The sequence below is a fragment of the Scyliorhinus canicula genome, chromosome 21 (genome assembly GCF_902713615.1).
Source record: "Scyliorhinus canicula chromosome 21, sScyCan1.1, whole genome shotgun sequence".
Classification (NCBI taxonomy): domain Eukaryota; kingdom Metazoa; phylum Chordata; class Chondrichthyes; order Carcharhiniformes; family Scyliorhinidae; genus Scyliorhinus; species Scyliorhinus canicula.
The window spans coordinates 59,890,141-60,466,856 of NC_052166.1; the positions used below are offsets into that span (position 1 = coordinate 59,890,141).

Consider the following 576,716-nt stretch of genomic DNA (forward strand, 5'->3'; position numbering starts at 1 on the left):
AAATGAAAATCGCTTATTGTCACAAGTAGGCTTCAAATGAAGTTACTGTGAAAAGCCCCCAGTCGCCACATTCCGGCGCCTGTTCGGGGAGGCTGGTATGAGAATTGAACTGTGCTGCTGGCCTGCCTTGGTCTGCTTTCAAAGCCAGCGATTTAGCCCTGTGCTAAACAGCCACCTATTTGGCAATTGGGTGATACAAATAGAACTTCTGACTGGAAATGTGGCCTACCTTTCCTTCACGAATTAAACTCTGTTGACTGACACCAATCCAAATGTTTGGACTGAGTAGGACTCAGCTCGGCTGAGCTGCATTTTTTTCACCCTTGTGTCAGAGGGAGTGCCACACTGTTGGAACTTGGAGGTGCCACCTTTAAGACGAGATATTAAATTGAAACCCCCCCCTTCCTGTTCAGGCGGGGCATGATAAAACTCAATGGCACAGTTAGAAAGAAAATCAGGACCCGTCCTGGTGTTTCCCATTTATCCTTCAAGCTACACCATCACAAACACATTCAGTGGTCACTTATCACAGCGGAACACTGCTGTGCGCAATCTTGACTTTGAGATTTAGCCGCAATCAGGTCAGGCAAGGCCTTGTTGAATGTGGAGCAGGCTCGATGGGCCGAATGGTCTACCCCTCTTCCTATTTCTTAGAATCTTGCCACAACAACCCAAATACTTTAGAAGTAATTAATCGGCTGTGATGTCACTTCTGCACATCCTAAGGATGTGAAAGATGCTATATAAATGCGGGTTCCTTCTTTGTGAGTATTGGCTTTGAAGCAAGTACTTTTAGTGCGAGCAGTGAAGCCCATCCGGCTCCTTGAACAATCATTTTCCTAACCTTAGCCAAGAGTTTCTCCAGAAGTCGACTCGGGTCTAAATAAATGATCTCGGTGGCGACTGTGGAATCCATTTAATTAATGCATGTCCGTGTCCCTCCCTCTGCCCCTCAAGGCCACAAGATGTAATTACTAATGCAGATGTCTTGACTATGAAAGGGCTTGAATGACAAAGCATGCTGAGCGGGGGTGAATTGGCGATTCATTTCCCTACATTCTCATCTATATGTGGGTGGCAACAAGTGACCAATTCATCCAAGAGACCACAGCTCCACAACTCTCCTATTGTACATCCAAGTGGCAATTCTAGATTGGAGCCTCATACACCGTCAGCACAAATTGCACATGCACCCCCAATGGGTTCATGTCCATGTTAATGGGTGACTCATTGTGGGCAATCGCCTATATGTGGCCCATCCCCAAACCTTCATAAAAGCTCTAAAGCAAAATACTGCAGCTGCTGGAAATCTGAAATAAAAACAGAAAGTGATGGAAATACTCAGGTGAGGCAGCGTCTGTGGAGAGACATTGAAGGGTCGTCCACCTGAAAAGTTAACTCGATCTCTCTCCCTCCACAGATGCTTCAGAAAAACACATTTTCTTTCAATCTATTCTGACTTCTGATGCTTTATTCACGACTTCCTCATTCAAAGTTAATTATCTCTAGTGATGAAGTTATTCCTTACCGGTTACTGATCTCCTTCCTCTGTGAAGTCTTCACTATTAATGCCCAGGGATGCTTCTCTCTATTAAAGATGTTTCGTAAATGCAAGCTGTTGTCAATATTTACATTGCCCTCAGTACCGTGACTTCCTATTCTTTTCTAAAACAGTGTGGAAGGCAATTACTGACACATCCCTGTGAGTCCATTCTAACTTACTAAAACTGTGCAGCTACCCAAAGAAACGTATTGCAGAAAACCTTTCTTAATCTATAGTAACTGAAAAAAAACATGCCAGAAGGTCACATGTTTAAAATAAAAAGCACATTAAAAAATTTTTTTTTAGACCACCCAATTCATTTTCTTTAGCACAGTGGTGGGCAACAAGAGGCCCATCTGGATTCTGAGTGCGGTCCATGACACATTTTGTTGACTGCAGCTCACGCACAGGGTTGTCCCATTCCACTGATTTCCGTCCGTGTTTTTTTTTCCTACCGGTATGATTGAAGTGATACACATGTAAAGTGAGGGGAAGGGGCAGCACGGTGGTGCAGTGGTTAGCACTGGGGCTGCGGCGCTGAGGACCTGGGTCACTGTCCGTGTGGAGTTTGCACATTCTCCCCGTGTCTGTGTGGGTCTCACTCCCACAACCCAAAGACGTGCCAGGGCAGGTGGATTGGCCGCGCTAAATTACCCCTCAATTGGAAAAAGAGATAATTGGGTACTCTAAATTTATGTTTAAAAAAGTGAGGGAAGGTGAGATGAGGTGCTGATCACTCACAACATGGACTGTAAGAGCCATGCGCTCCCTCCGTGTCCAAAGTGTAAATGTTTATTTTGTTTTTACCATTTGAAGTTGACGACATTTCTGTTGATACATAAATTTATACGCATTTTCTATCACGTTATGAAATATTTGGCGTGTATTAAATGTATTTAACATTATTCATGGGGTCACGATTAGTGAAAAAGCCCAATTTCAATCATGCAGCTCACTGAGATGAAGGAGGACCTTCATCCTGTGGCCCACTCACTAGCCTAGGCTGCCCATCGTAGATCTAGCACCAGCTGGGAGGACCACTAGATTCCAGGAACGCCAGTTTGTAAACCAATGATGCCAAATTTCAGCACAGGAAGCCATTCAGCCCTTCATGCTAGTGTGTCAAGCACAGCATGTGAGGGTTTACAGCCAAAGAAATTCTCAATCTCTGCTCTACTGCGTTGACTTGAGGCAGAGGTGGCGCAGACTATGATGAGAAAGACTGAGTATTTGTGGAGCAGCTAGAGGGATAAAAACTGTATCTGGGTTCGGGTTAGAAACTGTAAAAGTAACATTCAATCACCCTCTGCCACAAAGGTCGGTTCATTGTTCAATTCTTTTATTTCCCCCATGAAGGTTATGGACACAGTCACCGTACTCAAGGCGTGCAGGTCGGTGGGACAGTTGATCCTGAGAAACACGGGGCTGACTGATGACCTCCTGGAAACACTTGTCAGCACACTTATAAACAGCGAATCAGAGGTGGAAACAATTAATCTCAATTTAAATAACCTTGGGCCGCACAGCGCTGAACTTCTGGTGGAGCTTCTCAAAGCCAAGCCTTCAGTGAAGTGTCTGCTGTAAGTAGCGCCTTGCCAACACTGTGACGATTGATTTGTCTTATTCATGAATGCCGAGGGGTATTAATTTTTTGAGGTCCAAGTCTTTGAAGAGTTGCAACTTTTTACTCAGTTGCCACTTCCCAATGTCCAGAATCCTGGAATAATTTCTCACTGAAACAAAAGCTCCGGACCCGTTACAGGTGCTGGAAATCTGAGCGAAATCCAGAATGTTCCGGAAAAGGCCAGCAGGCCAGGCAACATCTAAAGGGAGAGGAAAGCAGTTTATGTTTGAAATTGATGGCCTTTCATCAGAACTGCCAATGAATCTGCGTTTCTAGTCAGCTTTGCGACTGAGAATTTTCAAAGAGGTGCCAGTGCCCCGGTGCACTCAAGGGCAGAAAATCTCGTGTTACCTATTTTTTTTTCTTAATCCTGCTATCTGCTATAAAACATAACAAAACTTTACACAAGTCTAACCTGATTCTTTATGTAAAGATAGTGAACACAAGGGTCAGTAATTTTTCCTTCCTTATCAATCATACAAAATTGATCGTTCTAATTGATTTGATACAACTAAAATGACACTACAGGTTGGCAAAGCGGTTCATTAAACATATTGGATCCTGAGCTTTTTAAAATCGGAGGGGTAGAGTGTAGCAGTCAGTTAGCTATGCTACACCATTAAAAATCCAATTCAGTCTCAGCTGGAATATTTTGTCTAATTCTGGGTAACACACTTTTTAGGAAGGAAAGTGAAGGCTTATGAAAAGGACAGAAGAGATGTATGAGAATGATTCAGGGGATAAGGAAATAGAATTATGTGGTAGACTGAAGGTGCTGGGCTGTTCTCCTTGGACCATGGCGGCACAGTGGTTAGCACTGCTGCCTCATAGCGCCCGATACCCGGGTTCAATTCTGGACTTGGATGGCTGTCTGTGTGGAGTTTGCACATTCTCCCCGTGTCTGCGTGGGTTTCCTCCCACAGTCCAAAGATACGCCGGTTAGGTTAGGTGGATTGGCTATGCTAAATTGCCTCTTTATATCCAGGGAGGTGTAGGTTATGTGAAGGGGTTGTAAGGATATGGCAGGGAGGAGGGCTTGGGTGGAGTGCTCTTTCAGAGGGCCGGTGCAGACTCAATGGGTCGAATGGCCTCCTTCTGCACTGTAGGGACTCTATGTTTCTTCTGGCAATGGCCAAGGCCAGCTCCGAAGAAGAGTTATATTGGGCTCAAATGTTTCGCTCCACAGATGCTGCCAGACCTGCTGAGGTTTTCCAGCAATTTGGTTTTTTTTTTAAATTTAAGGCTCAGAGGAGGTTTGATGGGCATTTTGATATCGTGAAGGGTTCACACGGAGTAAATAAAGAGAAACAGCTTCTCATGGCTGAAGATCGTTAACCAGACTGAAGATGATTGGCAAAAGCTCCAGAGGGAAGATAAGGGAGAAACCTTCTCATGTAAACTTGCATATGAAAAGTACGGCCTGCTAGGCCAATTGATACAGATTCAATAGTAATCTTCAAAATTAAATCAGATGAATAGTTGAAAGAGAGATAGCTAAGAGGATATCTCTTAGCCTGGGGGCAGCAGGGTAGCATGGTGGTTAGCATACATGCTTCACAGCTCCAGGGTCCCAGGTTCGATTCCCGGCTTGGGTCACTGTCTGTGTGGAGTCTGCACGTCCTCCCCCTGTGTGCGTGGGTTTCCTCCGGGTGCTCCGGTTTCCTCCCACAGTCCAAAGATGTGCGGGTTAGGTGGATTGGCCATGCTAAATTGCCCGTAGTGTGCTAATAATAAAGTAAGGTTAAGGGGGGGGTTGTTGGGTTACGGGTATAGGGTGGATACGTGGGTTTGAGTAGGGTGATCATGGCTCGGCACAACATTGAGGGCCGAAGGGCCTGTTCTGTGCTGTACTGTTCTATGTTCTATATGGGGCGAGTGTGGGACTAACTGGATTGATTTTCCAAAGAGCCAGTATAGACTCAATGGGCTGAATTATCCCAGGAGTCTAACTGGAATAGCAAAGATTTTTATTTAGAAACCACTCATTATTTTTGGCAAAGTGACAGAATTTGATGCAGGAAGCACCAGATGGCTGGGATTGCGACACATACTGCACAGTAAGGTCCAGAAACTAAATTGTATGTCAGTGAATTGCATAGTATTCACAGCACAAAAACAAGACGAAGCAAATGGTTTCTTTTTATTCAAAGTTTTTCAAAAAGTTTTACAGAACACTCCAAAAAGGAATATAATACAAAGAGAAAAGGGCAACATGCCAACCAAACAGAAAACTTAACCCTCTAAACGATAAACAGTTTAACAAATTAACACCCAACTCAAAACAAAATAGGGCAAGCGGCCCTTTCAAAAAGGAAAATAAATCAGCCAGCCCCCTCCGTGGGCATCATGATCACATTCAGCTGCCTGCCCTTCACAAATCCCGTCTGATCCTCATGTATCACTCCCGGGACATAATCCTCAATCCTAGTGGCCAGGACCTTCGCCAACAACTTGGCATCCACATTGAGGAGTGAAATCGGCCTATATGAGCCACACTGCAGCGGGTCTTTGTCCCGCTTCAGAATAAGCGAGATCAGACATGGTCGGGGGAAGACTTCCTTTTTCCCTCGCCTCATTAAAAGTTCTCAACAGCAATGGAGCCAACAGTTCCGAAAACTTCCTATAAAATTCAATTGGGAACCCATGCGGTCCCTGGGCCTTGCCCGCCTGCATATTCCCCAACCTCTTAACCAGCTCCTCCATCCCAATCGGGGCCTCCAAGCCCTCTACCTGCTCCTCCTCCACCCTCGGAAACCTCAATTGGTCTACCCCCTCCCCCCCGCCCCCCTCCGGGGGCTCTGATTTGTTCAAGTTCTCATAAAAGTCCCGAAAGACCTAATTTATTCTAACTGGACTTCGCACCGTATTCCCTCCCTTGTCGACCTGTTCTCCAGATCCTCGAATTTCTCCTGCCGCTTTTTATGGAGCGCCTCCAACTTCACTGCCAGGCCCAGGATCTCGTCCTCGTTATCAGAGGCCTTCTGCTGCACCTCTTTAATCGTTGTCCCCTGCATCCTCTGGGTCTCTACCAGCCTTTCTATCGACGCCTTCATAGGGGTCAACATCTCTTCCTTCAATTCCGCAAAGCAGCTTCGTAGAAACTCTTGCTGCTCCCGCGACCACTGAGCCCTTGCTGCCTGGTCTCCGCCCGCCGCCATCTTGCTTTTTCGCACCCGTTCTCCAATGCCTCTTTTTTGACCACACCACTCCTGGTCCACTCCATACAGTGCTGGGGGGACCTTACTGCCGTCTTCCCTCACCGGCAATCGTCAACCAAGTGCCCCTGGGGCTCCTTAAAACGGCCCAAAAGTCCGTTTTCGGTGGGAGCTGCCGAACGTGCGACCTACCCAGGCATAGCCGCAACCGGAAGTCCTAAGCATATTTGTTATGGTCCGTGAGCCTCCTTCTGCCTTGTTCGTGTAACCCCTTCAGCTTATTTCTTTCTCCAATTATGTTATTCACCCCATGCCTTGTGGGTAGTGGCCCTACCTCTGAGTCACATGCTCCGGTTAGAGTCCCACTTGATGGCCACGGTAGGTCTGTTCAAAATGCGGTCAAACAGGTTGGTTATCGACCTAGAAACCCTTCCAATCTGCCTAGTGCTGTTGGATAGTCTCCTGGTTAGCCACGCTTGATGTGAAGTGGTGCCCCTCGAGAAAAACTAGCCACAGAAACAGACCTCAGCATGCGTTTATCTGCCTTGCGCGCCCTAGGAGTGTGAAAAGATGATTCACCTAAATTAATCTATGTGGTAGCAATTTCCATGTTCTAACTACTCTCGGAGAAACACAGGCAGGGCCAATATCTTCAATGTCGATCTACAATTTTAAGGGTGAAATAGATCAAGAAGTTGTGATAAGTTGATGCCAGGTTTGGCTTTAAAATGGGAGAACGATTACAATTAAATGATTTTATTAATCACAATCCCATTGGGAATCTGTCAACAAAACAAAATGTTAGAAACATAGAATCCCTACAGTGCAAAGGGAGGCCATTTGACCCACTGAGTCAGCACCGACCCTCCGGAAGAGCACCCTGCCTAGGCCCACTCCCCTGTCCTATCCCCGCAACCCCACCTAACCTGCGCATCTTTGGACTGTGGGAGGAAACTGGAGCACCCGGAGGAAACCCACAAAGACACAGGGAGAATGTGCAAATTCCACAAGGACAGTCACCCAAGGCTGGAATTGAACCCAGATGCCTGGTGCTGTGAGGCAGCAGTGCTAACCACTGTGCCACCCCATTTTATGAGTAATTGTTTATATAATCTTCAGTGTATGCCAAGGGTTACTCTATATTTCATCAGTTTTTTTTTTTTTAAATAATTTTTATTGAATTTTTCAAAATACAAACATTTTAACCCCCCCTACATTCACATTTAAATTATAAACAAAACAAAGTCAAACCCCCCTACTTAACAAGAAAAAGAAAAAAAGTCCCCCCCCCCCTACCCGCGCGTCCCCCCCCCCCCCCCCCCTACCCACGCGTCCCCCCCCCCCCCCCCCCCGCCCGCCGGCGAACCGACAGTCAGACCAACTTATCGTTTCTAGCAGCGTCCTCGGGCAGGCCTTGCCCGTGCCACCACCGCTACCGTACTTCCTTCGTCTTTCTCCCCCCCCCCCCCCCCCCCCCCCCCCCCCCCCTCCCTCCCGCCCTCCCCTCCCCTCCCGGGTTGCTGCTGTCACGGCCTCAGTTTCTATCTCTGATCCAAGAGGTCTAGGAAGGGTTGCCATCGCCTGGAAAACCCCTGCACCGACCCTCTCAGGGCGAATTTGATCCTTTCCAATTGGATGAAGTTTGCCATGTCGTTTAACCAGGTGTTAACACTCGGAGGCCTTTCGTCCCTCCACTGAATCAGGATCCTCCTCCGAGCCACCAAGGACGCAAAGGCTAATATTCCAGCCTCCCTCGCCTCCTGTACCCCCGGTTCCACCCCAACCCCGAAGATCGCAAGTCCCCATCCTGGCTTGACCCTGGACCCCACCACTCTCGACACCGTCCCTGCCACCCCCTTCCAGAACTCCTCCAGTGCCGGACATGCCCAAAACATATGTGCATGATTCGCAGGGCTTCCCGAACATCTAATACACCTGTCTTCCCCCCCGAAAAACCGACTCATCCTTGTCCCCGTCATGTGGGCTCTATGCAGTACCTTAAATTGAATGAGACTTAGTCTCGCACATGACGACGACGAGTTGACCCTCTCCAGGGCGTCTGCCCATGTCCCGTCCTCTATCTGTTCCCCCAGCTCTAACTCCCACTTATCTTTCAGCTCCTCTACTGGTACCTCCTCCACCTCCTGCATAATCTTATAGATGTCCGAGATCTTCCCCTCCCCGACCCAGACCCCTGATAGCACCCTATCACTCACCCCCCTGTCGGGGAGCGCGGGGAACCCCGCTACCTGTCGTCTGGCAAATGCCTTCACTTGGAGGTACCTGAACGTGTTCCCCGGGGGGAGCCCAAATTTCTCCTCCAGCTCTCCCAGGCTCGCAAACCTCCCCTCTATAAACAAGTCCCTCAGTTGTCTAATACCCGCCCTCTGCCAGCTCTGGAATCCCCCTCCTGTGTTTCCCGGCGCAAATCTGTGGTTCCCTCTTAGTGGTGCCCCTATCAGACCTCCCACTTCCCCCCTGTGTCGCCTCCACTGCCCCCAGATCTTGAGGGTGGCCGCCACCACTGGGCTCGTGGTATACCTCGTGGGAGGGAGCGGCCATGGTGCCGTTACCAGTGCCCCTAAGCTTATGTTGCCGCAGGACGCCCTCTCCATGCGCTTCCAGGCTGCCCCCTCCCCTTCCATCATCCACTTTCGTACCATCGATGTATTTGCCGCCCAGTAATATCCTGAAAGGTTGGGTAACGCCAGCCCTCCACTATCCCTATTTCATCAGTTTTTGACACCTGTAGTGGCTGCAATGCAGATTCTCACTTGTTAAGCACTGAACAGCGTTTGAAGTTTGATTAATTTCATGTCTTGGAACATTTATTGTAGTGGAAGCTTACTGTCTACACTCGAATGTTCCAGTGTCAATCACATCTGATTACAACTACAATTGTCACTTTCTTTTTAGATTATACGGAAACAAATTGGGTGACAAAGGCATTGGCATCTTGATGAATGGGTTCACTGATCTCTTCATGGCCGAGAAGGCACAGGAGACCAGAGCTAGCATTTCGGTAGGAGAACAGCCTTTGCCATGCCAGAAGTGGCTGCAACTGGCCGAACTTGACATCGGCTCAAACCAGCTGACCAACGAAGGATTGAAAAGTGTAGCCAAGTTTCTCAGACTGAACCCTCCTCTTGACTATTTGGGGTTATCCCAGAATGACACTGTACATTTGACCGGCTGGTGCGAACTCTTTGATATTTTAAAAGACAACAAGGATGTCTCCCACTTGCTCCTCGATGGGAATGTTCTAGGCAATGAAGGTGCGAAATACTTGGCAGAACTTCTCCGTGTTAATGGGAGTCTCTGTAAAGTGGAGCTGGACTGGAATGAAATAGGGGATGAAGGTGGCCTGGCTCTATCTGAAGCCTTGTCCTTCAACCCTCGTCGATCACTCACGCATTTGAGTCTAGATGGAAATGACCTCAGCCTTGGAGTGAAGAAAGAACTGAAAGCATTACTTTCAGAAAATAAGCAGGGTCACCTACACACTATAGGTCATGGATTCAGCACATTTTGTAAAAAATGACAAATAATATCAAAAGGAAAAAAAGATAACCAACTCATGTTAGAGAACCTACCACAATTGGTCATCCAGAGCTACTTCTATATTCATTGCACTGCACAGATTTTCCAAGACATTTGCAAAACAATGAAAAAAATCTATGAGTTAGTTACCCTGTGCTAAAGTCAGATATAACAACGTGCGATTGTATAACATGTCTAACGCTGTAAATACCCCAAAGTGCTTCACCGGAGTGTTATCAAAGACAATGTGACACAGGGCTACATACAGAGACATTCGGACAGGTGACCAAAAGCTCGGTCCAAGGAGAGTCTTAAGCAGGTTCAGAGGAGACAGGTGGAAACGTTTAGGGAGGGGATTTCAGGGCGACCGAAAGAATAGCCAATAATGGTGGGGTGATGAATATGGAGAATTGCAGGGCCAACTGAGGGAATTTCATAAGTTGAAAAAATATCTTGATTATAATTAAAGGAAGATGGCCTCAAATTTAGAGCTGTCAATGTGAAATAAAGAGTGTAGGATAATGGGTGATGGGTCAAAAAAGGAAAAAGATCAATTCCTGAATTAGCAGATGGAAGAAAAGGATATGGGGAAAGACAGCTTCTATTTACCGTGCTCAGTGAAATCATCAACACAAATAACAGCAGAAATATGGACAAAAAAGGATTTGCCAAGATGAATAAGATTTTTTTCTAATACTTTTAAAAATTGCTAAGCCAAGAAATGTAGATTCCTCAACTCATGAATGAACTGAGAATGGTTGCATCCCATCAGCCTTACACAACAGGCAATGAAAATGATTTGTCTGCACAGTCATGAAGCAGTAATCAGTTTTAGTGTTACCACATCCCGGGCTAGTGCACGGTCAATTCCAGCCCCACTTGACCCAGAGGCGCAATGCAGGTGAAATTAGATTCTTTGTTTCGAGTTAAATTGTAAAATGTAAACACAAGTAACCTTTTATTAACAGTAATTCTAATTACGTAGGCATACAATGCAACTGACACACTACATAAGAGAGGGAAAAGGCTGGCCGAAAGGTAAAGAAAATATAATAAAAGGATCTTTGATGCACTGGGATGATTTCCAGTTAATGTCTTCCTGAAGCTCAGGTTTTCGCTTCGGTACTTCTTCCTCTCGGCTCGTGATGATTTTCTCTGGCAAGTTGATCTACTTTCTCTGCAGATTCAACATCATTTCAAGTGTAGAGCAAAGATGTACCAGGCACTCATTGGTTTTAGAACAAAAAGCAGTTCTTTCAGCAAGAGAGAGCGTTTGTTTTCCTTTCAAGGTCTGAACACTTCTGCCTAGTTCTCCCAGAAAGCATCATGCAGGAAGCAATCGCTGACTGTTGTCAGGCAGAACATTGTCTCTAGCCAGCCCACTGGTTGACCGTTAGCCAATCGAACCGATTTCCTCCAAAACTGGTTCCCAGGATCCACTTGCCGCTGAAAGGCTTCTCTTTTCCAAAACAAGACCTGGGAACACATTGTCCTGAAGCAGGTTGATTTGGCTTGGGTCTTCTGCTTAAAGGCACATTGGTCTGTGGCCCCATAATAAAAGCAAAGAAATGGAAACAGAGGAAATAAACAGGAAGGACTTTCACAACAGATTTGAGAGATTAGCCAAATCATCAGAAAGCCAATTAACAATTTAAGTATCTATTGCAACCGGTGTGAGTTATTTGCAACAAAGAAATGTGGAAGCAGTCCAACGTGCAAACCTGTCCCTGGAGAAATGGAATGAGGAACCCTGCTCTGGCAAATACTGTGGCTCACCATTTCCACAATGCGTCAAATTGAAGTTGAGGAGGTTACTAAATCCCTGAGAATCTGGTCTTTATTGCAAATGCGCTCACAATATGAGTGAAACCTTTCAGCCAAGCGTTGATGATGGTAACCGTTCTGAGCTGCCCCCATATTGTGTTTGGGTCCTTCTGTCTTGGACTCTGGCGTGGGATTGGGTTCTTATAGACCGCACACTGGTATCTGCTTAACACTTGTTTATTAGTCCTACATCTGAATAGATTACAGAGTGGACAAGTAGCTCTTCGGCAACCCCCCTTTCTCCGTACTCCAACACATGGCTGACTGGTGCATCATCATCGACATCCTATATTAGCAAAGCCCATCTGTTATTCCTTTATAACTACACTAGCCATGTGAGTTCTCATGAGCCCTTGCCGATTTGAATGAAGTTTACAATATTAAAGGGGAACAGACAGGTTGGAGAGAAACAAATTCCGTGGTTGGGAAGCCTCAGACGAGGGAACATGGACTAAAAATTGGAGCCAGGCCTTTCGGAAGTAGAATTGGGAAACCTTGCTGCACAGCATTTCTGGCAGAAGTTTGGAACTCTACTTCCGCAAATGATACATCAATCGTAAGTCTGAGAAAGATTTCTGTGATCCAAATGTATGGGATATGAGGCAGAGGGTTAGGTCACAGATCAGTCATGGTCTCCATTGAACGTTGGAAGAAGAGGGGCTGAGAAGAGGAGAAACTTTCTCTCTCATTTGGAATACTCTTCCACAGACACTTCTCCCACCATCCAGATCACCGCGAGAACGACACGACCGATCATTCCACAACCCTCCCCCCTGACACCCACCCACGGATCGTAACCCACACTGAAAAAAACCCTGGCATCATTAATTAAGGAGTCAGTTACTGCATTAAGGATGGAAGATATCATGGAATGGTCTTCAAATGAGGCTTTCAGGATTGAGTTTAGGAATAAAAAGGAAATGGGGAGAGTACAGGCCAAACATGTCCCCTTCAGGGTGAAATATTGGAACAACAATCTCAGACAAACCCTGGATGTCCAGGACTGGATAAGAAAAGAGGCTTTTAGCAGGTACAACGGGGGACAATCAGCAGGGGCCTTTAGTGCAGTACGAGACGCGCAATGGGGAGCTTAAGAAAGCAATTAGGAGAACAAAGAATGGCATGAAAAGGCATTAGGGTGTATGATGAGGGAAAAATCCCAAAAGGGAAAGAGTAGGGCCCATTTAGGACTAAGGGGGCAATATGTGCATGGAGCCAGAGAACATTGATCGGGTATTAAACGAGTACTTCACATCTATCTTCACTCGGGAGGAGGGTGTAGGTGCAGAATTTGGGAGAGGGACTGTAAGATCCTTGAAATATCTAACAATGGGGAGTGAGGAGATTTTGGAGTTTTTGGCAGGCTTAAAAGTGGACAAATCCTTGGGTCCTAATGAGTTGCATCCCTGACTGCTGTGGGAGACGAGGAAGAAAATTACAGGGGCTCTGACCCAAATTTTTAATTCCTCTTTGGGCACAGGAGGTGCCAGAGGATTGGAGGACAACTAATATTGTAACATTGTTCAAGAAGGGTGGTAGAGGTAAAACACAGAGTTATAGATCTGTGAGTCTCACATCAGTGGTAGGGAGGACTTCCGGTAGCGGCAATGCGGAGCTAAGCCGCACATTCGGCAGCTCCCGCTGAAAACGGACTTTGGGGCTCTTTTCAGGGCCCCCAATGGAGCTGTGTCGGCAGATCCCGACGTGGGAAGAGGGCAGGAGTCGACCCCTACGGTCCTATGGTCCGGACCAGGAGTGGGGTAAGGAGAAAAGCGGAGAAAGCACCCCATAAAAAGCGGGGGAAGACTAAATGGCGGCCGGCAGAGGCCTTGAGGAGCTGAGGCTCAGGACCAGCAGGCGACTCTGCTGCGCTGCTTCCAGGAGCTTAAGTTGGAGCTGCTGGAGTCGCTGAAGGTAACCAACAGGGAGCTGATGGAGACCCAGACAGCCCAGGGGGCTGCGATCCGGGAGCTGCAGCAGCAGGCCTCCAAAAGGGAGGATGAGGCCGTGGCCGTGGCGGAGAAGGTGGAGATGCACGAGGCGCTCCATAAAAGATGGCAGGAGCGGTTCGAGGAGCTGGACAACCGGTCGAGGAGGAAGAATTTGCGGATCCTGGGCCTCACGGAGGGGCTGGAGGGGCCGGACCTGGCGGCCTATGTGGCGGTTATGTTAAACTCGCTGATGGGGGCTGGGTCCTTCCAGGGGCCCCTTGAGTTAGAGGGGGCCCACAGAATTCTGGCTAGGAGGCCCAAGCCGAACGAGCCGCCGCGGGCGGTGTTGGCGCGGTTTCATCAGTTTGTGGATCGTGAGTGTGTGCTCCGGTGGGCCAAGAAGGAGCGGAGCAGCAAGTGGGAGAACACGGAGGTGCGGATCTTCCAGGACTGGAGTGCGGAGGTGGCGAGGCGGAGGGCCGGGTTTAACCGGACGAAGGCGGTGCTCCATAGACGGAGTGTGAAGTTCGGCATGTTGCAGCCGGTGCATCTGTGGGTCACCTATAAAGATCGGCACCATTATTTTGAGTCCCCGGAGGAGGCTTGGGCCTTTGTGCAGGCCGAGAAATTGGACTCAAACTGAGGGCCTAAGATGGGGGATGCTGTATAATACTGTATTTGTATTTGCTTGGTTTAATGTAAGATGTGGGTTGGCCTTAGGGTGGGTGGGGTGATGTCGATTTGTCTTTTCTATATGGGTTTTTCTGTAGGGGTCTGGTGGACGGGTTCGGGCAGGGGGGTAAACGGGGAGTTCGGGGAGCTGGTGGGGGGGGGGGGGAACTGACAATGGGAGTAGCCCTGGAGGAGGCGGGGCCGGGCAGGGCGAAAGCGCGGGCTTTCTGCGGGTTTCCCGCGCTGGGAGATGGTGGGGGCGGGGTCGGGGCTGAAGCACGGGTCGTTGCTGGCTGTTTTCTTTTCCCGCGCAAGAGCGGGGGGGGGGGGGAGAGGAGGAGGACCCATTGACGGGCACGATGCAGGAGGGGTAGTCCCACGTGGGGAGGAGTCGGAGGTAGGGCGGGAGTCGCTGGGGTCAGCAGAAGTTAGCTGGCTCCGATGGAGGGAGGGGAGCGGCTCGGAGGGGTCCTAGCCTGGGGGGGGGGGGGGGGGGGGGGTACCGGGTTGCTGCTGAAATGGTCAGGAAGGAGCTGGAGGATGCAGGGGGTGCTGGAGGGCGGGGGGGGGGGGGGGGGGGAGGAGGAGTTGCCGCCATGGGAAACTGGCAGAGCGTGGGACGCTGGCCGGTGGTGGGCAAGGGATGGGGTATGGCTAATCGGCAGGGGAGGGGGGCAGGGGGCCCTCTGATCCTGCTGATAACCTGGAATGTGAGGGGGCTGAATGGGCCGGTCAAACGGGCCCGGGTATTTGCGCACCTGAAGGGACTGAAGGCGGATGTGGCCATGCTCCAGGAGACACACCTGGGAGTAGTGGACCAGGTTCGGCTGAGGAAGGGATGGGTGGGCCAAGTATTTCACTCAGGGCTGGATGAGAAGAGTAGGGGGGTAGCGGTCTTGGTGGGGAAGAAGGTGCCGTTTGAGGCGTTAAATGTGGTGGCCGACAGTGGCGGGAGATATGTGATGGTGAGTGGTAAGCTGCAGGGGGAGCGGCTGGTGTTGGTGAATGTTTACGCCCCAAATTGGGACGATGCGGGGTTTATGCGGCGTATGTTGGGCCGCATTCCGGACCTGGAGGTGGGGGGCTTGATCATGGTGGGGGAGTTCAACACAGTACTGGATCCCCCATTGGATTGATCCAAGTCCCGGACGGGTAGGAGGCCGGCAGCGGCTAAGGTGTTGAGGGGATTTATGGACCAGATGTGGGGGGGGGGGGGGGGGGGGGGGGGGAGATCCCTGGAGGTTTGCGAGGCCAAGGGCCAGGGAGTACTCGATTTTCTCCCACATACATAAGGCCTACTCGAGGATTAATTTTTTTGTCCTGAGCAGGGGGTTGGTTTCGAGGGTGGAGGATGTGGAATACTCAGCTAGTGCCATTTCAGATCATGCCCCGCACTGGGTGGACCTCGGGCTGGGGGAAGAGAGGGACCAACGTCCGCTCTGGCGCTTGGAGGTGGGGCTGCTGGCAGATGAGGAGGTGGCCGAGAGGGTTCGGGGACATATCGAGAGGTACCTTGAGGCCAATGACAACGGGGAGGTCCGAGTGGGGACGGTCTGGGAGGCATTGATAGCGGTGATGAGGGGGGAATTGATCTCCATCCGAACCCATAGGGAGAGGGGGGAGCAGAGGGAGAGGGAGAGACTGATAGGGGAGATGGTGCGGGTGGATAGGAGATATGCGGAGGCTCCAGAGGAGGGATTGCTGGGGGAGAGGCGTAGCCTTCAGGCCGATTCGACCTATTGACTACCAGAAAGGCGGAAGCTCAGTGGAGGAAAGCACAGGGGGCGGCGTATGAATATGGGGAGAAGGCGAGCAGGATGCTGGCACACCAGCTCCGAAAGCGGGACACGGCCAGGGGGATTGGGGGAGTGACGGATAAGGCTGGGAAGGTGGTGCGGAGGGGAGTAGATGTTAATGGGGTCTTCAGAGACTTCTATGGGGAACTGTACCGGTCGGAACCCCCGGTGGAGGGGGGTGGAATGGGGCGCTTCTTGGACAAGTTGCGATACCCGAGGGTGGAGGAGGAGCAGGTGGAGGGACTGGGGGCGCCGATAGAACTGGAGGAGGTGGTCAAAGGGATAGGGAGCATGCAGTCGGGGAAGGCGCTGGGGTCGGACGGGTTTCCGGCGGAATTTAATAAAAGGTATTTGGACCTGTTGGGCCTCCTGTTGGTCCGGACCTTTAACGAGGCAGAGGGGGGGGCTTTGCCCCCAACTATGTCACGGGCGCTGATTTCCTTGATCCTGAAGCGGGACAAGGACCCTCTGCAGTGCAGGTCATATAGGCCGATTTCGCTGCTAAACGCCGACTCTAAGCTGCTGGCAAAGATCCTGCCACTAGAATAGAGGATTGCGTGCCCGAAGTCATTCATGAGGACCAGACGGGGTTTGTGAAGGGAAGGCAGTTGAATGCGAACGTGCGAAGGCTCCTCAATGTCATTATGATGCCGGCTATGGAAGGGGAGGCGGAGAAGGCCTTTGATAGGGTTGAGTGGGAGTATTTGTGGGAGGTGCTGGAGAGGTTTGGGTTTGGGGAGGGGTTTATCCGGTGGGTGAGGCTGCTCTATGAGGCCCTGATGGCGAGTGTAGCCACAAATAGGAGGAGGTCGGAGTACCGGGAGATGAGACAGGGGTGCCCCCTGTCCCCCTTGCTCTTCGCGTTGGCGATTGAGCCCCTGGCCATGGCATTGAGGGAGTCAGGGAACTGGAGGGGCCTGGTGCGGGGTGGGGAAGAGCATCGAGTGTCGCTGTATGCGGACGACCTGTTGCCGTATGTGGCGGACCCGGTGGGGGGGGATGCCGGAGGTGATGAGGATTCTTAGTGAATTCGGGGGGTTCTCTGAGTATAAGTTGAACCTGGGCAAGAGTGAGTTGTTTGTGGTGCATCCGGGGGATCAAGAGGAGGGGATTGGTAGGCTCCCACTGAAGCAGGCAGGGAAGAGCTTCAGGTACCTAGGGGTCCAGGTAGCTGGGAGTTGGGGGCCCTGCACAAGCTCAACCTCACAAGGTTGGTGGAGCAGATGGAGGAGGAGTTTAAGAGGTGGGATATATTACTGCTGTCACTGGCGGGGAGGGTGCAGTCCGTTAAGATGACAGTGCTCCCGAGGTTTTTGTTCCTGTTCCAGTGCCTCCCCATCCTTATCCCGAAGGCCTTTTTTAGGAGGGTCAACAGGAGTATTACGGGATTTGTGTGGGCGCATGGGACTCAGAGGGTGAGAAGGGTATTCCTGGAACGGGGCAGCGATAGAGGGGGCTGGCGTTGCCCAACCTCCGTGGGTACTATTGGGCTGCCAACGCAGCAATGGTGCGTAAGTGGGTAATGGACGAGGAAGGGGCAGCATGGAAGAGGATGGAGGTGGCGTCCTGTGTGGGCACGAGCCTGGAGGCGCTGGTAATGGTGCCGCTGCCGCTCCCTCCAACGAGGTATATCACGAGCCCGGTGGTGGCGGCTACCCTCAAAATTTGGGGGCAATGGAGACGACATAGGGGAGAAGTTGGAGGCTCGATGGAGGCCCCGATACGGGGGAACCATCGGTTTGTCCCAGGGAGCATTGACGGCGGATTTCTGGGCTGGCACAGGGCAGGGGTTAGGAGGTTGAGGGACCTGTTTGTGGAGGGGAGGTTCGCGAGCTTGGGGGAGTTAGAGGGAAAGTTTGGGCTCCTCCCAGGGAACATGTTTAGGTACATGCAGGTGAGGGCGTTTGCCAGGCAGCAGGTGGAGGGGTTCCCCTTGCTGCCCCCACGAGGGGTGCGGGATCGGTTGCTCTCGGGGGTGTGGATTTCGGACATATACCGGGTAATGCAGGAGGTAGACGAGGCCTCGGTGGAGGAACTGAAGGGTAAATGGGAAGAGGAGCTGGGTAAGGAGATTGAGGGGGGGACGTGGGCGGACGCCCTGGAGAGAGTGAATTCCTCCTCTTCCTGTGCGAGGCTTAGCCTCATACAGTTCAAGGTGCTGCATAGGGCCCACATGACTGGGACGAGGATGAGTAGGTTTTCGGGGGCGAGGACAGATGTGCTAGGTGATTGGGGAGCCCAGCGAACCACGCCCATATGTTTTGGGCATGCCCAGCGCTGGGGGAGTTTTGGAAGGGGGTAGCAAGGACGGTGTCGAGGGTGGTGGGATCCAGGGTCAAGCCAGGCTGGGGACTCGCAATGTTTGGGGTTGCAGTGGAGCCGCGAGTGCAGGAGGCGAAAGAGGCCGGTGTTCTGGCCTTTGCGTCCCTAGTAGCCCGGCGGAGGATATTGCTCCAATGGAAGGATGCAAGGCCCCCAAGCGTGGAGGCCTGGATCAATGATATGGCGGGGTTCATTAAATTGGAGAAGGTGAAATTTGCCCTGAGGGGGATCAGTACAGGGGTTCTTTAGGCGGTGGCAGCCTTTCCTGGACTTCCTGGCGGAACGGTAGGGAAATAGGCCGGCAGCAGCAGCAACCCGGGGGGGGGGGGGGGGGTTTGGATCGGTGGGAGGGAGAACTGTGTACATGGGTTTGTGGGATGTGGCGGGTGTTATCTCTTTCCCTTTTGTTGTTTGGGTGTTCTTTTGTTTTTTTTTCTCTTTTGTTTGTAGTTGCTTTTGAAGTTGGGTGGGTATTGTTCTTGGGGTGTTACCGCGGTTGTTTTGTTAATAGAGTTGGGATGTTTATATTTTGTAAAAATTTCAATAAAAATTATTTTAAAAAAAATCAGTGGTAGGGAAACTATTGGAGAAAATTAATCTCCACTTTGAGAGACAAGGTTTGATCAGGGATGGTCCTCATGGCTTTGTCAGAGGGAAGCCATGTCCAACGGATTTGATTGAACGTTTTGACGAGTGTAGATGAGGATAGTGCAGCTGATGTAATTGATATGGAATTCAGCAAAGCTTTTGACAAGCTCCCACATGGGAGACTGAAAAAGGGTAAAAGCACATGGGATCCAGGGGAAAGGACACTTTAAAATGGAGACCGCCTCTCTCCAATTTTTACAGATATAAAATTAAATTTCAACTAGACAACCAATATTGGGGAATGAACTAAATTGCTTCCAGTTGCTTCTAAGGACCTAAAGGGCAACTGGAATAGTTGTGGAAGAGCACCCCCCCTCCCCCAAAACTGGTCTGGATTCACTTACTCCTGAATGCAACACAAGACAGTATTCCTACTCATCTTTGAAATTACAGTTTTTGTAGCCACAGGAATCACATAAATTAGATGCCACAAACTTGAGCAGTGCTTTCCATTACCCTCTCAATAAAAGACAAAAAGGTTACAGATTGCAAAAATCATATTTTAATGGAAACTTGCTACATAAGTGCAGTTGCTGTGAAAGGTTTCCTGTAACCCGCTTCTTAATTGAGACTTTGCAACCGCATCAACCTAAGAAAACTCCACTTTAAAAGCTCCTTTTACTAAATTACTAATTTACAACTGGAGAGAATCAGGTGGAGAAAATATGAGAAAATATATTGTTCTGGTTTGAAATCTCTAAATGGCAGGTGTTTATAATATTCAGAGTTGCATATCTTACCACTGCATCCACCGTGGGAAGGGGAAAGGATAAGGTGATCAAACTGGCTGAAAATTCCACTTGATCGAAACTTCTGGTCGAGGCCAACCTGTTTTGTGACACATCTTTACAAAAGTGCAGTAACAATTAATTTAAAGACTTGATTTTTTTTTCGTTGTCATTTTTAATGATCACGTTTGGTCGATTACTCCCCGTCTACAGCAACTGTTGCAATTGCTTTCACAAAGTAAGGGCCTTCCCGCAGGTAGGTTCGGAGTTGTAGGTAATATTGGTTCCCAAATATTTCGGCTATCGTCTTGGAATCCACAAGAGTTTTTACCAGTTCAAACTTGGCTTCCTTTGAGAGCTTGTCAGGTTCGGCTGACCTGTCGATAATGTACTCCACGAATCCTGGCGTGCTGATCATCAGTCTCTGACCCCAAGGCTGGCTAGCAATCGCCTATATTTCAAGATAATTGGAGGAAACGTCTTTAGAAAAAAAAAAGGGTTGCAATAACAAAGACAGCCGTTTCAACTCAATAAGAATGCATGTTTAAGAACCGACAAAAATCCAACCCTTATATCAACAAGTGCACTCATGAAGTGAGTATAGTAACAAGGTATAAAGTTGGGAGAGGGTTACCATCTGTAAAACAATGGATTTGAATTCAGAACTAAATGAATGCGTGTAGGCAAGTTACAAAATTAGATTCTAAAAGCAAAGATAATGCGGATACTCAGAAATATGAACAGACAAAATAAATGCTAGTCAGGGAGCATCTATGGAGACAAAGAGTTCATGTTTCAGTGCCGCATGGAGGCACAATGGTCAGCACTGTTGCCTCACAGCGCCAGCCCCTGGGTTCAATTCCAGCCTTGGTGACGATGTGGAGTCTGATGTTGCAAAGTTGCCCTTTGTCCAGGGATGTGCAGGTTAGGTTATGGGGATAGGGTGGGGTGGGAGGGAGATGGACCTGGGTTAAGTGCTCTTCCGGAGAGAGAGTGCAGACATGATGGACCGAGTAGTCGCCTTCTGCACTGTGGCGATTTCATGACCTATGACCTTTCAGCCTCTCTGTGCATGCTGCCCAACCTGAGTGTTTGCAGCATTTTGTTCTCATTGCTAAAATATATGATTTGAATGACATATTACAAAAAAATTCAAAACCGTGCATTCTTCAACTTATTCAATCGAATGTCTGAATCATATTTTAAATCTAAGTAAATATAGGAGGAATCATGAGTTTATTTCAGAAAAAAGTTGGAAGAGCATGTGTCCTGTTAGACAGCAGTATGGATAAGCCCAACAATCCTCCTTAAACACAATACTGTAATGTTGTAAAATAAAATACACATCTTCAAGCCAGAAATGGCAGCTGGAAAAGTGCTTTGCACAATGCATTTAAAAAATGTTTAATTTGCATGATTTAAGACATTTCTTCAGGCACTGAGTATGCGCCTGTGTTTGATTTATATTTCCAAAGCTTCCACTATTATTTTCTTTCATAGGATATGGAAAATATTTATTACCCATCCCTAATTGCCTTTGAGGTGGTGCTGGTGAGCCACCTTGAGCTGCTGCAATCTGTCTATTGCGGGGACTCCCACAGTGCTGGTTGGAAGGGAGTTCCAAGATTTAGATCAGCCACAGTGAAGGAAAGGTGATATGGTTGCAAGTTAGGATGGTGTGGAACTTCTAAGTGGTAAAGCTTCCATGCATCTGCTGCCAACGCCCTTCCAGGTGGTAGGGGCCACGGAGTTAATAAGGTGCTTCCAAAGAAGCCTTGGTGAGTTGCTGAAGTGCATCTTGTTGATTGTACACACTGCTGCCACCGTGCGTCAGTAATGGAGGGAGTGAATATTTCATTGGTGTATGGTGTGTCAATCAAGTGGGCTGCTTTGCCCTGGATGGCGTTTGAGCTCCTCGAGTGTTATTGGAGCTGCATTCTTGCAGTCAAGTGGAGGGAGTGTGCCATCACTATCCTGACTTGTGCTTTTTCGATGGTGGGTAGACTTTGGGAGAAGTCTGGAGGTTAGTTACTCTCTGTAGAATTCCCAGCCTCTGACCTGCTCGTGTAGCCTCAGCATTTATATGGCTGATCCAGAAAATGCTTGCAAATAAACTTTTCAATAATATAATGGATCACTCTGTATTTCTACCCAAACCCCTAGACACACCAGTGACATCTGGAGTTTTAAATTGGGCCAGGACATCTAAACATTTTACGGTAAATTATTTCGTGCTAATAATAAAAGGACTCACAGTGAAGATCTTTATCGTGCCAATATGAATCTCTGGGAATGGCTGGGAGCTCATATTGCTGAATGTTTCCATTGGGTGGCTGTGTATAGTTTGGAACCAGGACTCTGTCAACCCTAGAAGGTCTTCGGTTTGCTGATCATTCTGTGTAATTGATGAGAAAGTTAAACAGCAACGGCATAAAAGAAATGTCAGATAGCTGTAGGTAAAACTTCCGATATAATGCAGTACCAGTAGAGATACTCAGCAGGAGCTTGTTCTGAAGAAGTGTTACAGGCCGCAAGTAGAGCACCGATAAATTTTAGCACATTTTCCTTTTACACTACTCAAAGGGGAAAGACTTCTGGCAAATTTCCGGTTTTACACATTCAAGGGTGCAAATACAATACACCTTGTAAAACCGGATTACTTCTTAAAAGGCACCACATGTTGCTTACTTGTAATAGGGGAACCCAGTTGGAACTGCTGCAAATTAAAAGCTCACCTTGGGTCAGTTGACTCTCCAAATTGTTTACCAACTTGTTTACCAACTTGGATAAAGAATTAGTTGAGGTGCAATACAATATAGACCGAACATACACTACACAACACTGTGTTGTAATTTCAAAACTGCTGGCTGGACATGGTGAATTTTAAAAACACAAGTACATCACCTAGAGAGAGGCAAGACAAAGATTGGCAGCACAAGTCAAACCATATACCCAATGGAACAATGTTAACACAGCTTACTCAAGAGTAGAAACCTAGAGTAGCATCCATCTGAAGTAGGTTTACTTCACTCGATTACAGAAGAGCCATTTTGCATTATACATGCTTTCAGAATTTTTTGGTTACAATCCTCACATTTATCTATTTCTGTGCAACTCTGCTGCAGACACATGATCCAATAGACCACAGATGTCCTAGGCACAGCTCTGCAACACCGTATAGGATTTTCAGTCTGGCACGAAGCAGACCAGCTTGATCCAGTCTCGATAAAAACCTGATCTCCAGAGTACAGGAGCTAGACATGGATTTCTCCAGAGCCTGCTAACCAGGACTACAATCACTGGGTAGCTACAAGCTTTTTAGAATGTGCACTCTGGTTAATAGTGACTGTGTTTTCCGCAAAGCTCACATGCTCGTGGAAGTTTAATCAGGCTTCCTTTATCCAATATGTTTCCCAGCCACAAGCAACTCAACTGAGATCATTAAACCGATGAGCTTGAATTATGAATATTTTATTAGGATCTTAACACGCTAATATAATTTCACTACAGGTATTTAACATGTAATATGACCTGGGGTTGCTACTGCAAAAGGAATTCTATATAGTGCTATCAGTTGCTGGAGATGTCCGACACCTGTTACACTTCAATGGACAGCTGGGAGATCAAAATATAGCACAGTACGTTAGAACACAAGAACTGGGAGCAGGAGTAGGCAATTCAGTCCCTCGTTGCTCTGCCATTCATAGAATCCATACAGTGCAGGAGGCCATTCTGTCCATCAAGTCTGTTACTGACCCTTCGAACGACCACCCCTACCTAGGCCCAATACCTCATCCTATTCCTGCAACCCACCCAAAAGGGCAATTTAGCGTGACAGTCCCTCAAACTTGCATCTTTAGACTGTGGGAGGAAACTGGAGCACCCAGAGGAAACCCACACAGACTCCAGGAGAATGTTCAAACTCCTCACATGCAGTCCCAAGTTCGGAATTGAACCCGGGTCCCTGGTGCCGTGAAGCAGCAGTGCTAACCAATCATTGTGCAGCCTGATCATAGCTGATCTCATCTCGGCCTCATCTCTACCTTCCTGCCCGATCCTTTCATCTGACTGCGGCACAGTAGCACAGTGGTTAGCACTGTTCCTTCACAGCGCCAGGGTACCAGGCTCGATTCCCGGCTTGGGTCACTGTGCGTGGAGTCTGCAGATTCATCCCATGTCTGCACGGGTTTCCTCGGGTGCTCCGGTTTCTCCCTCAAGTCCCAAAAGATGTGCTTGGTCGGTAATTTGAACATTCTGAATTCTCCCTCCGTGTACCTGAACAGTCGCCGGAGTGTGTCGACCAGGGGATTTTCACAGTAACTTTATTGCAGGGTTAATGTAAGCCTTCTTGTGACAATAAAGATTAGCAATACATGGGAATACAGTAAACTTTATATTTAAACAAGGGATGACTCTGGAAACCACCATATGGACAACTCATTTAAAAAAAAAATGGGATCCATATTATATTACGGAGCAAATGCACCAGTTTGCTTTGGCAAAAAAAAAATAATTTTAACTAAGTTTGTTCACAGAAATGTATTTTTCAAAAGGAATATGCATTAAGTAGCAAATGGTTGTAAAGTCTTTCTGGGCGGGGCATTTGGTTTGCTTTATCTCACCACCAGTGTCAGTTCAAATTCTGTTACTGCGGCAGGCATACAAAACCCAAGCCATGATTCAAATCCACAAGCTTTTCAGCTATCTTGCACTCACGTAATAACACATTTATTTGGCTCTTACCGGCAGAGAGAGGAGAGAAGCAATTGTGTCGAGGCAGCGGACCCGTATGTCCGTGGCAGCACTGCAGGAGATGGAACCGAGTCTTTTCAAAACCTCATGGAATTTACTGCCTAAGAATATATTTGGGAAAACAGAGATAACTTTAAATTCGGCTTCTGTATTTTGGTATAAGGTCAGAAAAAGGATGACAAGTAATGCACACTGGTGTCACAATTTGAGCACCTCGGGGCTCAGTGCAAAGGAACTTGCCTGTGGCGGACATTCAATGAGAAAACACAAGTTTTCCTGGCTTTCAGGACACAAGCTTTAACTATTCCAAATCAGAGGCATGTCCATTCCACTGCACTACCGCACTGCGAAGGTCAAGGTCCTCCAGACACCTTTGGTGTGTCTTACCCTTCAGAAAGGGGCACAGAAACACCCAACAGTAAACAATGATACTATCAGCTGTCTAGAAATCTGAGGAGCCAGCATGAACTCTATGGGCTGAACAGCCTCCTTCTGTGCCATAAATGATACTATGATTCTCACTCTGAAAAGCCTTCATGCACCGTCAGTACTCGCTCCAATCTGGAATACAAAGAGGGTCTTCACCATAGCTGCTTTCCAATCCTGGCACGAGAAAGTCGTCACCAGGGGTCCTGACCGGTCTCCCAGAACTACAATTTCACTTCCTTATCATCTTCAGACTTTGTATTACATTTGTTTCTAGATCCAAAGACAAGGCAGTGCATCTAAAGGTAGTCCAAGTCCCATTAATGTTAATGGAGAAAAGCATAGAGTCCGTCAGCCACAACACTGAACTGCAGGCCTGCTCGAGATAAGACACCAAGTACAACATATTCTACACACGCTTCACAAACCCCAGCCATCTATTGGAGGTGAGGACGTGATTGGGCAGAGGATCTGGTCCACAGGGAATACTGCCACACAAGTACTTTCCAGGTCATTTTCTCGCAGTAAGAGCCAACTCCGAGATCTGGATGTGCACCTGCTCACCCAACCCAATGAGGAATGAACTATTCCTCTAACGTGCCGGCTAGCTTAGCTGTTGCCACTAGCTACAAGATGGCAAAGTGAGACGCTTCTTTCAATAAATGGGCATGAACACCCACGAGAAAGTGTCAAATGGAAAAATGGAACATAAAACACGTTAGCAAAACCCCAATGGAGCTGAACCACAGGATACCATGCCAAGTTATGACTCCAGCAGGGCCACTGCTGTGTTCTTGAATTGACCCCTGCCAACCCAACCTCCCCAAAACACACAATATATGTTGTCGCCAGCAAATTCAAAAGTGCACCAACAATCCCAATGTGTGGTAGTTAGTATCATACAACAGAATACAGTTACTTCACAAAGTAAACACGCATGTTATTAATGTCAAGATTAAAATATCTAAATGCAAGTTTTTTTGGTGTTGTACCAAATTTAAAAAACAAATCAAGTTTGAATCCTTGGCTAATGCTGAATTAATCTTACTAGTTGCCACAGCTCCTTTAAATTTGCAGGGGCTGAAGAAGGAAGCACGGTAGCATTGTGGATAGCACAATTGCTTCACAGCTCCAGGGTCCCAGGTTCGATTCTGGCTCGGGTCACTGTCTGTGCGGAGTCTGCACATCCTCCCCGTGTGTGCGTGGATTTCCTCCGGATACTCCGGTTTCCTCCCACAGTCCAAAGATGTGCAGGTTAGGTGGATTGGCCATGATATATTGCCCTTAGTGTCCAAAATTGCCCTTAGTGTTGGGTGAGGTTACTGGGTAATGGGGATAGGGTGGAGGTGTTGACCTTGGGTAGGGTGCTCTTTCCAAGAGCCGGTACAGACTTGATGGGCCGAATGGCCTCCTTCTGCACTGTAAATTCTATGAAGCCGATGCAAACAGCACAGATGACTTTATTGAAATAAAAAACAGAAAGTGCTAGAAACACGCAGCAGGTCAGGTCAGAGAAACAGAGTTAATGTCCTCTCATTAGGACCCTTTTGCTTTAGTGTCAGATTACATTTCTGTTTGCTACCCTGTGAGCCCTCACTGGAAGGTGCAGAAAGAGGACAAGAGGATTCAACATGGATGTCCTCTGCAACTGCACAGACTGCAAACACTCTGTGTCAGCATTGAGTTGGCAGCTTCAAGAGAAAAGAGACGAGGAGAGGAGAGCAAGGGAACAGAACTAGAAGAAAATAATGCAGGCAAATTAATTTAGGAAATTCTGTGGCACCTACTGTTGAATAATTGAAAAGGAAATTACTTTCTCATCTAGTAACTGGTGAATAGTGGTGGTGGTGTAGGAGAGGGGACACAGAACAGATTTGATGATGAGCAATGCTCAACGCAAGTGAGGGGAAAAAAAAATCTAAATTATAAATAAACCTTTGGACTACTGATGGGGTATGGAAAACTTGTTCTGTTAATAAGCTCATCAACAGGATGCTATGTTTTCAATTCCCATCAGAACGTTGGTGAAGAGGGAGATTTAGGTATAAGAACTATACACCAGGTTTAAATATAACCCAATGGTCAACATGAGTTCCTGCTTGCAGAGGCTAGCAGCTTTCCATAGACAAGCCATTGCTATGGCAACAGATAAAACTCCCAAGGACTTGTAGTTTCAGCAAGGATGTCTGCACCTATAAACTTAACTGTTACCAGGCTCAGAAGCAATAATATGGCTTACCCGTTTTATTTAGGACTTGCATTCCTTCAGTACATGATCCAAGAATTCCAATGGTATCCAAACCAACCCCAATCATTGTTGGCTCCTGCCCTTCAATCATCTCAAACACCTTTTCAATAAAACTGGATAACGCTCACAGATCTGTTGAGGACTGTCAACCATTGCCAAATTTCCAAAGAACTTCACTAAATCTACAAAGAAAGCAGTGAATGAGAGTTCAGACTGAGGAATCTCCACAGGTACAAGACAATGGAACAGAAAGTGAACATTCGGTGCTCAAACACATAGCATGACTGGATTTAATGCCCATTATTCCTGTCACTAATCTCAACATTTTTATTTATTGAGATTCCAATACAAACCATAAGGAGTGCATTCCCCCAACAGAATTTTTTTGTTGCTCTCCGAGAGGCACTGACTCACACTCCATGGCTATCCAGCAGCTCTGGACATTCACACAATGAAATCGCTTATTGTCACAAATGTGCAATCCTTTTTTGTTCTTGTAAATTTAGAGTGCCCAATTCGTTTTTCCCAATTAAGGGGCAATTTAACGTGGCCACCCCACCTACCCTGGGAGAATGTGCAAACTCCACACAGACAGTGACCCAGAGCCGGCATCGAACCTGGGCCCTCGGCGCCATGAGACAGCAGGGCTAACCACTGCGCCATCGTGCTGCCCCATTTATGTGCAATCCTAAACAATTCATGACCATCAAAAAGTCGATTATATATCAGAAGTAAGAGCAGGTGACTGTTCGGCCTCTCAAGCACCCTCTGCCGTTCAATAAAATCGTGACCAATCTGATTGCGGCCTCCTCCTGCCCGCTCTCCCAAAATCCTGGGATTCCCTTGTTAGATTATCCAATTATTTTTTCCAATTAAGGGGCAATTTAGTGTGGCCAATCCACCTACTCTGCACATTTTTGGGTTGTGGGGGCGAAACCCACGCAAACACGGGGAGAACGAGCAAACTCCACACGGACAGTGACCCAGAGCCGGGATCGAACCTGGGACCTCAGCGCCGTGAGGCAGCTGTGCTAACCACTAGGCCACCATGCTGCCCTGGATTCCCTTGCTGACCAAAATCTGTCTAGCCCAGCCTCGAATACACCCAATAACCCAGCCTCCAATGATCTTTGGTTTTGAGGATTCCAAAGACTCACGACCGTCAGACAATACATTTTTCCTCATCTCCACCTTAAATGGGAGGCACTTTCTTTTGAAAGCATGATGCCCCCTGGTTCAAGGATACCACATGTGGGGAAGCATCCACTCAACAGCAACTGCGCATTTTGGAAAAAAGAACTTTACGCACATGAAAATAATAATAATAATAATAATAATAATAATAATCGCTTATGGTCACAAGTGGGCTTCAATTAAATTACTGTGAAAAGCCCCAGTTGCCACATTCCGGCGTCAGTTTGTGGAGGCTGGTACGGGAAGTAAATCTAAAAGATTAATTTAAGGGAAAAGAACCTGGAGGGATAACCTTTGGAACGGAGATCAAAAAATAATATTGAGGGGAGTAGGGAATTGAAGTAAATGTTAACTGGGTGAGCTGAATGAATTAGATTACAAGAATCAGCTTTCTTGCCTGTGAATTTTCTTATTAATCAATTGACAAAAAAATATATTCCTTTTACTTACTTGGTAGATAAAAGCTAGAGAAAGGATCGGAATCTGCACCAACAATCATGTTTGAGATTCTATCAATGGTGCCTTGCTGAGCAAGGTACTGTCGCCCATGCGGACTCTGAGCAAGTCCAGTAACCATCTCAATAGCGGTAGCTCTGCAATTGAATCAAAAGGCCTGCAATTAATTGAATCAGTCATTACATGAACTTTACATAGTGCCTTTAATGCAGTAAATTAGCCCAAAGACCTTCGAAGGAGCTATACCAAAGATTTGGTACCGTGTTACATAAGGAGACAGCAGGACAGATGAGCAAAGGTTTGGCCAAGGCGGTAGGTTTTAATGAGCAACTTAAAGAAAGAGAGTGGGAGAGAAACTTAGTGAATCAATTCCAGGGCTTGTGGCCCTAGGCAACTGAAGGAAGGGTCACCAATGGTGCAATGATGAAAATGGAAGATGTGCAAGAGGCCAGATTTGGAGAAGTGTAGAGAACTCGCTGGATTGTAGTGCTGGTGATTAGAGATAGGGGACAGCGAGTATAGGCCATGGAGTGATTTGAAAATAAAGATGAGAATTTCAAAACTTGAAGCACTGCCAGGCTGGGAGGCACTGTTGGTCCAGTAGACACATTGTAGATGGATCAACACAATTGCAACTGTTTCTAAATACAGGACAGTGAATGGAAGATGAAGAGGGTAGGGGAGGCAGAGGGCAAACTTAGAAAGGCTACACCATCCTCAATATTGGGAAAATATTTTTCTATTTTGGGTACAAGGTGTCAGCAAACACTAATTAATGTAGGAATTTAAGATCTGTTGCAGGAATTTCAGATATATTGTATTATGTGCATTTGGTGCAGTAAGGGTTAAAAGTTTGGGGTAGTGTGTGACTGCTGCAGTCATGTTTTTAAAAGTCCTGGTTTGAAAGACAGCTAGGCTTTTTGGAGACAGAGGTTAAATTAAAGCATTGCAAAAATTTGGGCTAATGGATTTTTGTTTATATTAAGAGGGTCCACTGGTAGGTAGATAATTAGATACATTGTGTTCAACTTAGTAAGATGTAGTTAATGGGAGGAGACAGGATGAAGCAATTTCTGCAATTTAAAAAATTTAGTTTTAGATTGGGATGGGTTCAGACAAGCAGCTGCTCTCAATAGAGTGAGGTTAGATTTGTTGGTGGACAGACTCACAGTTCAGTTAAAGATTTGACTGGGGATAGACCAGAAGAAACTGATCTCAAGACAGCGAGTTAAGATTTGCCTGTGAACTGGAAAGTAAGGCAGGCAAATCTTAACTTAAGTTGAGACAGCAAGAATCTGCAGTTGGTTCCTGAAGGATCTCTCCCTCTCAATGTCAGTTATCCAGAACATAACTATATTTAAAAGTGGATTTTGTCCTGAGATGGGTGTTGTTTGAGGGGAGATAAAGATAGTGGTTAGGATTGTTTCATTGTATTGGTTGGTTTATTGTATCGTTAAGCATTGTTTAACTGGTAATTGAAAGCTATTTGTCTTCATGATGTGAAAGTTAGTAATAAAGTTTGTTTTAATATACCATATCCCCATTTGTGTGAGAAATTATTCCTGGAGCATATTCTTTCCTCAGTCTTACAAAATTTAAATAAAATATGGGGGTTTCTGTCCAGTAGCCTAGCCATTGTTGAGGGTCTGGTATGGGATTGTAATAACACTCCCAGGACAGAGACAGGATGAAGCCAACCCAACACTGGCCCAGCGATGCATTTTAACACCTAGAGCCAGAGGTTAATCATGACTGCACCAATATGACTTTGCCATTTCACAACCCAGATGTCCCTGTGATTGGAGTGAGATTGCCAACTTTGTGGCAAAATACTGACAGTTACATGTATAGTGCCAGAAAAACCTTCATACACTTACTTCCATTTATAATAATAATAATCTTTATCGTCACAAGTAGGCTTACATTAACACCGCAATAAAGTTACTGTGAAAAGCCCCTAGCTGCCACATTCTGGCACCTGTTCGGGTACACAGAGGGAGAATTCAGAATGTCAAAATTACCTAACAGCACGTCTTTTTGGACTTGTGGGAGGAAACCGTAGGAAACCCACGCAGGCACAGTGAGAACGTGCAGACTCCGCACAGACAGTGGTCCAAGCCGGGAATGGAACCTGGGACCCCGGCGATGTGAAGCAACAGTGCTAACCACTGTGCTACCATGCTGCCCACAATTTTGCTCTTGTCGCAATTAATCTGACGATTTGGTTCACAGTTTTCTGTCAATGCTGCACTGTGAGCAGGAGGCACAATTGTGGCAGAGCAAGCCAAATCCAGAGTTGCTATCGCCTCTACCTTCTGGCCCCAGGCACTGCTTTTACCCCCTTTCCAATGAACAAGTGCAGTCAGGCCAAAATGTGAAAATGATCCAATATGGCAGCAAGGCGATATGGATTGGCTATGATCAATGTGAGAGGTTACCGGGGGGGGGGGGGGGGGGGGGGGGGGGAGAGAGAGAGAGAGAGAGAGAGAGAGAGAGAGAGAGGAGGAGGAGGACTGGGCCTATGTAGAGGGCTCTTTCAGAGGATTGAGGCAGACTCGATGGGCTAAATGGCTTCCTTCTGCTCTGTAGTGATTCTATGGGACTACGTGGCTGCATTCAAGTAATAGACACCAAGATTTTAAGGTTAATAACCGAAAGTTCCTTCCAAAGCAACAAAAAAATTTTTTTAACCAGCAGTCACTGACTCACCTGATGAGAACATCGTCTACTGCAAGCTCCGTAAGCAGCTGAGCAATGAAACCACTGTTTGCACAATAACCCAGTGAGACGGGCGACACAGATGAGATCTCCACCACCAGCTGAAAGGCAATAACACAGAGCTGAATGGAGCTCTCAAACTAGGATGTATAACGGTCTTGTTACTCTAGGTTAATAGATCTGGACTAATAATTGTATGCATGAGCAGCAAGTTAACAAACAAAAATATAATAATCCATTTCTTTTTCTCCAGATTAGCACTCAACAATGAATTGGTTTACTGTGTGAAGATCACACTGCTTATTCTGAAGCTGTGAATTACATATAAAACAATGTGACTAAATAACCCCAGGCACTAGAGATACTGCAGGGCAATGTAGTTTTGACTTGACTATTCCCCCACATTTACTATGCTATGCGAGGGTCTGAAGTGACCCATTTGGGACTTGGAATAAAGGGAGGGGCAGAGAAAAGGGGAAATTTATGCAGTTTAAGAGTGGTACAAACAGATGACCAAGAGCAGTTTCCCCTCAACTTCAAGGGAGTTGCCTGGGGAGACCAAAAACAGGAACTGCAAAAATAAAAGTTCCTGTCACATATATATTCAACAAGTACAACCAGCTGCAACTGGTGGTTTCCTATGAAGGATGGAACACAAAACATTATCAATTAAAAGACTCACATCACCCCCTAGTGTAATTTTGGACGTAATACCTATAAAATAGGGAAAACTGGGTAAGCAATAGTTACGTTCAGGTCCACCAAACCACGCACAAGTCCATACCAAGCACCACAACAGCAATCCCCTACATCAGTCCTATAGGTGTCTTGCATCAGCTTATATCCCTTTGACCAATTGCCACAGGTCAGTTTGTTGCAACGCTTCAAATTTACCTTTTGCCAATGCTTACTATCTTCCATATAGAACGAGAGTAAAGAGCAGTGATGGGAACCTAGGCTAGTGAGTGAGCCACGAGTGGCCCTCGAGATTGAAATCAGGTTTGGTCGCTAACCATAATCCCATTAATAAGATTAAATACAGCTACATGTCAATATTTCATAACTGGTTATAGAAAATGCTTAATCTTTATTTATATATCGATAGAACTATCGACTTCAAATCATAAAAACAAAATAAATATTTACTCTTTGGACACAGAGAGCGCATGGCTCTCACATTCAGTCTTGTGAGCAATGAGCACGCACTTCAAGTCATGTGCCGTTATGTGCGAATCACTTCAGTCATAGTGGTTGGAAAAAAACTACACGACGGAAATCAGCGGAATGTGGCAACCCTGCACGTGGGAACAATCAACAAAATGTCTTGTGGGCCCCACTCAGAACCCAGCTGGGCCGCACGTAGCCCCGGGCTCTAGGTTGCCCACCACTGGCAAAATAACCGTCCATACTGTACTGACCATTGCAACAACTTAAATTTACATCAAGTAGAGATGTCCAAATCGCTCCATGGAAGCATGATCAGACAGAAATCAATATCAAGCCAAAGGAGGAAACACTACAGGATCATCAAAAGCTCGGTTAAAGAGGTAGTTTTAAGATAGGTCTCAGGTAATGGAGCAGTTCCGGGAGGGGAGTTCCCGAAGTCCATGGCATAGACAGATAGACACGATGGGACAAAGGAAATGGCGGATCCACAAGAGTTAGAACACAGACTTTGAAGGTTTTAGTGCTAGAGGACACAGAAGTAGAGAGGAGCAAGGCCATAGCAGCGTTTAAACACAAGAGTGAAATTATATATAAACATGCAATTGTGTAGAACTGGAAAAGACTATTCCACCCATCAAGCTTTATATTATGCCCCCATTTTATCACTCACTCTACAATTGATCTTGACTGCCATTTTCAAAAATTTATCAGCTTCTTAAAATCTGTAACTCTTCATTTCTACTCCAACCATTCCGCAGTGATCCTCCTCAGCATTAAGGAGTTTTCCTTTCACTAGATTTACCTTTTCTTGGCTGAGCTTGAATCCATCTTCCTTTGCCCCAAAGCGTTAACTGAGCATCTCGCTAGGTGTGTCTGCAAAGTCCCCTCCCAGTCCTCCCCCCACCCCCCCCGCGTGAAGGACCGATGTCATTTTTATCCTTTCCCCATAACCCAATCCTCTGATATTAGGCTGATGAAGGTCTGAAGGCAAATGAGGTTGAATCCGTCTTCCCTTTTAAATGACAAGTTCTCTAAAGTGTCCGAGATAAGTAATTATCCACCGATATAATAGGACTACACAACAACAGGAGACTCAAATTGCTCCCAATGTTCATGAAATGTTTTAACTCCAGTTAGAAATCTAAATAAACAAAGTGAATCACAGCATTTCAGCTCTTGCACAGGTGCAAAGAAATGCGCTGACGCATTACAGTCCTTAAAATTGAGTTGTGCACAACCTTAAATGACTATCGAGCTCTGAAAAAAAACATGAGCAATGTGTGTTTTTTTAATATGTTGTGTTAAATACAACCATTGGCATAGACAGTAAAGGTTACAAAACGAATTGGGATACATTCGAAAGAATGAAGACTTTTGAAAGTAATAAAGGATGTATCAGAAGATGAATATTACTGAAAGAAATGTTAGATCAAATCCAACAGATGGCACTGTACCTCATAGACTCTGTAGCGCACCACATCATTGGTGCCCATGACATCTTTCAAATCTTGTAGCATGCTGGTCATGAATAACGCATCAAGTCCAGCCTTACTCTGGGCAACTCTGGAAAGGGATTGGATTGCCTGGTGAAGAAGAAATATCAATAAATTTCCCACCACTGTCTTTTGGTTCATCAATTGCAGAGGGACAAACCACCCGAGACAAGCAAACCGATGCATAAAGCGCTGGACAAATTTGTATATAACGCATTGTACAAATGTCCATCTCACGGTGCTTCACAGAGGCATCATGAAACAAATTAGGACATGGCCACATAAGATGATATTAGGTCAGATGGTCAAAAGCTGAGTCAGGGTTAGATTTTAAGAGAGTCTTCCAAGAGGAAAGGAAGGGAGAGCGGTGGAGGGGTTTAGGGACTGAATTCCACAACTTACAGTCCAGGTAGTTAAAAGGACAGCTCCCGATGATGAAGCAATTATAATCGAGCCAGAATTAGATGAATGCAGAAATCTCAGAGGAGTCTGGGCGGGTGGGGGGAAAATTAGACCCCAAAGGACATCAGTAATCATTTGACTTGTACCGCAATCAACCTCACCTCTTTCGCAACAGATATTTTCTTGCAACCGATGCTGTGAATCATCTCCCTCAGCAACTCAGGCGAGCCAATAATTAATGGGACTGCATCTGCACTTTCCACAATACGCCCAATCTGGTGAAATTAACACAAGTGTAAAGAGGCCAATGAACAATATGCTCCCACCTGTAAGAAATAAATTTCAGACACACATGGTTGTACCTCAGCATTAAAAGAATTTAGCTTGTCCTGTATATTTTTCAGCACTGGATTTTTCAAAATATATTTAAATCACAAATCTCCATAAAATTCTAAATACATTGTTATTAAACTGCTAGGAATGATACCGAAAGGGCAGCACGGTGGTGCAGTGGGTTAGCCCTGCTGCCTCACGGCACCGAGGTTCGATCCCGGCTCTGGGTCACTGTCCGTGTGGAGTTTGCATATTCTCCCTGTTTTTGCGTGAGTTTCGCCCCCACAACCCAAAGGCGTGCAGGCTAGGTGGATTGGCCACACTAAATTGCCCCTTAATTGGAAAAATTGAATTGGGTACTCAAAATGTATTTAAAAAAGGAAAGATACCGAAAACAAAAAAGTACACTTACACATTCCTTACTAATAACAGGGGCGGTGCCCATGCTATAGGGGGCTGGTTTTGGTCTGTTGGCTAGACAGCTGGATCGTGATGCAGTGCAGGCCAGCAGCGCGGGTTCAATTCCCGCACCGGCTGAGGTTATTCACGAAGGCTCCGCCTTCTCAAGCTTACCCTTTGCCTTAATCCTCAGGTTAAATCACCACCAGTCAGCTCTCCCCCTCAAAAGGGGAAAGCTCTTATGGTCATCTGGGATTATGGTGACTTTACCTGTGCCAACGCTAATTCAGATATGCAAATCAATTGGCTGCAGGACCCTGGTCAGTCTAAACTTGAATACTATGAACAATTCTGCCCTCAATACAATAAGGAAACATGGAAACACTACAGAGTGTGCAAAAATAATACAAGTATGGTTCTGGAACTGAGAGATTACCACTATAGGGAAAGACGGAATAGGTTCAGGCTCTTTATTTTAGAAAAGTGAAGACTCAGGAAGTTACCTGATAGAATCTTAATTATGAATGAGTTGGACAGGGTAGATATTTTGGAAGAAAAACGCACATCCACCTTACTTGGGACATTGCCAGGATTTTAACATTGTCATCAGAATGCTGAAGTCCCTTCTGAAGTTCCAGCTTGAAATTTTGAGCCAGGTAGACCGGATCCAAAGCTTGCAGAAGTCGATCAAGAATTGCCACGCACGTATCGATCTGTTCCCTGAACAAAAGAGGGACAACTGGACTTAGTTAAACAGAATTAAGTTAGATCCGGTAGACAGCTTACCAGGTTGGCAAGCAAGACGAAACGCAGTTTTGCAACCACAGTGCATGGCCAATAGAAACATTTTGAGCTTTTTAACCATTGGAATGTAGGCAACAGTGGCAAGGCAATATTCACTGTCGATCTTGGATTATTAAACTGTATCAATTGGGACTGATGCGGCGTTACAAATGGGGCTTATTGAGCAGAATTAGTGCACCAGTTGGATTTTTAACAACATAGCAGTTTTTGTTACCAGCACACAAATTACTAGATCTATTGGCTTCAACTCAAAACTGTAAAAAAACAAATTGGAGACTCCAAATGGTACAAGGGGCAGGAACAAAGAACTTGCATTTATCCAGTGACGTTCATATTGCACAATCAATTAACTAGTATAATTCCAGTAAGATGGGTAAACTTTGCTACTAATTGCAGACAGCAACGTTTCACAACAGCCACTGAAATATGCTGAACAATCACTTTGGATGAATGCAATGAAATCAGAATGGATAGCATTGGTTTGACAGAGCTTGCCAATGTAATACAGTTGGCAATGTAATTGCCATGTTAATATAATTCCCCAAGACACACGACAGGAATATTAAACAAAGTATCACACGACCACAAGGTAACATTACGTCAGATGTCCAAAAGTCTGGTCAAAGAGTAAGTTATAAAAAGTGTTTTAAAGGAAGAAAGCAAAAGAAAGAGGCAGAGAGTTATAAGGGAGGGCATTCCAGAGATTAGACACAAGGCAACTGAAGGCACGGTCAACATAGTGATGCAATTAAAGAGAAATGTAGAGATCCCAAGAGTTATGGATCTGGAAAGGATTTCAAAGATAGTGAGGGATAACAGGCTGACAAACCATTCTGGATTTTAAAGAATCATCCCATAATTGAAATGATTGTCCAGTGTCTCAGTTGTATGTTGCTGGGACGTTTTATCCCATATTTCAGACCTTTAGATGTTACTCATGTGCAGTACACATCTGACCTGACAGTCTCACCAGAACTCACCCTCTCCTCCTCCCCCATTCTCACACGTTTGGCATATCCCCCCTTCCACTAGCAGACAAACATCCTACTTTTCCCATAATTTCCCCACTCCAGAGTTGGTTACTCTGAGGGACAAGGCCACAGGGGATTTAGAAACAATGGTCAAAGGATGTGCAAGTCAGACTACAGGGGACTGGGACTAGGTATCGGAAAATGGCAGGGATTGGCACAGGGTGCTCATTTGGAGAGCCGGACAGACACGATGGGCCATTTGGCCTCCATAGAATCCCTATAGTGCAGACAGAGGCCATTCGGCCCATCAACTCTGCACCGACCCTCCAAAAGAGCACCCTACCTAGGTCCACTCCCCCACCCAGTCCCCGTAACATCTTTGGATCGAGGGACAATTTAGTATGGCCAATCCACCTAACCTGCACTTCTCCAAGGGCTCCTTTTTCCTCCCACAGTCCAAACATGTGCGAGTTAAGTGAACTGGACATTGAAAATTGTCCCGCAGTGGGGTTACAGGGACGGGAAGAGGGACTGAGCCTAGGGTAGGGTGCTCTTTCAGAAGGGCACTTCTCATTTGGCCCATTTCTTTGCAGATGGGCCAAATGGCCTCCTTTTGCATTCTAGGGATTGTATGATCTGTGAGAGGAAACCCACACAGACATGGGGAGAAAGTGCAAACTCCACAGTCACCCGAGGCCGGTATCGAACCCGGTCCCTGGCGCAGTGAGGCCACGGCGCTGACCACACTGGGGATGCCTATTCCCTCCAAGTCTCCCCCATCTGCTTCCCGGCTCCGCTTCGAGTCACCATCTCAGAGGATATGAGGGGGCAGCGGGATCAGGCTGCTGAGTTGGATGATCAGACATGGTCATAATGAATGGCGGAGCGGGCTCGACGGGCCGAACGGCCTATTTTCCCCTCCCGGAGCACAAACTCGCCTGTCGTCGCTGCTCAGAAGGCCGAACAGCACCCCGAAGCGCAAGCCCGTCGCCAGCTCCCGCAGCGTGCTGAGTGGCAGCGAGTGGACGGCCGTCTTCAGGCTCCTCAGCTCCTCCAGCGGCTCCTCCAGCTCGGCGATCTCCCGCAGCAGCTCGCTGACGCCCGCCGCCATCTTCAGAGTCAGCCTCCTCCTCTCGCGAGAGTTCTGCCCGAGACCTGGCCCCGCCCTCTGACCCCCTCTCACCCCGCCCTCTGACCCCCTCTCACCCCGCCGGGGGGAACATCTCACGAGAGACCCGCCCGAGATCTGGCCCCGGCCTCCTCTGGCCGCTGGCCCCGCCCGCACGGCGCATCTCGCGAGAGTCCAGTCGAGGCCCCGCCCCCGCGTCTCTCCCGGGGATTTTGTTGTCTCCGCGTTGCCAGGGGCAACGGTGCAAATTAGACAGGCTGCAGTTCAATCCCTTCACTTCAACCAAAGTGTGGTGGCCTGCGGCTCATCACAAGAGGAGCGGCTGAGTAATCAATGTCTGTTTTAAGGTGGGCCATTGAGTGATGAAGACTGTGCCAAGTTATACTGGGCGTCAACCCTGTGGATCTAACATAGAGGACTTGAATTTTATGAAGATAATAGGGGCCTCACGGTAGCATGGTGGTTAGCATCAATGCTTCACAGCTCCAGGGTCCCAGGTTCGATTCCCGGCTGGGTCACTGTCTGTGTGGAGTCTGCATGTCCTCCCCCTGTGTGCGTGGGTTTCCTCCGGGTGCTCCGGTTTCCTCCCACAGTCCAAAGATGTGCGGGTTAGGTGGATTGGCCATGCTAAATTGCCCGTAGTGTAAGGTTAATGGGGGGATTGTTGGGTTACGGGTATACGGGTTACGTGGGTTTAAGTAGGGTGATCATTGCTCGGCACAACATTGAGGGCCGAAGGGCCTGTTCTGTGCTGTATGTTCTATGTTCTATGAAGGGTGTTTTCAATACAGAGCAATGGGTTCCCTCCCGTAGTCCAAAGATGTGCCAGTTAGGTGGATTGGCCATGTTAAATTACCCCTTAGTGTCCAGGGATGTACGGGTTAGGTTCCAGGGTGAAGTGGGTATGGGCGTAGTGCTCATTCAAAGGGTTGGTGCAGACCTGATGGGCTGAATAGCCTCCTTCTGCACTGTCGGGATTCGATCCGATTCTGTGAAGTGCTACAAAAACCTCAGCAGGTCTGGCTGGCATCATCTGTGAAGAGCGAAACAGAGTTAACCTTTCATGCCCAATATGACTTCTTCCGAATTGAGGAAGAGTCACCTTGGACTCAAAATGTCAACTCCTGTTTCCCCCGCCACAGCTCTTGAATGTAACATGATCGCCCCGGCCGTGGTCTTAGGAGAAACCTCCTGAGGCAGCGAGTCGTTTGAACGGGGAACGGTCGAGGTGAATCGTTTGGATGCATTTAAGGGGAAGCTAGGTTAGTACATCAGGGAGAAAGAGAAGGACATGAAGATGGGATTTAATGAAGAGGGTGGGAGGCAGATGTTAAGGAGCATAACATGCCAGCTTTGGCTAGTTGAGCCAATTGGCTTGCTTCTGTGTGTGTTCTATATAATTATGTATTCCATGTGACCCCCTATAGCATCACTTTTGCTGAGTCAGAGGATACGTAGTTTTTAAAGCAGATAAGTTCTTAAAATTATTGCTCCTCTGTGGTGACTGCCCCTTTAAGGACAACACAACAGAGTAAGGTTCATCCAGAAGAGCAAGGGCGTTGCCCTTAAAGCGACAATCACCACAGACTCCATGTCTCAACACATCATGCATAACAGCAGCCAAATTGGAGCTGTTTATTTACGGACTCCTTTATTGCCCTCCTCTCCCTCCGCCCTGACCCCATGCATTTTGAGTTGCCTCCAGATTCTTAATTTACTGTGCCTGAAAGGATGGTGAAAGCAGATTCGATGATAGCCTTCAAATGGAAATTGAATAGACGCTTGAAAGGGAAAGGCTTGCAGCGCTGTAGAGAGAGGGCAGGGGAGTGGGAATAATTGAGTAGCTCTCAACCAATGTTGATTTTTCTTTCTGGTTTGTGTTTGTGTTTGAAGCACAGCCGTGATGTCTATGAGCAAACCTGAGTTTTCCCTTTGAGGTTACTGCTTTGAGACTCCCTGCGGGGAAGCAATCTAAATAGGTACATCAGTACAGGATTGTTGGAAATTTCTCTGCATTGAAAATTGCTTGGCTCCTCTACTTAAGGCAAGACTAGGATGTGGTGAATGTGATTCACACTATATATAGTTGCCAATATCACTCCATGTATATATGTTCGCTATCTACCCGTTGTAAGATCAATGCTGTATATAGTTGCCAATATAACTCCGTGTATATATGTTCACTATCCACCATTGTAAGTGCAGTTGCACTATCCGACCACCAGGGGGAGTCGCTCTGGGAGTACGCGAGAGTTTGTACTGGGCTCTTCCCTTGGCTACGCCCAGGACTCCTCCCCCTGGGACCGATGTATAAAGATCAGTGCCTTAGAGCCAGTTCATCTGAAGTTCAACGACGAATAGGCTGGCTCTGTTGTAAGTGTATTAAAGCCTCTGTTCAGATCCAACTACAGGTGTTCGCTGAATTGATGGTTCCATCATAGGATAGCCATATGTATAGGGTAGGTCCTCGCTCTAGTATGACATAAGATTCCTGAGCCAATTATTAAGGAAGAGTAGTTGAGATTATTTCCCTGGTTCTTTGTTGCAATGTTTACTTTTACTGTACAGAACTCTCAAATGGGCTAAGACCATCTATCCTTTACATCCGCACACTCATCAGACACAAGTATTCATCTGAACCTCAATCCAGTACTCAGAGTCAGAACTCTGACCTTCACTTGCTGGGGCAATTTGATCTGAAGCTACCCTTCTAACTCGGAGGCAAGAATACTACCTACCAATTTAAAAAAAATTCATTCATGGTACGTGAGCATCGCAGGCTGGTCCAGCATTTATTGCCCATCCCTAATTGCCCTTGAGGGGGCAGTTAAGAGTCAACCACATTGCTGTGGATCTGGGGGTCACATGTAGGCCAGATCAGGTTAGGATGGCAGATTTCCTTCCCTAAAGGACATTATTGAACCAGATGGGTTTTTACGACAATTGGCAATGGTTTCATGGTCATCATTCGACTTTTAATTCCAGTGGTGGACTTTGAACCCTTGTCCCCAGAGCATTACCCTAGGTTGCTGGTTTACTAGTCTAGTGGCAATACCACTATGCCACCGTCCCCGAAATGGACCACTGATCACTCCTTCGAGTATCGGGTGAATGCCAGCCTAATATCAACGGCCATATTCTGGTCTCCAAACGCTAAATCAAAATGTTATTTTAATTCTTTCAAAGGATAAGAGCAGTATTTGTTGCCCATAATAATTGTTCTTGAACTGAGTGGCTTGCTAGATAATTTCAGAGGATATTTCAGAGTCAACCACATTGCTGTGGGTCTGGAGTTACTTATAGGCCAGACCAGGTAAGGACAACAAATGTCCTTCCTTAACGAGCATTCATCAACCAGATTTTTTTTTACAACAACTGATGATAGTTATCATGGTCACCATTACTGAGACTAGCTTTATGTTCCAGATTCAACAATTGCATTTAAGTATTGAAAAAAGGGGCATGCTGTGTCTGTTCTTGACATCATCAGGACAGATTCACAAGAACACCAATTGCAAAGCGAACAACTATTTATGCTGCATGAGAAGAGATTGCTGGCAAGTGGGTTCTGATTGGGAGAGGTGTTGCCATGGAGAATGCACCAGGCAACAGTGAACTGCCAAGCTTTTGTGTAAATTCAAACCAGGCCGGTCGGCTCTGATTGGCTAAGGCATTGCCATGGGGAATGAACCGGGCAATGGCTGTTTCAAAATTTTTGTTTACCTGACAAATGCTCAATGTGTGGACAATGCTCCTGTCTGCAAAGGACAGAGCCCTATGTCTGAATATATGTTGCTTCTAGCACTTGTAAGTGAGCCACACTGAGGGCCCGACTGGTAACTTTAAATTGGTTGACAGTGTAATTGTCAGTACAGTTAGGATTGTTTAGCAAGTGATGTCTCCATGAGCCTCAGAGAGTGTATTAGATCCCAAGGTTGTGCCAGTGTTCAATTCCAAGCATACTGATAATGTTAAAGTGAGTCACAGTTCCATGATCAAGAGAGCATTTATGCAGGATGAGAGTGAGCAGTTTGTTAGTAGGGTTATTAACTTACGCTCTCCCCTACAATGCGACCCTACAATGGTCTGAAGCAAGCAAACTTCCTTGATCTGGTTGTGCCACTATATTACCTCAATACATGACCACACCATCGATAATACCTGCTTGAAAGAGGCCCAGACTGTAAATACACATGTGGAAGCTGTTTGGCAGTACACTCAATGACACCGTCAAACATGTAGTACATTTCCCTGACTATGAACTCTCTAAAAATGAGAAATCTGTCCTTCAATTCTGGTGTGTCTTTGTCCCACATAAAACAGAAAGAGGTATTTGCTGAGTTTAACTCCTCTACTTGTGGAGCTACCCTCCACAAACCAAAGTCCATTGAAGACATTGAATCCTTGAAAGTGTGCCTAGTTGATCTAGCGCATATGATGTGGAGCGACTCCAACAACTTGGGTTCAATTCCTGTACCGGTAGGCCCTGTCTTCTCAATCTTGCCCCTCACCTAAGGTGTGGTGACCATCAGGTTAAATCACCTCTAGTCAGCTCTCTCTCAAAAAGGGAGAGCAGCCTATGGTCCTCTGGGACTGTGGCAACATTTTTGTTTACTTTGCAAGAAAATGAACGACTTGGCTGATTTTCACATAAAATGTGAATGTCCGATAGCAATGTGAGGCCTCAAGGCCAACCCAGATATACATATCTACAAACGTGACATTGGGACTGGAGTAGTCATCCTTAACCAGTGTGACTTTTTAACGAAATATTTTGCCATTCTTAATGCCGGGTCAAAATTCGTATCCATTGGATCTTCCGCCAAGCATGACCAGAGAACCTTGCTCAAAAGCAAGTTACAAAAATGCTCATTGGACTTGTGTAAGAGTAGCGAGCTGCCAGGCGGTGGTATATATGATCGGATTTGTCCTCGCGGCTCTCTGCGTTCGGGTTTGCATGGGCTGCCTTATTTTATCTATGACTGGTTCTACGTAACATGAATTGACCAAGTGGTTGGTTGAGTTGCGACAACCAGTCCTGAGTGAGTTTTCCACATATATTGTGAAGGATTGTAAAGACCATTCAGGACTTGCATTTCGATAGCAATGCCGTGTCCATGTGCTCATTCAACATTGTTAGTCTATTTACCAATGTGAATTCACTCAAGAAAGTTACAGCACCACATCACTGTATCATGGAGATCGAGGCATATCACCATTGTCTGAATCTATATTCATTGCTTTATGAACTTAGCAACTCATGCAGTTCAGTTCAGCTGTAACAACACCACATATGCCCAAATAGATGCTGTTGCCATGGGAACCCCTCTAGTCCCAGCTCTGTTGGCTTCCACGGGAAATGTGTCAACTATGGAATGAAACCTAACCTAATTCTTGCATATTTCTGATATGTAGATATGTTTGCTATATTTGAATCTGCAGCTGCATGTAAAAATTTCCTTACGCACCTTGATGGACTTGAATTTGCGCATTTGAAATTGAGAAGACAAATGAGCTCCTTTTCCTTGAGGTGGTAGTTGAGAAATCTGCCAATAGTCTGCTGCGAGCCTACTTTCACTGGAATAGGTGTTGCGGTTCCAAGAGTTCCGCGCACTATAAGATTGGCCTTACTGACAATCTCGTAGACATGCCATTTGCTCACCATTCAAGCTGGATGCTGAAATAGGAGGCATCAAAGCCATCCTGTGAGATAATGACTTTCCTAATTAGATTATTACTCACTTTATATTGTGCAAACTCATGAATGGGCCTGAGGCTGTTACTTTCTGTGGTTTATTCCTCTTTATCAATCAGAGTCGACCTGCGGGTTTTCAATGTAAGCAAATTCTTGGCAGTTTACTGTTCCCTGGTATATTCTCCATGGCAATATCTTTGCCAATCAGAGTCCACTTGCCAACAAAATCAGCATTCCTGTTGTATAAATTGTTGTTTACTTTACAATTGGTATTCTTGCAAATCTGATGAATGTCCTTCTATTTTTGTACACTTAAAAAAATTAATTAGCTGTGTTTTGTTTCTGTTGCCATGTGGGATATCTGAAGTGTGTTTGATATGCTGAGTGCAAGATATATATACATAGAGATTTGCAACAGAAACAATGGCCCAGATGGAGTAGGGATCCAGAGCCCTGGATATGGTGGTGCTTGGAAGGCAAGACTTGACCCAGGGTCATGATTCAATAACTGGATTGCCAATCAGACCAAGTTGAACCACAGAATAATATAATAATAAGAATAATAATTGTTTATTGTCACAAGTAGGCTTCAATGAAGTTACTGTGAAAAGCCCCTAGTCGCCACATTCCGGTGCCTGTTCGGGGAGGCCGGTACGGGACTTGAACCCCTGCTGCTGCCTTGTTCTGCATGACAAGCCAGCTGTTTAGCCCACAGTGTTAAACCAGGTTCCTATTGCACAAAATTGCAACCTTTAAGGTGATAAAGATACTGACTCTCAAGGATCCACAGATCCCTACTTGAAAACCTGTAGGATAATGGGAGTGTTATAATTGGGTTATATGAAGAAGTCAAAAGTTTCTGAAGAACTGTTAACGCTGCTTTTATATTTCTGGAGATGAAGCATTGCAGATATAAAATTGTTGAAGTATTGCCATGCAGTATTTCTCTTTTTTTAAACAGCACAATAGTTATCGCCTATATTTTCCTCTGGATCTGGATTCCTCTTTAATAATGTTCTTTCCCTCCCTTGCAGAAGCAGAAAGTTTCCTTGCCCAATGCTAATTCATTCTATATGACTGAAGACCGCTCCTTTTCATCATGGGTGAAGTTCGTGTTGTACCCAGTGGAAAAGTCTACAGGCAGATCTTTGATGCTGAGGTAAAAACAAAATGACCAATCATAATGTAAAACACAGTGCTTCTTATTGGAGGGCTAGTTCTGTAATGACTGTTCTGCCTCATAACTCCAGGTGTGAATGCGCTACGCGGAAGCTGGGATCGGCAGGAAATGCTCATGATGAAGTTAGGAAACATGCAAGGGGTAGTGGAATTATGGCAGTCTCTATCGCAAGCAGCAGTTGATGCTGGGTAAATTCTTAATTGTAAATCTGAGACTGATGGATTTTTGGTAACCAGGGTTTTAAGGGATATAGGGGCAAAGGCAGATTTGAGGAGTGCAGTTGCAGATCTGCCATGGTCGTGGTGAATGGCGGGTTAGGCTGAAGGGGCTAGATGGCCTTTTCCTGTTCTTATGTTCCCAGGACTGAACTGGCGTGAGCGGTTAATTCAAGGGTGGACAAGTATCTAGTTTTGTACCAAACAGTTCATATTTCACGTATCTGGCCTCATTCTGGTACCAAATGCCCTGAGGCCCAGTATTTCAATCTCAGTGGCCGACTTTAATTGTGACGTTGCTGATGACGCACGCAGCACGTGAAGACTGACCTGTCCTGTATCCTTATTGGATCCTCATGGGGCAGAATTCTACCCTCCCTCCCAGTGGGTTCTTAGGCGGGGGTGGGTTGGGACATGAAATAGCATAGATGAGATTCCCTCGATGTCCTCGACTCCAGCGCCGCAGTAAACCTGGCAATTAAGGTAACGACATGCATAAATACAGAAAGAACATTTCTGAATGCCGTTTTAGCACAGGTCACCCTGACCATCACGTTACTTCACTGTTGCTGGATCAAAATCCTGCAACACCCTTCCTAACGACGCTGTGGGTGTATCTAAACGCATTCTGCAGCGGTTCAAGAAGGTGGCTCATCAACACCTTCTCAAGGGCATTTGGAGACGGGCAACAAATGCTGGCCTTGTCAGCCTCCTGCATATTCCATGAAAGAATTTTTAAAAATCACAACCTTGTCTGATTCCTGCTCACTAGCACGGTTATAATCTTCCACGATGTGTTGGTTCAGCTTTTGTCACCAGCCTTTCTGTGTTTGGAAAGCTTAAAAGATAAATCTGAGTTATATGAGCAGATTTCGATTTCATTGAGCTTCTAGGCAAGGGCAGCAGTTATTGATAGATTTCAGTAGATATAAACTTTGGCCTCAAAGGCAACTAGAACAGAAGTCACTCTTAGTGACAATCAGTCAAAATACACTCCTCTTCTTGACAGAGCAGGTTCGATGGAACAATCACATTATGATTTACAGAGGCCATGAGTGGAGGAATCATCATTATTTTTGACAGAGTGGATGAAATAGGCAGTTATTATAGTGATTGAATGAGTAAAGCTGAATTCATACAAATGGAACAATTACAAAGCAAGTCAAAAAAGCTACAGGCAAAAAGTCTCAAATTGCTTTCCATGATCTGTGTCACATGTGCGGCTGAAATATTGGAAGAATGGTCACTGTACTGAGCTGCTTTAACAATAAAAAAATAAATGGGGGATAAGCCTTAAAGTAATTTCAATCAGTATCATCAGAGTAATCCAAATTCCAATATCAGAGAGAGAGGGAGAAATGATGCAGTATTCATAGGGTTTTCATAGAATTTACAGTGTAGAAGGAGGCCATTCAGCCCATCGAGTCTGCACCGGCAGGACATCTTTTGTTCTTTTCGCCAGGATTCAACCTGGAATATCCTCCGGAGAAAAGCAAATTACTGTGGATGCTGGAAGCTGAAACCAAAAGAGAAAATGCTGGAAAATCTCATTATGGCATCTGTGGGGAGAGAAAAGAGATAACGTTTTGAGTCCAGTTGACCCTTTGTCAAAGCTAAAAGGCATAGAAAGTGGGAGATATTTATACCGTGGGGTGAGGGAATGAAAGATGAGTCATAGCCACAGAAACCAAGGGAAAAGAGTGCTAATGGCAGTCCCCAGAGAGAATAAAAGGCATGAAAGGCCAAACAGTAGAGAAATTAAGATCATGGGAAAAGCAGTAACAGATGCAAAGGGGAGAAAAGGTAAGGAGAGGGGGGGAGAAGATAGGGGGGGGGGGGGGAATATACATGCGTAAAGAAAGACAAGAAATAAATAACAGGTAAAAGACAGGTAAAATGAGATGGAATGCAAACAAAGGGGTTGAGATGGGGTAGATCTAATCATCTGAAGTTTTTGAATTCGATGTTGAGACTAGAATATCCCCCCACAAATTGAGAGAAATTTGCTCTCTCTCTGTCCTTGGTTGAATCAGGAGGGTGGGGGACGTGAACAGGATGAATGGAGAAAAGTCTTCCAATGCGGGAGTTGAATTCTGATCATGGGGCACCTTGATGCCAATTTAGCACATGTAACGATGCTGTTCCGGGCATCAAAGGTGGCAACATGGAGTCAGCCTTGCCTTTGAGGCCACAGTCTATAACTACTGAAAGTAGCGATGAAGGTTAAATAAGGTCATAAAAATAGCAACAGTTTGGGATAGAAAAAGTAAGCTGATTATGTTAAACCGTTGATTCAACCACATTAGTCTGTGAACAGTTCTGCCCCCATATTACTGAAATAATACAGAGGTCCTCGAGAAGATGCAAAATTGATTTACCAGAATGATACTGAAACTAAGGGTTTATATCTATCAGGACAGACTCTTCAGAAAAAATGAGAAAGCGGGGCAACCTCATGAATAATACGATTATTTTTTTTTTAAAAATCATTTTTTTCAATTAAGGGGCGATTTAGCATGGCCAATCCACCTATCATGCACATCTTTTAGGTTGTGGGGGCGAAACCCACACAAATACTGGGAGAATGTGCAGACTCCACACAGACAGTGACCCAGAGCCGCGATCGAACCTGGGACCTCGGTGCTGTGAGACAGCTGTGCTAACCACTGTGCCTCCGTGCTGCCCAGTATTTACGATTATAATGGGTTTGATAGGATAAACATGTAGAGAAGTAGGACTGGATTCTCCGATTCCTGACGCCGAAATCGCGTTCGGCGATGGGACGGAGAATCCCTGATGACGGCCCCCAAGAGCTCCCAGCCAATCAGAAGCTGGGCATTGCTCAAAAGTGCCCCCCCTTGGCAGAACAGAGGTAACTGCCAGTTACTCACATACCTGAGGCCTTGGATTGCAGAGAGACCTAGGCAACGATGATGGAATGGGAGGTCACAGGGAGGGGACCGTGAGGAGGTGTGTCAGCAGCAAGGGCACGGGCTGCCCACACCCCACTTCCTAATACTGGATTCCTTGATCAAATACTGAGTTTCTTTGAATGCAGGACACCTCCAGGAAGTCCCCTCCCCCTCCCGGCCATTGGGTGGATGCTGGCAGCGACAGGATAAGACCCTCCTATGGGTATTAATCGCCCACTTAAGGCCTCATTAATGTGTGAAACAGAAGTCTGGTGCAGCCGCGGTACTGAAGTAGAACGAGTTGCAGTTCCATATCTTTCATCTTGATCGTAGCAAAACTTTATAATATCACCAGCCTGAATAATGTGGCACATGTACAGTGGCACAGTGGTTAGCGCTGCTGCCTCACAGTGCCAGGGACCTGGGTTCAATTGCGGCCTTGGGTGACTGTCTGTGTGTAGTTTGTACGTTCTCCCGTGTCTGCGTGGGTTTCTTCTGGGTTTCCTCCCACAGTCCAAAGATGTTAGGCGGATTGGCTGTGCTAAATTGCCCCTTGGTGTCCAAAGATGTGCAGGTCAGGTGGGGTTACGGAGAGAGGATGGGTGAGTGGGCCTAGGCCGGGTGTGCTTTCAGAGGTTGGTGCTGACTCGATGGTCTGAATGGCCTCTTTCTGCACTGTAGGGGTTCCATGGGTTTTTGACTTTGTGCCAGTTCTTGCATTCAAAAAGGTGCATTTCAATTTTTAAAAATAACTTCACATTTGTAAAGGTTCAACTTGTCCGTACATTGGGTGAAACAAGAAGAAAATCCCAGCACCATGGAGCTCCCTTTGACAGTGGGGGAATTCCCATTATTCGGAACTTGGACACACCGACAGGACAAGTTATCTCACATCGTCAGCGTCTGTGGATGGAAGGATTATTAAACGATGGCTTCACTGAAAATCCAGTGCTACACAGGTAACTGCGTAGAGTCAATCTCAGTTTGATACTTTGACAGGTAGATTAATTTTGATGGGTACCGCCTGGATAGTTGATGAGGCAGCAATCTAAATCAGTGGGTTTCAAATGACCTCTTGTTATCATTTCAAGTAGGAGATAACAGTGATGATTCCATGACCAACAACTGTCTTTGAATCCCATGAAATTTGGACTTTTGGCCTATTGCACTGTATAATTTCATAGTCTTTCAGTGTTCTTCCTTCTTGTTTCCCCCATTTCCCCTGGAATCACAAACTCAGTCTGAAATTGGGTTTAATAGGCAATAGCTTTCCAATACTCGGCCCAAGCCACCTGTCTTTTCCTGTGAGCCTTGACGCTATTATCAGCAGGTGACTGAATTGTGGGAGCTCCACAGCTGAACCTGACACAGGCCTCACCAGGTGTCACAGCTTAACCCGCTTCGAGAAAGGATCAGAAAACAAGGAATTAAAAAGAGAAAATGCTGCAAAAATACTCAGCGGGCCAGGCAGCATCTGCGGCGTGAGGGACAGAGTTAACAATGTTACAGGTCAGAAACCCTGACCCTGACTGTGTGCACTCTTCTCTAATTGGGGCACTGAGCCTAATTGTCACTCTCTGGCTCCCACAAACTGCTGAGCATCAAGCAATATCCATTGTAGAGGGCACAGGTGTGACCTGCAAACTATCAAACAGAGGAAGACAGGCAGTGCTAAAGCTTCCAGATGCGCAGTGGTAAACAAATTATTTTATAATTTGCTCATTTTTGTTGTTGTCATCATCATTCGTCACTTACTTTGTTTTGGGAAAGATGTTTGATGCAAAAATCCACAAGACCTATAAATGGAACCAATTTAGTTGGGCTACTTTGAATAATAGGGTTTAAGTTTAAACAATGTTTTTAATTCATTCACGGGATGTGGACATCACTTGCACATCCAGAAGTTATTGCCCGTCATTGGATGCCCCTAAGAAGATGGTGGGCAGCTGCCATTTGGCCTGATATTTGCCGTGTGTAGAGTTTAGTGCTTGAAAATTAAGGGTGGAATTCTCTAGCCCCTCCAACTGGGGAGATCTGGTCCCACCGAAGTTGACCCCCTCCATCGGGGAATGGGCAAGGAATGTAAATCGGCATCGACTTGAGCAGGATCGGAAAAGCCTGCCGGCGACCAACATTGAGCTGCCTCCGCCACGGGAAAACCTGCCATGGGGGTGCTGGAGAATTCCACCCGAGGAGTGGGGGGTTTGCGGGTGGGAATTTAAACTTGCAGCATGTCTCCATAAGACCATAAGACGTAGGAGCAGAATTAGGCCACTTGGCCCATTCAAACATGGTTGATATTTTCTCATCCTCATTCTCCTGCCTTCTCCCATAACCTCTGATCCCCATATTAATCAAGAACCTATCTATCTCTGTCTTAAAGACACTCAGTGAATTGGCCTCCACAGCTTTCTGTGGCAAAGACTTCCACAGATTCACCACCCTCTGGCTGAAGAAATTCCTCCTCATCTCTGTTTTAAAGGATCACCCCTTTAGTCTGAGATTGTGTCCTCTGCTCCTAGTTTTCCCTACAAGTGGAAACATCCTCTCCATGTCCACTCTATCCAAGCCACGCAGTATCCTGTAAGTTTCAATAAGATCCCCCCTCATCCTTCTAAACTCCAACGAGTACAGACCTAGAGTCCTCAACCGTTCCTCATACGATAAGCTCTTCATTCCAGGAATCATTCTTGTGAACCTCCACTGGACCCTTTCCAAGGCCAGCACATCCTTCTTTAGATACGGGGCCCAAAACTGCTCACAATACTCCAAATGGGGTCTGACCAGAACCTTATATAGCCTCAGAAGTACATCCCTGGTCTTGCATTCTTGACATAAATGCTACATTGCATTTGTCTTCTTAACTGCTGACTAAACCTGCACATTAACCTTAAGAGAATCGTGAACAAGGACTCCCAAGTCCCTTTGTGCCTAAATTCCTCCTTCCAAAGTGCATAACCTCACACTTTTCCACATTGTATTTCATTTGTCACTTCATTGCCCACTTTCCTAGCTTGTCCAAATCCTCCTCCAGCCCCCTTGCTTCCTCAATACGACCTGTCCCTCTACAGATCTTTGTATCATCTGCAGACTTAGCAACAGTGCCTTCAGTTCCTTCTTCCAGATCATTAGGTGGGGATGGAACAAATATCAATTCCATCACCCTCAGGACCGTTTGTTTCCCTCACCCTTTCTTTACCAATCCCCCACTCACCACTCCGACATCATCAATTTGAGGCCCATGCTATTTTGCCTCCTGGGCATAATGTATAATTCAGTGGTCAGCTGCCCAGGTGAAACAGGCAGAAAGTGGCAACTGGTCAGCTGCCAGCTGTCTCCTGGGCAGGATGTGTAGAGGCTGCAGTAGTTCCCTGTAAGACCTCTTGACGCGACTAAGGAAAGTTGTAGCACTTATATTACCGGACCACAGCTTCTTGCAGTTCAGGTTTCACTTAGCAGACAAGGCTGTGAACACCCCTCTCAGTCAGTGGTTAAAATGCCACCTGGGTCCAAAAAACAGAATTGGACCGCAGTTTTCAAGTATTATGGAAGTCTAAAGATAAATTCTACTTAAAGTGGTGGCGGGCAGGAATTGAACCGGAATGGGGAAGTCAGTTTTCCTTCCCACCAATGGTGGGTTAGAATGACCTCCCAAGTCTCTCCCTTGGCCTCTGTCAGAAGGTTTTGGGCTCAATCCCTATTCCAGAGAATTGAGCAAATAATCTGGTCCGACATATCACTGCAGTACCAGGGGCACTGTCAGAGGCTGCAGTCTTTTAAATGAGATGTTGAATTGAAATCCTGCCTGTCCTCTCTGATGGATTCCCTTCGAAGAGCAGAGGATTTCTCCTGGTGTCCTAGCCACTATTTATGCCTTTACTGACACCAGTAACACTGATTATTTGGTCATTTCTCTCACGACTGTTTGTGTGGCTTTGCTATGTGTAAAACGGGTGCTACCCTTCTGCTCATTATAAGAATGACTACACTTCCAAAGTACTTAATTGGCTGTGAAACACTCCCGAGGTTGTGGAAAGCGTTATATCAACGCAAGTTCTTCTTTTATTTGCCCTTGATTACACAAAAGAGATATATGAGCAATTGAGGTATATAAGAGGTATGTAAGTGTAAATGTCTAAAACACAATCCAAGCCTTTTCCAGCTGTTGAATTTTGACATTGCAGAGATGCAGTCCTGTCAGCTATCAAACCTAAAGAGGTTGTCGAGCTGAACAATGCAGTGATGGAGGTGAAAGGTCTTCCTGATGTAATAAGTAAGTATATTTTGATCTGACGTATTCTGGACATAGTCATTTTAATGGGTATTTTCCACGCATTTTCTCCCCCCCCTAGCCACTGAAGGTATGATTTTCATACTGGGTACCGTTCCACAGACACTGGCTGCATTTTAGCCTTTCACCCAAATGGTCTTGATATGTGACTCCAGACAACGGGAGTCAGTGGGCTATTTTCATGATTCTATTCTCATCTGATGTCCACAGACTTACTGGTAAAGGCCAACAGGAACACTGACTCACTTTCCTCTGCCTTAGCTTAGAGAAACTGAAGCAAAATTGTAGTGACCCGACCGCTGCTCAGGATAAGAGCAGGAACTGCACTGGCCAACATTGAATGTCGGGCCTTCGGGTCAGCTTTGTGCCTGACCCTGTCTTCATTTTGACATTCACACAGAAGTACTTTTCAGCAAACATAGTGAGAAGAAGCACAATTTGTACCTGATTTTTGCATTCCTTTGCACCATCCCGGAGATATATAAAGCTGCACTTGTTTTCCATCCCATGACTATTTTAATGCTACTTAACAGATTTCTTAACCTGATTCCAACAGGAAACTAATTTCTATAATTAAATTAGCTTCCTATTTTAGCTGGCTACCATGTGGGGTACCTGTGCAGTTAAAGCTGGCAATGAGGCCCCTAAGACTTATCTTTGAGTGCTCCTCCTGGCTCCACAAAGCACCACACCCCCTCCGCAGATTGCCCTTCCTCCCCAAACCCAAACCCGCAACCTCCGTATCAGGTGATCTCTTGCCTCCTGACCTGCAGAGACCCATAGCAAGAAAACTGCCTCTGCCCACCTTTTTCAGATGGGTAGTTGGCTGACAGAACGCTGATAAGAAACGAAAACAAAAGATACTGGACAATTCCAGCAGGTCTGACAGCATCTGTGGAGAGAAAAGGGAGCTCACGTTTCAAGTCTGGATGACTCTTTGTCAAAGCTTTCTTTCCTCAGTCTGTTGGACCCGCTGCGATTGTCCAGTATTTTCTGTTTTTGTTTCAGATTTCAGCATCCGCAGTAATTTACTTTTATCTTAGAATGTTGATGAGGCCCAGCAATTAAAGTGAATCAAGCTGCGTAATGCAGATCATGGGCAGGCACCAGAGGCTTCTCCTCTGGGATTTAAAATTTTCCCTACTGAAGAACTGATTATGAATTTACTAGGAAGTAATTGAAAAGATATAATCCAACCTTAAGGTTGGCTAGAGTGTTCAAAAATGCAGATCTCTCATTCAGCAGATGTACTTGAATCAAAATGATAAAACACATGGATACATTTGGCTGGACAGCAATTACAACATGTTATTATGCAATAAAATTAAAGGAAAATTTGTGCAGATAACATCGACAGAAAAAGGCCCACAGGCCCCATCCTTTATTAATGAAGTAACCTACTTTTTCACCATATCCTTCAATCCCCTACTCTCCAGAATTTTATCCAATTATTGCCTGACACCATTTATCCTGTTCATTTGAATGTTAAATTGCTTCAAAATTGAATTATTCTCCCCGTGTCTGCGTGGGTTTCGCCCCCACAACCCAAAGATGGGCAGGTTAGGTGGATTGGCCACGCTAAATTGCTCCTTATTTGGAAAAAAAAATAATTGGATACTCTAAATTTAAAAAAAAATTGAATTATTCTTTGTGTGAATAAGATCCACCTGACTTCTCTCCCCTGCTATTATATCTGACTTATTCCTAAATTTCACCTTGACTTAATTGTTTATCTATTTGCCCACATGTCAGAAGGATGCAGCTTAGAGATCTGCACCAGAGTTTGAATGCATCACATAGTTTAGCCCTGAGGGAATGCTACATTGTTAGAGCTGCCATCCATAGTTGTGGTCTTTGGTTGGCCCATCTACCTGTCCAAGGGGCAGACAGTTTTGCCAATGTCCTGTCCAACAAACCTCCGTCCCTCCATTTCAAGGAAAAACAAATTAGCTAGACATTCACTTAGCAACTTGAGTGACATTCCTGTCACAGAGATAACTGCCTTGTTTGTCTATGTTACAACAATCGGTGCAAGTGGGTGAAATACAATGGAATATTTTATTATGAAAGATTCAGTATATATATTATTTAACTTTCTCACTTTTACTTGAACTGTTATCAATTCCCTTCATTGCTGTGGAAGTTTCAAATCTTGAAATCTATAAGAGAACAAACTGCTAATATTGCTCAAGGCACAATGTGTTGCTAAACATATTTTCCTTTAACTGTAGTTCCCACAAAGATAGGTTCCAGCATCATTGAGCAACTAATGGCAAATAAACAGGAAAAACATGAGGCAACAATAATGAAACTGGAAGAAGATCTGGCCATGATCAGCGAGGTATGGAATTCTTCTTCCATCAGGGAAGCAGGCATAATGCTTTCTGTAATAATACTCTGAGATATGGGATAGCCTCCACCTGTATGTTACTTTCATTTTCGATATTCACATACCATAACATCATGCTTGGGTTTTCAACCTAAAGACAGAGGGCGCGATTCTCCGCTCCCCACGCCGGGTGGGAGAATCACGGGAGGGCCGGGCGAATCACGACACGCCGCCCTGGCACCCCCCGCGATTCTCCCAACCCCCCAAAAATGGCGTGTCGCTTTTTTCGATACGCCGCTCGGAGAATTGCCGCTCGCCGTTTTTCATGGTGACCGGCGATTCTCCGGCCCGGATGGGCTGAGCGGCCTGATGAACCGGACCGGTTCACGCCGGCGGCAACCACACCTGGTCACTGCCGTCGTGAACAGCGCGCGACAGGTAAGTATGGGGCCTATGGGGGACGGAGAGAGGATCGAGCACCACGGGCATGCTCGTGAGGGGACTGGCCCGCGATCGGTGCCCACCGATCGTCGGGCCGCCGTCTCTAAGAGATGCACTCTTTTCCCTCCGCCGCCCCGCAAGATCAAGCCGCCATGTCTTGCGGGGGCAGTGGAGGGGATGACGGCAACCGCACATGCGCGGGTTGGAGCCGGCCAACCTGCACATGCGCAGCTGATGTCACTTAGGCGTCGCTGGCGTCAAGGCCCGGCGGCCGAGATTCACGCAACACCGCTCCGGGGGGGGAGGAGAATAGGGGGCGAGGAGCGGCCTCCGACACCGTCGTGAAACTCGTCCGGGTTCACGACGGCTTTCCCGATGCCATGCGGCATCGGAGAATCGTGCCCTGAGTATGGCATTTTCTATTCTGTTGGTTGCAAGGGGATTCCTGGTGTTGATTTGAAGCATCAATTTGTTGCAAAGGTTTAATTCTGTTTTGGTTTTCTTTAGTTACTTTGCTTCAGGGTTTTGTGTTGCACAGTGAATCATCATGACAGTACAGTGTATCAGGGCAGGATTTTACATTTTGGATCAGGACTCTGACAGAGAGCCAAATGGAGGTCCTGACCCCACACTGTGTCAGGGACCGTCACCCGACAGTGATTTTGCTCGATGAAATATCATCGACCTGAAAGGTTAGCTGTCTCTCTCTCTCTCTCCACATGTACTGCCAGACCTGCCGAATCTTTCCGACCAGTTTCTGTTTTTATTTTATGTCGGTAATTTTGCCTGAATTGGCTAGTGGGTTGGCCATCCAATTTAGGATGATGTGCTTGTTCTGGAAACGAGTCGATGAGGAGGCGCTCCAGCATGGAAGGAGCTGCAGCCTGCTTTAGCAGGTAAAGGAGAGATTGGGCAACTCCATCTTGAGGCACCCTCTCTGCAACTTTAACTTTGAAATAAAATATGGCCACAGCTGCTGGGCAACGATTGTGGAGGGGAGGGTGCTCTTGTAGTGACCCCAGCTATGGCCAGGTAATTGGGCGGGAGGGGCTCAAAGGCCCCCTGAAGCACTGGTTCCCTGGCCACCTCCAGGCAGCTTTGCTCCCATACAAACAGCTTAGTTCCTAAAGAAATTCAGCATCGACTCTCACAAACTTCTACAGATGTGCCGTAGAGAGCATCCTATCGAGTTGCACCACATCCTGGTATGGCAACTGCTCGGTCCAAGATCGCAAGACACTGCAGAGTGTGGTGAACTCAGCATCACACAAGCTTGCCACCCTCCCATTGATTCTGTCTGCAACTCATAGAATTTACAGTGCAGAAGGAGGCCACTCAGCCCATCAAGTCTGCACCCCCACTTGAAAAGAGCACCCTACCTAAGGCCCTACCTCCACCCAATCCTCGTAACCCAGTAACCCCACCTAACTTTTTTGGACACTAAGGGGCAATTTATCATGGCCAATCCACCTAACCTGCACATCTTTGGACTGTGGGAGGAAACTGGAGCACCCGGAGGAAACCTACGTACACATAGGGAGAACGTGCAGACTCCGTACAGACAGTCGGGAATGGAACCTGGGACCTTGGAGCTGTGAAGCAATTGCGCTAACCATGATGCTACGTCCCGCTGCCTCAGGAAGGCAGACAGCATTGTCAGAGACCCCTCACACCCAGGCTTTTCCCACTTCCAGGTCCTTCCATCAGGCAGAAGATACAGAGGTGTAAAGACCCGCACATCCAGACATAGGAACAGCTTCTTCGCCTCAGCTTCTAAACTCCCCAACGACTCTCTCTCAGACTGCACTGTTCCCTTGAAATGAAATGAAATGAAAATCGCTTATTGTCACGAGTAGGCTTCAAATGAAGTTACTGTGAAAAGCCCCTAGTCGCCACATTCCAGCGCCTGTTCGGGGAGGCTGTTACGGGAATCGAACCGTGCTGCTGGTCCTCTTGGTTTGCTTTCAAAGCCAGCGATTTAGCCCTGTGCTAAACAGTCCCTGACTATTCACGACGCTCTATGCTGCTCTTGCTCATGTATTGCTTATTTGGCCCCTGTTCCGCACTAACCAATCATTATTTGTTGATGTACCATTTGTCAATGTACTCTGTTGATTATTCTTTTGTCTACTATGTACGTACTGTGTACATTCCCTTGGCCGCAGAAAAATACTTTTCACTGTACTTCGGTACATGTGACAATGAATATCAATCAATCAAAAAGGTCCTCCCCTGAACTGACCGCCGGCAAAATTGCTTCAAGAATGGGATGGTACAGACAAACACTGTGAGAAAGCAGGCTGGGCAAGAGAAATCTAGTGGCCAATGCAGCATTGTTAGTTATTATTGTGGAACCACCATATTCCACACTCAAATTGACCTCCTGATCCACCCCTACCTATGATATGCCTGAAATTCTATTAAGCTAAAGCAACGTATTAGATATTACATTATTGCACAACCCACTAAGACTAATCAGCTAGCTGCCAGGCACATCTCAAGAAACCTTTAAAATTCATGAGTTGTTATTTGTACTCTATTTGTCTTCAATTCCATGGCCAGGGCATTGATAAGATCACATTTTGCAGTCTTGCTTTTCTTCAAGTTTCTGTTTCAGCCATATCAACAAGATATGAAAGAGGTCATAAACTGTGCAAGTCAAATCTTACTTTCGGCTTTTTAAAATATTGACTTTGTGAGAACAAAAACATGGCTGCTTTTGGTCACAAAATATGCAAGTTTGCTACAATTCTGGAAACCTTCAATAGTAATTACAGGATAAAATTCAATCCTCATCATTGTGTGGACCCATTACAATCAATGAAAAATAGAGACAGGAAGCAGTTTGTCTCGCCAGCCCGGACGCATACAGCATAACATCATAACTTGCTATACATGCAGAGGTGTTAATAGCAGCTATCTATCTCCTAAGGTAAACAATACATTTTGACCAGAGACATAGAAGCTGATTGTTAACTTGAAACTGACTTATCAATGGGCAACACCATAAATGCTCAGCTCCTGTTGCATTTGGAAAGTTTTAATGTTATATTCATGGAGTTCCAGGGCAGTCTGCTATTAACATTCAGCCTGTCAACACCAAAGCAGGACTCCAGATTGAAAACAAAGCCTACCTCGGGCATAAACATCCCTGAAGCCTGGTTCTCTGGGAGAGTTCTGCCATCGCCAGTACAGCAGACCAAATCTCCGCATCTTGATGCATCATTAGCAACTTTAAAGGATTTCTGCAACTCCTTCTTTGAACCCGTCTGAACTTTAACTCCTATGTGAAGGAACCCTCACGGGACATTCATGTGAACTAACAGATCTTTGTTTTAAGTTGTTCCTAGTTGTAAAATTCTTTGCCACCCTATCTCTTTTGTTTGTGTTTGTGCACGTGTGTGTATGTATGCCTACACAGTTGTGATGACCACCCCCAGGTTTAAATGTATAAATAAACAATGGGTGGGAATCTCCATTCCCCTGCCACATGTTTCCCGGTGACGGGACCGTTCGCTGGCAGCAGAGTCTCCACTCTCGCCTCTTGTCAATGGGGTTTCCCATTGAAGCCATCCCACGCCGTCGGGTGAGGTTACGCTGTCAGGGGGAAAGGAGAATTTCTCCGGCCATTAATATTTCTGATGCAACCCTAAAGAGAGCTTGCTGCAAGTCAATTTAAAATTGACGTCACAAACAGAGGGTTTGGGAAAACACACCATAGCCTGTGCCAGAAATTAAAGCATCTTTGCTTCTCGACAGATGGCAAGACTAATACATGAATTCAGTTTGCTTCTCTCCCCTGACCACATCAGTATCAATTAAGATTCAGAAAATAACAAGTAAATTTATTTTGCCGGAAGAAGAGGCATGGGGCAAAATATTCTGGCCGCTCATGCCGGCAGGATCTTCTGGTCCTGCTGCCCGGTGGCTTTGGATGCATTCAACGGGAAACCCCGTTTAGAACAGTGGGACTAGAGGATCCCACCGCCAGCCAACGGCAGGCTGCCTCTCGCTGCTTGAAACGCGGGACGAATTGCTCAGTAAATCCCACTCATGCTGCTGAACCTTTTCATATTATCGTCATCAGGATAGAATTTGCAAGAATACCAATTATACAGGGAACAATAATTTAAACTGCATGAGAAGCAAGTGCTGATTGGTTAACTCTGATTAGTCAGGACAATGTATTTAGCTTCGATCATGGGGCTTTGACCAATCCAGGTCAAGCTTCCTAGTTTACATTTAAACAAACATTTGGCAGTTCATTGCTCCATGGTGCATTCTCCATGGTATAAGAATCCTTCCTGTTTGTTTCCATTGTTCCCATTTATTTTATTGTTTTGGTCTGTGGACCCATAATTGGGGTGCCTTTAAGCAGGAGACTCAACAGCCTGATTGCCAGGACACTGTGTTCCTAGGTTTCATGTTTGGGAGAGGAGAAGCCAGGCTCTTTGGCACCGGGTGGACCTTAGGAATAGGCTGTGGAGGGAGTCGGTTTGATTGGTTAACTGGCAACCAGTGGGTTGGCCAGGGACAGACTTCGGCCTGACAATGATCAGTGATTGGTTCCTGCATGATGCTTTTTTTAAATAAATATTTTTATTCTTCCCTTTTTCACATTTTCTCCCAAATTTACACCCACCAACAATAAACAATAAGCAGTAATGAATACAATGTCAATTCCCATATCAACAACTATCCTATCCTCCCACCAAATTCCCAAACAGCAGCCTCCCCTAATGTTCGATGTTATCCAATTCTTGAAAGTGCATAATGAATATCGCCCATGCTGCATGATGCTTTCTGAGAGAAGTAGTAGACGTGTTTAGACCATGGAAATGAAAGGTACGTTCTCTATCTCACTCCTGCTTGCTGAAGTGAAAGAACTGCTCTATTGTTCTGAAAGCAGTGGGTGCCTGGAACATCCTTTGCTGTGAACCTGAAATGATGCTGAATCTGCAGAGAAAACAGACAGCCTTGCCAGACAAAACCATCTCAAGCCTAAAAGGAAGAAGTACCAAAACAAAAGCCTGAACCTCAAAAAGATATTGACTAGAAGTCATCCCAGTGCATCAAAGATCCTTTTCCTTTTATTCTTATGAATATTTCTTTCTCGTTTTACCATCCTTTCCCCTCTGTGTTGTTTGTCTGTGTGAAGAGTGGGGTACTTAGGGGGTGTTGGGAAAGGGGTAGTCGATAGTCAGTTATATTTTCTGTCAATTTATTTATAATACTTTACATAATAAGAAGCTACTTGTGTTGTAAAGTTACAAGCCTGGTGACTGTAGTTAGTTGGGTTCAACCAAGGACCGTGGGTATTTAAAATAAAATCTAATTTCACCTGTGTTGCAACTCCGGGTCAAGTGGGGCAGCATGTGGCGCAGTGGTTAGCACTGGGGCTACGGCGCTGAGGACCCGGGTTCGAATCCCGGCTCTGGGTCACTGTTCGTGTGGAGTTTGCACATTCTCTCCGTGTCTGCGTGGGTTTCACCCCCACAACCCAAAGATCTGCAGGTTAGGTGGATTGGCCATGCTAAAGTGCCCCTTAATTGGTAAAATAAATAATTGGGTACTCTAAATTTGAAAAACAAAGTGGGGCTGGAATTGACCACGCCCAGGGTGTTGTGACAATGGTAACGTCTTTATCAATCAGAGTCCACTTGCCAACCAATCGGCATTCTAGTCTCATGCCAGCAGACCTGAAAGAGAGGGGACCTGAAAAGAGGAATTAGTTAACATTATGAGCTAATATGAGGGTTTCATGGTCAACGGTTTGGTGGAAAACATGAAGAGAGTAGGCGATGGGTCTCGTGGGCAAGACAAACTCAGATGGGGTATGCGGGACATAGGAAGGAGATTAGTGACCAATGCAAGTTCATTGCTAGGTCAGGAAGGAGCTTGGGGGAGATTTTGGCTCAGTTGGTTAGGGAAAGGAGGCGTGGCAAAAACAGCTGATCTGATTTTCTCAATTTGTAATGGCAAAGACATTCATGAGCTCCTTGCACTCCTTGGAGTTGAAGGTGGATGAGAAAGCTAAAGGGTTTGTAAAGACCATTTTCAGTGGAGAAAACCAGCTGGGGTTTCAGGATGATCCTGGAACTGTAGCTTTGCGAGATGAGAGCAGTATCTATTAGTGTTATACCAAATTTGGTGGTGGAAGGCTAAATAATTTGGCAAACATATCAGCATCTCTTGGACTTCATTCAGGGAGTAGAGATGAAGGGCAATGGCCAGGATGAGAGAGAGTAGTGGTGTTAATAGGGTCCAGGGTTTTGAAGGTGAGTGTGGTTGAACAGATTAGTAGCTGTAGAAATGTCAGGATCAAAGGTGGGATTTTGGAAGTGCAGTTGTTATTTAATTGGGGGAGAATGTAGAAAATAGCTTTTATCACAGCAATGTGACTAAATTAATGTTTTCAAAATGATCTACAATATCATTTTTTAAGTAATCCCATTCCAACCAGTGAGTCAGACCAGATATAGATGCTGCAGGATCCTTCCAATAGATTGACCCATTTACCAGTTGTCACATTGTCATGAATGCAAGGGTTAATTAAATGTCTAAATCAACCACTAGAGGGAGCTAGATGTGCAAGTCTATAAGACATTGATGCGAAGCCTTGTGGGTGAGGAGAAAGCTGGAGAACAGTCAAGGAAAGGTGCGGGGGCAGAGAATCTAGTTTGACGCCGAAATCGGGATCAGCACGGGGCCCCTATCTGCAGCAAAAGCTGTGAGATTTACTCTGGGACCCTACTAGCCCCCTGCAGGGCTGGGAATTCGTATCCCTTTAATCCAGGATTTCCAGGAGTAAAACTCCACCGTTATGACACCGGCGTGGGGACATAGTCCCAATAATGGAGAATCCAGCCTTGTGTGAGTGAGAGCAGATCATAGTTAATGTAATAGTGTAGAGATTAGTAGTAGATGAGTGTAGATTATATGTTTATTGTCAACTGTATTATATAAGAGTAAGTGTCGAATCCAAATATGTAGTGTTAATAAATTTATAGCTTTTCACTTTAAAGCTCTTTGTGGTTTTTGTGAACACTACACCAACCATCCTAAAAGTAGCAACACAAAGAACACCACACCAGTGACTGAAACTGACCATTGTCACTCTTCTGCTCATAGCTTCCCACAGGCCCAATGTCTGACCTTTGGCCCTAAGTGCAGTCTTTTCTTATACATATTTTAAAGGCAGAAATAAGCTTTGTTGTTTGACTCTCCTAGGATCTGGAGATACGCTTTATTGAGACTGCAAAACATCTACTGTATGAAGTGGGGGTGTCTTACCAAACCGATCAGGAACTGTGGTTAAAGGCAGACAATATCAGCGAAAATTCTGAATTAACACTTGAGGTACAGTTCTCAACTCTCTTCATTTTTGTCATAGAGTGTTTTAATAATGTTTTAATAAGCATCTTCCTATTTGATTGTGTGTATGGATGCCTTTTACAAAAGTGCGTGTGTGCATGTGATGTCATCAAAAGCGTGAGTTTGCACGGTTTTTCAGTTTAGCCATGCGTTTGGTAATGTTCTGCTGCTGCTGGTGTCTGAAGCCAAATCATATTATTACCTCAACGTTTTGTGAAGTAAAGACCATTTAACTTTTACAATGCATTCAAAACATGGGCGGCAGAGTAGCATAGTGGTTAGCACTGTTACTTCACAACGCCATTGATCCGGGTTCGATTCCCAGCTTGGGTCACTGTCTGTGCGGAGTCTGCACGATCTCCCAGTGTCTGCGTGGGTTTCCTCTGGGTGCTCCGGTTTCCTCCCACAAGTCCCGAAAGATGTGCTTGTTAGGCGAATTGGAAATTCTGAATTCTCCCTCAGTGTACCCGAACAGGCGCCGGAGTGTGGCGACTAGGGGATTTCACAGTAACGTCATTGCAGTGTTAATGTAAGCCTACTTGTAACACTAATAGAAGATCATTATTATAACTATCTTTCTTGTGGTCAAGTTACCACATCTTTCTAGCGATGAGGATTAAAAATGAGAAGAAAACAATTCTAGGTGCGGCATGGCGACAAAGTTATGTACAGTAAGTAGTTAGTTTATAATGTGGTAGGCGGCAATGACTATGTTTGGGGCTATCTGCGAGTTTGTGGAGGGGCATGAGGACTGGGCTGAGAATGTGGAAAGTTGGGGCACATTTTCCTGGCAAATGGAATTGCAGACAAAGTTAAAAAGCACGCAATTCACCTGAGTGTGTGTGTGCGGGGCGAAGGCGTAGAAACTAATGAGGAATTTAGCAGCACCATGGAAACTGGATGACATTCCATTTGCTGAGTTAGCTGCACTCATTCAGAGTTATCACTATCCTAAGCCTTCAGTGATTGTCTAACATTTCCATAGTCATTTTCAAAAGGCAGGACAGGCTGCAGTGACTATTTTTGCTGAATTGCGTCAACTCTCTGACCACTGAGTGTGAGGCATTGTTGGTAGATATGCTCCGGGACAGATTGGTCTGAGGCGTTAATGAAGGCAGCATGTGTCGTTGTTTGTTGGGTGAAGGCACACTAACTTTCAAGAAGGCTCAAAGGGCATAGAGGTGGCTGCCAACCATGCAAAGGATATTCAAAAGGCACATAGTGGGGCACAGGCAGGTGCAGGGCATTGAGTATGAAAAGAGCCAGCAAACAAAAAGGCGAATGCAGTGGAATGTTTCAGGTGTGGAGGCTCGCACTATGCCAATCAGTCAAGTTCAGGGTCGCGGTGTGCCACAATTGCAAGAAAAAGGGACATTTAGGCTAAAAAGTGCAGGAGTGCTAAGAGCCTCAGTCTGCTACACATCGCCTGGAAAACACAGAGCAGGAAGAGAAGTGCTCCTACAACATGTTCAAGGTGAGTGAGGTACGCGCAGGGCTGATTCGTGCTACAGTGGAGGTCGATGGACAGAAACTTAAGATGGAGGTGGACACAAGAACCTCTGCATCTGCCATCCGTGAGAAGACCCTCAGGAGGATTTGGGGCTCTGAGCAGACACCAGTCTAAGGAATCAAGGTAGGGATCAAGCTTTGAATGTACACTTGCGAGGCTATACCATTACCTGGAACGTTTGAGGTAGGCATTGTGCATAACAGTCAAGAAGCAAGGACACAGCTCCTGGTAGTAAAAGGGCATGGGCCTAGTCTGCTCAGGAAAATTCAGTTGAACACTGGGATGAGAGAAGAACTAGCTAAGGTAGACTGGGAGCAAAAACTTTATGGTGGAACAGTTGAGGAACAGTGGAGAACCTTCCAAGCGATTTTTCACAGTGCTCAGCAAAGGTTTATATCAACAAAAAGGAAAGACGGTAGAAAGAGGGAAAATCGACCGTGGATATCTAAGGAAATAAGGGAGAGTATCAAATTGAAGGAAAAAGCATATAAAGTGGCAAAGATTGGTGGGAGTCTAGAGGACTGGGAAATCTTTAGGGGGAAACAGAAAGCTACTAAAAAAGCTATAAAGAAGAGTAAGATAGAGTATGAGAGTAAACTTGCTCAGAATATAAAAACAGACAGTAAACGTTTTTACAAATATATAAAACAAAAATGAGTGGCTAAGGTAAATATTGGTCCTTTGGAGGATGAGAAGGGAGTTTTAATAATGGGAGATGAGGAAATGGCTGAGGAACTGAACAGGTTTTTTGGGTCGGTCTTCACAGTGGAAGACACAAATAAAATGCCAGCGACTGATAGAAATGAGGCTATGGAAGGTGAGGACCTTGAGAGGATTGTTATCACTAAGAAGGTAGTGATGGGCAAGCTAATGGGGCTAAAGAGAGACAAGTCTCCAGACCCTGATGGAATGCATCCCAGAGTGCTAAACGAAATGGCTAGGGAAATTGCAGATGCACTAATGATGATTTACCAAAATTCACTAGACTCTGGGGTGGTCCCGGGGGATTGGAAATTAGCAAACGTGAAGCCATTGTTTAAAAAAGGAGGTAGGCGGAGAGCAGGAAATTATAGGCCAGTGAGCTTAACTTCGGTAGTAGGGAAGATGCTGGAATCTATCATCAAGGAAGAAATAGCGAGGCATCTGGATAGAAATTGTCCCATTGGGCAGACGCAACATGGGTTCATAAAGGGCAGGTCATGCCTAACTAATTTAGTGGAATTTTTTGAGGACATTACCAGTGCAGTAGATAACGGGGAGCCAATGGATGTGGTATATCTGGATTTCCAGAAAGCCTTTGACAAGGTGCCACACAAAAGGTTACTGCCTAAGATAAAGATGCATGGCATTAAGGGTAAAGTAGTAGCATGGATAGAGGATTGGTTAATTAATAGAAAGCAAAGAGTGGGGATTAATGGGTGTTTCTCTGGTTGGCAATCAGTAGCTAGTGGTGTCCCTCAGGGATCCGTGTTGGGCCCACAATTGTTCACAATTTACATAGATGATTTGGAGTTGGGGACCAAGGGCAATGTGTCCAAGTTTGCAGATGACACTAAGATGAGTGGTAAAGCGAAAAGTGCAGAGGATACTGGAAGTCTGCAGAGGGATTGGATAGGTTAAGTGAATGGGCTAGGGTCTGGCAGATGGAATACAATGTTGACAAATGTGAGGTTATCCATTTTGGTAGGAATAACAGCAAACGGGATTATTATTTAAACAATAAAATATTAAAGCATGCCGCTGTTCAGAGAGACTTGGGTGTGCTAGTGCATGAGTCACAGAAGGTTGGTTTACAAGTGCAACAGGTGATTAAGAGGGCAAATGGAATTTTGTCCTTCATTTCTAGAGGGATGGAGTTTAAGACTAGGGAGGTTATGTTGCAATTGTATAAAGTGTTAGTGAGGCCACACCTGGAGTATTGTGTTCAGTTTTGGTCTCCTTACTTGAGAAAGGACATACTGGCACTGGAGGGTGTGCAGAGGAGATTCACTAGGTTAATCCCAGAGATGAAGGGGTTGGATTATGAGGAGAGGTTGAGTAGACTGGGACTGTACTCGTTGGAATTTAGAAGGATGAGGGGAGATCTTACAGAAACAGTTTAAATTATGAAGGGAATAGATAGGATAGATGCTGGCAGGTTGTTTCCCCTGGCAGGTGAAAGCAGAACTAGGGGACATAGCCTCAAAATAAGGGGAAGTAGATTTAGGACTGAGTTTAGGAGGAACTTCTTCACCCAAAGGGTTGTGAATCTATGGAATTCCTTGCCCAGTGAAGCAGTTGAGGCTCCTTCATTACATGTTTTTAAGGTAAAGATAGATAGTTTTTTGAAGAATAAAGGGATTAAGGGTTATGGTGTTTGGGCCGGAAAGTGGAGCTGAGTCCACAAAAGATCAGCCATGATCTCATTGAATGGCGGAGCAGGCTCGAGGGGCCAGATGGCCTACTCCTGCTCCTAGTTCTTATGTTCTTATGTTCTTATGAGATGAAGCATACAACAGTGGCAGAGGATGTCATTCAGAAATATCATGATGTTTTCAAAGACAAACTGGGAACATTGCTTGGCTTTGCAGTTAAGTTGTTTGTAAATCCTCAGGCTACGCCTTGCTTTTTCAAGCCCAGGACAGTGCATTTGTCCATGAAAGGCAAAGTGGAAGAGGACTTGGAGTAGCTGGAAAGGCTGGGAATCATTGAGCCCATTCAGCTTTTCCGGTGGACAGCTCCAATTGTTCTCAAAAGTGATGGTACTGTGGGGATTACAAATGACCAGTCATCAAGTTTCAAAATTTACCTGTTGCCGAGGTAGAACAACTGTTTTCAACTCTGGCAGGAGGCAAGGCATTCTCGGAATTTGACATGAATCAAGCCTACCAACATTTAGTGGCCACAGTGGAGTTCAAATGAGAGGCGTAAAGAAAACTGTTTTGTTACAAAATGAACTATATACACTTCAGATCCCAGCTGGGCCTCGACAAGCTTGATTCTGATCTGGGCCGGCTTTAATGCTCGAGTCCACTTACTCCACTGCAGCTTCTACTCAACGATGCTCACGGGAAAGATAATTGGTCCCCGTAGGTCTTGTGCAGGTTATTACAACCCTCCCCGCCTAAGTCCAAAGACCCGTCGGAGGAAGGTGGATCAGGAGGATCTCTGCCCTTCTTTGCCTGTGGTTGTGCCTCTTGCGCCTGCGGGGCTGGATCAGGAGGTGTATATCTGGATGGTGAACATAGTTTCCTTGCTGATCGCCATAGGAAGGGCCACCACTGGTGGCTCTCTTCAACTAGTTCACCATCAGAAACCTCCGATGCCTGGGTCTCCATATTAGAGTCCGAGTCCTCTTTCTCCTGCACCTCTGCTTCGGGTCCCTCAGGGGCAAAGCACTTTGATTCATTGGTGCTGCAGCTGTCCGACTTGAAGCTAATACCTCCAGAGGAGCTTCGTGTTAAACTGATCTCCTGCGTCTGAGGTGGTCTATGCGCACTTCACCACTTGGTCCGGAGCTCAAATCTGGTATGATACTAGCCCTGCCTGTCGAACTGGAACCCACGTGGCGCCGTCCACAAAGTTTCAAACGTAAACTGTGTCACTTTGTCTGAACTGCCTGGTCCATTTCTGCCTGTCTGGGCAATGCCCCTGCTGCTCCTGATCACCAGTGGTTTGGGGGATCGTAGTGCCCAGCTGGCCGGATGAAGTTAGTTTCATCTTCACTTGTGCAAACGCCTCTTTCTGTAATGCTATCCATACCCGTGGCTGGTTTTTATTTTGCAGAACATGGTGGGGGAGGGAGTAAGGCTGCAAGTCCAGGCATGCATTTTCCGTAATAATTCACGAGCCCCAGAAATGAATGCAGCTCAGTTGTGTTCTCCGGTGTAGGGGGCCTGTTGGATCGCTTGCACCTTCTCTTCCACCTTGTGTAGTCCATCCCGGTCTATGCGGTACCCTAAGTAAATTACCTCCCTGGCGAGGAAAACGCACTTCTCCCGCTTGAGGCAGATTCTGAAAAACGGGATTGTACCTCAGCTAAGTTTCCCGAGTGTTCTTGCTCTGCAGCAGCAAGTCCCAGATCCACCAGCTGCGTCCCGTCCCAATTCCAGTAGGTCGCTGCTGGTAAATTGCGCCAATTGTCTCCCCTTAAGTGGAATTTAAGGGCGAGAAGTGTTATAGTGTGTTTTAAGCATCTTTTATTATCTGCATGGATGTCTTTAACAAACATGCGCATGTGGCTGTGGCATCACCTGACTTGCGCGGATTTTCAGTTTAGCCACGAGGAGCTTGTGTACAATTGTGTTCAGCTGCTCCTGCTGGTTTCTGAAGCCAAACTATTATTACCTCAATGTTTTCTGAAGTAAAGAAGATTTAACTTTTACAACATGTTCAACTACATTTCTTGTGGTCAAGTCACTGTGATGATAGTTAGACTATCATCTGCATATAATATGAATAGATCATCACCATATGCATGTGTATTGGAAGTTATATGTATTACTACTGTAGTTCTAGCATCCGACCAGCAGGTCGGGTGAGTATGCAGGCACGGGGCCCGGATGCACCATGTGTTCCTTCAGACTGTGTTTGTTAGGAGTTGGTAGCAGTCGCATATTAGAGTAGCTTTGTAGCATCTGAGTGTAAGTTAGTGTTAGACAATTATTTTCTACTGATTTCATCTTAGACATTTTAATTATTTGTTAGTGTAGTGTTAATAACAAATTACTTTGCTTATAAAACAAAGTCTAATGTTTTTTGTTCACACGGCAATATCGAGATTCCACATCTGCCTAATCAAAGAATATTACAGTTACCACAATTTCTAATATAAGTTTACAGTCAACAGGAGGAATCACAGAGCAGTCTGAATGATATGTAAAGTTTTTGAGCTTCAAATACAGAGTTAACAATTATGATAAGCAGACACAAGGCTGCCCCGTTGTCAGCAAAAAACATAATAAAATCTAGCAAACAGTCCCCCTATTTAGAGGGGCACAACTTATAGAAGACTATATCAGAAAGAAGCAACAAAATTTATCAAATTAAATAACCATACCATCCGTACCCAATATGCCTTCCGGTCCTAGTTATGCAAACCCTCAAGTGTTTTTTTACTTTTTCTCTGGCCCAGTGGAAGTTATGTTACTTACCTGCTGGTTTCCCAGTCACATTCTCTTTGTCTCCATTCCACCTATGATTCCATTCCTCTCCCAGACAACAGTCTGAGATTAAACCAGCATGTTCACAACCTTCAATATCACATTTGACTCTAAGGTGAGCTTCCTGCCTCAAATTCATATTAGTACTAAGATCTCATGTCTGGGGGCAGCACGGTGGCACAGTGGGCGAGCCCTGCTGCCTCACGGCGCCGAGGTCCCAGGTTCGATCCCGGCTCTGGGTCACTGTCCGTGTGGAGTTTGCACATTCTCCCCGTGTTTGTGTGGGTTTCGCCCCCACAACCCAAAGATGTGCAGGGTAGGTGGATTGGCCACGCAAAATTGCCCCTTAATTGGAAAAAAATGAATAGGGTACTCTAAATGTTTTTAAAAACAAAACAAAAACAAAAAGATCTCATGTCGATAAATTGATTGACTGTCGCATCCCAGCTCATCTACTGTTGAGAACCACAACTATTTCAATCATTCTAATTTTCTATTCTTCATAGACATAAGTTAATCCAAAATCCAGCTGCCTGGGCCTTAACTCCCACCAAGTCCCATTCACCAATCCCCCTATGCTTGCTGACCAATTGTCTTCTGGTTAAGAAAAGTCTTGATTTCAAATTCTCATTCTTGTTTGCAAATCCCTCTTAAGGCCTCGCCCTCCCTATCTCTGCAATTTTCTCCAGCCTCAGACCCTTGGGTATACCTGTCCTATAATTCTGGCCTCTTATGAATCTCTGATTTTAATCCCTCCACCATTTATGGCCATGTCTTCAGTTGCCCAGGCCCCAAGCTCCACACCATCCACCTTTTTGCCTTGGTTTCCTCCTTTTAAACACCTCTTCATCATAGAATTTACAGTGCAGAAGGAGGCCACTCGGCCCATCAAGTCTGCACCCCCACTTGAAAAGAGCACCCTACCTAAGGCCCTACCTCCACCCTATCCTCGTAACCCAGTAACCCCACCTAACTTTTTTGGACACTAAGGGGCAATTTATCATGGCCAATCCACCTAACCTGCACATCTTTGGACTGTGGGAGGAAACCGGAGCACCCGGAGGAAACCCACGCAGACATGGGGGAACGTGCAGACTCCGCACAGATAGTGACCCAAGTTGAAATTAGGACCCTGGTGCTGTGAAGCAACTGTGCTAACCACTGTGCTACCGTGCCACCCATTGCTCCCGTGCCGCCTCTTTCATCTAATTATAACCAGTGACTAATTTTAGCCATGATATAAATGTAAGTTGTTGTTCACTCTGTCCCACCAGCATCCAATTATATCCAATTAAATGAAACACTTGCCCTCATCAAGTTTTCCTGTTACCATGCTGATTCATGTTGGAAAACACAGTGCCTGTGACAAACTTCACTTCCTTGAGGATTTCTCGCCTGTTTGTAATTAGCTAGCTGCTGCAAAACAGTATCAAGCGAATAATGATGTGCTCTGTTGAACTGCTGTAGAACTATTCACAAATGATCTGTGAAAGAAATGATGAATGCCTAAGATATTAGAGCAGCAGTGGCCAAAGCTTTTTATGTCACTGCAAAATTCATTGTATGCATATTTTGGTCTGTGTGAAAAATTATTTTGATAAACTTTCATTATCATTCGAATGGCAAGATTACAGCACAAGTAGTGTACAGTAACATTTAATGAAGTGACTGATAGATTGACTGAATTTCCACCGAGCCCTTTAAAAACGGTGAACAGGTCCTGATTTTGGGATTCCCAACTCCATTTCCGTGCTTTGTGGTTCTCCGGAGTGCCTTTGAAAGGCAAAGGTTTGTTCATGTCAAAAGCCCACAAGCAGTGCTGCAAACCTGGCTGATTACATTGCAGAGATAGGCATGTTCTACTCCTCCACAATTTTCATGGAGTTGGGCCAGGTTTTTAAAGTCGTGCTTCACGATCCTTCAGGGGTGTTGTGATACGGGTCTGCACGAGGGGATCTTTTAAAAGATGCTATCAAAGGAGCCTTGGTGAGTTGCTGCTGTGCATCTTGTAGGATGATACACACTGCTACCACTGTGTCAGTGGGTGGAGGGAGTGAATGTTGAAGGTAGTGGAAGGGTTTCCAATAAAGCAGGCCCCATTGTTCTGAATGGTGTCGAGCTTCTTGAGTGTTGTTGGAGCCACACTCATCCCTGGCAAGTGGGGTGTATTCCATGGCATTTCTGACTTGTGCCTTGCAGATGTGGACAGGCTTTAGGCGTAAGCAGAATCCCCAGCCACTGGCCTGCCCCTGTAGCCACAGTCTTATTGTGGTTAATCCAGTTCAGTTTCTGGTCAATGGTAATACGCAGATAATGGGGGATTCAGCGATGGTGATGCCATCGAAAGATTAAAATCCCCCCTGATTATCGCTGTACCTGTTATATTTTAAATAATGATTTATCTAAAATATATTTTTTACTCTTGAATCCACCGGGATGATAAAATAATCAATAGTCTTCTTGTTGAAAGATGAACTATTTAATGAGTAATAAAAAAATAAACTGAGTCCTTTTACTCACTACTAAACTGACAATAAAGAATTAATGTACAATACAGATAACTATATAACTATACACTATTATAACAAACTAGTTCTAACTTCTCTCACTCTAGCTATTCCATGTCTTGCTTGTTCACTGTTCTGAATCACATCACCATGTCATCTGACTTCGAAAAGGCGGGAAACCAGTTCTTATAGTATCTGACTGTGAGCCATCTAGTGTTGAAATGACTGTACTACATTTACATACATTGATCATGTATATTGATATCTGAATATCACTACAGTACCTTTCTGACAAGCTTCATTATCTCTTCTTTTATACTTTGTCCTCCCTTATGGTTACTGTTTGGGGGCACCGTGTCAATGGCGGAATTTTGCAGCCTCTCTCACCGGTGGGATTTTCCAGTTCTGCCGAAACAGCTTGCTGCTTTTTCTGATCCTACCCAGATAGGACATAAAATTCCGCCCAATGTCTTATTACTGCATTGTTAAAGGCCAATGATAATCACATTGTTAAATGTCAATTAGATTGAAATGTTTTAATGGCAATTGCATTTGTTACGGTATCTGGACCAGAACCCAATTAATAGAACATAGAACAGTACAGCACAGAACAGGCCCTTCGACCCTCAATGTTGTGCCGAGCCATGATCACTCTACTCAAACCCACGTATCCACCCTATACCTGTAACCCTTAACCTTACTTTTATTAGGACACTACGGGCAATTTAGCATGGCCAATCCACCTAACCCGCACATCTTTGGACTGTGGGAGGAAACCGGAGCACCCGGAGGAAACCCACGCACACAGGGGGAGGACGTGCAGACTCTACACAGACAGTGACCCAGCCGGGAATCGAACCTGGGACCCTGGAGCTGTGAAGCATTTATGCTAACCACCATGCTACCCTAATGTTAGGAAACCGGACTAAACCCCAACAATTTTTCAATTTGTAAACTGTGAGGAAAGGATACTTTGCTCCAGGAGTGATTCTGCTGACAAATGGGGATCTTTCATATTAAAACAAACTTCATTATTAACACCGAATTAATCCCATTTACAGCCAAGGAAAGAAAGGTTTTTCAATTAACAGTTAAACAGTTTCTACAAATAAATAAAGAAAGGTCTTTGAGCTTACTTTCCATCTACTTCCAAACTTTCAATGAAGCAAAATCCACACACACAGTTCGAATGCCACTTTTTAATCCAGTTAACACTCAGTGGCTTCAGATTTATGTACAAACTTCTTGGGAGAGAAGCTTTTAAAAGTCAGTCTGGCGAACACACCTTCTTTCCTCAAAAACCAGAGCAGAACTCTAAAAATGAAAGTAAAAACAGCAGGCACAGGAAAGGGCTGAAAACATACCCAACCCGCCCATGAGTGACATCACAGCCTGCCTGCCCGTCAACACCCTTAGCAGTTATAATGGGTGGGATTCTCCGGTCTCCGACGCCAAAATCGTGTTCGGCGATCAGCAGGAGAATAGACGTCGGCACCGAAATCGTGGGTGGCGCCGCTTTTGCGATGCTCTGCCTCCTCCAAAACGGCATACCTGTGCCCCCCCCCCCCCCCCCCCCCCATGCTCCGCCCCCGATGGGCTGAGTTCCCGATGGCGTCAGTCACGTGTGATATTTTTGTTCAGGAACTCGGCGTAGCGGCTGCAGACTAAGTCCTGCGCCGCCAGTAGGGGGGTGAATGGGGGGGGGAGCCGATCTGCGGGCTGTGGTGGCTTTGGCGGGGACTTGGGGCACTGGTGGGGGGTGGTCAGGGGGCAGCGAGCCTCGCCTAAGGGGGTCACTATTTGGCAGGCTGGGTCCGCGCGCGGCCGGCGCCATGTTACCATTAAGAATGCCGTCTGGAGGCCCTGAAACGATCCCCGACCTCCCCTCAGCCCGAACGCACTATGGGACCCCCCCCCCCCCCTCTCCCCCCCCCCCCCCCCCCCCCCCCCCCCCCCCCTCCAAAAACTACACCGGGCACCCCTGGCCCAATCATGTATGTATGAAATGCCAGCTTGGCAGTGCTAACCTGGCAGTGCCTATGCCAGCTGATAGTGCCACTGAGGCACTTTGGCAGTGCCAGGCTGACATCCATGTGGCAACTCAGAGTGTCCAGCTGCCACCAGCAGAGGCAGGGCAACACCCTGCCCAAAGGGCATGCAGCTGGGGGCCTCCGATCCTCTGGGAGACCCCACGAGTGCTGTTCCATCTGGTCTCTGTTTGTGGGGACCAGTTTTTTCCCCCAAAAAATATACTTTATTCATAAAATCTATAATAAACATTACAGAACATTTCAAATTGTCTTAACTGTACATTTCCATCAAAGTTACACATTCCCTTGACATTCTTCCATTTAATTGGGATGACATTACACACATATTAACAGGGGCAGGGGCAGCATGGTAGCATGGGGGTTAGCATAAATGGTCCCAGGTTCGGTTCCCAGCTGGGTCACTGTCTGTGCGGAGTCTGCACGTCCTCCCCGTGTGTGCGTGGGTTTCCTCCGGGTGCTCCGGTTTCTTCCCACAGTCCAAAGATGTGCGGGTTAGGTGGATTGGCCAGGCTAAATTGCCCGTAGTGTCCTAAAAAGTAAGGTTAGGGGGGGCTGTTGGGTTACGGGTATAGGGTGGATACGTGGGTTTGAGTAGGGTGATCATTGCTCGGCACAACATCGAGGGCCGAAGGGCCTGTTCTGTGCTGTACTGTTCTATGTTCTATGTTCCCCGGGGGGAGCCCAAATTTCTCCTCCAACTCCCCCAGGCTCGCAAACCTCCCATCAATAAACAGGTCCCTCAGCTGTCTGATGCCTGCTCTGTGCCAACCCTGAAATCCCCCATCAATGTTCCCCGGGTCGAACCTATGGTTCCCCCTTAACGGAGCCTCCATCGAGCCCCACACTTCTCCCCTATGTCGCCTCCATTGCCCCCAAATCTTGAGGGTAGCCGCCACCACCGGACTCGTGGTATACCTCGTAGGAGGGAGCGGCCACGGCGCCGTTACCAGGGCCCCCAGGCTTGTATTTCCACAGGACGCCCTCTCCATCCGTTTTCATGCTGCCCCCTCCCCCTCCATTACCCACTTGCGCACCATCGACACATTGGCCGCCCAATAATACCCCGAGAGATTGGGTAACGCCAGCCCCCCCCCCCCATCTCTACCCCGCTCCAAGAAGACCCTCTTCACCCTCGGGGTCCCATGCGCCCAAACAAAGCTCATGATGCTGCTAGTCACCCTTCTAAAAAAGGCCCTAGGGATAAAGATGGGCAAACACTGAAAAAGGAACAAGAACCTCGGGAGAACTGTCATTTTGACGGACTGCACTCTACCCGCCAACGATAGCGGCACCATGTCCCACCTTTTAAATTCCTCCTCCATCTGCTTCACCAGCCTGGTAAAATTAAGCTTATGGAGAGTCCCCCAACTCCTGGCCACCTGCACCCCCAGGTATCTGAAACTCTTCACTGCCCTCTTAAATGGGAGTCTCCCAATTCCCTCCTCCTGATCACCCGGGTGTACTACAAATACCTCGCTCTTGCCTAAATTTAACTTATAGCCCGAGAAGCCCCCAAATTCCGCTAACAGCTCCATCACCACCGGCATTCCCCCTTCTGGATCCGCCACATACAACAGCAGGTCGTCCGCATACAGCGATACACGATGTTCCTCCCCACCCCGCACCAGACCCCTCCATCTCCCTGACTCCCTCAACGCCATAGCCAAAGGTTCAATCGCCAGTGCAAAGAGCAAGGGGGACAGGGGGCACCCCTGCCTGGTCCCACGGTAGAGCCTAAAGTACTCCGATCTCCTTCCATTGGTAACTACACTTGCCATCGGAGCCACGTAGAGCAGCCTCACCCATTTGATGAATCCCTCCCCGAATCCGAACCGCTCCAGCACCTCCCACAGGTACCCCCACTCAACTCTATCAAACGCTTTCTCCGCATCCAGCGCCACCACTATCTCCGCCTCCCCCTCCACTGCCGGCATCATAATAACATTTAGCAGTCTCCGCACATTCGTGTTGAGCTGCCGTCCCTTGACAAATCCTGTCTGATCCTCGTGTATCACCCCTGGCACACAGTCCTCTATCCTGGTGGCCAGGATCTTCGCCAGCAACTTAGCGTCAACATTGAGGCAATACTGTTTTCTAATGACCTGCACGTTCCTTGTGTTGTTTCTTCTCTGTGACTCTCTTAATATCAGATTTTTAAAAAAATCCAACATAATTCTTCAAAGCTTTACTTCCGTTTTTAGAAGCTGCAGAAATTATGGCAAGCTATTGTGAACCAGTCGCTACATAGAAGGGCGTTGATCAAGGAACTCAATTCAACTTACAACGAATTTGAAAAAGAAAGAGTGAAGCGGGTAAATAGTTTTTGAGTCAGTGTAAGAATTCCGTTTTCTGCGTGCTCCATATTTTGCCTTTGAGTTTCATGTAGTTTGAGCTTTGGGGCCATCTACAAATCCCTCTGCCAATCATTGTATGAAATCTATGGGTTTTCAAGCAGCAATCCCAGCCAATCAGGCAAAATAATCCCGGATACTGAGCGACATGACTGTTTATCACTCAGATTTTTCATTTTCTGGGCAGCACGGTGGCGCAGTGGGTTAGCCCTGTTGCCTCACGGCACTGAGGTCCCATGTTCGATCCTGGCTCTGGGTCACTGCCCATGTGGAGTTTGCACATTCTCCCCGTGTCTGCGTGGGTTTCGCCCCCACAACCCAAAAGATGTGCAGGGTAGGTTGATTGGCCACGCTAAACTGCCCCTTAATTGAAAAAAATTAATTGGGCACTCTAAATTTATTTTTTAAAAAGATTTTTAATTTTCTGTCATTTTTGACTTATTACCATATTAGTTACAGTAACAAAAAATATTCCCTGCAAGGATGCAACTGTTCCCTTTTGGGGAGCTGATACAATAGTTCGATACCATCTTGCAGGAAATCTGAAATAGAAAAAGAAAACTCTAGAAATACTCAGTAGGTCAGGCAGAGTGTCTGGCGAGAGAAACAGAGTTCTTGACCTGAATCTTATGGAGGGGACTGAGTGTCTCAGCCACCAGCTGAAGAGCTGGCGGGAGCCCTACATTGCCTCTTTCCAGAGAGGTCCACCAAATTATACACCACTCAGGTGCCTGACAGATCTGAGATGGGCCTTTCTCCGGGGGTCAAGGACCTCCAGGGCAGAAGTCTCATCCACTCGCTGAAAGCTGCTAGCCAATCAGAGGCCTACAGCTCATAGACTTTACAGTGCAGAAGGAGGACATTCATCCCATCGAGTCTGCACTGGCCTTTGGAAAGAGCACCCCACTTAAGCCCATGCCTCCACCCTATCCCAGTAACCCCACCTAACCTTTTTTGGACACGAAGGACAATTTATCATGGCCAATCCATCTAACCTGCACATCTTTGGACGTGGGAGGAAACCGGAGAACCCGGAGGAAACCCACGCAGACACGGGGAGAACATGCAGACTCCGCACAGACAGTGACTCAAGCCGGCAATTGAACCTGGGACCCTGGAGCTGTGAAGCAACTGTTCTCACCACTGTGCTACCATGCTGCCTCTATTGAGCAGTAACGCCACCAGGGAGGTGCTGGCTGCTGCTGGTATGATACCCACCTGAGGCCTCGGACTGTTACTGAATACAATTGGTGGGATGAGGTTGTGGGGTGGGGGTTGCAGGGGACAGAAGTGGGTAGCCACTGCAGTGGGTGGCTCTCAGCAGACCCTCCTTCCTGATGCAGTATTCCTCGATTATGCATTGAACACTGTGATGGAACCATCAATTCAGCGAACATGTGTAGTTGGATCTGAACAGAGTCTTGAATACACTTACAACAGAGCCAGCCTATTTGTTGTTGAACTTCAGATGAACTGGCAGGCTGGTTCTAAGGCACTGATCTTTATACATTGGTCCCAGGGGGAGGAGTTCTGGGCGGAGCCAAGGGAGGAACCATGTACAAACTCTCGCGTACTCCCAGAGCGACTCCCCCTGGTGGTCGGATAGTGCAACTGCACTTACAATGGTGGATAGTGAACATATATACACAAAGTTATATTGGTAACTATCTACAGCATTGATCTTACAATGGGTAGATAACGAACATATATACATGGAGTGATATTGGCAACTATATATAGTGTTAATCACATTCACCACACATTGAATGCATTTGAATGGTGGGATCTCCTTCCTGCAGTGTGATTAAATGGCCCTAACGAATTAAATTCCAGCAACCATTTCTGGTTAATGACATTTTTCCTCATTTGATCATTACTGTCGAAGGTTTGTCAGTCTGAGCAGGATTTTCTCTGTACAGATTATAAATCCCGCCGTCAGATTCAATTTGGGTCGAAGTCTGCATTACGTTGGAAACAGTCGGTCATTGTGACTTTCCCCAGGGCAGGCAATTAGTGGCCAGAGGGTAGGTTCACTGCCCAATTAAGGATGACAGACACACTTTCAAAGCTAGAGGGCCAGCTGCAGGTCTTCAAGCTTCACAGTAGCAGTTGGCTGCAATTGAAGGTAAACAAAGGATAGGGTGACACGGTGGTACAGTGGATAGCACTGCTGTCTCACAGCGTCAGTGACCCAGGTTCGATTCCGACCTCGAATGACTGTCTGTGTGGAGTTTACACGTTCTTCCCGTGTCTGCATGGGTTTCCTCCAGATGCTCCAGTTTCCTCCCACAGACCAAAGACGTGCAGGTTAGGTAGATGGGTCACGCTAAACTGCCCCTTAGGATGGGGTTTCAGGAATAGGGCGGGGGTTTGGAACTAGGTAAGGTAGTCTTTCGAAGGGTCGGTGCAAACTCGATGGGCTGAATGGCTCTCTTCTGCACTGGAGGGGATTCTATGATAGCGTGCTTCAAAATGGTGGTGTCCATTGTCCAACTTGCTTTTGCAGCCAGATCATTACTATATAGGAACGCCATGGTGAACCCCACTACGTGGCTGTCTGTGACTGATGCAGCACCCAGGCTGGCATGGATGGCCTCTAGACCTGCCAGGCACAGTTGCCTATCCTCCACCCCATTCCAGCCTATCGCCAGGAGGCCACCTCTGGCTGTAAACTGGCTCAATCGCCTATGAAACCTGGGGGCTGACGGGAAAATCCTGTCGATTCTAATTCTGATGATTAGAAGTCTGTTCATATTTAATAGTAGTTTGTTTCCAATGTCAATGTTATGGATTGATATCAATCTGTCTTACCCCCTTCCCAATGTATCTCTGGATTCAGATTGGTTAAGGATCAGTAGTCGCTGATTTATGTGTTCTAATTGGCTGAAATGACACACTGAGAATTTCAATGTATGCATATCTCTGATTCAGATTACAGCTGCGTTTAAGGAATGCATGGAGGCTTTAGATAGGATTGCGTTCATACCATCAGGTGATATTCATCGATTTATTGATAAAGAAGCCATGGTAAGCATAATAATTCTACCCGTACTGCGCATTTCAAAATGAGTTAAAAAAAACTGTGGTTGTGGGGGAGGGACAGATGGAGTCAGTAATGGTGACGTGGGGGCGTCAGGCAATGTTTCTCGCAAAACTTTGATGTGCGTGGCCAGTTTTGTTCAGTATATGGATTCTCCGGTCGGCGATGATCCGTTCACGACCAAATTGAGGGCGCCGCCGCTTTCATGATACTCCACCCCGACCAGCCGAGTTCCCAGCGTCGGTCGCGTGTGGTCTCATCGTCGGGAACTCAGCGTGGCGGTTTCGGACTCAGTCCAGCGCTGCCGCAGTCGGGGGAGGGCCGATCCGCGGGCAGGGGGGCTTTATTCGGGGGGGGGGGGGGGTGGTCCGGGGCTCGCAAGCCGGCCAAAGGGGAACACTATTTCACAGGCCGGGTCCGCGAGCGGCAGTTGCCATGTTGCACGGCGTGGCCGCTGCAGGTTGCCGCCATGTGCATGCGCGGCCACGGATCCGGCAGTTCTCCAGCATGCTAGCCCCAGCTACACGGAGGATCGGTGGCCGTTGTGCGCTGAATTTTCGGGCATAAAACGCCACCATTCCCACGCCGGCATGAGGACATAGCCTCGCAATCGGAGAACCGAGCTCATGGTATCTTGTATATTTTTGTTCAGCTGTGCACTAGTAATATGGAACTGCATATTCCAGCTGCAGTTTAACAGAAATGTTGTACAGAGAAGATCATGAAGGTGGGGTATGTTTACTGAAGAGCTCACTGGACCTGAAGGAAGCATTCTTGCTCCTCCTGGCCTACAAGCAATGTTGCATTTGCACTCATCAGATAGATCCAGCCTCAAAATAAGAAAGGGTAGAGTAAATATGGGCGGCACGGTGGCGCAGTGGTAGCACTGCTGCCTCACGGCGCCGAGATCCCCCAGGGTTGATCCTGGCTCTGGGTCACGGTCCGTGTGGAGTTTGCACATTCTCCCCGTGTTCGCGTGGGTTTCGCCCCCACAATCCAAAAGTGTGCAAGGTAGGTGGATTGAACACACTAAATTGCCCCTTCATTGGAAAAAAATGAATTGGGTACTCTAAATTTAAAAAGAAAAAATGTTTCCGTGGGTTTTGCCCCCACCTCCCAAAGATGTGCAGGGTACGTGGATTAGCCACGCTAAATTGCCCCTTAATTGGTAAAATGAATACCCAGTTGATGTATTGTGACATGAACAATCATCGCATGGTTTCCCATTTTGGTGTGTCCATCAGAGTTCTGTAATTGTGGGTGTGCTGTATAGCAGCTCAGCTACAGCGTTCATCCTTCCAAAGTCCGATTCTCTTACAAGAGCACTCTGAACGAAATACCACTAGGGTGGAAGTACTTATGGTTACTGATCGTGGCAACAAATTGAGGCAATTAAGTAGGAATGCAGGCTCAAACTTAGCGAAAATTATGATTTAAGTGTAATATAAAAGAACATACTTGCGTTAAATAAGCCAAATAACAATCCTTAATTGTGTCCTGGTTTGGCACAGCTGGTAAACCAGGCCTTGCTGGCAAATCAAAGAGCAATGAAAAAACTGAATGTCAATCTGATGGAAGCTGATCTGATGCAAGAGATGTCAGAGCGTGGGAAATATGATACTAAAGTGCACGAGTTGAATGCTTCCAAGAAGAATGAAATCCTTCAGAAATTCAAGTAAGTCTCTGTGCTACCAGACCTACAATTGTAGGAAGAAAGAACTTTTAATGGTTATGCTGAGCAGGTTAATTTGATTTACTTTTTAATATTCATAGGATGTGAACGTCACACTAGGCCAAGCCATTATTTATTGCCCATCCCTAATTGCCCTTGAGAAGATTCTAGAAATAAAAATGGTCACCATCTTTACGAATTTGTTTTTGGTCAGCGCACCTTGGAATTTTGATGTCACTCATCTCCTACAGAATGCCCTTGTGTGTATTTCCTTTCTCTGCAAGCTTGTTGTGTTGAAATCAAATTAATTTACTTTAACTCAATTGACACTGCCGGCTGCTCCTCTCTCACTGAGATTGACTCTGCCGGCTGAAATTGACACTGCCGGCTGCTCCTCTCTCACTGAGATTCAGTGAGAGAGGAGCAGCTCACACAGTGTCCGGAAGTGGATAGTGCAGAGCTACAGCTGATACCTCCATAGTGGTTGAGGTAGGGTGGGGGTGGGGGGGAGGTAGGGTGGGGGTGGGGGGGAGGTAGGGTGGGGGTGGGGGGGAGGTAGGGTGGGGGGGAGGTAGGGTGGGGGTGGGGGGGAGGGAGTGGGGGTGGCGGTGTGGAGAAAGCCACTTGTTCCCAAACCACCAAGTTGACAGCCCTGACACCTAAAACTGAATCCCAGCCTTGCCTTTGAAACTGACATGCAGCACAGGGTGCAAGCGCGTGCGGCAGATGGGGTGCAGACAGCAAGACCTTGTAAGTTCCTGGTAGGTTTCTGTGAGTTGTTTTAATTAGATCCACGATGGGGGTTTTAAATTTATTTAAAAATCTATGCATGCGCTTCCCATTGTGAGTCTACGGGGGTCTGACCTCTCCCCCCGCCCCCCGTAGACTCACAATGGGAAGCGCATGCATAGATTTTTAAATAAATTTAAAACCCCCATCGTGGATATCCGCGGCTCGGATGCAACGCGGGTGGCTGTCTTGGACCCCAACACCCGCGTTATAAAGGGGGACTACTGTATTACCTCAGTATCTCACGAAAAAGTGTAGGAAGCATCTTTGAAATATGTTGTGGTCTTCATACATCCACAAAAAATTAGCATATGGGTGTACAGAAATCATTGCAGAAGGGGTGGCAGGGTGGGCGCAGTGGTTAGCACTGCTGCTAAGCGGCCCTGGGTCACTGTGTGAAGTTTGCACATTCTTCCCGTGGTTCTCACCCCACAACCCAAAGATGTGCAGGATAGGTGGATTGGTCACACTAAATTGTTCCTTCATTGGAAATTTAAAAAAATCTTTTTAAAAAAAAAGTATTGTAGAAAAAATGTTTTGGATCTGTGAGTTTTTGACATCAGTTACTGGATTTTCAGAAATGTTAATCACTACTGATCTTAATTTTAAAAAAATTTGCTGCTGAGGAACAGTTAGGTCATAGAACCAGAGGCATCCACCCCCGTCTGCCTCAGCTACCCTTTCCCTGGACCTTTTTAACTTTTACTATTGTAAATTCCTGAGGTGAGGTTTCGGGGGATTTTAATCCTTTCAGTTGACTGATGGTAATCCTTTGATTTGTCTCTGTCATGGTGACGCAATATATCTGAGCGATTTGTCCGCTCATTCTTTCCCCTTTCCTCATCATAGCTTCCCACTTCCTTCCGGGAATGGTCTCTTTGGCATTTCAATATTTGTTTGATGCCTACTCTGTCCCACTTTCATAGAACAAACAATTGGTTCCTGTTCCCTTATCTGAATGTTTTCATCCTCTGTGCTTGACATTGTACTGACTGTGCCACTGAATCTATACATGTGCCTTATGTATGAAAATAGTTCATGACTCACAACAAAGATATCCCAGTGAGGAAGAAGGATTCTAGAAAAGGGATCAATCAACCACAGTTAACCAAGAAAGTTAAGGATAGTATTAAACTTGCGGAAAACAATATACAATGTGGCAAAGTTTAGTGGTATACCAGAGGTTTGGGAAATATTTTTTAAAAAACCAACAGATGGCCAAAGCATAATAAAGAGGGAGAAGATAAACTATGAGGGTAAACTAGCAAGTAATATAAAAATGTACAGTATGAGCTTCTGTGGTGAATGTAACTTAGTAATTCACACTGTATTTACCAATACCATTGTAAGCGCAGTAGCATTATCCGACCACTAGGGGGAGTAGCTCTGGGAATGCTCAGGGGTTTGTACAGGGCTCCACCCTTGGCTCCGCCCACGACTCCTCCCCCTAGACTGCTGTACAAATAACCGTGTCCAGAGCCAGCCTGCAGTTCATCGAGAGTTCAACGGGTAACAGGCTGGCTCTGTAGTAAGTAGATTAAAACCACTGTTCATATCTTAAAGCACGTGTCTCGTGAATTGATGGTTCCATCAGCTTCTTTGCACATGTAAACTGGAGGAGAGGCCAAAGAGAACACAGGCCTCTTAGAGACTGGGGAAATAATAATGAGGAATTCGGAAATGGCAGACGAGTTAAACAAGTCTTGACGGTGGAAACTTCGAATAACATTCCAAATATACTAAATAATCAAAAGGCAAAGGGGGATGGGAAGGTAATAAATACAATAACTGTCACGAGAGAAAAAGTACTGGGTAACCTATGGGACTAAAGGCCAGAGGTCTCCTGGATCTAATGGGTTGCATCCTATGAAATTAAAAGGAAGTAGCTAGAGATACTGCAAATACTGGTAGTAATCTTCTAAGAATCCTTTACCTCGCTCAGTCTTCCTTCCCCCTGCAGTTTCCAAAATCCAAACACATTACCACAAAATTTTAATTTACCCTCATCATTTCTCCCACTGAAATACAGAGGTAATAATAATAATCTTCATTAGTTTCACAAGTAGGCTTACATTAAACTGCAGTGAAGTCACTGTGAAAAGCCCCGTCGCCACACTCTGGCGCCTGTTCGGGTACACAAAGGGAGAATTCAGAATGTCCAAATTACCTAGCAGCATGTCTTTCGGGACTTGTGGGAGAAAAGCGGAGAACCCGGAAGAAACCCATGCAGACATGGGGAAACCGTATAAATGGCTAAAGTTCATACTGCAAGACCCAAAGGATTGGAAAACTGCTAATTTAACACCCTCGTCCAAAAAGGGAAGGCGACAAAAAACAGGGGAGTTAGCTTAACATCTATCATTGGGAAAATATTGGAGTCGATAATAATAATAATAATCACTTATTGTCACAAGTAGGATTCAATGAAGTTACTGTGAAAAGCCCATAGTCGCCACATTCTGGCGCCTGTTCGGGGAGGCTGGAACGGGAGTTGAACCTGCACTACTGGTGTTGTTCTGCATGACATTATAAAGGATGCAGTAGTGGAGTATTTAGAGAGACATCATATAATCAAGCAAAGTCAGTATGGGTTCGAGAAGGGGAAATCATGGCCGGGATTCGCCGAGCCTCCGCGCCGCAATCGCGCCCGGCGCGCGGGTGGAGAATGGGTCGTCGGGCCCACGGCGCCTTCCCGAGATTCTCCGGCAACCGGAGAATCACTGCCAGTCGCGTGTGCTCGGTTGATGCGGCTCCGGTCGGAGACCGTTGATAGAGGCCCCCGCGGCATTTCTCCGCGGATGACCGGCCGAGTTCCCGCCGGCGTGGTTCACATATGGTTCCACCAGGCAGGAGCCCGGAGTCGTAGTTGCGGTGGCCATCCTGGTGGTGGTCGGGCGGATCTGTCATTGGGGGGGGCCTCCACGACGGCCAGGCCCGCGATTGGGAGCCACCGATTGGCGGGCAGCGCGATCTGAGGGGGGATGGGGGGTTACTTCTTCATCACACTCCATTGCCCTTCCTGTGGAGGATGTTGCTGCTCATCAGCACTGGACCCGAATACCGACATTCACACTTGCATTGCCGGCTGCTGGCTTTCTTGTGCTCATGTGGCCTTCCAATTGTATTTATCAGCCTTGCCACCCACCCCCCATCCCCGCTCTTCTAATGCCCCTGTGATAATTTCCGATGTTGTCCGAATGCTCTTTGACTGCTCTCCTTGCATCCTGCACTGACATAGCACCTGGATTCCAACGGCCGAGTCTCTCTCTCTGTGACATTCTGCCTTCCCTGGGACCCGGTCCCTGGTCAGGTCATGACTGCCTCCCTGTTTTGTATCTGATTCCATCTAGCCTGCCTCAAACCCAGCCTGCAGCCAGCCAGAATCTGAACATGACCCTCAACAAGTTCTTAATCAATTCTGTAATGAGCTTTATCAGTGATATTGCTGGGAATGGCGATGGAGATCAGCTTGCACTGATATTTTCATCCTCCACCTGCTCCTGTTCTCATTCCCTAATAATGAGAACCTTTGTAAGAATTGGTATAATTTTATGTAATATCAAATAGTTTTCAACATTGAATATTCCCGCGTTGCTAGTAGATTTGTTTGGCTGCACGGCATAACTTGAATTTTGCTCTACTTGTTCCGTCCACAGAGATTATTTAGCAAAGGATTGGAATGCCGGATTAGCAATGGAGAAGGAAACATTGATCAAGGAGCAACAAAAACTAAATGCCAAACGAATCCAGCGTCTTGAGGATATTGTGTAAGATTAAGAAACCCATGTTTCCGATGAAGGGACGCACCTGGAATATTAACTTTTTCAAATGCTGGCAGACACATTTCTGAAATTGTATTGTTATTATCGGAAACACATTTTGAGCAATCAGAAGCACCATGCACATGCTCAATGGCTCAATGTCAACCAGGACCTCAGCTGGTACCCCTTATCCCCAAAGACCCAACCCGTCATCCTGGGGTGGTCCCTGGAGACACCGGGGATCTCTGAGTGTCCCAGGATATAGCTGTCATGCACGTTCCCTGGGAAACGTGAACACACCCACGCATTATCCAGAGGTGGTGGTCACACACGAGTTGAGCATTCAGGGAGTGGAACCCCTTACTGTTAATGAAGGGCCATAAGTGTATCCGTGTTGTCATGGATGCCCTGTATGCCCGGGCATCAGACTTTATCAACCTTGAGCTGGACCAGGCCCATCAAGATGCTCGGGCTGCAGGATTCTCTGCCATCGCAGGGATGCCCAGGTCCAGGGGGTAATTGATGACACGCATTTCGCTTTCCATGCACCAGGGCATCGGGGAGTGCCCTTCATTAACAGTAAGGGGTTCCACTCACTGCAGTGTTAATGTAAGCCTGCTTGTGACAATAAAGATTATTTCATTCATTTCATTATTCACTCTCACAGTGGATGAGGGTGAGAGAAAGAGCATCCGAGACTTGGAGTGAGCTGGACACGCACACGCTCTCACCATTCATACTCTAGTGATCATTTATTTATTACTTATTGTTGAAATGATCAATTTCCTGCTTTGACATTTTTTTGCTCAGCCAGTTAGTTATTTTCATAGGCCAGCATTTTTAAAAAAAATGATGTTTAATGTTTTGCCAGACCGTAACATTTCCAATGGTGATATGGCATATTTCTCTCACCAAGCACAATTTGTTTAATGTCTACTCGGAGTATGAACCGTTCTGTTTGCCATTAGCTTATTTGTGGTTTATGCAGGATCATGAAGCCTTTTGACATCAATAAATCCACGATGGCTGAGTGGTATGACTCCGTGCAAATCTTAAATCAAGAGATAGGTACGCATCGATGACTGAAGTGGACAAAAATCACCAAGAGCTTTGATTTCATTTTGATAGGATCCAAGTTAATACAATCACATACATTTTCGTTGTGATTTTTAAAACAGTTGTAAACTTGTAAGATAAATATGTTAGTGAGTATATTATCCGCAAGGACACTGGCACCAATACTGGACCAGGGACAGATGTTTTATTGCTCGAATGGATATCTGGGCTCTTAGACACGAATGCATAATGAGGCATGGCTGAGAGCCCACAAATCAAATCCATTCACCCGTTGAGAGACGTGAGCCCAAGGGCAAATAATACTTGTTTGAGAGCTCTGGCTCTCTGATTAATGTTGTCAATTCTTCAATGTTTATTTAGACAAGATCAAGTGGTTTCAAGTATTTGCCGTTTCACCTATTGATACTTTAAAGAATCTGGATCATTGAAACTTTTATTGGTCTGTCATAAAAAGGAGTATTGTTTTTAAGAAAGTGGAAAATCATCAAGAATTACTATTTTTACACCCTTTTTACATATCCCACTGTCACAATGGGGTGAATTGGATTTATTGAGGGTATTATGGATGAGTAGCCTAGTGGTTAGCACTGTTAGGATGTTAGTGGTTAGCAGGCGCCTGAAGGAAAGATCCCACTGTAAATTCACGCTGGCGTGAAGCTGACTTTAGGCTCCTGCTGAATTTCTCCCCCGCCCAGCCATCGTCAGGGAAATCCTGACGAAAGTTTCAGCCGGGTCAAAATGGTCTGCGGACGTACTGCAAATATTATGTAAAATTAATTTTATCTTAATATTTGAAACAATAGGAGAACTTTACCAAACTTTTTTGTAATGAGAAAATCATGGGCATGATTCACCGGAAAAATATCAAAGTGTGGTTTTTGACGAGGGTGTGATCCACATCGTGCTGGGCATAGCGAGTCAGCGATCGGCCCGGTGAAAAGCCCAATTTGGGGCTCTCCCAGCATTCACCCTTCGCGCCACGCTCTGCTCCCAGCACAACGCGGTGGCTGGACCGCGCTCAATGTTTTAATGTTTCATGTTTGTAAATTAACATTTCTTTTTAGTGTTTTAGTTTTTTAATGCTATTTGGCCATCATAGCTCCATGTAATAGTTTGGCACAATTGGATATCTCCATAATTGTGCTTCAGATACAGCTCAAGATTGAAAATAAAAGTATGCCACATTTTGGGAAGCAATTTACTCCTGAATGAAGTGATACAATATTATCCGCACAGTACAGAGTCTTTAATACTGACACATTTTAACATCTTTACTTTCTAGATTCAGTAAATATTCAATACGCAAGTAAACTGCACGCATTTCATGAAAACCTCTATCATGATTGGATGACAGAAATTGACAACGCTGAGGTGGGTACATGTGACAAAGTAATGCAAGGTGAGGGAAGTCCCCTGGAGAATGTACTGTTCAATTGTTAGGGGTTTAGGCAGAGAATTGCAGGATCCATGTATTATTTGTTCAAGTTGGAGTAATAATACTCCTGCAGAGGCTTATATGTGTCTTTTTGTGTATTGCAACGGGAAGTGTTTGATTCCAGTATTCATAGCACAGTGGCTGAAGTTGAGGTGGGCGCGTCCCAACATTTTTCTGATCTGCAGGGGAGGTGGTGTGGTATGGTTGCTGGGCTAGTAATCTAGAGACCTAAGATAAAGCCCTGGGGACTGTTTAACTTTCTGGGTTGCTGTAAAGTAAAGGAGACAAGAGTTCTGCTTCTCCACAAAACACCTTTATGAAATGAAAAAAATGAAACTTCTTACTTCTTTGATCCAACTTCACACACAAACTTCCACCAACAATAGTGCCACCTGTAACCCTGTAATATATCAGTGACTTCTATTGGATAATTGATATCAAATTAGTCTTTAATTGGAAGGTCTGTTAACCCATTCCTCATAGGGCCCTGGGTTTGAATCCTGCCAGGGCAGATGGTGAAATTTGAATTCAATAAAAAAATCTGGATTTAAAATGTCTAATGATGACCATGAAATTATCATCGATGATCTTAAAAACCCATCTGGTTCACTAATGCCCTTTGGGGAAGGAAATCTGCCGTCTTTATCTGGTCTGGCCGACATGTGGTCTCCTGACCCACAGCAATGTGATGCCCTCTGAAATGGCCCTGCAAGCCGTTCAGTTCAAGAGCAATTTGGGATGGGCAATAAATGCTGGCCCAACCAGTGACACCCACACCCCACCAATGAATTAAAAATTAATTCGAAGCTGTGACTCCCACACGTTTAAAAAAAAAAATTAAAGTGCCATGGTGACCCGGGACCAGCCCGGTGCCTCATGACGCTGAGAACCCAGGTCCTCAGCGTCATGGGGCAGCAGTGCTAAGTACTGCACCACCGTGCTGCCCGTGACTCCCATTTGAAAGAATGCAGCAAACAACAATAAAACTGGTGCCAGTGTAAAGCGAACAAGGCAAGAAGGGAGATTGGAGATTTTGAAAACTAGAAAGAAGAATTAGAATGGACCTCATGAAACATTTTGAATAGTTCATATAAACTGAGATTACTAAAGAAATTGTAACCCTTGTCAGAAATGCAAATAGGTGAAAAGTGAATTTAGAATAAGTATCATAGAATTTACAGTGCAGAAGGAGGCCATTCGGCCCATTGAGTCTGCAACGGCTCTTGGAAAGAGCACCCTACCCAAGGTCAACACCTCCACCCTATCCCCATAACCCAGTAACCCCATCCAACACTAAGGACGATTTTGGACACTAAGGGCAACTTATCATGGCCAATCCACCTAACCTGCACATCTTTGGACTGTGGGAGGAAACCGGAGCACCCGGAGGAAACCCACGTACACACGGGGAGGTAGTGCAGACTCCGCACAGATAGTGACCCATGCCGGACTTGAACCTGGGACCCTGGAACAGGGAAGCAATTGTGCTATCCACAAGGCTACCATGCTTCTATTTATATGGCGCCTTTATCATAAAAAGAAGTCCCAGGGGGACATTGGTGGGACTGCGGGGATAGGGTTCATTATTTAAATACTGAGAAATGTTGAGAGTAATATGCCAAGAACAGTAATCCTGTAGTATCCAGAACACTTGTGCCACTTAAAATATAATTAAACACCATAACAGAAGAAGGTGCCCAGAATGAGCTTTGTCAGTTGGATGACCGAAGATTATACGTGAGGCCTTTAAAATAATGAGGCAATACACTGTCTATGGAAGGAAGGATGGTCTTTCTCATGACCATATGGTATGCACATGAGCTGCAGTATGTGCTTTCTGTAATAGCCCACACGGGGCTTACGGGGTAGGAATGATTATTTTCCCATGGTCCTTGAGGAGTACGAGCTCCCCTGCTAGGGGCAGGGGACCTCTATTAACTTGCAGTATGTGATTTCATTGTAGAAGTACAGAGGGGGATTTGGGGGGGGTCAGGGTGTGGAGAATGGAGTAGGGAATGGAATGATGAAATGTTGAGCTGAATTCTCGCAGCTCATGATGGAAGGCAAGGTGGGGGGGGATTCAGCAGCCTTCCCAGCAAGTGGTCACGCTGTCGCCAATTTGTACTCCTTTTGAAAAACGTAAAACTGGCGGAAGTGCTTCTGTGGGGAGCCAAGAAGGTGAGTAACCATCTTTATTTACTCACAGGCAAAGAGCCTGGGGGGGCTGGGCTTGCCACCCGGGGGGGGGGGGGGGGGGGGGGGGGGACCCGCCGCAGGGATGGGTTGGCTTGGTAGGGGGGGAGGTGCTGGGGAGGCAACTGGGGGCAGCCACGTGCGGTACCACAATGCCAACCCCTGGATTGTGTGTGCCCATTCCGGTCAATTCTTGTCCTTGTCCATCTGCCCCATCGACCACCCATAACCCCCGCCGACTGCCGAGGCCTCTGGCTATGCAGCTGAAGGCTATTGCGAACAAGGAATTGGCAATCATGGTTAGTGAGCACGTCACACAAGCCAAGTGGATTCTCATGGGTGGGCATATAGCTTGTGGAAGTCATTACATATCATCCCAATTACACCTTGATGCGGGAGGCAACTCTATATACGCTACAACTAACATACAAACAGCCAGGGGTGAGACACAGTCCATGGCCACAAGGTGGGTGAGTGCCACGGGAGGGATGGGCCAAGGGTTCGGAGGTCAGCCCGCATTGCGGAAGAGGCATCATACTGGTGTGTAACTGTTAAATGGGGCTGGCGTGAGGTTTTTGGCACAAGGGTGTGTAATAATTCCCCACTCTCGGTGCTGCCCCCTCACATCCTGCCTACCCCCTCACCCTCCTCCCCTGGTGCCCTCAGTGATCCTCAAAATACTTTGCCTTCCTAGCTCTACCACTACATCTAGGTGTATTCCCAGGACACACATTAGAGGTGAAGGCAGCCAGCGGGCATCCTCTGGGAGCTCTTGGGCCAGAGGGCCCTGGCTCACTTGTCGGTGACACATGCACAACCATGTCACTCTGTGCCAAGTGCTGGCTGTGAGAGTCGGCCTCATCAGAGGGGTGGAATTCGGGGGAGCTGATGGCCAAAGCGTCCCCCCTCCCACTCGGTGCCCATAGGAGTTCACCTTGGGATGGGTGGACAGCTGGTTGGAGCCCGGTGCCTCTGCATCATCTGACTCTGCCAGCCCTTGCAGTTCCCCATGGTCCGCACCATCATGTCGATGCCCTCGGCAATGCTCCCCAGTTACTGGGACATGCTCTGCAACGCCTCGGCCATTCCCATCTGAGAGTGGGACATGTCCCACAGAACCTCATCAAGGTCAGCCTGGAACTGGGTAACATCCCTCAATGAGTCGGACATTCTGGCGAGACCCACAGCCATGTCCGCCACCGACTGCGTGACGCCTTGGACACTTTCACTCATGGTGCCGAGGTCATGCACCAGGCTCTCCACTGCGGTCACCACTGTGTTGGCCTCGGTATCATGCATTGCCGGCGACATCTCCTGCGCTCATAGCCTCTGGAACTCTACCAAGCGGCTATGGACCTGCTGGAGTGTCGCTTACATCTCCCTCTGAATGTCCCGGCCACACCCTAACGTCTCCATCAGCTTTGTGATGACATCTTGCACTGGCTCAGCATCAGGCCTAGCAGACCTCCGACTGCGGTCTTTCCTGGGGGTTCTTACCTCACCGGAATGTGCCCCAGAAGCCTGACCACTAACATTTCCCACCGAGGTGTGTGTATCTGTGCTGGTGGAGGGGGGAGGTTTCAGCTGTGCGCGACTATTATGGTGGCATCTTCAAAGCTTTCCTCTGAGGTGCTCTTCTGGGAGGCTGGATAGGGGGCCACCCCGATGGGCCTGCACCATCGGCTGGAGGACCTGCTGGAAAATGGACATGTGATCTGTGGGAGGGATGGGTCAGTCAGTAAGGCCTCACGTTTGACAGGTCCTTGGGTGGAGCCCGGTTCAACCTCACCTCTGCGGCATTACCGAATGTCCGCGTTGATGACAGCTCTGTCCTCGGCCACCCCAGTCACTTCCAGGGCCTGCTCCTAGAAGGAGGTGAGGAGTCTTATGTTCGGCACGCCTCCGCCAGTCTGGGCTCTCTCCTGGTGATTATGGGAGAGCTTTTCCTCAGGAGACACAGCGAGGGCATCATTAGCCTCACATGTGGTTTACAGTGGTGGGAGGGAGGTGTGAAGAAAGGGTTGGGGGGTTGAAGGGAGAGGGGGATGGAGGGAGGGTTGGGGTTGCATATAGAATTGGGGTGAATGCTTGAAGGGGGGCAGCAAGGTCTTGAGGTGGGGTGTGGAGGGCGTTGGTGTCTACTCAATTGTACTGCCTGGTGAAGGTCGTTGACCTCTTTCCGATACTTGAAGCCAGTCCTCCTGGTCACACACACGCTGTTCACGACTACCGCCACCTCGTTCCAGGCAGCACTGGCTGCCCTATGGCTGATCCTCAGGGACTCTCAGGGGAACAGGACATCCCTCCTGGCCCCCACAGTGTCTAGCAACCTCCCCAGATCTGCAATTTCGAATCTTGTGGCCGGTCTCCTGAGTGTCATTGTTGTGAGCTGACTGGGGTTGGCTGAGCAAGTGCTGCTCGACCCTGTTAGAGAGGGGGCTGGCGAGTGCGGTGCCGGCGAATCAGCTGGCGAGCCAGCATTTGTGACGATAAGCCCATGGAGCCTCGTTAAGTGGACCAATTAACGTTGAATAGCTTTGCCGGGCTCGCTGGGCCGAGCGCTGGGAAGCTCGCGGCAGTTCCCACTCGCTGCCACACTTACAAATGTTTCCGGAGAATCGCTGGGCCCTTAGTCAGTATTTTGCAGTTTAGGGAGATTCTCACAGAATTCATCCACACTTAGAATTTTTTCTGGAGTGGGCGCCTCAAAAATTGGGGTGCCCTTTTTAAAGGATGCCCCGATCTCAAAGTGAAGTTGAAGGTCCTTGTTATGACGACTGTGAAAGACACGGAGGTTTGTCGACTGATCTTTCCGTGGGATTCGTGGAATATGAGTTCCCTTATTGATCGGGCAAAGGGTTGCCCAATAGGAACCATTTGGCAGAAGTTTAAAACCCGCAGCCCAGACCCAGATCGGCGTTATTGATATTCCCCGGGCTGGGGGGGTGGGTAAACACTGTATATTGCCTTGCCCTGTCCCCAATCACCCAGGCCTCGACATCGTAACTGGTTTCCATTTGCGGAAACTGGTAGTCATTCCTGCCGCCTCATGCTGCTCATGCGGGAGGTGGTGAATCCCAGAAACCGGGGACTCCAGCTTCAAATGGGCAGAGCATATTTTAAATGAGTTTAAGGATGAATTTGAATATGCTCATCTGGCTCACACTCACTGTCGGCATAAACCAGACTGCTTTGGGTGCTGCGGGCCGGGATCATTGCGTTCCATTCGACAACCGGCACGAACCCCATTTAGGGGCTCTGTGGCACCGGGTGCAATGGGGGGAGGGCAAATCGCACCCTACTTGATTTGCTCTTAATATCCTGTAAAGAAACCTACTAAGCTTGAAAAAAAGTATCCTGTCGGCCGACTGTTAGGAGTGGGCATTAAATATGACCTTTATACTACAGCTTTGCCCATATGTTGCGAACAAGCATTAAAAGAAGGGACTATTTACAACGCTGCCTCCCCTAATCGTCCATTGCAAGAAAATCAATGAAAAGTCCTGGCTTTCTTTCTCTTCAGTGTTCTGGTACATGTGTTTGAGTTCTGTACTCAGTCAGGTTAATTACTGCATTATTCACACTAATATTTGTTCTGTGGATTGATTCAGGAAATGCTCGTTAGCTTAGGGGTGTGTACAAAAGAAGAGGCCAAACAGCTGATAACCACCGACTTCCTTCCAATTATTGGCAATTTACAACGTCGGTTTGAAGAAGAGCACTCCACTGTTGATGTAAGCATGTTTGTTTGTTTCTGAATAGCCAGTAACACCAAATTGTCCTTGGGGATTGAATAATTCCAATGGGAAATCACGCACATGGCAGGAATTAAATTTGGGAAGAGACAGGAATTTTAGTACACCAAAGGTCACAATCGCTAATCTTCCTTGAGAGCTTCCCTCAGGAATACTGAAGTCCGCTTCAGTATGGAGTAATGGAACTCAGATCAGCACCTCAGCTTCCCCATTTACTGAGCTGCTGATTTCAATCGTTCCGCTGTAAGCAGTTCCCCACTGGATGGGAGGAAAAGAATTGAGGCAGTGGATCTGTTCAGCTTATTTTAGATGGGGCCTCTTCACTTGCTACACGGAATGTGGGATAATCTAATGTCTCCTGTTTCCTTCTTACTAAAGAAAAAGAGCAGAACAGATCATTAAATCTATACTTTGGTGGCATCTTGCAGTCAGACTGTGTATGAATGGAAGTATATCTATAAAAAGAAGTAAAGGCAAGCAGTAATTGATGCCTGGAGCTTATTTTTGTGCACCGCTGGGCCACTGCAAATGTTCCTCAGTCCTGAAAGCATTGATTCTTGATGGAGTATGGTTCTGTGGGCAGTCGTCGTTCGTACTGCAGTGGACATCCCTCACCTGTAAACCTGTTCAGTGAGCTATAGGGGAGAGAGTTAATCATCAAAGCCAAATCTGTCCTCATAAGGCACTCACACACACTGGAATATTCTAAATAGTAACAGATATCTGGGCTCTTCCTAGTTGAGGGCATGTGCTGGGGCCCGTGAATGAAATCTGCTAACTCAATACTGCCGAGGCATCGGGGAGGCGCCATAGTAATTTTTAGGAGGAAATCATTAAATGGTAAAAAGCCAGGAGGATGCTCTGAATGTTTCTAATGCCATGAGTGCAACCTCCCTGATGTAGCTTGTCTTCCATTTATTCCACATTGATAGAAACACATGGAGAACTTAGCCCATCGGATGGACTTGCAGTGCAAGGTTCTATATAATATTTGCAAGGAAGCAACTCAACTGTGGGATGGGCACCAATTAAACCTGGCTGAGCAGGAAAATATACTGAAAGAGCAGCTAGATGACTGTCGTAGGAAACACGATAAAGCAAATCAGGTAGGTGAGGGGTGGGTGCGGGATGTGGAATCACATTGTGGAGAATTTGCAACTAACCACTGCAGCATAAAGCCAACATTATAGAAATTGAATCAATTGCCCTTCCATTGAGACAAATAAAAATTAAGGGCTGGATTGTCCTTACGGGGGTGCAGGAAGCAGAAGCAAATTTCCTAGTTACAAACCCAACTGTGGGGAGGGATACCAATCCTCGGAGTTTTGACAGAGGCCCCCTTGTTAGTTGGCGTACAAACACGTTGCCTCTCTAATTAAAGATGGGCTCTCGCTGCTTGAGGGCCAATTGGACACCTTCCAGCATGAGATGAGCAGCAGGCTCTGATGGCAGGTAACAGAGAGGATGTTTCAACATCTCGCTAACTTTTTAAAGCTTTAATTAGAAACTGGCAAAGTTGGTTCTTGCAGTCAGTCCACCATTGTGAGTCCCTTTAGAGGGCAACATTTGGCAGTTGTTGTACGCAGGCAGGAAATTGCCAGTAGGCCTCGTACAATTGACTAATTGGCTACATGTCACCTGGCATCTTCCAGTTCTGTATACTGCTTCCCCGAAGATAGCCAGTGTGAGGAGCAGCATTGGAAAATGGGCACATGTGCTGGCACTGGCATGTCCTGGCTCAGTCCACCTCTGTTCTCACCCCTGGGAGGGCCTGATAGTCCAGCCCTAAGTTTCTATAACAGACACTTCCTGGCTCATAATGCTGGCTTACTCTCTGCAGCAGATTGAAAATGACCACCATTGCCTTTTTATTTTATTAAGTGACCCAACAATATCATAAATTAGGGAAGTGAATGTTGGCATTAATGTTCCGTCTTGGTCATCAAATGTAGACGATCACTCGAAACTTTAGGGAAGTCAAGTAGGTCTTTATCATGCAAAACATAATGTGGGATAAATGAGCAGCAAGGCCAATATAAATTAACGGAATTCTCCCATCTGGGACTAAGTGACATGGAAGGGATGGAAATGTGGCGTATATCTTGCTGCGGAAGCTGGCGAGAAGCCACACCTTATCTTCCAGCCCTAACCTGGGGGTTCGGTACCAAACTCGTGGGGGGGCGAACATGATAGCGCGAGTCCCGCCACCATATCTGGGTGCCATGTTAAAAGGGCCCCCAAGTCACTGACCGACCATTGAAGAAGGCAGATGGATCTCCAGGAACACTCTGAGGTGAACCTCCTGAAAACGAAGTTGGATCTGTAGGAACACTCTGAGGCTGGAAGATGGACCACCTTGATGAAACTGAATATGTAGGATCCACCTGTCGATGCTTCCCCCCCCACCCACTATTGTTGTGTTCTTGGGTCCAAAGTTGCTGGTGGCCTCCGTCCCCAAACTCTGGAGGCAGCCCCATGCTCGGTTCGGGGAATTCTCAACTGCTACACACCATGCTGTTCCACATATGTTATGGACCAACGTGTTTTCCTGCTGGTGTCACAGAGAATGAGCCATGGGTGGAAGATTCCAGTTGGACCTTCATTAGCGGGATGCAAATCAGTTTCACACTGGCCTTCAGTGCGTTTCCCAATCCACCATGGCGGGCACCAGCAGAAGATCCTGCGGGCATTTTGGATTTATGCCGAATTCTCCCCATCCTCCTGTGCCATTGAACCCACCGGCAGGTATAAGGGAGAATATTGTCCAAAATGTGGAATAAATGACCAGCAAAACTTCTATAAATGGCTCCAACGGCACTTGAATATATTTTTGGAAAGATACACCATAGCATTGTTCCTTTTTCTATTCTTAGAAATCATAATGTTCCATAGAGACCCGGAAGTGCAGACGGAGGCCATTTGGGCGCATCAACGCTGCCACTCCCTTTGAAAGAGCGCCTACCTTCCCCCCCCCCCCCCCAACTAACTTGCACATCTTTGAACACTAAGGGGCAATTTAACATGGCCAACGCTCCTAACCTGCACATCTTTGACTGTGGGAGGAAACCAGAGGACCTGAGGAAAACCAAGCAGACACGGAGAGAATGTGCAAACTCCACACAGTCACCCAAGGTCAGAATTGAACCTGGGCCCCTGGCGCTGTGAAGGAGCACTGCTAACCACTGTACCACCATTCTGCCCTGTGTTATAGCGATTACATCATTATCTCCAATCATAGAATCATAAATTTTAAATTGCAGAAAGAGGCCATTCGGCCCATCAAGTCTGCACTGGCCCTTGGAAAGAGCACTCTTAAGCCCACACCTCCACCCTATCCCTGCAACCCAGCAACCCCACCTAACCATTTTGGACACTAAGGGCAATTTAGCATGGCCAGTCCAACTAACCTGCACATCTTTGGACTGTGGGTGGGAACCGGAGCACCCGGAGGGAACCCAGCAGACACGGGAAGAATGTGCAGACTCCGCACAGACAGTGACCCAAGCTGGGAATCAAATCCAGGTCCCTGGCGCTGTGGAGCAACAGTGCTAACCACTGTGGTACCGTGCCACCAATCCTTCATGTGGTTGCCAACTTCCATTGAATTTTATAGAAATCAGCACTTTAAATACTGCAACCATACAACATATAATGCTAAAAATTAAGTGATGGTGACGAGTCATTTCAAGACAGGTTAAGCTCCACTCTCATTGAATGTCATGCCATCCAAATGCCATAATAAGATTATCTTCTCATTTATGGATATTGGTTGTTCTCTTTGTTTTCTGATTGGCAAACTGCTCAGGACAATTTCTTGCCAGCATTAGCCATTTTCAGGCTGTGACCCAATTTACATGTCGCTTGCAAACTGCAGGTGCTGCATTGCAGCGAGCCTAGTTCTGTGGGGTCAGGAAAACAGCTGGTTCCTACACTGACCTGGACTACAGTCGGAGTTATGGAAGAGAAAGGTTGATGTGGGCTTAAGAGGACAGACAGTTACAGGGTGTTCTTTCGCCGGGTGTACCAGGATGAGGTTTAGCAGCACTTAAAATTGTAACATTTCCCGGGTTGCATTGTGAGCTGCCTCTAATAGCTTCTTTCAAGGCAATTGGTTTAAGTCCAGGACAAATGGGTCGAGCATAAGCCACGCACAATCTGCCCATCCATCAAAGTTGCAACCGGGGCCCTTACGCACAACATAGGACTTTGATTCGCATATTACAGGTAGATTCAGGAATAGGGAGGCGATCCAGTCAACCACTGTAAAACCTTACCTAAGATGGTGGCACTGCTGTAAATGTTCAGCAGGTGACTGCTCTGCTTGAGGTTTGCTACCACCTTGCTTCCACTGGGCAGAGGGAGTAAAGGTTGGCCCAAATGCTTCTTCCACAACTCTGTGGGCAAACTTTGCCCGGCCATTGGAAAAGCAACAGTTTCCAGAAGCATCTGAATTGTTTTCTGGTCGTACTAGTACTGTGAAATGCACCTTGCAAGATAAATAAAAGGGTGCACAGAGAGGCGTGTGGAAATATGTGGCAAGGTAACGGGATCAAGTGCTGATTATGTGTTTCAGAAGGTGAAAGGAAACTTCAAGGAACTTTCTCTAAATGCAATCTTATCAAGCTTCTAAATGGAGTTATGGCTTTTCATTAAAGTTATTTTCTGGATGTCTTGAAATAGTGGGAATTGGCAATATTCTAAGATTTAATGATGCAGACAGAATCATATTAAAAGGATTGGGTGTACTATCTGTTGACCATTTATTTTTCCATACGAAAAGAGAACTTTCAGATTTTAAGTCATCAATCATTTCATACGTATTTGTGTTTCTGTTAAAATCTTTTATCAGACAAAGGAAGCAAATCTAGATCAGCTTATTGACCAACTGAGACAGAGAAACACAGAAATGGAACTGAAGTCAGACCATAAGAAGGCCATCTACATGCTGGATCTGATCAAAAAAGGGCAAGTATTCCGGCTCTGCAAGGCATTTTTTAAAAGATGAGGATCTCTGCTTTTCCTTTTGTTTGCTCTGTCATCGGGTTCAACGGTCTTCACTTGAAAAGGCAGGTTCTGAGACCATGCTCTGCCAGTTAACCAATTGTTCCGATGCGCGGGGAAAGAGATGCTGACCAACACTTCAATAGGAAAATCATTCACATTGAGGCGCAAATATTAAGATTACCTTCCTTTTGATTGGTGCAGGAGTTATCCCGTTCACTAGCCATCAGTTTCAAATAAATCACTGTATTTTCAATGAGTGCAAAGCTTGGGCATGGAGAATTATTTGGTCTGTAAACATTGCAAGCCAACAACTGCCCAATCCACCCATTCCCAACCACACAACCCATGCCACATTTCTGCCACATTCATCTGTTGAATCTTTTTGAATGTACCTGGGTAGAAGGTTCTTTTATAAATTAATGGCATCATTATTATCTCTATGGTTGAAACACAGAGCAGAATTTAATTGAGTTCGCCAGAGCAGGCATGATCTCTGGGGGCTGTGAGAATTGGGCAGAAGTGCCTGCATTGGATTCCCAAAATTGGGACGTTTGGGAAGGGAGGATTCAGTGCAGGAATCCTGCTCACCATTGGCAGAATATCAATTAGGCTTACTGACGAGCCAACTGACTCCAGTTGTAGGAGAGCCGCATAGCTTTCTCATGCCTCCTGAAGGCTTCCCTATAGATTTTCCACCATCCTCTTGGGGGCAGGAGTGGGGTGTCCATCATTGCCAGACACTCAGTGCCTGATTGAGGGACCCAGATCAGGAAGGGGCAGATTGTTGAAAATATCCCATGCCCTTGTTTCCGACTACCCTGCCTGCCCATCTCCTGTGACCCCCCTCTCCCTGTGACATCCATCCCACCCTTACTCGTCTTTGGCATAGGGTTCCTTGTTGGCCCTGGACCTCTGGTGGATGCACTACTGGCAGCTGCCAGTGCTCCCAGTGGCACTGATCACAATGGCAGCTCTGAACAGGCACGATTTCCATCCTCGGGATGCACAGTCCCAGGGAAGGCCCAATGATGGGCAGTTACGTGCTTGATGGTCACTTCATTCCGTCAAGCCTCCTGCATTGATGGCGGCTCTCCACTAGTTCACCAGCCAGTGGACGAGGCCCTAATCAGGCCCATTAAATCCTGCCCATACTCTCTCATGTGTATAGTGCTTTTTGACTCGCACTCCCCTCCATGTATTTCTATTTCAGTCCCTGTTTTCAGACTCACTCTCTTCATTTGTGTTTGGGAAATGATCTCGAATTTGTACAGGGCTGGTCTCTTGAGTCTATCACAGTGTTCCTGTCACTCCTGACTGACTACTCTTGCCATCCTTGCCCTTTTTCAATTACTAGGTTGAGACTTGCAATTTTTATTTGTGAATTGCACATTTTGGCAGCCAATTTTATCCCTGTCCTGCGCCCCACCAGTAGGATGTGTATGGGTGGGACCCGGACGGTGAGTGTTGGTAAACCAGAGACAGTGGCTGACCCTCCAGCTTGACACGGAGCTCATGCTGGCCAATATTTACCTCCCTACTTTCAGGAAGCACATCAAACCTGGTTGAAGATATACAAAGATCTTTTTAAAACAAAGTCTGATGAAAGGGTAGCCCAGCTTGAAGTTGCAACAGGTCCAAAAGAGGACAAGATTTATTTTTGCGAGGTCCATTTTCTTGGGGAGCAGGAGGAGCAACAGTAGGTCGAGTGGATGCTTTCTCTCTCTTTCATCAAATTTAAATGTTGCTGAAATGAACAGGTTTCACTACATGAAAATACAAACAAAGAGCAGGAGCATTAGAAGGCCATTCGGCCCCTCGAGACTGCCCCGCCATTCAATAAGATCCTGGCTGATCAGCCTGAAACTTCAACCCCAAAGGGTGGATTACCCATTGCCGGTAACGGGATTCCTGATCGGCAGAGAATGGTGGCTCGCCCGAAAAACGGGATCAGCACCGGGCGCCAGACCCGTTGCAATGCTCCGCTGCTCTGCCGCCGGACTTGCCGAACAATCCACCCCGCACCAGCGACATCATGCAAATCACCAATTTGCATGTATTTAATCTGACTAATGGGCTGGAAGGCTGAATCTCCACCCCCCCCCCCTTATGTTTCACACCTCACAGGTGGGAGTCACGTAGGCGTGATTTAGTGTAAGCACTTACAAGGGGAGGGGGGGAGGGAACATGGCGCCAAAAGCTGTTTTGTGGCTTGTGGGGGCGGAGAAGACCGTGCTCAGGAGGGGCTGGCCCGCGATCGGTGCCCACCGATCGTCGGGCCGGCGTCACAAAGGGACGCACTCTTTCCCCTCCGCTGCCCCACAAGATCAAGCCGCCACGTCTTGCGGGGCACCGGAGGGGAAGACGGCAACCGCGCATACGCGGGTTTGAGCCGTCATGACATCAGCCGCGCATGCGCGGGTTGGAGCCGGTCTTTAGGCGCCGCCGTCGCGTCATTCTTGGCGCGCCGGGCCTTGATGCCAGCGACATGGCCCCGCGGCCGAGATTTACGGCACGGGCGGAGAATAGGGGGCATGAACCTCTCCGGGTTTAGCGACGGCGTCGGGCCTTGCGGAGAATTCCGCCCCTGCTTCCTTCTCCACATGCTGCCCCACCTGCTGAGTATTTCCAGCATTTTCTGTTTTTCATTCAACTTTCCGGTATCCTGATTAGTTCACTTTCATGTCATGCTGTGATCTGTTTTAACTTGGTTTTATTCTGCACACAGATATACAAGCTTTTATCAAAAGCAGCTGAAAATAGTTCATAATTACCCTGTCATGTCAGGAAAGGAGCTGCACAGATTCAGTTCTGCTATCAGTAAATGTTTCAATGCAGTTGAAATCTATAAACCGGTATGTGAACTCTTCAACCATGTAACACACTGAAAGAAATAATAAAATACTGTACTTGGAAAAATATTTATACATTTCCTTTTCTCTTTGCCCAGCAATTGTTGCAAAGGATCCCTAATGCCGCTATATATCTGACAGCCGCACGGTGGTTAGCACGGCTGCTTCACATTGGCAGGGACCCGAGTTTGCACTTCCTCCCCGCGTCTGCGTGGGTTTCCTCCGGGTGATCCGGTTTCCACCCAGAGTCCAAAGATTGGCAGGTTAGGTGGATTATCATAGAATTTACAGTGCAGAGGGAGGCCATTCGGCCCATCGAGTCTGCACCGGCTCTTGGAAAGAGCACCCTACCCAAGGTCAACACCTCCACCCTATCCCCATAACCCAGTAACCCCACCCAACACTAAGGGCAATTTTGGACACTAAGGGCAATTTATCATGGCCAATCCACCTAACCTGCACATCTTTGGACTGTGGGAGGAAACCGGAGCACCCGGAGGAAACCCACGCACACACGGGGAGGATGTGCAGACTCCGCACAGACAGTGACCCAAGCCGGAATCGAACCTGGGACCCTGTAGCTGTGAAGCGATTGTGCTATCCACAATGCTACCGTGCTGCCCCATTGGCCGTTCTAAAATTTCCCCTTGGCGCTCCAAGATGTACCAGTTAGGTGAGATCGTAAGGATAGGAAAGGGTGCTCCTTCAGAGGGTTGGTGCAGACCCGATGGGCTGAATGGCCTCGCCCTGCAATTTAGGGATTCTGTTCCATGACATCCTTAGAGAGGTGTGGCAGACCTGATCCAAAATTAAAACAGTAAATGCCAGGAATGTATTGCAAATCCATCAGCATCAGAAAGGTGTTGAAACAAGTTTGTATTTCAGGCATATTTCTCAGAGTCCCGCCTTTGGCCGATGGCAGGATCTTCTGTCAATGGAGATTCCCAAAGTTGTCAGGCAACCCATGGCAGAAATGCACCGTTGACGGGACCAGTAGATCCTGACAGATGATCTTGTCCCTAGCGTTAAATTTTTTTCCTGATGAAACTAATCTGCAGCTGGCATTCCACAACTATTGGGTTGCTGCCTATAGCTGTGTCCAAAGGCAGGGTAGGAATTGGCAAGTGAGTGAGTGAGACCATGGCCAGAATCCTGTGGCCGTTCGCTGGCGGTGGGATTCTCCGGCCCTGGCGGCAGCCCGCCCCTGCCCATGGGTTTCCTGGCGGCATCATGTGGCTTCAATGGGAGTTCCCATTATTAGCGGCAGGAGCAGGGAATCCCCCCCCCCCACCCCCCGGTCAGCGAATGGTACGTCACTGAGAAACACGCGGCCAGGGGACCGGAGAATCCAGCCCCCTGTTTTTCACTGCAGACCCCATTGTTTATGCTGCTTATGCTGATGTATAGCATTTTTAACCATTGGGCTTTGCTGGCGTCTTCACTTTGCTTTTACGAATGCCCATCAGACTATAGGGTCTCTTTTAACTTGACCATATTTCCCAGAAGGCTTAGGGCCAGGGCTACCAAAGTGTTTCGCTTTCTGTTGGTAAACTGAATTGAAAGCCTTCCTAACCAAATCCCCTGTGCCACAATATACAGGTGCAGTACGAATTTACTTGTAAATAAGTTCAAAGTCTTGATGTGTAGTTTGTATTTTAGAGATATTCAGATATCCTTTCCTGAACTGTTCAAACATTTTACCCAAGGCAGGCAGTGACTGATTTTAAGCTCCATTGCTTTTTTGTGCTGCAATTATTAATATGCATTGCCATTGTTTTGCAGAATAAACCAAAGATAACAGTAGAGATCCCTTCAGAGGTAGTTTCTCCAATTGAAGGTATGATTGTTTATTCACACATTTAGAAAAGTATCAAATTCATATAGAGGAACACAGTAATGAATGTGTTTTCACAGTCAAATGACAGGCACTATTTAACAATATATTTTTTAACATACTTATTGAAAATGTTTCATTATAAACAAAATAACATAAACCCATTAATTCAGGTTACAATGACAAAGAACACGACAAACAATCCAAAGCATAAATTAACTCCCCCCCCCCCCCCCCCCACCTTTACTAAGGACACTTGGAGTCCACACCGAGTATAATATGAACAGTTTTATTTACACAAACTACATATACACTACCCATTCTATCCCTACTGGGTTCCTCTCTGGTCGGCACCTTACTGGCTGACCTTGTATACATTGTGTAATTGAAATACCGCGTAATTTAGATCTTACCACCCTCCTCCCCGGCCCCGAACACCCCCAAGTCTGAAGAGCCCCACGACGACTGATGAGGCGGAAAAAGGAGGAGCAGGTGGAGGACGTTGAAGTCTCTTCGGCTCTGGCAATCATCGTGGAGCTCATATGGGCCGGATCAGCTGGTGCATACCTCGCTGGCAGGAACGACGTGGTGGACAATCGTCAGGTGGCAGCTGAACCAAGCAGTTGACGTCCGAGACTTCCAAGATCTGCGTCTCCATTTCGGAGGGACTGGAGGCATCACAGCAGGCTTGTTCGGCAATGGAGCCGGAAGCTCCAGGACAGGCTTTTTGTGAGGCACTTCATGAGGGAGGAAGCTCCATGATTGAATGTTATCTAGGTCCCATTCATTAGTTGCCCTTGGACCCGAACTTGGTAAGAGACTGGTCCCCTTTGATGGGTGACAATCCCAGAGAGCCAGCGGGCACTGTCGTTGAAGTTATGAACGAATACCGCATCGTCTGCTGTGAAGTATTGAAGATTCAACTTCGAATTGGGCAATACCCTTGCAAGTCTTGGTTACGGCACACCTTCACCCTGATGTCCGGTAGAATCAACTCAATGTACAAAGCCCATGACTGACTAACAATCCAGCAGAGGCTACCCCAGTTACTGTGTGTGGTGTGGGCCTCTACGAGAATAAAAATCTTGCCAGTCTTGTCTCCATCGAGCCGGATGTCTGTTTCTTGAGCCCCTGTTTAACCGTCTCTGCAAATCCATTCGACGCCGGATGATATGGGGCGCTGTGGTCGTGGAAAATACCGTTGCTCTTCACAAAAGCGACAAACTCTTCACTCATGAAAGAGGCCCCGCTATCGGTCAGTACCTCAGGGATTCTGTTGGTGGAAAAAGAAATGCGCAGTCACTCGATGTGGGGTGGAGAGCCTCTGGTGCCCTTGACAGATGGAGCACTGCTGATCCAACGTCTCGATATCTGTGTTCAACACTGGCTACCAGACATAGCTTCCACCAGCATCTTCATTTTGGACACTCTGGGATGTCCGTTGTGAAGTTCCTTCAACACGACAGCCTGTCCCTTAACCAGGACAACAACCCTGCTGTCCACAGGAGGATGCTGTCCCCCATGGTCAGCTCCAAGAACTTTGAGGAGAAAGCCTTCAACTCCCCTGGCAGTTGCTGATGTTACTCACCGTATTGCACCAGATAACACTCTTAGCAAGTACAGGGTCAGTTTGCATCCAGTCATGAACACACGAGGCAGTGAAGGGTAGGGATCCACGAAATTCAGGACAGCAATTAGTTTGTCTGCCGTAGGTGGGTTCAGAGATTCGATCTGCAGGGAAAGACGGCTCCAAGCATCTGCATGCGCGGTCTGTGTCCCTGGAGTATTTGTAAGCAGCCAATAACAATGCCCAGCGCTGAATCCTTGCTGACGCTATTGCGTGATCGCCTTGTCTTCACGGAAGAGGCCGAGCAATGGCTTGTGATCGATGATGATAAAAATATGGCAGCCATAGACGTGTTGATTAAATCACTTTACACCCAGTACGACCACCAGATCTTCTTTCTCAATCTGGGCATACTTTTTCTTGGCCACAGCCAGCATCCGGGAGGCAAAAGCGATCGGACGGTCAAGGCCGTCGCCCATCCGATGGGACAGAACCACCCCAATTACGGCTACAACATTAAACTAAACCCCTTAACAACAGATGGTGACTAGCTCTTTAAAAAAGGAAATGAATGGCTGCCATCTTAGGTAGAACCCTTCTACTGACCCCCTAATAGTGTAATTGACCTTCTCCAAATGTAAGAACAACATGAGGTGACCCAACTAAACCGAGGCACTGGGCGGAAGAGGAGACCTCCGCCCAAGCAGAACTTGTCTCCGGGCTATTAACGAGGCAAAGTCAAGAGCATCCTTCTTCACCCTTGGGAGTCTAATATCCTGAAGATGGCCCCCAGCGGACATGGCTTCAGATTGACATTAAATGTCTCTAACATAATGTTGAAGAAAGAGTCCCAAAAACATACTAACCTTGGACAAGACCAGAACATATGAGTGTGGTTAGCCAGCCCCCAAGAACAACACTCACACTTGTCCTCCACCCCAGAGAAAAATCCACTCATCCTTGCCCTGGTCGGATGATCTGAAGCCATGTCCGGTGGCGGACACCTTGAACTAAGGCGAGGACAAGAGGACGTGGAGCTGACCATGTGAAAAGCCTCGCTCCTCACCTCATCATCCAGAATAGGACCCAATTCACCCTCCCATTTCATCTTTTCTCATTCGACGGAGCTGATAGGATCTGGCCGTATAGGCACAAAATAATCCCTTCACCAGACTCGGCCAAAGACAAAATCCTCTTGGAGGAGGGTGGTGGCAAGGGGAAAGAGGGAAAAGCCTTGCATGAAAAATTGTGAACTTGAAAGTATCTAAACAGATTGAAACCAGGGAGTTGAAATTTCTCCGACACCTCCTTAAATCTGGCAAACCTTCCCTCCATGAACAAATCCCCAAACCTCTTCAAACTCTTCCCATTCCATGATCTAAACGTCGAGTCTAGACCCACTGGCAAAAAAGGTGATTATTGCAGATGGGAGCCAGCAAAGACATGGGACTGAGTTTAAAATGCTGTCTGAACTGCTTCCACATTCTCAGGGTGGACATCACTACCAGAGAGAACGGCAACGAAGCGATTACCAATGTACCAAGGCTAGAGCCCGGGGTCCATATGGGGACAAATGAACCCGCCTTCATTCACCCCCATATGGAACCCGGATCACTAAACCACCCCTGTACCTTCTCAATATTGGCTTCCCAATAGTAAAATAAGAAATTGGGTAAGGCCAATTTCCTGATTGCCTATCTCTCTAGAGGAACATCCTACAGATCCTTGGAGTCTTACCCAAATAAATGAGGACACAAACATTCATTTTGTCAAAGAAGGACTTGAGGAAATTGAAAAATTAATAAAAATCTCAAACACGGGAAGGGAGTCCAACATAGATTTACAAAAATGTTACCTGGATTAGAAAGGTTACAGAGGAGTGATTACTCAAATTAGACCTGTTTTTGATAGAATTTAGAAGTTTAAGGAGTGATCTAATCGAAGTATTCAAAATATTACCAAGGAAAGACAGGGTAGATAAAGATAAACTATTTCCACTGCTTGGAGATTCTAAAACTAGGGGAGCATAGTCTAAATATCAGGGCCAGACCGTTCAGGAGATGTTAGGAAGCACTTCTTCACTCAAAGGGTTTAGAGGTTTGGAGCTCTCTCCCACAAACAGCAGTTGAAGCGAGAACAGTTGTTAATTTTAAATCTGAGTTGGATAGATTTTTGTTAAGCAAAGATATTAAGGGATATGGACCAAAGGGTTAGCTCACAGATCAACCATGATCTCATTAAAAGGTGGGACAGCTTTGAGGGGCTGAATGGCCTACTCCTTTTCCGATGTTCCTATGTTTCCCATTGTCTCATCCATAGTGGATACTGGGTCTGTAATATAAATAAGCAGGTCATCCGTGTACAAGGACACCCCATGCTACACCCCTCCCTGATTTATCCCCCTCCACTTACTGGAAGATCTCAGTGCTATGGCAAGCAGTTCTATTGCCAGAGAAAGCAGGAGCGGAGCCAATGGTCATCCCTGCCTCATGCTCCTAGTCAGTGCAAAGTAGTCTGAATTCATAGCATTTGTGTGAACACTAGCTAGCAGTGGGGGCCCTATACAAGAAACAAATCCAGGATGTAAACTTTTGTCCAAATCCAAACCTCCCATGAATCTTAAAGAGATATTCCCAATCCACCCTACCAAATGCATTTTTAGCATCTAGGGAAGCAATCACCCAGCGCCGGCCCTAGGGTTGCTGGCGCCCCGGGCAAGCTGAACTTCGGCGCCCTGGGGGGGGGGGGCGGGGCCGAGAGGGGGGGCCGAGAGGGGGGGGGGGGGGGAGGGGGGGGGGGCCGAGAGGGGGGCGGGGCCGAGAGGGGGGCGGGGCCGAGGGGGGGACCCGAGGGGGGGGGGAGCAGACCGAGGGGGGGAGCAGACCGGGGGCGGGGGGGGGCGGGGGGGAGCGGACCGGGCGGGGGGGGGGGCGGACCCGAGGGGGGGGGCGGACCCGAGGGGGGGGGCGGGGGGACGGACCCGAGGCGGGGGGCGGCCTGGGAGAGTGCGGCCACCGCGCATGCGCTGGTTGGCACCGGCCCAACTGCGCATGCGGGGGACCCGAGTCTCTGGCGCCCCCTAGCACATGGCGCCCTGGGCGACTGCCCGAGTTGCCGGTGCCTTGGGCCGGCCCTGCAATCACCTCTGGTTCAGGAACTGAGGAGAGGGAGAGGACAACATTTAATAGACCAGGGTCAGGATTTTCCGACCCCCCCCCCCCTTTTTCTGCTGGCCCATCCAAGATGGCCACCAAACCCACTAACAAGATTAAACAAAGAGAAATCTGCAGTCACCGTCATCAAACTAACCCTACCCCTTCCCCCCCAGATATGCAGACAGAAAACAATAAGACAAACATAAACCTCGGAAACCTACTTCTAATAAACCTAATCCAAAGAGAACAAAAAAAAACGAAAGCTCATGACTCAGAAACCGAACGAACATAATGAGCTGCAGTCTTTTCGGCCGTGAGTGGAGTGACCATAGAGAGAGGCTTTTTTTCCGCCATTTTTTCCACTCACGAGCCCCGAGACGCCTCTGCTTCAGTCGATAAATTTCTACTTTCAAGCTTACCCACCCCCCGGGTTTCCCAGGAATTTCACCTTTTTAGGTACCTTATTCCATTAAACAAGTGGGTTTTTAAACAAAATGAACACCTGAAACTAAGCGAAAAGGACTAAAAGAACAGTACCCTAGCGTGAGCAACCTCGTGAATGTCTGCCCCCTACATAACGCCATTGGATGCCCCATTTAACAATATTATTAACCCGCATCAGCTTAATACCTTCATCAAAGTGGTTGATTAAAAAGTCATACAAAGATGTTCCTGCATTCATGGTAAATGCAAAACTTCAAGGTGTAAAGTGTGTTTTAGGCCATGGTTTAGCGAGCCCCAAAGTGTATCATGGAGGTCACCTGACCCACAACTTTGAATAGATTGTGGTTATGGGAAGCACACGGGCCTACTCTGCAGATGTGATGCAGAAATCTACAGTACGTTTAAATTGAAACACTGTTTATTTATGAAACCAGTTAACACTTTATAAACCCACAGTGAAAATCTTAACAACTATCAACACCAATAAATCCCCCAAAGAGTACAGTACTCTATGAGTAACTCTTAATCTTTCCTTGCAGCATCCATAAGACAAAAAGAACCCTCTTTACAGAAAGACATCAGGTTTAACTTCTCTAGTGAGAACAGTTGCCACTTTGAAATCACCAAATTAACATTCTTTAGCTTGCAGAGATTCAGACACATTTTGCTGTGATTGCAGCTTTTCCAAATCTATAACAAAACTAAACAGACCCTGTAGCTGCAAGCCCAAAGTAAAAGCAGGCAGACAGCCCAGCTCCACCCACACTCTGACATCACTGATAAACACCCATTTCTTAAAGGTACATCCACTACAGCTATTTTAATAAACACTCATTTCTTAAAGGTACTCTCACATGACAAGTGGAAGCCGTGATCAGTATGAGCTTCGTGTCAGTTACTTAATTTTTAATTCGCTTTGCAAAAGTGAGCAAACACTTTCAAAATGCTTTTGCTACATTAGAATGTACAAAGGGTTTCAATCCACCGACATGAATTTATGAATAAGCGAGAACATTCTGAAGAATGTTCAGCCAGATTGTGAGCAGCAACTTCTAAAGCTTCTTAAAAATGCAGCTACATTTAAAAAATAATAATTCAAGCGACAGGTAAGAATGCTTCCTACGTGAGAGAATTGCGTCATAGTCAGGAAGACTGGGAGTGAATCAGCCTGAATATAATGCATGGTGCTCTCCAAATCCAGGAATACCAGTTCTTGACGTTTCGGATTTGTAAATGGATTTGCCAGACACCAAACTGTCATGCCTTTGGTTTCTGGGAATAGGGATTAATAAATGATTGAGAAATACAGGCGTTTTCAAATTCATCATTTTTTTAAAAATTCAGTGCGTTCAAATAAGATTGGATTTTTGGATTGTCCTTTAAAGAAGTGTCGGGTGAGAAGAGTTCAGTTTACACTGCAACTCTAGTGACCCGTCGCAATGCCACCATTTACATGTGTACATTATTTACCTCTTTATGGTTCTTATTGCAGTTACCATTGCTTACTCTGAAGCCAGTGACATGACAGCTGAAAGCAAGGAGAGTCAAAGTATCAGGGAAGAAGCAACAGAGCATTCGACCATCATCGACAAACTCAGTGTAAGACCCTATAATGGCACCAAGAATTTTATTATAATAATTGATGTGTTGGGCAGGCTGGGTCGACGTGAACTGCACTTGATGCAGTGTAGCGAGAGACAGACCTCCAACACTTGATAAAATGCAACACAATTTTATTTAACGTCTTAACTATTATACATGTTCAACTGTGGGTTGACACTATGCTGACTTGACTGGAGACCTGATGCTAGCCTGACCAGACTTACTGACTACCACACGGTGTTTGAACTGGCTATGCTCACGAGCTCTGACTGTCTCAGAGGCTGGGTCCCAAGAGAGCGGGAAACCTAGTGCCCTCTGGCTTTATAGTGGTAGTGTCCTGTCTGGTGATTGGCTGCTCTGTTCTGTGTGCTTACTGGTCATCCTGTGTGTCAATCACTGCCTGTCTGCACTCCATCATATACATAGATGTATACTATGATATCTCTCCCCTTTTTGTTTGTGTTTAGATAATAAATATTAAGGTGCGTGTGGATGTGTATATGTGCGTGACTATATACAGAATGTGCTAAAATGAGCTTATATACATAGGAAGTGTGGCTAGTGCAGATATAGGGCAGATGAAATGGTAAATACGATATTTACAGAGGTCAAAACGATGAGGTAACAAAATTGTGCGAAAGTTCAGTCTATAAGTTTATTCTTTGATGCGGGCGAAGAATTCTGGTTGACTGCCTCAAGGGTGGATCAGGGGCCGCCTGCACTTGGATAGGTGGGACCGCTGCCAATGTGGTCGTCGCAGGGGTCGGCAGGATTGTTGGTAGATCGGTGGAAGAATGCTTGGTCTGACGCGGATGGTGTCTAGATCGGATTTCGAGATGAGGTTCGCCGATGCGCCGGTGTCCAGTTTGAACCGGATGCGAGCCTTGTTGACTGTGAGGACAGCACACCACACGTCATCGGGATCCACGCTGAGGATCGGGAGGTGTTTCACTATCTTGGAGAAAGGCAGCGCATGCTTCGTAATGATGCCCACCCGGATGGGGATTTGAGGCACTCAGCATCAGGATCTGTTGGGCTGTCGGGGTCGGAGTCTGGCATGCCCTGCTGTGTTGAACGCACGCTTCTGCGCCGTGGCTGGGATCGCTGGATGCTGGGCAGTGAAGCAGATCTGCAAAGGGCTGCGTAGTGGCCAAGCTTGCCACACTGTAGACACCGTCGTGATTTTGCCAGACATTGCCGCTTTAAATGGGCGGAGCCAAAATTCAGACACATCATGACGCCAACGTCAGCGCGTTCCGTGCGCCATCGCGCATGCGCAGTGCGGTTGAACGACGTATGCACCTGCGCAGTCTGGTCATCGGTCTCACCGTCCCCTCGGTCGTGGCGCGCATGTGCAGGGGCCTGGGAAATAGCGCGCAAAATGGCCACTCTCGTCGATACTGAGGCCCTGTATTTGTGCGATAGCCTGCACCCGTTCCGCCTCGTGAGAGGCTAGCTTTGCCGTTTCTGCCACCATGATGTGGGAGTACCGATTGTTAGCATGTTCGTGGAGAACGCACGTTTCGATGGCGATGGTGAGGGTGAGCTGCTTGACTTTGAGGAGCTGCTGGCGAAGGGAATCGGAGTGGACCCCGAAAATTATCTGATCCCGGATCATGGAATCAGTTGTCGAGTCATAGTTACATGACTGCGCGAGGATGCGGAGATGGGTCAAAAAAGATTGAAAAGGTTCATCCTTACCCCTGAAGCTTGCTGGAAAATATACCATTCAAAACTCATTCACTTCAATGTGTCAGTGGCTGTCGAACTTCAGCCGGTCTGTTTAAATTTTGTCTTGTCTTCGCCTTCAGCGAATGTAAGGGAGTTGTAGATGTGGATGGCGTGGTCCCCGGCTGTGGAGAGGAATAGTGCAATCTTCCTGGCGGCCGATGCGGCCTCGAGGTCAGTGGCTTTGAGATAGAGTTGGAACTTTTGTTTGAAGGTCTTCGAATTTACACCAAGGTTGCCGGCGTTGCGGAGCTGCGGAGGAGGGCGGACGTTCTCCATGTCACCGGATGGCTGTTTGCTGGTCAACGCTGATTCACTCCAGGGAGGTCCGTCAATTTTCAGTATCACTCACTGGTACCATGATGTGGAGGGCAGGCTGGTTCGATGTGGATTGCACTTGATGCAGTGTAGCGAGAGACAGACTTCCAACACTTGATAAAATGCAACACGATTTTATTTAACGTCTTAACTATTATACATGTTCAACTGTGGACCTGGTACTAGCCTAACCAGACTTACTGACTACCACGTGTTGTTTACACTGGCTATGCTCACAAGCTCTGACTGTCTCAGTGGCTGGGTCCAGAGAGAGCGGAAAAACTGGTGCCCTCTGGCTTTATAGTGGTCGTGTCCTGTCTGGTGATTGGCTGCACTGTTCTGTGTGCTTACTGGTCATCCTGTGTGTCAATCACTGCCTGTCTGCACTTCATTATATACATAGATGTATGTTATGACAATAATCTTTACTTTGTCACAAGTAGGCTTACATTATTACTACTACTAATAATAATAATCGTTTATTGTCACAAGTATGAAGTTACCGTGAAAATCCCCGAGTCGCCACATTCTGCCACCTGTTCGGAGGGAGAATTCAGAATGTCCAAATTACCTAACGGATTGGATTCTCTGTTTTAGGGACTATGTCCCCACGCCATCGTAAAATCTGTGGCCTTTCAGACCAGAATAACTGGCGTGAAAGGGCCATATATTCATAGCCCTGCAGGGGGCTAACAGTAAAACTTGCAGCTTCCGGGTCAGAGGCTACACATGCGCAGGGCGCCGGCCTCCAGCTCAGTCCGTGGAGCTGGACCTTAAACATAGCGCCCTTGATCGGCTGCGCAAGCGACCCGGACCGCCCAACCAAAAATTGGCCAGTCCCGTATAAGGCCCCCCCCGCCCTCTGATCGGCCCGCCCCTGACCAGGGCGACCGCGGACTGAGTCCACAGCTGCCACGTTAGTATCCCTACCGGCAGGGCCATGTTAGATCCACGCCGTCGGGACTTCAGCCAGTCGGGGGCAGAGAATGGTGGAGCAGACCTCCAGCAATGGCTGCAGGTAGGCGATATGACACGGCGGGAACTGGCGCCGGTCCCGATTCCATGCGGGGAAATGGATTCGCCACCCCGGTGCCAGCCACGATTGTGGCATCGGAGTGCGGAGAATCCAGCCCCACGTCTTTCAGGACTTGTGGGAGGAAACCGGAGCACTCGGAAGAAACCCACGCAGACACGGGGAGAACGTGCAGACTCTGCACAGACAGTGACCCAAGCCGGGAATCGAACCTGGGACCATGGCGCTGTGAAGCAACAGTGCTAACCACTGATCTACCGTGCCTGCGTTAAACTGGGTGGTTTGGTGTCTTGTCACTAGCCTGGTGTAACTCATGGGGCAGGATTTTATGCTGGTGGCTTGAGGCAGCGGAAGTGCCACTTCTGAGAGTTGTCAGCCAATCAGATGGTTGGCATCTCTCTGGTTCCAGCACCACCACCAGGAGTGGTCACCACCACTGGGACTGCATCGAGTCTCCGACAGCACTCGCCAAGGAATGTGAAGGTAAATGTGATGTGGAGATGCCGGCGTTGGACTGGGGTGAGCACAGTAAGAAGTCTTACAACACCAGGTTAAAGTCCAACAGGTTTGTTCCTGTTTACAAACAGGTAAACAGGTGTGTTTGAAACAAACCTGTTGGACTTTAACCTGGTGTTGTAAGACTTCTTACTAAGGTAAATGTAGGGGTGGGTAGTGTCACCTGGCAAGGGGGTCTTCTCATTTCTGTAATCGCAGTATGGTTATGCACATTAAAGTTGCAGTTCCCATGTGACACACTGATACGGTATGCTTGCCACATTAAGTAGGTTTACTGCAATGATGAAAGCCAAAGTGAATAAATTGTGGTGCATGGGATTCTCCATTTCTGAGACGCCAACTCAGAATTCATGGACTTTCACTTCAGAAAAACTGACACCACACCTGGACTGATTCTGACCGGGATCATGTGGAGCACAATCAATTCCAATGAGAAACGGAGCCGGATTCACCGGTTTGCAATTGACACTCAGGAGGCTGACACTTTGCAGCCGCATATACACACTTCACTCCCCACACACACCATCCCAGCCAACAAGATGGCAGCAATGGGATCGGCGCCCGTTTCACCGACACCAAGCTGGAAACCATCCTGGACACCGTGGAGGAGAGGTGGGTGACTATGTACCCCGGCCCAGGAAGGAAGCTGCCAGCTGCCACCGATCATCGTGTCTGGGCGCAGGTGACAGAGGCGGTCAGCGCCGCGAGCAACACCGTCCAGACAGGACAGCAGTGCCGGAAGAAACTGCACGACATCCTTAGGGCGGCCAGGGTGAGTAGGCAACACTATGCCTCCGGTGCTGACCCTACACCACTCCCCAACCAGGAAGGAAGATGAATCCCCACCCTGCCCCATGGCACCGTAGCGGCCACCATGGTTGGGTGACCTCTCCACTGAGGCCACCAGCTGCCCACCCCTGGGCTGCATGCGTCGTACTGTCTTCTGTTTCTCCCAACCCCCCCACCCCCCACAAGGAGGACGCTGCGACAATTGCCGGGAGTGGATCAGGCACCTAAACTGCATCTTCAGGAGGCTGACGCACTGCTCAATCACAGACTTTGTTGCTGTACGGCCGTCGTTGTAGCGGGTCTCCGCGTCGGTCTGTGGTCTTAGCCACGACTGCAGTGGATAACATCTGTCGCCTAGGAGCCAACCCCCCTGGCCGAAGGGGGGTGGGGCGGGAGTCTCAAACATGTCAGGAATCGTCGAGTGTGCCAGGATGATAGTGTTGTGCACACTACCTGGGTATCGGATGCAGACATGTATGATGCGCAGCTGATGGTCACTTATCAGTTGCACGTATCGGTTTGTGTCGAGCGGCCTGTCATCTACAGGTACTTGTGGGGGGACATGTATCCCGTCTATCACCCTCTGGATTTGGCACATCGCGGCGATGGCGGCAAACCCCGCTGCCCCAGCATCCTGCTGGGCTCGGTCCACATTGAAGTGAGCCGCCTGGGCATATACGGCCTCCATGATGGTTCGAATGCACCTGTGCACCGAAGTCTGAGAGATCCCGGACAAATCCCCACTCGGCGCCTGGAAGAACCAGTGGCGTAAAAGTTCAGGGCAATCGTAACCTTGTGGGCCACCGGAAACAGGTGTCCTCCCCATACCCCCGCAGTGCCAGGTGAACCATCATCTGGCAGATATGTCTCACTGGCTCCCTGCTCAGCCGGTCTTCGATGGCATGCCCAGTCCGGCAGCTCCTCGAATGACAGGCGGTGCCGGTACACGTGAGGCCTCAAGCGGCACCGCCTTTGCACCTCCTCCTCCTTGGCCTGTTGGGCGGCTGGGTCTTCGACCTTCAAGTGGGCTGCCACTTGTCCTCCTGTGGCACGATCCGGTGCTGCCTGCTCAGCTGCTGCAGCTTGCTCCTCCTCGAGCCGCACCCATTCGTACTGCTGCAGGGCATCCCTCAGGGCTGCAGCAAACAGCAGGAAGGTCACCATTGCAGCTTGAATTCCAATATCCATTGTCTGCAGGGGTGAAAGGCTGAACATGTTGGGATATGGCGCATGCCCTGGGTCCACCGGGCCACATGGTGGCCTCAGTTGGGACTGTGGGCTCTGCCCCCACATGCCCCCCCCCCCCCCCCCCCCCCCCCCCCCGGCCAATGTCCGACCGACCTGGCTGAACTCAGCCACTTCTCTCTGTGTCCTACCTCCTCTCTCTCTCCTTCATCAGCCACCACGCTGGTTTCACCATTTTTAAAAGCACAAGTGAACCGCACCATCGGGAACTCGGCCCATCAAATGATATGCAAATGGTGTTTACTCTACGTGTGTTCCTATAAACATCGGTACCACTGCCAAGGTGATGGGGAATCGCGATTTAGCGTCAAATCGGCACCTGCTGTGATTTTGGCATCGGAATTAATTCTCCGACCAATCGCGTTTCGTGATTTCGGCATTGGCAAACGGAGAATTACGCCCGGTATTTCTTATGCATCTTTAAAATAGATAGTTTTAAACAGCTGCCGTTTTCATACAAAGGCATTTGGTAAACTTCTGTTAAAAAAAAATACTTTCATCAGGGAACAAGTACAGCATGGTTTTTCACCTCCCAGACAAGAAAAGTTCGCCAATTCTTAATCTTAACAGTACTTCTTCAGGATTGCTGAAAACAAGATATTTTGTGTAGAAGCTTTTCATCTTGCACTCATCAGGACATTCACGAGAATATCAGGTAAGGGAAATCAACAAATTCATACTGTATGAGAATAGAGTGCCGATTGGTTGTCAAGTGCACTCTGATTGGTAGAGGTGTTGCCATGCAGAATGCCTCTTTAAACAAGGGTATGATAACGTGAATTTCATTGTGTGTCATAACAGTGATCTGCATTACTATGTTCTAGGAGGATGAAGCGGAGGCTTCAGGGCAGGAACTAGGCTCTCATATTCAAGGTGTGTACTTTGAGACTAAATAACTCTAACATGGAGGCTCCATAAAGTTCAGATTGTAGACTGCTATTTATCATTCGATTCCTCAAATCAGCTTGAAAACAATAACAGCTGTTTTCAGAATGTGCACATTGTAAAATTAAGTCAAACTCTGGTTTACATTATGAAAATAAGAATAAACTTCAAATGGGAACGTCACCATGAACTCAGAATGAATTCTGCTGAATATCCGCCTGTATTTTTCCATTCCCTTTGGGCTGTTTTTTGTGTGGGAGTGAATATTTTTGTGCAAGCAATGAGCACTAATTGCACATTCTTTGGGAGCTGGCCTAAACCAGCAAGGGAGTTGAATTCTTCCCTCATTTTAATGTGACTCAGTCATTGAAGCAACCGGATTGAATGACTTTACGAATGTTCACTCACCCCTTTCACACCATTGGATTCTGCAAATCCTCCCGGACTGTTCTCCTCCATCACCCTCAATTTCATTCACTGGAAAGTCAGGATGAGTGCAAAGTTTTATGCTTTTGCTGCCTTTCTTAACATTAAACAAAGAAAATATTGTACACAATTTTATTTTTTGTTATATATATATCGGCTAGAGTATTTATTTTGTGATGCCTACCGTTTTTCGTGGTTACTCATTGGAAAGTGCGTACCATTGCAAGAGTTTTCTACTTCTGGTACCTCAGCCAAGCAGCAAGCTTGGTACATGGCTTGGTTTAAGCTGTTGTCCCAGTGACAGTCTCTTTGACTAGACAATTTCACATCTAAGAACTGGATCACATTATCTCTCCATGAGAGCTCCATAGACGCTGTTTCTCTATAAAAGCACCTTGTGTCCTTCATCAGTGCAACCACAGCGGCTGATGTAAGACAGTGTCTTTTTCTTAGGTAAAGTGTTCTTTTCAAACTAATTTTAATACATATGTACGGCCAGACGATGACGATTTAAACAAACTTTTTTTTAAAGTTTTTTTATCGCGGCATTTGTATTTTCACACAACAAACATAATCGCAATTCAAAGCTAACCAACAGAGCTACAATTAGCAATCTCAACAAAATACCCCACCATCCCGCCCCCCACTTGCCAACTCCCCTGCCTCCCCATTTTAACCCCCCCCCCCCTCCCCCACTGCTGACACCTTGGGCGGGATTCTCCAATCCCACAGTAGAGTGTTCATGCCGTTGCAAACGCCGTCGCCTATTATGACGGCATGAATGGGCGGCTCCTAGCATTGGTGCAGTTCGCGCCGCTCCAGCTGCCGCCTCCTTCAATGCGCCGTCCCCGACCCAACATGGCGCAGGACTACAGGAGCCAGCGCGTAGGAAAGGAGGCCCCCAGCCACAGAGGCCAGCCCGCCAATCAGTGGGCCCCAAACACGGGCCAGGCCACACCCCCCCACCCCCCCCCCCCCCCCCCCCACCCCGGGTCGGACCCCACCCCCCCCATAGACCGCCACCTGACCCTTCCACGCTGAGGTCCCGCCGGCCCAGAGCAGGTTAGAACGGCGCCGGCGAGACTTGGTTCTTTTAATGCGGCCTCTCGGTCCATCCGGGCCGGAGAATTGGCTGCTGGCCGCGTAGAGCATCCCGCAACTGGCGCCGTGCCGGCGTCTGGGCTGGGAGAATCCCGCCCCAATCGTCTCTCAAATAAATCGATAAACGGCTAACACCTCCGGGCAAACCCTTCCACAGAACTCCTCAGGGTGAAATTTATTTTTTCCAGCCTGAGAAACTCTGCCAGGTCACTCACCCACACCCCCCGGTTTTGGGGGGGGGGGGCCCCGAGTCACTCCATTCCACAATATCCGTCTCCGGCTACCAGGGAGACAGAGACCAAGACATCGGCCTCTCTCGCCCCCTGGACTCCCAGATCATCTGACTTCCGAAGATCGATTGGGACCACCTTTACCTTCACGACCTCCAAAATAACGTCGGCAAAGTTCTGCCAGAATCCCCCAAGCTTTGGACATGCCCAAAACATGCAGTGGTGATTCGCAGGCCCACCCGCCTACCGCCCACACCCGAGTCCCACCCCTTCAAAAAACCTGCTCATCCCGGCTACAGTTATATGTGTCCTGTGGACCCCCTTGAACGGGGTGAGACTAAGCCTAGTGCACGATGAGGATGCATTCGCCCTCCTCAGGGCCTCCCCCCATAGCGCAGCCTTAAATACACATTTTGTACAACACATTTTCCGAACATTATAATAATCATGAAAAATGATAGGTTGAATCACACCCGTATGCAACCATTATCTCTTTGTGTCCTTTATTGTTCTTTGCTTTAGGCCTCAGCCTCGAAAGTATCCACACACAGAAGAAAGACGGAGAAAGTAGAAACACCAGTAATCGTTCGGACCTGGAGCCATCGCCTTTTAATAGCCAGCACTTATCTGAGGATGGGTCTGAGGAGAAGATGGAAACATTCTTACCCACGATGCAAATAGTAAGATTAGGGAGGAAAATGGTGCTGTTAGCTACTAGGATCACCCATTGTTTTCACATGCTTCTGAGATCCATCGTGTGAGCTCATCTTATTTACACTACCTTCATGGCAAATCAGCTTTGGTGCACAGTAAAGCCTTCACAGGCACATCAATGACAAGCATAGAGTACCGTAGCCCCAATATGTTATTTAAGTATGCACACATTTTCATGAAATAGCTGGTGTGGTCGAACCTGTGTACAGACTCTGGATGGAATTCTCAATTTGCCAGAGGCAAAAGGTCAGAAACCCACCAGGGTAAAATCATGTTGCAAGTGTCCCAATGGTGGGTCAATGGCGGTTCGCTCTCCCCGCTGGGAGGTGCGCAAATGCGGTCTGCATTCATCTCATGAATGCTTATGAAAACAACTGCCTGCTGGAATTCTGTCAAGCCTGCCAATTTTGGCAGCGGGAAATTACATCGGCGTCAAACCAGATTGCTAACGACTGTTGTGCACAAGGTAGTCCTCAGGGAGGGTGCAACAACTTTCTGCCACAGTGCTCCTGATTCACCCTACATCACTTTCACAGAATCACAGAAAAATAGAGTGCAGAAAAGGCCCTTTGACCCATCGAATCAGCACCTCCGCATGAAAGGCACCTGATCTGCCAATCCTAATCCCGTTTGCCAGCACTTGGCCCTTAGCCTCGAATGTTAAAACGTGCACATCTAGGATATTTAGACTTTGCCAGGGCAGACCACTTCCTACCTCCGTCTCCATGCCGAGCAGGTCTTCATGGACAGCATTGTGCTGCTGGACCCATGGACCCTCCTGTGTTACCGAACAGATCAGTACTGTTCCTGGGGTTGGGGAATACAGGAGTCTCCTTAGCCCTCGTGTCTATCTGTACAGAAGTGTGCTGTGGGACGCATATGGCCACCGCAATAAATGTAAGAAGTTTGACTGGGGGTAGGGCACAAGGTGAGGTTGGGCTGGGGGAGGTGTGGCTTCATGAAGAAATGGGGGGGGACAATGTGGAAGGAGGGCTGTGCAGTGGAGGAGGAAGATTGAGGACTCATTTTTTTTTAAAAATGTATTTTATTACAAACATGTATCAAAACAGGTTACAGCACATAAACACCCCGTGAACCATACTTCCCAGCAATCAACTATACAGTCTGTACAATTCCCCACCCCCCGCGCATGATGAACAGCTCCTCAAACACGGACATAAACATCCCCCACAAACCCCTCTGCTGAGCCCCTTAACTCATTCGTTATCTTCTCCAACAGCAGGAAGTCGTACAGGTCACCCAAGCAAGTCGCTATCCCTGGTGGCGATGTCGACCGCCACTCCAGTAAATTCGCCACCATGCAATTAAAGAGGCGAAGGCCATGACATCGGCCTTCCTGCTCTCCATGAGCTCCAGCTTCTCTAAAACCCCAAATGTAGCCACCAAAGGGTCCGGGTCCACCTCCTCCTCCACTATCCTGGCTAGGACCGTGAACACTCCCGCCCAGAATCTTCCCAAACTCAAAACATGTGCACGTGATTTGCTGGCCCCACCCCACACCTCTTACACTCATCTGCTACCCCTGGAAGAACCCACTGATTCTTGCCTGAGTCATATGCACCATCTTAAACTGTATCAGGCTCATCTTTGCACAGAAGGAGGTGCCGTTTACCCTACGCAGTGCCTCACTCCATATTCCCCAATTGATTTCCCCTCCCAACTCCCCTTCTCATTTCTCCTTGATCTTCACCAGCTGCTTGCCTCCTTGCTCCCCCAGCCACTTGTATATATCCCCCAATTCTTCCCTGCCCTTCCACATCCGGGAGCAGCATTCGCGAAGTACGAGGGCTCATGATGGCAGGCAGAGGGGCAAGGAGATGGATGAGGATAACTAATGGAAGGCAGAAGGAAGAACGAGGGGAGGACAAGGCTGCATGCAAAGCTCACAGGCAAGGAGGTCAAAGAAGTACCACATTGTCAACTGGAAGGGGATGCATGAAGACTCCACGGTGGGTAGAGGTCCAAGTGGGGCATGGGCACCTCGCAGATGATGGGCTCGGTGGGAGGGTGGTTGCATGGAGGAACAGTCTTATTCTTGAAGTTGCTAGTCTTTTCCCTCTGGGTTTGTGACATTTTGGAAGGGTTGATGAATACAGGTGGGCTGGACAAAGTGATATGAGTGTGCTGGACTGGTATTTAAATAAGTCACCAGAACCTTCGAACCCATCGGCCGAGGACAGGTGGGCGAATCAGTTGCCGGATCACCAGGAGAGTCGGAGGGGAATGTGTGTGTGCAAAATTATTGAGGTTTCAAGCACTGAATCTGACACGGGATCCTGTTAGTCTACTCGGTACCCACCTCCACAATGAGTCTCAAAATGGGACAATCCCCCCCTTGTACTTGGCTAATACTTATATGAAGTTCTAATGCAAAATGAACAATATTTTTTTATTTTAAAATGAATCTTCGTGTTGCTTCAGCAGGATTGTAGATTACGGGGATAGATAGGCCAGCAATTTCTGCTCTGGCTTCTGCTCCACTACCTTAACTTCTCTGGAAGTGTGACAGGAAACCCATTTGCACATATTTACAGATGGGATTTCAGGAGAGTGAGTCGGGTTTTTTTGTCAATGGGAATGCTTCATTAGTAATCAGCCGGTGGTGTTCTTTCAGGCGCATATTTTCCATAAAGACATCAGGAGACTCAATATGAGGATTTTTTTTTTCTAGCCTGTGGAATTCTCTTCCCGAGAAAGCAATGGAGGCTGGTAGGTTTGTGAAACTTACTTCTTCACTCACCTGAGGAAGGAGTTACACTCGGAAAGCTCGCGATTCCAAATAAACCTGTTGGACTTTAACCTGGTGTTGTCGGACTTCTTACTGTGTCCGCCCCAGTCCAACGGCGGCATCTCCACATCACAAATTTATTCAAGGCAGAGTTAGACAGATTTCTGAAAGACAAGGGGCGGGATTCTCCGACCCCCACCCCGGGGCCGGCGTCAATCCCGCCCCCGCCGTGTCCCGAATTCTCTGCCCCCCGAGATTCAGCGGGGGCGAGAATCGCACTGCGCAGGGCGGCGGGCCCCCGCAGCGATTCTCCTGCCCGCGATGGGCCGAAGTCCCGCCGCTGACAGGCCTCTCCCACCGGCGTGGATAAAACCACCTACCTGACCGGTGGGATTGGCAGCGGGGGCGGGCTCCAGGGTGGTGCCAACAGGGCCGGCTCAAGGCACCGGCAACTCGGGCCCCCCGGCTCGGTCCCCCCCCCCCCCCCCCCCCGCCCCCCTCGGGTCCGCACCCCCGCCCCACCCTCGGGTCCGCCCGCCCCCCGCGTCCGCCCGCCCCCCGTGTCCGTCCGCCCCCCCGCGGTTTGCCCCCCTCGGTGGCTCGCCCTCCTCGGCCCCGCCCCTCCTCGCCCCGCCCCCCCCTCGGGTCCGCCCCTCCTCGGCACCCCCACACCGCCCCCCCTCCTCGGCCCTCGGCCTCGCCCCGGCCCCCCCCCCCTCGGCCTCGGCCCCGCCCCCCCTCGGCCTCGGCCCCCCCCCCCCTCGGCCTCGGCCCCGCCCACCCCCTCGGCCCGGACCCCCCCCCCCCGGCCCCGCCCCCCCCAAGGGCGCCGAAGTTCAGCTTGCCCGGGGCGCCAGCAACCTAGAGCCGGCGCTGGGTGCCAAAGGCCGTTAATGCCAGCCGGCGGAGTGGGAACCACTCCGGCGCGGGCCTAGCCCCTCAATGTGAGGGCTTGGCCCCTAAAGGTGCGGAGACTTCCGCACCTTTGGGGCGGCCCGACGCCGGAGTGGTTCACGCTACTCCGACATACCGGGACCCCCCGCCCCTCCAGGTAGGGGAGATCCTGGGAGGAAGACAGGAAAGTTGAGACCACACATAGATCAGCCATGATCTTATTGAATGGTGGAACAGGCTCAAACATGATTGGCCTACTCCTGTTCCTAAGCCCAATGTTCCTGCTCGCTACTCTTGCAATGTAAAGTGTGTGGATTCACTAGAACAGTCGGGCCATGCTTATTGAAAGTTTATTTTCCCTAGTGTATCATCTCTCCGCTCTGATTCCACTGATATTAACTCTGCAACATCTTCACTCAAGTGGTTCTTCTTCACATGCACGTCTAGCCAAGTGAGTGTGGAGAGTATCGCAGCTGTTTGAGCCCACATAACCTTCTAGGAATTTCGGAAGTGATCAGGAATAGCTATGCTTGATTTTCCCCTTTACGAACCAAAGGTGATGAGAACTGTTGTTGTAACTTTTCTACTCCCCAGTCCGAAATCAGGATGGAGCAGGGATGAAATCCGAAGCCACTAATCATCCGACCAGTAGGGGAACCGGTGTTACCAACAGTTTTAATTCAAATGTAGATTTACGCTTGTTATGTGAGAATACCTTTAAGAAATGGGTCTTGACTACTGCAGTGATGTCAGAGAGTAGGTGGAGTTGGGCTGTCTGTCAGCTTTTTACTTTTGTTTTTGAGCAGGCTGCAGGGTGTGTTTTAGTTTCGTTTTCAGAGTTGGAGCTGAAGCCAGACAGAGCAGGTACACTGTTGATCTCTCTGCCATGAAAACACTACCTCTTGATCATTTGGTGAATTCAGAATTATAAATGTTCTCGGTAGTGAAGTTAAGCCTGATGTCTTTCTGTTTTGAAGGTTTTTTAAGTCTTATGGAAGTTAAAAGAACAGCTTAATCATTACTTAGTGTTGTATTCTTTGAGGGTTGTATTTGAATTGATGGTTGCTAAGATGTTCACTATGTTTTAAAAAGGTTAACTTGAGTTCATAGAATAAACATTGTTTTGCTTTTAAAAAATACTTTTCCATTTCTGCTGTACCACACCTGTAGAGTGAGCCGTGTGCTCCCCATACCACAACCTATTAAAAGTGTGGGTCAGGTGAACTCCATGATACACTTTGGGGTTCTCTAAACCCTGGCCCATAACACACTGCTGTTTCGATGACAATTGGTCAGGAATAACAGTCTGCATCCTGAAGCACAGAGCAATACAAATTTCCCTTTTTGTTTCTCTTGGAGGATGCAGAAGAAACAGAAAGTTATGAGTATTTCAGAAGCTCCCGAGGGAACACCTACTCGGTGATATGTGACGAAATTCACAGCAAAAGTATGATCTCTCTCTTGAAAGCTGAGGAACAGAAGCACGCTCTGGACTACATGATACATGCTTTCATTCCTGACCCCACATTCCAGGATTTGAAGAAAAGGTTAGTGGCGAGAGGTTCTCTCTATATCTCCATCGGGTTGTATTATCCTGTTATTAAAAATAATTTAGAAGAAAAGAATAAATGCTTTGCATTTTTATAGCAGCTTTTGAATCCTCAAAATGTCCCAAAGGACTTCACATGCAAGTAAATACTTTTGAAGTTGCATTCACTATTATTTTCTAATCTATTTGGAGAACAGAAAGGGCGGCACGGCAGGAGAGTGGTTAGCACTGTTGCTTCACAAGGCCAGGGAACTGGGTTTGAATCCCAGCCTGGGTCGCTGTTTGTGCGGAGTCTGCACGTTCTTCCTGTGTCTGCGTGGGTTTCCTCCAGGTGCTCCGGTTTCTTCCCGCAGTCCAAAGATGTGCAGGTTAGGTGGATTGGCCGTGCTCAATTGCCCCTTAATGTCCAAAAGGTTAGGTGGGGTTACTGGGTTACAGGGATAGGGTGGAGGTGTGGGGTTAAGTAGGCTGCTCTTTCCAAGAGCCGGTGCAGACTCGATGGGCCGTATGGCCGCCTTCTGCACTGAAAATTCTATGAAATTCTATGAACCATACAGTGCTAGGCAAAATCCCGCAAAGGACAAATTAGATTGTCCAGTTAGTGGTTTTTGGTGGTGTTGGTTGTGGTGTACTGGCTGAACTAAAATAATTGTCTGACTCTATGAATTGTGCCTTGGGATCTTTTATATACCGAGAAAATAGAAGCAGGAGGAGGCCATTTGGCCCTTCGAGCTCGCTCCGCCATTCGTTTTAATCATATCCAACACACCAAACAGATGAGTCCTTTCTTTAGTGTCCTATTCAAAAGACATTGGATGTGATTTACTGCCCGTGTCCTCCTGGAATCAGGACTGGACGTGGCCTCTTCCTGGATTCCCGTTGGTCGGAACGCTCCATGAGATCAAACGAGACCTCATGAGACGTTGCGATCTGGATCCAGCCCACAGTGGGCGGGATCCAGACTTGCATAGTCAGGTGAGCTTAACTGCTCACTTAACGATGCCTACACCAGGCATAACCAGCCCTGCCGAGGAGACCCCAGCTGGTCGCTGGTTCCACAAACTGGGACTAGGCGGCACTTGGGGGTGTCTCCCAGGCGATCGTAGCCCCCCGGTGTTTGTCCTCTGGACAGGATGGTACCCTGGTGCTGCTGTTACTACCCGGTCACATTGGCAGCCTGCCACCCTGGTAATGCCACCTGGGCATGTTGGCAGTGCCACCTGGATGTCAGACTGGCACCATCAGCTGCCCAGGTGGCACTGCTGCCTAGGTCGGGGCACTGCCAAGGTGCCCGGGTGGCATTTTGCTTGTGCTAGGGATCGGGCCCGGGGGGGGGGGTGCCATGCCCATATGAGGTGCAGTGCGGGGGGGCATGAGGACCCCCCAACAGTTGAGTTGGCGTCCTTGGGGTCTCGTCGGGGAGGGGGAGGGGGGGGCTCGAGAGACCTGAATGCCAGCACAGGAGAGCAGGGCTCATCAGTGAAGGAAATGCTACTGATTGTGGCCTTGGCGGGGCATTCCCCACTGAGGCCTGAAAGAAATAACAGAGGCCAATTCGATAGCAGGGTTGATCCCAGTGCTACAAGTGCTGGGAACGACCCTGCTAAATCTGCCCAAAACTGGACTCTTTTTCTTTCGTTGTAATCCAAATGGGTTTGATCCTCTGTTTACTCAAAAGTAAGCTGGTATTTACACTGCATACATAACAAGACCATAAATATGTAAATATTTATTTTTCCGCACAGTGCATCACTCTCCATGCCTTTTCCAATTGATTTAGATTCCTATAACTGCCCAAGACAAATGTGGTTTCCAACATCATTCATTAATCGACTGTACATGAGCAATCCTTCAGGGTTTTACTATCTCCCTTTCAGAAATAATTTACCTTTCTATGTTTCCTTTCCTTTACCCTCTCCTCATCCTAATTGGGAAGTCACCAAGTTGTAATTCTGGTTGCAAACCCATAGCCCGGCACAACTTGAGTATGTCTGTTGCTGCTGCAGTAACACTCTGGCTTGAGATAGTCAGATAGAATTTATTTTCCTTTTAAGCACTAGGTTAGCTAGCTCATCTGTGTTAAGTTAGCAATTCGGAGCTTGGTTTCAGTAGAGGTCAACTTCACCTCAGTCCCTCTGTAATGAAAAGAGAAATTAGCCAGGGTTTCCACTTAATCCCAATCTGGTGGCAATATGCGAGCAATATGGCTGTCAGATGAGGCCCAGGTTGACCCCCACACTGACTACCTTACGTTTCCAATATGAATGGCCTGTGTCCTTGAAGCCATACACTATATGATTCAGTATTAGTCGGAGGCAAAGAGAGAAAATTGGCAGGGGTCTACATGGCAAGTCAGTAATGAAAAAAGTGGTGCCAACAGAATTGTTCTAAAGGTCCAGCAACAATATTGTAAGGGTTTTTATGGCTTCAGGTTTAATTGGTGTTGAGAGTTTACACCAATTTCTCTCAACACCTATTAAACCTGAAGCCATAAACAGACCATTTCTTTTTCATCTTCAGCCAGGGCATTTCTGCCAAAACATGGGCAGAATAGCTTGCGATGGTAATGGCAAGGGACAGTGGGGAAAGTAGAGCACACTGGTCAGGGAGAGAATCCATTGGATCTGGATGGCTTTACTTGGCTGTACAATAGTGCCGGGAATGTCAGATTTTTGGATTTGGATTTGTTTATTGTCACGTGTACTGAGCTACAGTGAAAAGTTTTGTTCTGCGTACAGTTCAGACAGATAATCCCATACATGAAAAGAAAACATAGAGCAAACATAAATACACAATGTAAATACATAGACACAGGCATTGGGTGAAGCATACTACTCCGTAGAGAAGATGTGTGGAGATATTAGTTCAGTCCATAATAGGGTTAGTTAGGAGTCTGGTAACAGTGGGGAAGAAGCTGTTTTTGAATCTGTTAGTGCTTTATTCTCAGACTTTTGTGTCTCCTGCCAGATGGAAGAGTGAATACGCCGAGCGGGATGGGTCTTTGAGTATGCTGCCCACTTTCCCAAGGCAGTGGAAGGTGTAGACAGAGTCACTGGATGGGAGGCGGGTTTGGCTGTGTTAACGACTCTCTGCAGTTTCTTACGGTTTTGGGCCAAGCAGTTGCCGTACCAGGCTGTGATGCAAACAGATAGTATGCTTTCGGTAGTGCATCTGTAAAAGTTGGTCAGAGTCAATGTGGACATGCCGAATTTCCTTAGTTTCCTGAGGAAGTATAGGCGCTGTTGTTCTGATGTTCTGAGATTGTCTATTTTCCAGTCAGGAAGGGAGGAAGCAAAAAAACCAACATCCTTTGTTTGTCCAATCAGAAAAGCAGATTGTTCATTTAAAATGCAGGGATTTGCTTGTATATGCAGGAGAATTAGCATGACCTGCTGCTCATAGACCCATACTGTCTTGCCCACTCTGGTATTACAGTCTATCAGAATGACACTGGTATATTACAGGAGTTGTACAATCAGAGCAATGGGCATTAATTTGTATGGGTCAATAATTTTGTTTGGACATCTCAGAAGTTCAAGACCCAGGCTCCCAGTGCAAAGAGAGATAATTATGAGTTTAATTTGAAACGGTGTAACTTGGGTTCCCTGATGACCATGTTGCTGAAGGCACTTGATCTGCCTTGATTGACCAGAAGCAGCCAGGTTTTATTTCAGTTCTGTGTTGAATGAAGACATTTCAAGCACCCAAATCAGTTATGTACGCAAGCTAATGCTTTTAGCATGACTGTTTAGTGGTTTTGCTCTTTCTCAATGCCTACTTTGGTCACTTATTTCTGCGGTCACTATTATTTTCTAAATTGCCAAACATATTTGGAGTAATCCCATTCACTTTCAGTTTAGACATTCTATTAATTCTATTTGATTAATTGTCTGTGAGTGTGGTGGAGGCAAATTCAGTTGTTTCAAAATGGAATTGGATAAGCACCTGAAGGGAAACAATTTGCAAGACCACGGGGAAAGGGCGATGACTCTTGCAGAGAAAGGCTTCGGGACAGTGACCATTACTTATACGACTCATTGATAATAGTTGCTTTTTGACCAGTGATTGTAGGTAGCTTTTGTATGTAGTTGATGTTGTTTGGTGGTTTCTGTTTTAGTTACATGATACATCCTTTCCTGCATATTTGTGATTTATTAATATGATTATATTACTTGAACTAATTGGGTGAAAAAGTGACACAGAAATTTACATACATTACAATGGTGACAGGTGGAATTTAGGGGCGGCACGCTAGCACAGTGGTTAGCACTGTTGCTTCACAGCGCCAGGATCCCAGTCTGTGCGGAGTCTGCACATTCTCCCCATGTCTGCATGGGTAGGAAACCGGGTGCTCCGGTTTCCTCCCACAGGTGTTTGTTAGGTGAATTGAACATTCTGAATTCGCCCTCTGTGTACCCAAACAGGCGCTGGAGTGTGGCGACCAGGGGATTTTCATTGCAGTGTTAATGTAAGCCTACTTGTGACACTAATAAATATTATTATTATTGATGGACAAAATGTGCACCAGACTTTTATATTTAATAATAATAATCTTTAGGGCGGCATGTGGCACAGTGGTTAGCACTGGGACTACGGCACTGAGGATCCAGGTTTGAATCCCAGCCCTAGGTCACTGTCCATGTGGAGTTTGCACATTATCCACATGTCTGCGTGTGTTTCACCCCCACAACCCAAAAAATGTGCTGGTTAGGTGAATTGGCCACGCTAAAATTGCCCCTTAATTGAAAAACAAATTGAGTACTTAAATTTATTGAAAATAATAATAATCTTTATGTCACAGGTAGGCTTACATTAACACCGCAATGAAGTTACTGTGAAAACCCCTCGCTACCACACTCCGGCGCCTGTTCGGGTACACTGAGGGAGAATTCAGAATGTCTAATTCACCTAACAGCACGTCTTTCGGGACTTGTGTGAGGAAACCTGAATGCCCAGAGGAAACCCTCAGACATGCACATACAGTGACCCAAGCCAGGAATCGAACCTAGGACCAGTGGATTTCTGGGATGATATTCATAGTAAACCGAGCTGTTTAATAAAATAGGATTGTTTTAAAATGTCAACCATATAAGGCTAAAAAGTTTAATGCTGACCATAGCATTGTGAAGTTTGATTATGAAGGTGCAGACTCTCTGGCAGTGCTTTGTTCTATTGGCCAGTTGTTTCACTATTAACTCCAAATGCAAGCTTTTCTCTCAAGTGCGACGCAGAAATTTGCATTAGTGTGTGAAGTCTAAAGTGTAATAGGCATAATGCACACAAACATAATTCCCACAGATAGATTTGGGATAGGTATCTGTAAACTGGAGACACTAACCTTGAAGTTCCGAGAAATGGTTCGAAATGACTTACTGCGGGTTCCTCGAATGGATTAGTAGCCGATAACTCACTCTTGGTATTCATGTAGTGTCTGCGACTAGTCAAAAGACTGTGAATATACTTCTACAGAAGGAGCTTTCCATTTAACACTTAATTAAAGAGTTGCATTGTTATTGCCAAACCATATGGGCTGCACGATGGCACAGTGGTTAGCACTGCTGCCTCACAGCACCAGAGACCCGGGTTCTATTCCGACCTCAGGCGACTGTGTGTGTGGAGTTTGCACGTTCTCCCCATGCCTGCGTCGGTTTCCTCCGGGTGCTCCGGTTTTCTCCCACAGTCCAAAGATGTGCAGATTAGATGGATTGGCCATGCTAAATTGTCCGTCAGTGGGGTTATAGGGATAGGGTGGGGGATTGGGCCTAGGTTAGGGTGCTCTTTCGGAGGGTGGGTGCAGACTTGATGTGCCGAATGGCCTCCTTCTGCACTGTGGGGATTCTATGATTCTATGATATAATTCTTCACCTGTACAGGATACGCTTGAATTTCTTTGATCTCCTGGAGAATTGGTATGATGAAGCCATAGGAAATGCCAAGAATATTGCTACAATCAAGAAGAAAGAGTTTAAAGCAGAGTTGGAGCTGCGAATGCACCTGCATGAACCCAGAGGAAAACGCATTAAGGTGGATGTACTCCATGTCAGAGCCGGTAAGTTCCAGTGCTACTTCAAGAGTAAATGAAAGGGTCCAGTTAGCTCTTCCCACCCACCCTGTGTATCAGCTGGTGAATGCACCACCTTGTATTATATATTGTGTCATACACAATTATATTTTGTTTGATCACAATCAGAGTAACAATAAGGAAGCTATAATTGGTGCGTGGAGTAGAGGGCGAAAATATTTGGCAAAGGATTTGTTGCTTATTATTTTTCAGTGTGTATTGGATGTCTGGTGAGGACTGGATGGTCATCGGTAATTTAAAAAAAGATGCCAGTGCTTGTGAAGCCACGTACAAACCAATTTCGCAACTGCTTGGGCCTTTCCAGGCAACCACCAGCATTTCTTTTACCATTGTTGGTAACGCATGATAGAGTCATCCCTCTCTACAGATAGCCTGTTCCCTTTGCACGGCTGATGTGCAAGAACCAACTTTTGCCATATACACCATTTTCTGTGTGTTCTCCGCTCTCCTGCCAAAGCAGACAGATGAGAGACACGGTGCTGAGGAGCCCGGTTCGATCCCAGCACTGGGTCACTCTCTATGCAGAGTTTGTACATTTTCCCCATGTATGCATGTGGGTTTCACCCCCACAACACAAACCTGTGCAGGGGAGGTGGATTGGCCACGCTAAATTGCTCCTTAATTGGAAAAAAATAATTGGGTACTCTAAATTTTTTTTTTTAAAGTAATTTCTCCCACTTCAGCTTGCCTACTTTGTCAAAATAACCATTGACCTTGTCTCACAGTGGAACTGCGCCTGCACATGGAGAAAGTGGAACGTCACTGTAAAGGAGTGGATAAAGTTTTGAAAGAACTAACAAACAATTTTAAAGGACTCCAGTCAGAGCACTGCAAAGCCATCTTGAACTTCCGTGATAGCATATACAACATGGAGGAGATCTTCAAAACTGCAAATAAATCTGATAGGTAAATCATATTAAACTGCAAATAAATCTGACAGGTAAATCACGTTAAAAAGTAAATGTAAGGGTCCAGTTAGCTCTTCCCACCCACCCTATGTTTCAGCTGGTGAATGCACCACCTAGTATTATATATTGTGTCATACATAATTATATGTTGTTTGATCACAATCTGAGTAATAATAAGGAAAAAGATAAAAGAGCTTCCCTCTTGGCTTCATAGATATATCTATTGCCCGATGTTAAATGGAGCAGTGTAGAATCTTGGTCAGGATTTTCCCCATGGGCTTGGGAGTTCCTGACACCAGGGTCAAATGGAGGTCAGACGCTCACACACTAGGCCGCATTTTATCATAGAATCATAGAATTTACAGTGCAGAAGGAGGCCATTCGGCCCATCGAGTCTGCACCGGCTCTTGGAAAGAGCTCCCCACTTAAGCTCAAGCTTCCACCCTATTTGTATCCCAGCAACCCCAGCTAATCTTTTTTGGACACTAGAGGCAATTTATCATGGCCAATCCACCTAACCCGCAGATCTTTGGACTAGGAGGAAACCGGGGCACCTGGAGGAAACCCACGCAGTGTAACGCACTGGTGCGGGCTAAACTGACTTAGAGTGGATGAAAGTCCTGCTTCTGAGAGCTACTGGTCAATCAATGACCACCAACATCCTGAGAATAAAAGATAGTTGGCCCTTAAAAGTTGAAGGTTTTAGAAAGAAGATTGTAGGGTGGGCAGATGTGGTAATCAATTTGCCAACAACAAGCTTGGCAAACAGCACATGAGATTAAAAAATTAGATCATTTTGATGGTTGAGTGATGAATGTTGGCCCAGGAACGTGGAGGGATAAATGGCACAGGACAAACTGCCTACCCCTCTTTGCGTGATGCTTTTGGGGTAATCACTTCTAGGTGAGACAGTCACTGCCCACGGGTCCAGGGACTTTCCCCATGGCTCATAGAGGAGATAAACTGCGTGCGACTCTCGATCTTGATTTACTTGAGAGGCCCAAAGGCAGCATCAATAGTGCATTAGTTTGGACTTCCAGTGGCTACCAGGAAGTCAGTGGACACACACAGGGAATCTCCGGCTCGGAAGCAATGATTTGAGCTCTATTTACCCGTAAGCGGGGGACTTTTGACAGAAAAGTGTAGCTGAAGGTGTGGAGGAGGGAGGAGGAATCCCCCCCCTCCGGGCTGGGTCGGAGAGTCGCCGGGAGGCGGCGTGTATCCCGCTCCTGCCGGCTGCCAAATACTCCGGCGCCGGAGATTCGATCGGCGACCGACCGCAGCAATCCCCGGCGATTCTCTGGCCCGTGATGGGACAAAGTCCCGCTGGTTCTTTGCCAGTCCCACCGTCGTAAATTAGACTATGTCCCTTACCGGCGGGACCTGGCGACGCGTGTGGGCTCCGGGGTCCTGGGGGGGGGGGGGGGGGGGGGGGTGCCCCTACGGTGGCCTGGCCCGCGACCAGGGCCCACCGATCCGCAGGCGGGCCTGTAATGTGGGGGCACTCTTTTCCTATGCGCGGCCGTGTCAGCCTCCGCGATGGCCTCCGCGTAGGTGAACCTCCCCCCTGCGCATGCGCGGGAATGACGTCAGCAGCCGCTGAAGCTCCCGCACATGCGTGGACCCGTGCTGGCCGGCGGAGTCCCTTCGGCCCCGGCTGGCGTGGTACCAAAGCCCTGCCACGCCGGACGGCGGGGGCGCAAACGACTCCGGTGCCGGCCTAGCCCCTGAAGGTGCAGAGGATTCCGCACCTTTAGGGCGGGCCAACGCTGGAGTGGTCCACGCCACTCCGTCCCGCCGGGACCACCCGCCCCGCCGGGTCCGTGAGAATCCCGCCCCACATCTTTGGGTTGTTGGGGTGAAACCCACGCAGACACGGAGAGAATGTGCAAACTCCGCACAGACAGTGACCCAGAGCTGGGATCGAACCTGGGATCCTCAACGCCGTAGTCCCAGTTCTCACCACTGCACGACGCGCCGCCTGGGAATCATGATTTCTGACTATTCAGCGCCGCGAGGCAGCAGTGCTAACCACTGTGCCACCGTGCTGCCCTTTTAAAAAATAAATTTAGAGTACCCAATTATTTTGTTTACTAATTAAGGGGCAATTTAGCGTGGCCAATCCACCTAACCTGCACATCTTTGGGTTGTTGGGGTGAAACCCAGGCAGACACGGGGTGAATGTGTAAACTCCACACGGACAGTGAGCCAGGGCCGGGATCGAACCCCGGGTCCTCAGCGCCGTAGTCCCAGTTCTAACCACTGCACGACCCGCCGCCTGGGAATCATGATTTCTGACCATTCACCGCAGTGGCTGGAGGTTAGACTTCGCTCGAGGCAGGAGCAGAAGCCGGGATGGAGGTTAGACCCGGGGCTTTTAGCGGACAGGGGAGGCACGATTTGGGAGGCATTGAAGGCTGTGGTTCGGGGGGGGAGATTATCTCATTCAAGGTGCACAGAGATAGGAGAAGGAGGGAGGAGTCCGGAAGGTTATTGGATGAGATAGTTGAGGTGGACAGGAAATATTTGAGGGCCCCCACCAAGGAGGGATTGGCAAGGGGCAGTTCAACAGGCTGATGATGGAGAAGGTGGTCGGGCAGCTACGGAGAGCGAGAGGGGTTCAGGATGAATCTGGGAAGAAGGCAAGCCACATGTTAGCCCACCAGCTAGGGAGGCAGGCCGCGTCTAGTGAAATCCTGAGAGTGCGGACAGGGAAGGGGGAGGTAGTGTCGGTGCAAGGAAAGATAAATGAGGTGCTCTGGGAGTACTGGGAGAAGTTGTATAGGGCCAATCCGGCGAGGCGGGGGGAGGGTATTGGGGATGTATAGCGAGGCGTTGGAGAAGAGGGAACCGGAGATACTGACCCAGGCTTCAATCACGAGAAAGGATAAAGACACGCTTGAGTGTGGATCATATAGACCCATATTGGTGTTGAATACAGATGTGAAAGTGTTGGCTAAGTTAGTGGCTAGAAGATGGAAGGATGCGTTCCGGGGGTGGCTGCAGGGACCAAAAGTTTTGTGAGGGGCAGGCAACTTTCCAATAACATTAGGTGGTTACTAAATGTGATCATGACCCCAATGAAGGGACGGGTAAGGAGGTAGTGGTATCTATGGACGCAGAGAAGGCTTTCGACCGGGTGGCGGTACCTGTTTGAGGTTCTGGGAAGGTTTGGGTTTGGGCCGAAGTTTGTGGTATGGGTGTGTCTGTTGTAGCTGGCCCCGGTGGTGGGTGCATGGATAAACAAGATGAGTTTCTTTCAATGGTCCACCCCGTCGACCGCGCGCGCGTGACTGGCACCGATTCTACGGCTGCCGGAGGTTCGCGTCCCAGCGTCGGACCCGATTGCGAGTGTGACGCCCCATTCTCCGCCCCAGTGCCGAGCATTTTCGGCACAGAGGCTCGGAGAATCCCAGCCCAAAACTTTCTGACTCAGGGATATGAATTCTACCATGAGTGGTTAGCACTGCTGCCTCACGGCGCCGAGGACCCGGGTTCAATCCCAGCCTCTGGTCACTGTCCGTGTGGAGTTTGCACATTCTTCCCACGTCTGCTTGGGTCTCACCCCCATAACCCAAAGATATGAAGGGTAGGTGGATTGGCCATGCTAAATTGCCCCTTAATCAAAGAAATGAATGCTACCATGAGCCAACTGACCCTCCCCTTAGAGAAATGCCCTGTCTCCACTCATAGAGCACACCGACGGGGGCTGGTGTCACGCCACGCCAGTCGTGGGCCGTTAGCAACGGCCCCACCTGGCGATTCGCCGGGCCCCGATGAGCCGAGCGATCGTCCGCACGGTAGCATAGTGGTTAGCACAATTGCTTCACAGCTCCAGGGTCCCAGGTTCGATTCCCGGCTTGGGTCACTGTCTGTGCGGAGTCTGCACGTTCTCCCCGTGTCTGCGTGGGTTTCCTCCGGGTGCTCTGATTTCCTCCCACAGTCCAAAGATGTGCAGGTTAGGTGGATTGGCCATGCTAAATTGCGCTTAGTATCCAAAATTGCCCTTAGTGTTGTGTGGGGTTACTGGGGTATGGGGTTAGGGTGGGGGTGTGTCTTGGGCAGGGTGCTCGTTCCAAGAACCGGTGCTGACTCGATGGGCTGAATGGCCTCCTTCTGCATTGTAAATTCTATGATCTGTGATCTATGACCCTTCGCCGCCGGCTGAAGTGGCTCCAACTCAACCGTCGCCCACCTAGTCCCGAAAAGTGCAGAGAATTCCGCACTTTCGGGGGCTGTTGACGCCGGAGTGGTTGGCGCCGGGTCTCCCGCCGGCATGGGGACTGGAAGGGAGAATCCCGCTGGATATGTACAATTCAGAATGGTGTGTGAATCGAAGGCTGATGATGTCCCCATGAAGTTCATGCCCTTGTTTTTCCTGCCGTAAAGGTCACAGTGTTGTTCTTCTGCTTTGTTTATCACACTATAAATTGTTTTTTCTTTCTCATTCTTTTGCGTTATCCCAGGCTGGTTACTTTGCTGAACTCCCTTCACGCCAAACAAGATAAATACATGGAGTCTGTTGACAGATTACTTCGCAACTTTCAGAATACGATGGACAAATCTCTATCACAATTACAAGATGACAATGCACAATTTATCACATCCTTCAGGTACCAATGTAAAAAAGATTGAACTTGACTGTATCAAGAAGCCTAAGCTTTAGGTGCATCAAGTGGGATGTGCAAAATTCTTATTAATAATGGGTTGCACTTTAGAGACTGATTGGTGTCTAGGTTCAAATCTACCTTAAACTGCTGGGACAAATGTCAGCTTTATCTCGTGGCCAAAGAGTCGCTCGTAAAGTGTGTTTGTGCAATCTTGTTGAAAGGTATTTTTGAAGTGTATGCACCGTTACAGTGTATTGTTGGTTATAAATATCTAGTTCATGGCTCATAGTAATATTGCAGAAGTAATTTTAGTTCTGGCAAGATTAAGGCCTAACTATGGAAAATACGATGAATGCTACCAAAGCAGCTTAAAGACTATTATACTTAAAAAAGATTGGGGGCCATGCTGACTTAAGGGTTTAGCAGCTAGAAAGGTAAGATGATAAAACAATAACTGGGCTTACTTAGCTGAAGAAGGTGGAGTGTCTAACCTGCTTGTAAAGACATGCAGCCCAGAGAGTTGTTTCAGGAGTTAGAGCTAAAATTAATTTTAAAGCATTCAGTGAGCCCTCAAAGGCTACTTTGTCATGGTGAAACTTAAGAAAGCTCGAGGTTTCAATTTGGTGCGTGTTTGCTTCAGAGTGTGAGTGTTCTGTAGCAAGGAAAAAGACCATTCTGGAAAGACCTGCTGTTAGGAGGGTCCATGTAGCCAAGGCTTTGCTGTTATCTGGCTCTGTGCAGTTGGAGCTCAGATGAGGTCCTGGGAGCCATTTGATAGCTATATGCATTTAAGGCTCAGAAGAAGTCCTGGGGAGCTGACCCTGAATTTTAGAGCATAAGATAGGCATTGGGAATTGTTTCATCTTTTTGACCTTGTATAGTAAAGTTTATTTTTATTTGGGTAAAGCCCGTAGAATCTTGTGGCCAGATACTCTGAGCAAGTGTCTTGAATCTCAACTTTGTCAACGTTATGTGTCCCCAACTGGATTTAACCAAAAACTTATGGGTCTGGTCTAGGTCCATGAACAAATGCAAAGTCATGAGATTTAGTAGGAGGCACAGAATTACGAGATCATTGCAACACAAAAAGAGGCTATTTGGTCTATCGCTCTATGCTGGCCCTCCAAAGGACCAATTTACCTAGTGCCACCTTGCGGTCTACTCCCCATAGCCTTGCACATTCTTTCTTTTTATATAACAATCCAATTCCCTTTTGAAAGCCGTGATTGAACCTGCCTCCACAACAGTCTCAGAGAGTGCAATCCAGATCCCAACTCACTGCGTGAGAAAGCTTTTCCTCATATCCCCATTGCTTCAATGGCAATATAAGCCAAATATAAGCTGTTGATATCCTCTAAGATATTGTAGGGAGATTTGGGAATACTGGCAGATAGATGCACAATAGGTGCACAATAGCCGTAAAGAAATCAGTAGGACCTTGGGCTGTATAGTTAGAGAATCTTTTTCCAATTAAGGGGCAATTTAACGTGGCCAATCCACCTACCCTACACATCTCTGGGTTGTGGGCGTGCAAACTTCACATGGACAGTGATCTGGGGCCAGGATCGAACCGGAGTCCTCGGCCTCATGAGGCAGCAGTGCTAACCACTGCGCCACCGTGCTGCCCCTGTATAGCTGGAGAATCAAGCAAACATTTCTCCATAGTCACCTGATCTGGTCCCTCCTAGAGTACCATGTACAGTTATGGAGAAGTCCACCACATTGTGAGAGGAGCATCCAAGCATTGGTGTTGGTCGAGTGAAGGGCAACTAAGTTGACAGCTGCGATTCAGCACCTGTTTTATGAGGAGGAGCTGCAGAAGTGGCATTTATTCTTTTGACATGGAGAAGGGCTGAATGTATTCGAATGCAAGGGTGCACAAGTTTAAAATGCAGGAGCACAATTGATTACAGATTTGTGGAATAAAGTTGCTCAGGAGGAACATTGAAACATAGAATTCTGGGGGACATACGGGCAATTAGAGAATTATTAAGTGATACCATTATAAATTGAGTAGGTAGGAGCGATCCAGCAGAAGAGATTAAATTGTTGAGCCTTTTCCTTGTTTCTAAATAAAATCTTACATTGTTGCTGTTCTGAAATTTAGGTTATTTGCAGAAGGCGGTAACTATACACCACATGAAATTGGGTTGTACAACGAGAAAGTGGAGCAGACAGCCACCAACATTGCCAAGACAGAAGGGGCAATTATGGTTGATTTAGAACTAATGGAAGCCCTATCCTTAGAACAGGTACGTACTGAATATTAAATAAGAAGTCACTATTTTTAGTTTATTTAGAATGAAACTGCCTGAAAATATTACTTATTTAAGCTTGGCCTAGTCAGTTGCAATGTCTCAGTGTGGACGTATCTGTGAACGATTTTCTAATTTATAGCTTACCGTTGACTTCATAGGATGCATAGCTCAACAGCTTGCCTCAGCCAATATTAATTTGCTATGGATATTGAGGTTATAAAAATGGCCCCAAAATCATTATACGTAGAATCCTTATGATAGACAACCGAAATAAAAACAGAAAATGCCAGAAATACTCAGCAGGACCGGCATCATCTGTGGAGAGAGAAATAGAGTTGACAATTCAAATTAATTGCCTTTCACCAGAGCTGCAATTGTTAGCAGTGTAATTGATTTTGAGCCTCAAGAACAAATGGGAAGGTCAGTGGGAACAGGTGATTGCTAATGCCAACAGTTTTCCTGTTCCCGTCATGTTGTACATTCAGTAGGTCTCACAAAGAGGTCTCACAAAGAAGTATTTATCGATAACACATAACAATGCACATATATACAGGATACAGCTTAAGCGATGGCTAACTCCATGCTTGCTTCTGCACAAGTCTCTGTCCTGTTCACAACTGGCCCTAGTCTCAGATCATGTGCTCATTACATCAATCCCAATTATTACAATCCCAAATCAGACCCCAACAATGGCTAGGCCACTGGACTGAAACCCCAATATTTTAGTTTATTTTGTAAGACTATGCGGAAAGAATACTTTTATTTTTTATAATCTTTATTGTCACAAGCAGGCTACATTAACACTGCAATGAAGTTACAGTGGCTACATTAACACCGCAATGAAGTGTGAAAAGCCCCTAGTCACCACATTCCGGCGGCTGTTCGGGTACACAGAGGGAGAATTCAGAATGTCCAATTCACCTATTGGCCCCTAGTCCAGTTTTGGGACTTGTGGGAGGAAACCGGAGCTCACGGAGGAAATCCACGTAGATACAGGGAGAATGTGCAGACTCCGCACTGACAGTGACCCAAGCCAGGAATCAAACATGGGACCCTGGTGTTGTGAAGCAACAGTGCTACCCACTGTGCTACTGTGCTGCCCTATGATTGATTGCTCCAGGATTGGGGCAGCGCGGTAGCATGGTGGTTAGCATAAATGCTTCACAGCTCCAGGGTCCCAGGTTCGATCCCCGGCTGGGTCACTGTCTGTGCGGAGTCTGCACGTCCTCCCCGTGTGTGCGTGGGTTTCCTCCTGGTGCTCCAGTTTCCTCCCACAGTCCAAAGATGTGCGGGTTAGGTGGATTGGCCATGCTAAATTGCCCGTAGTGTCCTAAAAGTAAGGTTAAGGGGGGGGGGGGTTTGGGTTACGGGTATAGCGTGGGTTTGAGGAGGGTGATCATGGCTCGACACAACATCGAGGGCCGAAGGGCCTGTTCTGTGCTGTACTGTTCTATGTTCTATGATTGATTGAATGAAGAAATAGGAATTTAGAATTTTTAAACCAAAACTTTATTAACACATTGTTAAACTCTTTAACATCACACCTGATAATAGCTTACAATTATCCCTTAAACAACACCTTAAACAGTAAATGCAATACCCTTAATTACTATCTGAATTCCCAATTAAACAACAAGAAAGGGAAAACATAAAACTCTCAATCCATCCTACATTCCAATAGCACAGAGGAATACTTGCTTTCCAGAACAGATTTGGCTCCTGCTAGAACCCTGATAGACCCTGGCTGGATATCTTCAAAAAGTCATTTCAACTGATTGGTTTCAGCTTCCCCCTTGTCCTCAGACAAAGCTGCACTGCTTCAAATACTGTTACTTTTTTTTAACTATCCTACTGTGAGAGCAAAATACTTTACTTATGGGCTAAAGAGTAGCTAGATCAAAATGCCACTCAAAATCATTTTCAAAATGTCTGAATGCCCACGGCGCCGAGGACCTGGGTTCGATCCTTGCTCTGGGTCACTGTCCGTGCGGAGTTTGCACATTCTCCCCGTATCTGCATGGTTGGGTCTCATCCCCACAACCCAAAAGATGTGCAGGGTAGGTGGATTGGCCATGCTAAATTCCCCCTTAATTGGAAAAAATAATTGGGTACTCTAAATTTATTTTTAGAAAATGTCTGAATGCGTCAGCTCCACCCAGCAATGACATCATCTCCCCAAGCTGAAAGTAAATTAACGCCCCAGGCTGAAAATGCATTAACTCCACAGGACTCCCTCTTGTCAAACAATAGTGCATTAGCCCAGGCTTTCACTCTGGTCAAATTCACCTCTGGCTCCTAAAAGCTTTCTGGTCTTGCAGAACAAGACTCTTTTAAACACATTCCTACTGAGGCATCCAAACGTCAAAATGCCAAATGTCCTTAATCCAATATATCCAACATCCTGCATTCATCACACAATGTGGCCGGTACTGTTTCCCAATCCCACGGTAACCCTTGCTATGGCAGTTACCTTTATAATACAATCCTGAAGACAGGAATGCAATGAACCATAGAACCACAGAATTCCTACAGTGCTAAAAGGAAGCTATTCGGCCAATCAAGTCTCCACCGACCCTCCAAAAGAACATCCACTCACCCTGCCCCATCCCCGTAACCCCACCTAACCTTTGGTATACTAAGGGGCAATTTAGTATGGCCAATTCACCTAACCTGCACAGATTTGAACTGTCGGAGGAAACCTGAACACACGGAGGACACGGGGAGAACATGCAAACTCCACACAGTCACCCAAGGCTGGAATTGAACCCAGGTCCCTGACGCTGTGAAGCAACAGTGCTAACCACTGTGCTATCATGCAGTGCCGCAAGAAGTTTGATGACCTCCATGTGTGGCCAATGAATGCACCCTTACATGGGAAATTCTGCCAGCACCACCCCGAGCTTCACACATTTCCCCTGGCTTAGAAATGCCTCTTGAAGAGCTAAGGTGGTAAATGCCTTCTGCTGAAAGCCATCCTCGTGCTTCTGAAGGCAACTTGTCATCTTGGCTGCCTCTGATCCCTTTCATCTCTCAACCTAAGGGGAACTGTAACTATCAGCTTCATGATTGGGAAAAGGTGGTGCACTAGGGGCCTACAACTCCTTCTAAATGTTTAGCACCATGACTTGCTGACTTAACCATCTTCTAAAAACTCATTCAACACCCAAATGCGTCACTAACGCAGGAATAGCAAGTAGATAGTGAAAAGCAACTCTCCCGCAAGTAGGAAGGTGATGCCTTTTAAATAACACTGGTGGGAGAGTCACTCATGCAGTTGAATGGATGCTCAACTCTGCTTGTTTAAGAGGACATTAACTGAAGCAATAGGGATCAAAATAGCAGGTCTGACATCAAGGGCGGGAGTCTCCGACCCCCCACTAGGTTGGAGAATCACCCGGGGCCGGCGTCAATCCCCCCCCCCCCCCCCCCCCCCACCACCACCACCACCATGTCCCGAATTCTCCGCCACCAGAGATTGGGCGGGGGCGGGAATCGTGCCGCGCCGGTCGGCGGGCGCCCTGCGGCGATTCACCGGCCCTCGATGGGCCGAACTCCCGCCGCTGTCAACCCTCTCCTGCCGCCGTGGATCAAACCACCTACCTTACCGGCGGGAGCAGGCGGCGTGGGCGGGCGCCAGGATCCGGCAAGGGGGGGCGCGGGGCGATCGGACCCCAGGGGGTGCCCCCACGGTGGCCTGGCCCGCAATCAGGGCCCATCAATCGGCGGGCGGGCCTGTGTCGTGGGGGCACTCTTTTTCATCCGCCTTTGCCATGGTCTTCACCATGGCGGAGGCGGAAGAGACCCCCTCCCCTGCGCATGCGCCGGGATGACGTCAGCAGCCGCTGACGCTCCGGCGCATGCGTGGACTTACGCCGGCCGGCGAATTCCTTTTCGGCCCCGGCTGGCGTGGCGCCAAAGGCCGTTCACGCCAGCCGGCGGAGTGGGAACCACTCCGGCGCGGGCCTAGCCCCTCAATGTGAGGGCTTGGCCCCTAAAGGTGCGGAAACATCCGCACCATCGGGGCGGCCCGACGCCGGAGTGGTTCACGCCACTCCAACACGCCGGGACCCCCCGCCCCGCCGGGTAGGGGAGACTCCCGGCCCAAATCAGTATTATACGGAATATCATCATGATCTTTGCAATCTGCATACTTCCGGTGCATTCATGGGAGCCCTCGCCTATTGTCCTCTACAATTGGCTTGTGTGAGGTCATGTGCTGTGCCAGCTGGCAACCAAGCAGTTGAGATAAAATAAACAATTCCAAATGCTGGAAAGGTGCAGCAGTCCTGTCAGCATTTGAAAGAGAAAGGCGAGTTTGTCTGCAAATGTCCTTTTGGCACTTGTCTTCCAACTGTTTCACCAGCGAGATCTTTCAGTCCACCGAAGGTAGGATGCGCTTAAATCAGTTGAATACACGTCATTGCAATCATGACCTGTACCGGTTTATCGGTCTCAAAAATGCTTTACGGTGCCTCATTGGACAGATCGATTTTATCAGACAAGCAACTGTTCATGCAAGCCAGTCTAACGAATTGTGAATCATAGCGTGATAGTGAATATGTTACTTTTATTTATTCTTCCAAATAGAGCACTGGGGTGATCAAAGAGGTTGAAGACAAATTCATGCGTTACACGTTAGATTTGATGTTCATTGAAAAAATGAAACGATTTCTGACAAACAGTCAAACAAGAATTAAAACTGAGGTAAGATATTTTTTCTGAGTCAATGGTTTTTTTTTTCTTTCTTCATTTAAGAGATGTGGGCTTTGCTGGCTAGGCCAGCATTTGTTGCCCATCCCTAATTGCCCTTGAGAAGATGGTGGTCAGCTGCCTTCTTGAACCGCTCCATGTACTGTAGGTACACCCACTGTGTTATTCGGGAGAGAGTTTCAAATGTTTTACCCAGCGACAGTGGAGAGATGGCAATGTATTTTCAGATCAGGATGATGGGTGACTTGGAGGGGACCTTCCAGGTGATGGGGTTCCCATGTATATGCTGCCCTTGTCCTTCCAGATGGTAGGAGGCGGAAGAGACCCCCTCGTGTGTTTGGAAGGTACTGCCTAGGTTCTTACACAGCATCTTGTGGATGGTACACACAGCTGCTACTGTGCGTCGGTGGTGAAGGAAGTGAATGTTTGTGGGAATGGTGCCGATCAAGCAGGCTGCTTTGTCCTCTACGGTGTCGAGCTTCTTGAGTGTGTTGGAGCTGCAAGTGGGGAGTATTTCATTATACTCCTGATTTGTGCCCTGTAGATGATGGGCAGGCTTTGGGGAGTCAGGAGGTGAGTTACGTGCTGCAGGATTGCTGGCCTCTGACCTGCTCTTGTAGCCACAGTATTTATATGGCTAGTCGAGTTCAGTTTCTGGTCACTGGTAACTCCCAGATGTTGATGGTGGGAATGCATTGATGGTAATGCCTTTGATGTCAAGGGAATTGTCTTGATTCTCAATTATTGGAGATGGTCATTGCCTGGCACTTGTATGGCGTGAATGTTATTTGCCACTTGTCAGGGGGAGGCTGGAAATTGGCCAGGTCTTACTGCATTTGTACATGGACTGTTTCAGTGTCTGAGGAGTCACAAATGGTGCTGAACATTGTGCAACAATCAGCGAACATCCCCATCTCTGACCTTATTTTGGAAGGAAGATCATTGATGAAGCAGCTGAATAATAATAACAATCTTTATTAGTGTCACAAGTAGGCTTACATTACACTGCAATGAAGTTACTGTGAAGATGGTCGGGCCTAAGGCCCGAAGTGGGGATGTTGTGAAAACCAAATTTAAGTAATCTAATAGCATCCCTGATTGCTTGGGATGAGTACATTCTAGGACAAACCCAGTTTGATCCCCAGTTCATGCTGAATTAGTGGATCTTAGCCAGACTAGCTTTGGGGATGCTAGAAATGCCCCTGGGCCTCAGGAGATATTTCATTTTAAATTAATATATCTACATTGCAGGCCGCCGTCAGCAACAGACAAACACTGGATATAACTTCCCATCTTGAACAGTTGGAAAAGAAAATAGATGCATGTGCCCGACCCAATTTGGACAAAGAGGTGAGTTGAACTTCTACTGGAATTAGCACTTTGTTTGAAAATGTTACTCCATGTTTACAGACCAATATGTGAGTTTTTTTCCTCTATTTTGTACTGATGACTTTTCCCCTCTTTTAACCACCACAAATGGCTGGATCATTCTGGATCATCTGGAAGTTTGACCATTAAAGTATGACAGTCACTTCTGATGGTCACTGCTAAATCCCTTTCATGATGTTCTACCGCAGTTTTACACTTTGATGTATAGTTGATGGTTATTGTAGGAGGATAACCTTCATAGACAGTTAAACCTTTTTACATTCAATGTAAGTAACTGACCTTTGGAATGTTACTTCACTGTACAATATGGAGACGGGAGTGCTAATCCACAAAGCCAAACTGCTGTACTTAGTTTGTTGAAACCTTCTGGTTTTAAACCAGCGGCACATTCATCAATGGGTCACAAAAGCTGCCTGTTTTCTATGTCATTGAGACTACAGAGTTCATAACAGAGGCGGAATCGGGTACCTGTTCTTGATTGTACTCCTGTAATGTAAAAGCACCTATGCCATTGACAGGGGAAATGTTGCACCTGCGTCTGCTCCTTGTCTAAGGTGACCCCGTTTTGTTTTGCACACCGCATTAATGAAGATCAGATCAGCCTGAGACAGCTGTGATTTAGTACCTGCCCACATTCCATTCCTCGGGAAAATGGAGCTGCCGTGCTTGGTGGCAGGATTTCCAGGTTCAGTCCCCTGCCCACCATTTTTGCTCTCCTTTTATGAAAATTCAGGACTGGGAGCGGAATTTTCCAACGGTAGGTGCCGCTGAATGTCAGTGGCCTTCTGGCTGGGCTGCCGAATCTCCCGCGGCGGCTCCCGCCACGAAGGATCTGGAAAATCCCAGCCTTCTTATTTGCATTTTTAAACAGATACAATAGAAATAGACTTAGCCTGTGTGAGTCCTGCTTGTTAGTGATATAATTGTGACACCGTCTCCCCCAGTTTGTGTTGCCTGAGGAACTCTATCGTTTTGCCAAAGTTATCCGGGACCTTACGGAGAAGAGGGCGATCTATTTGAAATGTTTGGTGGTAAGTCCAAAGCGTACCTATGTGTGTGTGCATTTGTTTTTAACTAAAAGAAATCTCAGAATTAGAAAATTACGCTGCCTGATAACTCATTGATGTGGAGAGGATGTTTTCCCTTGTGTGAAAATCCAGAACTGGGGGCGGGGGGGGGGGGGGGTCACTGTTTAAAAATCAGGAGTACGTCGACCATTTAAAACAGAGATGAGGCAAACCTTTTTCACACAGAGGGTTGCGAGTCTTTCTTCCTGAGAAAATTGTGGAAGAAGAATCTTTGAATATTTTTTAAGGCCGGGGCGGGTAGCTTCTTGGTAAGGGGTTGGTAAGTTTTCAGGAGTAGGCGATGGGTTGCCATCAGATCAGCCGTGATCTTATTAATTGGTGAAGCAGGCTTGAGGGGCTGAATGGCCTACTGCACCTTGTTCGTATGTCCATTTGGTAAATTCTATGGCCTGTGTGATACTGAGACTGAGGGTAGAAAGGTCCCAAGCTCATTCTTCAGTTTGTGCTGATAAGTTGTGAACCCTACAAAATGAAATAACTGGAGTAAAGACACGACCTAGCATTTGCAATAGACTCTGTAAAGGTATTTTGCAACATTTTGTGCAACCAACATAGGCATTATTTTGTTCTGGATGTTTGGAATGGTTTCCCTGCGTTCTATTTATTGAACTCCTCAATTTCTTTGATGAACCCTTTCTAATTATTTGCTCTCCATCCTTGCTCTTCGCCTAACATACTCTCTGATAAAATGCTGCTTGTAGCTCCTCTTTAGACTTTGAGCAGTGACTTTGGAGAACTGCTTTGTTGGAAATATCACCCCCATCCCTAACATCTGCACGATCTCTTGGCATGATCCAATGTGAACAGGGGACAAGGAGAATTTATTAAAATGAAGTGACCATGATATTTCCAGTGAAGTCAGTTTTCTGTAGAACTGACTCGGGGTGCGTGCATTTCAACAATTGCGCTGGACCCAAGCCTTTACCCGTCTATTAAAGTAAAGCTGCAGTGGCTGATGTGCACATGTACCTTCTGATCGCCTTTAGTACCCCATTTCTGTTTCCTTCAGGAGTGGATTCTCCTGTCATCATCCTGGGTCAAAGGCAAATGGCCACTTGTGGCAGCGCTTTGTGCCAGCTTTGCCCTTTTGATCCTTGCCTCTGCCACAAAATAGGTCAGCAGCAATGGCAAGTTGTTCACCTCGGTCCTTCTTTATGGGGTATAAGGATGACTGTATTATATTTGGCTTTGATGAGCACCCCATTCATTAACATTCATAAATCAAAATGCTCCAAATTGCCATTGCCTCCCATGAATTGTATGAGCTTCAAGGCTTCTTATCATTTTTCTTTATCCTAGGAACCAGTCTTAGGGACAAAGGAAGCTCTCCTCCAAGGACCAATTGTCACAGCCACTCACGTTGAATTTCACACACATGAGAATAAAATAAATGAGAACAAAATAAATGAGCATCTGCTGATTCCCACCAGAAAGGGAAAGGCTATCGTTGATGATGTGGTTGTTGGTGTTATCAAAGATCTATTACTGTAAGTGAAATTAGCGGAATGAACATACCAGCACTGGCAGCAAACTGATGGCTGGAGTGCAATTATTCAGTTCAATTTTCAAGATGCTAGTCCACGTCATCAAATCTTATAAACCTACAATATTTACTCGGAGTGTCTAAATAACGATCTCAGTAGGAACTATTTTCTTCCTCCCTTGTCCAGAACCACTGGACGAAAAATCTTTTGAATGTCCTCAGGTGTGCAAATTGCGCCAGAAGATTGGGTGATTGCCAATGTAACACCTCTGCTCCCAAAAATGATAAAGGATAAAATTATAGACTAGTCAGCCCAGAGTTGGTAACATTCTAGAAATCACAGTGTGAGATGAAGCTATTGGGGCATTGGAAAGACATGTTAATTAAGGACAACTGATATAGATTTGTAACTGTTATAACCCACATGAGAGCTACGGGGCCGGGCTGATTAGGTTCCCCGTGACTGTCGAGGAATAGGAGTTACCCGGCTGAGGGGGCAGAGCTCCCTCATTAGCGGGGAACTAACCTGGACAGAGGAACCCCGGCCCGAGTGTGGGCGGGGGCGCGGGAGTCACTTCGTGGAGTGGTAGTGGTGTATTGAGTTTTTATTCGATCTTTAAATGAACCTTTGTATCCTTTACACTCCCATGCAGTCGCTTCCTTAGTACCCGCATCTGGCAAATCATATCTGGCATATTTAATAAAGCTCTTTGATTTGATTTGATTTGATTTATTGTCACGTGTACCGAAGTGCAGTGATTTTTCTGCGGCCGAGGGAATGTACACAGTACGTACAGACAAAAAGAATAATCAACAGAGAAGAGAACATTGACAAATGGTACATCGACAAACTGTGATTGGTTACAGTGTGGAACAAGGGACCAAACAAAGCAAATACATGAAAATAGGGGCCAAACAAAGCAAATACATTACAAATTCAAGAAAACAATTCAGTGTATTGACAATGGACAAGCAGTATATTTCTAAAAGGTTAGGGCAGGGATTTATCTGCTGTTCCCGCTGGCGGGATCTTCTGGTCCTGCCGACGGTGAAACCCCGCTGTGTGTTTCCCAGCAGTGGGGGGTCCATATGACGGGAAACCCCGTTGACAATGGCGGGACCAGAACATCTGGCCAATGGCGGGCCGCCCCTGCCCTTGAGCTCGTCTGCATTCGTAAGCTTTGGAAGGCCACCCACCTCTGTGAAAATTTGGAAATGTTCAAAGATGAACTCCTAATTAACTCATTAAATGTAGTAATTGGCTTGATCATTGCTCTGGGCGAGTTCAATAGCCCGTCCTCATGAAAATAGCCTGGGCCACCAATGGAAGTGGCAGCCCTCATTTCTGTTTGTGCGGATTCTTTTAGTCACCCTTTCCAACCTGGTCCTGGCAGCAAAATCTGACCCCAGCACTCTTCTCATTAGATTAAGAGGGATTCTAATGGAGGTGATCAAAACCATGAGGGATTTGAATGTTGGTGCATTGGTAATTTGAGGGCATAAATGTAAGATTTATACCAAAAGAACAGGTGGGATTTGAAGAATTTGATGGGAAAGTGTCACTCACATAGGGTAGGATTCTCCAGAACCATCCCTGGCAAAGCCGGTTGGGGGCAAGAATGGACAATTTGTCATTCCAGCAAAAATCCCATTCACCATGGCACCGGAAAATCAGAGCCGCAAACCAGGGCGGATGATTTTGGCCATAGTGTCATTTGGAGTGTCCATACGTGAACTACGCCAATTCCCCAGGGACAAGGCGGCACAGTGGTGCAGTGGTTAGCACTGCTGCCTGTGCCGCTGAGGACCCCAGTTCGATCCCGGTCCTGGGTCACTGTCCGTGTGGAGTTTTCACACTCTCCCTATGTGTGAGTTTCACTCCCACAACCCAAAGATATGCAGGGTAGGTGGATTGGCCACACATAAATCGCTCACCAGGTCGACATTTGTTGCCCTTCCCTAATTGCCCTTGAACAGAGTGGCTTGCTGGACCACTAAAGAGGTCAGGTAGGGGATCAACCACATTGATGTGAGTCTGGAGACACATGTAACCCGGACCAGGTAAGGGTCGCAGATAGCTTTTTAACACAATCGGTGATACCTTCATGGTGGAGACTAGCTTTATGTTGAATTTAAATTCCACCAGCTGCCATGGTGGGGTTTGAACTCATGTCCCCAGATTATTAGCCTGGACCTCTTAATTATGAGTCCAATGACATTATCACCAGGCTGCCACCTTCTCCTTTCGAAGGGAAATGGATGCATACATTGAAATACTTAGATAAAGAAAAATTTAATAGGGAATGGCAAGAGGATTGAAATAAGTGGATCGGCTTTTCAAATAGTTGGCACAGGTCGGTTGCATCTAACATTAAAGTTCTGTCATTCAATGCTGCAATCCTCGCTCAGTATTGAATATAGAATAATAATCCTGTATCGTCTTTAACCTGCAGGACCCATAAAGCAGAAATACAGTCTGAAACAGAGGGTGAGCTAACGGATGAACAATCTACAATTAGAGGTGAGACAAAACACAATCCTTTGCATTTCAACACCCATCACATAGTGAACACCATCAGACACCACATAGTCCCTTCAGAAGAATAGACAACTCCATTTTAAGAACACCCCTCATATGTACGTCGTCTTATTTTAGAACATATACATAATTGCCCTCTTCATAAGTTAATGTTTTCATCAGTTGGGATTGAAATACATTGCAATAGAATACAGTTTGTTGAATACAGTTTGACAGCAAGTTGAGTTTATTCCTAGTCCCCCTTTGATTAGTTTATTGAAAAACACAGAGTACGGATTGCTACCATCTGTAAACTAAAGAAGCGGCAATAATGTGTCCCGATATGTGACCGCTGTACATCTGGGCTAGGGTAGGGAACAAAAATAAATCAATTGCCTCTATCAAAACAGTATGCACACGTGGATATCTTAACATCACCCAAAATTCAAACATGCTGCTGATACTATTGAAACTAATGATGGAACCATCAATTCAGCGAACACGTGTAGTTGGATCTGAACAGAGGCTTTAATACACTTACAATAGAGCCAGCCTATTCGTCTTTGAACTTCAGGTGAAATGGCAGGCTGGCTCTAAGGCACTGATCTTTATACATCGGTCCCATGGGAGGAGTCCTGGGCGGAGTCAAGGGAGGAGCCCAGTAAAAACTCCTGCGTACTCCCAGAGCGACTCCCCCGTGGTCGGATAGTGCAACTGCACTTATAATGGGTAGATAACGAACATATATACATGGAGTGATATTGGCAACTATATATAGTGTGAATCACATTCGCCACAACTAATACATGTAGAATGTATGGATTACTGGAGTGTTGCCAAATCCCCAAAGGAATTTTTACCATTAAATCAACTTAATTTTTGTAACAAATTTGTTTTATAACATCTTTTATCTTGTAGGAGTTGACTGTAAATCTGCCACTAGAATTAATAGATTCTGAGTGTGTCATTGAAAAGTGTCACATTTGCGAGTCAGTTTCAAATGATCCCTTTTCTCTTTCCCAATTTTGCTTCCTCGTCACCAAAAGATATGCATCGCAGCCCAACTCTGTCCTAGCCCCTTACCCATGCACTGCCTGGCAGAGGTGTCCAGATCCCAATCAGCAATGGGAACCCTGCCTAATATTTATCCGGGGATATGTGGGATTTTCACCTAATCAGGGTGACTTTTCAAATGGCGGAAGTTTCCCGATTCTAAGATTCCCGACTTAAGATTCCCGACTCCATTCCAGGTTGTCTGATTTTCAGGAGAGTCTTTAAACCTGGGGTCCGTGGAGCCCTGATGGTCCATGGAATGACTCTGGAGGGTCCGTTTAGCTGCAGACGAGGGTGAAGGCGGATGCCCTCGCCTTTGCCTCGTCAATAACCCAGACCCGAGTTCTGCTCGGTGGGTGTCTCCTCCTATTCCTGGTTGGGTGACCTCATGGCATTCCTACATTTGGAAATGGTCAAGTACACAATTAGTGGGTCAGTATAAGGAAGAGTTCTACCTAAGATGGCAGCCATTCATTTCCTTTTTTAAAGAGTTAGTCACCCTCCGTTGTTAATGGGGTTTTAGTTTAATGTTAGGGGGGGTTAAGATTGGGTGTGTTCTTGATTAATTATTGTGTTCGTTTTACATTGTAACTTGAAGTATCTGTTTCATATTATTCTGTTTATAATGAAAAAGTTTTCAATAAAAATATATTTAAAAGAAAAGGCAGTTTTGTTTTTAAAACCCCGAGCAAACAAAGGACAAATTAACTACATCGGCTGAAGAAGCAAAGATTCAAGAAGGAGCAAAGGCCATAAATCAAGGAAGAACAAGAAATTAAATTGACCAATCCGAGCCTGCCCTAGCTCCCTGAGCATTGGTTTCCGATAGGCTGACGAGTGAGTCTGTCAGTGGTCAATGCGTGGAGAGGCAGGGCTCTGATTGGCCAATTTGATCGGTTTTATTTCTGTTGCTGGGCAGAAAAACAGCAGATCAATGGGGCCTTTCCAGTAAAGAAGTGGTGGCTGCAGCAGAGATAACATTTATTCAGTAAGAGAAAGTTACCTTGGCAGTGTCAACCTCATCCTGAGAACACGGGCGCGATTCTCCAAAATGGAGACTAAGTCTTCGCTCTGTCGTGAACACTGTTGCGTTTCACAACGGCGCGAAACGGGCGCAGGGACTACCGGGTACGGCGCTGGAGCGGTTCACGCCACTCCAGCCTCCCTTCCTGGCGCCAGATGGGTGCCGTGCCAACCCGTGCATGCGCGGGGGACTTCTTCAACGCTCTGGGCCCGACGCAACATGGCGCAGGGGTTCTGGGGCCAGAAGCGGAACAAAGTAGGCCCGGGGGGGAGTGGGGGCGCCGATCGGTGAGCCCCGATCACGGGCTGGACCCCATCGGAGGCCCCCCCCCCCCCCCAGGTGAAGGAGCGCTTTTCCCCGCCCCACAGGTCGCCCCCTGACCCTTCGCACAGAGTTCCCGCCGGCTGCGACCAGGGGTGAACGGCGCCAGCGGGACTCTGCCGCTTCCGCACGGCTGCTCGGCCCATCCGGTCGGACAACCGGCGGCCCGGCCGCGGATAGTGGCCCACGACCTACGCCGCGACGGCGCAAAAGGTGCCAATTCTCCACACCTCGAAGGCGTGGCGTGGTTGCGGCGATTCTGCGGTCCGGCGCGGGGCTGGGAGAATCACACCCCACATTTTTTAAATGTGTAAATCCTGGCAAATAAACTAATCGCTATGTATGTAAGGGGGGGCTTTGAGAGGAGATTCATGGCCCGTGCGGGGGGGTTTGGCGGTGTTACAACCTCCCCACAGGGACAGAGCGGTATAGCATCCGCTTCCCCTCCTACTGATATTTTAAGTTTATTGACAACTCAAAAATACAGAAGAATCAGCAACGTGCTAAAACAGTCATGAAATTTAGTAATTAATGAAAAGCATTTACAAGACACCAAAAAAAAATCTGAATTACCAGCACTCAAGCCAGCACACACCCACCACCACATAACCCCCCATCCCTCCTCCGCCCCAGCGGTAGCCCCACATCAGTGGAAATGTGCCCAAACGACCAGCACAGACCACCGGAATAGGACACACCCGTGCAGGCAGGGTGTGAGAGAGAACACCTGCTCCTTTCTCAGGGTGAGGCACAGTTCGCCCCAAAACAGATCCTGTAAACAAACCACCAGCTGCAAAACCAGCATACGGTTCCCCCGCATTCCATCAATTGGGGACAAGGCAAAGCTGCCAGTACACAAGCCAGTGCACGCCTGCCACCACCACACCCACCCTCCCCCCCGCCCCCAGCTCCAGCAAACACTCCACATCGGTGTAGAGGCACCCACAGCAGCCCAGTCCACCAGAAAAGGGCAGGTAGTGTGCGGTTGAGGAGAGAGAGAGAGCACTCCTCCCCCTCACTCGCGCCAGGAAGGACCCCTCAACCCCCAGTTCACAGAAGTAAGAGGGCCGCAACTGGCGAGAACCCAGCCGCTAGGCGCAAAAAAAACCCAAAGACAACAAAAATACAATAATCACCATATCCCCCACCAATAAAACAAAACAAACATCAGTACAAGCCGTACACATAGTCAATTGGACCACGACCCTACTGCTCTCACAGTCCTGGCATCCAGACACCAACCAGTCCAAAACTGCAAAAGCGGCACCATTCTCCTCCTCCACTTTCAATCCAGCAGCAGGCCAATCAAATCCGCTCCTCACTCCACTCCAAGACGATAAGCGGAAAGGAAGCCAGTAACAAGTACGAGTCCCAGGCATGGCAACCTCAAGCTCTCTTCTCTCCCTCCCCTGCAAACAACTAACAGCAGCAACAGGCTCCTCTTTCCCTTCATCCAACCAGTCGTGGCACCATTCACCCTTAATCACAGCCCAGGCGTCAAAGTCCGGAAAAGGCAGCCAGCGTGCAGAAGATCACACCAGGGCCGGAAGCAGTGTTATAGCTAGAAGCAACAGGAACTCAGAGCAACACAGCCTGCATGTGACAAACCTGAGCTTTACCAGGGTGAGCTACTCAGGTGACTAGGGGGGCAGAGCTCCCGCATAATTGGAGGAGCACCCCACAGAATATGAACCCAATCTGGAAGCGGTTTGTGGAGAGAGACCCTGCGGGGAGTGGAGTGTGAAAAGGAGGATTATTGTGACTAGTGTGGAATAAAGTGAGTTGTAGATTGGGGGGATTTGGCAAGGCATTCCTGGGGGTATTTAGGAGGGGGTTCATGGGGATGGCTTTGGTAGAGGATTCGTTGGGCGGGCATTGAGAGGGTATTCACATGGGTACTTTGGGGGCGGGATTATTTTGAGGGGACCTCAACATGCCATTGACATGATAATAGTGCTTGATGTTCCCTGATGCTCTCGGGAGGTCACGTGGGGTTCCGTGGCTAGAAAAGTTTGGGGAACTGTGCTTTAAAGGATGTGAGCTGATTGCCTGCACTTGGAACTTCAGAAGTGGCCTTGCAGGAATAGAAAAGTCCCTCTCCTATCGGGCCAACTTTTTAAAGAGCCCTGGTTTACAGTTTGTGACCCAAATCTGTTTGAGGGGACCTTAAAAGGTGGGTTCAAAAGAACCTACTCGTCCCCTATGCCAAGGTAAGGCCACTCACCCATCACCCCTCATACTACCAATGCCAACCTAAACACCCCACTGTACCCCAATGGGCCCTCGTATCCCCCATGCCAAGATATGCCTTCCAACCTCCATGACCCCTCATATATTCTATGCCAAGCTAAGGCACTTCTATGCCCATCGACCCACTATACACTGCACAGAACCAACTAACCCTCTAGCAACAGTAGGATGTCGGAAATAAAGCTTTAAAAATCTCAACTATTCACAAATTTCGACCGTATTAAAAAGTGTTGATTCACCATAAGGACAAAGTGTTAATCATCCAGACCCTTTAAAGTGTCAGTGACAGAAGCCACAAACCCTTGAAACCACTTACCTTTGTGTAAATAAGCACTGTGACATTGACTGCAGAGATCAGAGTCAAAGCTGTCAACCAAGCCATGTTTTTCCTGGGCACAGCTGTTTCAAAAAGAGTAATGGATGTCTGGGCTCTGAGCAAAGCATACATAACAAGGCTTGACTGAGAGCCCAGACATCCATTACTCTTGTTGAAACAGATGTACCCCAGTGAAGATAATACTTAATTGGCAGCTCTGGCTCGCTGCAAAATTGATTGCATAGATAAATGTTTCTTAAGGTCAGAGGGCATGGACATGCCAAACCTTGGCATAGAGGCTTTGGAGGTAGGCTAGGGTTTATTTTCGCATAAGTGGCATATGGGGCCATAGGTCATGGGTGGGGGCATAACTTGGCATGGTAGGTATGATGGGCCATTGTAGGTTGGCAGAGTTGCAGAGTTTAGCATGAAAGATGTGAGGCGCAGTGGAGGTGGAGAGGGGGGAGGGAAGTGACATGAGGACTGTGTGTGAGGATGGGAGGGCTAGAGGGCATAAAATTCAATAGATCAACTGGAACAAAGTCCCAGAGCACCGAGGTGGACAGTTTAACCAGCTCACCTTGACACTCGGCAGCCCTTGTGCCTGCTTCTGAACTGTTTCGGGAAGCATCATGCTCAAATCCAATTAGTTCCTCCCCCCCTCGGAATGAAAAGCCTGCCTTTGTAGACGCTTTCTGAAGCGCTTATTGAAATGGCCCAATTAACTACGTGTACTGTTGTACTGATGTTGGTTTTGTTTTATTGGTGGGGGATATGGTGACTATTGTATTTTTGTGTTCTTTGGTTTTTTTTGTGCCTAGCGGCTGGGTTCTCACCAGTTGCGGCCCTCCTACTTCTGTGAACTGGGGGTTGAGGGGTCCTTCCTGGCGCAAGTGAGGGGGGAGAGGGTGTTCTCTCTCTCTCTCTCCTCAACCGCACGCTACCTACCCTTTTCTGGTGGACTGAGCTGCTGTGGGTGCCTCTTCACCGATGTTGAGCTGTTGCTGGAGTTGGTGGGGAGGGTGGGTGTGGTGGTGGCAAGCGTGCACTGGCTTGTGTGCTGGCAGCTTTGCCTTGTACCTAATGCGCATGTGTAGAATAAGAAACATAATTACCAAAAAATATCAATTGGTATGTGGAATGTTAGCAGTATGCTTCATTAAAAAAAAATCATATTGCTCGTTTGTTCACTTCAACAGGTTCTCGAATATCATCCTTGTCTGGGTCCCAAAATGCGCGCACTCCGGGTGTCTCCTCCAGAGTGCCAAAGACTGCTTCAACACCTAGGTCAGTAAAAGTAAATTAGTGCTCAAACCTATTACTTTTCTCACAGTTAAACCTTTAAGTTTCTATTTTAGCTTGTCTAATTTGTAAATTTCCATTCATCCCTCCCATTTAGTGTGTATCTTTAAATTGAGGTCAGTGGTTGGTGGGGGAGGAAAGAGGTGGCTTTTTTCCCCCTACCCCATTGCCTTACTGTTGAAGGAGTGCTTCAGCTGCCATTCTCAGGCACTGCTGGAACAGTTACTCTCTTTATTCCCTTAAAGGGCCCTTGTCATTTGAACCTGACGCAATTCCCTCTGAAGGCTCCAAACCTTTACCAGAACAAGGTTATTGATCTCAGTGGATATTGGTTCTTTCTTTAGAAGCATCAACACTCCAGTGGGAGCCAAAGACATCCAAAAGAAAGAATTATTTTGTTCTGGGGAAGTGAGACAGCACTGCTCTGCCTCAGAAAGACCAGTCACTCTCAGGATGCAGGCCTGGATATTTCACCCTATAACCGCCAGCCGCCAATGGTCCCAGTGTGAATAGGTTTCTGCCTTCATCCCACCCCCATCTCCAGTACCTTTAAAACTAATTAAAGGTAATATTTAAAGAAAAGAAAAGATTAAGGGTGGGATTCTCCGCTTGCCAGCGGCAAAATTGTATTCGGCGATCGGGCAAAAAATCCCTTTTGAATCCGAAATCGGAGGCGGTGCATGTTTTTGGACGCTCCGCCCCCTCCAAAACGGCGTCATCGGTGAGTACACCGTTGGGACGACCTCAGGACGTCACCTGATGGTCCGCCCCAGACTTCCCAACGGCGCGGTTCACTTGTTCTCTGAGTTTTCGTCAGCCTCGCGAGGAGGCCGCGGACTGTCTCCAGACCCATCAGTCAGCGGGGAGGGGGGGGGGGAAGGGGATGTTCCACTGGCCGAGGGGACTTCGGCAGGGGCTGGGGGGACTGGTGGGGGTAGTCCGGGGGTGGGGCGAGGGGGGGTACAGGGGGGCACTATCAGGTAGGCTGGGTCCGCACGCGGCATGCGCGCCACAGACCCAGTAATTCTCTGGTCGCTTCTGTCGGGAAGGCCGGGTGGTTTTACGTGGCGCGGCTCCTAACCGCCCCCACCGGGAGGAGCATCGATGTGGGGGCCGCACCGACTTTGTCATCGTAAAACTAGACACTTCCTCCGGACATAGCCTCAAAATCGGAGAATCCACACACCTCTATGATCTGCAGCACTTTTATCTACACTGGCGGAATGACCTATCCCAAAAATAGTTTCCCGAGTACTGACCCACAGAAAATGTTTTCTTTCTCATGGCTATTTTTCAAAAACAAGAGCTGTCAAACTGAGCACCCATTTTTGCTAATCGTTGACTGACACCTCGGGGGAATTAAGAACGATCCTTGAAGAGTTCTTCATTGCAGTTGTGAATTATAGGCGAGAATACGGAACACAAATCTGACATTGCCCAATACCTAACCTCGGGACATTTACATTTATCTCGAAATGAGTCCGGATTTCGACCTCACAGTGAAACTGCTTCAGTCATTTTAGTCAGCACGAGATGATTGCAGCAAAAGACGATGAATGTTGTTTGCTCCGCCAGGTGTCTGACACGTGTGGCACTCAGAAACCCATCCATAGGATTAGAAATCTCCAGATAAACTGGTCCACCCAGGACTAGCACAAAATAGAAGAGAAATGGTAGCAGCAAGCAGTCGTTTACTGACCATTGCCGCGATAGCCTTTGTCCCTCATGCTTCCCTAGCTCAATGGGAAAAACATTACAATCCGCATATCAAATTAGTTCCCTCCTAAAATAATTGAGTGCATGAAATGCTCTGAGACACGTCATCATCATATTGCATCATATAAATTTAAATCTTATCATTTTGGATTTGAATTAGTTGCTGGGCACGTAATGTGACTATCTTTTTTTTAATATAAATTTTTAGAGTACCCAATTCATTTTTTCCAATTCAGGGGTAATTTAGCGTGGCCAATCAACCTACCCTGCACAGCTTTGGGTTGTGGGGGGCGAAACCCACGCAAACACGGGGAGAATGTGCAAACTCCACACGGACAGTGACCCAGAGCCGGGATCGAATCTGGGACCTCGGCGCCGTGAGGCTGCGGTGCTAACCACTGCGCCACGTGCTGACGTAATGTGACTATCTTGAGCTGAGTGAAACTATTACTTTACCAAGCATCTCCTTCTGAACTGAAGCGTACCTTTTGCATCAGGTGCACCATAGAATTCCTACCGTGCAGAAGGGGTATTCGGCCTCTAAGGTCTGCACCGACCCTTCGAAAGAGCACCCTACCCAGACCCACTCTCCCACCTTATCTCTGTAACCCCACCTAACCACTAGACACTAAGGAGCAATTTAGCCAATCCACCTAACCTGCGCATTTTGGTCTGTGGGAGGAAACTCACGCAGCCACGGGGAGAACGTGCAAACTCCAAAGTCACCTCAAATCAGAATCGAACCTGTGCTAACCACTGTGCCGCCCAGAGGGGTGAAATTTACCAAAAGCTCCTAAGTACTTGAAAATATTATTAATATGAATTGTGAATTCATATGATTGCCATTTTCTTTTGTAGGCTCTGTGCGAAACTGCAACACCAGCAACGAATCATGATCTAATTTCAAATTATTTTCTTTAAATTTGTTTGCAACATTTTTGACTATATGCTGTCCCTGATATCTCGAGTCAGGTATCAATCAGCTGTCATATCCAGCGTTGACAAAGGTCAATAAGAATCACAACTAAGCATTTTTATCTTTCTAGTGCTGTCAAACACTCCAAGGTAAACCGTTTCGACCCAAAGTATCAAGTTTTTGAAGAAACAGAAGAAGCGCCTGAGTATGTACATTTTCAAGCTAATTGTTTTAGATGCCTGCGATGTATATTCATTTTTTGTGAGAACTGGTAATAAAGTAAGCAAATTCTGTTATTAGTACACCCTCAAAGAGTAGCTCGGAGAGTTCTACACCAGAATGCTGGTCAGTATCATTTCACCCACCTGTTGAAACAAGCGTCAACTTCTGGGGCGGGGTTCTCAGACCCCCCCGCCGGGTGGAGAATTCCCGGGGGCGGGGATCACGCCACGCCGGTCGGGGGCTGTTGGCAGCGTCCCCCCCCCCCTGGCAATTCTCCGGGCCCCGATGGGCCGAGCAGCAGTCGGTTTCTAGCCAGTCCCGTCAGTGTAGATCGGATATGGTCCCACACAGCGGGACCTAACAGGTAAGTTGGCTGGTGCGGTCCTCGGGGAGGCACGGGGGGGATCCGAACCCGTTGTGGGGGGGGGCACGGTGGCCTGGCCCGCGATCAGGGCCCACCGATCTGCGGGCGTGCCTGTGCCATGGGGCACTTCTTCCTTCAGCGCCGGCGCCCTGTAGGGCGTGGAGAAGACACCCCCCCTGCGCATGCGGCAGAATATGCCGGCCAGTCTGCGCATGCGCTGAATCACGGCAGCGGTTCTGCGCATGTACTAACTCGCGCAGCCCCTTCAGCGCCGGCTGGCGTGGCACCAACCCCTCCGCCGCCGGCCTAGCTTCCGGAAGTGTGGAGAATTACGCAACTTCTGGTCGGCCCCACGCCGGAGTGGTTCGCGCCGTTTTGTACACCGGCGTCGGGCCAATGCGCCGATTCGGGAGAATCCCGCCTCTGGAGTCTGCACATGTGCAGTTAAATTCTTCCCATTGAGTGAACTCCACCCCTCCACCCCAGCCCCCCCCCCCCCCCCCCCGCCCCTTGTCCCCTGCATTACACTACAATAAGTAGACAAGAACTTCTCTTTTCATAGAATTTGCAGTGCAGAAGGAGGCCATTCGGTCCATCGAGTCTGCGCCGGCCCTTGGAAAGAGCACCCGACCTAAACCCATACCTCCATCCTAAGCCCATACCTCCACCCTATCCCCACACCTCCACCCTATCCCTGTAACCCCACCGAACCATTTGTGGACACTAAGGGTAATTTAGAATAGCCAATTAACCTAACCTGCACATCTTTGGACTGTGGGAGGAAACCGGAGCACTCGGAGGAAACCCACGCAGATACGGGGAGAACGTGCAGACTCCGCACAGACAGTGTCCCAAGCCGGGAATCGAACCAGGGACCCTGGAGCTGTGAAACAACTGTGCTAACCACTGTGCTACCATGCTGCCCTTAATACTTTTGCACTATTAATCTAATTATAAAAAACCCTTGAACAAGTTACACTTGGATTTAACTGGGTTTTTTTTTTAAATTTAGATTACCCAATTAATTTTTTTCAATTAAGGGACAATTTAGCGTGGCCAATCCACCTACCCTGCACATCTTTGGGTTGTGGGGGCGAAACCCATGCAAACACGGGGAGAATGTGCAAACTCCACACGGACAGTGACCCAGAGCCGGGATCGAACCTGGGACCTCAGCGCCGTGAGGCCGCAGTGCTAACCCACTGCGCCACCGTGCTGCCCTAACTGGGTTTTTAATGGTGTACCAGGTTTACAATTACTACCAAGCAACCTCACTCTAACTGAATAAACTATGGGCGGAATCTTGAGGCCACCCTCGCCACCCACAGGATCGGCAGCGAGGGCAGAAAATCTCACAGTTCTCACCAGAGAGTCCGCATCTCCTGAATTTCCCTGCCCTCACCAGCCACGTCATGGCATTTATGCCCACAAATGGTGTGAACCTCATTTTAATATATACCCAGGGCAGCACGGTGGTGTAGTGGGTTAGCCCTGCTGCCTCACAGTGCCAAGGTCCCAGGTTCGATCCCGGCTATGGGTCAGTGCCTGTATGGAGTTTGCATATTCTTCCGTGTTTGCGTGGGTTTCACCCCCACAAACCAAAGATGTGCAGAGTCGGTGGATTGGCCACGCTAAATTGCCCCTTAAATGGAAAAAATGAATTTGGTACTCTAAACTTCAAAAAATAACAAATATTTTAATATATTCCCATTATTTGACATATTTTTAGTGCCCCCCCCCAACCAAATAATCCCCATCACAAAATAGCCATATCTCGCCAATGTGACATTTACAACAGGTTGGGCCTCATGTAAGGCAGTGAATGGGATCCCTCCAGGAGTGCAGAGGGACGTATAGTCGCCCCCTGGGGAAGGGGAGGAGAGGGGGTGGGGTGGGAGAGCAACGTACCTGGGCAATGCCAACCTGGCAGTGCCAACCTATGCCACAAGGACTGACCCAAGTGGGAGCTCCATGGGGGATGGGTTGTGTAGGGGGGTATTAGCTATGAGGAGAGATTGAAGAAATTGTGATTGTTCTCCCGAGAGGGACGGGCGACCTGATAGAAATTTCTAAAATTATTAGGGGTATGGATAGGGTGAACAGTTGGAGGCTTTTTCCCAGCCCAAAATTGAAAATTACAAGGGGGCACAAATTCAAGGTGAGGGGGGGATAGGTATAGTGGAGATACTCGGGGAGAGTTTTTTACACAGAGGTGGTGGCGGCGTGGAATGCACCGCCAAGTGAGGTGGTTGAGGCAGATATGTTAGCGACCTTTAAGACTTATCTGCATAGGCACATGAACAGATGGGGTATATACAGGGGGTTGGTCTAGATGGGGCTTGTGATCGGCGCAGGCTTGGAGGGCTGAAGGGTCTGTTCCTGTGCTGTATTGTTCTTTGTTCTTGTTCTTTGATATATGGATGGGGGGATGACGGGGAGAGCTGAGGTGGGGGAGGGCCCCTGCGGTGAATGGCTGGGGGGGGGGGGGGCAGGCAGGGTGGAGTGTGGGTTGCCTGCGATGAATATCGGGTGTTGGGGAGGGAAAACCTCTGAGACCTCGTGATGTGGGCTGGGGGCCATTTGGCTGTGGTGCCTTTTAAGGACGGTGCCCGATCTGTTTGGAGCCGGTTCCCATCTCTAAGAGGCCCTGCCCCACCAGATTGACGGTGTAAACCATGTCCACTCTTTTTTTGGCAAAGAGGCTCGAGATTCTGTGAGAAAACTGGAGAGTTCCACGCCAGTTTTCTGACTGAACTTGACACTTTGCTACGTTCTGGTAAGATTCCGCCCTATATTTGTCTGGAATGTCCAATTCCTCTTTAATGGTAATAAAAATGCACCTTTGTAGAATATATATATTTTTCAAGTTTATTTATGATATTTCAGCAACTTGTATCCCTATCATATGTTTCTTTCTGCCCAAAATGTAATTAATTATGCCTGTATTGCTGAGATGTGATAAGGTTTGCGGGGGCTGACATGGGCCACATCTCTTGTATCCCAGCAGCCATCCTGCCACATTCCCGGGAGAGAGGAGTATTGGGAGCTTGTAAACTGTCATGGGATAAATGTGACATGGTAGCTGCCCAGGTACCTTGCGTAATCTTGAAAAATCTTGTTTGTATGAGTGGCCACTGGCTGCACATTGATTACTGATGACATTTCTGGCTTATATTGTGCTCTGATAGCAGCATGGGTGCAGTCAGTGATGTCCTGTATGCAGGACAAGCTGGTCACTGTTCCAAGTCCCTGAAGTGAGTGAGGAATGTGAAATCCTGGTCAGGCTTTACAAGAAGGGTCTTGGTAACCTGCATAATGCTGATGCGTATTGCAGACTGGCAGATGTGGCTGATTCGCTAGTGATGAAGGAAACATATATAGAAACATAGAAAATAGGTGCAGTAGACCATTCAGCCGTTTGAGCCTGCACCACCATTCAATATGATCAACGCCAATCTTGCAAATTCATTATCCCATTTCCATTTTCTCCCCATATTCCTTGAACCCTTTCGCCGCAAGGGCCACATCCAGCTCCCTCTTGAATATATCCAACGAACTGGCCCCGACAGCTTTCTGTGGCAGAGAATTCAACAAATTCACAACTCTCTGAGAGAAGTTCTTCCTCATCTCAGTCCTGAATGGTTACCTCTTATTCTTAGGCTGTGACCTAATTCTTAGGTTGGGAACGTTCTTCCAGCATCTAGCATGTCCAGTCCCATCAGGATTTTATATATTTCTATGGGATCCCCTCTCATTCTTCTAAACTCCAGTGAGTACAAGCCCAGTCGATCCAGTCTTTCTTCATATATCAGTCCTGCCACCCCAGGAATTAGTCTGGTGAACCTTCGCTGGACACCCTCAATAGCAAGAATGTCCTTCCTCAAACTAGGAGACCAAAACCTCACACAATACTCAAGGTGTGGCCTCACCGAGGCCCTGTATAATTGTAGCAAGACATCCCTACTCCTATACAGCAAGGCAGTACGGTAGCACGGTGGTTAGCACAGTTGCTTCACAGCTCCAGGATCCCAGGTTCGATTCCCGGCTTTGGTCACTGTCTGTGTGGAGTCTCCACGTTCTCCCCGTGTGTGCGTGGGTTTCCTCCGGGTGCTCCGGTTTCCTCCCACAGTCCAAAGATGTGCAGGTTAGGTGGACTGGCCATGATAAATTGCCCTTAGTGCCCAAAAATGGTTCAGTGAGGTTACTGGGTTATGGGGATAGAGTGGAGGCGTGGACTTAAGCAGAGTGCTCTTTCCAAAGGCCGGTGCAGACTCGATGGGCCGAATGGCCTCCTTCTGCACTGTAAATTCTTTGTAAGAGAATAGTTTCTGGGTAACTGCCTGTAATCTAATGTAGTTCTGGCCTGCCTTGTGGGATCCATTTATACCGCTGCACTCATCCAGATGTTGTGACCTTACCTTTGTTAAGGTTTTCAGGGCAGAAGAGGTGGGAGCAATGGTAAATTCCACTATCACCACCTCCGTGTAACACCTATGTTTCTATCAGCCTTCAGTTGATTAAATGGAACTTCTGCTGACATCTAAAGGAATTCCTAGTGAGCATCCCCTGAGGCACTGGTCACCATACCAATCGCAACTCCATCGTCCCCCCCGCCCCACTGAAACCTTAGCCCCAGAGCGATTATATGTGAAAATTTAATGTGAACCATTTGTCTTTTACAGCCATTTTAACGGAATCATAAAATTGATTTTGTGGGAGAATTGTAACGCATTACTGGCAGCTGCTGAGGTGAGCAATTATCCTATTCTTTAGCAAGCCGACAAGAGATGAACATTTTGCCATGATTCCTTATTTGCAATAGTCATAGTGTTACGATCCCAGCTGATGTGAATAGTGGACAAGTCAGATCCCAGTGTGAAACCTGGCTTGTTGGATCCTAACTTTGTTTTTTGAAACTGTGGTGGAAAGTTACCAAACAAATTCACAGGAATCTGCTGATGAACTTTTAACACAAAGAATACATTATTTACGAAACAAGGAAAAATTAACTATATTATGCTAGACCAAAAGGTTGAAAAACTCTCAATACAAACACAGGAAGATGATTCAAATATTCCCTATTCCTTCACCCCAGCAATATTGATGCAGATGTATAAACCAGTGAAGATATACCACTGTTTTGACACAAAACTTCTCGCTTGAGACTGGCACAGTTGCAAACGGTGTTCATCCTGAGCGTTCACTCGATGCTTTTCACCCATCTTGCATCTCTCCGCAAAATACCCACCACCGCACTCTAAACTCGCTGTTGCTTCAACTGTAGAGCAAACACAAGTTCCCTACTCAGTCTCCCATTGGTCTTGAAGTATTTCTTATCCGAGAGCTGAAAATCCAGTTTTCTCTCCCGTCCCACACTGATCTCATCCTTCTCTGTGTCTCAGTGTCACTCGACCGCTGCCACTACGCAACAGCCTCATTTTTTTTCTACTTTGTGCTTTTCCCCAAGCCAGCAAACTTCTAACCCATTTTACAACCCATCTCTTTTACCTTCATGGGTTGTAAAACCTCATTAAAATAGTATATACACAAAGAAACCCACAGCCATAACCTTTCAGTCAGGGGTCCATCCAGACACCCCAGCACCAAGGTTCACAAACAAAACCTAAGCGAAACTGGAACCCTTTTATCTTTCTTAACACATAAATATGCATATTCAACTTAAAAATTATACCCTGGCCCGAACAATCTACATAATGTGCAGCATCACAGGAACAGGGGTAAACCAGGCAGTACCTCAATCTTGTTCTGCTTGATTCAGGGTTTTTAAAAGATCTTCCCTTCCCCTTTGAGATTCTTTTCCTGACCTTGCTCCTTCCGTTCCATCATACTAACAGTGTTTCATACATTGTCTAAGTCACCTTTCTTAATAGGATGGCCTTATGATACCACAAATTTTGATGACACATATACATGTAGAACAGGTGAAGTAGATGGGGCGTGGTCCTCAGTAGGATAGCTTGTATATGGTATATGGAAGCAAACTGCACGTTGGAGGGCTCCCGTTCGGGAACGGCATTGTCGGGGGTTAACGCCCGGTCCTAGGGGCAGCGAAGGCAGTAAAAGTCAGGAGAAAGCACAGGGAAGGGAAATGTCGAGGATCAGTAAAAACACGGCCGTGAAAACAGCTGAAAGTCGGGGAGTGGAAAGGTCACCGCAGGGTCGGTAAAGAAAATGGAGGCTGGAACACCAGGGGAGGCTGCATTGCTTACGGCTGAAGAAATAACTAAGGTGATGGCCGTGGAATTCGAAAGGCAGTTTACAAAACATATGTAGGCAATGGGGAAGGAGATGGGGGCAGTTTTGAGTGTGCTGGGGGAGGAAGCGATTACCCCGGTGAGGACGGCAATGGCGAACGCAGTGGCGGAGGTGCAGAAGCAAGGCGAGGCACTGAAGGAAGTGGAAGAGACATTATTGCAGCACGGTGATCAACTTACCTAGATGGGGAAGGAGATGCGGAAGATGATGGAGATCAACAAGGATCTGCAAGGAAAAATGGAAGACCTGGAAAACTGATCCTGGCGACAGAATTTGAGGATTGTGGGGCTGCCCGAAGGAGTGGAAGGGCCGAGGCCGACTGAGTATTTTGCCACGATGTTGGCAAAACTATTGGGGGAGGGGGAGGATCCCTCCCGATATGAACTGGATCGGGCTCATCGGTCGTGGAGGCCTGTACCAAAGGCGAATGAGCCGCCAAGAGTAGTAACTCTGTGCTTCTGTAAGTACAGTGTGAAGGAGAAGGTCCTGTGCTGGGCCAAGCAGAAGCGGGTGGTGCAGTGGGCTGGAGCTGGTATACGCATATACCAGGACTTTACGGTGGAGCTGGCGGGGAGGCGGGCTGCTTTCAACTGGGTGAAGAGGGTACTGTACGTTAGCAAGGTGCAGTGCGGCATTGTATATCCAACGAAGCTGAGGGTGACCTACAAGTTCAAGGACTTTTATTTTGGGACGGCGGAAGCAGCGGAGGAATTTGTAAAGGCAGAAGGACTGTGGCAGAATTGAGAAATGGTCATGTACCGATGTAGCCTCATGACTGTATTTTTTCTTTTTTGTTTCATTGCGTATGGTGTACGGGCTACAGGAGCAAACGTTGTATATTTGGAGAAGGAAAGAAATGGGACTTTCAGTCGTAATGAGGGTTCTTTGGAATGTGGGTGTGTATGCGGGGTTTGTATGCTAAAAGGGGACTTATGGGTTTTCCTGGGGCCGGGCAAGGGGGAAAGAGACCCGGGGGAAGGAACCGAGGTTGGGGAGAGGAGTTTTACAAGAAGAAGTTGAGGGGAGGAGTTGGGGGGGAGGGGGGGCGGTTTACAACTCTTGGGTGTCATTTACGTTACTCTTTCGGAGGCTGGATGGCATTGAGTGTCGGGGCGGGGGGGTCTCTATAGGTTAATGGTGACCATGGGCGATTCCGGACTCCTTTTTCTTTTTCTCCTTTGTTTTTTGTTTCCACCGTGGGAGGGCTTGTTTTATTTGATGCAGATATTGACAGGTGGGCCGTTGGTTGGGGTGGTGGGAGGATGGGATAGTTGCTGATGTTAAGGGTATTGACTTTATATTTGTTACCGTTTACTGCTTGTTGGGGGGATGTAAATTTTGAAGGAAAATGTGAAAATGGAGAATAAAAATATTTTTTTAAAATAATGGTATATGAAAGCAGCAGGCTTGATCTTTGAAATGCGTTTTTGATCCTCATTTTGTTATTAAGGGTGACCTTATCAAATTAGGGTTGCCAAGTGTGAATAAAGGTATTCCTGGTGATTAAAGGTATTCCTGGAGATTCCATCTCAGGACTTGTCCTCCCACCCCAGCCATTATTCAGTCATTTAACCTTGTGATTCGATGCCTTCCTCCTTACCCAACTGAATGATGATTGACAATCAGCCGAGTGGCTGTTTTCTCCCATTTTTTATATTTTGATGGCTGATAAAAAACAAATATTCAAAGAAAATGACTAAAAGAACAATATCCCCCATGATGTTTCCGCAGGGGTGCACACAACAGTGCCCTGGAGATTGATCTTCAACTCCTGGAGTTTCCAGGCCAGTCCTGAAGGGTTGGCAACCCTCTGGATAAATGATTTATTTTAACGTGTATACCTTGTGGCTTCTCTGCTCTCACCCTGATATCTGTATAACCTCCTTTTGTATCATTCTTCCTGTTTCTGTGCACTCAAAAACAGTCTAAAAAAGAAAGTATGCCATTTCTTAACCTGCATTAGGAATATTACAAAAAGAAGGACCGACATCCAGTCTACAGACCTGCATATCTGAGGGACACATTTGAACAATGTGCAGATGAGTTGATTCAGAAGATGCTATCGTATCAAGCTCAGGCTAATGACTATCACAATAACTGTCTGCAAGGTAATGGAAAGTTTTCAATTGAAACTTCATCAGCTTTGTTCAACAAAGTATGGAAATAGGCAGCACGGTAAGGCAGTGGTTAGCCGGCTCTGGGTCACTATCCCTGTGGAATTTGCACATTCCCCCCCCGTGTTTGCGTGGGTTTCACCCCCACATCCAAAAGTGGAGCGTAGGTGGATTGGCCACGCTAAATTGTCCCTTAATTGGAAAAAATTAATTGGGTACTCTAAATTTATTTTTTTTAAAACAAAGTATGCAAATAAATTTGAGAAAGAGTCAGCCAGACATGAAGCGTTAGCTCCCTTCTCTCTCCACAGATGCTGTCAGACCTACTGAGATTGTCCAACATTTTCTGTTCTTGTTTCAGATTCCAGCATCCGCAGTAATTTGCTTTTATGCAAAGAAATCATTAGCCAGAGATGCTGCAGACTGTGGGCCTTACTCTTCAAGCACATTTTGGTTTCTTTACACCTGTGTGTATTACCTGTGTTCATAGCTTGCTTTGGTTCATTATCTGGGACGCAAGCTGTGAGCAATCCTCCTCCTTCATTTCTTGAGGGCATTTTTTCTGGCAGGGTTACAGTTTGCTTGGCCATCGGCTCCGCTTCTCAATTTCTGTGGGCGGCACGGTAGCACAGTGGTTAGCATTGTGGCTTCACAGCGCCAGGGTCCCGGGTTCGATTCCCAGCTTGGGTCACTGTCTGTGCGGAGTCTGCACATTCTCCCTGAGTCTGCGTGGATTTCCTCCGGGTGCTCCGGTTTCCTCCCACAAGTCCCAAAAGACAAGCTTGTTAGGTGAATTGGACATTCTGAATTCTCCCTCTGTGTACCCGAACAGGCGCCGGAGGTGGCGACTAGGGGCTTTTCACAGTAACTTCATTGCAGTGTTAATGTAAGCCTACTTGTGACAATAAAGATTATTTTTTAAAACATTAAATAATTGGAAATATTTTCCTTATCTGCTTTTTTTCCTTTCTTTTGCCTCCTGCCATTTGCCTTGGAGGGAGGAGCAAATTTCAAAACATTGGAAATGGTTTTCCAAAGACAATTTTACAAATGTTTGGTGCAACGAGGTAGAAATCTGGAAATCTGAAATAAAACAACAAATGCTGGAAACGTCTGTGGAGGGAACCAAAATTAATGTTACAGATTGATTTGACTTTTCAGAATCAAAGAAAGGTCATCCTGACCTGAACTGTTGGGCTGGATTCCACCCCCCTCACCTCCATGGCATATTTTGTGGTGGTGGAGGGCGACCACCCATTGGGTGGGCTAAAAGCACCCGCCTCTGTCAACAGGTTTTCCTGTGGTTCACACCCCTCCACCACCTGGACACCCACGACGGGGATCGTACCGTCGGCGGGCCCAGAAGACCCCACCAGCGGGAATTGCTGAAAGATTTGTGCGGCTCCGTTTCTCTCCACAGATGCTGCTCGACATCCTGATCCTTTTTTTGTAATGCCCTCAGCCTTTGACAAGGTTACACACATCCCTTCCTCCAAAGCCTCTCCGCTGTCATCCAGCTGGGTGCACCATCAGCTGATTCCATTCTAACCTGTCTTGCAGAATCCAGCGAAGTAACTGGATTGGTATCCCTTTCCGCTTCCCCATCACTGGTATCCCTTCCCACTTTCCCATCACTGCCTCTGGAATCCTCCAAATTTCCACTCTTGGGTCCACCAATATTACCCACCTCCATTCTAAAATAGTTAACGATGAACAGACTAAGGCAGCACGGTGGTGCAGTGGTTAACCCTGCTGCCTCACATCGCCGAGGACCCGGGTTCGATCCCAACCCGGGTGCACTGTCCGTGTGGAGTTTGCACATTCTCCCCGTGTCTGCGTGGATCTCACCCCCACAACCCAAAGATGCGCAGGCTAGGTGGATTGGCCACGCTAAATTGCCCCTTAATTGGAAAACAAATTGGGTACTCTATATTTTTTTTAAAAAGATGAACAGACTGAATCTCTCATACTCATCTTCCATATCTTTGGCAGATGTACCATGGAAACCCTTGAAAAATGGTATGAACAGTTCTGGGGGGTGAGCCATCAAAACTGTAAAACTCCTCCCCCCAACCTCGGTTCCTTCCCCCCAACTTTCCACCCCGGCTAGACCGCTCAGACCCTGTTCTGCCAGGCTCTGATGGCCGCAGCCCCTCCCCCCACCTCACTCCCGCTCACCAGCCAGCTTAAACCGGCCAGCGTGGAGGTCTAAACTTGAGTTCATGGCCCTTAATTGCACAATTTGTGATAATCTAACAGTTTGTTTGGATTCAGTTCCATCCCTTCAAATTTTGATAACTATAATAAGGTTTCCTTTTTCACCACAACAGACGTTACAACCTCTCCATTAGTCTCTATACAGAATTATTATTCTTTCAGAGTTCAGACAGCAGTTGAAGGTATTTGAGACGTCGGTTGCCTCTATACCTCCTTTCCTGATCAACGATGTTCTCAAGAAGCAAATGGATTTTATCTCAAAGGCCTTAGCAGAAAAACGTTCCACATTCAGGAAGAAACTACAGCAACTGGAGAACATTAAGGTACAAGAGCAAAACAGAAAAAGATCTATATGCATGAAGAATATGGAGCATTGCCGCCTCTCGTCTATTGCCGATGCTCGATTGTGTTTTTCAGTCATGCTTCTCAGTCTGGCAGCCCCCGGAGTGCTGTTATCCACCCCAGTCCTTGCCTCCAAATCCATTCTCACACATTTATTTATTTTTTTAAATGTTTTTATTCTCCATTTTCACATTTTCCTTCAACATTTACACCCCACCCACAGACAGTAAACAGTAACCAATACAAAATCAATCCCCTTAACAATAACAACGATCCCATCCTCCCACCACCCCAAACAACGGCCCCCCTGTCAATATATGCATCCAAAAAAACAAGCCCTCCCACCGGGGAAATCGCCTCCTCCACCAGCACACTCAAAACCTCCCTCATCTCCTTCCTCATTGCCTCCATGTATTTTGTAAACTGCCTTTCAAAATCCGCTGCCATCACCTTGATTATTTCTTCAGCCGTAAGCAATTCGGCCTCCCCTGGTGCTCCAGCCTCCATTTTCCTTTGTGACCCCGCGGTGACCTTTCCACTCCCCGACGGACCTTCAGCTGGTTTTTTTACGGCCCTTTTTTTGCTCACCCTCGACATTTTCCTTTACTGTGCCTTCACTGTGCCTCCTCTGTGGCTTCTCCCTGCTTTTGCCACCTCTGTGGACCCTGGGACAGGGCTTAAAGCCCCGAAAAAGCTGTTCCCGAACGGGAGCCCTCCATTGCGCGGCTACCTCCCGCCCGCCGTCACCGGAAGTCCATTCTCACACATTTATGACAGAGTGGATTGAACATCCTGTGCAGTTCCTGAGCGAGAGCTGCACTATCAGAGGCGCCGTATTTTGGATCAGCTGTTAAACTGAGGCCTCGTTAGCCTTAAAAAAAAGTCTCGTGGCACAGTTTTGAAGAATGCGGTAGCTTGCAGGGTGTAAGAAAGTTTGCTCATTAGCCCTCAACTCTTCAAGATGCCCAACATAGAGTTTTGCACAGTGGATGCGGTGATCCATTTGAATCCATGTTGGCTTTGGTGGGATCGGAAGAGTCCACCAAGGGAGGGGCTGTAAATTCAAGCTCCATTCCAGGGAAGCGGGGGGGGGGGGTCCAAGAGGCCACTGGAGCTCTCTGGGTGATCGGGGACAGGTTTAATTTCACTTTATTTGGTCAGCGCACCAAACAAGGATAATGCATTACAAATGAAATTATAGAACATGCCCCGTGTTCTTATTTTCCCTTGTTCTACTTCTTTTCATTAGACTGAAAACAAACACAGGTTGCGCCCAACTTTGGGTCTTCCTGAAAACCTGGAGTTGCTGGAGAGCCTGTGCAAAGAAGAGGAAAAAAGGCAGGAAGCTGAGGTGGCAGTGATCAACAGCAAAGCAGAAGACCTGAAGGTAAGAAAAGAAGGAAAAATTCCCAATATCAGTTAATCCCCTCCACTCAATGGGCATAAATCCGCCCTGTTGCGCCTGGTGCCGATCTCGTTGAACTGGGAGCATCGCGGGAGAAGCCCAAATCAGGCTTTGTGCCAGACGGAGGTCACCCGACCCGCGATGCCCAGAGCAATCTCGATCACGCATTCGCTGAACGTGAGTCAGAGAATCATATTTAAATGAGCATCAGACTTATTTAAATATGCGTGACCTATTTGAGGCGCCATTCTCCTGGCACCTAGAAATTACCAGCCGTACTCGCTAGGCGGCAACTGAATGCCGATTAGTACTGGTCTCCACAAGCGGAGGCCAGGCGTGATGGTCTTGGAGGCCATTGGAGTCCCCTGGATGGTCATATACAGGGCAGGTGGGTGCCCTGGCACTCCTTCTGGCACCCAGGCACTCTGGGTGCCTGAAGCTGCATTGGCACTGCCGAGGGCCAAGGCAATAGTGGGCCAGGCCCATGAAAGAGAGGTTATGAAGAGGGGTATAAAGGTTGGGTCCTGAAAGATGGGGGTCTGAAAGGGATGGGGGAAGCCAGAATGGGCAGGGGGGAGGAGCCTTAGCAACCCCATAGTTGGGTGTATTCACTTGGGGGTGTAATGCCCATGTCTGCACACATGGCATTGTTCATGGATGGGAGATGTGGAGGACCCTCAAACTCACTTGGAGATTGTGGCACCCCTTTCAAAATGTGGGCATTATTAAAGGCTATTTTTAATGGTGGAAAAATTGGCACCTGATTAACTTTGCATTGGATCCTGTGCCTCGCTTTCAATTTGGCTCTTTGGACCCGTTGGGCGTTTTGAGGTTGATGGTACTTTCAAGGTGCCGCCTCCTCTCTTATCATGGCTGCCATCTACCTTTGAAGATCATGCTCCGGTGGCAATTCCACCTCCAAATAACACTCACCGTCATAATTGGGCAGCGAATGTGAATAACACAATTACAGCATGGGATTGAGACTCAAGAAATTATCTGGGCATTGGGCTTCTAACACCAGATCAAAATAAAGCCCTGGGTCTCAGCTACAGACACAATTGTGATGTTATAATTGGCCTTAGTTCCAGGCAAGGTAGGGTGCGATAAAGATCAGCCAAATCTCTCACTCTTAACCACCATGGAGATTATGCGAGTGTGGACATCAGTTGTGGTTCTCTTTGACTTGCCCTTCACTGTTGTAGCTGCCATGACGTGATGCCGGATGAGCTCACGGGGGCTATTGACACCCATGAAACCATTTCTCTGTAAGAACCAACGTTACAATGAGAGGGCTATGGTGAAAGCCTGGTAATATTTTTGAAAGAATGAAAGTGAGGGATCAAGATGTTGGGATTTTGGAAGTGAGTTCCTGGTAGCAGATCCAAATGGCTGAAAAATCAGTAAAAACTAATAGAGAATGTAAAGATTCTAGTGACTGATAACCGTCAAACAATTGGACATGTGCCCGAAACAGGCAGCTAATCAATGAAGAGATTGCTTCCCGCTTCGGTCAATCCCCAATGATTATTGAGACCTGATTGAAACTGGGCCTCGTCCTCATTTACAATAAGCAGGCAAGCTGCAGACACCAACCAAACATCACAATGAAGCTTTAAGTGCAGGCCCTGACCCAATCCCCACTGTCTAAGGCAAACCAACCTACAGGTTGGCTGAAACGGAGAAGGAAGCTTAGCAGAGGGAGGACATGTGGTCAGAATGCGGACAAAATGGAAGGAGTACAGGGGAAGCAAAACAAAGGGGGAATAGCAAAAAGAGAGAAGATGGAACGAAGTGAAACAGAGTGGGGACCCACCCCCCCGGGACCCACCCCCCCCCTTCCCTAATCATGGATGAGCCTCGGAGTCTACTGATGTGCAAGTTAGGTTACGGGGATTGGGCTGGGTGGGCAGGGGAATGGACATCTGTGCTGTGCTCATTCAAAGGGTCGATGCAGGCTCGATGGGCTGAGTGGCCTCCTTCTGCACTGTAGGGATTTAATGATTATGAACATCATTGGAGATCTGTTAACCTGTTTTATGAAACATCCAGTAATTACTGTGAACTAATGCCAGCTGAGGAGCAGCTTGGAAACTTCCCAGCCAGTATCTTCAATTTGGAACAAAATGCGGAGCAAGTTTAGGAATTTTGTCGCCTGTTTTTTTCTGCCCCCCTTGAATGACAATGTCAAGTCTTGCCGAGGTAAATTTCACGGATGCTGCGGGTCCACCTCACCATTCTTTACACGTGAATATTGACATGGCACGATGGTGTGCTGCTCAACTTTGGAAGGCACCACTGCCAAACCTGATTCTATTGTTGCCTGGCACCCACACATTCCCCAGGAATCCTGGTTGATTTTCTGTCTCCCTTCAGGGAGTATGTGGAACTCTCTTCCCCGGAGATTGATAGACGTAGGGGCTGGAATTTCCCAGCCCTTCATGCCTGGGGGGGCATCTTCTGGTCTCACTGATGTGAGCAGAGATTTGAATGGCTCGCTGTATCTGCTGAATAGGAGGGGGTTGGAAAATCCCAGCCCGTGTTGATGAATATTTTTGAGGCAGAGGTAGACAGATTCCTGACAGACAAGGGAGTCAAAGTGGACGGCAGGAAAGTGGCGTTGAGGCCACAATCAAAACTGCCATGATATTATTGAGAGGCAGGAGGATTCAAAGAGCCAAATGACCTATTCCTTCCAATTCATGTTTGTTTGTTTAGCCCAGTGATGCTGAAGCCACTGCCCCTCACTCCCACATAAATCTGAGACTCTGGCCACAGATATACATGTACCACAGGTAATGAGTATCTATGCATTCTCTATAGAAACAAGAGGCCATTCCTTGCAAACCCCATAAACACGCTGGGCTGTAAACCCATCTTTGCTATGGTGTATCAGTAGCCTGTTAGCAATAGTGCAAGACAAGTTTATGCCCCATTATAACTGCCGTTTCACAGATTGTGCAGTATTATCAAAGTAGTGAAAGTGTCTCCTCGGGACACAACCTCCCTCTTGGCCTCATGAGTGATCTGCTTGCGTTCTGGGTTCTACTCCCACTTAGCTGAGTACTTCCCTATCCAATGCCTTGTCTCTCTGTTAGATATGCCTTTTGTCGCAACTGTAAATGTTCTTAACAGGATCATGTGATATTTTCACAGAAATGTATGCTTGAAAATGCCGAGGGCTTTGTGGCTGCACTCGCTTCCCTCTCGGAAAAGCTTCTCTTGGAATTTGACAGCTTCCTCACTGTTGATAATGTCCAACGCCCCCGTAAGCTCATGATGGTTTTGTACATTTCTTTTCATTTAGTCTAAGTAGTTTCAAGAATCACAGAGAATATAATTTTAGCTGGACTATGTTGAAAATGCTCCACGGGCACGTCTGCACCTCACCCGTCAATACTCACAGTCGTGTAGCACTCCTCATGTATAAGCATTCTCAGAACACCTTACAAAGGAGCAGGGCAGCAATCAGCAGGAGGTGAAGGAATTTCAGTGCGGAGAATAACGATTGACCTGTTGGATATTTGTTGTAATCTCATCATTAACTCTTGATCTTCCCTTTCAACCCTGATGGTGTCTCTCGCGGTGAAATGGAAGCGAAAGGGTGGAATTCTCCATTTATACGGCTAAGTGCCGACATCGGCGTGGGACCCGTGGTGTTTCACAACCGGCTCACCGAGGGCCTAGCATCGGTGCCGCGGGAAACCCCCGCCTCCTGCGCCAAAACCTTCACCGTAGCTCAGTTGACTGGACAACTGGTTCCTGATGCAGAGCGAGGCCAACAGCAAGAGTTCAATTCTCATACCGGCTGAGGTTATTCGTGAAGGCTTTGCCTTCTCAACATTCCCCCTCGCCTGAGATGTGGTGATCCTCAGGTTAAATTACCACCAAAAGGGGAAAGTCACCTGGGACTGCGCCCACGTTACTTTTAATAATATCTACAGAAAGACTTGCATAGTATTACGATCCTGGACCAGACCCCAACAGTTGCTAGGATACCAGACAGAAGCCCCAATATTTTATTTAATTTGTAAGACTGTGAGGAAAGGATACTTTGCTCCAGGAGTGATTTTACACACAAATAGAGAAATGGGGCTGGAGTATCCGTTTCTGAGGCTTGGTGCTGGCGCGAGCGGAGAATCTGTGGGAGGTCCACGACGGGAAAATTGGCACGAACCCCTCACCCGGTGTGCCGGTGAGGGCCTAGCACCGGCGCTGCATAAAACTCCCACGGCTCGCACCAAAAATGGCCGGAGAATGGCCGGATCCCAGGCCGGGCATGCGCAGGGCTGACAGCCCGCACCGGTCGCGCCGTGAAACATGGCGCCGGCCTTGCTTGAACCCTAACCCGCCAACCATGACCCCACATCCCACCCACTGGCCACCCCCCCCCCCCCCCCCCACCAGTCCCCCCAGCCCTGGCAGAACCCCCCCCCCCCGGCCAGCGGCACAGATCCCGGACGAGTGTGGTGGCACTGGACACTGTCCGCAGCCGGCACACCGGGTTCCCGACCGCTGGGACCTCACATGGCCCGCGCCATAGGGAACTTGGCCCATTGGGGCGGAGCATTGTGGGTGGGCCAGCCGATGACATGCCGGCTGCGTTGAAACGGCACACGACGCGCGTCATGATGACGCTGGTTTGGAGGAGGCAGAGCATGGCAGACCGGCGTCAAACCAGTGCCGGCTTCAATTCTGGTGATAGAATCTATTCTCTGCTCAATCGACCATCACAATTTCGGCAGAGGTATATTAAAACAAACGTTATTGCTAACACAGTATTACTAACTTTAACATCATAAAGAAAAATAGTTTTCAATTACCAGTTAAACAATGCTTTTCAATACAATGAAACAATCCTAGCTGCTATCTTTATCTCCACTCAAACAAAAACCCATCTCCGGTCACAATCCATTTATAAATGCAGCTGGCAGACTCTGGGATACTTGCTGTAAACATGTCTTGGATAAACTACTTTGAGAAAGTGATATCCTTCAGGACCCAGCTTGGAGGTTCTTGTCTGTCTCAACTTTCTGTTTAAACTGCCAGTCTTTGAAATTGTTTCTGTCCTGTTCACAAGCAAATCTTTAACTCACTTTCTTGAGATCAGCTGCTTCTGGTCTGTCCAAAATCAAATCCTAACCAACTGTCTATCCAGAAACTGCTCGTCTGTCCACAGACAGATCTAGCCTCACTGGACTGTGAGCACGTGTCTTGTCTCTTCACATCCCAATCTAAAAACTAAACATCAAAACTGAAAACCTCAACACCTGTCTGCTTCAACCCCTGGCTCCTCCCATTAAATACATAGTCTTACAAAGCTGAACACAATGGGCGTGATTCTCTGCTTCCCCAACGGATGGATTTCCCACTGAAACCAACCCATGCCATCTGGAAACCCATGGGCATGGATGGGTTGCTGGCGGGAACAGAGAATCCCACTGGCCAGAGTATTCCGGCCAATGTCGCTAATGTTCTACTGCCCAGGGAACCCTCTTATTATAAACAAAAGTCCATTCGCCCAACTTTTATGATACTTTAATTGCACCACTTGTAACCACAAAATTAGTCTGATGTACAATAACTATTGTGAGGTAGGTAAAAAAGTAACCATCCTGTGCATCACAGGAGCTCATAAAGGCAATTTGATTAGCAATCACTTGACCTATTTTTGGTTAAAGGCTAAACGTTGTGCAGGACTACTCGATCTGAATAATTTTATGATAATATAATAATAATAACCTTTTATTGTCACAAGTATGGTTACCGTGAAAAGCCCCTAGTCACCACATTCCGGCGCCTGTTCAGGTAAGCTGGTACAGGAATTGAACCAGCACTGCTGACCTTGTTCTGCATCACAAACCAGTTGACTAGCCCACTGAGCTAAACCAGACTTTGTGATATCCACTTGAATCAATTGCCTTGCCTGGCGGTTTAACGCAAACACCTGAAGGAGGCAACTACACTGCCATAGCCTCGAATATGAATTTGAAGGCTAGAGTGAGGCTTGAACCCACAACCAGCTGATTCCAAGGTGAGGGGGCTACCAACTGAGCCAAATGTATACTCATTATGTGATGCACTCTCTATTTTCACGCCAGCAAAATCAAAACTGCATTGGACCATCCAGGTAGAAATTCACGTCGGGACATGGACCCAAGCATATGCCTTTCTATCAACTGCCCCGTTATCCACTGACCCCCTCTTCCCCACCCCCACCCCTGCCCCATTGAATAAATTAAGTTGAATATTGAGCCAGGGAGGTAACAGGCGGTAGATTGTCACGTGAGAGTCCCTTTAAGAACAGTGTGTTTTATCAAATGGCTGCAGTGATCTCATTGTGTGGGTGCAGCAGGAATGTGGGGCGCGATTCTCCGCCCCCCACGACGGGTCGGAGAATAGCGGGAGGGCCTTCCTGACATTTTTCCTGACCTCCCGCTACTCCCCCCCCCCCCCCTCCCCCCCCCCACGGCCGCCCCACGACACGAATCGCTGCTCGCCGTTTTTTTACGGTGAGCAGCGATTCTCCCCTATCCGATGGGCCGATTTCCCAGGCCTTTACGGCCGTTTTCACGAACTCCAACACACCTGCTCTCACCGTTCGTGAAAACGGCCGCAAAGTGCTGTTCTGGAGAAGCATGGCACCGATTGGCATGGCCGCACCACTGCCGTGCCAAGGGTGGCATGGGCCAGCGATTGGTGGGCACCGATCGCGGGCAGCGGGTCCGAACCCCGCGCACTCTTTGTTCCTCCGCCGCCCCGCTGGATCAGTCCGCGGGGCGGCTGAAGGGCATGACGGCCCGCGCATGCGCTGGTTTCACGCATATGCATCACACCTGTAAAGTGGGCCCTTGTGCTCCCCATAACCAAAATCTATTAAAGGTTGTGGGTCAGGTGAACTCCATGATGTACTTTGGTGTCCTCTAAACCCTGGCCCATAATAAGATACAATACCACCCACCTACTGAATTCATATCTCCCATTGTTCCACTGAAGGATTACATGAATTTGAATTCAGCCAATCAATGTACATAGAGATGTCACCTCTCTTTTGACAAAAATTAAAATGGTGATTGTGTTGTTTTCAACAGCGGTGAATGCAGCTCCGAACACACATGCACCACAGCACCAGAAATGCGGGTGAACGAAATAGCTCAAGAAATGGCAAGGTTCAGTTTTAGGTCTGATTGTGATCTCTGTCTCCCTCGTATCTTTCAGAAGCCGAATCAGTAATGGAAATGATTCGACAGAAGCGAGTTGGGGTCCAACCGCAAGAGGGGGAAGGCAGTTCCGCTACCGAGACTCCTCGCGAAACCAGGTAATCGCTTCGGGGGGGGGGGGGGGGGGGGGGGGGGGATCTCGCCACCTTGCTGTAGCTCAACCTCTTGTGACCAGGGTGAGGACAGTTGAGAGTTTCCACATACCATCATTGTTTAAAATGTCCAAAAATGAAGTCTCGAGTGTCAGTAGACTATTGAATGTAGCGTTTGAGCTGGGGAAGAGAACACCACAGTGGTCTTATTGTGTGCACCTAACCACCAGCAGGCCTTACAGAGTAGTTATCAGGTATGAGAACACAGTGAACCACAACTGTATCTGTCCTCATGTCTCATTCTTTGGGTTGTTTTACTATGTTAAAAGGCACTACATGAACTTCAGTTGTTGTTGCAGATTGAAGCGATTGGACTCCAGCTGTCCCATTCCTGCAGCTGCTGGAACAGCCTTCAATTCTTTTTGCTATGTATCCCACAACACAATATACATCCCAGAACACAACTTAACCAGCCTCACCCTAAGCCTTGGTGCAAACATGCACTCCGAGCCCCAACAATGCACATAGCCAGTCCTCTACCACCTCAATTTCTGAGTCTCTTCATAGTGTATGCTGGCTGAACTCAATACCGCCCTTTTGAGCTCTTGAACAGAACCCAGCTGTCCTGGCCCCACTCTTGGGAGGCTGTGGGGTGGTGGGAACAACGACAGCCGTGGCTTTCAGTGGAGCATGCTGTTTGAGAGAGTTCAACTGGGACAATGGGCAATCAGGCTCTGACTGATCACTGGTGTGTATCTCTCCAGACGCACAGCCGAGTTTTCAGACCAGATCTTCAGCCCCATGACAGGAGGAAATCTGGGGCTTGACACCATCAGTCTGGCGAGGGCGGGACCTGATAGAGCTGGCAAGGCCAGCTGCAAAGAGATTGGGGTGCCATCTTTAAAGGGCACTGCCTGTGCATATCTCCCCCCGGCGGCTATGCTTACCTTGGCGCCCATGGCAGCGTCCTCTCAACTGAATCCCGTTTGTATAAAACTGCTGTAAACTGTGCCAAGGTGACATCGCATCGGCGAGGTTTGAATATTCAGTGAGGGGAGTGGGGGGAGTCATATGGCGGGTAGGCCCGTTTTTATTAAAACATATTTAAATGAGGCTCCTGCTCATTGTGGATGGGAACCTTGTAATGTCATTGGCGAGGGGTGGGGAAAACGAGGAAACCAGATCCCACCGGAGAGAATTGGCTTTCCCGATTCTCGCGAGATTTTGTGCCAACGTCGCTGTTTACACTCACGGTGAACACGGGTGCAAAATCACCCCCAATGTTTCCATCTGAGGGGTGGGGGTGTGGGGTGCTAATGGGGGTGTGGTGTGGCAATGGAGAGAAATAATGGACGGCTGTTCTTTACGTACTGGTTGGTGGAAAGGTTCCCGACAGCTGGCACTTTCTTGTTAAATTACTTCCCCTTTGTGGTTACATTACTCCTGCAGTCTAAACGTCCTCTTCAGTCGTGATGTGCACATAATGGTGAGCAGAACATCAAGGTGTCACTTATTCAAGGCGCCGCGTACAAGAACATAAAAGAAAAATACTACAGACGTTAGAAAGCTGGAATTAAACCAAAAAATGCTAAAAGAAAAACACTGCAGAGGGTCAGACAGCATCTGTGGGGAGAAAAACAGAGTTGACCCTTTATCACACCTGAAAATAAAAATGTAGCTGGTTTCATGCAAGTTCAGAGGCAGGAAATCAAAGGGGAGAAAAGGACATACGAACATACATGGGATTCTCCATCCCGCCGCACCCGTTTTCCAGTATGGCGCATCACCGCCAGCAGTGGGATTCTCCTTCCCGGCAGCCGGCCAATAGAATTCCCCATTGTGAGCACCCCCACGCCGTCGGGAAATCCTCGGGCGTGAGTGCGCGACCGGCGAAATGGAGCATCTCCCCGACAGAGAATCAAGCCCATGTTCTTTCCTGCATTCAAACATACAAATTAAGAGCAGGGCAAGGCCACTTGACCCCTCGAGCCTTCTCTGCCATTCGATAAGATCATCCTCTTCTCGCTCTGCTCGGTTCGGAAGTGCTCTGAACGAAGCTAAGGCCGAGTTTTCCCCCCGGCGACGAGCACCATCGGACCCACCCGCAGAGATCCGGCACCATAGTCTCCACCTTGGAACTCGCCTGTATCTACAGCGTACTCATCCTGCACGATGACGAGGTCACCGTCACCGAAGACAAACTCAATGCCCTGACTAAAACAGTTGGTGTGACCATTGGACCTTTCTGGCCTAGTCTGTTTGCCAAGGCATTGGCTAATATTGACGTCAATAGTCTGATCTGCAATGTTTGTGCTGGTCATCGTGCCCCAGCTGCTGTAGCAATTGTTTCCACCGCTGCCCCTGTTGCTGCTGAAGAGAAACAGGAAGAATCTGAAGAGTCTGACAACGACATGGGCTTTGGTCTCCTTGATTAAACGTGCCGTGCAACAACATTGTGACAATTTACAAAAAATAAATAAAAATTGAATATTAAAAAAAATTCAATAAGATCATAGCTGATCTGATTGTAACCTCAATCCCACATTCCCAACTACACCTGGTAACCCCTTGTTAATCAAGAATCTATCTAGTTCTGACTTTAAAATATTCAAAGACCCTGCTTCCACTGCCTTTTGAGGCCCAGAGACTCACCACCCTCTTGATAGACAATAATCCTCCTAATCTGTCTGAAATGAGCAACCCCTTATTTTTGAACAATGACCCCTCGTTCTAGATTCTTCAACATGAAGAAACCTCCTTTCCATATCCACTCTGCCAATACTCGTCAGGATCAGATTTCAATCAAGTCGCCTCTTACCCCACTAAACTCTAATGACTGTCAGGCAGCATGGTGGCACAGTGGGTTAGCACAGCAGCCTCATGGCGCCGAGGTCCCAGGTTCAATCCCGGCTCTGGGTCACTGTCCGTGTGGAGTTTGCACGTTCGCCCCGTTTTTGCGTGGGTTTCGCCCCCATAACCCAAAGATGTGCAGGCTAGGTGGAATGGCCACGCTAAATTGCTCCTTAATTGGAAAAAATTATTTGGGTAGTCTAAATCTATTTTTTTTAAACTCTAATAAATGCAAACCCAAGCTCTCCAATCTTTCTTCATAAAAAAACCTACCCATTCCTGAGATTAGTCTAATAAACCTTCCCTGAACAGCTTCACTTATATCATTCCTTAAATAAGAAACAAAGTGATAGGATCGAAGGAATAATATGTAATCGTTCAGCTGACGACAGCTATCTTCTACATGGCCCAAACTGCCATTATTATACATAAACTAATATCAGTGGGCTCTTTGCCCATGAGAGACAAAATCAGGAAGGACTGGGCACGGTTGTAATGCCCATAGATAATATTAATCAGCTGAGCACAAACTAATCCCAACACCTTGTAGTCTGCACATCTTATTATTGCACACATTAAAAAACAGGAACTTGTATTTCTTTAGCACCTTTAATGCAAATAAAATGCCCCAAGGCGCTTCACAGGGGTGTTGAAGAACAAAATATGTCACCAATACATTAGGACAGATGACCAAAAGCTCTGTGACAGATGCAGGTTATAAGGAGTGTCTCAAAGGAGGGAAGGCAATGAGGTTCAATAACCTTTTTTTATTGTCATAAGTATGAAGTTACTGTGAAAAGCCCCTAGTCGCCATATTCCGACGCCTGTTCAGGTAAGCTGGTGCAGGAATTGAACCCGTGCTGCTGACCTTGTTCTACATCACAAACCAGCTATCTAGCCCACTGAGCTAAACCAGACTTACGGCTGGAATCCTAGAGCTAAAGGCCCAGGCAGCTTGAGGCCAATAGTGAAGTGATTAAATCTGGCAGTGCTGAAGAATTAGAGGAAGGCAGATAGCGTGAAAGGTTGTGATTACAGAGATAAGGATGACAAGGTGGCACAATGGTTAACACTGACGTCTCACAGCGCCAGGAACCCGGGTTCAATTCCAACTTTATGGGACTGTGTGAAGTTTGCACGTTCTCCCCTTGTTTTCTCTGGGTGCTCTGGTTTCCTCCCACAGTCTAAAGATGTGCAAGTTTGGTGGATAGGCCATGCTTAATTTACTTTAGTGGCCAAAAGGTTAGATGGTGTTGCAGGGATAGGGCGGGGGAGTGAGCCTAGGCGGGGTGCCTTTTCGGAGGATCAATGCAGATTTGATGGGCCAAATGGCCTCCTTTTGCACTGTAAGGATTCTATAAATCTCTGTGGAGAGTCTATCCATTTCAGCTGGTTCAACACTATAGCAGAGACAGAAGCCTGAATGGAGGGAAAGTTAAGAACCAATTGACAACATGTTGAAAGACTTTGGAGAGGAAAGGGAGGTTGGAGAGGGGTTGGTGATTTGCAATGGTCCAAGGATTGTTTTCCTGAGGCAAAGTGTGACAACAAGGTGGTAACCTTATCCTATAGGCCATTATAGGGAAGGTTGATGGGGAATTCTGAGTCATTGCATCAACAACATTTTCCCTGTAATATTGATGTAAAAGTGAGAATCATCCAATCTCCATCCAGTATCCATCTAATATGCATTCTGTATTCAATGAATTTTCATCTCGAGCTTTAACTGAATGAGATTGATTATGCTGTTGGTGGGCAGTTTTGTTTCATTTTCATTATTCCCTTTTTTTAGAACATCTTGGCCAGGAATTCCAGCCAACGAACTTTCACAAATGCGTAAGGAAAGCATCGTCAAGGGAACTGCATCCACGGCAACCTTGTCTATGGAAACTGCGGCTGTGACGACTGCTAAGATAGTGCAGGCTGATCTGACTACAGTTGAAGCGAGAGACTCTGCTTATATGGTTAGTTTGCACCTGAACCATCTGCTCAATTTTTAATCATCTGCCGTCATAGTTCTTTGAATCTGAATCATCTCTATAATGTGTGTCTTCAGAAAAGGACAAGCAGTTTAAACCTCCACTCACAGGGCAGCAAGTGTTGAGCCATTCCAGCTGGTGTCAGCGCAATTCACTGGGCAACATTGTCACCTCAGACATATCTGGCTCCAAGTCCCACACCAAACACATGTGCTTTCGGCTGACACTCCAGTGCAGCTCTCAGGGAGTGTTGCACTTTTAGAGTCGCTGTCTTTCAAGTGTGACATTAACCACAACCCCACCTGCCACCTCTGATAGCTGTAAAGATCTCATGGCACCCTTCTGAAGAAGGACAACACTTATCCCTCAACCAATATCACTTAAAACGAAGCAGATGATCTGCTTGTTGGCAGATTGCTGTTTGTGAGGTCTTGCTGTGCACAGATTGCCTGCCACACCTCATTAAAACAGTGACTATACTTCAGCAGTGGTTCATTAGCTGCAAAGTGTTTTTGGGGTGACCTGAGATCATACATAAATGCGGTGTGGGTAGAAGGATAGACAAGTGAGAAATAGAAATCAGCTGGGACTTTTTCCCCTGATCTGGTGACTCCTACTGAAACACTGGGGCAAGTAAAGACTAGACTCAGCCACGCTTCTCTCCACTCCTCTGTCAGTACAGGCGTTAAGATTGGACATTTGTGCGCGTAACCTGGAGGGCTGCCAGCACTCAATCAGCACAGACTGGGGATGTCATCTCAAACCTCCCTGGAATCATCGGGAAAGTTGCTCTGTGGAACATTTCTGTCAGTTTGTTGTTGTTGAGATGGTGGGTGCGATCGGAGGGCCTCATTGCGCCCATCCTGGTGACTCGGCGAGGCCGTTAAATCTCGCGAGAGGCCTCTCACAAGATTTGTGATGCTCGGAATACCTCGCAAAATCGAACGGACTCACGTGAGACATCGCGATCTGGATCTTGCCCTCACTGGGCGGGACCCAGATTTACATATTTAAGTGAGCAGTTCGGCTGATTTAATATGTGGGTGCCGGATTCTCCCAAGGCCTGCGAACTAACCTGGGAGACGTCACCATGGTGCCATTTGGCATTGGTCCACACAAACATTGACCACGTCTAACAGCCCCTGGGAGGATCTCCCGGGCCATCGAAGGTCCCCTTCGCCTTCATAGCGGCGACGCTTTTTGATCCTTCGATTCCGGCTCTTCATACCTTTGTGAAGCAGAATTCACCAAACGTTGGATAGTGCACCCACTAATAGGGAACGTGAGCTGGTTTTAGACCGTCGTGAGACAGGTTAGTTTTACTGACGACAGTGGAAGGGTAGAGTGGTATCCTGGCACTCCCGCTGTCACCTGGGCACCTTGGCACTGCCATGCTGGAACCATGGCACCTTGGCACTGCTAGGGTTTCTGGGTGGCACTGCATGTTGACAGGGGCACTGCCAGGATGGTAGTACCAAGGTGCTCCCTGTGCCAGCTGGCCCATGACGGGGATCGGGCCCGGGCGATCCCTGTCCTTATGAGGTGGGGTGAGGGGGGAATCACGGATCCCCCTAACAAGTAAGTTGGGGAGGGTGGGTATAGTTCAGCCCGTCAGTGCAGGAAATGAATGTAAGTGTGGCCTTAGTAGGGCGTTCCTCGCTGAGGCCCAAAAAAAAGTCCCCTTTGATAACGGGGTGGTTCTCGGGGATGCAGATGCCAAGAAACTTTGTCCTCTTTGTCCCTGTTAAACCACACCCAGTTTTTGAACGGCTAATAGATGACTGATTGATTAAAGAATCTGGTTTGGACAGGTTACTGCTCTACTCTCAACGCCTGCTTTTTTTGTAATGGTTAGGTTACTTTACACAATAGGAACAAATGAGCAGGAATCGGCCATTCGTCCCCTTGAGCCCACTCCCATTTAACTCGATCATGGCTGATATTCTACCCCCAACACCATCTTCCCTCACTATCCATTGATGTCATTGGTATTTAGAAATCTATCAACCTTTGCTTCGAGTATACTCAGTGACTGAGCGTCTACAACCCCCTGGGCTACAGCATTCCAAAGATTCACCATCTTCTGTCTGAAGAAATTCCACTCCATCTCAATCCTAAATGGCCTACCTCTCGTGAGATTATGTTCCCTGAATCTAGACCTCTCAGCCAGGGTAAACAACCTTCCTGCATCTACTCTTTTGAGCTCTGTAAGAATTTTGTACACTTCAATGAGATCACCTCATATCCTTTTATACTCTGGAGAATATAGGTCCAGTCGCCTCATAGGACAATCCTGCCATCCTAGGGATTAGTCTGGTGAACCTTTGTTGCACTCCCTCTATGGCCAGTATATCCTGGAGACCAAAACTACACGCAATACTCCAGGTGTGGTCCCACCAATGCTCTATGCAACGGCACCAAAACATCTTACTCCTTTACTCAAATCCCCGGCTAACATTCCATTTGCCTTCCTTATTGCCTGTTACACCTGCGTGTTAGCTTTCAGTGACGTATGAACAAGAACAACTGGGTCTTTTTGGCCATCACCACTTTCCAATCTCTCCCTGTTTAAGAAATACTCTGCATTTTTCCTGCTGAAGTGGATAACTTCACATTTTTTCCACGTGATATTCCATCTGCCATGCCTTGCCCACTCACTTAGCCTGTCTAAATCTCCTTCAAGCCTCTGTGCATCCCCTTCCCAACTCACATTCCCACCAGGTTTCGTGTCATCGGCAAATGTTGGAAATATTACATTTGGTTCCAATCAGTGAAATAATCTTTTCCTTTTGGTTTTAAAAAAATAGATCAAAGTATATCCACAGCCATTAGAATTGAAGCTATCTGGGGCGGCACGGTGGCACAGTGGGCTAGCCCTGCAGCCTCACGGCGCCGAGGTCCCAGGTTCGATCCCGGCTCTGGGTCACTGTCCGTGTGGAGTTTGCACATTCGCCCCGTGTTTGCATGGGTTTCACCCCCACAACCCAAAGATGTGCAGGGTAGGTGGATTGGCCACACTAAATTGCCCCTTAATTGGACAAAAATAATTGGGTACTCTAAATTTAAAAAAAAAGAATTGAAGCTATCTGAATTTCACTGTCAGAGGATGAAAGAGCTCAGTTATTGGAGATTGTGGAGAAGTTGGAATTGTTCTCCTTAGAGCTGAAAAGGTTAAGGGAAGATTTAGTAGACGTTCAAAACCCCAAAGAGTTTGATGGAGTAAATAAGGAGAAACTGTGTCCAGCAGTAGAAGGGTCGATGACCAATGGACACCAATTTAAACAGATTAACAGAAAAACCAGAGGTGGCATGAGGAATTTACACAAGTTGTTGAGAACTGGGCAGCACAGTAGCATAGTGGTTAGCACAGTTGCTTCACAGCTCCAGGGCCCCAGGTTCGATTCCCGGCTTGGGTCACTGTCTGTGCGGAGCCTGCATGTTCTCCCTGTGTCTGCGTGGGTTCCCTCCGGTTGCTCCGGTTTCCTTCCGCAGTGCAACGATGTGCAGGTTAGGTGGATTGGCCATGATAAATTACCCCTTAGTGTCCAAAAATGTTTGGTGGGGTTGCTGGGTTACGGGGATAGGTTGGAAGTGTGAGCTTAAGTGGGGTGATCTTTCCAAGAGCCAGTGCAGACTCGATGGGCCGAATGGCCTCCTTCTGCCCTGTAAATTTGATGAAATTCTATAGCCTGAAAGGGTGGTGAAAGCAGATTCGATAACTTTCTACTGAAAGGGGAACATTTGTAGGGCTATGGGAAAAGAGAAAGGGGGAGTTGGAATAATTGGATATGTTTTTCACAGAGCCAGGGCAGGATCAATTCTATTCCGTATCATTCCAACCTCTATAAATGTTAACTCTCAATAATGGCTTTGTCAACTGTTCGAAGAGTTAGATGGCTCAAGATCCGGGTCGGGATTCTCCGTCTCACCAGCCGGCTAATGGGGTTTCCCATTGTGGGAAGGCCCACACCGTCGGGAAAAACCCCAGGGCTGCTGGCGCAACGGAGAATCCCAGCAGCGGAGAATCCCGACAGCGGAGAATCCCGACAGCGGAGAATCCCGACAGCAGAGAATCCCGACAGTGGAGAATCCCGACAGCGGAGAATCCCGACAGCGGAGAATCCCGCCTCTGATCTTTGGCTGTACTGTTAGCCGATCTTTAGGAGACCAGCAGTTGGGATTTTGGCTGGATCTAAACATTCCCAGACTGGTGAGAGGAAAAATCAGCCACGCTGAAGATTTGGAGGCAGTTCCGGCAGCATTTTCGGGTGGGAGGGGGGGGTCGAGGGTGATGCCAATTAGGAGGAATCACAGAATTGAGCCAGGGAGGATGGATGCGAGGTTCCGGAAATGGGATGAGAGGGAGATCGGGAGATGAAGGATCTGTTTCTGAACTTGGTTTGTGAACTTGGAGGGGTTGAGTGAGAAGTTTGGACTAGCGCGGGAGGAGACTTTCGGGTACATGCAGGTGCGAGACTTTGCGAGGAAGGTCTTTCCGACCTTCCCGATGGTGCCCGCCTCTTCATTGGAGGAGGTACCAGGGGGGGGGGGGGGGGGTTTGGAGAGGTGAAGTTGTCTCTGCGATCTATGGGAGGATTTGGGTGGAGGATAAAGTGTCTATGGAGGGGGTTAAGGTTAAATAGGAAGAGGAGTTGGGGTGGCATTGGAGGAGGGAATGTGGTGGGAGGTACTGCAGAGGGTGAATGCCTCAACTTTGTGTGCGAGGCTGGGGCTGATACAGCTGAAGGTGATGCACAGGGAACACCTGACGAAGTCAAGGATGAGCCAGAGCCAGCTGTTTGAGGGGGTGGAGGATGTCTGTGAGCATTGTGGGAGGGGCCCTGATAATCATGGACATATATTCTGGCCCAGAGTTGAAAAGGTTCTGGAGGTCATTTTTCAGCACCATCTCGCCGATTTTGTGCGTAGATGTGGAGCCCACCTCCTGGAGGCCATATTCGGGGTGTCGGACCAGCCGGGGTTGCATACGAGTGCAGGGGCAGATGTTTAAGTCTTTGCCTCGCTGATTGCTCGCAGGTGGGTCTTGTTGGGGTGGAGGTCAGTTTCTCCACCCTGTGCCTCGGTGTGGCGGGGGTCCTAGTGGAATTCTTAGCCCTGGAAAAGGTGAAATAATTTTCCCTAAGGGTGAGGGGGGGGGGGGGGGGGGGGGGGGGGCGTCGGCGATGGCGAGTGAGGGGTTCCACAAAAGTTGGGGTTTGTTCACTTTGCATTTTGGAGACATGGTTACCGTCAATTATTCGGTTGGGTGGGGGGGGGGGGGGGGGGGGGGGTGTACTTATTGGCTGGAGAGTTTAACGTGTTGGGCGTGTTGTTTTTTGTAAAATGTAAAATGTTGAAAATTGGAATTAAAACACTTTTTTTTTAAAAGAGAAGAATAATCAGCCTGGCTTCCAACACTGTTCATTATCCATTGTCTGCATAAGGAATGTTGTGATGTGTTGGAACAATCATAGTCTCAGTTCCCAAGGACAAGCTGCTGTAAGGCTGTGTGCTTGTGGAATCAAACCATCAGGGCTATCCGTTCCTGTGCCCAGGGTTATTGAATCGCACAGTTCATCAGGTGATCTCCTCAAGGATATGTGTCCACCTCCCCATCCAGTATCCATCGTGAGCAACAGCCCCAGGCACATCCTGTCCAATATAACCAACAAAACATTCATTACCTCCACTGCACTTGATCGGGGAGAATCGTTTCTGTCTGCACACATGTGCCCAATATCCGCTCCCACACACTTTCTCTCCACAATTTCTCAACAATGGTTGAACTGTTTTGTTTTATTTCAGTGATTTAATAAATGTATATTCGTTTTTCTCAACATAGGGCGGCACGGTGGCCCAGTGGTTAGCACTGCTGCCTCACGGCGCCGAAGAGCCGGGTTCGATCCCGGCCCCGGGTCACTGTCTGTGTGGAGTTTGCACATTCTCCCCCTGTCTGCGTGGGTCTCATTCCCACAAACCCAGAAAGATGTGCAGTGTAGGTGGATTGGCCACGCTAAATTACCCCTTAATTGGAAAAAAAGAATTGGGTACTCTAAATTGAAGGGAGAAAAAACTATCTGTTAACTTTATTAATTATCCATAATGGAAAAATGTTGCTGTTGAATAGCACTTTTGTTCATTTTTCAGATGCAGGAATTGCCATCCAAATTGTGAATATTGGGTCCTACCTCACATATCCTGTACATACCTGGCCTCCTGTGCACATACCGCCAGCGTGTGCTCACATGCATACACACACTGCTACAATCCGGCTAAAGAGAAATCCGAATATCTCATTTTAACCAACAGAGCTCCACCACAAGATTTCACTTTTTCCAGCAAAACAAACTTTAATATATAATAGAACAAATTAAACAAGGCAAGTACGAGTAATTACATTCAGTTTTCATAAGGAGTAGCATCCAGATTTACTTCTTACTTCTCCCAAGAATTTCCTCACAAGACACATCAGTGTTAAATTAATTTAGTTCTGTGTGAATCACAATTAGTATGCCTCAGTTCTGTGGAAACTACCTTTAAGTTTCCTCAGCTCGAGCTATTCTCAGAGATAAAACTTTCATTTACCATCACTTGAATGTTTATACCTCAGTCCCTTGATCTGGTTCTTTTTCAGTACTTCTAAGGTAATCTGCTTGTTGCTTTCTTTGCACAATGCTCTGTGAGGACCACTGTAGATTTCTCCTCCAGCTTCAAGCTGCACAATCTTCCAGCTTCTACTCCTTCACAAATTTCAAACTGAGATTACGCCTCACCTGTTTTCCACATGGTCAGGGATCAGGTTAGTTCTTTACACGATAAAAGGGCAGGCCCATTTAACTGTAATTTACTTTGGCTATCTCTGAGTGAGCAGCAAACTACACAAGGTCCAAACCGAAACCAACCATCCCAGTAACCACCCAGATACATTGAAATCAGAGAGTCTTCTTGAGCTCCACCCACCTCGATTATGACATAGCCTGCTCTGGGCTGTCCTCAAACTGGCCTTTAAAATAATTATCCCTCATTTACAATTTCCTGATGAAGTAAATGAATTTTACAATCTTTCAGGGTCCACTGATGCTTTTAAAACAATTTAGTTCTAACTCCCAAACAAAAACATCCCCCTGGGCTGCCATTGCTACGAGGACTGCAGATTTTAAGTATGCAGTTCTTTAATGCAGTAAACCCACCTGCTGTTTAATAGCTCTATTTCTTCTATTCTGAATTTATCAAACGAACGTGGGTCATCTTTCGAACTGCCATTTTTTAGGTGTTCTAGCAATCTGTAAAACGCAGCATTTTAATGACCTTATCTGATTTAATTATTGAATTTCTGCTTTCAACAGACATACAAGGAGTATTTTCTGAAAGAGATGTCACAGATAGAATGCGAGACAAATGGACAGCTGATGAATGCCCAACACTGGCAGCACGGCTGGAGAGATTCTATAGCGAATATAAAGAAGCTATACTCCCTGGTCCGGGTTGGATGTATTATGCCTAGTCCTGTGCTCGATACGTAATTATTAGTTGTATTCATTAAATTAATAAAAAGATATATATTTTTCTCATTGATCCTTGGAATAACAATTTTGGTGCTGCACATCTTCATCTGTTTTGTAGATGCAGGAATTATTATTTACCTTATGAACTTTAGGCTCCAATTTTGGGGTTCCGTTCCATGCACACTGTACACACACATTGGAACATCAGAACCCACACAGTGGGTCACGCTATATGATGCTAAGTAATATATACGACTATCAGCCGGAGCACTCTTGCCTTTCATGTCAAAAAAATGTATGGATTTAAGTCCCATTCCAGAAGCTTAAGCTCCAAACTAAAGGTTGACTGAGGCCTCACCTTTCTCCCCAGTTGAGGTAAGAGATTCAATGACACTATTCCAAAGAAGAGATTGGAAGTTATGCTCGGTCCACTTGCCAATATTCAGTAGTCAACACGACTGCAAACAGATAATCTGGTCATTCGCACAGTGCTGTTTGTGGGATCTTGCTGTGCATAGAATTGGCTACTGCATTTGCTACATCACAACAGTGATTACGTTTCAAGAGTACTTTGTTGCCTGCGAAGCGCTTTGAGATGTCTTATGGTTATGAAAGGCGCTATATAAATGCAAGTCCTTTTCTCTGTCTGAGGCCCATGCTGTGAGTGAGACAAAGGAAATAAACTAGGAAAAGGTGAATTTAGGGCCAACGCCAGAAGGTTCCGTGCACGAAAATTAACCAGTATGTGAAATAGATGTTTGACTGAAGCAGTGGAGTTAAAATCCCTGGGATTGTTTAAGAAACACTTGGATTCAGTGGCTGAAATAACAAGGTGAGCGATGTGTCTTATCAATATTCATTGTGTGCGGATGGAGCTTCCTTATCTTTCCTCAGACCGCCCACTGAGATTCCACCATGGCATTCCCTGCTCTATGGAGTTTGCACATTCTCCCTGTGTTTGTGTGGGTTTCTCCCCCACAACCCAAAGATGTTCAGGCTAGGTGGATTGGTCACGCTAAATTGCCCCTTAATTGGAAAAAATGAATTGACTACTCTAAATTTTTTTAAAAAGCATTGCAATGAAGTTACTGTGAGAAGCCCCTAGTCGCCACATTCCGGTGCCTGTTCAGGTACACGGAGGCAAATTTAGAATGTCCAAATTACTGAGAGGCTTCAGAAACATGTCCTTTTTCAGCACTAAGTTCTTGTGGTACTCGGTATTAGGGGTATTACGGTACCCAGGTTGAGGCTGTAAGACCATTGGTGTGGGAGGTACCTGAGATAGCAAGATCATTGGTGAAGCCTGCCTGCTGGTTCCGCCCAGTAAGGCAGAGTATCAGAGTCTGTGTCTCCCCAGCTGCTGCATTCTATACCTGCGCTGCTGGGGGAAACATCTAGTCCAATAAAGCCTTCAATTGTACTCCAATCTCGCTTCAAGAGTTATTGATCGTGCATCAAATTATTGGACTAGATTTTAAAGAATGGAGCTCCGAATCAAGCTGGATGTCTGCAACTCAGCCCCCATTTGGCAAACTCAGCGGCAACTTTCAAACACTGGCTGGCATGCTTCAACGGGTACCTCAGGACGGCCACGATAACACCCACGGAGGACCAGAAAATGCAAGTTCTCCACTCGAGGGAGAGCCCAGAGATCTACACCCTCATCGAGGATGTGGACAATTTCGAGGCCGCGATGACCCTGTTGAAAGGACGCTATATTCACCCAGTAAACCAGGTCTACGCCCGACATCTGCTAGCGATGAGGCGGCAAATCCCCGGGGAATCACTGGATTAATTCTACCATGCGCTTCTGGTACTAGGTAGGAACTGTGACTGCCCGCAAGTTTCAGCCAGCGACAGAACTTTTAATCCGGGATGCATTTCTTGCAGGTGTGCTGTCCTCCCAAATCCGTCAGCGGCTGCTGGAGAAAGAGACACTCGGCCTCAAGGAGGCATGGGCCCTTGCTAGCTCCCTGGATGTGGTCACCCGAAACGCCCGTGCGTATGTCCCTGACCGCACGGCAGCCCCTTGGGCAGCATGGAACCCACCCGCGGCCAACCCCAATGCATCACCCAGCCCCCCATCAGCTTGTGCCGCGCGGCTACCAGGCAACCCCGGGGTGGCCCGCTGTTATTTTTGCGGGCAAACCAAGCACCCCCATCAGCGCTGCCCGGCCCGCTTCTCCACCTGAAAGGGTGCGGCAAAAAGGGCCATTTTGTGGCGGTATGTCAGACCTGGCCGGTCGCCGCTGTTTCCGGGGGGGTGAACCGGGGCCGCCACCACAACCACGGGCCCCGTGCGGGCAGCGGGCGCCACCATCTTCGTTTTCCCGAGCCACGTGCGGGCCCTGGGTGCCGCCACCTTGTTACCCAGGGACCACGTGCGACGCATGGGCGCCGGCATCTTGCACACCGCCAGCCATGTGCGATCCGTGGGTGCCGCCATCTTGGCTGGAGTCTCAGGACCCCGATTCGAATGACCGCACACCGCCCGAGGAAAATCTTCAACTTTTACCACGACTCGCCTCGGTGACCCTGGACCAGTCTCGGCCCGAAAGCTCTCGACCGCGACGACAACCGTGCTCATCAACGGACACAAAACATCCTGCCTGATTGACTCCGGGAGCACAGAGACCTTCATACATCCCAACACGGTAAGGCGCTGTTCTCTTCCCATCCACCCAGTTAATCAAAGAATCTCCCTGGCCTTTGGGTCTCACTCTGTAGAGATCAAGGGGTTCTGCGTAGCTAACCTCACGGTCCAGGGAAGGGAATTAAAAAATTTCCAACTATGTCCTTCCTCACCTCTGCGCTGCCACGCTCCTAGGGTTAGACTTCCAATGCAACCTCCAGAGCTTAACCTTTAAATTCGGCGGCCCTATACCCCCCTCACTGTCTGCAGCCTCGTGACCCTCAAGGTCAACCCGCCTTCCCTTTTGTGAACTGCACCCCTGATTGCAAACCCGTCATCACCAGGAGCAGACGGTACAGGGCCCAGGACCGGACCTTCATTAGGTCGGATGTCCAGCGGCTACTGAAAGAAGGTATTATCGAGGCTAGCAACAGCCCCTGGGGAGCTCAAGTAGTGGTTGTAAAGACCGGGGAGAAGCACAGGATGGTCATTGATTATAGTCAGACCATCAAGAGGTATACACAGCTCGACGCATGCCCTCTCCCCCGCATATCTGATTTGGTCAATCAGATTGCACAATACAAGGTCTTTTCCACGGTGGACCTCAAATCCGCCTACCACCAGCTCCCCATCCTCCCGGACGACCGCAAATACACTGCATTCGAAGTAGATGGGTGGCTCTATCACTTCCTGAGGGTTTCCTTCGGTGTCACAAATGGAGTCTCAGTCTTCCAATGGGAGATGGACCGAATGGTTGACCGGTACTGTTTGCAGGCCACGTTTCCGTACTTCGACAATGTCACCATTTGCGGCCACGACCAGCAGGACCACGACACAACCTCCGAAAATTCATCTATACCCAAAAATCCTTAATCTCACCAACAACAAGGACAAATGCGTGTTCAGCACCGACCGTCTAGCCATCCTCGGCTATGTAGTGCATGATAGAGTTATAGGCCCAGATCCCGAATGCATGCGCCCCCTCACGGAGTTTCCCCTCCCACACTGCTCCAAGGCCCTGAAACGTTGTTTGGGATTTTTTTCCCATTACGCCCAGTGGGTCCCCAATTATGCGGACAAGGCCCACCCACTAATCTAATCCACGGGTTTTCCCTTATCGGCAGAGACCTGCCAGGCCTTCAGCCACATAAAAGCGGACATCGCAAAGGCCACGATTCACACAATCGATGAATCTCTTCCATTCCAAGTCATGAGCGACGCGTCCGACGTAGCTCTGGCGGCCACCCTCAACCAAGCGGGCAGGCCCGTGGCCTTCTTCTCACGCACCCTCCATGCTTCAGAAATCCATCATTCCTCCATTGAAAAGGAGGCCTAGGCCATAGTGGAAGCTGTGCGGCACTGGAGGCATTACCTGGCCGGCAGGAGAGTCACGCTCCTCACCAACCAACGGTCGGTTGCTTTCATGTTCGATAATGCACAGTGGGGCAAAATAAAGAACGATAAGATCTTACGGTATGGGCAGCACGGTGGCGCAGTGGGTTAGCACTGCGGCCTCACGGCGCTGAGGTCCCAGGTTCGATCCCGGCTCTGGGTCACTGTCCGTGTGGAGTTTGCACATTCTCCCCGTGTTTGCGTGGGTTTTGCCCCCACAACCCAAAAACATGCAAGCTAGGTGGATTGGCCACTCTAAATTGCCCCTTAATTGGAAAAATGATTGGGTACACTAAATTTTAGAAAAAAAGAAAAAAAAAAGATCTTGCGGTAGAGGATCGAGCTCTCCACCTACAACTATAAGATCTTGTATTGTCCCGGGAAGCTAAACGAGCCTCCTGAAGCCCTATCCCGCGGCACAAGAGCCAATGCACAAGTGGACCGACTCCGTGCCCTCCATGAGGACCTGTGCCACCTGGGGGTCACACGATTCTTCCATTTTATCAAGACCCGCAACCTGTCCTACTCCATCGAGGAGGTCAGGACGAGGCAGTTTGAACAGTTTAGAGATAACCCATAGAATCGCTACACTACAGAATGAGGCCATTCGACCCATTGAATCTGCACCAACCCTCTGAAAGAGCACCTTACATAGGCCCGCTCCCTCGCCCTATCCCCGTAACCCCACCCCCACCTAACCTGCACATCTTTGGACAATAAATGGGTAATTTAGCATGGCCAATCCACAGGATCTGCACATCTTTGGCCTGTGGGAGGAAACCGGAGCACCTGGAGGAAACCCACGCAGACACGGGGACAACTTGCAAGCTCCACACAGGTAGTCGCCCAAGGCCGGAATTGAACCCGGGTCCCTGGCGCTGTGAGTCGACAATGCTAACCACTGTGAAACCCCCCCCCCCCCCCCCCCCCCCTCCCAATCAAATGTGCTGAATGTATAGAATGAATCTAGGGGAGGGTGAAAGTAGATCGAGTGGAGAAAATGCAGGAGGAAACCAAATATGTTTTTTTTTGAATGAAGGATATAAAAGAGATATAGCACAGGACGAAAGATTATAGGAGATAGACTATAATATGGGATTGAGTGGTGTAAAAGATAAAAGATGGGATTAAGAGGTATAAGGAACGTAATATAAGATGGAATACTGTAAGGAACTGAGGGTTATGAACATAATACTGTATCATAGAACATAGAACATAGAACAGTACAGCACAGAACAGGCCCTTCGGCCCTCAATGTTGTGCCGAGCCATGATCACCCTACTCAAACCTACGTATCCACCCTATACCCGTAACTCAACAACCCCCTCCTTAACCTTACTTTTTATTAGGACACTACGGGCAATTTAGCATGGCCAATCCACCTAACCCGCACATCTTTGGACTGTGGGAGGAAACCGGAACACACGGAGGAAACCCACGCACCCAGGGGGAGTACGTGCAGACTCCACACAGACAGTGACCCAGCTCCTCAGTGACTGAAGTGTTGGAACGCAAGCAGCAGGAGCAGGAACAGGCCACATGGCCCATTGAGCCTGCTCCGCCATTCAATATCACCCGGGCTGATCTTGGGTTTCAACTCCATATCCCTGCCCACTCCTCACATCCCTTCATTCCGCGACGGACCACAAATCTGTCTATCGCAGACTCAAGTGTATTCAACGATGGGATAACCACCACCCTCCTCGGGAATTCCAAAGATTCACAACCCTTTGGCTAAATACATTTCTCCTCACCTCAGTCCTAAATAATCGGCCTCCTTATCCTGAAACTGTGGCCCCATGTTTTAGATTCCCTGACAAAGAGAAAGAAAAAAAATCTCTCAGCGTATTCCATCTGGTGTACTGGTGATTCCTACAAGTGAGACTGATCTAATGGTGACTTCCTGGCCAGTGCTGTGTTTGTTGATCATACCTCGGATGCTGCTGGTGGGGCACTTTTCTTTAAACATATCGCTCTCCGCTCACCGCCCACCTTAATTTTTCACAAGCCGCTAACTCCTGTAAGTCCGACAGCTGTTGGTAGCCCTTTAACTGAGTGACAAATTATCTGGGTTTACTTCAATTGCAGAATCGCAATGGACTGTGTGACCATGGGTGAGATTGGTTTCAAACCAGATCTCCTTGGCCCAAGGTCCACAGATATAAACGTCATGGGATATCTCCCCACATCTGCACGATCCATTCCAAACTCACGCTTAACCGCTGAGCCATCTGAGGAGCAAGAACAGCCCAGATTTCGCACCTGTTAACTTCTCCAGCTGTTGTCCGCAGCGACATGTTGGATAGTCACAGAGTCAGCCATTAGCGGCATGCTCACGGTCACAACGTGATGAAATCCCACTCCAGCCATTAGAGGTTCTCCCAGTGCTACGCTGAGGTAGTGGTGCACAGTCTTGGAAATTAGATATTAGGCCTGATCTATATTTAAAAAACAGAAAAAGCTGGATAAACTCGGCAGGTTTACATTATTCGATGGGGAGTGGGTGTCGCTGGCTGGGCCAGCATTTATTACCCATTTCAGGGGGCATTTAAGAGTCCACCACATTGCTGCGGGTCTGGGGTCACATGTAGGCCAGACCGGGTAAGGGCTGCAGATTTCTTTTTTTTTTAATAAACAATTTTATTGAGGTAGTTTTTGGCTTTGTAAACAGTTACAAACATCAACAGAAAGAAAGCAAAAAAGGCAAAAATGTGCAAACATCCACGTACTTTCAATACTTCAATCGTAACATACTGCACAAGTCCGCTCCTCTCCCACCGGTACTACCCGCCATTTTTTCCCTCCTACTCTACTCTACTCTACCCCCCCCCCCCCCCCCCTCCCCCGCACCCCCTGCTGACGCTCACTCTCCCGTAAAGAAGTCAATGAATGGTTGCCACCTCCGGGCGAACCCCTGTACAGATCCCCTCAAGGCGAACTTAATTTTTTCCATACCCAGGAAACTCGACATGTCCGTAAGCCACAACTCAGTCTTCGGGGGCTTTAAGTCCCTCCACACCAATAGTATTCGTCGCCGGGCTATCAGGGAAGCAAAGGCCAAAACATCGGCCTCTTTCTCGCCCTGGACTCCCGGGTCCTCCGAAACCCCAAAAATTGCCACCCCTGGACTCATCACCACCCTTGTTTTTAGCACCCGGGACATGATCCCCGCAAATCCCTTCCCGTACCCCCTCAGCTTAGGGCATGCCCAAAACATGTGAACGTGGTTCGCTGGTCCTCCCGCGCACCTAGCGCATTTGTCCTCTGTCCCAAAGAATTTGCTCATCCGAGCCACCGTCATATGGGCCCGGTGAACGACCTTAAATTGAATCAGCCCGAGCCTAGCGCATGTCGCGGTTGAATTTACCCTACTCAGGGCCTCTGCCCACAGCCCGTCCTCCATTTCCCCGCCTAGCTCCTCCTCCCATTTAAGTTTCAGTTCCTCTGCCTGGGACCGTTCCTCCCTCATGAGCACCTTATAAATACCCGAGACTCTACCCTCCCCTTCTTCCCCCCTAGAGACTATTCTGTCTAGGATCTCCATTGGCAGGAGGCATGGGAAAGATGGGACCTGTCTACAAACAAAGTCCCGCAACTGTAGGTACCTAAAATCATTTCCCCTTACCAACCCAAATTTCTCCTCCAAGCTCCTCAAACTCGCAAAGCTCCCTTCCAGGAACATATCACCCACCCTTCCCACCCCCGCCCGCTGCCATACTCGGAACCCCCCATCCATACTCCCGGGGGCACACCGATGGTTGTCGCAGATTGCCGCCCAGACAGATGCCCCCATGTCCCCTACATGCCTCCTCCACTGGCCCCATATCCGCAGGGTCGCCACCACTACCGGGCTGGTGGTGTACTTGGCCGGCGGCAGCGGTAGAGGGGCCGTGATCAGGACTGCCAGGCTGGAGCCCCTGCACGAAGCCGCCTCCACCCGCTCCCAAATAGACAGCATCGGACCCCGGATCCTCAGCGTCCTGAGGCAGCAGTGCTAACCACTGTGCTCCCTTGAGGGAACCAGAGTTAAAGTTTTGAGTCTGTATTCTTTCTTAAAGAGCCAGTGCTATAGAAGAGACTCACAGACCTGAAACATTCACTCTGTTTCTCTCTCCACAGATATCGCCAGACCTGCTGAGTTTATCCAGCATTTGCTGTTTTCATTTCAGATTTACAGCATCCGATGAATGTGAAACAAAAACATAACACTTTTACAAAGTGGAGTTGGGTTATTCTCCTCAACATCCTGGCCAATACATGGGTGGCACAGTGGTTAGCGCTGCTGCCTCACAGCACCAGGGGCCCGGGTTCAATTCCGGCCTTGGGTCTGTGTGGAGTTTGCACATTCTTCCCGGGTCTGCGTGGGTTTCCTCCGGGTGCTCCGGTTTCTTCCCAGGGTTTGACCATGCTAAATTGGCCTTAAGTGTCCAAAGATGAGGAGGTTAGGTGGGGTTACAGTGAGAAGGCGGGGGTGTGGGCCTAGGTGTGGCACTCATTCAGAGGGCTGGTGCAGACTTGATGGGATGAATGGCTTCCTTCTGAAATGCGGGGATTCTGTGATCTATGATGTATATCCAACATCACTACAGTAGGTTATTTGGCCATTATCACATCGCTGTTTGAAGGACATCATTGTTTGCCAGCTCAGTTAGCTGCTGCAAAGCGCCTTGGGATATGCAACTTCTTTCTATTTTTCGTAGATGCTGCATTGTTTTTGATTGCTATCACGTTTTTAAAAAAAATTCCAGAGCAAAAACCGCTGAATGCAGATAAATGCTGGAAACTCTTAACAAATCAGTCAGCATCTGGGGAGAGTTGTAAGGTAATCAAGTAGAAATATTAACATTAAATGTATCTAGCTCCCACTAAAAGGTTTTTGCTTGGTGGGTTGTGATGTTCTATTCCAGTCTTGTATTTACTTCGGCTCCTTTTCTTGTGATCATGGTCCCTGTAATAACCCTTATGGGACCCTCGGGGGTAACCTTAAGTTTTAACGCCCCTTTTGCAATTTTCTCTCTAATGCTTCTGCTCAGTAGTTTTTTTTTTGTTTTTTTTTAAATTTAGATTACCCAATTATTTTTTCTATTAAGGGGCAATTTAGCATGGCCAATCCACCTACTCTGCACATTTTTGGGTTGTGGGGGCGAAACCCACGCAGACACGGGGAGAACGTGCAAACTCCACACGGACAGTGACCCAGAGCCGGGATCGAACCTGGGACCTCAGCGCCGTGAGGCGGTTGTGCTAACCACAAGGCCACCGTGCTGCCCTGCTTCTGCTCAGTAGTGGGTGTCATAATATACACATCAGTATATCATGGTGCAGACACACACTGATTGACACACAGCAAGACCAATCAACACACACAGCACCGCAGCCAATCACCAGTTAGGGCACGCTCAATAGAAAGCCAGAGGGCACTAGTTATCCCGCTCATTCGGGATGCAGCCTCTCAGAAGGACAGAGCTCGCAGCTTTCAGCACAGATCTTCACCATGTGCTGAGAGTATAGACTGGGTTAGGATAGGCATAGGTCTTCAGTTTAATCTAACATAGTGTCGACCCACAGTGAAAGTATGTTCAACTGTTTCTAGCTTAACAAAATAGTGTTGTACTATTTCAAGTGTTGGTATGTGTATGTGTTACTGCTGAGGTAACCGCAGTTTCCATGGATCCAGAGTCCAGAGTCCCCAACACAACAGTGGGTTCACACCCACCAGAAGCACTGCCTGCAGTACCTCACCCACATGGCCACTCATCACTGCCCAGCCTTGGCAACATTGAGCTGGTGGCTATTCGGCCAAAGCAACCATCACGCCAGTGCATCGTCCTCCCCTGATCTACCATACTGAAACTACCAGATGGCAGTCAAGAGCAGCGGTTTTATCCCCCTTCCTTGGCCTCAGGCACAGGCAGCTTCATTCATATAGCGCCTATCACAGCCTATAGACATTTCAAAGCGCTTAACAGTCACTGATGCAGTCCAGCTGCTGTCAGCCTCAAGTGGGGATGAAGCTAGTTGAGAGTTTCTGGCCTGTGTCGCTGTGTACCACGCTTTAAAGAAGGGGCGGAGGGGAGAGAAAGAAAACAAAGATATACATTACAACCTTAATAGTACTTTATAACGTGTTTATTTTACATAGGGAGCTCTCTGCTGCTGTTGACAGACAGACTGCTCAGCTCCAGCGTTCACTGAACATTCATGTGCTTTCTTTAGAAAGGTGAAATCTGTTCTACTTCCATCAGCTTGTTAACGTATGACCTTTGCTTTTATTCCCCATGTTCCACAAAGTGATGATTCCCTGGAGGGGATTTAAGGACTCGCGTTGCCCCATTGCATCCCCCCCCCCCCACCCCCATCCACCCCCAAAAGACACTGACGCAGTTCCCTGATTGGAAAAGGCGACAGTAATTCTCCATTCCCATCTCCTCTCTCCCAGCATGGTGCAACTAGAGTGTTGCCGTGGCAACAGACAGCTAAAAGGGCCGTGACACATTTCCATGTCACCTCCCTACAAGATGCAAATGGCAAGTTGTACAATTGCAGCATCAAGGACTTTTGATTGCACCCAGAGATTACCAGGCTGCATTTAACAGAAAGAATGAATTATTGAGTTCCACTTACACTTGACCTACATTGCACGTGGCTGAGCTTGATTAAAGACATCTTGATGTTGAACCCTTATAAAGGCTTCAATCATCGGAAATGGAGTGTGAGGGCTTTTGGTTAACAAAGTTAAAGAAACCTAAAAATTGGGAAGTGAATTCCTGGCATGATGCTCTACATTTATATGTTCATAACATGTACAGTGTAGCAATCTTGCCAAGGCCAGTCCTTCGACACCATTCCCTTTTATTTACATGACGGAAAAGGGCTCACGGCGCACCAACTCCCAGCCCAGGGGCCAACAGAAAGCCGGCCCAGGTTGAAGCAGTGGGTTTTAAACTCCCGCTGCTGGTTGGGCAAGACTAATGCCTGAAGGAGGTCTTGTGGTGAAGTGGGTAGCGGCCCTGCCTCTGAAGCCCCAGGTTCGATTCCCACCCCAGGTCTTGATGGGCCGAGGAAGGCGCCTTCACAACGCAGTCAAATAGTGTATCAATGAGTGTATCAACCCGCAAATCCACCCAGCAGGCCAATAGCTGGCAGTAATGGACTCCTGGTCAGCCACACGATGTGCAGTGGCGCCCCTCGTGCTAGAAGCCATTCAGGACAGACAAGCGGCCTGTTCCAGGAATTACTAGCAATGAAAACAGACAAAAGCCTGCCTTAGTGCATCCCCAGGAGCAGGAAGAGAATACAAGAAACGAATGCCTAAAAAAACAAAGCCTTGAAACATGGTCAATGCAAGCTGGGCATTTTAATTGCCCGGGCTTAGTTGCCCTGAGAAGGTGGTGGTGAGATAGTTGGAGGTCCTGTGGTGCAGTGGGTATCGTCCCTAGCTCTGGACCAGAAGCCCTGGGTTGGAAAGATGGAGGTTGAGGGGGGACCTGATTGAGGTCTACAGAATTATGAGAGGTATGGACAGGGTGGATAGCAACAAGCTTTTTCCAAGATTGGGGTGTCAATTACAAGGGGTCATGATTTTAAGGTGAGAGGGGAAAAGTTTAAGGTAGATGTGCGTGGAAAGTTTTTTACGCAGAGGGTGGTGGGTGCCTGGAACGCTTTGCCAGCGGAGGTGGTAGAGGCGGGCACAATAGCATCATTTAAGATGCATCTAGACAGATATATGAACGGGCAGAGAACAGAGGGAAGTAGATCTTGGAAAATAGGGGACAGGTTTAGATAAAGGGTCTGGATCGGCGCAGGCTAGGAGGGCCGAAGGGCCTGTTCCTGTGCTGTAATTTTCTTTGTTCTTTGTTCTTTGAAGTCCCACTTCGGGACCTGATGCCACGGAATGTGTGATCACAACGTGGCCAAACAGGTTCATTTTCCGCCTGTAAATCCTTGCAATGGTAGGGAGTAAGGGTGCGGCGAGTTTCCTGGTTAGCCATACTGCGGAAGGCAACGGTAACCAACCACAGTACTTTCTCAAGAATAATCACGACCAATCCAATGCATGTCCGTGGATGCCAGTGGCCTATTAGGGCATTAGAAACCGAAGGAGGAGGTTGTCAGCCATAGCTCTTATCCCTGAGTCAGAAGGTTGTGGATTCAGGTTGTAGCCACCTGGGGTGGCCACTGCCCAACACAAAATGGAGGATTACAAAGAATGCAGGGAAAATGGACATGTTGCAAAAGCAAGCAGCTTGCAAAGCGCTTGTGTATTCTGACTGCTGCAGAAACCAGACAGCACTGTGAAAGAAACAAGTTAGCATACTAATGAGGCGATACCGGGCGATTCCCAGGTACAATGAAACAAGTTAACTCAAATCGATACATTGAGTAGAAGGCCAGACTTCTCGGCGCCAAGAGAAGTCCAAAACAATAAGTCCCAAGAACTGCCCAGTGATCGAGGGACTGCCCCGTTATTGGGGAATTCAAATCAATCATTTTGGGAAGAGACCCAATCGATTGCGAGTGTATAGAGGGTCCGCCCAGGTGGGCGCGAGACCCTGGGAGAGGTATATGACAGAGACCCCGACCCCAGCTCTCTCTCTCTGCCAGCCTCTCCTTGACCAGCCAGCCCTCCCAGCAGAACACCGTTGCAGCAGAAGAACCTTGAGAAGGAGAGGCCTGGACAGCAGCCGCCATCACGTAAATGTCATACAACGCACTCTACGAGAGTAGACACTCCTGACCCCCTTTAGTCCATACCTACTGGAAGCCTGCGGATCCAGAGGCCGTTGTTCCCTGATCCGGCAGTCCCCTTATCCAGATAAGTATTGGCCTGTTAGTGGTAGGATTAGCCTAGTCTTATAGTTTATATGCGTGATTAGTAGATTACTGTATTATAATAAACGTGTCTTGTTTGAATTTACTAACTGGTGTATGGAGTTATTGGTTTGAACTTGAACTTGAAACTTGTGGCGGTATCTTGACGATACCTGGCGACTCCACAGCTAAGGAACGAAACAGAGCCAAATTGTGTGTAAAGCACACTCACCCAGAAGGAGCAACAAGGTTACTCTGACAGAGATTTGAGCACAGCATCTAGGTTGGCACTCCAGCTGCAATACCTGAGGGAATACTTTTGGAGGTATGAAACCGAGGTGCCATCTCCTCTCTCAGGTGGACATAAAAGATCCCAGATGGCATTTTTTCGAAGAAGGGTAGTGGCATGGCCAATATCTATCTCTCAATCAACATCACCAAAGTAGATTATCTCGGCATTAACACATTTCTCCTTATTGCACTTTGCTGGGGGTAAACTGGTTGGCATTTGTGTCTGTAGGTTAGAAACAGTAGCTGGAGGGCAGCACGATGGCGCAGTGGTTAGCACTGCCGCCTCACGGCGCCTAGGTCCCGGGTTCGATCCCGGCTCTGGGTCACTGTCCATGTGGAGTTTGCACATTCTCCCTGTGTCTGCGTGGGTTTCGCCCCCACAACCCAAAGATGTGCAGCGTAGGTAGATTGGCCACGCTAAATTACCCCTTAATTGGAAACGATGAATTAGAACATAGAACAGTACAGCACAGTACAGGCCCTTCAGCCCACGATGTTGTATAGATAGAATAGAACAGTACAGCACAGAACAGGCCCTTCGGCCCTCAATGTTGTGCCGAGCAATGATCACCCTACTTAAACCCACGTAACCCGTATACCCGTAACCCAACAATCCCCCCATTAACCTTACACTACGGGCAATTTAGCATGGCCAATCTACCTAACCCGCACATCTTTGGACTGTGGGAGGAAACCGGAGCACCCGGAGGAAACCCACGCACACACGGGGAGGACGTGCAGACTCCACACAGACAGTGACCCAGCCGGGAATCGAACCTGGGACCACTGGAGCTGTGAAGCATTGATGCTAACCACCATGCTACCGTGAGGCCGGCCATTTATCCTCTAATTGGGTACTCTAAGTTTATTTAAAAAAAGAAACAGTGGCTACACTTAGAAAGTACCTCATTGGCTGTAAATTTCTTTGGGACATCCTGAAGTCTTAGAATCAGACAGAATAGTATACTACAGAAGGAGGCCATTCAGCCGGTCATGCTGCTGCCAGCTCTTCAAATAAACAGCCCAATGCAGTCCAACACTCCAGCTTTTTCCCCATAGATCTTTACAAACCACTGGTTTGAAGGTGGAATATTGTGTACAATTCTGGGCACCACACTTTGGGAAGGATGTCAAGGCCTTGAAAAGGTTCCAGAAGAGGTTTACCGTCATGATTTTTAGCAGTTTTGTGCGCTTGAGATCTGCTGTTTCCTTTTTCACTAGTTACCATCTTACCAAGTTTTGTTCTCCATACACTCAAGTACAAAAAAAAAGAAAGAGAAAGGTTTGCTTTTATATCATGTCTTTCACAACCCCAGGACACCCCAAAACACTTCCCAGCCAATGGCGTCTTTTGAAGTGCTGTACTGCACTAAATTCAGCAGCCAATTCTCCACAGCAGCCATCATGTCAGGACTGTGCTCCTGATCACTCCTGTCTGCATCAATGGTGCCGAGGTGGAGATGGTTGACAGCTTCAAATTCCTAGGTGTGCACATCACCAACAATCTGTCCTGGTCCTCCTACGCTGTGACCAAGAAAGCACAACAGCAGCTATGCTTCTTCAAACTAAGGGAATTCAGCATGTCCACATTTACTCTTACCAATTTTTACAGATGCACCATAGAAAGCATCCTATCTGGCTGCCTTACAGCCTGGTATGGCAACTGCTTGGCCCAAGACTGTAAGAAACTACAGGGAGTTGTGAACACCGCTCAGTCCATTACACAAACTCGCCTCCCACCCATTGACTCTGTCTACACCTCCCGCTGCCTGGGGAAAGCAGGCAGCATAATCAAAGACCCCTCCCACCCGAGTTATTCTCTCTTTCAACCTCATTCATCGGGCAGGAGACACAAAAGTCTGAGAACACGCACTAACAGATTCCCCCCCCCCCCCCCCCCCCCCCCCCCCCCCCCCCCCCCCCCCCCCCGGTTGCTGCTGCTATTGACCAAGATACCTACCTTTGAGCCAGGAAGTCCAGAAAAGGCTGCCATCATTTATAGAACCCTTGTATTGATCCTCTCAGGGCAAATTTGACCCTCTCCAATTTTATAAATCCCGCCATGTCACTGATCCAGGCCTCCACACTTTGGGGCCTCGCATCCTTCCACTGCAGCAGGATCCTCCACCGGGCTACTAGGGATGCAAAGGCCAAGACACCAGCCTCTTTCGACTCCTGCACTCCGGGCTCTATCGCAACTCCAAAAATCGCGAGTCCCCACCCTGGTCTGACCCTGGATCCAACCACCCTCGACACCGTCCCCGCCACCCCCTTCCAGAATTCTTCCAGTGCCGGGCATGCCCAGAACATATGGGCATGATTCGCTGGACTCCCCGAACACCTGGTGCATCTGTCCTCACCCCCAAAGAACCTACTCATCCGAGTCACAGACATATGGACCCGATGCAGCACCTTGAATTGGATGAGACTGAGCCTCGCACATGAAGAGGAAGAGTTGACTCTCTCCAAGGCCTCCGCCCAAGTCCCGTCCTCTATCTGCTCCCCAAGTTCCCCCTCCCATTTAGCCTTCAGCTCCTCCACTGATGACTCCTCCACCTCCTGCATTACCTTATAAATATCAGACACCTTTCCCTCTCCGACCCACACCCCCGAAAGCACTCTGTCCATCGCCCCCCGCGAGGGCAGCAAAGGGAACTCTTCTACTTGTCGCCTAGCAAACGCCTTTACCTGCAAGTATCTGAACATGTTCCCTTGGGGGAGCCCAAATTTATCTTCCAGTTCCCCCAGGCCCGCAAACCTCCCGCCAATAAACAGGTCCCTCAATTTACTGATGCCCACCCTTTGCCACCCCCTAAATCCCCCATCAATGTTCCCCGGGATGAACCGATGATTTCCACCCAATGGAGCCTCCATTGAGCCCCCTGTTTCCCCCCCTATGCCATCTCCACTGTCCCCAGATTCTTAGGGTCGCCGCCACCACCGGGCGCGTGGTATACCTCTTAGGAGAGAGCGGCAACGGCGCCATTGCCAAGGCACCCAGGCTCATACCTCTACATGACGCCATCTCCATTCTTTTCCACGCCGCCCCCCCCCCCCCCCCCATCACCCATTTACGCACCATTGACACATTGGCCGCCCAACAGTACCCCAAAAGGTTGGGCAGCGCCAGTCCGCCTCTATCCCTCCCTCGCTCCAGGAAAACCCTCTTCACTCTCGGAGTCCCATGTGCCCACACAAAGCTCAATATACTGCTAGTCACCCTCCTAAAGAAGGCCCTGGGGATAAATATGGGCAGGCACTGAAAAAGGAACAAGAACCTCGGAAGCACCATCATTTTGATGGACTACACCCTCCCCGCCAACGACAATGGCAGCATGTCCCACCTCCTGAACTCCTCCTCCATCTGATCTACCAGTCTGGTGAAATTATGCTTGTGAAGAGTCCCCCAGTCCCTGGCCACCTGCACCCCCAGGTACCTAAAACTCTCCCCTGCCCTCCTAAGCGGGAGCCTACCAATTCCTTCCTCCTGGTCTCCAGGGTGCACCACAAACACCTCACTCTTGCCTAAATTTAGTTTATAGCCTGAAAAGGTCCCAAACTCAGCTAGCAGCTCCATCACCCCTGGCATCCCTCCCACCGGGTCCGCCACATACAGTAACAGGTCGTCGGCATACAACGACATCCTATGTTCCTCCCCACCTCGCACCAAACCTCTCCACCTCCCTGAATCCCTCAACGCATTGCCAACGGCTCGATTGCCAATGCAAACAACAAGGGGAACAGGGAGCAACCCTGCTTGGTCCCTCGGTAAAGCCGGAAGTACTCCGACCTCCTCCTATTCGTGGCCACACACGCCATCGGGGCCTCATATAGCTGCCTCACCCATCTAATAAACCCTTCACCAAATCCAAACCTCCCCAACACCTCCCATAGGTACCCCCACTCCACTCTATCGAAGGCCTTCTCCGCATCCAGCACCACCACTATCTCTGCCTCCCCCTCAATCGCCGGCATCATGATGACATTCAACAATCTCCGCACATTCATGTTCAGCTGCCTTCCCTTCACGAAACCTGTCTGGTCCTCGTGTACAACCCCTGGCACACAGTCCTCTATCCTGGTGGCCAGGATCTTTGCCAGCAACTTGGCACCCACATTGAGGAGAGATATGGGCCTGTATGAACCACACTGCTGGGGGTCCTTGTCCCTCTTTAAGATTAACAAAATCAGCACCCGCGACATCGTCGGGGGAAAAGTCCCCCCTTCCCACGCTTCATTAAGTGTCCGCACCAGCAAGGGGCCCACTAGGTCCACAAACTTTTTATAAAATTCCACCGGGAACCCATCCGGCCCCGGTGCCTTCCCTGACTGCATCTGCCCGATCCCCTTAACTAGCTCCTCCAGCTCAATCGGCGCCCCCAATCCCTCCACCTGCTCCTCCTGCACCTTCGGGAAAGAAAGCCCGTCGAGGAACCTCTCCATTCCCCTCCTCTTCCCCCGTTGGCTCCGACCGGTACAGTTCCCCGTAAAAGTCCTTGAAGACCTCATTCACCTCTACCCCCTTCCGCACCACATTTCCACTCTTGTCTCTCACTCCTGCAATCTCCTTAGCCACATCCCGCTAAGGGAGCTGATGAGCCAGCATCCTACTCGCCTTTTCACCATGTTCGTACACTGCCCCTTGTGCCTTCCTCCACTGTGGTCCTTTCTCGTGGTCAGAAAATCAAATTTAGCCTGCAGGCTGCGCCTCTCCCCCAACAGCCCCTCCTCTGGTGCCTCTGCGTACCTCCTGTCCACCTCCAGCATCTTTCCCACCAGTCTATCCCTCTCACTCCTCTCGCTCCTCTCCCTGTGTGCCCGGATGGATATCAGCTCCCCACGAATCACTGTCTTCAGGGCTGCCCAGACCATCCCCACCTGGACCTCCCCTGTATCATTCACCTCGAGGTACCCCTCAATACTTGCCCGGACCCTCCTACACACCTCCTCCTCCGCCAACAACCCCACATCCAACCACCACAACGGGCACCTCCCCCATCTCCAACTCTATCCAATGCGGAGCGTGGTCGGAGATTGCAATGGCCGAATATTCAGCCTCCTCCACTCTCGGAATCAGTCCCCTACTCACCACGAAGAAGTCTATCCGAGAGTAGACACTATGTACGTGGGAGAAGAAAGAGTACTCCCGTGCCCTCGGCCTCACAAACCTCCATGGATCCACCCATCCCATCTGGTCCATAAACCCTCTCAGTACCTTGGCCGCCGCCGGCCTCCTACCCGTCCTGGAACTGGACCGATCCAGTGAAGGATCCAACACCGTATTGAAGTCCCCCCCCCCCCCCATAATCAGACCTCCCGCCTCTAGATCCAGGACCCGTCCCAGCATACGCCTCATAAAGCCCGCATCGTCCCAATTTGGGGCATACACACTAGCCAGTACCACCTTCTCTCCTTGTAGCCTGCCCCTAACCATAACATACCTACCCCCCTTATCCGCCACCACCTCCGATGCCTCAAACGACACATTTTCCCCCACCAGAATCGCCACTCCCCGTTCTTCACATCTAACCCAGAGTGGAAAACCTGCCCCACCCATCCCTTCCTCAGGCGGACCTGGTCTGTCACCCACAGGTGGGTCTCCTGAAGCATTGCCACATCTGCCTTTAGCCCCCTCAGATGAGCCAGTACCCTCGACCGCTTCACCGGCCCATTCAATCCTCTCGCATTCCAGGTGACCAACCGGATCAGAAGGCGTCCCGCCCCCCTCCCCCGTCGACTAGCCATAGCCCGTCGACTGCCCGCCCCAGGCCAGCACCCCCCCCCCCCCCCCCGCCCGACCCAGTCCCCACAGCGACAACACCTCACCTCTGTCCCCCCAGCCCACACCAGCTCCTTCCTGACCCTGCCAGCAGCAACCCGGTATTCCCCTCCCCCCCCAGGCTAGGAACCATCCTAGCAACGAACCGTCCTACATTCTGTATGCTTTACCCAATATCTTTGTCTATGTATTTACATTGTGGATTTATGTATGTCCTATGTTTTTCATGTACACGTGACAATATAGCCAAATCCAAGATCAAGAACCAAAGCCCCCACCTCGCTCAAAGGCTACAAAACACATGACATGTCCGGTCGTGCTGGGAGCTGAGGCTTCAAGTCTTGAGTTGAGTTAAGTTAACAAATCTGTGCAAAAATCACAGCTGTAACAATCTTGTCCAAAATAAAAAATGCTGGTTCATGACAGATGTGTCACCTTACACGTGTGTGCATTTTTGTAACATCTACTACCGTTCAGTAGCTAAGGAGATGGTCCACTCAATGATCAATTACAATCATATACTCAGGCAGCACGGTGGCGCAGTGGTTAGCACTGCTGCCTCATGGCTCTGAGGAACCGGATTCAATCCCGGCTCTGGGTCACAGTCTGTGTGGAGTTTGCACATTCTCCCTGTGTCTACTTGGCTCTCACCCCCACAGCGGCAGGGTAGGTGGATTGGCCACGCTAACTTGCCCCTTAATTGGAAAAAAAAGAATTGGGGACTCTAAATTTATTTTTAAAAACAATCACACTCTGCTTTTCATCTTATCATTTCAGCAACAAACAGAAATAATAGTAAAGTTTAATGAAATGAAAAATTAAACGAAAATCGCTTATTGTCACAAGTAGGCTTCAATGAAGTTACTGTGAAAAGCCCCTAGTCGCCACAATCTGGCGCCTCTCCGGGGAGGCTGGTACGAGAATGGAACCGTGCTGCTGGCCTGCTTGGTCTGCTTTAAAAGCCAGCGATTTAGCCTGGTGAGCTAAACCAGCCCCAATTTATATGTCCATATCAGTACTGTTACTATCAGTACCAATCAGCACTGTTACTATCAATACCACATCAGCACTGTTACTATCAATACCATATCAGCGCTGTTACTATCGGCACCATATCAGCACTGTTACTATGAGTACCATATCAGTACTGTTACTATCAGCACCATATCAGCATTGTTACTATCAGCACCATATCAGCACTGTTACTATCAATACCATATCAGCACTGTTACTATCAGTACCATATCAGCACTGTTACTATCAGTACCATATCAGTACTGTTACTATCAATACCATATCAGTACTGTTACTATCAATACCATATCAGCACTGTTACTATCAGTACCATATCAGTACTGTTACTATCAGTACCATATCAGCACTGTTACTATCAGTACCATATCAGCACTGTTACTATCAGTACCATATCAGCACTGTTACTATCAGTACCATATCAGCACTGTTACTATCAGTACCATATCAGTACTGTTACTATCAATACCATATCAGCACTGTTACTATCGGTACCAAATCAGCACTGTTACTATCAATACCATATCAGCACTGTTACTATCAGTACCATATCAGTACTGTTACTATCAGTACCATATCAGTACTGTTACTATCAGTACCATATCAGCACTGTTACTATCAGTACCATATCAGCACTGTTACTATCAGTACCATATCAGTACTGTTACTATCAGTACCATATCAGCACTGTTACTATCAATACCATATCAGCACTGTTACTATCAGTACCATATCAGCACTGTTACTATCAGTACCATATCAGCACTGTTACTATCAGTACCATCTCAGCACTGTTACTATCAATACCACATCAGCACTGTTACTATCAGTACCATATCAGTACTGTTACTATCAATACCATATCAGCACTGTTACTATCGGTACCATATCAGTACTGTTACTATCAATACCATATCAGCACTGTTACTATCAGTACCATATCAGCACTGTTACTATCAGTACCATATCAGTACTGTTACTATCAATACCATATCAGCACTGTTACTATCAGTACCATATCAGCACTGTTACTATCAGTACCATATCAGCACTGTTACTATCAGTACCATATCAGTACTGTTACTATCAATACCATATCAGCACTGTTACTATCAGTACCATATCAGTACTGTTACTATCAGTACCATATCAGTACTGTTACTATCAGTACCATATCAGCACTGTTACTATCAGTACCATATCAGCACTGTTACTATCAATACCATATCAGCACTGTTACTATCAGTACCATATCAGCACTGTTACTATCAATACCATATCAGCACTGTTACTATCAGTACCATATCAGCACTGTTACTATCAGTACCATATCAGTACTGTTACTATCAATACCATATCAGCACTGTTACTATCAGTACCATATCAGCACTGTTACTGTCAGTACCATATCAGCACTGTTACTATCAATACCATATCAGCACTGTTACTATCAGTACCATATCAGCACTGTTACTATCAGTACCATATCAGCACTGTTACTATCAATACCATATCAGCACTGTTACTATCAATACCATATCAGTACTGTTACTATCAGTACCATATCAGCACTGTTACTATCAATACCATATCAGCACTGTTACTATCAATACCATATCAGTACTGTTACTATCAATACCATATCAGCACTGTTACTATCAGTACCATATCAGTACTGTTACTATCAATACCATATCAGCACTGTTACTATCAGTACCATATCAGCACTGTTACTATCAGTACCATATCAGCACTGTTACTATCAGTACCATATCAGCACTGTTACTATCAGTACCATATCAGCACTGTTACTATCAGTACCATATCAGCACTGTTACTATCAGTACCATATCAGCACTGTTACTATCAATACCATATCAGCACTGTTACTATCAATACCATATCAGCACTGTTACTATCAGTACCATATCAGCACTGTTACTATCAGTACCATATCAGTACTGTTACTATCAGTACCATATCAGCACTGTTACTATCAGTACCATATCAGTACTGTTACTATCAGTACCATATCAGTACTGTTACTATCAATACCATATCAGCACTGTTACTATCAGTACCATATCAGCACTGTTACTATCAGTACCATATCAGCACTGTTACTATCAGTACCATATCAGCACTGTTACTATCAATACCATATCAGCACTGTTACTATCAATACCATATCAGCACTGTTACTATCAGTACCATATCAGCACTGTTACTATCAGTACCATATCAGTACTGTTACTATCAGTACCATATCAGCACTGTTACTATCAGTACCATATCAGTACTGTTACTATCAGTACCATATCAGCACTGTTACTATCAGTACCATATCAGCACTGTTACTATCAGTACCATATCAGCACTGTTACTATCAGTACCATATCAGCACTGTTACTATCAGTACCATATCAGCACTGTTACTATCAGTACCATATCAGCACTGTTACTATCAGTACCATATCAGCACTGTTACTATCAATACCATATCAGTACTGTTACTATCAGTACCATATCAGCACTGTTACTATCAGTACCATATCAGCACTGTTACTATCAGTACCATATCAGATGCCTGCACAGAATGCAAATAAATCACATATCATTTTTATTCGTTCATGGGATGTGGGCCTCACAGGTTGAACCGGCATTTCTTACCCATCACTAGTTGCCCTTGAGGAGGTAGGTGGTGGTGAGCTGCCTTCTTGAACCAGAGGTGTAGGTACACCCACAATGCTATTAGGGAGGGAATTCGGATAGGAGGATTTTGACTGAGTGATAGGGAAGGAACAGCTGATATATTTCCAAGTCAAGAAAATGACTTGGAGGGGATCTTGCCGCTGTTGGTGTTCCCAGGTATCTGCTGCTTTTACCCTTCTAGATGGCAGAGGCTGTGGGTTTGGAAAGTGCTGTCTGAGGACTCTTGGTGAGTTGCTGCACTGCATCTTGTGGACGGTACACAGAACTGCCGCTCTGCGTCCATGGTGGATTGGATTGCATTGGATTGAATTGGATTTGTTTATTATCACGTGTACAAGGTACAGTGAAAAGTAATTTTCTGCAAGCAGCTCAACAGATCATTAAGTACATGAACAGAAAATACATAATAGGGCAACACAAGGTACACAGTGTAACTACATAACAACGGCATCAGATGAAGCATACAGGGGTGTAGTGTTAATCAGGTCAGTCCACAAGAGGGTCGTTTAGGAGTCTGGTGACAGTGGGGAAGAAGTTGTTTTTGAGTCTGTTCGTGTGTGTTCTCAGACTTCTGTATCTCCTGCCTGATGGAAGAAGTTGGAAGAGTGAGTAAGCCGGGTAGGAGGGGTCTTTGATTATGCTGCCCGCTTTCCCCAGGCAGCGGGAGGTGTAGATGGAGTCAATGGAAGGAAGGCAGGTTTGGGTGATGGATGTTGGAAATGGTGGCTCCAGGCTGCGACATGCGTGGATAATGCTGAGATAGAGACAGGACCCAGTGTGTCCATGGTGTCCTCCACGGTTCGATAATATGGCTACTCACTACCTGTTTGCACACACACACACACATGATAAACAGTGACTGGTTCCAGAGCTACCAGCCCCTGAGTAATGATCCTGATGAAATCATTGGCGGGGTTGGCAGTGGAGTTTGAAGAATAAGAAAGCAGATTTCCAGAAACATGTTTAACTGGAAAATTCACCTGTCTGGGAGAGAGGGGGTGGCTTGGAATTGATCCAAAGATGAAATCAAACCTCAGGAGGAGGTGTGCAGCAAACCAACTGGATGAAAGCTGCTGAATCTGAACCCATTGGTGTCCAATTTCAAATGTGTCTCAGAGGGTCAGTGGCAGATTGGATCTGGGAATAAATAGTGCAAAGCAGCTGAAAGATTTGTATCGAACCAAATGTATTTTTAAGGCGACGAGGGCATGAACGGTGAGGTTCACAAATGGGTTAATACAACAATCATTTTACTCACTCCCCCCACCCCCTCGCCATACACAGGAGAGAGGGCTGATGCTGGGAGTTCGACGTTTTCAACGTAGCGTGCCTCTGCTTTGTATTGTTTGGGGGGAAAGAGCTGGAGAGGGAGAGAGAGAGAGATTATTGAATCGTTTGAGAGGGAGGGAAGGCGATGGAGTTTCACTGACTTTTTAATCGGAAGTCGAGCAATGTGGATGGCGGATTAACGCTGGCAACATTCAGCAGCAGGACTGCACCTTGATCGTGGAAACAACCTGGGGGAGAGGGAGCGGCCAGAGGCAGGATTAACAGTGGGATTTGCTTGGCTGGCTTCCCCAGGAACCAGTTTCAACATCAGCTGAGCCTGCCTTCGGATTTTTACTGTGAGCTGGACTGTCTGAAATGGAGTCACTTTTCTTCACTCCTAAAAATGTATTTTTAACCATCTAAAAAAATATACAATTGTTGGATATTTTCACCCAGTCTCTCAGTTGCCAAACTATTATGGCTTTGCTCCCTTCCTCTTTAAAGGGACTCTGCGATTGAGGATTGGTGCTGTGTTTTTATACATATATAGAGAGAGAGAGAGAGATTGAATATACCCGATGCATTCATTCCTGGGATAGAGACATCTTCGCCCAGAATGGAAAGTACAAGGAATGGAGACCGGGGGAAGAGCTGGTAAACAACACAAAAACAAAACATCATTCCTTGCCCCTGAAACTGAGACTCGGTGAGGGGGCTTCCATCGCCGGCTGGGGAGACAGAGCCATTGCAGCATATTGGAGAGACTATGTTTCGAGATGATGAGGTGGAATGCTCAGGTAAGCTTTATCCAGTCTCACCCCCCCCCCCCCCCCCCCCCCTTCCCAGCTCCATCAGCCACACTGCTTCCAGGAGAAGCTACACTCGATTGCAATTTCAATGCAAGTTTCACCCCCCCACCCCCGCCCCCAGCTCCATCAGCCACACAGCTTCCAGGAGAAGCTACACTCGATTGCAATTTCAATGCAAGTTTCACCCCCCCCACCCCCGCCCCCGCCCCCAGCTCCATCAGCCACACTGCTTCCAGGAGAAGCTACACTCGATTGCAATTTCAATGCAAGTTTCACCATCCTCCCCCCCCCCCCCCCCCCCATCCCAGCTTGTCTAAATATTGTCTTTTCCAATTAATGCATTTGATTAGAGGTTAAGGTTTAACGTTCGAACGTTACAAGTGCATCCCAGTAAATGCCTGGAGACAGACGGCCAGATACCGGGTTTGCGGGCAGGTATATCCCACCCACCCCTCTCCAATGTTGTTGGGTTTGAGCAGTAGCCCTCCCTCGGGGGGGGGGGTGGTGTGAACTGTGTGGTGTTTGTTACTCAGTGACACCCACCCCCTCAGTCAGTGACGCCCAGGCTTTGAATGATGTCATGCTTTTTCTTTTAACCATTACTTTATTCCACAGCTCACCCAAAGTAAGGAGCTTTGAAATCCCCAGGGGCATGTCTGTGACTGCACATGTGTCACCCTTCCCTGGTTACCTCTCAGGTAGTGTCTTTAATTAACCGAGACAGGCTCTTGATATTTGTCCCCCAGGTTGCAAACCTGCTGAATTCTCCCAAATGTTGTTCACACATAAATGTTCAGTAAAGTGTTGGCTGCAATCTGTTTACTCGCTGCCCCATCTCGGTGCCACTTCCCCCAAGCCATTTTATCAGCAGGGATGGACCTGGACTGTAAATGGGGAAAGGCCCCTCTCTCCAATATTGGGGCTGGTGTGATTGTGAGCTGTGTTTCCAGGTTATCAAGTGCAAACACTCCTCCCTGAGGTGTGCTGCGGCCCCTCATGGGCAATTGCGATGCAATTAGTACACGTTATTCAAGTGATAACCTGCCCATGGTATGAACACAAAGGAACACAGTCTGTCTGCAGCGTAGAACAGTGAGTGGGGCTTTGTGTGTTAAGGACAGGTCGGGTGGAAGATTGTTCAGCAGCTTCACGGTAATCTGCAAAGACATATCTGAGCATTATTGTTTGAAATCAACCCTGAGGAGATCACGACCCGATGTAGGTCATTGCAGTCAAGTAACTAATGGTGATTTCCATTCCATGTTTCACGATGGGCAGTTTTGCTTTGGGTGTTAAAGCAACATAGGATTGGACCATAAGAAGGCCATTCGGCCCATCAGGTCAGCTCCGCCATTCAATGAGATCATGACTGATCACTGCAGGACAGGCCGTTCGGCCCAACCAGTCCATACCAGCGTTTAAGTTCCACGAGTCTCCTCTCATCTTTCCTCGACTAAACCTAGCATCTATCGCGAGCCTCTTTCCTGCTCTCCCTCGTCTCTTTGCCCAGCTTCCCCGTATGTTAATGTGTGCTGTTAACCTCAACCATTCCCGGTGGGAACAAGTTCCACATTCTCACCACACTTTGGGTAAAAGTTTCAGAGAAGCAGGAGAAGTTTCTTCTGAATTCCCTATTGGATTTCTTGGTGACTGTCTTCGTGTTGCCAGCCTCTGGTTCTGCTATTCTCCACAAGTGGACACGTTCTCTCTGTATCCACTCCATCAGAACCTGCCGTAAATTTAACGGTCTCCTATTAAAGCTGAAGAGGTTTGAGAAGGCATGTTATACGATGTTTGGTGAATCGAAAAAAAAACAAAGGCCGCAGCACGGCTTACAGTTCAAAGATCCCAACCCGGACTACTGATCACGCTGGTCCCAGTGTGGGCCGGCTGTTCTAAGGTGAATTCATAAACCCAGCTGTGCGGGGAAGCCCGTATTCCGCGGGTCCCCACGGGAAGATCAATTGAGATGTCCCCATGGGCCTCATGAGGTTTATTACACCTCTGTAAGGGCACTCCTTTTTCAGGAGGAGTCCCAGCATTGCAAAACCGGTGCAGTTTGAGGGGGTGATATGTCTTCAGTTCTCAATCTGCTGTTTGTGATTTTCATTAATGACTTGGGTGAGGGAGTTGAAGGGTGGGTCAGTAAATTTGCAGACAATACAAAGATTGGTGGAGTTGTGGATAGTGAGGAGGGCTGTTGTCGGCTGCAAAGAGACATAGATAGGATGCAGAGCTGGGCTGAGAAATGGCAGATGGAGTTTAACCCTGAAAAGTGTGAGGTTGTCCATTTTGGAAGGACAAATATGAATGTGGAATACAGGGTTAACGGTAGGATTCTTGGCAATGTAGAGGAGCAGAGAAATCTTGGGGTCTATGTTCATAGATCTTTGAAAGTTGCCACTCAAGTGGATAGAGCTGTGAAGAAGGCCTGTGGTGTGCTAGGGATTGAATTTAAGAGCCGTGAGGTGATGATGCAGCTGTACAAAACCTTGGTCAGGCCACATTTGGAGTACTGTGTGCAGTTCTGGTCGCCTCATTTTAGGAAGGATGTGAAAGCTTTGGAAAAGGTGGAAAGGAGATTTACCAGGATGTTGCCTGGAATGGAAAGTAGGTCTTAGGAGGAAAGGTTGAGGGTGCTAGGCCTTTTCTCATTAGAACGGAGAAGGATGAGGGGCGACTTGAGAGAAGTTTATAAGATGATCAGGGGAATAGATAGAGTAGACAGTCAGAGACTTTTTCCCCGGGTGGAACAAACCATTATAAGGGGACATAAATTTAAGATGAATGGTGGAAGATATAGGGGGGATGTCAGAGGTAGGTTCTTTATCCAGAGAGTAGTGGGGGCATGGAATGCACTGCCTGTGGAAGTAGTTGAGTTGGAAACATTAGGGACCTTCAAGCAGCTATTGGATAGGTACATGGATTAGGGTAGAATGATGGGGTGTAGATTAATTTGTTCTTAATCTAGGACAAAAGTTCGGCACAACATCGTGGGCCGAAGGGCCTGTTCTGTGTTGTATTTTTTTTTAAATCTGGGGAAGGCAATCAGATCTGTCTTTGGAATGGAAAGAGGCAGGTGACCTCTGGCCACCCACCAGTTGTCTATCAACTCCTGGCGAGTCTGTTGAGACCCAACTTCAAAACTGCTCCACTGGCTGTTCAGAGCTTTCAGATCTCCCAAGGCGCTATATAAATGCATTGCAATTTCTGGCACCGGCAGGGTGGGCCGAATGGCCTCTTTCTGTGCTGCATCATTCTGTGATTCTAAGTCTTGTCTTCATTTCTGGTGCAGTTTGTTCAGTGTTGCCATGACGTTTGCCATTGCACATGCACTAAGGTCACTCGTGAGAAGCTGTGGTTTCCTCTTTGGAACAGATCCCAGTGAAGACTACAACTTCCACACGCCCCATATTCTTCCGTCTACCAGGCCCTGATGCCCAACTCAAGTAAAAGTGCTTCTGTAATAGCAGTGGGATTTGGAATACATTTTAATAAGGAATGGGATCAGGAGTAGCACCTGGCCTAGATTTTGCAGTCTAGACAAATGCACATCTTGTAGATAATACATGCGGAGCAGGAAGCGGCCGCTTGAGCTCGCTGCGCCGTTCAATGCGATCATGGCTGCTCTGAGTGTAGCCTACCCCCAATGACCGGTCGCCCCTTTGTTACCCAAGAATCTATCCAGCTCTGCCTTAAAAGTATTCAAAGACTCTGCTTCCGCTGCCTTTTGCGGTAGAGCACCCCGAACAGGCACCGGAAAGTGGCGACTAGGGGCTTTTCACAGTAACTTCATTGAAGCCTACTTGTGACAAACAGCGATTATTATTATGAAGAGAGTTTTAGAGACCATCCCCTGAGAGAAAAGCCTTCTTCTTAAATGGGCGACCCCTTATTTTTCAACGGTGACGGTGAGTATGATCCGCAGCCGCCGCATTCCAGGAGCCATTATGAGTAAGGAGCCACTGATGAGGTGCACAGGTTGTCACACCTTGGCGGTGTGCACTCCGTATCGCAGCTCCATTGGCTTGCTCCATTCACTGCCTTCACTTCAGTTAATGTGCCGGCTGTTACTGCCGGGCCAGGCACAGAGCATGTATTCGCAGAACATGAGTCTTTGTCTTGTTGGAACTGATCTGTGTGCTGTTAAATTGATGGATTTCAGTGAGACTGTCAATAAATTGATCATTTTTCAGGGTACAAAAATGGGAGCTTGTAAATGTCTTTTTTGCCTGTGTGAATTTTGTGATCGTGTTATCGTTGCTTTGGGGGGGGGGGGGGCGGGGGGGGGGGGGGGGGGCTGCAGATTCTTAGCAATCAGGATTTTGATTTTTGGCGTAGTTCTGTGCTTATTGAAGTGAGGAGCATTAGTGCTGGGCTTCCTGCTTTCCCCAGCTGGGGTTGCAACACCGGCAGTGTCAGAGTAAAAGCTCCTTCTGCTCTGCTCCGACAACAAACCACAGCCTCTTGGCTACTGCTGAGAAGGAAAAGACTTGCATTTATATAGCAACTTTCGTGACCGCAGACATCACAAAGTGCTTTCAGCCAATTAAATACTTTGCACGCCCAGCGACAGTTTTAATGCAGGAAAGGTGACAACTAATTTGTGGACAGCAAGATCCCATAAATAGCATTGTGGTAAAGACCAGATAACGTATTTCCTTTCTGCACTGTCGACGGGTTATTATCAGGGAGGACACCAGGGGGGACTCCCTCCTCTTCCTTGAATAGCATTATGGGATCTTTTACGCTCACCTGAGAGGGCAGTTGACGCCTTGGTTTAATGTCTGATCCAAAAGATGTCAACACCGACAGTGCAGCATTCCCTCAGAGCTGCACGGGAGTCTCAGCCGGGATTCTGTGCTCAAGTCTCTGGAGTAGGGTCAGTGTGACACTGGGAGCTAGCCACAGGCAGGAATTGCGATGGCCTGCTGAATCGGGGGGGAGCCAAAACGGGATTCTCCCTGGGCATCAAGCCTGCTGGGAGTCTCCCGGCTCACTCCACCAGGGCTGATCCGGGGTGGGATGGCCCCGCACAGGGGGCCAGCACGGCATGGAGAGCCTCACCCTGCTCCAGCTGCTGATACGGGCGTCAGCACGGGCGACGCGGGTCCACGCATGCGCGAGGGTTGCCGTCTCCGCGCCGGCCACGACACAACATGGCGGACAGCTACAGGGCCCCGGTGCGGAGGAACATAGGCCCCCACCGGGATATGCCCGCCCGCTGATTGGTAGGCCGTGATCGTGGGCCAGGCCACCGCGGAGACCTGCCCAGAGTCAGATCCTACCTCTCCCCCATCAGGCAGCCCCCCCGCAGCGTGAACGGCGAGGTTCCGCCGGGTAGGACCACTCAGAGAATGATGCCAGCGGGACTTGGCCAAATGCGGCGGGCAATCGGCCCATCGCGCGGGGAGAATTGCCGGGAGTGGCTGCGTTGAGCATCACCCGACAGGCTCCACGCCGACCTTGCCGGAGAATCGGCGGGCCGGCATCGGAGCGGCGTTGCGTGATTCTCCGACTCGGCCCAGGGTCGGAGAATCCCGTCTCAGGTTCCTGCTGGCCTTGACGAGGTTCTTATTGAGAGTGAGAGAGAGCACGCTAATTCCCATTTGCATTCATTAGAATGTGAATATCAGGCAGAAAGCCCAATCCGCCAGACTCCTGGGAAGCTCCAGCACCCCAAGGAGTCCAGGAGTCACGCGGGTGGGAATTAGCGCAAGCCCAGCCGAGCAGGGACCTGGCACCCTGGACTCCGACGTGACGCGAGGGGGGGGGGGGGCAAATACCCTCTCTACACCCACTCCAGGGTTCCCAGGGATGCCTTTCAGGGGAGCTGGGGGTTGTGTGGGGGGCTTGTGCTGGCTGGAGGGGCTCAGGTCAGAGGTCTTTTCCAGGATGGTCGTGTGATAGGACTTCCCTCTGTAGCTTTGGAAATCATTGAACAAGTCCAGCTGTAGTTTAAAGTTTACCCCCTGATGTAATGGAACCCTTTGATGATTCACCAAGCACGTTAATATCAATGATCTGTCAGAAGAAGGTGAAAGTCTTCCCTTTAATGTGTTGGAAACCGTTGAAGGGCTTTTTTCACAGGCAATTTCATTATCCTTTAACTTTTTCAAGCCTCTGGGCATGCTTAGAAGCCTAAAAATTTTGAGCTGCATTGTTTGCTTTCAATTTCAAGGGTCCATTGCCTTTTACAAGTTTCTTGATTGACAGGTCCAAGCTATTTCAAAGGAGGGATTTGTTCATATAGCTCTGCAGGAGTCCATTAATGCTGAAGTAGTTTCTCTTTTGAACAGGTGTTCCTTCTAACCAGAGTTTTTTTTACAAGAGTTGTTTCCTGATTCTGAAGGGCTCCCCAGAAAGAGCAGGTGAACCTTGGGGGTCACCATGCCAGCGATTGCACGGTGTGGCAAGGGGAGGGGGTGGGGGGGGGGGGGGGGAGGGGGTGAGCCTTGATCTGTGAAGTGGGGGACCTGTCGTCGGGTTTAGGCCCCGTCTCCTGAACGCAAGCGCAAAACCCGACCCTCTCCAAAAATGTTTCACTGTGCTATTGAATAGCACCTGAGCAGAGCTCCCAGTGCCTACGGGAAACACTTTGGTTTCCCCTCTGGTGGGAGTACGTAGAATTAACTTGAGAGAGAATTGCCCCCATGCTTTCCATTTCTGGCACCAACAGCTGATCGATCATCAAATTGTTACAGTACAGAAGAAGGCCATTCGGTCCATCATGTCTGCCCGGGCTCTCCTATGGAGCAATTCATGTACTGTCACCTCTCTGCCCTCTCTATTCACATCCCCGCTCATTCGTCCCTTTCCGATATTTGGAAAATTCAGGCAATGTAGAAATGCTGTGGTGGGGCAGCACGATGGCGCACTGGGTAGTACTGCAGTCTCACAGCGCCGAGGTCCCAGGTTTGTAACCATCAGGAGCATTTTCAATAGCTTCTTATTACTCCCATTGGGTGGAGTCCTGTTGTTCTTGAACTCAGACGCCATCATTCATTTAAGTTGTATTTGTTGAGTGGGGCGGGAAGGGGTATAGAGAATGGGGGTTGGGATTTAGCTCATGTAGGTGGTCTTCCTGCCCCTTTATGGGGGTGGTTTTGTCTCACTGAAACACATTTCTCAAACATGTTTGAAATCAACAAATGGTTGCCAGGTGCCAGGGTCCCAGGTTCGATTCCTGGTTTGGGTCACTGTCTGTGCGGAGTCTGCATGTTCTCCCAATGTCTGACTGGGTTTCCTCCAGGTGCTCCGGCTTCCTCCCACAGTCCGAAGACGTGCAGGTTAGGTGGATTGGCCATGATAAATTGCCCTTAGTGACCAAAAAAGGTTAGATGGGGTTATTGGGTTACGGGGATAGGGTGGAAGTGAGGGCTTAAGTGGGTCGGTGCAGACTCGATGGGCCGAATGGCCTCCTTCGACACTGTATGTTCTATGTTCGATGTTGCCTGTGTTTCCAATAACCCACGATGCACCTCAACACATTTTGCTCAACAAGGTTGCAACCTTGTAAAGATGCCAGATGTGGGATATTTTGGAATTGAAATGAAATGAAATGAAATACTTATTGTCACAAGTAGGCTTCAAATGAAATTACTGTGAAAAGTCCCTAGTCGCCACATTCCGGCGCCTGTTCGGGGAGGCTGGTACGGGAATTGAACCCGCGCTGCTGGCCTGCCTTGGTCTGCTTTCAAAGCTAGCCCAACTTCTGATTTTTGTTGTTGTTTATGTACCAGATGTTTTATAGGATTTAATGCCGTGACCACAGACCCACGCACAGGGCTGCCCTTTGAACTGTGGCAGTTCTTCCTCTGTCAACTATTTCTCACCGAGTGTGGCTATCGCCCCTGAGGTGCTACCAGAGCTCACCAGCTGTGCCCACTTTCCATCAGTCGTACTGTATAGCAGCCAGGAGTTGAAATTTTCACCAAAGCAAAGAGGAAATGCTGGAAAATCTCAGCAGGTCTGGCAGCATCTGTAAGGAGAGAAAAGAGCTAACGTTTCGAGTCCAGATGACTCTTTGTCATCTGGAAATCTCACGTTGCTATTTCTTCCTCCCCTTTCTAGCTGGTGGATGTAGGCCAATTGCAACATCCCTTCAGCCACCCAAGCCTCGATGAGCCAACTAGTACAGGCTTGGCTTTAGTCCGGGGCTTTTCTGGTCTGTCTGTCTTGGTTTCCTGCAGGAGAGGGACTTGAAACCTAAGCAACTGGGTGGAATTTATGAGCCAGGCCTTTTCCCAGTAACCTGGACCAGCTACTTTATCAACTGAGGTACCATCAAGTAATCAGGCGGAACCAGCATGGTTTTGTGAAAGGGAAATCATGTTTAACCAACTTATTGGAGTTCTTTGATGAAGTAACATGTGCTGTGGATAAAGGGGAACCGGTGGATGTACTAAGAACAAAGAACAAAGAAAATTACAGCACAGGAACAGGCCCTTCGGCCCTCCCAGCCTGCGCCGATCCAGATCCTTTATCTAAACCTGTCTCCTATTTTCCAAGGTCTACTTCCCTCTGTTCCCACCCATTCAGATACCTGTCTAGATGCCTCTTAAATGATGCTATCGTGCCCGCCTCTACCACCTCCGCTGGTAAAGCGTTCCAGGCACCCATCACCCTCTGCGTAAAAAACTTTCCACGCACATCTCCCTTAAACTTTCCCCCTCTCACCTTGAAATCGTGACCCCTTGTAACTGACACCCCCACTCTTGGGAAAAGCTTGTTGCTATCCACCCTGTCCATACCTCTCATAAGTTTGTAGACCTCAATCAGGTCCCCCCTCAACCTCCATCTTTCCAACGAAAACAATCCTAATCTACTCAACCTTTCTTCATAGCTAGCACCCTCCATAACAGGCAACATCCTGGTGAACCTCCTCTGCACCCTCTCTAAAGCATCCACATCCTTCTGGTAATGTGGCGACCAGAACTGCACGCAGTATTCCAAATGTGGCCGAACCAAAGTCCTATACACTGTAACATGACCTGCCGACTCTTGTACTCAATACCCCGTCTGATGAAGGCAAGCATGCTGTATGCCTTCTTGACCACTCTATCAACCTGCCTACTGTACTTAGATTTCCAGAGGGCATTTGATGGTTGGGAGTAACACATTGGTGTAAATATCAGGAGGCTCAGAGTATACATACATGGATCTTTTTTAAGTTAGCAGGATGTGACGAGTGATGCGTCACAGGAATCAGTGCTGGGACCTCAACTCTTATCAATTTATATAAATGACTTGAATGAAGGGCTGGTTGACGTACCGTCCTCCCCGAACAGGCGCCAGAATGTGGCGACTAGGGGCTTTTCACAGTAACTTCATTTGAAGCCTACTTGTGACAACAGGCGATTTTCATTCAAATGTGCTAAGATCGGAAAGTTTGTAAAGGGGGCATAAGGAGGCTACAGAAATAGAGATACGTTAAATGAATGGCCAAAGATCTGGCAAATAGGCAAATGTGAAATTGTCCATTTTGCCAGATGTAATTGAAAAGAAGCAATTATCTAAATGGTGAGAGCTTGCAGAGCCCTGAGATGCAGAGGGTTCAAGGTGTCCTAGTGCATGAATCACAAAAAAGCTAGTTTATAGGTACTGCAAGTAATTAGGAAAGATAATAGAATTTTATTATTTATTGCGAGGGGATTTGAATTCAAACGTTGTGAGGTTCTGCTTCAGTTATACAGGGCACCAGTGAGACCACATCTGGAATATTGTGTAATGTATTGGTCTCCTTATTTAAGGAAGGATGTAAATGCGTTGGAAGCAGCTCATAGAAGGTTTACCGGAATAAGACCCGGAATAGGCGGGTTGTCTTATGAGGAAAGGTTGGACAAGCCGGGTTTGTATCCATTGGAGTTTAGGAGAGGAAGATGTGACTTGGTTGAAACATACAAGATACTGGGGGGTATTGTCAGGGTGAATGTGGAGAGGATGTTTCCTCTTGTGGGAGAATCTACAACCGGGCGGGGTCACTATCTAAAAATAAGAGGTTGCCCATTTAAAGTGGAAACGAGGAGAATTTGTTTCTCTCAGAGGGTCGTGAGGAACTCTCTTCCTCAAAGGGCAGTGGAAGCAGAGTCTTTGAATATTTTTAAGGCAGAAGTGGATAGATTCTTGGTAAGCAAGGGGGTGGAATGTGATCCAACGACTGGGATGCAGATTTGAGGTTACTATAGCATCAGACATAAATAGCAGAGGAGGTTCGAGGGGCTGAATGATCTACTCCTTCCTGTTCCTTGTTCGCAATGATTGATCAGAATGAAAGAAATCGATGAAGAGTACGATGTCAATGACCATTATCCTGAGTTAGTAATGCTGAGCCTTTTATTTTTTCTTTGTAATCTTTCAAAAGTATTTTATAAATTAATATTTTTTTTAAAATATTTTTTTTTTGTTATGAAAAGTCTATCCTTGTGTACCGGGGAGAAAAATGAATACTCCAGTTACCCTGAGTGCAGGAACTTCCATGGGTCCACTCCTCCCAGCCCCCTCATAAGCCCAGACAGCGCCTCTGACCACCTTGGCTCTGAGCCCTTTGTTGGCCTCCGCCACCCTCCGCAGCTCCTCACCCTCGAGGTGAACTGGTTACTGTGCTGCGACAGAGCCTCCTCCACCCCCTTCAGCTTCTCTCCTTGCTCCCGCACCTCGGCCGCTGTCTTCAACGCTGCCGCCGTCACCGGGGCCATCGCCTCCTCCACCCACTCCTTCATCGCAGCCATCATCTCCTTTCTCAACACCTCCACGTGCTTGCCGAACTGCCTCTCGAATTCTCCGGCCATATCACCTCGGTCAGCGTCTTTACTGCGAAGGGCGCGCGGCCCCACCCAGCGATCTAGCCGCCGCCATCTTTCCTGCTGCCGGGCTCACCCGTTTGCTCGACGGCAAACTTTCGCTCGCCCCCTTCTTATCAGTGGCTTTCGCCTGGGTCTTCGACATCCCCAATCTTCCTTATACTTTCCTGCACCACCTTGTTCTAAAACTGCCACTGCAACAGGGCATTAAAATCCAAAAACCAGAGCCTCGAGCAGGAGCCATCCAAAGTGCGACTTCCATCTTCTTGCCGCCACCGGAAGTCAGCGTGCCTTACGTTTTCACCCCATCAGCCAAGCCATTAACTGCCGCAGATCTCTTGTCCCCTGCATTTCCTGGAAGTGTTTGGCAACATTCCTCAATTGAAGGGCTTGATCTGGTTTTCGAAACAGCCCCAGCCGATTGATAATCCAGCGAACACTGGCTATTGGATTCCCATTTCTGGAGGCTGGTTGTTGCAGTCAACTTATTATAATGTTCTTAAATCTAAACTGGCTGCCGATAACTGTCTTCTACCATTAGCTAACCCATCCCTACATTCCACCCCTCCGCCCCCCCCAACCCCCCCACCCCTCCGCCCCCCCCAACCCCCCCACCAACCCCCAGCACTCTCTCTTAGGGAACCCAAACCCTAATCTAACCTTCTGTTCCCCTCTCCGACAGACCTTGAGACTATGCCAATGGTTCTCGCCCCAGTCACAATGGGTTATGATATGATTCATTTAGCCCTGGCTGGCTCCAAATTGTTGCTGTTTTAGCAGATCCTGTTTAGTTGCCTGCTTCAATTACAGAATATATTGCAATCACCGTGGAAGGATCTGGAAGTTTCACAGTAAAATTGGGGGAACTATCCAGTGAGTTATAACTTTGCATTCAACAACAATACGTAACATCTTTAACATGCGAAAACATTCTAAGGCGCTTCATGGGAGCATTATATGACGCCGAGTGTCACAAGGAGCTATTTGATTGACACTTGGTAGTACAGGATTTGGATATTGTTGAAAAGAGAAACATGCTGCTGAAGTTTTTCACCTCACACTCATCAGGACAATTGTAAGAATGCCAAATTTCAAAAGATCACAATTTATACTCCAGCAACACAGGGTGCTGCTTGGTTGGCAAGTCGACTCTGATAGGCTGAGGCGTTGCCATGGCGGAAGCAGGAAGGAAGGATAGGCTCCTCTAGCTCCCGGGTAATTCAAAAAAAGTACAAGGCTTGAATCTATTAGCCCAGATGGCCAAAAGCTTCATCAAAGAGACAGGTCTTTAGGAGTTCACAGTCTTACATGGCAATCAGTGTAAAGTTTTTCCACCATTAAATATTAACATATCAGCGTGAAAGATTTTATACTGGTGTGGCAGAGTAATCCAGAACTTCTAATCATGTTGTGTATCTGGTAATCCAGCATTATAAGGATCTGGAACTGTATCCATAATGTATCATGCACGGGAGATGTGCTGGCCTATTAATGATTAACGCTTAATAATCGATGGTCCTGTTACTCATTTTTAAAAATAATTCCAATTAAGGGGCAATTTAGCATGGCCAATCCACCTACCCTGCACATCTTCGGGTTGTGGGGGTGAAACCCACGCAGACACGGGGAGAACGTGCAAACTCCACACGGACAGTGACCCAGAGCCGGGATCGAACCTGGGACCTCTGCGCCGTGAGGCAGCAGTGCTAACCACCGCGCCATCGCGCCGCCCCTCCCGTTACTCATTTAAAGCCAACTTTGTGCTTTGAATCAATCTCCGAATGTATTGTAGCTGTTCAAGGTTCAGCTTGGGTACGACATGAAGAGGATTGTTTCCATGGTGACGGTGCTCTGCCTCCAGGAAGTGTAGCTGCAAAGCTGTTTCCCTGATTAATGCTCCCATATGGAGCTGGTTTATTGCAGGATGTGTGGGGGGAAATTAACCTGCGCACTGGGAGTCGGCAGATTCTCGACCTTTATCGTGTTGGCATGTTGAAATGCCCATCACCCTGCCTCCCAGTTGGAAGTGCGGTTGAGGAGGGCAGGCTGGTGGGCGATATGTTGGCGTGTGCCATTGTAGCAAATGTTAATGATCTGTGACGATCGAGCACGAGAGGTTTTTTGCCTCGAAGTAACAAGCTTTTTTCTGTGAAGGTCACTGTAACGCATTTTTTTAAAAAGTACGCTATCAGCACATTTGATCATTAAATAGTGCCCAACATTTATTCCTCACTGATCGTCAATGAAACAGACGATCTGGTGATTATCGCATTGCTGGTTGTGGTATCTTCCTGTGCGCACGCTGGCTGCCGTGTTTCCTCCATGACACCGGTGACTACGCGTCGACAAGTGTCTCGTCAGCTGCAAAGCACACCGTGGCCTTTGAGGTTGCGAAAGGTGCTACAGAAATGCAAACCTTTCCCTCTCAAAACTGTGTCATCGCCGGCTGTAAGAACTCTGAAAAGGTCAGCACTGGGTCAGCCCGTGGCAGGGCGATGCTGGTTACTCCCAGGTTCTGGTGTGAATTGTCTTAAGTGGTGAAATTTAACGTGTGCATCTTCTGTTGGCAGCATTGTTGTACAAAGATACTAAACGTGCCAGCTTCCTACTGGTGCAGGGGCATGTTTTAGCAGCAGGCAGTGATTGCTAGAGAGAGGTGTTGCTGAACTAAAGGAAGCCAACAAGCTGGCATTGATGGGGATTTTAGAAACTGCTGTCGAAGTTTGCTAGTTAATAATCTTTATTATTGTCACAAGTAGGCTTACATTAACACTGCAACGAAGTTACTGTGAAAAGCCCCTAGTGGCCACACTCAGGGCCGGCTCAAGGTACCGGCAACTCGGGCAGTCGCCCGGGGCGCCATGTGCTAGGGGGCGCCATCAAGGAGTGCGTGGCCGGCGTCAGAGACCCGGCGCCGCGTAAAAGACTCGGGACCCGCGCATGCGCGGTTGGGCCGGTGCCAACCAGCGCATGCGCGGTGGCCGCCCTCCCCCAGGCCGCCCTCCCCCAGGCCGCCCCGCACAAACATGGTGGATAGATCCAGGCTCGCCGGTGGATCTCGGTCCTCCCCCTCGGCCCCCCCGCTCCCCGCCCCTCGGCCCCCCCGCCCCCGAAGGGCGCCGAAGTTCAGCTTGCCCGGGGCGCCAGCAACCCTAGGGCCGGCGCTGGCCACACTCCAGGTGATATGCATCACTGTAAATATACAAGGGGTTAATGTAAATACACTACAGCTAAGTAAACACTAGAGGGAGCACCAGAGACGTCATGACATACAGACATACAGCTAATGAACACATAGAATAGGACACGACCAATGGGCAGTCAAGACACTCAGAGGTGACATGACCACTAGGGGGCATTACACAACCCATATATAGGACAGGGCACACATGCTCTGTCCCTTTCCACAGGTGACACTTAGAGAGAAGGACAGGTATCCATCCATACTTCCATCCTATCCCCATAACCCAATATCCCCTCTAACCTCTTTGGACACAGAGGACAATTTAGAATGGCCAATCCGCCGACTGTGGGAGGAAACCGGAGCACCCGGAGGAAATCCACGCACACACGGGGAGAACGTGCAGACTCTGCACAGACAGTGACCCAGCCGGGAATCGAACCTGGGACCCTGGCGCTGTGAAGCCACAGTGCTAACCACGTGTGCTATCGTGCTGCCCTTTCTGAGACAACCAATCCCGAGCCAGCAGAAACAAATTGGGGATGTGCCGCATGTGCATCGGGCTCCTCCTGGCCCTGCAGCAAAACGAGACAGGTCACTGCTGTCTCCTACTCTATCACGAATTCGGCACAGCGCCGTCACTAATGAACTCCCGCCCAACGCATGCAGTTGTATAAAAGTGAAAAATAAATGAATTCTGCCTGGCGATGTCTATTACTAACAGACCTTCTGTTTGGGCTGTGATTTGCTTTTCATTTGAACAACATGGTTTTATTTCTCGGCATCATTTCAGTCGATGTGCAGGGTACTTTTTTTTTCCCAATTTTGGTTGCATAAATCACTCTGAGATGACTCAGAAAAACCCAGCTCCTGCTATAAATAGTTTGTCGTGATGTCTGACTCACTCTGTCAGAATATGTCTCGGTCGTGCCTCCACTTGTACAGTAAGCCAGCGTTAAATATCCCCAAGTGGCAGAGATATCACTGCTGTCTCCTCTCGATGGCTGCACGGGTAAATGCACAGATCCAGACCAAGGCCTTTCCCCTCCCTGCCTCGCTGTAACGTCTCTGATGCACCATCGATTGCACGTGAGGCGAGTGATTTACCAAAGTCAGGCTTTAATTAACTAGAACACAGCCTGGCGATCGTCTACAGTGCAAAGGGACGATCGTCAGGCTTCTGAGCATTTATACCTCGTTGATAGAGGCGTGGTTAACTCAGCCTCTCGGCCAATCGGTCGAGAAGCACATGACCGACCAGGGCCAATGGTAAGCCGACGTTCTGTCGACTATTTGGCCGGCAGGAGGTTTACCCTCCTCACAGACCAACGGTCAGTAGCCTTCATGTTTGATAATGCACAAAGGGGCAAGATCAAAAATGACAAGATTTTACGGTGGCGGATCGAGTTGTCCACGTACAACTATGATATCTTGTATCGTCCTGGGAAGCTCAATGAGCCTTCCGATGCCCTGTCCCGCGATACCTGCGCCAGCGCGCAGATAGACCGCCTCCGCTCCCTCCACGCGGACCTCTGCCATCCAGGGGTGACCCGTCTCTACCATTTCATTAAGACCCGCAACCTGCCTTTCTCCATCACGGAAGTCAGGACAGTAACCCGTGACTGCCACATCTGCGCCGAGTGCAAACCGCACTTCTACCGCCCCGAGTTTGAAAAGTTCTGTAGAGTTCGGAGTTTGCGGGCTGATGCGGAGGCATTCGGGCTTGATGCGGAACTCCATCTTCAAAGTTGTAGTTAATTAAATTGATGCACCATCGATTGCACGTGAGGCGAGTGATTTACCAAAGTCAGGCTTTAATTAACTAGAACACAGCCTGGCGATCGTCTACAGTGGAAAGGGACGATCGTCAGGCTTCTGAGCATTTATACCTCGTTGATAGAGGCGTGGTTAACTCAGCCTCTCGGCCAATCGGTCGAGAGGCACATGACCGACCAGGGCCAATGGTAAGCCGACGTTCTGGCCCAATGGCAGACGAGTATGCAGATCATATCATCACAGTCTCCCAACTTCCGACGACCACCCCCACCCTGAGATCTCAGCCCTCCTTCAGCTCTGACCTTTTGAATGTCCCTGATTTTACTGTCAGCTGCCTGGGCCCTAGGTTCTGGAAGTCTCCTCTCACTCTACCAATGCAAGTCTCGTTTCTTTAATCTGCCACCACTTTTACTGAAAAATGAAATGAAAATCGCTTATTGTCACAAGTAGGCTTCAATGAAGGTACTGTGAAACGCCCCTAGTCGCCACATTCCGGCGCCTGCTCGGGGAGGCTGTTACGGGAATCGAACCGTGCTGCTGGCCTGCCTTGGTCTGCTTTCAAAGCCAGCGATTTAGCCCAGTGTGCTAAACAGCCTCCCCTTTTTCATAAAATCGACAGGCTTTATACGTCCGAGCATGATTGTGGAGGCAGTGGCAACGTCCCTGGACTGCTAATCCACAGATCCACTGTTCTGAGGGTTGTAGGTTCAAATCCCACCACAGCGGCCGATGGGACTTAAATGCAGTTAATAAATCTGGAATCGAAAAGCTCGTCTCAGTGAAGGTGACCATGGCAACTCACAGGTTGTTGTAAAACCCTATCTGGTTCACTAATGCTCGCTTCAGGGAAGGAAATCTGCCGTCCTTATCTGGTCTGGCCTACTGGGCATAAACTGGTGGAATGGATGAACATATAATAGATGGAATATTGAGTTGATGTATTTTGACGGGAGGAGTGAGGGGAGACAACGTAAGCTAAATGGTAGAATGTTAAACAGGGTATTGGAACAGAAAGACCTGGAAATATTCATGCACAGATTTTGGAGGCAGAACAAGCCAAACATGTCAGATCTTGGGATTTATAAATTAAAGCATAAAATGCAAAAGTCAGGGAGTTCTGCTAACTCTATTTAAAACACTAGTTTAGCCCCAGCTTGAGTATTATGTGCAGTTCCTGGGGAATTAAGAAGGGTATGAAGACTTTGACACAAAGAGATAGACTGGAGGGGTTCCAGCGGTGAGGACTTCAGGTACTTGGATAGACTGGAGAAGCTGGTAGATTTGACAGAGGTGTGAAGTGTTTAAGTAGAGCAAGTGTTTAGGTGGAGCAAGGGGTGACATGGTGGCACTCTTACCTCAGAGCGCCAGGGACGCGGGTTCAATTCTGACCTTGGGTGCGTGTGTGTGTGTGGAGTTTTCACTTTCTCCCCGTGTCTGTGTGGGTTTCCTCCGGGTGCTCCGGTTTCCTACCACAGTCCAAAGCAATGCAGATTAGGTGGGGTTACGGGGATAGGGCAGGGTAGTGGACCAAGGTCGGGTTCTCTTTCAGAGGGTCGGTGCAGACTCGATGGGCCGAATGGTCTCCTTCTGCACTGTAGAAATTCTACATGTGACTCCTGACCCACAGCAATGTGGTTGATCTTTAAATGCCCTCTGAATAGCCGAGCGAGCCACTCCGCTCAACGGCTATTCAGAATGGGCAACTAATCATAGAATTTACAGTGCAGAAGGATGGCCATTTGGCCCATCGAGTCTGCATCGGAAAGAGTACCCTACCCCAAGGTCAAACAACTCCACCTATCCCCATAACCCAGTAACCCCACCCAACACTAAGGGCAATTTTGGACACTACGGGCAATTTATCATCATGGCCAATCCACCTAACCTGCTGGGCCGGCCAGCGACGCATACACATCCCCGTGAAAGAATTTGTTTAAAAAGCAGCTGAGAGACAGGTTGGCCGTGATCTAACTGATGGGGCCACATTAGCCTGAGGGGCTGAATGGCCTCCCCTTCTCCCTGTGTTCACATTGAGTCCAGTCTCTCTGGATGGAGTCAAGCTGCTTCGTGTACAGTGAGTCACTTCGAACTGTGGAGACTGTCGGAGGCAAGTCAACCCGGATCATGGGGTTGACTGCTCCAGTGTGGGGCCTGAAACCACAACTTTCTGACTCATAACCCACAGCGCAGCAACGCAGACAAGCAGGCAAAGCGTTCTCTCTGCCTGTCTGCGCTGAAATCAAAACAGAGCAGCCCCGACTCCAAACCTGGCTTCTTCCTCCCCAGGGGTGCAGAATCTTTCTCTCCCTTATCCGAGACGGAGAATTGTGAAATCCCAGCTGGCGTCACCTAACTTGCTGTTTCGTTTGCTCAATTCATCACATTGTGATTTGATTCATTCGGTGCAGTTTGCCTTCTGACCATCAGATGGAGCCATTGTCTCACTCCCCTGGCAGCAAATCTCATCACCAATTGTTCCAAAAACGACAGCACCTTTAGCATTAAAGGTGTTTCACAGGAACATTCAGCCCCTCGAGCCTTGTTTCGTACTATATCATGAGATCATGGCTGATCTGTGACGTAACTCGGTAGACCTACTTTGTCCCACATCGCCTAATGCCATTGGTTTACAAAAATCTTATTCATTAAACAAATGTCAAAGTTTTTTTAAAAAATTCAATTCTGGGATCTGGACGTCGCTGGCTGAATCGGATTTATTGCCCATCCCTAGTTACCCTTCAGAGAATGGTGGTGAGCTGCCTTCTTGAAACACTGCAGTCCTTGAGGTGTAGGCACACCCACAGTGCTGTTAGGGAGGGAGTTCCAGGGTTTTGACCCAGCGACAGTGAAGGAACGACGATATATTTCCAAGTCGGGACGGTGAGTGACTTGGAGGAACCTCCAGGGGGTGGTGTTCCCAGGTATCTGCTGCCTTTTGTCCCTCTAGATCAGAGACGTTGTGTGTTTCGAAGTTCTGTCGAAGGAACCTTGGTGAATTCCTGCAGTGCATCTTGTAGCTGGTACACACGGCTGCCATTGTTCATCGGTGGAGGAGGGAGTGACTGTTTGTGGAGGGGGGAGCAAACAAGCTTTGTCCTGGATGGTGTCGAGCTTCTTGAGTGTTATTGGAGCTGCACTCATCCAGGCAAGTGGGAAGTATTCCGTCACACTCCTGACTTGTGCCTTGCAGATGGTGGACAGGCTTTGGAAAGTCAGGAGGTGAGTTACTTGCTACTGGATTACTAACCTCTGACCTGCTCTGATAGCCACAATATTATCATGGCTAGTCCAGTTCAGTTTCTGCTCTATGGTAACCCCCCAGGATGTTGGTAGCGGGGGATTCAGCGATGGTGATGCCATTAAATGTCAAGGGGCGATGGATAGTTTCTCTCTGGTTGGAGATGGTGATTATCTGGCACCTTTCTGGCACGGATGTTACTTGTCACTTGAAAGCAAAGCCTGGATATTGTCCAGAACTTGCTGCATTTAGACAAAACGTGACGGTGAAAGTTAGAGAGCTATTAGGTCAGGTGACACAAAAGCGAGTCAATGTTTTACGGTTCAACCCACAAAGGAAATCAATTAATATTCTGGTTTTGGTTGACGGTGTCAGAGTTGGCTTTATTTTAATTTACAGACCCACTGGAATCATTTCTTGAATGAAATCTCTGCTGGTGTCAGCTGCCCGTGGCTTTGACCCTCCCTACATCTGGAACCTGCTCCAGCCTCACAAGATGCTGTGCTGGCCAGCGCTGGTCTCCCCCCCCCCCCCCAACCTCCCCCCCCCCCCCCCAACCTCCCCCCTCCCCCCCCCCCAAACCACCACTACTTGCTTCAATCGCCTAGTGGGTGCACCTCACACAACACACCAGGGACTGCAGCGGTTCAAGAAGGCAGCTCACCACCACCTTCTGAAGGGCAGCTAGGGATGGGCAATAAATGCTGGGCCTAACCAGCGACGCCCACATCCTGTACATGAATAATTAACAACACGTGCGGCCAGCTACCTTGATTTTACATTCTGCAATCTAGGCCTCTCTGCCCCTCTCCCCTCTTTAAGATGCTCTTTCAAACCTGCCTCCTAGAAACAAGTGTTTGTCCATTTACACTAGAGCTCAGACATAGCTCAGTATTGCCTCTAAACCAGATGGGTGTGGGTTTGTGCAAACCCCCCCCTGCTGTAGCACACCTGTAGAGTGGGCCGTGTGCTCCCCATAACCACAATCTATTAAAAGTTGTGGGTCAGGTGAACTCCATAATACACTTTGGGGTTCTCTAAACCCTGGCCGATAATAGCTGTTTATAGCTGTGACCTCACTTTACCAGCTGCTTAATGCTTTGGGGGGGGAGGGGGGGGGGGGGGGGGGCTGTAGTCGTGAACAGGTATTAAATGCAAGTTGTTGGAAGTTCAGATTGGATGGAGTCATGTTAACCCTCCGACGTGCCGTCCAATCACTTTGGCCTTTGGTCAGGCAACAAAGGAATTGTTAATCAATGTGTTGATGCTTCAGAAACAAACTTTCCTCGTGACTGTAAAATTATTGACCTCCGTTACTCATTATCCCTTGCTGGTGAAGCTTTTTCTTGGTAAATGCCTTGCTCGTAGAATCCTGGGAAAACTGGAAGTTTTGTTACCGTCAGCGACAGTAAAGGTCCAAGAATCAGAGGTCAGAATGAGCTGAAACGTAATCCTAACGCTGCATCTGTAGAAAATCGGGCATCTCGCAAACTGCATCCCAGCGATAACCATAACCTCCAGGAGCGAGGTAAAAGAGCAACAAATAAGTCAACTTTCTCTTTCGAGCAGAGAAAATTGGGCAGCACGGTAGCATGGTGGTTAGCATAAATGCTTCACAGCTCCAGGGTCCCAGGTTCGATTCCCAGTCTGCATGTCCTCCCCGTGTGTGCGTGGGTTTCCTCCGGGTGCTCCGGTTTCCTCCCACAGTCCAAAGATGTGCGGGTTAGGTGGATTGGCCATGCTAAATTGCCCATAGTGTCCTAAAAAGTAAGGTTAAGGGGGGGTTGTTGGGTTACGGGTATAGGGTGGATACGTGGGTTTGAGTAGGGTGATCATTGCTCGGCACAACATTGAGGGCCGAAGGGCCTGTTCTGTGCTGTACTGTTCTATGTTCTATGTTCTAAAACTGAAGGGAGATTTAATAGAAATGTTCAAAATTACGAGGAGTTTTTGGGCGGCTCGGTAGCACAGTGGTTAGCACTGTTGCTTCACAGCACCAGGGTCCCAGGTTCGATTCCCACTTGTCGCACTGTTTGCGCAGAGTCTGCACGTTCTCCCAGTGTCTGCGTGGGTTTCCTCCGGATGATCCGGTTTCCTCCCACAAGTCCCGAAAGACATCCTTGTTAGGTGAATTGGACATTCTGAATTCTCCCTCTATGTACTCTGTTATGTACCAGGGTTTAGAGAGCCCCAAAGTGTATCATGGAGTTCACCTGACCCACAACTTTTAATAGATTATGGTTATGGGGAGCACACAGCCCACTCTACAGGTGTGGTACAGCAGAAATGGAAAAGTATTTTTTAAAGCAAAACAATGTTTATTTTATCAATTTAAGTTAACCTTTTAAAAACATACAGTGAACATCTTAGCAACCATTAATTCAAATACAACCCCCAAAGAATACAACACTAAGTAATCCTTTAAGCTTTCCTTTTAACATCCATAAGACTTAAAACACCTTTTACCAGAAGCACATCAGGTTAAAGTCATTACTGTTATTAGTTTTAAATCACCAGGATCGATTTACAGTCTTTACGTTACAGAGAGAGATTCATGCACCTTCTGGCTGTGACTGCAGCTATCCAGCTCTGAAAACTAAACTAAAACACACCCTGCATCAAACAGCCTAAAACAAGAGTAAAAAGCTGACAGACAGCCCAGCTCCACCCACACTCTGACACCACTGCACTAATATGAGCAGCCAAACATTTCTTAAAGCGACATTCTCATGACAACCCAAACAGGCGCCGGAATGTGGCGACTAGGGGCTTCTCACAGTAACTTCATTGCAGTGTCAATGTAAGCCTGCTTGTGACAATTAAGATTATTATTATTAGAGTAAGCAGGGAGAAACTTTCCTCTGGCAGGAGACCCGGTAAGCAGGAGACACAGATTTCATGGAATTGGCAATACATCCAGAGGGGACATAGGGAGAATTTATTTCATACACCAAGTTGTGTGGAATAGGCGTCTGAAAGGGCGCTGAAAACAAATTCACTGATTTTCAGAAGGAAATTGGATCAGCGCTGGAAGGGGATAAATGTACAGAGTTACAGGTAAATGGGGCTGATTGGATGGCTTTTCAAAGGGCCAGCACAGCTACAGCGGGCCGAACGGACTCCTGCTCTACTCTATCATTCTGGAATTCTATCCTGAGAGGCTTCATTTTAGCTGTCGAATAGCTTAATCGCTGGATTGATTCATGATGAGATGCTCTGAGATGGGCCAATGGTTCCTGGGCAGTGGCTACACAAAGCTTCACGCTGGCTATGGTGGTACTCTGGGACAGGCTGAGAATCAATAGCCGTCTGTTTACAAAACAAGACTGTTGACTTTCAGGATCCCCAGTCCTGACGGTGAGGTGAAGGTCAATGTGTTTGGATTCTCAATGCCGTACATTAGGCCCGTTCTTCCTGTACAAGCAGCCTCAGATTGTGGGATTGGGTGAGTTTGACAGCAACGCCATTTTGCTCTTGCCGCCCATACGAGTAACAGAAATGCCACCTAGTGCCACTGCCACCCCCCCCCCCACCCCCCCCACACCCACCCACACCCCGCCCCGGTAGGCCTACACATCTTACCTTTGCAGGTAATGATCCAATTCCCTTGCCCTTGTGTGCACCATACTCTCAGGCAGCACATTCCAGATCCCAACCTCTCGCTGTGTGATAAGAGTCCTCATGTCGCCATTGCTTCTTTCGCCTTCCCGTCCTCGACCCTTCGACCAATCACAGAACTGTTGCGGTGCAGAAGGAGGCCATTCAGCCCATCAGGTTTTTACCGGCTCCCCCAACGAGCATCGTGACTCAGTGCCTTTTCCCCGTGCCCCCGCACATTGTTTCGATTCAAATTATCACCCGGTGCCCTCTTGAACTCTTGATTGCCTCGATTGAACCTGCCTCCACCACACTTCCAGGCAGCGGGTCCCATACCCCAACCACGCGCTGTGCGCAAATGTTTTCCCTCGCAGCGCATTTGCTCCTTGCGCAAATCACTTTAAACTTGTGCCCTCTCGTTCTTCACCGTTCCCACCGACGGGAACACTTTCTCCCCCATCTATTCTGTCCAGAACCCACATGATTTTTGAACACCTCCATCAAATCTACAGCTAGAAAACCTCAGGTTAAACCACAGCTGGAGCACTGTGTACAGTTCTGGGCCTCACTTTTTAAAAAAGGATATATTGATCTCTGAAGGAATGCAGTGTTCAGACACCAGAACGCTACCAGCATTCCAAGATTCAGATTATGAGCGAAGTGGGCAGCATGGTAGCACAGTGGTTAGCACTGCGGCCTCACAGCGCCAGGGTCCCGGGATCGATTCCCGGCTTGGGTCACTGTCTGTGCGGAGTCTGCACGTTCTCCCCGAGTCTGCGTGGGTTTCCTCCGGGTGCTCCGGTTTCCTCCCACAGTCCAAAGATGTGCAGGTTAGGTGGATTGGACACGCTAAATTGCCCCTTAGTGTCCAGAAAGATAAGGAGGGGTTATTGGGTTTCGGGGATAGGGCGGAAGTAAGGAGGGGTTTAATGTGGGTCGGTGCTCCGGTTTCCTCCCACCAGGAGATTTTCACAGTAACTTCATTGCAGTGTTAATGTCAGTCTACTTGTGACACTAATAAAGAGCCCAAACTAGATTGATGTTCCCTGCAACGTAGACGGTTCAGGGGCGATTTACTTAAGTTTTCTTTCCGGATTTTGAAAGGAATTGATGGAGCGGATAGAAAGAAACATTGGGCAGGATTCTCCGTCCCTGCCGGCAGCCGGCCAATGGGGTTCCCCGTTGTGGGCACCCCCCCCACACTGTCAGGAAATCTGGCGGCTTGAGTGCGCTGCTGGTGAAGCGGGGGACCCGCCGAAGGAGAATCCCACCCATTGTTTTTCCTGGCGGGAGAGTCTGGGGAAAAGAGAGGCATTACCTTAAAACCGGAGCTGCATGATCCAGGAAGAGAAATTTGGAATCACTTTCACACAAGGGATGATGGAAGTGCCGAACTCTTTCCCTCAAAGAACAGGAGATGCTATAACGATGTTGGTAATTTAAATCTGAGATTGAGCGATATTTTGTTCAAGAAGATATTAGGGATGGGTTGAATGGGTAACGCAGGCCTGAGGGGCAGAATGGCCTCCTCTCGCTTCATCGCGAGCTCAGCACTTGTAGCTGAGGTTTAGCGCGAGTACCGAGCACAAGGATGCCTTGTGCCGATGGGAACAGGTCCACAGGGGACGAGACCTTCAGGGCATGGGAGTGGGGGGGGAATTATGCGCCGTTGCACCTGATCCACTGAACTCACTGTAATTAGTTCCACGAATTTCCACCCATGTAATTATCTGTCTGTTTACGTGGGCCTGTTCGTCGTTCACACCCTGCTGAAGAGTCACACCTGAGCCTCCTGCCCGGGTTTGGATGGGAGACGACATCACGCCTTGGTTACTGATTGCTCTGCCTGTGTAAGGCTGTCCCGGCCTTCACTGGTGGCTTGAAGGCAGCTGGGTGTCTGTCCAGAGGGCATGAATGTGAAGAGCTGACATTAAACCTGCTCCTCCCGGGTCAGGACAGCCCAGCACAGCCTGCGTCAGTTGTGTGGAGGCCCCGAGAGATTAAGGCAAGAGACAGACGGGTGTTATTTCTTTTGGCCCACTTTAGTGAGAGGCCGCTATTTACCTCTCTTTGTTGCCAAGTACCACAATCACTGTTACACCACACCTCTGAGATAGCATCAAAATATAACTGGTTCCCACCGTTAACTCTCTCTTATCCTCCCTGCAACCCCCCAACATTGAGAGTGTCGATGGATGATTTGATCGTGCAGGGTGGGTGGGGGGGGGGGGAGAGGGGGATAGAGAGAGGGTGATGGGCAGGTGATCACATCAGGGAATGGTTGAACTCTCACCTTAACTCAGTGGCACTAAGGCATTAGAATCCAGAGTATCTCTATAGTGCAGAAGGAGACCATTCGGCCCATCGTGTCTGCGTCGACCCTCTGAAAGAGCTCCCTTCCGAGTCCCATTCCTCCGCCCTATTCCCGAATCCCACCCGACCCGCTCACCTTTGGACTGCGGGAGGAAACCGGAGCACCCGGAGGAAACCCCCGCTGACGCTGGGAGGGCGTGCGAACTCCACACAGACAAGCCGGAATCGAACCCGGGTTCCTGGCGCTGTGAGGCAGCAGTGGTAACCACTGCGGCGCCCCGGTTGTAAGTTCCCACATTCCTGCCTTGGAGTCAGAAGTTTGTGGGTTGAAATCCTGCCCCAGAGACTTGAGTATGTTACCTAGGCTGGCATCTCAGTACAGTGCTGAGGGAGTGCGGCACTGATGGAGATATCTCTCGTTAAACAAGATGTTAAACTGAGGTGCCATCTGCAAGCTGGGCTGGATGTAAAATAATCCTATTGCACCAACTACTTTGAAGAAGGGCAGGGCAGCATTCCCTGGTGTCCTGGGCGAAGCCTATAATTCTTCTTTTTGTCATGGGCTCACTGGCAAAACAACGTTTGTTGCCCATCCCTAATTGCCCTTGAACGGAGTGTCTTGCTCGGCCATTTCAGAGGGCAGTTAAGAGTCAACCGCGTTGCTGTGGGCCTGGAATCACAAGCAGGCCAGACCGGGTAAGGACGGCAGATTTCCTTCCCTCACTAAAGGGACATTAGTGAACCAGATGGGTTTCTGCATCAATTTATTTCAATCCCAGATTTTATTAATTGAATTTAAATTCCACCAGCTGCCGGGTTGGGATTTGAACCCTGTGACCCATCAGGATTAGCCAGGGCCTTTGGTTTATTAGTCCCGCGATATTACCACCATCTCTCTCCCGGACTGTCACTGGTCGTTATTGCGTTGCTGTTTGTGGGAGCTTGCTGTGCAGACATTATCCCAACATTTCATACATGTCCTGCATTCCATACATGACAGCAGTGACAACATATCACACGTACTTTAGATTCAGATTTATTGTCACGTGTACCGAGGTACAGTGAAAGGCGTCCAGTCCAGGCAGATCGTTCCATACATGAAAAACATAGGTCATAAGATAGATATGTAATGTAAATACATAGACAAAGGCATCGGGTGAAGCATACGGAATGTAGTACTACTCAGTAGAGAAGATGGGCGGAGATATCAGTTCAGACCCTAAGAGGATCATTCAGGAGCCCGGTGACAGCGGGGAAGAAGCTGTTTTGAGTCTGTTCGTGCCCGTTCTCAGACTTCTGTATCTCCTGCCCGATGGAAGAAGTTGGAAGAGTGACTAACCCAGGTGGGAGGGGTCTTTGATTATGCTGCCCGCTATTCCAAGGCAGTGGGAAGTGTAGACAGTCATAGAATAGAATCGCTACAGTGCAGAAGGAGGCCATTCAGCCCATCGATTCAACACCCTACATCGAGCCCATGCTATCTCCTTAAGTAGCTCCACCTAATCTTTTGGACACTAAGGGGCAATTTATCATGGCCAATCCACCTAACCTGCACATCTTTGGACTGTGGGAGGAAACCGGAGCACCCGGAGGAAACCCATGCAATCACGGGGAGAACGTGCAGATTAAGCACAGACAGTAACCCAAGGCTGGAATTGAACCCGGGTCCCTGGAGCTGTGAGGCAGCAGTGCTAACCACTGTGCCACCATGCCACCTCATCAATAGATGGGAGGCGCGTTCGCTTTATGGACTGGGCTGTGTGCACGACTGTCGGTAATTTCTTACAGTCTTGGGTCCATCAGTTGCCATACCAGACTGTGACACAGCCAGATAGGGTGCTTTTTGAGGTGCATCTGTAAAAATTGGTAAGTGTCAATGTGGACAGGCTGAAATTCCTTAGTTTCCTGAGGAAGTATAGGCGCTGTTGTGCTTTCTTGGTCATAGCGTCAACGTGGTTAGAACTGGACAGATTGTTGGTGATGTGCTGGCTTAGGAATTTGAAGCTGTCAACCATCTCCACCTCGGCACTATTGATGCTGACAGGGCTGTGTGCGACACTTCGCTTCCTGAAGTCAGCTCCATAGTTTTTGCTGACATTGAGGGAGAGATTGTTGATGTTACACCACTCCACTCGGTTCTCTATCTCCCTCCTGTACTGTGACTCACCGTTGTTTGAGATCTGACCCAGTGCGGTCGTGTCATCAGCAAATTTTGTGTGTATAGGGAGTATAGTTGGGGGCTAAGTATGCAGCCGTTCAGTGCCCCGGTATTGAGGACTATCGTGGAGGAGGTGTTGTTGTTTATTCTTACTGATTGTGGTCTGTGGGTCAGAAAGTTGAGGTTTTAGTGCTCTGGGCTACAAGGGCAGTCACATCCCCAAGAATCCTGCTCCTGATCAAGACTCACTGTGTCGGGGGTGGAAAGTGGGAACATCATTCAGTGTTTCTGCTCATCTAAGGTCCGGCTGCAAAGTGTCCATCGAACCTAATCGAGGACAAGGCCTTAATCATTGCTGTTTGCAGCTAGATAGAAGTGGAACTGGGGGTGACCCACGCACTGTCAGTGGAGCTGTGTACAATTAACTGGAATTTCCCCACACAAGCACGCTAATGAATACCAGATGGTGTCAGCCGGTTGAAATATATTTTAAAAACAGGAAGATTTTAAAGCGACATTGCAGCTGCCTGTGATTAGGTGATGCCAGAATGCACTGCCGCTGAAATGTGATATCTCCCCGGTGGTCCTGAGAGAGCGCCGCATGGAGCAGCTGCTGGGTACTTGTACCCGAGGGCCACGGCAGGGTGACTAGGTTGAGGAGAAAGGTCAAAGGTCGTTGCCTGGTTCGATTGGAGGAATCTCAGCACTGCGATTGGTTGTGTGGCGAAGGAGGAAGAGGGTGGCCAGAAGGGACAATGGGATGGCCTACCTATTGACCAATACACTCTTATACAGAGCACTATAGTGAGACCGCCTCTGGGAGCACTGCGTGGGGCATTGGTCTTATTTAAGCAAGGATGTAAATGTGTTGGAAGCAGTTCAGAGAAGGTTCACTAATACCAGGAATGGGTGGGTTGTTTTCTGAGGAAAGGTTTCACAGGTTAGGCTTGTTGGAGTTCAGAACAGTAACAGGCGACTTGATTGAAACATATAAGTCCCATGGGGGTATTGACAGGGTGGATGTGGAGAGGATGTTTCCTCTTGTGGGAGAATTTAGTACTAGGGGGTCACTGTTTAAAAATAAGAGGTCGCCGATTGAAGACAGCTGAGGAGAATATTTTTTCGCAGGGGGTTGTGAGTCTCTGGAACTCTCTTCCTCAAGAGGCAGTGGAAGCAGAGTATTTGAATATTTTTAAGGCAGAGCCATATGGATTCTTGATCGCTGTGGTGAATGTGATTCACACCGGATTATAATCTGTATATATATGTGTCTATATTGTAAGTGCAGTTGCACTGCCTGACCACCAGGGGGAGTAGCTCTGGGAATGCTCGAGAGTTGTACTGGGCTTCTCCCTTGGCTCCGCCCAGGACTCCTCCCCGGGAGCTGCTGTATAAAGATCAGTGCCACAGGGTCAGCCGGCCAGTTCACCGAAAGTTCAACGGCTAACAGGCTGGCTCTGTTGTAAGTATATTAAAACCGCTATTCTAATCCTACAAGCACGTGTCCGTAGAATTGTTGGTTCCAACAGTCGCAAGGGGGTGAAAAGTTATCAAGAGCAGGTAGGAGTTTGTTGAGGTTATATTAGATCAGCCATGATCTTATTGAATGCGGGCACAGGCTCGAGGGGCCGAGTGGCCTCCTCCTGCTCCTGTTTTGCTTGTCCCTCCATCCTGTGAAATGGGTTAATTTAAGCATCGAGAATTATACAGGGGTTTATTCCTCTTCCAGATATTTAGACAGGGAATAGTAAGAGAGCCATGGAGAATGATGTGCTGTTCCCATGAAGTGGCTCTGTGATCTGGAAGCAGAAGTGCAAACTTCTTCAAGGCACAAATATGATTACAAACGCTTTTTATTTCACAGAGGATGGAGTTCCACGGGGAATTGTAACAGCAGTTGTTGTGTGCCAGTACGGTTCCAGTTTAACCCTGGAATCAGCAGGTTCTCGGTTCAAACCCCGTTTCAGGACGTGTGCATGTAGAGGAGAGAGCGATTACTGCATCTCATCTTTCAGACAAAATATTAAACCAAAGCCTTTCAGGTATATTACAATTCCAAACCCTAACAGTGGCTAGGATACTGGACCAATATTTTAGTTTATTTTAAGACTACAGAAAGAATGATTTGCTCCAGGAATGATTGCACAATGAAATAGGTATTTGATATTTCTAAAACAAAACTTTATTATGAATACAATATTAAACTTTTTAACTTCACACCTGAAAGGACCGGCTTACAATTACCCCTTAACACAACTATACAATTTCCCATTAAACAACAAGAAAACGAGCAGACGGCTCTTAATTCATCTTAAAATTAGCAGGGCATAGAGGAATAGTGCTTTATAAAACAGATGTGGGGGCAACCCTGTGGCACAATGGTTAGCATTGCTGCCTACGGCACTGAGGACCCGGGTTCGAATCCCGGCCCTGGGTCACTGTCCATGTGGAGTTTGCACATTCTCCCCGTGTCTGCGTGGGTTTCGCTCCCACAACCCAAAAGATGTGCAGCATAGGTGGATTGGCCGTGCTAAATTGCCCCTTAATTGGAAAAGGTAATTGGATACTCTAAATTTAAAAAATAAATAAATAAATAAAATAAAACAGATGTGGCTCCAGTTGGAACCATTTCAGACTCTGGCTGAATATCTTCAAATAGTTACTTCAACTACGTTGTTTCAGCCTCTTCCTTGTCTTCATACAGCACTGCTCTACTTTAAAATATTATTACTCTTTTTTTTCACTCCGAATGGGAAAGAATACTGCCTTTACTTGTGGCCTCAAGAAAAGCAAGGGTTACCAGTTCAGAAATCAGACTTTACTTTCAAAAACCTTTCTCCAAAAGCTCTGTCTCTCAAACCGCTTTCTAAAAAACTGCCTCTCTCCATAGCTTCTCAAAATCTCTCACTGCCTTCCTTACTCCACCCAGCAAAGACCTCATCTCCCCAAGCTAAAAAACAAAGGATCTCTGCAGGCTGTAATGCCCATTAACTCCCCAGGGACTTCCCCAGGCAAACTACTGTGCATTAGCCCAGACTGAAAAACACATTCCTTGTCAATTTCACCTGCTGGCTGCTAAACTCACCCAGATCCCACAGAACAGAACTAGTTTTAAGCAAACACATTCTTACCTGAGGCTTTTAACTGGCCACCACATTTATAATCCAATTTTCTTATGTTATCGGCCAGGGTTTAAAAACTCCAAAGTGTATTATGTAATCCACCTGATCTATAACTTTTTGTTGAATTTAGCCAGGATGAGCACAGGAGCCTTCCTTTAAGATGTTATTCAACCGAGTTCTTAGGCGCTTTTAATTTAAAAAAAGCTTTATTCTAAGAATTTAGTGAACTGTTGTATAAACACACATAACAAGAATTTTTATCAATACGAACATAAAGACCCCACGCAGCTACAGTACTCTATGTATCACCCTTAATGAATTCCCCCTTAACTGTTCCAATTCAATAACAAAATCCAAGTAAAACCAGAAACCCCATTTTAAAGGCGTGGCCCAGCACTCTGCATTCTTACTGGTATAAGACTTGTTATTGGTACTCTTCCCATTTTCAAACAGCAGATTTGAATTCCTTCCAGAAAGCAATTATCTCTTTTAAGTGACCAAGCAGACTGGAACAGCTTTTAAAATGAAGACAAATAAAGAGATTTATTTCAACCTGTGCAGTCCAAACCAGTCCAAAAACTCAAAGCGAAAGTAAAACTCACAGAGCCACAGCCCAGCTCCACCCACACAATGACGTCACTGAAGCCATGTGATAAGACAAAAACCTTTCTTAAAGGGACACTCACATGACACTTAACATCTTCTAATCATCACAACTGGCTGTAAATGATTGCATGGCAGTATCCCATGTGAACATTGGAATTCCCCCTCCCTCTCGGTGCTATAACCTCAAATTTGTTTCCCCAAAAACGTACTTTGAAAAGTATGTTGATGTTGATATGACATAAGGTACAAAGTCAAACCAGTTCCTCCAACATTGTGCGTTACTCACTACACTGAAAAATCTGGTTAATATTTACAATAATAATCAAATGTCAAAGAGTTTTATCCATTTTCCAGCCCCTCGATGTACCGTGGCTGAAAGGCCTTCGACATTTGCCTCTCCCCAACGTGCCCCTGTGGCAGCTGTCTCAAGCTTTAATCTGCATATTGATTGGACAAACCAGACCGGCAAGGGGAGCGTAGAAGAATAATTTATGGAAGTGCATCAGGGTTCGCTTTTTAGAGCAAAGGGGTTTGGAGTTTAAAAATAGGCAGGATTTGTTGTGATTGTAGAGGGTGTTGATGAGGCTTCACCTGGAATACTGTATACAGTTTTGGTCCTCTTATCTATAAAAGGATATAATAACATTGGAGGAAGTCCAAAGGAGATTCAGCAGGCTTATTCCTGCGATGAGAGGTCTGTTGTATCAAGAGAGACTAAATAGTCTGGGTCCGTATCCTTGGAGTTTAGAAGTGTGAGGGTGAGGGTGGTGAATCTCTGAAATTCTCTGTCCCAGAGGGTGGAAAAGGCTGAATCATTAGAGGTGTTTAAAATGGAGGTGGATAAATACCTGGTAGATCGAGGAATGGAGGGCAATGGGGAAATGGCACAGAAAAGGAGTTGAGGCCGGCACAGATCAGCCATGATCGTATTATGAAGAAAGGTTAAGGGAGCTAGGGCTTATCTCACTGGAGCGAAGAAGGCAGAGAGGTGACTGGATAGAGGTGTACAAGGTGATGAGAGGCATGGATAGAGTGGATAGCCAGAGACTTTTCCCCAGGGCGGAAATGGCTGTCACGAGGGGACATCATTTTAAGGCGATTGGAGGAAGGTATAGGGGAGATGTCAGAGGTAGGTTCTTTACACAGAGAGTGGTGGGTGTGTGGAATGCACTGCCAGCAGAGGTGGTGGAGTCAGAGTCATTCGGGACATTTAAGCAACTCTTAGACAGGCACATGGACAGCAGTAAATTGAAGGGGTGTAGGTTAGGTTGATTTTAGATTAGATTAAATGGTCGGCACAACATTGTGGGCTGAAGGGCCTGTACTGTGCTGTACTGTTCTATGATCTATGATCTATAACCCAAAGATGTGCAGGATAGGTGGATTAAATGGTGGGCCAGACTTGAAGGACCCTCTTCTATTTCTTGTGTTCTAGTGCATTGCTCAGCGCATAGTCCTGGAGTGTGGAGTGTGACAGTCTCCAACACGGAGTCGAAGAGAACTCTTTGTACGGAGAAACCAGCAGGTTTCGGGAAGAAGAAAGGGCACCTTTCACTGGTTTTCAGGCAAATATCTAAGCTCCATCTGACAGAGCACCGTGTGTAATATAGGAATCAGTGTGAGCTCTATCTGACAGAGCACTATGTGTAATATAGGAATCAGTGTGAGCTCTATCTGACAGAGCACTATGTGTAATATAGGAATCAGTGTGAGCTCTATCTGACAGAGCACCATGTTGTAATATAGGAATCAGTGTGAGCTCTATCTGACAGAGCACTATGTTGTAATATAGGAATCAGTGTGAGCTCTATCTGACAGAGCACTATGTGTAATATAGGAATCAGTGTGAGCTCTATCTGACAGAGCACCATGTGTAATATAGGAATCAGTGTGAGCTCTATCTGACAGAGCACTATGTTGTAATATAGGAATCAGTGTGAGCTCTATCTGACAGAGCACTATGTGTAATATAGGAATCAGTGTGAGCTCTATCTGACAGAGCACTATGTTGTAATATAGGAATCAGTGTGAGCTCTATCTGACAGAGCACTATGTGTAATATAGGAATCAGTGTGAGCTCTATCTGACAGAGCACTATGTTGTAATATAGGAATCAGTGTGAGCTCTATCTGACAGAGCACCATGTGTAATATAGGAATCAGTGTGAGCTCTATCTGACAGAGCACCATGTGTAATATAGGAATCAGTGTGAGCTCTATCTGACAGAGCACCGTGTGTAATATAGGAATCAGTGTGAGCTCTATCTGACAGAGCACTATGTGTAATATAGGAATCAGTGTGAGCTCTATCTGACAGAGCACTATGTTGTAATCTCGGATTAATTCTAGCTCTGTCTCACAGGGCGCCGTGCCCTCTCTGAGCAGCTGGAGATTCGAGATGTAAAGAAACATGAGGTGAATCAAAGATGGAGTGAAAATGACAACAGGATTATTACCAGCAGCTGGTGTCTGTGAGAATGGGAATGAACATTATCATCTGGAATTGTTGAACTGCATGTTGGAGCCGGATCTCTGCTGGATGCAATAAATGAGATTGAAACAGCTGGCCGCTTACAAAGCAAAATTGACAATGTTTCTAATCAGAATGTTTTTCTGCGTGGTTTTTATCCGGCTGCTCCGGTTTCCTCCCATAGTCCAAAGATGTGCAGGTTAGGTGGATTGGTCATGCTAAATTGCCCCTTAGTGTCCAAAGGGTTAGGTGGGAATAGGGTGGGAGCCTAGGAGGGCTGGTGCAAAATGGCCTCCTTCAGCACTGTAGGGATTCTATGATTCTATGAAACTATCATGTATCTGGAGCTGGGAGATCATTCAGGAATGCCAATAAACATTTCCCCAACATGTTGGAGGGGTTTACTAAACGGTGCCCGCTTTGAGCTTATATCTGATGGGGGTGGTACTGTATCCTATCTGAGCAGTGGCTCCATTGACAAACGCATAGAGAGCAACAAAGGTCAGCTACAGACTCTGAACCCTGAGGACAGTACAATCTTGAGGACCATATTCTGTGCTTTCTGCTTGGAGATATTCCTGGAGGTTTCATCACACGAGATCTTGTGTCTAACTGCCCCACCTCGTCGAACAGCCTTTCTTCCCCACCTCCAATATCTTCTCGCCTTGGTAAAGGAAAGACAATGGAGCAAAGAAGTACAATTAATGCCTCACCGACTCTCTCCCTTGGTGTTGTCTTAGAGATCAACCTTTCTCCGACACTTTTGTTAAGAGTTAGCAACAGAATGTTTGACAATACGCAGCGTAGCAACCTTACAGTCTTTGTTCCCTGGATCGGCTGGACTTGATAGTTGATTGCTATGTGGCAGGGTGTTTGTTGTGTGTTATCGCTGCTTCCTGAATCATGAATCATCAAACTGGGCACATTGACTGGCACTTGACGGTCAGCTGTGATGAAAAATGTACGCATCCTGCTGCATCCCGACCCACTTTGAGGACAATCTGTAGAACGTGTAAGGAAACAGTGAGGGGATAAGACACAGAGCCGCTTCCTGTATCTTCCTTCAGTGCGACCTATCCCCACGCTAAGAAGTTCAAGCCTAATTCACCCCCATTTTAATGGCAAATTATTCCACCTCATGTGCACGGGCAGCACAGTAGCACAGTTGCTTCACAGCACCAGGGACTTAAGTTTTATTTCCAGCTTGGGTCATTGTCTGTGCGGAGTCTGCATGTTCTCCCCGTGTCTGAGTGGGTTTCCTCCGGGTGCTCCGGTTTCCTCCCACAAAGTCCCGAAAGACGTGCTTGTTAGGTGAATTGGACATTCTGAATTCTCCCTCAGTGTACCCGAACAGGCGCCGGAATGTGGCGACTAGGGGATTTTCACAGTAACTTCAGTGCAGTGTTAATGTAAGCCTACTAGTGACACTAATGAAGATTATTATTATAAATTGTTAGAGTCAAGGAAATAATTTGCATTTGCTCAGCAACCTTATATTCATTGGTTCCAGGGCTGGCTGGGACTTGATAGTCGGTTGCTCTGCATTTGCTTAACGCCCTTCACGCCTTTAGGATGTCCCAATGATGTGCTTTATGCAGAATTGCCTCTGTGGTAGTGTAGCTAAACCACTGCAAGGTCCCCACAGACAGCAAGGGGATATTGGCCAGATAATATGCTTCAGTGAGATTGGTTGAGGGATAAACGTTGGTCAGGAATTTGAGACTCGAAAAAGTAGGCGAGGATCAGGCGTGATGAATTGTGTTGATAGACTTTTTATTTAGAAATCTCTAGGCGGCCTAGAGAACAGGTCTGCCTTAACTCCATGCCAGACGTCAGACAGAACTCATCTTGTCTTACAGACGCGAGAGCACAAACCAATACATTTTTAGACAGTCTATTACTCCTCTTTGCTCCTCCCACTATTCTATGGCCTTTCCTAGCAAGTAATGTTTATTCAAGACCCTCAAGATCTCCATGGTGACGCTGTTATCCTTAACATCCGAGGAATCTCCCGTGACCTTCTACACCATATGTTTTAGTTAATACATAGTGTTGGATAATAACAACAGCCAAAATTTGTGTCATTACAAGTTAACCATATAGTGTTACAAAGTCCAATAAAGAGTCGAAAGTAATTACTTCTTTGTAACACTTATAAGACAGATAATTATGTTATGTGTCCTGTGTTTCTCCTCCAGGTGTCTGATATAACAGTCCTTCACTAATTACTGTTTCTGCTGATAGCAAAAATGGGTCAGTCCAGTTGCAGTGATGGATTAGCATTCCTGCGATAATGGTCCGCCCTTCGCTCGCCTTGTCTCAGGTCATGAATCAATGGGTGTCATAAACAACCTTTTGGTTTAATGAAAGCGTCATTCAGCTGGGCCATTCAGATAAGACATATCCTGCATGTGGTATTACATAACTGTAAGAACTGAAGTGCCTAGAGTAGCCACTAGAGGGAGCTATAGTTACAAGTATATAAGGCAGTGATGCTAAGCCTTGTGGGGGAGTGTGTGCAGGAGTTAGCTAGAGAGGGTCAGAAGTACAAATGGTGTGAGTGAGAGCAGATCATAGTTTATATCAGTATTAAGATTAACTGTCGATGAACGTAGTTTAAATGTTAATAATTAACTGTATTATTTAGTATGTGTCAAATCCAAATTAGTAGTGTTAATAAATTTAAAGCTTTGTTTAAGTTCAAGCTATTTTGTGGTCTTTGTGGACACTACACCAACCATCCTGAATTAAACATAAAGAACACCACAGTGCAAACATTGCAGGTTCTGTAATCCCAAGCAGAGGCCCCTGTCTGTTGCCTCTAAATTATCACCACTGGCCAATAGGAGAGATGTTGCTGAGGCAAAAGTTAATGAAGTTTCTGTCAGCGCGCCATAGTTATTTCTGAAGGTAAATAGAACGGCGTTTTAATGAGCAGGAGCCAATGTCATTTGGCCATGAGCTACTCCTGGGGTGAGCATAGCAGATAAGAGGGACGGGCCTCCTTAGGTTAGGTCTGGTTTGCATGTCTTGTCCACAATGAGGTTCAGCTGGATTAACGGACAATCTGTTCTGTCCTGATCAACACAAAATGGAGGGACAATCCAAAATGGAGGAAAACCCAAATTCCGAATCTTTCAGTTTCCCATTCACACCATGGGTGATGGACCCATTACACCAGAAGGAAAGGTTCACATGGTCCGTTGTCGCCGACCTCGTAGTCACGGGCTGCGTAGCGCAGAAGAGTGGCTTGCAGGGCGCTAATGTGCTTTGGAGACGCGGGCCACAGCGTGTATGTCCAGATATCGGCTGTTACGCACAGCGAAGGGGATGAGTAGGGAGGCCCCTGTTAAGGTCAAAAGGACATAGCCTTGAGGATGTTGAGCAGGCCCCAAGCCATCCACCCACCCACAGTGTTGATATCTTGCTTAACGTTCTGCCCCAACCCCACCAGCAACATGCGCTAACACAATGGGAGCAAATTTGAGCCCTTCCGAAGGTGACGGGTCAGAAGGCGGGTGACACAGTCCATTGGCAACAGTCATCCCCTGTGAGTAGGGAAGTAGAGAAGCAAGAGTCCCCATCATGCATCCTGTGACCGGCTCATCCACTGTTTACCTGTTTTGTAGGCCTGTTTGCCTAAAATCCCAAGATGTACCATTATGTCAATTGGAGCTCAGAAATTGTCCCATGATGCAAAAAACACTAACAGTCCACTACAAGTTCAGTCCTGGGGGGGTAGAAATTAAACTTTGAATCCTTCAGGAAATTCTGGCCAGTTATCTTACGGAGAGGTTGGGCGAGCTTCTCCGTTGCCCGATGCTGAAATCGTATTCGCCGATCGGGCAGAGAATCCCCAATCGGGACCCGTGCTGTTTTTCCGATGTGCCGCCCCTCCAAATCGGCACCATCTATTTTTGCGGTGTCAGCGCGTTGCTTTGATCCCACCCCCGATGCTCCGTCCCTCATGGGCCAAGTTCATGACCGCGCGGGTCGCGTGTGGTCTGGGTTTTTGTAAACCCGGCCTGGGGGCTGCGGACTGTGTTAAGCGCCGCCACAGTCAGGGGGGGTGGGGGGGGGGGGGGGAGCAGTGCTGCTGGCGAAGGGGGGGGGCTTCAGAGAGGGCCGGGTCAACTGGTGTTGGGGTGATCTGGGGGTCACTATTTGGCTGGCCGGCGCCATGCTCTACGGCGCGACCGCTGCAGATCATGGCCATGCGCGACCATGGACCCGGCAATTCCCCGGCCGTTTATGTCCGGAACGTCGGGGGTTTTACGTGACGCAGCTGCTATCCCCTCACTGGGCGGAGCGGGGGGCAGCGCCGACATAGCCTCAAAATCGGAAAACCCAGCCCATTGTGTGTCAGCTGTGACATGTGAGGGATATGTAACTAGCTGAAGCTACTGGGAGCTTAGCCCTCATCGTGCCTGGCTAACGTAATTACACCCACAACCTTCAGGATTTGGTTGAGTCTTCACCCTCAGAACATGTTAGTTTCCTTTGAAGGCCCGATGTGAACTTGGCCTCAGTTTGACACCAGAGTAGGGTCTCTCATTTGTCCTCTGCCCGGAAGATCGTGTCTAGCCTCTGGCCGAGACACAAGTCTCCAGCCTGCTGAACGGGCTTCATCACCTGCGTCATCACTGCCGTGTTTTCTTTTGCTGCTATTGTGTGGAGAATTGGCTGCTGTCTTGTCATGTTGTGTCAGTGTTGGGAGTTTCCGTAGGGAAGCAGGAATATCTGTCGGCGCCAATGTTTGGATTGGCCGGGCATTCCTTTGACCTAAGGGAAGCTTTTCCACTTGCTCGTGTCAATGTCTCGACGCCACATAGCCCAGGGTACAGGACTGAAGTGCTTCCTTTAGAAGCAGCACCACGTGCACAGCACAATCCCATACCTGCAGCGTCTCTCATTTCACTGTAAGCTCCATTTAGGTCTGATCCCGCTTGGGAGCATCCAGTGCCAGCTTTCCGTTCTAGTGAATGTCAAAAATAATATTGTGCTGTAAAACAGAAGGTTGAGGAGCAGTCATACTGACTCGAAATGTTGGCCGGAATTTCACGCCCTCCCCACCGGTGGGTTTTTAGGCAGGAGGTGGGGTGGGGGGGATTGAGGAAACGGGATTCTCTCCGGCTTCCCTACCGTGACCAATGCAGCGATTTGATGCTTGGGGTGGGCTAGGCCTCGGATATGAAGACCACCCTTGCCCCAATTGAGACCCTTAAGCGGCCAATTATTGACCAGTTATCGGCCTGGTGGGCATTCGAGTGTGAAGTGGTTTCTGGCCACTCGGAGCCCCTGCCATCTGGTGGGAAAAGAGAGTCCACAGTCTCCAGAAATTCAGGCCGTTGGCTCTTTTCCTCCCTCCACACATGCTGCAGAGTTGGGTTTTCCCAGCATTTTTCTGGTATTATTCACATTTCCAGATTGCGCAGTGTTTTGCATTTGTTTTAATGCTGAGCATTGTCCTTCCTTGAAATCTATCACCTTCCCTCCTTTATTTTCACACTTGCCTTTTCCACCATTTTAAAGGCCACAATCCCCGCTCACTCGTTAGGAAGAGCTCAAAACAACTCACTGTCTCCCTCGGTCGTCACACCCGGCTACAACCTGTCAACTTTCCCAAATCCTATTGCAGCCTTTTTCCCGGCCTGGCCGTCTGTGATTCCTGCACTTTTCAGCCCCGGTGGTGTCTCCCGCTCTGGGTTCGGACACTCCCATCCCGCTTTCCTGATTCAACCTGAATGTTCCCAGGTGGAGGTTGTGTTGAACCAGGCCTCCTGTGGAGTCCCCAGGGAACCGCAGTCCAAGCACAGGTACAGCCCTCCGGAGAGGAGGGCCGAGGAATGGCCTAAAATGGAATAAATGAAGAATGGTTTTGAGCCCGGTCCTCCTGTTGTGGGTTGTGTGTGGCGTGCACGTTGCTTAGAGCGGTGGACCGGGATATTGCATATTTAAGGGGAAACCAAGTCAGCACATGATGGAGGAAGGAAAGAGAAGAATATGGTGATAAAGCTGGATGAAAGTGGGGTAGGAGGGGGCTTGCCAGCATGGGCCAGTTGGGCCGAATAGCCTGCTCAAGGGACAGGATGTGGGACACCCTACCGAGGCTCACTCCCCTCACTACCCCTATAACCTGTGAACCATCCTACTCTTTGAACACTATGGGGCAATTTAGCATGGGCTGGGGAGTGCAGGTTGGCTGGATGGGAATGGGATGGTGGTTGTGGATGGGTTGAGTGGGGATGGGGATGAAGATTCACAGAATCAGAATTCCTACAGTGTAGAAGGAGGCCATTCGGCACCGGCCCTCTGAAAGAGTCTGTAAGAGCACCTTACCTAGCCCCACTCCCCGGAATCCCACCTAATCTTTAGACACTATGGGCCAATTTTTAGCGTGGCCAATCCACCTAACCTGCCCATCTTTGGACTGTGGGAGGAAACCGGAGCACCCGGAGGAAACCCACGCAGACACGGGGAGAACGTGCAGACTCCACCCAGACAGTCATCCCAGATCGGAATTGAACCCGGGTCCCTGGCGCTGTGAAACAGTAGTGCTGACCATTGTGCCGTCCTTAGTTAAATTTAATTTAGTTAAATTTAGATAAGTTAACAATCCAAAACTTAATGAGGTCCCCAATCCCTTTGGATTTACCCCTGAGCCTTTTGGACTCGGTTGGGGGCGGGGGGGGGGGGGGGGGGGGGGGTCCTTCATCTCCATCGAGTTAACACAACCTCAGATAAACACCAGTGAAGAGCTTTTGACCTGCTGGGCTTCCCTTGGCACAGAGAAGCTGGTGTGTTTCCTCTGGACAGGAATTAGTGCCTGTATGGTTCCAGGCTGATGAACAGATCTAATTACCTGCGTCATCCTGCGATGAAATCCTTAGTTGCTATTGTGTCCTGGATTGCCTTCTGTCCTGTCGTGTTATGTCAGGGTTTGGAGTTTCCGTAGGGAAGTGGAAATATCCGTCGGCACCAATGCTCGGAATTTCTTTGATCCACGAAAAAGCTTTTTTTACTCTCGCACAAATAAACCTTGAAAGGCATCACTCTGGGCCCGGGAGGGGGGGGGGCTGTCTGCGAGCAAATTGCTTCCTTTTGCTGAGGAACAGGTCCATGCCGAATGTGTGACGATCCAGTCAGGGACCAGTAACCTTTTGTTTAAAAGTTTGAAATCCCACTCGGAGGATCGAGCCGCAAGATTCCACGTTTTTTTTAACAAACAAGACAAATACAAAGTCCAAAAAGTAACAGCATTGACAATATCGGCGGCATCGTGGTTAGCACTGCTGCCTCACATCGCCAGGGACCCGGGTTCGATTCCATCTGTGGTTTTTTTTTTTGGGGCGTTCTCCCCGTGCCTGCGTGGGTTTCCTCCGGGTGCTCCGGTTTCCTCACAAAGTCCAAAGATTTGCAGGTGAGGTGTATTGACCATGATCAGCGCGCAGAGTTTACAGGGGTAGGGCGGTGGAGTGGGCCCAGGTGGAGTGCTCTTTTGGAGGGTCAGTGCAAACCCGATGGGCCAAATGGCCACCTTCTGCACTGCAGGGACTCTGTGAATATCTAGCTTCAATTCTTTAACATTCAGAAGTAACACAAGGTCAATATGAATTAACAGTCAAATTGTGGTTGGGCAAATCGCATTAAATGCGATTAGGACAGGTCCTGGATTTGTCAACAACCCACCCAGATGTCACTGACCACTGAGTCCCAATATCTCGTAAAAGTTTAGTCCCTCTTACGAGGAATTTTCACTCTTCACTTTCGAAGATTTAGCCTTTGAATTCCTTCAAGAACTGCTCCAACACGGACTGGGGAAATGGGATGGGGAGTGCAGGTTGGCTGGATTGGAATGGGATGGTGGTTGTGGATGGGTTGAGTGGGGATGGGGATGAAGATTCACAGAATCAGAATTCCTACAGACCTTTAGACACTATGGGCCAATTTTTAGCGTGGCCAATCCACCTAACCTGTCCATCTTTAGACTGTGGGTGGAAACCGGAGCCCCCGGAGGAAACCCACGCAGACAGGGGGAGAACGTGCAGACTTCGCACGGACAGTGACCCGAGGCCAGAATTAACTAGGATCCTTGGGGCTATGAGGCAGCGGTGCTAACCACTGTGCCACCCCTGGACTGGGTGGGAATGGGATGGGGGCTGGGGAATGGGCTGGGTGGTAATGGGATGGGGATGTGAAATGGTCTGGGAGGAATGGGATGGAGGTGAAGATGGGCCGAGTGGGAATGGGATGGAGTGGGTGGGGATGGGATGGGTGGGGATAGCAGGATGCAACAGGGGGTGGGGACAGGAGGTGGGGTGGGTGTGTGAGAGGCGCTGCGGACGACATTTAAACTATTTCTTCCCTTGTGATGTTCCTGACATTCATCCAGGCTTCCCTTAATTGGGACTCAACTTGAAGGGCAGTTGGGTATAAGAGGGCAGCCCCTCAATTAGACCCCGGTGTGGGTCTGTACCTTCAAGAAACGGAGGGGGGGTGCTGGAAATAAGAACATGGTGGAGTGAAATTCCTGCATTCACAAGGCTTCTTGAAAATTTAGAGTACCAAATTATTTATTTTCCAATTAAGGGGCAATTTAGCGTGACCAATCCACCTAACCTGTTCATCTTTGGGTTGTGGGGGTGAGACCTACACGGACACAGGGAGAATGTGCAAACTCCACACGGACGTGACCCGGGACTGGGATTGAACCCGGGTCCTCGGCGCCGTGAGGCAGCTGTGTCACCATTGCTCCACCGTGCGATTGAAGCTCTCTACCTCCCACATTGAACCAGGGGTAGTATAAACAACAAGGAAAACTCTGCAAACCCTGAAATTCTGCCCAAAGGCTGCCTGAACATTTGAAGCCTGTACAGGGGCTGTCTGGGTACTTGGCGTTATGACCCCCCCTTGGGAACTAAGGACTGTGCTCCATACGATTCCCCATGTTACACAGCTGAGGCTGAACTCCCCGGGTATTTGGGAGCGGGGTTTCCCCCTTAACAAGGGGAAACTACTCTGTAGAAAAACCCTAAGCTGAGTGCAGGTCAAGGAGAGTGGCCCTTCGAGGGGAGAAGTTGACATTTTCATGATCCAGTGTACAGTATTAGCACTGTTTCTTCTCAACGCCAGGGTCCCAGGTTCGATTCCCGGCTTGGGTCACTGTCTGTGCGGAGTCTGCACGTTCTCCCCGTATCTGCGTGGGTTTCCTCCGGGTGCTCCGGTTTCCTCCCATAAGTCCCGAAAGATGTGCTTGTTAGGTAATTTGGACATTCTGAATTCTCCCTCTGTGTACCCGAACAGGCGCCGGAATGTGGCGACTAGGGGCTTTTCACAGTAACCTCATTGCAGTCTTAATGTAAGCCTATTTGTGACAGTAATAAAGATGATTTTTGTTTCATAGCCGTAATAAACCAGTTGTTCATTTCTACCCTGCCGTGCGTTCCTGCTGTCTCTCCCATTCAGGTTCTACACATTCAACAAGGACAATGTTGCCTTGGTGATGAATTACATCCTGTGTCGAAGTGGTTAAGTTTATTGTCAGAGATCTTTATTAGTATGCACCTAGTTACGAGGAGAATACAACGTTCGAGTTGCCTTGATGCAAATTAATACAGTCAGTAGTGATGGATGTCTCTGGTATGACTGGCACGTTGTTATGAACTGTTCTCTGAATCGTTACTGTGGAAATCTGTCTATCTAGTATCGAAAAAAATAGGTTGGTTTCTGTCCCGCAGTGCTTTATGGCATTAATACCCGAGGCTGTACAAATGCCGAGGGGAGTGAGTCATCATAGATCATTTCAAACACAGAGCGATGGAAAAATAAATACAGTGATTCTGCACTTCTGCAAAAAATGAAATACTTATGCTGACACTAATACTGCATCTGTGGAAATGCTTTCTGAATGGAGGTGGCTTGCTGGGAACTCACTGCCTGGGTAAACACATCAACCAATGTAGTACTGGGCCACACAGAGCAGTCCGGGGCCTGGTGTCTTGAAAAATGAAAAAAATGAAAATCGCTTATTGTCACAAGTAGGCTTCAAGTGAAGTTACTGTGAAAAGCCCCTAGTCGCCACATTCCGGCACCTGCTCGGGGAGGCTGGTACGGGAATTAAACCTGCGCTGCTTGGCCTGCTTTCAAAGCCAGCTATTTAGCCCTGTGCTAAACCCGCCCCTGTCTTTTGACGTAGTCGATGGTTACCAATGACCACAAAGTAGCAGGCCGCCCCATCTTGATGTGTGACATTATCATACATTCCCCATGCTACCTGGAGCCCTGTCATCTTAGAATGTATGAGGGCCGGGTTCCCGGCATCGTCCTCAGTCTCCTACAAGAACACAGGATACAGGAGCAGGAATGGATCATTGAGTTCACTTGGCCGCAGAAAAATACTTTTCACTGTACTTCAGTACATGTGACAATAAATAAATATCAAATATCATATCAAGGGAAGTCCACCAATCAGACACTGATATTGTTCTGTATTGCCTACTGATAGGTTCAAGAATGGGCCTATGAGTGAAATTAGAGTGACCAAAGCTCTGATTGGTGTTCCCATGGTGTTCCCATCACAGCAGGTACGTCTCCGAATGGGGCCTCCCCATTGGCCAGGGCCCCGCGCTGTGGTGCTGTGCATTTTATTGACTTTCCGCCTCTGAGTCACATAACAATTAGTTCCTAGCTCTTTATGGATACAAAAAAAACAGTGTTGTCGCAATTGTTAATGTAGGAAACACAACAATCAAGTTGCGCACAGCAAGTTCTCCCAAACTACAGTGTGACCACGAGCAGATTTGTCCTTTTGTGTTGGCCAAGCAAGCTTGACAGCGCCTAAATCACCGCACCGCTCCAATTCCCTGTCAATGTCTCCTCTCCCAACCTCGGTGCTGTTCCCGCATTGTGGGTCAAGGGTCTTGAACTTGGTCTCTCAATGACTATTCTTGAAATGACGCACTCACAGCGCCAGCCAAGGCTCGATGTCCCTGACCTGCGTCAGTCTCTGTCCCCCGCCCCTCCCCTTCTCGCCCAATCTTTGTGGGGCTTGACGTGAGGCGCTGCTCCAAGTGGCGTTTTTAACCCCGTAATCGAAACACTCCAGGTGCGGGAAACACTCGGCACACCTGGCACCATCTCTGGCAAGAGAACGAAGAGTTCACCTTTCAGGTCGTGATCTTTCATCCCCAGGAACATAGAACATAGAACATTACAGCGCAGGGACAGGTCAGGCAGTTGCTGAAAAGAGGGCATCCAGTGCGCCAACAGACTAACCCGTTCCAAATCGAGGAGTTAAGTGCAAACTGTTGACTTCCAACAGCATGAAACGCGACCTATAAACTGTATTTTTAAAAAAATTTAGAGTACCCAATTAATCTTTTCCAATTAAGTGGCCAATCCACTTACCCTGCACATCTTTGGGTTGTGGGGGCGAAACCCACGCAAACTTGGGGAGAATGTGCAAACTCCACACAGACAGTGACCCAGAGCCAGGATTGAACCTTGGACCTCGGCGCCGTGAGGCAACATGGCTAACCCACTGCGCCACCCTGCTGCCCCGACCTATAAACTGTACTGATGATGACAACTATATCGGGGCTGTCTTGGGATTTCTCCGCTTCTCATCGCAGAAGATGTCTCATCAGAAACAATGGCCTTTTGTTCAGAAAATATTTATTTCCGTGTTAATTATTTACAAAGGTTAAATAAGACCAGCATATCCTGCCCTCTGAGAAGCTACTCAGTGAGTGCCATTACTGTGACACAGCGTCTTTTACACACGCTCAGTACGCGCTTATTAGAGTTAACCCTTTACTCTGCAGCTACCAGTGAACTACCCTGAACAAAGACAAAGAACAAGGAACAATGCAGCATAGGAACAGGCCCTTTGGCGCACCAAACCTGCGGCCAACAAGTGTTCTATCTAGACCAACCGCCTCATTCCTTCTATACCCTGTTCCTTCTGTTCATGAGCCTATCCAGATAAGTCTTAAAGGTCGCTAACTTTCCTGCCTCACCCACCTCACTTGGCAGTGCATTCCAGGCCACCACGATCCTCTCTGCAAAAATTTTGCCCCGCACATCTCCACTGAATAGTGGGCAGCACGGTAGCATTGTGGATAGCACAAATGCTTCACAGCTCCAGGGTCCCAGGTTCGATTCCGGCTTGGGTCACTGTCTGTGCGGAGTCTGCACATCCTCCCCGTGTGTGCGTGGGTTTCCTCCGGGTGCTCCGGTTTCCTCCCACAGTCCAAAGGTGTGCAGGTTAGGTGGATTGGCCATGATAAATTGCCCATAGTGTCCAAAATTGCCGTCAGTGTTGGGTGGGGTTACTGGGTTATGGGGATAGGGTGGAGGTGTTGACCTTGGGTAGGGTGCTCTTTCCAGGAGCCGGTGCAGACTCGATGGGCCAAATGGCCTCCTTCTGCACTGTAAATTGTGTGTGACAACCTTTTCCCCCCTCACCTTGATTTCGTGCCCCCTTGTAATTATCATTTCTGCCCTGGGAAAAAGCCAACTGTTCACCCTATCTATACCCCTAATAATTTTATAAACTTCTATCAGGTCGCCTCTCAGCCTTCCATTCGCTAGGCAGATCAATCCCAGTTTATTCACTCTCTCCTCATAGCTAATACCCTCCATACCAGGCAACATCCTGGTGAACGTTTTCTGTACTCTCTCCAAAGCCTCCACATCCTTCTGGTAGTGCGGTGACCAGAACTGGACACAGTATTCCAAATGTGGCCTGCTTGACGATGAACTTGGATATTGCTGAAAAGCGAGACATGTTGCTGAAGCTTTTTGCCTTGCACTCAGCAGGACAAACACAGGAGTGCCAAATTTCACAACTCGCACCGCGGGAGTAAAGGGTCCCGATTGATGAGCGAGTCAACTCTGATTGGCCCAAGTGTTGCCATGGATCAAGCATCAGAGAGCTGTGGCATGAGTTGCGGTGACCATTTGAAATTTGGTGATCTTGCATTTGTCCTGATTGGTGCCGTGTGAGCAGCGCCAGCAAAATGTCTCTACTTTCAGCGATAGTCAAGTGGCAGTGAATCTATGGAAGTGAAGGGAAGGAACTGATTGGCTTAAGTTTTGTTGATAATGGACCAGTGCCCACTCCACTGCTTTCAATGGAGAACAGGAGTTACAGAGTAAGGGGGCGGGATTCTCCGAGCCTCCGTGCCCGGTCCCCGGAGAATCGCCGACAGTCACTGAAAGAGGCCCCCGCGGAGATTAACCGAGTGCCGCTGGCCGAGTTGCCTGACGGCGTGGTTCCCTCATGAATCCACCCGTCGGGAACTCAGTGTGGCTGCTGCGGACTCAGTCCGCGGCTGCCCTGGTGGGGGGAGGCGGGGGGGGGGGGGGGGGATCATTTACGGGAGTGGGGGGGGGGGGGCCTCCAGGATGGCCAGGCTACTGATCGGGGGCCACCGATCCGCAGGCGCATTGAACAATAGTTTCATCAAACATCAGCAGTTTTGATGAAGCGATTGGCCGGGGTCCCATATTGGAATAAACTCATTGAAGCTTTATGTTGGTGGGGGTCTCGGATGGGTAACTACCTCATGGTGGGTGGGATAAATAACCAGTTTAGAGTTTCTCATCCCGTTGTTGTACAGTGATCTCTGGGTCAGAATGGGTTAAGCAAGGTGAGTATCTCCTTCACTCCTCATAGCCAGCGGGCAACCACTACCAAAGTTCAATAATTGCCAGTAGCTCATTGCAGTAGCATGTGGCAAACTTACCCACGGAGGAAAATAGGGCTAATTACACACCTCATTCTAATTATGAAAAGGGCGCAGCAGAGACAGTGAAAACCCACCAGCCAGTCTGGTAAAATTACCACCAGATGTGGAAACAATTGTGACATTTCTAGAGCATCTCATTACACTCCCACCCGCCCCCTCACACATAAGTCTCAAAGCACCTCGCACGCAATTGTCCTATTGAGACTAAGTCCCGTGAGGATGTGTGCGTGTGTGTGTATAGAGAGGGCCTGGATGGCCGCCATCTTGTCTGGGCGTCATATTCAAAGGGCGGCCAAAGTCACTGACCCACCAGTGAAAAAAGAAGGTGGATCTCTGGGAACATTCTGAGGCTGGAAGATGGACCCTCTCCAGGATACCTGGAAGGCCCATCTGCAGATGTTGACCCCGCCCACTGCCCATGGTGTTCGGGGGTCGCTGGCGGCCCCCATCCTGAACTTCGAAGTGGCACCAGGCAATATTATTCAAATGAGTCGCAACATCGGCATGCCACGTTGCTCCGAATGGGTTTAACGGCGGCATCACGCAGAATTTGGCGTTGGGCGGGTGGGTCTTCATTTGCATCTCGTTAATGGGAGATTGGGTTCAAGCCAACCTCTGGCACCAAAAATTCAAGCCAACTTGAGACCAATTTCTGGGCCTCCTGCCAGATTCTCCCACCATGCCCGTCATTGAATCTGCCAGTGGGGTCTTGGGAGAATTCCTTCCAATGGCTGATTGGCAAACTTGATCGCCTCTTAGCACAGCAAACTTGCACTTTATGTATAGTTGAGAAACTTTATACCAGGAGGCAGTGTAAGTCAAAAAGTCAGTGCGTTTGAAGGCTTGCTGATTATAGAAGAGAAGAGTGGTGAGCAAGTGAGGGGGGTGAGGGGGCGGGGTGGAGTTCTGTGGTACAGGTATTAGGAAAGAGTAAAGGTAACGTTAACCTACAAATGTCTTGTTGCTATGAGAAAGTTTCATCAAGGTTGTGGCCTGATCGAGAGTCAGTGAGAGGCGGCCTGAGATTCTTCAGTGGAATTTGGTTTGACACCGCAGTGTCAAGCCGGGTTAAAAAAGTGCTGAAGGGGACTCCCCCCTCCCTCAGTCTCTTCCCCTCCCACACAAATACCCCGCCTCCAGCAGCAGTTGAGTGCAGAAACGTCTGCCCCCGGCTCTCTCTGAGAGGGGAGCTCATTCCTGGGCAATAGTACTGGAAACATCAAGCCCATCATAACGTAAACTGGGCACTACCTGGTTTAAGCTGTCTGCCTGAGATCCCTCAGGGTAAGGCTCAATGTTACAAGATTCAACCACAGTGAGAATGCAGGGAGGAACCCAACTGAGGATCAGGGAGTCGCACTTGCGCCTGAGGAATCAGAAGGTTGTGGGTGGAAGGCCCACCCGAGAGACTTGAGCACATAATCTCGGCTCTCACAGTTGTGCAGCAGCGGGGGAATGCTGCACTGTTGAAGCTGCTGCCTTTTGGATGAGTTGTTAAGCTAAGGTCCTCTCTGCCCCCTCATGTGGCTGTACTATCCCATGTACTATTACATCGCTGGTGTCCTGGTTAATATATCTCCCTCAGTCAAAAACAGATGATCTGGCTGTTAACACGTAGCTGTTTGTGGGAGCTTGCTGTGTACAAATTGACTGCCATGTTTCCTACATTACAGCAAACGTACTCAAACATGCTTGGGAACATCCTCAGCACATGATTGGTGCTCTGTAAATGCAAATTCTTTTTTTTTAATATAAACCAGTTTCACTCGTAGCTTACCTCAAATACCACAAATGCATTTGATAAGAATGCAGCATTGAGTTTCAATGCCAGAGAACATGCCTATCCTATTAAAATGTCAGGATGCACCGTCGGAAGGTATACTCTGTGTCTGATAACAGAGAAAGGTGCGGAACGAAGAACGCCAGAAATTCAGGAAAGGAAATGAATGAAAAAAACCTTGGGCGGGATTCTCCGCCCCGCCGACAGCGGGATTCTCCGTCCCGTCGCTCCCGTTTCCTGGTGCGGCACGCCCCTGCTGGCAGCGGGATTCTCCCCCGCCGCTCCCGTTTCCTGGTGCGGCACGCCCCCACCGGCAGTGGAATTCTCCGTCCCGCCGGCAGCGGGATTCTCCGTCCCGTCGCTCCCGTTTTCTGGTGCGGCACGCCCCCACCGGCAGCGGAATTCTCCGTCCCGCCGGCAGCGGGATTCTCCGTCCCGTCGCTCCCGTTTTCTGGTGCGGCACGCCCCCACCGGCAGCAGGATTCTCCATCCCGCCGGCAGCAGGATTCTCCATCCCGCCAGCCGGCCAATGGGGTTTCCCATTATGGTCAGCCCCACATCGCCGGGAAAACCCCGGGCGTGGGTGCGCTGCCGGTGCAACGGGGAATCCCGCCAGCGGAGAGTCCAGCTGCGCCTTTAACAACTTCAGGAATTTGTGCCTTTCCGGTAGTGAAGTTTTAAACAGTCACTGTGAGAATGTAAGACACATGTCAGGCACAGTAAGATCCCACAAACAACAATGTGATAGTTACCGTACCATCTGACTTTAGGTATTGTTTATTGCGCAGGGCACCAAGCATAACCTCCCTGCTCTTTGAAGAAATAATGCCATGGGGATCTTTTATTTCTTTATTTTTAAAATAAATTTAGAGTACCCAATTCATTTTTTCTAATTAAGGGGCAATTTATCGTGGCCAATCCACTTACCCGACACATTCACCCGCCCTGCACATCTTTGGGTTGTGAGGGTGAAACCCACGCAAACATGGGGGGAATGTGCAAACTCCACACGGACAGTGACCCAGAGGCGGGATCGAACCTGGGACCTCGGCGCCGTGAGGCTGCAGTGCTAACCCACTGCGCCACCGTGCTGCCCGTATGGGGATCCTTTATACCCACCTGAGAGGGCAGGTGGGGCATTAACATATTGTTCCAGAGAGGAGAGAGACAGTCAAACTGATTTCTTCTTACCACCTGTCCAAACGCAGAAGAAGGTGAATGTTTTCCCAATCCCTCCGTTTTTGGGATCCAGTTCATTAGTAATCCACAGCAAACTCGGGTTAAGATTAATTCAGAAGGTTAGTTTATCGTTCATGTTGAAAACCCGGGTAAGGGGTATTTGCAGTGCCACACTCCGTGCACGTGCGCCCACATGCGCGCGCATATATAGACACACACAGCACAGGCATACACAAACACACAAGCATGCACACATACATGTGCACCATCACAGGCACATACACAGACACACATACACAAGCACACACACTCACAGACACAAACACACACCTGCACACACACACACACGTGCAAACACAAACACACATGCACATAAACAAAGCGATTGAGTAAGTTGTGCCGGTGATGATACAACATTTTTAAGCAGAGCCAGACTTGGTGGGCAGGTTGTTGTTCTGCCTAGAGGCGCCTGCTTTCTGCTGGTTCACAAATTGAATATTTTGTTTTATAAATTTAGAGTACCCAATTCATTTTTTTCAATTAAGGGGCAATTTAGCGTGGCCAATCCACCTACCCTGCACATCTTTGGGTTGTGGGGGCGAAACCCACGCAAACACGGGGAGAATGTGCAAACTCCACACGGACAGTGACCCAGAGGCGGGATCGAACCTGGGACCTCGGCACCATGAGGCTGCAGGGCTAACCCACTGCGCCACCGTGCTGCCCCCACAAATTGAATATTAAAGCAACAGACTATTTCTCAGTTCTCAAAAGCATATAGTGATTTCAGAGGCGTCACTGTGACCTTCATTCTACACAATGGCTTCAAAAGGGATGTATATTCAGCGTCTGGAATTGAGTTTGATTTCAGGACTGATAATATACAAGAGTTACCATCTATACTGAGGGTTGGGGAAGCCATTGTCTCGTCAGATCCACTGATTGCACTCGCAAGGTGAGCTTATCAGATGCAAATATAGATCCCTGTAGTTTCCTTTGGAATGGGTCTAAACAGTCTCAGGTCTAATACGAGTCTTCTGGTCCTTTTGTGATTGCAGCTAGCCTGCACAATGAGGCGTGAGATTTCAGAAACTGGGAAAATGATTTTGTCCTCGAAACTCCTGGGGTTAGCTCCCAGACAAAGAGCCGACTCTAAGGTCAGGTGATTTGCCGCAGTCATCTTTTCTTGGTTGAGCAGAAAATCCATTGAATCGAAATAGCAATAAGGACAAGCATACAGTGCAGGCTTTCTTTTCATGTCATAGGAATCGAACAATATCATCCCAAAGGTGTTAGAGACACCACCTCCTCAGCCTGGACTTTGTGCTCGAAGTCCTGGGTGGGTCTTGAACCCACAACCTTTCCTCACACAGGAGAGAATACTATGTTTCTCACTCATAGCTGGAACTCAGAATCAGAACTGATGGAACGCCAAGCCAAACAATTCAGGAACCAAGTTTTTTTTCCCACAGTTCCAAGAGACGGGGAACGTGAATTTATTATTTCTTTTGCCTCAAGGGGTTTTATGACCATAGAATCCTACAGTGCAGAAGGAGGGCATTCGGCCCATCGGGTCTGCACCGACCCTCTGAAAGAGCACCCTACCCCCACCCCCCACCCTATCCCCATAACCCCACCTAACCTGCACGTCCCTGGACACTAAGAGCAATTTATCATGGCCAACCCACCTAACCTGCGCATTTTTGGACTGTGGGAGGAAACCGGAGCACCCGGTGGAAATCCACACAGACACGGGGAGGATGTGCAGACGCCGCACAGAAGGTCACCCAAGGCCGGAATTGAACCCGGGTCCCTGGCGCTGTGAGGCAGCGGTGCTAACCACTGTACCGCCCCTTTTGTTGATGTAAACGATTGGCCCCGTTAACCTCAGCGGTCAGTTGTCAAAAAGGAGCCGCACATAATTTTCTGAGTAGGCCGCTTTTGTCCTGAAGCAGCAGCTGCGGAATGTTCGTGAACTTTAACCTCTAAATCCATCGGCCTGCATTTAGGAAATGAGGGAACAAGCAATAACAGTCATGGACAATAGTGACTCATTTTACATGGCAACCGTAACCAGGTTTTATCTAAATTGAATCTGCTTGTTCACTTCTAAATGTTTCTGTGACAGTTATCTTCATTGGAATCCCTGACGTTTTAAAGGGGCAGTGTCTTTGCTGGGTTTAATGAAATGTTATACTTTTGAATTAGATGCGTGTTGGCTGCAGGAAGCAGGCCTCAGGCCTCAGTGTTGCCCGGAGAATCAATTTTCCTTACAAGTACAATACCCACTGCCATGTTCAGTCTTGTCAGTCAGCTCTTGCATATTTTTGGTCACATGTTTTGAAGCCTTTGCGGGATGGATGAAGGCAGGCTTACTTACCTCCCCCCCCCCCCCCCACCCCCTCACTCCACTGCTGATCTGAGCCGTCTCTATATCCCGTTGATGCCAGAACTGAGGGGCGATAATGAGCAGGCGAGGCTCAGGCTCTTTTTCTGCTGCAGAGTGAAGGCTGAGGGGTGACCTGTCCCCTGTCTTGTTATGCTCTTGGCGTGGCATTAAGCAGCTTCCTTGATGTGCACGCTGACAAAGGAAGGTTCAAACGTGGAGATAACTTCAACACGTTTATTAAACTATTTACAATTCTCTTACTTAGGTTCGCCACAACTGTTAATCCTTCTATAGCTACTCAGACTATCTAACCAGTCTGCTACAATCCACGTGGTGGGTGTGATCAACCCTGTGTCTGTACTCACTAAGTGTCTCCAATGGAAAGAGGAAGATCATGTGTGCTGTGTGATGTACCATCGATTGCACGCGAGGCGAGTGATTTACCAAAGTCTGGCTTTAATTAACTAGAACACAGCTCTGCGATCGTCTACAGTGGAAAGGGACGACCGTCAGGCGTTTGAGCATTTATACCTCGTTAATAGAGGCGTGGTTAACTCAGCCTCTTGGCCAATCGGTCGAGAGGCACATGACCGACCAGGGCCAATGGTAAGCCGACGTTCTGGCCCAATGGCAGATGAGTATGCAGATCATATAATCACACTGTGTCCTTTATTTTTTTTAATAAATTTAGAGTACCCAATTATTTTTTCCAATTAAGGGGCAATTTAGCATGGCCAGTCTACCTATATTGCACATCTTTGGGTTGTGGGGATGTAACCCACGCAGACATGGGGAGAATATGCAAAGTCCACACGAACAGTGACCCAGGTCCGGGATTCGAACCCGGGTCCTCAGTGCCATAGGCAGCAATGCTAACCACTGTGCCACTGTGCTGCCCTGCTGTGTCCTTTATATATGGGTTGGTGTAATGCCCTCCTGTGGTAGTGTCACCTCTGTGTGTATCATGAATGCCAATTGGTCGTGTCCTATCTTACTGTTCTATTGGTTGAGTGTCTGTGTGTCATATCTCTGGTGCTCCCTCTAGTGTCTAGCTAGTCTACGTGTATTTACATTAACCCCTTGTGTATTTACAGTGATGCATATCACCACATCCCCTGGGGCCTCTGAGATGATGAGAGCGTTTGATAGGATAGGCCTGCGTTTTGCATGGCGGGGATGAGTCCAAAACAATAAACATAAAATGGTGGCTGATTAATCTAACAGTGAATTCAGGAGAAACCTCCTTATCCTGGGAGCGGTGGGAGTATGGAACTCACTGCCACAGGGAATGGTCGAGGAGGATATCATGTTGAAATCATGAGAAAAGATTTTCCTTAAATAGCAGGGAAGAGGATATGAGGGTAGGGTGGAGATTCTTTTGCAGAATAGACACCGTTAGGCTGGTTGGGCTAATAGTTGTTCTTGTATTGTAAATACTGTGTAATTTTGTTAGGTTTGACAGGTTTGCCACTGCCCCCCCCCCCCCCTCCCAGAATGTCACCTGGAATCGGCACCGATCACCCGGTGGCCAATTAAGGAAAGGGTTTTGAAATAATACCTTGCATTGATGCCATTGGGGTGAGCCTCTCAAGTGTCATAACCCCTTTCAACCAGGTGGGAGAGTCCCCAGGGTACTGGCTGGGAAACGTGTGGACTTTCTGTCCCTGGGTGGAGGAGGGTGGGAGACCGGGCAGTGAGCAGGCCTACAGCTCCCAGAAGACACTGCAGCCAGGTCGCAGGGGTTGCGAGGAGAGCACGGACACCACTCGTCAAGTGGAACGTAAGAGTTTGAGGTGATGGGTCAGAGTAGTGGCAGGATACGGCTGTGACAGATGGTCGATGGTTCCGTTCAGATTGAGATTTTCTTCTTGCTGATGTTTCCAGTATCCCCCCCCCCCCCCCCAACCTAATCATTGTGTATCGACAGCAGTAAGAGGAGGTGGGGCAGGATGTGTATTTATGTATCTCTTTTCGTAGCCAACTCATAAACCCGAGAACCAGCTCGTGTCACGTTGCTGGGTTCCATGATGTTACTTCCGCTTGCATGTCCCCGGAGTCTGTCCAGCCAGAGCTGACAATCTGTAATCCTATTCAGTTACCCTGAGGGGCTTCAGTGTTGTTGGGCCTACACCGAACCAAGATGGCCGCCCCGTCCGATCGAACTCTGTAAAACAACAAGAAACAAACAAAAAATGGCAATATGCCAACAGGCCTGTCACCTGAAAGAGAAGAAATGTGTCATTGTCTCAGGTTCCGAGAATACGGGACAGAGAGATGACCAATCTTTCGTAGGCCCACATTCCTGCCTGTACCAATCCTATGTGATACTGGGTTCTTATCCAGGTATGGACAGAACCGTTCCATTAGAGCTTGTTTTTCTCCCTCAGCCAAATGAAGATGCGTCTTGACATGTTGTCAATACAGGATTGTCGTGGGGAAGGAGTAAACTAAGTCGATGAACTTCCACTGGTCCACCCATCATCCACATCTAGTTTGAATCTGAATTTAAATAAATCAATCTGAATACTACCTGACAATTGTACTTGTATTTCTCAACTCTCTGATGTGTTTTTTAGAAGCACTGCTCCTTCCTCAGGTGATTCACCTGAAGAAGGAGCTGCGCTCCGAAAGCTAGTGTTTGAAACAAACCTGTTGGACTTTAACCTGGTGTTGTAAGACTTCTTACTGTGCTCACCCCAGTCCAACACCGGCATCTCCACATCGTGTTTTTTAGGCAATTTATTGTATAATTGCCCCATATAAATCTGTTGAGACCCTGACCTGAGGCGGCATGGTAGTGCAGTGGTTAGCACTGTTGTTTTACAGCTCCAGGGTCCCAGGTTCGATTCCCGGCTTGGGTCACTGCCTGTGCGGAGTCTGCACATTCTGCACGTTTTCCCCGTGTCTGTGTGGGTTTCCTCCGGGTGCTCCGGTTTCCTCCCACAGTCCAAAGATGTGCAGGTTAAGTGGATTGGCCATGCTAAATTGCCTTTAGTGTCCAACAGAAAGGTCGGCTGGGTTGTGGGGATAGGGTGGAGGTGTGGGTTTGGGTAGGACTGATGCAGACTCGATGGGCGGATTCTATGATTCTGTGCTCCAGTCATTTTTGTATTGTTGTTTCGCTATCTTATCCTTTCATCTTTCTGTCCCTTATCTTTGTCTCATCATTACACTAACTCTGACCCACCCCTCTCCCCATCGTTGGCAACTGTGGGCTGGATTCTCCCCTACCCGGCGTGACGGAGGGTGCCGGCGTAGGGGAGTGGCGCCAACCACTCAGGGGTCGCGCCTCCCCAAAGGTGGGGAATTCTCCCCACCTTTGGGGGCCAGCCCCGCGCCGGAGCAGTTTGCACCGGTAGACTGGCGCAAACACCCGGCGCCGTCGGAAGCGGGGCTGGCCGAAAGGCTTTCGGCGGTCGGCGCATGCGCCGGCAGTGACGTCAGCGGCAGCTGGCCGCTGACGTCACTGCCGGCGCATGCGCGATGCGGGGTTCTCCTCCGCGTCCGCCATGGCGGAGGCCGTGGCGGAGCGGAAGGAGAAAGAGTGCCCCCACGGCACTGCCCCGCGGAGTGAGCGGGGGGCCCCGATCGCGGGCCAGGCCTCCGTGGGGGCACCCCCCCCCCCGGGTCTGATCGCCCCCCGCCCCCCCAGGACCCCGGGGGCCCGCTCGCGCCACTGAGCCCGCCGTTTCAGAGGTGGTTTAAACCTCGGCGGCGGGAGAAGGCCTCCCAGCGGCGGGACTTCGGCCCATCCGGGCCGGAGATTTAAGGTAAGTTTTTTAAAAAATGAAATCCCGCCGGCGCCAGCTGTTTTCACAGGCTGCCGGCGGGATTTGCACAACGCCAGTTTATGACCGGCGGGAGAATTACCAAACCTGCGGGAGCGGAAATAACGCCGCTTCCCGCCAATTCTCCGACCCTGCGTGGGGTCGGAGAATTTCGCCCTGTGTCTTTCACCAGAGGCCCTGGCACAAGGTGACCGACAGACCCATTATAAAATAAAGTAAAGCTTCTATTTATATAGCACCTTTTGTGACCACAGGGCATTCCAAAGCGCTTTCCAGCTTTAAGCGTAAGTGCGGTGGTAAAGTAGGAAAGGTGGAAGCCAATTTGGGCACAGCAAGCTCCTTATATGTGAGAATGATAATCTGTTTTAGTGATGTTAGCTGAAGGATAAATATACGGCCAGGGCTGTGGTGTTAAACCCCTTGTTCTCCTTTGAAGTAATGCCATGGGATCCTCCACATTCACCTGAGGGGGCAGGCAGTCCCTCAGTTTAAGGCCTCATCCAAAAGCCAACACCTCCTGCCCTGCAGCACTCCCTCAGATCCCCATCCAGTTTGCCCAAAGACCCATGGACACCCCGTTGTCTTGTGGGGGTTGGGGGGCAGAAAGGATCCCATGGCACGACTTAGAAAAGAGCTCGGGAGGTTTTGCTGGTGTTCTGGGCGATTTTACATCGCGCACCTGGTCCTAAATTTTCCCATCCCGCCCGCCGTGGGAATCAGGGCGGGCGGGATGGATAATTTGACGGGCCAGCAGAAGGAACGCTGACTATGGGCGGGAATCTCTGGTCCTAAACGGATAGATTTGGCCTTCATCACGTTGCAATCTGTGGGATCTTGCTGTGCCCGAACTAGCTTGTGTGTTTCCTACTTTCCAACGGTCTCCATACACGTCAGAAAGACTTAATTGGCCGCAGAACACTTTGGGACTTCTGTGAAGGGCGCTACATAAATGCAAGTCTTTCTCTTCTTCATCCAATCGTGTTTGCAGGCAATTGTTTCAAGAGAAAGAGCAGCAACGTAGCAGCTTTAACACAAATTGTGACCAGTTTGATTTCACTGGCACACAATCTCCCAGAGTAAGTGTAGCCGAGCCACACTGCTGCAGCCACTCCAGAATAGAAATGAACTGTGCAGTGTGCTTTATGTTCTGAAGCGTTTTGACAGCCACTTGCAAATCTGGGAGCGTGTTACAGCATGCAAAGGGAAGTCGGTGAGCTGGCCAGCTGAAAGCTGCCACTTTCTCGAACCGGAGCCGAAAGGAAGGAAGCTTTGTACAGTATCCGCCTGATTCAGTGCAAAACAGAAACAGGAGTGAGGCGGACTTCCTCTCGCCAGTCACTGTGTGCACGGAGGTCCCTGCGTTACTCACCGGCAGGCGTGTTTAGAAACGGCCATGTGAGGTACCATCCAAAGCTCGGTCATTGTCAGCACAGGAGGAGGGGGATGGATATGGAGACCAAGTCGCTGTTCAGCCTTGAAGCGGCACTCGTGCAGCCCGTCAAATGCTGCATGTTTGACCTGCTCGCCGGCTTGGTAAGTGTAAACTTCCTCTTTGGCAAATGGTTGAAATGGACAGCTCCCTGGATTCACCAGTGGCGTCTATTTAATAACCTGTCTGGACAACTGAGAGGTCGAGGAGTGAACAGAGGAGAACACACACGCACACGCACACAGACACGCACACACAGACACACACACATACACAGACACACACGCACACGCACACACACACAGGTACACACATACACAGACACACACACATACACAGACACATACACACACACACACAGGTACACACACACATAAAACACAGACACACACACAGACGCACTCACAGGTACACACACACACAGACACACACACATACACAGACACATACGCACACACATACAGGTACACACACACATAAAACACAGACTCACACAGGTGCACTCACAGGTACACACACACAGACACAGACACACACAGACACACATGCACAGCCACACATACACACACACACGGACACACACACACACACACAGACACAGACATACACGCCACACACATACATGCACATACACACACACACGCACATACACATACACACAGACACACACGCACGCACACGGGAAACGGCATTCTGCTTAACAACAACGCTTGCCCATTCTGTGAGCCCCACGGTGCTTTGCATTTATTTATTACCTCTTGCAGTGCAGAGAGAATTTAGCCTTTCAGACTCTTATTCTGTCCAAGGGTGTGATGTGTGAGAATTCGTAATAATATGAAAGAAACAATAGAGTTGTTAGACGTTCATCGATCATACCGTGCTTAAAATGTTGAGAACGTGCCTGTGATGGACCTTGGCATGTTTTACCTTGTGAGAGGTGTGATACAAACATAAATAGGGGATGTGATGCTGGAGCTGTGGATCTTTGACATTTTCTTTAACAAGTCTGCTGCCTTCGTTTCTCAGTGAAATCGAAGCCTGTGGCGTCCATCGCCCAAGGCCTGAGGAACGAGTGTTAGGAAGGGCTGCTATTCCTCGCCTCACCCTGCTCCATAGTCAACAAGGAGGACTCAAACCTATGGCAGGGATGAAAAGGCAATTGTCACTTTACAAGACTAAAGCCCGGATTGGGCTGGTTGTCTGATGAGGAAAGGCTGGAAGGGCTAGACTTGTGGCGGCTAGAGTTAAGAAGAGTAAGAGGCGACTTGATTGAAACCTTTAAGCTCCTGAGGGGGCAGCGACAGGGTAGATGTGGAGAGGACGTTCCCGCATGTGGTAAGCATCCAGAACTGGGGTGGAGGGTGGGGGGGAGTGGGGGGGGGGGGGGGGGGGGGGGGGTGAGGAGGGGTGCCGGGGGGGTTGAGGGGGGGGGGGGGGGGGGGGGGGGGGTCACTGTTTAAAAATGAGCGCTCGCTCATTTAAGACACAGATGAGGAGAGGTTTTCTTTCTGAGGGCCGTGAGTCTTTGGAACTCGCTTCTTGAAAAGAGTCCTTGAATATTTTTAAGGCAGGGTAAGCAAGGAGATGGTAGATTAACGAGGGGTAGGCAGAAATATGGAGTAGAGGTTTAAATCAGCCATGAGCTTATTGAATGGCGGGGTAGGCTCGAGGGGCCGAGTGGCCTACTCCTGCTCCTAATGCGTAAGCTCATATTGTTTTGAGTCTCCTACAGCTGTGGCTCCACCAAAATGGAATGGACCCGCCCCCTCCCACCCTTCCCTGACTGGTGGATTTTGGAGGTTGGCGGAAAAAGCAAGAGTCACCTGCAGGTTGGCAATGCCCCTGGACAGCTGCCTTGAGCCTCCGCTCTGGAATTACCTCCCTAAACCTCTCCATCTCTCCCTGTCTCCTGCCAGCCAAACTCCGAGCTCTTCGACCAGACCTTTGCCCACCAGTCCTCGTACCTCCGTACGAGGCTCAGTGTCACAATTTTGTCTGATAATAATAATCTTTACTATTGTCACCAGTAGGCTTACATTAACACTGCAGTGAAGTTACTGTGAAAAGCCCCTCGCCGCCACACTCCGGCGCCAGTTTGGGCACACTGAGGGAGAATTCAGAATGTCCAATTCACCTCACAGAACGTCTTTCGGGACTTGTGGGAGGAAACCGGAGCACCCGGAGGAAACCCACGCAGACACGGGGAGAAGGTGCAGACTCCGCACAGACAGTGACCCAAGCTGGGAATCGAACCGAGGACTCTGAAGCTGTGAAGCAACAGTGCCAACCACTGTGCTACCGTGTCGCTCGGCTCTCTCGGCTAAATCGCTGGCTTTTAAAGCAGACCAAGCAGCACGGTTCGGTTCCTGTACCAGCCTCCCCGGGCAGGCGCCGGAATGTGGCGACTAGGGGCTTTTCACAGTAACTTCATTGAAGCCTACTCGTGACAATAAGCGATTTTCATTTCATATATTTATCATAGAATTTACAGTGCAGAAGGAGGCCATTCGGCCCATCGAGTCTGCACCAGCTCCTGGAAAGAGCACCCTACCCAACGTCAACACCTCCACCCTATCCCCACAACCCAGCAACCCCACCCAACACCAAGGGCAATTTTGGACACTCAGGGCAATTTATCATGGCCAATCTACTTAACCTGCACATCTTTGGACTGTGGGAGGAAACCGGAGCACCCGGAGGAAACCCACGCACACACGGGGATGATGTGCAGACTCCACACAGACAGTGACCCAAGCCGGAATTGAACCTGAGACCCTGGAGCTGTGAAGCAATTATGCTATCCACAATGCTACTGTGCTGCCCTCCAATGTTACCGTGCTGCCCTACAATGCTACCGTGCTGCCCTACAATGCTACCGTGCTGCCCTACAATGTTACCGTGCTGCCCCTGAATCCTGTGAATATAGATCCTGTGAAGCAGCTTGGGATGTTTACTATGTCGAAGTAGCTATATAAATGCACGTTGTTATTGTGGACCGGGGAAAAGAAGACAATCCACGCAGATTTTCGTGACTGGGAATTCCCTTGGGACAGGGCTTTTGTGCTAAAGTTACTGTAGCGAAAGTAGCCCTGGGAAAATTAGGGGAAGGTGTAAGTGCTGCAAGAACAACAATGGGTGGAACTTTCCTGCTGTTCCCACCTGCTTTGACACCCCCCCCCCCCTCCCTCCACCCCACCCCCGCTGGAGAGTGCGAAGGGAGCAGAATTTTCCCATCATTCATGCTGGCAGGATCTTCCAGTCACGATGATGCTGAACCCCCCCCCGGCGGGTTCCCCGGTGGTGTGGCCGGGTTACGACACAAAACGCTGTTGAAAATCCCACCGCCAGCTAGTGACGAACTACCTCGGCCACCAGAGCACACACCGCAAAGCGCGGGGAAATTCCTGCTCTGAGTAACCCCATTGACAGCGGTCAGGTGGGAAGAAGCCACCACAGGCCCGTGGCGGACAGCCTCTGTTGCCACCAAGTATGCTTCGGGAGGGGCAGGGGGGTGACCCTGCCCAATATGTCTTTATCGCCCACTTCACCCCGCCCCAATGACTTTGGCCGACTGTTTAAGAGCCTATCAGGCGGCGGCAACCTGAGCAATCCTCCCACGTCTAGAATCAGCTTTGGTACCAGCTGATAGAATGGTTGATGCTCCATGATCGGAGCGAGTTATCGACTTCCACCATTCATATGCTAAGTAGCACTCGCGCCTACCAGCACCTACCTAGCTGTCAGCCGGCGGTCGACACATGGCTTATTTGGGGGGATGCTAATGCTTCTATCACTATTCAGGAAAGGGATAAAGTAGGAATGTCAGTCAGGTCGGCAAACATTGGCAGAGGGGATGTTATTGGAAACTGTTATTTCGACAAAGTAAACTTGCGTTTGGAATGAATTTATTAAAGTTAAATTTGTCTGACTAACTTGATTGTATTGTTTGAAGTAATGGAGAAGGCTATTCAAGATAGTACTATAGATGTAGTTATATGGACTTTCAGAAGGTGACCTGTCACACAGGAAGCTCATTAAGAAGATGGAAGCTCTGGAATTAAAGGGAATCGGTTAAAAAATAAATTGGTTTCAGTGTGAGGGAGCGAGCGGCGATGGTGGGTTTCTCAAACTGGGAGATGGTGTTCCCCAAGGCTTTAGATTCATTACTTTTTAGAATTTGTATAAATGACTTGGGCATTGGGGCCAGCTTGTAGATGGGTATGACGCTTGGCAAAGGATCAGAGCGATGAAGGTTTCAGGATATCGAAAGGATAGTGAAATCGGCAGAAGAGGTATTGCAAATGGAGTTCAATATGGAGAAGTGTTAAGTAAAGCACTTTGGAGGGTGGCACGGTGGTTAGCACTGCTGCCTCACCGCGCCGAGGTCCTGGGTTCGATCCTAGCCCTGGGTCACTGCAGTGGCGTGCAGAGGGGGGGGCCGACGGTGCGTTGGCCCCGGGCATCCATTTGATGGGGGCATCCAATCAGAGAAGGAAAAAAAAAAAAAAAATTTTTTTTTTTTTTTATTTTTTTTTTTAAAAAATTTAGATTACCCAATTATGTTTTTCAATTAAGGGGCAATTTAGCGTGGCCAATCCACCTACTCTGCACATTTTTTGGGTTGTGGGGGCGAAACCAACGCAGACACGGGGAGAATGTGCAAACTCCACACGGACATTGACCCAGAGCCGGGATCGAACCTGGGACCTCAGTTCCGTGAGGCGGTTGTGCTAACCACTAGGCCACCGTGCTGCCCCAGAGAAGGAAATAAGATAGTAATTTTAAAATTTCAGCGGTGATAAATCAATTTTTGGAGGCTCACCACACTGCAGAGGCAGTTGTTAGCCCTTTATTCCTTTAACATGGTGTACCCTTTCTGTCTAGAGAAAATGGTCCTTCTCCCCATCCCCCCCACACGCATGCGCATGATGTACGTGGTCCAACCATCAAAAGCAACAAGCAAACGTGGCTGTTCGTTCCTGCGTTTCCTCGAGTCATAACTCGTCTTTTCTTCAGCTTTTTGTGCATCTAGATTAGTTCTTTTACCTACTCAGGTCAGTGAATAGCTCTAGAACAGGTGCAACTACGGTTTTTATAGGTTTTTTGGCGATATTTAATGAAATATTTACGTGGGATGTAGTAAGAGTGAAGCCTGGATGATCAGAGGACTGCTATGGCATTTAATCTCGGAATAGGAGACATTTATTCCTTAACATGCTAATATTCGAATACAGATACCACTAATTTGCAAGTCTATGATATAAATTGCATAAAATTATCAGTGGAGAATCAGTGTGAAATAATTTGATACGAAGGAACAAAGAAATGAAATATGGTTTATCCGTCTGCAACTGACCGATTGTTTACCATTTTCTTCCCATTTTCTCATGCGTCTTACGGTTTTTGAGATAGAAAATGAAATGTTAAGAGTATTTCGTGTACAACCGAGTGGAGCACAGAACAGGAAAAAAAAGAGGGCCAGAGTCGAAGAAGAGTCCCATCAAAGAGGGGCATTAGATGCATGGATAAAAAGAAGTAAAGAAGAAGTAGGAGGAGCTGGAGAAGTAAAAGATGATGTGGGTGCAGAGAAGGATTTTTCTGATACGGATTCAGCTCGGTCAGAACATAATACTCTCTCTCCTCAGTCTCGTTGTCAGGATGATGATCCATGTGAAGAAAATAAAGAAGATATTTGCATATTTTTGCAAAGAAGCGATTTTGGCTGTTTGAAGAAACCGATTCCAGATCATTTGAAGATGACAATATTACAACATGGCCCTGAAAGATATCATAATAAAAGTGGTCCATTTGCTGAGAAGGATGGGAGATCATTTTCCAAACAGTGGTTTGATAAAGTTTCCACAAACGGAGAAATTGTGGAGAGAAAATGGTTGTTATACTCTCCATATCGGAAAGCATGCTACTGTTTTGTTTGCTTTTTGTTTTCAAAGGAGCATTTGTCGTCTGTGTCAAACTTTGGAAAGGAAGACGGTTTCTCCACTTGGAGAAAATTAAATCCAACAATACCTGACCATGAGAAAAGCCCTTCTCATAGAGCTCACATGAGGGAATACCTGAACCTTGTAGTTCGACTCCATCATTCAACTACGATAGGTGCTGAACTTCAACAGCAAATGTCTGCTGAAAAGAAAAGATGGAAAGCTATAACTGAACGGATTGTCGAGGTTATATCCTTTCTGGCAAAACAGAATCTGGCCTATCGTGGACATCGAGGAGAAGGAATATCTGGGTTATCAGAGCCAGGGGAGACAGTCAGTGAAAATACAGGAAACTTTCTAGCAACAATCAGACTTTTGGCCAAATATGATGACATCTTAGCAAAACACTTGCAGAGAGGGAAAGAGAAACCAAAAAGTGTCACCTACTTGTCCAACAGAATTCAAAACGAAATAATCAATCTTCTTGGTGAAACTGTCAAGAAAAATATAATTTCCGAAATTAAGGACGCAAAATATTTTAGCATAATGCTGGATTCAACTCCAGATATTGCCCATGAAGATCAGGTTTCTGAAATTCTGCGTTACATTCATATTGATGAAAACAGAAAAGTAGAAATAAAGGAGACATTTCTGGGATTTTTTCAAGTCAACAAGAAAGATGCAGTCAGCCTGGTAAATAAAATTCAGGAAAAATTGGAAGAAGACAAAATTTCCATGAATGATTGTCGTGGTCAAGCATATGATAACACAGCAGTTATGGCTGGAGTGAGAGGAGGTGTTCAACAAAAAATTCTTGAAGTTAACCCAAAAGCTGTGTTTGTGAACTGCGAGAACCACAGCCTCAATTTGTCCTGTGTCCATGCAAGTGAGGTGCAACCTGTTGTTGTTACATTTTTTGGCATTCTAGAAAAACTCTACTTTTTTTTCTTCATCTACTTCTCGTTGGGAAGTGTTAAAATCATTTGTCACTCGGACTGTGAAAAGACAGTGTGACACAAGATGGAGTTCCAGCCATGATGCTGTGCAAGTAATCCACGAAGAGTGTGACAACGTTATTGCAAGCCTTCAACACCTGCTGGAAGGAGAATTTTCAAGGGAAACTAAATCTGATGCAGGATCGCTACTGAACTCTATTCAACAGTTCCCGTTTATAGCTTTATTAAATTTTTGGTACTCAGTTTTATCATCAGTGGATAAAGTCTCAAAACGTTTGCAGGATCCGAAAATGGGGTTCCATGAAGCTTCTTGTGATCTGAGCGGACTTATTCATATCTTGAATTTGAAGAATGACGAAATTATCCACAATGCAATAGATTTAGCCAATGAATATTGTCAAAATTGGGGAATACCAATTGCACGAACAAGGAGAAGAAGAATAATGCCTGGAGAGTCAGCAAGAGATAGTGGACTGACGGCACAAGAAGAAATGAATAGAGTAATGGTAGAGATTGTAAACAGATTAAAAACTGAAATTGAATACCGCAGTGTCCGTCTTCAAAGACTCAGTGACCGATTTTCTTTTCTTCTGAACTTGAATTCAGGAGTGATTGAAGATGAACAAGAAAGAGAGAAATTAAAAAAGGAATGTTCAGACTTTGCAAATTATTATGACAATGATGTGGTTGCAATTCAGTTATATGACAAAATTATTGATTTTGTGATGCTCCTTCGAGCTGGAGGAAATAGAGTTCCCCCTGATCCTAAAGATGCTCTGGAGTCTTTACTGCAGTATGGGAGGGATGTCTTTCCGACGCTGTGTGTTTCATACAGATTACTGCTTACAATCGCATTTTCAGTCGCAAGCTGTGAAAGGTCATTTTCAAAACTGAAATTAATAAAAATATATCTGAGGTCTTCTATGTCACAGGAGCGACTGACCAACCTGGCTTTAATAAGCATTGAAAAAGAATTTCTCACAGCTGATGTAAAAAGTGAAGTAGTTCAGGTGTTTTGTGACAGGAGGTATCATTTGGGGAAAAGAACTTAATAAATTTGATTGATTTATATTAAAATCGAATAAAGCGTTTATTTCATGTTTCATCTGTGTTTATATATTCAAAATGTTTTCCTTTCTCATAATATTTCTCAGTATATTAGGCCTTATACTTGAGTCTTTGGGGCATACAATCAAGATTTGCCCCGGGCATCACCAGACCTCTGCACGCCACTGGGTCACTGCCTCTGTGGAGTTTGCAGGTTCTCCCCGAGTTTGTGTGGGTTTCGCCCCCACGGCCCAACAATATGCTGGGTAGGTGGATTGGCCACATTAAATTGCCCCTTAATAGGAAAAACTGAATTGGGTACTCTACATTTATTTTTTAAAAAGAAAGTAAAGCACTTTGGGAGGATTAATATGGGAAGACAGCTTTAGATAAATGGCACAGTGTTTTGAAATGTGGATGTACAGCGAGCCTTTTCTGTCCATGTGCACAACATCATTAAAGATGATCCAACCGTTTGATATGGTGCCAAAAATGGGTTATTTGTGTTTATAAATAGAAGAATTCTAAAAGAATAAAATATAATATCAAGAGAATATCTCTTGATATTATATTTAATATCTAATATAAATCACTGGTTAGGCCTCAATTGGTGTGCAGTTGATAGCTTTGATCGCCACACCTTTGTAGAGATGGAAAGGCCTTACTTAGAAAGGGTACAGAGGAGGTTCGAGCAGGATGGTACCAGGGATGAGGGGCTTCAATTATGAGGAGAGGTTGGAAAAGTTCAGACTGTTCCCTTTGGAACGGAGAGCATATGAACAAGGAGCAGCGGTAGGCCATTCGGCCCCTCAGGCCTGGTCTGCTATCGAATAGGATCATGGCTGAGCTGATAGTAACTTCAAATCTGCACTCTGCCTACCCCTGATATCCTATCACCCCCTTGGTTACCAAGAATCCATCCACCTCTGCCTTCAAAATATTCAAAGATTCTGCTTCCAGCTCCTTTTCAGGAAGAGAATTCCAAACACTCAACGCCCTCTGAGAGAAAATGTTGCCTCATCTCCATATTAAATGAGTGACTCCTAATTTTTAAACAGTGCCCCCTGGTTCTAAGTTCTTCCAGAAGGGGAAACATCCTCTATGAAGTGTTGGCTAGTGTAGACTTGAGAGATGAACAGACACTTCCAACACTGATGAAGGTTCAACTCAATTTTATTAACTACTTCTAACTAACTAACACACGACGACTGTGGGTTAAAGCTGATAACTTAAACTATAGACTTAAGCTTTGTCCGAACCAGTTGATTCTCTCAGCACGTGGTGTGAGTCTGTGCTGGGCTGGATGAGTTCTTGTTACACTGAGAGGCAGCACCCAGAATGAGCGGGAACCGTGGTGCCCTCTGCCTTTATAGTGTGTGTATTCTAACTGGTGATTGGCTGCGGTGTTTGTACATGTTGATTGGTCCCTGTGTGTGTCCATCAGTGTGTGTCTGCACCATGATATACTGGCGTATATTATGCCACTCTACACATCCACCCTGTCAATAACCCTCAGGATCTTATATGTTTCAATCAAGTTGTCTCTTACTCTTCCAAACTCCAGCAACACAAGCCTAGCCCATCCAACCTTTCCTCATAAGACAGCCCACCCGTCCCAGGTATTCGTCTAATAAACCTTCTCTGAACTGCTTCCAACACATTTACTTCCTTCCTTAATTTTTTTTTCATAAATTTAGAATATTCAATTTAGCGTGGCCAATCCACCTACCCTGCACATCTTTTTTGGGTTATTGGGGCGAAACCCACGCAAACACGGGGAGAATGTGCAAAGTCCACACGGACAGTGACCCAGAGCCGGGATCGAACCTGGGACCTCGGCGCTGTGTGCCGTATGCATTAAATAAGAGGGAGAAAAAGCTATCACTTTATGCTTCGTTCTTCTTACTAAATTTCTGCAGCTTAGCAGAAGAATCATGTACGGTATGTTATACTGAGTTATTGTACGCAGTGTTGTTAGACACTGTTGTAGGACATAACTCTCCATGACGCTACAAGTTAAGCTATCGTGCAATTTACGGTAAGCAATGTCTTGGGACTTTTGACAGGAAATAGAAATGAATCGATTTAGAGAAGTGTTTCCAATGATCTATAAAGGTAAGTATACGTAATTTGCTGAAATGACTCATATTTACATATAAATACACCATGTCGTTGGCAGTAACTTTATATAATTTTCACAGAATACTATCTATAATTTCCTGTTTCCTGTTCTATGTATATTTATAATGTACCTTATCTTGTGTATATTTATGTTACTGTGCCTTGCTGATATTGCTGCTCCTTTGACTTGTTCAAATTGCTAAATTTACTCATATACAAAACCTTCTCCATTGTCCCCTACCAATAAAATAAGGTCAATATCCCAAAGCCTATGGGGTTGTTAGTTACATACAACTACAGGGGCTGGTTTAGCACAGTGGGCTAAACAGATGGCTTGTAATGCAGGGCAAGGCCAGCAGCATGGGTTCAATTCCCATACCGGCCTCCCTGAACAGGTGCTGGAATGTGGTGACTAGGGGCATTTCACAGTAACTTCATTGAGGCCTACTTGTGGTTATTATTATTATAGGGGGGGGTTGAGGGGGGACCTGATTGAGGTCTACAAAATTATGAGAGATATGGACAGGGTGGATAGCAACAAGCTTTTTCCAAGATTGGGGGTGTCAATTACCAGGGGTCACGATTTCAAAGTGAGAGAGGGAAAGTTTAAGGGAGATGTGCGTGGAAAGTTTTTTACGCAGAGGGTGGTGGGTGCCTGGATCGCTTTGCCAGCGGACGTGGTAGGGGCGGGCACGATAGCATCATTTAAGATGCATCTAGACAGATATATGACTGGGCGGGGAACAGAGGGATGTAGAAAATAGGAGACAGGTTGAGATAAAGGATCTGGATCGGCGCAGGCTGGGAGGGCCGAAGGGCCTGTTCCTGTGCTGTAATTTTCTTTGTTCTTTGTTCTTTATAACTCCCTCTTTGTCAGTAGTTAATGGTAATAGTTCAGTCTTCAACAGTCAACTGTTGATCTGACCCTGTTGTTCAGGTGAGTCCTACTCTGGATGTCCTCTCATGACCTTTGACCTGACTGCGCTCTCCACCAGGAGGCAAGAACCTGACCACTCCTGCTACAGAGGCAGAGGCAAAGGCAGCAGGGGGGGTTGGCGTTGCCAAACTTGCTTCATTATTATTAGGCGCCGAATGTGGACAAGGTGCCGGGGCGGGGGGGGGGGTTGGATAGTTTAGGATGGAGGAGGAATCTTGTAAGGGGGGGTTGGATAGTGTACACAGGAGGTGAAGAGAAGTGGGGATGGTCAAGGTGAGGGATTTGTATTTGGAGGAAGGGTTCGCCAGTCTGGAGGAGCTAAGGGAGAAGGTAGAACTGCCGAGGGGTAGTGAGTTCAGGTATTTACAGGTTAGGGACTTTGCACAAAAGGTCTGGAAGGGGTTCCCTAGATTGCTGGGATACACCCTGCTGGAGCGACTGCTGCTTCCGGATGTGGAAGGGGAGGGAAGAATTGGGGATATATATAAGTGGCTGGGGGAGCAGGGAGGCGAGCGGGTGGTGAAGATCAAGGAGAAATGGGAAGCGGAGTTGGGAATGGAGATCAATTGGGAAGTATGGAGTGAGGCACTGCGAAGGGTAAACGGGACCGTTGCTTGTGCAAGGATGAGCCTGATACAGTTTAAGGTGGTGCACAGGGTGCATATGACTCAGGCAAGAATGGGTGGGTTCTTTCAGGGGGTAGCAGATGTGTGTGAGAGGTGTGGATGGGGGCCAGTGAATCATCCGCACATGTTTTGGGGTTGTGAAAAATTGGGAAGATTCTGGGTGGGAGTGTTCGCGGTCTTAGCCAGGATAGTGGGGGAGGAGGTGGACCCAGACCCTTTGGTGGCGATATTTGGGGGTTTCAGAGAAGCCGGAGCTCATGGAGAGGAGGAAGGCCGATGTCTTGGCCTTCGCCTCTCTGATTGCACGGTGACGAATTTTGTTGGAGTGGCGGTCAGCATCGCCACCGGGGGTAGCAGCTTGGTTGGGTGACCTGTACGACTTCCTGCGGTTAGAGAAGATAAAGTATGAGTTAAGGGGCTCAGCAGGGGAGTTTGAGAAAAGGTGGGGGATGTTTGTGACCGTGTTTGAGGAGCTGTACGTCGCGGGGGGGGTGATGGAGAGTGGGGGGAGGTGGGGGGGGGGGGGGGGGGGGGGGGGTGAAACAGGAGAAAAATCTGTACAAACTGTGTAGTTGATTGTTGGGAAGAATGTTTCCCGGACTGTTTATTTGCTGTAACCTACTTTGATACAAGTTTGAATAAAATGCGTTTTTAAAAAAAAAGAACCTGACCCAAACCTCAGTCTCTGGTTGGTTGCCAAAGCCCCTGCTTCACCCCAATTGAATGCAACACCGTGCTCCACTGGAAGTAATGATTGTCTCTCTGCCCATGACCCCCAGTCTTCAAAAAGTGAGGCCAGGCCTCCTGGAGCTCTGCCCAAGAGTTTTACAGGGCGGTGTTGAGTTTTGCCAGGGTACTTTACGGCAAGTCCCAGAAACGGAAGCGGCGGAGTTCTGACTACGTGTATGTTAGTGCCAAGGCTTAGGGTGGGGCTGGTTGAGTTGTGTTCCGAGATGTGTGGGTATGGGAGATGTCCATTGAGGAGACGGGTTGAATTCCAAAAGAAGGAAGAATGACAAAGAGACTTTAAGGAGGTTCAGGCAGAGGCAGGAGGTTGGTACCTTAAATCAACAACAACAACCGCTGTTGACAGAGCAGCTTTTTTGTAATGTAATCAAACTCTCCACAGTGCTTCACAGGACTCTAATCCAATTTTAGAAAGAATGACATTGTGGAAAGAAAGAAGGCATTAGGACAGGTGACCGAAAATTTGGAAAAGGGGTAGGTTTTAAGGAGCAAATTCCTGAGCTTCGGCCCAGGTTGCTGAAGGCTCAGGTGGTTGAGGATCCAAGTGGTTGAAGATCCAGGTGAGACTGAGGGCCCAGGTGGCTGGAGGCCCAGGTGACTGAAGGCCCAGGTGTCTGGAGGCGCAGGTGTCTGGAGGCCCAGGTGTCTGGAGGCCCAGGTGGCTGAAAACCCAGGTGTCTGGAGGCCCAGGTGGCTGAAAACCCAGGTGTCTGGAGGCCCAGGTGTCTGGAGGCCCAGGTGACTGGAGGCCCAGGTGACTGAAGGCCCAGGTGGCTGAAAACCCAGGTGACTGAAGGCCCAGGTGTCTGGAGGCCCAGGTGACTGGAGGCCCAGGTGACTGAAGGCCCAGGTGGCTGAAAACCCAGGTGACTGAAGGCCCAGGTGTCTGGAGGCCCAGGTGGCTGAAAACCCAGGTGTCTGGAGGCCCAGGTGTCTGGAGGCCCAGGTGTCTGGAGGCCCAGGTGTCTGGAGGCCCAGGTGTCTGGAGGCCCAGGTGTCTGGAGGCCCAGGTGACTGGAGGCCCAGGTGTTGGAGGCCCAGGTGGCTGTAGACCCAGGTGACTGAAGGCCCAGGTGGCTGAAGACCCAGGTGGCTGAAGACCCAGGTGTCTGGAGGCCCAGGTGACTGGAGGCCCAGGTGTCTGGAGGCCCAGGTGGCTGGAGGCCCAGGTGTCTGGAGGCCCAGGTGGCTGAAGACCCAGGTGTCTGGAGGCCCAGGTGACTGGAGGCCCAGGTGTCTGGAGGCCCAGGTGGCTGGAGGCCCAGGTGTCTGAAGGCCCAGGTGTCTGGAGGCCCAGGTGTCTGGAGGCCCAGATGTCTGGAGGCCCAGGTGACTGGAGGCCCAGGTGTCTGGAGGCCCAGTGGCTGTAGACCCAGGTGACTGAAGGCCCAGGTGTCTGGAGGCCCAGGTGTCTGGAGGCCCAGGTGTCTGGAGGCCCAGGTGTCTGGAGGCCCAGGTGACTGAAGGCCCAGATGGTTAAAGGCCTAGTTGGCTGAAGACCAAAGGAAGTGGGGGGTGGCTGGGGTTGGAGTCGGAGACACACACAATTATTGGAACCCCAGACTTGGGCACCTCTATATCACTCACCAGAATCCTGAACACAGGAGGAGTCCATTTCGGCCTATTTTTCTTCCTTGGGTGTATCTCAGACACTTTCTCTCAAGCACTAAAATAAATTTCCCCAAGGGAGCAATTTTCACCTTTACCCTGGGGCAGTAACTATATGGGTCGGATAGCTGTCCCTTGTAAAACCCACCCAACTGGCATCCCATTGAAAGTTCACCTTGACAGGTTACCGGTCAGGTGGCAAACATGAGGGAGGCCATTCGGCCCATTGTATCCATACTGGCTCTCTGCAAGTGCATCTTGGTGTTAGTCCCACTCTCCTGCCTTTTTCCCATAGTCCAGCAGGATGTTTCCATTCAGGTGACCATGCAATACCTTTTTGAAAATCTATAGCCTGTGAGTGAATCGCAGCCGCTTGTGGTATTATAGTTGATATTCTGATAACCCTATTAAATATATAAATCTCTCTTAATCCTTCCCTTTATGCAACCAGAATTAATCCTTCCTCCAGTTCAAGCTGCTGTTCTTTGTTCGCTATCAGCTCACGCTGACACTCCACTTCCTCCTAATGCAGGTTCTTCATTTTTCTGTTCCCATTCTTCTCTGCCTTTATCGCCCGCTCCCCCAGAACCATTCTAGGCCGGGATTTTCCGCCAATGTTTACGTTGTTTTGTATGACTCGTCCGTCCCACTGCCAGCTGGGAAAGCTACGGTGGGGGGGGGGGGGGGTTTCATCTTCAGCGGGATGTGAAGATCCCACTGGCGGGTGGGGCCGGAAAATCCCATCTCTTGCCCCTCCACCTGGCCCCGCGTCTTTCTCTTCTCCTTCGTCCAGCTCCTACCTGCTGACACTGTCACCGAGAGTGAACGCTGCTGCTGTGCGCCACAGCTTGGGCCAGGTCCTTGTGGGGAAGACCGGGCCTACATGTCTCTTCATCCGTAAATGTATAATGCAGTTTCTTCAGAATGCATCGCGAGGGATGGTACGATTAAAGGATGCTTGGGCTTTCTGCCGGTGAAGAGCTGAAACCTGACGGAAGATATGAGAGAAAACTTTGCGATTCTGTCTTTGAAAGGTCGACAGGAAGCAGGTTGTTATTGTCGATCAGACTCCACGCTTGTCGAATAGTGTGATGCAGTGGAGGAGTCCACAGGTTCATTAACTATCCTTCCATCGCCATAATCATCAATAGTATGGCCAACCCGGTGTTTAGTTCTCTTCGGTGTCAGTATTTTATTACATATAACATCAACGGGGCCGAGGTGGAGCTGGTTAGCAGTTTCAAATTCCAAGGGTTGCACATCTCCAAAAATCTGTCCTGGTCCACTCACGTCGACGCTATCACCAAGAAAGCACAACAGCGCTTATACTTTTTCAGGAAACTAACGAAATTCGGCATGTCCACGTTAACCCTTACCAACTTTTACAGATGCACTATAGAAAGCATCCTATCGGGCTGCATCAGTATGGCAACTGCTCGGCCCAGGAACGCAAGAAACTTCAAAGAGTCGTGAATACAGCCCAGTCCATCACACAAACCTGTCTCCCATCCATTGACTCCATCTACACCTCCCGCTGCCTGGGGAATGCGGGCAGCATAATCAAAGACCCCTCCCTTACTCACTCTTCCAACTTCTTCCATCGGGCAGGAGATACAGAAGTCTGAGAACACGCACAAACAGACTCAAAAAACAGCTTCTTCCCCGCTGTCACCAGACTCCTAAATGACCCTCTTATTGACTGACCTCATTAACACTCCACCCTGTATGCTTCATCCAATGCTTATGTAGTTACATTGTATATCTTGTGTTGCCCTATTATGTATTTTCTTTTATTCCCTTTTCTTCCCATGTACTTAATGATCTGTTGAGCTGCGCGCTGAAAAATACTTTTCACTGTACCTCGGTACATGTGTGACAATAAACAAATCCAATCCAATTATGGTCACCTGTTTGGGTCTCAGCTGTGACTCAGTGGGTAACACACTTGGCTCTGAGTCAGAAGGTTGTGGGTTCAAGTCCCACTCCAGGGCTTGGGCTTAAACAGAAGACTGTGGCGCAGTGCTGAGGGAGTGCTGCACTGTCAGCTGAGGTGCCATCTTTCGGTTGAGGTATTAAAGAGTCATGGAGGTCTACTGCACAGAAAAGATCCTTTGGCCCATTGCATCTGTGCCAATCAAAAACCATCACTGTAGTATTTTAATCCCAAATTTCATGCCTTGTGTGCCTTGGCATCACACGTGCACATCTAAATACTTCTTAACAGAACATAGAACATACAATGGAGAAGGAGGCCATTTGGCCAATCGAGTCTGCACCGACCCAATTTAACCCCTCACTTCCACCCTATCCCCGTAACCCAATAACACCTCCTAACCTTTTTTGGACACTAAGGGCAATTTAGCATGGCCAATCCACCTAACCTGCACATCTTTGGATAGTGGGAGGAAACCGGAGCACCCGGAGGAAACCACGCAGACAGTGGGGACGGGATTCTCCCCTACCCAGCGGGGCGGGGGATCCCGGCGCTGAGGAGTGGCGTGAACCCCTCGGGCGTCGGGCCGCCCCAAAGGTACAGAATCCTCCCACCTTCAGGGGCTAGGCCGGCGCCACGCCAAGCGGTGCCGAAGGGCCTCTGCCGGCCAGCACGAGTTGGAGCATGCTGACGTCATCCCAGAGCATGCACGGGGAGGGGGGGGGGGGGGGGTTCATCTCCATTCTGGCCATCGTGGAGGACCACAGCGGCCGACGCGGAAAAATAGTGCTCCCGTGGCACAGGCCCACCCGTGGATCAGTGGGCCCCAATCGCGGATCAGGCCACCCTGGGGGCACCTCCCAGGGCCAGATCCCCCTGCGCCCCCCCCCCCCCCGAGGACCCCAGAGGCTGCCCGAGCAGCCAGGTCCCACCAGTAACATACACCAGTGGGACTGGCTGAAAATGGGCGGCCACTCAGCCCATCGCGGGCAGGAGAATCGCCGGGGGGGGGGGGGGGGCGCTGCCAACGGCCGCCGACCGGCGCGACATGATTCCCGCCCCTGCTAAATCCCCAGCGCCGAAGAATTCGGCAGCCGGCGGGGGGGCGGGATTCACGCCGCCCCACTGTGATTCTCAAACCCGGCGGCGGGGTGTCGGAGAAGCCCGCCCGGGGAGAACGTGCAGACTCCACACAGACAGTGACCCAAGTAGAATCGAACCTGGGACCCTTGCGCTGTGAAGCAACAGTGCTAATGACTGTGCTACCGTGCCATCCCTCACACTTACCCGGACTGAATTCCATTTGCCACTGATCAGCCCATCTGACCGGCCTGTCTATATCCTCACTATTTACCATCCCACCAATTTTCCTATCATCCATGAACTTACTGATCAACCCTCCTACATTCATGTCTAAATCATTTATGTAAACTACAAACAGCAAGGACCCCAACACTGATCCCTGTGGGACCCCACTAGACACAGGCTTCCAGCCAGAAAAACACCACTCAACCATCACCCTCTGCTTCCTGCCACTCAGCCAATTAAGCCAAAACTTTGGTTTGTTGGATCTAATAGGTTTTGTGGCACCGTTTTGAAGGAGATTATCCCTGGTGTTCTGGCCAATATTTACCCCTCAATCAACACCTCAAACACAGATTACGTGACCATTCTACTGTTGTGGGAGCTTGCTGTGCAAATTGGTTGCCCTGTTTCCTACACTACAGCAATGGCAACACTTTAGGGCAGCACGGCGGCACAGTGTGTTAGCACTGCTGCCTCACCGCCGAGGTCCCAGGTTCGATCCTGGCCCTGGCACTGTCCGTGTGGAGTTTTCCCCGTGTTTGTGTGGGTTTCACCCCCACATCCCAAAGATGTGCAGGGTATGTAGATTGAACACACTAAATTGCCCCTTAATGGTAAAAAAATTAATTGGGTACACAACATCTATAACAAAAAAAGCAATGGGACGGCATGTGGCACAGTGGTTAGCATTGCTGTCTACGGTGCTGAGGACTTGGATTCGATCCCGGCTCTGGGTCACCGTCCGTGTGGAGTTTACACATTCTCCCCGTGTTTGCGTGGGTTTCACCCCCACAGCCCAAAGATGTGCAGGGTAGGTGGATTGAACACGCTAAATTGCCCCTTAATTGGAAAAAGAATAATTGGGTACTCTAAATTTATTTTAAAAAATAATGACAACACTTGAAAAGTACACCCTTGGCTGTCGAGAGCTTTGGGACATCCTGAGGGCACGAAAGGCGCTATATGAATGCATTCCTTCCCCCTTTCTTTGCTTTCATTTTCCACAAGTGGTGCCACCTGTGCACACCAAACATGTGTTTCCTCCCTTGGATCAAACCCAGGCTTCTGAACTGGAGTTCAGGCCACCAGTCACTGGGACAGCCCAGAGCAGGTTTCAAATCCCTTGCCTCTGACACGAGCAAGAAAGGAAATCAATGGGTGTCTTTCATGGATTGTAGACTCGTGAGCTAACATGACAGGGTGAGTTAACGGTCACGATGTCTCAGAGAGCACAGAAGTGAAGACCAGAAAGGAGGACGATTTGTGTAGATATTCATCAGAGAGAGAAAGCACTAAAAATGAATGTAATAGGCAGCTGATGCTGGCTGACTTGCTCATTCTATTTTTTGATGGGGACTTTTCAATTACAACAGATTTGACTGTGGGTGGTTTTCATTTTCCAATCTAAATCCTGTAAAAGCTATTATGACTATGCTGTGGTAATAGTGATACTGAAACTCTCTTCTGGCACTTTAATCTAAATTATTTTTGCATCCTAAAGAGACAATGATTGCCGAATGGTATATTTTCCAGCGGTATAAGAACAAAAAACATTACAGCACAGGAACATGCCATTCGGCCCTCCAAGCCTGCACCGACATACAGATTATAGTTTCCATATTTTTGGGGATCAGTTGGCTGGGCGGCTGGTTCGTGATGCAGAGCGACGCCAACAGCGCAGGTTCAATTCCCCGTACTGGTCCGAGGTTTTTCATGAAGGCCTTTCATGAAGGACTTGCCTTCTCAACCTTGCGGTGTGGTGACCTTCAGGTTAAATCACCACCGGTCAGCTCTCTTTCTCAAGGGGAGGGCAGTTTATGGTCCTCAGAGACGATGGTTATTTTCACTTCCCTTTTCCAGCAGATAGGGAGGAGGTTGGAGGAGCGGCCAAATGATCAAGAGCCAGAGTGAAGATGGTGGGAGGTGGGTGGATGGAATTAAAGGAAGGAGGGCTGGGGCAGCACGGTGGCGCAGTGGGTTAGCACTGCTGCCTCATGGAGCCGAGGTCCCAGGTTCGATCCCGGCTCTGGATCACTGTCCATGTGGAGTTTGCACATTCTCCCTGTGTTTGCGTGGGTTTCGCCCCCCACAACCCAAGGATGTGCAGGGTAGGTGGATTGGCCATGCAAAATTACCCCTTAATTGGAAAAAATGAATTGGGTACTCTAAATTTATTTTTTTTAAAAGGAAGGAGGGCTGGCAGTAAGTGAAAAAAAGGGCGAGTCGAACAATTAAATAAATAAGCTCTTGATTATCGCTTGAGCTTCTGGTCTCTGCAAGATGAAATGAAGGAGAACAGAGGGAGGGATGAAGAAGAAAATGAAAAGAAAGACTGAGCTTGTCCAGGGTGTGGATAGAGGCAGTGCTGTTAGAGAGAGCGGTCACAAGTGTGCGTACGGCAGAGAATTGAATAAAATGGTGAAGGTCATGGACTGAGGAATGTGGAGTTTTATTCATGGAATATAGGCATTGCAGGCAAGACCATAATTTATCGGCCAATCCTAACTGTCCTTTCATTGGTACAACCAAGTGGCTAGCTAAGGCACCTGAGAGGGCAATTAAGAATCAACCACATAAGAAATAGGAGCAAGAGGTAGACCATTCAGCCCATCGAAGCCGCTCCACCATTCAATATGATGATGGCTGATCTTTGGGCTGCAACTCCATTCTCCCGCCCATTCCCCGTATCCCTACGTTCCCTGCGAGACCCGTAATCTGCCATCGCAGCCTTAAATGTATTCAACAATGGAATATCCACAACTCTCTCAGGTAGAGAATTCCAAAGATTAGCAACCCTTTGAAGTAATTTCTCCTCATCTCAGTCCTAAAACTCTTATTCTGAGACTCTTCCCCTGTGTTTTAGATTTGCCGATCAGCGGAAACAGCTTCCAGTGTCTACCTGTTCAGCCGCTTCAGAATCGTGTATGTTTCAATTAGATCACCTTGCATTTTCCGAAACCTCAGAGAATAGAGATCCAACTTACTCATCATAGGACAACCCTCTCATCGCAGGGACCTTATGAACCTTCGCTGTACCGCTCCCATGGTGCAAGTATATTCTTCCTTAAATTTGGTGACCATAACCACACACAGTATTCCAGTGATCTCACCAAAGCCCCATATAGTTGTAGTAGGAATTTTTTATTCCTGCACTCCATTTTCCTTTGCAATAAAGGTCAACATGTCATTTGTTTTCCTACGGGCTCGCTGGGCCTTCATCCTAACTTATTGGGTGGGATTTACCGGCTGTCCACGCCGGCGGGAAATTCCGGTCCCACGCCGGCGCACGGGTTTCCGGGCGATGAGGGGAGCTATCACCGGGAATTCTCGTTGACAATGACGGGGGCGGTATGCCCCGCTGGCGGGCCATCTGCGCCACCAAAAACACTTGGTGGGCTGGTCGGTAAGCCCTTCGTGATCCTCAAACGAGTGCACCCAAGTCTCTCTCAACACCAGCGTTCAGATTGCTGTGGGTCTGGAGTCATACGTGGGCTGGACCAGGTAAGGAAGGCAATTTTCCTTTCTGATTAGTGACCTAGTTAGGCATTTGGTCACCATTACTGATAATAACATTTGAATCCAGATTTGTTTAATTAATTGAATTGCTCAACGGCTGTGGTAGGTTTTGAACACATGGATGATTAGACCAGGTTACCAGCTCAGCAACGTAACCATGGTGCCACTGTGCCCAATGGATGAAGTACTTCATTCAGATCTGTGACATTTGCTCTTTTATTATTTTTTATTCCTTTGAAGGGTGCAGTGTGTCAAGAGGTATGAAGCATTAAGGGTGGAAGTGAGACAACAACAACCTATATTTATATATCATCTTTATTGCGGTAAAATGCACAAAGGTGCTCAAAGGAGGAAATTCCTCCTGTGGGATTCTCTGTCGGCGGGGTCCTTCGCTTCGCCGGCAGTGCATGCCGCGGGTTTCCCCACACTGTGCGGGTGACCACAATGGGAAACCCCATTGGCCGGTTGTGGGAATGGAGAATCCCGCCGGGAAACGGGACTGGCAGATCGGAGAATCCCGCCCTTCATCTTTCCCTATATTGGATTGGTCTATGACCATGCTCGGCAAGGTACTGCAATGGTATGTCGTTGCCTTAGGCAGTCTGGATGACCAGGAAACTCTCCCACTCTTACCGCCTGACAACAGGCCTGGTGGAAGGATTTGCAGGCTGATAATCAACCTGCTTGGCCAGGTCCTGGGCCTTGGCCATCGAGCCCTGGAGCAGAGCCTGAACCTGGAGCTTCTAGCCCAGAGCTGGGGACCCTACCCACCGCGTCACAAAACCGTAGCAATTATAAAAACTGAGTCACATAAGGAGATATTGGGACAGTGGTCAAGAGCTTGGTCAATCAGAGAGGTTTTACAGACAGTCCTGTCAGAGGAAAGAGAGATTTGGAGACCTTCAGTGGTGGGGTGAAGTGGATGGGGTGTCAATGTGTCAATGTATCAGCAAGTGTGTGCTTTGGCAATTACATTCTTAACCTGATTGCCTTGGTAAAGACGGTTGATGTTTGCTGGCACAACCTCCAAAACAGTATAAATGGGCACTGTCAGAACAGTTGGGGCGAGGGGGAACCATACGGAGTTTGTATTTCTTTGGCGCTGTATGCAGAATAAACTTACCGAAGGCGCGGGCAGCATGGTAGCACAGGGGTTAGCACTGTTGTTTCACCGAGCCAGCGTCCCAGGTTCGATTCCCTGGCTTGGGTCACTGTCTGTGCGGAGTCTGCACTTTCTCCCCGTGTCTGCGTGGGTTTCCTCCGGGTGCTCCGGTTTCCTCCCACAAGTCCCGAAAGAATTGGACATTCTGAATTCTCCCTCAGTATGCCCGAACAGGCGCCGGAATGGGGCGGCTCGGGGCGTTTCACAGTAACTTCATTGCAGCGTTAATGTAAGCCTACTTGTGACAATAAAGATTATTATAAAAGACCAGTTGCTGTCTTAATCCTCCATCATGTACCACGATTGTATTGAACAGGGGGATGCGTCAGAGGCCAGAGCTGGAGTTCACGCTCTAGAAGTGCTCCTCTTGGGAACCACGTCCTAAATAACATCTGGTGTATCAAGGGTTATGGTAATCCAGAGAACGTCGACGGATTAGACTAAGTGTCTTGTGATTCATATTGAAGCCGTAGGTAACATGGACGGCACCAAAGGTCAAAGCTGAGAGCGGCAACTTTACTAGACCACTGTTTTTCTGTATTACTGGATTAATTTTATTGGATTTTTAAAAAAAAATTCTTGGAATGTGGATGTTGCCAGCAAAGCCTCCGTGGCTACATTGAACAAATGGTAACTGACTGCCACCTCAGATCAATGACTGTGTGGGAGAAGAAATGCCAGAATTTTGACCCAATGGTTATGAAAGGCCACTGGGTGATACATGTCCACGTTAGTGTGTGGCTTGGAATGTCTGCTGTGTTCCCAATGATGGAACCATCAATTCACGAGACACGTGCTTTAAGATATGAACAGTGGTTTTAATCTACTTACTACAGAGCCAGCCTGTTACCCGTTGAACTCTCAATGAACTGCAGGCTGGCTCTGGACACGGTTATTTATACAGCAGTCTAGGGGGAGGAGTCGTGGGCGGAGCCAAGGGTGGAGCCCTGTACAAACTCCTGAGCATTCCCAGAGCTACTACCCCTAGTGGTCGGATAACGCTACTGCGCTTACAATGGTATTGGTAAATACAGTGTGAATTACTAAGTTACATTCACCACACCCGCTCACCATTTTACCATCATTACCATCTGCCCAAAGCACTAGTTTTTCTAAACAAGTTTACATCGTTGCCTCCATAAAGAGGCACTGTCTCCATGAGAACTATTTAACATGGCTGGTTTGACTTCAGTAAGTTCGTCCAGGGATTCATCATGGACTGTGGTCCAAACCCTGATCTGTTTTTTGGAGTTTTGTGGACAGTTCTGGTCACCACATTACAGGAAGGACATAATTTACTTTGGAGAGAGTGCGGAGCAGATTTACAAGAATCTTGCCAAGCCTTGAAAATTGCAGCTGTGACAGATTTTCCTATGTTTTTCATGTGTGGAACGATCTGTCTGGACTGTACGCAGAACAATACTTTTCACTGTACCTCGGTACACGTGACAATAAATCTAAATCTAAATTGGATCAGCTAGGGTTATTTTCCTTAGAACAGAGGGGGATAGGGGGGGGGGGGGGGAGTGACCTAATTGAGAAGTACAAAATGATGAGGTGTTTGGGTTGGGTAAACAGGAAAGAAATGTTTGGCCCAGCGGTGGGAACAATAACCAGGGGGCATGGATTTAAGGTGATTGGTAGAAGGATTATAGGGGACATGAAGGAAACCTTTTCACCCAACTTTGTACAAAACTTGTACAGGAGGTTGGGGGTGTGGGCGGGATGGGGGTGTGGGCGGGATGGGAGTGTGGGCGGGATGGGGGTGTGGGCGGGATGGGTTTGAATTAAGGAGGAAAAATCAACCAGTTTTTGCAGTCCTGGGGCGGAATTCTCCGACCCCGCCGTGTCCCGAATTCTCCGCCCCCCGGTTGGCGGGCCACCCGCGGCGATTCTCCGGCCCGCGATGGGCCGAAGTCCCGCCGCTGACAGGCCTCTCCCGCCGGTGGGAATCAAAACACTTACCTGACCGGCGGGATAGGTGGCGCAGGCGGGTTCCAGGGTCCTGGGGGGAGCGCGGGGCGATCTGACCCTGGGGGATGCCCCCACGGTGGCCTGGCCCGCGATCGGGGCCCACCGATTGGCGGGCGGGCCTGTGCTGTGGGGGCACGCTTTTTCTTCCACCCCGCCATGGCCTTCACCATGGCGGGGGCGGAAGAGACCCCCTCCCCTGCTCATGCGCCGGTATGACGTCAGCAGCCGCTGACGCACAGGCGCATGCGCAGACTTCTGCCGGCCGGCGAAGGCCTTTCGACCCCGGCTGGCGGGGCGCCAAAGGCCGTTCACACCAGCCGGCGGAGTGGAAACCACTCTGTCGCAGGCCTAGCCCCTCAATATGAGGGCTTGGCCCCTAAAGGTGCGGAGAATTCATAGAATTCCGCACCTTTGGGGAGGCCCGACGCCGGAGTGGTTCACGCCACTCCATCCCGCCGGGACCCCCCGCACCGCCTGGTAAGGGAGAATCCCGGCCCTGGTTTTCATCTGGTAATCGTCACTGCAAATTATGTGGGTGTTGGGGTCATGTTTGCCTTGTAGCTGTCCCAACACCAATTGATTGTGTTCCTGTGGAGGTTCTTGCAATTACCCAAATTTTGCTGTGGCATTGCCGTTTCTCCAGGGTTTCCAACCTCTGGGATGGTGGATGAAGAATGGTCACCGGACGATATGCTGATGGGCAGCCAATGTCCTGGACTTCCGCCCCAATGGGAAATCACTGCCTCCACTATTGGTGGCCAGGCCTTCAGTTGCCTAGGCCTTAACCTCTGAATCTCCTCCCCAAACCTCTCAGGCTTCTGTTAAGGCACACCTTGTAAAACTAACCTCATTGACTGGGCTTTTTAGACCGTTGAACTTATGTGGCTCAGAGTCTTACTTTTTTTCGTAATGTTCCCCGAAGCGCTTTGGACTGTTTTATTATGTTAAAGGTGCTACATAAATCTCAGTTACTGCTGTGCAAGAGGGGAGGAAAGAGGGTGGCACAGTGGTTAGCACTGCTGCCTCACAGCACCAGAGTCCTGGGTTCAGTTCCGGCCTAGGTGACTGTGTGGAGTTTGCACTTTCTCCCCGTGTCTGCATGGGCTTCCTCCAAAGTTGCTAAAATTGCCTCTTAGTGCCCAAAAATATGCAGGTTAGGTGGGGTTACAGGGAGAGGGCAGGGGAGTGGACCTTGGTAGAGGCGCTCTTTCAGAGGGCCGGTACAGACTCGATGGGCCAAATGGCCTCCTCCTGCACTGTAGCAATTCTGTGATTCCCTGATTCTAAAACCGGAGAGTTTGAGCGAGGAAAGATTATCCATGAGCTCGGAACTTTGGTGCAAAGAGAGCTTTCCAGCCTATAATCTTCACAGTGCTGCCTGAGTTAAATTAAAACCACAAGAGGTAAACAACACAGCTGTGCCTGTTGGAATTGAATAGCCCTGTTCATAAAACACAGCTCACAGTCACCCAGCTTGTCCTCCGTGTCTGTGGGGGACTGGACAGCTGATTGTTAATTATGCTGCAGAGTTGCTCTAACTAGTTTAGACTGCACTGGCAACGAGTCAAATGATCATCTGGATGTGTCTTAAAGAAAATCGTTGCTTAGTGATTTCGAAATCTGAATATCACAGTGGATTGGCTTTAATTAAATGTAGAATTGGTGATATAACTCAGGCGAAGGGCTACAGCTCTGAAACGCACTGGCATCTCTGTCCAGGGCTGGCAACGTTCTCAGGAGACTTCTTTTTGTTAACGGGGTAAATTTTCCAGTCCCACAGGAACCATTGTGGGCGGGGCGGATAATTTGACAGACAATTGAAAGGTCTGATGACCTGGGGCGGGAATTTCCAGTCCTTGAGCGGGCAGGACCGGAATATTCCGCCCAACAATATATCTTGTGGCCACAATTTCTGGGCCTGCTCGCTGCAGGCGCAGGTCCCGTTATGGCCGCTAACTCTCGCGGGAGGGCCGTAACGGGATTCACGGTGGCGAGATCTCATTTTGAGATTTTTCCCCATTCACCCCCCCTCGGACCCGCCGAAGACATGATCAGGTTCACGCCCAGTGAGGGTCATAGACCTGATTACCACGAATTTTAATTATTTTAAATATTCATAAACGGTTTAACGCCATTGCTTCCGGGGTCGTCAGATTTTCCGGCCAGTGGAATGATGGTGGGAATCACGGCTGCTTTCCAAGAGCAGAAACCAGTTGCGATGACCACACTGGGGGTTCAAAGGGCGTATAGCCCCCGGGGCGGTGAGGGACATGACCAGGCAGTGCCCTGGCACAGCCCGCTGACCACCCTGGCAGTGCAGCACTGCGCGGTTCGCACTGCCAGGTTGGTGTGTGGGGGAGGGGGGGGGGGGGGGCAAGGGCAGGGTCTTTAGGGAACACCATTGGGGGTGGGGGTTCCATTGTGTGGGGATGCCGACAATAATGATGGGGGCTGGGGGATGATGTGCCAATGCCGGAGAGAATCGAGTGGGGGGGGGGGGGGAGCAGTTTGGGTCACCCTGATGACTGCATGTTGTGGGATTGGGGGGGCGGAGGGGGGGGTGGGTGGGGGTTACACCACCATTGAGTGCAGAGGGTGGGATGGGGGAGAAGTTGACCCCCTGTGTTTGAGTGTTGGGGGCCTTCCTCTTGTCTACCGGGGGGTTGGACAGTCGATCACTATCCTGGCCTAGAAATATATCACTGGGGCTTCACTGTTGCTGGGTCAAAATTCTAGGGCTTCCCGGGCAGCACGGTGGCGCAGTGGGTTAGCCCTGTTGCCTCACAGCGCCGAGGTCCCAGGTTCAATCCCAGCTCTGGGTCACTGTCCGTGTGGAGTGTGCATATTCTCCCCGTGTTTGCGTGGGTTTCACCCCCACAACCCAAAAGATGTGCAGGTTAAGTGGATTGGCCACGCTAAATTGCCCCTTAATTGGAAAAAATGAATTGGGTACTCTAAAATAAAATTTAAAGTTCTAGAGCTTCCTCCCTAACAGCACTGTGGGTGTACATACACTGCATGGACTGCAGCGGTTCAATAAGACTCACCACCACCTTCTCAAGGGGCAATTAGGGATGGAGGAAGCTTGTCTTGTCAGCATTTCTCATATCCCATAAAAAAACATATAAATGCAAGCCTGCCTTTACTTTCGGCATTTGCAAGTTTGCTGTATTCTATGTTCAGGCAGAAATGGAGAAGATCGCAGTGCTGGGTGTTGATGCCTGGGGTGTGGCTGGGGTTGGAGAGCTGGCCGTGATTAATGGCGAGATACCGAACAGCGTAGGTCAGCCTCCTGTCCCATTCATTGGAAACTCAACTGATCGCGCGCGGCCAGGCAGAATTGGGGTGCGGACAGAAACTATCTCCACGATCCTTGATCATCAGCACGCGAACACCACGTGTGGGAGTCAGGCGGAGACAGCATCAGGCTTTCCAACGATGCACCCTACAGTCGAATAGCTTGCCAACCGCCACTCTTGGGCCCTCATGTGGGTGAGTTGCCGCACATTGTCGGGAACCCTCGTTGATGCATTTAAGAGAGAAACAACCGTACAAGGGAGAACGGGGCAGATAGGCTCTCGGGTGGGGGAGAAGGTTCATGTTGGGCCCAGACACCAACTGGGTCAGATGGCCTGCTTCTGTGCTGTCAGATCTGTGTGTGTAATCTTTCCTCCTCCTAATGTGTTTAATCTGTTGTAAAAGTGGATACTAAAACTGCCAAAGGGTAAAAATTGTAAAATGAAAATTTCAGCATGAGGAACAATCAATTGGAATGGTCATACATTGCGTAGTGTTTGCTGTGTGCACAGATTGCCTCAGTGCCCTATACACACCGTTGGACAATTAACAGCTAACCTCATTGACCTGCGCAATTCACTTGGGCAACGTGTCTGCGGCAGGGATGAATAGGTCCCCGTTTTGACCAATCCCCCTAGTAAGGTCTACAGTGATGGCCCGTGACCATAGCCCAGGTCTGATTGTAGGGTCTCTAGTGCTGTTCCAGCTCAGGCAATCGAACTGAGCCGAGGTTAGAAGCTGGCACCATCCAGTTCTGTGTCACTCCGTGCTGACAGTGTGCTGACCAACCTACACAGAGTTAGAGCTCAGTAACGCGCCATTCTTCCAAAAGGTCTGCGCCGCTGTTTGGGTGCAATTCTCCAAAATGGAGACTAAGTGTTCGCGCCGTCGTGAACTCGTTGCGTTTCACGATGTTGTGAAACGGGCGCGTAGACGAGCGATTCTGTCCCCCACAGGGGGCCAGCATGGCACTGGAGTGGTTCATATCGCTCCGGCGTCCTTTCCCAGCGCCAAATGGGCACCGCGCCAACCCGCGCAGGCGCAGGGGTCTTCATCAACGCGCCGGCCCCTACGCAACATGGCGTGGGGGTTCAGGGGCCGGCCGTGCAGCAAAGTAGGCCCGGGGGTGGGGGGGCCGGCCCACTGATTGGTGGGCCCCGATCGCCAGCCAGACCCCATCGGAGGCCCCCCAGGTGAAGGAGCACTTTCCCCTGCCCCACAGGCCGCCTCCCCGACCCTTCGTGCAGAGTTCCCACCGGCAGCGACCAGGGGTGAACGGCGCCGGCGTGACTCTGCTTTTTCCGCGCAGCCGCTTGGCCCATCCGGCCCGGAGTATCGGCGGCCCCACCGATTCCATTAGCCCACAGCCGGCGCCGCGTCAAACGCGCCGGCGCAAATGGCGGCGATTTTGCGCCCCTCGGAGAATCGCGAGCCGGCGTCATGCGTGGTTGCGGCGATTCTCCAGCTCGGCGCGGGGCTCGGAGAATCGCGCCCTTTATGTCCCACACCTCGTGGCCCCCTATCAAAAGACCCTTCTATTCCTTTGCTCATGAGCACAAGAAATAGGGGTTGGAGTCAGCCATTTGGCCCTTGGAGCCTGCCTCGTCATTCACTGTGGCCGACATCCGACGTCAACTCCACCTCCTCGGCGTTATCTCCTTTATTCCCTCATGTCCAACGATCTATCAGTCTCAACCTTGAACGTCCTTAACTGAGCATCCACTACCTTCTAGAGTAAAGAATCCAAAGATTCACAACTCTCTCTCCCCCCCCCCCCCCCCCCCCCCCCACTCCTTGCAGTCCAAAATGGCCAACCCCTTTTTGTCATGTGGCCATCTGAAAAGCTTCCATGCTAATCGCCCCAACTATTCTCTGCGGTCGCAGATTCCACATTCTGATCACGCTCTGGGTAATTAATGATCTAAACAGTAAAACAGATAACAGGACGCCGCCTCCCAGTGAATAACTTTTGCAACCCATTCCAAACATACTTACTGAAAGGCGGTGTTTGCTGTGCTGTGTGGGGCAGCGAAAGGGTTAATAATATTTGTTGAGCTCAGAGAGGCTGATGTGATAATCGATTTCTCTCATTGCCGGAAGTTCACAATTTGCCAACTAAATGTGAGGTTTTGGAGCTAACACCCCATTGCTTAAGTACCAGATCTCTGGAGGCAAATCCCGTGAAAATATAAGTGAGACAGAAAATGTGGAAAGTTGAAACTATGGGAATTGTGGAATAGATTGTGAAATGTATTTTGCACAAGTCAAAGAAGCTTTCTGGATGGTTTTGTTAATGCACAGGTAGCCAAGTGATGCTGGGTCGGATCAGGGAATGAGGGTATTGGGTATCTGGGCAGGAAGGTACTCGTGAAGGGGAGTGATTGAGAAGGTGGCAAATGCCAGGGTGCTGGATAGGGTGGCAAGGTAGCCTGCTCCCACCTCTCCCCCAGAGAACCCCAACCTTACCCACCTCTCCCTCAGAGATCCCAATCCTGCCCACACCTGCACCAGACCCCACGCCTACCCACCCCTCCCCAGTGACCCCAATCCTACCCACCCCTCCCCAGTGACCCCAATCCTACCCACCCCTCCCCAGTGACCCCAATCCTACCCACCTCTCCCTCAGAGACCCCCAATCCTACCCACCCCTCCCCCAGAGACCCCAATCCTACCCACCTCTCCCCCAGAGACCCCAATCCTACCCACCCCTCACCCAGGGACCCCAATCCTACCCACCTCTCCCTCAGAGACCCCAATCCTGCCCACACCTGCACCAGACCCCAATCCTACCCACCCCTCCCCAGTGACCCCAATCCTACCCACCTCTCCCTCAGAGACCCCAATCCTGCCCACCCCTGCACCAGAGACCCCAGTCCTACCCACCCCTCCCCCAGACCCCAATCCTACCCACCCCCCCCAGAGACCACAATCCTGCCCACCCCTCCCCCAGAGACCACAATCCTGCCCACCCCCCCCAGACCCCAACCTTACCCACCTCTCCCCCAGAGACCCCAATCCTGCCCACCCCTCCCCCAGAGACCCCAATCCTACCCACCTCTCCTCAGAGACCCCAATCCTGCCCACCCCTCCCCAGAGACCACAATCCTGCCCACCCCTCCCCCAGAGACCCCAATCCTACCCACCCCTCCCCCAGAGACCCCAATCCTACCCACCTCTCCCCCAGAGACCCCAATCCTACCCACCCCTCACCCAGGGACCCCAATCTTACCCACCTCTCCCCCAGAGAACCCCAACCTTACCCACCTCTCCCCAGAGACCCCAATCCTACCCACCCACCCCCCCAGAGACCCCGATCCTACCCACCCCTCCCCCAGAGACCACAATCCTGCCCACCCCTCCCCCAGAGACCCCAATCCTACCCACCCCTCTCCCAGAGACCCCAATCCTACCCACCTCTCCCCCAGAGACCCCAATCCTACCCACCTCTCCCCCAGAGACCCCAATCCTACCCACCTCTCCCCCAGGGACCCCAATCTTACCCACCTCTCCCCCACAGGCCGCAATCCTGCCCACCTCCCCCAGAGACCCCAATCCTACCCACCTCTCCCCCAGAGACCCCAATCCTACCCACCCACCCCCCCCCCCGAGACCCCAATCCTACCCACCCCTCTCCCAGAGACCACAATCCTGCCCACCCCTCCCCCAGGGACCCCAATCTTACCCACCTCTCCCCCACAGGCCGCAATCCTGCCCACCTCCCCCAGAGACCCCAATCCTACCTCCCCCTCCCCCAGAGACCCCAGTCCTACCCACCTCTCCCCCAGAGACCCCAATCCTGCCCACCCCTCCCCCAGAGACCCCAATCCTACCCACCTCTCCCCAGAGAGCCCAATCCTACCCACCCCTCCCCCAGAGACCCCAATCCTACCCATCCCTCCCCCAGAGACCCCAATCCTACCCACCTCCCCCAGAGACCCCAATCCTACACACCTCACCCCCAGAGAACTCAACCTTACCCACCTCTCCCCCAGAGATCCAACCATACCCGCTCTCACCTTTTCAACCTGTTTTTTAAATTTTATTTCATTTCCGGGATGCTGGCAAGGCTGGGTATTGACCGTCCCGACCAACATGAGTGGCGTTCTTGGCTATTTCCGGGATTGGTAAAGAATCAGCCACGTTGCTGTGAGGGTAAGGACAGGAAGATGTGCCTCCCTAAAGGACAAGATGGAACCAGATGGTTTAGACGACAGCCCAGCAGTTACATGGTCGACACGAGCTTTTTATTCCAGGTTTGTTTTAATTCAGCAAGGCCGGGTTGCTGTGATAGGGTAACAGAGTGCTTGTATCATTGGCTTAGTGAGCTGGGGAGTTAGGTTCACTCAGGTGGACACTGAAGCTCACATAGTGCGGTTTTGAGGAAGAGCTGGGTAGTTATCCCCAGTGTCCTCGACCAACATCACCAAAACAAAATGCAGATTATAGTCATTTTCTCACTGCTGTTGTGGGATCTTGCAGTGCGCAAATTGTCTGCAACGCTTTCTACATTTCAAATTTGACTGCCCTGCAAAAAAAAAGTACTTCTTCCCCGTGTGTGCGTGGGTTTCCTCCGGGTGCTCCGGTTTCCTCCCACAGTCCAAAGATGTGCAGGTTAGGTGGATTGGTCACGCTAAATTACCCCTAGTGTCCACAGGTTAGCTGGGGTTACCGGGGTTAGAGTGGGGGAGTGGGCCTAGGTCGGGTGCAGACTTGATGGGCTGAATGGCCTCCTTCTGCACTGCAGGATTAGCCGTCTCCATCTATGATCTATGATGATTGACTGTGGAGCGCTTTTGGGATGCTATGAGGTTGTGAAAGGTGCTATAGAAATATAAAGAGGGATTGCTCGGACACTGAGTTGGTTGGTAGGTCAGAGGCAGAGATACGGAATGCTGCAGTCTGTGAATAAACCTACCATCAAAGAAGAGGATCTGCGACTAGGGCCGTACTTTACCAATTGACTTGGATATAACAATAAAAATAATCACTTATTGTCACAAGTAGGCTTCAGTGAAGTTACTGTGAAAAGCCCACATTCCGGCGCCTGTTCGGGGAGGCCGGTACGGGAATTGAACCCACGTTGCTGACCTTATTCTGCATTACTGGCCAGCTGTTTAGCCCACTGTGCTAAACCAGCCCCTGATGGTTTGTGTCATGTTCAGCACACTGAGATAACACGGGTTGCAACTGGATGCAGCTTTAACTGAAAGATACTCCAGACTTTGAAGTTAGTTCAATCTGCTTTATTGAACCTGTCACACAGTTAGCTCAGTTCTCTGTGAGTTCAACTCTCTGCTAACCTAAGTGTGATTACTCTGTCTGACTGAACCAGACTAGCTCTTAGCCACGTGCTGGAGGTGTTGTGTGATATATACACCCTGACTCACTCTGTAGATGTCCCCAGTGGAAAGAGGCGGAGTGTGAGTGCCTCGTGCCCTTTATAGTGGGAAAGCAACCCCAAGTGTTCTGCCTGCTGATTGGGTATGTCCTGTTCTCTGTGTTCATTAGCTGCCTGTCTGTATCTCACTATGTACATGTCTGCATATCATGATTAGCCGTTGATTAGCACGGTAGCATGGTGGTTAGCATAGATGCTTCACAGCTCCAGGGTCCCAGGTTCGATTCCCGGCTGGTCACTGTCTGTGCGGAGTCTGCACATCCTCGCCGTGTCTGCGTGGGTTTCCTCCGGGTGCTCCGGTTTCCTCCCACAGTCCAAAGATGTGCGGGTTAGGTGATTGGCCATGCTAAATTGCCCGTAGTGTCCTAAAAGTAAGGTTGGGGGGGGGGGGTTGTTGGGTTACGGGTATAGCGTGGGTTTGAGTAGGGTGATCATGGCTCGGCACAACATCGAGGGCCGAAGGGCCTGTTCTGTGCTGTACTGTTCTATGTTCTATGACAGTTTGCATCCAAACTTCCACCTGCAGTCTGGCAAGAGGACCCTTGAAGTACGAGCGGATTAGGAATCATGGAACTATACAGCACAGAACGAGACCGTTCGGCCTATCGCAATTGTACTTCCTCCCTGAAAGAGCTATCCAATTAGTCCCACTGCCCTGCCCTCTCTGCGTAGCCTGGCACAGGAATATAGCGAATTCCCCTTTGAACCTTTGATTTTAAATTTGGTGAACGAGGTGCAGTCGCTGACCTTCACGAGAGACACGGCTAATCAAGGCAGCAAGACTGCAGGAATTGTGGCTGGTCTGAGCTCCTTAAAATACATTGTTTCACGTGTCAGCGTTTGAAGCAAAACGAGCCATCAGTTTAGCTAGCTGTCACTTAACACCTAAACAGTCTGGCGCAGTTAGGCCTGAGTGAGTTAGCCGGGTGGCAAATGTCTGCTAATTGGGTGCAGAGATCCAGCACGATAATCGACTTCATCAAAATGCCTGTTTTTTTTCCTTCTGGGCAGTCTTCAGAAAAATATATTTCGGATAAATCGAGAGAATTACAGAATCTAAGCCTTGAAGCCATCGGTTCAAAACTCTCCCAAGTAATTAAAATGGAATTTGACTGCATGAGTCATCAGAAATTCCAGCCGTGATTGTAAACAGATGGAACTGCAGAATGTGATGCCAAGAAGCAATGATTTAAAAAACAACTCCGAGTGTCCCAATTGTAAACAGAATGTGTTGAATTCTCTGCCGTTAGTGGGCATGCCTGTAGCTCTGATGTTCCTTCCTTAAATTTGAGGCACTCCAAGGCCCCTGCCAAGGCCCGTTCCCCTATTACCCCTGTGTCAGCTGACCTGCTGTAGCTGCCAGTCAAGAAACATCTTGATTTTAAAATTCTCCTCTCTGCGTTCAAATCCCAAGTGGTCTTGTCCCCCCCCCCCCCCCCCCGTCCCCCCCCCCTCCCCCCGTCTCTGAAGTCGCCCCCAGCCGAACAACACTCCGAGTTGGGGGGGGGGGAGGAAGAGGGTGCTGTAGAAGTATTGTCACTGAACGGGTAATTCGGAGGCACAGGGACATGCTCCAGTGTCCTGGGTTCGAGTCCCCCACCAGGGCAGATGGCGGAATTTAAATTCAATAATGAAAATCTGGAATTAAACGTCTAACGATGACTAGAAAACCATGTCGATTGTTGTGAAAACCCATCTGGTTCACTAATGTCCTTTAGCAAGGGGGCACACCGTTCTCTGCTATTCAACTTTTTATGGGCGGCACGGTAATACAGTGGTTAGCACTGTTGCTTCACAGCTCCAGGATCCCAGGTTCGATTCCTGGCTTGGGTCACTGTCTGTGCGGAGTCTGCACGCTCTCCCCGTGTCTGCGTGGGTTTCCTCCGGGTGCTCCGGTTTCCTCCCACACGTCTCAAAAGACGTGTTTGTTAGAGAGAATCTGAATTCTCCTCCGTGTATCCAAACAGGCGCCGGGATGTGGCGACTAGGAGCTTTTCACAGTAACTTCATTGCAGTGTTAATGTAAGCCTACGTGTGACAATAAAGATTATTATTATTACTATTACAGTGTTTAGCACTGCTGCCTCACTCACAGTGTCAGGAACCCGCGTTCAATTCCTGTGAGGAGTGTGGGTTTCCTCCGGGTGCTCCGGGTTCCTCCCACAGTCCAAAGATGTGGAGGTTAGGTGAATTGGCCATGCTAAATTGCCCCTTAGTATCCAAAGATGTGCTGGTTAACTGGGGTTACAGGGATAGGGCGGGTGAGTGGGACTAGGTAGGGTGTTCTTTCAGAGGGCTGTTACAGACTCAATGGGCCGAATGGCCTCCTTCTGCACTGTTGGGATTCTATGGAAATCCGCCAACCTAACCTGGTCTGGCCTACACGTATTTGTCAAGATGCCCCTTAAACATCACTATCATCTCTGCTTCCACCAACTCCTCCGGCAGCGAGTTCCAGGCACCCACTACCCACTGTGTAAAAAACCTGCCTCGTACATCTCCTCTACAACAATGTGCTTGGCCCTTAATTGTCCTTGAAATAGGAGACCAAGCCACTCAGTTCAAACCTGGAACCCTGGCGCTGCAAAGCAACAGTGCTAACCACTGTGCTGCTGTGCTGCCCAATGCTGGGGTCTGGGTTGGGCAGAAACACTGGCTTTGCCAGCGACGCCCACATCCCATGAATGAATAAGATAAACTCCATTACCCTCTAATTCTGGCCTCTCGTACATCCTCGATCGTAATCACTCCGCCTTTGCTGGCCAGCGCCTACAGTCACCCAGGTCCTGAGCTGTGAAATACTCTCCCAAGGTCTCTCTGATTTACTTCCTTTAAGACCATTCTCAAAACCTACACATTTGACCAACCCTTGGGCGCCTGTCTAAATATTGCCATCAGGGGCAGCACGGTAGCATTGTGGATAGCACAAATGCTTCACAGCTAGGGCAGCATGGTGGCACAGTGGTTAGCATTGCTGCCTACGGCGCTGAGGACCCGGGTTTGAATCCCGGCCCTGGGTCACTGTCCGTGAGGAGTTTGCACATTCTCCCCGTGTCTGCGTGGGTTTCACCCCCGCAACCCAAAGATGGGCAGGATAGGTGGATTGGCCACGCTAAATTGCCTCTTAATTGGAAAAAATAATTGGGTACTCTAAATAAAAAAAAAACAAATGCTTCACACTCCAGGGTCCCAGGTTCGATTCCCGGTTTGGGTCACTGTCTGTGCGGAGTCTGCACATCCTCCCCGTGTGTGCGTGGGTTTTCTCCGGGTGCTCCGGTTTCCTCCCATAGTCCAAAGATGTGCAGGTTAGGATGATTGGCCATGATAAATTGCCCTGAGTGTCCAAAATTGCCCTTAGTGTTGGGTGGGGGTTACTGGGTTATGGGGATAGGGTGGTGGTGTTGACCTTGGGTAGGGTGCTCTTTCCAAGAGCCGGTGCAGACTCAATGGGCCGAATGGCCTCCTTCTGCCCTGTAAATTCTATGATGAATCTGTGGCTTGGTGTCATATTCTGTTTCATAATAGTCCTGTGACGAACCTTGGGATGTTTTATTGCATTAAAGGTACTATAAGTAGTTGCAAAACTCTCCACATCTCTCCATATCTTTCTCCCCTTTTACCATGCTCCTCAAAACCTGCCTTTGACGAAGCTGTTGGTCACTTATCTTCTTTTGCGGCTCAGTATCGAATTCTGTTTAATGATGGTTGCTGTGAAACGTCTTGCGAAGTCACACAAATTCTATAAATGTTGCGGCTGTAATTCATGCATCGTTAATCAGAAGCTTTGATGTCCCAAAAATAAAACTCTCACTGTCGGTGGGAATAATTTCCCCTGAATGTGCCACTGTGCTGCTTCGCATATTAACAGTGTTAAGTAATTAAGTGATGCCAGGAGCACCTCTGTTTTACCGCGGGCTGCTAATTGTTATTCATTAGGTGGAATTATCTCACAAGATGCTCAGAATGAGACGGTTTCACGGGGGGACCTGGTACTGCATTGACGGGTGAGCGCCCTGCTTCCAGCCCTTCCGGACCGTCCGTCGTCCCACTTCTTCCTCTTTGAAGATTAATTTTTTTTCCAAATAACCTTTATTGTCACAATGAAGTTACTGTGAAAAGCCCCCAGGTCGCCACACTCTGGCGCCTGTTCGCTTACGCAGAGGGAGAATTCAGAATGTCCAATTCACCTAACAAGCACGTCTTTCGGGACTTGTGGGAGGCAAGCACGGGCAGCACAGTAGCACAAGTGGATAGCGCTGTGGCTTCACAGCGCCAGGGTCCCAGGTTCGATTCCCCGCTGGGTCACTGTCTGTGCAGAGTCTGCACGTTCTCCCCGTGTGTGCATAGGTTTCCTCCGGGAACATACAATGCAGAAGGAGGCCATTCGGCCCATCGGGTCTGTACTGGCCTACTTAACACTTCCACCCTATCCCGGTAACCCACTAACACCTCCTAACCATTTTTTGGTCACTAAGGGCAATTTAGCATGGCCAATCCACCTAACCTGCACATCTTTGGACTGTGGGAGGAAACCAGAGCACCAGTGCTAACGGTAATTGTGTGACCATGCTGCCCATGATTGGTGAACCGTGCTGGGTTCCAGTTCCGGAGGTGCCTGCCCAGCCTTACTCTGCACTGAGTGTGGGCTGGGTGTTCAACTGTGACCGCTCCACCCCCTGGCCCCTTGCGGTAAGAGCCTCGCCTAAATTAACAGCCCAAATCTGTCCATTTCCTCCCCCAGGCCTGCTCTTTTGTCCAATGACACTGAGGTCACATTAAAAAGACAGACTTGTAATTTATACAGTGCCTCAGAACATCCCAAGCACTTTACAGCTAATTAAGTGCTTTCAAAGTGCGATCACTGTTCTACACCCCAGCAAGCTTTCACAAACCGTGATGTGCTAATCACCAGATAACGTTTTAGTGATGCTGGCTGGGGGATATATTGGATACCGAGGAGAACTCTCCTGTATTTCTTCAATTTAGTGCTGTCAGATTTTGTCCTTCCACCTCTGAGGGGGGCAGGCAAGGTTTCTGCACCTCCTGACAGGCCAGCACTCCCTCAGCATAGCACTGGAACGTCGAGCAGGGCTCAAGTTCCCAGAGTGGGACCTGAACCAACAGCCTTTGATCTGAAGAGGCGAGAGGGAGAGAGAGAGAGAGAGAGAGCTACTCGCTGAGGCCACTATTGCATTTCCACCTGGGCTGCCATGAGAATCTCGGAACAGCCAGGGATCAAATTAGCCACTCCCCCCCCCCCCCGCCGCTGCTTTCTGCTCGCCGAGGAATGCCAGATTGTAGCATCAGACCACCTCAGAACCAGACGTTCCTCTTTGGATTGGATTAGATTGGATTGGACTTGTTTATTGTCACGTATACCGAGGTACAGTGAAAAGTGTTTTTCTGTGAGCAGCTCAACAGATCATTAAGTACATGGGAAGAAAAGGGAATAAAAGAAAAAACATAATAGGGCAACACAAGGTACACAATGTAACTACATAACACCGGCATCGGATGAAGCATACAGGGGTGTAGTGTTAATGAGGTCAGTCCATAAGAGGGTCGTTTAGGAGTCTGGTAACAGTGGGGAAGAAGCTGTTTTTGAGTCTGTTTGTGTGTGTTCTCAGACTTCTGTATCTCCTGCCTGATTGAAGAATTTGGAAGAGTGAGTAAGCCGGGTGGGAGTGGTCTTCGATTATGCTGCCCGCTTTCCCCAGGCAGCGGAAGGTGTAGATGGAGTCAATGGAGGGGAGGCAGGTTTTGGTGATGGACCCCTAATATGGAAGCAAAGGAGCCTCGCAGAAACGTCTCACCGTGTCAGGGATGGCTCGGTTGGCAGCACTTCCAACTCTGTGAGTCGTCTAGACCAGGGAGTTCAGGTTCTGTACTAGATCTTCAGCGCAAAAATCTGGGCCGACACTCCAATGCGGTACTGAGGGAAGGCTGCACTTTCAATTGAGAGCTTATATCAGCCTCTGGGGCGATCGTTGGCTAAAAGATCCCATGGCACTATTTTGAAGAGGAGCAGGGAGAGAGAAAGCGTTTTCCCGGTGTTCTGGCCAACATTTGGTTCCTGAAACAACATAATTAAAAAGCAGGTTATCTGGATGGTGCAGCGTTTGCTGTTTGTGGGATCTTGCTGTGCAGAAATTGCTTGTTCCGACAGTACAGCGGTGGCTAAACTTCAGAAGTGCTTCATTGGTGGTAAAGAACTCCGGTTCCCCCAGCCGTGTGTGTGTGTCTCGAGGTCACGCTGTTCGCTGGCGGCGGGATTCCTATTGATGCCATCCCATGCCACCGGGAAACCCGTGGGTGAGGGTGTGCTGCCAACGGGAAAAGTGACTCGCAACAGCGGGAGAATTCTGGCCCAGATCAACTATCAATAATGACATTCTGTGTCAATTACATTATTAAGTTTTGTAGAATCAGAGAAACCTTATAGTGCAGAAGGAGGCCATTCGGCCCATCGAGTCCCGGCCCCTCGAAAGACTACCCTACCTAGGCCCTAAGCGGCAATTTAGCGTGGCCCATCCACCTACCTGCACATCTTTGGACGGTGGGAGGAAACCGGAGCACCCGGAGGAAACCCACGCAGACACGGGGAGAAAGTGCAGACTCCACACAGTCACCCGGGATCAGAATCGAACCCGGGTCCCTGGCGCTGTGAGGCAGCAGTGCTACCCACTGTGCCGCCATGCCACCCCTTGCGTTGTTATAGACAGGTCAGGTGATGATCATTCGCTCAACGTCACATGGGTACAGCTGGAACAGTTGGGCGTGGAGAAGCAGTAAGGGACTCTTCTGAGAATAAACTTGCTTCAGGTAAAATAGAAGCTTCAGACTTATTCCTTCACCATATCCTGCTATTGGAAATAAGAATGAAAAGCTGAATCGAACGGAAAATGGATTGGGCAAATTAACACCACCCGTTCTTCCATTATTGGCCAAAGTCAGAATGACCATTTTGGGACATCCATGGCCCTGAACTGCATCTAAATTATGTGTGAGGCTGCTTGGTGTGAGCACTTGAGTGCCTAAGAGAAAAAAAACTCTCCCCTCTCTCTCCAACAATGTGCTTAAACTCCATTTTATTGCCCATGACCTCTGACAGGATTTGATTTTGAAGCGTCGGGGGTGATTTGGAGAGCAAAAGTGCTCCTCGCGTGATGAGGCTGGGTTCCAGTGAATCACATCACCAATTGGACAGGTTACAAGTATAAAAAGCAGAAAGACTGAGCATTTCCCATCAGCTCTCTCTCCAGGCTGAGATCATGTAAGATGTTTAGCTGAAGACCTTTCAATCGACTTGATTTCATTTACTCAGATACTGATCTCAGACTGCCGTCCCAACACATTTAAGGCTGCTTCTTAAATGAGCTCAGTATCCCGGCCCTGACCACTCTTCCTGGCAATGACCTTGATCGCTTGCTCTCTGCAATACTTCCTGGCATCTCTCCCAAACCTCCCCTTATCAGAGTAGAACTGCTTTGAGCATTGACTACCGCGTTGTCTGTGCCCATTAACCGCACCGTCTGTGGGTCGCAGAGAGCCGTTTGACTGCTGACTGGGAGAATAGAGTCACTAAACAAGAATAGCGTGGCTGTATTGGAGCCAACCAGTGCCAGTAAATCAGCCGATTGTCAGCTCCAGAGTTGGCAGCATAGTGGTTAGCACCGTTGCTTCACAGCTCCAGGGTCCCAGGTTCGATTCCCGGCTGGGTCACTGTCTGTGCGGAGTCTGCACATCCTCCCCGTGTCTGCGTGGGTTTCCTCCGGGTGCTCCGGTTTCCTCCCACAGTCCAAAGACGTGCAGGTTAGGTGGAATGGCCATGATAAATTGCCCTTAGGTTAGGTGGGGTTACTGGTTTACGGGGATAGGGTGGAAGTGTCGGTTTAAGTGGGATGCTCCTTCCAAAAGCTGGTGCAGACTCGATGGGCCGAATGGCCTCCTTCTGCACTGTAAATTCTATAAAAGGACTTTGAATGGAGGGTTTTTATTTAATTATTGAGAACATTAGAAGAAGTAACAACGTTTTTCTGTTCAGGTTTCTCTCTGGGGTTGGGAGTTGGCGGGGTCACTCAGCTCATGTTGTTGCAAAAAGTTCCCAAGAGTGACGGAGAAATCCCTGACTTTGGTCTGCTCTCCCCCAGTCAGAGTTCTGCCATTGGCATCCATGTCATCAGCTGCCCAGGCCCCAAGCTCTGGGATTTCCTCTCCCCTCCTTTAAGATGTTCAGCCTAATTAACTAAAGTCAGTAGTGGGATTTGAACCCATAACCTTCAGGCTGCAAGAGAGGCGTGTTAATCAACCAAGCCACATTAACACCACCCAATAAGGTTCCATCGCTTCACAGACAGGGAGCGTGTCTTGCGTTGGGCAAAGAAGGAGCGGAGCAGTAAATGGGGAGAACAGCGAGATTCGCATATACCAGGACTTGGGAGCTGAACTGGCTAAGAGGCGTGCGGGATTCAACCAGGCCAAGGTGGTCCTCCACAGCAAAGGGGTGAAGTTCGGGCTCCTGCATCTGGCGAGGCTTTGGGTAACTTACCAGGACAGGCACCATTACTTTGATACGAGGCGTGGACATTTATTAAACATGAAAAGCTGGACTCAAACTAAGGGGCAGCGGCACGTGGGTGAAACACTCTGATGGGGATGTGTAACTGGGTGTTGGCCTGATGTAAGATTCGCAGTAGAATTTAAGTTGTTCGCTTTTCTCTTTCTGGGGTTTTTCCCTTTTTTTTTATTCTGTGTTTCTCTCAGGGCGCGGGGTAACGCCCCGGGTTGTGTTTTTTGTTGCACGGGAAGAATCTGGATGGTTCTTGCCCTCTTACCCTGTGGGGGAGGGGGAGATGGGCCCGAAGGAGGAGACAATAGTAAGCTTCAGATAGAGGCGGGAGCGGCTGGGGTCAGCATGGGTCAGCTGACTTACGGAAGCGTAATGGGGGGGAAATCAGTGCTAAGCAGATGCTTGGCACGGGGGGGGGGGGGGGGGGTTGGGACTGGGGGGGGGGTGTTGGGGGGGGATGGGGCGCTGCTTTGCTGACTGATGGGGAGCCAACTGTTGGGGACGGCTGGAGAGTCGGGATGGGGGGGCAGGAGGGCTGGAGCGAGCGGGGGGCACGGCCAAAAAGGAGATGGCTAGTCGGTAGGGAGGAGGAGGGTCAACCCTCCGTCCAGGCTGATCAAGTGGAATGTGAGGGGTTTGAACAGGCCGGTCAAAAGGGATTAAAGGCGGATGTGGCCAGGCTTCAGGAGACGCACTTAAAACTCGCTGACCAAACGAGGTTAAGGAGGGGATGGGTGGGCCAGGTGTTCCACTCGGGGCTAGACTCAAAGACTAGAGGGGTGGCAATTCTGGTTAGTAAACGGGTGGCATTCGAAGCGGGGAGTATTGTGGCGGACAAGGGGGGTACATAATAGAGTGGGAAGCTGTAAGGGGCCTGGGTGGTGTTAGTGAATGTCTATGCCCCGAACTGGGATGACGTGGAATTCATGAGGCGCATGTTGGGTAAAATCCCGGACTTGGAGTCAAGTAACTTGGTCATGGGGGGGGGGGTGGGGGGGGGGGGGATTCTAACACTGTCCTGGATCCGGTACTGGACCGGTCTAAGTCCAGGTTGGGAAAGAGGCCGCCGGCGGCCAGGGCCCTGTGGGGGTTCATGGATCAGATGGGGGGGGCGCGTGGGCCCATGGAGATTCGTGTGGCTAAGGGTTGAAGGAGTTCTCCTTTTTCTCCCACGTCCACAAAGTCTACTTGCGGATTGACTTTTTTGTGTTGAGCAGGGCGATAATCCCGAGGGTGGAGGGGGTCGAGTATTCGGCCATTGTGGTCTCGGACCATGCCCCACACTGGGTGGACTTGCGACTGGGGGCGGAACGAGGGCAGCGCCCTCTCTGGAGACTGGATGTGGGACTGCTAGCAGATGAGGAGGTGTGTGGGGCGGATAAGGAGGAGCATCCAGAACTATGTGACAACAAATGACACAGGGGAGGTAACAGCAACAACGATCTGGGAGGCTATGAAGGCAGTTATTAGAGGGAATTAATTTCTATTAGGTCCCACAGAGAGAAGAGGGAGAGGGTGGGGAGGGAGAGGCTGGTGGGAGGATACTTAGAGTAGACAGGAAGTATGCGGAGACCCCTGAGGAAGGGCTGCTGAAGGAGCGCCGGAGATTGCAGGCGGAGTTTGACTTGCTGACCACTGGGAAGGCGGAGGCACAGCTGAGGAAGGTGAAAGAGGCAGTCTACGAGTATGGGGGAGAAAGCAAGGAGGATGCTGGCGCACCAACTTCGCAGGAGAGAGGCGGCCAGGGAGATCGGGGGAGTGAGGGATAAGGAAGGCAACACGGTCTTGGCCCAGAGAAGATCAATGAAGCCTTCAAGGAGTTTTATTGTAAACTGTACGAGTCAGAACCCCCCGAGGGGAGGGGAAGGGATGAAGCAATTTATGGATCAATTGAGGTTCCCAAGGGTGGAACAAGATCTGGCGGAGGGACTGGGGGCCCCAGTTGAGTTGGAGGAGATAGTTAAGGGCCTAGCAGTTATGCAGTTGGGCAAGGCCGCGGGTTCGGACGGATTCCCCGTGGAATTCTATAAGTAATTCTCGGAGCTGCTGAGCCCACTCCTGATAAGAACCTTTAACGAGGCAAAGGAGCGAGGACCCTCCCCCCGACGATGTCGCAGGCATTGATCTCGCTCATTTTGAAGAGGGAGAAGGATCTGCTTCACTGTGGGTCCTATAGGCTGATATCGCTCCTGAATGTGGATGCCAAACTGCTGGCTAAAATTCTGGCTACCAGAATAGAGGACTGCATCCCGGGAGTGATTGAGGAGGACCAGACGGGTTTCGTCAAGGGCAGACAATTGAATACAAATGTGAGGAGGCTCCTGAATATCATTATGATGCCCTCAGAAGGAGGAGAAGTAGTGTTTGCAATGGGTGCAGAGAAAGCCTTTGACAGGGTAGAATGGGAGTACCTGTGGGAAGTGTTAGGTAGGTTTGGATTTGGTGAGGGATTCATAGGGTGGATCAAGTTACTGTATCAGGCCCCCGTAACAAGTGTATCCACGAACCGGCTGAGGTCGGAGTATTTCAGACTGCATCGAGGGACGAGGCAGGGGTGGCCCCTATCCCCGTTACTATTTGCCCTGGCAATCGAGCCGTTGGCCACAGCACTGAGAACTTCAAGGAACTGGAGGGGGCTGGTCGGGAGTGGGGGAGGAGCACCGGGTTCCCTCTATGCAGACGACCTGCTATTGTATATTTTGGACCCGATAGAGGGGATGGGGGAGTTCATGCGGTTCCTAAGGGACTTTGGGAGCTTCTCGGGATACAAATTGAACGTGGGGAAAAGTGAGCTATTTGTAATCCATGCTAGAGGTCAGGAGGAGAGACTGCGGGAGCTCCCGCTCAAGATGGTGGAGAGAGGTTTTCGTTACCTAGGTATACAGGTGGCTAGGAACTGGGACGCCCGACTCAGGCTCAATCTATCGCGGCTTGCAGAGCAGATGGAGGGAGACTTTAAAAGGTGGGACATGCTCCCGCTTTCCCTGGCGGGAAGGGTGCAGACTGTGAAGATAACGGTTCTCCCCAGATTCCTGTTCATGTTTCAGTGCCTTCCCATCTTCATCCCAAATACTTCTTCAAGCGGTGCTGTGAACAGGATTATTACGGGATTTGTGTGGGCAACAAGACCCCGCGAGGTTAAAAGGCTGTTTTGGAGCGTAGTCGGGGGGGGGGTTGGCACTGTCGAACTTCTGTAGCTACTATTGGGCGGCTAATGTGGCCATGATTAGGAAATGGGTAATGGAGGAGGGGTTGACGTGGGGGCGGCTAGAGGCGGCGCCATGCAAAGGCACCAGCCTAGGGGCACTAGTAACGGCTCCGCTGCCGTTCTCACCGGCGCGGTACACCACAAGCCCGGTGGTGACGGTGGCACTGAGGGTCTGGGGACAGTGGAGGAGGCACAGGAAGGAGGAGGGGGCCTCAGTTTGGACCCCGATACGGAACAATCATAGATTTGCTCCGGGCAGGATAGACGGGGGGTTTCAGGACAGGACAGCTGTGCGAGGTGTTCAGGGAGTCCGACGAACCATGTCTATATATTCTGGGCATGCCCGGCGCTTAAAGAATTCTGGCAGGGCTTTACGAGGGCTATGTCCAAGATGTTGGACACGCGGGTGGAGCCGATTTCAACAATAGCGATCTTTGGGGTGTCAGAGGATCCGGGAGTACAGGAAGCCTCACAGCTCCAGGGTCCCAGGTTCGATTCCGGCTTGGGTCACTGTCTGTGCGGAGTCTGCACATCCTCCCCGTGTGTGCGTGGGTTTCCTCTGGGTGCTCCGGTTTCCTCCCACAGTCCAAAGATGTGCGGGTTAGGTGGATTGGCCATGATAAATTGCCCTTAGTGTCCAAAATTGCCCTTAGTGTTGGGTGGGGTTGCTGGGTTATGGGGATAGGGTGGAAGTGTGGACTTGGGTAGGGTGCTCTTTCCAAGAGCCGGTGCAGACTCGATGGGCCGAATGGCCTCCTTCTGCACTGTAAATTCTATGTAAGAAGCGAAAGAGGCCGATGTGTTGGACTTTGCCTCCCTGGTAGCCCGGAGACGGATCTTGTTAATGTGAAGAGACTCGAAACCCCCGAGCACGGAGACCTGGGTTAGTGACATGGCTGGGCTCCTCAGCCTGGAGAGGGTCCTTGCTGGGGTTCTCCCGGCGGTGGCAACCTTTCCTTGACTTTCTAGGGGTGCGGTAAAATGTCAGCAGCAGCAAGTGGGGGGGTCGGGGGGGGGGGGGGGGGGGGACTGACTATTTAATGTATATTTTCTTACTTGTATAATGACAACATCCACCTAGTTTTGTTAAATATTTTTACGTTTATTTTTCTGTCATTAGTTATGTAAAAATTCTGTTTGAAAAAGCTTTAATAAAAACATATTTTTTTAAAAAGCCCTGTTGCCTCACAGCGCCGGGGACCCAGGCTCAATTCCAACTTTGGGTGACTGTGTGAAGTTTGCACTTTCTCCCTATGTCTGCGTGGGTTTCCTCCGGGTTGCTCCGGTTTCTTCCCACAAGTCCAAAGATGTGTACGGTAAGATGTCTTACAACACCAGGTTAAAGTCCAACAGGCCGCCGATTCTCCGGCCCAGATGATGGGCCGAGTTGCCGCGTGGATACGGCAGAGTCCCGCCGGCGCCGTTCACCCCTGGTCGCTGCCGGCGGGAACTCTGCGCGAAGGGTCGGGGGCGGCCTGTGGGGGGAGGGGAGGGGGGCACCATCCTCGGGGGGGACCTCCGATGGTGTCTGGCCCGTGATCGGGGGCCACCGATCGGCAGGCCGGCCTCTCCCCCCATGGGCCTACTTTGTTGCTTGGCCGGCCCCTGAACCCCGACGCCATGTTGAGTCGGGGCCGGCGCGCGTAAGAAGTCCCCCACGCATGCGCAGGTTGGCGCGGCACCCATTTGGCGCCGGGAAGGGAGGCTGGAGCGGCATGAACCACTCCAGCGCCGTGCTGGTCCCCCTGTGGGGCAGAACCCGGTCGTCCCCGTGCCCGTTTCACGCCATCGTGAAACGCTCCATTTGGGAGAATCGCCCCCAAAGGGTGCGGGTGGACTTCTGGTCACAGTCAGGCATTGGGAGGAACAAGCAGGGTATATTGTGATGTTGCTGTCAGCTGTTGGTAGTGAAGGCATTCCCCCTCTTGCATGTGGAGGCCAGGATTTCTGGTCACATTCTCCCCGTATGGTCTAGAACAGCTTGCTCTGCCACAGTTGGTGAATGAGCCTTTGAAGGCCTGTCACCAGACTCTTGTTGGACTGTGCCCAGCAATTGTCCAAAACGGATGGCAGAAGGAGGGGTAAGTTCAAAGAGGAAGAGCAGACGTTACTTTTGGAAACACGACACAGCAAGGACTCGGGTCGGTAGCTTCTAAATTCGGAAGTTATGAAATTGAAATGCTAAGCAGATCTGTGTGAGAGGGGTTTCGCAGCCTCAGAGACTGCTATTTGTGACGGTGAAATCTGCTTTATCCGCAAAGCCCTTTGCACTGCTTTTGCAGCTGTTCCACTGGTAAATGTAAATCCCACCCAGCTTGGGTGAGGAAGGATGTTTCTAAAGGAGCCACACAGACAAGCAGAGCAGCTGAGTAGAACGAGGATAAATCAGGCCAAGTGGTGCACCCGGGTAGGTCTGGAGTTCGCTTCTTTTACCTTGAGCCTATCTGCTCTTTTAGCCACCTGTCTGACGTTACTTTTCATTTATAAAACTGGAGGAGCAAGGCTTCCTCTGAAGGAATATCCCTTCATTCATAAACGTATTGTATAGGTTATAGATTATTTTAATGAATGATGCACAATTCCTTCACGTGACCAAAGCCAGCAACTGGAGACAACCTGCGCTGTCCACTTTATTTATCCGAGAGATTGTTGATTATAGCCATGAATGTTCTCCTGGGTTTCCTCCGGGTGCTCCGGTTTCCTCCCACAGTCCAAAGATGTGAAGGTTAGGTGGATTGGCCGTGCTAAATTTCCCAAAATTGCCCTTAGTGTTGGTGGGGTTACTGGGTTATGGGGATAGGGTGGAGATGTGGGCCTGGGTAGGGTGCTCTTCCAAGAGCCGGTGCAGACTCGATGGGCCGAATGGCCTTCTTGTGTACTGTAAATTCTATGATTAAAGGAAAGAAGGTTAATTCCAATTCTTTTCCCTAGCTAGTAATTCCTAGAACAGGCACCAGGGGCTTATAGCTTTTGGGGGGGGGGGGGGCGCCGCACAACATCAAGTGTGGCTGACCAGGTGTCTCTCCCGCTCTTACCGCCAGCCATTGGCCTGTTGGAAGGCTTTGCAGGTTGACATTCCGCCTGCTTGGCCGCGGTATAGACGGGCCTTCCTAGGCCATCAAATCCTGGGGTGGGAGTCGAACCGGGAGGCTTCCGGCTCAAGAGGCAGGGGTGCTGCCCACTGCGTCTCAAAGCCTCTTGAAAAGAAGGTTAGGTTAAGGGGCGATTCAATCGAGGTGTTAAAATCTTTCATTAGTTTAGGTAGAGCCGATGGGAAGAAACGTGGCGAAAGGGGACAGCTTAAAGATGATTGACAAAAAATCCCAACAGTTTTGTGTTTAACTGTTGGGGGTCTGGGGTGTGCTGCCTGAAAAGGGTAGTGGGGAAACAGAGTCAACAACGGCATTTTTTAAATAAGTGCATGTTTGCTTTAAAATAAAATATTTGCAGGGCCAGTTGGAAAGAGCATGGGAGGGTACAGCACAAAGGGGCAGAGTGGCCACCTTCTGAATGGTACATTATTCTTCAATTCCGCTCCCGTCCAGACGGGAGCAAGGAAGCAGCTTTCCTGTGGGGTAAACCTGAAATATTCCCTTTTCTCTGGCCTGCTGGAACAGAGAAAAGCCATTTTCCAGGAACACGTGCTGGAAACCCCTGGCTCTGCCCTGGGAATTGCGTTAATGCTCTCTGTTAAATCATTGTTGGCAATTAGAATTGGCACAGCTGCAGAAAATAAAGAAAGCAATTTGCTCTGGGCCTATTTGGGGGAATTCCCTTTAATACAGGCTTTGCGTGTTGTTTATGACTGAGAGAGTCACAACGCGAGAGTGTGCCACGGTTGCAAAATGTGGGCGGTGGAGTAGTGGTGGTGCTGCTGGACTCGTTATCCAGAGACCCAGGGTAATGCTCTGGGGATCCTGGTTCCAATCCCAGAGATAATCCACTACCCCACCCCACTGGCAACAGGCATATGTTCCTCCTGATGTGTTGGTCAGGCTGGGTCTATGTGGACTACACTTTGATGCAGTGTAAGCGAGAGATAGACCTTCCAACACTTGATGAGATGCGAACACGATTTTATTTAACATCTGAACTATTTTACATGTTCCAACTGTGGGCTGACACTGTGCTGACTTGACTGGAGACCTGATGCTAGCCTGACCAGACTTACTGACTACCACGTGGTGTTTGCACTGGCTATGCTCACGAGCTCTGACTGTCTCAGAGGCTGGGTCCCGAGAGAGCGGGGGAAAACTGGTGCCCTCTGGCTTTATAGTGGTAGTGTCCTGTCTGGTGATTGGCTGCTCTGTTCTGTGTGCTTACTGGTCATCCAGTGTGTCAATCACTGCCTGTCTGCACTCCCATTATATACATGGATGTATATTTATGACACCTCCTGCCATTGACAAGATGGTACCTTTTATGAATTTTCGCTCCCAGCCTGATGCTTTTGGACACTGGGAACGCACGTAAAGAATTTGGGAAGGAAGTGCGGCACGGTGGCGCAGTGGTTAGCACTGCTGCCTTACGGCACTGAGGTCCCCGGTTCGATCCCGGCCCCGGGTCACTGTGGAGTTTGCACATTCTCCCCGTTCCTGCGTGGGTCTCGCCACCACAACCCAAAGATGTGCCGGTTAGGTGGATTGGCCATGCTAAATTGCCCCTTAATTGGGGGGAAAAAAAATGGGTATTCTAAATTTATTTAAAAAAAAGAATTTGGGCAGGCAATGGGCGGGATTTCCGTCCCGCCAGTATCGTTTTCCGGCGCAGTGCGCCCCCCTCCGGCAGCGGGATGTGAGGCTCCTCCACGTCGTCGGAAGCGTGCGCATGGGTGCGCTGGCGGAGAATCCCGCAGAATGGGCCCGCCAGGAGGTGCGAGATTCCGCCAGGCGCTGGTGCCTCCCAACGACAGGCTTTCCGTCTGCTCTCAGACATTCAAAGCCTGCTTTAAGCGTCAGTAGTTCTAACTCACAGTTTTCTCCTTGTGCACTGAGGAACTATTCACTGAGCCATGGTGCACTTTAGTCACCACATGCACAATGGAAGTGGCTGCCTCTGTTATTCTGTAACCAGAGATATGTGAACTGCCTGACTTATCAGAGATCCTCGAATGCTTCCTCTTCGGAAGTGTACGATTCACCAGCACTTGACGTTTGCGGCTCCCTGTCCAGGGATGCCTCCCTGCATCGGCATCGATACAACTAACATCACAGTCAGATTGTCAGGTCATTCGTCTCATTGCTGTTTACGGGAGCTGTCTGTGTGCATGGCAGCCATGATGTGGAGATGCCGGCGTTGGGACTGGGTGTGAGCGCAGTAAGAAGTCTTACAACACCAGGTTAAGTCCAACAGGTTTGTTTCAAACATTAGCTTTCGGAGCACTGCTCCTTCCATTCAACTGAGGAAGGAGCAATGCTCCGAAGCTAGTGTTTGAAACAAACCTGTTGGACTTTAACCTAGAACATAGAACATTACAGCGCAGTACAGGCCCTTCGGCCCCGATGTTGCGCCGACCTGTGAAACCCCTCTAAGCCCATCTACACTATTCCTTATTGTCCATATGTCTATCCAATGACCATTTGAATGCATTTAGTGTGGCAAGTCCACTACTGTTGTTGCAGGCAGGGCATTCCATGCCCTTACTACCTCTCTGAGTAAAGAACCTACCTCTGACATCTGTCCTATATCTATCTCCCCTCAATTTAAAGCTATGTCCCCTCGTGCTAGACATTACCATCCGAGGAAAAGGCTCTCACTGTCCACCCTACCTAATTCTCTGATCATCTTGTATGCCTCAATTAAGTCACCTCTTAACCTTCTTCTCTCTAACGAAAACAGCCTCAAGTCCCTCAGCCTTCCCTCATAAGATCTTCCCTCCATACCAAGCAACATTCTGGGTAAATCCCCTCTGCACCCTTTCCAATGCTTCCACATCCTTCCTATAATGCGGCGACCAGAATTGCACGCAATACTCCAAATGCGGCCGCACCAGAGTTTTGTACAGCTGCAATATGACTCATGGCTCCGAAACTCAATCCCCTCTACCAATAAAAGCTAAACACACCGTATGCCCTTTCTTAACAACCCTCTCAACCTGGGTGGCAGCTTTCAGGGATCTATGTACATGGACACCGAGATCTCTCTGCTCATCCACACTGGTGTTGTAAGACTTCTTACTGTGTGTACAGTGCCTGCCACGTTTCATACACCCAAAACACTGAGCACACTTTAAAAATGGTCCTATAGTGGCTGGAAGACACTTGGCTGGGGTTAGACATAGACATAGAACAGTACAGCACAGAACAGGCCCTTCGGCCCTTGATGTTGTGCCGAGCCATGATCACCCTACTCAAAACAGTAACCACCCTATACCCCGTAACCCAATAACCCCCCCCTTAACCTTACTTTTTAGAACACTTACAGGCAATTTAGCATGGCCAATCCACCTAACCCGCACATCTTTGGACTGTGGGAAGAAACCGGAGCACCCGGAGGAAACCCACGCAGACACGGGGAGGATGTGCAGACTCCGCACAGACAGTGACCAAGCCGGGAATCGAACCTGGGACCCCTGGAGCTGTGAAGCATTTATGCTAACCACCATGCTACCGTGCTGCCCTGGTTGTGGAAGGTACTGTACAGCGACACAAAGTGCTCATCTTAGGGTGAACTAGGTCAAGTTCCAATCTTGGGTCATTATTCTCGACTGACCCATAAATGCCTCAGTGGTGGTGTGCTACATTATCAGAGCCGCTGCCTTACACAGAGGGATAAACTGAGGCTCGTTTTCCTCTTGAGGTGGATGTAAAGGATCCTTTGGCAGTATTTGCGAAGAGCAGGAGAAAGCTCTCCCCGTGCCCCCTTTATCCCTCAACCGACCTCTCTTTCTAATCAGGTCAGTTATCCCGTTGCTGTATTCGCACCCTGCTCCGCGTTGGGGTTTTTCCTCAATGGAGATGTTTTCCAGAGGCGTCCGCCGAGCCAATGGAAATTCCAGGCTCGACTAAGAAGGCGGACATCCTAATCAAGCTGCTTCTTACTGAGTACAGTTCTGTGTTGCTGGCCCTCGCCAAGGCTGTGCCTTGTGCTGTGCTGTCCGTGCCTGACAACCGATACATTCCCCACTCACTCGGGGCCTGGCTTTCTCTCTCTCTCTCTCCTCTCTCCTCTCTCAGCTGCCAGGCTGTGTGGCTGCCACGTCATTGAAGTGTTTGCCTGTCCGTGTGACCATAAACAGAGTCAGCATGTTTCAGGCACACTGTGTCAGAGGAGCGTCCCGGATGCTTCTCTTTTGAGTCAAATCTTGTCACGAATCTAAAGTTAGCAAAAATATATGTGCCGTTTGTCACAGGTGCCATCTTAGCGATCGAATGTCGTAGCTGCCTCATGTTTAGTAGTTGGGAGAGAAGAGGCTAAACAGAAGCATCACCGTTGACCACCCCCCTGCTCCACCCACTTGCCTTCATTCCAACCCCAGCAAGAGGTCACTCGCTCAATAGCTATCAGTGGCGGAAGCCAATCTTTCCCTATAGACGGACCGCAGATCGTCAACAAATGCTTTTACGGTCCACAACGTACGCAAGCCATTTTAAACATTTTTTACATAGTCTACAGCTGACAGGGCGGCACAGTGGTTAGCACAGTTGCTTCTCCGCTCCAGGGTCCCAGGTTTGATTCCCAGCTCGGGGTCGCTGTCTGTGTGGAGTCTGCACGTTCTCCCCGTGTCTGCGTGGGTTTCCTCCGGGAGCTCCGGTTTCCTCCCACAGTCCAAAGACGTGCAGGTTAGGTGGATTGGCCATGCTAACTTGTCCCTTAGTGTCCAAAGGGATTGGGTGGGTTGCTGGGTACGGTACGGGACGCAGTTGTGGGCTTAATGGGGTTGCTCTTTCCAAGGGCTGGTGCAGGCTAAATGGGCCGAATGGCCTCCTGCTGCATTGTAAATTCTATGTCTATGTTCAAAACGGTGCCGTATAAATGCAAGATGTTGTTGTATCGCCTTATGAGTACCGTTGAAATGCCTTCCTGCCACCTGCACATCACCTTCTGTGGAAACAAGCTTTGATTTGAAGTGGGGGAGGGGAGGGGGGGGAGTGCGATATTGTCGACTGTGCTTACCGCAATTTTATCAGCAGGAACCGTGAGAGGCAGACTGAATTTCTTAGCGGGTCCTCGGCCAATGGGCAAATCCGATTTCAGGTCGCGCAGCGGGGAGGTGCTCTGGAAGGACGAGGTAATGGTACAGCTTGAGATGTTCAGCCTGTGTTTGCTCCAGTGCCTCAGTGGCTTTGAACGGAAATCAATACCATCTGCAAAACATTGCCATGATCACAGGATTGGTTGGAACACAAATCCTTCCCAGCTGAATTAAGGAAAAGTGTTCTGCGGGAATTCTTGTGTTTTGCCGAGGGAGCTAAAGGATTGAAGGGGAGAAGTTTCATTTGCTAAAATCTAGGGATAATTTACCTGATTGGTCATTTGGCCTCATTTTATGTGGAACTCTTTTCTGTCCAGGTCTCGGGTGCTGCACATTTTGTTTACTTAGCAGCCAGGATACCCTGGGAAAGTCAAATTTTTTTTTTAAATTGTGAATTCCTGATGCAAAATCAAGATCACTTAGACGTTTGGGGGAAGTTAAGAGTTGCCACCTGCTTCTAAGAGTGGAGTTATGGGGTGGGTCACTGTGCCAGTCTCACACTTGACCGTTTGACAATGACAAGCAGGTTAGGTGGATGGGCCGAATGGCCTCCTTCTGCACTGTAGGGATTCTGTGCATTCTATGGACAGATACCCTGCCCTTTATGGAAGCTTGTTTGCCAAGAGTAGGACCCCTGGCGGTAAGGAAGCTGACCTTGATGGTGGTTCTGGCCCGAAACAACCTCCCCTGTCTGACCAGAGGATCCATGAGAGGATGGGTTTCCAGACTGGACCCAGGGATGAGGGGTTTTTACGACAAGGTTAGGTTGGAGAAGCTGGGATGGTTTATCTTGGAGCAAAGGAGGTTGAGAGGAGATCTGGTACAAGATTATCACATGTTTAGATAACGTAAACAAAAACTATTCCCATGAGTGAATGGTATAATTGGGGGACGTGAATTGAACGTTTTGAGTAAGAGATAGGGGGGGGAATGTGAGCAGGTATATTTTTACCCAGCCAGTGGCAATAACCTGGAGCTCACTGCCTACAAGATTGTTGGAAGCGGAGATGATCAATTTCAAAAGGAAATTGGATGGGCACTTGAGGGAAATCATAGAATCATAGAATTTACAGTGCTGAAGGAGGCTATTCGGCCCATCGAGTCTGCACCGGCCCTTGAAAAAAGCACCCTACCTAAGGCCCTACTTCCACCCTATCCCTGTAACCCCACCTAACCTTTTTAACACTAAGGGACAATTTAGCATGGCCAATCCACCTAATCCGCACATCTTTGTACTGTGGGAGAAGACCGGAGAGGTCGGAGGAAACCCACGCAGACACGGTGAGAACGTGCAGACGCCGCACAGACAGTGACCCAAGCCGGGAATTGAACCTGGAGCTGTGGGGGAATGCGCAAGTGAATTGGACTGACTGGATTTAGCTACATCCAGAGAACTGGCATGGACCCGATGGGTTAAATGGCCTCCTTCTGTGCCTCAATGGCTCCTTAACTCCATGAGACCTGCCATTCACCTCACTACAAGGACCACCCCATCACATCACTATTGAAGATCTAATAGTCCAATGGGGAAGGTGTTATTTCAGATTGACCTGAGAGTTAATCCAGAGGTACCTGATGCCTGGAATCGTGAAGCCGATGACTGACGACAGTAATTAGAACTTGATCTGACTCATTTCACACAAAGGTCGGGATATTAAGCTGCAGAACACAAGGATGTAATATTACTAAGAGTGGTGACACTTCATTCCTTTGGTCATTAAGGATGAGGCATCATGGTGGTTGTTTTACTGAAACAGCGAACCAAAATCCTGAATTAAGCGTTTATTGATTGCGAGTTCAAATCCTGTGAGCTTAAGATCTGAATTCAGTTTTTAAAAATTCAGTACCAGTGGAGGCTTCAGTACAATTCAGTACAATTGCCGCTTTCAAAAAACTAAATACTAATGTCCTTCAAGGAAAGAAACATACTGTTTTGTCTGGGCTGGGTTAGGTGTGGACGCCAACTCTGCACCAATGTGGATGATTTTTCTCTGAGGTATTTCCCAGAGCTAATGTCCTCCAATAACATGGCTAATAGTTTATTTATTTCCTTCATGGGACATTGAAATCACCGGTCAGCCAGACCAGCATTTATTGCCCGCCCCTAATTGCCTTTGACCCGCGTGCAGAGGGCAACTAAGAATCAACCACATGGTCATGGTCCCCATCAGCAAGACTGTTTTTTCACAGGGCAGCACGGTAGCTAGCACTGTTGCTTCACAGTACCAGGGACCTGGGTTCGATTCCCGGCTTGGGTCACTGTCACTGGGTTAGCACACTGGGCTAAATCGCTGGCTTTGAAAGCAGACCAAGGCAGGCCAGCAGCACGGTTCAATTCCTGTACCAGCCTCCCCGAACAGACGCCGGAATGTGGCGACTAGGGGCTTTTTACTGAAGCCTACTTGTGACAATAAGCAATTTTCATTTCATTTCATTTTTCCGTGCGGAATCTGCACGTTCTCCCCTTGTCTGCGTGGGTTTCCTCCGGGTGCTCCGGTTTCCTCCCACAAGCCCCGAAAGGCGTGCTGTTAAGTGAATTGGACATTCTGAACTCTCCTTCTGTGTACCTGAACAGGCCCCTGAGTGTGGCGACTAGGGACTTTTCTTTTTTTTAAAATAAATTTAGAGTGTCCAATTATTTTTTTCCAATTAAGGGGCAATTTAATGTGGCCAGTCCACCTAGCCTGCACATCTTTGGGTTGTGGGGGTGAAACCCACGCAGACACGGGGAGTACTCCACACGGACAGTGACCCAAAGCCGGGATCGAACCTGGGACCTGAGCGCCGTGAGACCGCAGTGCTAACCACTGTGTCACCATGCTGCCCTGACTAGGGGGGATTTTCACAGTAACTTCATTGCAGTGTTAATGTAAGCCCACTTGTGACAATAAAGATTATTAATATTATTATATCCAGAATTGTAAATTGAATTTGAATTCTATGAGCTGACATGGTGGGATTTGAACCAATGGATGGGATTTTCCATCCCTTCCCGCTGGTGGGATCTTCTCGTCCTGCTAAAGGTGACCCCCTGCGGTGGGTCCCCCAATGGCCGACGGGAGAGCCATGCAAAACGCAGCAGACATCGGCGGGGCAGGAAGATCCCGTTGGCAGCCAATGCCGAAAAAGCATGCCCTGTTGGGGAGGGGGGTGAAATCTGGCCCAATGCCCCAGAGGATTAAGCTGAGCTTCTGCATTAGTTGTCCGGTAACGTTACCACCATCTCCCTCAGTAGCACTTCAAGGAGTTAACGCATCTTCGGATGTGCGGTGAAAAAAGGAATCGAATCACGCTTCATGTTATCACAATCAAGTTGTCCTATGTATGATGGCAACAGTCCTTTTATCGTTGTATTCTCTCATTGTGCTGTCAAACTGTTACCAACGGTTCGACACTTTCTCAAAATAACCCGGCATCGGCAATAAAAACATAAGAAATAGGAGCAAGAGTACACCAAATGGTTCTGCCTTTCAATACTGTGCTCCTGTCTCAACTCCACTTTCCTGCCTGTTCCCCAGATCTTTTGGTTCCCTGAGAAACCAGAATTACCAAGATTCACAATCCTTTGCGTGAAGAGGTTTCTCCTCATCTCAGTCCCGAACAATCAACCCATTGCCCTGATCTAGGTTCCCCCAGAGTCCACCCTGTCAAAGGTGCCAGCCTTGCCCAGGATGCTCCTTACACTGACAACGAATCATAAAGAAGAACCTCCCACTTCCACTTAGATGCCTCACATCATTAGCCAGACCTGACATGGCCGACTCAACGTGAGGATTTCTGGATGATATTTAGTCACTGCTTTCAAAAGGACTGGGTGGCACCTTGGTTGAGTCTGCCCCATGTCTGTCAGGAGCCTGGATTGAATCCAGCCCCAAGTGGCAGGGAGCAAGTGACGGTAAGCGCCTTGAGTGTAATGAGTTTGGATGGATTTAACCCGGTGTGTGTAGGCACACGGCAGAAAATTGCCTCAAATTACAAATTTCAAACATTCATTTTGCAAATGTCCCCTTTATGTTTGATGTGGAGATGCCGGCGTTGGACTGGGGTGAGCACAGTAAGAAGTCTTACAACACGGTAAGCAGCATGGTAGCATTGTGGATAGCACAATTGCTTCACAGCTCCAGGGTCCCAGGTTCGATTCCAGCTTGGGTCACTGACTGTGCGGAGTCTGCGCATCCTCCCCGTGTGTGCGTGGGTTTCCTCCCACAGTCCAAAAATTTGCAGGTTAGGTGGTTTGGCCATGATAAATTGCCCTTAGTGTCCAAAAATTGTCCTTAGTGTTGGGTGGGGTTACTGGGTTATGGGGATAGGGTGGAGGTGTTGACCTTGGGTAGGGTGCTCTTTCCAAGAGCCGGTGCAGACTCGATGGGCCGAATGGCCTCCTTCTGCACTGTAAATTCTATGAAAACCAGGTTAAAGTCCAACAGGTTTGTTTCAAACACTGCTCCTTCCTCAGGTGAATGAAGAGGTAGGTTCCAAAAACGTATATATATACATAGACAAAGTCAAAGATGCACGATGATACAAAATGTATCGTCTTGCATATTTGACTTTGTCCATATATATATGCTTATGGAACCTACCTCTTCATTCACCTGAGGAAGGAGCAGTGCTCGTAAACTACTGATTCGAAACAAACCTGTTGGACTTTAACCTGGTGTTGTATGTCTTATTACTGTGCCCTTTATGTTTGCAATACATTTTTACCTATTGTATTGTCCTGTAACATGCTCCCACATATATATGTTGCCCCACCTAGGTCTGTTCCTGTGTATGACATACATGCCCCCCCTCCGGTCCCCCACCCCGGCCCCTGTGTACATGGTCCTATGTATAATGATGCCCAGTATCTCTGATTACTGACTTAGTGATGCATTTAACCTTTCTCCTTTTACAAGTGAGGCACAGAGGGAAATGGGAAGATGCATTTGATTCCCTTGCTCTCAGCCCCACTCTCTGGAGACACAAGGCTGTCAAATTAGCAGTTTTATGATTGCTGTGCCTATTCAGTGGGAATTGGTCAGGATTGAAATGTCAAAACCCATTTCTCTGGCGATTATTAACAAATGTCAATGACTGAATGGTGACCTTCATTGCAATATCAGATGAAGTGTTCAAAGGTGCAGCATTGATCTAAAACCTCCGCGTCGTTAAGAGGGCAATAAGGGGGGTTTAAAAAGGAAACTGCAGGTTTTGAAATTGAAACATTGTTGAAATTCTAACATGAGTGTGGACTCACGCTGATTTTAACTGGCACTGTTAAGCCCATTGGCTGTGTAAATACATAGATACATACATGGAAGATAGGAGCAGGAGGAGGCCTTTTGGCCCTTCGAGCCTGCTCCACCATTCATCACGATCATGGCTGATCATCCAACCTCTATAGCCTAATCCTGCTTTCTCCCATAGCCTTTGATCCCATTCACTCCAAGTGCGATATGCAGCCGCCTCTTGAATACATTCAATGTTTTAGCATCAACTACTTCCTGTGGTAATGAATTCCACAGGCTCACCACTCTTTGGGTGAAGAAATGTCTCCTCATCTCTGTCCAAAATGGTTTACCCCGTATCCTCAGATACACCCATCATTGGTAACATCTTCCCTGCATCTGCTCTGTCTAGTCCTGTTGGAATTTTATAAGTCTCTATGAGATCCCCCTCTCATTCTTCTAGGCTATTCAACCATGAAAAAAAGAATGAACTTGCTTATATTGTATCTTTCACAAGCTCAGGCCAGCTCAAAGCCAATGAAGTACTTTATTTGCATCTACCATGATTGGAATGTAGGAAACATGGCGCCCCGCTTGTATAGACCTGGTCCCACCAACAACAATCAAGGTTTTGGTTGAGGAATTAATATTGGCCAGGACACTGGGGAGAGCACCCCTGCTCCTGGAGATCTTTTCTATCTGCTCAATGAGAGGCCAGACTTGGTTCACCTGAGAGGTGGCACTTCCAGCAGTGTAGCACTCTGTCAGTGCCACACACACACACACTGGAGTGTCAGCCGAGACGATCAAGTGCCTGAGGTGGGATTTGAACCCACCAACCTGCTGACTGAGAAGCACAAATGCTGCTGTTTGAGTCACGGCTGGCACCAGGAGGGAGAGGGCGAGGAGGAATCGTCGCTGATCCTGACATCCAAGTGTGCACATTGCAGCATGAGTCACAGAGATGGTATCAGAGAGAATCTGGGCTGACCTTCACTCCTTCCCCGCAGCAGGGGGGGGGGGGGCTCCGAGACCACTGTCCCTTTTCACTTGGTCGGGCTAAACCTGGAACGTCCTTGCCTCCTTAACCAGTGCTTTCCCCTTGCTTGGGGGAATCCTGGCTTCTGTCCAGGGGATATCCCTCCCCCACCACCAGTGAAAACTACATGCAGTTCTGGAAACTACCTCCTCAAATGTCAATAACAAACGCTTGGTAATTAACGAGCCTCACCAGTTTCACCAAGATAAATAATGTGTGATAGTCCTCCTTAATTGCCAGCTCACACTAACAAACAAAAGGAAGAGTTGCATTTATATCGCGCTTTTCATGACACCGACCGTCTCAAAGTGTGTTCCAGATAATACACTTCTGTGATAATACACTTCTGTTTTTGAAGTGTAGTCACTATTGTAATGCAGGAAAAGCAGCAGCTAATTTTTACACAGCAAGATCCCACAAACAGCAATGTGATCATGACCAGACGATCGCTCATCGTGATGTTAATTGAGGGATAAATACTGGCCAAGGCACTGGGGATAACTTGAAGATAAAAGCAAACTCCCAGAGAATAACTGCCCTGCTCCACTTCAAATCAGTGTCCATGGGATCTTTTACATCCACCTGAAAAGGCCGACAGGGCCTCAGTTTAATGTTCACGTCCAATAGGCAGTACCTCTGACAGTGTGGCACACCTGCAGTAGTGCACAGGGCTGCCAGTGTAGGTTTATATGCTCAGATGACTGCGAGGTGAATGTGCTGACCACTGGGCCATGGCTGATTCACGCCAATCCTTGACTTTCAATCCGACATTCGAGATTAAAGAAAAACCGACTGTACAGCTCGGAGCAAAACTGAGCCAGACTGGAGAGTGCGAGCCCCTGGCATCTGTGGGGTGGAGGGGCGGGGGGGGGGGGGGGGGGTGGGGGGGGGGGGGGGGGGGGGGGGGGGTCCCTGTGTTCGAGCTGAATGGAAATTCTCCAGCTAAGGCAGTGCAAAGCCTTTCTATCTCTGTCAGATGCCTCAACCTGCTATGTCCAGCGGTTTCTGTTCATGTGGCCAGCTAGATGGGGAAGCCACTGTTACAGCATAATTATTGATCGAGGTTTCCCATGTGCCACACTGTCAAGTAGCTTTTTGGGGCGGAGGGGGGGGGGGGGGGGGAGGAGCGAGAGGGGCTGGATACATTTCCTTAGTCCCTATGGACAAGGAAGGAAGGCCACTGGTTAGCCACAACCCACAATCCCGCTGTCACCTTCCCCTCGAAATCTACTCTCCAGCAGCTCTCCACGTAGCGCACAGTGGCTTCACAGCTCCCGGGTCCCAGGTTCGATTCCCTGCTGGGTCACTGTCTGTGTGGAGTCTGCATGTTCTCCCCGTGTCTGCGTGGGTTTCCTCCGGGTGCTCCGGTTTCCTCCCACAGTCCAAAGACGTGCAGGTTAGGTGGATTGGCCATGCTAAATTGCCCTTAGTGTCCACAAAGGTTAGGAGGGGTTATTGGGTTAGGGGGATAGGGTGGAAGTGAGGGCTTAAGTGGGTCGGTGCAGACTCGATGGGCTGAGTGGCCTCCTTCTGCATTGTATGTTCTATTATGTGGCTGGATTAAACAGGAACAGCCTCCTGTGGGAATGTGGGGATGGACCCCAGGGCTGGGAGATCGGAAATAAGAAGGCAGACCGAATTAGGTTTTAAACAGCATGGGCAGAGGGTCATAGAAAGTCCGAGTGAAATCAGTCAAGCAGCACGATTCCGTAAAGATTAACCAGTCCTGTTCATGCTGATGGACTGCATGTTGCGCTGGGCTACACAACCTGAACAACAGGTTCATATAAAACAGGTTCATATAAAACTAGGGTGGCACGGTGACACAGTGGTTAGCACCGCTGCCTCACAGCACCAGTGACCCGGGTTCAATTCCGGCCTTGGGTGAATACCTATGTGGAGTTTCCACATTCTCCCCGTGTCTGCTTTCCTCCGGGTGCTCCGGTTTCCTCCAAAGGTGTGCAGGTTAGGTGGTTTGGCCATGCTAAATTGCCCCTTTGGGTGGGGTTGCAGGAATAAGACGGGGGATTGGGCCTAAGTAGTGTGTGGCTTTTCGAAGGGCGGTGCAGACTCAATGGGCCGAATGGAGGGATTCTGTGATTCTTTGATCACTTTCTGGCAAATCTGCATATTAGAGTGAGACAGCTAGTCTCACTCTAATGTGCATTCCTGAGATCTATACAAGGCATGCATCTAAGCCTTGGAGACCTACACAAATGGGATGAGATGGAACGGCACTCGTCGGGGGCAGATGAGCCGGTCACCCACCTCCTTGTGGAATGTGCCTTTGCAAAGAAGGTCTGGAGAGAGATGCGGTGGTATTTGTCAAGATTCATCCCGAGCAGCTCTGTGACACAGGACTCTGTGCTCTACGGACTGTTTCCAGGGGACACACACCGAGACAAACATCAACTGCTGCTGGAAGGTCATCAACTCGGCGAAAGACGCTCTTTGGTCTGCCCGAAACTTGCTGATCTTCCAGTGCAAAGAATTGTCCTCGACCGAGTGTTGCAGACTGGCACATTCCAAGGTCCAGGACTACGTACTGAGGGACGCACTCAAGCTTGGGGCAGCTGCCGCCAAGGCGCAATGGGGAAAGGCCACTGTGTAAGGTCTGACCAGCAAATGTACACCGAGGGGTGGGTAACCGTGTAAAACCCCTCGGTCTGGGTCATTAACACTCCAATGTACAAAAGCATTGAAAGAAACACGACTATGTGAATACTTAAGAAAGAATTGTAAAGTAAACAGGGAAATAGTGGAATATCATCCCAATTGAATGCAAGAAAGTCAAGTGAATATGTAACTTTTTAAAAAATAAATTTAGATTACCCAATTATATTTTCCAATTAAGGGGCAATTTAGCGTGGCCAATCCACCTACTCTGCACATCGTTGGGTTGTGGGGACGAAACCCACGCAGACACGGGGAGAATGTGCAAACTCCACACGGACAGTGACCCAGAGCCGGGATCGAACCTGGGACCTCAGCGCCGTGAGGCAGTTGTGCTAACCACTAGGCCACCGTGCTGCCCGTGAATATGTAACTTTGATGGAAATGTACAGTCATAACAATTCGAAATGTTCTGTAATTTCTATTAGAGATTTTTATCAATAAAGTATATTTTTGGGAAATAAAACTCGGGATCTGCTAGGGGATTGGAGAAGCCCGGGTGCGTGCCCTCTGGGCTGAGTGACAACCTAGCAATGCTGGTACCACCTCGGCACCCTGGCACTGTCCGCTCTGAGTGACGGGCAACACCCGGCTAACCACACACTACGGGACTCTGTCTCCATTCAGGTAAATCACACTCAGTATCTCTGACGGTGCAGCACTCCCTCAGTACTGGCATGTCAGTCTTAATTTTTTTTTTTAAATTTAGATTAGCCAATTATTTTTTCCAATTAAGGGGCAATTTAGCATGGCCAATCCACCTACTCTGCACATTTTTGGGTTGTGGGGGCGAAACCCACGCAGACACGGGGGAGAACGTGCAAACTCCACACGGACAGTGACCCAGAGCCGGGATCGAACCTGGGACCTCAGCGCCGTGAGGCGGTTGTGCTAACCACTAGGTCACCGTGCTGCCCTATGTCAGTCTTAATTGTTGTGCCCAAGACCTGTCCAGCTCACCCTTGTTGGAAGTGAGTGTGTACGGGAGTTTAAATGTCCACCTCCTGAATCACCCTGTGATTGAGCAGCTTGCTGCCCATTCAGTGTCTAGACTCACAAATGGCCACAAAGTGTGACGGGAGTGCAGGATGTTCCCAATTTAAACGAAATAGATGTAATGCACTCACAAATATAAACTACTGTATCAGAGTCTTCCCTCGACTGAATGCTGCAGGGAAGTCTATTATATCACTGTTATTGTACAATATCAATCAGCGTGCATTTTCAAACAATGTGCAGTGCTAAAAATGTCCGTCGAGTTATACCTGGCTTGACTGATGTCACCCAAGCACATCATAGGCATATCACAAATGTTTCCACTGGGTGTTTCCTGAGCATCTCTGTCACATTCTCCTCATTTTTTCTGAAGAACTCACCAGACTAGAAAGTGATATTTATAGGCACATTGATAAAGAACTTCTCAGTATAGCCACTGAAATTAAAACAGTTCAGCCTTACGTTTGTGCCAGCAGCGTAGTCATTGAGATATCTGGTGGGTGATTGGAATTGTAAATCAGAAAAGCTCTTGCCGGACGACAGAGTTTACCCTTCTCGGCTTGACTTGTACTGGATAGATTATGTGAGCATCGTGAGGTACCATTGATGATGTGAATGTTATTGATGACGCACGTACTTTCAAGCTGTGGGCTCGACTTCAGAATTACTCCCATCTCGCTTGTTTGAATCTCTCCAATCTAACTTTAGCCCCGGTCGCAAGTAAACAGTATCAATCGAGATTACAACTGTGCCCAGTGTTGTCACCCTCCACTGCCGCAAACACTTATTTTTTATTAATTTATTCGTTCATGGGACGGGGGCCACCATTTATTGCCCATCCCTAATTGCCCTTGAACTGAGTGGCCGGCTGGGTCAGTTGAAGTATGGGACTGTGTATATAGCACTTCCCATAGAATCCCTGCAGTGCTTAAGGAGGCCATTTGGCCCATCGACTGTGCACCGACGGTCTGAAAGTGCACCCTGCCTAGGCCCACTCCCCTGCCCTACCCCAATAACCCGTAAGCCCACTTAACCTGCACATCTTTAGACACTAAGGGACAATTTAGCATGACCAATCCACCTAACCTGCACATCTTTGGGAGGAAACCGGAGCACCCGGAGGAAACCCATGCAGATAGAGGGAGAAAGTTCAAACTCCACACAGACAGTGACCCGAGGCCGGAATTGGACTCGTGTCCCTGGTGCAGTGAGGTAGCAGTGCTAAATACTGCCATAATGATGTGGTAAGAGAACCCATGACCGGGAGAGGAAGGTAGAATGTTCATGGCTTCAGCAGTGTAACAGCTCATCATGGACAGCTGGACATAGTTTGTTTGTATAATATACACCAGTTTGAACGTACCGACGTCTCAGTAATCATTCCAAAGCGAGACTAACCAGCATGCATCAGGAGGCATTCGCTCGGCTATTGTGTCCTCTGGAACTAGCCTATGAATTCCTTCTACCTTTCAACTTCCTTCTCTTCTTCCAGGAAGTTCCTCACAACTGGCTGTGGTTTACCATTTCCCTCTTGTTGATTGGTTTTGTCATACTGTACACACCTTAGCGACATGCGTTGAGTGTGAAAGAATTGAAAGCAGTTGGGGTGGTTGCTGACGACAGGAAACCAAATTCGTTCAATTGTAATTTTTGGTTTGGCGTCAGTTCACTAAAGAAGACTTGTAATGACACTAGACAGATAATAGGTCTGTAGGAATGTTAAGAGAAATTGTACAGCAGTTCATGATCCTATGTACTCTGGTTACCATACCTGATTGGAGTATAGGTATATGCCAAACAGATATTTCCAGTATGCCCCATCTGGAAGAATCTTATGCATTGTGGAATGGAAAGACATCGAACCACAGCCCTGACTTTCCCTCCCTTCCTGCCAGGGGCCATCCGCTCTCGCTTTACCCTCTTCATGGATGGGTCTGTGACCTGAGAGGCCTCAAGGAGTATGGAGGTCAGGCGGGGGTGTGAAGTGGCACTTGTTGTGACCACTAATAATCATTGGTCAGTCTCATGCACTTGGGTGAATGACTGAGTGCCTATGGTAGGTGCACTGCCTCATGGACTGGGCAAAGCGAGACATGGGTTCATTCCCCAGTTTGTGCTGTCTGCCGATCCCAGTTTTGGGGGGGACTGGGGGTGCAATAATTGTCTTCAATATCCGCAAGGGAAAAGGAGCAGACTCAGTGGGCATGTGTGTGTGTATGTGCGTGTAGGGGGTAACAACAAGCACTAAGTTTGGCTGTTGCCCTTCATAATCTGTTGACTATGACAGTATGGCCATACATAACAAATGGAATGTTTCAAAAAAGGTATTGGCGCTGGCATGTGTCAGGTAATGTTTCTGTGCTGCCCTCCCAGTCAATCTGCTAGGAATTATAAAATCATATTGCACAGGAGTCCATTCAGCCCATCATGCTTGTACCATTTATCGAACTGGCCCAATGTGCCCCCTGTTGCTTCAAATGTTTCTTTTTCGAGTGCATGGCAAGTTATTTATTGGAAGGTTCAATCCTTCCACCACAACCAACGAACAGTAGAGACCCGCGTGCCATCTACGAGATGCACTGCAGCAACTCATCAAGGTTCCTTCGACAGCACCTTCCAATTGCCATCTCGAAGGACACGAGCAGCAGATACCTGGGAACCCCACCACCTGGAGGGTCCCCTCCAAGTCACTCACCGTCCTGACTTTGAAATCGCCATTCCTTCACTGTCACTGGGGCAAAATCCTGCTCCTTCCCTAACAGCATGGTGGGTGTACCTACACCTCAGGGCCTGCAGTGGTTCTCACCACCACCTTCTCAAGGGCAACTAGGGATTCACAATAAATGTTGGACTAGCCAGCGACTCCCACATCCCATGAATTCATTTTTTCAAAAAAATGATCTGAACTTGCTTTCAAGACAACGCAGCCCCATACCATAACAACTCGCTGCGTAAATCATTTTCTAACCCACATTCTCCTCATCTCTCCCTGGCTTTTTGTTTTTCCTAATTAGCTTCAATCTGCATTCTCTGGTTGGCCAGCTTCCTGTCAGTAAAAAATGTCTCCCCCCCCACCTCTCCACTCGAGCAGAAGTCCTGTAGGAGGTGTGTACAGTTGGACGGAGATGAGAGCAATGTGCTGACTAACAGGCCGTCCCTACTTTATTTGCCTCCCTGCTGCAGTTCTGCCCCTCCAATGTGGCTGCTTGCTGCCAACCGCTGACAGAGGACAGCGTTAATCATTAAAAACCTGCTGGACTGATGACTGAATCTAATTAAAGACGGTCACTGCTCGGCCTCTATCAGAGAGCAGACCATTGACCGTAAAAAGCAGCGAAAGGAACAACATTGCAAAGGGGTTTGCAAATCTGTGTTGGACATATTCCAGGTCGGGTCACATGTTGGAATGAGCTAGCAAAAGCAAGAGAGCCCTGAATTTATACAGCGTTGTAATGTCTAATGATAACATCACATAGCCATTGCTCGCGCTGCTCACCACACTGAGGCTGCTTCACTATATCAGAACAAGAGGACAAGATTTCGCATTCAGCGTTTATTAAGAGAAATCCCTGTGATTGTTCCCCCAGGCTGCGAGGAGCAGTGCTCTCCGATTAATCCTGGCCTCTCCCGGACAGTATAGGGGAGATTGGCAGGCCTCACATCCAGGGGAGATTCCCTGCTGTGTTTTTACTATCTGGAAGCAAATGGTGTAGAATTGTTTTAGAGTTATGGGTCGCCCTTTTAGGACAGGAGAAATGTTTTCTCCCAGAATGCTGTGCGAGTGTGGAACTCTGCCTCAGAAGTTGGTGGAGGCAGGGCGATTGAATATTTAAAAAAATTAATTTAGAGTGCCCAATTCATTTTTTTTCAATTAAGGTGCAATTTAGCGTGGCCAATCTACTTACCTTGCACGTCTTTTGGGGTGTGGGGGTGAAACCCAAGCAAACACAGGAAGAATGTGCAAACACCACACTGACAGTGGCCCAGAGCCGGGATCGAACCCGGGACCTCGGCGACGTGAGGCAGCAGCACTAACCACTGCACTGCCCTGCTTGAATATTTTTAAGGCAAATTGGGGGAGATTGATTCTTGTTAGGCAATAAAATCAAAGATTATCAGGGGGAGATGGGAATGCAGAATTTGGATCGCAAACTGATACAGCAATGGCCTTATTGAACAACGGAGTGTCATAATATACACATCAGTATATAATGGTGCAGAGACACACCCTGACTGACACACTGCAAGACCAATCAACACACACAACACAGCAGCCAATCACCAGTTAGGGCACGCTCACTAGAAAGCCAGAGGGCACTAGTTTTCCCGCTCATTCGGGATGCAGCCTCTGAGACGGACAGAGCTCGCAGCTAGTAGCACAAACCTTCACCATGTGCTAACAGTTTAGACTGGTCAGGTTAGGCATAGGTCTTCAGTTAATCTAACATAGTGTCGGCCCACAGTGCAAGTATGCTCAACAGCTCTTAGCTTAATAAAATAGAGTTGTACTATTACAGGTGTTGGTAGCCTGTCTATGTTACTGCTAAGGTAAACGCAGTCTCCACAGATCCAGAGTACCCAACACATCACGGAGTAAGCTCAAGGGGCCGTGTGTTCGTATGGCTTAAACTGTCCGAACGTCACTGCGTGGCGAGTTCCCTATCTCGGTGTTCCAGCAGTGAATGGTGTAGGGAGGATGCTAGTCTCCCGCCGGTAGGATTGATTCCTCCAGGTGGTGATCACAGAGGAGAAAGAGAGGAACAACAAGCGAGAGCCCCCAGGATACTCCAGAGCTCACGACCGTCTTTTTTTTTGAAGTGTGGTCACTGTCGTACTGCAGGGAATGCAGCAGCCAATCTACGCACAGCAAGATCCCACGAGAAGCCGAGATATTGACACGGGGAGGACTGCCCTGCTCTTCTCCGAAATAATGGCATGGGATCCTGCACATTCGCCTGAGAGGGCAGACGGAGGTCTTGGTTTAATATGTCCCCCCTGAAAGATGGAACCTCTGATAGTGCGTGCTCCCACTGAAGTGCTGCCAGATGACTCCATGGTACTATTTTGAAGAGCCCTCCATTGTATCCTGCCCAATACTTACCTCTTCACCAACCCCGCTAAAAATAGATTGTCTAGTCATTACCGGATAGTTGTTTGTGGGATCTTGCTGTGTACAACTTGGCTGTCGTGTTTCCCATATTTCAAAAGTGCTTCATTGGCTGGAAGGCACTTTAGGATGTCCTGAGGTCATGAAAGATGCTGTATAATTATAAGTTCTTTATTCAGTAACCTTTTGTGTAGTTGCTAGTTGAAAAAGATAAAGGTTAGATTTTATAGCTCAGTTGTTAAGTATCTAAGGAAGGGTGTGCTGGCCTTGGAAAGGATCCAGAGGAGGTTCAGAAGAATGATTCCTGGAATGAATAGTATGAGGAGCGGTTGAGGACTAGACTTGTTGGAGGTTAGGAGGTTGAAGGGGGATCTTATTGAAACTTATAGGATACTGCGAGGCTTGGATAGAGTGGACGTGGAAAGGACGTTTCCACAAGTAGGAAAAACTAGAACCAGAGGGCACAATCTCAGACTAAAGGGACAATCCTTTAAAACAGAGATGATGAAGAATTTCTCCAACCAGAGGGTGGCGAATCTGTGGAACTCATTGCCGCAGAAGGCTGTGGAGGTCAAATCACTGAGTCTGTTTCAGACAGAGATAGATAGGTTCTTGATTAATAAGGGGTTATGGGGAAAAGGCAGGAGAATGGGGGTGAGAAAAATATCAGCCATGATTGAATGGCAGAGCAGACTCGATGGGCTGAATGGCCTAATTCTGCTTCTGTATATTGTGGTCTTATATTCAAGTGAAAGATTAATAGACTTTTGAATACTGAGAGAATTAAGGGATGGGGGACATTGTAGGAAGGTGAAGTTGAGGTTGAAGATCTGCCATAATCTAATTGAATAATGGAGCAAGCTCGACGGCCCGAATGGCCTGATCCTATTTTTCATGTTCCGAAAGTTGAAGGCAATATTGTTCCGGAGCTGACCACTAGGGGCCATCTGGCTTCTGGAACTGCCATTTTGTTTTTAGAATCATAGTTTTCTTGCCATATTGAAGACTCTGTCCCCCTTTCTGGTGGTTGACACTGGGTTGGATTCCCCAGGACGGATGGACTGTACCACGGACAGGTAATTCAGCGGGTGGGTTCTCGGCGTTGAGGGGATCCGGCGGAGTATGTCAGCAATCTCGCATACAGGACCGGGGGTGGGGGGGGGGGGGGGGGGGGGGGTGCACAGACTGGATTCAGGGTAGTTGGAGCAACAGCATTTGACATATTCAAAATGAAAGAAAGATGTTTGTTTAGATAGTACTTTTTTTTTAAATATAATTTTTATTGGAATTTTTTACAGAAAATATAAAACATAACGACAAACAATGAAATGCAACAAAATAACCCATAATAACCGTACCACGCCCAGACCGTATCGACGCATGTATCACATCCCCCCACCCCCCCACCCCCCAACCCCAATGAACAACAAAAGAACTTCAAAATAAATTTAAATTAAATAAACAAACATAGTCATCGTCCGCCCCCCCCCCACCTTTTCCCTCCCCCCCCCCACCTTTCCCCTCCCCCTTTCCCCCCCCCCCCCCCCGGGTTGCTGCTGCTACTGTGATAGTACTTTTTAACCACCGCTGGATGTCTCAAAACACTTTACAGCCAATGAAATACCTTTTGAAGTGTAGTCGCTGTTGCAATGCAGGAAATACAGCAGCCAATTTCCACACAGTAAACTCCTGAAAACAGCAGTGATAATGATCAGGTAACCTGGTCTTTGTGATGTTGATTGAAGCATAAATATTGGTTAGGACACTGGGGACAACTCATCTGTGCTTCTCCAAAATAGTCCCAGGGAGTCTGTCACAGCTACCTGGGCAGGTAGAGCTTCAATTGAACGTCCCTCCAACAGTGCTGTACTCCACTCCCTCACCGGAGTATTAGCCTCAATTTCTGTGTTTGTGACCTGGGGGCAAGGGGTGGACTTGAACCCAGCACCTTGTGATTGAGAGGTGAGAGTGCTACCCACTGAGCCACGGCTGACATTGTACAGAGTCAGCTATTTCTAAAACAACACACAACCTTAATAATTCCCAGTTTGTTTGATTTTATTTTTTATTTGTTTATTGGCTGTGAAGGGGTTTGGCTAGCTCAGTTGGCTGGACGGCTGGTTTTTGATGTGGAACGGCGTGGGTTCAATTCCCATACTAGCGAGGTTATTCATGAAGGCATCGCCCTCTCACCCTTGCCTCTTGCCTGAAGTGTGGTGGCCCTCAGGTTAAATTATCACCAGTCAGCTCAGTTTACATTGGGTGTGGGTTTATTGCCCATACCTAATTGCTCTTGAGCAGCTGGTGGTGAATCATAGAATCCGTATAGTGCAGAAGGAGGCCATTTGGCCCATCGAGCCTGCACTGGCTCTCTGAAAGAACACCCTAAATAGGCCCAATCCCCATAACTCCACCTAACCTTTGGACAATAAGGGGCAATTTAGAATCACCAATCCACCTAACCTGCACATCTTTGGTCGCTGGGAGGAAACAGGAGCACTCGGAGGAACTCACACAGATATTGGGAGAACGTGCAGACTCCACACAGACAGTGACCTGAGGTTGGAATTGACCCCGGGTCCCTGGCACTGTGAGGTAACTGTGCTGCCGCGCCACCCCAAAAGGCGTTCTTGAACCGCTGCAAATCCTTACGGCGTAGGTACATATGCAGCTCTTCTTCAATAAAGAACCCCCCCCCACCCATTAAGTCTGAATAGAATCGAGAGGGTGGCATGGTGGCGCAGTGGTTAGCACTACCGCCTCACACCGCCAAGGACCCGGGTTCGATCCCAGCCCCAGATCACTGTCCGTGTGGAGTTTGCACATTCTCTCCGTGTGTACATGGATCTCACCCTCACAACCCAAAGATGTGCAGGGTAGTAGGCGAATTGGGGCTGGTTTAGCTCACAGGGCTAAATCGCTGGCTTTTAAAGCAGGCCAGCAGCACGGTTCGATTCCCGTACCAGCCTCCCCGGACAGGCGACTAGGGGCTTTTCACAGTAACTTCATTGAAGCCTACTCGTGACAATAAGCGATTTTCATTTCATTTTTCATTTCAATCACCCCTTCATTGGAAGAAAGAATTGAATCCACTAAATTTATTTTTTCAAAAGACTGTATAGAATCCCTAGCGTGCAGAAGTAGGCCATTTGGCCCATCGGATCAGCACCTATCCTCCAAAAGAGCACTTCACCTCGGCCCAGTACCCCTCCCTATCCCTGTAACCCTACCTAACCTGCACACCCCTGGACACCAAGGGGCAATTTAGCGGGGGGGGGGGGGGGGCAATCCACCCAACCTGCGCATGTTCGGACTGTGGGAGGAAACCGGAGCACCCGGAGGAAACCCACGCAGACACGGGGTGAGTGGGGAGGAGAAAGTGCAAACTCCACACCGTCACCCGAGGTTGGAATTGTTGGATAGCAATGGACTGGTTTATTATTTTATAAATAAAATACAATCCAGTCCAGTGTGCCACGGTTGGAATTGAACCCAGGTCCGTGGCGCTGTGAGGCAGCGGTGTTAACCACGAATGGGTGGGTTGCATTGGACCTGTTTATTATTTTTTAATAAACTCCAGTCCAGTGTGTGTGCCACACAGTCACCCGAGGCGGGAATTGAACCCAGGTCCGTGGCGCTGTGAGGTACCAGTAACCACCGTGCCACGAATGGGTGGATTGCATTGGACTTGTTTATTATTTTTTAATAAACTCCAGTCCAGTGTCCCACACAGGCACCCGAGGCAGGAAATGGACCCGGGTCCCTGGCACTGTGAGATACCAGTAACCACCGTGCCACGAATGGGTGGATTGCAATGGACTTGTTTAAAATGTTGGTTTTAAGTCACTCCAGTCCAGTGTGTTGAGAATCCAGTCCTTTGCTGGGAGGCTGCACTCACTCAGCTGAACAATGCGGCTGACATCATGCCTGCCCGGGAGGGCTGGCGGGCGATCGCTGCCACATCCCATTTAATGCTGAGCCCCAGCGCGCAGGCTGCACAGAGCGAGCGGGGGAGGAGGAGGGCGCACACGGTACCGGGTGTGTCTGTAACAGAGCAGGGGCAGGATGATGATCTGAGCACCCCCCTACCTCCCGTTCTGACACATACTCACAGAGCCTTTCACACATGGTTCGCCTGATGTGGCCGGACTTGCAGAATGACTGCGAGGCGGGCGGCGGGCAGAAGAAGATGTTTGACGGCTCCCGGCGCGCCAGGAACATCTGGGACGGCGTGAGGCTGGAGGTGAGCGGGCAGCCCAGCCCTGTGATCCTTCACAGCTTCACCCAGCTGGACCCCGACCTGCCCCTCACCGAGGTAAGACCCTCCCTCCGTGCTGTGAGGGGCGATCACTGCTGTGTGCCATGGAGGAGTGAGTGATTGAGTGAACCCTGTTTGTTGATGTGCTGGTTTGTGTGGGGGAATGGAGAGGAGGTATGGGGACTATTCACAATCCCCCTCCCCCCCCCCCCCACCCAAAAAAAACAGACAAAAGTGCGTTTGCCAAATCCTCAGCGGAATGAGGAGACAGAATCAGATAGACGATGCAAAGACATCTGGACGCTCCTGTGTTATTGTTTTGTTGTTGTTGAATTCCCTCACATCACAGGACGATTACTATGGGAATGCAGGGACTGTGGTGTGTTCCACAATAAGAGGAGTTTCCCCCCACCCCCTCCCCTCTGTGCCACGAAACGAGGGGGGTGCTGACCAAGGTGTGTTTTATGAATATTGTTCCACCGTTTCATCTCACCCCTTTCTCCCCCCCCCCCCCCTCCCTGCCATCTGAGATGAGGAGATTGAGATCCACCTCTCTGGGGCTGAGGGAGCAGAACCTCCGGGAGGCCGGCCAGCGTTCTGGTTAAATCCCACCTCCCTTCATAACCCACAGCCCCCAAGATCAAACTGTCCTTGGGCTCCTCTACCAAGCAGCCAGACAGGGGCACCCCCCATCCTGATTCTCTGCCCCATGCGTTTGAAACCTTGTGTAGACAAAAAAAATGCTTGGAAATGTGAACTCCCTGAACAGATTCTGCCTGGAGTCTGTTTGGGGGTTATCATTGGAGAGAGAGAGAGAGAGGATTGGATTGTCTCCGCGCTGCCCTACTGCAACGTTGTGCGTTTCTTCTTACTTTTGTCAATGATCTTCCGAGCTTGCCGAGAGATTTATGTTTGCTTCCTCAGCTCAGTCAGGGCGATTTGATAACCATGTCCACATGTACATCACAGGAGTGTTGTGAGGACGTCAGTTTGACTCTGGGCTCTGACCCAGCAGGTTGAGGGGGAAGGCAGGTGAATGGGGATGAGAAACATATCAGCCATGATTGAATTGAGCAGACTCGATGGGCCGAATGGCCTAATTCTGCTCCTATGTCTGATGGAGATTGTGCAGTGCCTAAGCATGAAACTAATGTTAAGACCTTGACATAAGTGAATACGTTGGGGGGGGGGGGGGGGGGGGGCGCTACTGCCTGTTTTTGGATCATCAGCATTGAGGAAAACCAAGTCTATGGGTTCTCCCCCTTACCTGTCCCATCTAAAGATTTTGCTGACACAGTGACCTGATCTTCTCCGGTGAGCTGTCACTTGTCAGGTGTGCCAGGTCCACCTCGGGCCTCACTCTTCAACGTTAGGGACTGTTCCCTGTGTCTCTCACTGGCCTAACAGTGGGCGTCCACAAATTTGCCTTCACCACCCCAGTGATTGGTCTTCATTGACCTGCGGAGCAGGTCGGGCCACCCAGAGGGCGTGCTGACATCTCCCACGATCAGAGCTCAACCCCTGACATTGGCCACTTGGGTGAGGCCGCAGAGCCTTTGGGCCCCAGCAGGAGTTGGCATTGTCAGGAGAGATGGACAGAGAACTGGACAATAAAAACGTGAACGAGTGTGGCACCAAGTTATTCTGCTTTGTTAAAAGTGTGGATGGTTGATACCCATGAACCTGGCACCTCCATGTTGACATGAGAATGGCCAAAGTGATTTAGAAATTTCTTGTTTATTCAGAAAGAGAACTGACAGCCCTGGAGGTATGAGAAGCACACATGGATATATGTATGTGTGTATCCATGCTGTGCTTTTAGGGCAACACGGTAGTACAGTGGTTAGCATGGTTGCTTCACAGCGCCAGGGTTCAGGTTCAATTCCCAGCTTGGGTCACTGTCTGTGCGGAGTTTGCACGTTCCCCCCATGTCTGCATGGGTTTCCTCCGGGTGCTCCGGTTTCCTTCCACAGTCCAAAGATGTGCAGTTTAGGTGGATTGGCTATGCTAAATTGTCCTTCGTGTCCAATAAGGTTAAGTGGGGTTACGGGGATAGGGTGGAGGTGTGGGGCTTAAGTGAGGTGCTCTTTCCAAGGGCTGGTGCAGACTCGATGGGCCGAATGGCCTCCTTCTGCACTGTAAATTCTATGTCCTATGTGTTGGGGTGGTGGTGAGCTATCTTCTTGAACCACTGCAGTCCATGTGGTTAAGGTACACCCGCTGTGCTTTTAGGGAGGGAGCTCCAAGACTTTGACCCAGCGACAGTGAAGGAACAGCTGATATATTTCCAAGTTGTCAGGATGGTGACTGACTTGGGAGGGGAACATCTAGGTGGTGGTGTTCCCATAAATCTGCTTGTCCTTCTAGATGGCAGTGGTAAAGATTTCTGTAGTTTAAGGGTCTGGCATACAAAGTGTTAATGTGGGACTGCATACATTAATGCCCACACTGTAATGTAAAAGAAAACATGACCTGAGTCTAGAGGGCAGTCTTGTACTGGACTGAGACGTGTATAGATGCAAGCATGGAGACAGCTCCAGCTGAGACCTATATTATACATGTACATATATAGATATGAGTTGTTAAGACTTATTATGAACTATGCAAGATTCAGAACCTCTGTATGAGACCTATCAAAGTACACACAACATCTTATTACAGTTTTTGCAGTCTTTACTGATGAGGTTGAAGGAACATCAGCTTCTTAACCGCATTACATTCTTGGAAAGAGCATTGCCAGTTTTAATTTCTATGTTCCATGAGATGTAGTCAGGTATAATAAATGATTTAATTGCTAAATTTCTACCACCCAAAATAAATTCAAAACTGAATTAAGAACAACTCCTAAGCGAACAAATATACAACCCTTCAACAACGCAACATGGACGTGCCATGCCTTTCGTCACCTTCCCCACCATCCCTCCTGCTTAATTCTGCATCTCTCACTAGTGCCGTCGCCGAGTGTTCATTCTTTTTTAATGAGCTCAGATAACAACAACTTACATTTATGCAGCACCTTTGGCACAGCGAAACGTCCTGTGGAATCATTAGATAAATCAACATTGTTTAGATGACCCAGTGCCCCCTGCCTCTGCAACTGCGTAACCTTTTCCATCCCGCCTCACCCCACCCTGTGAACTCTCCACCCCTCCAATTCTGGTCTCTTGTGCATCCCCGATTTCCATCGCTCCGTCACCTGCCCATGGCGTGAGTTATTTTTGGTCCGATTAGATTCCTGTTGAGTGCCTTGGGGTGTTTAACACAGGTTATATACGGTAATTGAAAATCCTTGTTGTTGTTGTTGTTAAATGTGGAGGGGAATAATGGTAGAATGATACTGCACAGAAGGGGGCCATTTAGCCCTTTGGCCTGTGCTTGTTCTTTGAAAGAGCAACCCAATTAGCTCCACACTCTTCCCGTAGTCCTGCATATTTTCCCCTTGATAAGTTAAGATACAATTCCATGTTATTGAATCTACTTGCACCACCCTCTCAGACAGTGTCTCACTGCTCGTTAAAGGATTAGGATGTGGCAGCCAACGTTGTAGCTGTCCTGGCTCGGCAAGCATCTCCTCAGCCTCGCTATTGATAATGGGCTTTATCTTCCTGTTTATAGATTTGGTTGACTGGCGCACAGGCACGGTTACCCACCCAGAACATTGCCCGCCGATTCTGTTTTTGTTTCTTTGCATAAAACACGACTGTCTTCAGAGGACGAATGATTGGCTGGTCTTTGGCAAGCAGCCAACGCATTGAAGTAGAGGCCAATGTTTTAAACTGGTCATTCTCGGAATGTGGGCGAGGCTGACGAGTTCTCGGGCATTTGATGCCCGCCCTCAGTAAGATGGCTGAGGCTGGGGAGGGTGCGCCATCTAGGTTGGCACAACCCAGGTGGCCTGCTGGTTCACCTGAAATGAAAATCGCTTATTGTCACGAGTAGGCTTCAATGAAGTTACTGTGAAAAGCCCCTAGTCGCCACATTCCGGCGCCTGTCCGGGGAGGCTGCTACGGGAATCGAACCGTGCTGCTGGCCTGCCTTGGTCTGCTTTAAAAGCCAGCGATTTAGCCCAGTGAGTTAAACCTGCGCCTCAGGGGGTGTTCAAGAGTTTACCACACTTCTGTGGTAAAGTGTAAGGAGACGGGCAAGGGTGGTGGCTGGTGCCCATCATTGTACCAACTGCGTGCCATCATGTCAGGGCACAGATGACACAGTGCCCAGTAGGATATCCTCATTGCCCACACTTCAAAACAATGTTTTGAATGCAGTTGATATTTTTCTTCTTGCCAATTCCCCCTTTCCGCTCCACTTCACTTAAAGGTGCTCGTCCACGAGCGCCACCTGCCCAATGCTGGACCTTAGGCGTGAGTGTCAGCTGGCTATTTGGCCATGTAGGGCATCGCAGCAAAGTTTGCTCCTGCCCTCACTGCATATCTGCATACTGCATAAGTCACTTATAAGTCACTAGTTGATAATTAGCAGCCAAGAAACCTTGCTAATCATACTTCATTCCCCCCCCCCCCCCCCCCCCCCCCCCCCCTCGTCCTGGGGGAGTGGGGTGTGGCTGAGGCCAGGTTCTCAGCCTCGAGTGCTCAGAGTAAATCTGTACTCTTCCACCACTCCTACTGTCCCTCCGCTCTTCTCCGAAGCAGTGCCTTGGGATCTTTCACGGCCACCTCAAATCTTAACATCCCGGCCACAAGGCAGCACCTCCGACACTGCTGCACTCCCTCAGTCCTCGACTTCTCTGCTCAAGTCCTGGAGTGGGCGGCTTAAGGTTCAGGGAATTTCGCAAGTGGAAAAAAACCTTGGCAGTGGGAATGTACGGAAATGTAATCTTCTGTGCAGATGTTTTATTGAGTGTGGGGGGTTTCTTTTTTTGGCTTTGCTCAAGGACGTTCATGTTTAGAATAAAGGAAACGACAATACTGGGGAAACTGGCTCCAGGAGCCTTCAACAAAACTAATACCGACAACACAGGAGGAAGGTTTTCTCCTTTTGAATGATCTTCTTTGAGTTGCTGCGAGGAGGGAAGTCTCCTCTGAGATTGCCTGCTGCATAAATTAGTCAGTGACGGCTGATTTGCCACTCAGGGGCATCCATATCAATGCTCCCATCTCTTTCTTTTTCTTCTTCCTCTGAAGTCTGGTGCGGTCACCATTTCTCACCCAAGTTGCCCTTCTTCGTGTGTGGCACTCGGCCAGTGGGTATTGACAGCTATCGGCCATGGGGCAGGGGCGGAGGGGATGGGCAAGTTCCACCCTGCCATCATTTGAATCAATTGTTTTCAGCGACATTAGCTCGAGGGGTAAATATTGTCCAGGATGCCAGGAAGAGCTCTCTTCCAAACCGTGCTGTTGAGCTAGCAGGTGGGGACTCGGTTCGACAGTCCACCCAGAAGACGGCACTTCTGGGATTGCAGCACTCCCTCAGCACTGCACTGGAGTGTCAGCTTGGTTTAAGTGTTATGCCCCAGCAGAGACTTCAGGGATGGACAGTGGAGGTGGAATCAGTTAAGAAACAATGGAATGCTGTAGTGAGGAGCGAATGCACTTCCAGGATTGAAGTCTGTTATTATCTTGTGAACCTTTGAATTGATTTGAGATCTGTCAAGGATCATGGGGCTCTGTGTCTCGCATTGCCTCACAGTTACTTTGAAACAGAAGGAAACTTAATTAAACGCAGCCACTGAAAAGAAAACAAATCGGTTTGAGTGACAAGTTACCTTGCCGGGGCCGCACGGTAGCATTGTGGATAGCCCAATTGCTTCACAGCTCCAGGGTCCCAGGTTCGATTCCGGCTTGGGTCACTGTCTGTGCGGAGTCTGCACATCCTCCCCGTGTGTGCGTGGGTTTCCTCCGGGTGTTCCGGTTTCCTCCCACAGTCCAAAGATGTGCAAGTTAGGTGGATTGGCCATGATAAATTGCCCTTAGTGTTCAAAATTGCCCTTAGTGTTGGGTGGGGTTACTGGTTTATGGGGATAGGGTGGAGGTGTTGACCTTGGGTAGGGTGCTCTTCCAAGAGCCGGTGCAGACTCGAGGGGCCGAATGGCCTCCTTCTGCACTGTAAATTCTATGATAATCTATGATAATCTATGATATTGGACATAAATACGTTTGAACAGATCGCAGCCATACCTGTGCTGAATTCCTATTTGCTATCGTATCTGTGGGTGCGAGGCAGCATATGTAAATACAGTGGGTTTTCCTATAGGCCTCACAGCACCAGGGACCCGGGTTCGATTCTGGCCTTGGGTGACTGTGTGGAGTTTGCATGTACTCCCCATGTTTGGGTGGGCTTCCTCCCAGTGCACCGGTTTCCGCCCGCAGTCCAAAGATGTGCAGGTTAGGTGGATTGGTCATGCTAGATTGCCCCTCAGTGTCTAAGGATGTGCAGATTAGGTGGGGTTGCCAACTTGGGGGGGGTTGATCTAGTTGGGGTGCTGCTCCGAAGGGTCGATGCAGACTCAATGGGCCGAGTGGCCTCCCCCTTCACTGTAGGGATCCTGTGGCTTCCTCACCAATGAGATTGGCGGTGAGGTGGAACAAAATGAGGAAGTGCTGGATAAACCCAGCATCTATGGAGAAACAGGAGTTGATGTTTCAAACCCAGACGACTATTGTCTGTTTTCCCCTTTGAGTGGGGGAGAGCTGACTGGTGGTGATTTAACCTGAGGATCACCACACCTCAGGCGAGGGGCAAGGTTCAGAAGACGGGGCCTTCATGAATGACCTCAGTGGGTGCAGGAACTGAACCCACGCTGCTAGCCTCGTTCTGCATCAACCAGATCTACCCTCCCAGATGGACATAAAATATCCCATGACTCTGGTTTAAAGACGGTAAGGGGAGTTCTCCCCACAGGTCCAGAACAATATTTATCCCCTACCTGCATCACTAAAACAAGTCATCTGGCCAAGGTCGCATTGCTGTTTGTGGGATCTTGCTGTGCACAGGCAGTCCGACACTTCTAAAATGCTTAATTGGCTGCAAAAACTTTTTGGTCTACCCAAAGCCTAAATCACTGCTGCGTGTCTGCAAAAAAAAAACGGGAAAGAGGTTTGTCAAAGTCATTTTCATGAGGACCCGTGGACACCTGGTGCACAAGACTGTTTACCAAAAAATGACAGGCCCCCCCCCCCCCCCCCCCCCCCCCCCCTTTAAAAGACATTTCCAGAATCCTCAGAGCCTTCTAAACAATGCGGTGTGTGTTTGTGCTCGCCAATATGAACCTTGACCCTCCCAACCATAGAGAACTTACCCTGCTCTTCCTGTCCCTTCAATCAGTGAAACATTGACAACAAGCTAGATTCGGCCTGCAGTTAACAAGCACTCTGTTGCTGTTCAACCAGAAAGGAAATAACTGGAATGTGCGCAGAGATAATGGGCTTGAACAAATGAACTGTTTAACCTAAAATCCCGGCGCTGCAGATCCACCGCTGTGCTGGCTTGCAATTCAGAAAATAAATGATCCATAATGTCGAGTGCGTGGGGAATGGGAAAATGAATGCCGCCCTTGTGAGCATTGGTTCTGCCCTTGCTATCTCTTGAGTGTGTCAAAAGCTGGCCGCAGCCTGTTTTGACATTAAAGGAGCTCTTAAAGGAGCAGCGTCAGCAGCCTGTGGAGGAGAGCGGCAAAATGGAGAGAGCACAGGCAATGTACAGGTGAACATTGTGAGATCCAGATGGAGCTCAGCTCTCATACCCTTCCTACACACACACACACACACACACACACGTGACACACATGACACACATGACACAACTCACACATGCACAACACACACACGCCTCAAAATAACACGTTAATATGAAATGAAAATGGCTTACTGTGACAAGTAGGCTTCAAATGAAGTTACTGTGAAAAGCCCCTAGTTGCCACATTCCGGCACCTGTTTAGGGAGGCTGGTACAGGAATTGAACCGTGCTGCTGGCCTGCCTTGGTCTGCTTTCAAAGCCAGCGATTTAGCCCTGTGCTAAACCAGCCCCTCATAATATTCACTGCTCCCCCTGCAGCCCTACAGCCACACTCCCTCTCCCCGAGTCTCGCTTCATTAGAAAGTTATACAGCTTGAGACCCACCACTTCACATCAACTGTGGGATAAGGTGAGGAAACTGGTCTCCATGAACTACCAGTTTGAGATCTCTGACCTCCTCTAATTCTTCCCTCTTGTCTTTGCTCGCCACCCCCCCAATCCCACTGGGGGCCATGTTCCCAGCTGTCTGTGTCCTCTTGGCCCTGGAATTTCCATCCTCAACCCCATCACCTCCCACCCCTCTGAAAGCTTTTTAAAAAAGAAAAAAATTTAGAGTACTCAGTTATTTTTTTCCAATTAAGGGGCAATTTAGCGTGGCCAATCCACCAAATCTGCACATCTTTGGGTCGTGGGGGCGACACGGGGAGAATGTGCAAACTCCACACGGACAGTGACCCAGAGCCGGAATTCGAACCCGGGTCCTCAGCGCCGTAGGCAGCAGTGCTAACCACTACGCCACGTGCCGCCCTCTCTCAAAGCTTTCATCAAGCTTCTCCGTTTGCCTTTGACAGCTGCTCCTGCGAAGGGCGTTTCACTGTGCCAAAGGCGCTGTGCAAGTGTAAGTTGTTGTTGTCTGACCTCACCAAAAAGAATGAAACCTTGGCCGTGGCACTGAGGGTTTCCTGACACAACAGCGGAGCAGGAAGTGGGGTTGGAAGGGGAAGAAAAGAAATTCACTGTTAGGCCGGCCTCCAATCTCCACTCTCGGCGGGAGAGGGATGGGGAGAGAAAAATAGAGGGGGTTTGTCCTTGTGTTTGTGAGCGCCGATGGTTGAGGAAAGAAAAGAGGGATCTGTCCTTCCTTCATACTGCTGATTAACAAGCTGCTCATGTTTTGAGAAAGCTCCTTTCTTTCTCAGTATATTCGTGCCTGTTCCAGGGTGACTCAGTCACTGTATCTCATTGACACCAGCCTGTACTCCTCTGCTATAGAGAGGAGGAGAAAAACTGCAGCGTGATTACATTTCTTTCAGTGTCCCTGTATTTGGTTGAAAGCCTCGGCCTATTTGTCAGGCCTGTGCTGAACAAGATAACAATACATGATTGAGTGAATGTGTTTTTGAAAATCTGCTCTCATAGACCGGGTATTGTGTGTGGCAATTGGTGCAACCTATGAATGTCACTAGTCATGTGATCTTGAACTGGGTTTTGGCGAGTGTACAGGGATTACTGAGTGGCATCAAATTGTACATTAATAGTGCAATTGTGAATATGAATTTGTGACTTGCCAGCATTAGCATTCAGTAATTGAGAAGATCTATGACTCTTCACAGTGCCGCGGATACATTCAGACATCAGTGAGCTGCATTCATCTGAAAACCGGCTCTGGGATGAGATTATTTTTCTCTTGATGTTTTAGAGTTTTTGGGCTGCGATATTGCAGCAGCCCACAGAGATCATGTCCTCTTGCCTGTTTGCCTCGTCTCCTCATTAAATATATAAGGAGCACAGGCACGAAAATGTGTCTCTTACATTGGTTAAAGATGATGTGGAGATGCCGGCGTTGGGCTGGGGTGGGCACAGTAAGAAGCCTTACAACACCAGGTTAAAGTCCAACAGGTTTGTTTTGAATCACTAGCTTTCGGAGCGCAGCTCCTTCCTCAGGTGAATGAAGAGGTGGGTTCCGCAACCACATATGTAGACAAATTCAGTGATGCAAGATGATACTTTGAATATTCAAAGGATTGGTGGTGGGGAGGGGGGGGGGGGGGGGGTGATGGTGGTGGTGGCGGGGGGGGGGGGGGGGGGGGGAGGACGAAAAGCGTAACAGGAACCTAAAGATTGTCCTAGCTCCCCGACTGGGTCTGGGCTGCAGAGATCGAGAAAGGACGATTCTTGATCTTCGCTGGCTTAGCTGGAGAGGAAGATGGCGCCACTGTCATCTCTTGTGGTTCCCAAAAGTTCAAGGTAGCCGCGCATCTAAATGCTCAGTTGCTGGAGCTTCAGCGAATGTATTCCTCAGCTCATACCATGTGCTGCAGATTGACACACTCGATGTTAGTGCAGTGAGCAGTGCACACATACACATTGCACATTTACTTCCTAAATCATATTGGCATAATCTAACAATATAACAACCACGATTGATTTGAATGCTTCTGAGTTAGCAAATGGGCTTGTCCAACCGCCCAGGCTCCCATGCTGGAACATGCCTTATCCGAATATTGGGTGAAGAGCTCAGTTTGGATCGCTCACAGTCAGATTGTCTCCTGATGCTTGCCAGCTAAAGGAAATAATTTGCATTTGTATAGCAACTTGTGCAACCATCGACCGTCCCAAAATGTTTTACAGCCGATGGAGTAATTTTGAAGTGAAGTGTAATCATTGTTCTGATGTAGGAAACGTGGCAGCCAATTTGCGCACAGTAAGCTCCCACAAACAGCGATGCAGAAATGACCAGATCATCTGTTTCAGTGATGTGGACTGAGGGATAAATATTGGCCAGGACACGATGGATAACTGCCCTGCTCTTCTTCAAAACGGTTGCCACGGGATCCGCCTGAGGGCAAATATGGTGCAGGTTTTGCATTTCAGGCAGGATAAAAACGGCATCTTCAACAGTGCGCCCCCCCCCCCCCCCCCCCCCCGGGGGTGCTGCATCGGGGGCCAGATTGTTCCAGCCTTTCGCACTGGATGGATCTACTGGTCCCGCTGATGTGAACATGGATTTCAATGGCTCACGGTTGTCTGCTGAGGTCTCTGGACTTGAACCAGAGGTGAGAGAACTGCTGACTGAGCCAGGGCTGAGGCCAAGGCTCCCATGTGAAGACTGACTGACCCCATTATGTTGATATGGGGCTTGATTAGCTAGGTGGCTGGACTGTAGTACAGAACAATGACAACAATAAGGTTCATGCCCTGTGTCGGCTGCAGAAGCTCACAGAGGATTGCCCCCTGTCTTCCCCATACTTGATGCAGAGTGGCGCTCCTCAAGCACTTTGGCCAAAGGGCCTCCTTTTGTGCTTGAAAACGCTATGACTTGTCTCTTTCTGTAACATGGAGTGATGTTTATGGTCCCTCCTGGTCTATGGCTAATGACCTAACATGTACTGGGGAGTGGGTGGAACCTGTGGAGCAGAATCCCCAACAGAAAGAGGCCACCTCAGGTGATCATCATCATAGAATCCCTACAGTGCAGAAGGAGGCCATTTGGCCCATCGAGTCTGCACCAACCATGCACTCTAGCCATGTCCATCCCCGTAATCTAACCTGCACATCCCTGACACTAGGGGGCAATTTATCATGGTCAATCCAACGACCCCATACATCTTTGGATTGTGGGAGGAAACCGGAGCACCCGGAGGAAACCCACGCAGACACCGCGGGAACGTGCAAACTCCACGCAGACAGTGGCCCACGGCCGGAATTGAACCCTTGGTGCTGTGAGGCAGCAGTGTTAATGACTGTGCCGCGTATTAAACCTTGTGTATTAAACCTTGCATATAATAAAATTTATGTATTAAATCATGTGTTAAACCTGAATGCACCGTGATGAGGGGGAGGAACTGAGAAAGAAAATTGTACCAGAGATGAATTATACTGAAAGTCCGGGACTCCGAGAGTTTATAAGAGAAGGTGATTTAATGCAAGGTAAAGCAGCAATTTCGATGTACAATCTTTCCACAAACCTCACAACTTGTTATTATGGTTGTCTGAGGAATGTTGGACAGCAGGACTGTCTGCATCGTTCATTCCCGTGGCATAATCTGTTCTCGGCCTGGAAAAGACAGACAGCAGAACTGGGCTGTGTTTGCTCCAGGTTATGCAAACAATGGAATTGAACTTAATTGAAGGGTGTTTCGGGGTTCTTTGGAATTACTCTTCCAGAAAGTTCCCTGCCGCGGGTGCCAAAGGAACGTCTGGCCGACGACAGATGTGATTACCGTTCATATTTATTCATTGTGCTTGCCAAGATGAGGGGTGGCAGTGCTGGGAGGTAGTTTACTGTTTCCCCTTGGGCCAGCTAATAATGCCCGCGTCAAGCTCAGCGCCGATGGGGAGCAGGTATGCAGGGTACAGTTCTCTCCATGCCTCTTACTTCACTTTAAGCTCAGTCTCCAAATGATTGACAACAGAATTGGCCAGATCTTCTGTTTCTGTCGGAGATAGGGAGAGGTGACATGATCACCAAGAAGCTTGTTGCTTCTGCCGATGGAGTCAATCTCAGGCCTTATTTCTGTGATTCCCAAAAAATGGTCAATACAGAAAGGTCCGCGATAAACCCCCTGTACTGTGCTGGCTGCCTGATGCTCACAGGGGTGGGTGGTAGTTCAGGATATTGCTAATTATTTCAGAATCTTTGGACAGTGGAAGGGAAATGTTGACCCCGGGCATACTCCTCTGAACCCTTCACTGGTAATGCTCCCTCTCTCAGCTCGCACACATTGAATGACCGTTTGGTGGTGGCAAGGAGGTCTATTGATACCTCTGGAGTCCAGAGTGGCCACAAAGAAGGAGTTGGGGCGCTACCCTAATACCTGCCAGCCAATCTGGAGAATTAAACTGGAAAAGAATGTTTTCCGTTGACAGGAAATGGATGCTTAATTTTCTGTCGAAAAGATCGATTTGGGTGACAAATATTTATTGTAGCCATGATGTCTCATCTGGCAAGGTCTCAAGGGACTAAGATGTGAAGCAGTGACAGTACTTTCATTAAGGAAAGAAAACAAATGGGGATTCCCACAGTAACTTCATTGGAGTGTTAATGTGAGCCCACTTGTGACACTAATAAAGATTATTATTATTATGTATTTTCTTATGAGCTAAAGGTGTTGGATTAAATCTGTCACAAGTACGTGTTGTGTGTGTGTGTGTGTGCCTGTGTGTGAGACTGTGTATATTGTACATGCGTTTGTGCGCGTATGTCTCTGTGTTTGTACAGTGCTGAACGACTGAACGAATGGAAATTGTAACCACAGTTAAATCCTTCCATAAACTAAAGCAGGAAGGAATCCAGTAAATATCATCCTGCGTAATGTGCTTTCCAGAAATCTTCTGGTTCGCCAAATGCTGAGACACAGACAGATTGCATTTACACAGTGCCTCGTCACACCCTTGACAATTTTCTCAAAGCCCTCACATGAACTACCTTTGAAATGTAGCCGCTCTGATATCTATAACCGCAGCTGCCAGTTTGTGCACAGCAGGATCCCACACACGGGAAAGCAAGCTGACATTCTTGTGTGAGGGAATAATGCTCGCCAGGTCACTGGGCAAACTCTGCTCTCTTTTTTCGAATGGTGATATTAGAATCTTTTTTTTAAAAAAGCCGGTGGGGAGTCTTAGTTTAACATCAGATTGGAAGATGTTGGGGACCTGCGGCAATGACACTCTCTCAGCACTGCACTGAAGCACTGAGATGTGTGTTTAATGGAGTTTGCACATTCTCCCTGTGTCTGTGTGGCTCACACCCCCTCAATGTGCAGGATAGGTGAATCGGTTTAGCTCAGTTGACTGGACAGCTGGTTCATGATGCAGAACAAGGCCAGCAGCGCAGGTTCAATTCCCGTACCGGGTGAGGTTATTTATGAAAGTCCCGACTTCTCAACCTTGCCCCTTGCCTGAGATGTGGCGGCCCTCTGGTTAAATCACCACCAGTCAGCTCTCCCCCTTAAAAAGGAAAGCAGCCGTAGGTCATCGGGAGACTATGGCGACTTTACCTTTACCCTTGGTACCGCACTGGGAGCGTCAGTCTGAACCACGTGTAACCAGTCTATGTAAAGGCGCACGTGGTTCAAGAATTGCACCCTCCCTTCATCTCCAGGTTACCTTGGAGCAACTGGCATTGAGTCGTGAGCTCATGTGAAATGGCTCGGGGGGGGGGTGTTTAACTACTTGACGGGCACTGTGTCAATGCAAGTTCTTGTCCAGAGAAGTCTGCGAGCTGGTTACTCGGCCACTGTGCAATCATTTGTAAAACTGGGGAGAGCAGATACTGAGGCAGCAGCCGTGACACATCTTGGTGAGGGGAAACCCCGGTCACATGAAGCACGAGGACGGAGGGCAAAAATAAACGCAGTGACGGAAGGAGAAGTGGTATCTGTGGACAATGACATCCCAGAAATAGCCCCTTGGGGGGAGAATAAGGGGAAGTATTTTTGCCATTTCATCAACTCTCCGTGAAGCTGATTTAGTGGAAGTCCTTTATCGTCTCACGATTGTGTCAGACTTTAGCGAGCTGCAGAGACCCAACAGTCATCAAATTAGCAACCGCATGCACTTCTGAAATGTGAAAGTCCCAGTCATGGCACTCGTGCTGGTCAGCAGAACCAAAACTACGACAAAACCAAGAAATAAAAGAAAAATTGAAACTGCTCAGCTCACAGATTGCTTCCACGCTGTTTTCGTTTCCTTCTGAGGATATTGGTCATTCGGGTAATGGGGGCAATGCTGTGGGCTGACCTTCGCTATTTGTGAACAGTGGGAGACGGGAATGTTTGCGACCGCAGGGACTCAAAGCAAAACACGGAGACAAATGGTCTGTTAGCTTCTGTTACAAAAAGATTGATGTTTAGACTAGAATAGAATTCCTACAGCACTGAAGGAGGACATTTGGCCCATTGAGTCGGCACCAACCCTCTGAAAGAGCACCCCATCTAGGCCCACTCCTCTTCCCCCTAACCGTAACCCTACCTAACCTACACATTCTTGGACACTAAGGGGCAATTTAGCATGGCCAATTCACCTGACCTCGCACCTGTGGACTGTGGGAGGAAACCGGAGCACCTGGAAAAAACCCAAGCAAACACGGGGAGAAAGTGAAAACTCCACACAGACAGTCATCCGAGGCCAGAATTGAACCTGGGTCTCTGGTGCTGTGGTCTGTATCAGAGTAAAGAAGCCTTACTACAAGCAAACTGAGCATTGGTGCGCCTACACCTGGAGAGCTGTGTGCAGTTGGTCTGTTTGCCCAAGGAAGGATATACTTGTTCCAGAGAGTTAACACATGTTCATTAAACATGTTTCTGGGCTGAGGGGATTGTCCTATAAAAAGAGGATGAATAGATTAGGAGTGGGATTTTCCAGCCCTTCCCTCCAGCGGGATCTTCCCATCGTGCCGAAGTCGATGGAGATTTGAATGGCATTGCCACATCCATCACGGGAAAACCCGCCCCAGCATGGCCGGAAAACCCCAGCCCCGGTCTATATTCCCGGCAGTCGAGAGGAACGAGAGTTGGTCCAATTAAAATGTACCGAATCGTTCCTGTTTAGGACTCTGGACGTTTCACCATGTTAACGGTGCTGTAGAAATGCAACTTGTTCTTGTTGTCTTGGCTAACACAGCTGGCAGCAATAAGATAAACAGTCAGTCACTTTGTCTCTGGTGATACTGGTTGAGTAATAAATCTAACCCAGGCAGTTTCAAGTATTCTGATCATAGAGTGGGCATGTCGCTGCTGAATCCGATTATAACCTGTGTCACGTGCAGACACTTCCCAGAACCACTGGATAGATTAATGGAATCTTGGCCTTTATCTTGGGGAGTTGGACTATGAAAGTGAAGGCAGTGATGTTTCAGTTGTACAGGACCTTTTCGAACCCCACCTGGAATACTGCTTTCAAATATGAGGCACAACTCTTCGGGAAATTCATGGAAAAGGAAGTTGTCGTGTCTGCTGGTTCACTTGATGGTTGATCATAGAGGAGGAGGTTTGAGAGGCGATCGGACCCAACCTTTGCACTTACATTGGGTCCCTGGGCCAGTCAGTGGGAGGGAGTTTAGTGCAGGTTCACCAGAATGATATCGGGTGTCATAAACCTGACTTGAAGCCCCTTGAGAATAGAGGGTAAACCAACTTAGCTCACTCAGAGGGGGTTGCAAAAGTTTGTAGTTCTTTTATCTAAAGCGTATTACGATCCCATACAAAACCCCAACAGTGGCCGGGATACTGGACAAAACTCCCAATATTTTATTTTAATTTTGTATGACTGAGGAAAAGATACTTTGCTGCAGGAGTGTTTTCATGCAAAGTAGGGATATGGTATATTAAAACAAACTTTATTACTAACACAGTATTAAAATATCTTTCACATCACACAAGAAATTAACTTACACTTACTCCTTAAACAATGCTAATCAATACAGTGACACAATAACCCTTACCTGTTATCTTTATTCCCTCTCAAACAACAAAAATAACCCAACCCAGCTCTCAATCCACTTTTAAATACAGTTAGTACTCAGGAATATCTGCTTTCCTGAGATGTCTGGATAATCTATTTAGAGAAAGGGAGATCTTTTGACACTTCTTTAAAGAAAATACTTGAATCTTATCAGAATCGTACAGAAACTCTGGCTGGATTTTTTTCAGAAGCTACTTCTCAAGCTTGTTTCAGCTCACACAATCACATAATTCTGAGCTGCTTGGAAAGAAACTGCTAGTCTGTCTACAGACATATCTTTAACTGAACTGCAGTGAGAGCGGATGCTGGACTTATGCTCACATCTCAATCTAAAACTCAACTACCTGCTTTTCTGCAAAATGTCTAAAAATGTAACTCCTCCCATTAATTACATCATCTTACCAAGCTGAAACACGTCTAATTACCTCCACAGGGAACCCCCTTAATCCAAAAAAATCTCTTTTGGCCCAAGCTTTTATGATGCCTTAATTGCACCTCTGGCTCCAAAAAACCTTTCAAACCAGGATTCTTTAAAAGTGATACAGCAGCGGTCACACACACACTAACCCAGGCTTTTAAGCCTGACTACACCAAATGCATATAGTACAATATATCTGAAATCCTTCCATTCATCACAAGGGTTATGAATGCAAAGACCCCAGAGAGGTCCCATTGATGGAAGGGTTGAGAATCAGAAGATTCAGGTCTAAGATGATTGGCGAAAGAGACAAAAGTAACCTGGGCAAAAGCGTTTTAACGCAATGAGTGTTTAGGATCTGGAATGCACTGCCTGAGAGGGTGGCAGGGGCTGATTCAATGATGGCCTTTAAAAGGCAACTGGATAAGCAGCTGAAGGGAAAAAAGTTGCAGTGGAATGAGACTAGTTAAATTCCTCTTGAAAAGAGCTGGCACTGACGTAATGGGCCAAATGGGCTTCTTCTATGCTGTAACCAATCTTTGTGAAGGAGGTTATACTGTCGCCATGTCTGCTTGTTCGGTTGGTTGTTAAAGATCAAAAAGGGCTTGGAGTGGCGATTCAACCCCTGCACTCGCATTGAAACCTGCAGCCACTCAATGGCCACGAGAGGATTTCAGGGAAAACAGATCTACTCAATGTTAACAGCTAATTGCTTTGCCAATGATTTCTACAGTTCCTCATGCAAACTGGCCTTTTCACGATCTATATGTGCAGAGTTTTTTTTGATGAGTACCCAATGATTTTTTTTCCCAATTAAGGGGCAATTTAGCGTGGCCAATCCATCTAACCTGCACATCTTTGGGGGTGAAGCCCACGCAGACACGGGGAGAATGCGCAAACTCCACACGGACAGTGACCCAGAGCCGGTATTCGAACCTGAGTCCTCAGCGCCGCAGTCCCAGTGCTAACCACTGTGCCACACGCCGCCCTTAATGTGTGCGGCGTTGATGCCATAGCAAGTCTAGAATTATACAGCACACAATGAGACCATTCGACCCGTCCTGCCTCTTCTTTTTCGGGCTATTGCTCTCACTCCTTCGCTCTTTCCTCCAAACCTTGCAATCCTTTCCCTCCTTCAAGTATTTATTCAATTCCCTCTTGGAAGTTATTATTGAATCTTCTTCCCAGTTTCCTTTGAGGTAGTAGAGCTTTCCAGACTAAAGTAATTTCCTGTGTAAAACAATAAATACATCTCTGCACCTCGGGCTCTAGTTCCTTTGTGGCGAGGCGGTGTTTATTATCATTGCCGAGTAAAGTGTAGAGGCTTTAAACCGGACCTCTGCACAGGGCTTCCTGTAAGACAAAACAGCACAATTAAGAGCTGGGAGTTTCCCACAGCGTCCTCGATTAGATTCACCTCTCCGCTCGTATCACCAGAGCCACATTAACTGGTTATCTCAGTGACAGTAGTGGGAAATACCAGGCGGAGGGGTGCTTGCTGTTTTTTCCGAGATAACAGAAGCTGGACTGTACACGTGACTCACAGTGCGAGATGTTTCGGTGATTCAATGTGCAAAGGGCTGTTTAGCTCACTGGGCTAAATCGCTGGCTTTGAAAGCAGACCAAGGCCAGCCTGCAGCACGGTTCGATTCCCGTAACGGCCTCCCCGAACAGGTGCTGGAATGTGGCGACTAGGAGATTTTCACAGTAACTTCATTTGAAGCCTACTTGTGACAATAAGCCATTTTCATTTCATTTCAATGTTCAGTTCAATAGGTTCACCTGCCAGTGAAGTCCAGTCCTGTTTTTTATTACAGACTGTGTGCACGGTTTAGCGAACTCTTCATTTGTGTGTGAAGGAAAGGGCAGAATAGAAGAGAGACTGCTCTCCGGACTGTGCAGAGTCAGTCCTCTCAGAAAGAAGAAGCTCCTTTAACTGTTGACGGGTTTCGCACAAATAGCACCCATTCTAAATAGAAGTAGGGCCAAGCGCTGAATGCAGATGTCATGCACTCGTCTCTGGGTGCACCCGTGCATACTGCAACGTGCATTTACATAGTGCCTTTAGCTCTGCCGCTCCTTTCTCCCGTAGACCTACAATTTCCTCCCCTTCAGCTGCCTATCTGATTTGCCTTTGAAAGCCGTCATTGAATCCGCCTCCACCACACCCTCAGGCTGCGCACCCCGGGCTGCATTCTCCAAAAATGGGGCTATGTCGCCACATCGTCGTAAAAACGCTGGCGTTTCACTCTTGACTTTCCTTAAAAAAAGTCAAGAGCGATTCACTTACCTGTCGGGGGCTGGCAGGGCCCTGGAGTGCTTCTCGCAGCTCTGGCTGCGGATAGGGGTCGGGGGTCCGCGCATGTGGATGGTGGCGGCCTGCAGGAGGTGCGCCGTGCGCCATGGCAGACTCAGACCGCGGACCGACGTCGACAATGTAGGCACTCCCGAGATGGTGTGGGCCCGCGGATCCGAGCAGCCCGATCGCTGCCCTGCCGCCCATGAGGTCCCCTTGGTGCTCGATCCCCCTGCCCCCCCACCAGGGCGGCCGCGGACTGAGTCCGCAGCCGTCACCCCAGGTTCCAGACCGGCAATACGTGGTTAGAACCATGCCGTCGGGAACTCGGTCGGTTTTGCCCAGGGAATCATCGGGGGGGGGGGGGGGGGGGGGGAGGAATGTCAATCTGTCAATGGCCCCGCGTAATCCGCGCGCCAACGATTCCCTGGGGACCGGAAAATCATGGGATCGGTGGCCGGCACGATTCGTGCGTAAATATCGATTCTCCGTCCCCGCGCCAAACGCGATTTGGGCGCGGGGCCGCGGAGACTCCAGCCCTCCATATCCCAGCCACCCGCTGCACAATGGCCGTTCATCCTCATGCCACCCCTGCCTCTTCTGCCAATCACCCCAAATCGACGCCCTCTTGTTCTTGGCCCCTCTGCCAACGGGAACAACATCTCTCTATCCACTCTGTTCCAACCCCTCATGGTTATTAATATAGAAACATATATTCGGACCAGATCAATGTGTAAGGAACAAATTTTAAAATAATTGTCAAAAGGAAAGATTAAAAACATCCTTTCCACAAGAAGAATCCACCCAGGACCTATAAAACGTACAAATTGGGACTCGGCGAGATGTGAGTGAAGTTGGCAAGGCTGCATTTATTCAACAACATGAGTAATAGCCACACCCCCTTCAGTGCTGGGTATTTACATTTTGTAACAACTGTCCTGCAGTATCCAGGTAATCGCACATTCCCGATAAGCTGAATCATCCGCTGAATATCCATCTACAGCAAACATCATGTAGGACCAGAGAAAAGTTATGGTGCAGAATGAGGCCATTCGGACCCTTGTGTTGGCACTGTCCAAAAGAAGTGAAAAAAAACCAAAACCAGCCCGCTCATTTTAAAAATCATTTAGAGTACCCAATTATTTTTTTACCAATTTAGTGTGGCTACTCCACCTACCCTGCACATCTTTCTTTGAGTTGTGGGGGTGAGACCCACGCAGACATGGGGAGAATGTGCAAACTCTACACGGGGGCCAGGATTGAACCCGGATCCTCGGCGCTGTGAGGCAGCAGTGCTAACCACCATGCCTCCCTCCCAGCTGCTCATTTTAATCCCACTTTCCAGGACCTAGTCCGTAACCTTTCAGATACAGGTCCAGGTACTTTTTTAAATGAGTTGACATGAAGATTAAGGAATAAATACTGACATACAGTGAGAGCTCATTGATGTTTGACTGAAAGTACCCACACTGCTCACCAGTGCACAGCAGGCCGGGTTTCAGATTGCGGTGCTAGGCACCATCCCTAAATCTCATCCATTTGTACAAAAGTTCATAGTTACACCCTCCCCCACCCACCCCCTCCTCTAGCCTACTTCTCCTGAAAAGTTTAACGGTGAAATTTGGTCAATTGATACAACACAAAAAGTCTCGGACTCCCCTGTCTTTCGCATACTGAGTAAAAGCAATGTGATTTGCAGACAGTCCCTTATTGTGGTGATGTTCCCAGGTGAATGAGAGGAGAGGCAAGGAAGTGTTTATTGTGTATGGAGTTCTGAAGGGTTAGTTCATCATTGTTTATTTGAACAGGTTTCATTACGAATTGGTTGACCCAGCATGTATTGTTGCAACTGGAATGCCTACTGTTTGGCAAATTAAATTGATGGCTAAACCTCCAGGTATTGGTCCAGTCGCAGTTAGCAACCCTACTCCAATTGGGACACCGGTCCTATGATGTTCGCAGCCCTTCGTACCGCATCTACGTAGCCAGTCTTCATCAGTGACCTTGCTTATTGCTGGTGACCTAGTAACAGAAGACATCCTAACCAAGCCTCATCTCGCCCTTCCTCGAAACCCTGCAGACTCCAGGAATAGGATCAGGCCTGTGTCCCCAAAGGGGAGATGGTGGCGTAGTGGTAATATCACTGAAATAGTAATGGAGAGTCCCAGGAAATATGCCCTGGGGACCTGTTCCGAATCTCACCCTGGCAGATGGTGAAATATGAAGTTTTTTTAAAAGTCTGATGTTGACCATGAAGCCATTGTCAGAAAAACCCCAGCTGGCTCACTGATGTCTTTTTGGGAAGGACGTCTGCCAGGTATAATCTGCGTCTTTATCAATTGGCCGCTCATTGGCCAGTCGGTGTGAAATCGCGTTCTGTAGGCTGAACACGGCCAGAAGCCGCCGAGTGCACGCGCGCAATGGACAAAGAATTCAGGCCCTTCTGGCTGTGCTGTTAGAAAGGGAGTTCCGGGGCAGCACGGTGGCCTAGTGGTTAGCACAACCGCCTCACGGCGCTGAGGTCCCAGGTTCGATCCCGGCTCTGGGTCACTGTCCGTGTGGAGTTTGCACATTCTCCCCGTGTCTGCGTGGGTTTCGCCCCCACAACCCAAAAATGTGCAGAGTAGGTGGATTGGCCACGCTAAATTGTCCCTTAATTAGAAAAAATAATTGGCTAATCTAAATTTTAAAAAAAAGGAAAAAAAAAAAAAGAAAGGGAGTTCCAGGGTTTTGACAGAGTTACAGTTCCAGGCCAGGGTGGTGAATGCCTTGGAGGGGAACTTGCAGGTGGTGGTATGTTGCCCTGGTCCTCCTAGGTAGCAGAGGTCGTGGGTTTGAAAGGTGAGTTGCTTGATGAGTTGCTGCAGTACATCTTGTAAATGGTTCACAAACTGCTGCCCTGCGCATCGATGATGGGGGGGGGGGGGGAGCGAACTTTTAAGGTGGTGGATGGGGTACCAATCACGTGGACTGTTCTGAGCTGGATGAGTGTTTCTGGAGCCGCTCACCCAGGCGAGTGGGGAGTATCAGACCCTGCCTTGTCGATGCTAGTCTTATTTAGTGTTGTACCAGCATTGCTTTGGAATGATGTTGTGGTGTGCTAATTAGGTGTGAGGGGCAATGGTGGTGTCATGGTAACGTGACTAGCCTGGTAACCCGACGGCTAATGTTCTGGCGACACAGGTTCAAATCCCAGCACAGCAGCTGGTAGAATATAAATGCACTTAATAAATTTGGGAATAACAACGTTAATGTCAGTAATGGTGGCTGTGACAATTGCCTCCGATTGTTGTTAAAAACCCATCTGGCTCACTGTTGGGGAAGGAAATCTGCCGTCCTTACCCGGTCTGGCCTACATGTGACTCCAGACCCACAGCAATTGGGTTGACTCTGAAATGGCCGAGTAAGCCACTCTTTTCAATGGTAAATAGGGATGGGTAACAAATGCAGGCAAGATTTGCCCAGCAATGCCTGTATCCCATGAAAGAGTACAAAGAACTGGAACCTCACATGGCTAAGACTTTAATCCATGTTCCCATTAGCTTACCTGTATCTCAAGTTAACAATAGCAGCAGGTCACAGCGTTCTGATTTAGCAGTTGGCCACCAATTGCACCCTGAACAAGCGGTGTGTTTTCTTTTCAAATCCTCCAGCACCCATGACATTCAAATCGGGCGAAAACAAGAAGAGGCGAGGCACAAACGTAACTGAGTTGCCCAAGGCTTCACGGGCCGGCGTGCTATTCGGGGAAATCACACTCACCGCCTTATTTCCTTTCCAGAGCGCTGCGCAGGAGATTGGCGAGGAGACCGAAGATGGCGCCATTTACACGATAACGCTCAGGAAAATTCAGTCGCACCAGGCAGCCAGCAAAGGGCAGCGAAGGCTTGGGGTAAGCAGCGGTCAGAGATGGAAAAACCACACCGAGCCCTGCAGGTCACCTTCAGTGACCTTCCTCCACCTTTTCCTTTTTCTTTCTTACATTCCCCCATTCCCGTCCGTGTCTTTTCAATGCAGTTGGCATTGTTTCATATTTTGATATAACGTCTGCATTAAATTTGAAAGCTTTGAAAGAACAATGTTTTCATACTGCCGTGCAAAACCTTGAGACCTGCCCAAGTGCTTTACAGCGAATCAAGCACTTTTCTGGCACTCTTGTAATGCGGGGAATGTGGCAGCCAATTTATGCACAGCAAGACCCCAAAGGCAGCAATGAAATTAACGACCAGATAGTCTATTTGTAGCTGTGTTTGAGGGATAAACATTGGCTTGGAAACTGGGAAGACACCCCTTCCCTTCTCCGAATAATGCCTCAAAATCTAGTGCGCCCCCCTAGTGCCTCGGTTTAACCTGATTTTTTTTTTTAACAAACAATTTTATTGAGGTATTTTTCTGCATCAGCAGGCCCGCCATTTACACGATAACGCTCAGGAAACTTTGTGTGGCATCAGCTCCCTCAGCCCCCTCCGGGAGGCCGATGATCCTCAGGTTTTGTCTTCGGGCTCTATTTTCCAGCTCCTCTACTCTGTCCAGCAGTCTTCTCTGCCTCTCCTTCAACCCGTCGACTTCTAGCGCCGCAATCGTCTGCGCATCCGCCTGCTCCTCCACCGCCTCTCCCAGCTCCTTAACTTTTTCGTTCTGGGCATCCAGCCTCAGGTTCAGCTGGTCCACTGCCTTCTCAGGTGGATGTGGGCGATTCGGTGGTACAATTCCAGATGAGAGTGGGAGAGTTGGTCTTGGCCAACTTTTAATCCTCCAACCCACACCCGAAACAGTTTACCTGGTCATTAACAGTTCACCCCGTCATTATCCACAGGCTGGCTGTGCGAGCTTGCTTTGCCCAAATTGGTTGACGTATTTCCTGTATTACAACAGAGGCCGCACTTCATTAATTGCTTCTTTAGCTGTAAAGCACTTTAGGATGTCCAGTCATTACCACAGACCCATTTGAGATTTGCTCCCTCAGAACGGTTGAATATGAAGCGTTATTGGTTATTATTCAACCACTCCCTGGATAAACCCCGCCTGAGTCATCGAGGGAGCTTCTTTTCGGCTACTAATAATTTTGTTGTTGCTTGTGCTGTACAACAATGGACAAGAAGCTCACATTGTACCAGATTACCAGGACAACAAGGAGAACAGGATGCTCAGATTGTTCTCTCTATGTGTTCAGAAGCAGAATGTCCTACCCACAGCTGAGCTGTCTCTAAACCTGACAACCACGGCGCTCACGACGTGCACTTTTCCTTCTTTCCCAGATGGACAGTGAGTCGGCGATGAACTTGTACGAAACGTGTAAGGTGCGGACCATCAAGGCGGGGACCCTGGAGAAGCTCGTGGAGTACCTGGTGTCTGCCTTCAAAGGCAACGACACCACCTACGTCACCATCTTCCTCTGCACCTACCGGGCCTTCGCGTCGACCAAACAAGTGTTAGACCTGCTGCTCAACAGGTAACGGCCACAGAGGCGGACAGGGGCAGACACCAGAACTGACAGACTTAACCTACCGGGGAACACTGAACACACAGGAGTTCTAATCACTAGGAAAGTGAACGCTGAGGGGGGGACTTGACAGCAGTCTTCAAGATTATGGAGAGGTTTGACAGGGTGGACCCAGAAAGATTGTTAACACTTGCTGGGGAGACCAGAACTAGGGGCCATCAATATAAGATTGTCACGAATAAATCCGAACTTCTTTACCCAGCAATTGGGTCAGGGTGTGGAACTTGCTACCACTAGGAGTAATTGAGGCAGAAAGCATGAAAGATATGCCAGACAAAGACTCGACGGAACGGGATATGCTGGAAGGCTTGTGTGGCATATAAAGGCCAGAATTGGGCCGAATGGCCTGTTTCTGTGGTGCGCATTCTTTGTTAACAGCTTGTCACACTGAGTTGCTCAAAGTGACTTATTTGGTAAATAGGGTGATGAGAGACATGGGAGACGGAGGAAGTTTAATATTCCTGCGGTGGTGGGGGGGAGAAGGAAAATACCATTAGCCAGGGTTCCCCTTTAGGTTGTCTCAGTTCTCGCATGAAACTTGTCACTTTGGGTGAGTTATCATGTGGTGGGACTATACCCTGGAAATGTCAATGACACCCTCCCCCACCCCATGTCCTGGACAGACCAACCCAGTTTGGTCATGGGCTGGATTTTGAGATCTTTGGGACCTGAGTGACTCATAGCCGCAACCACCCAGCACCAAAAAACATACAGACCGACTCAGAAACCAGACTGACAGGATCGAGAATGCTGCTGCTCTTTTCAGACAACCCTGATTCCTCCGTTATAATCCCTCTCTCGTCTCCTACAGGTATGGAAACCCACATCAGGTGAATGGAGATGTATCCAAACTCACGGCAGAAGACAGGGTGCAATTGAAAAAGTAAGGGCTTCTTCTGCTGGCAATTCCTGCGAAAGCCGTTGTGATGCCCCAAATGTTGAGTAACGAGTGTGTTATGCCGTAGCGGATTCCTAAAGGGACAGTGCCTCCAGATTCTGATCTTTTATGTCTGGGAAGTGTGATGCATCTTGCCTTGTGACAACAGCTTCCATTCCGTTCCACGTTTTCACTTTGACAGGAGGCAACCTGCCAAGGTGATTCGATGCCTGTCGCACGCTTTGCAGAATTTTGGAAGCTATTTGTGTCGAATTGACCTTTGGACGTAAATAAAGAGCGCAGGCATTAAGAGCAGGGGTTGGCCTAAAGGTAGATGGATGTCCTGAAAATTGGGCTTTGTTTACCGTTGGGACAGAAATAAAGACCTCAAGGTCTTCCTTAGGAGAGTTATTAGGGTAGACTCCATGAAAGAGTGTACTGTAGTTACTTTGTGGAAGGGAAGAACATGATGAATCAAATGGGCTTCCTTACCCCCCCCGCCCGCCAGGACCCCTGTACAACCTTTCCTTTGCCACCTAGAAATTGGAGTTATGGTGCACATCTTAATTGGAGGTATGGTAGAAACCATCCCTAGCCCATTGCAGAGTGTTTACCAACCTCTCTCCTCTTCTTCCAGCACCATTTCATCGATCCTCGGCGCCTGGCTTGATCAGTATTCGGAAGATTTCAGGAAACCGCCGGATTACTCCTCCCTGAGGCACCTGTACACCTACATTCATCAGATGTTCCCGGGTTCGGATCTGCAACGTCGCGCCCATATCCTCCTCGGCACATTCCAAAAGCACAAGGAACCAGAAGCTGATCAGGATGGTAGGTGCTGCCCACCCCTCCTCCTTCTTCCGCCCCCCCCCAAGCCCCCCCCCCCCCCCCCCCCCCCCCCCCCCCGCCCTCCCCAGGCTCAAGCACCAAATGAAGGATGAATCTCTGAGGGAGTGCTGCAATGCCAGAGGTGCTGCCCCTCGGCAGCGATGGTAAACCAAAACCCCACTTGTCTTCTCGGATGGCTGTAAAAAAGATCCCAGGCGGGATCCCGCTCCGACGCCAGCTGCCGAATTCTCCGGCGCCGGTTTTTGGGCGGGGGCAGGGATCGCGCCGTGCCGGTTGGGGGCCGTTGCCAGCGGTCCCCCTGGTGATTCTCCGGGACCCGATGGGCCGAGCGGCCGCCCGTTTTCAGCCAGGCCTGCTGGTGTGGATCAGACAAGGTCCATACCAGCGGGACCTGGCTTGGAGGGCGGCTTGCAGAGTCCTCGGGGGGGGATCCACGATTGGGGCCCACCGATCTGCGGGCGGACCTGTGCCGTGGGGGCACTCTTTCCCTCCGTGCCGGCCTCTGTAAGGCTCCGCGATTGCCGGTACGGAGAAGAAACCCTCGCGCATGCCCAGGAAACAAGGCAACTCGCACCGGCCGGCGGAGGCCCTTTGCCGCCGGTTGGCACGGCGCCAAACCCTCCAGCGCCAGCCTAGCCCCCGGATGTGCGGAGGATTCCGCACCTTCCAGGCGGCCCGAAGCCGGAGTGGTTCACGCCACTCTTTGGCGCTGGTACGGCCGGCCTCGCCGGTTGCAGGAGAATCCCGGCTCCCATGTCACAATTTGGAAGAAGAGTGGCAGAATTATCCCTCATGCCCTGAACAATATTTATCCCTGTTACATTGTTGTTTGTGGGATCTTCCTGCGCGCAGATTGGCTGCTGCGTTTCCTACTTTGCAGCAGTGACTACATGTGAAAAAATGCTTCAATGTCTGTGAAAGCCGGTGATCAGGGGAGGTGCTATATAAATGCACCTTCCTTCCTTGACTTGGGATGAGGTATCGGAAAATTGCTGGCAGCCCCCTATCAACATGAGGCAACTCCCATGAGGTTAAAAGGGGGGAGAACTGGAAGGAGAATGGCGGAGAAAACAAAAAAATGTGGGCCTGAATTTTTAGCACTCATTCCCGCCAAACTTGGGCCAGGCCTACCGCCACTTTGTGCTCAATTGAACATTGATTGATGGCAGGTGGGACTTCTGTCCGCCTTTGGAAGTCTCGCCTTGGGGAGCTGAGGGACCGGGGGAATCCTGTGCAATTTTACATTCCACTCCCCACTCCACCCTGCCTCAGAACCAACTAGCCTGGGGCCTAATATTGTGGCCCAGGAGTCTTCATTCCTGCGAATGTCAATGAAATGAAATGAAATGAAAATCACTTATTGTCACGAGTAGGCTTCAATGAAGTTACTGTGAAAGCCCCTAGTCGCCACATTCCGGCGCCCGTTCGGGGAGGCTGGTACGGGAATCGAACCGTGCTGCTGGCCTGCCTGGTTCTCCCTGATGCAGTCCTATTGTTGTAATGTCTGACCAATGCCATTCCATTTTCAAAGTGTAGTAATCCACGGGAGGCAGGAGTTCTGTCACCACACCAATATTTATTTACAATAACGATATTACAGGAGCAGCTACAAACAGTGCTGCTAGCAGTCCAGTCAACTTAAGACTGCTCACAAAGCCTACACAGGTGATTATATGGGCCCCCTCAATGAGCTATCATTGAGGGAGCTCATACTCCAATTGGCCAACCAATAAAGCCAATTGGAGTTCATTACACAAAGTGTTTATGGCAGCGTGTCCTCATAGGACTGGAGAAAGGGTTAGTCGGTGTTGGCACCGTCTTCCCCTGGCTGTTTACATTGTAAGGACGCCCGAACAATAGAAACCTGCATTTATATAGCACCATTCGCACAGTAAAACATTGAAGCACAATTTGACACCGAGCCTCCTCAGGAGATTTTAGAGTTTTGAGGCTTCAAGAAGTGCCTCAAAGGAGGAGAGAAAGAGAGAGAGAGAGTCAGAGAGGGCAGATTGATTCAGGGAGGTCATTCTGGGGTAACTGAAGATGCGGCTGCCGATGGTGGCGTGATGAAAATCGGGGATGTGCAAGAGGCCAGAATAGTGGGGGGTTGGGGTGGGGGGGAAATCCAATGGTTCCCGAATGTTCAGGGGGTGACTGACCTGTGCGCGGAAGGGCTGGTTTTAATGATAGCCAAAACCATCTGTTTGTACAGTTACAGCAGCCGACCACAGCAGCTGCACGATCGCCGTGGTGGAGGAGAACGGATTTGAAGATGGGAAGCCTGACTTCCTCTCCTTCTGTGCTAATGTTGTGGCTGAGCAGTTCACGTTAATGGACGCGGTGAGTAATGCAAAAAGCCTGTCACTTACTCTGTTGCGAAAACACATGAATGATCAGCGTATGCTAACACTTCCTTCCTGGGCCCTCAGAAAGATTGTTGCCCTCAGCCTTGTGCCCGTTCCAGTCACATTGTGTTTTCATCCTTTGACAAACGTTTGGCACCAATTTTTCCACCCAATGGGTTAGGTGCAATAGTAGTTGGTTTCCACAACAACGACTTTGAAAAACCGCCCCCTCCTCCTGAGCGAACATTTTCCCTTGTGGCTCTTCCGTCTGCTTAGTCTTGACACAGGGTAGGTTTCACAACCTTGAATTCCCCTGTTTGGGCCCTCACCCTCTGGAAGCGGTTTGTGGATAAATAGCCCGGCTTGTCTTCGACTTCATTCACTTTAGAGGATCTCCACATCTGGGGCGAAATTCTCCGACCCCCAGCAGGGTCGGAGAATCGCCTGGGGCCGCCTAAAATCCCGCCCCCGCCGTGGCAGAGATTCTCCGCCACCCGGGAAGTGGCGGCGGCGGAATCTCGCCACTCCGAACGGAGAGGCCCCTGCGGCGATTCTCCGGCCCGGATGGGCCGAAGTCCCGCCGCTGGGAGGCCTCTCCCGCCGCCGAGGTTTAAACCACCTCTGGAACGGCGGGATCAGCGGCACGAGCGGGCCCCAGGGTCCTGGGGGGGGGGGGGGGGGGGGGCAGGGGGCGATCGGACCCCGGGGGGTGCCCCCACGGTGGCCTGGCCCGCTATCGGGGCCCCCGGCTCAGACTCCGGACCAGTGCCCTGGCTGCACTAGTTTCTTCCGCGGCCGCCACGGCCTCCGCCATGGCGGAAGCGGAAGAGAACCTCACATCGCGCTGATGTCACTGCCGGCGCATGCGCGGACCGGCGAAAGCCTTTTGGCCAGCCCCGCTGCCGGGGGCGCCGGTTTTTTGCGCCGATCTTCTGGTGGCAACCGCTCCAGCGCGGGGCTGGCCAAAATAATTCCCCACCTTTGGGGAGGCGCGACCCCTGAGTGGTTGGCGCCACTCCCCTACTCCGGGACCCTCCGTCACGCCGGGTAGGGGAGAATGCCGCCCCTGGTGTGCACCAGACCTGACACCGGGTCCTGGATCTGATCATTTGATCACAGGAAGTGTGGCAGGCCCATCAGCCCATGAGCCTGTCATCTGATCCTAGTATCCCTACAGTGCAGAAGGAGGCCATTTGGCCCATCAAGTCTCCACCGACCCTCCGAAAGAGCGCTCTACCCAGGTCCACACCCCATCCGAAGCCCATAACCTAACCTGCGCGTTCCTTGGATACTAAGGAGCAATTTGGCACGGCAAATCCACCTAACCTGCTCATCTTTGCACCGTGGGAGGAAACTGGAGCAGCCGGAGGAAATCCCCACAGATGGGGAGAAAGTGCAAACTCCTCAAGGTCATAATCAAACCCGGATCCCTGACGGGCAGCAGTGCTAACCACTGTGTCAACATGCCGCCCGATCTGAACGCTCTTAAACGGTTTTTAATACTAATATTAAGCAAACAAATGATGGAACATAGTGATGGAATATTCTAAACTTGCCTGGATGAGTGCCACTCCAACAACACTCGAGAAGCTCGACGTCACCCTGGACAAGGCAGCCTGCTTAACCAGCATCCCTTTCACCACCTTAAACATTCACTAACACCACCACCAACGCACAGCGGCATCATAGTGCACCATCTGCAAGATGCCCGACAAGGTTCCTTCGACAGCACCTTCTGGATCCGCTAGAAGGACAAGGGTAGCAGGTGCATGGGAATACCACCAACTGAAAGTTCCCCTCCAAGTCGCAAATCATCCTGACGTAGAACCAGATCTACCATCCTTTCACTGTATCAAAATCCTGGAACTTATTTCCTGTCAGCACTGTGGGTGACCCCACGTCACACCACATGGACTGCAGTGGTTTAAGAAAGTGGCTCAGCCCAACCTTCTCGAGAGCAATCAGTGATGGTAACAAATACTGGTCTAGCCAGCGAAACCCACATCCCCCGAGAACGCTTAAAAGAAAAATCCAATTTCTATCATTCATCTATTTGCGACGGTGCCGTTTATGAGATTCTATTTCTGTTACACAGGAATTGTTCAAGAAAGTCGTCCCATATCACTGCCTGGGAAGCATCTGGTCCCAGAGAGACAAGAAAGGGAAAGAGCATTTGGCGCCCACAATTCGTGCGACCGTCACGCAGTTTAACAGAGTGACGAACTGCGTCATTGAGACCTGTTTGAGCGACAAGACCCTGAAACCTCAGCAGAGAGCTAAAGTCATTGAGAGATGGATTGAGGTGGCCAGGGTGAGTAAGAAGCTAGATCTGCTCAATCAGAGTGCAGCCGGTGTAACACTTCAGGAGGAGCCTAAGTGACTGCAGCCTCACGGTGCCGAGGACCTGGGTTCGATCCCGGCCTTGGGTCACTGTCTGTGCGTACTTTGACATTCTCCCTGTATCTGGGTGGGTCACAACCCAAAGATGTGCAGTAGTTGGATTGGCCACGCTAAATTGCCTTTAATTGGAATTTTAAAAAAATATAAATTTTGAGTACTCAATTCATTTTTCCAATTAAGGGGCAATTTAGCGTGGCCAATCAGCCTACCCTGCACATCTTTGGGTTGTGGGGGCAAAACCCACACAAACACGGGGAGAATGTGCAAACTCCACATGGACAGTGACCCAGAGCCGGGATCGAACCTGGGACCTCGGCGCCGTGAGGCAGCAATGCTAACCACTGCGTCACCGTGCTGCCCTGGAGTTTTTTTTAAAATTAAAAATCTCTGATCAAGGTTTTGGCCACCTGACCTAGTATTGCCTTACATGGCTTGGTGTTTTATACTTTGCTTTACAAGTGCCTTAGGATGTTTCATTTCTTTAAAGGTGTTAGATAATTATAAGTTGTTACATGGGGCAGTGAGCAGGGCACCAATCGCTTGCCTTCCCAAACACTGGGAGTGATAAAAGCCCAGGACTGAGGCTGGCGGCCAACCGTGAATGCCTCCCGTCCACTGCCCCGCCCTGTCACTGCTACCATTGGCCATTCTGACGTGCCCATCCGCACTGGGCCCCGCCTTTCCTTAGCTAATTGGAAAGTGAAAATGCGGCACTAGGAAGTGTTGAGGGTTGTGGCCAAGGGTGGTATCATAGCCGGTACAGGCTTGGAGGGCCGTAGGGCCTGTTCCTGCGCTTTATTGTTCTTTGTTCATCCACCCCTGAATGCCAGTCAAGAAACACAGTGCGGGATTTGACAGCACCCCCCCCCTCTCCCCCCCACCCGCCCCGCCACGGGGTAGGGTGGGGACAGCGGACTGGAAGGCAATGCTGTTGGCCGGGTCACCTCTGCCAGGGGGGGGGGCATAAAATCCCACCCATTCGGTCAAAGAGCCTACACCTCAGGGACTGCAGTGGTTAAAGGTGGCGGCTCACCACCACCGTCTCGAGGGGCAATTAGGGATGGGCAACAAATGCTGACCTAGCCAACCACGCCCACGTCCCGTGAACAAATAAAAACAGTGATAAACAAAAGAGAAAATGGCGGCATATTTTTTAAATGCCCGTTGATTTTTATCCTGGATTTTGCTGCAAAGGAATGTCTGCAGGTTAATCATTGATTGCTGGAGACTCCAGAGCAACCCTGAAGGGTTGGCAACTCCAGCAGGAGCTTAGTGTTCTGTATTTGGTGAGCAGTTGAGCAGTGCTGGAAAGCCAGAAAAAAAAGAGATAGATGGCCCCGAGTTTAAAACTACCCCCCCCACCTATAAGCGACCTTTGTTTCTCTCTACTCTAGGAGTGCAGAATCTTCAAGAATTTCTCCTCGTTACGAGCCATTCTCTCCGCCTTACAATGCAACTCCGTTCACAGGCTCAAGAAAAGTTGGGACGAGGTATCGAGGTAGGCGAAAGATAAAAGATTCCATTGTCGTCATTCGGTTTCTCTCTCCGTTCTCGAGTTGCTGAGTTACACTCGGGTGTGGTTTCATCTGTGCGCGGTTCAGCCCCTCATCATTCCTGCCTTCGCTGGTTCTCTACCTGATTCAGAAGGAGAAATATTGGTGGGTAGTGGGAATGTCACTGAACCAACAGTTCGGGCTAATGATCCAGGGGACGTAGGTTCAAACCCCACCATGGAAGCTGGAATTGTTAATCTGGGATATAAAGCTACTCTTCGTAATGGTGACCATGAGACCATTGATTGTTACAAAAACCCATCTGGTTCACTGATGTCCTTTCAGGAAAGAAATCTGCCATCCTTACCCGGCCTGGCCTACATGTGACTCCAGGCCTTCTTGCCCATCCCTAATTGCCCTTGAACTGAATGGCTCGCCAAGCTATTTCAGAGGGCATTTAAAAGTCAACCCACATTGCCCCGGATCTGGGGCGGGATTCTCTCAGCCGGAGAATCGGCGGGACAGGCGCGAATCGCGCGAGGCTGCCCCGATGCCAGTCTCCCGGTTCTCCGGAGAGTGGAGAATCGGTGCCATTGGCTTCGGCGCGGCGCCGATCGGGGGCCGCTCTACGCCCCCCCCCCCCCCCCCCCCCCCCCCCCCCGGCGGTTCTCCACCCGGATGGGCCGAGCGGCCGCACAAAAAAATCGGAGTCTCGCCGGCGCCGTCCACGCGTGCTCTTACCCGGCGGGACCTCGGCGTGCGTGCATCCGGGGGGAGGGGGGGGGGGGACGGGGAGGACCATTCTTGTAAACCTCTTCTGCTCTCTCTCCGATGCGTTCACATCCTTCCTATAGCGTGAGGCCCAGAACTGTACACAGTACCTCAGCTGAGACCCAACTAGTGTCTTGTATAAATCCAGCACCGTCTCCGAATTGGCCAACCAGCCAGCAAATTTAAATCTGTCAATGGAGAACAGGAGTTGGTGCTGAAATGGTTTCCATCCGCTGGCCAGGAACCTGCCCTGGCTTATTAATGTGATACATGCAGTGCTACAGACAAACAAAGTCGCCATCGTCCAAGATGACCGTAGGCTGCTTTCCCCTTTGACGGGGAGAGTTGACCGGTGATGATTTAACCTGAGGGCCACCCCACCTCATGGATAACCTCAGCCGGCACAGGAATTCAACCCGAGCTGTTGGCCTTCTTCTGCATGACAAGCCAGCTGTCCAGCCAAAGAATACATAGTTCACTGTCCAGCTGCCCATGAATATAAACTCAATGATGCAGTGGACAAGTTGGAAATAGTCCTGCCCCATCTTATTCTGTGCACTCGGTATGGGTGTAGGGCGGTTCCACAATCTCCAGCCTATGCTGCCTGAAATGAAGCTTTGGCCTCTTCTGATAACTTTGTTTCAATGAATTAATAGAAAAATGAGATCGGTTTTCTTGGGAAATTCTGTTGTTTTTAATATTTTCTGCCTCTGATTGGATTTCCACAGAGAGAACCTGCGGATATTCCAGGAATTGTCAGAAATCTTCTCTGATGACAACAACCACTCGTTGAGCCGTGAGCTCCTCATCAAGGTAAGAGCTTGATGTTTGTTTTACAAAACCTCCCCCCGCCGAGAATTTTCCGTTAGCTGGTCAGCACTTCACCCAAGTGACCACCCATCATGTGTAAGCCCGGATGGAAGAGGGATAACCAATCATTGTGTACGCCCGCACACATACTCTCCTTGCAACAAGCTGGGCCACGAGATCGGGGTCAGGAGTGATCATTATGACTGAACTCCCCCGCCCCACAGGCCAGCAACACAGAGACTGAGTTTTGGGCTTGGCGTTAAATCTTGTTCGATGACACACCAGTGAAGCACTGTGTAGCATTTTAGAACGTTAGAGACGCTGTCTAAATGCAGGTTGTTGTTGAACTCGAGGAGCCGGCACTTAACAGAAGTGAGTCCGTAACAATGACCTTTGGTGCAAAGTTAATTGCACAACCTCACAAATAGTGTTACCAAAGAAAATTTGGCATCAGTCTTGTTTTTAACGATAAAACAATCTTGCAGAAAGCCTGATGGTGTTGGATGGCCAATTGACGGTATTGCGTAAGGCGCAATGTGGTTAGAAGTGAAGGTTACAAATGCTCAGTTTCTTGGAAATAGCAGTATGGGCAGTATATTCATGCTTGCTGTTGATACAGTGGCGATCAAATCACAGGATGTGGCCGTACGCCCAGCATTCAGCGAATTATGTTTTTAGACATGCATTTGTGCTCGTGCAGGCACCTCTGTCGGAGTTTGCTCTCCTAAAGGTGGCCAGCTGGTAGCCTGAGCGTCAAACGCAGACCCTGAAATGGGCTTTGCAGCGAACGGAGGAGGTCACAACCTCACCCCAGTTCCTGGCAAAACCCCAGTGATTCCCTGCAAGGGGAAAGTTTTCACCGCAGCACAGTTTCAACCCTCCCCCCCCCCCCTTCCGACCGCCTCATGGGCCTCATCGCTCGGTTAACTTTGCTGATGGTGAGGTTGCGAGGTTGGTGGAGTGGTGGGTTGGTGTGGCTGCTATCTCCAGGCCGTTGAGATAGTGATGAAAAGGAGAGTCACTCATTTGGAACTACCATCCCGGACAGCCAGGATCAGGGTAGCATCTTAAGTCAGTGATGGGAGAGAATTGAAAAGGAGAGAGGGGAGTCAGTGGGTAAGTCAGTGATGGGAGAGAATTGAAAAGGAGAGAGGGGAGTCAGTGGGTAAAGGCATAGTCAAGGGCGGTACGGAGTCATAGAATCATAGAATTTACAGTGCTGAAGGAGGCCATTCAGCCCATCGAGTCTGCACCGGCCCTTGGAAAGAGTACCCTACCCAAGCCCACACCTCCACCCTATCCCCGTAACCCCACTTAACCTTTTTGAACACTAAGGACAATTTAGCATGGCCAATCCACCTAACCCCCACATCTTTGGACTGTGGGAGGAAACCGGAGCACCCGGAGGAAACCCACGCACACACGGGGAGAACGTGCAGACTCCGTACAGACAGTGACCCAAGCCGGGAATCGAACCTGGGACCCTGGAGCTGTGAAGCAACTGTGCTAACCACTATGCTACGTTGCTGCCATATCAATGAATGGGAACACACGCGTATTCCCTGGTTTGTGTTAACTTAACCGATCTCACATAAAAACACAAATTAACAGAAGGGATATATGTGAATGGCTCCAGGGATGAGGGACTTTGGTGATGAGGATAGATTGGATTCCTCCCCGTGTCTGCGTGGGTTTCCTCCGGGTGCTCCAGGTTTCCTCCCACAGTCCAAAGATGTGCAGGTTAGGTGGATTGGCCATGATCAATGAGCACGGGTTACGGGGATAAGGCGGGAGGGAGTAGGTCTAGGTAGAGTGCTCTTTCATAGACTCGACAGGCCACGTGGCTTGCTTCTGCACTGCAGGTGTTCTCTGGGAAAGGAATGATTGGCACAGCTGCAAGGAACAGGCTGGAGAGTGGGGCTGAGTTGCTGTTGCAGAGCGCTGGCACGGAACAGATGGGCCGAATGGTTTTCTTCTGCACTGCCATCATTGACTCAGGACTATTTACATGAGGAAGTTCAGTTTGTTGGCTTTTGAAAATGAAATTCTGAGCGAAAGACCTGAGTGTGGTATTGAATTAAGTAGGCAGGGTGGGCGAAATAGCCTCCTCTGCGCTTCCAGATTCTCTGATCTCGGGCACAGCGTGTGTGAAATTCCTCCTCATCTCATCTTCCGTGGGAGACCCCATACTTTGAAACCGTGCCCCCTGGTTCTGGATTCTCCCATGAGAGAGGAAACCTCCTGTCAGCATCTACCCTCAGAATCATAAATGCTTCAACAAGATCACCTCTCATTCGTCTAAACTCCAATGAGCGGAGGCCCAGGGAGCTGTGAGACACTCACTGACAAAGCTCAGACAGATGGCGCGTTCAACTCAGCAAAGACCTCTGACCCCGGAGCCAACGAGGGGCTGACGCTGCTTCCTGGAGCAGGCGAAAGGGGAGAGATTTGGCAGAGAAACGTTGTTGAGAGGGAAGATGTGAAGGGAATTACTTTGAGAGGGACTTTCTCGGATGTTGTCTGGTCACCACAGGGGCAGGGCCAGTGAGCAGAAATTCCCCCAAGCAGATGCCGAGGAGAAGTGTGTGGGGGGAGGGAGATCCCAGTGCTCTATCTCCAAACGCAGAAATGCCCACATCTGCGTGGGTGTGATATGCAGTGAGGTAAAGCCCGAATATTTATCAGACCATTTCCTTCTACTCACATCAGAATGGTCACAATTAAAGGTTTTGAAAATATTTTCCTTTCATTCAAGCTGTCTGCGGACTGGTGAATGGGCCAAGTGAATCACCCAATACTGGCATGTCGTCATACACGTGTGTGTGTGTTTGCATGTGTCTGTTTGGGTGGGTGTGTGGGCTAAAGCCTGGATCAGGCTCAGTAAGACAGCACCTTCCAAACCCACGACCACTACCATCTAGAAGGACAAGAGCAGCAGATACCTGGGAACCCCACCACCTGGTTCCCCTCCAAGTCACTCAGCACCCTGACTTGGAAATATATCGCCCGTTCCTTTGCTGTCGCTGGGACAAAATGCAGGAACTCCCTCCCTAACAGCACGGTGGGTGTACCTACACCTGAAGGACTGCAGCGGTTCAAGAAGGCAGCTCACCACCACCTTCTGGAGGGCAACTAGGGATGGGCAATAAATGCTGGGCCTAGCCAGCAACGCCCGCATCTCGTAAATATACTCAGCTAGTCACATGCTGCCAACATTGACCGGCTGAACTAGTCGGAGCTTACAAAATAGGAGTGTGGTGAGGCCATTTGGCCCTTCGTTCCCACTTCATCATTCAACAGGATCCTGGCTAACCTTCCACCTTCTTTCTTTTTTCTAAATTTAGAGTATCCAATTCATTTTTTCCAATTAAGAGGCAATTTAGCGTGGCCAATCCACCTAACCTGCACATCTTTTTGGGTTGTGGGGGTGAAACCCACGCAGACACGGGGAGAATGTGCAAACTCCACACGGACAGTGACCCAGAGCCGGGATCGAACCTGGGACCTCGGCGCCGTGAGGCTAACCACTGCACCACCGTGCTGCCCTCCTTCCTGCACTTTCCCCCCACATGCCTTCATTCCCTCAACACCGAAAAATCTATCAATCTCTGTCCTAATGATGCTCACCAACTGAGCATCCACAGCCCTGTGAGGTAGACAATTCCAAACATCCGCTACCCACTGAAGGAGGACGGGCAGGATTTTGTAGTTCCGCCCCGTCGTGGGACCAGAAGTTCCCACCCGCAGCCAACGGACCTTTTGCTGGCCCATCAAATTATCTGTCCCGCACTTGATGATTCCCGCTGTGGGTGAGAACGAAAATGTAGGCCCACATTTCTCCTTGTGTGTTAGAATTTCCTGATCTTATCCCCAAACACACTTCCCTGCAGAGCCAATGCAACACGATCAGGAGCGGGAAGCCTGGTTGATTTCTTCCTCGATATTAGGCCGTATGACCGTAAAGAGATAACTTTAAAGGATCTTAAAGGAGGAGAGACAGATGGAGATGTTGAGAGAGGTAATTATAGAGTCATAGGGTTTTACAACAATGAAAGAGGCCCATTGTTTCTGTGCCTGGCCATCAAGCACCTACATAAGAACTAGGAGCAGGAGTAGGCCATCTAGCCCCTCGAGCCTGCTCCGCCATTCAATTAGATCATGGCTGATCTTTTGTGGACTCGGTTCCACTTTCCGGCCCGAACACCATAACCCTTAATCCCTTTATTCTTCAAAAAACTATCTATCTTTATCTTTAAAACATTTAATGAAGGAGCCTCAACTGCTTCACTGGGCAAGGAATTCCATAGATTTACAACCCTTTGGGTGAAGAAGTTCCTCCTAAACTCAGTCCTAAATCTACTTCCCCTTATTTTGAGGCTATGCCCCCTAGTTCTGCTTTCATCTGCCAGTGGAAACAACCTGCCCGCATCTATTCCCTTCATAATTTTATATGTTTCTATAAGATCCCCCCTCATCCTTCTAAATTCCAACGAGTACAGTCCCAGTCTACTCAACCTCTCCTCGTAATCCAACCCCTTCAGCTCTGGGATTAACCTAGTGAATCTCCTCTGCATAACCTCCAGTGCCAGTACGTCCTTTCTCAAGTAAGGAGACCAAAACTGAACACAATACTCCAGGTGTGGCCTCACTAACACCTTATACAATTGCAGCATAACCTCCCTAGTCTTAAACTCCATCTCTCTAGCAATGAAGGACAATATTCCATTTGCCTTCTTAATCACCTGTTGTACTTGTAAACCAACTTTCTGTGACTCATCCACTAGCACACCCAGGTCTCTCTGCACAGCAGCATGCTTTAATATTTTATCATTTAAATAATAATGCCTTTTGCTGTTATTCCTACCAAAATGGATAACCTCACATTTGTCAACATTGTATTCCACCTGCCAGACCCTAGCCCATTCACTTAACCTATCCAAATCCCTCTGCAGGATCCAGTATCCTCTGCACTTTTCGCTTTACCACACACCTTAGTGTGATCTGCAAACTTGGACACATTGCCCTTGGTCCCCAACTCCAAATCATCTATGTAAATCGTGAACAATTGTGGGCCCAACACGGATCCCTGAGGGACACCACTAGCTACTGATTGCCAACCACTAAACACCCACTAACCCCCACTCTTTGCTTTCTATTAATTAACCAATCCTCTATCCATGCTACTACTTTACCCTTAATGCCATGCATCTTTATCTTATGCAGCAGCCTTTTGTGTGGCACCTTGTCAGAGGCTTTCTGGAAATCCAGATATACCACATCCATTGGCTCCACCTATCCATTCTACTCCCAACTTCCAGCACTCTGTCCGTAACCTTGTCTGCTGCGGCGTTTCGAATGCTCATCCGAATGCTTCTTAAATGTTGTGCGGGTTCCTGCCTCTACCACCCTTTCAGGCAGCGAGTTCCAGACTCCCACCGCCCTCTGGCTGAAAAAGCTTTGCCTCAAATCCCCAAAGACATGGCCGGCACTGATGTAACAATTAAAATCGAGGACCTGCAAGAGGTCAGAACTGGAGGAGCACTGCAGTGTCAGAGGGCTGCAGGGTTGCTGAGGGTTCACAATGGGTGAGGTCATTGAGGAATGATACTAGTGCTCCATTTGCCCCATTTGGGGTGAGTTAACAACTCCCTGTGGACAGTTGACCAAGGCTGGTGTGTCGGGCTGAGCTCATTAGTGGATATAAAGAAGCCTATTTAAGGTCAATCTGATATAAAGTCATGTTCTTTTTAGGGTGGGTGTGAGGAATGTCAACTTCTGCTACTTTTCTCGTCTTGCACATGTCAGGCTAGGATTATGCCCATGCCCGTAACCCCACCTAACCTTTGGATACTTAGAGGCAATTTAGCGTGGCCAACTCACCTAACAGTGCAGATGGAAGCCATTCGGCCCATCGAGTCTGCACCGGCTCTTGGAAAGAGCACCCTACCCAAGGTCAACACCTCCACCCTATCCCCATAACCCAGTAACCCCACCCAACACTAAGGGCAATTTTGGACACTTAGAGCAATTTAGCCTGTTCAATCCACCTAACCTGCACATCTTAGGACTGTGGGAGGAAGCCGGAGCACCCGGAAGAAACCCACGCAGACACGGGGAGAACGTGCAGACTCTGCACAGTCGCCCAAGGCGGGAATCGAACCCGGGTCCCTGGCGCTGTGAGGCAGCAGTGCTAACCACTGTGCCGCCGTGCCACGAGCCATGGAGCACTGAGTAGAATTCCTGCCTCTCAATCTAAAGCAGGGGTGGGCAAACTTTTCCGTGCAAGGGCCACATTCAGAAATTCACAATTTTAAAGGGCAGCATAGTATATTAAGTAAAATAATTACTTCACCCGGTTATGATTCTGGGCGCCTCATACAGAACATAGAACAGTACAGCACAGAACAGGCCCTTCGGCCCTCGACGTTGTGCCGAGCAATGATCACCCTACTCAAGTCAACGTATCCACCCTATACCAGTAAGTAACCCAACAGCCCCCCCCCCCCCATTAACCTTAAAAAAAAAATTTTTTTAATGACTTGGTGGGCCGCATAAAGACCTTTTGGCCCGCGGGCCGTAGTTTGCCCACCCCTGATCTAAAGCTTGTGGGTCCTTAGACCTACTCCAGAGACTTGAGGTGCACCCACAGAGGGAGTGCCGCACGCCCACAGCTGTGTCCTTTGGGATTAGTTAAACCGAGGCCCTGTTTTGGCAACTTGGTTGAATGTTTCAAGGTTTCATGAGACTGTTTTAAGGAGGAGGAGGTAAGAGCTCCCCAAAATGCTGGCCAATATTTATCCCATAGCCAACATCACAATAACAGATGACCTGGCCATCCCGCAGTGCTGTTTGTGGGAGCTCGCTGGGCTAGAATTGACTGCAGCAGTTCCTACATGGCAGTAGGGACTACACTTCAGAAAATTAGCCGGTAAAGTGCCTTGGGACATCCTGAGGTCATGGAAGCCATCACGTCAATGCAAGTTTACCTTCTTATCACGGCTGCCAGGGATACCATAGAATGGCTTATTTCCTTTATTCACATCCCTGGCAAATGCCATTGTCAGGCATGGTGCTGCCACCTACAGGAATGGCCTGGTTTAGCAGCTGCTCCTTTGCTGGGGTGATGTGGCGATGCCGGCGTTGGACTGGGGTGAGCACAGTAAGAAGTCTTACAACACCAGGTTAAAGTCCAACAGGTTTGTTTCAAACACGAGCTTTCGGAGCGCAGCTCCTTGAGCTGCGCTCCGAAAGCTCGTGTTTGAAACAAACCTGTTGGACTTTAACCTGGTGTTGTAAGACGTCTTACTTTACTGGGGTGGGAGAGTCTCTACGTGTAATGCAGACAACGCCTGTCTTGGCCCAGGATGCTCACTGGACTCCTCTCCCCTTTTTTGTTCACCCTCTGAAACTCTAGGAGGGAACATCAAAGTTCGCCACACTCGACATCAACCCAAAGAGGGCACAGAAGCGACAACAGCACCAGAAGGAAATGGTAAGTTTAATGCTGAGATCTGTTTGTGGGTTGGTTACAAGGCAAATGGCTCGTATGCACCGATCCGGGCAGCTCCCAGCAACTGGTAGAAAACGGCGGATGATTCTGCTCCAGCTGATCACTCAAAATTTGCATTTCTTGTACTAAAAACGTCTCAACAATTTGAACTAAACAAAGTGGGAATCCAGTGCTGTAGCTATTGGGGGGGAACAGAATTGGAATTAAGCAACTCTGAATGTCAAGGAGGGGGATATATCAATTGAGAGGACCGAGGGTACACCGTAAATCGAGATTCCGCTAATCTCGCACCTTTCCTCAATTTTGTTTTGGAGGTTGATGATACATTTCCTCCTCCCCCCCTCTTTCTGAGGCCCTGTGGCCGGGCTTTGGGCCTAGCGAAGAGGGGGGCCTCCTCACAAGCCCCCACCATTACTGCCAGGAGGCTGCTCCCTAGAGCGAGTGCATCTCACTCTCGGTTTGTCCGCCCGCCATGCTGTGGAGCTGCCAAATGGATGTATTCCTGGAGACTTCACCACGTGACATTCTGGCTCGCCCCCCCCCCCCCCCCCCCCCCCCCCCCCACTGCTGTGTGCCCATGCTCCCAGCATGGTCTGCCCAGCATTGTCCTCACCTGCCAATTGCAAAGCGCACTGACACTTTATGACTCAATTGAACGATTCTTGACTGTCAGCCGGCTCCTCCCCTTCCCATCCCCCTTTCCCCACCCACCCACCACTAATAAAGGGAAGTTTCCAAAGAAAACAGAAAAAAGAAACAAACAATTTATTGTTATAGTCCTCTGATTTTCCCCTGCTTTTCTGGCAGTCCTGGAGCTCAACCTTCAAGCCTTGGCGAATCCAAGACGTTACTGGCGTGTCACCAGCCCCACTTTCTCTGCCCTCTTTCATGGTGTCCGCCTACTCGTAGTGATTTGCCACCCCTTTGCTGTACATGGATTGACAAACCTGGGCTCGCTCAAACTCCTGGTAACCAATCTTGCTTAGATAGGTAGGGATAGGAGTGTGGTTATCATGAAGGCCCAGTGCAAATCGCTATGGCGACCGACCCATCTGCCGCCATTTTCCATTGCCCTGCCCCACCCACGGTGTTCCCTACTGCCCATCAGCCATTTGTTCGAAGAATCGGTTCGCTTGTTGGTCGAGGGGTATGATTCTCGCTTAGGGACTTCCGTTTGCGATAAAGTGCGAGAGGTCACGGGTTCAAATCCCGGACGAGCCCTGCTTGTGTTAAGGGCAGCACAGTAGCACTGTAGCACAATTGCTTCACAGCTCCAGGGTCCCAGGTTCGATTCCCGGATTGGGTCGCTGTCTTTGCGGAGTCTGCACAGTCTCCCAGTGTGTGCGTGGGTTTCCTCCGGGTGCTCCGGTTTCCTTCCACAGTCCAAAGATGTGCAGGTTAGGTCGATTGACCATGCGAAATTGCCCTCAGTATTCCAAAATTGCCTTTAGTGTTGGGTGGGGTTACGGGGTTGTGGGGATAGGGTGGAGGTGTGGACTTTGGGTAGGGTGCTCTTTCCGAGAGCCGGTGCAGACTCGATGGGCCGAATGGCCTAATTCTGCACTGTAAATTCTATGATTCTAAACTGTCTTTAATTCATAATGTTAACTGTCTGCTGTGTTTCTCTAGGGTGTCATGCAGGGTACAATCCCGTACCTGGGGACCTTTCTCACTGACCTGGTTATGTTGGACACTGCAGTGAAAGATCATTTGGATGTAAGTGTAAAACTGTCTGGCATATCTCTGCTTATAACATTCGACTGCAAATCTGTTCTCTCTCCTCTTGATTGAGTGAGTGAGGATATTAATTGGTTCAATTGCTCGGTTTAATTGTGTTAAATCATTTGGAATGTGTCACAAATGTTAATTTCTAGACATGGACAACTTAGATAAAAAGTGACTCCCCAAAAGGCTCAGTTACTGTAGGACTAAGGATCAGGAGAATCACAGGCTTTCATCCCTGTTTCAAATCCCACATGTCCAATTGCACCCTTACACCTCCTCCAGTCCCTACCGTCCTCCCTACTGCACTCCCCCAATTCTGCTCACTTGGCACACCCTAGATTTCCTCAACACCACCATTGGTGTCTACGCCTCGGCCCCCAAGCTCCAGAATGCCCACTCTAAATCTCACCATCCAGTCACCTCCTCCTCTCTGCTGGAGAGCTCACCTTGACTGTCCTGTGGTGCCTTCCTACGCCAGATGGTGCCAGGGCTGGAGAATCGCAGCTATGAGGACTGACTGGATCGGCTGGGGTTGTTTTCCTTAGCTCAGAGGAGGCCGAGGGATGAGGTCAATGGGGGGGGGATATAAGGTGCTGAATTCTCCGGTCCCCAGCTGCGTCTTTCTCGGCGGCGCGCAGTTCGCTGGTGGTGGAATTCTCTCTTCCCGCCGCATGTCAATGGGATTTCCCATTGAAACCGCCCCACGCCGCCAGCATACACGTGGGCAGGGCTGCGCTGCCGGCAGAGTATTCCAACAGCTAAAGAATTCTGGCCAAGGTGATTGGTAGAGGGGATATTAGAAAAAACGTTAACACCCAGAGAGCGGTGGGGTGTCTGGAATTTGCCGCTTGGACTGATGGTCGAGGCTGAAACCAACGCATTTTAGAGGCTGGGGAGGTGCTGCAATCTGCCAGGCTCCGGACAGGGAGATTAAAATGGACGGTTCGGCTGTTTTCAGCTGACACAGACACGATGGGCTAAATGGCGTATCTCAGTGCCGTAACTTTTCTGTGATTAGCTGACCACCACATACACTCCAGGCAGACACGTGAAGGATGGTGAGTTGGGTGTCACCGGAGGGTGAATAATGTCTGGGATTTCTGGACTCCAGCAGAGAGAGAGACACAGACAAAACAGATTGTGTTTGACCTCAACTAATCTGTTCATTTCTAATTCACAGGGAGGCTTGATCAACTTTGAAAAAAGGCGAAAGGTATGTGGTCTAACAGCCTGCTTCATTATTGCACTGTACGCGGCAAAATGTACTGGGCGGCATTTTCCCGTCAATGGGATCTTCCAGTCCTGCCATTGACAGCCCCTCCCAGCCACCCTAACCCTCACCCCGGCTGGATGGGAAAGCCACGCGAAAAGCCGCAGACACTGGCGGGGCCAAAAGATCCCGTCAGCGGCCAACAGCAAGCCGGGGGGAGTGAGGAGGTGACACAATCCCACCCACTATTCACCAAAACCTTTTGAGCTACAAGGGAAAGGAAAGGAAAGGCACAGAACAACACGGATTGCCACTTCAGAGGGCCAGCACAGACACAATGGGCCAAATGGCCTCTTCTGTACTGTAATCGTTCTGTGATTGGGTGCCTTTAGCCAGACTTTACAAGACTGTAATGAGGTAGTTACGTTGCTGCCTAACGCTGACTATTATCCCATCTAACATTAGAGAAAACTCATGTCAGAAGCTGAAACTCACAGTTGTGACGTTTAAGTAAGAGTCAACGTGTAATATTGCTGGTACTTGAAAAATCATCCCTGTGCAGCACGGTGGCACAGTTGTTAGCACTGCTGCATCACGGCACCGAGGTCCGAGGTTCGATTCCGGCTCTGGGTCACTGTCCGTTTGGAATTTGCATATACTCCCTGTGTTTGCGTGGGTTTTGCCCCCACAACCCAAAGATGTGAAGGGTAGTTGAATGGGCCACGCTAAATTGCCCCTTAATTGGAAATATTGAATTGGGTACACTAAATTTATTTAAAAAAAAGAAAATTCATCCCTGTCCTGCTGGAACGCTGCAGAGTGGGAACATGGTATAGGATCAACCCGTCTCCCATATTACAGGACAGCTTCTGAGTTTAAAAGAGAAGATTAAAGGCTGAGTATAGAGCTGCATAGAGGCCTGGAGGCAGCGAGAAGACAGCAGAGGGCAGTGAAACCAAGGAAAGAAAACTTTATACAACAGACGTTATTCTTTTTGGAAGAGTTGGAACTGCCTATTCTTTGCCCACTATGCTGTACTCCTGAAATGCTGATAATGCATGTCTGTCTTTTTTTCCCAGGAGTTTGAAGTGATTGCCCAGATTAAGTTGCTGCAGTCCGCCTGCAATAATTACTCGTTCACACCGGCCCATCGGTTTGTGGAGTGGTTTCGAAGCGTGGAGAGGCTGACTGAGGCTGAAAGGTAGGTGACCTCTGGCGTGAACGTGGAAGAGATGCCAGCTGCCGCTGTTAGCGCTGTTGTCAGCTCACACCTTTTAGGAGAACAGTACTGAGTATAGTTCAGCTGGCGAATATGCCTAAGGTGGGGCAAATGACGTGGCAATGGCCTCCATTGTGGATTCATCCGGACAGGAGAAGTTGGCCAAAAAGGCCTGGGCTATGGAGGGGAAAATAAATCTGTCACTTTCGACTGGCATCTGGTGCTGGAGCGGAACTCTGAGCAAGATTGAATAACATAATGGTCATCACCATCTAGGTGCTTGAAAGGTCTACTGTGCAAGAGAACCAAACCCCATCAAAGGCCATTCCTATCTGGCCTCCAGAACAATAAAACCAGTGTTACTGGTTGGAAGCACGGTAGCATTGTGGATAGCACAATCGCTTCACAGCTCCAGGGTCCCAGGTTCGATTCCAGCTTGGGTCACTGTCTGTGCGGAGTCTGCACATCCTCCCCGTGTGTGCGTGGGTTTCCTCCGGGTGCTCCGGTTTCCTCCCACAGTCCAAAGATGTGCAAGTTAGGTGGATTGGACATGATAAATTGCCCTTAGTGTCCAAAATTGCACTTAGTGTTGGATGGGGTTACTGGGTTATGGGGATAGGGTGGAGGTGTTAACCTTGGGTAGGGTGCTCTTTCCAGGAGCCGGTGCAGACTCGATGGGCCGAATGGCCTCCTTCTGCACTGTAAATTCTATGATATCTAAATTCTATGAAATCCATTGGAGAAACTGTGCCTAACGGTTTGGGTGCTGTTCTAATCAGGAAATGTAATATTGCTGTCGTCATTATTGTTGCAGTTACAATCTGTCGTGTGAAATTGAGCCTCTGGCAGAGTCGGCGAGCAACACTTTGAAGGCGAAGAAGAACTCGGGCATCATTAAGCGGTGGAGCGAGTGAGTGTCATTTGCTGCATTGCCTTCATTGCGCGCGAGTGTCTGATCGGCACAGATTGGAGGATATTCAGTCCAACTTGCCTGTGACAGCTTTTTGGAAGGGCCATTGTATTCGACCCATTCCCCTGACTTTTCCCCACATCCCTGTAAACCTTTCTCCTGGAAGGAGAAAGATAGTTAACTTTGACATTTCTTCCAGCGCATTCTGGATGACACCTCGCTGCTTCAACAACATTACCCCTTACCTCATTTCTGAGTCACAAACACCGAATACCTGCGGTACGTTGACCCCGCCCTTTACCACCCGAAACAGTTTTTCCAATTTCACTCTATCGTGGTTTTGAACACCTCCACCCAATCCCCTCTTCACCGTCTCTGCTCGAAGGAGAACAATCCCAGCTTCATCCCGTTAACTGAAGACCCTTCTCCCATTCCCATTCTAGTAACTTTCCCCAGCGCCTTCCTCAAGGCTTTGATGTTCACCCTAGACGTGGTGTCCAGAAGTGGATACAATGGCCGGAACTTACCGGCCATTCCTGCCGGCCGGAACGTCCGGTGTGACCAGAAGATCCCGCCACCAGACAATGGCGGCCGTCTCTGCAGCTTCGAAACACGCGGCCGGGGGGGGGGGGGAATAGGCCCATTCCGACTGAGGCCTAATCAGTGTTTATTTTAAGAAAGGTTTAGCATGACCCTTGCATTTGTACTCCAAAGCCTCCAGTGATACAGCCATAGATCATGCAGGCTTTTTTTGAAACAAACTTGTCCAACCACCTTCTCCTCCAAACTCTCACTGAACTGCGAAACTATCGAGCGCTTTATAGCTCCTTATTTTAAAAGCTGCTTAAACTTGCCCGCAGTGGCTGAATTAGCCAGTATACTACTGCCTTGTGTGACACTGAGCAACCCAGACCAAGGGGTGTGCCACACGTTTGTTCCCTTAACCATTCAGAGCTCGTTAATTCCAGCCTGGGTTAGCAGCGATTACTGGTTGCTGCAGTTGTCCCTGGGGAGGAAGAGGACAAAATGGACTGGGGTTTCTCTTTCTAATCACATGTGAGGCTAGGACAGACTGTGCTGCCCCCGCCCCACCCACCGAGCTGGGAGGCACCCATGCAAAGTTGGAATTGGGTCCAACTCCTGAGGAGAGGAAAGGGCTGGGGGGGGGGGGGAAGGTGGGCAAAAGCCTCACTTGAAGCCCGAATCAAAGTGTGTTTGTAGCTGCTGACAGATGGATGTTCTTCCGTTTTCATAACCACTCTCAGTAACCGGAGGCTTGTCTCCCGTGGGGACCCGTATAATGGAGATCATTGTAGCATTGTATAAATTGGGGGAAAGCGAGTCAGCAGACTGTTTTACATTCGTGTTAAAGTCAATGGAAACAGAAATTGAGAATGATGAAACGGATTCCCCGATTCACTGCAACCCACTTTACAATACCGCACACAATCAAGATTGACCCGCAATGTTACTTCGCTACTGGTTAGGTTCGTTGGAAAGGCCGGCTCTTTATAACTCCTTTCTGCTTCCTTTCCGCTGACATCTATAGCAGGCAGACGCCAACAGCAGACACTCCAGGTACAGGCGCCCAGTCCCGATCCTGCGAGCAACTCAAGTATGGACCCTACCTGGGCGGCGGAGACACGGCAGATTCGGTTAGTGTCACCTCCGCCGGCTCCAGCAACTCCGACGTGGAAGAAATCAACGTCAGCTTCATCTCGGAGTCGCCCGATTCCCAGGAGAAAAAGGTAGGGCAGTGGTCGCGCGTTGCATGAAAACAGTAAAAAGGCGTCCACCAATTTGGAGGTCTGGCGGGACAGGCTGGCAAGCTTCCGCCCATCCGCACAGCAAAGCCAGGCAGGCACGCAGAGCAGAGAGCCTGCATCAGAAGGCCCAAGTGTAAAGTGGCAACAATGGCTCTCTCTCTAAAGAGGCACGGCAGTTTTAAATTTAAACGGCACGCTATTGAAAACTTGCGCAGGGTTGGCTATTAGAGTGAGCTAAGAGCTGTCTACTCGGCTGTTACCAAGGGAAATCCCAGCCTGCTTGCTCAGTCCGTTTCCCACTCTGTTGACATTACTAGGTCACCCACGGGTGGCGTGGGTGCACCACAAAACAAGATGTGGAGATGCCGGCGTTGGACTGGTGGGCACCGTAAGAAGTCTTACAACACCAGGTTAAAGTCCAACAAGTTTGTTTCAAAACTAGCTTTCAGAGCGCAACTCCTTAGGGCAGCACGGTAGCACAAATGATTAGCACTGTGGCTTCACAGCGACAGGGTCCCAGGTTCGATTCCCTGCTGGGTCACTGTCTGTGCGGAGTCTGCACGTTCTCCCCAGGTCTGCGTGGGTTTCCTCCGGGTGCTCCGGTTTCCTCCCACAGTCCAAAGACGTGCAGGTTAGGTGGATTGGCCATGATAAATTGCCCTTAGTGACCAAAAAAGGTTAGGAGGGGTTATTGAGTTACTGGGGATAGGGTGGAAGTGAGGACTTAAATGGGTCGGTGCAGACTCGATGGGCCGAATGGCCTCCTTCTGCACTGTATGTTCTATGTTTGTTCCTTCATCAGGTGAATGAAAAGGTGGGTTCCACAAACTATATATACGATACGTCTTATATCATCTTGCATCTATGACTTTGTGTATATATATATATATATATATATGTTTCTGGAACCTACCTCTTCATTCACCTTATGAAGGAGCTGCGCTCCGAAAATTCGAAACAAACCTGTTGGACTTTAACCTGGTGTTCTAAGACTCCTTACTGTGCACAAAACAAGAATCATGGCATCATGCTTTGGAATTGCCCACAATTTTTTATTTGACTGTAAAGTAAATTGATGTGAATGTGGTTTGGCACCGGTGTAAGTAAGACATTGGGAAGCCGAGGGCAATGCTGGGGCCACAGGTAGAGGTTCACTGTAAACCCATTGCAATCCTGACCTAGCGGTTATTTCATTCCCTGTTTTTTTTTTCTTTGCACTGATCTTTGGATAATACCGGCGCCGGCTCCGAACCGGCAGGTATTACCATCCAAGACAGATCGGAGCGGGCGATCTCGATACCAGTTTGTCCCCCACGGCAAACCTTATTATTTTTTTTTAACTTTTCTTTTAGTTCTGGGAATCAACGTCACTGTCCTCATTGGACACGTCTGGAATCGGCTCAGGGTCAAGCAGTGCCTCCTCTTCCTCAGTCTCCTCCACGCCCATAACGTCCTCCAGGACGCACAAGCGCTCTGTCTCTGGAATATCGAGCTACTCCACACTGTCTCTGCCACTTTATAACCAGCAGGTGGACGACTGCTGTATCATTCGGGTCAGCCTGGACATTGACAATGGAAACATGTACAAGAGCATTTTGGTGAGTGTCCGGTTCAGGGTCCTCTTGTTTTTCATTGCGGAAGGGCAGAGTAGGGAGCGGGGAGATGGGTGCGTAACGGAGAAGTCTCAATGCATGTGGCCATGTTCAGATCATTTTTTTAATTCACTCGTTCATGGGATGTGGGCCCCCACCCCCGGTTGCCCTTGACTGGGTGGCATTTAAGAGTCAGTCACATAGGGGCTGTTTAGCTCACCAGGCTAAACCGCTGGCTTTGAAAGCAGGCCAGCAGCACGGTTCGATTCCCGTAACAGCCTCCCCGAACAGGCGCCGGAATGTGGCGACTAGGGGCTTTTCACAGTAACTTCATTGAAGCCTACTCGTGACAATAAGCGATTTTCATTTTCATTTCATTTTTCATTGCTGTGGGTCCGGAGTCACATGTAGGCCAGACCGGGTAAGGATGACGGATTTCCGTCCCGAAAAGGACATTAGTGAACCTGGTGGGTTCTTACGACAATCGATAATGGTTTCATGGTCATCATTGGACTTTGAGTTCCAGATTATTATTGAATTCTGCCATCTGCTGTGCTGGGATTCAAACCTGGGTCCCCAAAGCATTACCCTGGGCCTCTGGATTACTAGCCCAGTGACAATACAGTGTGCCACCACGACCTCTCGCGCACCCCCCCCCCCCCCCCCCCCCCAACCGACGGTCTGCCCCGCCTTTGTGAACACTGCTAACAGACGTTCAGCAGAAAGATGTCTCTGGTTGCTTCCTTCCCCGCACGGAGTGGGCACCCGGCCCTCCCCTGCACCCGCCACCACTGTGACCCGTCACAGGCCACAACCCACCTAAATGGCCGGTGGTGGGTGGGGGTGGGTGAAGCCGTCCCTGGTGCTTTCTTCGTACCACCCAGGGTGTTACTAGACCCTGCAGAACAAGGTGGTCTCACATCTCACAGGCGCTTGAGAGAGGGTATTTCCTCAAGAGGGCATAATCTCAGAGTAAGAGATGAGGAGGAATTTCTCCTCTCAAAAGGTGGCGAATCTGTGGAATTCTTTACCGCAGAGAGACGTGGAGCGATTGGGTCGTTAAGTCCGTTCAAGGCTGAGAGAGACAGATTTTTAATCAGTGAGGGTTATGGGGATAATGTGGGAAAGTGGAGTTGAGGATTGTCACATCAGATCAGTCATGATCTCATCGAACAGCAGAGCAGACTCAACGGGCCGAATGGCCTTCTTCTGTTCCTATGGTCTCTCACCCCCCCCTGGCCAAGCTGGGAAGTGGTCGCTGACCCTCAGTTGGGGCAGTGGTAGAGAAATCAATCTATGTTCCACATCTTTACCAGTGAGCCTGACACAAGGATAGAATTGAGCTTGTTTCTGAATCTCTCTCTCTCTCTGTGATCAGGCTTCCCACTCCCACCTGGGCTCCAGTATCAAGAAGGGCCCCAGAGGTGAGGTGCCAGCCCTCCTGAAACTATAACCATAACCACAGTGGATGACTTGCAGCCAGGAGGACCAGGAAACGTGTCAGTTGGGTGTTTAGGGCAAAAAGAGGAAAGGACAGCGAGAAACCTTGTTGTAGAGGGAGTGCAGCAAGCGTTGCCCAGACTGATTCCCGGGGCGACTGGATTGTCCTATGAGGAGAGATTGGGTCGACTGAGCCTGTATTCACTGGAATTTAGACGAATGAGGAGTGGGGGGGGGGGGGGGGGGGGGGGGGGGGGATCTCATTGAAACGTATTAAATCCTGACATGACTGCACGGACTGGATGCAGGAATGTTGGGCAGGATTCTCCGACCCCCCACGCACTGCGCCGGTCGGCGGCCGCTGGCAGCAGCACCCCCCCCCCAGGCAATTCTCCGGCCCGTGATGGGCCGAGTGGCGGCCTGTTTTTCTGGTGGATCCCGCCGGCGTTAATCACAACAGGTCCTTACTGACAGGACCTGGCTCCACGGGCGGCCTGCAGTGTCCTCGGGGTAGCGCAGGGGGATCTGGCCCCGGGGGGGCGCCCCCACGGTGGCCTGGCCCGCGATCAGGGCCCACCGATCCGCGGGCGGGCCTGTGCCGTGGGGGCACTCTTTCCCTCCGCACCAGCCGCTGACAACCTCCGCCACGGCCGGTGCAGAGAAGAGCCCCCCCCCCCTGCACATGCGCTTGGATGACGCCAACACACGCTGGCGCTCCCGCGCATGCGCTAACTCGCGCCCAGCACGGCGCCAAACACTCCGGTGCCGGCCTAGCCCCTGAAGATGGGAATCCTCCGCACCTTTGGCGCGGCCTAACGCCAGAGTGGTTCACGCCACTCCTCGGCGCCGGAGTGGCCCGCCCCGTCGGTTCGCGGAGAATCCCGCCCGTTGTTTCCACTGGCTGGGAGGTCCCGAACAAGGGAATCACAGTCTCGGGATATGGGGTAAGCCATAGAACTGCGAGGAAAATAAACCTCTTCACTCAGAGGGTGGTGAACGTGTGGAATTCTCTCCCAGCCCCGAGGCTGTGGAGGCCAAATCACAGAATAAATTTAAGGATTGATCAGTTTCTAGACTCTACAGACATCAAGCGGTTTGGGAAAAGCGGGAGTGTGGTGTTGAGATAGAGGATCAACCATGCTAACATTGAATGGTAGAGCAGGCTCGAGGGGCTGAATGGCCCATTCCCCTCTTCCTATTTTCTATGTTTCCATGTCACCAGTGGCTTGCCTTTGGCCACTGATGGAATTTTCTGGTCCCCAGCCGCGCGGGTTTTGCATGGCTTGCCCACTCCGTCGCCGGGAACCCTCCGCGGAAAAGGCAGGAAAAATCCCGCCCGTTGTTTCTATGTTTATGAAGGGGCTGGACTCTATATATTCAGCAGGAATGTACAGTAGCTGCTGGCGCATCAAGCTCGATAGCTGGTCCCTTAAAAGGATTAAAACTCTCTGTTCCAGGTGACGAGCCAGGATAAGACGCCCGTTGTCATTCGGAAGGCCATGGCCAAACACAATTTAGACGGGGATAGGCCTGAGGAATATGAGCTGGTGCAGCTCATCGCTGAAGACAAGGGTATGTATGTGGCATGAGTACATGGGGCATGGTGGACTGTGCAGACCAGTTTGGGTTAGTATCACTGTTCTACAGGACAAGTGACAGAGAATTAATTTTGGTGCACTGAAAGAGGTAGCCGCACAACCACCAGAGATTACTGGCTGCTGCCACCTGAAGTTGAGGAATCAAAGCCGTGCTCCCGAGCATGGGTAGAGTAATTAACCCCCAGAGTGATCCACCAATTTAGTTAACTGCCTCTGTCACTGCGAGGTTAGCAGGGGTATTTGGTGACCTGCCTGGCCATGTCCACTATTCTAAGTGGGCAGGTCTCTTAAATAATGTCTCGTAGCAAGATGGGAACATACGATTTTCCTCTTTCCTGCTGGCCAAGTTCCCAAACCACCCTATCCTGAGAGGCACAAATAGTAAGCAAAGGGGTGTGTAAAATGCTGCCACACTGTGGGTGAGGACACCGGCCAGACAGATGGTGAGGGCCCAGGCTGAACACGCGGCCTGCGTTAAATTAGCTGATCCACAACCAACCCAGGCCCCGGGTCACTGTCCGTGTGGAGTTTGCACGTTGTCTCCATGTTTACGTGGGTATCACCCCACAACCCAAAGATGTGCAGGGTAGGTGGATTGGCCACGCTACATTTCCCCTTCATTGGAAAAAAAATTTATTGGCCACTTTAAAGTTATTTAAAACAACATTTTTTTTTGAATGCTTGAGGTGAGCCGCCCCACATCAAACTTGGCTGACCAGGCGTCTCTCCAGCTCTTACTGTCCGCCATTGGTGTGCTGGAAGGATTTGCAGGTTGACACACTCACCCTTTTTGACCGCGTTATGATCGCACCTTCCCTGGCCATCAAGTCCTGGAGTGGGACTCGAACCTGGACCTTCTGACTCAGAGGCGGCCACACGATCTCCTGCCTCTGGCTTAGGGATGGTTAAAATCAGCCTGGATTCACCGAACATTAGCAATTATTACTGGGCGGCTAACATAGCCATGATTGAAGTGGCGTATGGAGGCGGCTTCTTGCATGGGCATCAGTCTGGGGGCACTGGAAACTGCGCCCCTGCCGTTCCCGCTGGCGCGGTACTCCACCAGCCACGTGGTGATGGCGACCTTGAGAGTCTGGGGGCAATCGAGGAGACATGTGGGAGCATCGGTCTGGTTCCCAATTTGCGATAATCATCGGTCTGCCCCGGGGGACGATGGACGGGGGGGGTTCCGAATATGGCGGAGAGCGGGGATTGAGAGGATGGGGGAATTGTTTGTAGAGGGGAGCTTTCCGAATATGAGGGCGCTGGAGGAGAAGTTTGCATTGGCGGGGGGGGGAACTAATTTCGATATCTTCAGGTGCGGGACTTTCTGCGTAGACAGGTATCAACCTTCCCACTCCTGCCGCAAAGGGGGATTCAGGATAGGGTGGTTTCTAGAGGATGGACAGGTGAGGGGAGCGTTTCTGACATTTCTAAGGAGCTAATGGGATCAGAGGAGACACAGACCGAGGAGCTGAAGCGAAAGTGGGAGGAGGAGCTGGGGGGAGAGATAGAGGAGGGCCTTTGGGCGGAGGCACTGATTAGGGGCAACACGACCGCGACATGTGCCAGACTCAGCCTGATTCAATTCAAGGCCGTTCACCGGGCTCACGTGGCAGTGGCCCGGATGAGCAGATTCTTTGGGGTGGAGGATAGGTGCGCAAAATGTGCTGGAGGACCAGCGAACCATGTCCACATGTTCTGGGCATGTCCGTAGCTGAGGGGATTTTGGTAGCGGTTTGTAGACGTCATGTCCAAGGTACTAAATACAGGGGTGGCATTGAGTCCAGAGGTGGCGATTTTCAGGGTGTCACAGGATCCGGGAATGCAGGAAGAGAAAGAGGCAGTTGTTCTGGCCTTTGCTTCCCTGGTCGTCCAGAGGCAGAAATTACTAGCATGGAGGGACTCAAAGCCCCCAAAGTCGGAGACCTGGCTATCGGACATGGCTAGCTTCCTCTGCCTGGAGAAAATTAAGTTCGCCTTGAGAGAGTCACTGTTAGGGTTCGCCTGGAGGTGGCAACCGTTCATCGACTTCTTCACAGAGAATTAATCGTCAGCAGGGGGTGGTTAGCGTAGATTAAGGGGTTAATTAATGGTGGGACCTGTGGGGGAGGGAGGTGGTATTTGCACTATGTTTATATTTTTATGGACATTGTTTATATTGCTGCTGTTACAATGCCAAAAAGAGACCTCAATAAAATGTTTATTTAAAAGAAATCAGCCTGGATTCCACTTGCCACCATCGTTCACTGACCCCTGCTGGAAGGTAGGTGCAAGTGCTACAGTGCGGCCTGAATACTCTTGACCAGCAGTCAAGACTCACCCCTCCTCGTTGCCACACGCATCTTGGCCACTGAGTGAGAGATTGACATTGGTCCCCCCCCCTTAGATACCGCACTTTCAACTGTTATGGGGAGAGGATTCGGCGATTAAAGAGAACTTAACACATTAACCTTTCCTTACTATTACAGAACTGAAAATTCCTGACAACGCAAATGTATTTTATGCCATGAACTCATCCGTCAACTATGACTTTATGCTAAAGAAAAGGGGCCTCTCAAAAGCAGGCAAAACAAAGCATGTTTCGAGCTCGACTCTCCCCAGAATGAAGCAAAAGGGACTGAAAATTACCAAGAGTATCTTCTAACTCCTCAGATTTGGACAGGCTCCCTGTGTTTGCTGGATTCACCGAAACTTTATACTAAAAAAAAAATCAGTGTTATGAATAACTGTGCAATATTGTCTGTGACTGGGACTGCTGGAGGCATCGTACTACAGGCACGTATTGTCTTTTTGGGGATACTGAAAGGTGTTACACCTGAATGGATTGTGGAGTTGAGAAGGGACTCTCGCTAATGGACAACCTAGCCACTCCGTCACACGGTTTGGGGAGAGAGGGCAATGGTGAGAGAAAAGTCACGTATTCAGAGACACGACTTTGAATAGATCAGTCACACTGAGTGTCAGTGTGAACGTAGGACTATCTGCCTGGTGGCGGAGTAAGAAACACTGGTTCTCCATGAAGACAGAAACCATTGTCCCTCAATGACTGGCAAAGTAGACACTTTGTCCAGGACGTCAGAGGTTATTAAAGTGGAAATGGAACGCTAAACTTGTCATTGTAATATAGAAACTTTTGGGGTCCCTCATTTGCAGAACTTAGTTCTCTGGAGGTCTCCTAATACCTGCACTTGTACAGTAACCGAAGAATCACCGTGAAACTTTGAGCAGAATGTTGACTTTGACCAGTTCTGAGCATCCTTCTGAACCGTCTCTGCGTCCTGCTTATGAAGAGCCCTCTGTCTCAGGGGTCATCTGATGTCTAAAGAGAACACGACGGCTAGCAGAAGGCTTACCCAACTGCATGTTGCGTGGAGCTCAGAGAATTTAAACCTGGGAATCAAAACTAATGTTCTCCTGGCCTGATGTCACCAATCAGACCATAGACTGGAAGACATCTGCTATAAGATCGTCGACTGCAGTTGGTCAAGGTGACCAAGAAATGATGGCCAACACTCAATGATTCATTACTACATTAAACAAGTGGTTGGTTCTTATTAAATTGTTTTTTTTGGGGGGGGGGGGAAGCGGTGGTGGTGTTGGAGCTGACAGAGTTGTACAGTTAAATTCCGAGCTGTCTTTGGCAGGAGACATTTGCCCTTTTTTTAATTTGCAAAGAATAAGACTCATTTTCAAATGAACGGCATTGACTTTTTAAAAAGAAAAAAGTTTTTGTTTTGTAAAAACAATTGAATCTTTTTTGGGACAATATTTATTCATTGTACAGACATTATATTGAAGAGTGGAATTGTAAATTTCTTACTGTTGAATATTATTTAATATATTGACTTGTTACTGATTCTTGTATTTACCTTGCTGTTTGCTTAATGGGTCTTTTTCCTTGTCCGGTGAAATGTGTTGTCTTTGTTACTTTTTTGTATCATTGTAAAAAGAGGGACGATAACGAACACAGTTTCAAACGAGTCATTTTCTTTTGGTTGTTTTATATGTGGCCGCTGGTCGATGAATCTAACTGGGTTGCAACTGAGTGGCTTTGCTGGGCCATTTCAGAGGGGCAGCTGAGAGTCAGCTGTGGGTCCGGAGTCACATGTAGGCCAGGCCTGGTAATTAGGGCATTAGTGAACCAGGTCGGCACAGTGGTTAGCACTGCTGCCTCACAGCGCCAGGGTCCCAGGTTCGATTCTAACCTTGGGTGACTGTGTGGAGTATGCACGTTCTCCCTGTGTGGGGTCTGCACGTTCTCCCCGTGTCTGCGTGGGTTTCCTCCGGGTGCTCCGGTTTCCTCCCACAGTCCAAAGATGCGCAGGTTAGGTGAATTGGCCGTGCTGAATTGCCCAAAACGTTAGGTGGGGTTACGGGGGCTAGGAGTGGGGGATTGGACTAGGTAGGGTGCTCTCTCGGAGCAAGGGCCAATGCAGACTCGATAGGCCGAATGGCCTCCTTCTGCACCGTAGGGATTCTATGACTCTATGAGGTGCATTTTTATGACAACTGATGATAGATTCATGATCACCAATGCAAAGGCCGGCTTTATAATTCTATATTTATTCATTGAATATAAATTTCACCGAGAGCCGTGGAATTTGAACCCATGCCCTGAGCATTAGCCGCTGGATCACTGCTCCAGTGTAATCACCACAACATTACCACCTACACAGCTCAGTCAGTCTCGACCACCGCCCATGAGTATCCTGATTTGAAATAACTAAAAGTGACTTTTTAACAACAAAAGACTACTGAACCCTGAATTCATTACATGAAAAGCTTTTAAATTGTTTTTAAACTGTTCTTGCGTCGAAAGGAAAAAGCACCTTAATTTTAAGAGCCTCCTCAAAGGCTTGCTAACGAATGCAATTAGCGAAAACTCGCACTGGCGATTAATTTGATCTGGGGGCGTAGCTAACATTGTAGGCTGACAGTGCGATTTGTATTTAAATCACTGCGAAAGATCACTCGATTTGCATTGAATGTAGCTGCCACCAATTATGCTGAATGCGACAGTGGAACCGAGTGGAAACTCTTGGCCAGCGGGCAATTAAAGCAAATTGCAAGAAGGATACATAGCGATCCTCAAAAGAGACACTAATTTACACGTTATTGCACAAAACCTGCTGCGTCCAGTTGTTGAGAGGTACGTGTTGTGTGTTTCATTGCGATCCAGTGCTTTTGAAGGGCAGTGCTTTCATTAACAGCAGTAACAGCGAGGAGACCCAGCTAGCTCAGTGCAGTGGTAGCACTCCCACTTTGGTAGCTTTGACAAAGGGTCACCTGGACTCGAAACGTTAGCTCTTTTCTCTCCTTACAGATGCTGCCAGACCTGCTGAGATTTTCCAGCGTTTTCTCTTTTGGTAGCTCTCACCTCTGAGTCAGAAAGCTATATGCCCACTTCAGGAACCTGAGCACAGAAACATTCCAGTGCAGTACTGAGGGAGGGCTGCATTATCAGATGAGACTGTGTAGGTCAACTCAGCACCTGCCCGCTCAGGTAGTGGAGGGTTCTCTGGCCATGGACGGCACGGTAGCACAGTGGGTAGCACTGTTGCTTCACAACGCCAGGGTCCCAGGTTCGATTCCCAGCTTGGGCCGCTGTCTGTGTGGAGTCTGCACGTTCTCCCCGTGTCTGCGTGGGTTTCCTCCGGGTGCTCCGGTTTCCTCCCACAAGTCCCGAAAAACGTGCTGTTACGTAATTGGGAAATTCTGAATTCTCCCTCTGTGTACCCGAACAGGCGCCTAGGGGATTTTCACAGTAACTTCATTGCATTGTTAATTTAAGCCTACTTGTGACAATAACAATTATTATTGTTTACTCCTTACCTGAATAAACAAATGGCCATTGTCCCACCTCTGCTTGTGGGAGCTTGCTGTGTAGAAATTGGCTGCAGCATTTTCCTGCATTAAAACAGCGATCACACTTGAAAAGTACTTAATAAGCAGTGAAATGCTTTGGGATGTCAGAAAGGGCCACAATGGAAATGCCAGTTCCTGTCTGTCATTAAGAAAGGACATCAGCCCCGAGTTGGAATGTGATTAGTTTTGCAGCTTTGCTTTCAGAAGAGCCAAGTGGGTTAATGGAGAGGCCTGGCAGAGCACTGAACTCAGCTGACCTCCAATACCCCTGAGGTGTTCTAAGCATTCCATTCCAGGAGCCCCAGGTAGGGAGAGCAAATCAGATCTGGTGTGTTTCAGATGCGGAAAATAGGATAGCGATAACAGAGTGGACTCAAAGAAGGGCAGCACTGGGGATTACATATTCCTGGAAGAAGAGGTGGCGATATTGATTTGAGAAGGACATTGTGCTGGAGAGAGAGAGAGAGAGCGAGGAAGTCCCAGAGGGGCGTCAGAGGCAGGATTGATTTATCTAGAGTTTGGGAACACAAAAGGTGCAGTTGCATTGCTCTGTGTGGTCTACTGGCCACCAACTAGTGGAGAAAAATGTAGAGAACGAATTTTCAAGGAAATTACCGAGAGTTGCAAGAGTTATACAGCAATAATGTGGTATTTTAATTATCTGAATATAGATGGGATGTTAGTGTAAAGGGCAAGAGCTCCTAGCTTATCTGCAGGAGAACTTTTAGCGACATAATCTTGCCAATCTAATGAGAAATGAAGGCAATGTTAGGCCTGGTTCTTGGGAATGAAGTGGATCATTAAGTAGTGGAATAAAGGACAGTGTGATTGCTGTGTCAGAAGGCTCTGGAAATGGAGAAAGGACAATCCAGGGTAAGAATAATTTTTTTTTTTTTTTTATAAATTTAGATTAGCCAATTATTTTTTCCAATTAAGGGGCAATTTAGCATGGCCAATCCACCTACTCTGCACATTTTTGGGTTGTGGGGGCGAAACCCACGCAGACACGGGGAGAATGTGCAAACTCCACACGGACAGTGACCCAGAGCCGGGATCGAACCTGGGACCTCAGCGCCGTGAGGCGGTTGTGCTAACCACGAGGCCACCGTGCTGCCCTTAGGGTAAGAATAATTAAGTGGGGGGAAAAATAATGGGGCCCAGTTCAACTGAAATCAAAGATCAGGTAAACGGTAACTGAACAATGGGCTTAAGGAAGAGATAGTTCAGCCACTCGAAGAGTTTTAGAATTGATAAGGAGGAGATACTGACGGGGCTGTTTGTGTTTGAAGTTGATAAGGCACCAGGACCAGATGAGATGCATCCAAGGATACTGAAGGAGGTGGGAGTGAAAATTGTGTGGGCACTGGCTTTAATTTTCCAATCTTGCACAACTTTTTACAATATACATTACTGATCTGGAAGAAGGTACTGAAGGCACTGTTGCTAAGTTTGCAGATGATACAAAGATCTGTAGAGGGACAGGTAGTATTGAGGAAGCAAGGGGGCTGCAGAAGGACAAGCTAGGAGAGGGGGCAATGGAGTGGCAAATGAAATACAATGTGGAAAAGTGTGAGGTTATGCTCTTTGGAAGGAGGAATCTAGGCATAGACTATTTTCTAAATGGGGAAATGCTTCTGAAAGCAGAAGCACAAAGGGACTTGGGAGTCCTTGTTCACGATTCTCTTCAGGTTAATGTGCAGGTACAGTCGGCAGTTAAGAAGGCAAATACAATGTTAGCATTCATGTCAGGAGGTCTAGAATACAATACCAAGAATGTACTTCTGAGGCTGTATAAGGCTCTAGTCAGATCCCATTTGGAGTATTGTGAGCAGTTTTGGGCCCCATATCTAAGGAAGGATGTGCTGGCCTTGGAAAGGGTCCAGAGGAGATTCACAAGAATGGGTTGGATTGGATTTGTTTATTGTCACGTGTACCGAGGTACAGTGAAAATTATTTTTCTGCGAGCAGCTCAATAGATCATTAAGTACATGGGTAGAAAAGGGAATAAAATAAAATACATAATAGGGCAACACAAGGTATATAATGTAACTACATAAGCGCCAGCATTGAATGAAGCATACAGGGTGTAGTGTTAATGAGGTCAGTCCATAAGGGGTCATTTAGGAGTCTGGTAGCAGCGGGGAAGAAGCTGTTTTTGAGTCTGATAGTGTGTGTTCTCAGACTTCTGTATCTCCTGCCCAATGGAAGAAGTTGGAAGAGTGAGTAAGCCGGGTGGGAGGGGTTTTTGATTATGCTGCCCGCTTTCCCCAGGCAGCGGGAGGTGTAGATGGATTCAATGGATGGGAGGCAGGTTCGTGTGATGGACTGGGCGGTGTTTACGACTCTCTGAAGTTTCTTGTGGTCCTGGGCCGAGCAGTTGCCATACCAGGCTGTGATGCAGCCAGATAGAATGCTTTCTATGGTGCATCTGTAAAAGTTGGTAAGGGTTAATATGGATATGCTGAATTTCCTTAGTTTCCTGAGGAAGTATAGGCACTGTTGTGATTTCTTGCTGGTAGCGTCGACGTGGGTGGACCAGGACAGATTTTTGGAGATGTGCACCCCTAGGAATTTGAAACTGCTAACCATCTCCATCTCGGCCCCGTTGATACTGACAGGGGTGTGTGCAGTACTTTGCTTCCTGGAGTCAATGACCAGCTCTTTAGTTTTGCTGGCATTGAGGGAGATTGTTGTCGTTACACCTCTCCACCAGGTTCTCTGACTCGTATTCTGACTTGTCGTTATTCGAGATCCAGCCCACGATGGTATCGTCAGCAAACTTGTAGATGGAATTGGAACCAAGGTTTGCCATGCAGTCGTGTGTGTACAGGGAGTAGAGTAGGGGGCTAAGTATGCAGCGTTGCGGGGCCCCGGTATTGAGGACTATTTGGAGGAGGTGTTGTTCATTATTATTGATTGTGGTCTGTTGGTCAGAAAATTGAGGATCCAGTTGCAGAGTAGGGAGAATGATCCCTGGAATGAAGAACTTGTCGCATGAGAAACGTTTGAGGACACTGGGTCTGCACTCGTTTGAGTTTAGAAGGATGAGAGGGGATCTTATTGAAATGTACAAGATACTGAGGTATTAAATGAGGCCTGGATAGAGTGGACATGGAGAGGATGTTTCCACTTGTAGGAAAAACTAGAACCAGAGGACATCATTTCAGAGTAAAGGGATGATCCTTTAAAATAGAGTTGAGGAGGGATTTCTTCAGCCACAGAGTGGTGAATCTGTGGAACTCTTTGCCGCAGAAGGCTGTGGAGGCCAATTCACTGAGTGTCTTTAAGACAGAGATAGATAGGTTCTTGATTAATAAGGGGATCAGGGGTTATGGGGAGAAGGCAGAAGAATGGGGATGGGAAAATATCAGCCATGATTGAATGGCGGAGCAAACCTGATGTGCCAAGTGGCCTAATTCTGCTCCTATGTCTTATGGTCTTATAGTTCAAGTACAGTCAAGGTATATTCCCAGCGAGGGGAAAAGTGAGACAAACAAATCCAGAGCACCATAGATGATGAAAGAAAGAGAGATTAAGATACAGTAGAAAACGTGTGTTCATGTCGGATGTCAGGTGAATAATACAATTGGGAACTCGGCCAGAAGGTTCAGAGGAGAATTGAAAAAGCAAGTAAGAAAAGTAAAGGCGCCGTGAGAAGAGACCCGCAGCTAAAATAAAAGAGAATCTATGTCTTTTATAGACAGACAAACAGTAAAAGGATGACAAGAGGAAGATTAGGGACCAAAAAAGGAAATATATGCAGAGGACATACCTGAGGTATTAAATGAATACCTTGCATCTGACAAAGGCAGAGGATTCTGACCAGCTCATGGTGAAAAGGAGATTGTTCAGCCACTCAAAAGAATTTTAAAATTGATCAGGAGGAGATACTGACGGGGCTGTTTGTGTTTGAAGTTGATAAGGCACCAGGACCAGATGAGATGTATCCAAGGATACTGAAGGAGGTGGGAGTGAAAATTGTGTCACACACACAGGCCATGATTTTCCAATCTTCCATAAACCCAGGGTTTATGCCAGAGGAATGGAGAATTGTGAATGTTGCATCATGACACACAGACACACAGTCTCACACAAACGTCTCTCTCACACACACAGTCTCACACACACGTCTCTCTCACACACACGGTCTCTCTCACACACACAGTCTCATACTCACACACAGTCTCACACAAACGTCTCTCTCACACACACAGTCTCACACACACGTCTCTCTCACACACACGGTCTCTCTCACACACACAGTCTCATACTCACACACAGTCTCACACACACAGTCTCTCTCATACACACAGTCTCATACTCACACACAGTCTCACACACACGGTCTCTTTCTCACACAGTCTTACACACACTTGTTCTCTCTCACACAGTCTCTCACACACGGTCTCTCTCTCACACACAGTCTCACACACACGGTCTCTCTCTCTCACACAGTCTCTCACACACAGTCTCTCACACACGGTCTCTCACACACAGTCTCACACACGGTCTCTCGCTCACACAATCTCACACACACGGTCTCTCTCACACAGTCTCTCACACACGGTCTCTCACACACACGGTCTCTCTCTCACACACAGTATCTCATACAGTCTCTCTCACATACACACACAGTCTCACACACACAGTCTCTCTCACACAGTCTCTCACACACGGTCTCTCACACAGTCTCTCACACACACGGTCTCACACACAGTATCTCATACAATCTCTCTCACATACACACACAGTCTCACACACAGTCTCTCTCACACAGTCTCTCACACACATTCTCTCTCACACAGTCTCACACACACGGTCTCTCTCACACGAAGTCTCTCACACACAGTCTCTCTCACACAGTCTCACACACACGGTCTCTCACACACACGGTCTCTCACACACAGTATCTCATACAGTCTCTCTCACATACACACACAGTCTCACACACACAGTCTCTCTCACACAGTCTCACACACACATTCTCTCTCACACAGTCTCACACACACGGTCTCTCTCACACGAAGTCTCTCACACACAGTCTCTCTCACACAGTCTCACACACACGGTCTCTCTCACACGAAGTCTCTCACACAAAGTCTCTCACACACACGGTCTCTCTCACACAGTCTCTCACACACGGTCTCTCTCTCACACACACAGTATCTCATACAGTCTCTCTCACATACACACACAGTCTCTCACACACGGTCTCTCACACACATGGTCTCTCACACACACAGTCTCTCACACACACAGTATCTCACACACACGGTCTCTCACACACACAGTATCTCACACACACGGTCTCTCACACACACAGTATCTCACACAGTCTCTCTCACACAGTATCTCACACACACGGTCTCTCACACACACAGTATCTCACACACACGGTCTCTCACACACACAGTATCTCACACACACGGTCTCTCACACACACAGTATCTCACACACACGGTCTCTCACACACACAGTATCTCACACAGTCTCTCTCACACAGTCTCACACACACGGTCTCTCTCACACGAAGTCTCTCACACAAAGTCTCTCACACACGGTCTCTCTCTCACACACACACACACACAGCGGGATTTACCAACCACCCTGCTGTGTGTTTTTTGGTGGGGGAGGTGGCGCGCCAGCGGGATCTACCGGTCCCGCCGCTGTCAACGGGATTTCCCATATCTATTACGGTCCCAGACCAGACCCCAACAGTTGCTAGGATACCAGACAGAAACCCCAATATTTTTAATCCTTAAGACTGTGAGGAAAGAATACTTTGCTCCAAGAGTGACTCCACACACAAATAGGAATATAAAACAAACGTTATTAGTAACACAGTATTAAACTAACTAACTGGAGCTGAGATGATCGACCTCCAACCACCAAATCATCTCCCTTTGTGCCAGGTACGACTCCAACTAGCGGAGAGCGTCCCCTGATTCCCTTTGACTCCAATTTAGCTAAGGATCCTTGATGCCATCCTCAGTATAAATACTGCCTTGTTGTCAAGGGCAGTAACTCTCACCTCACCACTTTTTTAGGAAATGTGGAGGGACAGAGTAACAGGACCAGTAATTACTTTAACAACAAGAAAAAAACATTTATTAAACATGAAAAACTATTACGATACAATACTCCTTTACTCCCCCTTTGCTTAACAAATACACACTGATTTCAAGATCAACATGAAATGAAAAAAGAAATGAAAATCGCTTATTGTCACGAGTAGGCTTCAATGAAGTTACTGTGAAAAGCCCCTAGTCGCCACATTCCAGCGCCTGTCCGGGGAGGCTTGCAAAGTACATCATAAGCTACAATGGTCTCAGTAGCATAGAGTCCCTTTAAGCACACATATTGGCTGTGGTCAGATACACACACTCCACTCTGAACCAGTGAATGGCTGTGGATTTCTGCTCAGAATCACCCCAGACACCACTCCCAAATTTTCTTTCACAATGATGCTTTTCATTTGCAGTTTGCATTCTGACATCCAGTCCAGGTTTTCCAAATGACTCTTTCAAACAAAGCTTAAACTCTGCTCTTTTTTAGGTTTCATAGTTTGTTCTGTTCCTTCACCCTTTTTGCACAAGTCCAAAGATGTGCAAGTTGGGAGGATTGGCTGTGCTAAATTGCCCCTAATTTGGTCGTGCAGACTCGATGGGGTGAATGGCCTCCTTCTGCACTGTAGGGATCCTATGATTCTAAGTTCTGAACTATCGGAGTCTATTTCTCAGTAGAGTTTGAATAATCTTTGGGAAACTGCTCACTCGCCTTTCTTCCAACTACTACATCTTGTCCAGTATCACCGACAAGCATTTAAAAATCAAAGTCTCAATCAGAGCCATTGACTCAAAAAGATCATTTTGCAATGCCAGCACTTCCGGTTCACAATTTGTACTTTCCTATTTTCCGGCTACTTCAGTTGTTTTCTCATTGTACTTTACTGACTTTGATACATCAGTAATATTACTTGGATCAGTCATTTGCTCAGCTGGATCGTTATTCGATAAGCAGATTTTTATCTCCAGGAACAACTTTGAATTGTGACATTCCCTACCATCCATGTTCATCTTCAATTCCTCCACATTTGCTTTGAAGTTCAAAAATCTCATTGTTCTTTTCAGGTCGAAGCTCTAACAGTTTGTCGGTTTAGCATTTTAATTCTGCATTATTCTGGTTTACCAGAGCTGCCTTATCTTGCTCAAGGCATTTTTCAGGTTACTTCATCGAATTTACAGTGCAGAAGGAGGCCATTCAGCCCATCGAGTCTGCACTGGCTCTTTGAAAGAGCACCCTACCCAAGCCCACATCTCCACCCTATCCACATAACCCAGTAACCCCACCCAACAATAAGGGCAATTTTGGACACTAAGGGCAATTTAGCATGGCCAATCCACCAAACCTGCACATCTTTGGACTGTGGGAGGAAACCGGAGCACCCGGAGGAAACCCATGCGCACACGGGGAAAACGTGCAGACTCCCCACAGACAGCGACCCAAGCCGGGAATCGAACCTTGGACCCTGGAGCTGTGAAGCAATTGTGCTAACCACCATGCTACCGTGCTGCCTATAAACACTGTTACTTCATAAACACTTCTTTTTTTTGTATATAATACTTTTATTCCAGTTATGCTTTAGTAAAACAAAGTAAAGTCTGAGACAGAAGGTAAATAGTGATGACACTACAAGTGATTCATCAGCTGCAGCATCAAATAAACAGGCCTTGTGTCTTGTGCAATGATAGAGAAAACAGTTGGACTGCAGAGGGACACAACGTCTCAGCATCTCTCCTCCCTCCCAACCTCCCATTCCAGAACATTCTCAGGATTTTGAACAGAAACCTAGAACCTCAAAGGCACAGCTGATGGCTCGTGGATTGAGTTCCTGCAAAGAACTCAACAGGTCAACTGCCCAGTGGGAGACGGCAGGCTGGAGGATGGAATAGGACTGAGGGGTTCAAGGACTCCCACAGAGTGACCAATGGGAAATGTGAGGTGCGGGGCTTTGGAGTGTCACATGGTACCAGGCAGGGCAAAGTTATGGTCTGCTTTTTGCACTCCAAGTCTCACTGGTAGCAATCACTCTGGTATTCGCCCTCATTGGCGTTCTTCATCCTCTGTCTGACCTTCAGCTGCTTCAGGCGGTTCTTGTCCACCTCTCGTTTGGCAAGAAGGAAAATAATGATTCCAGACGGTAAACCGATTAACCAAGCCAGCCCAATCATTCACATCAGATTCTTGGCCTTCCGTTGTGGAATGTATTCTGGTCCCCCCCCCCCCCCCGGATTCTCGACAGATCGCAAGACTGGCCTGTTGCTGTGGTTACAGTGGATGGATTTAGCGCTGTGTGCCGTGTGACGGTGGAGTGGCAGCGCTGAATCCGCGGCATGGACTCTGGGCTTGGACATGTGGCAGCCCCAAAACCCTCTCCCCCAGGCCCAACTCCTCCATCTGGCTGCCATCTTGGTCCTCCAGTATCCCAGATTCCTTCATAAACACTCCTGATGCTTGACGTTCACCAGGATTTGACTGAAGAACAACCTTTCCAAAGTTTGCTTTTTCAAGATTATTCTTTGGTCAGTTCAAATCCTCAGTCAAATGTTTCACTTTCCATGACTGACTCTCAGTTGTTCTCATCAGTTTTCTCTCTTTTCCCATTCACAAACTTTCTCTTCCACTTCTTTAAAAATAAATTTAGAGGGAGCATTTTTTCCAATTAAGGGGCAATTTAGCGTGGCCAATCCACCTAACCTGCCCATCTTTGGGTTGTGGGGCCGAAACCCACACAAACACGAGGAGAATGTGCAAACTCCACATAGACAGTGACCCAGAGCCGGGATCGAACCTGGGACCTTGGCGCTGTGAGGCAGCAGGGCTAACCCACTGCTCCACCGTGCTGCCCAACTTTCTCTTGTAAACGTGAAAGTTGGGTTTTTGTGTTAACCAATTGCTTCGTAGCTGCAATTAGTGTCACATTTTTCTCTACAGTGGTTTTCAAAGGGTTGTTAAGATCACCGGGATCAGCTGGCTGTTGCAATACAGTTGTCAGCACATGACTGTCTTCAGAAGCCAAATCATTACCTAGGATGTAATCTACCCCTCCAATATTTAATTTACGAATAAGTCTTACCGTAACAACTCCACTTATAAAATTACTTCTTAAATTAACTTTACACAAAGTGTTAGGGTACCTGAATTAGATCCTAATATATATTAGAAAACCAGGCGAGGCCCCAACAATTTGATCTTTTATATTAAAACTAACGTTATTATTAACACGGATTAACCCCATTAACAGCCAAGCAAAAAAAAAAACAGCTCATCAATTAACAGCTAAACAGTTCTTACAAAAAAAAGGTCTTTGAGCTTACTTCTAAAATTTCAATTCAGCAAAAGCCACACGCACAGATCAAAAAGGTCACCTGGACTCAAAGCGTTAGCCCTTTTCTCCCTTTTCTCTCCCTACAGATGCTGCCAGAGCTGCTGAGATTTTCCAGCATTTTCTCTCTTTGGACACACAGATCAAATGCCACTTATTAATAAAGTTAACACTGATAGATTTATTCCCAAAGTCCTTGGGAGCGAAGCTTTCAGAAGTCAGTCTGATAAACACGCCTCCTTTCCTCAGAATCCACAGCAGAACTCTAAAAATGAAACTAAAGTGAACAGCAACAGGACAGGTCTCAAAATGAAACTAAAAACAGACCAAGCCCCTCCCATGATTGATATCATCACCTCCGACAGTGCAGCACTCCCTCAGCACTGACCCTCTGACAATGCGGCGCTCTCTCAGTACTGACCCTCTGACAGTGCAGCACTCCCTCAGTACTGACCCCCTGACAGTGCGGCGCTCCCTCAGTACTGACCCTCTGACAGTGCGGCGCTCCCTCAGTGCTGACCCTCCGACAGTGCAGCACTCCCTCAGCACTGACCCTCTGACAGTGCGGCGCTCCCTCAGTGCTGACCCTCTGACAGGGCAGCACTCCCTCAGTACTGACCCTCTGACAGTGCAGCACTCCCTCAGTACTGACCCTCTTACAGTGCAGCACTCCCTCAGTACTGACCCTCTGACAGTGCAGCACTCCCTCAGTACTGACCCCCTGACAGTGCAGCACTCCCTCAGTTCTGACCCTCTGACAGTGCAGCACTCCCTCAGTACTGACCCTCTGACAGTGCGGCACTCCCTCAGTGCTGACCCTCTGACAGTGCGGCACTCCATCAGTACTGACCCTCTTACAGTGCGGCTCTACCTCAGTACTGACCCTCTGACAGTGCAGCGCTCCCTCAGTACTGACCCTCTGATAGTGCCGCACTCCCTCAGTGCTGACCCTCTGACAGTGCAGCACTCCCTCTGAGTACTGGCCCTCTGACAGTGCGATGCTCCCTCAGTACTGACCCTCTGACAGTGCGGCACTCCCTCAGTACTGACCCTCTGACAGTGCAGCACTCCCTCTGAGTACTGGCCCTCTGACAGTGCGGTGCTCCCTCAGTACTGACCCTCTGACAGTGCAGCACTCCCTCTGAGTACTGGCCCTCTGACAGTGCGGTGCTCCCTCAGTACTGATCCTCTGACAGTGCGGCACTCCCTCAGTACTGACCCTCTGACAGTGCGGCACTCCCTCAGTGCTGACCCTCTGACAGTGCAGCACTCCCTCAGTACCGACCCTCTGACAGTGCAGCACTCCCTCAGTACCGACCCTCTGACAGTGAAGCACTCCCTCAGTACTGACCCTCTGACAGTGCAGCACTCCCTCTGAGTACTGGCCCTCTGACAGTGCGGTGCTCCCTCAGTACTGACCCTCTGACAGTGCGGCACTCCCTCAGTACTGACCCTCTGACAGTGCAGCACTCCCTCAGTACCGACCCTCTAATAGTGCAGAACTCCCTCAGTACTGACCCTCTGACAGTTCTCCCTCTCAGAACTGACCCTTTGACAGTGCAGCACTTCCTCAGTGTGATCTATCTCTCTAACACTCTACTGTCCTGGTTCGAAGAGACCCAAGGTCCTTTGAGTTCTCATATATATAGTGTAATCTAGTTGAAGTGTTGGCTAGTGTAGACTTGAGAGATAAACAGACACTTCCAACACTGATGAAGGTTCAACTCAATTTTATTAACTACTTCTAACTAACTAACACGCGATGACTGTGGGTCTAAATGATGCTAACTTAAACTAGAGACCTAAGCCTTGTCCGAACCAGTTGATTCTCTCAGCACGTGGTGTGAGTCTGTGCTGGGCTGGATGAGTTCTTGTTACACTGAGAGGCAGCACCCAGAATGAGCGGGAACCGTGGTGCCCTCTGCCTTTATAGTGTGTGTATTCTAACTGGTGATTGGCTGCGGTGTTTGTACATGTTGATTGGTCCCTGTGTGTGTCCATCAGTGTGTGTCTGCACCATGATATACTGGTGTATATTATGACATCCCCCCTTTTATAAAAAATGTTGATATAGGCATGTGATAATAAATAGTGTGGGTGTGTGGAGAATGTACCTAGCTACGTGTGAGGTGCGAAGACATATGTACAAAGCTATATACAGGGAACAAGACTATTTACAGAGGAAGGTGCTGGGTGCAGATGACTACCATGAACTGGAACAACCAATGAATCTATTTACAAATCACTGGAGAACGAATGCAACAATGAAGGACACTGAAAAAAAAACATTTCAGAAAGTCCACATGTATACAGAGTTCCTAAGTTCAGTCTCTGAGGTGGGCGACGAACTCTGGTTGACCGTAAGGGTGGCACACCACTCATCATCCTGGCCGATGCTGTGGACGTGGACGGGTTCAGTGCGATGCTTGGGGGACACCCTGTTCATGGTAACGACGCCGATTGGGAACGCGACCTGTGGGTAACGCAGGCACAGTCGGAAGCAAGGTCTGGAGTAGGTTCATTGATGGTAGGTTGGATAGCCTTGACGTCCCTGTGGGGCTGGGTGGACCTCCTAAAAACAGCAGGCAGGTGGACCCGTAGTTGCAGGACTGCGCAAGGACGCGGAGGTGGGTAATAAAGGACTGGAAAGGCTCGTCCTTACCCTGAATTCGCTGCTGAAACATGTGTCTCTCGAAGCTCTCGTTGACCTCGACCGCGCAGTGGCTGTCGAACTTTAGAATTACGGTCTTGATCTTCGATTTCCTCCCCCTCATCGAAGGTGAGTGAGTTGAAAATGTGCAGAGCGTGGTCCCCGGCTCTGAAGAGGAAGAGAGCAATCTTCCGTGTGTCCGAGGCAGCTTCCAGGCCCCTGGCCTCGAGCAGGGCCGGTGCTAGGAATTGGGGGCCCAATTAGAAAAGTGATGGCGGGGCCCCTACTCTACAAAAGTAAAAATTTATGTATGTTTATATTTTGTGTAGTATGCTTGTCTTTAACCAAAAGAAAACATTAAATGCTTGAAATACTAAAATTTTGAAACTTACTTACCCGGGCGGAAGGATTTGGCGGCGCAGGGCTGAAGGATTTGTCGACGGTAATGCGGTGCGTTCCCCAAAAGTAAAAACTACCCTATAGTTCCTCTTAGAATACAGAAAAGGCTTCAAACAGTAACTCTGTCGCCGCTGGCGCGGGGCCCCCTTAAGGTGCGGGGCCCAATTTGATGAAATTGGTCAAATAGGCTTAAAACCGGCCCTGGCCTCGAGGTACAGCTAGAAGCGCTGTTTGAAAAGTTTCCAGTTCGAACCCAGATTCCCGGCAATGCGGAGAGGCGGCGGCGGGCGAACGGAGTCCATTCTGTAGGATGGCGCGAGACTGGTGGAAGGCAGATCACTGAAGGGTAGGTCTCAGAATTGCGTGCATCCCTCAACTTCTGGTACCATGAAGTGTTGGCTAGTGTAGACTTGAGAGATGAACAGACACTTCCAACACTGATGAAGGTTCAACTCAATTTTATTAACTACTTCTAACTAACTAACACACGACGACTGTGGGTTAAAGCTGATAACTTAAACTATAGACTTAAGCCTTGTCCGAACCAGTTGATTCTCTCAGCACGTGGTGTGAGTCTGTGCTGGGCTGGATGAGTTCTTGTTACACTGAGAGGCAGCACCCAGAATGAGCGGGAACCGTGGTGCCCTCTGCCTTTATAGTGTGTGTATTCTAACTGGTGATTGGCTGCGGTGTTTGTACATGTTGATTGGTCCCTGTGTGTGTCCATCAGTGTGTGTCTGCACCATGATATACTGGCGTATATTATGACACTAGTGTTGTCCTCTAGTGGTTGTGTTACACTGAGATGTAATCATTAACCCTTTACTTGTTAATGATACATATCATTACACCAACAGCTGGTTCGTGATGCAGAGCGAGGCCAGCAGCGCGGGTTCATTCCCGTACCGGCTGAGGTTATCCATCAAGGCCCCGCCTTCTCGACCCTGCCCCTCGCGTGAGGTGTGGTGACCCTCAGGTTAAATCACCACCAGTCAGCTCTCCATTTCAAAGGGGAAAGCAGCCAAGGCCCTGTGGGACTGTGGAGGCTTTCAGTAACTCAGACTGCAGGGACAGGATTTTTCTTACCCCAGCTCTGGGGGAATACCCCTGCTCTCAGCCCCTACTGAGGTTAACGTTAACTGTTCCTATCGCACCATTCTGGCTGGGGCCTATTGGGTATAGGTAGGGATGAAAACGAGACATGTTTACATACGTGTGCATTAACGTGATCAGACAGCTGTGGAGGAGCAAATTACCTTTTAAATTGTTTCCCAGCGTGCGTGGCAGAATAAGGGCAAACAGAAAGCTGCTGCCATCTGCTGGTGAGAGTGAGAAGTGAATGTGACCAGTTTTTATATGTACAGACTCGAGAAGATTCTGCCATCCACAGGAACAGAGAAAAAGGAGAGTACAGGCGGAAGACGGGAGGTTCCGGCTGAAGCGGAAGTGAGCGCGAGACGACAACGGCAGCGAAATACGTCCAGGAAAAGCAAGGGTCAACACCAGCACCAGACCCATTCGAGGGTTCTATGTTCTATGATTGTCCTCCGGAATTGTCTCCCCAGCACCCAAATGTATATCTCCCCCCCCAAGTTTCCGTGCCCCCCACACACAAACACACACTACTTATGTGTGTAAATAATTGATTTTGTATTTCTCTCGTGTTGTTACTTTTTTTCCCCTTTGTGATTTGTGTGTGTGTGCCTTTCTCTTCTATATATATATTATATCCTCTGTACATAACTGCAAATATACTTTGTTCAAAAACTCAATAAAAAACATTTATATTAAAAAAAAATTGTTTTACATGTTAAAAAATTTGACTATTTGGCTCCATGGTGTTTGAGATTTCAGCCCTGGTTTTGTGCTAATTTAGTTAATATTCATGAGGGTACGACACTTGTCTGGAGACTGGGAGAAAGAAATTTCCCCAATGTTCCTGGGGGTGATAGTTTCATTTATAAAATGGTTCTAAACTGCACAGGGAAATTTTAGGCCTGGTGGTTATGTGGGCAGCAGCATATCCAGATTTGATACCCGCTTGTGATCATGTACCCCAACGTCCTGGATCACCCATGAGTAATGAGCAGGAGTGCATGCTGGCTCAGTGGTTATCATTGATGCCTCACGGCGCCGAGGTCCCAGGTTCGATCCCTGCCCCGGGTCACTGTCCGTGTGGAGTTTGCACATTCTCCCCATGTCTCTGTGGGTTTCACACCCACAACCCAAAGATGTGAGTTGGATAGGCCACGCTAAGTTGCTCCTTAATTGGAAAAAAAAATAATTGGATGCTCTAAAAAAAAAATTTTTATAAAGCGCAGCATATTTTCAGTAAAAAGGTAAAAGAGTTCCACTGCTCAACACAGCTACCCAAAATTTTTAATTCTTTGAAGTGATATTCCTGAATCCACAGAGCTTCCCAGAATGTTACTCTTTCTATCCATCGGCATTCCTGAAACCATATGAGTTAGACATTCTTTGCATCGATATTCCAGAATCCATACAGAACTTCCCAAGAAGTTACACATTCTTTGCATCGATATTCAAGAATCCATTCCACCCCCTTTCCAGATCCCTGTGTGGATCCATCATTAACAAGACAGTGGATGGGATGTGGCAGGAGAGAGGATACAATACCAGGTGGAGACAATGAGGAGAGAGCAGAGAGGTTGGAAGGACATTCCCGGGATAATGAGGGCAGTTTATATAAATGCCCTGGTTGGAGATGCTTTCCTGCAGGTTAATAGCCTCTGAGGGGGGCAGAGAGGGTGAGTGCCGGTTGCTGTGGGGGTGATTGATGTGTGTTTGTGTCGTTGCTGGACATTGCTACGTTTCCGGGGTGGGGTGGGGTGGGGGGAGTTAACCCCACCCCCACAGTGTCGGTGCTGGGACGCCCAGTTTGAAGCACATTCCTCCAGTTCAGCTCGCCTTCAATTCGCTGCCGACCTTCATCTTTCTGCCTTGATGGTCAGCTATGCGCCGAGGGAATGCCCGGGTACAGGAAACACTCGGGAGGCAAACCGGAGCCGGGAGCTGTGCAACGAACTCTCTCCAGTTGCCCCTGTCCATGGCGAGTCTGCGGCCGATCGGACGATGTGGAACCACCGCCTCCTGATGGTCTGCACAGGATAATGGTACTGAGGAGCACTCAGAGGGTCTACACTGGAGAAGGCTTATTATAGATACTGGGGGCATTTACACCAGGGATCACACAGACTCTGGGAGGCATTTACACCAGGGGTCACACAGACTCCAGGGGCATTTACACCAGGGGTCACACAGACTCCAGGGGCATTTACACCTGGGATCACACAGACCCCAGGGGCATTTACACCAGGGGTCACACAGACCCCAGGGGCATTTACACCTGGGATCACACAGACCCCAGGGGCATTTACACCAGGGGTCACACAGACTCCAGGGGCATTTACACCAGGGGTCACACAGACTCCAGGGGCATTTACACCAGGGGTCACACAGACCCCAGGGGCATTTACACCTGGGATCACACAGACCCCAGGGGCATTTACACCAGGGGTCACACAGACTCCAGGGGCATTTACACCAGGGGTCACACAGACTCCAGGGGCATTTACACCTGGGATCACACAGACTCCAGGGGCATTTACACCAGGGATCACACAGACCCCAGGGGCATTTACACCACAGATCACACAGACTCCAGGGGCATTTACACCAGGGATCAAACAGACCCCAGGGGCATTTACACCAGGGATCACACAGACCTCAGGGGCATTTACACCACAGACCACACAGACTCCAGGGGCATTTACACTACAGATCACACAGACCCCAGGGGCATTTACACCTGGGATCACACAGACCCCAGGGGCATTTACACCTGGGATCACACAGACCCCAGGGGCATTTACACCAGGGGTCACACAGACTCCAGGGGCATTTACACCAGGGGTCACACAGACTCCAGGGGCATTTACACCAGGGATCACACAGACCCCAGGGGCATTTACACCACAGACCACACAGACCCCAGGGGCATTTACACCACAGATCACACAGACCCCAGGGGCATTTACACCTGGGATCACACAGACCCCAGGGGCATTTACACCTGGGGTCACACAGACCCCAGGGGCATTTACACCTGGGATCACACAGACCCCAGGGGCATTTACACCTGGGATCACACAGACCCCAGGGGCATTTACACCTGGGATCACACAGACCCCAGGGGCATTTACACCAGGGGTCACACAGACTCCAGGGGCATTTACACCAGGGGTCACACAGACTCCAGGGGCATTTACACCAGGGATCACACAGACCCCAGGGGCATTTACACCACAGACCACACAGACCCCAGGGGCATTTACACCACAGATCACACAGACCCCAGGGGCATTTACACCTGGGATCACACAGACCCCAGGGGCATTTACACCTGGGGTCACACAGACCCCAGGGGCATTTACACCTGGGATCACACAGACCCCAGGGGCATTTACACCTGGGATCACACAGACACAGGGGCATTTACACCTGGGATCACACAGACACCAGGGGCATTTACACCTGGGGTCACACAGACCCCAGGGGCATTTACACCTGGGATCACACAGACTCCAGGGGCATTTACACCTGGGATCACATAGACTCCAGGGGCATTTACATCTGGGATCACACAGACTCCAGGGGCATTTACACCTGGGATCACACAGACTCCAGGGGCATTTACACCTGGGATCACACAGACTCCAGGGGCATTTACACCTGGGATCACACAGACTCCAGGGGCATTTACACCTGGGATCACACAGACTCCAGGGGCATTTACACCACAGACCACACAGACCCCAGGGGCATTTACACCACAGATCACACAGACTCAAGGGGCATTTACACCACAGATCACACAGACACCGGGGGTATTTACACCAGGGATCACACAGACCCCAGGGGCATTTACACCAGGGATCACACAGACTCCGGGGGCATTTACACCACAGATCACACAGACTCAAGGGGCATTTACACCAGGGATCACACAGACTCCAGGGACGTTTACACCAGGGATCACACAGACTCCAGGGGCATTTACACCACAGATCGCACAGACACCGGGGGTATTTACACCAGGGATCACACAGACTCCAGGGGTATTTACACCAGGATCACACAGACTCCAGGGGTATTTACACCAGGGATCACACAGACTCCAGGGACATTTACACCACAGATCACTCAGACCCCAGGGGCATTTACACCACAGATCACACAGACCCCAGGGGCATTTACACCAGGGATCACACAGACTCTGGGAGGCATTTACACCAGGGATCACACAGACCTCAGGGGCATTTACACCAGGGAGCACACAGACTCCAGGGGCATTTACATCACAGATCACTCAGACCCCAGGGCATTTACACCAGGGATCACACAGACCTCAGGGGCATTTACACCAGGGAGCACACAGACTCCAGGGGCATTTACATCACAGATCACTCAGACCCCAGGGCATTTACACCAGGGATCACACAGACGCCTGGGGCATTTACACCAGGGATCACACAGACTCCGGGGGCATTTACACCACTGATCACACAGACTCCAGGGGTATTTACATCAGGGGTCACACAGACTCCAGGGACATTTACACCTTCGATCAGACAGACTCTGAGGGAATTATCACCAGGAATGACCCTGGAAAAGGGCTATGGTTCGGGGTCCAATTCCGGCCTTGGGTGAGTGTGTGGACTCTGCACGTTCTCCCCATGCCTGCGTGGGTATACTCCGAGTGCTGTGGTTTCCTCCCACAATCCAAATATTCGCAGGTTAGGTGGATTGGCCGTGCTAAATTGTCCAACGGTTAGGTGGGATTACGGGGAAAGGGCGGGGGAGTGGGCCTGTGGTTTCGTGATTGGCCAAATGGCCTCCTTCTGCACTGTAGGGATTCGATGATTCCATGAATATCGGCCAGGTAACTGCAGTCTCCAGATCTGAATAAAGCCCCAATTAGCTCTCCAGTACGTATTTCTAAAGCAATGAGTTTGAGGTATGTTCCTTGCTGCAATTGTGTCGTGCCATAAGTCAATCCGCCCTCTTTAAAGCTGAAAACTCGGCAGATCAGCAACCAGATAGAAAAGGGTTAAAGAGGCGACAGAAATGTAGAAGTAGCGACTGGATAAAAGCACCAAAACATCTTTCAGTGGCCAGGCTCCCGTGTTATTTTATTAATGCTAATGTTTCATTTCTTTTAGATGGTGGGGTTGGGCAACTATCAGATACAAAGCAGTCGGTGCAGCGTGGGGATGGTGGCTGTAAACATCCTGGCAAAGAAACACAACGTCGACGCCACGTGGCATTTTGACAGACGGTGTAACGCGAAGATTGCGGTGGCAGTACATGGGCACCATGAAATCATATTGCTGAAACCTCAGCAGTTCATGAAAATGAATGGAGTCAGTGTCAGGCGGGCAGGCAAGTCATTCTTTGTTTAACCCCTCTGCCTCGTGTGCGTCCAGACAGGACAGAGGCCGACTCTGTGTTCGACCGGAGGCCCTTGTGGACGTGAGTGAAATTGGGAGTGGAGGACCGAGAGACTTTGCTGAGAGGCAGGCGACCATTTTCAGTCGCGAGGTCTTGGAACTTTGAGAGGGCATTGCGGGGAAAAGCAAAAGATTCTTTTTTTATTATTAGAGAGAAAATGCTTCCGGGTGGATATTTTTTTTTAAATGCACAACCATATGACCATTGCATCGAAGTACGGCTCTCGGTAACCCTGCCTTAGTGTGGTAGCTGAGAACGTGCACACTGGAAGAGGGTGGGTATCCACACAATGGGCTGTGGTCTTTTTCTTTGTTGGGACTATTCCACGATTTTATCGGAGTCATGGCCACTGCTGTATTTACTTGTTTAAAATGAATTTAGAGTACCCAATTCATTTTTTTTCCAATTAAGGGGCAATTTAGCATGGCCAATCCACCTACCCTGCACATCTTTGGGTTGTGGGGGTGAAACCCACGCACACACGGGGAGAATGTGCAAACTCCACACGGACAGTGACCCAGAGCCGGGATTGAACCTGGGACCTCGGCGCCGTGAGGCAGCAGGGCTAACCCACTGCGCCACCCTGCTGCCCTTCCTGTATGTACTGAATGTCAGAGGACATCCCTGGGTAGTGATGAATTGGTGAGCCTGTGGAATTCACTACCACGGCAAGTGGTCGAGGCCAAAAACATTGTATGTTTTCAAGAAGCAATTAGATATAGCACTTGGGGCAAAGGGGATTGGGGGTTGGAAGGGGGGGGGGGGGGAATTAGGCTATTGAGTTGCGTGATCAGCCATGATCATAATGAATGGTGGAGCAGGCTCAAAGGTACAACTGGCTATCTCCTGCTCCTATTTCCTATGTTTCTAATGAATTCAAACCAATCTTTCTCCTGTTAGTCTAGGATTCAAATTGTAATGGTGCTACTGTTTTCCTGACTGTTAGTTCTGTATAGGATCGGGATGAACCCAGGATTATTCAGTACCACAGAATGTGGCGCATTTACCCCATCGGTTTGTCAGCCACGCTGTCCATAGAACCACTACAGTGCAGAAGGCGGCCATTCGGCCCATCAAGTCTGCACAGACCCTCTGAAAGAGTAGCCTACTTTGGCCCAATCTCCCACCCAATCTCTGTAACCCCATCTAACCGGCACACCTTTGGATACTAAGGGGCATTACAGCACGGCCAATTCACCTAACCTGTGCATCTTTGGACTGTGAAGGGCAGCACGGTGGCCTAGTGGTTAGCACAACCGCCTCACGGCGCTGAGGTCCCAGGTTCGATCCCGGCTCTGGGTCACTGTCCGTGTGGAGTTTGCACATTCTCCCCGTGTCTGCGTGGGTTTCGCCCCCACAACCCAAAAATGTGCAGAGTAGGTGGATTGGCCATGCTAAATTGCCCCTTAATTGGAAAAAATAATTGGGTAATCTAAATTTATAAAAAAAAAAAAATAATCTTTGGACTGTGGGAGGAAGCCGGAGCATCCGGAGGAAACCCACCCACACACGGGGAGAAGGTGCAAACTCCACACACACACACACACACAGGCAGTCACCCAAGGCCGTAATTGAACCCGGATTCCTGGTCCTTTTCCTTTTATTACATCCCTCAAAAAAATAGGGCACATGTTTGTCGAAGCTTTTCTATTCAACATACATTTCTCCTTCCCCAAACCATCAAGTGGCTGAAAAAATACAAAAGTGTTAGTAATTGTACACACAACGGAACATGGAATAAATCATTCGTGGTGCATTTCCAGTTCGTGTTTTATGCATCAATTACGTGGTGGCTTTGTCTCACTGGGAACCTCCAGGTCACTGAGTCAGATTTGAACCCTAAACTTGAACTCATAATCTAGGCTGTCACTTGGGTGCCCTACTGAGGGAGCACTGCATTGTTTTCAGATCGCTGTATGCTGTGACCATCCCACTGCGGGTTTTAATTTTGCTTCCTGTAATCTTGTTCCTTAATAAATTTGACTTAAGGCATTTGCCCTGAGTTTAAGGACCTGTTAAATGCCCATCAGTCAAATACACAGTAGTGTGTCATGTAATGTCATACTCTCTTCATTGAATATAGTGAAGAAGTGAGTTCATTGTCTTCTGGGTCATGTTACACCCTAGAATCCTAGATGACCCTGTGCAACAGATCATGCTTCTCTTTATGGGGAATGGGGGGGGGGGGGGCGCGCGGGGGGGGGGGGGGGGGGGCACTTATTGCATTGGGCACAATGCAAATCATCTGGATCGAGTACAAATCATCATAACTAAGCATCCGAAATCGGATGGGCAGGGAGCAGGAAACAATTAGGTGGCATCAGACAAGGTAAAACATCAAGAATCAGATACAGAGGGAAGCGAGCGTTGTCCTCAGCATTTTAGCAATTGTCCCGGTCTCCGAGTGCTGCTGTATCAGTGTTTTTCAAGGATCCTGGTATACCACTGAGCGTGGACGATTTTGGTCGCATGCTGAAAACAGTCGCTAAATGCGTGCTCTGCTAAGAAATGATGCCCGTTCGAAAGTCCAGATTTTGCAGGCAATTTTCAGGCCTCCTCGCACCCACTTCCTCTGAAGGGATGGAGTTCTCTGGTTGCACACAGCAGTACATTGTAGGGTGGCTCAGGCTCTCTAGGTTAGCAGATACAGCACTGGAGATCTTGGTAGGAGGAGAGCAATGTCCTGAATCCACAGTCCACAGTCCCCTCCCTCACCTCCCCCTTCTCTGCTGCTGCTGGGGCTGGTCTCATGTCCTCCTTTCATTCCTCAACCGGATATAGGCAAACCCCCAGCCAATGAGCAAGCACTCCCTTGCTCCTACTGAAGGAGCACTTCTGTGAGGGATAGCATAGCACTCACTCTTTTTAGGCAAGGTCCTCAGAAAATTTCCAGAATAAATGTCGCTCGTGGGAGGCGAGGCAGGAATTTGCAGGGACTCTGGACGCAAGTTTTTTAATTCCTCTTTGGCCATGGGGGAAGTGCCAGAGGACTGGAGAACAGCGAAAGTTGTTCCACTTTTCAAGAAGGGTGGTAGAATTAAACCAGGGAATTACAAACCAGTGAGTCTCATGTCAGTGGTAGAGAAACTGCTGGAGAAAATTCTGAAGGAGAATTAATCTCCACCTGGAAAGGCATGGGTTGATCAGGAATAGTCAGCATGGATTTGTCAGAGGGAGGTCATGTCTAACACATCTGATAGAAACTTTTGATAAAGTGACTGAATGTGGTGATGAAGAAAGTGCAGTTGATGTAGTTTACATGGATTTTAGCAATACCTTTGGCAAGGTCCCACATGGGAGACCGATTCAGAAGGTTAAAGCACGTGGAATTCAAGGAAACTTGGTGAGATGGATCCAAAACTGTCTTAGTACCAGGAGACAAAGGGTGGTGGTAGAAGACTGAGTAACTGGAGGCCTGTGTCCAGTAGCATACCACAGGGATCAGTGCTGGGTACCTTCCTTATTATTAGTAATATATATATATATATATATATATATATATATATATAAATGATACAGATGAGATAGATCATGGGGCGATGATAGATGACACTGCTGTCTCACGGCGCCGAGGTCCAAGGTTCGATCCCGGCCCTGGGTCACTGTCCGTGTGGAGTTTGCACATTCTCCCCGTGTTTGCGTGGGTTTCGCCCCCACAACCCAAAGGTGTGCAGGGTAGGTCAATTGGCCACGCTAAATTGCCCGTTAATTGGAAAAAATGAATTGGGTATTCTAAATTTGAAAAAAGTTTGCAGATGACACCAAGATTTTTCGGGTGGTCAATAGCAAAGAAGAGAGTCGTGGGTTTCAGTAAAATATAGATGGGTTGGTCAGATGGGCAGAACAGCGGCAGATGGTATTTAACCCTAGTAAGTACAAGGTGATGCACTTTGGAGGAAGAAACAGGAGAAGGGAGTATACAATGAATGGCAGGACACTAGGAAGCTCAGAGGACAGATGGATCTTGGGTACTTGTTCACAAATCCCTGATTGCGGCAGAGCAGGCGAATAGGGTAGTTAAGAAGACAGATAGAACATTTGCCTTTATCAGTCATGGCATAGAATATAAGATCAAGGAGGTTATGTTGGAGCTGTACAGATCGCTGTTTAGGTCATAGCTGGAGTATTGTGTGCAGTTCTGGTCACCTCACTGCAGGAAGGAGGTGATTGCATTGGACGGGGTACGGAGGAGATTCACCAGGATGTTGCCTGGGATGGAGCATCTGAGCTATAAGGAGAGACTGGATAGGCTTTGATTGTTTTCTTTAGAGCAGAGTGGGGGTTATGATTGAGGTGTATAAGATTATGAGTGGTTAGGGCAGGGTAAATAGGAAGCAGCTGTTCCCCTCGGTTGAGGGGTCAGTCACAAGGGGGCATGGTTTTAGAGTGAGGGCAGGAAATTCCAATGGGATCTGAGAAAATAAAATTCACTCAGAGGGTGGCGAGAATCTGGAATGCACGGCCTGGGAAGATAGTGGAGGCCGGAAACCTCACAGAACTTTAAAAATCATTTGGATGAACACTGAAAATGCTGCTATCATATTCAAGAATATGGACAAGTGCTGGTAAATGGGATTAGTGTGAGATTATGGGTAGTTATTGTCGGTGTAGACTGGATGGGCTGAAGGGCTTTTTCTGCGCTGTACCACTCTATGACTAAATTGATTCCAGAGGTCAGGGGTATGAGGAGAGATTGAACGTTTAGGCCCATACTCTCTAGAGTTTAGAAGAATGAAGAGAGATCAAATGGATATATTCAAGATGATACAAAGTATGGATAAAGTAGATGTTAAGCAGAGGCTTACTCTTGTGGTGCATTCTGGAACGAGAGGTCATAGTCTCAGGATAAGACGTAGCAAGTCCAAAGACGTGCCGGTTAGGTGGATTGGCCATGTTAAATTGCCCTTGGTGTCCAAAAGGGTTAGGAGGGGTTATTGGGTTACGGGAATAGGATGGAAGTGAGGGCTTAATGTGGGTCGGTGCAGACTCGATGGGCCGAATGGCCTCCTTCTGCACTGTATGTTCTTTGTTCAAATTTAAAACAGAGATGAGGAGAAACTACTTCTCCCAAAGGCTTGTGAATCTGTGGAATTTGCTACCCTAGAGTGCTGGGACAGTGAGTAAATCTAATGAGGTGTTAGACAGATTTTTAATGAGTAATGGGTTAAAGGGTTATGGAGAACGGGCAGGACAGTGGAGTTAACCACCCTACCAAACTTGGTGTCATCTGCAAACTTACTTACCATTGTCCCACAAGGATGAGATTAGCCATGATCGAATGGCAGAACCGGCTCGATGGGCCAAATGGCCTAATTCTGCTCCTGTATCTTATGAACACTGAGTGTTGACATCTTGATAAAAGTTGTCGAGAAAGTCTCTCAATGTGTCTCAGAAGTCCTCTTCACAGCTCCTGCAGTACTGAAATGTGATGAGCAGTAACACTTGACGTCAACTCAAACACCGTGTTTACTCCCAAACAGATGGTCTTTGTTAAAATAGGGGATTGACTGGAGGGCGCACCAACAAAACGCCCTGCAAACATTCTGAGTGGGAATCATCCATTCAACCAGGTTTAGCCTCTTGCACTCAGCGTGGGCAAAACTGATATTTCAGCTTAAGATGCCAAACAACATTAGAACATAGAACATAGAACAGTACAGCACAGAACAGGCCCTTCGGCCCTCAATGCTGTGCCGAGCCATGATCACCCTACTCAAACCCACGTATCCACCCTATACCCGTAACCCAACAACCCCCCCCCTTAACCTTACTTTTATTAGGACACTACGGGCAATTTAGCATGGCCAATCCACCTAACCCGCACATCTTTGGACTGTGGGAGGAAACCGGAGCACCCGGAGGAAACCCACGCACACAGGGGGAGGATGTGCAGACTCCACACAGACAGTGACCCAGCCGGGAATCGAACCTGGGACCCTGGAGCTGTGAAGCATTTATGCTAACCACCATGCTACCCTGCTGCCCTTAGGGTGAGTGTTACTCCCTCATGTCTCACAATGCAGCTGGTTACAAAAAGGATGGTATAGTTATGAAAACAGGTGAAGGTAGATTTATACTTTATCTAATTCAACCGCATACAAAATGATCTCCTCTTTCTTTCCAAGCCGAAGTATATCAGATAGCACCAGTGGACATTTTCATGATCCATGACCAAATATATCTACCACTAGGTAAATATGTTCCAGGCAAAAAAGAAACTATAAGGTATGTTAATTGTTTAAGGACAATCCAAAATTTCATCAATTTGTCTTAATTGATTGAGGACATTGATTTTGTACAGTTACAGGCAAATGGTTTCTTCTCCAGCCACCTCAAGAGTTTCCCAGGGATCCATCTGTGGCCCATTTTTGCTCATCTGTATTTTGACTGTTGTTGAAATCATCCGTGTCCACCCACACGGACAGCTTCCATACATATGTTGGTGGTTTGCAGCTTCACCTCTCTGTCCTTTCCCTCACTGCATCAGCCATCTCTGTGCTGATGGTTAATGATCGCCACTAACTGAACATTAAAAGGACTTTGTACCCGGATCCCAGGAGCATTACTCTGGGTCTCTGGATTACTCATCCAGTGACAATGCCACCATGCCACGGCCTCCACGCAGCCTATCCTATCATCATCCAGGACCTATATATGTACCCCCACACACCATTGCCAACCTCATCTCCAGTAGTGCTACAGCCCTTATCCATGCCTTTGTCACCTGCAGTTTAAACTTCAGTGTGATCATTGCCATTGTCCTCAACTAACTCCAGAAGCTTCAAATAATCTCAAACTCATTCAGTCCACTAAACCACACTTATTGACTATTTCCATCCTCGCTAATATACACTGGCTCTCCCATTCTCCAACAGATCTAATTTAAATTATTTGTCCTCATTTACAAATCCCTCCACAACCGTTTCCCCCACCCTTAACGCTGGAACCTCCTCCAATCTGAGGCCCCACTCCATGCCGCCCAGGCCACTGGCTCTGACCCCAGGCTGCACCTCCTCCATGTCACCACTGATGTTCAACACTTTCAGCTGCTTTACCCTAGTCTCTGGGACACCCTCCTGACGATCCCTCCACCTTTCTACCGCACCTCCCCACATTTAAAGGACATCTCCAGACATCTTTTTTTTAAAAAAACATTTTATGGAGGCATTTATAATTTTAACATTTTAACATTCTAGATAACAGAACGGTCTGACACACGCAAAAACCCGACAGAAACATACCCAACTTCCTCCCGCCCTAACTCCTAGCTACCCATATATTAGATTCCCTGCCCTTATTCCCACTTCCGTGCCTCCCCCTCCCCTCCCACTCTCCCCACTCACTCCCCCCCCCTCCCTCCCACTCCCCCCCTCCCCCCTTCTGCTGTTGGTCAGTTTTCCTTAAAGAAGTCGATGAACAGCTGTCACCTCCGTACTGAACCCCTTAAGACAAACTTAATTTTCTCTAGCCTGAGAAACCTTGCCATGTCACTGACCCACACCCCCAACTTTGGAGGCTCCGGGTTCCTCCATCCCAGCACAATCCGTCTCCGGGCCACCAGGGAGGCAAAGGGCAAAAGGTCGGCCTCTTCCACAAACCCCCCCCACCCCCACCCCCCGGCTCCCGGATCTTCTGACACTCCAAATATTGCCACCTCTGGACCTGGAGTGACCCTCCCTTCCAGAACCTCTGACATGACATCTGAGAATCCCTGCCAAAATCCCCTCAGCTTCGGACAAGCCCAAAACATACGTACATGATTCGCCGGACTTCCCGCACACCTGTCCTCCACCTCCTCAAAAAACCTTCTGATCCGGGCCAGTCATATGAGCCCTGTGGCCCATCTTGAACTGGATCAGGCTAAGCCTGGCACACGACGAGGGTGCATTGACTCTTTTCAGTGCCTTTTCCCATAGCCAAACTTCCAACTCTTCTCCCAACTCGTCGTCCCACTTCCTCTTCACCTCCCCAATTGGGACCCCTTCCCACTCCATCAGTTCCTTTTATATTTCCGAGACCCTCCCCTCCCCAACCCCAGTTTTTGACATCGGCTTATCCTGTAGTCCCCTTAGATGGAGGCGAGGGAAGCTTGGAACCTGCCTCCGGACAAAGTCCTGTACCTGCAGGTACCTAAATCTGTTCCCACCCGGCAACTCAAACTCCTCCTCTAGCTCCTCCAGGCTCAGGAAGCCCTCCTCAATGAAGAGATCTTCAGACATTATCTCTTACTGACTCCCTTAACCAATTCTCTTAACCTTCCCACAAAATTTCAATGTCCTCTCCTGTGGGATGTTTCTCCCTGCTGAAGAGTACTATGTTGAAATGTAAATTGTTGTCATCATCAATTTCAAAAGTGTAGAAACACAATTTAATGGGTAAGTTAAAAACATGCTGCAAAACAAGCCAGAGACACCCAGATATATGCTGTGTGACCTGCAATTAGCCACAGCTCCCAGGGTGAAGAAATTTAAAATTTCAGCTGAGAATGTCCAGTCCTGATCATTAGACTCAGCTTTGACCCACAGTAAAATGTCCCAACACTCAGTATTGAGGCTCGTACTAGAAGTTGACATAGAAAATAGGAGGAGGAGGAGTCCATTCTGCCCTTCGAACCTGCTCCACAATTCAACACGATGCTGGCTGATCCTCTCTCTCAACACCATTCTCCAGCACTCTCCCCATACCCCTTGACACCTCGAGAGTCTGTCGCCATTTTGGGTGCGGTACTGAGTGCTGAGCAGGGCCGCTCAGAACGCGTCACTGTCATGATGATAATGGGGAGAACACTTTTTTGAAGTGAGATTTTGAATATTTCTAGTGAAGAGTATTAAGCCTTTCTGAACCAAAGGATATCTCACAGCGGTTTACAGGTAATGAAGTGCTTCTGTCGCACAGCCACTGTTCTAATGAAGGAAACGTGGCAGCTAATTTGCACATCGTAAGCTCCCAAAAACACCAACGTAATAATGACTGGGTAGATCTGTTTTTTATGTTAATTGAAGTATATATAATTGGCCACGAGTTCCCTGCCCTTTGTCGAAATAGTGCCATGCAATATTTTGTGTTCACCTGAGACGGCAGTCAGTGGGGGTGGGTAGGGTGGAGGGAGCAATGCTCAGTTTAATGTCTCAGTGGAAAGACATCGCAGTACTCCCTCAGTACTCCACTGGAGTGTCAGCCTTGACATTTAAGCTCAAGTCTTACTGTAGGGCTTGAACTTGAAACCTTGTGTCTCAAGGGCAAGCGTGCTACCTACAGAGCCACACATGCCACCTGGTCAGTGAAATTCGTACACAAAAAATGATGGGAGGAGGCTTGGAGCTCCATGCCAGTTAATGAGAAGCAGGAAAGACACATTGTGATAAACCAACTGCTACTCCCCAATGCTTTGTCAACACTACACTCCAGAAACAATGTCTTGTCATTGCTTGTAGGGGCTGGTTTAGCACAGCAGGCTAAACAGCTGGCTTGTAATGCAGAACAAGGCCAGCAGCGCGGATTTAATTCCCGTACCTGCCTCCCCAAACAGGTGCCAGAATGTGGCGACTAGGGGCTTTTCACAGTAACTTCATTGAAGCCTACTTGTGATAATAAACAATTATTATTATTTTGTCCAGTGGCTCTCTCTGGAAGGCTGCAATACACTGCATACGAGCATGCCTGCGACTCCTGTACAAGGAGCTCCCACAGGTTGGGGGAAATAAATATGACCAATATTAGCTCATGTCCAAAAGAGCTACTTGATGTGCCGCATGGAGACTCGAGTATCTAACCTCCAAGCAGCATTTCCTTGCACTTTGTTGCTGGAATGTAAGGGTGGGACGCAAACAGCACTTGATCAACATCCCTCAATCAAGTAGGTCATTGACGAAGGTGCTGCAATGCAGCAGGCCTGTTGATGGCCATATGTGAATGGGAGAATGGTCACAAATAACTGCTAGGTCATTCTGATTGTAATGAACATGTGCTTTTCTCCTAGGAACCATAATGGAGTAAATTCCTGCATAAACGAGATGAAAAGCAATGTAAGTATATCTGTGTGGCAGGAAATCGGACAACATTCTTTTAGATGCGGTATAGTCTCAGTAGCTCTTTCGTGGCCACAGTGATATTGTGACCAGACGTAGCATCTTTTAAGGAAGTGCCAGCAATAGATGCAGCAAGCCCATTGTGTGTGTGGGGAAAGGGGGCCAGTTTGATCAGGCCCTGGTCCACATTTGTGTACCAGACCATGTTTCACGTTAGCACAATCAAGCTCTTTTCCATCTGTGTGCAATTAGGCAACATTTCTAGTGTCCACGTAGTCCAATCCAGTAATAGGAACCAAACATCAGAGTTACCGTGTGGTCTTTTCCAAATTCAGATTGATTTAGAAGCAAATGACAGATCACCCGATGTGAAGTACTAGTGACTTCTGCGACAAAAATTAAAACACTTAGCTCGCTGAAAATCTTACCATCGAGTTTATATTTCAATTTCTTCTCTACCTCCCCTCATATGAATCACGGTAAATTGTATTTGCCATCTGTTTGCCCATGCTGCTACTTAAGTTCAAGTCTTTCAGTATTTACATTTCTCCCTGTCAAATTTAGAGAGAGAGATAGAAATATGGAGGGACGGAGGGAGGGACAGAGGAACGGATGGATCATATAGATTCGTGGCCCACTCCAGTTTAAACAGTTTAGCACAGCAAATATAACTACAACATGTTTCTATCTCTCAGAGAGAGAGAGTTAAATATACAGTGGGCTGGATTCTCCGCACACCACCGCTGAAATCGCAGCCGGCGCCGGGGCAGAGAATCCAGTTTGACGCTGTCATTGGGCCCAGCGCTGGGTCGGCAATTCTCTGGGCACCGACAATTGGCGTCACCGGGGAGTACGCCCCGCCGCCGGGGGGTACTATTGCCAGAGGCCCGCTCAGCAATCCTCCGCCCCTGGCCGGCCGAGTTCCCGATGGCATGGAACTAACCTGGTATTGCCGGCCGGGATGCTCGCGTGGCAGCTGCGGACTCAGTCCGGATTCGAGACTGGGGGGGGGGGGGGGGGGGGGGGGGCTTATAGACGGCCGGGGAATTAACGTGCAGGATTTGAGGGTCGGGCACGCGGCCGATCAGGGGGTCTCTTTGATGGATCTGGCTCCGCAGTCCGAGTCTGCCATGGAGCACGGCGCGGCTGAAGGAGGCCGCCGCTGTGCGCATGCGCGGCCTCTGGCCCGGAAGTGCGGGAGCCCGTTTCTACAGCAAAAGCTGCGAGATTCACTCCAGGTCCCTGCGAGCCCCCGCAGGGTGATGAATTTGTTTCACTTTTTTGCAGGAATTGCAGGAGTAAAACTCCACCGTTTTGACGCCAGCGAGGGGGACATAGTCTCAGTGTGTCATCCAGCCCAGTGTGTCAATTCTGCTTACTTATCCAATGACAGTTTGACAGCTGATGGAACCCCACATTGCTAGGATCTTGATTTTTTATATTGATACCTTGTAAGGCAAAACTAGCCATTCAGTCTCTCCGTTGCAGTGATGTACTTGAACTGAGCTTGAAGAGGAAAGAGGGAAAGGTTGTGTGGTGACACACTGCAGAGGAGCAGCATTGGTACAGTGCTCTAAATCCTGCTGACAAGTTTCAAAAGTAGGATGAAATTAGCAAAAGGGTTCTGGTGTCAGGGATACAGGTTAACAATGAGGCAACAGAAGTAGAAGGGAAGAAACCAAACAAGCATCGCCAACCAAAATGGTGCTAGTGAAGTACCTTCACAGCAGGGGACTGGGAATGAGAGGAGGAACAATGTGAATGGAATACTGGGGTGATTTGTGGTCGATTTTATTTACTTTTTAAAAATAAAAATGTCCAATTAAGGGGCAATTTAGTTTGGCTAATCCACCTACCCTGCACATCTTTGGGTTGTGGGGGTGAGACCCACGCAGGCACGGGGAGAATGTGCAAACTCCACACAGACAGTGATCGGGGCCGGGATCGAACCCGGGTCCTCAATGCTGTGAGGCAGCAATGCTAACCACTGCAACATGTGGTCGATTTTATGATCACTGTTAAGCCACAAGATCATTTTTTTAAAAAATTATAAATTTAGAGTACATGATTAAGGGGCAATTTAACATGGCCATTCCACCTATCCTGCACATCTTTGGGTTCTGGGGGTGAGACCCACGCAAAGACGGGGAGAACATGCAAACACCACGCCGGTCCTCAGCGCCGTAGGCAGCAAGTGCTAACCACTGCACCACCGTGCCGCCCAAGCCACGATATCATAATTTTATTTGTTTTTCAAATTGTCATCATGGTAGAGAAAATAAAAGTGGGGAAAAAAGGCAGTTGGGCCATGGAACATTTACAATTTACCCGGATGTCAGTATCAAGCACCCAAAGGTCTACTGTATATGATGGACAGGCGTAAAATAAACCCCCTCCTTTCCTTTCTTTTGTCATATGTCAGAGTCTCAAAATCAGAAGGGCATTGTGGTGTCATTGTAATTTTCAGACATGTTTCGGCTCAGTAATGACTAATATGAGCTTCTTGTATCGTTGCACCAATAGATAGCAGATCATCATATTTTGGTGAGTTTTAAATTCAGGCCACAGAGATGAAAGCCTAGAGTCAAAGCAATTTCGCACAATAATTAGTCTTTCTTTAACCAATGGCTGTGTTAGTTGGGCATATCTTCAGATCTGACTTCTATTGAGTTAATTTTGAAATACCTTCTATGCAGCATAATAATCTCTTGTATCTTTAAAGCTTATGGCATCTGTCATGATAGGCATTGGCCCTCCCCCGCACACAACAAAGCGTGGTCGACTGCATCATAAACTGGGACGCTTCAGTGAAGACCAACAGCGCAAGCTGATGCAAGTGCTGGAGCAGTGCACTAATAATCTGCTGGAAGACCTGGACAAGTGTGAGAAGCCAGAGGTGCAGGTGGGTAGTCTGGGCAGCTACACAGATGAGTAGCAAATGAAGGGGAGCTGCTGAACCTGATGGAAAAGGCAGTTAAGGAAATGTTAAACGCCATCAAGGCCGGTATTCAGGAGCAGAAACACGACCAAATAAAAACAAAGTGTTGCCCTCTCTGTTACACTCTTTGTGCCTTTGTACTTACGCTCTCAAAGCTCCTGTTTTCTGTACTCTTTTAACATTTGGTCTCTTATCTGGAATTGCGAAAACCAATATCAGAATTTAATCTAGCAAATTAGCTTTTGAATTTACTATATTCATCTCCCATCCGAAGGTAATAACTTTCCCTGGAGCAGGGACACTGTTTGCATATGAACTGAGCATCAAAAACCTATTAACACTTTTAAGGCAAAAACAAACTGACCCAGATCCCCTTGCCACCCAATATCCACAAAAGCACATTTCCATGGGGGAGCGTCACTGGATACCTTGCTAGATCAAACAAAATATCCAGGTCGATCTAGTTCACCTTCTGTCATAAAAATCATAGAATCTCCACATTGCAGAAGGAGGCCATTGAGCCTGTACCAACCGTCTGAAAGAGCAGTCTGCCCAGGCCTCCACCCTATCCCCTAAATCCCCGTAATCCCCACCTAACTCGCACATCTCTGGACACTAAGAGGCAATTTAGCATGGGCAATCACCTACTTGCACATCTTATGGGCCGGTTTAGCTCAGTGGGCGAGACAGCTGGTTTGTAATGCAGAACACGGCCAGCAACGCGGGTTCAATTCCTGTACCGGCTTACCCGATCAGGTGCCGGAATGTGGCGACTAGGGGCTTTTCACAGTAACGTCATACTTGTGGAATAAAAGATTATAGGGCAGCACGGTAGCATTGTGGTTAGCACTGTGGCTTCACAGCGCAAGGGTCCCAGGTTCAATTCCCCGCTGGATCACTGTCTGTGCGGAATCTGCATGTTCTCCCCGTGTCTGCGTGGGTTTCCTCCGGGTGCTCCGGTTTCCTCCCACAGTCCAGACGTGCAGGTTAGGTGGATTGGCCATGACAAACTGCCCTTAGTGACCAAAAAGGTTATGTGGGGTTATTGGGTTACAGGGATAGGGTGGAAGTGAGGGCTTAAGTGGGTCGGTGCAGACTTGATGGACCGAATGGCCTCCTTCTGCACTGTATGTTCTATGTTCTATCTTTGGACTGTGGGAGGAAACCGGAGCGCCCAGAGGACACGGAAGAACGTGCAAACCCCACACAGACAGTCACCCAAGGCCGGATTTGAACCCGGGCCCCTGGTGCTGTGAGGCAGGAGTGCTAACCACTGTGCTGGTAGTTACATGATAAAACAGAAATGGAGTTGACTAACCATGGCAATTAATCTCTATCAGCTTATCTAGAACGGACCGGGATATGACACAAGGAAATCCCCAGTGACTGTGGTTCCCCTAACCGAACCACAGGTCCACAATTATATGAAGCAAAATAGTGCAGATGCTGGAAATCTGAAATAAAACAAAGTTTGAAAGAAAACTCCAGATGCAGTAGAATCATATTCGATGCAAAACATTATCTCTCTATCTCTCTCCATGGATGCTGCCAGACCTGCTGAGTATTTCCTGCACTTTCTGTTTTAATTCATCGAGTCAAGGATGTCTCAAACTATTCACATACTTTACCCCAAAATAATGCTTGCTGAATGAAATCTGTGTAATTTACATTTGACTGAATCAATACTAAATGCTCCCACCATAGATTGACCACTTTCTCAATGAAATATTTTTTCATAGATTGACTTTGAATTTAACCCATCTTCAAGGCCACATCTTCTGATTCTACTGTTTAGGACAAAATGGAACAGCATATCAGAATCTAAATTGGCTAACCCTCTCACAGTCTTAACAGCAACCATCATGTTATCTTTCAGCCTTCTCATTTTCCATCGAGATCATGCTCAGATTATGTAGCCGCACGTCGTTAACGAAACCCTCCATCCTCTCCTCAACCATCATGGTTTTCCTCTTCTGTATCCTTTCCATGGCTGCAACCGGACTTGATTTCCCCCACCCCCGGCTTGGAGATCCAGAGTTCAGTTCCAGCAGCAGTTCTTATTATATGGAAATGGATTCGAGGGCGAAACTGGACTCGGTTTGCGATGCCCGTGCACTTGAGCAATAAAGGTGTTCCCATAAGACTGAGTCGCTGATTTATAGCTGACAATTTGAACACATTTCTTAAAAGACAATCTTTGTAGTGGCTGCCTCAAAGAACACAGGAGTAATAAGTTCTTCAAATAAAAAAAGTGTAATTTTATTAACATTTTTGAGCAAGGAACAGAGATCAAAATCATGGACAAAGAACAATAGATTCAGCAAGATTTGTTAATTAATCTAATTGAGGTCAGCTAAAAAATTAGCCAATGATAACTAAAATCTAACTAGTCTGCTAACAACCTTGGTCTTGAAGGCAGCACGCTGCAGCAATTTTGGGCAGGATCGAAGTCTGTATTCCCTGATCTGCAGCAGCTGAATCCTACAAATAACAAGGGGAAAAAGAAATATTGTGTGTCTGTATATTTTTTGAAATCATTATTGAAAAGCCAAAATGAGCAGCACTAAGCAGGGCACCATATTAGCCCTGAGATCGGAGTCTGAAAAGCCACTATCTGATCAGCCATCATCGGGAGTGTGGCGACTAGGGGCTTTTCACAGTAACTTCATTGCAGTGTTAATGTAAGCCTCCTTGTGACAATAATAAAGATTATCATTGAATTGAGAGCAGGCTGGAGGCTGACTGCTCCCGACTCCTATGTTTGTGTGCGTGTCCGTAAGCCACCCATCACCATTTTCTGCCCACCCATCCTTAAAGGTCATTCGGCCAGGTATCGCAGGGAGACTGCGGCCTACCTTGAAAAGCCTTATTGAGAGGAGGGGCGAGGAGAGAAAATTGGCAATGAAGGGAGAAGAAAAGACTGAGAGAGAATGGGGTGAATCAGGATGAAGTAGTGATTAAATAATACCAAATGTGTAATATATGCCACGTCTTCCATAAAGCTATCTAACCAGACCTACCCCTATGTCCTTCCCCCGTAGCTATATAGATTTATTTCCTTCTTGAGTATTTATCCTAGTCCCTTTTGAATATTACTGAAACTCTTTCCATCACCCTTTCAGGCTGTGCATTCCAGCCCCCAGCAACACACTGTGCAAAAAATTGTTTTATTATGTGTACCCTCTGGCTCTTTTGCAATCACCTTCAATCTGTGTCCTCTGGTTATTGACTCTCTGTCACTGGAAACAGTCTCTCCTTATTTAATCTGTACAAACTTGGTGATTTTGCATATCTCCATTGACCACCCCATAACGTAACTTAGTTCTGATGAAAATCCATTGACCTGAAACATTGGGCGGGGGGGATTTTCTGGCGCATATCCCACTATTTGTAAGCCGAAAAACAGGGTTTATGCCACCAGTTTGCGATCTTTCCGGTCCCTTCCTGCTGGCGCAAATCAGAGCATGTCCAGAAAGGGCGAGATGGTGATTAGCATGTATTGGAATGTATTCTAATACCATTAGTGAGTTTAAAGTCAGACCTTCCAGCCTCTCAAAATTTTCCCACTCACTAGTGGTATGTCAGCCAGGCGCCAACTGATCCTGACAAGCGTAGACCAGGCGTGATGGACTCAGAGGGATTCAGTACCTTCTCTACATTTCCCCCAGTGTGCCTTGGGGAGTCCTCAAGGAAGGGGGTAGTTTTGGGGAGGGTGGGCTGCGGGGCTGGCCTGGAGAGGTTCAGGTAGGTGGGATAGAGGTTCTATGGGATGGGGCCGTGTGGCAAGTCTTCCCTCTGCAGCCTTGAAATCCTTGAATGTCTCCCAGCATGTCAAGTTGAAAGATCTGTCACACAAACGTGAAAATTTTGTCTTCCCTCGCATGTGGTAGAACTCTTTGAAGTTCTTATTTCACATTCAATTTAATTACCCTTTTCAAGCCTCTGGACATGCTGTGAGTCCTAAAAGCTTTGAACTGCATTGTTTACATTCAATTTCACAGTCCATTAACTTTTACAAGCCTCTTGATTGACAGGTCCAAGCTATTTTAAAGTGTGCAGCTTTGTTGTTTCTTTTACTCTTCACAGTCCTTCAAATCTGAAGTGCTTCCTCGTTATTATTATTTCACCGCTGCAGTTTCCAACTGCAGTTTTTTTTAAATTCAGGGTTTCCCTCTGTTCTGACGACCATCTACTCAGACTAACTTTTTTCTTTTAGTAGTTGGTCTTTTTCAACCTCTAATGTCGGAATAGGTGGTTTTCAGGCATAGAAGAAGTTGGCACAACTCAGAAAGTGAACTCCAAGGGAGTTCCCAATGAGGACCTTCTCACATCCACTGTTTATTTATCAGGATAGACATTATGACCACGTTGGAGGCATTTGGAGCTCCTGGGTGGCCAGGGGCATGGCTGGATAGCGCCCTGGTTCAATTGCCAGGGTATCACCACCAAGGGTTGAGTTCAAAGGCCTGCAAGGGTGGGGCCTTTGATGACTCCATATTAGGGTGTCTTCTCTTGTTGGGGGGGGGGGGGAATTGATGTCTCTGATGGGGGGGGGGGAGGGATGGAGGAGCATGGGCTAGGGTTCAGTGAGTGATTAAGCCATCATTCCAGAATATCTGTCACTATGGGTCTCAAGGGTTCTCAGGGTTAGGATTGCCTGGACGAGGGCAGCACAGTGGTGCAATGGGTTAGCACTGCACCGAGGTCCCAGTAACCGGATCTGGGTTACTGTCTGTGTGGAGTTTGCACATTCTCCCCGTGTTTGCGTGGGTTTCGCCCTCACAACCCAAAAATGTGTAAGCTAGGTGGATTGGCCACGCTAAATTGCCCCTTACTTGGAAAAAATGAATTGGGTACTCTAAATTTTAAAACAAGGGATTGCCTGGATGGTCACGGGGAGGATCTGAGTTCAGAGGGGGGTGAACACCCTCTGGGAAAGGATTCAAACACAGAGGAGTTGCGGCTTTGATTCATAAAATTATGTTGAACAGTTACAATTGTCCTATTCTTAACTATGATGTCTGCCTTCACTCATTCCTACTCGGTGCTGATATATCTTAGCAGGCTGAGGGAGCCGGAAGCCTGGTGGGTGTGGGGTGTACAGAAAGTGGCATACATGGGCACTACACCTAGACAGGAAGGGGTTGTGATAAAGAGTGACGGGGTTCTGAGGAAGATGTTGGGGACTTGAGTGTTAGAGGTTGAGAGGTGGCAGGGAGTGGATTGATGGTGACATTCCAGGGGTGACAGACAGGACTGATACCGGGAGAGAACAGGTGATCACTAACTATTGCAGCTCGTATGAAGTCTTTATTTTCCCAACATTTGACACTGGTTCTCCTTGTCAGGCTGCTGGCACTGTGTGCAATGCCACTGCATCCCAGGTGGGATTAGCCTGGCTAGCTCTGGATCTTCTACCCACTTGGAGGAATAGGGTGGCCTGCCTTTCCTCCACTGTGTCCAACAGCCTGTTGAGATCTGCTTCCAGGAAACACAGAGCTGATCTTCTTGCTTCCATCCTCCCAGTTTGATTGCGAATGAGTTGGAGCCTAGGGGGATGAATTTATTTCACCAAGTGCAGGGAGATCACGATCTGATACGCAGCGGAGAGGCCAGCATGACCATACCAGTTTTCACACCCTCAAGTCATTTTTTTGGGAAAAATTCTGCCCATTAACTCTCTCCACAGATTCTGCCTGACCTGCTGAGTATTTCTCACACATTTTGTTTTTACTCCTCTTAGCCCCCTCTCTCTCTCTAAGGAAAAGAAACCCAAGTATCTCCACATAACTAATGTCCTTCATCCTTGGTACCATTCTGGCAAATCTCTAAACATCCTTCCTAAAGTATGGTATCCAGAATTGAAGACAATACCCCAGCTGGAGCCAGAGCAGATTTTAAAAAGGTTCAGTGTAATTTTCCTGGTTTGATATTTTACTGTTTTATTAATCAAACTAAGAATCCGATAGACAACAACAGCAGCCTTCTCAGCTTGACCTGCCATCTTCAGAAATTGGTGAACATTCTCCCAAAAATTTGTTTCGGCAGCCCCTTTAAAATTATACCATTTAGTTCATATTTATTAGCCCATACTGTTCCAAATGTCAATTAAGTTTGTCCTGGATTATTGCCTTTTAAAGCTTCCCCACCGGCCGAACGAAGCCTGTAGTTGACGGGCCTAGGCCTCTCCCTAATCCTCCAGGCCTCTGGGACCAACCTTATTCCCAAGGAGGACTGAAGGATTGTGGCCAGAGCCTCTGCAATTTCCACCCTCGCTGACCAAGTGGTATGTCATTTAAGACCCTTGGAATCAGAAGACAGGCACTCTGCCGTTGGTAGACGCTGGAATTGAACCTGGATTCCAAAGATGAAAGTTTAGTGTCATTGAAGCAACCGTGAGCCCGCGTTATGTCTTTTTTAAAAAGAGCAAATGGAGATTTACCTCAGGCACATAAGCCATTTGGGTTGGTGCTGATTTTGCAAACGGCCTGAGCAAACCCAGGCGTGTTGTCTTCGACAGCTGGCCCACTTTCTCAGCGACGCTGCGAGACATTTGCTTGGGCCTGGGGACCAGGCCCAGATCACCTACTTTATAGTGGGGCAAAATGCCTGGTCCTTTGATGGCAGCAGAGGCTGAAGCGTATCTGAAGAGAAAAGGGGGAAGGTGGGTGTGGGGAACAAGAATTGTTACTGGTAGTACTATGGTTGCATGCAAATTACCACCAGCCAAAAGGTACCTTCACAGAATTACAGAGAATGCTGCTACTAATAACAGGAAGATAAAAAAACATCTGTTGAACCACTGAGCCAAAAGTCCAGAGGATCTTAGTTTTGATTCCTGTCCTGTGCTGTATGAGTTGATCTTAACTGGGAAAGTACTTTTTAACAGGTCATTGGTTTCAGCATTCTTCAGTGAGTGGTGAAGCAGGATTTCTATCAGTATCTTCTGCTATGTATAGATTTCAGGATCCCATTTAATGGGATACCTTCAGCAGCCAAATAACCTGCAAACACGGGAGCAATGTCAACCCAGCGCACTCTGTAAAATGACCAAATGAGTCAATGTTGGTTTCACGCCCCTCCAGATTTTATATGGCAAGTATGTCAGGCAAGGTGTTAATGACAACTCTTTGCTCGATCCCACGGGTCTGCCGCCAAGCAAGATAGATTAAAATTTCCCCATCACTGTCTCAGGTCTAAAATGACACATTGGGTAAGGCACGAGAGAGATACCTGGACCCGCTCAATGGTAGCCCAAGATAAATGAGAACCTTTTAAGAGGGGAAGGAGAAAACAGAAATATTCAAATCTAAGCAGCAATTACCTCAGATAAATCATCATCTGCCAGTCTGGGAGTCTAACACTGTGGGTTGGATTTCACAATTAGGAGACAAGCAATAGTGGTCGCCACCGAGGAAAGCCCTCAAAGATAAAGCAATCTCTGACGAAGATTTCCTCTTTCTTGATATCAGTTTGAATCTGGCGTCAAGTCAAGAGAATCTCTAACAGCAGTGATGTCATCAAGCAGGGTATGCAGCCAATCCCATTTAAGTATTCTCACAGACAGCACAGCAGGAAGTTAATAACCTCTAATCCCATTCACACAACTTTATATTTCACAAATGGTAAAATAAACAATTGGAGCATATACATGAGATTAAGATAGAATCTAAGTTATCATGAACTTTAAATAAAATTAAAAATACAAATTTCATATCATAATAGAGAAATGGAACATTCATTAAACAAATATAGAGTTACTATTTCAGGGCCAGCAAGGGTATTTGAAGTAATTATGAACTTAGTACATTATTAAAAACCCAGTTACCCTTCATTCAACAGGTGTAACGTTTCCACGGGTTTTTACAATGATATCGAGCGTAAGAGTTAATCACTGGTCTATGCTACGTTCGCTGAAGTAGTTTAGAGTTTGCTACAAATGGTCTCACTGACTCTGAGCACAGAAGCTTTTGAATAAAATCACCAGGAGTTCCAGCACATAGCTAGGCAGTAACTGCTGCTGGAAACTGTGTTAACAGCTAAGTGAAGCATGTTTGCTTTCTCCAGAGCAGAGCAAGGCTGCTGATATTCACAGAGAATGGTCTAATCTAGCATGATCCAGGAGCTTCAGAGTGAGGAAGAAAACTGGAAGAATTCTGGATTTTAAAATGAGGGCAGATTGGGGGAAATTAAACCAATGAATAGGTTTTCAAAATGACAAAACAAATACAGACCACAAATTCGAGCAAGATAAATGGGGTCCCTTGTTTACTCTGCCCATTACGTACCTTCCCTGAAGGTTTGGAGGTGTGTGGTCTAACTGAGGTAACGTGTCTTTAATGAACTCCCCCAGCGAAGGCCCAAGTCCAAGTACGGCTGCACTGTTCAGTAAGAGCAGCAGTTTCTGCATCATTTGACTACGATGAGCATACAGAAGCACCTCAGAATCCGTCTTCTGCAGGTGGGCAGTAGAAAAGGTTTCTTCCGCACATTCTGTCTTGTCCTGCGTAGAAAGGGCAGTGCACAATTGGAACAAATCCATTCCTAATTCTGGAGAAATTCACAAGAATAGTTTTCTGGGGATTCCAAGTCAGAAAACTGGGATAAATACCCTGACAACAATATTCATCAATGGAACATCAGACAACAATTGTTTATTAACCTTTCAAAACATTGAAATCGCAAGCAATTAATGAGAAGATAGAGTTAATTGAACAAGTGAACAACCAAGGCTGTTCAGTAATATCACAATAATTCAGCTATATCTTATTGTGGAATGTAAATTTATATTTCAGATACGTGATTTGGTGAGATTAATTTAGAATTTGATTCCTTCTCAGACAGTTTACAAATTAACAGTGTTATGGGGTCATTTGGCTGGTCTTCCCGACTATAGCCTTGAAAATCAATAAATTGTATACCAGCATGTCACGGTCAAAGATCTGTAGGAAGAAAGAAAAAGTCTTCTCTCTATAGCCCTAAATCTTTAAACTCTTTCCCATCATGTCAAGTTCAAATATCTGTGAGATGAAGGTACACATCTTCACTTTAATGTGATGGAAATCTTTGAAGTGCTTTTATCATAGTCAATGTCATTGCCCTTTAACCTTTTCAAGCTGCTGTGCATGCTTAGAAGCCCAAAAGCTTTGAACTGCATTTGTTTACATTCAATTTTATGGTCCATTGCCTTTTACAAGCCTCTTGATTGACAGGACCAAGAAATTTCAAAACAAGAATTACAGTTGTTTATTTATATAGCTCTATAGGGGTCAATTAACTCTGAGGTGCTTCCTCTTCTGAGCAGGTGTTCTTTCTAACTTCAGCTTTTTTTTTAAAGAGGTTGTCTTTTTGTTCTGAAGAACTTCCTAGAAAGAGAAGCTACTCTGCTGCCCACACACCTGCTACATATGGGAAGGCCAGCCAAACCTCCCATCCCTGGAAAGACCCCTGGCCTGAGCCCCTTCATCCCAGCCCAAGCACCCCCCCGCCTCCTCCCCCCCCCCCCCCCCCCCCCCCCACCCCACACACCCACACCCCGGACCACTAGCTCCACTGAAGGTTCCTCAGTACCCTGTAGGCAAGTTTGGGGAGGGTGCTCACCACCTTGGAGTACATGGCTCCCGGTCCACACTTGTCAGGACTTGTAGCTGGCGGGGGGGGGGGGGGGGGGGGGGGGGCGGAGAATACCTGCCGCGGAATTGGGTTTTCTGCCCAATAATGATATTTAAATGGTCTTTAGTTAGGTGTTTGCATGTTCCCATCGATTCTTGACAGGAAATTTTGTTGGGGCAGGCAGGAACCCTGTCAGGGCCAGTGTGTCGGGCCAGGCCTGGGGACATGGATTGATGCCTGGAGTTGTCTTGTCCTCATCCTTGATTTAACCAGCCATCATTTGATTTAACCAGCCATCATGATTCCCGCCTCTGGCTAGCGGCACCGGAGAAGCGGCATCGGAGAGGCGGCACCGGAGAGCACACCCCCCCCCCCCCGCCCAAGTACAATATTGGGCGGGAAAACCGGTGACATTCCCGCCGGGTGTCCCGGTGCAATTCCGGTCACAATCAGCCACACTTGGGTTATTTGTTTGGGAGTTTAGGAGATTCCCACTAGGAATGAGATGTGCACAACCTAAGTCGTTGCCCAGGCTGGCTCCTCAGAGATCAGGACACCCTTTTTAATGGGCACCCCAATCTCCTGGCAACCCTACAGACACCCCCTCCCCCAAACCCACTAGCCAGCAGGGACCCTCGCCTTCCCCCATGTGACCGACACCCCACTGGGGTCAAAGGCCCCACCCTTTAAGGTCCACCCTCATCCCTTTATGGCCCCCGCTCCATGTCCAACCCTTCTCAATCCCCCCCCCCCCCCTCCCATGACCATGCCCCCTCACAGAAGGATTGCCCTTTGGATCCAGTCCGACCATCCGGGGGCCCCAATGGCCTCCAAGTCACCCCTCCTCCCGGCGTTGTCATCACATCAGAGACCAGTAGTGATTCCCTCCGGCCTCATGCTAAACAGATGGGGGCGGTGCACCCGGGACCTAGGATCTCTGCCTAAAACCCCGAAATGCATATTTAAATTAGTTACGATACTCATTGAAATGTGCGAGTCAGGTTCATGCCCAGCAAGGGTGTGCACCAGATTGCATCCAGTGCCATGGGCCCGGAGCATCACGCTCTGTTCAGCAGCCGGCGCGATCCGCATTTAGGGACTCTCCCACTAATCCCCGGGAACAGCAGGAAGTGGACTGATTGGAATGCAGGGGGGGGGGGGGGGGGGGAGAGAGAGAGAACTGCTCCCACCATGTCTAAAACATTAAGAATGAAGAGAGAAAGTTTAGTGTCTGTCAGTAAGAAGTACTAGGATACAGCATTCTAGGCTTTATAAAGAGAGGCACAGAGTATAGAAGCAAGGATGTTATCTTAAACATGTATAAAATACTGGTTTAGCCTCAACTGGAGTAGTGTCCAGTTTTGAACCCCACACGTTAGAAAGCATTAGAAAGGGTGCAGGACAGATTCACAGGAATGCTTCCAAAGAAGAGTGCAGAACTTCAGCTACCGAGATGGGCTGTTATTGGTAAAAGAAGCAATTGAGTCCCGAAGGAAGACATTTGGGTGCAGCAAGTGTTTACAATCTGGAGTGCACTGCCCGAGTCTGTGCTGGTAGCAGGTTCAATCAAGGCATTCAATAAGGAGTTGGGTTATTATCTGAGAAGAAAGAATGTGTAGAGCCGCAGAGAGGGGAGGTGAGGAATGACACTCGGTGAATTGTTCCTTTAGAAGGTCAGCACAGACATGACCGACTATAACCATTCTGTGACTGTGCGCAATAACGTAAAAACAACTTAGCTCTTTATTCTAGATGTACTTTTTTTTTTCTTAAAATTTAGAGTACCCAATTTGTTTTTTCCAATTAAGGGCAATTTAGCGTGGCCAATCCACCTAGCCTGCACATCTTTTGGGTTGTGGGGGCGAAATTCTAGATGTACTTAACTGAGTTTGTGTTAGCTATGGCTTAGCTGGGAGCACTCCAACCCCGAGTCAGCTGTTTCTGGATCCAAATCTCATTTATCACACAAATCAAGGCGGATGCCCCCAGAGCAGTACAATGCAGATTGCTGCCCTGCCGGAGGTGCTGTCTGTCAGGTGGGCCATCAAACCGAGGCCCCATGTGCCCCCACATGGCACTATCACAAAGGAGAGCAGGGGATTTATCCCCATTGTTCTTGGTCAATATTTATCCCTCAATCAACAATACTAAAACAAATTAGCTGGTCATTATCACATTGCGGTTTGTGGTCAGCGTGCTGTGTGCAAATCGACTTCATTATGCTGCCATACCCCTCGAGGGTTAATGAATGAAAATTCTTTCTACTGTAATGGTCAGGGTGTGCAGAAGCACTGCCCTCCCCCCCCCTTCCTCTATCTTCCAGATGTTATTTATCAAGGTTCCAAGGTCTGGATGGGGCTCTTCCAAACAGCTGAAACCTATTTCATGTAAATATGAAGCGCAGAGCTGGATTCCAAGCCTAGTAATAGCTGCATAATTGAAACAGATGTGAACATTGTCCGTCTCAACAACCAGAAAATAAAATCCTTCCCTCACAGGGCAGAGAGGCAGGCAGTGGAAAATGAGCTTGAAAGTGAATCAGCTCAAGTGGACTACACGTTGAAATGTACCACAATGGGGAAGCACGGTGGCACAGTGGTCAGCACTGCTGCCTCACAGCATCAGGAACCTGGGTTCAATTCTAACTTCGGCGACTGCCTGTGTGGAGTCTGCACCACGTTCTCCCCGTGTCTGCGTGGGTTTCCTCCGGGTGCTCCGGTTTCCTCCCACAGCCCAAAGATGTGCAGGTTAGGTGGATTGGCCATGCAAAATTGCCCCTTAAGTGTCCAAAAGGTTCGGCAGGGTTACTGGGTTACGGAGAATAGGATGTGGACGTGGCCTAGGTAGGGTGCTCTTTCAGAAGGTTGGCACAGTTCTTTGTTCTGCACTGTAGGGATTCTATGAATGGCTTCTTATACTTTACCCTGCTTAACAGAAACTACACTCTGGGCTAGTGCACACTTGGGAGTACAAGAAGCGTGCTCCAGCTGTGTTCGCCTTTAACCTCATGAGGACCTTTCACAATTACCAAATTGCAGGTGGCTCCCATTATAAATTAACGTAAGAAAGATTTTGAGTTGTAGAATTCGTGTTCTAATTCCAACAGGAAAAAAACTGTAATTAATCTTTGGTTTTTATTTCTGCAGAATCTTTGAGTCTTGTTACCATTGGGATACGTGGACCCTGGCAGCCCTTTGGTACTGAGTTCAAGCTGCAAGCTGGAACAGTGATTTTTGGAAGTCTATTCCGTCATGTTCAATTCAACCTTTTCTTCCTCCAACAACCACGCACACATTTCTGCAGAAACTGCTGAATAGTGTCCAGGAGCAGGAAGCTTCACAAAGCTAGGGGCGCTGAGGCCATTTGTAGCATCATGGCCAAGGCCAACTCATGGAACCTAACTCAGACCATGGATTAAATCTAGTACTTTCCTATACAACTACGAATCCTTTACTCTTTTATCTTGACATTTTGGTACAGACAAGATCAAATACATGTGATAGGAACTAAGCGTGGGTGCAGTTCCACATAATAGCAATCCAGGTGGAGCTTGTTGGAGACAGAAATGACTGACGGCACTGGTTAAATAACTGGACATTTCAAAGGGTATCAGGAATCTCACAGTAGCATATATCTGGGCAACATGGTGGCACAGTGGTTAGCACTATTACATCACAGCAGCAGGGTCACAGGTTCGATCCTGGCATGGGTCACTGTCTGTGCAGAGTCTGTACGTTCTCCCTGTGTCTACGTGGGTTTACTCCGGGTGCTCCGGTTTCCCTGCACAAGTCCTGAAAGACGTGCTATTAGGTCATTTGGACATTCTGAATTCCCCCGCTGTGTACCCGAAGGTGGCAACTAGGGGCTTTTCACAGTAACTTCATTGCAGTGTTAATGTAAGCCTACTTGTGACAATAAACATTATTAAAGATTATTATTAAAGAGTATTATTATTATATCTCCGTCAATTATCAGGTTTTAAAGTAGGCATGCATTTCTACGCAGAGAGCAGCAATACTGAATCTACTCCTCAATGAAGTGGTTATTTACCTGCAGGGCATCTTTCAAAGCATAGGCAGCATCAGACAGGACTTTCTCCACCTGCTTCCTGCGCTTTTCCTGTTGTTCCATGACGCTCCTCTGATTCTCCAAATGAGATTGCTTTTTTTCCAACTGCTTCTTCAGAGAGATTATTTCTTCCCTGAAGATTACGTGACAGGAGATTAGAGCAGGTAATATTCGAACATAACTGCTCAGGAGTGTTTCAGTGACTCATATTTAACATGGAGTCACATGATAAGGCCATCAGATTTTTGTTGAACTCATTACAATGACTTGGATGTTAAGCAGGTAAAGGCATGTTACATACAGATCAAGGGGAACAAGGACTTGCAACAAAAGTGATTTTTTGGATCAAACCAGATTAAACTAAAGAAATAGGCCTAAAATCATAGCAGGGATTACCCTGGATGTAGCTCCAGTTTGTCAAAAAATAAAATCTCTTGAAGCTGAGCAGACAGAAGCCCATATATACACAGCACTGGATTACACTTACGTTAGAGATTCATTCTGTCCTTCGAGTTCCTTGATGGCCAACTCAAGTTGTGGGATGAGCTTGTCCCTCAGCGCATAGTTTTCCAGTGATTCCCGCTGTTGTTTGCATTTATCAGTCAGCATTTGGATAACCTTAAATTGAAGCAACAAGTTACTCCAGTTAGTTGGAGGGAGGAAACGTATGCAATGGCTAGGCTATTAAAATGAGAAGTAGATCTTCCTCAAAAGATGCTAGTTAAAGGTATCCCTTAGTGCAGTATTCAACCATATTGTCTGGCAGTGGGGTAGGGGCTAAGTGGTATCTTGTGGGTTGCATGTGACAAAGTATCACAATAGACTCGAGAGAAAAATTGCACCCCCGGGAATAGAATCATAGAATTTACAATGCAGAAGGAGGCCATTCGGCCCATCGAGTCTGCACCGGCTCTTGGAAAGAGCACTCTACCCAAGGTCAACACCTCCACCCTATCCCCATAACCCAGTAACCCCACCCAACACTAAGGGCAATTTTGGACACTAAGAGCAATTTATCATGGCCGATCCACCTAACCTGCACATCTTTGGACTGTGGGAGGAAACCGGAGCACCCGGAGGAAACCCATGCACACACGGGGAGGATGTGCAGACTCCGCACAGACAGTGACCCAAGCCGGAATCGGACCTGGGACCCTGGAGCTGTGAAGCCATTGTGCTATCCACAATGCTACCGTGCTGCCCAAAATAATGACTGGGGCAGCCTAAACACAAAATTGGTTAAGCTTCAGGAAGTAGAGTGTAATGGTGAATGCTATTTGGGGGGCTGGAGAGAAGTTTACAGTGATGGCCTCGAGGGATTGGTATTAGAACCACCGTGTTTTATATATATTAATAACCTGGACATGTGTATATGGGGCATAATTTCAAAGACTGCTTGTGACACAAAACTCAGGATGGTAGAAAACAGAGGGGAGAACAGTCATAGACTTTAGGAGGACATAAACAAACTATGGAAATGCCAGATGAAAGATAACTCAGAGAAGAGTGAAAGGAGAATAAAGGGAGGCAATGTAACCTAATCTGTATAATTTTAAAGGGAGTACAGGAACATAGGGACCCAAGAGATTGTGTACAGAACTTTGAAGGTAGTTGACAAGGCTGTTGGCTACTTAAAAAAGCATACAAAAGAACGGACTATATGGTCAATGGAAGGGTCTTGGGGAAAATTGATGTGCAGAGAGATCTGGGAGTTCAGGTCCATTGTACCCTGAAGGTGGCAACGCAGGTTAATAGAGTGGTCAAGAAGGCATACAGCATGCTTGCCTTCATCGGACGGGGTATTGAGTACAAGAGTTGGCAGGTCATGTTACAGTTGTATAGGACTTTGGTTCGGCCACATTTGGAATACTGCGTGCAGTTCTCGTCGCCACATTACCAGAAGGATGTGGATGCCTTGGAGAGGGTGCAGAGGAGGTTCACCAGGATGTTGCCTGGTATGGAGGGTGCTAGCTATGAAGAAAGGTTGAGTAGATTAGGATTGTTTTCGTTGGAAAGACGGAGGTTGAGGGGGGACCTGATTGAGGTCTACAAAATTATGAGAGGTATGGACAGGGTGGATAGCAACAAGCTTTTCCCAAGAGTGGGGGTGTCAGTTACAAGGGGTCACGATTTCAAGGTGAGAGGGGGAAAGTTTAAGGGAGATGTGCGTGGAAAGTTTTTTTACACAGAGGGTGGTGGGTGCCTGGAACGCTTTACCAGCGGAGGTGGTAGAGGCGGGCACGATAGCATCATTTAAGAAGCATCTAGACAGGTATATGAATGGGCAGGAACAGAGGGAAGTAGACCTTGGAAAATAGGAGACAGGTTTAGATAAAAGATCTGGATCGGCGCAGGCTGGGAGGGCCGAAGGGCCTGTGCTGTAATTTTCTTTGTTCTCTTTGTTCTTATGCGAAGGCTTTATAAATAATTCCATTCCAGTATCGTGTCCAATTCTGGCCATCGCATTTTAGGAATGATGTTAAGGCCTTGGAAAGGGTGCAGAGGACATTTACTAGAATTGCACTAAGGACATGGGACTTTGGTTTTGTGGAAAGGTTAGAGAAACTGGGACTGCCTTCCTCAGACTGAAGAAAGTTAAGGGGTGATTTGATAAGGTATTCAAAATCATGAAAGGGTTTGATGGACCAAATAATCAGAAATGGTTTCCACTAGTAGGTTGTTAACCAGGGGACACATGCAAGCAACTTGGATAAATGCTTTTGTGGAGGGGGGGGGGGGGGGGGGGGGGTGGCTGGAATTATGGGTAATAAATGCTGGCCACATCCTGTAAATTAATTTTTAAACAATTGCTAGTCTCTGAGACTAATTAGCAGCTCTTTTAAAGAGTTGGCTGGAACAAGCATGATAGGGTAGGGTTCTCTTTCAAAGGGTTGGTGCAGACTCGATGGGCCAAATGGCCATCTTCTGCACTGTAGGGATTCTATCAGATACTATGATTACCATCTCCTCCTTAAAAGCAGGTTTCTGTTCATCTTTCCCAAACTCCTTTTTCTGGCTACTATGAAGCACCTTGGGACATTTCTCTGCTAAAGGTGCGTGATGTTGCCATTGAAAGCTGAGCAGTTCCCCCACTCCACAGAATACTTCCTTCCCAGAGAAATACCACACCTTCAGGTTGCTGAGATTCTTCTTGGCCAGTTCTCTCTGACTCTCCTCCAAGAGCTGAACAGTTCGCTTCTGATTCTTTGTTTCCAATTTCAGCTGGTCATTCGCCTTGATTATTTTTACGCTTTTCTCAGACACCTTTCCCAGCTGGTTGCTGATGGATGCATTTTCACGGATGGCCCTTTTAGTTGTCTCTGCCACCTGCTTTTTTGAGATGCGACGGAACTCTGCAGCCACAGCGTTCACACGTGAAACCATCTCCTTCTTTAACCTACAGGAATAATGTTGTGGGTTAACTGTTACGGATTCGACCCCGGATTAGCTGGTGTCCCTTTCATTCGGCGACTGAATTGCTTCAATGGAATTGGATCCTTTGGGCTAACAAAAGGAAAATAAATCATCTGAGCTTCACGCTGTCCAGTGACCCATGCTGGAAATGCACCCATGAGTATATTGGGTGAGGACATGACGAGTGCCACCTGTATTGCTCCTCATCACCAAATAATGTTTTGACCCTCAATGTCAGGCCTCACACATGACGAGTTGTCAAGTAGCTGGAGGGATGACAGTTCTCATGGAGCTGTCCCTCAATCAGAGTCAGCAGTCCAGAAACTGGATCATACTGTACTGGTTTTATAGGTACTAAAGGGCCAAGTAAGGGCTCAATAGGGCAGGTTCATGCGTGCTCATCCTGTCATTTACAATATGGTTGCTCCATAGACATGTAGGCTGTACACCTGAAACAGGTATTAGGCATTTTATATTTGCATTTGGGGGTATGTCATATTTTTGGAGCCCCCTTTGCAAATTGTGACTCAATTGATCACCGCCAATGAGATTCTTTACGTACTAAGGTACAAAGCAGTGCTCCTTCAAGACTGGGGAGAGCGCAGTGCTGCACTGGGATCTTTTATTTTCGTAAAAGCTGACGGACCTGTTCTGTATTTCTACATTATCCAGTTTTTAAAAAAACTTGTATTTAATAGCACATTTAACCTACTTTATTTAACCGCAATCTAATTTCCAGAACAGTATTTTTAAAACAGCCGCAGAAAACACGAGAAAGAATTGTGTAAAAAAGGAATAGTGGAGTATCTGGGAAATGCATAAATACTTTTTTTTCTGTTTGGCTCAAACCGTGAGATGTCAGTTCTGGGAACTGGAACTCTCCTTCCTGTTTTTGGCAACCAGTCTCAGCTTGGATACAACATGCATTTATACACGCAAAACCTCGCACGTGTACAAATACTGGCACCACACCAGCTACCCTTGTGATCTTAATCGAAACTGTCAACTGACTGTCAAATTATGAATGACGGTAGCAGTGCTGCAATTTGCTTCAGCTTTACACTGCCGGTATCAGAGGAAAATATGAATTAGGGTTCTCGCTTTGAAATCCCTGATGGTAAACATTAGCTTGTAGATGCCAGGTGAGGACACAATCTGACTAAACAGCAATGTCCCAGGGACAAGCAGCTTGTCGCCACCCTATGATGAGTGCAAGAAATGGTCATATTTTATATTTTATGCAGTAATGCTATCAAACCCCTGAGTTAAGATGCATTCAGACAGTATAACCGCTCGAGAAGTGATTAAAGTGTCATAAAGGTGATGTCATCACTGATTTGTAGGTGAAGTGTTCTGCCAATTGACCTTGAGAACCATTTACTTGTTTATAGATAGCTAGCTAGCTAATGGCATATTATTTAGGTTGGAGGATCTCTAGGGTGTAGGTAATTTAAGAGGGGTATTGTCTTTGATCCTGGCTAAACAATTCATGGGATGTCTTGTAAGAAGAGACAAAATAATGCTTTGGGTACAGATGATGTAGTTAATGGAGGAGCCAGGGTCTGTCTGGAGAGTCAGCAGTTTCTAGAACTTTAATCTGAACTGCGGTGTTTCAGTTTGGTCCTGAATGGTTCTCCCTCCAAAGATTCTGCACAGAGAAAAGTAAGTAGAAACCCGTTGTTAACTTTATTCATGAGTCGCATTTAAAATACATTTTATTTGCTTAATTGGAATATAGTGGCAGGTTTAGAAAGTATGTTACTTAAGAACTGTTGTAACTGTGCACACATTGTTGAATATAGTTGGGCAGTTTGAGAAAGCAGTTACAAAACATACAGGGTGTGATAGTATGACTAGAGGTACTACCGTACCTGGGAGTGTGAACTGCGATTGGTGGAGAAGGCTCGCTGCCCTTTGGCCCAAGTGTTGCTTTCCCTTTGGTCGAGATGAAGGTAGCTCCGCCCATGAGGCGGAGTATAAGAACCCGTGTTTCCCAGCAGCCATCGTTCTTTCTGTACTCAAGCTGCTGGGCACACTTCTTGTAGATTAAAGCCTTCGATTCGGACTACTCTTTCGTTTCTGTGCTTATTGATCGCGCATCACAGGGCTTTATAAAAGGACGCAGAGAGTTCAAAAGCAAGCAAGTTATGACAAACATTTATAAATGACTGGCTCAGCAGCAATTCAAATGCTGTGTCCAATTCTGGGTGCTGAAATTTAGGAGGATGGGGAAAGTTTATTGGAGAAGGTGCAGAAAGGATTTAGGCTCAAGAGACTTCAGTTATGTGGATAGAAGTTGGGGTTCTTCCCATTACTGCGGAGAAGGTGGAGAGGAGGTATGATTGAGGTGTTCAAAATTATGAGGGGCCTGGACAGAGTGAAGAGAAACTCTTCCCATTGGCAGAAGGGTCGGGAATCGAGGGACAACAATTATTTAAGGTAATTGGCAAAACAAACAAACAAAGGAGACACAAGGGAAAACTTTTTTCCAATCAGAAAGCTGATATGACCTGAATTGCACTGCCTGAAAGGGCAGGGGAAACATATTGAATCATGGTTTTCTAAACGGAATTAAATAGAACAGAATTAAGTGAAATAATGAAAGGAAAGTAATTGAAGAGCCTGGAAAAAAGAAAAGAGGAATGGAACTAGCTGTATTGCTGCCTAGGTCAAATCGTCTCCTTCTGTGTTGTAACCATTCTACGATTCTATAAAAGTAGAATGTCAACTTGGGTAGATTACTGGAGGGTTGTTGACACTATTGGAAAACATGACAGGAAGAGCTGTGCTAGAAAGAAAATGAAATGTCTTACCTATCTTTATCCACCACTGCTCTCCTCTCCAAGTCATAAATAATTTCATTGTGCTCGTGCTCCTGATTCCTTAACTGTTCCTCAAGTCCAGCAAACCTTGCCATGAATTCCTCCTTCTGAACTCGAAACTCCTCAAGAGCATCCAGCTTCCCAGCTGTAAACCAGGAGTGGAAAGAACAGACTTATTTTATATCACAGCTCGGATAGTCGCACAGTGTACACTTGGCGTAACAGGCTTTTTAATATGAACTTGTATTATGTAGTCGTGTTGTCCTTCCCCTTTGCTGACTTCTCTATATAGCGAGGGAAATCACAACACTGGTCACTCCCACCTTTCGGTTGGCTTTAATGGAGGCGATGGGATCTCAATTGTCAGTGGGAGAGCCAGCAGGAGCCCCCACGTCACCTTCTTCGGGGAAATCCCAGCAAATTAAGTCAGCAAATGCCACTAAGACACTTAACTGGACAGCAGTGGACCCTCCCCAGGATCAAGAAGCCGGGGAGCGGAAGGTCCACTTGCTAAGAACTCTACTGAACAGCATGGCCACTGGAGAGACAATATGGCACCCACCCAAGGTCTAGTTTTGTCGCTGGATCCCAGGCTACTAGTGACTGGTGTTGAGGAGGGTCATGGGAGAAGGGCTCAGTGGCAAGGGCAGGGGGTGGCTCTAAGCGGCCCCACATTTCCTGATGCCCGGTCTCTTGATCAGGAATTGAAGAAGGAACCACTCCCTGGGAACCCCACACAGGTTTGCTTGACATACTCTCTGCATGGTGCATCTTCCATGACGGCAAGATTGGCTTTGCACCGCAGACCTGACTGGGGTAGCAGTTGGGTCCCCAGCTACCAACCTCCTAAATAGCCCCACCCCTGACAAACTCTCCATGGGACAGTACACAAGATTCTGCCCAATGTCTCAGATTGATGACCTTGCATCCGAACTGTAAAAATTAGAGATGTATTACACAAATACAGAGGCAGAGAAAGAAAGCTATGGATAAAAAAGCAGTACAGGAGAGGTTTGTGATAGGGTAGAAGACATGAGAGATTAAGGCATAAATCAGGAGTGTGATACCATACTCTCCGCTTGACTGGATGAATGCAGCTCCAACAGCACTCAAAAAACCTGATATCATTCAGGCAAAGCAGTCTGCTTGATTGGCACCCCATTCACTCCCTCCACCACCGATAAACAGTTGCAGCAGTGTGTACCATCTTCAAGATGCACTGCAGGAACTCACCAAGATTCCTTAGACAACATATTCCAATCCCACAACCACTACCATCTAGAAGGATAAAAGGCAGCAGACACATTTTTTAAAAATCACCTGAACGTTTTTCTCCAAGCCACCCACTCTCCTCATTCGGAAATAGATTGTGGTTCCTTGACTGTCACTGGGTCAAAATCCTGGAACTCATTCCCTAATATCATTGTACCTACACCTCACGCAACTCACCACCACCTTCTCAAGGGCAATTAGGGATGGGCAACAAACGTTGGCCTAGCCAGTGATGCCCACATGCATTCATAAAAAAATACAGGAATGAATGGAGCTTAAGAGGAGGTAAAGGACAGCTGATGCTATGGGAAGGGGAGGGTTTGCTCGGGATTGATTGAACAGAGAATCGTGTGTCAGGGGAATTATCCCTTTGGAATGCTGAAGGAGAAGTGGAATGGAAGATGTATTTAATGGTGACATCACACTGGAGATGATGGAAACGGTAGAGAATGATCTGTTGAATGGGGAGTAGAAGGCAAAGCTAAGGATTCCCTATCCTAATTTTGGAGAGCGAGGAATGGGACAGACCCGGTTGAAGGCGCAATCAACCCGTGGGGATGGGGGAAGAATCATTGGTTGAGGAAAAAAAAAGACAGAATCAACAGTGCAGAAGGAGACCATTCGACCCATCGAGTCTGCACCGGCCCTTGGAAAGAGCACCCTATCTAAGCCCATACCTCCACCCTATACCCACACATCCACCTTCCTAACCTTTTTTGGACACATAGCCAATCAACCTAACCTGCACATCTTTGGACTGTGGGAGGAAACCGGAGCACCCGGAGGAAACCCACGCAGGCACGGAGAGAATGTGCAGACTCCGCACAGACAATGGCTCAAGCCGGGAATCGAACCTGGGACCCTGAAGCTGTGAAGCAACTGTGCTAACCACTGTGCTGCCATGCTGCCCTATCAGAAATGCTGGCATTGAAGTAGACGCCTTTGAAATAGAGGCAACAGAGATGATAAAAATGGGAGAATGTAATAGTCTTTACAGTGAGTGGAGTGGGAAAAATGTAATCCAGGTTGCCATGGGAGTCAGTAAGTTTATAGCATATATTGATCAACAGTCTATTTTTAGAAATAGAAAGTCGAGGGAGGGAAGGGAAGACTTGGAGAAGAATCATGTGAAAACAATGGTAGGGTGAAAATAGGAAGCAAATTTGCCGGAACTTTCTAATTCAAGGTGAGTGCAGGAATAGGTGCAGATATAGTCATCAGAAACCTGATAAAAAGGGCGAGGGAAAGTAGGACTGGAACAAAAATCATTCAGTATATCAATCAAAAGGTCAGGTATAACGAGCAACCATAAAGGTTCCTGCAGCATCAACTTTTATTTGGAGAAACTGAGTGGACTCATCGGAGCTGTTCATTGCAATGAAAGATTCAGGCAGGCAGAGGGGGTGGATGAGGACTGGTTCATGATCTGTTCAAGGAAGCAGCAGAGGGCACTTAAGGCTGACATGGTTGTGGTTGGAGCTGAGCATGAACTGAATGTCTATGGTGAAGAGTAAGAATCCATACGATGCAGAAGGAGGCCATTGGGCCCACTGAGGCAGCACCAACCCTCCGGAAGTGCACCCTATCTCAGTCCGCCTCTCCCGTCCCCGCAACCCCAAAAGCTGTACATCGTTGGACAAAAGGGGCAATTTAGCATGGCCAATGCACCTAACCTGTGGGAAGAATCCGAAGCACCTGGAGGAAGCCCACGCAGGTACAGGGAGAATACATATTCAACTGTCACCCAAGCCAGAATTGAACCTGTGTCCCTGGAGCTGTGAGGCAGCAGTGCTAACCACTGTGCCACCAGACCAGGACATTATTAAAAGAAGCAGATGGCACTGAATGAGTTTGATCTTTTCACAATGAGATGAGGTCAGTGATGGTCTCGGTCTGAGGGTGGCGGGGGGGGGGGGGGGGGGGGGGGGCATTGTGCCTCCGCAAGGTAGTGGCCAGAATAGTCAAACAACAGCATAAAATAAATAAAATAAACAACAGAGGTACACCAGACTAATCCCTGGGATGACACGATTGTTGTCTGAGGCAAAATTAAGGAATCTCGTCCTGTATTCTCCAGAGTTTTGAAGAATGAGAGGTGATCTCATTAAAATGTACAAACTTCTTACAGGGTGTGACAGGGCAGATGCGGATAGGATGGTTCCCCTGACTGGCGAGTCTAGAACCAGCGAACGCAGTCTCAGAATAAGCAGCAGGTCACTTAAGATTAAGATGAGGAGGAATTTCTTCACTCTGAGGGTGATGAATCTTTGGAATTTTCTATCCCGGAGGGCTGTTTGAGACAGGAATCGATAGATTTCTGGATACTAATGACATCAAGGGATACAGGGATAGTGGGGAAAGTGGTGTCAGAGGTTGATGATCATCATGCTCTTTTTGAATGGGAGAGCAGGCTCGAGGGGTCGAATGGCCTACTCCTGCTCTTAGTTCCCATGTTCCTACTCTTGGCAATTGGTTAAATGAAAATCTTGGGGTTCATCCTGTGAACATTGTTTGTTATCTGCTATTCTGTTAATGCAACTAAAATTATTACTGAAAATTTTCACAAAAATTATTACTTTTTATTATAGATATAAATCAAATAGAAATCCCTCAATATTCTATACCTAAAATCATATTTTCAGATGTGAGCTGATCCTTTGTTTCCTGAAACTCTTGGTGTAAATGTGTCAGCTGAGTTTCATAGGCATCCTTCTCATTGTCCTTGGCTTGTTTCAAACCAATTAACTTGTCGTTCAGGTCAGCAATCTCGTCAATTTTCTGATTTAGACCCTTCTTCAGGTAGGCGATGACATCGTGCAAATCTTTGCCAAGCTGCTCTTGCTTTTCAGCAGTGTCAAGTTTTGTTACCTCCAGTTCATCCAATCTCTCCTGGTACCTTAACAGTATCACATCATTATACATTGATTAGAATCAGCACAAATAATGGTGATAATCTTTTCTGTAATCATGCAGCACGGTGGCGCAGTGGGTTAGCACTGCTGCCTCACGGCGCCGAGGTCCCAGGTTCGATCCCAGCTCTGGGTCACTGTCCGTGTGGAGTTTGCACATTCTCCCTGTGTTTGCGTGGGTTTTGCCTGCACAACCCAAAGATGTGCAGGGTAGGTGGATTGGCCACGCTAAATTGCCCCTTAATTGGAAAAATGAATTGGATAATCTAAATTTATATTTTAAAAAATTTCTGTAATCCTTACAGGGATATGGTATTCATAGAATATTTGAAGATTGTCCGATTCTTTGTTATTCTACTCTGAACCATTAAACAAGAACTGTATGGTAGTCACTTCACAGCCATTCACATCCTGCAGGTTAGGCACTGTCAGAAGTAATAACCATTAAATACTCTTCAATCTGCCCTATTTTCCTTTATCTATAGATTCATACAAAGTTCTACTGGTGTCAGACTTTTTTGTACTTTGCTACTTTGATCTTAGATAGTAAATGACAGCAGGCAATTGGCATTCGGGAGAATTACAGGTAACATTATGACACTCAACATCCATATGTTCTATTCAAACTCCAGGTGTGTTTCCAATCCCAAATTCTCCTCGTCACAAAGAACAGACACTTTCTCATTTAGATCACCACCTCCACCCTATCGCAGTTTATCCATGCTTTTGTTACCCGCAGACTGGATTAACCCAAAACTTTACTGTCCAGTCTTCCATTCTCCACCTTCTGTAAACTGGGCGGCACATTGACACAATGGTACAACTGCATCCTCACAGCGCCAGGGACCCTGGTTCAATTCTGGCCTTGGGTGACTGTGTGGAGTTTGCACTTTCTCCTCGTGTCTCCGGTTTCCTCCCACAGTCCAAAGATGTTCAGGTTAGGCGGATCCCCACACCCTGCGCAGGGACAGACAGGCTGCCCACATCCCCGGCCCAGGGGCAGGCTGCGCCTCACACCCAGCCCAGAGGCAGGGGCAGGCTGCGCCTCACACCCAGGCCAGAGACAGGCTTTCCAAACCCCCAGCCCAGGGACCCACACATCCAGCCCAGGGATAGGGACAGTCTTCCCACACCCCCGAGCCCAGGGGAAGGCTGCTCACACCCCCCAGACCAGGGACAGGCTGCCCTCAGCTCTGGGACAGTCTGCCCTCAGCCCCCAGCCCAGGGACAGGCTACCCCCACCCCTCAGCCCAGGGACAGGCTGCCCTCAGCCCCAGCCCAGGGACAGGCTACCCCCACCCCTCAACTCCGGGACAGTCTGCCCTCACCCCCCAGCCCAGGGACAGGCTACCCCCACCCCTCAGCTCCGGGACAGTCTGCCCTCACCCCCAGCCCAGGGACAGGCTGCCCCCACCCCTCAGCCCAGGGACAGGCTGCCCTCACCCCAGCCCAGGGGCAGCCCCGGGACAGGCTGCTCACACCCCTCAGCCCAGGGACAGGCTGCTCACACCCCTCAGCCCAGGGAGACTGCCCACACCCCAGCCCAGGGACAGGCTGCCCTCACCCCCCAGCCCAGGGACAGGCTGCCCACACCCCAGCCCAGGGACAGGCTGCCCTCACCCCAGGGACAGGCTGCCCACAACCCAAGCACAGGGACAGGTACAGGCTGCCCACACCCCCAGTCCAGGGACAGGTTGCCCTCACCCCAGCCCAGGAGCAGGTACAGGCTGCCCACACCCCCAGCCCAGGGACAGGCTGCCCTCACCCCCAGCCCAGGAACAAGCTGCCCTCACCCCCAGCCCAGGGACAGGCTGCCCTCAGCCCCCAGCCCAGGGACAGGCTGCCCTCACCCCCCAGCCCAGGGACAGGCTGCCCTCACCCCCCAGCCCAGGGACAGGCTGCCCACACCCCAGCCCAGGGACAGGCTGCCCTTACCCCAGGGACAGGCTGCCCACACCCCAAGCACAGGGACAGGTACAGGCTGCCCACACCCCCAGCCCAGGGACAGGTTGCCCTCACCCCAGCCCAGGAGCAGGTACAGGCTGCCCACACCCCCAGCCCAGGGACAGGCTGCCCTCACCCCCAGCCCAGGAACAAGCTGCCCTCAGCCCCCAGCCCAGGGACAGGCTGCCCTCAGCCCAGGGACAGGCTGCCCTCACCCCCAGCCCAGGGACAGGCTGCCCACACCCCAAGCACAGGGACAGGCTGCCCACACCCCAAGCACAGGGACAGGCTGCCCACACCCCCAGCCCAGGGACAGGCTGCCCTCACCCCCCAGCCCAGGGACAGGCTGCCCTCACCCCCCAGCCCAGGGACAGGCTGCCCTCACCCCAGGGACAGGCTGCCCACACCCCAAGCACAGGGACAGGTACAGGCTGCCCACACCCCCAGCCCAGGGACAGGTTGCCCTCACCCCAGCCCAGGAGCAGGTACAGGCTGCCCACATCCCCAGCCCAGGGACAGGCTGCCCTCACCCCCAGCCCAGGAACAGGCTGCCCTCTCCCCCAGCCCAGGGACAGGCTGCCCTCTCCCCCAGCCCAGGGACAGGCTGCCCTCAGCCCCCAGCCCAGGGACAGGCTGCCCTCAGCCCCCAGCCCAGGGACAGGCTGCCCTCAGCCCCCAGCCCAGGGACAGGCTGCCCTCAGCCCCCAGCCCAGGGACAGGCTGCCCTCAGCCCCCAGCCCAGGGACAGGCTGCCCTCAGCCCCCAGCCCAGGGACAGGCTGCCCTCAGCCCCCAGCCCAGGGACAGGCTGCCCTCAGCCCCCAGCCCAGGGACAGGCTGCCCTCAGCCCCCAGCCCAGGGACAGGCTGCCCTCAGCCCCCAGCCCAGGGACAGGCTGCCCTCAGCCCCCAGCCCAGGGACAGGCTGCCCTCAGCCCCCAGCCCAGGGACAGGCTGCCCTCAGCCCCCAGCCCAGGGACAGGCTGCCCTCAGCCCCCAGCCCAGGGACAGGCTGCCCTCAGCCCCCAGCCCAGGGACAGGCTGCCCTCAGCCCCCAGCCCAGGGACAGGCTGCCCTCAGCCCCCAGCCCAGGGACAGGCTGCCCTCAGCCCCCAGCCCAGGGACAGGCTGCCCTCAGCCCCCAGCCCAGGGACAGGCTGCCCTCAGCCCCCAGCCCAGGGACAGGCTGCCCTCAGCCCCCAGCCCAGGGACAGGCTGCCCTCAGCCCCCAGCCCAGGGACAGGCTGCCCTCAGCCCCCAGCCCAGGGACAGGCTGCCCTCAGCCCCCAGCCCAGGGACAGGCTGCCCTCAGCCCCCAGCCCAGGGACAGGCTGCCCTCAGCCCCCAGCCCAGGGACAGGCTGCCCTCAGCCCCCAGCCCAGGGACAGGCTGCCCTCAGCCCCCAGCCCAGGGACAGGCTGCCCTCAGCCCCCAGCCCAGGGACAGGCTGCCCTCAGCCCCCAGCCCAGGGACAGGCTGCCCTCAGCCCCCAGCCCAGGGACAGGCTGCCCTCAGCCCCCAGCCCAGGGACAGGCTGCCCTCAGCCCCCAGCCCAGGGACAGGCTGCCCTCAGCCCCCAGCCCAGGGACAGGCTGCCCTCAGCCCCCAGCCCAGGGACAGGCTGCCCTCAGCCCCCAGCCCAGGGACAGGCTGCCCTCAGCCCCCAGCCCAGGGACAGGCTGCCCTCAGCCCCCAGCCCAGGGACAGGCTGCCCTCAGCCCCCAGCCCAGGGACAGGCTGCCCTCAGCCCCCAGCCCAGGGACAGGCTGCCCTCAGCCCCCAGCCCAGGGACAGGCTGCCCTCAGCCCCCAGCCCAGGGACAGGCTGCCCTCAGCCCCCAGCCCAGGGACAGGCTGCCCTCAGCCCCCAGCCCAGGGACAGGCTGCCCTCAGCCCCCAGCCCAGGGACAGGCTGCCCTCAGCCCCCAGCCCAGGGACAGGCTGCCCTCAGCCCCCAGCCCAGGGACAGGCTGCCCTCAGCCCCCAGCCCAGGGACAGGCTGCCCTCAGCCCCCAGCCCAGGGACAGGCTGCCCTCAGCCCCCAGCCCAGGGACAGGCTGCCCTCAGCCCCCAGCCCAGGGACAGGCTGCCCTCAGCCCCCAGCCCAGGGACAGGCTGCCCTCAGCCCCCAGCCCAGGGACAGGCTGCCCTCAGCCCCCAGCCCAGGGACAGGCTGCCCTCAGCCCCCAGCCCAGGGACAGGCTGCCCTCAGCCCCCAGCCCAGGGACAGGCTGCCCTCAGCCCCCAGCCCAGGGACAGGCTGCCCTCAGCCCCCAGCCCAGGGACAGGCTGCCCTCAGCCCCCAGCCCAGGGACAGGCTGCCCTCAGCCCCCAGCCCAGGGACAGGCTGCCCTCAGCCCCCAGCCCAGGGACAGGCTGCCCTCAGCCCCCAGCCCAGGGACAGGCTGCCCTCAGCCCCCAGCCCAGGGACAGGCTGCCCTCAGCCCCCAGCCCAGGGACAGGCTGCCCTCAGCCCCCAGCCCAGGGACAGGCTGCCCTCAGCCCCCAGCCCAGGGACAGGCTGCCCTCAGCCCCCAGCCCAGGGACAGGCTGCCCTCAGCCCCCAGCCCAGGGACAGGCTGCCCTCAGCCCCCAGCCCAGGGACAGGCTGCCCTCAGCCCCCAGCCCAGGGACAGGCTGCCCTCAGCCCCAGCCCAGGGACAGGCTGCCCTCAGCCCCCAGCCCAGGGACAGGCTGCCCTCAGCCCCCAGCCCAGGGACAGGCTGCCCTCAGCCCCCAGCCCAGGGACAGGCTGCCCTCAGCCCCCAGCCCAGGGACAGGCTGCCCTCAGCCCCCAGCCCAGGGACAGGCTGCCCTCAGCCCCCAGCCCAGGGACAGGCTGCCCTCAGCCCCAGCCCAGGGACAGGCTGCCCTCAGCCCCCAGCCCAGGGACAGGCTGCCCTCAGCCCCCAGCCCAGGGACAGGCTGCCCTCAGCCCCCAGCCCAGGGACAGGCTGCCCTCAGCCCCCAGCCCAGGGACAGGCTGCCCTCAGCCCCCAGCCCAGGGACAGGCTGCCCTCAGCCCCCAGCCCAGGGACAGGCTGCCCTCAGCCCCCAGCCCAGGGACAGGCTGCCCTCAGCCCCCAGCCCAGGGACAGGCTGCCCTCAGCCCCCAGCCCAGGGACAGGCTGCCCTCAGCCCCCAGCCCAGGGACAGGCTGCCCTCTGCCCCCAGCCCAGGGACAGGCTGCCCTCAGCCCCCAGCCCAGGGACAGGCTGCCCTCACCCCCCAGCCCAGGGACAGGCTGCCCTCACCCCCCAGCCCAGGGACAGGCTGCCCTCACCCCCAGCCCAGGGACAGGCTGCCCTCACCCCCAGCCCAGGGACAGGCTGCCCTCACCCCCAGCCCAGGGACAGGCTGCCCTCACCCCTCAGCCCAGGGACAGGCTGCCCTCAGCCCAGGGACAGGCTGCCCTCAGCCCAGGGACAGGCTGCCCTCAGCCCAGGGACAGGCTGCCCTCAGCCCAGGGACAGGCTGCCCTCAGCCCAGGGACAGGCTGCCCTCAGCCCAGGGACAGGCTGCCCTCAGCCCAGGGACAGGCTGCCCTCAGCCCAGGGACAGGCTGCCCTCAGCCCAGGGACAGGCTGCCCTCAGCCCAGGGACAGGCTGCCCTCAGCCCAGGGACAGGCTGCCCTCAGCCCAGGGACAGGCTGCCCTCAGCCCAGGGACAGGCTGCCCTCAGCCCAGGGACAGGCTGCCCTCAGCCCAGGGACAGGCTGCCCTCAGCCCAGGGACAGGCTGCCCTCAGCCCAGGGACAGGCTGCCCTCAGCCCAGGGACAGGCTGCCCTCAGCCCAGGGACATGCTGCCCTCAGCCCAGGGACAGGCTGCCCTCACCCCCAGCCCAGGGACAGGCTGCCCTCAGCCCAGGGACATGCTGCCCTCAGCCCAGGGACAGGCTGCCCACACCCCATCCCAGGGACAGCTGCCCCACCCCATCCCAGGGACAGGCTGCCCACACCCACAGCCCAGGGACAGGCTGCCCACACCCACAGCCCAGGGACAGGCCTGCCCACACCCACAGCCCAGGACAGGCTGCCCTCACCCCCAGCCCGCCCAGCCCAGGGACAGGCTGCCCTCACCCCCAGCCCAGGGACAGGCTGCCCTTACCCCCCAGCCCAGGGACAGGCTGTCCACACCCTCAGCCCAGGGACAGGCTGCCCTCAGCCCCAACCCCAGCCCAGGGACAGGCTGCCACACCCCACAGCCCAGGGACAGGCTGCCACACCCCCAGCCCAGGGACGGCTGCCAACACCCACAGCCCAGGGACAGGCTGCCCTCACCCCCCAGCCCAGGGACAGGCTGCCCCACCCCCAGCCCAGGCACAGGCTGCCCCACCCCCAGCCCAGGGACAGGCTGCCCACAACCCCAGCCCAGGGACAGGCTGCCCACACCCCCAGCCCAGGGACAGGCTGCCCACACCCCCAGCCCAGGGACAGGCTGCCCACACCCCCAGCCCAGGGACAGGCTGCCCTCAGCCCCCACCCCCAGCCCAGGGACAGGCTGCCCTCACCCCCAGCCCAGGGTGCCCGCACCCCCAGCCCAGGGACAGGCTGCCCACACCCCCAGCCCAAGGACAGGCTGCCCACACCCCCAGCCCAGGGACAGGCTGCCCTCAGCCCCCACCCCCGGGACAGGCTGCCCTCACCCCCAGCCCAGGGACAGGCTGCCCTCACCCCCCTAGCCCTGGGACAGGCTGCCCTCACCCCCCAGCCCTGGGACAGGCTGCCCTCACCCCACAGCCCTGGGACAGGCTGCCCTCACCCCACAGCCCTGGGACAGGCTGCCCTCACCCCCCAGCCCAGGGACAGGCTGCCCACACCCCAGCCCAGGGACAGGCTGCCCACAACCCAAGCACAGGGACAGGTACAGGCTGCCCACACCCCCAGCCCAGGGACAGGTTGCCCTCACCCCAGCCCAGGAGCAGGTACAGGTTGCCCACACCCCCAGCCCAGGGACAGGCTGCCCTCACCCCCAGCCCAGAAACAAGCTGCCCTCACCCCAGCCCAGGGACAGGCTGCCCTCAGCCCCAGCCCAGGGACAGGCTACCCCCACCCCTCAGCTCCGGGACAGTCTGCCCTCACCCCCCAGCCCAGGGACAGGCTACCCCCACCCCTCAGCTCCGGGACAGTCTGCCCTCACCCCCCAGCCCAGGGACAGGCTGCCCTCACCCCAGCCCAGGGGCAGCCCCGGGACAGGCTGCTCACACCCCTCAGCCCAGGGAGACTGCCCACACCCCAGCCCAGGGACAGGCTGCCCTCACCCCCCAGCCCAGGGACAGGCTGCCCACACCCCAGCCCAGGGACAGGCTGCCCTCACCCCAGGAACAGGCTGCCCACACCCCAAGCACAGGGACAGGTACAGGCTGCCCACACCCCCAGCCCAGGGACAGGTTGCCCTCACCCCAGCCCAGGAGCAGGTACAGGCTGCCCACACCCCCAGCCCAGGGACAGGCTGCCCTCACCCCCAGCCCAGGAACAAGCTGCCCTCACCCCCAGCCCAGGGACAGGCTGCCCTCAGCCCCCAGCCCAGGGACAGGCTGCCCTCAGCCCCCAGCCCAGGGACAGGCTGCCCTCAGCCCCCAGCCCAGGGACAGGCTGCCCTCACCCCCCAGCCCAGGGACAGGCTGCCCACACCCCAGCCCAGGGACAGGCTGCCCTCACCCCAGGGACAGGCTGCCCACACCCCAAGCACAGGGACAGGTACAGGCTGCCCACACCCCCAGCCCAGGGACAGGTTGCCCTCACCCCAGCCCAGGAGCAGGTACAGGCTGCCCACACCCCCAGCCCAGGGACAGGCTGCCCTCAGCCCCCAGCCCAGGGACAGGCTGCCCTCAGCCCAGGGACAGGCTGCCCCCACCCCCAGCCCAGGGACAGGCTGCCCACACCCCAAGCACAGGGACAGGCTGCCCCACCCCCCAGCCCAGGGACAGGCTGCCCACACCCCAGCCCAGGGACAGGCTGCCCTCACCCCCCAGCCCAGGGACAGGCTGCCCTCACCCCCCAGCCCAGGGACAGGCTGCCCACACCCCAGCCCAGGGACAGGCTGCCCTCACCCCAGGGACAGGCTGCCCACACCCCAAGCACAGGGACAGGTACAGGCTGCCCACACCCCCAGCCCAGGGACAGGTTGCCCTCACCCCAGCCCAGGAGCAGGTACAGGCTGCCCACACCCCCAGCCCAGGGACAGGCTGCCCTCACCCCCAGCCCAGGAACAAGCTGCCCTCACCCCCAGCCCAGGGACAGGCTGCCCTCAGCCCCCAGCCAGGGACAGGCTGCCCTCAGCCCCAGCCCAGGGACAGGCTGCCCTCAGCCCCCAGCCCAGGGACAGGCTGCCCTCAGCCCCCAGCCCAGGGACAGGCTGCCCTCAGCCCCCAGCCCAGGGACAGGCTGCCCTCAGCCCCCAGCCCAGGGACAGGCTGCCCTCAGCCCCCAGCCAGGGACAGGCTGCCCTCAGCCCCCAGCCCAGGGACAGGCTGCCCTCAGCCCCCAGCCCAGGGACAGGCTGCCCTCAGCCCCCAGCCCAGGGACAGGCTGCCCTCAGCCCCCAGCCCAGGGACAGGCTGCCCTCAGCCCCCAGCCCAGGGACAGGCTGCCCACACCCCAGCCCAGGGACAGGCTGCCCTCACCCCAGGGACAGGCTGCCCACACCCCAAGCACAGGGACAGGTACAGGCTGCCCACACCCCCAGCCCAGGGACAGGTTGCCCTCACCCCAGCCCAGGAGCAGGTACAGGCTGCCCACACCCCCGGCCCAGGGACAGGTACAGGGTGCCCTCACCCCCGGCCCAGGAACAGGCTGCCCTCACCCCCGGCCCAGGGACAGGCTGCCCTCAGCCCCCGGCCCAGGGACAGGCTGCCCCCAGCCCAGGGACAGGCTGCCCTCGCCCCCAGCCCAGGGACAGGCTGCCCACACCCCAAGCACAGGGACAGGCTGCCCACACCCCAAGCACAGGGACAGGCTGCCCACACCCCCAGCCCAGGGACAGGCTGCCCACACTCCAAGCACAGGGACAGGCTGCCCACACCCACAGCCCAGGGACAGGCTGCCCACACCCCCAGCCCAGGGACAGGCTGCCCACACCCCCAGCCCAGGGACAGGCTGCCCTCAGCCCCCAGCCCAGGGACAGGCTGCCCTCAGCCCCCAGCCCAGGGACAGGCTGCCCTCAGCCCAGGGACAGGCTGCCCTCAGCCCAGGGACAGGCTGCCCTCAGCCCAGGGACAGGCTGCCCTCAGCCCAGGGACAGGCTGCCCTCAGCCCAGGGACAGGCTGCCCTCAGCCCAGGGACAGGCTGCCCTCAGCCCAGGGACAGGCTGCCCTCAGCCCAGGGACAGGCTGCCCTCAGCCCAGGGACAGGCTGCCCTCAGCCCAGGGACAGGCTGCCCTCAGCCCAGGGACAGGCTGCCCTCAGCCCAGGGACAGGCTGCCCTCAGCCCAGGGACAGGCTGCCCTCAGCCCAGGGACAGGCTGCCCTCAGCCCAGGGACAGGCTGCCCTCAGCCCAGGGACAGGCTGCCCTCAGCCCAGGGACAGGCTGCCCTCAGCCCAGGGACAGGCTGCCCTCAGCCCAGGGACAGGCTGCCCTCAGCCCAGGGACAGGCTGCCCTCAGCCCAGGGACAGGCTGCCCTCAGCCCAGGGACAGGCTGCCCTCAGCCCAGGGACAGGCTGCCCTCAGCCCAGGGACAGGCTGCCCTCAGCCCAGGGACAGGCTGCCCTCAGCCCAGGGACAGGCTGCCCTCAGCCCAGGGACAGGCTGCCCTCAGCCCAGGGACAGGCTGCCCTCAGCCCCCAGCCCAGGGACAGGCTGCCCACACCCCAAGCACAGGGACAGGCTGCCCACACCCCCATCCCAGGGACAGGCTGCCCACACCCCAAGCACAGGGACAGGCTTCCCATACCCTCAGCCCAGCCCAGGGACAGGCTGCCCACACCCTCCAGCCCAGTGACAGGCTGCCCTCAGCCCCCAACCCCAGCCCAGTGACAGGCTGCCCTCACCCCCCAGTCCCAGGGACAGGCTGCCCACACCCCAAGCACAGTGACAGGCTGCCCACAACCACAGCCCAGGGACAGGCTGCCCTCACCCCCCAGCCCAGGGACAGGCTGCCCTCACCCCCCAGCCCAGGGACAGGCTGCCCTTACCCCCCAGCCCAGGGACAGGCTGTCCACACCCTCAGCCCAGGGACAGGCTGCCCTCAGCCCCCAACCCCAGCCCAGGGACAGGCTGCCCACACCCACAGCCCAGGGACAGGCTGCCCACACCCCCAGCCCAGGGACAGGCTGCCCACACCCACAGCCCAGGGACAGGCTGCCCTCACCCCCCAGCCCAGGGACAGGCTGCCCACACCCCCAGCCCAGGCACAGGCTGCCCACACCCCCAGCCCAGGGACAGGCTGCCCACAACCCCAGCCCAGGGACAGGCTGCCCACACCCCCAGCCCAGGGACAGGCTGCCCACACCCCCAGCCCAGGGACAGGCTGCCCACACCCCCAGCCCAGGGACAGGCTGCCCTCAGCCCCCACCCCCAGCCCAGGGACAGGCTGCCCTCACCCCAGCCCAGGGTGCCCGCACCCCCAGCCCAGGGACAGGCTGCCCACACCCCCAGCCCAAGGACAGGCTGCCCACACCCCCAGCCCAGGGACAGGCTGCCCTCAGCCCCCACCCCCGGGACAGGCTGCCCTCACCCCCAGCCCAGGGACAGGCTGCCCTCACCCCCCAGCCCTGGGACAGGCTGCCCTCACCCCCCAGCCCTGGGACAGGCTGCCCTCACCCCACAGCCCTGGGACAGGCTGCCCTCACCCCACAGCCCTGGGACAGGCTGCCCTCACCCGCCAGCCCAGGGACAGGCTGCCCACACCCCAGCCCAGGGACAGGCTGCCCACAACCCAAGCACAGGGACAGGTACAGGCTGCCCACACCCCCAGCCCAGGGACAGGTTGCCCTCACCCCAGCCCAGGAGCAGGTACAGGTTGCCCACACCCCCAGCCCAGGGACAGGCTGCCCTCACCCCCAGCCCAGAAACAAGCTGCCCTCACCCCCAGCCCAGGGACAGGCTGCCCTCACCCCCAGCCCAGGGACAGGCTACCCCCACCCCTCAGCTCCGGGACAGTCTGCCCTCACCCCCCAGCCCAGGACCAGGCTACCCCCACCCCTCAGCTCCGGGACAGTCTGCCCTCACCCCCCAGCCCAGGGACAGGCTGCCCCCACCCCTCAGCCCAGGGACAGGCTGCTCACACCCCTCAGCCCAGGGAGACTGCCCACACCCCAGCCCAGGGACAGGCTGCCCTCACCCCCAGCCCAGGGACAGGCTGCCCACACCCCAGCCCAGGGACAGGCTGCCCACACCCCAGGGACAGGCTGCCCACACCCCAAGCACAGGGACAGGTACAGGCTGCCCACACCCCCAGCCCAGGGACAGGTTGCCCTCACCCCAGCCCAGGAGCAGGTACAGGCTGCCCACACCCCCAGCCCAGGGACAGGCTGCCCTCACCCCCAGCCCAGGAACAAGCTGCCCTCACCCCCAGCCCAGGGACAGGCTGCCCTCAGCCCCCAGCCCAGGGACAGGCTGCCCTCAGCCCCCAGCCCAGGGACAGGCTGCCCTCAGCCCCCAGCCCAGGGACAGGCTGCCCTCAGCCCCCAGCCCAGGGACAGGCTGCCCTCACCCCCCAGCCCAGGGACAGGCTGCCCACACCCCAGCCCAGGGACAGGCTGCCCTCACCCCAGGGACAGGCTGCCCACACCCCAAGCACAGGGACAGGTACAGGCTGCCCACACCCCCAGCCCAGGGACAGGTTGCCCTCACCCCAGCCCAGGAGCAGGTACAGGCTGCCCACACCCCCAGCCCAGGGACAGGCTGCCCTCAGCCCCCAGCCCAGGGACAGGCTGCCCTCAGCCCAGGGACAGGCTGCCCTCACCCCCAGCCCAGGGACAGGCTGCCCACACCCCAAGCACAGGGACAGGCTGCCCACACCCCAAGCACAGGGACAGGCTGCCCACACCCCCAGCCCAGGGACAGGCTGCCCTCACCCCCCAGCCCAGGGACAGGCTGCCCTCACCCCCCAGCCCAGGGACAGGCTGCCCACACCCCAGCCCAGGGACAGGCTGCCCTCACCCCAGGGACAGGCTGCCCACACCCCAAGCACAGGGACAGGTACAGGCTGCCCACACCCCCAGCCCAGGGACAGGTTGCCCTCACCCCAGCCCAGGAGCAGGTACAGGCTGCCCACACCCCCAGCCCAGGGACAGGCTGCCCTCACCCCCAGCCCAGGAACAAGCTGCCCTCACCCCCAGCCCAGGGACAGGCTGCCCTCAGCCCCCAGCCCAGGGACAGGCTGCCCTCAGCCCCCAGCCCAGGGACAGGCTGCCCTCAGCCCCCAGCCCAGGGACAGGCTGCCCTCAGCCCCCAGCCCAGGGACAGGCTGCCCTCAGCCCCCAGCCCAGGGACAGGCTGCCCTCAGCCCCCAGCCCAGGGACAGGCTGCCCTCAGCCCCCAGCCCAGGGACAGGCTGCCCTCAGCCCCCAGCCCAGGGACAGGCTGCCCTCAGCCCCCAGCCCAGGGCCAGGCTGCCCTCAGCCCCCAGCCCAGGGACAGGCTGCCCTCAGCCCCAGCCCAGGGACAGGCTCTGCCCTCGCCCCCAGCCCAGGGACAGGCTGCCCACACCCAGCCCAGGACAGGCTGCCCTCACCCCAGGGACAGGCTGCCCACACCCCAAGCACAGGGACAGGTACAGGCTGCCCACACCCCCGGCCCAGGAACAGGCTGCCCTCACCCCCGGCCCAGGGACAGGCTGCCCTCAGCCCCCGGCCCAGGGACAGGCTGCCCCCAGCCCAGGGACAGGCTGCCCTCGCCCCCAGCCCAGGGACAGGCTGCCCCCAGCCCAGGGACAGGCTGCCCTCGCCCCCAGCCCAGGGACAGGCTGCCCTCGCCCCCAGCCCAGGGACAGGCTGCCCACACCCCAAGCACAGGGACAGGCTGCCCACACCCCAAGCACAGGGACAGGCTGCCCACACCCCCAGCCCAGGGACAGGCTGCCCACACTCCAAGCACAGGGACAGGCTGCCCACACCCCCAGCCCAGGGACAGGCTGCCCTCAGCCCCCAGCCCAGGGACAGGCTGCCCTCAGCCCCCAGCCCAGGGACAGGCTGCCCTCAGCCCCCAGCCCAGGGACAGGCTGCCCTCAGCCCCCAGCCCAGGGACAGGCTGCCCCCAGCCCCCAGCCCAGGGACAGGCTGCCCTCAGCCCCCAGCCCAGGGACAGGCTGCCCTCAGCCCCCAGCCCAGGGACAGGCTGCCCTCAGCCCAGGGACAGGCTGCCCTCAGCCCAGGGACAGGCTGCCCTCAGCCCAGGGACAGGCTGCCCTCAGCCCAGGGACAGGCTGCCCTCAGCCCAGGGACAGGCTGCCCTCAGCCCAGGGACAGGCTGCCCTCAGCCCAGGGACAGGCTGCCCTCAGCCCAGGGACAGGCTGCCCTCAGCCCAGGGACAGGCTGCCCTCAGCCCAGGGACAGGCTGCCCTCAGCCCAGGGACAGGCTGCCCTCAGCCCAGGGACAGGCTGCCCTCAGCCCAGGGACAGGCTGCCCTCAGCCCAGGGACAGGCTGCCCTCAGCCCAGGGACAGGCTGCCCTCAGCCCAGGGACAGGCTGCCCTCAACCCAGGGACAGGCTGCCCTCAGCCCAGGGACAGGCTGCCCTCAGCCCAGGGACAGGCTGCCCTCAGCCCCCAGCCCAGGGACAGGCTGCCCACAGCCCCCAGCCCAGGGACAGGCTGCCCACACCCCAAGCACAGGGACAGGCTGCCCACACCCCCATCCCAGGGACAGGCTGCCCACACCCCAAGCACAGGGACAGGCTTCCCATACCCTCAGCCCAGCCCAGGGACAGGCTGCCCACACCCTCCAGCCCAGTGACAGGCTGCCCTCAGCCCCCAACCCCAGCCCAGTGACAGGCTGCCCTCACCCCCCAGTCCCAGGGACAGGCTGCCCACACCCCAAGTATAGTGACAGGCTGCCCACAACCACAGCCCAGGGACAGGCTGCCCTCACCCCCCAGCCCAGGGACAGGCTGCCCTCACCCCCCAGCCCAGGGACAGGCTGCCCTTACCCCCCAGCCCAGGGACAGGCTGTCCACACCCTCAGCCCAGGGACAGGCTGCCCTCACCCCCCAGCCCTGGGACAGGCTGCCCTCAGCCCCCAACCCCAGCCCAGGGACAGGCTGCCCTCACCCCCCAGCCCAGGGTCAGGCTGCCCTCACCCCCCCAGCCCAGGGACAGGCTGCCCTCAAACCCCGCAGCCCAGGGACAGGCTGCCCTCACCCCCCCAGCCCAGGCCCCCCGGCCCCCACGCACTTGGCCAGCGTTCCCTCCAGATCTTTGATCTGGATCATGTACAGCTCCCTCTCGATGACGGTCAGCGGCTCTGGTTTCTCTTCGGTCAGGACGCGGCCTTTCTTTTTGGGCGGCATGTTTGCCGGGCTGCGGGCAATGCCGCTTCCCCGCTCGCGGCCGCCGGCCCGTTTCTAGGAGCCGCCTTCCCCTAGCAACCGGATTATCCCCGGCGCATGCGCGCGGCGGGGAGGGGGCGGGGCCATTAAGATCTCGCGATACGTCTTTCTGAAACCACGTGCCTGTGGAGCTGGTTCCAATCATGCAGCTGCAGCAGGGTTTTGAGTGTTCCCCATTCATCCCATAGACATGTCAACAGAAGTTTGTCAAACAGTTTGTTAAATATAGGCATTTCAGGAATGTTTTTCACCTCTTCGCGTGGTCCCAGACTGCTTGCATAATAAATTATTCAGAGAATCATAGAATTTGCAGTGCAGAAGGAGGCCGTTCGCCCCATCGAGTTTGCAGCGGCTCTTGGAAAGAGCGCCCGACCCAAGCCCACGCCTCCGCTCCCGACCCCCGTAACCCCACCTCACCTTTTGGACACTAAAGGGCCAATTTAGTGGACTTCCGGTGGCGGCCACGGTGTGAGTGGTCGTAGACAGGGAAGCTCCTGCTCCACAGCATAGGAAAGAGCTCTTTTTACTCACTATCGGATGCAATTTCGACAAAAAGGTGCAGTTGGAAGGTCGGAGGAGCAGGTGTCCCCCCTGTTGTGTTGGGTAATCTGGGTCTACGAGCACTGCGCTCAGTGCAGTAGTGAGACAGGCTTCCAACACTTGAAGAAATGCAACTCGATTTTATTGAACACTTAACTATCACGCATGCTTTAACTGTGGGTTGACACTATACTGAGTTGACTGGAGACCTGAGGCTAACCTGACCAGACTATCTTACTACCACATAGCGTTTGTTCTAGTTGCTGGTCACGCACTCCGACTGTCTCAGAGGCTGGATCCCGAGAGAGCGGGTAAACTAGTTCCCTCTGGCTTTATAGTGGCCGTGTCCTATCTGGTGATTGGCTGCTGTGTTCTGTGTGTTCACTGGACATCCTGTGTGTCAATCGCTGTCCGTCTGCACACCATCATATACCTGTGTGTATATTATGACACCCCCGCATCCCCCCCCCCCCCCCCCGGAGTTCTATGTCCACTGGTTGCCAAACCCGGCAGAAGATAGTGAGGGACCTCCTGCCCAAGGAGTTGGAGGAAACCTGTGGCGTCGCAGCTAATGGAAGGATGGCGGAGGGGGAAGGGCTGGTGCAAGTCGGAAAGCCCCAGATGGAGCAGTTGATGGCTTTTATCCAGGAGGAGTTCCGCCAGCAGAGGAAGGTGATGCTGGAGGACCACTTGAGGCCATCAAAGGGGTTCTGGCAACACCGAAGAGCTCGATGGAGCGGGTGGAGAAACGTATGGAGGTGCAGGGCTCACAGATCTGAGAGACTGAAGATGCAATCTCGGGTCCTTGCGATCTAGTGGTGGCATTGGAGGTGGGGCTCTTAAGAGCCCTTTGCAAGACATTGAGGGCAAAGGTGAAAGAGCAGGACAACAGATAGTGGGCCTGAAGGAGTAGAAGGTGTGAGTGCCATGAGGTACGTGCCAAAGATGCTGGTGGGGCTGGCGGTGGAGGGGGTGCTGGATAAGGCCTCTGAAGTGGACAGAGCGCACAGGTCTCTGAGGCAGCAGCCTAGAGCTGGGGAGTCAACACGGGCGGTGATAGTGAGACTCCACAAATTTGTGGAGAAAGAGAAGATTGCGTTGGGACAGGGAGAAACTCACCTCCGAATGGGAGGGGAACACGGTCCGAATATATCAGGACATTGGTGCCGAGTTGGCAAAATGGCGTGCGGGGTTCAACAAAGCCAAGGCGGTGCTGTATCGCGGCGGAACAGGTTTGGGGTGCTCTACCCGGCAAAGTTATGGGTGACGTTCGATGGCCGGGAATATTACTTCGAGACCCCAGAAGCGGTTGAGGAATTCATCAAGGAGCATAAACTGGGAGCGAACTGAGTTGAACACTCTGGGGTGCTTGCATTTTGTAATGGTTGGGAATACGTCTGAAGTGGGGGTCGGGATTGGGGGGGGTGGTTTCTTTTCCTCCGATCTGGAGGGGGTTCTTTTTCGGGTCTGTTATTTATTGTTGGGTTGATAAAGGGTAGCAGAGGTGAAACGTTTAAGTGGCAATGGATGTTCACATCCCTCCCCTCCTGTTTCATGGGGCTGTTTGTGTTTTATCTCTTGTTTGTTTGCACTCGAGGGAGGTGACCTGAAGTTCAGGATGAGTCTTTTATTTGGATAGGAGAGGGTAAGGTCAGCAGGGAGCCTTCTTCCCTGAGCAGAGGAGTGTGTGTGTGTGTGTGGGGGGGGGGGGGGGGGGGGGGGAGTCATTGGGCATTGAGCAGGGGCCACCAGGCTATCCGGTAATGCTGGTGAAAGGAAGTGAGGTGGGGTAGAAAGCCAAGAGAGGTGGCCATGTGGGCGGAATGGGGAGGGGCAGGGCTGGGTGGATTTATGAAAAGGATGGGTATTGTGGATCCGTGGCACTTTCAGAACCCAGGGGAAAGGGAGTATTCCCTCTTCTCACATGTCTATAAGGTGCATTCCAGGATTGACTATTTTGTGGTGAGTCGGGCTATTTTTGGTTGGGGTGGAGGGGGCAGAGTATGGGGGCATAATGATTTCGGACCATACATCCCCATGGCTAGAGATTCGGCATGGATCGGGACGGAGCAGAGGCCGGGGTGGGGGTTTGATTCGGGATTGTTGGCGGTTGGAGGCTTTTGTGACAAGGTGCGGGCGATGATTAAGGATGATGTGGAGTAGAATCAGAATGGGGAGGTGTCGGTGGCCATTTTTCAGGAAGCGCTAAAAGTGGTGGTCCGAGGGGGAGATGGTCTCATTCAAGGCTCATGCGGATAGGGAAAGAAGGTAGAAAAATGACCGTCTAATGAGCGAGATAATGGAGGTGGATAGGGGGCCCACCACAAAGGGATTGGCGAGGAGGAAGAAGTTACAAGGGCAATTCGATAGGTTGACAGCAGGGAGGGCGGTAGGGCAGCTGCGTAGGGCAAGAGGGGTGCAGTAGGAGTATGGGGAAAATGTGAGCCGCATGCTGGCTCACCTTTTCTCCAGGTCGCATCCAGGAAAATATAGAAGATATGGGGCGGGACTCTCCCCTACCCGGCGGGGATGGGGGTCCTGGCGGGATGGAGTGGCGTGAACCACTCCGGCATCGGGCTGGTTCAAAAGGTGCGGAAGTCTCCGCACCTTTAGGGGCCAAGCCCTAACCTTGAGGGGCTAGGCCCGCGCCGGAGTGGTTGGCGCCCCACCGGCTGCCGGGTACGGCCTTTGGCGCCATGCCAGCCGGGGCCGAAGGGACTTCGCCGGCTGGCAGAAGTCCGCGCATGCGCCGGAGCGTCAGCGGCTGCTGATGCCATCCCCGCTCATGCGCAGGGGAGGGGGTCACTTCCGCATCCGCCATCGAAAAGACTATGGCGAACGCGGAAGGAAAAGAAAGCCCCCACGGCATAGGCCCGCCGGCCGATTGGTGGGCCCCGATCGCGGGCCAGGCCACCATGGGGTCACCCCCCCCCCGGGGCCAGATTGCCCCATGACCCCCCCCCCCCCCCCGCCCAGGACCCCGGAGCCCGGCTGTGCCATGCTCTGGAGTGCCTCGGCAATGTCCACCTGCTTCTGTGATGTGACTGAGACATGATGTCGAGGCCCTCAGACTGAACCATGCCTTGGGCACCACCACTCAAGACATAGTTGTCATGCTCCAAGAGTTTTTCCTCTGCGGCTGCCACCCTCGCAGTATTGGCCTCAGTGCCTTGGTGCATTGTCAGCACCATCTACTGCGCCCAAAGCCTTTTGGTTTCTCCAATTGACACCCCCTCCTGAATGTCACGGCTCTGGTCTATCGTCTGCATCAGCTCTGGGGCAACCTTGCCCAAAGGCTCGGCATCTGGCTGGGACCCAACTGTGTCCTGGGATCCATCCGACCTCCGACTGCTGTCCCACTTTGGTGTTCCTACCTCCACCTATGTGCATCAGCAACTGCGATGCTCACCAGATTGTGCCCGAGAATCCTGTGCACTAATGTCACCCACTGAGGTGTGTGTCTCTGTGCTGGTGGAAGGTGGGGGTGAGAGCTGTGACACGATGGTGGTCTCATCGGAGCTGTCCTCCGAATTAGTCTTTTGGGTGGAATGTGCGGGGGGGGGGGGGGGGGGGGGGAACAACTTCGGATGGCCTAACCTCATTAGGTGGAGATCCTGAAATGAAAATGAAAATCGCTTATTGTCACGAGTATGCTTCAATGAAGTTACTGTGAAAAGCCCCTAGTCATCACATTCCGGCACCTGTCCGGGGAGGCTGGTACGGGAATCGAACCGTACTGCTGGCCTGCCTTGGTCTGCTTTAAAAGCCAGTGATTTAGCCCAGTGAGCTAAACCAGCCCCAACCAGATCCTGAGGGTCAATGGACAATGTGGTCAGTGAGAGGGAAGAATCATTTTGTCTGACCAGACCAATTCACGAGACATGTCATCTGGGTGAAGGGGCGGTGGATCCTCAGCTCTGTGGCGGATGCCAACCTTGGTGTCCATGAATGCTCTCTCCTTGGACAACCCCACCATTTCCTGGACCCGCCCCTCGTAGGGGTTGAGGACTCGGATCTCTGGTATCCCCCCCCCCCCCCCCCCCCAACAGTCTTGGCCCTTTCCTGCTTATTATGGGCTACCTTCTGTTGCAGGAACAAAGAGAGGGCATTGTGAGCCACATGCTTGATAGGTCAGGAGGTCTATAGCAGGTGGCATGTGAGGACCCTCCTGCACCTGGACATGAAGGAGTCGTGCTGGTGGGTGCCAGGGGATGCCTGAGGAGCGAGCATGAAGATCGGATGTGGGGAGGGTGCCAGGTGTTTAGAGAGGATTTGAGGAAAACTCTTGACCCAGAGGCTGGTGGGAATCTGGAACTCGCTGCCTGAAAGGGTGGTAGAGGCGGGAACGGCCGCAACATTTATGACACATTCAGATGAGCACTTGAAATGCCGTAGCACACAAGACTACGGCTAAGTGCAGAAAAGCGGGATTAGAATAGATAGGTAATTGATACGAAAGAAAAAATGCTGGAAAATCTCAGCAAGTCTGGCAGCATCTGTAGGGAGAGAAAAGAGCTAACATTTCAAGTCTGATGACTCTTTGTCAAAGCCCATAGCCGCATTCTGTACTTGTGCTGCTGGGGGAAACATCTAGTACAATAAAGCCTTCAATTGTCATCCAGTCTCGCTTCTGGCGTCATTGATCGAGCATCACTGGCAAACCCCCGGCCACATCAGGAGCCCCTAGAACCCAGATCTCAGCTGGGAACACCAGGGAGGCCAGTGCTCAGATGATCTCCCCTGATCCACACATTTACCCTTTGGTTGCAAGAAGATCTACATTACTGAAGCCCTGCTCTTTAATGTTTGATTGTTGGCAGCTGCCTCAATGGTGCAGAACGTCCCAAGAGTGCAGGCTCACTGTCAGGCATCAAAGTTCACTTGACCTTCTCTGAAACTAATCGTCCTCTGAAACGTGGCATGTGTGTCCTCGAGGAGGCACTTGAGAGTTGAGGAGTGTGAAGTGCTATTACAACGAACAAGGCTAATTCCTCATTTGAAATAGCCTTAAGCTGTGAAGCTAGAGGCTGCTCACAGTCAAAGGGGGTGAATTTGACTTTCAGGATAGAAGCCACAGCAGGGTTTCTGTCCTGGGAGAGTTTGGTGGGACAGACAGGCTGCAGCTGTCGTTGCCTGTTATGGGTTTCCACAATATTTAAAGATGGCTTGAAACCTCACAGGCGCTAAGACCCTCACCCTCCTCCCAGCCCAGGGGTGACCCCCCCCCCCCCACCCCGACCAAGCCTAACCTCCTTCAAGGGTCCCCGCATCCCCTCCGAGCACGGGGGCAGCAGCTCTGGTGCCCTTGAGCTGTATGCCAGAAAATGGAAAGGCCTGTTCACCTCCCCTCAGCAGCCACTGAGCCAGCGTCACCGTTTTGAAAGGAGCACCAAACGACACCCGCGCGATTTCTCGCTGGGGAGTTGGTTAATTCCCGCGAGGCCGCTGCATTTGACTTCAATCTCGTTAATGAGATTGAAATGAATGCAAATGAGGGTCAATGATATTCTTGCCATTTTTGGACGAGATCTGGAACTCGCCATCGGGAGGGAGCCGGGTGAATTGCATAATGGTTCGTGCCGGGAGCGAATCATGATTCTGGCCTTTCCTGCTATTTTCCCGGTGCCCAGATCTGCACCTGGCGCAAGGCGGTGGTTAAATTGCACCCAAGTACCTTTTTTTTCGTGAAGCTGGCTTTATTATGGAAATGATTAAGGAGTCTGCTTTTTTTTTAATGAAGCACTTCCTGTTCCCCTCCACCCTGTCTCTGGATTGGCTAATTTGAATCATATTTTGAAATACTAAGAACGTGCACTTATTGCATAGAATTTACAACAGAGAGGCTATTCAGCTCATCTGTTCCATGGTGTGTGCCTCTCTCTGGGGGAGGCAGTGGCAGAGTGGTACTGACACTGGAGTGTCATCCAGTCTCGCTTCTGAGACTGGAGTAATAATTCAGAGACCCAGAATAACGCCCTGGGAACCCAGGTTTAAATCCAACCACGGCAGATATTGAAATTTGAATTCAATAAAAAAAAAACGATGACCAAGAAAACATTGACAGATTGTCATTAAAAACCCATCTGGTTCATTAATGTTCTTTAGGGGAGAAAATACACTTGGGTGGCACAGTGGTTAGCACTGCTGCCTCACAGTGTCAGGGGCCTGGGTTCTATTCCGACCTCGGGTCACTGTCTGGGTGGAGCCTGCACTTTCTCCCCATGTCTGAGTGGGTTTCTTCCGGGTGCTCCGGTTTCCTCCTACAGTCCAAAATTGTGCAGATTAGGTGGATTGGCCACGCTAAATTGCCCCTTACTGTCCAAAGCTGTGTTTTGGTGGGATTGCTGGGATGTCTGGGGAGTGGGTGGGCCTAGGTAGGGTGCTCTTTGGGAGGGTAGTGCAGATTCAGTGGGCTGAATGGCTTCCTTTTGCACTGCAGGAACTCAATGATACTATGATCTGGCCTATGTTATAATATGCACAGCACTTATGGAGTTGGAGCAATCTATTAACCTCCCCGTGAGTTTGGCCGAATACAAGCTCCCCCGCTAAAAGGGCGGGGGACCATAAATCATCCATAGTTAAGTTCCGTATAAAGTTGGCCAGGTATGGTACAGACAGTTCAGAACCGGTTGGGATCTGGTGTATATTGTAAATACTAGTGTGTGTTAATGAACCAAGTTTTCTTAAATCTACTCGGTCTGGACTTGCTTGTGGTCTACAAAACCCTCACCTGACTCCATACCCATAGCAAATACCCTCTGAACTGGTCTGGCAAGTCACTCAGTTCAAGGGCAGTTAGGGACGGGAAACAAATGCTGGACAGGCCAGTGACACCCACAGCTCGCGGAGTGTGAGCTCCCCTACTAACTACAGGGCTAGTACCTGTAGTTGGGCCAAATAGGAGCCAACCGACAGAGAGAGAGAGAGAGAGAGGACCCAGTAAAGTCTAACCAGGCCTCCATTGTAAATAATACAAATCATAAATAAACATTTTCTTTATATTACTCATAAAATAACTCCCTTTGCCTCCACTAAAAAAAAATCATCAGAGAAATGGAGGTCTTTTTCTTTTCACCTTTTTTAAAATCGAGCTTCTGGTCACCTGTCCCATTGTCAGCTTTGATTTGCTGGGGCAGCATGGTGGCACAGTGGTTAGCATTGCTGCCTGAGGACCCGGGTTCGAATCCAAGCCCTGGGTCACTGTCTGTGTGGAGTTTGCACATTCTCCCCGTGTCTGCGTGGGTTTCACCCCCCCACAACCCAAAGATGTGCAGGGTAGGTGGATTGGCCACGCTAAATTGCCCCTTAATTGGAAAAAATAACTGGGTACTCAATTTATTTTAAAAAGCTTTGATTTGCTGTCAGTTCTGTATCCGATAGCACACTTGGGATGTTTACCTATGATACAGGCGCTACGTAAATGCAAGTTGTTTTTAGGTCTTGACGGTTCAGTAAAGTACACCAAGAATATTATTATCAACTCAGCCATCATTGGCATTCCTCAGCTAGACGACTTAATTAAAATACACCCGTTATCCCGGACACAGGCGGGCTGAAGGAGAAATAAATAAAAGGCACACAGAAATATTTAGTTTTAAAGATTTTTTTTTTTTAAACTCAGACCAGCTGAACACTGAAATGTGTGGTGAAGAAAATATTATTCCACAATCTGACACCAACACAATCGCAAAGAAATACTTCACATGCATGTCAGATGTTTCGACAGGTTTATGGCTGGAAGTCGGTACACTCAGAGATCTGCAACTCCAATACACATCTCAGTGCACCTATCCCTCCATAACAGTGACATCCCTGAACTTCCCCTGAAGCACTTTGAACGGAAGGGTTGCATTTCTGCTCCATGGGTCTCGGGGCAGAGTCCTTGCCTGCCGGAGAGTGTGGGCCGCCGCTGCTGGTCGTCCGTCTGTCCATGCATCGATGGGAATATCAATGATTCACCCGGATTGTCATTCGATGTGGGCACCGGGCGACGAGGGCTCTGCACCCCCCAGGGAGCACAGGAGCAAGGCGAACGTTTACCCGAAAACTCCAGTTCCAGAAGCCACGGTTTGAAAAACGTCAATGTGAACCAGCACCCTCTCCTCCGACTCCCTCCCCCTCCTGCTGTACTTTCAGGGTTTAGCGCGAATTCATGTTTCCAGATTTAACTCTTTTTCTGTACCACGCACTCTTACATACACTCCACGGATTCCTCTTTCTAAAATGGGTTTCTGCGGTCTTAAACCTCAACCCTTTCAACTCCAGGGATTGAAGAAGAGAGAAAATAGCACTTAATTTGGACAAAAGGGATTAGATTTTGAACAGGAGGAGGTGGCCAGGACATGAAAATATCAGGATTTGGAAGGGTTTGTCGGAGAGATCCATCTTCTTGTCTTCCCTTGGCCAGCAAAATATTTCCTCTTATCTCTGTAAATGAAAGATGGGCACTATTTTTTTTAAACAAACTCTCTCGACATCAGTTTCAAGCATTCAGGACCCTGAACCCATTCAACAGAAGTTAAGCGGAACTAATCAAAATTTACTGCGTGCCCTTATTTTTTCCCTTCGATTTTATTCCCAGCGCTGGCAGCCAAACTACTGCTGGGGTTGGTAGCATGGGCAACCTGCTATCTCGACCATGGATTATTGAAGACAATGGACAATAAAATTAAGCTCAGTGTAAACTGGGTTACTGATTCATTATGAGCCTATAAACCAATTGCACCCCATTCAGAAAGAGGGAACATTAACACTTTCTTTTAAGCATTTCTTTATCCACACTTTTTCACACATTTGGGGGATAGTGGGAAAGTGGTGGAATGATCCCCGAGCTGATTATCAGCCTGTTTAAATCATTGAATCATAGAATTTACAGTGAAGAAGGAGGCCATTCGGCCCATCAAGTCTGCACCGGCCCTTACAAAGAGCACCCTACTCATAACCCTATACCCATAACCCAGTAACCCCCACTTAACCTTTTTGGATACTAAGGGCAATTGATCATGGCCAATCCACCTAACCCACACATCTTTGGACTGTGGGAGGAAACTGGAACATCCGGAGGAAATCCACGTAGACACGGGGAGAAGGTGCAGACTCCGCACAGACAGTGACCCAAGCCGGGAAAAGAACCTGTGACCCTGGAGCTGTGAAGCAACTGTGTTTACCACTGTGCTACCGTGCTGCCCCTGTGGACATGAGTTATGAACACTCCTTCTGTGGCCCACAGGTCCTGAGCGTTGGACTTGAAGTAGGAACCCTACCACTGTGCCACAGGTCCCCCACAGTGGTAATGTATTACTGGACTAGCAATCCAGACAGTTCCAATCCCACCAGGGCAATTGAGGAATTCCAATTCAGTTAATACATCTGGAATACAAAGCTAGCCTCATTAATAAGTATAAAACCAGTGGATTGCCATCCAGTTCACTCGTGCTCTTCAGCAGGGGAAATCTGCCGCCCTTACCTGGTCTGGCCTACATGTGACACCAGACCCACAGAAATGTGGCTGACTCTTAAATGCCTTTCTGAAACGTCCTGGCGAGCCACTCCTTAGGGATGGACGATAAACATTGGATTTCCCAACAATGCTCTCGTACTGAGAATGAACTTGAGAGAAAAAAAAACACAGGAATGGAACTGGAAGTGCTGCTGGCTTCAATTCAAGGTGGAGAATTAGCCTCAACCTCACCCAGTGTCCCACACAGCTGCTTGGCGTTCAGGCAAGGAGTCACTGGATCTCCAATCAGGAACAGTTGGGGAGGTGGGAGGTTGGGAGGCGCGGGAGTGGAGGGGAGGGTTGGCGGGGGGGGGGGGGGGGCGGCAAAGTATTGGGTGGCCTGGCTGTAATTTCTTCCTCTTCTTTTGCTTATGGACTCCACTCCAGCCTTGTGCAACAATGCAGCTGAGATTAGCCAACTCAACACAGACTAGCAATCAAACCTGGGCCCTCCAGTCTGGAGGCCTCAGTACTTTAGTGGGAGATAGCTGTGCGCATAAGGCTCTCCCAGGCGATGGAGCCCGGCCACATCTACTCAGGAGGAATGTTCTTTAATACCATTCAGCAACTTTCACTTAAGGTACCCCCTTGCGTCATGTTTCTTGTTACCCGGGAGATGTGTAAGTACTGTTCGATTTCAAGGCATGGCTAAAGGCCATTCAGCCCACTGTGGTGTACTTGACATTTAAGCACACGTCGTCCCTGTCTCCCTGGCATCCAGTCTCACCTGCTCCACCCCAGCGCCAGAACTGCCACCCTGTCTCTGCTGCCTGCTGGAGATAACCTCTCGGGGCAACAGGGCATTGGGGATGATGTAACACCCACTGGAGATTCTGGACTGGAGGGAGGCTCGTTCAAAGCCGTTAGTTTTCCTACTGCCTTAAAGTCTGAGACATTGGTGGATTAGGGGATAGGCCTAGAGTGGGGGGAGGGAAGGGGGGGGGGAGGGTGGAAGCGGTCCTTGGCGGCTAGTGCAGGGATGCGGGTAGGTTGGAAATTCTTGCCTTGTGTGGTTCAAAGGTCTTGAAGGAACTATCTACATGCACAAATGTCTTTCCTTTGCTGGTGAGTTGGCCTGTTATTCAAGATTATTGCACAATGACTGTGTCGTGTGTGCCGCACTGGGTAACACATTACACACGTATCAAGTGCGGAAAAGGGGTTTGAACAGTTTTTGCTCGTTGTCCAGGTTCATCTCTTTAGCTGTATAATCTTTGTCTTGACAGTTTGGCTTTGGTTAAAATTCGCAACATTTGCAGCCGGGCAATCTTCATTCAAACTTCGACAGTTCCGTCCGTCCCAGTCGTTATCTTCTGCAGAAAGTTCACTTTCTGTAAACTGAGAAAGTGGAAGGATTTTAATTTTTAATAATGAAAGAGAAGTCTTTTCCTTTCTCCTGAGACGGCTTTTCCACTTTCCAAACCATTGCCAGGACATAGTTACGGAGATGCTGGCTACCCTCGGGGACGTAACCCAACTGACTATACTCTGTAATGGAAAGCAGGGAGCAGAAGATGGCAATTCGGCCCCAGATCATGGGGTGATAGTCGCCTTAATCCCATTCACCTGTCTTGGTTCCAAAACCTTGTGCGGGAAAAATTCACTGACCTTTGATTTGTCTACAATCATAGAATTTACAGTGCAGAAGGAGGCCATTCAGCCCATCGAGTCTGCACCAGCTCTTGGAAAGAGCACCCTACCCAAGCCCACACCTCCACCCTATCCCTGTAACCCAGTTACCCCACCCAACACTAAGGGCAATTTTGGACACTAAATGCAATCCACCTAACCTGAAAGTCTTTGGACTGTGGGAGGAAACCGGAGCACCCGGAGGAAACCCACGCAGACACTGGGAGAACGTGCAGACTCCACACAGACAGTGACCCAAGCCGGGAATCGAACCTGGGACCCTGGAGCTGTGAAGCAATTGTGCTAACCACTATGCTACCTTGCATTAAAGTTATTAATTGAGCTGGCAACGACTGATTTTTGTAAAAGTGTGCACATGGACAGGTTTGGCAAGCTAGCTGGCCAATGGGATGGGATTTCTGGGGATGGGGGGGGGAGGGAAGAAGAAAAGCACTCCCAAATCCAATCCTGCCCTGCTTCAACATAACCCCCACCTCCCAACTGGCCCCACTGAAGAGTGGTCAGAGACGGGGCGGTCAGTTCACTGCGTAAACTGGCCGCTGCATTTCCTACAATCCAACATTGCACATTGTGGACGTGTAACAGGTGCACAGCCAAGCTCTCCCAAACAGCCATGTCTCAATGATCATGTTATCGGTGTGAATGCGCGCTGCAGATTGAGGGGTAAATATTGAGGTTGCTGAGGAGAATTCAATCTTTTTTGGAGATTGGTATTGGATCTTTGGTGTCCATCTGGGAAGGCAGGCGGGGCTTTGGGTTAGCCGCTCACCGAAAAGATGGCTCCTCTGATGGTGGTGTACCGAGGGAGTGCCGCACTAAGGTCAGGATCTTAGGGAGGGGTAGGTGAGACAGATGCTGCACTCGGGGTTTGACAGGTGGGCTCGGAGGGTAGTGTTATCGGTGCACTAGAGGGGAGGTTAGTGCCACTGGCGAGTGTATGTGGCCCCAACTGGGATGATGCCGGGGTTTGTGAAGAGGGCGCTGGGTGCCATCCCGGATCTGGACACCCAGATAGTAAGGGGGTACTGGAACATGGTGTTGGAACCGAAGGTGGATAGGTCCCAGCAGCGCTTACTGACCCAGTGGGATGGGGGGGTGAAGGCCTTGGCCAGGCTCTTGAGAGAGATGGGAGGACTGGACCCATGCAGGTTCTTACATCCGAGGGAATGGGAGTATTCATTTTTCACTTTGGTACACAAGGTGTATTCGAGGATTGACTTTTTCGCGGTGGAAAAGGTGCTATTGGCTGGGGTTAAGAGGTCAGCGTACTGAGCAATTATGATTTCAGACGACTGCATTGGATGGATGTGGTTTTGGAGAAGGGGGCAGCCTAGAGGCTAGGGTGGAGAATTAGGGTGTTAGCAGACCGGAGCTTCTGCGATAAGATTGGGAAGGTGGTCAAGGGGTGTGTAACGTTTCATTGAACTGGGGAGGTCTTGCGGTCGGTGGTTTGGGAAATTCCAAAGGCGGTAGTGAGGGGGGGTGGTAATCTCGTTCAAGATTTTTAAAAATAAATTGAGAGTACCCAATTAATTTTTTCCAATTAAGGGGCAATTTAGTGTGGCCAATCCGTCTACCCATTCACATCTTTGGGTTGTGGGGGCGAAACCCATGGACAGCAACCCGGGGCTGGGATTGAACCTGGGACCTCGGCGCAGGTAAGGCAGCAGTGCTAACGCACTGCGCCACCGTGCTGCCTGATCTGGTTGAAGGTTAAGGTGCTTAGGGAGGAGAGGAAGGAACTTGCTGTATTATTATTGGGTGCCGAATGCGGAAACGTGCGGGGCTGGAGCAAGGAGGCTGTGCTCTGTTGGTAAAGGTGGAGGCAGGCTCTTGTAGGGGGTTGGCAACGGTGTTGCTCCCGATGGCCCCGGGAAAGCACTCCGGAGAGACCGGTGGTGGTGGCCACGTTGAAGATGTGGAGGCAGTTTAGACAGCACTTTGAGCTGAGGGCCTGGCTGAACGTTCGTAGGCGGGTCTTGGGCTGGATGTCAGCCTCTCTACCCTGTGCCACAACGTGGCAGGGGGACCTGCTGGAGTTTCTGATCCGGGAGAAGGTGAAGTTTGAGCTGAGGGGGTTGAAGGAGGGGGTTCTTCAATTTTTGGGCTTTGCACATCATGCAGTTTCGGGAGTTCCTTCCTTTTGACTGTTGAGGGAGAGAGGGGTTTTGCGGGGGGGCGGGGTAGTTTGTTTTATGTATAGAATCATAAAATTTACAGTGCAGAAGGAGGCCACTCTTCCCATCGAGTCTGCACCGGCTCTTGGAAAGAGCACCCTACCCAAGGTCAACACCTCCACCCTATCCCCACAACCCAGCAACCCCACCCAATACTAAGGGCAATTTTGGACACTTAAGGGCAATTTATCGTGGCCAATCCACCTAACCTGCACACCTTTGGACTGTGGGAGGAAACCGGAGCACCCGGAGGAAACCCATGCACACACGGGGAGGATGTGCAGACTCCGCACAGTGACCCAAGCCGGAATCGAACCTGGGACCCTGGAGCTGTGAAGCAATTGTGCTATCCACAATGCTACCGTGCTGCCCACTTTATTTGTTTGGGGTTGTTTTTGTATTGTGAAAATGTTGAAAATGTGTCGAATAAAAAAAACGTTCTAGAAAAAACATCTGGCAGTTGTGAAAAGCACGGTATAAATGCTTCATTTCTTTCAGAGGTTGGTGTGACTTCACCCAGTAGGCACTCAGTAGATGTAGTTTTCCGTTTTGTATTTCATGCCAGGGCAAGGGGGCACCGAGAGACTGCTGGGTGTTCACAGACAAGCGCTCAGAGAGTTTGGGATGATGCAAAGTGCTGGGCTCCAGCCAGGGAATTCTTGGCAACACAGGGTATCAGCTTCCCAGCAATGAGCGGCAGGATAAGGCGGGCTTGTTATTCTTGCTGATTACAGCTGGGATATCCGCATTACGGCTCAAAATAATATATCTCGGTAACTCACTTTCTGAGAATAGATACAGATCTGTGTACTTACAGGGACAGTTCATGTAATTTGACTTTAGAACTATGGGTGTATGTCACGCCTTTGAAAGGATGACAAACGTTCGAGCTTATGTGCCAGAATGTAACAAGACACCGACTTTGCCAGGTTGGCGCTGCCCACTGGTGACAGCGAGAATCTGTCTGATGCTGCATCTCAAACTGGTATCCCTAAGGGGCCGACGGAGGTTAGCAGATTTCTGCATGTTCTGTGACAGGTTTTAACTCCAGGAGAGGGCCTGCAGCAGAAGCGAAACTGTCCCGATCGCAACATCATTAGCAAATCCTGGATTCTCATTCTTCAGACCTGCAGTGAGTGGGGAGCCAGAGGGGTGGGGAGCTGAATGACGAAAGGTGGGAGGAGCAGCCCCCAGCACACTCAGGTCCATGGGGGCTGGGTTGGGGGAATCCGAGGGGGCCCTCCTTGTCCTGGTGGGCAGAATGGAGACATTAAAATTAGAATCTGTGGGAAGCCAGTGGGTGTGATGTCGGAAGCACCTGCAATTTTAACCGCCTGCTCGCCCGGCTCCTGCCAGTCCATCAGACTGGGTTAAAACCAGCCCTATTATGCCTGTTGCTCCATGCCAATCTCAAATGTTTTATTTCCTGTGACTGACCCAAAAATTAGGTCTATTCTCAAAGGTTTCTGAGAGCTGGCCGATATTTTCATTGGCTCTTTAGTGAGTCAGTATTTGAGGAACAATGTATGGAGAACGGTAACATCCTCAGGGGTCATATGTGCCCTGGGTGTGTGCCAACATTTGCGGGGGTTCCTGCATAAGAAGAATTTGAGCGCCGCTGTGGGCAGGATTTTCCGGCCCTGCCCATCGCAAGGATCATCCAGTCCAACTGGGCTGGAAAATCTCAGTATATCAACTCCTCGGGGAGGCACGGTAGCACAGTGGTTAGCACGGTTGCTTCACATCTCCAGGGTCCCGGGCTCAATTCCGGCCTTGGGTCACTGTCTGTGCGGAGTCTGCACGTTCTCCCCGTGTCTGTGTGGGTTTCCTCCGGGTGCTCCGGTTTCCTCCCACAGTCCAAAGATGTGCAGGTTAGGTGGATTGGCTGTGCTAAACTGCCCTCAAGTGTCCAAAAAGATTGGGTGGGGTTACGGGGATAGGGTGGAGGTAGGGTGCTCTTTCTAAGGGCCGGTGCAGACTCAATTTGAACCAAACTATTTAACATTTTATCGATTTAAATTTCCCCAAATGTTTCACAGGAGTATTACAACAGGTAGTTAGTTACTGGGAATGCACAAAGACACTACCTTTTGGAATAATTGTATGGGGCAGGGTATTATACAAGGATATCCCGTCCCTAAATAGGTTGCCCAGTGTGGATCAAACTGGGGACAACGAATTGGAGGCAGACACATCACCAGGATGTCCATTGTGAAACATTCCAGTTACAGGGATAAAAGCTTCCCAGCCACCTCTCAACCACAGCAAGGGTGCGGCACAGTGAAAGCTAGAAGCTGTGGGAAATGCGTCTCCAGCGGATATGCTATGATATTGGGTGGCACCGTGGTTAGCACTATTGCTTCACCACGCCAGGGATCTGGGTTCGATTCCCGGACTGGGTCACTGTCTGTGCGGAGTCTGCACGTTCTCCCCGTGTTGGCGTGGGTTTCCTCCGGGTGCTCCGGTTTCCTCCCACAAGTCCCGAAAGACGTGCTTGTTGGGTGAATTGGACATTCTGAATTCACCCTCAGTGCACCCGAACAGAGTGTGGTGACTAGGGGCTTTCCACAGTAACTTCACTGCAATGTAAGCCTACTTGTGACAATAATAATGGTCATATTAAAAGCATGCAGACTCAGGATGACCCGGGTATGACCCATCCAAGCTTCCAGGATAGTGATGACCTGCTCCCCCCTCATGACGGAGATATCAATTAGTGTGTACTGAACCACTGTGAAGTATGGACTGTAACGCGGCCCTTCAGCTTCGCCCGACACTGACCTGCTGAAGATTAGAGTTCATCCCTGGAGGCAGATCCAATGGACGGGCGTGTGGCCCCCGTCTGCGTGTCCTTCAGTGTCTTCTGGGAGCCGCTCCAGTCCGTCTTCATTGAGTCGTCGTCCCAGATAGTGGAGGTTTCAGTGTCACTAAGCCACTCGGGATCTCCGGTGTAGTGCGTGGGGAACACCAGCAATGGTCGGACAGAAAACGCCTTCAAGTCCCGTTTGGGATAAATTTTCTTGTATTCCTCACTGGAAGAGGAAAAAAATACAGGAGATATGAGATAGACTCGGATAAATTCTGATCTGGAAAACACGGCCTGATTGGACAGTGGAAACAGATTCAATAGTAACTTTCAAAAGAGCATTGGATACATTACCACCACCACCACCCCAAGTGCTAGCATAGGTACAATGGGCCGAATGGCCTCCTCCCGTGCTTTGTGATTCTATCCTCCACATTCCTGTTCTCTCCTGAAATGACAGGGAAGGAGGGTGAAGGAGCCTTCCGTTTCCAAACATGGCAGCATTTCCACTCGCTGGTATAGGCGGAAAGTCATCCACGGGTGTGGATGTGAGAGAATCCATTCGGATTAGTCAGCACTCTATGCGATCGGGAAAATTCTGAAACACTCTCAGCTGACCCCAAACCCATCCTCACAGCCACAACCTCACCTACCAGTCTCTCCGTGAGCGAAGGTGCACAATTGTCGGACAGTGAACATGTCCAGCAGTGCAGATTCAACAAACTCTTAATGTCCCCAGCCCATTCCACTTGTATTCTCCATGGCAAGACAGTCCGATACTGACTGCATCAATACCCAACACCGCAACTCCGCTCCAACACTGAAACACAGCCCAATTCAGCATCAATGCCCAACAATGCAACTCTGATCCAACACTGCAACACGACCCTACGCTGCATCAATGTCCAACACTGCAACCCTGCTCCAACACAGCCCAACCTAGCATCAATGCCCAACACTGACCTCTGATCCAACACTGCCACACAGCCCAACCTAGCATCAATGTCCAACACTGCAACTCTGCTCCAACACTGCAACACAGCCCGATACTGCATCAATGTCCAACACTGCAACTCTGCTCCAACACTGCAACACAGTCCAACCTAGCATCAATGTCCAACACTGCAACTCTGCTCCAACACTGCAACACAGCCCGATACTGCATCAATGTCCAACACTGCAACTCTGCTCCAACACTGCAACACAGCCCGATACTGCATCAATGTCCAACACTGTAATTCTGCTCCAACACTGCCACACAGCCCAACCTAGCATCAATGTCCAACACTGCAATTCTGCTCCAACACTGCAACATAGCCCGATACTGCATCAATGTCCAATACTGCAACTCTGCTCCAACACTGCAACACAGTCCAACCTAGCATCAATGTCCAACACTGCAATTCTGCTCCAACACTGCAATGTAGCCCAACCTAGCATCAATGCCCAACACTGCAACCCTGCTCCAACACTGCAACATAGCCCGATACTGCATCAATGTCCAACACTGCAACTCTGCTCCAACACTGCAACACAGTCCAACCTAGCATCAATGTCCAACACTGCAATTCTGCTCCAACACTGCAATGTAGCCCAACCTAGCATCAATGCCCAACACTGCAACCCTGCTCCAACACTGCAACATAGCCCGATACTGCATCAATGTCCAACACTGCAACTCTGCTCCAACACTGCAACACAGTCCAACCTAGCATCAATGTCCAACACTGCAATTCTGCTCCAACACTGCAATGTAGCCCAACCTAGCATCAATGCCCAACACTGCAACCCTGCTCCAACACTGCAACATAGCCCGATACTGCATCAATGTCCAACACTGCAACTCTGCTCCAACACTGCAACACAGTCCAACCTAGCATCAATGTCCAACACTGCAATTCTGCTCCAACACTGCAATGTAGCCCAACCTAGCATCAATGCCCAACACTGCAACCCTGCTCCAACACTGCAACACAGCCCGATACTGCATGAATGTCCAACACTGCAACACAGCCCAACCAAGCATCAATGTCCAACACTGCAACTCTGCTCAAACACTGCAACACAGCCCAACCTAGCATCAATGTCCAACACTGCAATTCTGCTCCAACACTGCAACACAGTCCAACCTAGCATCAATATCCAACACTGCAATTCTGCTCCAACACTGCAACACAGCCCAACCTAGCATCAATGTCCAACACTGCAATTCTGCTCCAACACTGCAACACAGCCCAACCTAGCATCAATGCCCAACACTGTAACACTGATCCAACACTGCAACACAGCCCCATGCTGCATCAATGCCCAACACTGCAACACAGCCCAACCTAGCATCAATGCCCAATACTGAAACTCTGCTCCAACACTGCAACACAGCCCAACTCAGCATCAATGCCCAACACCGCAACTCTGCTCCAAGATTGCAACACAGCCTAACTCAGCATCAATCCCCAACACTGCAACTCTGATCCAACACTGCAACACGACCCTCCGCTGCATCAATGTCCAACACTGCAAATCTGCTCCAACACTGCAACACAGCCCGATACTGCATCAATGCCCAACATTGCAACTATACGCCAACACTGCAACACAGCCCAACCTAGCATCAATGCTGAACACCGCAACTTTGCTCCAACACTGCAACACAGCCCAATCTATCATCAATGCCCAACACCGCAACTCTGCTCCAACACTGCAACACAGCCCAACCTAGCATCAATGCCCAACACTGCAACTATACTCCAACACTGCAACACAGCCCAACCTAGCATCAATGCCCAACACAGCAACTCTGCTCCAACAGCGCAACACAGCCCAACCTAGCATCAATGGCCAACACTGCAACTCTGATCCAACACTGCAACACAGCCCAACCTAGCATCAATGCCCAACACTGCAACTCTGATCCAACACTGCAGCACAACCCTATGCTGCATCAATGCCCAACACTGCAACTATACTCCAACACTGCAACACAGCCCGACACTGCACCAATACCCTAAAACCGCAACTCTGTTGCAACACTGCAACACTGCCCAATACTGCATTAATGCTCTAACACTGCATCTCTACACAACACCGCAACACAGCCTAACACTATAAATACCCCAAATTTGCAACTCTGCTCCAACACTGCAACATGACCCTATGCTGCATCAATGACCCAACACTGCAACCCTGCAATGCAGCCCGATACTTCATTAATGCCCTAACACAGCATCTCTGCTCCAACACCGCAACACAGTCCAACACTGAATCAATGCCCCAACACCGCGGCATGATCCTATGCTGTATCGATGACCCAACATTGTAACTGTGCCTCAACGCAGCAATGCTGCCCCAGCACTGCCACAGCGCAATGACACCGCAACTATGCCCTGACACCGCACTGACCCTGCAATAGTGTGTACAATTTAAAAGTACTTAATTGGGACACCCCGAGGTTTCAAAAGGTATTCCATAAAACTTAATTTCTTTCTTCTTCCCTCCAATTGCCACACCAGCTGAGTTAGCCGCACTCAGCAGTTTGGAGTTCAGAGCCTAGCTGTCCACTTCAGTACGACACTGGGCAGTGAATTCACCCACCGTGAAATCCACCATGCTGAGCTCAGGAACATTAAACATTAAACCAACCGTCATGTTTCTCTGTTTTAACAACCAACGGGTATAACAATTCCATCTCACTGCCCGTAGCAACCAGAATGTTCCAGTCTTCTTAAAAAAAAACTAGGAACATAGGAAACTAGCCTGTGCAAGGCAGCAAACAAACAGAAACAAGCCAAGGGAGTTAGCTGTAAGGTATTACATCACTCCACTTTTAACAAGGAGACTGGGGCCGCGTAAAAGCTAAACATTCTCTCATATAATTTACACTGGTACATCTGCAAGTGTAAATTTGCACCCCTCATTGGGAGCTATAATTTATGATACTTTTAAATGTTCACCGCAAAGAATAAGCTATGAGGTGGACCTAGATCTGATGCTATGCGTGTGATTTACTTGCACCGGTGGTGGGATGGTGTTCATCTTATTTCAAATACAAGCTTCCTGTGTAATTATTTTGTTCAATCTCACTCCATGAGTTTTTCATGTGACTGGGAGATTAATCTGTTCCGCTCTCAGAAGAAGTTTCAAAAGGAAAGGCTTGCATTTATATAGCGAATGTTCACACCCCAGTGGATGTCTCAGAGCGCGTTACAACCAATGAAGTGCTTTTGAAGTGTAGTCACTGTTGTAATCCAGGAAACACGGCAGCCAACCGGTGCACAGCAAGATTCCACAAACTGCACTGTGAAAATGACCAAGCAATCTGTTTTCTTTTGTTATTCGTTAAGGGATGAATGTTGGCCAAGACGCCAGAGATATTTCCCCCCCCCCCCCACTTTCTTCAAAATAGTGCCATGGGAACTGTTATATCCAAACAGGCAGATAGAATCTCGGTTTGATTTCCCATCCAAAGGACGGCATCTCTGACAGTGCGGAATTCCCTCGGGGCCGCACTGGAACGTCAGCCTGTGGTTTCGAATATTTTTGGGTTTGAGGCCCTGGAGCAGGACAATGATGCCTTCTTATTATTTTGTTAAATGCGACTCAGTAAAACTGAGGCAGTTTATCATACAATGGAACCTCGGCTGGAGATGAACACGAGAAAGATGTTTCTTCCCTCAGAAGAAAACGAAAGACTTGCATTTATACAGCACTAAAGGCTCTCTCTGACTGACACCATTCACCGTCCAGATTTTGTGCTAAACCTCAACCTGGAGGTGTTGGCTAATGTTGTGTTGGAGGAAGAGAAGTAGTCAGGCTGGCTCCTCAATCGCCCCTCTCCAGTACCTCACTCAAGGAGCCACTTTTCGTAGTTTGAAAGGACAGGCTTGCAGACCACAAAGGTACAAACAAGAGCTTTATTGGACAGATTGTCTTCTCTACATGTTGCTAGACTAAATGGCTGATGACACCATTGGTGCATCACATGATCAAACTCTTAAAGTGACCTTGTTCCAACTAGGAACAAACATGAATACACAACACTTCTCTCCCCTTTATATCGGAGGTTCCTGCTTTAGTAGATTTGGACGAGTCCGGAAAGGAGAGTCAAAAAGATGGTTTATTCCCAAAAGGAAAGTATTTATGAGTCCCAGTTCCAGTTGGAATATTCTGCAGCTCGGCTCCTACCTGGGCCAGCTTTAAAGGTACTGAATTAACTATCCCGCTGGTGGGCCTCCGCCCCTCAGCAGGGGGGGCTCGTACTCCAAGGGTCATAACCTCCCCTCTCCCCCCACCACCCTCACCCCCCCCCCCCCCGCCGAAGTCCATAACTCCCACTGAAGAAGGAAGTGCAGGAGGGTGTTCCTCTTTGCCCCCAGCTGCACTTTCAGTGGCTGCGGGGTTGGGTCGGGGGGGGGGGGGGGGGGTGTGTGTGTATAGCCCGTCAGGAACGTGTTGCAAGGAGTGTTGCAAGAACTCCCCGAGCTCTAAACCGTTGGTATTTGTTCCTTTACTTGCTACTTACTCACAGTAGAGGGATCACAGTTCCAGAACTTTCCGGGCAGAGTATATGGCAAGCTTCTTTTGACATTGTTTTCACCTAAATCTTTGTTTAAATTTTGGTTCCTTCGATAGCTGCTGCTATGTTTCGGCACCCCTCCGTCTCCAGCTTTGGTGTAGTGATGATTTTTAAAAAGATTCTTAATCCTTTTTGCATGTCTGCGCATGAATCGACGGTTTTCCTGTATAGTTTTTTCTTCTCCGGGAATCTTCCAGTGTGGTTCTGATCCTCTCATCACCAGTCCCTCTGTGGTAGGATCATAAGGAGCAGATTGGATGTATTGGATTCCATTCTCCTTTAGATCATTTGTGAATTCTTTTGAAATGAACTGTGAGCCATTGTCACCAATAAGTTGTTCAAGGGTAATGGAATTTTACAAACATCTCACCCAGTCTTTCTGGCGTTTTCTCCATGGAAGTAGGCTTCATAATGGTGACTTCAGGTCATTTTGAGTGTGCGTCTACCACAATAAAAAACATTTGTCCTTTGAATGGCCTAGCATAATTTATATGGACCCTTTGCCATGGCTCTTCTGGTCATTCCATGGACACATGAATACACAACAACAGTCTACTCATCAATCTGTCGCAGCATTGGGCATGGAGAGTCAAGCCCAAGTGCGGTTTTTAGGGTTGGAAGTTGGCATATAATTGGAGTGTGCAACATAAGATTTTTCTAAATAGTTTTGTGCAATGCAGATGGAGGAGCAGAGATTCCTTAATTCCCGGAGAGAGCAAAAATCTGTCCTTCCCAGTCCCCAAATATATTCAACAGTGGAGCATCCACAATCCTCGAGGGAAGAGATTTGCAAAGATCCACAACCCTAGCTGGAACCAGAAGGGCACCCAAAGCTCCGCTCCAAGGATGTTTGCTAGTGCAACGTGAAAACCCCAAGCATCAGTTTTTGCACCTGGGACATACTAGCCGATGTGAGAGGGGAAATGGCGACATCACCCGCGGGCCAGCATGCTCAGCCATGATGATCAGTGGCTACAAGCGGCATGGCAATGGGTGCCATGGCAATCGAAAACCACAGCCCACAATAATACCTGGTAACCGTTTCATACACAGGAGTTGTGGCAAAACCTGCCTCTCATTGTTTGGTCTCTTCAGCCATTGACAAAAAGTGTATCATATGGAGCTACCACATCCCCAAGGGATTGAGTTCGCTCCATATCCGTCACCTTAAGAAGATGGAAGGATGTCAGAGGCAAATCACAACAGGTGATTAAGAAGGCAAATGGAGTTTTGTCCTTCATTGCTAGAGGGATGGAGTTTAAGACTAGGGAGGTTATGCTGCAATTGTATAAGGTGTTAGTGAGGCCACACCTGGAGTATTGTGTTCAGTATTGGTCTCCTTACCTGAGACAGGACGTACTGGCGCTGGAGGGTGAGCAAAGGTGATTCACTAGGTTAATCCCAGAGCTGAAGCGGTTGAATTACGAGGAGAGGTTGAGTAGACTGTACTCGCTGGAATTTAGAAGGATGAGGGGGGATCCTATAGAAACATTTAAAATTATGAAGGGAATAGACAGGATAGATGCGGGCAGGTTGTTTCCACTGGCGGGTAAAAGCAGAACTAGGGGACATAGCCTCAAAATAAGGGGAAGTAGATTTAGGACTGAATTTAGGAGGAACTTTTTCACCCAAAGGGTTGTGAATCTATGGAATTCCTTGCCCAGTGAAGCAGTTGAGGCTCCTTCATTACATGTTTTTAAGGTAAAGATAGATAGTTTTTTGAAGAATAAAGGGATTAAGGGTTATGGTGTTCGGGCGGGAAAGTGGAGCTGAGTCCACAAAAGATCAGTCATGATCTCATTGAATGGCGGAGCAGGCTCGAGGGGCCAGATGACCTACTCCTTTCCTATGTTCTTATGAATCCATGGCTGCCCTCACCAAATACCTACAGGCGGGTAACATCAAAGAAGATCTTTCGATAGGATCAGACATGGAAATCTATGCATCCCTCCTGGTTTAGCTCACAAGGCTAAATCGCTGGCTTTTAAAGCAGACCAAGCAGGCCAGCAGCACGGTTCGATTCCCGTACCAGCCTCCCCGGACAGGCGCAGGAATGTGGCGACTAGGGGCTTTTCACAGTAACTTCATTGAAGCCTACTCGTGACAATGAGCGATTTTCATTTCATTTCATTGTGGACTCTGCTCAACCGACTCCTGAGGAGATGGAAACAATTCCAGGCCAAAGATAAAAGCACAGATCAAAGAGCAGACAAACCTCGTCTAGAGAGAAATTCTCCTTAATTGCGTTCTTTTCATTCATCAGTCATCTTTCTCTCTCCCCCCCCCCCCCCCCCAAGCTTCAAAGGATGCCTCCCGTCCCATTGCCACCCCGACAGTTACAAGCCTGTCGATGACACGCTCAGAATTAAAAGAAACAATTTTTCTGGCAGCTGTTTTTTTTAAAAAAAGGATAAAATAAGGAAAGCTGTAATTTGAGGTCCTGGCCAAAAATGAAAGTCAATAAAACAGAAAATGTGATTCATAAAACAGTCTGGATGTGCTCATTTGACTGGAAATCCTGCCAATTTGTGGAGATGACTTGAGTGGAATAAAATTTGTGAGGGTCATAGGGTGCATAGGAAGAAACCTTTCCCCTTTAGTAGCGGGATCAATCACCAGGGGGCATAAGGGAAGGGGTAGGAGATTTAGAGGGGATTTGAGGCAAAGCTTTTTCGCCCAGAGGGTGGTGGGAGTCTGGAACTCACGGCCTGAATGGGTGGTAGAGGCAGGAACCCTCACAACATTTAAGAAACATTTAGCTGAGAACTTGAAATGCCGTAGCATACAAGGCTACGGACCACCTGCTGGAAAACGGATTACTATATATAGTTGCTTGATGGCTGGCATAGACATGATGGGCCGAAGGGCCTCTTTCGGTGCTGAAAAATTCTATCACTCCATGAACTTTTTGGCGTAACCATAGCATCCCGATAATGCAGAAGGAGGCCATTTGGCCCATCGAGCCTGCGCCGACCCTCCAAAAGAGGCCCACTTCCCCCACCCTATCCCCATAATCCCACTTAACCTGGACTGTGGGAGGAAACCGGAGGAAACCCACGCCGATACGGGGAGAACTTGTAAACGGGGAGAACTTGCCGATGCTGGGCAGCCGGAGTTCCACCAATATGTGGTGCTGTCTCCCCAGCTCACTTTCTAATGTTTGATCAAACTTCACTTTGCATTGCAGACTCTTTCATGGCAATCCCTCGGGATATGGGACCGGCCGTTTAAGGACTGGGATGAAGAGACGTTCCTTCACCCAAAGGGTTGTGAATCTTTTCGAATTCTCTACCTCAAAAAGTTGTAGATTCTCCATCATGGAATACATTTAAGGCTGCGATAGTCAGATCTTTGGTCTCTCGAGGAATCAAGGGATTATGGAGAGAGGCAGGAAAGTGGAATTGAGGCCTCCTTCTGCACTGTAGAGATTCTATGATTTTAAATGTTAGCTGTTGCCCAAATGCCCCTTGTTTTTGGGCGGATCTAGAAAGAGACGGTTGCCAAGCTGTTCAACTGTAAGCAACATCACGGTCCTACCCAATTATTCGCCTCCCTAAAGCATGGAGAGCAGTTGTTGGTCAGAAACCAAACCCTGTGCTCACACTAATGGAGATCAGCCAATTTAGCATGTCCCTGGGATCAAGCCCTGCTACAAGGCTCTGTGCATTCACTCACCAACCCACCCGAGAACCCTCATTGCGTTTAAACCAAAAATTTCCATCTTCCTGCTAAAACTTTGACTCGGCTCAACTGTGGACCCTACAGAATCATCATCTGTCATCTTATCCAACCATGGCAGGAAGGCATCACTTGTATCTTCTTTTCCCTTCATTATTCCTCCGACCAACTGTGGTGATATGCCTATGGGCCATATCATAGTTGGATGGTGTGAGACCTCCAACCAGCAGGTGGCGGTACAGACACACCATGCGGTATCAAGGTCATGTGACCTGGGACCAGTGTATAAAGGGAGGCATAGCCGGCCATCTCCAGAACAAGATTGAGAGGGTAATAAGACGTACATGTAACAGGTCGGTAGAAGGTGTAAGTTCCAGAGGAGTAGCAAGACTCCCATGATCATGTGCTCTGTATCAGATTGCCACCCTACCGCACGAGAGACAATAAAAGGATCCTGGTTTGGACAGATCGAAGCATTTGGTGAGTTCATCTTCAAGTACAAGGGATCAAATCGAAGCTGGGACCCTAGCACTGTGAAGTAACAGTGCTGACCACTGGAGTTATCGGAATACCTCCGATAATGCAACTTTTCCCTCGGAAGAGTGCGCCTGAACTGTAGCTGAAGCTGATAATCAGATGTCAACAAGACCATGAGATGTAGGAGGCGGTGCCATAGTGGTATTGTCACTGGACTAGTAAACCAGAGGCCCAGAGTACTGCTCTGGGTACCCAGGTTCAAATCCTGCCATTGCAGATGGCGACTTCTGAATTCAATAAAAATCTGGAATTAAAAGTCTGATGATGACCATAAAACCATTGTTGATTGTCACAAAAACCCATCTGGTTCACCAATGTCCTTTAGGGAAGGAAATCTGCCGTCCTTACCCGGTCTGGCCTATATGGTTGACTCTTAACTGCCCCCTCAAGGGCAATTAAGGATGGGTAATAAATGCTGGCACAGCCTGTGAGGCCCACATCCCATGGATGAATAAAAGTAGGCTATTCAGCCCATTCCGCCATTGAATAAGATCGCGGCTGATCCGATATGATAATCCTCAACTCCGCTTTCCCGCCCCCATCCCCACAACCCTTGATTCCCCTACTGGTCAGACCCTCTGACATAATGGCAGTCTGCCCGTTCCCCTGGAAAAACAGCAGTTAAACCTTCAGACCGTACCTGCTGAACAACAATTAGACTCAACACTAGTTTAGCAAAATTAAACATTGTGCATTACAGGATGATAATCTCTGACAAGAATCTTACTGTCAGCAATGCCACAGAGAATCCACGAAGACGAGTGTTTTATACTGGTCAACCTAAAAGATGTCAACGCTGAAGATGTACTTACTGCTCCTGCAACAGCGTAAGCTCCTCTGGGATGGACGAGCTGGCTCCAGAATAAAAATCCCACTTCACTGCCCCATCAACTGCTTCCAGGTAATGGAGGGCATTAAGTGCCATAAGTGAATGGCAGGTTAACTTGACACAATCCAGAGTGACGTCCCAGCTTGTGGCAGTGGCAGCCAAACCCTGTCCAACAGGTAGTTAGATATATAGTCACAAGCACCACTCAGCACCCCTGCCACACATGTGTGGCCACTGTTAGGTGCAACGATGAATCGAGGCAGGTGCTCAGATGAAATCCTGCTTGCAAGGCAGCCAGCGGTTAAAGTAATTTTCTTGTAAAACTGCTCAGCAGTCAGTGCACAGATCACGTTCCAAGAAGTGGATTATTTATCCAGGTTCCTCTGGTGCCAGAACGTCATAGTGAGGAACGAGGATCAAGACACTTGGCCACTCAACTGCTTATTTTGTGCCTTCGTAGAGGCAACGGGGGTCTTGCTGCCAAGCTACAGGTGGCCAGGATGGCATAACAGGCAAACTGATTCAATATTTTTATGGGCAGCACGGTAGCATAGTGGTTAGCACAATTGCTTCACAGCTCCAGGGTCTCAGGTTCGGTTCCTGGCTTGGGTCACTGTGCGGAGTCTGCACGTCCTCCCCGTGTCTGTGTGGGTTTCCTCCGGGTGCTCCGGTTTCCTCCCACAGTCCAAAGACGTGCAGGTTAGGTGAATTGGCCAGGCTAAATTGCCCTTAGTGTCCAAAATTGCCCATAGTGTTGGGTGGGGTTACTGGGTTATGGGGATAGGGTGGAGGTGTGGCTTGGGTAGGGTGCTCTTTCAAAGAGCCGGTGCAGTCTCAATGGGCCGAATGGCCTCCTGCTGCACTGTAAATTCTATAAATTCTATGTTGATCCGGGAACAGCCGTTGAGAGAGAGAGGTCTTGGCAAAGCTTGTGCAGGCTTTTCTGCTCTCAGAGGAAGTATCGGAGCACGATCAACACAGGACGTTGCTTCAACGGGGACTGATGTTAAAGTGAGAATCGGGGCAGCACGGTGGCGCAGTGGTTAGCACTGCTGCCTCACGGCGCTGAGGTCCCAGGTTCGATCCTGGCTCTGGGTCACTGTCCGTGTGGAGTTTGCACATTCTCTCCGTGTTTGCGTGGGTTTCACCCCCACAACCCAAAGATGTGCAGGTTAGGTGGATTGGCCACGCTAAACTGCCCCTTCGTTTGGAAAAAATGAATTGGGTACGCTAAATTTATAATTAAAAAATTAAAGTGCGAATTGTTGGGCTCAATACGGCCTTTTTCAGGGGTAAACTTTGGAGAAGGTTTTGTTTTTTATTTACTCTTTTATGGGACTATGGGTGCTGTCGTCAACAATTTGTGCCCGTCCCAAATTGCCCTTGAATTGCTAGGGCATTTCAGAGAAAAATTAAAAGTTAACCACATTACTGTTTGGTTGGGGGGGGGGGGGGGGGGGGGTTGAAGCAGAGGGTGGGGGCAGGGATAAGGACAACAGATAATCTTAGAATTTACAGTGCAGAAGGAGGCCATTCGGCCCATCGAGTCTGCAATGACCCTTGGAAAAAGCACCCTACTTTAGCCCACACCTCCACTCTAATCCCGTAACCCATTAACCCCACCTAACCTTTTTTGGACACGAAGGGGAAATTTAGCTCGGCCAATCCACCTAACCTGTACATCTTTGGACTGCAGGAGGAAACCGGAGCATCCGGAGGAAACCCACGCTTCCCTCCTGTTTATTCCAATGTCCTAAATCTGTGGTCTGTTAAGCAACAGAGCTAGGGGTTCTGAGGGGTTGTTCTATTTTTCTGTTTTCTATGGGTGATATATGTACGTTTGTTTATTTTTTCCAATTTGTATTCTACAAATTGAAAAATGTCAATAAAAATCTTTTTTAAAACTCTGAGCAGCAAAGGAACTTTATTTCTTTTGACAAAGAGTCACCCAGATTAGAAACGTTCTCTCTCCACAGAGAGGCTGACAGACCTGCTGAGGTTATCCAGCATTTGTTTCAGTTTCCAGCATCCGCAGTAATTTGCTTTCAACCTCATTTCCCCTTCGGGGGCTGTGGGGGGGTGGGGGGACATGTCAAATGAGTTTTTCCTCTCTGCTGAATCCCTGCCCTTTAACAACAACCTGCAATTTACTAAATCAGTCCAACACTGACGTCAGTTTTCCAGTTTGATGCATGCTGGCAACTGTGACTCTGGTTCAGTCAAATTCCTTTCGCTCTACATACCTCTCTGGCCCTCTGCTCTGTTACTTAACAGACCACAGATTTAGGACATTGGAATAAACTGGAGGGAGACCATCGCAATCCTTGTGACCAATACCAAAGTTCAGTAAAATACCATCTGCGGGATTCTCTATCGGCGGGATCCCCTGTCTCAGTGGCAGCGCACCCAAGCCCACGGGATTCCCGACAGCGTGGGAGTGGCCACAGTCATCAATATCATCATTTTACAGTTCTGCAATATCACTCACTCCAGCAACACTAAAACCTTCATCCAGATCTCGGTCAATTCCTGACTTGGCCTGGCCAATGGTCTGGTTCCCTGGAATTACAGCCCACACATATTCCAGCTGCTACACTGTGCTTCCAAACACTACATCCTGTTTCACAAATCATTCAATGGACTTGACGCACATTACCGTCACAGCCAAATCATTCCGCCATAAACAATGCACCCCTTGCCCCATCTCTCCTTCTACTCCATCAACGGCAGGGCTTTCCACCATCACATTCATTCTCTTTGGAACTCTCTCCAGAACTGTCTAGCTCTTAACCCACACTCTGAAAACGTCCTCAAAATCTACCTCATGAATCCCTCCCTCTGCCACCTCATTTAATTCTGACCTCCCTGGCCATATTCCTCAGGATACCGTTCTATGTGTAAGGTGCTGGAAGGGCTTTGGCTGTTGTGCTGGTGATGGTCATCGTCACATCACTTGCGGAATTTGAAGCATTAGAACATAGAACTGTACAGCACAGTACAGGCCCTTCAGCCCACGATGTTGTACTGACCATTTATCCTAATCTAAGATCAACCTAACCCTTCAATTTACTGCTGTCCATGTGCTTCAGTCCATTATTGAGTTTCTTCCTGGCTACCTTGTAACCCTCTAGAGCCAAGTCAGATCCTCGCTTCCTCAACCTTATGTAAGCTTCCTTCTTCCTCTTTACGAGAAACTCCACTTCTCTTGTCACCCAAGGCTTCTTCACCTGACCATTCCTTCCTCGTCTCAGTGGGACAAAACTATTCAGCACTCGCAGCAAGTGCTCCTTAAACAATCCCCACATTACTGTTGTGCATTTCCCCAAGAACAATTGTTCCCACTTTATGCTCCTCAGCTCCTATCTAATAGCAGTATAATCTCCCCTCCCCCAATTAAATACCATCCCATACTGTGTGTTCCTATCCCTCTCCATGACTATGGTAAAGGTCAAGGAGTTATGGTCACTGTCACTGAAATGCTCTCCTACCGAGACATCTGAAACCTGGCCTGGTTCGTTGTCGAGGACCAAGTCCAATATGGTCTTCCTCCCCTAGTCAGCCTATCTACATACTGAGTCAGGAATCCTTCCTGTACACACCTGACAAAATCTGCTCCATCCAAACAATTTGCACTAAGGAGGTTCCAGTCAATATTTTTTTAAAAAATTTAGATTACCCAATTATTTTTTCTATTAAGGGGCAATTTAGCGTGGCCAATCCACCTACTCTGCACATTTTTGGGTTGTGGGGGGCGAAACCCAGGCAGACACGGGGAGAATGTGCTAACTCCACACGGACAGTGACCCAGAGCCGGGATCGAACCTGGGACCTCAGCGCCGTGAGGCGGTTGTGCTAACCACTAGGCCACCGTGCTGCCCCGGTTCCAGTCAATATTAGGGAAGTTGAAGTCACCCATGACAACAACTCTGTTAATTCTGCACTTTTCCAAGATCTGCCGCCCAATCTGTTCCTCTATCTCTCTGCTGCTATTTGGGGGGGGGGGGGGGGGGGGGGGGGGGGGGGGGGGTGTCTATAGAAAACTCCCAATAAAGTGACTGCTCCTTTCTTGTTTCTGACTTCCACCCATACTGACTCAGTAGACAAACCCTCCTCAACTACCTCCTTTTCTGCAGCTGTGGGGCACTCCCTAATTAACAGTGCCACTCCCCCTCCTCTTTTACCTCCCTCAATATTCTTCTGAAAACATCTAAACCCCGGAATATCTCACAACCATTCCTGCCCCTGTGAAATCCATGTCTCCGTAACGGCCACAACATCGTAGTTCCAAGTACTGATCCATGCTCCAAGTTCATCTCCCTTATTCCTGACACTCCTTGCATTGAAACAGACACACTTTAACCCATTCCGCTGAATGCAACTTTGCCCTATCAACTGTCTATCCTTCCTCACAGACTTGCTGCATACTATTTCTGCCTGTTCAACAGCTATCCTATCCTCTGATCCATAGCTCTGGTTCCCATCCCCCAGCCAAACTAATTTAAACCCTCCTGAAGAGCTCTAGCAAACCTCCCACCCAGGATATTGGTGCCCCTCCAGTTTAGGTGCAATCCGTCCTTCATGTACAGGTCCCACCTTCTCCAGACGATATCCCAATGATCCACATATCTGAAGCCTTCCCTCCTGCATCAACCCTGTAGCCACGTGTTCAGCTGCGCTCGCTCTCTGTTCCTTGCCTCACTTGCACGTGGCACCGGTAGCAATCCTGAGATCATTACTCTGCTTGTCCTGCTCTTTAGCTTCCAACTTAACTCCCTAAAATTACTTTTTAGATCCTCAACCCTTTTCTTAGCTATGTTGTTGGTGCCTATATGCACCACGACTTCTGGTTGCTCTCCCTCCCTCTTAAGAATCTTGTAGACTCGTTCCGAGACATCCCTGGCCCTGGCACCCGGGAGGAACCATACCTTCCGGGAGCCTCGCTCGCGACCACAGAATCTCCTATCTATTCTCCTTACTCCAAGTAAGACCGGACCTTGCTTTGTATAAGTTCCCCGAGGCTTATCCATTCCTTCTGGCTATGAAATAGCTTGAACGTAAACTTGTTAATCCAGAGGGACTGTGGGTAACAACCACTGTTTGTTTTTTTTTTAATAAACAATTTTATTGAGGTAGTTTTTGGCTTTATAAACAGTTACAGACGTCATCAGAAAGGAAGCAAAAAAGGCAAAAATGTGCAAACATCCACGTTCTTTCAATACTTCCACCGTAACATATTGCACAAGCCCGCTCCCCTCCCACCGGTACTACCCGCCATATTTTCCCTCCTACTCTACTCTAACCCCCCCCCTGCTGACGCTCACTCTCCCGCAAAGAAGTCAATAAATGGTTGCCACCTCCGGGTGAACCCCTGCATAGAACCCCTCAAGGCGAACTTGATTTTTTCCATCCCCAGGAAATTCGACATGTCCGCAAGCCACCACTCCGTCTTCGGGGGCTTTGAGTCCCTCCACGCCAATAATATTCGTCGCCGGGCTATCAGGGAAGCAAAGGCCAGCACATCGGCCTCTTTCTCCCCCTGGACGCCCGGGTCTTCCGAAACCCCAAAAATTGCCACCCCTGGGCTCATCACCACCCTTGTTTTTAGCACCTGGGACATGACCCCCGCAAATCCCTCCCAGTACCCCCTCAGCTCAGGGCATGCCCAAAACATGTGAACATGGTTCGCTGGTCCTCCCGCGCACCTAGCGCATTTGTCCTCTATCCCGAAAAATTTGCTCATCCGAGCCACCGTCATATGGGCCCGGTGAACGACCTTAAATTGGATCAGCCCGAGCCTAGCACATGTCGCGGTCGAGTTTACCCTACTCAGGGCCTCTGCCCACAGCCCATCCTCCATTTCCCCGCCTAGCTCCTCCTCCCATTTAAGTTTCAGTTCCTCTGTCTGGGACCCTTCCTCCCTCATGAGCACCTTATAAATACCCGAGACTCAACCCTCCCCTTCATCCCTCCCAGAGACTATTCTGTCTAGGATCCCCATTGGCGGGAGGCGCGGGAAAGATGGGACCTGTCTACGAACAAAGTCCCGCAACTGTAGGTATCTAAAATCATTTCCCCTTACCACCCCAAATTTCTCCTCCAAGCTCCTCAAACTCGCGAAGCTCCCTTCCAGGAACATATCACCCACCCTTCCCGCCCCTGCTCGCCGCCATACTCGGAACCCCCCATCCATACTGCCGGGGGCAAACCGATGGTTGTCGCAGATTGGCGCCCAGACAGACGCCCCCATCTCCCCCACATGCCTCCTCCACTGGCCCCATATCCGCAGGGTCGCCACCACTACCGGGCTGGTGGTGTACTTGGCCGGCGGCAGCGGTAGAGGAGCCGTGACCAGGGCTTCCAAACTGGAGCCCCTGCACGAAGCCGCCTCCACCCGCTCCCAAATAGACCCCGTACCCACCATCCACTTCCTTATCATAGCGATGTTGGCCGCCCAGTAATAATTGACCAGACTCGGCAAAGCCAGCCCTCCCTCGCTGCGGTTCCTCTCCAACATCGCCTTCTTTACCCGCGGAGACTTTCCCGCCCAGACAAAGCTCATGATCAGCCCGTTAACTCTTTTGAAGAAGGACTGTGGGATAAAGATCGGGAGGCACTGAAAAATAAACAAAAATCGAGGGAGGATTGTCATCTTTACAGTCTGCACCCTCCCTGCCAGCGACAGCGGGAGTGCATCCCATCTCCGAAACGCTCCCTTCATTTGCTCCACCACCCTGGCCAAATTTAACTTATGCAGCCTGCCCCAGTCTCGTGCCACCTGGATTCCCAAATACCGGAAATTTTCCTCAACCAGCCTAAACGGTAGCCCTCTCAATCTGTTCTCCTGGCCCCTTGCCTGGACCACAAACATTTCACTCTTGACCGTATTTAATTTGTATCCTGAGAACTGGCCGAACTCCCTCAGCATTCCCAGTATAGTTCCCATCCCGACCACTGGGTCCGACACGTACAGGAGCAGGTCGTCTGCATAAAGAGAAACCCTGTGTTCAACCCCGCCCCTCACCATCCCCTTCCAACCCTCTGCGGCTCTCAGCGCCATCGCCAGCGGCTCTATGGCCAGCGCAAACAGCAGCGGGGAGAGCGGGCAGCCCTGCCTGGTCCCTCGGTACAACCTAAAGTACTCCGACACTTCTCTGTTAGTCCTGACGCTGGCCCTCGGGGCCTGATATAATAATTTGATCCAATCCACCAATCCCTCCCCGAACCCAAACCGTCCGAGCACCTCCCATAGATAGTCCCACTCTACCCGGTCAAAGGCCTTCTCGGCGTCCATTGCCACCACTACCTCCACCTCTCTACCCGCCGGGGGCATCATTATCACGTTGAGCAATCTCCTCAGATTGGCCGCCAGCTGCCGACCTTTAACGAACCCAGTTTGATCCTCCCCAATCACCTCCGGTACACAGTCCTCCATTCTCCCCGCCAGTACCTTTGCCAGGAGCTTGGCGTCTACATTAATCAGGGAGATTGGCCTGTAGGACCCGCACGCCTCCGGGTCTTTACCCCGCTTCAATATCAGAGATATGGTGGCTTGTGACATTGTCGGCGGCAGGGTCCCTCTGTCCCTTGCCTCATTGAAAACCCTCGCCAAGACCGGGCCCACCAGCTCAGAAAACTTTCTATAAAACTCTACTGGGTATCCATCCGGCCCCGGGGACTTCCCCGACTGCATGGCCTTTAGGCCCCCCAATACCTCCTCTACTCTAATCGGGGCGCCCAGCTCTTCCACTTTCCCCCCCCCAACTGTTGGGAATGCTAACCCGTCCAGAAACCTTTTCATCCCCTCCGGTTCTTCCGGCGGCTCCGAAGTATACAGCTTACGATAGAAGTCCCGGAATACCCTATTCAATTCTGCCGGATCCTCCACTTTGCGCCCCCCCTCGTCCCTCACTCTACCTATTTCCCTGGCCGCCTCCCTCCTCCTGAGTTGCTGCGCTAACAGTCTGCTAGCCTTTTCCCCATACTCGTACACCACTCCCCTCGCCTTCCTAAGCTGTTCCACGGCCCTGCTCGTGGATAGTGCCCCCAGTTCCGCCTGTAGCCTCCGCCTTTCCCTGAGTAAAACCTCCCCCGGGGACTCCGCGTGCTCTTCATCTATCCGGCCCATTTCCCTGACCAATCTATCCATCTCTGCCCGGTCTGCCTTGGCTTTGTGGGCCCCAATTGAAATCAGCTCCCCCCGAACTACTGCCTTTAGCGCCTCCCACACGGTCGCCGCTGAGACCTCCCCAGTGTCATTCACCTGCAGGTAATTTTTTATACATTTCCGAAGCCTCTCGCAGATCCCCTCCTCCGACAGCAGTCCCACATCTAGCCTCCATTGCGGGCGTTGATAACTCGCTCCCCCGAACTGCAGGTCCATCCAATGCGGGGCATGGTCTGAAATGGTAATTGCTGAGTATTCCGTGTTCTTTACCTCCCCCATACAGTCCCTGCTTAGCACAAAGAAATCTATCCTGGAATATACTTTGTGGACGTGCGAGTAAAACGAGTAGCCCCTTCCTGTTGGCTGTCCCTCTCTCCAGGGGTCCACTGCCCCCATTTGCCCCATAAACCCTTTCAGCTCCCTTGCCATTGCTGAGAGTCTACCCGTTCTGGGACCCGACCGATCCAAAGTCGGGTCAAGGACCATGTTAAAGTCCCCTCCCATTATTAGCTTGCGAGAATCCAAGTCCGGGATCTTCCCCAGCACTCTTTTAATAAAGTCCACGTCATCCCAGTTCGGGGCATATATATTCACCAGCACCACCCTTCTCCCCTCCAGTCTGCCCCGTACCATCAGGTATCTGCCCCCCCTGTCTGCAGATATGCCCTCTGCCTCAAATTGCACGCGCTTGTTGATCATGATTGCCACCCCTCTGGACTTCGAGTCCAAGTCCGAGTGGAAGACCTGGCTAATCCAGCCCTTCCTTAGCCTGGTCTGGTCTGACACTTTCAGATGTGTCTCCTGCAACATAATTACGTCCGCCCTCAGGGCCCGCAAGTGCGCGAACACCCGCGCCCTCTTAACCGGCCCATTCAGTCCCTTGACGTTTCAGGTGATCAGCCTGGTCGGGGGGCACATCCCACCCCCCCCCACCCCGCCGGTCAGCCATAGCCTTTCTCGGGCCGGCCCCTGACCCGTGCGTCGCGCCATTCCTGGCCCGCCCTTTGGCTGCCTCCACCCTCGACCTCCTTTCCAGTGCCTATTTCAAGTCCCTCTCCCGTCAGCAGAACAACCCCCCCCTCCCCTAACCCCATCCCCCCGATACCCCCACCCCCGCCATCTACTGGCTGTTACTTCCCCCCCCATCTGACTTCCTTGACTAGCCAATCTGCTAGCCCGGTGACTCAACACTCCGGCGCCTTCCTGTCCCATTCCCCTTGTTCCCCCGTCCTCCTCCCCCCCCCCACTGGGGCAAGCCGGTTCCAGTGTCTTCCACGAGCTGCACAAAAAGCCCAAACAGGAAAAAAAAAAAAAAAAACCATAAAAAGGGAAAAAACCACAGAAAAAAGAGAAAAAGCACATAAATGTCCATGAACAAAGGAAAGAGTCTCAAATGTTCCGCTTGGCCCCTTTGGCCCAGCAAACCGTTGAGCAGCGGTCCAGGCACATTCGGCGTTCCTTCCCACAAAAATCCTCGGGCCCTAACTCGCGTCCTTGGGGCCTCCTTTCGGGACCAGCCCCAGGTCCCTCACAAAATCCATCGCTTCTTCGGGCTCGGAGAAGTAGTGGTGTTGACCCTGGTGCGTGACCCATAGCCGGGCTGGGAACAGCAGACCAAACTTCACGTGCTTCTTGAACAGCACCTCCTTGACATTCTTAAAGGCTGCTCGCCGCCGAGCCACCTCCTGGCTTAGATCCTGATAAATGCGGAGAACACTGTTGTTCCACGTGCTGCTCCTGGCGCTCTTTGCCCACTGCAGCACCCGCTCCTTGTCCACGAACCTGTGGAACCTAATCACCATCGGGCGGGGGGGTCCGCCCGGCCGCCCCTGCCTTGCCTGCACTCTGTGTGCCCCCTCCAGCTCCAACGGTCGTGGAAAGGCTTCGGCTCCCATCAGCTGCTTCAGCAGGTCTGCTACAAACGCTGCAGCATCAGCTCCCTCCGCCCCCTCGGGAAGGCCGACCATCCTCAGATTGTTCCTGCGGATTCTATTCTCCAGCTCCTCCACTCTGTCCAGCAGTCTTCTCTGCCGCTCTTTCAGGCCGTCCACTTCTACCGCTGCAACCGTTTGCGCATCCGCCTGCTCCTCCACCGCCTCTCCCAGCTCCTTAACTTTAACATCCTGGGCGTCCATCCTCTGGTTCAGCTGATCCACCGCTTTCTGGATTGGGTCCAAGCTGTCCCGCTTCAGCGCTTCAAAACTGGACTTCATTACCTGGAGCATGTTATCCAGCGCCAACTGGATTGCTGAGTCCGGGGTCCGCGTGTCCGCCATCTTAGGTCCCAGGTAATTTTCTTCAGGTCCTTGTCTCTGTCCCTTTTTCTCCTTCTTCTTCTGCCTTCTGGAATCCCGCTGTTCCATATGCCGCAGCCCGCTCCTCAGCGCCTTCGCTGCCGCTTTCCTTTGCCCAGCACCTTAAATTTTTACCCCCTCCTGGGCATCTGAAGTGGGTCCAAGCTGTCCCTCCTCAGCAACTCCAAACTTTTTTTTCCCTTTGTCCTGGAGGAAGGAAGGTCCGTGGGTCCGCCATCTTACCCTTCAGGTCAGCTTCCTCCTTGCCTCCGTCTCTCTCTCTTTCTTCCTCACCTGCTGGCCTCCCACACTTTCATTTTCTGCAGCCCGCTCTCCTCTTCTGTTCCCGGCAGCCTTTCTGCCACCTCCGTGGTCCCGCTATCGCGGGGAAACAGCTGTTCAGTCCCGCCTGAGTGAGAGCCCACCGAATGTGCGGCTCACTCGGACATCGCCGCCACCGGAAGTCTCACAACCACTGTTTGTTGTCTGAAAACATCAAAGGTAACATCATCGAGGAGCAACGCTCGTCTCTGCCTAATCTGAAAGTAGATGCTCCCACTTTATTTAGACTTTAGCAGCCAACCCAAAGTTCAGTATTTGAAGCAAGAGGAAGTTTATTGGGCTGGATTTTGCGGCAGCGCCTGCCACAAGTTCTTCATGGATGGGACATCATTTTCTCCCCTGTCACTACGCATTAACGTTGATATCAAGACTCCTCACAACAGGATCCAACTTATACTTGCCTGCAGCATCAAAACAGTAAAAATCCTGCAGTCCCTCAACCCACACCCTTTCCTACAAATTTAAGATAAAAAAAGGCCAACACCTGGATTTAGCGAAAATTCCCGCCTCAGCCGCCCACCTCAGGGGAAAGTGTCTACAAAGGCAGGATCCCCATTGTTAGGGGGCAGGGGCGGGGAGTGGGTGCGACCTGGAGTCGAGCCAGTCGTCCCGGGAAGAAGTTTGAGGGCAACCACAGAGGCAGAAACAAACAATGCTTCCTCTGGAAAGGAGGTGTTGCAGTATTCTAATAGCTATCTGGGATCTCAGTCAATTTGCTTAGTGGGCATGAGCAGGACCGTTTGAACTTACCTTTTCAAAGGCCCCCTCATACAGACTAGGGTTCGTTGCCTCTTCTGAATGGCTGGAAACCACGACTCTTTAGAATCCTGGTCCGACTTTAGGAAAATCGCGAGGAGTAGGATATGCCTATCTCCACAATGGAGCTGGCCAGATCTGGACTGCTGGATGCGGGCTTTTGACAGGAATCAGCCCACACACTTAAAAGGCATACCAAAAAATCATACAACCTCGGAATGGGGTCAGGAAGCCCGGAATGTTGACCCACCCGCCATGCTAAAAAGGGCTTCCAAGTCGACCCGATGCAGTGAAAATCCAGGCAACGCCTAACCATCGCTGCCCAACCTATGTCGCATCCCCTTTGCTTTCCAACCTGGGTGGCATTCTACAGGATGGGCCTTGGCCACTCAGCTTGGGTCAGCCATAAACGAGAAGAAAGCAGGCACTTTCAACAGCACAACCTTGTCAGACTGCACTTGGGAAACAAATTAAGGTTGACTCACTTTGTGTGCTTATCGTACATGATGGGAAGGAATTCATCCACAGGAAGTATCCTTTTCAATGGCTCAGCGTTGACCAATTTCTTCGCTCCCTGTAGTGAAATGGCGTAGGCCAGAGTCCAGTACGAATACTCTGCGACCACCAGATTTTGGACATTCTCTACCGCCTCCTCTCGATTGTGATTGACCAGTTTCCGACCAAGATAGCTGGAAAACGATACAGATTTAATATCTTCTCCCAACTTGATCCTTATCCTCGTTTAAATATCCTTTTTTAAGGCAACCCCCTCCCACATTCTGAGGTTTGAGTCAGAGGTGGTCCCAAGAACACAGAGTAAGGAAAAGCTGAACTCCCCCCCCCCCCCCCTCACCAAGGCACTGTACAATTGCAGGACTTTGTCAAACGCCTTCTGAAAGTCCAAATATACCACATCGACTGGCTCCCCCTTGTCGACTATACTGGTTACCTCTTCAAAGAATTCCAACAGATTTGTCACGTATGATTTTCCCTTCATAAATCCATGCTGACTCTGACTGACTGATCCTGCCACTGCTTTCTAAATGTTCCGCTATAAAGTCCTTGATAATGGAATCAAGCATTTTCCCCACTACCGATGTTAAGCTTACTGGTCTATAATTCCCTGCTTCCTCTCTACCTCCCTTTTTGAATATTGGAATGACGTGAGCTACGCTCCAATCTGCAGGGACAGTTCCAGAGTCTATAGAATCCCGGAAGATGACCACCAAAGCATCCACTATTTCCAGAGCCACCTCCTTAACCACTCTGGGATGCAGATTCTCAAGCCCCGGGGATTTATCCGTCTGCAATCCCATCAGTTTTCCCAGCACCATTTCTCTACTAATGTTGATCTGCCTCAGTTCTTCCCTCTCACTAAACCTTTCATTCTCCAACATTTCTGGGATCAGATTTGTATCCTCATTTGTGAAGACAGAACCAAAGTATGTATTCAATTGCTCAGCTATTTATTTGTCCCTTGTTATGCATTCCCCTGTTTCTGTCTATAGGGGGCCTACATTTCTCTTCACCAATCTCTTTCTCTTCACGTATCTGTAGAAACTCTTAGTGTCGGTCTTTATGGTCCCTGCAAGCTTCCTTTTGTACTGTACTTTTCCCTTCTTAATTAATCCCTTCGTCCTTCTTTGCTGAATTTGCTACTCATGTCATTATAAATGGGAGTGGTTGTGGGTTTGGAAGGTGCTGCCTAAGGAACCTTGGTGAGTTACAGTGCATCTTGTAGATGGTACACACGGCTGCCACTGGTCGACGGCGGTGGAGGGAGTGAATGTTTCTGGAAGGGGTGCCAATCAAGAGGGCTGCCTTGTCCTGGATGGTGTCGAGCATCTTGAGTGTTGTCGGAGCTGCACTCATCCATGCGAGTGGAGAGTATTCCATCACACTCCTGATTTGTGTTTTGTAGATGATGGGCAGGCTTTGGGGAGTCGGGAGGTGAATTATTCGCCACAGAATTTCCAGCCTCTGAACTGTGCTTGCAGCCACAGTATTTATATGGCTAGTCTAATTAAATTCTGGTCAATGGTAAGCCCCAGGATGTTGATTGTAGTGGATTCAGTGATGGTAATGCCATTGAATGTCAAGGGGAGATGGTTAGATTCGCTCCTGTTGGAGGTGGTCATTGCCTGGCACTTGTGTAGCGTGAATGTTACTTGCTACCTGCCAGCTCAAGGCTGGATGTTGTCCAGGTCTGGTTGCATTTGCATGTGGACTGCTTCAGTGTCTGAGGATTAGCATCAGGTGAGGACTGGATGGGAGATGCCAAGCATCATTGCTGTCGCTTACAGTCTATATGAACTGAGGGTCAGTTAGCTCAGTTGGCTGGACAGCTGGTCCATGATGCAGGGCAGCGTCAACAGCGTGGGTTCAACTCCCGTGCCAGCTGAGATCATCCATAGTGGCCCCACCTTCTCAATCTTGCTCCTCGCCTGAGGTGTGGTGACCCTCAGGTTAAACCACCACCAATCAGCTCTCTCTCAAAAGGGGAGAGCAGCCTACAGTCCTCTGGGACTACGGCGACTTAAATTTTGTTTCACACGAACTGGGATAGGCAGAGCGTGACACAGGGGTTTAACATAGAACATACAGTGCCGATTGAGTCTGCACCGACCCACTTAAGCCCTCACTTCCACCCTATTCCCGTAACCCAATAACTCCTCCTACCTCCTAACCAAAGCACCCGGAGGAAACCCACACAGACACGGGGAGAGCGTGCAGACTCCGCACAGACAGTGACCCAGCGGGGAATTGAACTTGGGACCCTGGTGCTGTGAAGCCACAGTGCTAGCCACTTATGCTACCGTGCTGCCATGGAAAAGCCATGGTGTAAGGAAAAGAGGCAAAATAACTACATGACATACAAAGAGATAGAAATATGCAAGCGTGCACAAAGAGAGCAACAATCATCTTCAAAAAAAGCACAATTCACAGGAAAATGAAGAATATTAATTATTAAGTTCATCATATTGCATAAGCTCATCCCACCCACCCATACCATGTGACTTAATAATAATAATAATCTTTATTATTGTCAGAAGTAGGCTGACATTAACACAGCAATGAAGTTACTGTGAAAATCCCCGAGTTGCCACACTCTGGCGCCTGTTCGGGTACACTGAAGGAGAATTCAGAATGTCCAAATTACCTAACAAGCACGTCTTTCGGGACTTGTGGGAGGAAACCGGAGCACCCGGAGGAAATCCACGCTGCACAGGGAGAACATGCAGACTCCGCACAGACAGTGACCCAAGCACGGAATTGAACCTGTGACCTTGGCGCTGTGAAGCAACAGTGCTAACTACTGTGCTACCGCGACGCCCTCTTGGGAGAGGTGGAAAAACAGATAATACTCCTGGACAATCAAGATATGGAATCAGTTGAGTTGATGAGTGTGAGAGGTGTGGGCGGGGGCCAGCGAATCACGTGCACATGTATTGGGGTTGCGAAATATTGGGAAGATTCTGGGTGGGAGTGTTCGCAGTCTTAGCCAGGATAGTGGAGGAGGAGGTGGACCCGGACCCTTTGGTGGCGATAATTGGGGTCTCAGAAGCCGGAGCTCATGGAGAGGAGGAAGGCCGATGCCTTGGCCTTCGCCTATCTGATAGCATGGCGGCGAATTTTGCTGGAGTGGCGGTCGGCGTCGCCACCGGGGGTAGCGGCTTGGTTGGGTGACCTGTAAAACTTCCTGCGATTAGAGAAGATAGAGAAGATAAAGTATGATTAAGGGGCCCTTCAGGGGGGGGGGGGGGGGGGGGGGGAGGAAAGGTGGGGGATGTTTGTGACCGTGTCTGAGGGGCTGTTCGTTGCGGGGGTGGGGGGGGGGGGGGGGGGGGGGGGGGTGTAAAGGGGAAAAATCTGTACAGACTGTATAGTTGATTGTAGGGAAGTATCTTTCCCGGTGTATTTGTTCGCTATACCCTGTTTTGATACATGTTTGTAATAAAATACATTAAAAATTACTGGACAATGATGGGGGAAAGCTCCTCTACAGCTACCCCCCCTCCCCCCCACCTTGTAAGACTGAAGCTATTCCAGGGATATCGCATTGGCGCTGATTTAAGTCACCTGATTACTTCCCTCAAACGATTAATGTTCCATCTTTAATATTTACTTACATAAGGTCCCACGTCAAACCGACATCCTCGATTTCTGCCAGCAGTCTCACCAACTTCCTCTTAAAATAGCCCTCAAACCTCACATCATCTTCAAACACCACGACCTTGTTCAGCTTTCGATCCACAACCTGCGACCACATTCAAATATCATTAGCCCAATCGGCGCGGGGGGGGGGGCGCTTGGAGTGCAGACTCGCCAGAATGGTACCAGGTCTTAGAGGGTTAATTCAGGAGGACAGGGTTTCACAAACCTGACCCGCAGTCTGTTTCGCTCAGAAGGTTGAAGGATGTGCTGATTGAGATGTTTACAAATGACCGGGGGGGGGGGGGGGGGGGGGGGGGGACACTATCTCCACTAGTGTGGGAAATCAAGAACAGAGTTAACAATCGTAACGATCGTAAAACTGGAGCGAAGCCAGTCAGGAGAGAAAACAGGAATCATTTTCCACCAGGGCATTAGTAGAAATCGAGGATTCTCTTCTTTGCAAAGATGTGAATGGTCAGGCAATTGGAACTTTCAAGACAGAGATAGATGGGTTTTTGTTAGATAAGGGTGTCAAATGATATGGAGCAAAGGTAGGAAATTAAACATGGACTAGCCATGATCTATTTCAATGGCAGGATAGGCCTGCGGGGATCTGTTAATTAGTGACCAGAAGAACTCCAGCTTTGTTTCCATTTGGCAGTACTGGGGTTACAATTTACAGCAGTGTTCCTGGACTTGGAATGGGAAAAACGTGCCAAGGTTCACTCTCCTAACCTTCAACCAGTGACCCTTGCTGGAAAGTGTGTGATATGCCTGGTTCAAGACACGATTAGTTTTGGCGCAGAGCAGAGATTAAAATCAAGCAGGCCAAGAATAAACACTAGGAAAAGTTTCACAATACAAGAATGGGAACTATGTCCCTGGCATTGTGACCCATTCTCACTGCCTGGGCTCAGCAGAGACTGAGGATTGAAGGTAATCAATGCAGCTCAGCATCACTTTGTACAGTCCATTCGGCCTCAGAACCAACGCCAAAACCTAATAACATGGAACCTGAAGAAGCTGATCCAAGTCGATGGGTGGCACGGTGGCACAGTGGTTGGCACTGCTGCCTCACAGTGGCAGGAACCTGGGTTCGATTCCAACCTTAGGCAACTGTCCGTGCAGAGTTCGCACGTCCCCCCCCCCCCCCCCCCCCCCCCCCCGTGTCTGTGTGGATTTCCTCCTGGGTTCCTCCCACCATCCAAAGATTCGCAGGTTAGGTGGCTTGGCCATGCTAAATTTCCCATCTGTGTCCTAAGATTAGTTGGGGTTACGGGGATAGGGTGGGGCCGTGGACTGAGGTGGGGTCCTCTTTCAGAGGGTCGGTGCAGCATTGAAGGGCCAAATGGCCTCCTTCTGCACTGTAGGGATTCTATGATTCTACGGTTAAAAGTAGAGGCTGCTCTGATAGGCTCAGTGGTATTTTAGCATTGTATAAAGTAACATGACACGCCAAACAAGCCTATGCTAAATTGGCCAATCTCAACCTGTATGGTTGGTGGTGCAGCCATTACAATAAGGTTCAACACCTCAAATCTTCCAAAAGGAAGGTGTAGATTCCACACAGAATGGCCACAAGGAAATAATAAGATAGGGTGCAAAAACTGTATTGATTAACATATATAAACTAGACTATTCCACCCCGACCTTCACTTAGTTCAGGGTTTTAACACTGCACAGGCTCCCCTCGTGAAGGGGAAGCTCCATCCCATTACAAATGTGAGGTAATGCATTTTGGAAGGTCTAATGCAGGTAGGAAATATACAGTGAATGGTAGAACCCTCAAGAGTATTGACAGTCAGAGAGATCTTGGTGTGCAGGTCCACATGTCATTGAAAGGGGCAACACAGGTGGAGAAGGTAGTCAAGAAGGCATACAGCCATGCTTGCCTTCATTGGCCGGGGCATTGATTATAAAAATTGGCAAGTCATGTTGCAGCTGTATAGAACCTTAGTTAGGCCACACTTGGAGTATCATGTTCAATTCTGGTCCCCATACTACCAGAAGGATGTGGAGGCTTTAGAGAGGGTGCAGCAGAGATTTACCAGGATGTTGCCTGGTATGGAGGGCATTAACTATGAGGAGAAGTTGAATAAACTTGATTTGTTCTCACTGGAACAAAGGATGTTGAGGGGCGACCTGATAGAGGTCTACAAAATTATGAGGGGCATAGACAGAGTGGATAGTCAGAGACTTTTTCCCAGGGTAGAGGGGTCAACTACTAGGGGGCATAGGTTTACGGTCCGAGGGGCAAGGTTTAGAGGAGATATATGTGGTAAGTATTTTTACACAGAGGGTCGTGGGTGCCTCGAACTTGCTGCCGAAGAGGTGGTGGAAGCAGGGACGATAGTGACGTTTAAGGGTCATCTTGTCAAATACATGAATAGGATGGGAATAGAGGGATACAGACCCCGGAAGTGTAGAAGATTGTAGTTTAGACAGGCAGCATGGTCGGCGCAGGCTTGGAGGGCTGAAGGGCCTGTTCCTGTGCTGTACCTTTCTTTGTTCTTTGTTACCAGGGAAGTTGGTACCCAGCAGAGGGCGCGGGGAACCGAATGGTCCACACCCCTGACCTCCGTGGGGGTTGTAACGGAGACTGCTGTCCCTGGCTGCTATCCGACGCTGCAAACTCGCAGTGTTAGCCTGTGAGGCCCCTCATCGCACTTCCCAGACGCACAAATGAAGAACAGTTATTTTGCGGAGTTATCTAATGGACGGCAGCTTCCACACAACTGTCTCGAGCATGAGTCAACGGCACCAGGAGAGGAGAAACCCATATAAGGTCAAACCTCCACACAGTTCAATGTCTGCCAACCTCCATTAAATTTAATTGGTGGGACAAATGGGAAATGTCCAGAGCATGCCAGAGAAAATACATCATTTATCACATGATTTAATTAAGTTGACTCTTCTGTGTTTCTATGGACACGACACTTTGGATCACAGGGTTTCAAACTCAAAAACCCAGAACAAAAGCGTAGCAATACAAAAAAATTACAAAATAAAAAGTCAACATGCCAACTTTACATACCTCTTTCCAGATGGAATGGTGGCTGAGAAAACATCCAACTTCTCCCTTGGTGAGAATCCTGCCGGAGAATGGGTCGTAATATCCAGGCAACATGTTAATTCCCATGGATTTTATTGTGCTGCTATTCAGAGCACTGAGGAGAGAGAATTAGCAACGTCAGCAAACAGCCATTCGGCCCTCAAATTTACAAATGCACACAACCTGCAGCGAGCAAGTCTCAGAACGGTAACACTGTTTCCTGTAAGCCAGGCGCTTAGGGGTTTAAACCTCCCTTTGTGACTCCAAACACACTGGGGCCGTAAGTTCCTCGGCATGGCAATCAGAACCACTGCGTACCTACTTACCTGCCCCAAATTTCCTCCATGCCTGTCTCACCCAGCCTTGCTGACTCAGGTCTAGGCAGCACGCTACCAGGAGGCCCAGTGTCAAAGTCTAACTGAGCCGGAGTGAAGAAGGGAACACTCCCATTTCCACTGCACTAGCTGCCGTAGAGAAGGCAAGTATAGAGGGGCTGGTTTAGCACAGGGCTAAATCGCTGGCTTTTAAAGCAGACCAAGGCAGGCCAGCAGCACGGTTCAATTCCTGTACCAGCCTCCCCGAACAGGCGCCGGAATGTGGCGACTAGGGGCTTTTCACAGTAACTTCATTTGAAGCCTACTCGTGACAATAAGCGATTTTCATTTCATTTCATTGTAAAGGTCGAATTGAAATTGACAGGACAGGGAGAAGGCAAGTGTGTCAGGTCAGTGGATAGGATTTGGGGGGGAAACGGGACGGAGCGGGATGGGGGGTGTCCAACTGGGTTGAGTCGGGAGAGTTTGTTTTCGGGATTGCCAGCCCTGTTTGGGGGTGGGGTCATTTGGGTCAGGCTGTGCAGGGTGGGGATCCCAGGGTTAGTCAGGGGGTTGGGGGAGTTCCTGACCAGCGGGGGGAAGGGTTTGCAGTTGTTGAGGGTGGGGGCCTGTCTTTTGTAGGAACATTTTAAATATTTATTAGACATTTCTTGTCCTTCACTGACTGCAGAAACACCCTAAAGATGAGACTCTCTTGTCAAAAGGAACCCTGGGGTTTTCTTTAAATTCACATACGCTATTATTTCCCTCAATTTCAAACAGTAATTCAATTGATAGATCTGATGGCTGACGTGTCAACGCACTACTGAGTGTGTCTTGCACTTGTAAGGTTCTAGTTTGCAGGTTTGAATATTCAGAGTCATACAGCAAGACTTCGACAACATCAGGCTTGGGCTGATAAGTGGCACAAACGTTATTCATTGCCAAGAAGAGTCTAACCATCTCCCCCTGACATTTAATGCCATTACTATTGCTGGATCTCCCACTGACAACATCCAAGGGCTTACCATTGACCAGAAACTTAACTGGACCGACCACGTTAACACTGTTGCTACAAAAGCAGACCAGAGATTTGGAATCTTACAGAGAGTAACTCACCTCCTGACACCTCAAAGCCTGCCCACCACCTACAAGGCACAAGTCAGGACTGTGATGGAATGCTCCCCATTTGCCTGAATGGGTGTAGCTCAAACAACACTAAAGAAGTTTGATACCATCCAGGATAAAGCAGCCCGCTTGATTGACACCTCACCCACCTTAAACATTCATTCCCTGAAGTCCCAGAAACCCTCCACCTCCAAATTCTGCACCTGGAACTCACTCCCTCACAGCACTGTAGGAGTACCTACATCACATGGGCTGTGGCAATTCAAGCACGCAGCTCACCACCAGCTTCTCAAGGGCAATTAGGGATGGGCAACAAATGCTGGCCTAGCCAGCGACGCCCACATGTCATGAATTAGGTTTTTTAGAAATTGATTTCAATTGGCAGGAGGGGCATGGGAAATGATGGCCCCACCAGAAATGCAACCAGGCTTTGCCTTTTCAATTACCCCACAATCACGATGAACAAAAGTGTTTCTACATCAGGCAAGGATAGGATCGGGCAAGGCCATGATGCCCCCCCCACTATGGTATAGTCTGCCAAGTTCGGTCACTATGGTGCCTGGCACTGTACTAGTCTGGTACACAAGCTGAGGAGGGGGGAAACGGGCAAAACAGAATCATTTGTTTCAAAGTCCATTGCTACGTCAAGAAAACTGAAATAAACTATTTGAACCATAGAATTCCTACATTGAAGAAGGGGGCCATTCAGCCCATCAAGACTGCACCGACCCTCTGAAAGAGCACCCTACCTAGGACCACTCCTCCCCTGCCCTAGCCCCATAACCCCATTTAATCTGTTCATCTTTGGACACTATGGGGCAATTGAGCACGGCCAATCCACCTAACCTGCACATCTTTGAACTGTGGGAGGAAAACGGAGCAGCCGGAGGAAACCCACGCACACACGGGGAGGGTGTGCAGACTCCGCACAGACAGGAATTGAACCCAGGTCCCTGGCGCTGTGAGGTAGCAGTGCCAACCACTTTTCCACTTTGTCAGTGATTACATTCATCATCAGTTTTGCATACTATCTAATAAATTAAAGAAGCAAATCCTAGCCCAGCCACACACACACACAGTGAAAATACAGCCACATTTTACTGGCTCCTTTCAAATTCCCCTCGGGGTCATTTCTCTACTCTTGGCATCAGGCCAACGTCCCGAGGCACATTTAATTTAAAGAAATTGCAGCCACATTTTCTCGATTAGCTGCAGATTCATAACTGGGCCATGATTACATCCGTCCATGCCAACCCCTTGGTTTTATATTCCCTTCAGGTGCTTGGATAAAGACTGTAGTGAATCAGACGTGTTAGTGGTAGGCAGGGGGTGGGGGACATAAAGGTTGGGGGGGGGGGATTCAACAGTGACGGAGGAGGGTCAGTTTTCATTTCACCTCTAACTGGGAAAGCCATTGCCTCTTGCTTTATTTGTGCCCCTGTGCTGGAGCCCTTCTCCAAGTTGCCATTCTATATGGAAGAACCTGGGTCTCAGATAATTCAATCCAACACTGTCCATGTCCAAAGCCAATGCACACACTGGAACAGAAACAGGAACTATGCTCGGGTTTTCACTCTGAATGAGCAGTTAACTTTATTCCCAGTAATGTGTGGATTGGTGAAGAACTTTGGACAGGCCACTGAAAAACACACTGTTCCTCTCAACTGCAAGATTTTAACCTTCACCTGAATCAACAGTGTGGTGATCTTTGTGAGGTTGTTGGCGGGATGGAAACGTAGTGTTCACAAAGACACTTGAAGATAGGTTAATCAACAAAGCTAAATTTATTTACACTACTTAAATTAAAGTCTGACACTTATTCCTACAGTAAACAAATACATTATATTAAGCTATACTCACTAACACCATCTCTATACTCTAACTTTAACTATATTCTACCCTCTGTAGCACTACTATGCACTTCACTCCAGCCTCCTCTCCTCTACTCCACTCTCTCCCAGAAGCCTCAGAGTCAGTGCCTTTTATAGTACTGTCCCTAGCTCCATCGAGTGGCCAATTGTAAAATGACAACTCTTCACATTTCTATAATGTCGCAACCAGGGCAGGCAGATAGTAAATGGTCCAATTGCACATTCTATGGAGCTACTGGGTTGATAACCAATACTCTTATTCCACAGATAAAAGCAAATTACTGCGGATGCTGGAACCTGAAACGAAAGCAGAAAATGCTGGACAATCACAGCAGGTCTGACAGCATCTGTGGAGAGAGAAGGGAGCGAACGGTTCGAGTCTGGATGTCTCTTTGTCAAAGAGCACCCCCCACCCCCCTCCGCTTTAAGCTCCACTGAAGATTGACTGACCTTCCATCCACCGCATCAATTATCTTGCAGTCAATCTCCTGCTCATACAACGCCTGAAGCATCCTCTTCCGTCGGTCTGGGCGTCGCTGCAGGTTTATTAGAAAAACCTGCAAAAAAAATCAAACAGCAATATTAAACCTCCCTTTGTGTATCGCGCTGACAAACAGCTTCATGTGCTACAGCCCCATGGGCCCCAGGTTTCTAAGATGCTGTCCCGCCAGTCAAAACTCAGATTTGCTAAAATGTGTGACTTCCAAAGGGAGAATGAACAAGGATTTTAAATTTAATTTCTTTCATCAAGGTGGCCAGAACGGTCAAATTGAGAGGAAGAGAGGGAGGAAGGTAAACAAAAAGGAACGCAGAACCAACACTTGTCAATAATCCCAATCATATTTTAGGGCTAAAAGCAATAATTGTATCTGTCTAATTTATTACTGTAATCTTACGGCTGGATTCTGCCACCCTGCACGTTCGCCAAGGACGGGAAGCAGACCATGTAAAGGTCTGTTGACCTCGGACGGGAATTTCCGGTCGTGAGGCAGGCGTGGCCGGAGAATCCCGCCCTTAGTGCTTCATTTCAGCATCAATCTGAGAGAGTGAAATATATTGGACTAGTTGTTCCAGGGCGCCCTGAAGGTCAAGATGTTCCTGAAAATCTCTCCCTCTCTCTCTCTCTCTCTTCCATGCCCGAGGTTGCTCAGCAAGGTACAATAATGGCACCACAAGAAGGGGCAGGCTTCAAGAGCAACAGTAACCAATACAGGAACTGAACCCCTCACTGTTAATGCCATTAAGCATCACATTATTAACCATCAAAGTAAACCTGCTCAACATTCATGGCAACACATAAAAGACACAAAGAATGAGGCCATTTGACCCAACTAATCATTTGCCCACAGAATGACAAACTTGAGGAGCGGGATTCTCCATCCCGACGCACCCATTTTCTGATGCGCTGTGCCCCCCGCCGGCAGAGGGATTATCTGTCCCGCCAGCCGGCCAATGGGGTTTCCCATTGTGGGCAGCCCCACGGCATCGGGAAATCCCCGGGCGTGGGTGCGCTGCCGGCGCAACGGAGAACCCCGGCAGCGGAGAATCCAGCTCCATGTCTTTCATGTCCCGAAAGAGTTCCACAAGATGAAAGATTGGCATTGAGTAGGGAGAATAATCAGGGGAGGTGACAAAAGCACACTCAAAGAGTTATTTGAGAAATAGCAAGAGAATATTAAAGGAGAGAATCCTAATAAACGATGGTGGGATTGGGAGCTGAGGAAGAGACGAGGAGGTAAAGCTTGGCAGGAATACAATGGGGATTGGAGTTTGAAGAACAGGTGATACGCACGGAGGTGGGGGTGCAGCAGTAGAGCCGACCACAACAGTTGAGGTATCTGAAGATACCCAATTTTTTTTTTTCCAATTAAGGGGCAATTTAGCGCGGCCAATCCACCTAAACTGCACATCCTTGGGTTGTGGGGGTGAAACCCACGCAGACACGGGGAGAATGTGCAAACTCCACACGGACAGTGACCCAGGGCCGGGATTTGAACCCAGGTCCTCAGTGTCGCAGTCCCAGTGCTAACCACTGAGCCACATGCCGCCTCTGAGATCCGAAGATGAGGACAAACAATTTGATATCTTCGATTCCTGGGAAAGAAACCAATGGGAGATCGGTAGGAACAGAAGTGATGGGCGGGTAGGATAAGCGTGTGACCCAACCTCTTTCTCAACTTTGTTTTGAATTCTGCTACGCCTTACCCCAGCCACGGCGAGACGCCGCCACCTCAGCACCGTGCTTACCTCATCAAATGCCATTTTATCTGGGTACTTTGGCGGGAGATGGGTGAATTGTGATAGGTGCATTGAAGGCCCATCAACTGCAAGAGAAAAGAGAAAACCTTCCTGATATAAATCAACAATTCAACTCACATTTCAACTCACATTTTCACAGTCATTTGGATGATCTTGGCTCAGATAAATACCTACATGGTCTTTGCAAATAATAATACTAATAATAATATGCATTATGTTTCGGATATTGATACAGCTTTTAGCATTATTGAGTGTTAAGTAATGGGACACTTTGAGTACATTAGTGTTGGTCTTAACTGTTCCAATCGGGTGAGAATGAGAGATTTGTGTGGATCAACCCCCCCCATTTTACACATCTCCCTGAATAACGGGAAGGTTAAAATTGGCTCCTTGTCATTAGCATCAAGCAATCCCTGGGAGGTGACGGAAGACAAGTTGAGTGAAGCTCTCTCCGCTCTGCTCCAGTGTTAGCCCCAGCCTTCAGCTACCCTGGGCATCCCAGGCTACACTGGTGGGCAGCTCCAGTGATCACACCAGCTGCTGAATGAGCCTGACGATCGTGGTTAAAGCCCATTGGGCTTCACACCCATTAGGAACTGGTTCAAGACCCTCTCAAACCCATTCCACAAGCCGGTAGAGGAAACCTTCATCCCTTCAGTCTGAGCGAGACTGAAACTAATCCTGGAGGTAAAAGGGAACTGTCCAAACAACGGCATTGCTCTGCCATCATATCTGGTCACTATATCTAAGTAACATTGCGTACGATGTTTAGAATCACAGAATTCCTACAATGCAGAAGGAGGCCATTCGGCCCATCGACCTACTGATGGGGCTGTGGAAAATGGGTGGCTGACCCACACAAATCTCTCATTGCCACCCGATTGGAAAAGTTAAGACCAACGCTAATGCACCGACCCTACTTTACCCACTCCCCCGTCCTGTCCCCATAAACCCACCAAGGGACAATTTAGCAAACCTATACCAGTTACATTTTATAATCTGTATTGATTATTATAGAATATTATAACAAACATATTTACTGATATATTTTATAGCATTCATTAAATATTGAACACAAACTTTTTGTTTGCTAATTTACATTGTATTTATACTGTGTGCATATAAATATGATGACAGCATCAACAGTTCACTGTCCCAGTACAGTTACAACACTGACATCTACTCAGCAATGTGGGAAATTGCCCAGGTATGTCCTGTACACAAAAAGCAAAATTCAACCTGGCTAATTACCACCCCATCAGTCTACCCTCGATCACCAATAAGGTGATGGAAGGGATCATCAACAATGCTCTCAAGTGGCACTTACTGATCAATAACCTGCCCACGGATGCTCAGTTTGGGTTTCCCCAGGGTCACTCAGCTCCTCTCCTCATTACAGCCTTGGTTCAAACATGGACAAAAGAGCTGAATGCCCGACGTGAGGTGAGAGTGACTGCCGCTGACATTAAGGCATCATTTGGCCGGGTATGGCATCAAGGAGCCTAACTAAACTGGAGTCAATGGGAATCAGGGGGGAAACTCTCCGCTGGTTGGAGTCATACCCGGCACAAAGGAAGATGGTTGAGGTGTTTGGAGGTCAATCATCTCAGTTCCAGGACATCACTGAAGGGGTTCCCCAGGGTAGTGTCCTGGGCCCAACAATGTTCAGCTGCTTCATCAATGACTTCCCTTCTGTCATAAGGTCAGAAGTGGGGATGTTCACTGATGACTGCATAATGTTCAGCACTATCCAGAACTCCACAGCTACTGAAGCAGTCCATGCGCAAATCCAGCAGGACCTAGACAATATCCAGGCTTGGGTTGACAAATGGCAAGTGGCATTCACATTGGAAAAGTGCCAGGCAATGATCATTTCCAACAAGAGAGTATCTGACCATCACCCCTTTACTTTCAATGGCAACAGCATTGCTGAAAACCCCACTATCAACACCCTGGAGATACTAAACTAGCCATATAAATACTGTAGCTACAAGAACAGGTTAGAGGCAGTAACTCACTTCCTGATTCCCCAAAGCCTGTCCATCAACTAAAAGGCACAAGTCAGGAGTGTAATGGAATACTCTCCACTTGCCTGGATGAGTGCAGCTCCAGTAACACTCAAGAAGCTTGACACCATCTAGGAAAAAGCAGCCCTCTTGATTGCTCCCCCTTCCACAAACATTCAATCCCTTCACCATCGACAAACAGTGGCAGCCGTGTGCATCATGTACAAAATGCACTGCAGGAACTGACCAAGGTTCCATAGACAGCACCTTCCAAACCCACAACCACTTTCATCCTGAAGGACAAGGGCACCAGATACCTGGTAACCCCAGGGCCGGCCCAAGGTACCGGTAACTCGGGCAGTCGCCCGGGGCGCCATGTGCGAGGGGGTGCCAGAGACTCGGGTCTCGCGCATGCGCAGTTGGGCCGGTGCCAACCAGCGCATGCACGGTGGCCGCCCTCCCCCAGGGCCCCCCCCCTCCGTCCGCCCCCGTCTGGCCCCGCCCCCTGCCTCGGCCCCGCCCCCCCCCACCCCCGCCTCGGCCCCCCCTGCCTCGCCCCCCCCCCCTTCGCCCCCCCCCCCCTTCGCCCCCCCCCCCCCCTCGGCCCCACCCCCCCCGAACGGCGCTGAAGTTCAGCTTGCCCGGGGCGCCAGCAACCCTAGGGCCGGCGCTGGGTAACCCCACCACCTGGAGGTTCCCCTCCAAGTCACTCATCGCCATGACTTGGAAATATATCGCCGCTCCTTCACTGCTGCTGGGCCAAAATCCTGGAACTCCCTCCTGAACAGCATTGTGGGTATACCTATACCATATGGACTGCAGCGGTTCAAGAATGGTCAATAAGGCAATAATTGGTGGTCTAGTCAGCGACGCTCACTTCCCGTAAATTAATTTTGAAAAAAACATAGCAGTAGTGAATGGAGCCCTGTACATTGAGAAGACACATTAATTAATAAATATGGAATTAAATGTTAGTCTCATTAATAATGAGCATCAACCCACTGGATTGCTGTGGCAACACATCTGGTTCACTAATTGCCTGGAAGCCCCCCCCCCCCCCCCCCCCGCCCCCCCCAATGTGGCTCCAGATCCACAAACATATGTGATTACTTCTGAAATAGCCCAGCAATTAAGGCACTCAATTGTATCAAATTGCTAACGCACATGGGGTGCAATGGTTCAGGAATGTTCACCTCCACCTTCTCAAGGGAAATTAGGGACAGGCAACAAATACTGTCCTACCCAGCAACACCCGCAGGCCATGTTTTAAAACAGGCTCACTGCAAAGAGGATTCGTGACGGTTTGCCGTGTCGGTGTGATGACCCCGGGATCGATTGCCACAGAACCAGCCAAGTCCCGAATAATATGACCCTGACCAATGTGCCATGCAGGGGGCATACCAGGGGGCGAGGCTGGCAGTGAACTTGCTGATACAAGTGATGAGAAGCTCGGAAGGAAAAATAAAAGGATGAAAACAATTAGATACCAGCCCCCTGGGGAGGGGTGCATGCAAGTATGTTTTGGGGCAAGGAGGGTCACTTGTTTTTTTTTTACAAGCACCGAGCTCCACTCGGAACCTTGCAAATGTTACATTACACACTGTAACCTTTGTGCTGTCCAGCCTTCTGCCAACCAGATTCTCTTTTTTTTTTTTAAATAATTTTTATTGAAAGAGTTTTTCCATACAGACATTTACCCCTACTAATTTTTAAATTATTTACAACACAATCCCTCTAGGCAAATGTCCCTCCCTCGCCCGCCCTCTCGCGCGCACCAGTCCTCCCCCCCCCCCCCCCCCCCAGGCAACCTTAACAACCAAGGCAGCCTACAGTTTCAGACATGAGCAGCGAGCAGGCTTGCCCGCGTTACAGTCGTGCGTGTCCCCCCACGACCCTTGCTGCCCCCCCCCCCCCCCCCCCCCCCCCTCCCTCCCGGGTTGCTGCTGCCACGACCCCGAACGTCTATCTCTGATCTAAAAAGTCAAGGAAAGGTTGCCACCGCCTGGCGAATCCCTGTACCGACCCTCTCAGGGCAAATTTGATCCTTTCTAGCTGAATATAGCTAGCCATATCGTTAATCCAAGTTTCAACGCTTGGAGGCCTCGCGTCCTTCCATTGAATTAATATCCTTCGTCGAGCCACTAGGGACGCAAAGGCCAGTATTCCGGCCTCCCTAGCCTCCTGTACCCCCGGTTCTACCCCGACCCCAAAGATCGCAAGCCCCCATCCTGGTTTGACCCTGGACCCCACCACCTTCGACACCGTCCTTGCCACCCCCTTCCAGAACCCTTCCAGCACCGGACATGCCCAGAACATATGCACGTGGTTCGCTGGGCTTCCCAGACATCTGACACACCTGTCCTCACCCCCAAAGAACCGGCTCATCCTTGTCCCCGTCATGTGAGCTCTATGCAGCACCTTAAATTGAATGAGGCTCAGTCTCGCACACGAGGAGGAAGAGTTGACCTTCTCCAGTGCATCCGCCCACGTCCCGTCTTCTATCTGCTCTCCCAGCTCCCCTTCCCACTTGGCTTTCAGCTCCTCCCCCGATGCTGCTTCCGCCTCCTGCATTATCTTGTAGATGTCTGATATCTTCCCCCCTCCGACCCAGACCCCCGAGAGCACCCTATCACTCGCCCCCTTACTGGGGAGCAGGGGAAACCCCTCCACCTGCCGCCTAGCAAATGCCTTGCCAACCAGATTCTCTAACTGGAATTTCTAATCTTCCCCGAATATCGACCATCACTTTACCAATCAGCAGCAATTACAAAGTTATCCAGAAGCCGTATCTATATATCGTATTGTTTTATACTTTAATTTATCTTTTAATGTATGTTGAAGAATAGGGTCGGATTTCTCCAGCCGTTGGGATTCACTTTTCCCGCTGGCAGTGTACCCTCGCCCATGGGTTTCCCGGCGGTGTGGAGTATTCAATTCTGGTTGCCACACTACCAGACGGATGTGGAGGCTTTAGAGAGGGTGCAAAAAAGATTTACCAGGATGTTGCCTAGTATGGAGGACATTAGCTATGAGGAGCGGTTGAATAAACTCGGTTTGTTCTAACTGGAACGACGGACGTTGAGGGGCGACCTGATACAGGTCTACAAAATTATGAGGGGCACAGACAGAGTGGATAGTCAGAGGCTTTTTCCCAGGGTAGAGGGGTCAATTGCTAGGGGGCATAGGTTTAAGGTGCGAGGGGCAAGGTTTAGAGATGTACGAGGCACGTTTTTTTTACACAGACAGTAGTGGGTGCCTGGAACGCGCTGCTGGAGGAGGTAGTGGAAGCAGGGATGATAGTAGTATTTAAGGGGCATCTTGACAAATACATGAATAGGATGGGAATACAGTAGAGGGATACGGACCCAGGAAGTGGAGAAGATTTTTGTTTAGATGGGCAGCATGGTCGGCACAGGCTTGGAGGGCCTGTTCCTGTGCTGTACCTTTCTTTGTTCTTTGTTCTTTTGTGGGGTGGTTTCAATTGGAAATCCCATTGACAAGCGACAGGAAGAGAGGATCCCTCCGCCAGCGAATGGCGTGTCGCTGAGGAACACGCGGTTCAGGGACCGGAGAATCCAGTATAATTAATACTTTTCTATACTTCCTGAGTTCTGGAATATGAGTTTACGCAACACGTATTGCTCTGTATTCCATTGGTAAGTGGAACTCTTCGTTAACCGGCATTTTGCTTAACTACCCATTTCCATGCATACTGGATAATAAAGATTTTGCTGCATTGCGGTGAAATTATGATTTTTATTCAAAATGAAAACCCAATGTAGTTTAGTTCGTAGTTTAAAAAACATTCAGAGGTGATAATAAGTTGACTCAACCAGGCCTCATGCATTTTTCTTTGTTTAAATAGATTTGCTCGCAACTGCTAAAGTCCCCCTTCCAAAAAAAATAAATAAACTTGGAAGGAGGGAAATGAAATAAAAGACTGGAAAATCTGGAATTAATCTGAAGGAAGTGTCGGCAAACCTTTGCAAAACACTGGGTTTGGCTTCAACCCGGAGCAGGACATTCAATTCTGGCTACCACAGCTCAGAAAGGATGTGAAGACTTTAGAGAGGGTGTAGAAGATTTTAGCGCAGTGGCTCAAAGGTGAGAGGCTTCAGTCACGTGGATGGATGGGAGAAGCTGGGGCTGTTCTACTTAGAAAAGAGGGAGTTGAGAGGAGATTTGATCGAGGGCTGTTCAAAACCATGAGGGGTGTGGACACAGTGGAGAGGGAGGTACTGCTCCAATTAGCTGACGGGTCTAGAACCAAAAGACGCTGATCTGAGGCGACTGGCAAAAATAACTGAAGACATTAGAATAAAACGTTTCTTTGTGCAGTTTCATTGAGCGTTTCGGGTCTGCGTGGCGGAGGCGGGTTCAATCTTTTCAAAAAGAAATTGGATCATTATCCGAACAGAAAAAAGTTGGAGGGAAACCGGTAAAAGATAGAGAAGTGGGACTTGCTGCATTGTTCTCACAGAGAACAGCCATGGACACAACGGGCTTAACGGCCTCCTTCTGTGCTGTAACCACTATGGTAATTCTATGCCAACAAATAGATAAAACAGATTAATGTGTCATCAGAGTCTCCTGAATATTTATGCCGTTGATCAACTGCTTGTCCAACATTCTCTGCTTTTATTTCCGTGTCCTGACACTCCGGGTTTGCTCTTAAAGTTGGAGGCTTGTTCTTCAGCATTTGGCCGGAATTTTCCAGCACTCCTGGGAAGGGCCTGTTCTGTGCTGTACTGTTCTATGTTCCTCTCCACCGTCCTCCCCCCTCCCATCGTAGGTTTCCAGGCCGGCGAGCCATTGAAATCTCCAATCACACTAGTGGGACTGGAAGATCGGACTGGCGTGAAGGGCTGGAAAAGTCCGGCCTATGTATTGCAGGCTGACACAGAGGAAAGCGGTACTGCTGAGGTTCGTTCTGGTGGTTGATAAGCCTTAACGCCACTGGCTAGAAGCTGGATGGGGGCAGACATTTTGTATGTCAGCGTGACATCAGGGCTGCACAGGGCACCGTGGGCAGCACTCCAAAACGATACCATCAAAACTGGCAGCTCCCCAGCCCCGACCCTAAGTAGTAATGCAGTAATGTAGTACTTAACATTTAAGACAGACACTGACCGCTCTATCCTCCTTTGTAAGATTAGGACTATTGCCCCCTTTAAAATATGCAGGCTTCTACAGAAACAAAGAGGATATTAGGGAGCCAATGTTTACACATAAAAATACTTAAGGCTCCTGGATTCCACAATTCCTCTCTTTAATTCCGAAGGAATTCTCAAAATACCACTTCAATTTAGGAGCAAGGCTCCAATTCCACTTAATCACTGAGAACGATGTAGTTGCCACGGCTCTTGCATTTTGTTTGTGTCTGTTTCTGTCCACAAGCCAAGTGGTCATGGTGACTGTTAAAATGGTGCTTGTAAACCAGGCTGTCTCCATAAGATTAACTGACTGCTGGAGAGCTTGAGGAAACAAATGTCAACACTTGAGACTCGGGGGTTTCGTCACTTTACTCCAGAAAGGTACTGGGAGAGAACAGCAACCACTAATCAAAATAAAATAAAACAAACACTAGCCATAGTAGGCCACAGCTTGTTCTCTCACTTCAGTTTCTTCCTCCACTGACCATCAGCTCCCTCTTTGCTCATCATTCCTGACTTGTTTACTGGAGAGAATGGTACGCCAATGGTCAGCAGAGCAACAGGTCACCAGGTTCCTATGCTAATGGCGGCACAGTAGCACAGTGGGCAGCTCTGTTGCTTCACAGCTCCAGGATCCCAGGTTCGATTCTCGGCTTGGGTCACTGTCTGTGTGGAGTCTGCACATTCTCCCCATGTCTGCGTGGGTTTCCTCCGGGTGCTCCGGTTTGTTCCCACAAAGTCCTGAAAGACATGCTGTTAGGTAATTTGGACATTCTGAATTCTCCCTCAGTGTACCAGAAGAGGCGCCAGAGAGTGGTGACTCGGTGATTTTCACGGTAACTTCATTGTAGTGTTAATGTAAGCCTACTTGCGACAATAATAAAGATTATTATTATTATGTGGCTATTTTACCAAAACATTCCAAAGGTATTCCTCTCAATGTCCTTTCTGTCTTCGTGGTAGCTGTCATTTAAGGTGAAATTTACCTGTTTATTTATATCTAACTCATGTTATTTCTGGATGTTAGAGTACAGGTCAGATGGTATTTAGTGTTTGCTTTGTTGACTCTTGTATAGTAATTTTATTTCTGTTCCAATCAGTGGAGCCGTGTGCTTCATTCTCTTTGTAGATAACTGGGATTTCAAATTTCATCTGATTTTTAAAAAAAGGTTATCATGTGAGTGCTACTGATTGAACCACATCGAAGACTCACAAGTCATGGGTTGTGCCTACACTTCAAAAAATACTTAATTGGTCGTGAAGCACTTTGAGACGTCCAAAAGTTGTGAAGAACATTATAGGCCAAATTCAGAAGAACAAGCCTCCAACTTTAAGTCTTTTTCTTTCATATCTGTACAGGACGTGGGACAATTTGCGAAGACAGACAGGTCAGAGTTTTCAGGATTTAGATTTGTCCCTTACGGCTAAACAAAATTGTTTCGTCACATTAATCCAATATTCTTGAGTAGTGACAGGTGACATGGCCACAGCTCAAACCAGGATAGGGAACCTTGGTGCTCATGGGAGTTTATCTGCTACCAATAATAATAATCTAATAATCTTTATTCGTGTCACAAGCAGGTTTACATTAACACTGCAATGAAGTTACTGTGAAAAGCCCCTAGTCGCCACACTCCAGCGCCTGTTGGGGTACACAGAGGGAGAATTCAGAATGTCCAATTCACCTAACAGCACGTCTTTTGGGACTTGTGGGAGGAAACGTACGCAGACACGGGGAGAATATGCAGAATCCGCACAGACAGTGACCCAAGCAGGAACCGATCGTGCAGGACCCTGGCACTGTGAAGCAACAGTGCTAACTACGGTGCTACCATGTCGCACATTATCCATGCCTTTCCCTATATCTTTTTCTCCCGGTCATACTTATTCCACTGTGCCCCAAATGGGCCAAAGAGAATGCATTCAAGGCTGGTCTTACTCATGGCATCCAACATAAGATGCACGAAGTTCAGGCGGTCATCTTCCAATGTGCTTTGGGGTTTGCCAGGAAGGTTGAGGAAACCGTATCGCTCTTTATTGCACACGTACATCTGAACCTCTGCAAAATAAAAGGACAAGAAAGGTGATCAGGACTGGACCCAGTAACTGAGGCAATTGCTCAGCCCTCCTCCTGGGTCCTGATCCCATAACATCTCATACCTTCTACCATCAGCCTTCAGACTCTCGTGAAACCTGCCTCATGTTCCCTTGTCTCAGCACCTGACCCACCAACCATTTCCCCTCAGGTTAGTGCCACTGAGGACACAGAGTACAAAAGAAATGGGGGAAAGAGTGGGCCATGTTGGCGCTCCCCCCCCCCCCTCCCCCAACAAAGCCTTTCATGGCTGATCCTCTACTCTACGTCCATTTCCCACCCTATCCCCATGTCTCTCGCTACACTGAATGCTCACCTCTTAATCTCAGCTGTGACAATATCTAACAGTTGACCATCCTTGGCCCTCTGGGTCAGAGGATTCCAAAGGAAAAAGAAATGAAACAAACACACCAAAGTCCAACACACATGGAATATAGAAGCAAGAGGTTGCCATTCAGCCCTTCGAGCCTGCTCCGCCATTCATTACGATCAAGGCTGATCATCAAATTCAATACCCTGATCCCGCCTTCCCCCCATATCCCTTGATTCCTTTAGCTTAGCCCCAAGAGCTATATAAAACTCCTTCTTGAAATTACACCAAGTTTTGGCCTCAACTTATTTCTGTGGTAGTGAATTCCACAGATTCACCACTCCCTGGGTGAAGAGATTTCTCCTCACCTCAGTCCTAAAAGGTTTACCCCTTATCCTCAAACCATGACCCCTAGTTCTGGACTCCGCCACCATCGGAAACATTCTTTCCGAATCTACCCTGTTTAATCCTGTTAGAATTTTGTAAGTTTCTCACTCTGCTAAACTCCATGAATATAATCCTAACTGACTTCGTCTCTCCTCATATGACAGTCCCGCTGTCCCAGGGATCAGCCTGGTAAACCTTTGCCCCATTCCCTCCACATCAAGAACATCCTTCCTCAGATAAGGACACCAAAACTATACACAATACTCCAGGTGTGGCCTCACCAATGCCCCATAACAATTGCTGAAAAAAATCGCTATTCTTATACCCATATCCACTGGCTATGAAGGCCAACATGCCATGTCTTATTTACTGCCTGCTGTACCTGCACGCTTACTTTCAGTGACTGATGCACAAGGACATCAATGTCACGATGAGTACCCACCTCTCTCAATTTACACCCATTCAAATAATTATCTGCCTTCCCTTTTTCTGCTACTGAGTGTAAAACCTCACATTTATTCGCATTATACTGCATCTACCATGCATATGCCCACTTACTCAGCCTGTCCAAATCCCTGTGCGTCCCTCCTCACAGCTCACCCTCCCACCCAACTTTGTATCATCTGCAAATTTGGAGATATTAGTTCCCTCGGCCAAATTATTGATATATAATGTACAGTTAGGGTCCGAACACAGATCCCTGCTGTACCTCACTAGTTACTGCATGCCAATCGGAAAAAGACCCATTTATTTCAATCTTCCAGAGTCAAAGGTGTGTTATGTTGGAGGAAGCTGGGGTGTGGGACTCAATTGTAAGACCCTGTCACAGGACCAACGCAGGCGCAATGGGCCAAATGGCCTCCTTTGGTGCTGCAAAACTCCATAAGATTCTACGAGAAAGAGAGGAAGGTTCGAGGGGGGGGGTTGTTTCAAAATTAAGGGGTAAGCAGACGAGTGCACAGCCACCAATGGTGGAGTGAATAGGACGGAGGGTTGGGGTAGGGTTTTTTGGGGGGGGGGGGGGGGGGGAGGATAGCCGAAGGAGGGGGTGGGGAAATGACAGGAGGCATGGTGACGAGAGTGTGGTACAGGATGGGGGGGCGGGGGAGGGGGGGGGGGCGTGGAAGAGGCGGGTGGCAGAAGACAAAAGAAGAGAAAGCATAATAGGAATGATGGAGCGGGAAAGGCACATCGCCAGACACCCAGGGGAAACCAGGCCTGGGGAAAAACAGTTTGGTCGTTCAGTCCATATCTTCCCGATTGCACCCCACGATAACTACCTGCGGAACGGCACGAGAACGCAAACACAATGATATCATCAAAAGCCCAGGAGAATTCTGGGTGCGGTGGAGAAAACGCCAGGTCCCGTGTGGCTTCTTTGCGCAGGTCAATCAGGACGGTCGAGTGCACCATCGGAACGGCGAAGCAACCTAATCGCTGACGATGGCGAGTCGGGAAATATTCTGCCGTCCTGCGGTAATAACCCTGGAGCAAAACAAATCAAAACTAAGTACACGTTTTGGAGGCGGCCCCCCGTCCAACCAAGCAAACATTTGGTACTAGTCCCACCCGGAAACGTGTGCTTTCCAGCTGTGGGCTGCACGTGGCAAGAAACCGCGGGCGCCGTCCACCATTTCGTGTCAATTAAAATGGAGGGAAGGTCACGAGCCTGCAGCTTTCTCACAACTGCCGGGTCGGCAGGCTCGGGCTTTCCGGAAGGCGGCAGAGAAACTTCTAAGATGGATTCTAACATTTCAGGGCCCAGAGGGGCTCAATAGGGAGGAAAAACGGACCCGGCCTATTGTTAAGAACATCCCAGCCACCTGAGCAAGAGAAGGTGCCAAGTTACCTCAGTCCGTACCGTAATAAAAAAATGGAAAAATGTGGCATTTGAGCGGTGGGTGTTGTCCTGGGAGGGCTTAGGATTTTTGTTTGGGGAACCAATGTTGGGCAAAGGGAGCTGATGACCAACTTGTGCGAGCGTCTTTAGAAGAACGGGACGTCACCAGTCAGGGTTTTGATGCTCATCTGCCTGCCATTCAATTAAAAATCATGTCAAATGTTTGACCACGCTGCGGGGGAGAGAAAAAGATGGTTGGCCACTATTTCTATCTGCGGGTGGGTGTGGGAGTTTTTGTTGTTTATGATTTTTAAAAAAAATTTATTGGAAAGGGGCGCGCGCTGGGACTCTCGGGGCCGTTGCTGTTTGAAGAAAGGCGGCAGTTGGCAGCTCGAGTGGGAGGCACGCGCTGGCGCTCGCGCCAGCTGTTATTTTTAAAAATAACGGCAGTTAAGAGCAGTTGGAGTTGTTGAAAGGCAGTCAGTTAGAGGAAGGCAGCCGGAGAGGAAGGCAGCCAACGACCGGAGCAGAAGAAAAAAAGTCAACGGCATGCGGAGGCTGGGCGAACGGCTCCGCAAAGCGAATAAAGTGCCTGCGGCTATAAAGAACAAGGTCATAAATAAATAAATAAAGAGCTGGAAGAAGAAAGAAAAACCAAACAGCCCAGAAAGTATATCGGAAGACCCAAGACTAAAAGAATAATGATTGACAAGGAAGACATGAAAGTCTTACTACTGGCCCAATACATCGATAGGAAAGATCTGTTATATCCTTTTTTAAAAATAGTTTTAATCCATTAATTTTGAAAATAAACTTTTTTAAGTTAATATCCTGAAAGAACTGCTATTAATTCCAATTGTAAAGTTTACTTATTCTACTTAAAAAGCCTGACTGGTGTGTAGAGCTATTAAGTGATAGGTAAATGAAATCCTCTCGGAAGATATGGGGCGGTATACCCCCCCCCCCCCCCCCCCCCCCGCCGGGTGGGAGAATCGTCAGGGCGCTGCGTGAATCGCGCCACGCCGCCCCGACCCCCGCACGCGATTCTCCCACCACCCCAAAACCAGAGCCGCGCGAATCGCGCCGGACCGCTCGGAGAATCGCCACAAACGGCGAGCGGCGATTCTCCAGCCCGGATGGGCCGAGCGGCCGCTCCGACACGACAGGGCGCCGCCTGCGCCGTCCACCCCTGGTCGCTGCCAGCGGGAACTCTGTGGCAACGCTCGTGGGGCGGCCTGTTGGGGGGAGAGGGTGGGCTCCTTCACCGGGAGGGGGGGTCCTCCGAAGGGGTCTGGTCCGCGATCGGGGCCCACCGATCGGCGGGCCGGCCTCTCCCCCCCCCCCCCCCACCAGGCCTACATTCCGCCGCGGATGGCCCCTGAACACCCACGCCATATTGCATTGGGGCCGGCGCGCGTAAGAGGTTCCCCGCGCATGCGCAGGATGGCACGGCCCAACTGTGCATGCGCAGGATTGAGCTGCCCCAACTGCACATGCGCGGGTTGGCGCGGCGCCGGGATGCTGGTGTGGCATGAACCACTCCAGCACCGTGCTGTTGTGCCCTGGCCCTGTTCGCGCCGTTGTGAAACGCGACGGCATTCACGACGGCGTGGGCACTTGGTCCACGAAGCGGAGAATCGCCCCCCATGGCTTATACCGGTGATTAACTTGAAAGATTAGTTTGTTCCGAATAGCGCCCACCTAGGTCTGTCTAGGAGTCAGGGACAAGGGAATCCCTGTGCACCACATAGACTTTCCCGACCCTTTGTGGTTTAGGGGAGAGTTTTTGGTAATGTCTCGACTTTTCGCGGTTTCGGGGGAGATTTTTTAGGGATTGCTCGATCCTTTGTGATTTAAGGGGAGAATTCTTGTTGGTATTAACTTCAGTACACAATGGGCTGGAGGAGGGGGGGGGGGGAGCGATAAAAGTTAAATTCCATTTCCCAAGACTGGGACTTGAAGCTGAAGACACCGAGGCCTAGGAAACTGGACCAGGCCTGATCAGTGAGCGATCCTGGTTGAGTGCACGCTGCACATGACTGGGACCACCGGGTCTCCTGGCTTCAGTGAGCTCTGGGCAACCAACTGCCACCCCTGATTGAGGCAGCTCACTCGCCCAGAGGCTCAGCAAGGTCCACAGGCTCAGCTCACGGCTAAGGTCCTTGAAACTCTGGGTGGGGGCGGGAGGGTAGGTGGACGGCGGTGGACAAATTTACCGCGGAGCCAGGAGCAGCATTCCTACTCTTCCTGCTCCATGATGTGAAACCATGTTTCAAAGCTACCTTCCAGGTGGCAGCTTCCCACAACCTCTTAGCTGATCACTATTCTACCAGGAGCCTGGAGTGATTGACCGGAGTGCGAATGCCAAAGGCGGCAGTGAATCACAATCGAGGCTTCAAAAGGGGATCTTAAACATGTTTACATATCCAATTGATCTGTCGCAGTGCACACTCTTCCAAAGAGACTTAAATACCTGAGGTTTGGGCCTAGTAGTTGGATCAGGGTGCCTCTCTCTGATGTAAAGTAGGCCCCTGAGCATAAATCAACCCTATTGATAAAAATTTCATTATAGGCGTTATGTTATACATAGTTATTAGCTACATAATTTACATGTCATTTACATCATTCTCTCCTGAGATTCTCAGAGATTCTCTGGCGAAGGCCACTGTGAAAATACTCCCACCCCCATTTCAATCCCTCCCCACCCCCTCCCACCACCAAACTACAGTGAAAATACGGCTCCAGTCCCCTCCCCACCTGGGCACAACCAGCAGTGATGTGTAATTGTAGAGGAAGCCGGATTAAATTTCTACGTAAGTGTGAACGATCTGTGAACACCAGGCCCGTTACCTGAGGAGTGATTCCACACCAGAAGTTGGAGTATGCAGTCTGTGACACCAACATTGGAGCTATGACACTTTTGTTCTCGGCTATGAGCAGGTTCAGTGTCTGGTCATTGGTGAGAATGTTATCCGTGTCCACATACTGAAAGAGAAGATTTTTAAAAAGATTTAAGATAAAGCAAAACAGCACAGAGGGTGAAAACCGGAAATAAACACACAAATGCTGGAATTTCTCTGTAGGCCTGGGAGCAGCTGTGGAGAGAGAAACAGGTTTTAATGGGCCAGGTTTTTCAGCGGGTATTGTGACCCCCGTCATTTTGTTGTCTCAGACCATCAGCGTGCCCATCTATCTGGTGAGACCCCTTCCCCTCCACGGACTGCAGGTCCAATCTGAGGGCCTGTAACAATCAAATCATGTTCGGCTGCAATTTTACCGGGAGAACTGGGCATTACCAGGGCAGGCAGTCAAGCAAGAGGGCACTTTGACACGGTGCACCCACAGCTGGCAACAGAGAAGTGATCAGTTAGAGACTCGAAGCTGATGGAGTGATCGGACTAGAGAGAAGGATCTGCAGGATTATCATCGCACAGCGCTGTGGCATTCTATCCAATAACCTCCTGAACTGATCCTTGATTGAGGTAGGAGCCTTTCCTGGGACAGGTCTCTCCGATGTCAGTACATTGATTGGCTACGGGTCTCCAAGAAGCAGGCAGCTGTCCAGTTCCCAGAACCCTCCTGGGTAAGACCCCGAACATGGGCATGTATCAAGGAGCTGCCCCACCTTAGCTCTCCCCTAATTTCCCAGCACCTCCACCACCCCACCCCACCCCACCCACCCGACCACCACTCTCACCTCCACATCCAATTATTCCTCCGTGGGGCCAGGATAATTCAGTCCAATGTTTCAGGTCGGTGGCCTTTGGTCGGAACACAAAGTAGTGCATTGGCTTTGAGGGGATGTCCTCAGGAAATGAAAGGCTTTTCAAATTGAAATCACCACATTTATTAAATATTAATTATAAGGGGCTGGTTTAGCATACTTGGCTAAATCGCTGGCTTTTAAAGCAGACCAAGGCAGGCCAGCAGCACGGTTCGATTCCCGTACCAGCCTCCCCGAACAGGCGCCGGAATGTGGCGACTAGAGGCTTTTCACAGTAACTTCATTGAAGCCAACTCGCGACAATAAGCGATATTCAATTTTCAATCAATTCAATATTTACAAAGTCTGGGGAGAAAGGACTTGAATCCCATGAAGTCTCGTGGCAATGGGTGAAATGTGGGCAAGGAAACCTCCAGCTGATTACCACGTACCAGCCTCCCCAGACAGGCGCCGGAATGTGGCGACTAGGGGCTTTTCACAGTAACTTCATTGAAGCCTACTCGTGACAATAAGCGATTTTCATTTTGTTTCACATACCGTCCTGCCTCAGCTGATGAATCCGTGTGGAACGCCACTTGGAGGCAGCACTGAGAGTGGCAAGGATGTAATCTGGGCGAGGGGACTATCCATCACCAAGAGTGGCTTCGAAGCACCACTACAGACCCAGCTGGCCAACTGGTGAAATCCGGTGGGCCATCAGCAGCAGCAGAGTTGTACTCAACCACAATCTGTAACCTCATGGCCCGGCATATCCCCCACTCTATCATTATCACCCAGCCAGGGGATCAACCCTGGTTCAATGAAGAGTGCAGGAAGGAATGCCAGGAGCAACACCAGTCATGCCTAAAAATGAAGTGTTAACCTGGTGAAGCTACAGCACAGGACCACATTCAGTCACGAATGGTGGTGGGCCATGAAACGACTTGCCGGAGGAGAAGACTCCACAAATATCCCCATCCTCAATGATGGAGGAGCCCAGCACATTGGTGCAAAAGATAAAATGTTACATTTGCAACTTTTCCAGCCAGAAGTGCCGAGTGGATGATTCATCTCAGCCTCTCTGGAGGTTCCCAGAATCACAGGTGATTTCAAGAAACGACTGAAGGCACTGGACGTTGCAAAGACTATGAACCCTGACAATATTCCAGCAATAGTACTGAAGACTTGTGGTCCCGGACTTGCCGCACCCCTAGCTAAGCTGCTTCAGTACAGCTACAACACTGGCATCTACCTGGCAATGTGGAAAATTTCCCAGGTATGTCCTGTACACAAAGAGCAGAACAAATCCAACTGGCTAATTGCTGCCGATCTGTCTACTCTTGATCATCAGTAAAGTGATAGAAGGGGTCACCAACAGCTACAAACATCCTGGGGGTTACCACTGACCAGAAACTGAACTGGGCTAGCCACATTGATATTATGGCTACAATGCAGGTCAGAGGTTAGGAATCCAGCGGCAATGAAGTCACTTCCAGACTTCGCAAAGCCTGTCCATAATCTTCAACGCACAAGTCAGGAGTGTGATGAAATACTCCACACTTGCCTGGATGAGTGCTGCTCCAGCAACACTCAATAGCCTCAATATCATCCAGGGCAAAGCAGCCCACTTGATTGGCACACCATCCAGAAGCATTCACTCCCTCCACCACTGATGAACAGTGGCAGCCGTGTGTACCATCTACAAGACAGAATCATAGCATTGTACAGTGCACCAACTCTCTGAAAGAGCACTTCACCCAGGCCCCACTTTCCTGTCCTATCCCCATAGCCCCACCTAACCAGCATATTTTAAGACACGAGGGGGAAATTTAACATGGCCAATCCAGGACAATGAGACCAACCGGAGGAATCCCACACAGACGCGGGAAGAATGCACAAACGTCACACAGACAAGGCCGGAATTAACTGAATCCCTGACTGTGAGGCAGCAGTGCTAACCACTGTGTCACGCTGCCCCCCCCCCCCCCCCCACCACCACCCAGATGCACTACAGAAACTCAGCATGACTCATTAGGCAGCATCGTTCAAACCCCAATTGCTACAACGTAGGACAACAGCAGCAGTTACATGGGATCACCACCACACTCTGAGCCACACACCATCCTGACTTGGACATATATCACCATTCCTTCATTGTCGCTGAGTTAAAATCCTGAAACTCCCTCCCTAACTTATTTACACCAAATGAACTGTAACGATTCAAGAAGGTAACTCATCACCACCTTCTCATGGGCAATCAGAGATAGACATTAAATGTTGGCCATGCCAGCGACGTCCACATCCCATGAATGAATAAAACGTTTCCAACATCTCTCCGACAACAAGCTCCCTCTCCATTCCCGATCTTCTCAATCTCCCTCCTTCACCCATGTACCAAAGACTGAGGGTTTGATCTCATTCTCTTCCTTAATGCCTAAATGGAGGTTGCAATCATTGAGGAAGAAACCTGTTTGGTGCAGCTGCTGAGGTAGGAAAAACCAGAGGATAGCTCAATGACAACCTCATGCTGGAACCTAAAGGAGAGGCAAAGGTGGGGATCAAGACAAGGTCTTCAGAGGAAGAGACGTCGGTCAGAACTATGAGCCAAGGTTCAGCCAAAGACAGGACTTCAATCTGATCATCCTCAAGGTCATAGATGGGAAGGGCTTTGTTCACAATGAAAAGACATTCGAAGGGAAATGCTGAGGGGGCTGTGATTGAAGTGATTGAATCACTGGCCAAGTCAGGAGCCAGTGGTGGGTGCAGTGCGTGGGACAGGAGGCAGGTTAGCTCCCAGCAGGCAAAGCTGGTCCGGAAAGTTGGCAAGAAAGGAGAGTGGGACCGTTTGTGTCGCCAAGCGTGCTCTACTCTGAAATGGAGCTCTGCGGAACAGTAAGCATTTGCAGATCTATATGGTGTATTCAATGTATTGAAACATCCCGAGAGGTGTTGAAGAAATGAAAGGAGGAGGGACGAGAGGGAACTGCTTAAAAACATCAAGATCAACATTACCAAGGAGCAGGGTTAGTGGCTCCTTCCTCCAGGCAGCTGACCTACAGTTCTGACTGAAGACAATACACGTTGCAGGAATGGGCAATTGAGCTTGGCATCATTCTGGGGCAAGTGGCTCAGTTCCACACTGGGTATGGCCCACTGACATCATAAATCCCTCTGATTTAAATCAGAGTCAGATCTCATTTTGGTGCAGATTTTAATCACACTTATTATTCTAATGATCTCACTTGAGATTGCACCCAAGATGTTTAATGATGCTTGATTTTAATGTGTGAACGCTCATGCAACACTTTAATGTTGCTCACTCATTGGAACTGACCCAGACAACAAGTAGACCAATCACAACCACAGGTGACTTTTCTGCCGCAAACAGCAATGGTGAAGAACGCTGCAGGGTAAGACCCGCGGATCTCCTGTGGCATTACTCATATACCAGAGGCTGGGCAATGCTATCCAGTGCTGCAAATGCATCATTCAGGAGCCAAGAGAGAATTGTGTGTGCACCACCCGTCCATTTCAGGGCACAACACCTCATTGTTGTAAATAGGCACGCAGACACGAAGGGAATTAAGGAATAAATGGAGAAAAGGAAGCAAAGCGGGGGGGGGGGGGGGGGTGGGGGGGGGAAGCAGGACGGAGGAGTGGACTCGAGGTGCTGTACTGTCTACTCCTCTTCTCACTTCTCATATTCTGAGGTCAACTTGGGATGACCTCTGTAAATCGCACGTTTCTGCAAAAAAATGCCTAACTTTCCCTCTTTTTGCACCATTTTGTACCACTTAAAGTGGGACTCATGCCTGTCCTATGATGTTGCTTGCTGTGAATTGAAAGGTGTATTTGTTTTAAAACTGTGTAAAATATTATTGGAGCCAAGGAGAAGCAGACCGAGGTGCTGAAGCTTAAGTGGGAAGAGGAGGTCGGAGGTGAGATAGAAGAGGGCTTATGGGCGGAGGCGTTGAGCAGGGTTAACGCGACCACAACATGCGCTAGGCTCAGCCCGATTCAATTCAAGGTTGTCCACCGGGCCCACATGACAGTGGCCCGGATGAATAAATTTTTTGGACTGGAGGACAGATGCGCCAGATGTGCGTGAGGATCAGCGAACCATGTCCACATGTTCTGGGCATGTCCAAAACTCAGGGGGTACTGCCAGGGATTCGCGGACGTTATGTCCCGGGTACTGAAAACAAGGGTGGTGATGAGTCCGGAGGTGGCAATATTTGGGGTTTCGGAGGGCCCGGAAGTCCAGGAGGAGAGAGAGAGGCTGACGTTTTGGCCTTTGCTTCCCTGGTAGCCCGGCGATGAATTCTGCTGGCATGGAGAGACTCAAAGCCCCCGAGGTCGGAGGCCTGGCTATCGGACATGCCGAGCTGTCTCGGTCTGGAGAAAATTAAGTTCGCTCTGAGAGGGTCACTGTCAGGGTTCGCCCAGAGGTGGCAACCATTTATCGACTTCTTCGCGGAATATTAACCGTCAGCAGGTGGGGGGGGGGGGGGGGGGGGGGGGGGGGGGGAGACGGGCAACATAGGGCAACATAGATTAGGGGGCTAGTTAGGCGGGTCCTTGGGGGAGGAGAGCTGGCTTTTGAACTATGTTGATTGTTCTTTGCACACTGTTTTGTATTGTTGTTGTTTACTATGCCAAAATGCCTCAATAAAATTGTTCATCAAAAAAATATATTACTGTAGCCACTTGTCACACGTGATTTGAAAAAGTCAAATGGTCCAGCATAGAAGCGTTTAAGGGGAAGCAAGAGGGAGAAAGGAAAAGGAAGATATGTTGATGGGGTTAGGGATGTGAGGAGACTTCAGAGGAACAGTAACAAGGAGCCCTTGAATGGCCTGTTTCCGCATGACTACTTTGGATATTTGAGGGGACGATGTAGAGGGAGCTTCAGATCAGGCATCGCATCAATTAGGTGGTTTGCTAGTGATTCATCCAGATGAAGGAGAGGCTGGAAAGAACAGCTCAGTTCCCTGCCTCCCCGAGTCATGGAAAGAAAAACAGGACCAATAAGCTCTGGACTTTCAAAGTTCAGCAAAAGGACTCTGAAAGCTGACGAGAAGCTGTAATTAACAGGCAGATTCAACCTCGCTTCCTCACACCGTCGCTTGAATTGTGCCGTGTCCTGTGTGCTGAAGGGCTGGTTGGTACTTCCAGTCCTTGGATTCTTGTTTGTGTCTGATTGCCAAGACCCACGAGGATTGTGGAATTTGGCTCGTCAGCTGCCAAACGCTCTTAACATGGCCAAATCGAGACTGTAGCAGCCGAACATCTGCCAGAAGACAGACGCTAGCCAATAATGTAGACGTGCAACCACTTCAACTAGTAAACTATCAACTCACATCTGGCTTGGGGGGTTTACTGGCAGGAGTGATTTTTGGAGGTGATGAATGCATTGCCAAACTAATCTTTGCCCATCGTTGTTCTTAATAAAAGCAAATTACTGCGGATGCTGGAATCTGAAACAAAAACAGAAAATGCTGGACAATCGCAGCGGGTCTGACACCATCTGCGGAGAGAAAAGGGAGCTAACGTTTCGAGTTTGGCTGACTCTCTGTCAAAGCTCTTCTTAAATGATTTTGCTAAACTTTTTTTTAATGGTCTGCCTCATTTGCAATCTAAAACCGTGAGCTTTCGACTGACTGTGGGACGGGACTGGGTGTAATCTCGGGCAATAAAATCATTTTATTGGAAGGGACCAATTTCTGTAGATTAAGAATGGATCTGTCCCGGTTAAATGTCTCAAGTGGGGCCGAGTGCTTTACTTTCTCTTAATGATGCATGAAGTAAAAATGAGTAATAGGTTACCAAGCGAACCGAAGACCCCCAGGACTGCCTACAGGATGGAATGCAAGTATCACATTTAAAATTAGTTAAACTTCTGAAGTTTAGTTACTTTTTGAAGTTCCTGCTGACAGACCAAGATAAATGTAAAGTCTACAGAGTAGGTGCATTGAAAACACCAACCTCTGGGACAATGAATTTTTTAACAAATCTCACAAATAAAAATATCCCTCCCGTTTCCTTACAATGTTTGGATGAGCGGATTGACAGTGTAAACTAAAGTTTATAAAGAAATACAACAATATTCGACAAGTGCACCTAGTTTTTATGCAATTGCTCCTCATTATCTGACCCTGAGTTACACATTCTGGTCAATCTGCACTCATTGCAAAGCCAGTGATATATGAGTATTATACCACTGTATTTTATCGCGTTCCGTGCGATAGCTGACAGTGCTTTAGCGGGCCCCATATACAGATAATGATTGAGACCACGGTGCAGAACATTGTGGGCCACCGCTAGTCACTTCCAATTGGAGTACACACCCATTATACCTACTCTCTGTTTTCTGCTACCTATCCAGACTCCCAACCAGGTCAATAATTTACCATCAATTCCACAGGCTTTAATTTTAATGAACAGTCTCTCTTGTGGAACCTGAATGAATGTCTTCTGAAAGTCCACAAAATCAGCATTCATAGACATTCCCCTGGCTCCTACTTCACTTACTTCCTCATAACGTTCATTACTCATGACTTGCCCTTTACAAATCCATGCCGATTCTCATTTACAGATCAAATTTCGCCAAACGCTCAGTCACTTTGGCCTTAATTATCGATTCTGTGATAAGCAAAACTGGCCACAATATTCCGGGTAACTGGGTTATATAGATGTTCATAGTCTACACTCTGGGGACGTTAAAATTTTATATCCACCCTTCTGTCAGCAGCTGCACAGATTTTCCTGATGACGCTGTTCACAATGTAGGTGATACACATCAAGTGTGTCATGTGAACTAATTTCATTCTATATCATTGATCCTCCTGGGCTGGCTCTCAAGGAGGGTCACTGACCTGGGCTATTAACCCTGATTCACTCTCTACAAATGCTGCCAGACTGACTGAGTGTTTCCTTTCAGTTCTGATGAAAATTCTATGGACTTGTAACATTAACCTTGCTTTTCCTCCTGATTGCAGGTCAGCTCAGTTGTTCCAGCTTCCTCTGTTCTCGTTTCACATCCAAGCATCCGCAGTGTTTTGCTTATTTGAATATTTCCATCATTTTCTGCTTTTATTTCAGATCTCCGGCGTCATAACCCCCATGAGGACCACGGGGAAACCATCATTGATCTTCCCATGGGACTCGTGGAGTGCCAGCTTCCCAGGTAGGGAGGGGAGGCCACCCACCTGGGGCTTGTTATGATATAAAAGCTGGTCCAAAACGGGGCCTAGACGGACTATCCCTCCCAGCAAGGATTGTACTGGAGAGAGATGCTGCTTTACGCAGAAATTTGTACACAGTCAAAATAAACTAAAGTTCAATTTTCACCTGCTTCCTCAAGTAACTGGCGACGAGGTTGGGATATCTCCCCGAGGGCGAAGGGGAGAGTCAGCCACATTGCCAATGGTGTGGGCGGAGAACGCGAGACGGTCAGAGCCGCCAGGTTCACGCAGAGAATGCCATCCACCACAACCACCAGATCACAGGGCCTTGCGCGCGGCCATGCCAGATGAGGAGGACCATCTGACGTAACTGAACTGTGTCACAGCTCCAAAGGCTATATCGATCAGGGTCACGCTACAGGTCAAAGGGCATCCGGTGTCTAGGCCCACCATTTTGTGGATGGAGCGTTGTGGCTTCCCCAAGTTACTAAATCCAGCATCTGCAGCATTTTGCTTTTGATTTCCTGGACTGGTTTCAATTAGCCGAGGAGGTGAAGGGGGAATTTTGCAGCCTTTGCCTCCTGTACTCCCTGGAATTTTTGGCCTCTCCTAGATGGCTAAATTAGTAATCTAATTATATACAGTTCACAGAATGCCCAGCTCTGATACTCTGAGCATTGTGATGAGGGACAGACTTGGTGAGCCATCTTTTTGCCACCTTTTTGTTTCATATGTACATTGCCGGAGTGGGGGGGGGGGGTCCAAATCCACATCACAAAAGAGTTTGGCATGAAGCCAATGTATTGGTCAACACACCATTACGTTGCGGGTGACGACGGTGGTGGAGTGGAAACGTCAGGGCAACACGGTAGCATTGTGAATCGCACAATTGCTTCACAGCTCCAGGGTCCCAGGTTCGATTCCGGCTTGAGTCACTGTCTGTGCGGAGTCTGCACATCCACCCCGTGTGTGTGTGGGTTTCCTCCGGGTGCTCCGGTTTCCTCCCACAGTCCAAAGATGTGCAGGTTAGGTGGATTGGCCATGATAAATTGCCCTTAGTGTCCAAAACTGCCCTTAGTGTTGGGCGGGGTTACTGGGTTATGGGGGTGGAGGTGCTCTTTCCAAGAGCCGGTGCAGACTTGATAGGCCGAATGGCCTCCTTCTGCACTGTAAATTCTATGTCTAGTCACAGAACTTATACTCCAGAGGCCCAGGTTATTGCTTTGGGGACCTTGGGTTCAAATCCCAACATGTTGGCCGGTGGAATTTGAATTCAATTAATGAATGTGAATTGAGGGCAGCACGGTGGCCTAGTGGTTAGCACAACCGCCTCACGGCGCTGAGGTCCCAGGTTCGATCCCGGCTCTGGGTCACTGTCCGTGTGGAGTTTGCACGTTCTCCCCGTGTCTGCGTGGGTTTCGCCCCCACAACCCAAAAATGTGCAGAGTAGATGGATTGGCCATGCTAAATTGCCCCTTAATTGGAAAAACTAATTGGGTAATCTAAATTTATAAAAGAAAAATTTTTTTTTTTAAATGAATGTGAATTGAAAGGTAGCCTCGGCAATGGTGACTATGAAACTATCACCGATTGTCACAAAAAACTACCTGGTTCACAAATGTCCTTTAGGGAGGGAAATCTGCCGACCTTACCCGGTCTGGCCTACACGTGACTCTAGACCCACAGCAATGTGGTTGGCTCTTCACTGCCCTCTGGAATGGCCGAGCGAGGCACTCAGTTCAAGGGCAATTAGGATGGGAAATGAATGCTGGCTTAGCCAGCAACACCCAGAATAAATATTATACTCATATTTTGGTACAATTTATAGCAATGTATTCCAGTACATCCGGCAGCTAACTTAATAAAAGTCCTTAACGAACACTACTTTCATCATTAAATGGTGCAAAGGCAACACACCCCATTGACCAACAGCAAACTCAGGAGATGCAAATCAGAATTGTCAGCGTAAGGTAAACGGCAAGGCTTAGGAATCCTGAACATAAAGACAAATGCCGGAAATCTGAAATAAGAACGGAGTCATATTCACTCACACGACAAACCCTTTTTTCTCTCTCTGCAGCTTCTGCCAGACCTGCTGAGGACTTTCAGCACTTTCTGTTTCCTTATCCCAGAAAGCCTGACAACTTCATAGCATTTACAGTGCAGGAGGCCATTCGGCCCATCGAGTCTGCACCGGCTCTTGGACAGAGCAGCCTACCCAAGGTCAACACCTCCACCCTATCCCCATAACCCAGTAACCCCGCCCAACACTAAGGACAATTTTGGACACTAAGGGCAATTTAGCATGGCCAATCCACCTAACCTGCACATCTTTGGACTGTGGGAGGAAACCGGAGCGCCCGGAGGAAACCCACACAGACACAGGAGAACGTGCAGTCTCCGCACAGACAGTGACCTAGCGGGGAATCGAACCTGGGACCCTGGAGCTGTGAAGCAATTGTGCTGTCCACAATGCTACTGTGCTGCCCTGATCGAGTGCATCTCGTAATAACTTAGCTCTGTGGACCTCAGGGTGACAGCACTAAGGAGCGGGGGGGCAGGTAACTATGGGATTTAGCCAGTGGCAGGAGGTTGCTGGAGGGTGTTGGTTACAGTTCGGAAGGTCCGGAGACGTCCTCGTGGTCATACCCAGGTTAACCGTAAGTCTTCATCGACTCCGACAGCTATTAACAAATATCGGGCGGGATTCTCCGTTTGTTCATGCTGCCAGAATTCTCCATTCCCGCTGCAGTGAAGGAGTTTTGACTGAGGGCTGGCATCAGGAGTGGGACGAACTCGGAACAGGGAATCCCGGCCTTGTAGTAAAGGGTACAAGTTAGGAGCCGTCTCCATGCTGACTGGCACACGCGGCTCTGTCCAACACTCATGTGCCCTCTTCCACCACTGTGTGAGTGACACTGCGTTCAGTCCGGCAGTAACCCTATACTTGCCAGGCACTTTTACTACAACAGCCAGTGGCAATGGGCAGGAATAGTCAGCATAAATCACAAAATTCCCAGTAAGGTGAGAACCCAGACAGCCAATCAGACCATTCTAATGGACATTAACCTGAACGGGGGTGGTCTAGGAGACTTCTTCGTTTCAATGTCAACCTTCGGATAAAGGGTTAAACTGAGGGCCTGCATGCCTGTTCTAATGGTTTTGTGGACAGAGCCCGCTCTCTGCTATGCTCAACATCCCCCCCCCCTCACTCAGCTTGAAAAATAAAGAGACAAACGCCCACAATGATTTAAAAAAACAGCTGCCATTTCGGCCAGCACTGTGGGAGTGGCTGCGCATCAGAAAGTAATTCATCGTGTGAAGAACTTCAAGTAATTTCAATACGACCAGCTTGTGGTAGTATGACTAGGGGTATTACGGTACCTTGGAAGTGAGCTGCTATTGGTGCAGAGCACTCGCTGCCCATTGGCCCGGGTAAGTCATGTGCCACTCAGCCGATTGGCTGAGAGGTAGGTAGCTCAGCCTACAAGGCGGGATATAAGAACCCGTGCTTCCCGGCAGTCGGCCATTCTTCTGTACGTCTGCTGCCGGCACACACCTTGTGCATTAAAGCCTATTGTTTGGATCTCATCTTCGTCTCGTGTCCAATTGATGGTGCATCGCAGCTCCTTTATAAAAGTTGCCTCTTTTTAGCTTTATTATTAAACCAAAATGGGAGATCCCAGAAGGCTACGCATTGGATGGCGCCGCACATTCAGTGGTAAACCCAATCTGCCCCTTTGAGGTAGAGTCCTTTATCAGAGAGGATTGTTCACTCACCAGGATATAATCAGCCCACTGTTTCCTCGCAGACTTTAGGGCAGCTTGTTTCAGCTTCATGATGTATTCAAATCTGGTGTGGGTCCAATGTTTGGGGCCCAGTTCATTGGGATAGGTTCTATAGGACAGAAAAGAAAGAGTCAAGACACAGGAAACGACAACCGGATTGCAACACTCAGTTAATAAACTCTGGGACACGGGTAATTACTAAATGCGTCTGCCTCCTGAACGAACCATTGCCTTCATTCCCAATTCACTCCCCTGGCTGAAAGTCTGAAGTCTTACCTGAGGGCAAGGTTCCTTAGGCTCAAGAAAAGTCTTTGGTAACTTTAGCCCATGTTGCTAATTCTTTCACGTCTGAGTTCGGACTGTGGGTGTCAGCTGGGTTAGGGTCCAATCAATCTCTTGACCCACCCTCTCCCTGCTCTACCTGGCTGAATCTGCTCTTACACTGAACTTCGCCAACTATTCTGCTAAATTTGCCAAAGGAATCCCAATGGGTCTTAGCTATGGCAGCATTATCATTGCGGAATGATATGGATTTGCGAAACATTCTTCGTTCCATTCCCACTCACCTTCACCTATTTTCCATCAATGTTGGTGACGACATTGGTGCCATTTCCTGCTCTTGCCCTGAACCGGAAAATGTAATCATCTTTGTTTCCGATTTCCACCCTTCCCTCACCTCCACACGGTCCGTCTCTCTTTTTCTACGGGTGGGGTGTCGACCAATATAAACTCAATGACTCCCGCAGCTACTTCAATTATACATCCTCGCACCCTGCTTCCTCTAAGGATTCCTTTTCAAACTCCCAGTTTCTTTGTCACATCTATTCTGAGGATACCACAAATCATACTGCCGTTTCTGATATATCTTGTTTTCCTCTCAACTGAGGACTCAAAGTGACAGCTCTGCTCTTCTGAACTTCCGCGGCTTCCAAAATGCACACCTGGGGCTGGATTCTCCAAAAATGGGGCTATGCCCCCACGTCAGCGTCAAAATGCTGGCGTTTCACGCCCCCTACCTGTGGCGGGATGGGAGAATTCCACCCCCTGATCTCCCCATCAATCACCCACTCCCCTTCTCATGGCACCTTCCCAACAGCGCCTTGGTTTTAAAATTCTAATCCGTAGTTTTGAAATCCCTCGCTGTCCTCTCCCACACACCCACCCACCCTCCATCTTGGCAACCTTCCCCAGCTTTCCGTGTGCGGTGAACGTATTGCTACTGCAATTCATCACTGTATTGTAAAGTATTGTGTTGATGCTCCTGTGGGCTCAATCTGTGGCTCTGCCCCCTCGGAGGTGGTATATAAACCTGCAGCCTGTAGGCTGCACTCAGTACAGAGCAGTCGCAGGCAGGCACAGATCTAGCTTATTAAAACCATTGTTCACTTCTACTAATCGTCTTGTGTGAATTGATGGTCGCATCACCGTGTTCTCCGCTCTCCTCCACTAATGGCCTCTTTGAGCGTCTCTGATTTTCATCACTGGAAGCTCTGGAAATCCCTCCTTAAAGTCTCTCCACTCTTGGTCTCTCTCCGAAAAGACATTATGTAAAACCCTACATCCTTAACCAAGCGTTTGGTTATCTGCCAAAATACCACCTCACTCAGTTTCAAATTTGGTCGATAACACTACTGTGAAGTGTCTTGGAAGATTTCATTGCAGGGTAGCATGGTGGTTAGCATAAATGCTTCACAGCTCCAGGGTCCCAGGTTCGATTCCCGGCTGGGTCACTGTCTGTGTGGAGTCTGCACGTCCTCCCCCTGTGTGCGTGGGTTTCCTCCGGGTGCTCCGGTTTCCTCCCACAGTCCAAAGATGTGCGGGTTAGGTGGATTGGCCATGCTAAATTGCCCATAGTGTCCTAATAAAAGTAAGGTGGGGGGGGGGGGGGGGTTGTTGGGTTACGGGTATAGGGTGGATGCGTGGGTTTGAGGGCCGAAGGGCCTGTTCTGTGCTGTACTGTTCTATGTTCTAAATGTCATGATATGCAGACATGCAGATAATTATATCAGACAGGTACAGACAGGCAGCTAATGAACACAGAGAACAGGACATGACCAATGAGGAGGCAGTACAATCAGGGGTGGTATCTCACAATAAAAGGCACGAGGCACTCACATTCCGCCTCTTTCCACTGATGAACATCGACAGAGTGAGTCAGGGTGTACGTACAGTATCACACCTCCAGCATGTGGCTAAGAGCTAGTCTGGTTCAGTCACAGTAACCACATTTAGGTTAGCAGAGAGTCGAACTCATAGAGAACTGTGCTAACTGTGCTACTGGTTCAATAAATCAGATTGAACTAACTTCAAGGTCTGGAGTATCTTTTGGTTAAAGCTGCATCCAATTGCAGCCTGTTTTATCCCAGAGTACATAACATAAGAATATAAGAACATAAGAACTAGGAGCAGGAGTAGGCCATCTGGCCCCTCGAGCCTGCTCCGCCATTCAATGAGATCATGGCTGATCTTTTGTGGACTCAGCTCCACTTTCTGGCCTGAACACTATAACCCTTAATACCTTTATTCTTCAAAAAAAATCTAACCTTATCTTAAAAACATTTAATGAAGGAGCCTCTACTGCTTCACTAGGCAAGGAATTCCATAGATTCACAACCCTTTGGGTGAAGAAGTTCCTGCTAAACTCAGTCCTAAATCTACTTCCCCTTATTTTGAGGCTATGCCCCCTAGTTCTGCTTTCACCCGCCAGTGGAAACAACCTGCCCGTATCTATCGCCTTCATAATTTTATATGTTTCTATAAGATCCCCCCTCATCCTTCTAAATTCCAACGAGTACAGTCCCAGTCTACTCAACCTCTCCCCGTAATCCAACCCCTTCAGCTCTGGGATTAACCTAGTGAATCTCCTCTGCACACCCTCCACTGCCAGTACATTCTTTCTCAAGTAAGGAGATCAAAACTGAACACAATACTCCAGGTGTGGCCTCACTAACACCTTATACAATTGCAGCATAACCTCCCTAGTCTTAAACTCCATCCCTCTAGCAATGAAGGACAAAATTCCATTTGCCTTCTTAATCACCTGTTGCACCTGTAAACCAACAATTTGCGACTCATGCACTAGCACACCCAGGTCTCTCTGCACAGCAGCATGTTTTAATATTTTATCATTTAAATAATAATCCCATTTGCTGTTATTCCTACCAAAATGGATACCCTCACATTTGTCAACATTGTATTCCATCTGCCAGACCCACGCCCATTCACTTAACCTATCCAAATCCCTCTGCAGACTTCCAGTATGCTCTGCACTTTTCGCTTTATCACTCATCTTAGTTTCGTCTGCAAACTTGGACACATTGTCCTTGGTCCCCAACTCCAAATTATCTATGTAAATTGTGAACAATTGTGGGCCCAACACTGATCCCTGAGGGACACCACTAGCTACTGATTGCCAACCAGAGAAACCCATTAATCCCCACTCTTTGCTTTCTATTAATTAACCAATCCTCTATCCATGCTACTACTTTACCCTTAATGCCATGCATCTTTATCTTATGCAGCAACCTTTTGTGTGGCACCTTGTCAAAGGCTTTCTGGAAATCCAGATATACCACATCCATTGCCTCCCCGTTATCTACCGCACTGGTAATGTCCTCAAAAAATTCTACTAAATTAGTTCGGCACGACCTGCCCTTTATGAACCCATGCTGCGTCTGCCCAATGGGACAATTTCTTTTTTTTTAAATTTAGATTAGCCAATTATTTTTTCCAATTAAGGGGCAATTTAGCGTGGTCAATCCACCTACTCTGCACATTTTTGGGTTGTGGGGCCGAAACCCACGCAGACACGGGGAGAACGTGCAAACTCCACACGGACAGTGACCCAGAGCCGGGATCGAACCTGGGACCTCAGTGCCGTGAGGCGGTTGTGCTAACCACTAGGCCACCGTGCTGCCCTTATGGGACAATTTCTATCCAGATGCCTCGCTATTTCTTCCTTGATGATAGATTCCAGCATCTTCCCTCCTACCGAAGTTAAGCTCACTGGCCTATAATTACCCGCTCTCTGCCTACCTCCTTTTCTAAACAGTGGTATCACGTTTGCTAATTTCCAATCCGCGGGACCACCCCAGAGTCTAGTGAATTTCGGTAAATTATCACTAGTGCATTTACAATTTCCCTAGCCATATCTTTTAGCACTCTGGGGTGCATTCCATCAGGGCCAGACTTGTCTACCTTTAGCCCCATTAGCTTGCCCATCACTACCTCCTTAGTGATAACAATCCTCTCAAAGTCCTCACCTGTCATAGCCTCATTTCTATCCGTCACTGGCATGTTATTTGTGTCTTCCACTGTGAAGACCGACCCAAAAAACCTGTTCAGTTCCTCAGCCATTTCCTCATTCCCCTATTATTAAAACTCCCTTCTCATCCTCTAAAGGACCAATATTTACCTTAGCCACTCTTTTTTGTTTTATATATTTGTAGAAACATTTACTATCTGGTTTTATATTCTGAGCAAGTTCACTCTCATAATCTTTCTTACTCTTCTTTATAGCTTTTTTAGTGGCTTTCTGTTGCCCCCTAAAGATTTCCCAGTCCTCTAGTCTCCCACTAATCTTTGCCACTTTGTATGCTTTTTCCTTCAATTTGATACTCTCCCTTATTTCCTTTGATATCCACGGTTGATTTTCCCTCTTTCTACTGTCCTTCCTTTTTGTTGGTATAAACCTTTGCTGAGCACAGTGAAAAATCACTTGGAAGGTTCTCCCCTGTTCCTCAACTGTTCCACCATAAAGTCTTTGCTCCCAGTCTACCTTAGCTAGTTCTTCTCTCATCCCATTGTAATCTCCTTTGTTTAAGCACAAAACACGAGTAATTGATTTTACCTTCTCATCCTCCATCTGTATTTTAAATTCCACCATATTGTGATCGCTCCTTCCGAGAGGATCCCTAACTATGAAATCATGAATCAATCCTGTCTCATTACACAGAACAAGATCTAGGACTGCTTGTTCCCTCGTAGGTTCCATTACATACTGTTCTAGAAAACTATCGCGGATACATTCTATAAACTCCTCCTCAAGGCTGCCTTGACCGACCTGGTTAAACTAATCGACATGTAGATAAAAATCCCCCATGATAACTGCTGTACCATTTCTACATGCATCCGTTATTTCTTTGTTTATTGCCTGCCCCACCATAATGTTACTATTTGGTAGCCTATAGACTACTCCTATCAGTGACTTTTTTGCCTTACTATTCCTGATTTCCACCCAAATGGATTCAAACTTATCCTCCATAGCACCTTACTATTGCCCGGATGTCATCCTTAAATAACAGAACTACACCACCTCCCTTACCATCCACTCTGTCCTTCCGAATAGTTTGATACCCTTGGATATTTAACTCCCAGTCATGACCATCCTTTAACCGTGTTTCAGTAATGGCCACTAAATCACAGTCATTCACGATGATTTGCGCCATCAACTCATTTACCTTATTCCGAATACTGCGAGCATTCAGGTAAAGTACACTTATGTTGGCTTTTTTACCTCTGTTTTGAATCTGAACACCTCGATCAGTAACCTCTCCTAAGTTATATTTCCTCTTAACTTTTCTCCTAATTTTCCTTGTCGTTGAACCCATATCTTCATGTAACAACCTGCCGCGTCGCTTACCATTAATGTTTTTACTTCCTGTTTTATTCCTTTTAGTATTAATGGGCCTATTCACTGAGCTCCCCTCAGTCACTGTACCTTGTACTGTCGCCCTTTTTGATTTTTGACTATGGCTTCTCTGCCTTACACTTTCCCCCTGATCCCTTTTGCTTCTGTCCCTGTTTTACTACCTTCCAACTTCCTGCATCGGTTCCCATCCCCCTGCCACATTAGTTTAAACCCTCCCCAACACGACAGTAAAGACATCTGTACATGGCCTTGGTGAGACCGTACCTGGAGTACAGGCATTCCTCTAAATCACGACAGACACAATTGGTTCACGAAAATCGAAATGTCGTAAGTTGGAACCGATTTTCCCACATGAACAATGTTATAAAATGGGGGACTAGTTCCTGGACCAAGGCCAGAAATTACTCATGGGGTGCCCGGCGATGTTAAATGCTTTCAATTCTTGCCCTGTCAAGTCGTGAGGCGACTGTTGATGCCTGCATGCCTGAGCACAAATTCCTCAGTTTGAGTGGGGGCTATGATGAAGCCGTTCGATCACTGTCACTTACCTGTTTAATCTTGAACTGCTACGAGCCTGAACGCTTATTAAAAACATTGTAAGCCGATAAATGCATTAAAATCGCCACGGTGGTGCCAAAAAAACATTTACTGAACAAAACACTGGTTTCCAACTTAATAAAAACGGTTACCCTTGTCCGGGTATACAGACGGGCAGAGCAGAACGCCAATAAGCACGTCAATTAATGTGTGCTGGCGTTGCGTTGTAAAGTCAAAACTGACATTCTAAAGTTGAAATGGGGTGTCAATTTCAACGTCGCACGCGCCCTTCATTGTAACTCGAATGTGGTAAAGTTGAGGACCGCCTGTACTTATTTGATAAATTATATAATTGTGTTAGGAGCAGCTCGGAGAAGATTCACAAGGACTCTTGTCGGGGGTGAAGGGTTTGTCCACTGAAGGACGGTTGAACAGGTTGGGCCACACCCACTGATGTTTAGCTAAGTGACTGAAAAATAAAAGACCCCGAGAGGACTTGATAGGGTAGATAGCAAGTGGATGTTCCCTCTCGTAGGGGAGACCAGAACTGGGGAACACAGTTTAAGAATAAGAGACCTCCCTTTTAAGACGGAGATGAGGAGGATTTTTTTCACTGAGCCATTAGTATCGAGAACTCTTTTCCCTTGGGAGCAATAGTGACTGAGTCACTGAATTTATTCAAGGCTAATGTTTGATAGGCAAGGGTGTCAAGGGTTATGTCGGGTGCCAGTGGCACCTGGGTGGCAGACTCTGTGGGGGGGGGGGGCTGTCCAGATGCCCATCAACAAGGGCGGCACGGTAGCACAGTGGGTAGCACTGTTGCTTCACGGTGCCAGGGCCCCAGGTTCGAATCCCGGCTTGGGTCACTGACTGTGCAGAGTCTGCACATTCTCCCCGTGTCTGCGTGGGTTTCCTCCGGGTGCTCCGGTTTCCTCCCAAAAGTCCCAAAAGACGTGCTTGTTAGGTGAATTGAACATTCTGAATTCTCCCTCAGTGTACCCGAACAGGCGCCGGAGTGTGGCGACTAGGGGGATTTTCACAGAAACTTCATCTCAGTGTTAATGTGACAATAATTGTGACAATAAAGATTATTATAAACGAAGGCACCCATTGGGATCGTTTCGGAGGTCTCGACCTGTCGCTACACTGGAGAGTTCGGGCTAGCGGACTCCACACTGTACAAATGTGCAGCCTCAGCTGTGTGCTCCCCGTTCAGGCCTCTTATACAACGCGAGTTGCCACGTGTTCCTCGGCATGGCAAGTGCCGGGAAATACGCGGCTAAACGCGCTCGCTAGGGGACTTTGTTTCCTTTTGGGAGAATCAGGCCCCAAGAGTTAAAAGATCCACTCCACAGATATGAGTTTGTAATTCAAGTCGACAATTCAACGCAGTAATAAGTGGAAGCAGACAGGACGGAGAGGGAAAGAAAAGAAACAAACATAAGGGAACAAGGGAAAGTAGGGTGTAGGGGGAGGGGAGAACGGACAGACATATCCCATGTGTGTTTCTAATCTGGCTCTGTGCAGCTGTCTATAGTGCCCCTCCTGTCATTATGTTCCTGGCTTCAGTTCCTTGAACCCCACCCAGTTTTGGTTAGCCTGGCTGTGGAGGCTGCCAGTAATGTGTGCTGTGTCCTTTCGCTGAAGGGTGAAAGGGAGTTTTAGGCGGCAGTGTGGCCTGAATCTCCCTATTTAAAAGCTGCTCCATCACTGACAATGTTACTGGACTATTCATCCAGTTTTCCTGCTGCACAGGAGGTTACAGTGCGTGAACAGCACTTAGTGCTTCAATAAGGGTGGATAAACACAAGAGCCAGGCCACAGCCACAGAGGCCCTTGCTGAATGGTGGAAGACATCCAATCAGGACATTTTGTGGGAGGGTCTGCAATGAGATGAAGACAGAACGAAGAATGAGTGAAGGCAAGAGAGATGGAGAGGAGTGAGGATAGAGGAAAAGGATGCAGAACGGAGAGAGAGAGACCCAAGAGGGGTAAATAACATTAGTAATAATCTTTATTGTCACAAGTAGGCTTACATTAACACTGCAATGTAAAATCCCCTAGTTGTCACCCTCCGGCTCCTGTTCAGGTACACAGAGGGAGAATTCAGAATGTCCAAATTACTTAACAGCACGTCTTTCGGGACTTGTGGGCGGAAACTGGAGCACCCGGAGGAAACCCACGCAGACACGGGGAGAACTCTGCACAGGCAGTGACCCAAGCCGGGAATCGGACCTGGGAGCCATGAAGCAACAGCGCTAACCACTGTGCTGCCATTCCACCCTCAAGAAGGGATGGAGAGGAGGAAAGGTGATAGGAAAGAAAAGGGGAAAGAGAGAAAAGAAGAGCAAAAAGGAAAGACAAAGAGAGACAGAAGACAGGAAACGAAGAGTCATACAGAGCAACCAGAGAGAGAACACGAGAGAAAAGCAGACAGAGAACAGAACCAAGATGAGAGGGAGGTTCTGTGGCAGCTGGAAGCTCTCTTTCTGGTCTTGTAAACCCGTAGTTGTCAGATGTCTTTGTTTTGTTTCACAAGAGTAAATATTAATATTTGAAACATATTTTCCAGAGCCCTGTGGTTAATGCATGATTAGAAGGCAAATTAAAATGGTCACCACGCCACACTCCCCACCCCGGCTCCCAAACACTGGTAGACATCAGCCCCAGGTCTACAGGACCAGGTTACCATTCAGGTACGAGGACTTGGCAGAAGTCTGGTGGTTGCTGAGTAACAATGAATAACCAAGGATAAAACAGAAAGCGCTCAAACGGCTCTGCAGATAAATCCCAGCAATGCACTATCCCCGGCAATTGACAAGATTCCGCACTTGGGCGCACAACGTAATTACAAACACTGTCAAAATCCACTTCCACTCACTCATTTTAAACCCTGAAGATGAGAAAATAATCAGCATTTGATGGCGCAAGTTCCAAACTGGGAAATCTGGATGCAGATGAGATGATCCTGAGCAAGAGCACGAGTGTAAATAATATTAGCTTCTTAAAGTGCCCTGGGGAAGTGCGGAATCGGGTGACTGAAAGGTTAGAATTCAAGATAGTCACACACACATGTGCACACACGAGAGGGAAAGGCTCATGGGAGAACACCGGAGTCAATGTTGAATACGATGTCAGCAGCGGAGGTTCAAATGAGTCAAAATTAAGATAGGTGAAGCTTGAGAGGCTGGGAAACTTGGAGAATTGGAGATGAGATGTAATGAAAGATTTGATAAGATTTTTGCTGACACGAGATGTTGCTTGTCCTCTATGAGCTCAGCTATAATCTTTGTTTTTATAAATTTAGAATACCCAATTATTATTTTTTTCCAATTAAGGGGCAATTTAGCGCGGCCAATCCACCTACCCTGCACATCTTTGGGTTGTGGGGGTGAAACCCACGCAGACATGGGGAGAATGTGCAAACTCCACACGGACATTTACCCAGGGCCGGGATTCGAACCCGGGTCCTCAGCGCCGCAGTCCCAGTGCTAACCACTGCGCCACATGCCGCCCGTGAGCTGAGCTATAATGTTGCTCATCAATGGGTTGAGTCCGAGTTGGGGATGTTATTTCTCTCACTGTAAAAGTTAATAAAACAGGGGAGAGTGTGGATCTGTACATGGGAAACAATCTTTATTGTTCTTCTGCTGCACCATCAAGGGCCAAGTCTCCTCAGAGCAACACCCACTGTAAGCTTACACCCATCCCTCATGGTGAAATGCCTGATCATTCCCCGTTACCCCCAACAGTATCCAAAACCCCAACCCAACCCAAACTTGATTCGGCCTGACCCCACTCCATCCTTAACCAACGCAACCCTCCTCCAACTCAATCCAATCCTATCTACCACCCTTTCTACAGCCCTACCCTACCCAACACAAATCTAACCTAACCCAACCCTATTCAACACAACCTCACCTTATCCAACCCTACCATAATCCATCCTACCCAAACCCAATCCAACCTTATTCGACCCAAACCATCCCATCTAACCCAACCCATCTCTGTCCAACCTAATCCACTCCAACCCAACTCTACACAAACCAACTCCACCCTATATTACCCAATTCTACCCCAATCCAACTCAACCCTACTCTGAACTACCCAACATGATTCTACTCACCCTAATCCTACTCTTCCCTATTCCACCCTCCAATTCTATCCCAATCCAACCCAACCCTGCCCAACGCTTCTCTATCCTACCCAACCCAATTTTACTCAACCCAACCCAAAACCTGCCTCACCAATTCCACCCAAGTCAACAGTGATATTGCCCAGTTTGGAATTCTTGGAACCCAAACACTGCCATGGTAACGAGCTCCATCCATTGCTTGAGTGTGTGGTACTGCCCGCATTAACTCGATAAATAATGCAATTTATAATCTGTAATAAGAAGCATTGGCTTCTGCAGACTTTGCCCTATAAAGAATTAACAAAATAAATTGGTATTATGGCAACAATGAAAATTGGTATTATGGCATCAACTTTTTCCAACATGACTGTTTTGAAAACTACTAGTAGAAAATGAAGCGAATCAGCCACATTAAAAAGAGCAGTACAATCAGGGTTTTAAAGACTGCCAGTGGAATATTAAACATCATGTTCAAACACAAATTGACAGCTGGAAAAAGGCTAGGCAGAAAGAACTAGTCATGATCTTTTCCCTATCGACCCGGTCTCCCACTTAATTGACTGGGAACAGTAACATTCCTCATGCTGCCGACATGATGCAGGACTAGTGTGTCCAACTGAGATTACGCAGGGGAACAACAAAGCCAGTTGAGATTACATTTGACGGGACATTGGTAAATGTACAGGAGAAGGACTTAACCAGCCATTCCGATAATGCACAGGTTTAATTAGAGAGCCTGTCTGAGAGTACACACGGGACTCAGGATAAGCATGAGGTTAGACCAAAGTCTGCTGGAGAAATATTGTGAGATTCCACAGTGTACAAGCGCAAGGTTACACAGAGGAGTCTGGTGAATGAATTAATATGGGGTTAGGCTGGACATTGTCTGACAATTTTGAAACTACACAGGGAAGACAGTACATCTGTCTGATTAGATATTGCCAGTGGAATCGTGTTGGGATGTTCATTAACACACAAGTGAAGCCTCTGCATATTCACCGGTCTCGCAAATCAATCGACGGTGAAATTACTGCAGGCAAAGAGGCCAGAGAGCTCAGGCAGTGCATGTCAGTGTTTACCTTCCACATACACAGTAAACCTAATCTCACCTGCCCTGTTCTTACATGTATTATTCCCCTTTCCTTCAAGCATCTATTCCATCCAACCTATTCTTACATGTTGACAAGATCTATGTTGTTCAATCTTTGATTCTGACAGTGCATTCCACATCTCTCCATGTACAAATGTTTCTGCTCTCAGACCAGAATCTTTTAGATCTGTGTTCTTTGAGCAATAGGTCTGGAGTGTTTGAAAGCGGGGAATGTTTTTGCTGAAATGCCTGCGTTATGTCTACCAGACACAGTAAGAAACACCCAGATTTTTTCTGTGAAGGAATTCTACCGAACATGTGGAAAACGTCATTAGCATTCCCCCCATTACCAGGTTTGACTACATCCTAATGTTTCTAAGTCTCCTTGGCAGGAATGAAAGTGACCCGCAGGTTGTGATGAGTTTCTGTTGGGACACAACAATCATATCAGCCAGCATTCCCGCTCCCGACCTCCAGCGAGTGATACATTCCCGGAAAATGTGGACGTACTGATCATCAGCGAAAGGTGTGTTCAGCAGTGAAGCCCCCCCCCCCCCCCCCCCCCCCCCCCACAGTTGACTAACCCCATCAATAAGAAGCCTTACAACACCAGGTTAAAGTCCAACAGGTTTCTTTCAAACACTAGCTTTCGGAGCACTGCTCCTTCCTTCACCTGACGATGGAGCAGTGCTCCGAAAGCTAGTGTTTGAAGCAAACCTGTTGGACTTTAACCTGGTGTTGTAAGACTTCTTACTGTGCTCACCCCAGTCCAACGCCAGCATCTCCAATCATAATCCCATCAACGCTTACTACTGAGGCCCCCAGGTGCTCACACCACACTTGGATCATGAGAATTGCACTAGGGCACCCAGGGTAGGGGGTATCCTGGCATCGATTAGGTTACGGCATTTGTTGTCACGTTACCACATTGTTTAGGTCGCTTTCTGCCGATCAAATCACGTTTTGTAACTATATCATCACTTTCCTTTGCGTTGCTGACATCCATTCTCCGCGAGAATACCAATGCCATGTCAACTCACAGGAAACCACAGTTCAGGCTAACTGGCCAGGGTGAGGTAGCAGAGGGCAACTACTGACCATGGACCATACCGTCCCCTGTAAAGTTCAGCTCCCCCATGGGTAAAGAAAAGGAAAAAGAAAGGAAACTCTTTAAATGTATAAAGGGAGTAATATAATCACAGAATCCGAGAATACAATTAATCCCTGCTCTGTCTCATTAGATTGTAAATTTGGGGGATTTTTTGTTAGAGATATTAGTTTCAAATAGGTAGTTATACTGTGCATTTTAAAAAAACAGTCTTATTAGATGAATTCTGAAAAACAAGCTTTGTGTTGGAAAATTATCTGAAGCTATTATTGTATTTCACTGGCATGCAGCCTGCTTCTGTTAAATGGGATGCTTGTAATTAGATTATAATCAGATCAAATTCACTTGGCTACATTGCCTCGTGTTGCAGAACAATAATGACTTATCCCTCTTTAACTTTAAAGTGCATGTTACATCCAAGAGCTCCATTTCCATCGCAGCCAAATACATGTCACACGCTTTCAAATGGGCTCACCAAACACTAATCAAGTTTGCGAACTCGAATATCCCTCCCCAATATCAGGGTGTCGTAACCAACTGAAGCACCCCAATCATGTATCTCTGTGGAACCAATATTTCTGGCATAAAAGAGGTCAATCCCCATGTTGGTTCACTGCCACTACTTACCACATAAAGGTATAAATTTCAGGTTACAAGGGATTTTTCAGAAACTAGAGAGCATGGATATACCATAATCTATCCTCCAGCCACAGAGAGACATTTTGTACCTTTAACTCTCTCCAGTCTATAGTTGACACTCGATTCTATTTTGCCATACAGCTGTGGCTCAGTGGATGGCACTCTCACCCCCTGAGACAGAAGCTTACTGGTTCAAGTCCCACTGCAGGGACTTCACCTTTAAGACTGACACAAGTGAAAGGGGTGCATTGGCAGAGGCACTGGGTGGGTCCGCAGGATCCTTGGCATTATTTGGAGGGAGAGATGGGGATTTCTCACCAGTGCCTTGGCCAACATTTTCCCCTCAATCACCATCCTTAGAACAGACTATCTGGTCACTATCACATTACAGTGCTGGTTTGAACATCAGTCATTGTTGTAATGAGCTGTTTTTATTTTCTTCATTCTATCATGGGATGTGGGCAACTTTGTTGCCCTCCCTAATGACCCTTGAACTGAATGGTTTGCTGTTGTGTTCTGCTCTCTCCGCTGATGCAATGATATAGACAGAACATCTGGCTGTGTAACTGGAACGATCATTTATTGGCAAACAGGTGGAAAGATGTCTCACACATTACTATACAGACAGAGTTACCGGAATTCACCTGGAGATACTCGAAGTGCGACTAACCTGTTATACGTCCTACTACCAACTGGCGGGTCACTCCAGTCACGTGACGGATGTCTGACGCCACCTGCTGGCTGGAGGTCATACTGATACTTCTGGGCACTTATATGCAACTGTATACATTTATGTGTGCATGCATATCACCACAGTTCGCTGGGCCATTGAAGAGGGCAGCATAGAGCCAACTACATTGCTGCAGGATCTGAAGTCACATGTAGGTCAGACCAGGTAAGGATGGCAGATTTCCTTCCCTAAACGGCATTAGTGAACCAGATTAGTTTTTCTAACAATCGAAGATAGTTTCACAGCCACCATTACTGTGACTAGCTTTATATTCCAGGTATTAATTGAATTGCATAATATCACTTGAACAATAACCTGGAGGTCTTGACCTAATCTTCTGGAGACATGGGTTCAAACCCCACCATAGCAGCTGGTGGAATTTAAATTAAATGAATAAATCTGGAATATAAAATTATTCTTAGTAATGGTGACCGTGAAACTATCATCGATTGTAGCAAAAACCCATCTGGTTCACCAATGTCCTTTAGAGAAGGAAATCTGCTGCCTTACACGCTCTGGCCTACAGGGGACTCCAGACCCACGACAATGTGGTTGACTATTAACTGCCCCCTGAAATGGCCACTCAGTTCAAGGGCAATTGAAGATGGGCAACAAATGGTGGTCATACCATCAATGCCCACATCCTACGAAAAAACATATACTTTTTAATTCCATCAGCTACCATGGTGGACATTACCCTGGGCCTGTCGATTAATGACCCAGTGATATTACCACCATGTCATTATCTCTCCCCAAATTTATGAAAGATTCATAGAATTTACAGTGCAGAAGGAGGCCATTCGGCCCATCGAGTCTGCACCGGCTCTTGGAAAGAGCACCCTACCCAAGGTCAACACCTCCACCCTATCCCCATAACCCAGTAACCCCACCCAACACTAAGGGCAATTTATCATGGCCAATCCACCTAACCTGCACATCTTTGGACTGTGGGAGGAAACCGGAGCCCCGGAGGAAACCCACGCACACACGGGGAGGACGTGCAGACTCCGCACAGACAGTGACCCAAGCCGGAATCGAACCTGGGACCCTGGAACTGTGAAGCAATTGTGCTAGCCACAATGCTACTGTGCTGCCCTGATGTATTACAGATATCTGAATTGATACAATGCAGCAACTTGCATATTTATAGAGTGCCAATTAATATAGTCAAAATATCCCAAAACACTTCAAAGGGGCATCATCACTGAAAATGTGACACAGAGTCACAGTCAGAGATATCAGGATAGAGAACCAAAGCCTTGGTCAAAGAGTTAGGTTATAAGGAGTGTCATAAGAGGGTAGTGAGGTGGAGAGGTTAAGAAGTTCCAGAGATTGGTGTTGGGCAACCTGCAGCCTCTGGGGAGTCACACCCGGCCGATCATGTTTCTGCGTGCGGTCCACGAGACATCTTGTTGACCGCTGCCCACCCGCAGGGTCGCCATATTCCGCTGATTTCTGTCCGTGTCATTTTTTTTCTATCGGTTTGACTGAAATGACTCGCACGTAACGCAAAGGCGAGTGAAGTGAGAATTTCTTTCTTCTGAGTACCCAATTATTTTTTACTGTGGCTGGGTTTGCACAGTGGGCTAAACAGCTGGCTTGTAATGCTGAACAAGGCCAGCAGGGCGGGTTCAATTCCCGTACCAGCCTCCCCGAACAGGTGCCGGAATGTGACGACTAGGCGCTTTTCACAGTAACTTAATTGAAGCCTACTCGTGACAATAAGCGATTATTATTATTATTTAGCATGGCCAATCCACCTACCCTGCACATCTTTTCGGTTGTGGGGGTGAGACCCATGCAGACACGGGGAGACTGTGCAAACTCCACACGGACAGTGACCCGGGGCTGGGATGGAACCCGGGTCCTCTGTGCCGTGAGGCAGCAGTGCTAACCACTGCGCCCCCGTGTCGCCCTAGTGCAGTGAGGTGTGTGCTGATTGCTCACAACACTGACTGTGAGAGCTGTGTGCTCCCTCTCTTTCCAATCAAGGCGTAAATATTTATTTTATTTTTACCATTTGAAGTTTGAGAGATCCATAAGCCTCCAATCAAATGAATGCATCATCACTAAAGAAACAAGACACTGAGGGAAATTTTCACTTGCTGGATAAAAATGTGGAGGATTGGGTGAAACGCTTGAGATAGAATCAATTTGATTTACATGCCATTGCACGTGAGACAAAGCTTAACACAGGCACGTAGAGAAAGAGTCAAATTCAACTCAACACAACATGCCTCATTATTTTGTGCCACTCTAATTATTTGTGCTTGTTTCGCGAAAGGCGGAACAGATTTCTTTTGGCCATCTGGAGTGTCAACAAGGCGGGGTCTGTCTTAACCCGCAGGTGACAGGAGCAACCAGAGAGGAAACTGTTCTTTCGTGGGAGAACATACAAATCTCGAAAGCTAGCCCCAAGCTACCCAATCCCCTCAGAGCCTCATTTAACACCAGATGGCTTTCATTAAGGATTTGACATTCACCACAGCCCTGTAGGAGAGGACTAAAGGAAAACTGCCAAGAAAATTAATCCAGTTTGCAGATGTGTGAGCATTCTAACAGACCCCCGGACCCAGCTTTCGATGTATGTACCATGAGAGCTACCTGTCTGTTTGAGTGAGTGGGATCTCCAGGCCTCAGCAGTATTAATGCACAAGTCAATGCCTCAAGCTTGACTCCGATTTGTCTAACCACATACCCTTAGCGCAGTGTGAATCATTGCAGGTCCCTGCAGCGAAATGGTGCCGCCTTGTCACTAACATCCCAGCAAATCTGTCACGGTGGTCTCATGCATTTATTTTTCTCCATGTTAACTTCAAAGCTGTCACACTCAGTAATACTTTCCAAACTTGGATTGTGCCTGGAAGATGGCAGGGAGAGAGGGATGGCAAATTACAACTGGCACATGCCCCATTCATGCTGTTGGCTACCTGGGGTCTTCAGGGCACAAATTGTGGGCGGACAACTTAACCCAGAGTAGGCAGGACGTTTATTAAGGTGTACCGGCCATCTAAATGCAACACCATTTTATGGCCAACGGGTCTGTCTAGTGGGGTCAGGCATTCAGCGATCTAACCAATGGTTGAAGTGACCACTGAGAGCTCAGAAAACGGCCCGAAAATATGTATGTTTTTAAAACACTGATTTTTTTTTTGTTTTAGGACCTGGAGAAGCAAACTTCCTCAGGGGCCATTGCTGGCCACTCAATGTCTCCGCCCTCTGCCCGCCCCTTCTATTTTGCACCCCTCTTTACGGTCTGACCTCCAACTAAGCGCCCGGAAGAGGTCGCTGTATTCTCTACCAGCAAGCTGCCTGTGCGGTATTGCATTGCCAAGGGAGTTTTTTATGCTGGGATCTTGTTGGTGGGGAGTTTAAAGACACTTTAAGACGGGAGTTCGGGGTAAACAGCGCGATAGTTATTATCTCAAAGTCTGTTCAAAATAAGCGGGTTACTTAAAAATAACAAGGAAATGCTTCCTCTTGTCAGGCAATCTAGAAGGAGAGGTCATAGTTTTAGGATAAGGGGTAGAAGATTTAAAACAGAGATGAGGAGAGATTACTTCCCTCAACAGATCGTGAATCTGTAGAGTTCACTATTCCAGAGTGTGGTAGATGCCGGGACTTTGAGTAAAGTTGAGGAGATAGACAGGTTTTTGATTAGTAATGAGTTCAAGGGTTATGGAGAACGGGCAGGAAAGTGGATTCGAGGCCGAGAGGATATTAGCCATGATGGCATTGAATGGCGAAGCAGGCTCGAGAGGCTGAATTGCCTACTCCTGCTCCGAGTCCTTATGCTCTTAAGAAACAAAACAAAAAGACCCAGCTCTTTGCTGAGCGCTATCTTTATGTTGATTATCGTCCCTATATATTGAACAGGACAGCAAAGCTATTTACTGGTACAATCAAACCAAAACAGACAGAGAGTCACTTAATCAGTGTTTGGAAAGTTAAGGTCCTACCAAGGGCTGATTCTCAACCAGTCCCAGTTCGTATTCCAATTCGAGGTCACATGCCAAACAAACCTCAAAACCGGGGAGTCAAACAGATTTTCCCTCAGGATGTTCAGCAGACTTCCGCCACCTCTGTTCAGCCGGCAGGCACTCTGAAAACCCCCTTCCGTTCAAGCCCCTCGTTTTTTTTTATACCTGCTCCTGCTCACCTGTGTCTGTTCCTGCTTCAGTGAGATGCCTTCTGGGAAATGTAGTGCATGTGACGTGCTGTGTAGTTCTGGCCGAGAGGAAGTGAAGCAGAGGTGCAGGGAGGTACCGTCCCTGCCACAACTCTTGCCCAATGCTGTGTTGAGGCATTCGAGAACTAGCAGCTCATCCACAATATTTAGATGTCATCTCATCAGATCCATTAGACCATAAGACCATAAGACATAGGAGCAGAATTAGGCCATTCGGCCCATTGAGTCTGCTCCGCCATTCAATCATGGCTGATATTTTTCTCATCCCCATTCTCCTGCCTTCTCCCCATAACCCCTGATCCCCTTATTAATCAAGAACCTATCTATCTCTGTCTTAAAGACAGTCAGTGAATTGGCCTTCTGCATCAGAGTTCCACAGATTCACCACCCTCTGGCTGAAGAAATTCCTCCTCATCTCTGTTTTAAAGGATCGTCCCTTTAGTCTGAGATGGTGTCCTCTGGTTCTAGTCATTGGGTTGGGATAGGCACTGGCCATCGCCCGCACGGAGTGTCCTCCTTCGAAAATCATCCCAGTGTTTTCAACAGAATCACAGAATTGTTATGGCAGAAGGAGGCCATTTGGCCCATCGTGTCTGCACCAGCTCTCCAGTACGTGCATCATGACTTAGAGGTGATCCCCTGCCTTTCCCCCGCACCCCTGCACATTGTTTCTATTCAAGCTGTGAGATTTAAGCATTAGTTACAGGTCTTTATGTCAGAGGTGGCAACTACCTGAATTGATGAATTAAGATATTCAAGTGTTATTAAAGATTATCGGCAAAAAGGTCCTTCGAACAATGAGTACTCGAACAATGAATTGAAGAACTGTCAGTAACTATGGAGCTGCATTAATTGTCAGGCATGGCTCTCTAATCATACTCACAATAATAATAATCTTTATTGTCACAAGTAGGCTTACATTGCAATGAAGTTACTGTGAAAAGCCCCTAATCGCCACACTCCGGCGCCTGTTTGGGCACACTGAGGGAGAATTTAGAATGCCCAAATTACCTAACAGCATGTCTTTGGAAAGTGGAACACCCGGAGTAAACCGAATGCAGACACAGTGAGAACGTGCAGACTCCACACAGGCAGTGACCCAGCCGGGAATCGAACCTGGGACCCTGGTGCTGTGAAGCCACAGTGCTAACCACTGTGCCACCATGCATGCCTCTGAGCCAGAAAGTTGTGGGTTCAAGGCCCACTTCACACATAGAACATAGAACATTACAGCGCAGTACAGGCCCTTCGGCCCTCGATGTTGCGCCGTCCTGTGAAACCCCTCTAAAGTCCCTCTACACTATTCCCTTATCGTCCATATGCCTATTCAATGACCATTTGAATGTGTTTAGTGTTGGCGAGTCCACTACTGTTGCAGGCAGGGCATTCCACGCCCTTACTACTCTCTGAGTAAAGAACCTACCTCTGACATCTGTCCTATATCTATCTCCCCTCAATTTAAAGCTATGTCCCCTCATGCTGGACATCACCATCCGAGGAAAAAGGCTTTCACTGTCCACCCTATCTAATCCTCTGATCATCTTGTACATTTGAGAACTTAAACCAGGCCAATATCTCAGTGCAGTATTGAGAGTGTGCTGCAGTGTCAGAGGTTCTGCTCTTTGGTTGCACACGGGCCCTGTCTGCACTCTCCTCACCTGTCCGAAGGAGCTATGCCTTCAATGAAATAGTGAAGAGCTCTCCGAGTAATCGTGGCCAATATACATCTGTCAGCCATTAAGTGAAAGAGATTATCTGATCGCTACCGCATGGCTGTGTGTGTGGAATCTTGCTGTGCGCAAATTGTTTCCCACGTTACAACAGTGACCACACTTCAAAAAATGGTTGGAAAGCTCTTTGTGGTGTCCTGGTGGAGCAGACACTGCTATATAAATGTCAACCGTTTATTTCTTTAACTTACGGTGAGCTCAGGAGAGGGCAACGCTTAAGTGGTAAAGAATATAAAACAAAAGAAGGAAAACGTGTACAGGAATTTACATTGAAGCTAATATCAGAGGTTACACCACAGACAGCAAGGTGTCTAAGTCACCGACAGTGACTATCCACTACAACAAATCATTAGGAACACATTCTACTGGGTCACTGTCCGTGTGGAGTTTGCACGTTCTCCCCGTGTCTGCGTGGGTTTCGCCCCCACAACCCAAAAAAAATGTGCAGAGTAGGTGGATTGGCCACGCTAAATTGCCCCTTAATTGGAAAAAATAATTGGGTAATCTAAATTTATAAAAAAAAAGGAACACATTCTACCATTAGAGCATTGACTTTCCGTTAATCAGGCCATGATTTACACTGATACCAAGGAGCAATTCGACAGGGTCCTCCAAGGAACCTTAACCACGTTCGCAGGAATGCTCGGTATATCTGAAGGGATTGGGTCCGTCCAGGTAGCAGGCACAGAGATTCAAACACACTTTGCGGCTCTCCCACAATGATTAACTCTTCACCGTGTGGAGAGGGGGTATAGATACTCACTTTGGTTCGTCCAGCGGGCGCCACTCCACGTAGTGGTAAAGCCTCTGCACACTGGTCAGCCATTCTCTCAGGACGGCGCTCGTGTTGTCTATATTATGGTCCGTTGCTGCCCTGGAGAAAAAAACGTTAAATCTGAGTGACGCAATGACTGTACCTCATGCAGCGCGAGGGCCATGGCCAGGTACCAATGCCTGGTTTATTTCCCAATTAACAGCCGCCGTGCCATTTCTGAGAGAGGTGAAAAGTCACACTATAAACCTAAATTCTGGCTAAAATATCCCTTAAGGTAGGAAACCTTCCATCTTTTCCTCGTTTGGACTCTGCGACTCCAGTTCAATGTCAACGTGACTGACCCCAACAGCTGTCTGAAGCCCCGCAAACCCTCTATGATACCAACACCCCTCCAATTCAGGGCCTCCTGCACATCTTCAGTCTTAGTCATTCCACCAAGTGACGGTGCCTTTAGCTGTCCTGGCCCCAGGCACCGAAAATCCCTCCTTCAACCTAATCTTCACTTTACCCCTCTCTCCTCCTCTCAGATGTATCTTAAAACCCCTCTCTTGCCCCACCGCCGTATCTGTCAAACTTTACTTTGACAATCACTCCTGTGAAGTGCCAGCGGGGTGTTTTACTATGCTAAAGGCGCTATATAAATGCAAGTTGTTCAAGTGGCCTCGAAAGCCACTCAAATCTATCAAACCGTTTGGAATGGAGGGGGGGGGGGGTCAAGAATCATCTTCTAGGGGAAACTGGGGATGCGATATAAATACCAGCCTCACCAGCGAGCCCACAACCCGGAGCCAAATTTGAAAACAGCAAAGTAAAATGAATTTTGGTGAGAATGGGGGTTTGTCGGACAGAAGTACCTCAGGTCACCAAGATATTTGACTCAAGTGTAAAAACTACTGAAATTCCCGCAATCTTTCAAATGTAATGTTTTTCAAAAATGGGTGTTGCTGCAAAAACAAGGGGATTTCAGACCCTCAAACATTTAGCTCCTAGACGTCAGTAATTTTGATGATCAAATTGCTAAACAGACAAAATCCAGATTACGTAAGGTATCTCCCTCCCATCCAGTATAAACCTACACTTGGCAGCTACTGCCCTGGAAACCAATACTCCGTTTATTGAGAGTTTAAGGAAATAGACAGTATTTAAAACTGCGACTACTCCACTTCAGTCCCCTCCCTACGCTAAATCTTTCAGTCCAAGGTTCTGGAGTATTCTTGTTAAAGATTCCACGTGCAGAGTGTGCAGATTTCACCTGCACACCTCTCAGATTATCGTGCCCGTGCCACATTCTGCCATGATGGCCAGCACTCGGGTCTTGATGCCCGAGGTTGGCAGATTGCCTGGAGGTGTCCATCCCACCCCAAAAAGTTGCACAGCAGGAGTTCACTGGACGATAACCAGGAATTAAGATTCTTTGAACAATCTCTTCCCCCTTCCCAACTCAGGCACATGGTGATGACCCCCACCACCCCCCAAACAACGAGCCACTCCAAAGCAACCCCCCACCCCCACCCCCAACATAACCACCCACATGTATCATTTAGACATGGGGTGAGGTAGAGAGGGTGTTGAGAGCAGGAGTTCTCTGAAAGACAGACATCTCCTGCACTAACCAGACTTTAGCGAGGAGTTTGAACGGAGGGGCGGGCGATCTCAGCCAGGGGCAAAAGAAGCCAGATTTGCAAACAAGGGAAAGTTGTCCCATCCCTTTGCAGCGAGACCAGACTTGCCTATGCAGGAGTTTCAGAATAAACCATGCACACACACACACACATACACTCCAATTACCAAATGGAGATTCTGTCCTTGGGGTAGTCCAGTCTCTCGATGGCCCCCAGGTAGTAATGCAGACTGTGTGCCGTGTTCCTGGCTATGATCGCCACCAGCACGGTCGGTCGCTGCAGCGGGGACTCGCTCGGTTGCCTCTCCTCGGAGAAGTAGGTGCCAACCGCGGAGGGTCGCCCCAGAATGGCCAGGACCAGCACAGCCCCCACCACTGACATCCTCATCTGCGCCTGAATACAGATATTGCCTTTCCCCCAGCCCTCCTCCCTCAGCGACGACACTCACTTCCTCGGGATGTGGACGCGTCAGCAACTTGGGGAAGGGGAGGGGAGGGGTGGAGGGAGAGAAAGTTGTTGAAAAGTTTCCAACAAAAAAAAAGTTGGTGCCGAGGCTGAGCGTTGGCAGGACTGGGGGGGGGGGGGGGGGGGGAGAACATTTCGGATAAAACATGGCCCAAGGCGGGATGTATGGCTGTGGGGACAGGAAATTGTTAGAAATTGGGGAGGGAAATGAAAAAGAGACAACACGTTTAAATAATAGTTTAAAGTTCCCATTGAAAGGAGAGAGGAGAGGGGTTTCTGCAGCTTTTGAAATATGTTGTTCTGTGTATAAAGGTTAAAACACAATGTGGTTTGAATTTGAAAAGCGACCCCCTCCAGCTGAATGGGTAAATATGTTGCTCTGAGTTTACAGGGATGAAAACCGTAAATTAGATCCATATTTATGTTGAGTAAGCTGACTTCAGATAGTGGGGCGTGGTATCTCTGTGGGTGGGGGGGGGGGGGGGGGGGGGGGGGCAGGATCCTTATCCCTTGATTCCTGCTTGAAAAATAGAGTTGTGCTTGACTGTGATGCCACCCCCAGTCGAATAGTCGACCCTTATTGTCCAAAATTGCCCTTAATGTTGGGTGGGGTTACTGGGTTATGGGGATAGGGTGGAGGTGTTGACCTTGGGTAGGGTGCTCTTTCCAAGAGCCGGTGCAGACTCGATGGGCCAAATGGTCTCCTTCTGCACCGTAAATTCTATATTCAGTTTCCCGGGCTCGCCTGTTTGGATGGGCCACTCGGCCCAGGGAGACTGCATATTAGCCTTGTGAATTGTCAGAACACCAGGGCAGATTTCAAACTAAATCTGCACCTCTCTTGCATCTGGATGTCCAAAGAACCGGCAATAAAGTGCACTGTTTGCTGTCCGCTCCCCCCTCCCCACTTCCTGAGGATATTCAGTGACAGATTCTGATACCCTGGCCCATCGCCAAGAATGTTTAGTCACAGTGGTCATGGATTTCAGTTTAGACTCGCTGACATATCCAGCAGGCGTGAGTTTGTGAGCTCTCTTCCTCTAATGGCAATGTGCAGTAACAAAGCAGAGGCATTGGGAATCCTGGGAATGGGGGTGGAGGGAGACTGTTGGAGTCATCCAGGTAACCCCCGCAGGAGGGCTAAAACAAGGTAATGGTGTGGCAGAGGCGACAGAGGTTCATAAGGAGGTGACAAGGAGAAACACTGGACCATAGCGTGGCTGACAGTCTCTATGGCTCAGGGGCTGTGCTCATGAAACTTGAGTAGGAAGGTTGTGTTCCTAATCCAGGCTCATACTTCAGTGCAGTATCCAGGGAGCGCTGCACTGTCGAAGGTCTTGTCCTTTCGAAGCTCTCGCAGGGGGATGTATACGATCGTAACCCTGGCCAATGGTTACACTTTAACCAATTAAATGAAATGAAAATCGCTTATTGTCACGAGTAGGCTTCAATGAAG

At 49.0% G+C, this 576,716-nt stretch overlaps 6 protein-coding genes across 15 annotated transcripts; 3 read left to right on the forward strand and 3 right to left on the reverse strand.

Annotated features, from left to right (window-relative positions):
- Window positions 1–19,534: 19,534 nt before the first annotated feature.
- psmd5 (proteasome 26S subunit, non-ATPase 5) lies at window positions 19,535–38,301 on the reverse strand. Its single transcript, XM_038781767.1, is given in 11 exon segments — window positions 19,535–20,234; window positions 22,038–22,178; window positions 24,527–24,636; window positions 27,201–27,323; window positions 27,326–27,391; window positions 28,854–28,996; window positions 31,569–31,678; window positions 34,199–34,327; window positions 34,801–34,914; window positions 35,947–36,091; window positions 38,085–38,301. Coding segments are annotated over 11 exon segments (1,509 nt in total). The 5' UTR covers window positions 38,258–38,301; the 3' UTR covers window positions 19,535–19,979.
- Window positions 38,302–38,409: 108 nt separating this feature from the next.
- Window positions 38,410–191,209, forward strand: ccdc180 (coiled-coil domain containing 180). 2 transcript variants are annotated; one of them, XM_038781764.1, is made up of 40 exons: window positions 38,411–38,622; window positions 45,005–45,129; window positions 49,046–49,236; window positions 52,462–52,550; window positions 54,800–54,909; window positions 62,569–62,697; window positions 76,123–76,233; window positions 79,204–79,299; window positions 80,824–80,987; window positions 85,430–85,540; window positions 86,523–86,602; window positions 87,894–87,982; window positions 93,851–93,973; window positions 94,927–95,100; window positions 98,844–98,959; window positions 101,724–101,850; window positions 103,630–103,684; window positions 110,340–110,446; window positions 116,903–116,951; window positions 119,243–119,400; window positions 124,437–124,624; window positions 130,500–130,675; window positions 131,434–131,614; window positions 136,083–136,229; window positions 138,334–138,478; window positions 143,072–143,188; window positions 144,446–144,544; window positions 145,528–145,614; window positions 146,971–147,158; window positions 149,608–149,675; window positions 155,836–155,923; window positions 158,701–158,775; window positions 163,839–163,905; window positions 167,396–167,540; window positions 169,926–170,086; window positions 171,355–171,492; window positions 174,667–174,778; window positions 178,729–178,828; window positions 183,465–183,636; window positions 190,998–191,209. In XM_038781764.1, the coding sequence occupies exons 2-40, from the start codon at window positions 45,070–45,072 to the stop codon at window positions 191,172–191,174; spliced, it is 4,770 nt and encodes a 1,589-aa protein (XP_038637692.1). In that variant the 5' UTR covers window positions 38,411–38,622; window positions 45,005–45,069; the 3' UTR covers window positions 191,175–191,209. The 2 variants fall into 2 exon arrangements, with proteins under 2 accessions (XP_038637693.1, XP_038637692.1); XM_038781765.1 differs by lacking the exon at window positions 76,123–76,233 and having other exon boundaries at window positions 38,410–38,622.
- Window positions 191,210–215,098: 23,889 nt separating this feature from the next.
- On the forward strand, window positions 215,099–402,136 carry LOC119955420 (ral guanine nucleotide dissociation stimulator-like). 5 transcript variants are annotated; one of them, XM_038781542.1, is made up of 18 exons: window positions 215,099–215,871; window positions 367,932–368,042; window positions 369,409–369,602; window positions 370,465–370,536; window positions 371,168–371,361; window positions 373,592–373,719; window positions 375,820–376,035; window positions 377,519–377,622; window positions 379,117–379,201; window positions 386,613–386,690; window positions 388,338–388,424; window positions 389,614–389,646; window positions 390,723–390,844; window positions 391,677–391,772; window positions 393,322–393,520; window positions 394,891–395,136; window positions 398,028–398,142; window positions 400,640–402,136. In XM_038781542.1, the coding sequence occupies exons 1-18, from the start codon at window positions 215,851–215,853 to the stop codon at window positions 400,813–400,815; spliced, it is 2,277 nt and encodes a 758-aa protein (XP_038637470.1). In that variant the 5' UTR covers window positions 215,099–215,850; the 3' UTR covers window positions 400,816–402,136. The 5 variants fall into 5 exon arrangements, with proteins under 5 accessions (XP_038637470.1, XP_038637468.1, XP_038637469.1 ...); XM_038781540.1 differs by lacking the exon at window positions 215,099–215,871 and adding an exon at window positions 273,398–273,565; XM_038781541.1 differs by lacking the exon at window positions 215,099–215,871 and adding an exon at window positions 320,097–320,211.
- Window positions 402,137–419,323: 17,187 nt separating this feature from the next.
- On the forward strand, window positions 419,324–448,928 carry ptrh1 (peptidyl-tRNA hydrolase 1 homolog). Of its 5 annotated transcripts, none has more exons than XM_038782203.1 (6): window positions 419,324–419,604; window positions 422,713–422,932; window positions 429,127–429,226; window positions 432,981–433,026; window positions 435,752–435,931; window positions 437,844–437,926. In XM_038782203.1, exons 1-6 carry the CDS (start codon window positions 419,458–419,460, stop codon window positions 437,895–437,897), a joined length of 747 nt encoding a protein of 248 aa, XP_038638131.1. In that variant the 5' UTR covers window positions 419,324–419,457; the 3' UTR covers window positions 437,898–437,926. The 5 variants fall into 5 exon arrangements, 4 of the variants coding, with proteins under 4 accessions (XP_038638131.1, XP_038638133.1, XP_038638132.1 ...); XR_005458517.1 differs by lacking the exon at window positions 437,844–437,926 and adding an exon at window positions 448,726–448,928 and having other exon boundaries at window positions 419,325–419,604; window positions 435,774–435,931; XM_038782205.1 differs by lacking the exon at window positions 437,844–437,926 and adding an exon at window positions 448,726–448,925 and having other exon boundaries at window positions 419,325–419,604.
- Window positions 438,202–474,573, reverse strand: cfap157 (cilia and flagella associated protein 157). Its single transcript, XM_038782202.1, has 9 exons — window positions 474,343–474,573; window positions 459,780–460,051; window positions 455,875–456,028; window positions 452,777–453,044; window positions 450,135–450,265; window positions 449,630–449,780; window positions 444,256–444,470; window positions 442,410–442,611; window positions 438,202–438,448 (listed from the first exon to the last, which is right to left on the reverse strand). The coding sequence occupies exons 1-9, from the start codon at window positions 474,456–474,458 to the stop codon at window positions 438,362–438,364; spliced, it is 1,596 nt and encodes a 531-aa protein (XP_038638130.1). The 5' UTR covers window positions 474,459–474,573; the 3' UTR covers window positions 438,202–438,361.
- Window positions 474,574–484,902: 10,329 nt separating this feature from the next.
- cercam (cerebral endothelial cell adhesion molecule) lies at window positions 484,903–575,264 on the reverse strand. The gene is made up of 13 exons (XM_038782031.1): window positions 574,962–575,264; window positions 573,162–573,272; window positions 552,582–552,699; window positions 540,765–540,899; window positions 537,355–537,559; window positions 535,222–535,341; window positions 526,112–526,188; window positions 524,315–524,421; window positions 520,534–520,666; window positions 517,475–517,602; window positions 513,830–514,033; window positions 491,148–491,398; window positions 484,903–485,877 (listed from the first exon to the last, which is right to left on the reverse strand). Exons 1-12 carry the CDS (start codon window positions 575,180–575,182, stop codon window positions 491,158–491,160), a joined length of 1,800 nt encoding a protein of 599 aa, XP_038637959.1. The 5' UTR covers window positions 575,183–575,264; the 3' UTR covers window positions 484,903–485,877; window positions 491,148–491,157.
- Window positions 575,265–576,716: the final 1,452 nt, after the last annotated feature.

Excerpts from the sequence above, each read along its gene's own strand:
- ccdc180 (XM_038781764.1), top strand. The coding sequence starts at position 45,070 with ATGGGTGAAGTTCGTGTTGTACCCAGTGGAAAAGTCTACAGGCAGATC. Across the intron at positions 80,988-85,429 it reads GAAATCCTTCAGAAATTCAA|AGATTATTTAGCAAAGGATT; the intron begins GTAAGTCTCTGT and ends TTCCGTCCACAG. Across the intron at positions 178,829-183,464 it reads GAGACTCCTCGCGAAACCAG|AACATCTTGGCCAGGAATTC; the intron begins GTAATCGCTTCG and ends CCCTTTTTTTAG.
- cfap157 (XM_038782202.1), bottom strand. The coding sequence starts at position 474,458 with ATGCCGCCCAAAAAGAAAGGCCGCGTCCTGACCGAAGAGAAACCAGAG. Across the intron at positions 444,471-449,629 it reads CTTTGAAAGATGCCCTGCAG|GACAAGACAGAATGTGCGGA; the intron begins GTAAATAACCAC and ends CTTTCTACGCAG. Across the intron at positions 438,449-442,409 it reads AAATGGCTTATGTGCCTGAG|GATTCAGCTGCTGCAGATCA; the intron begins GTAAATCTCCAT and ends TGTTATTTGTAG.
- ptrh1 (XM_038782203.1), top strand. The coding sequence starts at position 419,458 with ATGCCCGGGTACAGGAAACACTCGGGAGGCAAACCGGAGCCGGGAGCT. Across the intron at positions 429,227-432,980 it reads GGCAAAAAAGAAACTATAAG|GAACCATAATGGAGTAAATT; the intron begins GTATGTTAATTG and ends CTTTTCTCCTAG. Across the intron at positions 433,027-435,751 it reads TAAACGAGATGAAAAGCAAT|CTTATGGCATCTGTCATGAT; the intron begins GTAAGTATATCT and ends GTATCTTTAAAG.
- LOC119955420 (XM_038781539.1), top strand. The coding sequence starts at position 345,150 with ATGGTTCGCCTGATGTGGCCGGACTTGCAGAATGACTGCGAGGCGGGC. Across the intron at positions 377,623-379,116 it reads AGTTGGGACGAGGTATCGAG|AGAGAACCTGCGGATATTCC; the intron begins GTAGGCGAAAGA and ends GGATTTCCACAG. Across the intron at positions 386,691-388,337 it reads AACAGCACCAGAAGGAAATG|GGTGTCATGCAGGGTACAAT; the intron begins GTAAGTTTAATG and ends GTGTTTCTCTAG.
- cercam (XM_038782031.1), bottom strand. The coding sequence starts at position 575,182 with ATGAGGATGTCAGTGGTGGGGGCTGTGCTGGTCCTGGCCATTCTGGGG. Across the intron at positions 540,900-552,581 it reads AGTGGGCTGATTATATCCTG|TATGTGGACACGGATAACAT; the intron begins GTGAGTGAACAA and ends CTTCTCTTTCAG. Across the intron at positions 520,667-524,314 it reads ATTGATGCGGTGGATGGAAG|TGCTCTGAATAGCAGCACAA; the intron begins GTCAGTCAATCT and ends CTCTCTCCTCAG.